This window comes from Eretmochelys imbricata, chromosome 9 (assembly GCF_965152235.1).
Source record: "Eretmochelys imbricata isolate rEreImb1 chromosome 9, rEreImb1.hap1, whole genome shotgun sequence".
Taxonomy (NCBI): Eukaryota; Metazoa; Chordata; order Testudines; family Cheloniidae; genus Eretmochelys; species Eretmochelys imbricata.
In genome coordinates, this window is record NC_135580.1 from 35,963,962 (window position 1) to 36,532,757 (window position 568,796).

At 41.3% G+C, this 568,796-nt stretch overlaps 4 protein-coding genes across 9 annotated transcripts; 3 read left to right on the forward strand and 1 right to left on the reverse strand.

The window, feature by feature from the left end:
- The first annotated feature begins 69,980 nt into the window (after positions 1 to 69,980).
- Positions 69,981 to 322,826, forward strand: DOCK10 (dedicator of cytokinesis 10). 6 transcript variants are annotated; one of them, XM_077827342.1, is made up of 56 exons: positions 69,981 to 70,141; positions 164,688 to 164,807; positions 173,458 to 173,547; positions 183,316 to 183,398; positions 192,460 to 192,532; positions 192,836 to 192,964; positions 193,257 to 193,391; positions 202,041 to 202,224; positions 204,737 to 204,822; positions 206,133 to 206,216; positions 207,722 to 207,877; positions 210,052 to 210,273; positions 213,205 to 213,327; positions 215,072 to 215,154; positions 222,438 to 222,560; positions 224,106 to 224,185; positions 231,420 to 231,607; positions 232,187 to 232,252; positions 233,887 to 233,979; positions 235,639 to 235,762; positions 235,944 to 236,065; positions 236,804 to 236,890; positions 237,510 to 237,602; positions 239,424 to 239,542; positions 241,979 to 242,048; positions 246,345 to 246,458; positions 247,932 to 248,003; positions 248,133 to 248,279; positions 253,816 to 253,899; positions 256,874 to 256,970; positions 258,865 to 258,909; positions 259,454 to 259,629; positions 259,746 to 259,862; positions 261,179 to 261,290; positions 262,120 to 262,241; positions 262,329 to 262,443; positions 263,155 to 263,221; positions 263,976 to 264,023; positions 264,900 to 265,001; positions 268,173 to 268,297; positions 270,127 to 270,239; positions 271,483 to 271,620; positions 273,392 to 273,574; positions 274,201 to 274,311; positions 275,790 to 276,005; positions 276,780 to 276,837; positions 277,190 to 277,288; positions 280,056 to 280,162; positions 281,373 to 281,495; positions 283,240 to 283,353; positions 296,076 to 296,222; positions 297,682 to 297,892; positions 300,935 to 301,125; positions 302,339 to 302,439; positions 302,757 to 302,895; positions 308,454 to 322,826. In XM_077827342.1, exons 1-56 carry the CDS (start codon positions 70,031 to 70,033, stop codon positions 308,547 to 308,549), a joined length of 6,534 nt encoding a protein of 2,177 aa, XP_077683468.1. In that variant the 5' UTR covers positions 69,981 to 70,030; the 3' UTR covers positions 308,550 to 322,826. The 6 variants fall into 6 exon arrangements, with proteins under 6 accessions (XP_077683468.1, XP_077683472.1, XP_077683470.1 ...); XM_077827346.1 differs by having other exon boundaries at positions 262,132 to 262,241; XM_077827344.1 differs by having other exon boundaries at positions 236,807 to 236,890.
- Positions 322,827 to 362,652: 39,826 nt separating this feature from the next.
- On the forward strand, positions 362,653 to 368,862 carry CCDC195 (coiled-coil domain containing 195). Its single transcript, XM_077826919.1, has 3 exons — positions 362,653 to 362,917; positions 364,405 to 364,660; positions 368,730 to 368,862. The coding sequence occupies exons 1-3, from the start codon at positions 362,653 to 362,655 to the stop codon at positions 368,860 to 368,862; spliced, it is 654 nt and encodes a 217-aa protein (XP_077683045.1).
- A 901-nt stretch (positions 368,863 to 369,763) lies between these two features.
- LOC144270510 (guanylate cyclase soluble subunit beta-2-like) lies at positions 369,764 to 400,940 on the reverse strand. Its single transcript, XM_077827008.1, has 17 exons — positions 400,891 to 400,940; positions 398,845 to 398,918; positions 397,746 to 397,840; positions 396,362 to 396,522; positions 395,870 to 395,969; positions 393,820 to 394,040; positions 392,838 to 392,949; positions 390,725 to 390,828; positions 387,968 to 388,184; positions 385,353 to 385,673; positions 384,425 to 384,573; positions 378,986 to 379,132; positions 378,560 to 378,714; positions 377,172 to 377,386; positions 376,964 to 377,086; positions 375,765 to 375,942; positions 369,764 to 372,732 (listed from the first exon to the last, which is right to left on the reverse strand). The coding sequence occupies exons 1-16, from the start codon at positions 400,891 to 400,893 to the stop codon at positions 375,791 to 375,793; spliced, it is 2,349 nt and encodes a 782-aa protein (XP_077683134.1). The 5' UTR covers positions 400,894 to 400,940; the 3' UTR covers positions 369,764 to 372,732; positions 375,765 to 375,790.
- A 37,965-nt stretch (positions 400,941 to 438,905) lies between these two features.
- On the forward strand, positions 438,906 to 541,831 carry CUL3 (cullin 3). Its single transcript, XM_077827286.1, has 16 exons — positions 438,906 to 439,263; positions 464,881 to 465,078; positions 478,377 to 478,490; positions 492,882 to 493,042; positions 494,387 to 494,501; positions 496,906 to 497,134; positions 499,978 to 500,123; positions 503,478 to 503,654; positions 505,409 to 505,579; positions 506,738 to 506,845; positions 514,073 to 514,197; positions 514,524 to 514,620; positions 521,768 to 521,902; positions 528,567 to 528,753; positions 539,522 to 539,667; positions 540,613 to 541,831. Exons 1-16 carry the CDS (start codon positions 439,198 to 439,200, stop codon positions 540,742 to 540,744), a joined length of 2,307 nt encoding a protein of 768 aa, XP_077683412.1. The 5' UTR covers positions 438,906 to 439,197; the 3' UTR covers positions 540,745 to 541,831.
- The last annotated feature ends 26,965 nt before the right edge of the window (positions 541,832 to 568,796 follow it).

Genomic DNA, 568,796 nt, shown 5'->3' on the forward strand with positions numbered 1-568,796 from the left:
TTCATTTTCCGGGTCTGACTGCAATGTCATGAGGGCCTTGGATAATAAACAGCAATGAAAAGTTCAAATATAATTGACATGTTTTTTTCTTTAAAGGTCTCATAGGGGCCTTCCAAGTTAGTGGAGGGGTGTCTGTCTATACAGGGGATATTTTTATATCATTCTGGGTACTAATACCTCTGTATGGAGAGGCCCTGAGATTGGTGGTATGTGTTCATTCATTCATTTATTTTGTAGTTACACACCTTGCTTTCTTTGAAAGCTTTTTTTTTCTAATGTTTGCTGATCACCACTTAGCCGATTCCTAAAATGCTTGAGATAGATTTTCCTGGATCAGTTCTGACAGTGTGTCCAAACAATCTCTTAAAGTAACAATACTAAATAAATAGCATGGTCTATGGTCATTCTTTCAGACTCAGCTCTATCCATATCTCCTCTCTAATCACATCAAAGGACTGTCTGGGAGACTTGTTTTATAATAATTCAAGCAGTAAGCTTCAGAAAGAAGAGGTGAATAGGAATCTTAAATGTGGGAGGCACATGCCATTACATTTGGTATAGTGGGTTGAATGTAATGCACAGTGATTCGTGAATAAAGCTGCCAGGTCATATTTGTTTTTTCGTGGGTATTCATGCAGGTCCCCGGTATTTGTGAAAATATTCACAAATCCCCCCAAACTCCATGAGCTGGATTACTTTCCTCCTGCAATTAAAAAAACAAACCCTCTGAGATTTCCTCACTTAGCTCTACCGTGGGTCGGGGTTTGCCCAGAACTCCCTATATTGTCAGCAAGAGGCCAGAGCTATCCAGGCAGAGACTCAGTGTTTCTGTAACAGCTCTGGTGCCTGGGCTCACTCCTGCCCAAGCATCAGTACTCCACTGGAGCTCTTTGTGACAAAGAACATTTATTTTGTTCTGCGTTTGTACAGTGCCTAGCACGGTGGGGTCCTGGTCCCTAACTGCAGCTTCTAGGTGATACCACTATATAAATGATAATTGGAACAGTGCTGCCAGGGAACCCCCAGGCACTGCTGCCCTGGGGAATTCTGTTAAGTGCCTCAGTTAATAAAGCTTCTTATTGAAGTACAACTCAATTTGTTCGAAGTTCAGCTGACTCAGCTCTTAGCTAACCTATTGCCTATTATCCTAGGTCCCCTTCCAGTGGGCACAACCCATTCCTGCAAGGGGGTTGGGGGAAGAGAAGCAGCCAGTGAACATGCCTTTAGACACTTCTGACTGGATTGGTAGGTTTTTTGGTTGCCACCTGTGCGCCCCCCGCACACAAACACGCACCAGAATGCTGTTTCTGTGGTGTGAGCAGGGTGAATGGAGGGCTCTTGGGGTTTGCTGAAGCAAGTGGATCTGGAGGATTTGGTTCAGGAAAATTTTAAAAGGGGGGGGGAACATGCAAATAACAAAATCTCTATTTCTGATATGTTAGAACATAAGAACGGCCATACTGGGTCAGACCAAAGACCCATCTAGCCCAGTTTCCTGTCTTCTGACAGTGGCCAGTGCTGTACTATATAGATGTGGGTTGACAATTGTTTGTCTGTTTATTTCTGATTAGACTGGAAGTTCTTTGGGATAGGGATTGTCTTTTACTCTGTGTTTGCACAGTGCTTATCCCAGTGTGGCCCCGATGTTGGCTGGAGTCTCTAGACACTGCTATAATGCAAATAATAACCTCACTCATTCAACTGCCAGACTTTCCCAAGCCTCATCCAAACACAAACCTAAATCGAAGGACCCATGTGCAATGTTTAATATGCAAATGCTGTGTGTGTTATAATCCTGACAGTGTATGTATCTAATTGCTGACCTTTGTGTGCATGTGTGAGTCCAAGGATTATTAATAAAATCATTTCCTTTTTAAGTATTTATTAAAATGACTTGTGAAGACTTAATGACATAATCTAGCACAGTTCCAGTTGTTGTTATCTCTTTGGAATTCACAAAGTGCCATTATTGCTTCTCTTTAACAATTTTCATCTATACTTTAGAAACCTGTATCATCTAAACACTGGTCTTTTTTTCCTTCTTTTTTTTTAAATAGTGCACACATTTACAATCTTCCAGACACTGTTAGGCTGGAAACAGATGTGAAATCTAAATCTATCATACTTTAATTTAGTGCAACTGTGTGCACATCTGCTGCACACACATCATTTTGTGTAATACTAACCTTAGCATATCTAAAATTATCAATACAAAAGTCAATGGACCCTACAGTTAGCCATAAACAATCAGCATGATGCCTAGGGAAATACTGTCAATCTAGAATGCCTTTTAATAGTATCTGGTGTTATCATGAATACCTTGTGTTACACAATTCAAAGAACTGACAAATCTGTCCAGGCCCAATAGAAATATGGTGATAATTTTTTGTAAATTTTCAAATCCCACAGAATTCTCGCCTTTTTTTTCACATCTGTATTTTACATAGGGACATAGGATTGGACATAATGCTTCCTCTGACAGCCTACACTGAGTTTTGCTGGACTCCATATACAGGAATGGTGTCTAGAACTAAAAGTTGTAGTACACAAGGGAAAAAAGTTATCACAGCTTCATTACTATGTAAGCGCTCCTTCCGCAAGGAATTATGGGTAAAATCCAAGCCTCACTGAAGTTAATGGGTGTTTTGTCATTGACTTCAGTGGGGTCAGGGCTTCACCCAATCTGCATTCTGTAAAATCTATGTCTTACACGTGATTTTTAAAAATATTACAATTTGTCACTTGAAGAGGATTTGGTAACAATTTATAACAAAGAGAGGGTGTTAAGGTGATGTAATGCATTAACAAATGCTGTTATTGGTATAGAATATTTACAATCACTCTATCCGGGAATTATCTGACCAGAAGAGAACATTTCACTTGAGGATAATGGTTCATTTTTAATATAAATGGTAACTGACATGTTACAACAACGTTAAATAAAGCCATAGAAAGGTGTCACAGACTGCAATTTTATGTTTATAAAAGGAAAATACAACTGACCTAAACAAACAAACCCCCAAAAAACACATCTTTAGTGTTCTAGTTCATAGTCTGTTTAAGACTAGCTATCTTCTGCAGAAAAATATAAATAAATTTAGTTGAGCAGAACAGCAGTACTGTATATTTACATAATGGTCATCAGATTTTGATTTAATTTCATTTGAAACAAGGTAATGTGATGCATCTACTACTTTTGTACAGGACTGAAATAAAATTTCTTCCTTTAAATACTGTTTATAAATTGCTTTGTAAATGAAAAGTTCAATATAATTGCTACTATATTAATTATTAATGGCTATACATTTATTTGCTTTAAAAAAAAATCATTCGTCCTTACACTTTCTAGGATTAAATATGCAGCCATATTTTTTAAGATGTGTGTTATATTTTCCGGGATATGGGTCAAATCAAATGTTAAACTGTATTAAATCAAAGAGGACACCGGTCGGTATAAAGAAGATTTTGCAGGCTCCAGTGACCTCACGTGTGGTGTAGAAATCAACAGAGCTCTGGTTGCCTGGTGCAGCTGTGGTTGCTATGGGGATGGAATCATAGGAGTATTCCATCTGCTGAAAAAGGGACAGCTTGGAAACCCCCTTGCAGGTTTGAAAAAGGAATGAAGTAAACAAATGACTCATCTGATTATGAAGGCAGATTTGAAGGAGCAGCTCTTTAGACAAATCCAGTTACGTTAATAATAAACCCCTTTGGTTTAAAAATTAAGATCCACTCATGTTTTTATCTTGAAAGAAGTTTTAAAAAAAAATCATTCACATTCCATTCAACAATCTGGACAAAAGCAGAAATGAAATGTGAATGTGCTCGTCTGGCCTCAACGGTATCCTCTGGTGTAGCTTACAGTATTTTACATTTTGTTTATCAAATTCCTGCGCATTTGAATTTGAGTCTAAAAGAATATTAAAACAGGAGTGATGCTGAAAACTAATAAATCCAAGGACAAAGGTCCCTAACCTAGGTCTCTTTGGTACAGAAACAAAATCCTTGTTTAAATTTGTATATCTTTGTACTGTACATTTTTTTCTGCCTCTCACCAAGATCAGCATATTTGTTTGTTATTATCAGTAACTGGTATTAAATAATTGTGCATCAAACCAGAAGCATTTGGAAGAACTCTAAACATGGACAGTATAAATAAGATATAGCACATACATAACAAAACTATAATGCTGTCACTGTAAAAGTCTGGGGGACTTGATAATCCTGCAAAAGTTATATAATCATCACAGGACAACTAAGTCCTTCTCACTTGTCATGCAGGTTGACATCATTGACTTCCTGCATGTAGGAAAAGGAAATTCTGGGAGAGACAGCAAATATCAGTGGTGTGTTCTGCATGGCTGTCACATTTTGCACTGCATGGCACTGTATTTATGAATATATTACATATTTCTGTTTGTAAATATTTTCTAGGATGGTCATCTATAATCACAAGCAAAATATAGCATTGTCCCAGTTATGACGGAATCTTAGGCCAATAGCAGCAGCAGCTCTGGTACCATGCTGATAAGCATTTTAGAAGTACCTGGAGAGACAGAGATCAATGAGCATGCCCTAACTTAGCTTCAGCTCAGAAAACAAAATGACAGACTAAACACACATCCTGCTCTGGGGAACTCAGTGATAAGGTTAACAATCTGTACTACCCAAATTTGTGTCCTGAAACACTAAGCAAAATCCTGCTGCACTTACAGGAGGAAGATGGAAAGCAGAGCCTCTTATTCCCATGCTATCAGAAGAGAAGGAGCTGTTCATAGCACCTGAAAGCCATTGGAGAAAGGATGAATACATTAGCCTGGGCCTCATGGGTTTCATCGCGCTTCTGCTGAAGTTAATGACATAACTCCATTGACTTGTATTGGTACAGGATTACACCAGATATCACCATGGGCGTGTAGTCAGCAGGTAAGGTGGTGTGATCTGGTCTCCAGCCAGCTAGTGTATATGTTGTGAGCAGAAGCAAGTGCTAGTAGGTTACAAACATTGTTCACTACCAGAGGACTAACACTGTGTGCCCTACCAGGCAATGCTCCTTTCCAGCTAAGGAACAACAGGACCCAATGGCCAGCCTTTTATTTTGCTTAAAGTGAATTTAGTGACGTATTACAACACCATGGGTTCAGCTCTGATTGCTACAGTTTCAAGCTCAGAGTGAAAATAACCTCTGGTACTGATCTTAGTTTGGAGACTATATGAACACATGAAGTCCAAGGATGGTGACCACAGACACAATCACAAGTACAAAGTCTTATCTGTACTACAAGTTTTATTAAAGCAATAAGTTACAATTACCCATGCATATAAAAATTCTACAAAAACCTATACAATAATTATAACTGTAGTCATACTGACATTCTCAAAGATATTCTAGGGTCTGATGGACCTCCCAATAGACAATCACTGCTGGAGGGATGGTTCCTGCTGCGGTTTCCCATGGGGTCATCCCTTGGGTCTTCCCACTTTTATCCAACCATGGAACCCACTTTTATATTGTAATTGTGACCACACCTAACACCTTATGCATATCTATACTTCCAAACCCCATTAATATTGGGGTACCCTATTTTTCATAGTTTGTTCTTAGTTCCTCTTAGTCTCACTAGCATCTACACACAACACTCGAAGATGCTACAATTGGGCATCTCGTGGTCTTGGATAATACATTGGTCTATTACAATCCATTTTTCTGTTATCTCACCTATTGGCAGACCAGATGAAGTGATCTTGATGGCATAGGGTTATTCCTAGTCACTCACTCATGTCAAGCATCCTTAATTCTATGGCCTAATATGGCTAAACAAACAGCCTTACGGTTCTCAGCCTGTATGCTTTGCATTCCAGACATGCTTTACTTTCTAGCAAACACACACTCCACTCCTAAATATGTATCAGTCCTATACTTCTATAATTCTACAACTTATATAATCAATGTATGCTAAATATATGTATGAAATAGCATATGAATTGATCAAAGCACCACATAATACAATGATACATGGATGATAAAATGAACTACTTGGCCATACAGAATTTGACACTAGAGCCAGTTAATATAAAATATAGATGCTTCCCAGGAAAAATATAAAAATGGAGACAAATTAGTCATCATGGGTGGTACTTCCAAAGAGGTCTACGGGAGTTAGGTGACCAATTTCAATGGGCTTTCAGCATCTGTTGTCCTTTGAAAATCCCAGCCTACTGAACTAAACAAACTGCTGTGCTGCATAAACTTCAGTGGGCTTTAGATTGGGTCCAGAATAGGGGGCCTATGAAATACCCAAGCCTAGAATTAATTACAATTCTACAGACTCCAGAAGCCTTTTCAACAATGCTAACCACTTTGTTTTTAAGTCTCTAATTCATACCTCCCGGGAGCATTGTGATACTTTGTGCATGAATCTTTGTAACATGTTCTAAGACCTCCTAGGGTTAACACTGATTTCCAGATGTCCTTTATTACACCTGACATAAATTTGACCCAATGACATGCATCTTTAAAATATGAAATGTAATTTCCATTGTATCTATGAAATCCACTGAGTAATGATTATAAATATTAATTGCTTTGATACATGACTACTGGCTCAGAAATTAATAGTTATTATGGAGGAAGCTTTCTTAACACGACTCTAGTAGCCAGAGCTTCCATTTTAAATTTCTATTTTCATAGATTTATCATTTTGTCCTAAAATATTCCAGACTGAAATCTTGCATGAGAACTCATCTTGGGTATCACATCTTCTTTAATGAATCTGCTTTTTGAGTTTCAAAACTGCCATTGATTTTTTCGTATTTTAAGAGAGTTTTTTGTCCCTAAAAGGAGTTAATGCTATTGGGTATTTAAAAATAAATGACTGATATGTTTTCTTTACTACTGGGTTTCCTGTACAGTGCCCAAGGGCCTCATTATGTTTTTTCAAACCATTTTAGATGTCTTGCTACCACACAGAGTCAGAGCAACATATGTTGGGCTTGATTCTCTCCAGTATAAGGGCAGCTTTGTGCCACACGGCCATGGGAGAATCATCCCAATGTAGTGAAGAGAAGATCTGTGGAAGGTGGAGAGCGGCCATTGCAGCTCCTATGCGGCTCCTGGCTTTTATCCAATGTGGCCAAGAAAAAAAGGCATGTCCATGACTGACGTTTGTCTTGCAGATCCCTGGCTGCTGTAGCAGCCCCATGTGGCCATTGGCCGTCAGTGCAGGTTGCTCTGCTTTGATGATCCAGTGAGGCACGATCCAAGAATTGGCTGAGGGAGTGGGGATTTAAAGCTATCTTTGCCCGCCCCCATCCCCGAAGTTTTGCCAAGCACTATTGAGCAGAAAGAGGATTGGGGATGATATCTGGGATGCAAAAATAAACTCTAAATATGGTCCATTAGATCAGAGCTGTGTGAAATGTGAGATGTTGCGAGTAGAATTTGAAAACCTCATTTTTGAGAGAACTTTTTATCTCAGCACCTGCTTTGACTTAAGCCCTTTTTTAATGCCTCCAGAGGACTTGATTAAATACATGATGTCATAAATATAAAGGGAAGGGTAAACCCCTTTGAAATCCCTCCTGGCCAGGGGAAAGCTCCTCTCACCTGTAAAGGGTTAAGAAGCTAAAGGTAACCTCGCTGGCACCTGACCAAAATGACCAATGAGGAGACAAGATACTTTCAAAAGCTGGGAGGAGGGAGAGAAACAAAGGGTCTGTGTCTGTCTGTATGCTGGTCTTGGCCAGGGATAGACCAGGAATGGAGTCTTAGAACTTTTAGTAAGTAATCTAGCTAGGTATGTGTTAGATTATGATTTCTTTAAATGGCTGAGAAAAGAATTGTGCTGAATAGAATAACTATTTCTGTCTGTGTATCTTTTTTGTAACTTAAGGTTTTGCCTAGAGGGGTTCTCTATGTTTTTTAATCTAATTACCCTGTAAGATATCTACCATCCTGATTTTACAGGGGGGATTTCTTTATTTCTATTTACTTCTATTTTCTATTAAAAGTTTTCTTGTAAAAAACTGAATGCTTTTTCATTGTTCTCAGATCCAAGGGTTTGGGTCTGTGGTCACCTATGCAAATTGGTGAGGCTTTTTATCCAACATTTCCCAGGAAAGGGGGGGTGCAAGTGTTGGGAGGATTGTTCATTGTTCTTAAGATCCAAGGGTCTGGGTCTGTAGTCACCTAGGCAAATTGGTGAGGCTTTTTACCAAACCTTGTCCAGGAAGTGGGGTGCAGGGTTTTGGGAAGTATTTTGGGGGGAAAGACGCGTCCAAACAGCTCTTCCCCAGTAACCAGTATTAGTTTGGTGGTGGTAGCGGCCATTCCAAGGACCACGGGTGGAATACTTTGTACCTTGGGGAAGTTTTGACCTAAGCTGGTAAAGATAAGCTTAGGAGGTTTTTCATGCAGGTCCCCACATCTGTACCCTAGAGTTCAGAGTGGGGGAGGAACCTTGACACATGATTACACCAGAGGAGACATTGTGTTCTATCTGTAGCTGTAGTAGTCATCTTAGCATATGCGCAACATGCCTCAGGTGGCATGTGACCAGAACATATCACTGAATTCGGTCCACTGTTTGGATCATTAGCTTCCCTGGCTTGAGCTGGGTACCAATGGGGAGTGCAACATGAACACTGATCCATGCCCCCCATAGCTGTAGTGATAGGTGAAAAATCTGTTTAAATCTATAATATTGAATATTACTGTTACACAGATTTTATTTTAGTAGCTCTTTCTAAATACATATTTTGACCCACTCAATGAATATTAATAATAATTTTACATTTTCATAGCAGCTTTCATCCAACTGGATCGCAAAGTGCTTTCAAACTTTAACCTAACAGATTGTACAAACTATATGTAGTGTCTAGAAATCACTTAGCCATTTCTGGGGAAAACATAAATTAACAGCTTAGTAGTTAATGATCTCAAGAATAGTAACATAGCCACTTGGAATTACAGAAGGAATTTATAGAGGAAGAACTGTCCAAATTAGAATTCAGACAGGACTCCTGGATTAACAGCCCTTTTCTTGCTAATAGTCTTATGGGATCTTTGATGGCACAAACATTCAAGGATGTTAGTTTTACATCTCATGCAAAAGTCAGCACTTCCCCCTAGAGTGATTCCCTACACAAAGCTGGGATACTGATTTAGCATTGCCATTGGGCCACTTGCTGCCCTCTTTACATACTATGTGATCTTATTTGGCCAAATTGTAGCCTCTTACAGCAGGGTTGAATTTCACCTGTTGAGTTCAATTGGGCTGCGAGGAGTGTGTATCAGAGCAGAATTTGTCCCTCTGAAAGTAGAGTGCCACCTACTGATTTACCAACATAACTTCTAGCCTCACTTGGGTTTCTTGTAGAGACCTGCCATTCAAATACAAATCCAGTTGCTCTTATGAATTTTGACAAGATCACAGTTTAAGATAGTATGGTTGCAGGGATTATACATTTTCATGTACTCGGAGTGCTGTTCAGGGATGAGGAAGAGATTAGCAGCGACACTGTGTTTTGTTGAACTGGGAAAATCAGGGAGTTACAGATTTTAAATTAGAAAATATAAAACAGTAACAAATAGATAAAAGGAAGAGAGGCTGTACAGGTGGTGCAATGATACAGTTCTGTACTCACATGCAAGAGGACCCACTTCTGGTCTCTCTCTTTCTTAAACCAAGCAGAAATTGTGTAAGTATTATGTATGCAGTGCACTCAGTTCATGGTAGTCAGAGTGCTTTGGGCATTCGTTAAGGAGAGGCCATGATGAACTGGGATGGGAGCCACAGCCATTCCTTCTCGGACAGAAGTCTGTACCATAACTTTGACAGTGGGCCTTAGCTGGGGAGCACATAATGGCTAAAAATGAAATTATTACTCTACCAGAAGCATAGAAAATACTTCACCCTGAGAATATAAGCATAATACAAATATATTTATTATAATGAAATTTTACATTTATCATTTGTGTGCTTTCAAAAGCAAACAGTGTTAAGTAAAATAATTGTACATCTATGAGAAACATACTACAATTCTATTTACTTTTGAAGAACTGCTTTCACTGAGAAATATCAAAAGCTTCTTCCCAGCTGACCGCAATCCATACACATAATTACAAGAATCATGTGTAGGTTAGAAGATACTGTATGTTTGTGTCATAACAATAACATAAGAAAAATACTTAGCCCTTATAGGTCAATTGCAGATAAGACGGATAGAAAGGCCAAGTTGAAGAGAAAGAGGCAAGCACAGGAATAATAATATAAGATGTGATTGTTTTGTTACAGATAATTTTAGGAGTCACGGGGCAGGGGAAAGATGGATCCTGAGTTGGAATTGGAAGAGTAGTTTAGTTAGGTGCAAGACAGCTTTTCTATGTAGGAAGGAAAATAGTTGGAGAAGGAACTGTGCTTGCTGTGGAGAAACAAGAATGCTATGAGAATGCTCTATGTTCGTATATATGTAAATAGATAAGGTGCCCGTAAGTGGTGTTTAAGAATATGTAGCATAGCTCCTGGGTTTTGATCAATAAAATTACTTGTTGTGGGCTGCAAATGGCTTCTTTTGGGTAGCTCTTTACATCAGCTCTTTACAAGGAAGGTGGGGCGCGGGGGGAGAGCAGCAGAAAGGTATAGCCTTCCAGTAGTACATGCAACGGGCAGAGAATAGAAGGACGTTTAGGGAAGTGGGGATTATAACCATGAAAGATTTTGAAGGTTAGGATGTATATTTAGTGCTTTATCCTACAATGAACAAGAAGCTAGTCAAGATTTCTCAGGACATAGCTGGTGCTTTCAGGTGCAGGTGGGAGACCTGGCCACTGCATGTTGGATAAACTGGAGTTGGTAGGGTTGGTGCTGAGAGTGTCTGAAAGAGGAAAATTAAAGTTTTGAGTGTGAGAGCAGATCCACTCATGAATAACAGGGGAGTGGCAGAGTTACACTAGTTAGAATTTACGACAATACAGAATTACTCTAATTGCATAATTGTTATTCCATTCCGTTAGTATCTAAGTGCCGTGTGTTAAATATAGACCATGTAAGAGTTGGGGGTATAATGGATCCAACAGATTCTGCTCAACACTGGGCTACCCATGAGCTGTGCTGCTACTGTGCTCTTCCTAGCTGGCCCTACTCTTACCATTTTCTTGTCACTTATTCCCTGTATTATTGGAAGAGGACAAGTGAGCAGCAGCAATAGAAAATCTTTTCTGCCTTTTCCAAGTCAACTCCCCACACTGAGTCCTCAGAGATTCTGTAACAGGGTGAGCTGAACCCTCCAAGGCCCAATTCCCAGCTTGGAACTTAACCTGGATCCCCATTCTCCCCACCCCCAGCCATATACACACATATGCACATCACATGACTGAGAGGCACGCTGGGAAATCCAAAAGGCAGTCTTTTGGTAAGAGAGAGACATGAATTGGGACAAGATCTAGTGTGGTGTTCACCCCAGTGGCCAAAGAGAGGCCTGGAGAGACTTGGGGAACAGCAGCAGTTTGGCAGAGGACTACAGGAAAGAGACTGGATAGATGGCCTAGAAAAAGACACTAAGAAGCTGCACTGGAAAGAGTAATGCTGGGTTTGGAGTTTGAGGGTTAGACCTTGGAGTAGATGGAGGCCCCAGGCTCCACTACAGTGCCACCAGGAAGTGATGTGGAAGCCCATGGCAACAAAGGAAGGACTAGGAGAGGAAACTGTAGTCCAGAAGTGTTGTTACAGGCCAGAGATGAGCGACGGCAGGTTAGGCCCTTGTCGGGGGGCTGTGACCCAGTGAAGAGACTGATGAGAAGACTGTGGGTTTTTCATTTTGTTTGGAATTTTAACTGGGCTTTGATCCTGGAAGGGGAGGACTCTTTTGCTTTGGCCTGAGGGTCAAGATGCTACAATCACTAATGTGCCTGAGCATCCAAATACCTGAGGAGGGGAAAACTGAGTCAACAAGATAAGGGGCAATGAAAGCATGTGTGACCTGATGTCTGATCACTATAGATAGCTAAGCCTCTGCCCCCAGACCCAGTTATTTCTTCATTTTAAGCCAGTGGGACTGTAGTGTCACCATAGTTTTGTTCTTAGAAATAAAGCAGTGGAATCTGCTGCTTTAGAGGTGGAAGCTAATTGTCCATTGACCATTCTGTCTAGGGCAATGGAAAGGCTAGAAGTTACCCTTTTGAGTAAATTGGATGCCTCGCAGGCTTCACTCAATAAAACTGAATCCAAGTAAAGACTGAAGAGGACACTGTTGAATCTTTCAGCAAGACAATTCAAATGCAACCCAAAGGTTTTGAGCACTCTACTTTTAGACTTATTGTCAAAGATGACAAATCAGTTGGATGTTGCAGGGTACCAATAGATAATAATTCAAACTGCCTGACATTTAACTTCAGGAAATGTAAAGACTTCAAAGCCCTGGTGTCACACAAACAATCATATAGCACTGAGAGCACTTTTGTGAAGTCTAGACAGAGAAGAAAAACTATGTATCATCATCATACTTTATTGGCACTGAGACCTTGGGCCTGAATGATACCACACAGTAAGAGCAGGAAAAGTAAAACAAAATGGGATTCAAGATAAATCCATGAGGATCACCAAAGCGTCCAAAAATGTTAGATATATGAAGACCAATGATGATTTATTGTGAGCTGTCAAAAGCTAACATTTCAACTGTACCAATCAGTGCCTGATAAGCAATCTAATGATGCTGGTGTTGCAACAAGAGTTAACGGTCAGAAATGTTGAAATTCTGCAAGTTAAATGGGAGGAACAAAGATTTGCTATTGTCACTGCAAATGTATGCAAGGTTTTCTTAGTGTTAAGAACTAGACAGGAAGCAGACTAGAATTAATAGTCTAAATCATGGACCAAATTCTCAACATCTGAGTCTCTTTTTCTGTATCAAATGCTGCCATCAAACTCATCTCCCCTTTCCCGTTGTTCCAGCCATCTTCCCACATACCATTACAGTCCTTTTTCAACTTTCCCTAGCTCCACATCTCCTTCTGTATCCATTTCAAACTCCTTATCCTCACATTCAATGCTCTGAGCAGTTCTTCCCCACCTACATCTTGCCACTCACCAGTCCACCCACTACTCTCCATTCAGATTCTGTTGTGCCAATTCAACCTTTCCTCCACCTCATGCCATTCTCTCCCCTATTACTAGAATACCCTCCCTGAACCTGTATTTCACCCAGCCTCTCCTTCCTCCTCCAAATCCCTCCTTAAAACTTACCTTTTTTCTCCAGTACATCAAACAATAATTGTCTGATAATACCCTATAAGCAATAATGAAAAAAGTAACACCCTTTCTGCTGGTCTTTGTTGTCTGCCAGCAATTTAGGGCAGGACTTGTATTTTTAATGCTCTTTGTGTAATTTAATGTCCTTTGTGTAATTCCAGTGACTCCAAGAGAGTTACAGGAGAGATTAACTTGGCCCAATGTGTTTAAATTGAATCAGAAGCTGAATGTTTTCAATCACTTCAATGTTTAGTTTTCAATAAATTTTATTAAAAACAGGAATTTAGAAACTGAAAATAGGAAGGTCAGGTTTCTTAGTGTTTGGGATTTAACTATTTTTAATTAACAAATAGTGCAGGGGGCAAAGATGATCCTAAGCAATAGCTGTTTGCAAAATATCTAATACACCAGAAGCCAACTTGGCAAGGAATCCAATATATAAGTAGTTGGATGTGATCCGAATCCTTTTCACACTCAGAAATTGGAAAAAGAAAAAGTCCTTGGACAGTAATATACAATAACTGCCTCTTCAGGCTGTGTGCTTTTGAAGTAGTATTTTACTTCAGCTTATGCAAAGCATGTTCTGAGGGTCACAGATGTAGTTTTGCCTCAGGTACGATAATGAGAATCCATCAGACAAGAGTCCCTCATTATCCAGGGTCTGGTGGGAGGGCAGGGGGAGATCTTATTTTTTTTATTTTCCATAGATTTAGGTTCTTGTTCTTTAATTTTATTTTTGTTTGTAAAAATGAATCACTTCCTCATGCAGCTATGTGTAGTGTCATGGGGCGCAGACTCACCAGCAGCACCTCCCGCTGGTCATCTCAGGGAATTAGCATTCCAGCCTCCAGAGCGCCCTCTTCAGGCTGGTATCTCACCTTTCTGCTGGCTCCTGTGTCTGTCCCAGGACCCCAGTGCCCCTTTCACTGGGCGCAGCCCCTGGCAGTACCCCACAGTTCTGGGTCTCCCCCTCCCAGGGGAACCCCCAACCCACTATCCCTACCTTGCCTCAGTCATAGGCTCCTGCCAGTCACCAGCTAGCCCCCCTCCACGCCCTGGGGCAGACTGCAGTATGAGCCACTCATCACAGGCAAGGTTCGGTTGGGACCTGCTGCCTCTGTCTAACCTTGGGCTGTCCCCTGCAACCCCAGTACCTGTTGGACCTAATGCTAGGCCCTAGCCTGGGGCTTTCCTGGATGGAGATCTCCAGCCCTGCTCCAATCTAGGTACTGTGCTTAGGTCCCTCCCTCTCAAAAGCAAGAGTGCTCTTCTGCTCTTGGCTTCCCTAGCTTTTATAAGGCCCACTGGGTCTGTTTGGGGCGCGGCTCTCAGCTGCGGCTGCTCTGCCAATCAGCCCAGCTCTTCCCCTGCCCCAGCCTTCTCCCAGGGCTATCTTAAACCCCTCTGGGCCTGATCGGGCGTTCACCCCGCTACAAGTAGGTAATGTACTTTCACATACAAGGCTGAATATAACAGGAAACTTTAAACAATGGTGACAGTTCCTCTTCTGGCTAGTCCCACTGATGCTCATAAGGGTGCCACAATTGGGCTCAGTGATTTGAGACACTTAAAGCAGTAGAATGGGGTTTCTGGGCCATCGGGGGTTCTCCTACCCATTCCCCTCCTCCACCTTTGAGTCAAGAGAGTGAAAATTAACAACCTGCTGGAAAAGGTGTGGGGTGGGTGGGGCAGGATGGGAATGTCCTCATCTTTCTGACCCAGTTGGACCAAGGAAATGGTATTTATCAAGTTGGGGGTTCTTCCTTGTTATACACCTTGGTGCAAGGAGTGCAGGATTGCAGATAAAGAGTGAGGTACTCCACTTTGTTTGCTCCCAGGGCCAAGCAGAAGGGATATACAGGATCTTGTATGTGCATTGTCTTCATCCATCTCTATCTGGGTCAAGGGACTATGCCATGCCTGACTGGAACCCTGTGCTTCTTTTCTCTCCATTTGAGCTAGGAGACAGGATCTTCTCTCCTCTTCCTAGAGTGGTATCATAGAATATTAGGGTTGGAAGGGACCTCAGGAGGTCGTCTAGTCCAACCCCCTGCTCAAAGCAGGACCAATCCCCAACTAAATCATCCCAGCCAGGGCTTTGTCAAGCCTGACCTTAAAAACTTCAAAGGAAGGAGATTCCACCACCTCCCTAGGTAACACATTCCAGTGCTTCACCACCCTCCTAGTGAAAAAGTTTTTCCTAATATCCAACCTAAACCTCTCCCACTGCAACTTGAGACCATTACTCCTCATTCTGTCATCTGCTACCACTGAGAACAGTCTAGATCCATCCTCTTTGGAACCTCCTTTCAGGTAGTTGAAAGCAGCTATCAAATCCCCCCTCATTCTTCTCTTCCGCAGACTAAACAATCCCAGTTCCCTCAACCTCTCCTCATAAGTCATGTGTTCCAATCCCCTAATCATTTTTGTTGCCCTCCGCTGGACGTTTTCCAATTTTTCCACATCCTTCTTGTAGTGTGGGGCCCAAAACTGGACACAGTACTCCAGATAAGGCCTCACCAATGTCGATTAGAGGGGAATGATTACACCCCTCAATCTGCTGGCAATGCCCCTACTTATACATCCCAAAATGCCATTGGCCTTGTTGGGAACAACGGCACGCTGTTGACTCATATCTAGCTTCTCTTCCACTGTAACCCCTAGGTCCTTTTCTGCAGAACTGCTGCCGAGCCATTCGGTCCCTAGTCTGTAGCGGTGCATGGGATTCTTCCGTCCTAAGTGCAGGACTCTGCACTTGTCCTTGTTGAACCTCATCAGATTTCTTTGGGCCCAATCCTCTAATTTGTAATCCTCTGTATCCTATCGCTACCCTCCAACATATCTACCTCTCCTCCCAGTTTAATGTCATCTGCAAACTTTCTGAGGGTCCAATCCACGCCATCCTCCAGATCATTAATGAAGATATTGAATAAAACCAGCCGCAGGACCGACCGTTGGGACACTCTGCTTGATACCGGCTGCCAACTAGACATGGGGCCATTGATCACTACCCATTGAGCCCAACAATCTAGCCTGCTTTCTATCCACCTTATAGTCCATTCATCCAGCCCATACTTCTTTAACTTGCTGGCAAGAATACTGTGGGAGACCGTGTCAAAAGCTTTGCTAAAGTCAAGGAATAAGATGTCTACTGCTCTCCCCTCATCCACAGAGCCAGTTACCTCGTCATAGAAGGCAATTAGATTAGTCAGGCATGACTTGCCCTTGGTAAATCCATGCTGACTATTCCTGATCACTTTCCTCTCCTCTAAGTGCTTCAGAATTGATTCCCTGAGGACCTGCTGCATGATTTTTCCAGGGACTGAGGTGAGGCTGACTAGCCTGTAGTTCCCCAGATCCTCCTCCTTCCCTTTTTTAAAGATGGGCACTACATTCATCTTTTTCTAGTCATCCGGGACCTCCCCCGATCGCCATGAGTTTTGAAAGATAATGGCCAATGGCTCACATCTGCCAACTCCTTTAGCACTCTCGGACTTATGCTCGTCCAGCTTTTCTAAATAGTCCCGAACCACTTCTTTCTCCACAGAAGGCTGGTCACCTCCTCCCCATGCTGTGCTGCCCAGTACAGTAGTCTGGGAGCTGACCTTGTTCGTGAAGACAGAGGCAAAAAAAGCATTGAATACATTAGCTTCTTCCACATCCTCTGTCACTAGGTTGCCTCCCTCATTCAGTAAGGGGCCCACGCTTTCCTTGACTTTCTTCTTGTTGCTAACATACCTGAAGAAACCCTTCTTGTTACTCTTAACATCTCTTGCTAGCTGCAACTCCAAGTGTGATTTGGCCTTCCTGATTTCACTCCTGCATGCCTGAACAATATTTTTCTACTCTTCCCTGGTCATTTGTCCAGTCTTCCACTTCTTGTAAGCTTCTTTTTTGTATTTAAGATCAGCAAGGATTTCACTGTTTAGCCAAGCTGGTCGCCTGGCAAAGAGATGACAGTATGATACTTCACATGGCTCTTGGTTTCTATGAAATTCCTCTCTCCCTGGACCCCTCCTTCAAGAAACTTTTTGTCCATGAGGCCTTTTAATGATCCATCAAATACTGAACATAAATTTATAAATTAATAATACTCCATCAAGAGTGAAAGTTTTACCCACAAGTCCACAGTGCTTTACTGTATGTATACAACTATATCTCGACTGTACTTTCTGGACCAAATTTTTCCGTCATATACTGATGTCAATCTGCAATAATTCCACCAAAGTGGAGTGACTATATTACAGGTGACAGCAGAATCTAATCCTCATTCTTTCTTGGGGCTTGTTTACATTCCATGTTGCATGGGTTTCACTGAAGATGTGATTTATAAATTGATTTAGTTAAATTGGATGTGTGGACACTTTTGGTTTAAACCAGCCTTATTTGGGTTTAGTTTAAGTTAATTAGGAACAGATTTAAACCACACTGCAATAAATCACTGTCAAACTGAAATAAGAATGTGCCCACAGATTTGCACCAATGTAACTACACCTCTTTCTTTCAACCAATGCAAGTTTGTATGTAGAGAAGGGATTGTACTCTTCTGCATCTCTGCAGCACTATGCATACTGCTGGCACTTACTATATATTAGTAGTAATATACACTATACTCAATTTAGACAAGAAGCTACTATCTTGCTTGATTGTATTGCATGTTTATCAAAGCAGGACTGAACAAACCGGGCCAATTTCTGCTCTTCTGTTCTGACTTGAGTGGGATTGCACAGGTGTAACTAAGAGCAGAATTTGGCTCAATTCCTTTATTTGCACTTATAAATGGTGAACAGAAAGGTGAATTTAAGACAAAAGAAGAGGATTCATCTGATCACATTCGAGGGCTTCACGTACTGCATACTGAACAACTGACTGGCAGATTGAGTATGGCAGAATGCCAAACTTATTCGGGAAAGCTATATTATTTTACACTATTAGATTACTTAAAGGCTTGCTGCCGACTACACAGCCAGAAGATCATTCAATTACCCTGATAAAGAAAATACCTTCAGATGTCAGTTAAAACATTGTGTACATAGTGCGTTTATTTTTTAATCAATTTGTGCACTTTGCTTTTTTTTTTCCCCTAGCACACAAATGCCTAGTTAGTTTTGAAATAAGGTAGATTGCAGGAATTATATAAAATAACTTTTTTTTTTTTACCATTCAGTAGAACACATAGTGCACCAGACAAGAAATATAGCAGAGAGTGTTTTATTTTAACAATAGAAGGCCGGATGGATAATCCCTCTCGCTCATGGGTGAGCAGTCCCCTGACAGCAGTTAGTCCCATTTCCAATGGGAGTAAAAGGTTCATAATCTAATGGTCTATGCAGTTTCCTTTTTAAAGAATAAAGACTTATGAAATCCTTCTTAACAGAATACTGCTGCAAAATTCCAGCAGGTTAGAAACAAACTACATTCTTCAGATTTTTATTTTTCAACAACATATACCTGCATGAAAGCACTATTAAAATGAAGATATAGGCCCTGATTCAGGAAAGTGCTTAACTGTGTGTTTTAAGTGATTTCCTGAATGGAGATTCTTCCCTGGATCAGGGTCATAGCAAACTGCATTCAAATATCCATCTCATTCTGGAGAAGGAGAAAGAGGAGAAGAAGAAGAAGAAGAAGAAAAAAAGGAACTTTTACACAAACCTAAAACTGGACCTGAGCCTATTATTTTCATTTTGATTTGCTTTAGGCAAACTTAGAGATGCCAGTGGTTCAGTCATTCATCTGCCCTTGCCACTTCCTGCTCTTACCACATTGTCAGGTCTCCTTGCGGGAAGGGTCTCAATGGTTGGTGACCATGTTCTGGATCTTTCAGGGGTGGCCATTCCTCCTTCTGCTTCATTTAAGAGACAAATTATTATTTCCCCTGTTGAGAGAGTTTTAAGCATGGTTTTGTAACTTAGTTTAAGCCACAATGTGGGCAAGGCTTTTACTAATCATAATCTAAGTTCTCATATATGCACAGGTACACCTTAATTATCCAGATGATTGGAGGCTTAGCCAAAACGTAGAATTTCAGAAACTGGGAATTCTAATTTCAGAATTCCACTTCTGAATGTAAGAAAATCAGGATTCCAACAATCAAGGTTTTTCCAGAATACCAATTCTTAACTTTGAAAGTTAAAATTTGAAAGCCTAAAATTAAGGACTAAATCTATAGTTATGCAACTTAATGGCTTTATCAGGAGCTGTGGATACTCCACACCTTTTAAAATTTGGCCATTTATTTAAGTGCCCAACCATAGGCACCAAAGTTTGACAATTTGGGCCATGCTATATAGATATAATTCACTATATTACTATTTCTCTATTTTAATACTTAGTTTTACTTGCAGGAGTTGCTAATTAAAGCATTAAGTCTAAAAAAAATCTTCAACATAAAGCCAAACAGAATCAACCCTGAGCTTCAGTACATCTTTCAAAATGTTAATTTAACCTCACAAATAAATTTGGTGAAAAGGGAAAAGAGCTTTAGAGTGACCCATTTAATTAAATGTCCCATTATAATCCTACCCAAAGCTGCAGTGATTCCTCTCTGACCTTTAATAGAGAATTTGCACTTTCCATAATTATAATGGCTTGTTAAACTAAGCTAATGGTGCAGCATCAGTACACAGAGAGCTAGTTAAACTCCAGAATCCAGTGCATGTTCCTAGTACCCAGCATCTCTTTGGTGAAAGCTGATTGAAATCACAGTGGATTATTCCACTGCCCACTGGAAGACAGCCTTAATATTAAACTCTGCTAAACAATGTCTGCAGCAACGTCTTTATCAAATCTGAAGGAAGATGTTGCTGCTTCTGTCTGGAAGTGTCTGTGATGTTATACCCCATATTCTTCATAATCTGTATGCATGTATTATTTCTGTATCTAAAGTTAGGAATATTGTCTATGTAACAGTTACAACTGTATGGGTATGTGCTTGGGAATCGCCCACGAGACGGTAAGCAATCAGCCTTAAGGCTCCATTAGCCAGGATGAAAGTAAAATGGAGTTCTTACCAGTACGGGTCCGCTCTCGCCCCCCCAGAAGGGGCAGGGCCTGGGACAGAAGGGTCAGCATTCCCCAGCCAGTCCATCTGAGCTCCCTGGCCTGCACCGCCTGCGGCTCCAGTGGCAATTTAAAAGGGCCCAGGGCTCCAGCTGGCACTGCCATGGTAGCAGCAGCAGCAGCAGCCAGAGCCCTGGGCCCTTTTAAATTGTGGCCCCGGGGCAGCTGCTACTTTTGTCCCCCCACACACCGTAGATTTAAAGTCATAGGTACAGGCTGGTACTGGCGGCTACCTTTTACCAGTACACCGTCCCAGCCTGTACCACCTTACTTTCACCCCTGGCCATTAGGAAAAGACAACGAGTCTTTCAAGATGTGGATCCCCTATCTTCCCAGGAGTTCCTTCCTGTTGATCTTGCAAATAAACCTTGTCTCATGGTTGCCCTCACACTGCAAGGTCATGTGATAATGTCACCTGGTACAAAATACCACCTTGGACATTGCTGGTACTTTTCCACTGGAACAAAGACTTCCCGCCTTATGTAAACTCTTTTTAAGCCAGGGAAGCAAGGCAATCTTGGCTCTCCATTGCCTCCCCACACAAGAAGGAAGACTGCTGAAAGCTTCTGAAGAAACTAAGGAACTAAGCTAGGGGAAGGCAAGGGCTGAATCCAGGCTGAGAACAGGAGCCTAGCCTGTAATGTGAAGAGACTTAACTGGAACTCTGAGCTGCAGAAACTCTACACCTGCCTAAAACAACATTTTGGCTAAGAAATTACTATGTGTAACCTGTTTCTTTAGTGTATTAAGCTTAGTTTGCGTGTTTGTTTTATTTGCTCAGTAATCTGCTTTGTTCTGTTTGCTATCCCTTATAATCACATACAATTTACCTTTTGTAGTTAATAAACTTATTTCTTGTTTATAATATAACCCAGTTTGTGCAATTCATATCTGGGGGATGGATGGGGATGTAGAAGCCCTCTACAACAACATTCCACACAAAGATGGACTACAAACGTCAGGAAAAGTATCCCCGATAATGTCACGGTAAACCCGGTGGCTGAACTTTGTGACTTTGTCCTCACCCAAACTATTTCACATTTGGGGACAATGCATACCTTCAAATCAGTGGCACAGCTATGGGTACGCGCATGGCCCCACGGTATGCCAACATTTTTATGGCTGACTTAGAACAACACTTCCTCAGCTCTCGTCCCCTAATGCCCCTACTCTACTTGCACTACACTGATGACATCTTCATAATCTGGACCCATGGAAAAGAAGCCCTTGAGGAATTCCACCATGATTTCAACAATTTCCATCCCACCATCAACCTCAGCCTGGACCAGTCCACACAAGAGATCCACTTCCTGGACATTACGGTGCTAATAAGCGATGGTCACATAAACACCACCCTATACAGGAAACCTACTGACCGCTATACTTACCTACATGCCTCCAGCTTTCATCCAGACCACACCACACGATCCATTGTCTACAGCCAAGCTCTACAATACAATCGCATTTGCTCCAACCCCTCAGACAGAGACAAACACCTACAAGATCTCTATCAAGCGTTCTTACAACTACAGTACTCACCTGCTGAAGTGAAGAAACAGATTGACAGAGCCAGAAGAGTACCCAGAAGTTACCTACTACAGGACAGGCCCAACAAAGAAAATAACAGAACGCCACTAGCCAACACCTTCAGCCCCCAACTAAAACCTCTCCAACGCATCATCAAGGATCTACAACCTATCCTGAAGGATGACCCATCATTCTTACAGATCTTGGGGGACAGGCCAGTCCTTGCTTACAGACAGCCCCCCAACCTGAAGCAAATACTCACCAGCAACCACACACCACACAACAAAACACTAACCCAGGAACCTATCCTTGCAACAAAGCCCATTGCCAACTGTGTCCACATATCTATTCAGGGGACACCATCATAGGGCCTAATCATATCAGCCACACTATCAGAGACTCGTTCACCTGCACATCTACCAATGTGATATATGCCATCATGTGCCAGCAGTGCCCCTTTGCCATGTACATTGGCCAAACTGGACAGTCTCTACGTAAAAGAATAAATGGACACAAATCAGACGTCAAGAATTATAACATTCAAAAACCAGTCGAGAACACTTCCATCTCTTTGGTCACTCAATTACAGACCTAAAAGTGGCAATTCTTCAACAAAAAAACTTCAAAAACAGCCTCCAACGGGAGACTGCTGAATTGGAATTAATTTGCAAACTGGATACAATTAACTTTAGGCTTGACTAGGGAGTGGATGGGTCATTACACAAAGTAAAACTATTTCCCCTTGTTTATTTCCCCTCCTACTGTTCTTGTAAAGTGCTGGAAATGGCCCACTTTGCTTATCACTACAAAAGGTTCTCCCCCCCTCCACCCCGCTGGTAATAGCTCACCTTTCCTGATCACTCTTGTTACAGTCTGTATTGTAACACCCATTGTTTCATGTTCTCTGTGTATATAAAATCTCCCCACTCTATTTTCCACTGTATGCATCCGATGAAGTGAGCTGTAGCTCACGAAAGCTTATGCTCTAATAAATTTGTTAGTCTCTAAGGTGACATAAAGGGAGAGGCTACAGCTATGTGACAAAATCAGAAAATTGCTTGAAAAAGCGATGGAATTTTTTATGGAATAAAAGTTATGCCCTTTTCTGTGAGAGTTGTTATTCACATTATGTTAAATTATTTGACTGTATAAATATGGAACCCCACACCTTCAAAGGAAATGTAATCAAGTTCTCAGGATGAAGTGAACAATTCAAAAACTGAAGTTTGAAATGGGCAAAATTAAGGAAAGAATAGAGCCAGGGCATATAATAGTTTTCATGTGAATCGCATTTTATTGTTAGAGCAATGTACTTTCCATTATTAATCAGTACCACTGCTCTGACTAAACAAGACAGCAAAATGAAGCACAGATACTTCTACCATTGGATTGCCCCAAAGCCTACAGTTTCTCTTGGACTGAACTGAGAGAGAACAGCAAGTTCCGGAAGGATTCCTTTGTTATTTTGCCAGAGAAGCTCAGAGTCTATGTGCTGTGTTAAATGATGGGTCAGTTCAGGCAAAGTTAGAACTCAATTAGAAGTTGTTCAACTATAAATCTTCTTTTACATGTTCGCGTGTGATCATCTCAGATGCCTGGAATGAGAAATCAGGGGAAGGTATAAACAAGAGAGAATGTATCCAAAATTTTGTGTCTGTGGAGTCAGGGGAGAATTAAGTGGAGGTTTCCTGTTTGAGTAGGCAGGGAAGGGAAGGAAAGGAGACCTAGGGATTTGCCATAGCTAGGACTAACATGCCAGCTGATTCCCCATGATGCTTAAGTTAATATCTTTCCTGGGCACTCAATCAGCAGGAAGCAGCTCATATGGCATGGCACCAGAACATCAGTAGTAACTATCATACTAGCATTTCAGCCTTTTCAGGGTGGAGTGCAGTGGGGTTATCAGGACTTGTGGGAGACAGAGGCTACAGTGTTAGATGTAAAAATAAAGTGCTTCTCTGATATCACTGATGCTTGATTTGCTTTACAAGATTTAGTGCTAAGACAGACCATGTTCCAAGGAAATTATGTCACTGACTCACTTTCAAGTCAGCCTGTGGGTTGTTTGTGGAAAAAGTTGTGACTAAAAAACTGTCAAGAGAGAAGTAAAGGCTAATGGGGAAAACAGCATAAGGTCACAGAAGTCTATAAATTCTCCTTTAATATACCCCAAGGGTAGTCCGAGACATATTCCTTAAACATAAGGAAACTTTATGCAGTAAGGGCGGTGCTGTCTGAACACTGAGAAACTTACTGCTTTACTGGCATTGGATTATTATACCAAGTTCACTGTTTGAATTCCTGACAGTCACCTTTCCTGACAGGGCTCACACAATTCCACAAATAAGATAATATGGCTGTATGGTGGTGACAACCGTAATGATCTCACAGACATTTTTTTCTAAGATATGATATTTGTCAGGTTCTTATATTGGGGCTAGAAGAACAGAACCATAAAATGGAGCCCCTTTCCAGGTCAACGGTAGCTTGTGTGAACAAGAAGAGTAGAAATATCTAGTGGTTATTGATTCTCTTTTTCCAGATATATCAGGGTAGCTTACCTGGGATAACCAGGAGCCAGGTTTTTGGAAAGCTCAAAAGTACATATGCTTGTGGTATATGCCAAAAGAATTAACAGTAGTCAGGGACCCAATTTATATCAGCAAAGGTTCAGAGCTACAGAAATAAGAGATCAGCCCACTGACCACAAGTCCTCATTACCATTACTTTTAGCTAATGGGGCTGCAGAAACGGCAGTGATAACTGCAGACAAATATTGCAGCAGAAAGACTTCATTGGTTTTTTAGTCTCAATGAGCTGCAGTGGAAGACAGTTTTGCACTGGCTAGGAAATTAAAACCAGAATCCCATTGTTGGAGTGAAATTTCAATTTGAATTGTTAAATGACAGTTTGGTACAGAAAGCTGATGAGAGAGGGAGAGACATATCAATACTTCTAAAAAGAAAAGGAGTACTTGTGGCACCTTAGAGACTAACCAATTTATTTGAGCATGAGCTTTCGTGAGCTACAGCTCACTTCATCCGATGAAGTGAGCTGTAGCTCACGAAAGCTCATGCTCAAATAAATTGGTTAGTCTCTAAGGTGCCACAAGTACTCCTTTTCTTTTTGCGAATACAGACTAACACGGCTGTTACTCTGAAACCTATCAATACTTCTATAACACCTCCTGCACTCTGGACCACTAATCCATAGAAAGAAACCTACCATTTGTTTCTCAGCTAATTTACATAGACATACCCACATTGGAGCTAATGTGCACCAGCTGAGATCTTGACTTCATAAGCTTGAAATTTCACATTTCCTTCACAGCTCATCAGAAAATCTTCATTCTAATAATCTACCAAAAAAAAAAAACCCATCAATTTCTATGTGAGGCAGTTCTGTTGGGTATTCTAGCAGGAAATAGGCTCAGCTGAGGTCACCAGCTACATTTAATGTTTTTTTAATAAAAGTTGAAGTTGAATGTAATGGTGGAAGCACCAATTCAGGTAGTCACTAAGAGGTGGGATATTGTCATGTGTTCATCAATAGCCTAAACCTATGGAGAATACTTGGTTTTGGCAGAATTTAAAACTTTCATTTCAAAAATAATTTTTAGCAATTGTGACTGCAAAGAAAACCTCCCAGACCTGAACCTGTAAATTGATACGTGTGTTGCAGAGAAGAAAATGAACTCAGTATTAAAGTTCAGGGACTGGGTGCTGTAAGCAATTGCATGAAAAGTTTGCTGTCTTCCCTCCTCATAGCTATTCCTGTTTCCTACTTACAGGCCCTATTTTACTATAGTTTTCTTGCAGGCAAGAGGCTCTGGAAGAGTCGAACTTCAACACTAACTTCAACAATACTGCTTGTCAGGGTTTAGTAGGGATCTCTTAAGCCTTCTCTTCCACCACTAGCTTCAGTGAGAAATAAAGGCACTGACAGAATCAGGCTCTTACTGCCCATGTACAGTCTGAGGTTTTCCAGTCACCTTAGCACACTGAGGCATGTCACTCCAGATTGAAAGCCCAGCATAGTGAAATAAGGTCATTTAGGTCAATGTGTCAAAGAAATTAATTGATTTCCAAGTGCATTTATTTCAATGGTTGGCCAACTAGCGATGAGAAAATATTCAAATTGTCACAATTCACTAGTTTGTTGATTTGAATCGGCAGTTGGACAGTTGCAGAAATAAACATTTTTTTTTCTTTTTACTTTATAAAAAAGCAAACAAAGACATCAATGCCAAACACTATTTTAATTCAGCCATTTGGTGGAGAATATAAACACAGCTGTTAGGAAATTCAAAGTGATTGTTCCCACAGCAACTGTAACTCCATCACAGAGCACATATACAATATGCATATGGTCTCTATTAAGACCTAAAAATTTAACATTGTCTGTAATAATCCAAAATATTACATGTGCGCAGAAAAAGATCTTTTTTCTGGGGAAACCATTACTGAGTTTCCAGACTCCTATATTTCGTTTCTCAGCTATAACTTTCCATTAACATAGTTTTTTGGAAATTAATTTATATAGGACATGAAAACAATTCCATTTACTGCCAGTTATGTGTGTAGTATCTCAAATGTGAAGATCAAAGTAATTAATATACTCCATTAAACAGCTGAAATACTAAAGAGTGTTTCTTTAGTGTAGGTTGTTTTGTAATCAGGTTTAATTAAAACAATTTTTGTGCATTTCATACAATGAGATTCAGATATTTATTTCATTGTAACTATAGTCATTTAACTAAGGCATTAGTGATCACAAAGATGACATTATTAGTTCTAGCCCACTTACCATGTATTTTAGCTTGAGGCAAAGCCATGGGATATTTACCAAGACAGGCATCTATTATTTTTTCTATTACAATTAAAATAAAATATTACTAACTGGGTGTATTATTATTTGAATTACAGTAACCCCTAAAGGCTTCGACTGAAGATCAGAGCCTCAGTATGCTAGGCACTGTACAAACACATGGTGAGAGACAAACAGCTTACAGTCTGAATACACAAGGCTGTGAAAGACCATGAGGGAAAACAGAGATAATCTTTCACACCACTTGCTGCTGACCATAATACAACTTCAAATGACAGTCGGGTACAATGCAATAAACAATGTGCAACAGTTCAGCTGTGAAGACATTGAGCAGTTAATTATTTCTCTGCATATACTGTATTTAAAGTTAGGGTCTGTCATTTGTAATGTGAATAGTTTTTGAGTGATATATCTGATATTGCCTTTGGTGTAAACCTGTCACTCTTATTACCATAATTTATTCTCAGACTTTACATTAATGAAATCTTTCCCTAATTACAATGGCATCTTTCCTCTTTGTTTTTTGGAGTATTAGTATATAAGATTACAGAGCTGAATTAAAAAATTAAGTGTTTTTAATAAGAGTAGATGAGCAAGAGCGAGAGCAAATCTGTGCCTAGCTAGAGATACGCTAGCGTTTTAGATCAACTGACAGAAAATCCACCCACCAAAACTCTGCAGCACAGTATCATATTAGAAGCATTATGTCATGGTTTTCCAACACAGAGGTCTCAACCCCAGGTTGGGTCATGAGTTGCTCTTGTGGGCTAGTAACCAAAAGTTCCCCATTAAAAAATCCTGATTGGGTGCAAGTGGCCAATAGGATTCAGGGTTATCTAGAAGGAAGGAGAAATTGTCTCTGTGATGCTTTGGCTTGTCCTGCCCCTGGTAAGAGTGCAAAATGTGCAGTCCTTAACTGAAGAGCAGTTTTTAGCTGCTGCCTGCAGGGAAATAGAGAAGATCTCTGATTGAGATGTCACAGCTCAGGCAGATTTGAGAACTTTGGGGACTCAGGTCAGCAACCAGAGCTAACTGAGAGGATAAGAGTCAACAGCCAAATTGCAAAGGATTGTGAATGAAAATATAAAGATATGAGATTCTCCTAGAGCCTGGAGGACCTAGAGGGGAAAGAGACAACTAGGAGAGAAAGGGATCCTTGGTGTTTGTGGAGATCGGATGCAAGAATATAAAACAGTGACAATTTATTCGTTTTCCCATTTGCACTTTATGAATAGATGAAAAGAGCAACTAAAAACAAAATAAAAATACAATTGCCTTTTCCAGTTCTCATTAGCATTCTCATCTTGAACAGATGGGAACTTCAGTGGATATTTGTGTGTTAGGATTTGATTTTTTTTAGACCATGTTATTTGTCATTATTTTAATTATTTAATATTCTTAATTTTTTTGGGCTGAGGAGCTGAGAATTTTAATAAACAAAAAGCAGCTTTTTTCTTCTCAGAGAGCTGTGTGCCTTTCACAGTGAAACTGAAAATCCAGATGAAACTTGCTTAATTTCAAATTCTCTTTATCATCCAGAAACTCTGGACAGGTTCAATAACATTCACAAAGGTTCACAAATCAGATGTGCCCCTAGAGCCTACCTTTGCTGAATGGTTTTCTTACCAACCTGAAATACAGCTTGGGTTTGCAATTATTTATTATTTGTATTACCATAGCTCCGAGGAGCATTAGCTATGGACCAAGACCCCTTTGGTAGGGTTGCTGGGATTTACAACTCTGGGCTGAAATTTTCAACCTTCAGGCAACTCCTTAACACATCCCTACAGGGGCATGGGCTTTCCATCCTTCATTTGTTGCTGTCCTATGGGATTGGGGGTCTTTGATGAACAGCCAGATTTATAAACTCTGGCCTCTCCTTTTTCCATTTGTTTGTGCTTGTAATTATTTGCATGCATATGGCACAATATGGCTGGGCTGAAATGTGGTCCATAATGTCACAAAAGGTTCTATGAGAGCTAATGCAATGTTGTAGGTTCACTTTCTGTGTAGGGGGAAGGGGAAAAGAGAGAAGGAGAGACTTGTCAGTTATTCTGATATATTTCTCCTCCTCTCCATTTCAGTTGGTCTTTTGAACTTTGATTGAATTCCATCTACCCCTTTTGCATATCTATCTCCATCTTCACCACACTTCTCTTGGTGGAGTGGCCACTCATCATCCAGAAGCTCTTCTCCATTAGTCACTCCAAACATCAACTTTCCTCACCTGAAAAACCTGGTGATGCAAAGGGCCTGGGCCTCTGTCCATAATTCATAGTTCATGAGAAAAGAAAAAATAAATAGTGCTTTAGGGAGTTTGCCAAGAAGCCTGACTGAAATTGGCTACAAGATGGTCTGTGTGATATTTCCAGAACCACAGGTTACTGTGTTACCCCTCTGCCTCTGGGACAGAGAGTCTTGCTGGTGCTAGACTGTGTGGTAATTCCCTGGCACTCTCAGTCAGTTAGCCACTCCAACAAGCTCCTCAGGACTATGCCAGCTCTTACTTTGCCTTTCAGGGTGATGCTTGGTGTACCCCAGTCCCCAAACTCTCCAGAAGCATCCCCTGCAGTGTCCAGCAGCCCCTGACGCCGGGCACTCTCAGTAACCAGGTAAGCTGCTCCCAAAAGGACATGTACACACAGCTCCCAAAAAGACATGTACACGCACCTTAGGATCAAGTTCTTTATAACACCAAGTATATGAAAACACATATGTTTATTAACAAAGAACAGAGATTCACAGATTGTGAGTATTGAGTAAGAATAATGGAAACATAAATGGTTACAAATGGAAGTCTAACATGCTTTCTAGCGACTGAAGTTTAACTAAGGCTACACCCCTCATCTACACCTCAGTTTCTCGCCCTCAAAGTCTTTGTGCAGAACGTGCTGGTTTTCAGTCAGTCCAGAATCCATTCCTTCACACATCACACAGGCCTCTCCTACAAGGGTGTTCCTCAGGGAAATGGATAACAAAGGGAGTTGTTTCCCTTCATATTTTAGTCTGTAAACCTTTTAAATGGGTCTTTTTGAAGAGCACCCCCAGACAAGACTCTTCTCCCCTGTAGCTTATTCTCCAGCATGCTGGCGCCATGTTGAGTTCACATCCCCATGTCAACTTGTTTATCCTGTTGACTGAATGCAAATGAGGCTTCCTTTGTGTCAGCTTTACCATACTTAATTTGCATTTGACATAGCGATAACTGCCTTCCCTCCTGTCTGGAAGAGACCTGTTTCTCCCTTTGTTTGGTAAAGTCTTTAAAGCATAATATCAGTAGGTATATATATTCCTCATGTAATGTTAATACATACATTTCACAATGATATTAATGGTCAGTATGTCACTGGCTTTCACTTCATACCTCAAACAACATGCTTTATAGATAAATATGACAGCGATGTATTAGGTATAGTGAGTATGTCAAGCCTGATAAGACTTGGTGACAGAACAGTGAACCCTTTGCCAGTTGGCAGTCAGGGGTTGTTAATGGTCACAGTCTGTTCAAAGCATTGTCTGTGCTAGGTCGTTAACCCATTAAAAAGCATTTATCACTGTTAAGGACTTTCTTTTTCTCAGTGGACCATCTCCTGGAAGGTGGGAATGATGATTCTATTTTTAGGTAAGGGTATGTCTACACTACAGAGACTACACGGGTATAGCTACATTTTTGTAGCTATGCCAGCATAACCCTGTAGTGTAGACCCAGCCTACACCAAAAGAGTGGGGATTTTCAGTTGGTGTGAGAACAATGGTAGATAGGTTGACAGAAGCATTCTTCTGTTGAAATAGCTATGTCAATTGTGGGGTGGTTTCTTTATATGCCTGACAAATATAGCTATGTGGATCTAACTTTTAAGCCAAAGTCATTGGGGAAAAAATGGTTTGGAAAGCAGGATTGGGATAACTATATTTGATGGGGGCAGATATGGAGATTGAGTTTGGGAGGCAGACCTGTCTCTTTCTGGGTGGCACTGTGACCTATGGTAAGTGTAATTTCAGTTTCTCTCTGTTTTTAACAAATGCTGTTTTTGTTAAGATTACTGTCATGGGTAATTTCAAGCAAGTGCCCTCAAAGAGCTGAGAATTCTGTGGGTATGTCTACATGGGAATAAAAGCCCCGTGGCATCGTCATGGCTGGCTCTGGTCAGCTGATTTAGGCTCATCGGGCTTGGGCTGCGGGGCTAAAAATTGCTATGTAGACATTCATGCTCAGGCTGGAATCTGAGCTCTGGGACCCTCCACCCCTCACAAGGTTCCAGAGCTCAGACTCCAGCCGGCTGACCAAGGCCAAACGTGGCTTTCCCTGTGTAGACATACCCTGTAATCTCTAAGGAGATCTGATGAAGGATAAAGAGTTTCTGGACTATTCACACACCTCTCAGTCTTAGTCTAGAGGCTTGGACAAAGGTGTCCACCCCCGATGAGCTGTACTTCTATCAGGCTGTGGCAGGCAAACACAAGAGAAGGCAGAAACACCAAGGGAGGGTAGGGAGGTTGGTGGGGATGTAAACCACAGCTGGCCAGGGAAAGGAAGCCACAAAGAGCACTACTATGTGTTAATTGGAGTGAGAGAGCAGAGTTGCCTATGAGTTCCAACTGATTACCGGAGTGAATGGGAGAGAGCTGCAGATGCTCTTCCTGCATTCTTATAGTGCAGCATTCTTACAACTGATGGCTGGCAAAAAACCCAGGACTCTGTGTCTGGTTTTTTCAGTTGAATACTTCCCCCATTTTACTGTAAGTCAATGCTTTACACATTACTATTCTTCGATTCTTCGTAGGTTCTTCCTCTTTCTATCCTTCCCCTTTCCATCTCAATTCTGTTCAGTCCTCCTTCCCACTTACTCTTTCCCTCTTTCTCCTTTTGCATTGTTTCCTCTTCCCTGTTTGCCCCTTCTCCTCCTTCCACTGTTCATTCTCCTGCAATTGACCCAGCACAGATCCCAGGTGCTGCTCTACATGACTTCACAGTGAAACTGACTGGTTTTGGTGAGTTTAACTTTCCTATTCACAGAAGAAGGTAAGTAACAACTGGTAGTAGGGGGTGAGCAACTGGCAGAAGGTAAAAGGATTGCAGGGAGAGTGAGAGAAAGATCCCTATTAATTCAGGTGGGAGACTTGTCAGGAATGGGATTAATGAATAAGATTCTATTTATTGAAAATGTATAGAATGGGAGATTTGGGCACTCCCCTCCCCCCAGCTCCTCTTCTCTCCGCCCATTCTGGTCTTCATCTCTGAGAAATTTAGGATCTTATTTCCAGACATGCAAAGCACCTTTGACTGGTTTTGTGGGGGCTCAGCACTTTTGAAATCAGGATCTTATTGCTTCCTGGAGGAATTTTCACATGGTGTTAATTGTTTCTCCATCATCGTTGTCTATTCTAGCATCTTTTTTAAAAAATGACCTCTTCAAAGGAAGTCTCTGAAATGTTTGGGAAGTCCAAGACCTTTTCTCTTTAAGTGAACCGAGACAAGAGATGTTCTTAATACTCATCATGCAGAAGATCATTGCATGATGGTGATTCTGACTCAGCAGAAACTGAACAGCAGGACTCAGCAAGAGCAAGAAATCAAAAGAAGTTACCATCAGCAAAACAAACATAACAAATGAGATTCCCGCAGCTGGGGAATCACTCAGAAGCTTGGTGTGGAAACCTGCCTTCCACTCGGCATTTTCTTCTTCCTGTCTCTGCTGCAGCTGCTCTAAGCTACAACTACTCACCTACACATGTGTGCAAGGGGAGCCGGAGAAAGTGAAGTTAGAGTGAACTCTTTGTGCACTGGAAAGCAGATAATGCCACCTGCACCCTGTCATAATTACCCTGTCAGGAAACAACTTGGATCAATTTGTTTTCTCCTGGGAGCACCTACAAAATGGAATAGCTCATAAATCTCCCCTAAGAAGTAGAAATCTCTGTTACCTCTCACCCCTGACATCCATACTTTTTTTTATTCTACACTTGCACTATTTTTTTCTTCTTTTCCTCCACTTAATTCTCACTTCTTCTGATATTTCTCCAACTTAACCTTCAGTATCAATAACCCACTGAATCACAGGAAGTGATCTTTGACAGTACAGTGCTAAGCACACTGTTAACGTTCAGTAAATTATAAAGCCCTAAACAACATGCAGAACGTGCATTTAATGGTTGATTCCTCCCAACCCCATACTGTCAACCAGTCTTTTTACATGCATTGATAATAATGCCTGAGACGGTATGCTATTATAGCACCCAAGAAGTACTGTAACTGATTTTAAACAATGTATTGCAATGGCACTATCCTGGGGTGAATTTGGTCTAGTATGTCTAAAATGTGATGTGATGCGATGCCTTGAGCTGTTAGAACACAGTCTATTGGTTTCTAGATTTATATCCTTGAAGCATGAATACTGCTGTATTTGGAACTTGCAAGAGTCAAAAAAGTTGGAGGAAATATGACAGACCCCAAATTACGCAATACCTAAGGGTCTAATAATTTTCTTGTAATGTAATTTTCTATATTTTTTTGAGAATTTTGTTACTGTTTGTGGAACCATGTATGACCTGATCAGTATGCTGTAATGTTTATTATTTTATTATGCTTCTACCCAGAGGCACTAATCAAAATTAGGGTCCCACTGTGCTGGGCACTGTACCAATGCATAGGGAGAAATAGTTCCGAACATCTTAGCATCTAATTTGTTTTTGTTCTGCTGGGTGTGAGGCTTTCATGAGTTATTTCTATATTCCTCAATCCAAAGTGTGCAATGAAATATTCAACTCCTGGGATGCCTTTTCTTCAACCTTGTTTTTGAATGGGAAATAGAAAATTATATGTGCTATAGGCTTGATCCTGAATTGCTTGCAAAATTCCCAGTAAAGCCAATGGCAGTATTGGGTGTGCAAGGAATGTAGTTTTGGGTCCTTAGATTGTCTCTTGGAGCAGAGACTACACAGATTCATAGCTTCTAAGGCCAGAAGGGACCACTATGATATTTTCTAGTCTGACTTTCTGCATAACACAGGCCTTAGAACTTCCTCAAATAAGGCCTGTTAACTAGATTTTAAAATGGCCAGTGATGGAGAATCCACCACAGTCTTGGTCAATCATTCCAGTTAATTACCCTCACTGTTAAAAGTGTACTTTTTAATTCCAATCTGAATTTGTCCATCTTAAACTTCTGGCCATTGGACTTCGTTATAGCTTTGTCTTTGTCTATTAGCCCACTATCAAATATTTGTTCCCCCACGTACTTACATATAAACTGTGATTAAGTCAGCCCTTAGCTTCTCCTTGTTAAGCTAAATAGATTGAGCTCCTTGAGTCTATCACTACCAGGCATGTTTCACAATACTATAATCATTCTTTGCTGAACCTTTCCAATTTGTCCTGAATTGCGGACACCAGAACTATTACAGTCAAGGTTGCACTAGTGCTACTTACACTTTTCACTCCTACTCAAGATTACTGTTTATGCATTTAAGGATTGCATTAGCCCTTTTGGCCGCAGCACTGCACTCAGAGCTCATCTTCATCTCCGCCATGATGCCCAAGTCTTTTTGAAAGTCACTGCTTCCCAGGATAAAGTCCCCCATCCTGCAAATACAGACTATGTTCTTTGTTCCTAGATGTATAAGTTTACATTTGGCTGCATTAAAATGTTTATTGATTGCTTGCGCCCAATTTGCTAAGCAATCCGGATTGCTCTATATCAATGACTTGTCCTCTTCATTATTTACCACTCCCCCAATCTTTGTGTCATCTGCAAACATAATCAGCAATGATTTTGTGTTTTTGTTCAGGTCATTGATAAAAATGATCAATAGAATAAGGCCAAGACCGATCCCTGAGGGACCTCACTAGAAATACACCTGCTCAATGATGATTCCCTGTGGACCATTATATTTTCAGACCTGTCAGTTAGCTGGTTTTTAATTAATTTAATGCATGCCTTGTTAATTTTATGTTTTTTCTAGTTTTTTTAATCAAAATATTTTGCGGTACCAAGTCAAGTGCCTTACAGAAGTCTAAGTATATTACATCAACAATATTACCTTTATCCACCAAACTTGTAATTGCTTTAAAAAATCAAATTAATTTGACAGGATCTATTTTCCATAAACCCATTTTAAATAGCAATTATGTTACCATCCTTTGACTCTTTATAAAGATATATATTCTAAGCACAATGCTTCATTATGTGTATTATACATAATGTGTATGTGTACAGGAAATAAAGCCTTCCTTTGGCCAAATTTTGCTCCATTACAGCAGGGTAAACCCAGAGTAACATCATGCACAGTAATGGACTCACTCCAAATTTACACCTTTGTAAGTGAGAGGAGAATGTGGTGTTTTGACTTTAACACTGATTCACTACTTTGACTGCTTTATTCCTATCTGGTATTCTAATAGCATTTGTTGGAAATTCTTTAAAGTTTCTTTCTGGAGGATATCTTCGAGTCTCCGCTTTCTTTTTATTTCCCAATTCTGAAAGTTGCACTGCTGTCTGTCGACCCTGAGCTTCATATCTCTCCAGAGTGGTAGGCTGCCAGGAAGAGGCCCTCCAATTTTTAGCAACAGTATCACTTGAACAGATCATCAACAAGCTCAGGTTTCTTAGGGGACTTTGTGGGTGCCAAAGAGCCTTTAAAATATAGCCATTACATTTTGAGCCCAAAACTGTATTCTCAATATAAAACCATGGGAGAGTTGTTTCAGTTCTGAATGGAGGGTCCTTTCTACTGGAAATCCAGTCCTGGATGCCAAAAAAATAGAAGGAAATTAGGAATTCCCAAACTGTCCCTCCCACATTACAAACCTCACCTCTTTAGTTATACTCTTGGCATTTTTCCTTAACAAAAAAAATAGTGTGAACATCTTTTCATATTCATTCAACCAGGACTTTGGGAAACCTACTGGAATATTCATGAAGAGAAAGCAAGTAACGTGACAATATGCACATCTTGAATAAATCATTTAATTTCTAGAGAGCCAGACTAAAGCTCTCCCATCTATTGGAATTTTTTTTATACATACTTTGTAATAAGTGGATTATAGTTAATGTAATTAGTTTCCCTGTGGATTGGAGATAATTTTATTCTTTTAAACATGGTTTTGGGATCATTTGAAATGAAGTTTTGTTAATAAGTTTTTAGTATAAATAAAGGTTAAGAGGAAGGATATCTGATGTTTTTTAATAGGGCCAGTTTCATAAAGCTGAAAACGATTGTGAGCCAAATCTGCTGGGAGGAAAAATCAGAAAAATGTAAATGATAATTGGGAATCATTTAAGGACACCTTATTAGATGCCCAAAAAGGCACAATCTCACAACTGAAGAAGAAGGCCTTGCTAGTTAAAAAACCAATCTGGCTTACAGGGGAAGTGAAGGCAACTGTAAAAAATACACAACAAATGGAAAAAGTGGACATTCATAATAATAAATATAAATATAAATATAAATAAATAATAATAAATATAAAGCACAAGTTAGGAATTATAGAAAATTGAAAAGGGAAGCCAAGGGACACAAGGAGAAACCAATGACCAGCAAAGTTAAGGACAATAAGGAGTTTTTTCAATGTATTAGGAATAAACAGAATCCTGAGAATGATATTGGTCCATTACTAGATAGAAATGGTAAAATCATCAATAATAATGCAGAAAAGGCAGAAGCGTTCACTAAATATTTCTGTTCTGTATCTGGGGAAAAAACAGATGATATAGTATCATATGGTTAGGATGATGCTCTTTCCATTCCACTAGCATCTCTGGAGGATGTTAAACACAAGCTACTAAAGTAAGACATTTTATATAAATCCCATCCAAGGGTTTTTAACTGGCTGGCTGATGAACTTGCTGGATCATTTTCCAACTAGCTCTATGTGCTGGGTCTAATAGAGTTCTTGAGTGAGGTTTTCGGTGGTTGGAAATTGCATTGCAAATGAGAATTTTGGGCCTCAGCAAGTCAGGTAATTAATAAGTAGGATTTGGGAGCTGGCCACATCCCTACATCACTGTTTGGATTTTGTCCATTTTATTATATGTAAATATGTGGTTATTGTGTTTTTCTCAAGTGCAACAACAAATGCCTTTTATGTTCCTAAGGTCTCCTGAGTGATTCCAAGTGGGCAGAAATGCTTGGTAAGGTAACTGGGGTGAGAGGTGTTAGATTTTTAGTTCTCTGAGTGGATAACATGTTAAATTACTGCTTGAGCCAAACATTTTATTTATTTTAAACAGACTCCCTAGACAGCATTGAACTGTTGGCCTTTTTACTTCTGTGATAATCAAAATGGGTCTATACTTTAGTTTCCTCTCTACTTCCCCAAACAGTAGGGACATTTTTTTTAAGTTATCCTTTCTCTCTCTAGCCTTCCTCTTCTGGCCATGATCTTTATTGCTGTGTTTGCTGTGACTGAAGGAAAGTTGAAGTGAGTTTTACATTTAGCTCTGCAGGGCCTAAGATTTGTGGCCATTCTGACAGTGAGTAGGAATCAGGGTGCGATGGGTGATGTGGGCTGCCATCCCTCCCACTGCCCCTGGAAACCCCACACAAGACCATATAGCTGCCTGGACTGAACCCCCTTCAGCCCTCTGTGTAGGACCTAGGGAATTAGTCTGAGAGTGGACAGCCCACCTCTCCCATCGACTCAAGGACCCCTCACCCTAACACATTGCTGCCTGAGTGGGTTATGAAACTTCCCAGCTCCAGGCAAAGTCACCTCCTGCCAGGAGCCAGAGTCCCACAGGTAAGTGAGGGCCTGCCCTAGCCCACTGCAGAATCTCCTGCCAGAGAGACTTCACAGTTACAACACACACTTTGCTCCTCTACAAAGGAAAAAGGACACTAAACTATCTAAACTACTACATGCCACAAGGGGCCACAACAGTGGTTCCCTTAACCCACCCAGCAATATGGTTAATCTATCCAGCTGTACTCTTAGCCCAACAGAAGAATCTGCCCTATCTTGGGGCCTCTCCTTCTGCCCCTCCATCCCCACGAACATGCTACAGTTCTGTGGTGACCTAGAATCCTATTTTTGATGTCTCTGACTCAAGGAATATTTCCAGCACACCTCTGAACAACATACTAACCCACAGAGACCTTCCTACCAAGACTACAAAAAAGAAGGATTCTGGGTGGACTCCTCCTGAAGGTCAAAACAACAGACTGGACTTCTACATAGAATGCTTCCGCCGACATGCACAGGCTGAAATTGTGGAAAAGCAGCACCACTTGCCCCATAACCTCAGATGTGCAGAACACAATGCCATCCACAGACTCAGAAACAACTCTGACATCATAATCAAAAAGGCTGACAAAGGAGGTGCTGTTGTCATCATGAATAGGTTGGAATATGAACGAGAGGCTGCTAGGCAGCTCTCCAACACCACTTTCTACAAGCCATTACCCTCTGATCCTACTGAGGGTTACCAAAAGAAACTACACCATCTGCTCAAGAAACTCCCTGAAAAAGCACAAGAACAAATCTGCACAGACACACCCCTAGAACCCCGACCAGGGGTATTCTATCTGCTACCCAAGATGCATAAACCTGGAAATCCTGGATGCCCCATCATCTCAGGCATTGGCACCCTGACAGCAGGATTGTCTGGCTTTGTAGTCTCCCTCCTCAGGCCCTACGCTACCCACCAGGGTTGCCATGACATTATCGGGGATACTGTTCCTGACAGCTTGTAGTCCATCTTTGTGGGGAATGTTGGTGTAGAGGACTTCTACATCCATAGTGGCCAGGATGGTGTTTTCTGGAAGATCACCAGTGGATTGCAGTTTCCTCAGGAAGTCAGTGGTGAGACTGAGGAAACTATAATCCACTGGTGATCTTCCAGAAAACACCATCCTGGCCACTATGGATGTAGAAGCCCTCTACACCAACATTCCACACAAAGATGGACTACAAGCTGTCAGGAACAGTATCCCCGATAATGTCATGGTAAACCTGGTGGCTGAACTTTGTGACTTTGTCCTCACCCAAACTATTTCACGTTTGGGGACAATGTATACCTTCAGATCAGCGGCACTGCTATGGGTACCCGCATGGCCCCACAGTATGCCAACATTTTTATGGCTGACTTAGAACAACGCTTCCTCAGCTCTCGTCCCCTAACGCCCCTACTCTATTTGCGCTACACTGATGACATCTTCATCAACTGGACCCATGGAAAAGAAGCCCTTGAGGAATTCCACCATGATTTCAACAATTTCCATCCCACCATCAACCTCAGCCTGGACCAGTCCACACAAGAGATCCATTTCCTGGACACCACAGTGCTAATAAGCGATGGTCACATAAACACCACCCTATACAGGAAACCTACTGACCACTGTTCCTACCTACATGCCTCCATCTTTCATCCAGACCACACCACACGATCCATTGTCTACAGCCAAGCTCTACGATACAACCGCATTTGCTCCAACCTCTCAGACAGAGACAAACACCTACAAGATCTCTATCAAGCGTTCTTACAACTACAATACCCACCTGCTGAAGTGAAGAAACAGATTGACAGAGCCAGAAGAGTACCCAGAAGTCACTTACTACAGGACAGGCCCAACAAGAAAGTAACAGAATGCCGCTAGCTGTCACTTTCAGCCCCCAACTAAAACCTCTCCAGCGCATCATCAAGGATCTACAATTTATCCTGAAGGACAATCCCTCACTCTCACAGATCTTGGGAGACAGGCCAGTCCTTGCTTACAAACAACCCCCCAACCTGAAGCAAATACTCACCAGCAACCACACACCACACAACAAAAACACTAACCCAGGAACCTATCCTTGCAACAAAGCCCGTTGCCACATATCTATTCAGGGGTACCATCATAGCACCTAATCACATCAGCCACACTATCAGAGGTCATTCACCTGCACATCTACCAATGTGATATGTGCCAGCAATGCCCCTCTGCCATGTACATTGGCCAAACCGGACAGTCTCTACGTAAAAGAATAAATGGACACAAATCAGACGTCAAGAATTATAACATTCAGAAACCAGTCGGAGAATACTTCAATCTCCCTGGTCACTCGATTACAGACCTAAAAGTTGCAATACTACAACAAAAAAACTTCAGAAACAGACTCCAATGAGAAACTGCTGAATTGGAATTAATTTGCAAACTGGACACCATTAAATTAGGCTTGAATAAAGACTGAGAGTGGATGGGTCATTACACAAAGTAAAACTATTTCCCCGTGTTTATTTTTCTCCCTACTGTTACTCACACCTTCTTGTCAACTGTTGGAAATGGGCCATCCTGATTATCAATACAAAAGGTTTTTTTTCTCCTGCTGACAATAGCTCACCTTAACTGATCACTCCCATTTTAGTGGGTATGGCAACACCCATTTTTTCATGTTCTCTGTGTATATATATATATATATATCTTCCTACTGTATTTTCCACTGCATGCATCCGATGAAGTGGGTTTTAGCCCATGAAAGCTTATGCTCAAATAAATTTGTTAGTCTCTAAGGAGCCACAAGTACTCCTCGTTCTTTTTGCTGATACAGACTAACACGGCTATCACTCTGAAACATGTGGAGGACATGGAATCTTTCCCCATACAGCACCTCCCATTGAAATACTCAACAATGCTATCAGCTTGAGATATGCTGATTATACTTCCTTACCAGCTTCTTTGTCTATTCCCAGTTCTTAGTCCTTTTCGTGTTGTAATGAACAGTGCACTGAGTTGATGCCTGCTGTTGAATACAAGACCAAATGGAAGCTTCTTCTGTGCTGGTATGCTCATTCCTAGGTAGAGTGAGAAAGAAAAAGCCAATGTGGAGGTCAACAAATTGTGGCTCACTGTGGCCCAGCCATTGTCGCACAAGACAAGGCATAGTCACCTCTCCAGGTGCAGATGGAAGAAGGCATTTTTAGCAGCCATGGCTATTGAAGTATCCAGGACTGAGGAGTTAAGGACCTCTCAGATGCTCACAGATCTGATGTTCTGTTTTTGCTCTTGCTAAATAAGATGGGAGAGAGAAAGAATTTTGACTCTGCTGACCATGGGTGTTGGTCCTTTTATCTTTAAAGGACTAACATAAAATGGAGGAGCCACATGGGCACAGCCGAGCCTAAATTAACTGTGTTTGTTGAATATACACAACATGCAATGCCTAGCAATATGCATGCGCATGCGTGCACACACACACACACACACAGAGCTGGGTTCTGCTGGCTTATAAAACATAGAACAGGGGTGGCCAACCTGAGCCTGAGAAGGAGCTAGAATTTACCAGTGTACATTGCCAAAGAGCCACAGTAACACGTCAGCAGCCCCCCATCAGCTCCTCCGCCCCCCACCCCCGCTCCCAGCGCCTCCCACCCACTGGCAGCCCCACCGATCAGCGCCTCCCCCTCCCTCCCTCCCTCCCGATCAGCTGTTTCATGGGGTGCAGGAGGCTCTGGGGGGGAAGGAGGGAGGAGCAAGGGCATGGCAGGCTCAGGGGAGGGGGTGGGATGGGGTGGAGTAGGGGGCAGGGCCTGTGGCAGAGCCAGGGGTTGAGCCGTGAGCACCCCCCGGCACACTGGAAAGTTGGTGCCTGTAGCTCCAGCCCCGGAGTCGGTGCCTAGACAAGGAGCCGCCTATTAACTTCTGAAGAGCCGGATGTGGCTCCGGAGCCACAGGTTGGCCACCCCGACATAGAACATGGTGAGCACCACTAGAGGGCTCACAGACTATTTAAAGGGATACTACCCTATTCTGATGCATGACAGTGAGATAGTTGTGTCCCATGTCAGACAACTAGCAGGAGCTAACACGTATGAAATGGATCCACTTTTAACATTCACATTACTCCAAAGAAGTAGTGATGGATGACAGTCATCTGCTATGTCTCTAAGATGGATAGCAGTATCCTATCTTCTGCACCGTCAGAATACCTGACCTCATGAGTATGGGTCATCCTCCCTTCAGTCTATGGGTGAAGAATTTATCCTTCAGCTCAGCCACAATCTTTTTATCATGTGCTGGCCCAGAAACTTAATTGGAGGGAGTTGATTTACCACTGTATTTAGCACTCTGTTGCCACCTACTGATGCATCAGGGAACTACAGATTTGACAGTAGATGGGTGTACAGATTTGACAGTAGGCAGGTGTAACTGGCCTGAAATGGCAAGGTAATTCTTATGTTTCTATATCCTTTTTAAAATCTGATTTTAAATTTGACTTCAGTGTTACAACACTGGTATATAAACTGTCTGACAAAATAGTATGCAACAACCAGAGAAGGAACTTCTTTTTTACTGCAGACAAGGAACAGCTTAGGCATAATATAAGAAGGTGCTGGCTAAGGGCTCCATGTCTAAGTGGATGGCAGAGTAGCATTTACCAAGAGGCTAGGCCTTAAGCTCTTTTCTTTGCCCTTGGAATTTGTGCCCACTTGGTTCAGCTTGTCATTCCACATAACAAAGCAGAAATGGAAAGACTGTAAGAGGAGGATGTGATGCATGTAGAGGATTGGGTGGTTGCTGATGTGGGTGGCTAGAAGAGATCAGGGAGTTATGGAGGAATGCATGAATACCATCATCACCTCTGACACCAGCACACCTGTAGTACTGGACAGGCTTAGGTAACCAGTTAAACCCTTACTTGGTTTAAACTAGAAAGACAATGAGTAAAAGTGAGTTCCATGTTTACCACATGAAGCTTTGCTGTTTTGGGGAGCAGTACCAGCTTTGAGATGAGATATATTGACTCATTGGATCATGTTTCTTATGGGGGCAAGGAACTGGTGCTGCCTGCTCATGTGATACCTTGAAAGAGTAACTTGATCTCTTTTGAAGAAGAGTAACTTTCTCCTCAACAGTGAGTATCCCGTTGTGGAATACAAATTCAGGTTTACAGCTGGTCACTCTGCATAGCCTATTAGAGTAAGCTTCATTAGCTCTTTTGTATAATTTTACTAAAGGCTAAGCAGCATTCTTTATATCTTTGTTAATTTTTGTGTGTGTTTGTATGCAATCTAAATATAGAGACCTATAGATATGCAATTGGTTTCACAAGACACAGCTGTGGAATTATTACTTACAACCAAATTAGAGAAAAAGAACAATTGACGGGAACAGAGATTCCACTAATAACTGCTGAGAGCTTTGATTGAAATAGTGTTTCTTTCTTCTGATATCCAAATGCATCATCAAGAGAGAAACAATTTCATATGGTGGCTTTATTATCAAAGATTAGGCTCTTTTCTGCCAAATTTCACTTTTTATCTGTGTCGTTCACCAGTTTGTACAGCCACATCTCTCAAATTAATCTAATTTCTCATAAACTGCTGGATTCCCATACAGCAATTTGGAAAAAAAAATCCACAATCCTTAATCAAGCAAACCCAAACTGCAGAATTTGGTCCTGTATTTGGACCTTGTAAATAGAAGAAAATGTCACATTTCAGAGTCAGTATTGCCCTTCCATAAGCCAGCAAAGAGGCTGTATGATTAATATTCACAACATTCAGTTCTTACTACAGTACGGAAAGGTGTATGTTTGTGTGTGTGTTATATTGAGCCAAGGTCTTGATATGCAAGTCCATTTAGCACAAAATCTTCCAGATAGCTAAGTGTTGCCATGCTGACTTCACACACATTTTGTCAGAGAATCCCCTGCCTTGAAGGTATCTTTTAGTGTTGATTTCAGACTGTATTCAGCACTCTGCTGCAACCTAGTGACGCATCAAGGAACTACAGATTTGGCAGCCCATTTATATTAGCAATATTTTTTTCAAGCATTAGAGTTTAAATAAATTTAAATGCTCTGTTTTCAGCTTTTTATATGTGTAATCACTATTTTGGTGATAAATGTTCTTTCGGTTTGATGTTGATAGTTTTGAATTTTTTTTTCCTAATGTAACCTGACAAATGAGTTACAGAATCTTGGAATGACTGTTGGATTTCATGTGTCCAGCAAAAATGAGCATCAAATTGCAAAGCTACTAACATGACCAATTGTTTCCTTCAGTGCAGTGTTACTTTCAGAGCTTCAGCAAACTTTTATCTGGCTTGGGCAAAATAATGAATAAAACTTGAAACTTGAAAACAGTTTGCAAGGTATCACTGTGTAGGCAGACTTATTCCTCATGCAGGCCCAATTTGTTTCTGTTGAGTTCCTGATGACAAAAAGTGCATGCATGGATGGATTAGCAAAAAGGAAAAATCAGGATACCAAGACACTAGGAATTTCAAACTTTTTCTAGAATGACAGGCAATATATGCTCCAGTTTTGCAAGGTGCTAAAAACCTCTTTTAAGATATTGTGCACCTTTCAAGACAGATTTTTAAAGGTATTTAAGCACCTACTGGTGCCAGTAGGTACATAGTGGGTTTTTCAAAAGCACTTAACTCCTATTGATCTCAATGGTAGTTAGGTGCAAGGTGCTTTTGAAAACTCTACTAGGTGCCTATTTGCATCTTTAGGTGCCTAAGTACCTTTAAAAATCATGCCCTTAATTGACATTGACATCAGTCTGACTTGAGAGCATCTAGCACCTACAAAAGATTGGCCTGCACTGCTAGAATACAAAATAATGTTAAGAACAAGATTATTTGCAGAGTGAAATCTTAAAACAAGGACTTTTGGAGGTTGGAAAGTGCATGGAAGTTGAGACCTGAGCTAGAGTGTTAATTAGGAGCCCAATCTTACATCCTGAGGGCATTTTGTCATTTCAGATAAAGGGGAGTAGTATCGGATGTCTGGTCAGAGACTAAGAAATCGAACGCATGAGTTATAGAACATGCAACTGCAAGTAACTTCAGTGGGAGTTGAGGGGACACAGCATCTCAGGACTAGCTCCTGGGAGAGGAGAGAAGAAAGGGATGAGCATTACTACCATGGCAATGACCTGACCCTTCCAGCCCTTGCTCCTGTGAGCCATTCCATTGCAGTTAATAGGATTACTGACCTAATCACTACTCACATGCACAAGGGTTTGTAGGATCAGACCTCAAGACAGAACTCTTAAGTACTATATTTGTTTGTTTATTAACGTCTTACTGCATTTAGGCTAACACCTGTGAACCAATTATTTCAATGAGAGTTATCGATCTACAGCATAAGTGACACATCTTAGTTACAACAGTTAAATGATCTATAAAGAAAGACACCTGAAACGAAAGGAGGGCAATAAACGGGCAACAAAGGGTAGGATAATGTACTTGGAGATGTGTTGAATTATAGTTAAAGATGGGCCTGAACTGCAATCCTAGACCTGAATTTCAAGAAAGTCAGATCCAAATCCTAATCTTGTGATCTAGACCCATGTCTAATTATTATGGGTCAGGTTCTAGCGCCCTTATTGCCAATGAATTGTGGGAGTAGTTGAGTTGCTTAACTCAATATGAGTCAGTATCTGAATATGGGTATACATAGACCTGTCTAATTAATATATAATCAGAGACCAGAAGAGAGAATGTGGAAAAGCTTTGCATGTACAGCACAGCTCTGTGAGAAGGAAGCCAAACGGAGCTTCTCGCATGGTTCTTTTCCCCGGCACTGGCTTTTCATGCATGACTGGAACCATTTCAATGTACTCAGTGCAGGCCTAGCTTGCAATATCGTGATCTGCCTTTCCCAGTGACGAGTGCTTTAGAAATGGTGATATCTTTGACTGAAGGGCTAAGTAGAAAAAGCCCAAGGAAAATATTGTCCAGAACCATGATTCTGTTTCTTATTCCTCAGCTCTGTCCATTTAGTTTCTGTACCAGTAATCAAATCATAGAATCATGGGGTACCATATCGGCTCTACCTGACGCCCATTATAAATGTCGCTGGGGATAGGTCAAGAAAAAGAAAAGCTTCTGAAGAGCAGCAAGTGATCAGTGACCTGATAGTAGAAATAAATAAAGAACTGGATAGCATGGCTAAGGACAGCTAAGAGAAAGCAATGTGGAATATTGCATTAGTTTGGTGGAGTTGGGAGCCTCTCAGTGTCATTCTCTGGGGGGCGGATGATGTCCATATTTAAAATAGGCAACGGAAGATGGATTAGGGTCTAATACTTAGAGGAAATTGTATCAGGAGATGGGTTAAGAGCTATTCATCAACAAGGGTTGTTAAATTAAAGGAAATACAATTCAGTGCACTTCACAGATGGTACTGGACACCCAAACACTTACACAAATTGGGATCACAAGAAAGTAATTTATGCTGGAGCATTTTCAGCTCAGGAGGAAATTATAAGCATGTGTTCTGGGACTACTCTAAGCCAGAGAATTCTGGAATAAGAGCCGTATTAATTAGTATCACAAAAGCAGGGGCCCAGACATCTCCTATAGTACCTTAAGTATATTAGCAAAAGCTCAGAATTGAAAGATTTCTCCTCTGAGAGCATCTGAGCCTAATGTTAGCAAATAAAATAATGTTTAGATGAGAGATGGAGAGCTCCTGATTTAACAAAATGGCTCCATAGGAATCGGGTAGACAGTATGTTGTATAGAGATGGAAAATATATCACAAGAATATAAAAACATTGGGTAGGCATTTTTGAGAATATATCAGGAAAATAAAACACAGGATCAAAGTCCCAGAATGTGAAGTAAGAAACTCACTCCATGGGGCATGGAAGTCCTGAATCTAAAATAGCTTAAAATCCACATTTTATTCATTAGTTTTCTGTTTCCCTTTTTAAACAATGTTCTGCATGCAGTAAATACTACCCTCTCCTCTGCTGCTGCTGAAGAAGGCTCTTGATGCAACAAGACCAATCTCATTTTGAAAAGGGACTTTGGAATCTAAATCCCATCTACTTCTAGACGCTGAGCACAGCAATGCCTAAAAACCTTTAAAAATCTCGGCTCTAACCCTTTTGACAATTTTTAAAACTCCACTAGGTGTCTGTATCTTTAGGTGTCTAAATACCTTTGAATATCTGGCCCCAGGTCACTTTTGAAAATGGGACTAAGGCACTTATGAAAATGTTACCCTATGCCCTTTTTTGTTTTGGGGGCAGATAGCGTGCTTTTGGGAGACCATTTATTGAACAAATACAAAATAAGGAGTAGTGTGAGGAATTTAAAGTAGCAATCAGAAACAGCTGAATCTGTATCCTTTCCAATAAGATGTTTGCTAAGCGTTCAGCATGATAGAAGAGGCACAGAATAAAAGAAAAACGAGAATCAGCAGAGGTGTCTAATCTGCTAGGTACCTAGCCAAAACAAATAAATAAGAAGATATAAAAATAGACTAAACAATTCCTGGAGTAAAAATTGTTTTAAAGAATAACATCAAATTATGAAGGAACAACCAATGCAAGTTTGTTATGTTGTTAAAAACAAGGCTCCTATTAAGGCCAAAGTTTGTCTCTTTTACAGTGAAAATTGAGCATTCTGTTTCCTGAGGAGTGTACTGCTAACTGCATCTTCTAACCTCAAAGTGGATCACAATGCATTTGCCTGAGAGCGGGAGCACCGTATAGAAATGATCTTGACAGAGACTAGCACAACAGAGATACCCAAAAGCCTAAGCATTGATTGTAACCAGTGTTGAAGTTTATAGGGCTTCAGGTTCTCACTGAAGTTATGTTTCTGAGTCTGGAAAAAAAGTGGGAACTTAACACAGTGGATGTGGGGTTCTCTAAGAAAGTAGCTGTATTGAGGTGAGGGCAGTAGGGTAACAAAAGATCTGGAGTGAGCCAACTCCTTCTTTTAAAGGGAGACTTTCCGAATGGAGAAAATGTTCAAGATTATCAAGCATAAATACAAAGGCCAAATTCTGCCTTGGATGCTCAGACACAGGAGGTGAGATTCTGTGCTGTACCTCTAAGAGAATTGGCATGGTCCTCCAGTACCTTGTGGGCTTGTGTAGTCATTTAATGCTGTGCAAAGGAAGTGTGAAATCCTACCAGGCTCCGAACTTAGATTGATTTCAATGACAATTAGGAGCAAAATACCTTTGAGAAGTTGGGCCTAAATCACTTCTGAAAATGGCATCTAGGCTCCTGAGTCACTTAGGCACATTTTAAAAAGTTACCTTTGGTCCCTGCAAGTAAGCATTTACAGTCTTAGGCTCCAGCCCTGCAAGTTGTAATGTGGCTTTGTGCAGGCCCAGAAGGTCATGCATGGAACAAGTTGGGGCGAGAAGGCCTGATCCAAAGCCTATTAAAGTCAATAGAAAGATTCCCATTGACTTCACTGCGCTTTGGGTCTATTAGTAACAAAAGATGAGTAATATAAACAATGAGCAGCACAGACAACCGCTTAGAAAGCCAAAGTTGGCAGCATTAAGAATCTGAAAGAGAAGCTTGCTATAAAATAAACCCTCCTGAACCTATCTTTATTGATTTTTATTGCCCAAGCTGAGAGAAATGCAAAAAATTAAACAGAGTATAAATAGTGACAAGTACATTGATTTTTAATATTCTTTTCCTTCTAATCATTTAAGATGCTATTAATAACTTAGTGTTACAGAGTGGAATGGTCCTTTAAGGGAGTTGGGTTTAAGCTGCCACCTGTGACTAATCAGCTGCTTCCCTCCTGGTGAGATTAAAAGGCCAACAAGCTACCCACTTCAGGGTAAAAGCTACAGGGAAGTGCTTGTAGTAGACCCTGGGGGTAAAAGAAAGGATCTGGAAGGGAACTTTCCATGCCAGGGTCAGGGAGGTAAAAGATCTGACTGGGGATACTCGCTGTGCAGGACTTAATAGACACCTTCTGAGGCAGAGGACTTAGAAGGAGCCATGCTACAGGACCTGGTTCACCTGTCTTGCTTGATGCTTCTTGCACAATAAATGTATCCCTCAGAAAAGGGAATGAAGTATTGATGCTTCTGGGAGCTTTGCTGATGCATTGGCCTGTCAGTTGGCCCATGATTTATATGACAGTGGGGAAAATGAGGCAGAAAGGCGGGGTGATCTAATGCTGGGCTTGGGGAGACTCTACTACATTTATATTGTAAACAAACAAATATATATGGGGCCTAATTTGTATGTGTTGTTCCAGTTTCATGCCCATGTAACACAGTGATGAATTGGGCCTATAGGTTTTAAATTGACCATATCCCTGAAAAATAACAGTCAAGGGTTCATTGAATGATAAACTGTAACTGCAGAGAGTTATAATAATTAATGTGGTGTTAATGATAAACACTCTTTCTAATAATTAGTCATCTTGAGGTTTGCCTGTCATGTCAGCTGTTGGTTTATCTCAAAAGAGCATATTTCACAAGAAATGTGTGGTGTCTTATTCCCAAATAAACAGAAAATATTTTGTATTCCAAAGAAAAGTAAAAGAAATGGCCTTTAGGAAGACAAAGCAGTTCAGAAAGCATAGCACTAGTCTAATCATGTGATAGACCTAGAAGCAAAGCCAATGCAACAAATCCAGCTACCTAGGAAATTTGCCAAGTAGACAGATGCTGATGCTACAGATCTCTTTTCACAGTTTGGCATTTAGCTACTGAGTCCAGAGGTCTAGGAGATGCATTCTGTGTGTGCGCATGTGTATATATATATGTGTGTGTATATATATATAGATATAGATATTCTTGTAGGGTATATTCTATATTGTATCATATATACTTGTAATATAGGTATATTTGCATTATTAAATCTCCAGAACTACACTAATACAACCTTAGCTTAAGTACTTGCATTTGCTTTTTTTTTTTTTTTGGTGTGTACATTGTCACTTAACTGTTACACTCATGCAATTTTTCAGTATTTAAAGTGCAGTTCCAATCTGAAAAGTGATGTATATAACAATGGCACCTTCCCACTCAATAGATCTGCCCTCTATTCATATTCAGAGTTACAGCTTCTGACTTTCGTGCCAAAATGTGTTGTCTGCTTTATACTCCTGTAAATCCTGCTTTGCAGGGGTAACAGAAAGGACATTGGCTCCCATTCCTTTAGGTCTATCGTCAACATAATTGTTTACTAATTTCCAGTTGGTTACAGCTGTGCAACTGGAGACAGTGGGGCTGCACTGGTCTGGCTGGGGACTCAATTTAGGCGCATATCCTGCAAACACTTGTACATGTGCTTAAGTGTACACCCTACAAGTATTCCTACTGAGAGTCTGTCACAAACACTGTCATTAGAATAGACAGGATTCTGAGACAACAGGAGGAAAATGATCACTAACTGCAAGAGATAGATATAGAGTACAAGAAAATACTTAACCTAGCAGAAAAAAAACCTATGTGAATAAGGAAATGACTCTGAGGGCCAGCTTTGGACTGACGCTTGCTTGGATGCCCTGGAGTCAGTCTCACTTACACCCCCATGGCCAGACAGCTGGTGATTGTGACTATGGCTTACTGTGCTCGTTTTATTGTTCCCTTATCCTTCCCTTTTTCTCTTCTGCCCTCTTATCCATTTGATGGGTCTTGTCATGAACCAAACTTGTAATTTCTTTGGGGCAAGGACTGGCTTTTTTATGTCATGCCTGTACACACAGTGGAGCCCTTAGCACTATTATAATAACAATCCCCTCCACTCTGTGGAGGTCTGTGCCCTATCGCTCTGGGAACTCTGGCAAATGTAGTGCTCTGAGCTAACCCCAGTGAGGGCATGTGCCCAATAAGCATGGCCCTAATGGTTGGTAAAAGACAGGAAATGTGTTCCCCAACTCTACTTCTCCTAGAGCAGCTCCCAGTGAAGTATGTTGTGTAAACACACAATCAGAGCGAGGCTCTGAACAATGTGAAACAGAACTTTAGAAGTGAGGCTGGGGAAATGAAAAAACTAATTACTAATGTAAAAGCTTCATATCTCCCTGATTAGATCCCACTGATAAAATATAAGGTGAAAACAAATCTCTCAATTTTCAGGAGCATGGGGGGAAAACATAAGAGCCATAGGTATCCTGCTTTTATAATTACACAAAACAAATTTTAAAACCAAAATTATTAGTAATTACCCTTTATTCTGTGTTCATTTTATACAATACAGACCAAATTCAGATGTGACAATATGCTGCAGCATACCATGTCCAATCGCCTCAATATATGAATTCCACCTTAGACTGTAGACTCCTCCAGGTGACACCTTCATCAACAACCTTTAACTTACGCCCTTTAATAAGACACAGTGAGCTAAATTCTGTGGTTACAGCTCCATGATGATTTTGAGAGCTGGTCTGTGTTGGTCCCAGTGAGAGTTAGATCCTCAGTGGACCCTATGTCAGTGGAGGATAGACATAATAGAACACAGTTCTGCCATGATCCTTCCTCCTCCTTTCCCGGCATATTCTTATGCAAGAGAGGTGGTGGGGCAAGAGCAGAAGCCATCTCTGCCAGCTTTATGCCAGGAGAAAGTGCTCCTGTGCCTTGGGAATTACCTGATGGCTATTTCGGAATAGAATATGGTCTCTTTGTTCCATCTAAGTGGGTTAAAGGGTCCAGATCTCAGTTGAGATCTGGTCTAATAAGTGTAAGAGAATCTAAACAGACATCAGACCTGCTAAGGTGCTGGAAGGGAGGGTTGTAAGAGGAACAGCAGCTAAAAGAAGAGTTTAAGCAGAGGCAAGTTAAGGTAGCATAGTATAGTCAGGCAGAGCATGTGATCATGTTTCCTTACAGTGACAGGTGCCTACTATGCCCTAGTGAAACAAGCTCTGATGCTGGCCACTAGAGGGAGAATATGTAATGAGATCTACATCAAGTCACAACCAAACCCAGGGAAATATATGAAGGAACAAATACGGAGAACATTGTAGAAAGGTTCTGGGGACAACTGACATTTTGGAAAAAGAAGGATGAAGATGGGTCATAGGATTCTCAGATCTGTCTGATAAGGGCCATCATGTTTAGTAGTTAACAGCTGCCTCTGATTTACTTATTGCAATTTAGGCACACACCTTGATGCACAAACATGTATTGTTTCCTCACCCTCCTTTCCCCAATCCCCTGCTAGTTAATTTCATTTACCTGTTGAATGCTGTCATCAAATAATATTATAAATTCTTTGAGGCAGGGCCTGTCTTTCACTAAATGTCTGTACAAATCCTTAGGATTGTCTAGTGTTCTCCCCTCTCTGCAGCTGGCTGATGTTGAGGAAAGATTGGGGCTGCAGGGAGCTGTAGAATGGAGAAGACACTGTACTTAGAGGGTTGAAGGCACAAGGAGAAGGATTTCTCCTTTCACTTCATCCTTCTAGTTACAAACCTGCACAAAGTTCAGCCACAGTCTGGTCATATGAGCATGACAAATTGGATGGTTTACATTTAAGTAGCCAACAAAGAATCCTTCAGTTTCCTGGAAAGACAGACCTGGCCATTAGGGTGGGAGTATGTTGAAGATCTGATACAAACAGCTGCATATGAAAAGAAAAGTTATTTATGGATTAGAAACAAATCAAAGATTTCAGAGGGATTTGGAAACCATTCTGGAATTGCATCATCAGTAGAAAATCTCTGGTTTAGGATCAAAGGTGATGAGGACAAAAGCTGAACAAGATATGTATTGCCTGGATGTTTTTGCTGGAGGATGTAACAAGAAAACATTTTTTCTTTTGTTTTCTGTTTTTGATTTGATTACTATGACAAGGTGCATGTGTGTGGGTGGTAGTGGTGAGTGCTTGAGATGAATCAAATGTAGATATATAAAAAAGGTCTGGTAGTTATTGGTAAAACTCTAAAACTATGTGGCCAAATTTATCCTCCATTTGCCTTCATGTGAATCCCATGGAACTCAATGGGAGCTGTGTGTGTGCGCGTGTGTGTGCATCTGAAGGCAGAATTTGGCCCTTAATATTAAAACTGTACAGTTATCATACATGCATGTTTATGTACATGGGCCAGATCCAAATCCATTGAAGTCAATGGAAAGGCTTCCATTGACATTTATCAGCTTTTGATCAGTCGCATAGTATATTAGAATCAACTAAGATCAATAGTTCACTAACATACAGAAATTTCATTCTACCTCTTAAGAGTCTTATTCTTGCTTCAGATATGCATATACAACCCCCACTGATTAGAATGGTAATTACACTTGTGTGTCTGACTGCAGAATCAGATATGGGTCTTAAGTGTTTTGGTAACTGTCTCTTTTCTCTAGTTACCTTTTTAGAGCTGTGTGTATACAAAGTGCCCTGAACAGAATATTTGTAATTCCATTTTCATGGATTTTTTTTCAGAATGCAGTACAACAGGAGATATGTTGGTATTTGTTAATGTCAGCACCATTAGGACAGAACTATTTAATGTCACCTGATGATATCATAAGTTGCACTCTTGTTAATGCTTTCTCTTTAAAAGTTACACAAATATCACTCCCAGCTGTCCTTTCATCTTATAACAAATTGCTTTCTAACATTATTAGAATTTTTGTACCATGACTCTATTAGTACTTCTATTAATAGATGTTATCATTCCTCCAAATGATTGAAGCAATCCATCAGAAAGAGACAATATCGGATGTCTGTACCATGTGTAATCTGCTCACACTGTCTGCCACTTTAATTTACATCATATGAGTTAACAATCTGAGCTTGACCTCCTGTTGACTCTGAGGCTTGATGGCTAAAAGACTGCATTTTTTTTTAATACAACTATTCTGTCAAGGAACAAATAGGGAAAAAACTGGCTTATTTATATATCCAGATCTGAGTTAAAATCAATGTACTGCCAATTTATGGCATACTTGCCTAGCCACATATTGCCCTTTGTAAACCACACGTGGTTACTTAAAGACATACAGATTTTAGTTATTATTTATAGGGTTTCATGGGCATTTTGCAAACAAATCGGGCATGGAGCCTGATTCTAATCTGATGCAGCAAAGCTATTCAAGGCTTTTTCTCACCAGTGTAAGTAAGGTCAGAATCTGGCCAGGGACCCTGTTACAAAGAGCTGACAATCTGGGCACTTACCCTGCAAATACTTATGCATTTGAGTTCATTGGGACTACTCACCTGTGTAAATGTTTGAGGGCTACAGGCCTACATTTACACCACTGATGTGCAGCCAATATTTTAACAAGGAGCTCCCACAACTTTTCCCCCTTTCTCTTGTGAATAAACCCTGAGAACCTGGGTGTGTGTGCTTGCTGACAGGGGAGTGGAGTGTGTGTATGTGTGTGTTACAATAGAGATTATATACATTTGTTTTCCCACTTAAAAACGCTTTCCCTTAGCAGAAGAATGAGAATGATGAAACACTACTTGGCAAACAAACGTCTATTAAGTGCACTTCACTAGGCGTGTTTATACCTTCTGTCTGAGAAATGTTTATATTGTAGCACATTGTTCAATTTGTGTAACTTGAAGGAGGATGAGAGAGGAGGGCCTGGAATTCTTCTACCATGGGAATATTTTAGTTAAAATTCAGGTTGTTTGATGCTTTGCAGTGTACCAGATTATATCAGTTCACTCTTCCAAAGTATTCTGAGCCCCAGCCAGGGATAAGTCATTGCTGGCAAGAGTGATTTTGTAGCTTCCAGGCTGTCAATTTCAGAGAGGGATTGAACTCCTCTGGAAGCAGAGAAACCATCTTAACTCTTTTTTCGTTTTGGTGGAAGAACTTTAGCAAGGAGCAGTTCCTCCAGAACATTAGTGCTTTACATGGTACAAGATAAATGATGATAACAAACCATGGATAAGAGGCAGAGGGAAAGGAGGACAAAGCTCACAATAGGATTGTGTGATGCTGTGGCTTATGTTCGAATCCTGGTGGTAGTGTTTTTATTTTTTTTAAGGAAAGTTTGTCTGTAAAGGAAGGATTAGATTTTATCTTAAAGGCATAGCTCTGTTCTGGGATGCAGCGTGGACTTACCAGTACACAGGGTGGCCGGGGTCCTGGGCAAGGTGGGGGGCACAACTCTGGGTCCCCAGAAGGGGCGGGGCTTCAGGTGGAAGGGGTGGGGCTGAGGCCAGACTCCCCCAGCCAGCTCTTCAGCGCTGCCTGGCCTGCACTGCCCAGGGCTCCGGCAGCGAATTTAAAGGGCCCAGGGCTCTGCCCCGGGGTACTGTAGTTGTCGTCCAGGTGCCCCAGGTCTCCGGCACAATTTAAAGGGCTGGGGCTCTGGCCACTGCCGGGAGCCCCAGGCCCTTTTAAATCACTGGGCATCGGGGCAGCTTCCCCTTTTGCCCCCACCCGCATCAGCAGCCCTGCCGTATACCAGTGACCACTTTGCTGTACCAGACTGGACCAGCTTACTTTCACCTCTGAAAACAGTTTAGAGCTATTTGAGAACTGCATTGACTCTGGAAAAATAAAAAAGACTTTTAAAATACTTTGTGTGTTTAAAAAAAAGTCTCCTGGAACGCAACTCTTTATGCCAAGTACTCTTTGTATAAAGTACCACAGAAAAACAGCAGCTAAAAATAGAAAGGCCAGAAGACCTTGACCCACTCTGCTTCCACAAATGGCAAAACTTGCTTACTATGGAAGAAGAATGTATGGCATGGAGCATAGAACTGAAACTTGCTGGTATCATGACAACTAGTCTTACATTTATTGTTATCTGTAACAAGTAGTGTGCGAAAGGCATAAGTGGATTTCAGGTTAGTTGAATTCTGATCATGGTGTTATTAATATTCCTAAATTAAATTTGTGACCTTATGGAATTATCTTTCATTTCTGTTATTCTTTATTAAACTTTGCCAGCACTTCTAATATTATCATGTTATCCAGGTGTTGTACATGATATGTGTAGTATGGCATAAAAAGCCTTTATCCAAATTTTACTCAACATTTTGAAAATAAAAGTATAGTAATTCGGTATAAATCTAAAATGGGTTAAGATCAATAAGAAGGCAAGTACATCATATTTGGTTTGGTTTTGTTGAAAGGACTGGAATTTGGAATTGGACTGTTATCAATGAACCAAATGCTTTAATCCTTACACTTTCAGAATTCTCATTAGAGACTGATTAAAAACTGAAATCCATATCACATCAATTGAAGTCCAATGGCAAAACTCCCATTGATGTCCATGGGTGCAAGACTGCACCCTAAGTAAATGCTTCATGAATTGTATCAATGTATTTTCTTGGAGCGATGCTGTGGACATTTATTGTCTAAGTATGGTATGCAGAACAAGGGGAATATGTTTTATTCTTTCTGTTTATTTAATTACTATCATGCTGTTTGCTAAATGGGTTCGTCTCAATGGTTTTGCACATCTGCAGGAAGACAGTCAATGGCTTTAGTTAATGCCTACTACTGGTCTTTAAGGGGACAGTACAGGTGTCAAACTCTTGTAGTATTGTCTGAGGTAGACTTCCCTTCCCCTACATTGAGACAGGAGGAAGTCTTCAGATAGAAACACTGGAACAAAAGATTTTGGAACTATAAAAATCTGAGCACCTGATGACAGGGGAGAGGCAGTGTCTGGAGGCAAGGAGACTGTGCTCCATTCCCAGATGTTGGAGTGTCTGGAATGTTAGGCCTACTTAAACTCTTAGGTAAGACGGATGTGTGTAGCCCTCTCGATGTTTTAAGCTGTATCTCTCTGATTTCTGTGCATAAATACATACTTGGTTTTGAAGAAGCTATCCTGTGTTACCACATTCACCTACTGGTCACAGCTCATGAAGACAAGTCTCCTTCAGGGGCCAAACTGGACCTGCTGAGGATGAATTGTGGGATTCCACTCTGAGAGAACTGCACTTGTAGGACTGTCACTTGAAAGATGTGCCTATGGAGAGACTGAGAGAGAAGTCAAAGATATAACTAATCTTGTAACCATGACAGATGGGATTTTCAAAAGTGACTAGTGCTGGCCTAATTCTGCTGCCAAGGGAGTTTTACTCTTGTCTTAAATGAAAGCAGTTAACCCAATGTTGAGTGTTTTTAAAAATCCCATACAGATGTTATATATTAATATAAATAAAAGGAATATTAATCTTATGGTTATATAATGGATATCCTGTTATGAAGGCATATCAGATGAATGGGCTATCTAGTCCAGTAGCATAACTCTGACAGTGGTCCTTACTAGATGCTTTACAGGAAGATGAAAAAAACCATAGTGACAATTGTGGAATAACTTGCCCACAGAGGAAGTTTATTCCTAACCTCATCAGTTAGTTGGTTGGTTTCTGCCCAGAGATACTAGAATTTATGTCCCTTATACATACAGGTTTTAAATTCCATCTAATATATGTATGGCTATTCCCAAAATCAATATGAATGCTAACCTTTTTTTTGACTCCTTCACTGAATATCCCCTTGTTCTTATATTTTTTAAAAGAGTTAATAGGATTACTCTAACTTCACCATACTATTCATTTTCTACGCCTCTCTCATGTCCCATCTTATTCATCTCATCCCTAAGCTAAACAGTCCTAGGCTTTCTACTTTTTCTTCATAGGAATGTTTTTCCATGATTCATTTTCATCGCCTACCTCTGAATTTCCAAGATGTATTCTGTAAAGGTTTTGGTCATATAAGACCTTACTAAAGTGTTTTGCTTCTAAGTCTGTGCTATGGGGAAAAAACAATGTATTTTGTGTGAATTATTGTTGAATTGGCAATGTACACATTAATAAGGTTCTATTGTGTGTGGAACTTGCAAACTGATAGACTCAAAAATCCAATATTTTTCTTTTATATAAATCTTTAAGGTGGTACCCATGTTGCTAAAGTCACATTAAAATGATCTAATCTATCTATCCAATCATTCTCATCTCCTCCAATCTCATCCCCTCCCATCTAGATTCTTATAGTTTTCCATCCATGTGGTAACTGAGAGTGTAGGATTTGTTGGGTTATTTTATACTATTGAAAGTTTGTAAAGGTGATAAGGAAAAAACCCTGATTCAGACAGGTTCTGTCTATATGTAATACAGTACTTCATTAACCAAATTTTATCCAACAATCATTCCAATTTTTCTTTCAGCAACACATCTTGGATGTGGGCAATAAAGAAAAAATGTTTTGAAACAACATACACCTCTAGTCGGTCATCCCGATGCACAAGGTAAGTTTAAGAACATTAAAAAATTATTAACTATGTTCCTTGCAGGTTCCATTTCAAACATTTTTGTAAGAATTTCTAAAAATTGCACAAGACCAACAAAGTAAAGTTTTTTTAAAAGAGAAATGACAGCAGATTGTAACAGGAGGACTCTGCCTTTTAAGGGAAGTAGGGACTAGGATCAGTCAACCACTGGTCCATGGCCATTCCTTTAAAGGTTCTGAGATTCTTAGAGCAGACAAATGTCTAGTGAAGGGTAGAGGTATGTTGATAGAGGGGAAGATGATTCAGGGAGAATAGTGCTTGGTGGTCGGGAAAACGCAGGATACTGTTTCTTTAAAGGCCTGGAACAAGGAACCTTGTAGTGCAGGGTGGGACAAAGTTCCCCTCTCGCCCTCCAAACTGCTGCCCTCCTTCCCCACCCTGGGAAGGAGAGCAGCATATATGTTGCCTCCTCTGTCATAAAAGAAAACGCCAGCAGTACAAAGCTGTCTTTGCTCTGCTTGCATGTGGCAGCCCCCCTGAATAAATGCTTTGAGTGAGTAAATGCTTTGTTCTGAAGAAGCTGTTTTTGAGTGAATTTAATCTGTTGCTCATCACAGCCCTCTGGAGGAAGAGGGCTCACAGGTGCCAAACATAGCTGGGCCTGGTGTATAAACACAGTTAGAGGTCTGCCAGTCTGAGATTGGTGGAGCTATGTGCTTCCACCCACAGAGAGGGACTGTTACAGGGTCCAAAATGCAGCTCATTCAGTAACGATGATATGTACACAGTTTTTGTGCTGGTACAACTATATTGATTTGAAACCAGTATAGTTAAAGCACTGCATCCCTAGTGTGGACACAGTTATACCAGTATAAAGGTATTTATCAGCAGAATTTTTTCCTGTATATTTACAGTAATAAGCTATGTTGCTAAAAGACATCTGAATACTAATATAACTATGTCCACACTAGAGGTTGCACTGATTTAAGTATATTTGTAAAAGTCACCCCCTAACAGAAATAAATGGGTACAAAAACACTGGGTAGGCTTGGCCTTCGTGAGGATAATTAAACACATTTTGAACCTTGTACTTCCTACACTACTGCATTTTTAAGTTTACAGAATGTTTCATAGACAGTTGTATGCAGTGTTGTAGCTCTCTTGTTCCCAGGATGTTAGAGAGACAAGGTAGGTGAGGTGATATCTTTTATTGGACCAACTTCTGTTGGAAGAGCTCTTCCTCAGCTCAAAAGCTTGTCTCTCTCACCAACAGAAGTTGGTCCAATACAACAGTGGTTCTCAACCAGGGGTCCGAAGACCACTGGGGGGCTGCAAGCAGGTTTCAGGGGGTCTGCCAAGCAGGGCCGGCATTAGACTTGCTGGGGCCCAGGGGAGAAAGTCGAAGCCCCACCACCTGGGCTGAAGCCCGGGGCTCCAAGCCCTGCCACCTGAAGCCGAAGCCTGAGTAACTTAGCTTCACAGGGCCCCCTGTGGCTTAGGGTCCTGGACAATTGCCCTGCTTGCTACCCCTTAATGCTGGCCCTGGCTTTTATATGCAGAAAAACAGTTGTTGTGGCACAGATGGGCCATGGAATTTTTAAAGCATGTTGGGGTGGGAGGGAGGGACCCCCAGAAAGAAAAAGATTGAGAACCCCTGCAATGCAAGATATTACTTCACCCATCTTGTCTCTCTGATGTCCAGGGACCTCTCTTTAGCCATCTGTCCATATTTCACTGTTATGTACAGATATAGTTATAATATGATGTACACAACCAAAAAAACCTCACCACTAAGTTCTGAGCTCAGTTAGACTGGACAAATGCCGGGCAACTGAACCCATGCTGTACGGTGATTGGAGGTGAGGGCTCTGTATGTCAGCGTCTCTGCGTTCTCATTGTTACATCTCGAAGTAGATTAACTGCAGTATTTTATATAACAAATTCCCACAGAGTTTTAAAGCTTTGTCTGAGTTTCCTATTATGAAAATGCGATAAATAAAATAATAAATAAAATCTACCATTACATCATTTCTCCCATGTACTGCCCCCTCCCCAGAAGATGTCTCATGTACCACAGTTTGGGAACCCCTGGTCTTAGGGAAACCAAGGCTTTGAAAGGAAACCCAAATGAATTGCAATTCTTCACTATAGAGAGAAAATCACAGTGAGCATGAGGATGCATTCTTCTGTAATAGCTCACTCCTATGTTCAAGAACAACCTAAATCTTCATGTAAAGAAAGAATGCCTACAGAATGGCAGAGTATAATGTACTGTAGGGAACATAACCTTTATGGACTGTGCAGTGGTACTATGTATAATAAAGCAGATGCAGAGGACAAGATGATGGTATCTAGCTAGGAAATGAATAATACGGTTTTGCAAGATCATGAAGTGATGAACCAGATTAAATGGAGACACTTGAGTTAAAAATCATGTCAGATTTATTTTCTAGTTCTATCAATAACATTTTTGATTATTCAAATCCAGATCCTGCAAACAGAGGCATATCAGCATGGAGTGCCAACTGGAAGTTCCATTGAACTCAGTGGGACTCCATGAGGCTATGGGTTGTTTAATTTGTGTGCAGGATTGTGTCCTAAAACTGGAAGAATATTAAACTTTACTGTAGTGGAGTTTATACACCCCACACTGGCAGCAAAAAGGTTAAAGGAAGTCTGAGGGCTCAGTTAGCCCACTTGGTGGTACCTGGACAATGTGTTAGGTATAACTCCCAACTGAGGAGAAGCTGGGTTGTCTTCATTTTAAAAAAGGCTCACAGAGCAGTAATAAAGAGCCCCAGGAGGGAGGAGGTCTACAGAGAGTAGATCTCAGGATCACCTGCCAATAAGAGCTCTGGCAAAGGGCTAGGGACAGGAGATAGAAATAAAAGCTACAGGACTGGACTGATCTTCTGTGGTGGCCTTGACAAAGGGGTCAGACCCTAGGAGACAACCCAGTGGGTTGGTGTTCTGGAAGGGGAGTACCCAGAACAAAAAAGCTGAACCCCGAGATGGGCAGAGGCTTGCATGGTATTTGGTTCTGTTTGGGGTCTTTTTTAGTTTTGCTGGAGGAGGCTGGGAAGAAGTACATGAACCACCCTACTCTAAAAGAAATAGGAATGAAGAGGAGCCCTTGAAGGTTGGAAAATGTTGTATGGATAGTTTGAGTTTTATGGGACATTTGGTATGGGATGCTGAAACCCTGGAAGGGGTGCATTATTGTGTGACCTGGCCAGATGGTCAAGTCACCAAACCAGACCAAAGGAGTCCTGAGAATGAGATGAGGCAGAAATGCCACAATGCTGAGGGGGCACTCTGGGACAGTGAGATGGCTGTACTTGTGTTTTATATTCTCTTGTTTACTTTTTGCAGTATTTTCAGCTCAGATGATGAAACCACACTAGTCACTTCCAATTTCCAGTTATTATGCACTCTCAGATAGCTACAAAGCTTGGGTTGCAAACACTACAGCAAAGTGTTTAATTCCCCTCAAAAGTCTGTTTGCATTGTGACGGGACCCCATGGGGTACAACATGGAACTGTGGGCCCACTGTGCTCCCTTAACTCTCCAGCCGGGACTCTCTCTCTCACAATGCTTTACCAGTGACAAACAGCAAACCTCTTTAGGCGCTGTTATCACTCAGCCACCAGCATGCAGAGACACACCCAGCTAAAATTGCATGAATGTCTCCAAGCCACTAATGAACTATACAGAGGGAGACACCAGCAAACTCCCGCAGCCTTGCACCCAGAAATGTACCATTTTACTCTGCTCAAGACCTTCTCTTGAACAATGCAAGCTCATTAATTAGTTCACCATTTCGTCAAAGGATAGTAGACATGCACCAGCTTTTGCAATCTGAGCAGATTCCCCAAGCACTTTAGACAAACTCACTGGTAAGGATAAAGTATTTAAATAAATGTATTAACTACAGATATAGATGTTAAGTGATCATAAGCGGCATATAGGACAAAGATGGTAACAAAAGAAATAAAAGTAAAATCACAGTCTAAATTCCAAACTTTATCAGACTGAGCAAGAATTAAATCAAACAGCTTTTCTGACCCCACTGGGTATTACAGGCAACTCACAGGCTAAATTTCCTTCTCAGCCTGGGATCAGTCTCCTCAGTTCAAAGTCTTTTGTCTTCCCAGCATTCTTGTTGCCTTCAGAGTAGGTGGGAGAGAAGAGAGGTGGTCTCATGATGCCACTATCCCTTATTTTATACTCTCAATTCATATCCCAGGGAATATACTGGCCCAGGCATGTCCTGGTGGGCCTTGCTGAGTCACAGAATTGAGCAATCTTTATTGTATGGTGCCTGTGCAACTGTCTCTTATAGAATTGTAAATCTCTTGTTTACAATTCCCCAGTTAGTCAATGGTTTTGATGGTTGCTTAACACCCGTTTGGGTGTGGGTCACCACCTTTGTTATCACTGGAGAACTAGCAATGGGCATCTCCCAAACTCACAACATATTTCAATAACAACCGTATAGAAAAATCTCATAACTTCATACACACTAATAATATACATATTTTGACAGAACAGTGGGTTTCAGCAGATCATGACCTTGCATATGGTACCTTACAATTCATGGTTTGTATGAAATATCACAACCATATACAGATGATGAACATAGGGGTTACAGGGTGGTATTTGAGGTACAATGCGTCATACATTGAAACTATTAAAATGTAATGGAAAAAAGCTAATGAATCTGGCTTTGGATAGTCTAAATTATGAGAGATTTCAGGAAAATATATTACTTTTAAACATTTTAATGCTAAGGCTATTAACATCCCTAAATCCCCACTGACTGAGGTCAGAGCCCTACAAGAGAAAAAAGCAGTGAACTGGGCATCTTTCAAGTAAAACTGGGAAAACCAGTAGTTTTGATAGGTTTGACAAGCTAAAATTTCAGAAGCAAAAATAAATTGACTTGATGTTTATCTTTCCCTCTTTACCTTTGGGGAATGAATGCTGGGGGAAGTCTTTGATTCAGTTCTGAGAGAGTGGAAGTATTACTGTATTTTATCTACCATATAGTGATGGAGGAAAGCTGACTTCATGCTAGGCTTGCTAATTTTGGTTGGAGGTTTCATCACATGGCATATTTTTTAATTAAAGATTAATCTTTGATTCCTGGAGACTCCAGAACAATCCTGGAGGGTTGGCAACCCTACTTCATGCTGTAGCAAAAATAAATTTACATGATTTTACTTTTTTAGGCATGTAACCATACAAAAATGCTAGCTGACACTTTCAGGGAGCATATTCTTGCCTGGGGGGAACTGTTTGGAAGAGACACCTCCTGGGGAACTGTCTGGGAAGCCATGAGGCTGAAGAAGCCATGTTATAAGCAGCCATAACAGAGCTGGAGTTTAATTAATTAACTCACTGTGTCAATGTGAGATCTTATAATGCAGAAGATCCAAACACAATGAAACATAAAACAATGTATTTGAACATTAAAGGTTTTGCTTCTAATTAGTGGTGAACTGAACCAAAACACTCCTTAGCATTGAGGAAAAAGGTTCAAAATCCAAATGTGGGTTCCAAATAGAAAATACAAACCAGATCTTTCAAACACTATTTATTGGGCAAAATACTACCAAGAATAATGTCAAATGGCACAATTTACAGCAGAAAGCACTACACACAGTAGTAAATGTTTTCAGAATTGGGCCCCTCAACCATTTTACAAATGGACTATATCCTTGTAACCCCAAATTTAACACCCCCCCAGCCCTGCTATCCAAATTTGAAGCCTGAACCTATCACTTCTACATAAACGAATATTAATCTTCATACTTACCTGAAGTACCTACTAAAGTAAGATACATTTTTTCAGCACGGGGAGTGAGTTAACATTAGCAAGAGCTAATGCATAGAACTTTCCCCCCCAAATTTCTGCTTTCAGAGGGAAGCTGCTTAGTTTAAATTCTGCCTGTGGTAGGGTCACCATTGTGGAGATGTTTCCTGACTTCTTTACAATGCACAGCTCCTTTCAGTAGGTAACTGGAATAATAGTCTATTCTTCCTCTGAAGTATGTTCATGCCTTCTGATTAAAATTACTGACAGAGGACATTAGGGTCTATGCATGAATTGATATTGAAAAGAGAATAAATCCCATAGTGTCCATGATGCATACTGTTGTGACTGGCCAAGTAAAGTTTTCACATAAATCACACACTAGCTCTGGCCTGATTCTTTGCCCAGTGAAGTCAATTGAAATATTCCCACTGACTTCAATGGGCTTTAAATCAGGCCCTAAATATCTAATTTGTGGGTTTTTTTTAAAAAAAAACTCTGTAAATTATATTACTATCCCAGAAACACAATGCCCAAGTTACAGAATATACCCTCAAATGTAGTCAAGGAGACAAACATAAAGGATATTTACATATCAAGCTGATTTTGTCATCTAATTCATTTACATTTATATAATGCAAAATAATCTCCACTTCACATAAAAAAACCTGAAGATATTCAACTTATTACATTGTATATGGTTTATTTAGGATCCCTGGGTAACCACAACAATATAAAACTGCTACTTTGGCAGTGCTTCTCAAACTGGGTTTTTCTGCTGCTACACATTAGCTAAACTGACGAATGTAAGCATCTTTTCAACCCCCATTGGCACTTGGGAGGGGAAGAGTGTCCCGACTCACGTCTTTAAGGAAGTCCATACAAAATTATAATTATGGTTGAAAACTTACTTTTTAATAAAAACAATGAGGAGTCCGGTGGCACCTTAAAGACTAACAGATTTATTTTGGCAAAGCTTTTGTGGGTAAAAAACACACTTCTTCAGATGCATGGAGTGAAAATTACAGATGCAGGTATAAATATTCTGACACATGAAGAGAAGGGAGTTACCTTACAAATGGAGAACCAGTGGTGGCCATAATCACCGAAATGAATGCACTGACATGGTCATAAAAACAACAGCTGTATAAGGAAGCTAGTCTATGTTCATACTTTTCAAATCTATTATACTTTTTCAGATACATGTAGTTTATCACACACTTTATATATTTTTAAAGTGTATATTGTTTCAATTTCAATTCAGATTTCCAAACAATCACTAAATTGGCAACACTGCATGTAACTAGTTCACAAACCTGTGTGTGTGTGTGTGGGGTGGGGGGAGTGTAGGGCAATCCCTGACATGAAGCAGGGACTGCCCCTGGATTTTATTTTGACAATGCCTATTACTTAGTGAACTTCAGTTTCCAGGATGCCTATATGCCTATCCAATGGCTGAATACTTGACTTTTCATGCTGATTCTTTTTGACAGAGGCAATGGGTATTTTCTTTGATGTCTGCATCCAACTGGAGTCAAATATAGTATAAATTATGGCACCATAGTAAAAACTGACCATTTGCTCTTTCCTGATTTTGGTAAGGTATTTATCATTGGCAATCCTTGAGCTTGCTACTTCATTCTCCCCACCCCCAGTGTTCCCCTGTAGCTCTGTTCAAGGGCAAGTGCATCCATCAACTGCAAGGAGAATAGGGTCTTTAACAGCTAGGACATCTTTTAGTGTCTTGACAATAATTTGATATGAAAATAGCAAAAAGAAAGACATCCCAACCAAAATGTAATGTGCTCTTGCTGACTAAGATTAAGAGACTCTGGGTCTCCAGGGTTGCAGAAATGCAGGGGCCCCTATATATCACAAGGCAAGGTCTGATGTATAATGAGAAACATCTAGATTGAAAAAATAATGAAAGGCCATTGCTTCCTACATTCTGGGGACACTAGACTCTGCTGCAAAGTCAGCCAGAGCTTCTTGAAATGTTAATGCTGCACTAATGACTCTATAGTTTTAAGCATCTGGAAACTGATTTATAACAACTTTAGCAATTGCTTACCCTCTTAGCTGAAATTTCTCCTACCTCTTCACAGCTCCAATGTGGTAAAACTGTTGAAAATCATATTTCAATCATTAAAGTATGTGTGGAGCAGGGAGAGAAATTCTGCTTTTTACATTTTTACACATGGGTAAGTAACTTACTTGTTTTCAAAATGTTAATTTTATCACATTGTTTCAGAAAAATGCCTTTGGTATATCAGAAAAAATTGGATTAGAAATACCAAAATTACAAATGTCAGAAAATCATGTTTTGGGCATGCCTGTGGATTATCCACAAAAATACATGTCCAGGTTCACAGCTGGTGTAGTTCTATTTACTTTAGTAGAACTACGCTGATGGACACCAGCTGAGGATCTGCCCCATGCTGCACAATGCTCAAGAAAGCCCAAGGCAAATAGGAAACTTTCCTTGATGATGTGAGGGTGTAGACCAGCAATTTCTGCAACATTAACATTTCCTTTAAAAAAAATCTAGTCCAATGCATGCTGAATGAAAAGTGACGGACTGTTGACGTCTTGAGTATTACTCCGGAAAGAATTCTTTGCCACTATGTGTGCGCAAAATTTATGTCCCCCACAGATTTCTTTGCTTCCCTGCAGAAAAATGACTTTCTGACAGGGAAGCAAAGGGAAGCCACAAGAGCAGTCATGCAACCCTACCCTGTGCCGGGCTCGGCTGCTAGTCCTGGCTGGGCTGGGGAGGACGAGACTTCTTCTTCCCCTGCACAGCATCTGGGGCCAGGTCAGACCCACTCCCAGATTTCTCCCCTGGCTGCAGGAAGCTCTGCAAACTCCCCCTCCCCACTTCCTGCACCCATCGCTCCTCAGCTGCAGGGGGAGGGATCCCTGTACAGGTTGCTGCTCCCCCATCTGCCCAACCTCTGTGCATCCAGACCCCCTCAGACCCAGACCCAGACCCTCCTGCTGAGCCTCACCTCCCCCCCCCCATGAACCCCACTTCCCCTGCACCTGGATCACTTCAACGAGCCACCCACACCTGGATCCCCACCCCAAGCCCCAACCAGCTGCACTTGGATCACCACCTCAGAGTCCCACTCCCTCAGCATCTGGACCCCCCACTGAGCCCCCACACCCAGGCCACCCTGCCAAGCTCTAGCCCCCCCACACCCAGACCCCCTTGCTGAGCCTCCAACCACCTTCACCTGGACCCCCCTTCAGAGTCCCATTACTATTGCATCCAGAACCCCCAACAAGCCCCTGTGCATCCAGAACTGCCCCCGACCTCCTGCATCTGGATCCCCCACAGAGCTGCCAACACCCAGATTGCCTCACACAGAACCCTCTCAATTCACACCTGGATCCCCCCACACTAAGTCCCTCCACACTTCTATCCTGCCTTGCTGAGCCTGCTTGCTCACATGGAGGGGCAGGGCCCTGGAGTGTTTCTGGGGCAGGTCCAGTCCTTGTGCTGCGTCAGGGTTGGGTGCAGCCTCTCTGCTGAATCTGTGTCCCGGGGGGTGGGGGGAAAACAGGTGGGGAGCTGTACAGTGATCTCCCACCTCTGTGCAGCCAGTGGCCTGTGCTCCCCTATGCCATAATGGAGCCTACACATTTATTTGACAAATAAAATGTGCAGAATTTTAAAATATTGTGTGCTGAATTTTTATTTTTTTGGCACAGAATGCCCTCATGAGTAGAGTATGCAGATAACTCCTGTACCTTTGAAGCTGTTCCTCAGACCAAATTATTCCCTCAATTCAACATGTGCAACACAACTGATGTAATTGGTGTTATATAGGTGTAAACTGGAGGGTCTTTTCACATTATTTCCATCTTGTGTTATACTGATGGTCAGTCATACTTGTATATGTGATAACTCCCGCTCTTTTTTTTCTTTTCCAGACAATCCAAAGATACCCAAATGCAACAAAACTATGATATAATATGAATGGGAACTTAAGTGCTCTTGTGATGAAATTCAAACATGCGGTCCCACAGAAAGTGCAACTTGGCCATATTGCACCTCTTTATTAAGGCATTAAATAACATTCCCACTAATACAAAATATAATAATTCTCCTTGATGTAAGAACTTATAATTCTGTATGTCTTAATTTTTGTCTGCTTAAATTCTTAACTGTAGCCTTGCATTAATACAGCTTTCCACAATGAATATATTGTAAAACAAAATCATTAACTGAGGGAAAGTATAACAAAATCCTCACTCAGCCAGCGTGAAATGAAACACACTGCAAGTTACTCTCCTTTGGTGGTTTTCAAAATCTTCCCATTAATTCAGAATTGAAAGATTAGTTGCCAAGCAAGTAAGTGTTAGGAAGTGTTGGCTAAATTATTTATTGTGGCTTTGCTGGTAGCTCTAGAGTCTCGGTGATCAGCTACCAAAAATACGAAGTTCAGAAGCTGTAGATCCTGGTGCCGTACAAGAGTGGGTAAGAAAAACTGACAAAGGTGCTTCAGAGCCAGATGATGGTATTGACTTAAAACAAGGTAGGCAAAACTTATTGTTTTCTTGGATCAGCTAGAAGTAATTAGATACTTCTCACATAGCACCTTGTTTCAGCACTAAGTTAGACCGCATCATTTTGTATGTATAGTTGGGATCATGTTTTCCAATGTGGATTACTTTTAATTTATCAATATTGAATTTCATCTGCCATTTTGTTGCCCAGTCACCCAGTTTTGTGAGATCCCTTTGTAATTCTTTGCATACTGCTTTGGGCTTAACTATCTTAACTATTTTAACTAGTGCCCATCCTCTCCTCCACTGACCAATCTGGTAGATGAGTGTGACAGCTAAGGCCTTGCACAAAGAATTACATCTCAGGAGTGACAGGTATATGTGCCACACTAAGACTCAGCACATGTGCAGTGCTATAAGTATTCATACCAGATCACAGACATTAACTAATTGATGAGATATTGGTCAATTTTTCCATAAACTGCAGCTCAATCCTGCTACTGAAAAAGCACAGGAAGCTGGGACTGAGGTCTTCATGTGTTGTTCCTGAAGGCAGACGTTGAAAGGAAAACAGCAAGGCAATGAAAACTTGCCACCTATGTTTCTACTATTCACACTATTTAAAATAAACAAACAGCTGGGAAATCAAATTTTTCATTTTACTGGAAAAACTGCATTCAGGCTGGGATTTTCAAAGGGGCTGAAGAAAGATAGTCTCCATAATCTAATTGAAATTCAGTAGAATTTGGGCACTTAAATCCCTTAATTGCTGTTGAAAAGTCCAGAGTATATGCTGTTGGCTGCCTTGTTAGAGTCTAAAAACTTTGGTCTAATGCAGAAGTGAGCAAACTACGGCCCGTGGGACCATCCTGCGTGGCCCTTTTGCTCCCATCCGGGTAGGCTAGCCCTTGTCCCCTCCCCCCCACAGCCTCAGCTTGCCATGCTGCCAGCATTCTGGGCGGCAGGGCTGAGAGCTCTTGCTGGATAGTGTGGCAGCATGGTGGCCAGGGCGCGTGGCTGCCAGGCCTGCTGCTCTGAGTGGCATGGTAAGGAGGTGGGGTGCGGGGGGGGAGGGGGGTTGGATAAGGGGCAGGAGGTCCCGAGGGGCAGTCAGGGTCAGATGTTCTGAGGGGGGCAGTCAGGGGGCAGGAAGTGGGAGGGGCCGGATAAGGGGTGGGATCCAGGCTGTTTGGGGTAGCACAGCCTTCCCTACCCGACCCTCCATACAATTTCAGAACCCTGATGTGGCCCTCAGCCCAAAAAGTTTGCCTACCCCAGTCTAATGGCTACCTCAGAAACTCTAGTGCAATGGTTTTCAACCTGTGGTCTCCAGACTTCTGAGGGGTCCACAGCCTATGTCTTAAGGGTCTGCAAAAAGTGACTATGGAAATAAAGATTCAGAACCCAGAAAAGGCATTCTGGTTTTCTGATCAAAAGTAAGTGACTACCCCCCACCTACAGGACAAAACCCAGAAGTGTTGGCATTACCACAACAGCCCACAGTTTAGTGTCCTGTCAAATACCATGCTGAGCTTGTGGCAACATGTACAGTTGAATTTGGTTCGATCAATTTTCAGTCTCAGACTTGGATGGTAGGGGTCTGCGGACCACAGGCTGAACTCCCAAAGGGGTGCACGCCTCTATTTGACATATGTTAGGGGTCCGCAAATGAAAAAAGGTTAAAAACCACTGCGCTAGTGCAATATATGAGACACTTCCAGTCCCATGTTGCTGGTTCACCCACAGGACTCTAGCAAAGCACCTGAGCTGGAACCCGATGCCTGGGCCTCCTGCAAAGCATCTGAGCTGGTCCCCAGACCTAGGGCCGGACACTCCCCAGCTCTGCTGCGCCCTCCCGCCCCGGCTGAGTGGGGGCGCAGGGGGGCACGTTTGTCACGCGCCTGCGAAGAGCTGAGCCCAACTTTTTCTGGCTCAGGCTCGCCGGCCGCAGGTGTCCGGGCAGCCGAGCCGAGCCCAGCCCCGGGCCGCACTTGGCGGCCGCCGCTGCTCCGCTAGCCCAGCAGGCGCGTGCGGGGGGGGAACACGCCTTCGAGGGAGGGAGGAAAAAAAAGCCCCGAGTTCCGCTTCCTGAAGGCGCCTTGGCCGGGGCTGCGCCCGACGGGCTGCAGGGGAGCCGGCTGCTGCGGGCACTCGGCGCGGGGCTCGCTGGGCACATGGCAGGGGAGCGGAGCCGCCGCTTCACCCGCAGCCGGCTGAGACCCGGCTTGGCGGCGGAGCTCCGCCAGAGCGTCGCCTCGGCAGCCGCCGCCCACCACCAGCCGCGCGTGAGTTGGAGCCTCTTCTCCGCGGGGTCGGGACCGCGCGGGCGGGCAGAGCGAGCTCCCCGGCGGCTCCCGGGCGGAGCTCCCCCGCCCCGGGGCACGGCGCGCAGAACGCCGCGGTGTGGAGCTGGGCGGGAGCGCTCCGCGCTGTGCGGAAGGGGCGAGAGCTCTGTGCCCTGGAGCCGTGGGGTTTCAAACTTTTTTTTCTGGCGACGCAGTTGAAGAAAATTGTTGATGCCTGGGGATGAGGGGTTTGGGCTGTGGAGAGGGGTCTGGGCTGGGGCAGAGGGTTGGGGTGTGGGAGGGGGCCAGGGCTCTGGGCTGGGGGTGCAGGCTCTGGAGTGGGGCCAGGGAGGAGGGGTTTGGGGAGCAGGAGGGGGCTCTGGGTTTGGGGGGGCTCCGGGCTTGGGCAGAGCATTGGGGTGGGGGAGGGGGTCAGGGCTCTGGGCTGGGGATACAGGCTCTGGGGTGGGGCCAGTGATGAGGGGTTTGGGGTGCAGTAAGGGGCTCTGGTATGGGGGGCTCAGGGCAGGGAATTGGGCCATGGGGTTACCTCGGGCAGCTCCAGGTCAGCGGCGTAGCGGGAGTGCTAAGGCAGGCTTCCTGCCTGTCCTGGCAATGCGGATTGTGCTACGCCCCAGAAGTGGCCAGCAGCAGGTCAGGCTCCTAGGTGGAGGTGCGCAAGCGGCTCTGTGTGGCTCTCGCCTGCAGGCACCGTCAGTCGTCCCATCCCCAGATCCAGTGCTCGGGGCGGGGGCAGCACGCGGAGCCCTATGGCTCTCCCCGCCTAGGAGCTGGACCTGCTGCTGGCTGCTTCCAAGGCACAGCACGGTGTCAGAACAGATAAGGACTAGCTTGTCTTAGCTGGGCAGCACCGCCGACGGGACTTTTAATGACCCGGTCAGTGGTGCTGACCAGAGACGCCGCGACCCAGTGCCTTACATTCCGTGACCCAGTACTGGGTCGCGACCCACAGTTTGAAAACCACTGCCCTAGAGCCCTCTGTAGTGTATGGTAGGGTATTGAGAGGTCTATAATGTATACAGAGTTCGAGTATATAGAGAGGTGTGCAGTAAGGTATGGAGGCTCTAGGGTAGTGAGCAGTCTATAGTGTACCTTTTAGTATGGAGATGTTTAAGGGTACAGAGAGATCTATAGTTTACAGTTCTCCATATGGAGAAGTTGGCATGTTACAGTGGGCAAGGAGGTCTCTAGAGTATAGAGTGCAATGTATCAGTTAGTATGTACTAGTATATATTGTATAGAAATACTCACTATATTGATCAATTTAGAGATCTCCATTGTATGGCTCCTTGTGCCAGCATATACTCCATAGTTACCTCTTCTATATGGAGATTTCATCCATCAATCTTTTATAATATGTGTACCATTATATGATATACAGATATTTTAATTGCATAGATCTGTGTCTCATCTAAAATGTGTGTGACTTATGTACTTGTATAAACTGTATATAGAACTCCAAGCAGTTCAGATGACTTTGTGGTAGGGTTTATGGCTGTCATAGATCTAGGACTGTTTTGGGAATGAGCAATTTTAATGAATGAGATTTTAACAGTTTTCAGTGCACATTACAAAATCACACTGCATATGCACCTTTTCACAAAAAATGAGATACTCTTAAAAGCTGCCGGGAGGGCTTCTCCTTCCAAATGAGTCACACGTGGCAAGTTTGTGGACAAGTAGTATCCATGATTTAGGTGGAGAAGAAAGTTTTTCAATCATTTTTATGTGTGTGTTTGGGGCCCGTGTTTTCTGTACTGTAAGATCAATCTTGTAAAGACTTAAGCACATGCTTAATTTAATTCACTGTGAGTAGTCCTATTCATGTGGGCTATTCAGAGTCTGTAAAATTAAACAAGTATGCCTAAGGCCTTGTTTACACTATGGGGAGAGATCGACAGCTGAAGTTGCGTAATTTAGATCTATGTGTATAATGTAGCTGAAGTCGATGTACTTTGATCTACTTGCCGTGGGGTCCACATTACACAATGTCGACTGGAGACGCTCTCCTATCGACTCCTCTTGCGCTTCTCGTTCAGATGGAGTACAGGAGTCGACAGAAGAGTGAAAAGGAGTACTTGTGGCACCTTAGAGACTAACAAATTTATTAGAGCATAAGCTTTCGTGAGCTACAGCTCACTTCATCGGATGCATACATACACAGAAGAGTGATCTGTGGTCAATTTAGTGGGTTTCCCATGCATTGAACCTCCGGTAAGTGTAGATGAGTCTTTGCGGGATCAGGGTAAAGGAATGGACAAATTGCAAGGTAAAAATGCCTTTTGGAGTGTATAAAACATCCACCTGTAACACGCTCCTTAGAGCATAAAGGTACTCTAATGAAGGCCACTTTAAAGATGTTAGCCTGCATGGTTTTTAGCACCAGTGTACAGTAAGTACAGCAGGAAGTTTTTAAGTTAAACTTTTAATTTGTCTTTTTGGGGGTCAAGCTGTATCTTGTACCTAGACTGATTTTCATTTGCTACACAAGGGCACAAAGGTTAAGTATGGAAATCTCTGAGTAAGCTGTTCTCATTCCCATGTGATTTTTAGGTACTTCACAGGATATTTTTAATATTTTCTTTGTGGTTATTTTTTTATTGAAATGCTTGTAAGTTCCTGGTTATTGCCGTAGAAAATCCCCTGGGTGAAAAGGCCAAAGACACGACACTTATACAGAGATTCTTGCCCTCATGTTAATACATTCCTGAAAATCATAATTATAAGGCCTGATTCGTCATTTCCCTGCATCTTACGTAGTTGTTATACTGGAGCAAAAGGGGTGTAAAATGCTTTTTAATGACCTGGTAGCATTTACATCCTTTTTGTACTGGTGTAAACTGCAGGACAATGGAGAATGAGGTCCATGCTGTATAAGCAGGAAAGAACATAATTAGAATTGCTGAAGTTCACAGAGAACTATCAATTTACCTTTTAGAATGAGACAAGATATGTTAGCAGCATTTTCAAAATTAAGAACCCTCTTTGATTTATTTATTCATTTATATATTTTTAAATAATCCATTAAAGGGAGGGGATAAATGGCTCCCTCTTGGATGAATAACCAGACGATAACTTATGTGATTGATCAAATTTATACAGGTAAATATTTCCCTTTCGATGTTCTAGGAGAAGATATCTGACTCAAGTAGGGGAAAGAGTTTGACAGACCAGGGAAAATCAACAGCAGTTGCCACTAAAAAGCTAGCATTTGTTATCGGTTACCACACACTGGTGCCTAAGTCACTGCAGTTTCCCCCTGTACTTAGAATAGGAAATAACTGAAGTAGCAATGTCCCCACAGGCTGATGGGCAGTTTGTTTGGTTTAATGGGCCCTGCACTCCATTCCTGATGGACAGCCCTGGAAATGGAGCTGTCTGCTAAGAGAATAGCCAGTTCAGTCTTCCTAGCTATCTAAAAGCCAAATACAATTCATCTTTTCCCCTACCCCATTGCTTTCTGAATTTGCAGTGCTTTCCCTAGTCATCCTCCAGGGTCTAGGGGAAATGATTCATAACCTCTGACACTGAGTCATGAGAGAGGTGGATTGCATAAGAGCTGTGCTGCCTTCCGAAGACAGTTCCACTCGTCAAACCATCCTTTCAAGAACTAAAGGAGTCTCCATAGCCTGGGCAAACTGTTTCACTGCAGCCAGCTCTGCACTGCTGAAAGCTGGGGACTAGAATTTGGACCATTTGGAAGTGCCAGATTCTATGCATGCAGTTTTCACATGTATTGAACCTGCAAACTTTTAGACCTGAAGAACTTTATAGGTAGCACAAAGCATGCGTACACACGCGCTAAAGAAATGTGGTCCCTTCTTCAAGGAGAACATTGCTCAACGCTATGGTCTTTGCTTTTTCATTTTTAGATATAATTTTAAAGGGGGTCAACTTAAAATCAGATACTGTAAGCAAACTAAGGCTATGTCTACACTACAACCTTAAGTCGACCTATGTTAGGTCAATTTACAGCCTCCACGTTAATTACTGTGGTGGTTGATGTCCACACTACCCTTCTTCTATTGGCAGTGCGCGTCTTCACCAGGAGCACTTCCATCAACTGAAGAGGGGCAGTGTGGGGGACTGAGAGCCTGGGCTCTCAGCTCCATGCAGCTCCCCACTGGGAACCGAGTTGTCCATCAGGGCTTCTCGCCTTCCCACTCCCAGTTAGGAGCAGGGGGGCAGCGGCCTGAGGCTTCTTGTCTCTAGCAGGAAGCTCTGCACCTGGAGCTGGGTCAGCTGCTGTGCTCCTGGCAGGGAGCCAGGACCCCAGACACCCGGGTGGGGGAGACAGCAGGATTCCCAGTGGGTACCCAGCTGGGGAGCCAGAGCTGGTTTTCTTGTCAATTGCACGGCTCCATTAGAGCCCTGAAAATTGACAAGAATGACAGCCAACAGCCAATGTAAGGAATGCAGTGTCTACACAGACACTGCATTGCCCTAACTACGCCAACATAAGCCCTATGGCTCTCACCAGGGTGGTTTTATTATGTAGGCATTACAGGAGAGTTACAAACTGTGTACTGTAAACAAGGCCTGATTTGTAACATTTTCTAGTTACAACTTAGATTATTAAAACTGACAGTATTTTAGAAATACTTTCTACCAAAGAAAACACTACTGAAGAAGAAGCAAAAATGAAACGGAGCAGTCTAGTTTAACTGAACAAAGTGAATAAAATGCAAAACAGTAAACCTGATGCATAAATGGTGGCAAGCAAATTTAGATTTAAAAAGTTCTTTCAGCTTTAGTAACATAAAGTGTATTACTGACCTAAGTAAGCAATAAAATACAAATCCTATATTAAAGTTAACAATATCCCTTTAAAATATCCCTTTATACTTGAACAGCAGTCAGGAATTTTTGTATGTAATTTCTGAGAGCCTTGTTCTGTTGGCTGGTGGAATATAACCTTGCTGGGATACGTCAGAATTTATAGTTTGGTTTCTAAAACAAAATACAAAGGGATCCTCCAAGATTTTTGTCTCTTACCAAACATGAACAGATGCCTATTCAAACTGAGTTTTCAGTTAGATGTGTTAGTGGAGGCTCTTAGGGACATTCAGTTTTTGAGCTCCATTCACCATCAGCAGGAATAATGGTTCTAAAGGTGTGTTGCGTGTTTTGAATGTATACCTATCTTTGGGAATATTAATGAAGTTACCATCTTTTTACAGTGGTTTTGTGGGGGATGAGGATAGGTGGATTGTACCTTTACTAACTTTGCCTGTGAAAGCCAAAGTACATATTTTTATTCTTTATGCTTAGAAACCCAGGCCAGGATTCAAAGCTATTCTCTTAAGGGTGAAATCCACTCTACTCATATAAAACCTGAGTACCTGGGCTCTGTATGGGTCCAGCATGGGAGTAGGGAGGGAGAATAGGTGTAATCCACCCTGATCACCTGAACTCAGGGCCAAGATGCATGGCTACAAAACTATTTGCTGGAATAGTTATCACAGCCTCTCTGCACCTGTTGGGCAGTGTTGGAAACCACTGGATCTGTACAGACACAGATTCCATGGAACCTTCTCTGGCCGGCTCCCACCATGGTCTTCTATGCAGGGCTGGAGATTCTTTCTACAGTGCTCAAGGTGTGTGTAGGCATTGCTGCATTTCCCCTTCAGCCACAATGCAGGGCCCAAGCATTGTGGAATACCTTCATTGGTCTTCTGCACTATGGGTGAATATTAGTCTAGAAAAGAAAAGGAAAACGTGACCTGTATTAGGCAAGAAATTATGGTAGCTATTTTGTTTCTTTTAGCTCAGCCTCTTCAGATGGAGTAAACATGCTTATTTGTCAACAAAGTTACCTTATTTTATTTAGAGTGCAGTGTGAATCCTGGCTTCTATTCTTGTTTACTGGAGTAATTTGCGCAGGCTATGCCCTTATTTATCCCATGATGATGAGGCTCCATTATTGTAAATCGTTCTTATTAGGAATTACCATGGGATATGTGCAGCTTGTTCACAGTATAGCAGCATCTTTAACTATTGCAGTCATGTTCCACGTGATCTTCCTTCCGTACTATGACTGCCTAAGATGTGACATTCTGGGACAAAATCCCCATGTGTTGTGATCCCTTTATGACACTCTGATAGTGACAAGGAGCTGTAAATCTGGGAGCCCTGGCTACTGTGGAATAACATGGCTTTCTGCCTTGGCATCAGAAGTGTGGCAGGAGAAAGAGGGCATGGCCAGAATCTACTGGCTCTTTTTGACTTGTGGGCTTCCCTGTGCAGGTTATGGTCAGCAGAGTGTAGTTAGAGCAGCTCTAAAGCTGCTGTAACTGATGTGAGGGATTAGGTAGGCCTTTGGCTGGCTGAACATATGTGGTAAATTAAAGGTGGGTTAAAGTATTATGTAGCCTTTCTTGCTTTTGCACTGGTTCCTGTCTTCCCACTCCCTATCGTGCTCTTGTAGCATGGCTTATGACATCGGGTGCGGAAGTGTTTTGCTGAAACTGGGCCTTATGAATAAGCTATGCACCATTGGAACAGATTCTCAGCTGATGTAGATTGTCATAGCTCCATTGAAGACAATGAAGTTGACGCCTGCTGAGGACCTTACCACTGTTCTCAATTCTTTACTCTCCTCACATTTATCACTTTCTTCCTAGGTGATCTGCTTTACCTTTACTCAGAGGATGCTGTTCCTCCAACCACTGTAAAAAAAAAAAAAAATTAAAAATGAAAATTAAAAAATGTCCATTTCCTTTTCATACACTCGCTTTTATCTGTCATTGAAAATAAAATGTCAAGGGCCATTTAAAACTTAGTACAGTATTCTGTTCATGTACTGGAGGCACAGGAAAGTGCCTCTGCATAATCTGGGAAGAAGTGTGAATTTGTATTTATTATTTGGAGTTATATCATGTAAATCAGAGACTTCCCCAGTGCCCAAAAATGGTGAATGAGGAAGCAGAGATTGAAGGACAAGTGTATGTGCAACACTTCTTGGCATGTTTTAGAGAACATAATATTTCAACATTAACGTATTCTGCATTAGTTGCACAAGCATTTTTTCCAGAAACCTACCATGCTGTCTGAAAGCTCTGTAATATTACTCATGCTGTTCCAATAATTGCAAAATGCTTAATTATTTCTTTTATTTTAATTCTTTATAATTAAAAAATGCAATTTACAAATCTGTTTAATGAAACAGTCAAGTATAAACAATTTGTTTAAACTATTCCACACATTTCTTCTTAAAACAAAGTTCCAAAAATGTTGCAAACTTTTTGTTACTTTGTCTTAAATATGTGGGCTTGTTTTGAAATTGCTAGGTACGAGTTAACTATAGTTGTCCATGCAAGTTGGGTAATTGTTTACACAAATAGCAAGTTAATTTGTTTGTCACTCAGTTTGTATGTGCAGTTGTAGTAATACTTAGGTGGGAGCTCCTGATATGTGAGCCAATATTAGTCATGACACACATCTGCAGGTGGTGTTTCTGGATCGCTAACCTATTGGCCAAATACCTTCGCGGTGCACCTCTATTTTCCGAACAAAATCAGTGGCTGACAGTTTATGCAGGCAGTGTGGAATGGTTGACATTTACCCTTCATTTTAATGAGCCTTAAGTGATTTCTCGTCTCATCTCTCTTACTAACTGGGTTAATAGCAGTGTGGAATCAGGATCTTGTTCCATGTGCCATTTGTACTGGCAGAAATTCCTTTCCATTGTACTGTGTGCAGCCCAGTGCAGATGGTTATGGTATTTAGTGACCTCTCTGGCCTTTTGGTTCTGTTTCTTATAACAAAATGTTAGTTATCTCTCTCACACTGTTTATCCTGTGCCTGTATTCCACTTTAATGACTCTTTGGAATACTCATGCTTCAAATGTATATTCTGAGTAGTGGGTTTGAAATGAGCAATACAAATTCCATTAATATGGCGAGTTCACAGGTTGCTGGGGATTTTTAGTTTCAGGTCTAACTTTTAATTCTGAAGATAGTTATCACTTCTAAATGTGGTGGTTTCCTCAATACACTCATGCTACATCCTTCTTTCTCCTTTCGTTCTCTTGCAGTGTGTGAAAACAAAGTTGTGCACATTCACTTTGTAGAAAAAGTGATCAGTTTTCAGATGACAGTGTCAACAAGAGCACATAACCCATTAGTATTCAAAATACTAATCAAGACATTGAGCTTGGGTAGTAGAAATACCCCTGGGCCAAATCCTGAGGTCCTTATTCAGTGTTTACTCAGTCCATACTCAGGTAAAGCCCATTGACTTCAGAATAATTACAAATACCATGCTTACATGAATGGAATTTATATTGTGAATTTTTGATATTTGGAAGGTACAGTGTTGACTTGAACACTTTTGGGTACATGGGTTATTCTGGAGATGAGCTGTGAATGGGCTCTTCACTTCTGAGAATGTTCTAATGTCCTCTTTATATCAATTATGTATTGAAATCAGTCGGACATCATTTGAGATAGTATTAGTGCCATGCTTCCAATATATAAAATGTGTGGTATATATTGCTCTATCTGTAGATAGAATGCACTCTGTAACTTAGAGCAGATACTACATGTTAGCCTGCAGACTGTTTTTAAAATGTAATGATTTATTTTAAAAACAATTCATATGCAAAGATGTTATGTTTGTGATACAAACTCAAAAACAAGCAAAGGTGAAAACTAAACACACATTGAGTAAAATATTGATGCTGTTGAAATCAATAGGCATTTTGTCACTAATTTCCGTGGGGGCAGGATTTCACCCATTGTTGTCTCTATTACTTAGGCAAAATAGAGCACTATCTGAAGCCTCAATCATGTGAAGCGATCTGCTATCTGATTCTTTATACATCTACTGCTGAGGTCAGTGGTGTTCTACTCATACAATGGCATCTCTCCTCAGCCTGCCCTGAGTAGCCCACAGAAGTCTGAACCACCAGGTCCTTTGGCTGCAAGATCAGGTTCCCCAAAGCCAGCTCTGCCACATCCGCTGCTGTCAGGTCCTGTTAAACGAAGTCTCCATTAGATCAGCTACTGCTGGGATCTGTTCCACAAAACAGCCTTGTTCCATTTGATATGTTGCTAGGTTCAGCGCCACAAAGGCTCCGAAATCTCTGAATAGAAAACCCAGAGCAAAGCAAGATCCCCAGAGTCCTTCTTTTCCCTAACAGTCTCTGGTTGACTTCGGGCTCACTACACAATCTGAGTCCCATTACCTGTCTGCTCAGTGTGACCCACCTTTCCCAGGCTGTACCTTTCAGAATCTTCCCACCTTTTATAAATTCACCTACATGAAACATTTAATATCACTTCCAAAACAGAACTCAAACTCCAATCAATGCCACGTACAACACTATACAGAAATGCACTGGGGCAAAATGATGATTCATATCAATGAAGCCTGCCAGAGCTAGCTTTCTCTTTTTCCTCTATAGGGGGAAAAGAGAATTTTCTTTCCCTTTAAACCTTCTAAGTCTAACATGTTCCATTAATTTTTTTTTCTCCTTGTGTTGTTGATACGTATTTACAAACTTAACAGTAGTCGAAATACTTTTTTGGGGGTCTGTTAATTGGTATCTTTGATATGTAATCTTTTCTAAGTGATAGATGCTTGAAAGGGCTTCATGCTGATTATTATTAAACATTTACATATTGTACATGGTGGTTTACAAGTATAGAGTAAGACCATTCCCTTGTAGTGCTGTAGGCAATGCTAAGTAGCCCCCCCTCCCCAGGACTTGTAAGGAGGAAAGGGGTTTCCATTGCTCCTTCGCATCTACACAACACCAGCCAAAATCTGGCCTTAACTGCTATGCCTGTTTTGGAACAAAATGCTGAAGACCTTAGATACTGTGATACGAGTTTGTTTTAAAAGCTTAAGCAAATACATAAAATTGGTAAACATATACTCATTTCACTCACACTAGACTTGTACTGGCAGCATTCCAGCATCTTTGCCAACTGGGATTTTCAGAGGAGGCTAATTCAATCGGAGTGGGGTGCCAAACTCCTTTAGGATTCTTTCAGTATCTCAAATGGCACTATTCATTCATGCAGGCTAATAACAAAGGGTAAAAATCTCATGTAAGGAAATGACTTACACTATTATTGTTTAAAACAACTAATTCATTATTACATTCTCTACATAATATTGCTGTTCTATCTCTACATTTTAGTGGGGTGTGTGTGTATATATATATAATATAAACAAACACCAAAATGTAGCAAGATATATCTGAATAGAATTATTTCTTTGCTCTATGTGTGGAATATGTGTAATTCCCTCCAAATTCTGAATTCCATATGATATATAAGAAGTAAAAGGCTTTTCTATCACAGAGTCTGAAATTGGCTTGTTTGCCTTTCTCATCTTTGAGGGTAATGTAGACTGACTTAAAGCAAACATGATTCTAGGTTGCTTTGACATGTTGACCTAAATTAAATGATGTAGATATAATGAAATTTAATGAATGCAACTGAGTTAGATATAATAGGGGGGAAAGCTTCCTTTCTAAATGTAATCATTTATCAACAAGAATAAAATAGAAATGTCTATTTCTGAAACAGGAATGACTAAATATGTTTAGCACAGAAACTTTTTTTCTTGCTCTATTGTACTTGGTTTCGGTTAATATAGTAGATGTTGATTCTTTGAATCTCTTATTGTTTGAACATGTCATTGCCCGCTATGTGGAAATTGTTTTCTGGTAGGGGCACCCGATCTTGTTCCCACTTACACTTGTTATAAACTGATGCATCTCCTCTGACTTTAATATATTAACTCCTAAGTTACAGTGAGATAAGTAAGAATACAGTTGGGCTCACCAGTGTTTTATAAAGCATGCGTATGCATTTCCTAAACATATGTGAAAATACAGTCAAAATGATGTGGTTAAGCCAGTGGATAGTCAGAGATAAGACTGTTGGTTTTATCTGAAAGCTAGCAGGAATATTTAAGGTTAACTGTATGTTAAATATATCTGTATTTAATGTAAGTTCACCAGTGATTTTTTTTTTTTTTTGGTCTGAACTTGAGTTTACTTTTACAGACTCAGGTAAAAACTGTCTAGAATTGGGGATCCCCTTTTGAGGTCTAGGTTTTATCAACCTTTGGAACAATTTTGAAGGTTCACAATACTAATTTGACTTAGCGCTTCCCTCCCCTCCTGTTATTTAAAATAAGGAATTACCCGCCCACCTTTTGGATGATTCAATTAAAAATCAAACAGATGTATTTTCTGGCTGAAGGAAAATCTGCGTTTTGTAATAGAGTTAGAAGAATTCCCCAAAGCTAGTGGATGGTACAAGCAGGTTTCCCAAATAGATTTCTATAGACTGTGCTGTATTTATCTTTTTCATTTTAATGGCTTTGTTTTTCTCTGCTCCATTTTTAACATGCCCTCCATGGGCAGAGGTACCATGTAGACGAGCCAGCACAAAGTCTTTGCATCACTCAAGTCCTCAAAGTGGAGCTTAAGGCAAATTTGAGTGGTCCACAGGCTGTGTTCTGGCTTTCTCCTTGGGGTGAATGTTATTGTGCTCACTCTCTGCTCCATTCCTCGCTCTTTTTTTCCATTGTTTTTTCTCTGTGCTCTGTTTTACATAGTCTCTCTCCTTAGTCAAATTGATTTCAAGTTTGAGTTCAGGACAAACCCACTGTGTTCAAGAGCATTTTATAATGGTCTAAACCAGTTTCTCACTTCTATTTTAACCCAGACATATTCCTTTTCAGCCCTGACTATGGGCCCTATGCTTAGCTGTTCCTGAGAGGTACTGAGTTGCTACTGACATCATTGGGAACTGAGGATGTTCAAATCCTCTGATGGTCAATGTCTGTGGTATTATCATTGGTTGCCAAGTATTTTGGGTGGGTTGTTATGCTGATGGTGCATTTAAATATGCTGTGAAATAAATTATATCAAAGTGCATGAACTCTTTACTATGATGAGTGAATGTGTCCTTTCATCTGACTAAAGTCATCTCCCATTTTTTCCATTTAGAGTTAGCAGAGAGCCATCCAACTAGAGTGGAGCATGTTATCTGTTTACTATCCTTGATTAATATTTTATTTCGCTTTTAGAGTAAATTGATGCATTTTACATTATTTTCATGTGCCTTGGTGTTTTGGAGCAACACATACATGGATGAATTGGTTTTTGATGCAAACTTTGTGAACAGCACTCTTCCCAAATATGAGAAGTTCATGCAAAATGCCCTTAGGATGCTAGATAAGAACATTTTAAATCTCTTATGTGTTCAGGTATGCTTTTTTCCTCTTGAGGAAATACCCTTGTGACTTTCTGTACCTTGGGGAAACACCCTGCGCCCCCATGTTCATCCTTATAATGTGATTGTGTGGTATCCAATGCAAAGTTTGTCATGTTGGATGTCTTCAGAAGGCTCGTGATGCACTGAACATTGTTGTTATAGTAATGTTATAGGTTGTAATTTCATGTATATAGTTATGAGGCTCAAAATGTGTCCTCATGGCTTAAAACAAGCCCAGGCAAAACTCTCCAGGAGCAGAGGGGCAGTTCACACCTCATCAGGGCATGTATGGGACAAACCCAGCCAGCCTCACAGGGAGAAAGGACACTGGCCTAGGCAGCAAGAAAGGATCTTTTGGACTCTCGAGTGAGTCACCCCCCTTTACTTGGTCAGTTTGGGACTACGATGAGATAATGCGCACCTGACTCTGAAGTGGGGGGGGGGAGGGGTGAAGCCAAGAGGGAAGAAAGAACATGGTAAAAGGGAGAGATGTTTGCCATGCTCTCTCTTTCTCTTTCTCTCTCTCTCCCTCCCACCTCCATCTACAGACACCACCACCAAGTGACTGAAGTGTTGATCAAAGGGGAGAGCCTTGCTGAGGGGCAACCAGCCAGCTTGTGGTGAGAAGCATCTAAGTTTGTAAGGGCACTGAAAGTGTTAAGATCAGCTTAGAATGCGTTTTGCTTTTATTTCATTTGACCAAATCTGACTTGTTGTGCTTTGACTTATAATCACTTAAAATCTATCTTTTGTAGTTAATAAGTTTGTTTATTCTACTTGAAGCAGTGTGTTTGGTTTGAAGTGTGTCAGAGACTCCCCTTGGGATAACAAGCCTGGTACATATCAATTTCTTTGTTAAATTGACAAACTCATATGGGCTTGCAATGTCCAGCGGGCATAACTGGACGCTGCAAGATGGAGATTCCTAGGGCTGTGGCTGGGACCGGAGGTATTGGCTAGTGTCATTCGGTTGCACAATCCAAGCAGCGGCTGGCCAAAAGCATGCACTCACGTAGCTGGGAGCAGCTTACGTGCTAGAGGCTGTGCGTGAACAGCCCGGGAGTGGGGGTTCTCACAGCAGAGCAGGGTAAGGCTGGCTCCCAGAGTCGAGAACTGGAGTCACCTAGCAGATCACCAGTCCAGATAACACTAGGGGAACATCACAGCCTTATTCCCTGTGTCATGTGCTGAATGCCCTCAACCTTGCAGTATCTAGGCCATAAGTTTCCATAGGAGTCTCTTTCACCAAAGAACTTTGTATTTCAGTTCTCCTACATCTGTTTTGCAATATCTTTATTTCTCTTTTGTCAGATTTTTGTAGGTTATAAAGTAACTGGTGGTGTTGGCACCAGTCATTCGCATCAGTCAGTCTCTCTTTTGAGGTTTGAAACGTCTATTTATTTTTGTGGGCCAAATCTTGGCTCCATTGAGGTCGATGAAAGTTTTCTCATTGGCTTCTTTGGGACCAGGATTTTTAGCTATTTCATTGGAAGATCCTTTGTGTATCCCTGACTCATCCTATGAGAGTACATAGGACCACCAACAATAGAGAACACAGAGGCAGGAACTTCTAGGGCAGCAAATTTTAGTAGCACCAGAAGCACTAGAATGAGCACTAGTGTAAGTGGTAGGTTATAACTTGAAGTCTTTAAATCATGATTTGAGGACTTCAGTAACTCAGCTAGAGGTTAGGGGTCGGTTACAGGAGTGGGTGGGTGGTTGAGGTTCTGTGGCCTGCAATGTGCAGCAGGTCAGACAAGATGATCATGATCAAGATGGTCTGACCTTAAAGTCTATGAACACACTATGCTAGAGCAGTTTTGCTACCTTATATTGGGAAATCAAAGAGTTTCTGGTTTGCATTTAGCAATATTTATTCAACATTTTCTACCTGCAGTGTTTGCATTCAGTTCTGAGCACCACCTTACTGACAAATTTCAGACAATTCAGAGGACAGCAACAAAAATGATCATCAAGAATTGGAAGGACTGACTCATGAAGGTGGTTTAAAAAGAGCTAATATGGATAGTATGGCTTGTATATATGGGATGGCTAAGATGAAAGGTAAAACTGCTCTTGCCTTACTCATGTGAGGAGTCCAATTAAAGTCAGTGGAAGTACTTGTGTGAGTAAGACAATCACAGTTTTGTCCTGTGAGACATAACCATATACAAATATTTGAAGGATGTGTAAACCCCCAAGAGGGAGAGGAAATACTGAGTATATTATGCAAGGAAAGGTACAACTAGCACTAGTGAGATGACCGTGGGAAAATTTAGGCAGAGTAGTAGAGGAATCTTCCTGACGGTGGATCCATTAGGTGGAGGAACTGTCTCACTTAAGGAAGCCTCGTGATTTGGGATTTTTATATGTAGACTGAACAAAATATGGCAAAATGTACTGCACAGTACCATTTTGCGTTGGCAGGGAGGTAACTTGGATGAGTAAATGATTTGTTTTCAATTCTGACTTTCATGATTCTGCATACAAGTTTATTCATCAATAAATATTTAGTATAATCATGAATAGACTTCAGTACTACTTTCAAAATAGCGCATGATCAGTATAAGTGTTTTCCTATTCTTATACATGCAAAGTGTACTAAAATATGTTCTGAGCTATCAGATGGCCCCATTCTCAGTACCTGAACATGTGTTTCCTTTTCTCCTGTTGATGAATCCCAGACAGACAATTCATCATCCCATTGGCACATGGAGAGCAAATGTAGAACAGAGAAAGTATGGAAGTAAAATATTGTTCTAAATTGAAATTCAGTCCGTAAGAAGCGTCTGTGTATTCCAAAGCTCACAACTCATTTTAAAGCATTGACTGGACTTTGCCCCAGATATGACTCTGGAAACTGTGTTATTGCATGGCATTTCTGCACTTACTGAAACCATTTAATCAAACAATTTAATCTGCAAACACTGGCTGAGGCCAAGTCATGGAACATGAGTTTGACTTGTGTATCCTATTTGGATAATACAAATCCCTATATATTTAAAGCAATGTTATCGGGATTTAGTCTCATAACTCCCACTGACCTTAATGAGAATCACACAGCTAAAACATAGCCTGTTTCCAGGGGTGAAAGTAAGTTAGAGGACTCATCGGTACGCCGGAGTCCTGAGCAGGGGGCATGGCCTCAACTGGAAGAAGCGTGGCCTTAACCGGAAGAGGCATGGCCTTAAATCCCTGGGCCCTTTAAATCTTGATTTAAAGGGCCAGGGCTCTAGCTGTGCTAGTGGCGGCTGGGAGCCCCGAGCCCTTTAAATCACCCCCCAGCTACCAGCTGCAGAGGCGGCTGGGAACCACGGGGCTCCGGGGTGATTTAAAGGGCCCAGGGCTCTAGCTGCCGCTACCACAGCGGAGCCCCAGGCCCTTTAAATCACTGAGGAGCCCTGGGGATTCCCGGCTGCCACCGCTACCCTGGGGCTTTGGGCTCTGGGCTCTGGCAGAGCTTTAAAGGGCCTGGGGCTCTGCTGTGGTAGCGGCTGCCTGAGCCCTTTAAATCCCTGCCTGAGCCCTGCTGCCCGAGCCCTGGGGTAGCGGTGGCTGGGCTCCGTCAGGGATTTAAAGGGCCCCAGGGCTCTAGCCGCCGCTTTTGCCCCGGCCCTTTAAATCCCCTCCGGAGCCCCACTGCCGCTACCCTAGGGCTTTGGCAGCAGGGCTCAGGTGGAGATTTAAAGGGCCTGTGCGGTAGCAGCGGCTGGAGCTCCGGGGCCCTTTAAATCCAAGCTGCAGATCTGCCGCCACTACCCCAGGGCTTTAAATTGCTGTCTGGGAAAGCCGGTCCTGGTACGGCGCACCGGCTCTTACCAGTACACCGTACCGGGGCGTACCAGCTTACTTTCACCTCTGCCTGTATCTGAGAATTTAGGAGGAACTGACCAAGCTGAAACTCAACAAATGCACGAGCAGAGATTTAGCTTATTCTTGTTCCTAATCAGCAGCTTCAGGAAGCCTTCACAAAGTAGCCACAGTATATTTAAGCCTGAAGGAGTATTGTAGTCTCTCTCTCAAAGGTTCCCTGCCACTTTCTTCTTGGAGTCAAATATGGTTCCAAAGATTCTGATTACTCCATAAAGTTTGTAAAGAGTTAGACCTCATATCATGTAGTAGATGCAGTGAGGTTCTGTGCTTATTCGGAGAATGGAAAACTATGGATGACCAAGCAGATGTAGCACTTAAAAGAACGATGTGGACATGAGAAAAACACCTTTTGCCTGGTTTATTTAAAAGTATGTCAGTAAGGATAAGTGTAGGACCACCAGTCCCTGATGGAATGTCTCCCTTCAGTCCCCATGTATCCCTCCAGTCACAACACATGACAACAGGCATTGTAATGGTGTGCTTTGTTGGAATGGAGCACAATGCAGTACTGAATGCCCCTTATTAAAAAGGAAATCTGCCATGTATTTTAGTTGCTCTTGCAATGACAACCCTCCATATTTGTCTTGCATTGCCTGTACGGTACACTTACATGATCCTCACACATGAACATCGAACACCCACTTACTGGCTCTCCTCTCCTTCTGTTCCCCAGACTGCTGCTCTTGCTCCTCCTGATCATCTCTCCTTTATCTCTTTCTCTGATTCTGCTCTGAGCCTTCATTCATGCTTTTCTGGACAAGCACCCTATCCCTTCCTGCCCAGGGCCGCACTGAAGGGCCCGCTGCTGAAGTGCTGCCGAAAAAACCCGGAGCACCGCTCTGTCAATAAAAGCGCCCCTGGGTGAGTGCCTTTTTTGTGGTTGCTCTCCCCGTTCACTCCACCTGGCTATGCCACTGGCCCTTCCATAAAAAAAAGTTGCAATACTATAGAATACTATATTCTCGTGGGGGCCCCTGCGGGGCCCAGGGCCTGGGGCAAATTGCCCCACGTTCCCCCCTTCTGGGCAGCCCTGTTCCTGCCTTTCTTCATAGCCCGTCTTAAAACCCACTTCTTCCAGGAATTCTTCCTTCCTTGTTTCCAAGCTACTAATCTCTCTATTCCCTCTTTTAACTGAACTTTAACTAAACCATTTTTCAGTGTCATATTGAGTATTGTATGTCTTTGTGTTGCCTAAATTAGATTGTAAACTCTTTGGGTCTGGGAATGTGTCCTTCTCTGAGTGTCAAGTGCCAAATGATGATATGGTTCTATATAAATAATTGCTAATATAATCATTATAATATATATTTATAAGATGTTGAAATGTAATTCAAATAATAGCTAGTGCATCTTTTTGAAAAGGGAAAAATATACTCATACATTTTTGATATTCATGCTTCTTTAGTGTTTCAAAAGCTTCATATTTATTACATAGTGGTGGAATGCCTTGATATACAAAGTTTTCTTGTTTTAATGAAAGCTTGGAGAAGTACATAAATATTAATGTAAAATAAATAGCTGCCCGGTCTCAATTTATATTCCTTGGAGTAATGTAATATAATATATATAAGGAGAACCTCTTTTGGAAAGACACACTTTGTTATTTAAACCTCATGCTGCAGGGTATTGGGATGTGCCTCCACTAAGACAAGTTCTTGAAGTTGTGTTCTTGCTGTTAAACCCTTGATGCTTGTGAGTATGTTTCTCTTCTCATTTGCTGATGCATTTTTGAGTAGCACTAACCAGAGGAAATCTCAAATCACAGTGCTAAGGGCTCAAACAGGAGATTCCTGTTTCTAAAGCTGAAATCTGGTTTTTGGTTTCTTTGCCAGTCTGTGGGTGAGTGCTGGAGCTTAGTGCAATGATTGTAGGTGGCAGAATTTTGTAAACTAAAGTTTGCTGGTATGGTTAAACCCTGCATAGTCCAGACATTATAGGGATGCTTTTCAAAGATGTTTAGCACCCAATGCTCTAACTGAAATCAACAGGCATCGTTAGCACTCAGCACTTCTGGAAATCTGGCCCTGTGTCCTCACTAGCATGTTTATCACAAGTGTTCAAATAACATTCACACTAAGAAACATGGGTTTAAACACAAGCAGTGTTACTTCTTCATAGGCCAATGGCACATATGCACCAGTGATTTTTCCAGCATTTGGTTTTAACATTTATATTTGTTAATACAATTTTTCCACCCCAACAGCCCATGTCCCCACCCCTCATTTCATGAAAAAATGTTCTGTTTAGTTTTAGGTTCTGGTAAAAACCCCTTTTATCCAAACTCTCACTGGAGTCTGTGGGAATTCTGTGCGAGGATTGTAGGATTGGTCTCTACATTGTTTGAAAAGTCCTACCTACCTTGTGCTCCCATTGAAGTCCATGGGAGTTTTAACAGACTTCAGTGAGACTAGGATTGGGACAGTCAGCTCTAATGCTATTGTGATGTGCATGTTGAAATATCTAAACTCATGTCCCTTACAACTGGAGCTGGTTGGAAAGTTTTGGTGAGGAAAACTTTCTCCACAAGACACAGTGAAATGTTTGCAGAAAAAAATTGTCTCCGTTTCTGATCTGCTAAACGTTTAGTCCCTGATTTTGCAAAGAGCTCTGAGTACAACTATAACTCTGTGCCTTGTGAAGAGCCCCATTGAAATCCTTCCCCTATGTGAGGCCCGTAGCTGTGACAGACTAGTAATTAGACCCCCTCCATTACACATCCCCTACAGTTTCTTTGGAGGCCTCTTCTTTTTAAAGAAGACATTCAGGAATGATCATCCATTCATACAATCCCATATGCTTATTTGCTAATAATAAGGCCAAATGATGTAGTCCTGACTCTTGCCCAGATAAGGACTGCAGGATTATCCCCACAGCTAGTAACACAAAATTAGTTCTGTTAGTGTTTGTTTACAAGGAAGTTTTAGAAATATTTTTTGTTTAAGGGGAAAAAAAAATCTCCAAGCCATGACCAAGCAGTGATGCTGCTGCTCTATTCAGCATAAATTTAACAGTTAATTTTGCTCTAAGATTGAGATAATGAAAATGTAGTGAGGCATAATTGCAGACTGTATAGTTGATTTTAGACAGCTTGGCAGGAAACAGGTTTACTGTTTCCTGTTCTGTTTGATGTGTTGTCAGCTTGCTCATAAATATGTTCATGTGACATTTCAACGTTTGCATCTGGTGTGACTTATCTGCTGGGCTGAATGGGCAATGCTAGTAACAGCTGAATGTAAATATTGTTCTAATTAAGGTGTCGGGCAGATTCTAGTCTGTTACACCAATATAATTCCCCAGTAACTCCACTGGCATCCGTGGAGTTATTCCAGATTCATACCCGTATAACTGCGATTAGAATACTGGGGATCAGATTTTGTCACTAAGGCCAGGCTCACACTGGCTTGTGGAGCTACTCTAACGCAGGTCAAAGTACCTGGAATCATTGTGACTTAAGGAGGCGCTATGCTTCCTGGAGCTTCTAAGATGGGTAACCACTGCACCACCTCTTGGGAGGGTCCACTGCGTCCTTCCCTTTATGACTTGCCAAAGCAACTGACTGGGTGTGCAGCAGATGAGGTGGGCATGTCTCCATCTTCTCCCGCCCCTTTGGTGATGGCTTATATCCTTCTTTCCCTTGAGCACTCAAGCAAGTGCCAGCCAGAGTCTGGCTTTAAGTGTAACCTAGCTGACTTTATAATGACTTTCCTGTTTCAGTTTTCTGGTTTCATTTTTGCACATCATAGAATGCCCCTAGCATTTGGCCAAAATTGTTATAATTGGCAGTTTCTGTGAATGACAAATCCTGGCATGGAATAGCAGCAGTATCAAGACTGAGCTGCAGTTGCTAAAGCTACCATGCCACAATACTTGAGTTTGCTATGCTTGGCTCATGCTAGTGGTAATAGCTCCACATTTCCATAATCACTAAGGGCCAGATTGTGTTACCCTTACTCATACTGAGAAATATTTTACACTATGAGCAGCCCTATTGATTTCAGTGTTACCACTTAAGGAGTAAGATAGTATTCAGGGAGAATAAAGGTATCCGTATATTCCCTGTGTGTGGGTGCATTCATTCACAGCTAAATTGCTGCTAAACTGCTCCTAATTTGCTATACAGCTTGACAAAAGATTAAATGTCAGTATAGTAAAGTAAGTGATTTGTATTGTTTAGCTGCATCTCTGAGATATTATGAAGTCAACTTAACATTCCATGTCAAGTGATAAATGATGGTTAACATGTAACACAGATTTCTTCTAATTTTATTAGAGCACTAAGACTGCTGTAGTGAATTACAGGGCACCCGACACCAGTCACTGTCCTGGCATTGTACAGTTTACCTGATGTTAACAAAGGTAGAAATTAAATATATTCCTGTCTCAGATTAAAAATAATAGGGTTGAAGAGAAAGTGTCAAAATGTCTGATGAAAACTTCCAAGAGCACAGATGAGAGTTTTTTGTTAGAAAACAAGCAATGGGCTGATGTGTCCAAGTTGAAGTAAGTGACAATCTGCAACAATTAAGCTAGTTAGTCATGCAATTGCACTTTTCTTTAGTGCCACCTGCTGAAAGTGGAACACAAGCCTACTGAAAGCCTAAATGACAGCAGAAAAACAACTGGGGTGGTCTAAGAGGGTTGGTCATCTATTTAAAAAATGTAATTGCATGTTCAGCACAAGTAGAGAACTAATTGCTTGCCTTAAATTAGTCAGTGCGTTCACATGTGTAAGTAATTAGGATTTCTTGACAAGAACTCTTTGATTGCTTTGTCCTCCATTTCCTACCCTTGTGGAAAGTCCTGCAGAACTAGAGGGAGATGAAATCAATATCTGGGTTTTACAAAAGTTTTCGAGTTTTATAAAATTTCCTCTGAAACCCTTCAGAATATAATAGAGAATGATATTTCTTTAATGTTTTGCATCAATTTGTAGGATTCTATGCAGAAGGACTATAATACTCTATTAAATCTTATAGGATTGGTCTAAAACTCTAAAGAAAGTTGGTAGCCTTTCCACTAAATTTTATAGAACTTTTCCATAACGCTATGATTTTTTTTTTTAAATTCAAATAAAAGAAAAAGAAAATAAATGATTAAAGGAGCTTAAAAGTTAAAAAGAAGTTTTGCCAACCAGACATTTTACTGAATGAAAATGAAAACTACTTGTATTTAATGTATTTAGCTCATGTAGTTACTACCCACATTTTAATCTCATTTAAGGTACAGTATTAATCTTTCAAGTAATAACACCCATGATTCTAATCAAACTATTATTTTTCTAAAGACTATAGCTTGAAATACCAATCAGAAGATGTGTTTTCAAACACACTGTTACAACTTGACAAATACAGACCAAACAATTTATACACAGTTTGGGTTGTTTTTTGCTAACTTTGCATTTAATTGAATAGAGAGCCTTGTGGATGTGAATATTATTTGCTATCAGCAAGGCAGGTTCATTAGTTTTGCTTTTTAGAAAGTTACCCTCCCCCCATTTGGAGACCAAGTAAAAGAAATGACGAGTGAAATCCAGAAGGGAGACATGTAAATTAAAAACACATGCTGAACGAAAAAGGGAAAAAGCTGTCCAGACTGCAGAACACCACAAGATGGCTCATTAGATTTTAACAGTCGATACTGCAAGAGCATTGCTGGGCTGCCAAAAAAGAAGAGCAAGATCACATGTAAAAAGTGCAAGATGTTTTCTTGGCATGATAACTGTCTTAGGGCAAAATTGTGGTTTTAAGGAACTTCTTTAGTTGGGCCGCAAGTCTTAGCAGAAGAGCTGAGCACCGGTAGCTGCTTCCAGATGCCTTGTTCCTAAAAGAGGCACAATATTGCATTGGGAAAGTGTAGGCCTTTTTTGGCATTCTCTTTTAGGGAGCAACCTGGACGTTCTTCTGTACAATCCACAGGCTAATGCAGAAGGCACAGGGCTGGCTTAGTCCTACCGTATTTGGCAACACTAGACCTGCTGCCCACTCTGGTCTGATCCAAAGTCCGTTGAAGTCAAAGGAAAGTCTTCTATCTTACAGGCAGGTCTTTCTACCGACTGGCAATAGATTCTCATGGGGCCCCATTCTGGAAAATGATCTGCCCTTGGGGAGTTCCATTTACTTCAGTGGGATTCCAGGTGGGTGCAACAGTCTGATTCCTTTGCAAGATTAGTGCCATAATCCTTGCGCACTAGACATGTCAGGTTTGGGATTGTGCCTGCTGCAAAGACAGGGGGAAGGCTTGTTTGTGCCCTCTCCCCCTGCGCGCTCCTACAGGGCTAGACACAATTTAGCCATGTTTTTTTCTTATGGGATTAATTTTTCAGTTTAATTCATTTTTAGGTAATTCATTAAAAAGTGAGGCTTTTAAGAATTCCAAGGGCCTGACCCTGATTCCCATTGGAGTCCTTGGGCATTGTCGTTGAGTAAGGGTTACACAGTCAGGCCAGTAGGTGTAAAAAGGTATGAAAAAAATGGAAATATATAATATTACATTGATGGCACAAGTAAACTGTAGCTGCTTGTTCCTATTATCTATTAGTAAAGATCCCACAGAGTCTCCCCCGCATCTGAACTCCACTCAACACAGGAGAGTGGGGTGGAGGAACATCAGAGTTTAGTATAACTTCCTGATTCTGTGGACCTGTTTGTGCCAGCCTATGTTTAAGTGAACTGCGTTAAGCCAAGGGATCATACGCCAGATGAGCATCAGCAGAGCAGAGAACTCCCCTGAGTGAAAGAGCCAGGTCACAGATGAAAACTGGTCTCATAATTTCAGCTCTGTTGGGGCATGCAAATGGTGCCATATGTGTCATGATAACAGTCCACTAACTCATGACTGAATAACTCATTTACCGCAAGTGATTTATTTTTCCTTTCTTTTTCCCTTTGCTTTGCTGTTCTGCCTTGATTTCATTACACATCCTTCCTTTTCTGTCACCTTTACTTTCCTTATCCCCACTTTTGGGCCTCTTTTTCCTGTCTCCAACTGTAAAAGCTTACAGTGAGCAATTGCCTGTGATTGTTCATTTTGCTTCTAGGCAAAGCTCTTCAGGTATGGAGCCTACTACAAAGTCAGAGTGAGTAAGAGGAGTCTGTTTCCCCTTTTTATCTGCTTCTGCGTAGAGATGAAATCAGCTAGTAACCTATTTCATTTCTCTTTCCATGTTATATAGAGAACCTACTGCAAAGGGAAAAAGAGGGTTAGTCAATTTCTCTCTTTTCATCTACTCATTAGTGCAGCCTCCACCAGCTTCTTCTCTCCCTGTAAATTTAAGACATTCAGGCTGAGATCTTAAACAGGTGATCACATGGGACAGGAAGGATTAAATGCATCAGATTAATAGATCTTTGACCTGTCTAGTTATCTCTTCTGAACCTTGAAGACTTTAACAGGTTAATCTGGTATTTAGTTCCTCGCATAATCTTGAATTTTAATAGGCACAATGATACTCACAGCAGGAAGAAAATGGAGCCAGCAGAGTGGATTCTGTTTAAAAAAAAAAAAATTGGCATTAAGCAGGGAATAGCCATAGATCAATGTAGTTATATAATTCATTTAGTAATCCATGTTTGATTACAGACAAGAATCACAACTCTGAGGTCCTAATGAGAAAGGCACAGGGCAGAACAAAACCCTCTATAGAGGAACTTAGACATTTCTCCTCTGCTCCTTCCTCTCCGCCCCCCCAGTGTTTGGGTGCTATTCTCCCATTCCTCTGGAATTTCTGCCATGTGTGCTCTTGTTTCATGTAGTCCCAACTGTTAAGTTTACTGGCTGCATAACAGAGTTTCTCCTTTGCAAATGGCTTTAGTTAAACAAACTTGGTTGTGAATGAAGCCTGCCTCAATGGTTTATTAGCTGCATGCTGTTCCCTTCTGTGCAGTGCAATCTAACAGTTTGTTACCCTCTGTTAGATTGTATGGAAAGGCATTAGACCATAAGAATTCCTTTAAATCCCCTAAAAGATTCCCAGGCACGTACATTTGTCCTGCTCAAATACATTGTTTTATGGATAAGGGAGGTGCACAGGAGAAGATGATTATGTGTCGATGGAAGGCATCTTCTGAGTTGTTTCTTTCCTAGGCAGAGTATGGAGAGGTGTAGCTACTCTGTTCACACATTTACAAAGCAATAACTCTCAAACTGTATTTCAGAAACCAAGTTGTGCATTTTTTCTAATATAACCATCTAAAGAAACCATCAGCCTGGAATGAAGGCAGATCGGAACAGAGGAAAGATATTTCACCTGCAAATTGTTTTGTGGGTCAAGGTGTCAGTACTTTAGAATTCTGAATTCCTCCTTGCTCCAAATTTCAGTTGCTTCTTTCAGAAACTACGTCTTGTCTCAATAAATGTTGGTCTGGTGAGAGAATCCCTCATTAGGGAGTGTAAGAGAGAGGCTGGCAGAAAATGCAAACTTGAATGGTACTGCTGAACAAGTGCATTAGGGTCCTAGGAACTCTGGGGTTTTGTTTTATATTTATCCTTCCTCACGCCCCTCCTGTTGTAATATGTGCATATCTTTTTGCTTATACCAGGTATGTATTTAATACAGTGGTTCCCAAACTTGTTCCGCCGCTTGTGCAGGGAAAGCCCCTGGCGGGGTGGCCGGGCCGGTTTGTTTACTTACCGCGTCCTCAGGTTTGGCCGATCGCGGCTCCCAGCGGCCACGCTTTGCTGCTTCAGGCCAATGGGAGCTGCTGGAAGCAGCGCGGGCCGAGGGACCTACTGGCTGCCGCTTCCAGCAGCTCCCATTAGCCTGGAGCAGCGAACCATGGCCACTGGGAGCCGCGATTGGCCAAACCTGCGGACGCAGCAGGTAAACAAACTGGCCCGGCCCGCCAGGGGCTTTCCCTGCACAAGTGGCGGAACAAGTTTGGGAACCATTGATTTGATATTTAATGCTCTGGCATGTTCTGTGCAGGAAGATAAAAAGATGCAGTGCACACAAAGTAGTCAATATAGAAATGCAAACCAGACAAATTCTTTGAGGCTGGTGCAGTCAGGTGTAGCTAGATGAATGCAGCAGATGTACGTGCAAGTAGCAATATATGGCCCTTTGTTCTCCATCACTGAGGCATCTGCATAACAGTATTGCTCCATGGATATTTTGGGTTCTGTATGACCCATGTGTTCTACACGCATTATCATGAAGCTGCTCATCACCCTCAGTAAATAAAGGTTGCCCAATCTTTTGTTAGATTTGTTTTGTGTTGGTCTTTGGTTGGCATATCCCTCAGGTGATTTCTGGCTTTAAAGGATATCCTGATATAATGATGGTGCCTCCTAATAGGTAGCCATAGTGCCACCCATCTTTGAATGTGTGCCTCCAGTCTCACCCTGTGTACAGCCTATGCTGGGTTTGCGCTACTCACTGCTGGACAGTGCTGCCTACTGGCTGTTCTGGGGATTAGCTCAGTCAGGCTGATGCTCCTTCCAGTGGTTACACCCCATCAGTTTCTCCTCTGCAGCCAATCTTGATATGCCCTTTCCCCACACCAAAAACAGGTCCTCCAACACAATCGCTTATTTGGTCGGCTCTCTGGTCCCTCACCTCAGTCCTTGCCCCCTAGTAAGGCTCTTTGCTTCCTTTCAAATAGAGGTATTCCCACTTCAGGTGCCCCCTGCTCCCACAGCTATAGCACCTTCAGGGTTGGGCTTTTGGCCTCCTAGCTCCGGAGCACCTTTCCCATTCCTGACCCTTACGATGACTCCTGCTTCTTCCCTGCAGGATTCTGTACAGCTGCTGCTGTTGCCTAGGTACCCACACCATGCGGTCTTGTAAATACAAATGGGCTTTCTACAGTATCTGCTGGTTCTCAAATATTGGTCCTCACATAGCATGGACCCACCCTTGTTGCTTCTCAGCTCCCCTCTGTGGGAGCGGCAACTCCAGCATCCACCCTAGTAAGGGACAACTTACTAAGGGACAGAGTCCGTACTGTGAGCATTTCCATTTTTGCCTTCTTTAGGGGTTCTCTCTCTGTTATGGCCCTTTGCAGCAGAGTTCAACTACCTTACAGCGTGTCTCTGCCACTCACTTCATGGTTCTTGTCAGACACAGTCCGTTATTGACCCCATGTATCAGAGGTAACCATCCTGCCTGCATTCTCCTCCAAATGTGCCAGGTTTGCTCCACTCATCCCTGGACAGTGTCACTTCCTGGCGGTTCTGGTGATTAGCTCGGTCAGGCCAATGTTCCTTCCAGCACTTATACCTCATCAGTAGAGCCCTGCGCAGTTACAAAGTTTATATCCAGGGATGAAGATATATAAATAAATACATAAATCTGTATCCACAGAGCTGCAGGGCTTTACCAGGAACCACAACAGTGAAAGCAGCAGTATGTCGGGCTGCCCCTTCCAGAAGCCAGCACCCAGCCTGGGCAGCTGCTCTGGTATGGCTGTACTGCCCCCAGCCCGACCCACTGGAGTGGGCACCAGGCTCACCAGGAGCTGTTCCTGGTTGCACTAGTGTGTGCAAGCAGCTTCCGTGTTGCTGGACAGAAGTCCCTTCCATGCAGCAGTCTGCATCTCCTGTCTGGGAGCATGCAAGCCACTTGTACACACTAGTTAGACCAGGGCCCGGTGCCTGCCCCAGTGGATGGGGCAGCTCAACATGCTGCTGCTTTCATTGGTGTGGTTCCCAGTAAAGCCCTGCAGCTCCGTGTGTACCAATTTATATCTGCAGATATAAATTTTTTATCCGTGCAGGGTTCTACCCATCAGTTTCTCCTCTGCAGCCCCTCTCTTGCTCCAGGAACCACAGCATCCTCTCTGTGACTTAACCCTGTGGCCAGGTCACTATTATGGTTTCCCCTTCCAGGGTGAGTATCAAGGTTCTTGCTCTCCAGCAGTCTCAGGCAGTCTTCTGTTTCACTGCCTCACAGTGCCACTCTGACAGTGGGTGGTAGGAGAACCTGGGCCTACCTTCTACTCCGGTTTCTGGTTCAGGGACCCTCTACACAGCAGCCAAGGTCTATTCTCTGCACCTTGCTGCTTTTCCCTGAGCTGCTTCCACATCTGACCTTCCCCTACTCCTCTGGGTTTGCTAGTCTCTTCACTCCCCCCTCCCAGGGAGTAATTTTAGCCTTCCAACACTTCTCCCTGCTGCCTCCCCTGCTTCCAATTTCCTGCCTCTTGTAGAAACCACACCTGTCCTTTGCAGGTGAGCTTCTCTCTAATTAGCTGCATCCAGCCTAAAATTCCCTTGTTTGCAGCCTAATCAGCTGATTGGGCCCACCTGCCCTAACTCAGCGCTTGCAGGGCCAGTGTGGGGAGCACACCCAAGTACATGGCCCTTTCCGCTTCTCATTCAAATATGCTGGACTTCAACTATTACTGTCCTGGATGTCAGAGGTTAGCTCTGTTTCTGTTCCTTTTTGTTTTTTTCCCTTAGCAAGGGTGTGCAGGCACTGAGCAAAATCTCCTCCATGTGGCTTTGCCAATACTTCTGAATTTTGATCAACAACATACATGCTTATATTCCTGGCCCTCACCTGAACAGGGACTGCTAACTATGAATCAAGGCAAGGCATGGTGATTTTACAAAATACACAAATAGGGACTAAGCTGAGATCATAACAGATCTTTTTCAGTTGTGACAAACCCAAAGTTCACTGAAGTCAATAAGAGCCTGTCCATTGACTGTCAGGTTTTCATTCAGACTCTAAAAAGGAACTAATAGTGCATGAACCTCCCATGGTATTGAATCCACATTCTGGCCATCTTCTATTCTGAACATCCTTGTGCTATGGACATTTGAGCCAAACCCTTATATTATATTCTAAATTTCATTACCCTTGGCTGGTTTATTTTAGAATAGTGAAATTTGCTGTTACAGCAATAAGCTGCCATACATTCCTGAGTTTTTGTTAAGCGCTTTTTATCTTCTCCCCACCCCCCACCCCCCCACGTGGTTCCATAAGGAGTAGGTTTAGTTCTAGGATGGTGAGTGAAGAATTCATTTGTTCATGTGGGAAGAGTGACTTTTAGTGTATCTATGACTTTTATTCTTAAACTTCATTTGTGAAATCACATATACAAGAATCTTTAAAGAATCTCAAACCATAACAAAGATAACAGCATAGTGTTCGTTGTTAAAATTGGTGAGCACTGTCACAAACATCAGTGTGTTTTATTGAGTGAAACCAGACTGACAAGTTTCAGAGTAGCAGCCATGTGTGTCTGTATTCGCAAAAAGAAAAGGAGTACTAGTGGCACCTTTTTCCTCCAAGCCAACTTTACGTTTCAGGACTTATCCTCTTGGTCTAGTAAAAAGAAAGCATCTTAGGAACAGGACCAGCTTTGTTAGACTACTTGAGGGGTTGTTTGTGAGTCCAGTGTGACAATTTAATGCTCTATTTTCCTCAAATCTTTTTGAATTCTCTACAATGACTTCATGGGGCAACTTAGGTCTTTTCTGGGAACCACTAGTACGTTGTCTGGTTTTGTAATATGGCTTATTTGTGCAGAATTCACTTCACTAATATTAGTCTGGCATTATTTTTAACTTCTGGTAAATGTTCTTCCCGTAGCTTATTTTAATGTGTGTTTTTATTTAGTGCTATGCAATGGTAAGGGTGGATTTAGGAGGATCTAAATAATACACTTTTATTGGATAATAAAGGATCTAAAAAAAGACATTTGTTTTTTAACTCCAGTGATGGATTTATGTTTTTCTGGTATATACTTAAGGAAAACTCAGTAAGAGCTATTATTTTCTTTGCATTAGAGTGCTCTAGCCATTCTGTTCTTTAGCCAGTACAGTTAAGGACTGATCGAAAGCCTCTTGAACTCCATGGAAGCCTTTCCATTAAGTTCACTGAGCTTTGGATCTGTTACTTTATGCATACTGAGAGAAGTACCTTGCTGGGCAAGTAGTCCCATTGATTTCAGTAGGTTTGCTCTTATAGCAAGCTACTTTTCAAAGTAAAGATTGGAGAATCAGCGTGTTCCTGCATGTTTCATATAGATTAAAAATCAGATTGCAACAACTACTTTTAAGGTGTGCATATGTGCATGTAGATTTACATCTCACTGTATGTATATATCACCTGTTATTTAAAATCATACAGTTTTATGGAAATTAATACTAAAGGAAATTTATCAAGTAGGGAGAAAAGGAAAAAAATATATTGGGAAGGAGAAGAGTTAAAAACCAGTGCACACCCTGCTTATATGACCCATATCAGCGCCTCTTTGCAACTGCCTAAGGACAGTGTTTTCTAGAACTCCCCATGCAGCAAAGTTGGCTCTGCACTGTCTCCAACACAGGCCAGTGGCGAAGTCTGAACCGGAGTGTTTCAAAAGAAGATACTAACTGACATTGTGAAGACTGTGTAGTAGCTCTGCACCACACTCAGCGATGAACTGCGTATGCAGCTTTCACATTGTCACTTCCTCATCTCTAGCTGTGCTTGCCACTGCATAGATTAGATTCAAACTGTTTCAGCCTACGTTCTTTTACTAGTTCAATACAGACTTTCTAGAACTACTCCTGTACTCCTTACTCAGTCTGTACTTCCATTAAATTCAACAGCAGTTTTATGGTCAAGAAAGGGCTGTCTCAGGATTTCATGTTTTGAGTCTTACACTCCTATTTTTATGTTAAAAAAACTCATAAACATTATGGATGGAATAAACCATGTTGCTATGATATCCCACAATGGCTAAGGGTTTGATGATATATCTGTCTTTCAACTACTACTCTCTAGAGGGTGCCATATATTAACTTTCTGCAGGCCCTCATTTAATGGTTTATCGAGTAGCTGGGTGATAAGTCATCCTAGGATATACAATGTCCTAAGTATATAGCATCCTAAATATTTCTTAGTAGTATAGAGTAAGTGTGCTAGAAATTAAATGACTGCATTTTGTTCAGCATCTTATTCACTGTCTACTGAATAAATTCTTAAGTGATTTAAATTTTATTTTGATTACAAGTTAATAAATATGAATTGAAAAAACCTTAATGTTATCCAAGGGTGAATGCAGCATAAACAAAATATAAATATAAATAAAACTAATTATATATTGCACAGAGACTATCTTGGCCAGTTAATGAAGTAACCAGTTATCTGGATTTACCAAGAATATCTAGTGAAGATCAGTTTATTTAGAGTGGATGGGGTGGGTTAACATAGAAGCTTGACTAGATGGGTGAAAAGACATCAAGGTTTTGCTTCTGGTTTTGCGACTGACTCATTGCATGACCTTTGGCAGAGCCCTTAGCCACTTTGTGTCTCAGTTTAGAACCCTGTACAATGCTTATAATAATACTTGCCTAGTGTGTAGTTGTGTTTTGAGAATTCATGAATTAATGCTTGTAAAATACTTGGAGATCCTCCGGTAAAAGGCATGATAGAAGCACAAAATATTAATATTATTTATCAGTAGCTCCTATTTATTGTGAATGTTTGAACTTTCTTCAGAATAAGCTTACACTCCACAAATGTGCTTTAAAATGCTATCCTGAATCATTGTAGTACAAGTTAAACCTTCAGTACAAGTTAAACCTGCAGTGATAGGCATACTTGGAAAAAACATTGTGCAAGATGTTGTGGCCCAAAACTTTGGCTATGGGAAGGAAGTGGACAGTGCAGCTCTGGAGGAGATTGCAAGGTGACATTTTTGCTCCCATGATCCTGAGCGAAGTACACCGGAATGCTGGCTCTGTGCTACTGTGGGATCCCCCAACAGTGTGGTATGACTCCCTTGTCTAGCTTAGTTGGCTTTTGATCCCTAATGCATAAAATGGGATATGCTATAGTGGGGGATTTGGCCTTATATCATTCGTTTAGTGACACTATCTTTGTGGTTGAGGAGATGCTTTAATTATAAGCCTCTGCTTCCAGGGGCTTACTGTGCTTTCCAGAAAGATTATCCTTTAGGCTATTTCCTACTTATGATCTCAGCCTCAAAGTTGATCAGTTTGGAAATTGGGTAAGATCCCACTATTCTTCGTTTGAAGTGTCTGAGCATGAAGAGAGATTTGCTCACTTTGAGAAATTTTCCTGGTGCTCTTTTTCTTGCAACTGTGTACCTCAAAACTTTTAAAATTCCGGATGTCCTGGAGACAAGGGCCTCTGGCGTGTCTGAGGAAATTTGCCTTTGCCAGGAAGAATAGACTTTCTCGGGACAATGGGTGAAGAGACCCTGTCCAGACTTGTGTTCACAGGGGTGCTGTGGATGGTGGTGAGATGTCTAGGATGCTGGGCAAGGAGCATTGTAATTCTTAATGCCTTACTGGAAGATGCTCAGATAGTACAGTGATAAGGGTGATATAAGAACCATATAGAATAGAAAGAACTAAAGATTTGTTATTATCTTCATGACAGAAGAATACATACTTTTTAATTATGAGTGCTCTGATAATATAATTCCAGATGCGTTGAACAAGACATGGTCAATTTACTGTGCGCACATCTGCATAGTAGCAAAAGAACTGAGATACCCCCATCTGCCATCTTTATTAAAGCTGTCTCAGACTACAGCTGTCCAAATTCTTTGCAGTGAATCATTTTTTTCTCTGTTTGAGAGTTCTGTGAACAGACTTTGATTTTTACAGATCTGCTCAATATTTGATGAACTGATTCTGTGAATAGGTTTCAGTCTTTGGATTGTCTGCAAACCATTCTCTGTGACTATGACTTTGAGTACATTATAATTTAAGACAGACTGTGTCATTTTTACTCACATGGAATAGTTCCTTTCTCCTCCACTAGGTCCATTGTAACCACACAGCAATAATATGGATGTTACCCTTTGAAATTTTACTTATTATTATTATTATTTTTATGACTATATCGCTTTGGGGCTCCGTGCCTACTTGGGCAAGACTTAATATGAACATGTAATAGCTGCAAGCCCCGCCCTGAAGAGTTTATAATCTTATTTGTGCTGTGTGGTTAGTCCCTTAAATCACGGGTTATTTCTGTTCTGACCAAATGACTGAAGATTTATTTTAGTGCAGACACTTCTAGTGTGAATCTTTATGCAAACACATATTGTCATGGGAATTTGAGGCATGTGTTTTCTACAAACAAATGAAAAATCACCCAAATATTCATAAAACAGGGATTGTGCATACAGTTCAAGTAAATTCAGAGATGTGTGCAATCAAATACAAATTGCAGCATTCCCTAGTTGTCCCAATCTGAGATATTAGAGATGAAAGGCCAGTGCTTCATTTACAAAGACATTTCCTTAATTAGATAATCTCCTTTTAAGGTGAATTCATTCCTCCTCCCCAAATAATGCCCTCAATCCAGGGTTTGGGGGTGCTGCAGGCAGGATGGTCCACTGGGGTTAGAGCATTAGTCTGAGACTTGGGTTCAATTCTCGTTCCGACCAGAGACTTGCTATCTGATCTTGGGCAAGTCACTTAGCCTCTCTGTGCCTTAGTTCCTCATTTGTACAGTGGTGATAATAGCACTGCCTTAACTCACAGGGGTGTAGTGACGATAAATGCATTAAGGATTGTAAGGTGCCCAAATACTTTGGCAATGGGATCATATCAGTACCTAGATAATGCCCTCTGGCTTCTATTGCAGCTAGATATGGAATAGCATTTGCAGCCCTTCCACACCAGATGCTTGGGGTGAAAGAGCCATTAGATTGTCATAAACCTGGAGGCACTGTTCTATCAAAAATATGTTAATAACTTTAAATAATTGTATTATTTGCTTGATGACTGATAATTATAGTCATCTAGCTGATATTTAGTTACCTAAGGTGTATTGTGGTGATTAATTAGTTAATGTTTGTGAAGTGCTTTAGAGATGAGATGTTCCATGTAAGTGGTGAATATTTTTTTTTAACCTCAGAAGTACTAGCGAGTATTATGGACAATAATCAGAACCAACATTATTATTCTCCTGTATCACTGTTTGAAAATTGCAGACAGTGCAAAAATAGGGTTTGTCTAAAGTATTTTTAACTTTTTTTTTCAGTCTTATCTCACTTTCCTGTCTGTCTTGAGGCATGAGTGACTGAATGCAACAAACATATGTAAAGTTCAAAACTTTTGTTTCTCTTCATTCTGCCCTTAGGTTTTGTGAAGTGTTTTGTAACTGTGCTTTCTGGGAAGGACCCATATTACAATACTTTCTAGTTTGTTTTCTCTTCTATGAGACTTTGTTGTGAACTTAAGAACTCAGACATGCTACTCATTGGCGTTCTGAAAACATCTTACAGATGGTCTCTCCTTATCCTCTGTTGAAGGAGATTAATGAGCTTCAATTCTAAGCAACCTGCACAAATGCTCCACCATCTAGTCTACACAGAACAGGTAGCTAAGTTTATAAATCCACATCCTGTGGATCTTAATTAGAAGCCACATGTACTCTTATCAACCATCTTTTGGTATTTGTTTACCACTTCATGCCTCACTCTGCTGTAAACCTAATTTCATTGTCATTTCCTTCCTGAATGTGCATGCTCTTTTTACTGTGAATTTATTGACTGAATTTAGGCATTGAATTTAGTTACTCTAGATGGGCCGAATACTGCAGTCTTTATTGGGACAAAACTCCTGCTGAAGTCCACAGGAGTTTGGTTAGAGCCTGTGCAACTGAATGGAAGGTGTGGTCTCTGAGAGGTACATCAGTGTGTGTAAATTTGCACAGTTGCCAAATTACTGAGAACCGGGTGTTAATGGATATATATTGTATCCACACGATGAATGAATGAAGGAGAAGATATATATGTCACTGAAGACTTAAGTTGATAGAACTGCATATTGTTGGATTCAATATAAGTGGGGGAAGACATAAATCTATATCTAGAGTGGGCAAATCGTTGTCAGTTACATTATATCCTGCTAGATGAGGGGACACAATATCCTGCTAGATGAGGGGACACAATCAGACAGATAATTAATAAAATTGAGAGATTGGTAAAATAATCATGATTGTTAACGAATAATACAATATTGATACAAAATATTAATTAAAAAAATTGTGGTAACATCTTAAAATTCTCATGGTTGGAGCCTGAAAAAATATACACCCAGAAATAAAGGATGGTCCAGAGGTTAGGGTCCTCACCTAGGGCTTGAAAGAATTTGAGAAGTGAACAATATTTCCACCAAGGCCAATGTGTGAGGAGTGTGCACACAGAGAGGAAATGGGGTGTTCCCATGTGAAACCTATTCCACAAGTGTGGTGCTTGGAAATGACAGTGTGAACAGTACGAAGATGGATGATAAAGACATTTTGAACAAGTTTTATAAACAGACCTAGTAGAGCGTCACAGTAAAGAGTATGAAGAATCTTGGTTTGGTCAGGGAAAGACAAGAGGTCACCCATTTATAGTAAAAAAACAAACAAACAAACAAAAAAAACCCAACCCCAAAGTCTAAAATTCCACAATCTGAATCCAAATAGTCTTTATCATATTAAAACAATGTAATAGACTATTTAATTAGTCATTTAGAACCACTTAAAGCCACTTTCCAGGAGCATGGTAGCATGAAGTACTGAGAGCCCTTCCCTCTGGCTGATTTTGGTGGCCTTATCCTGATGTCAGCAGGGTTTGAGAGTGCTGTTTTTCAGAATCAGGTCCTTGATACAGTGCAGGAAGGCAGATAGATGTCTCTCTTTCAGCTTTGCTTGCCTACCCCAAACTCTGCAGACACAGTAAGAGCAGCAATTCTGAACAAAATCCTCTTAAATGAGCTATGATACCCTCACACTGAGCATAAACTTAATCATCAAATGGCCCCATTGACTTCAGCTTAGTAGCAAGGTACTAAGAAAAGGAGTACTTGTGGCACCTTAGAGACTAACCAATTTATTTGAGCATAAGCTTTCGTGAGCTACAGCTCACTTCATCGGATGCATACTGCGGAAAGTGTAGAAGATCTTTTCATATACACACAAAGCATGAAAAAATACCTCCTCCCACCCCACTCTCCTGCTGCTAATAGCTTATCTAAAGTGATCACTCTCCTTACAATGTGTACGATAATCAAGTTGGGCCATTTCCAGCACAAATCCAGGGTTTAACAAGAACGTCTAAGGACATATATGGCATATATCACATTCACCTGCACATCCACCAATGTGATATGCCATCATGTGCCAGCAATGCCCCTCTGCCATGTACATTGGTCAAACTGGACAGTCTCTATGTAAAAGAATAAATGGACACAAATCAGATGTCAAGAATTATAACATTCATAAACCAGTCGGAGAACACTTCAATCTCTCCGGTCATCCGATTACAGACATGAAAGTTGCTATATTACAACAAAAAAACTTCCAATCCAGACTCCAGCGAGAAACTGTTGAATTGGAATTCATTTGCAAATTGGATACAGTTAACTTAGGTTACCTTGCATAATGACTTAGCCACTCCCAGTCTCTATTCAAGCCTATTTCCCCTTGTTTTTTCCTCCCCCCCCCAGACGTTCTTGTTAAACCCTGGATTTGTGCTGGAAATGGACCAACTTGATTATCATACACATTGTAAGGAGAGTGATCACTTTAGATAAGCTATTAGCAGCAGGAGAGGGAGGTGGGAGGAGGTATTTTTTCATGCTTTGTGTGTATATGAAAAGATCTTCTACACTTTCCACAGTATGCATCCGATGAAGTGAGCTGTAGCTCATGAAAGCTTATGCTCAAATAAATTGGTTAGTCTCTAAGGTGCCACAAGTACTCCTTTTCTTTTTGCGAATACAGACTAACACGGCTGTTACTCTGAAACCTAGCAAGGTACTAGTTATCATGGGATAGTGCCTGATGCTGCACCACTGAACGTGAGGGGAGTTTTGCCATTGGCTTCAACACTGTTAATAAGTAAAATATAGGTGTAATATAAATTTAAAAGATACCTAAGGGGCTGTCTTATTTTGATGGCTCTAATGCATCTGTGTGTACAGCCATTGTATTGCTGGATTTGAGGAGTCCTTCCCTTGGGCCTATTACGCTTTAACAAAATTTCTTTAAAACGAAGTCCTTTTACTTTGGCTTTGCTTTATTTTCCAGGATTTTGAATACACTTTGCAATCCAGTTTCAAGGAGGTTGGCTTACTGAATTCTGTGTTTTGGAACTACGTTTTTATTAATTATTTTCCCCTTAAGACTTTTTTCTTCATACTCTTAAGAGTGGAGGAGAAAAGGTCAATTTTCTACACTCATACTTTATATGGTATAATACCTTCCTTTACAAGAAATCCTACTGAAGTCACGGAACCACTTGCAGAGTATGGGCCTGTTTCAAAATTTGTTGAAATAAATGAAGGTCTTTGATTTCACTGGGCTCTGTATGAAGCTCTCAGATATTATTCAGCATGAGTATGGATGGCAGAATTGGACTCTGTGTTATATTGGAAACCAAACTTCATAAAAATCCCCTTCAGTCCTCACAACTGAATAGTGTATGAGCAAAAGAAATTACCATCCAGGAGCACAAGAGAGCCATTAGCAACTGTCAAGTTTCCTTCCCCACTCTGAACTCTAGGGTACAGATGTGGGGACCTGCATGAAAACCCCCTAAGCTTATTTTTACCAGCTTAGGTTAAAACTTCCCCAAGGCACAAACTATTTTATCTTTTTGCCCTTGGACTTTATTGCTGCCACCACCAAATATCTAACAAATATATAACAGGGAAAGAGCCCGCTTGGAAACGTCTTTCCCCCCAAAATCCTCCCCAAACCCCCCTTTCCTGGAGAAGGCTTGATAAAAATCCTCACCAATTTGCATAGGTGACCATAGACCCAAACCCTTGGATCTTAAGAACAATAAAAAAGCAATCAGGTTCTTAAAAGAATAATTTTAATTGAAGTAAAAGAATCACCTCTGTAAAATCAGGATGGTGAATACCTTACAGAGTAATCAGATTCAAAACATAGAGAATCCCTTTAGGCAAAACCTTAAGTTACAAAAAGACACAGAAACAGGAATATACATTCCATTCAGCACAGCTTATTTTATCAGCCATTTAAACAAAACAGAATCTAACACATATCTAGCTAGATTACTTACTAAGTTCTAAGATTCCATTCCTTTTCTGTTCCTGGCAAAAGCATCACACAGACAGAGAGAACCTTTGTTTCTCCCTCTCCAGCTTTGAAAGTATCTTGTCTCCTCATTGGTCATTTTGGTCAGGTGCCAGTGAGGTTATCCTAGCTTCTTAACCCTTTACAGGTGAAAGAGTTTTTCCTCTGGCCAGGAGGGATTTAAAGATGTTTACCCTGACCTTTGTATTTATGACACGCCCCCCAAATCACAGATAGGGTGAAACTCTGACTGTGATTTCTTCCTGGAGCTCTAGGGGAAAACAGAGTTAATAAGACACATGCACCTCTAAATATACTACCAAGTACATAAAGACTAACATTTTCCACATCTCAAGGACGATTTTAACCAGTTGATTCTGGGAAAATTTCACGGGAGAGTGCATCAGCCACTTTGTTAGAAGCTCCTGAGATGTGTTGGATGTCGAAATCAAAATCTTGGAGAGCTAAACTCCACCGAATAAGTTTTTTGTTATTTCCCGTGGCGGTATGAAGCCACTGCAGCGCAGCATGGTCTGTTTGCAGGTGGAAACGCCGTCCCCAAACATATGGGCGTAGCTTTTCCAGAGCTTAGACAATGGCATAACATTCTTTTTCACTGACTGACCAGTTGCTTTCCCTCTCAGACAGCTTTTTGCTGAGAAACAGGATGGAATTCTTGATCCGGTCCTTCCTGCATTAAAACTGCTCCTACACCACGCTTGGAGGCATCTGTGGTTACTAGGAACAGTTTGTCAAAGTCTGGGGCCCTTAGTACAGGGTCAGACATGAGTGTCGCTTTAAGCTGGTGAAAGGCCTTCTGACACTCTTTGGTCCACTGAATGGCATTTCACTGTTTCTTTTTGGTTAGGTCTGTCAGTGGGGCGGCGATTTGGCTATATTGCGGTACAAATCACCTGTAATATCCGGCCAAGCCTAAGAAGGATTGGACCAGTTTCTTTAACTTTGGGACAGGCCACTTCTGGATAGCATCCACTTTGGCCTGTAGGGGGTTGATAGTTCCTTGACCCACCTGGTGTCCAAGGTAAGTCACTCTGTTTAGGCCTATTTGACACTTCTTAGCCTTAACAGTTAGTCTTGCCTCCCTTATGTGCTCAAGGACTTTTTGTAGATGTTCCAGGTGGTCTGCCCAGGAATCCGAAAATATGGCCACATCGTCAAGGTAGGTGACTACATATTCTCCTAATCCCACTAGGAGACCATCTACAAGTCTTCGGAAGGTGGTGGGTGCATTCCGCAGCCCGAAAGGGAGTACATTAAATTCATACAACCCGAGATGTGTGGTGAAGGCTGACCTTTCCTTGGTGGATTCATCTAGTGGTACCTGCCAGTATCCCTTGGTTAAGTCCAAGGTAGAGATGAACTGGGCCCATCCCAGTTTCTCTAATAGTTCATCTGTGCGTGGCATTGGATGGTTGTCTGGGCGAGTTACGTTTTTGCGTGGACTACCGTAAGCTAAATGCTGTATCTCCCCATCTGGTTTGGGAATTAGAACCACTGGAAATGCCCATGCACTTTCAGAGGGGCAGATTACACCCATCTGTAACATATCCTGGATCTCCCATTCTATAGCAGTTTTAGCTTGAGGAGACACCCGGTAAGGTTGGACTTTAATTGGGTGAGCATTACCTGTGTCAATGGAGTGGTATTCCCGTTCAGTCAGTCCTGGGGTGGCTGAGAACGTCGGCGCGTAGCTGGTGCATAGCTCCTTGATCTGCTGTCGCTGCATACGCCCAAGGGTCATGGAGAGGTTCACCTCTTCCACACCACCAGCACTTTTCCCTTCAGAGTGGACACCTTCAGGCCACTCAGCATCATCTCCTCCCTGAGCTGTAAACAGACAAACCTTTAATTCTCTTGAATAAAAGGGCTTTAGAGAATTAATATGGTACACCTTCGGCTTTCGGTTGGAGGTGGTGAATGCTATGAGATAATTAACAGCTCCCAGGTACTCCTGGACCATGAATGGCCCTTCTCACGACACTTCCATTTTATGGGCCTGGAGCACCTTTAAGACCATGACCTGATCCCCTACTTTGAAGGAACGCTCTCTGGCGTGTTTATCATACCAGGCTTTTTGCTCTTTTTGAGCATCCTGTAGGTTTTCTTTAGCAAGGGCTAAAGAGGTTTGGAGGGTGTTTTTGTAGGTTGGTTACAAAGTCCGGAATGTTAGTTCCTGGAGAAGGTGTAAACCCCTCCCATTGCTGTTTCACCAACTGTAATGGCCCCTTAACATCACGGCCATATACAGGTTCAAATGGTGAAAACCCTAACCTGGGATGTGGTACAGCTCTGTAGGCAAAGAGCAACTGCTGTAACACTAGGTCCCAATCATTGGAGTGCTCATTTACGAATTTACGTATCATGGCCCCCAAAGTTCCATTAACCTTCTCCACCATGCCATTTGTTTGATAATGGTAAGGAGTGGCAACCAAGTGATTTACCCCATGAGCTTCCCAAAGGCTTTCCATAGTTCCTGCCAGGAAATTAGTTCCTGCATCTGTGAGGATGTCAGAGTGCCAACCTAACCTGGCAAAAATGTCTGCTAGTGCCTGGCACACACTTTTAGCCCTGGTATTGCTTAGAGCTACTGCTTCCGGCCATCGGGTGGCAAAATCCATGAAAGTCAGTATGTACTGCTTTCCTCTGGGTGTCTTTTTCAGAAAAGGACCCAGAATATCCACAGCTACTCACTGAAATGGAACCTCAATGATGGGGAGTGGCTGGAGAGGGGCTTTGATCTGGTCTTGGGGTTTTCCCACTCTTTGGCATACCTCACAAGACTGGACATAGGTAGAGACATCCTTGCCCATTCCCTCCCAGTGGAATGACGTCCCCAAATGGTCTTTGGTCCTGTTCACCCCAGCATAGCCACTAGGATGATCGTGGGCTAAGCTCAAGAGCTTTACCCGGTACTTAGTTGGAACTACCAACTGTCTCTGAGGATGCCAGTCTTCCTGATGTCCACCAGAAAGAAAGAAAGAGTTTCCTTGTATAAAAGTCCTCTTTCTACAACAAATCTGGGTCGATTAGAAGAGCTGAGAGGCCGTGGGTTGCTCCGGGCTGCCGTCCAAGCTCTCTGGAGGCTTTCATCTGCTTCCTGTTTGGTCTGGAACTGTTCCTTTGATGCTGGAGACATCAGTTCCTCATTGGACTGTGGACCTAGGCTTGGTCCCTCTGGAAGCGATGTAGGGGATGGGGCTGTTTCCGTTGACTGTGAACCTCTCTCCGCTGGTGCACTATGTTGGGGTTCAGGCTCCGGCTGAGCCTCTGGTGTAGGGTTATTGGCCGCTGCTTGTTCAGGTTTGCTCGGGCCCTCAGGTGTTGGGGTTGCAAGTAGTGGATTCAGCGCTGGCAATGGGTTTGGTGCTGGTTGTTCCGCTGGTTCCGGTTCTGGGACTGGCTCTGTCTGGGTTTCTGGGACAGGATCCACTATTGCTGTTGCAGACATTGGCCTGGTGTCCGGGTCCATCACCTCTGACCGGGACCTGGTAGAAGTTTCCGGAACAGAGCTAGGCGTGACGGCTTGTTTAGCCTGGCTGCGGGTGACCACTCCCACCCTCTTGGCTAGCTTCACATGTTTGGCTAAGTCTTCCCCCAACAGCATGGGAATGGGATAATCATTGTAGACTTCAAAAGTCCACGTTCCTGACCAGCCCTTGAACTAGACAGGCAACTTGGCTGTAGGCAAATTGAAAGAGTTGGACTTGAAGGGTTGAATTGTCACTTGGATCTCTGGTTTGCTTAAATTGGGGTCCACTAAGGAAGCATGGATAGCTGACACTTGTGCTCCGGTGTCCCTCCACGCGGTGACCTTCTTCCCACCCACACTCCCAGATACCCTCGGAGCAGAGGGAAACTGAGATATCTGGGCCTGAGGGACCTCTGGTGTGATTCCGGTGCAATGAACTGTAATCTGTTGGGGTTCTTGGGGCAGTTGGCCTTTACATGCCCCGGCTCGTTACATTTAAAACATTGTCCAACTGACGGGTCACTGGGGCGAGGTGGGTTGCTGGAGAATGGTGTGGCGGGACAATAAGGTGGCTGGAGGGTTCCTTTGGGGGTAGTTGAGGCCTTGGGCTGCCCCCGGTAGTAGGGTGTGGTCTGAGGTTGTCCCTTCTGGTATACACTCCAATTGTGACCAGTTTTTTTCTTTTCTGCCACCTCCACCCATTTGGCTCCAATCTCCCCTGCCTCGATTACAGTTTTGGGCTTCCCATCTAGGATGAATCTTTCTATTTCCTCAGGAACACCCTCTAAGAACTGCTCCATTTGCATTAGGAAGGGAAAATTTACTGGAGATTTAACACTTGCTCCTGATATCCAGGCATCCCAATGTTTCACAATGTGGTAGGCATGTCGGGTAAATGACACGTCTGGTTTCCACCGTAGGGCTCTGAATCGCCGACGGGAACGCTTGGGTGTTAGCCCCATTCTGACTCTTGACTGGTTTTAAACAGTTCATACTGGTTCATATGTTCCTTAGGCATTTCAGCCACCACCTCAGCTAAGGATCCAGTGAGCTGCGGCCTCAGCTCTACCATGTACTGGCCTGTAGAGATGCTGTACCCAAGGCAGGCCCTTTCGAAGTTTTCTAAGAAGGCCTCAGTATCCTCGCCTGCCTTGTAGGTGGGGAACTTTCTGGGATGGGAAGTGGTACCTGGAGAAGGATTGCTAGGGTTTGTTGGTATATTCTGCTGAACCTTTTTCCTTCTCCATCTCTAGTGCATGCTTCCTCTCTTTTTCCTTCTCCTCCAGTTCTTTGTCCCTTGCCTCCATAGCTCTCCTATGGGCAGCTTCTTGGTTCTTTTCTGTCTCTCTCGCTGCCTCCAGTTCTCTCCTATGGGCAGCCTCTTTGGCTGTTTCTGCCTTGGGTTCTGTCATGTTTGCCTCTCTGTTTTTAACTAACTTTATACCCGAGAGTTAGAAATAAAACAAACAGCTTGTCTTGTAAAATTTTGCTGTGCTGTAATATGATACCTATATTCTCTGATAGTGATTATCAGCCTACAGAAAAATCCTTAACAAACAAACAAACAAACCTAACACCTTTGTCTCCAGTCAAATAGACAGAAAACCCCTCTAGTTGCTCTTAGGTAAAAAAAAAAAAAACTTCTTCAGGTCTGTGAAGACTTGTGAATTTCCCTGCAGAAGTAACTACCCTGCCTTTAGGTAGAGAAAACTCCAGCTCACAAAAGACAATTCCCTTTTGTCTCTGCTCTGGTCCCCAAGCAGAGACAAAAAAAAAAAAAAAAACCCTCTAACTGCTTTCAGCTTAAAATCTGCTTTCCAGCAGCCCAAAGGAGAAAAAAAAATATTTCCTTTTTAAAATCTGTGCTTCTGGTTCAAAAAATCTCAAATTGATCTCAAAATGATTTCAAGTTAATCCACTGCTCTGCCACCATGTCGAGGTTCCTTCCCCACTCTGAACTCTAGGGTACAGATGTGGGGACCTGCATGAAAACCCCCTAAGCTTATTTTACCAGCTTAGGTTAAAACTTCCCCAAGGTACAAACTATTTTACTTTTTGTCCTTGGACTTTATTGCTGCCACCATCAAGCATCTAACAAATATATAACAGGGAAAGAGTGCACCTGGAAATGTCTTTCCCCCCAAAATCCTCCCCAAACCTTACACCCCCTTTCCTGGGGAAGGCTTGATAAAAATCCTCACCAATTTCAATAGGTGAACACAGACCCAAATCCTTGGATCTTAAGACCAATGAAAAAGCAATCAGGTTCTTAAAAGAGAATTTTAATGAAAGAAAAAAGAAAAACCTGTGTAAAATCAGGATTGTAAATACCTTACAAGGTAGTCAGATTCAAAACATAAAGAATCCCTCTAGGCAAAACCTTAAGTTACAAAAAGACACAGAAACAGGAATATACATTCCATTCAGCACAGCTTATTTTATCAGCCATTTAAACAAAACAGAATCTAATGCATATCTGGCTAGATTACTTACTAAGTTCTAAGACTCCATTCCTTTTCTGTTCCCGGCAATGGCATCCCACAGACAGAGAGAACCTTTGTTTCTCCCCCTCCAGCTTTGAAAGTATCTTGTCTCCTCATTGGTCATTTTGGTCAGGTGCCAGTGAGGTTATCCTAGCTTCTTAACCCTTTCCAGGTGAAAGGGCTTTTCCTCTGGCCAGGAGGGATTTAAAGGTGTTTACCCTTCCCTTTATATTTATGACAGCAACCCACAAGGCAGTACAGCAGTCACCATAACAGCCAGCTACAAAAGCTGTGCAGGAAATAAACCAGACTCAGATTGATGCTCCTGGAATTAGTTAGGAATTTGTGTCCCACAGGCTTCCAAGTGTATTTTGTGCTTGGCCAAGGTGTCAACTCCAGTACTGGAGCAGATTGGGTATTGATGAAAATATAAACAATGCCCCCAAAACAGGTGAGATTACTGATTTGGTATGGAAATTACACAGCTGTGCCACTGGGCTGCTGTGATCCCATTAGAAAAGTTAGACTTATAAGTGTATTCATGACATGGGGCCTCCTCTTTAGTGTGAACATTTATGTATGATGGTTTTGTCTATATGAGAGTGAACGTCTGTGCCCAGTGAGAGAGCTGGAGGTAGAAGAGCCAGGATTGTTTTATGTTAGGACTGAGGTGCATTGACAAAGCTGTGAGTGAGTTTGTGCAGTGCCTGCCCGTGCTAATAGCTTTTTTTCTATAAGTACTGAAAAGAGATAGAGACAAGAAATACTGGCAGCAAGTGCAATGCTTTTAAAGAACACATTTCACTTCTCTGGCAAATGCTTTAATTAAAATGATGTTGTCTTTTGACAGATTACTGGGCAATTAAAGCCTAATCAAATCCAGCATACAATGGTCCTATGGAACAGTGTGGGTCCTATTCCCATTTTATGCTTAAAGGAACAGTATTTCCAAACATCATAGTAACAGAAAATTACTGGCCTGCTCATGCCCCCATGCAAATCACTGGCCAAACTCTCATTGCCTTCAATATGAACAGCCCCTTTATGTAATATAATTGTATTTTTGGATGCATATTTGTTTAAGGGAAAGCTGCTGCATTGGAAACCCTATTTGGAAATTCTTAGTTCACATTTTAAGAGAAATCCATTTTCTGCGAGATATTTTTAGTGCTAACTTCCTCTGAAGCACTATTACCTTACACTATATATCATTAGACATTGATATGTTTCCAAGCTGATCATATGATTTCTAAGCACAGCTTTTACTGCTTTCTGAATGACTTGTCTGGCAGGAGTCAGAAGGCTAAGTTGTTAACTGCTAACAGCTTCTTTTCTTTGCCTGAATTCTTACTGATAAAACATTAGAACAGCTTACAATTACCTTTCTTAGAAGGTCAGCTGTGCTTTATTCAGCTTAAGACCTCATTAGCAAAGATCCTTCTTCACACAAGCTGCCTATGTAAATGTAAAAATGTATTAGTCTGCAGAACAACTGCATGTGTGGGAACACACAACAACTATATTACTGAGAGGCATTTCAGAGCTGAACACTGGCATTTCTCATTGAGACACTGATATTTCAACATGAACGGGGAGAAACAGTCCATATTTTTGCATTTATTATTGCTCATTACATTTTCCAACTCAAGTAAGTTCACTGTATTTCAGAAAACGACAAGATGTAAAAATTGCAGCTCAGATCCTTCAGTGAGCCATAGCCAGTTTCTTTTCTCAGGAAAAACACCCTAAATGGAGAATTTTATAAATCTGTCTGTCTGTCAGTGCTAAGTTTACTGATTTGATACCATTAATTATTTTCCTGCACGTGATTATTACCAGTAATTTAAACTGCTCCTGTCAATTTTTAACAAACAGCTGGTTTATTTGAACTGGGAATTTTAATGCTTTCAGTTCCATTAAACTGGAATCAGAGAAGGATTATTATAAAAGACAGGAAGCAAATGTTCTGACATGAATTCGGAAGCACACAGAGAGAAAAATATCTTAATACTACATGCGTGTGTTTAGTTTCAGTGGATCAGATCAAATCTTTCCTATATCTGCATCCAAGCTATTTGGTTGTGATCAGATGATCAGAATTCAAGGAGGCGATTGGAGAGCTAACTGGCTGCAGCTGCATTGTAGGCTGTTTTCAGGGACAAGGAGCCACTGTTGTTCAAACATAGCATAAACATAGAAGTTATTTTGTAGGCTTCAGGATGCAGATATGGGTTGTGCTGCCAGCATTGTTCTGCTTCAAGCCTTTCGTTCTGTGGTACAGAGGAACTGTCCACATATTTGTAGACGACGACAACAGGAATTGTCACATGAAATTCTGCCACTGGATAGTGATGATGAAATGAACAGACCTAGAATCCTCACCATAATGGTACAGTATACTTTTAGCAAACAGACATAGCTGACAGGATTATTATTACAGATGTTATATGATTTATTGACTTTAACTATGTAGATGGAGGAAAAGAGCATTAGATAGACTGTTTGCAAGTGTGTACTAGCTTTCTGGTAGATTTGCTGTCTTTGTTATTAGAGCTGAAATTTTACTTTCATCTATAGCCAGAACTGTGAACTGCACATATGCTGCCTAAAAAGCAACACTGTTATTTAACTTTCCTTTGTGTTTTGTGTTATAAGATATATTGCAAGCATTAGAACCATAATATTGTTTAAAGTATCTTATTTCACACTCTGAATTCCAAAGAGCCAGCTCAGAAATTGTGCACTAAGTCTGTTCATCATAGGAAACTTTGCCTCAACCAGGATGCAGACAGAATGTATAGCAAGGTGTATGCAAATTACTTTCCATAGGTCCTGCAACAGGCTGTTTGTATGATAAAAATCCTTTGCTGATTTTTTTAGTTCCAAACTCTGAGCTACCCTTAAATGAAAAAATAAAATTTGTTAGCTAGCTAGTGAGTTTCTTGGTTCTGTATCTCCTTGTTTTGAACGATTATCAGCCTTTAAATGAGTGTTGTTTGCTTTCTAAATTAGACATTTATTTTTAACTTAAGCTGTGATTGAAATAAAACAAGCACTGCAGGTCATTTATTAGGATTCTGTTTGATCAATCAATGTGTGACAGAGCATTTCCTTATTTAAAGCATTGTTTGAGATGAAGAATATATGAACTACTTCGTTACTGCAGTTCCTCTCTGGATATAGACGCTGTTATAATTTTCAGAATTTTGAAAGGTTTGGATCTAAGTGCTGAGTTATAACCACTTTTCGTCTCTTATATAACAATTTGATACTGTATTACCATTATGTAGTAATCATATTAGAAAACCACTGCAGTCATTATTATAGACAGTACATCAGAGCCATCATGTACATCATTTGAATGATACAAAGAGACTCCTCACTAAAGCACATTATAAAGAAGTCCAGAATGTGTTCACTGATCCCTTACCTTATCATTATGCACGTTGATTTGTATATAAGTGGGCACTGGGAACAATAGGTAATTTATACCTATTGTGAGATGAACAGAGCGTTAGAAATACTGTGTTGCAGTCATGGTAACTATGGTAAGACACATTGGGTCAGATCCTAGTAATGCCAGCTTACAGCGGCTGAAGATCTGGCCCAGTATTCATGGTGTTGATAACTTGTCATGGCAACAAAAGGGACTCTTTTCATCACTGTAGCTCTGATATCTTAAATCTGTTGTTTTAAACTCTGGTTCCCATATAATGCACAGTGTATTCCTTCAGTTAAAAGTTAAATAACTTCCCAAAGAGAAATTTAAAAATAATTGTGTCTCTGACACTAGTAGTTACTAGGATTGCATAGAATATGCTGTGACAAGGGACCTAAACAAAGTGCAGTGTGAGAAAGTACTGACCACCCCATTTAGTCTGTTATAATGCTTAGAGTAAAAGCATAGAGTCTTGTTTCAGTTCAGATTGGAGCTGATGTGCAATGCATTTTGGTAGCCCTGTCACAGTCCCAAATTACATATAATCTGGGCTGCATCACCCCCGCACCCCCCCGGGAGAGGGGGCTAAGAAAGAGGATCTCCCTGCAAAGATCCCCTTGCAGTGTTCCTCCCAGATCATATTGTCGGGGGGTGGGATTTACCCCCACATGGAATGAAATGTGGGGTCTACCCACAAACCTGAGGGATTCTTAGGAATCCATAGGAGGTCAGTGCCAACCAGAGGGCCCTCCGCCAGCAGCCCATGTCCATTCCCCACGGAGCTGTGCTTCCAGGGATTCCTTCTGATCTCAAACGGATTTCCGTATTACAAAAGTGGCCCTGCAAAACAGGTACTTGAGACATAACTTCTCATGGGCCAGATCAGTTAGTGTGTGTTACTTGGGCCCCACCTTCACCCAACGTGAGGCCACTCACTTTTATCAACAGCCCACTCAGTGTCCCCCCCCACCCCCCGTGCAGATCTGTGTCCCACAGAAATCCCCCATAAGGCATCTTAGTAAATTGAGGGGAGGACATTGTTGATCCCCACCTCCTTGTGGGAGAGGGGAGATTTGGGTGCAAAGTCTAGCTCTCCATTTGGGCTGGTTTAGGTTTAGACTAGATTGAGAGTGTTGCCCACCAAAAAAGCTACGGAGCAGTAACAGGCTAAAATAAATGGTCTTTCCCTTGTGCATGTTTTTTCTGTTTCCCCAGATCTGAGGGATTATTTCATTCTACCACTAAAAGCAGTTAGTTACCATTTAAGTTAAATAGGATTGCACCTGAAATAAATTGCTATCAAGCTTTGCAGTTAGACTCTGTAATGATATGGAGCATGAGTAACTTCAAAAGAAAGAGCTGCTTTAGAATTCTTAGACATGGCAATAATATACAGTACTGTTTTTAGTAGATTTCATATGTTCGTTGAAAGGGCAGCATGAGAAAGAAGAATGATTGAAGGCTGCTTAATCCTAGTAAAATGTATGTATGAGCCTAACAGAATCTTGCTTGGTCTGTGACAGATCAGTGAAGTTTATGTATGGATAATGTGCTAGAGACTGTTACACGGACATGCAATAGAGCATTTGCATCCAACTAACGTTGGTCACGTTACAATGATTTCAGGAGCTAAAGTGATTGTACCTGGTTTATTATGACGTTTTCATATTTGAAGGTACTAAGGGATTTGGATGCCCAAAGAATGCAGGATCAGGTCCTAAAAATATGACATACACCAAAAATAATTACATTTTGTGGCCGGATCCTCAGCTGTTGTAATCCAGTATTTCAGTGGAGCTGTCAGCTGAAGATCTGGTCCTGTGTCTCCAGGCACTTAGTCCATCTTTCACGGGAGAGTGAGTCCCATTTAACCTTTGTGCTTGTTGCACTGGAAATAGACGATAGGATAAGAATTTATTTCAGTATTAAGGTATTCAGAGAAGATTGTATTTTTTAAAGTATCTTCTATATGGAATAACTGCTCCAAGCATCCCTCTTGCTTCATACCTTGTGGAATTGTTTTCTCAAGCCTATTTATTACATGGACCAGAAGTGAAATTTGTAAGTCACATGATCTAGATTAGAGAGCACTCTCTGAAGCACTGAATACAGCAATTTACCCCCAAAGTACTTCTAACAACTGGGCACCTGTACTTTGTTCTACAGTTTTATAAATTAGCTCACACTTGCATCCCTCTCCATTCATCAACACAAACATTCTAATGTGGTTGTGGTTATCTCAGGAATTGTGCTTTACCACATCACATTCAGTAGGGTCAAGGATTCAGGGAGATGCAGGAGGATTTGGTTCCCCATTTTAATATGATTTCAGCCATTTGGCAAATGTAGGTGAAAGGAAAAAAGAGAGAGGAAGAGAAAAAGAAGGCAGAAAAATGAAAGAGAACCTCTCTTTATGAAGTTCATTTATTGCCCATCAACTGACAAGGTCCTCTCGGTTCCTCAGCTCATGATGACTTTCACTTGAACATTTGATTCTTATTTATTATTTGTATTATGGTAACACCTAGAGCCTAGCTCCAACAGTGCTAGGCACTGCACCCACATAAAAACATGGTCTGTGCCTCAAAGGGCATACATTTTCAGTATAAGATGAGAGACAGCAGGATACAACAAGCAGACAAGGGAAACACAAGGTAACAGTGAGATAATTGTAAGTGTAATGGTCTGTGACCACTGTTTACCAACTGCCTAGTCATTGACATGAGCTTTATCACATTCACAGCAGAGGATTCTAGCATTCTAGTCATTACAGAAGACCAGTCTGATGTCTTTGTTGACTGATTTTTTCAATTTATATTAGTCTGAAATCCTGATTAGATGGATTATTAATCATTGTCTTAGATGTATCCCTAAAGGTACTTATATCTGGGAAATGGTATAAATGAGACAAGAAAAACAGAAAGAACTGCCTGATGGCTGAGGATATAACCTTGTCTCTGAACCTGAACAGAATCCTGGAGCCACAGGAAATGAGCATCCAGTGACCACTCAGGAGTTGTATGAATTGATTCAGTGTGATCAGTGGCTCAGCACTTAGAAGTCTATCACATTAATTCATACATCTTAGGAGTATATCCCATTGATGACCTCACTGCAATTCACTATGAAATCAACAATGTGCTTGTGTGGGTGTGAGCTTAAAAAAATCAGCACAGAATATAAACAATCATAAACAGTATGTGTGTAAGGGGAAAAACAAAAAAAGAAGAGACTCAAGCAAAGGAAAAAGTACTAAAAAGGAATGAATACCTCTCTGTATGTAGATTTTATTTAGAACTATGCAAATCAGTTGGTAGGTAAAGTGTTTAGAAAGGGAGGGGTAACATTTGGGGAGAAATTTTGCTTCGAAAGCACATGACTGAAAAGACCTTGAATTTTGCCTCCTGGATTGCTCTTTGTCTTTTCTGATGATACATGCTGTTGTATTTGTGACAGCTGATGGAATAAGAACAAAGGTTGATATTTGTTGAGGATACAATGGTTTTTCTCAATGTCCAGTTATACCCAAGCCAATAAGTTTTGTACTTTTATCAACATACTATGACTTGAACTCAGCAATAGCAAAATAATCATACTTAACTCCTGTATAGCATTTTTCATCCCTTGATCTCAATGCACTTTGAAAAGCAAGGGAAGTATCATTATTCCCCTTTGTATACATGGACAAACAGAGAGGTTTGAAGTGACTTTCCCAAGTATGCAGTATGGGTCAGTGGCAGATACAGGTCAGATTCGGCTCTCTGTTACACAGGTGACAATCTGGAGAAAGTCTGTTGGGACAGATTCTCATCTCACTTGCATTGATATAAATCGGTAGTAACTCCATGGATGTCAGTGGAACTGTATATCTATAAAACCAGTGAGAGTGAGATGAGAGTCAGGCCCAGTATGTTTTCACAGGGTCTGGAGACAGAGCCTTGTTGTGTGTCTGAAATGTAACTCGACAAAAGTGTTCTTCAGGTTCTGTTGCATAATACTTATTAATTTACATGTAAATTTTAATCTGTTGTGCACTTATCATTGCATCATATGTAGGCATTTACTTAATTAAAACCAATATAGTATCTGTACACCCTATAATAATTACCATCAATAGGTGCCCATCCCTACACATAATTTCAAGATTCCCAACCATAATTCAGTATTAAGCAAACCCTTGGCCAAATAGAGGAGACTAGCACATTGTTCTGAAGGTCAGTAATCTAGGTTCTACTGGATGCCAACTCCGTGTGACAGAAAAGCTGTCTTTTAATTAGCCAAATTCTCTAGGGCTTGAGAGATCAAAATCAACAGTGCAAATAAAATATATATTATTTTTCCTTTTAGGGGTAAACTTTCATGTTTATCTTGATTTGTGAACACATTTGACATTTTCCTTTATGCTTTAGGTATAGGCAGGGCTTAAATTCAGCTGGAGTCCTCCAGAGTAGAGCTTCAGTAAATATTTTCAAACCCATGAGAGCCCCAGCAAGCCTCATGGGGAAGAAGCCCCAAGCCTTAGGGCTCTAGAAAATATTCTGTGAGAATTTAATCCATGGATATAGGGCCTTATCATACTCCAATTGCATACAATGGGAATTTTGCCATGGACTTGAGGAGGAAGCAGGCCTTTACTTTATATAAATTGTTGGCAAAAGAGTTTGGGAGTAGGGGAAGTAATGTAAATGATACATACAATGCATTTGTCCCATGAAAAGTTACTCTCCAACAGTACTATTGTCGGATTCCTTGATTATTGCTTTTCAGAGACTTTTTTCATGTAACAAATGATCTACACGCTCAGTGATGATTTCTCAACCTACTGAGTTCAGTAGGCTTGCACAGTTGTAATTGGTTGGAACTTAACAAACAATTCTGTTGATGGTGGATGAGAAGGTATAGAATCCATCTCACTCAGTCTGAGCTGGGTTGGGTATGCTGTGTTAAAAGAAGTAAACTTCTTTTGCCAGTGTAGTCAGTAAGAATTGTTGAACAAGTGCAGGGAGTAGTAAGAAGTAAGTAAGTAAGTAACTCAGTAAGAAGTAGCCATTTTTACATAGTCACTTTTCAAAGTAAGGTGCATTTTCATTCTCCACAGCACTGTAATTCTGCTTAAAGGGTGCATATTGTCTGAAAAGTGACTGTTCACTCAGTTCTGAGCAGATCTTCTACTTTGGATATCACTAATTATACCTCTGATAACTTCAGTGACACATTTATTATTTATTTATTTATTTATTTTCTCCTTCTGTTAGACCTGCACAGACAGTTCTAATACAACAGAATGAACTGGATTTTATTCTGGCTTGCACACTTATGGAATTGTTAACTGAATTTTGGTGGTGGAATATTAAATGTGTGTGTTCAGAAAGCTAGAGTTGAATAAGCAAAGCATCCTCCCACAGGGCAAAGAAGAGCCTGTCTCTTGTTTGTGAGAGGTAACTTATCTATTATTAAGCAATATGCAGTTGTACAATGGAGGCAGAAATTAAGGGAACAGAGAAAAGTCTGTGGCAGTATCAGCCTGCAAAAGCAACAATGTTTAACTAAGGGTGCTGTGCTTAAGCAATTTGTAATAGTATAATATGTTGCATACATATGGTAATTCACAGGTCTGAAATGCTCTTCAATAAATAATTTTAAATAATTTGTTCTCCATAATGTCCCTGTAAGATAAGATTGTTTGTTCTATTACCCCAATTTTACAAATGGGGAAATTGAGACAAAGTAAAGTGACTTGTGCAAGGCTACGCAGCAAGAAGGTTGTAGAGATGGGAACAAAATTCAGGATTTCCTGACTTTGATCATTTGTAGCCACATATTTCTCTGTTCTTCCCAGAGCCTCACATTGTGAACACATTTATACACAAATATGTTCACATGCGTGTTTGAGCTACTTATCTGGACCACCGTCTCTGATTCCTTGTCAACAATTCTGTCTGACTCTAGTTCCAATAAGCTATAAAAGAGATTGAATTCTCTAGTTGCTCTTCAGATTCATCTCTTGATTTGCCAGTCCATGAGTTCATGTCTTCTGAGGCTGCAAAGCTACACAAGTGCATGTAGAGAGAATGGATGCAAGGAAGGAGATTCCCATGGAGGATGTCCTGGACCCTTGGACTTGGGGGAATGAGTACTCTTTTGACCCTGACATGTTACTTCACATAGGACCCACCCAAACGAAACTACCCAAGAAGGCAATTCCTGCATTGATGTTTGTTCTCTCTCTTGTTCGTATAACAATTTCATGTAAACCAGTGGGCCGATATTCCCTGAGGACCAACTATGGGTAGAATTTCTTTTCTCGCAGTAAAGAGGTAGATATAGATGTAAATGTTAAGACAGAGACACACTAGTCAGAAATAATCACAAATATTTTTCCTGCAGTCTCTAATATTCCCAAATCTCCATAATAATAAATTAAAGAATCCATCTTTTCTTGGTGCAAAGAGGCAGAATCATTGGCTTCAGCAGATGGACCCAGATTTACACTTCAGTAGATAAAGCAGTGACCCTAAGATCAATAGATAGAATCTGAACTCAGGAGTTCTACAATGTGAAATTGACTATGTTGTATATCTTCCTAGATTCAAAAGTCTGTGCTAGTGCATTATTTTACCCTATTGTACCATGGAGATTCTGTTGTTTCCTATTAAATATATACCATTACCATTGTTAATACATCGTTAGCAGTATGGCTTAAAGATTTTAACTGAAGCAATGTTTTGCTGGTAGTCTATTTTTTGGCAAAACAAAGCCATTTCACCCTTCTCCTATTAGACCAAAACCAAACCAAAATCTGAGTTTCAACTTATCGCTTGATGGCTTTTATTTTGTGGCTAATGTACTCCCTTGCCTCCTCAATCTCTTTTCCGAGAAATCTATTGGCAAATTTTACTTCCAGGGGTAAGTACTAAGAGTAAAACTCAGCCTAACAGCAGCCTGCAGTAAACAAGTCCAGCTTTTAGAAAAGTCTCTGGGCCAAAGTGACAAACTAGTATAACTTAATTTGAACTGATTTGACACTCTATGCAAAATGAGTGTAACTGGATGGCATTCAGGTACCAAACTGATGGGTGTGTTCTACAAACCTAGGCAAGTGAATATTTTACAAGACAAGAGGGTGCAGCAGGAAAAGCAACTGACAAAGAGGATGTAAAGTAGAGAAGCACTTCCCCCACCATCGCCTCTGCCCAGATTTAATTTACTCCCTGTACCATCAGAGCTCCCAGTCTCCATTTCTATTCACTAAAAAAGCCTGAAGTTGATTCAAATAGAATGCAAAGTAAATGTATGTTGTTCTGCACACCCTCAGAATGCCATAGCAATGCCAGTTTGACTACTTTGCCATATCCATTCACATCCATTTCCTGACCAATGTACTGTATGCCCAATACATATGTCACACCAGCGTTTATACCACTGCTTGACTTTGGCTCAATTTTTTATCTTGTTTCTACCAATGTAAATGCAGACTAGCTTGAGTAGAGTTCTGCTGGATTTAAATGTATATAAATGACTCTGTCCCAAAGTCTCTGGTTGCACACATGGGTGTGTTGACTTAACTTGGAAACAAGTAAGCACTGTAAGAGATCTAATGCACGAGCACTGTAAAGAGAAATGAACTATCTGAAAAAGCCAGCCATTGGCAGGGAAGGGGTGGGGAAAAGAGAGAGAGACAGAAAGAGATCAAGAGGCAAAGGAGAGCTGATTGAGGAGAAAGAGGGAAGTCAAGTGTAAAATACTTTTTTCTTCTCATCTCAAATAAAACTGGTATGTTGCTGTTAAAATATATATTTGTAAAATTTACTTTTTAATCACTGGCTCTCATTACTTTGTCTTGATGCAGCAAGATGTTCCAATCAATGACATGGCTTTTTTTCTTCTTTTTCTACCTGGAAGATGCTTGGGGCTTTTTTTTTTTTTTTTTTAAAAGGCCTATTCTTCCCTTCTTCCCCCCCCTCGCCCTCCCCCCCCCCCCCAGAAAAAAGCCTTGATTGCTGGATAAATATTTATCCAGCTCACTCTTGGTTAGGTTAGAAAACTGAAGGAAGGGAGTGTGCCAAAGCTCTTCCTGCTGTTCCAGGTTCAGATACAGTTTTTCTTCATCATCAAGCAATCGCAACTCACAGGGCTTGATTCTGGTCTCTGCTATACCCATGTAAATCCATAATAGCTCCATCAAAGTCACCAGTGTGGCTTATTTCAGAATCTGGCCCCATGCAAATGGCCACTGCTCTTGGAAGACTGGTAGATTAATCAACAAACAATTACTCTCCCAATTTTCTAGCTGACCCCCATCAAATGAATGGCTTCTAATGCCTGTAGAAGTTGCACCTTATTAAGTACCCTTCCTAGCAGCCATAATTTTGACCAGAGGAGTAGGGGAAAATGACAATGTCTCCTGCAGGAACCTTCCTCCCTGTCTTTGCACAACAACATCCTCTAAACAGTTCCAGGGTTCATTCTTATAAGAACGGAAAAAGGGTGGTTGGTGTGTGTGGGGGGTGGAGGGAATGGAAGAGGAGGTAGAGGGGTCAGATTTTGCTGTTGATCAAGTTTAGGTACTGAATGGCTGAGGGATAAAGTGGTGATTGGATATAGAGATTTTCACCTGTAGATCATTGGTTCAGATCTGACCTAGGCTGGGATACTCACTGAAAGGCATTAACTCTTGATGGCCACTGGTGTGTTATAGTAATGATAAGGTACATTTTGGGCCTGTTAACCTTGACTGTGTCCCTAATATGTGCTCCTAAAAACTGATTTGAAATCTTTTCTAACATTTTACGATTGTGATCTATTATTTAATCCAAAGCACATATTGACAATGATTAATTTGATTGTTTGTTTACTGTATATAGTGTTATACTAATTTAATATCCAATGAAAAATAACCATATTACAGCGTTTTCAGACTTGCTGATGTCTCCAGGATCACTCTGAAACAGTATAAAACATCTTTATAAAACATCTATTTTCTGTTTCCTCTTCCTTCTCTCTGTCTGCCATCTATCACACCCTATTTTTTTCCCATTACTTTTGGTATTTTCTTGAAAGTACAGAGCCAAATTCTGTTCTCAACTACACTGGTATAAATGCAGCCAAATTTACCCTGGGGCTAGGCTTTTGTAATACAGCAGTGGTCTGGTCATAGGATTCTTATACATTTCTCTCAAGAATGGAACAATTAAAGGAGGTAGAATGGAAAATAGATGTGTTCCTACCTCAGACCAAAACACAGGGCCGCTATCATACAGAACGGTGCATATAATAATTTGAATAGTCTGCTTGACTGTATCAGGGGACTGTTTTGTACAGCACCTAGCACAATGGGATATTGATTCATGACTAGGACTCCTAGGCACTATGATAATACAAATAATAAGTAATAACCTCAGAGGTCAGCTATAAAACTAGCCTATTAGGAGTTGAAGATCATGCCGCTCACCGTTTTCCTTGGCTTTTCTGTAAGGTCTTGGGTTTGATCTATGACCTTGATGTCATCAGGATTTTTGTTTGGTCTAAAGGTAATGTACAGGGGAACACTTTTTTGGTACATATGAAGGAATTATTTCATTTACAAGGATAAACTCAGTTAGTAGAAATAATTTTTAAAAAGTAACTTGCTTGCTCAGGATATCCCCTTTGAGATGTTCCCCCTTAGTATATAATATCTGCAAACATGTTTCAGCAGTGTGTATAGCAGAACTTGGGCCACATCTGCCCTTTGGTACACCCCATTGCAATCGGTTGTGTAGGAGTGACTAAGGGTGGAAATGAGCCCAGTAGCTCTAATCTTTTGAAACTTAATGTAAGGGGACTGTTGTCCCCTTACTAACATTCAGTGGGAGTGTTTTAGTTTCTAGCTCCCAGTACTAAAGGGGGAAGGGTCAATGGGGAATCAGGACCCTGAGACTGACAGCCCCAGAAACAATGGGGAGAGGCCAATCCTCCAGGTCAGCGTGAATGGCAGGGCGGGCAGGCTAATCAGGAGGCCAGGGAGGTCCTGTCCTCTGTGTGAGCTGGAATCGCCTGGGTCAGACAGAGTGGGGCCGAGCTAAGGAGAAAGTAGGGGCCCAAGCTAAGCTGTGGAGCAGAGCTGTGCCAGATACAGAGTGAGCAGACCCTGTCCTGGGAGCAGAGCTGCAGCCCCAAAGCCAGAGGCACAGCCCAGAGAGAGCAGACTTGCCCTGGGAGGAGAGCTGCAGCAACCAGAGCCAGAGGGGCCAGAAAGCAGGTCAGTGCTGGGAGCAGAGTCACAGAAGCAGCCTGCAGAGCAGACCTGTCCTGGGAGAAGAGCTGTAGCAACCAGAGCCAGAGGGGCCAAAGCAGCAGCCCAGGGAGCTGGAGGCAGAGCAGCAGCAGCGCTGAGACAGAGTGGTGGAGCCTGAGCAGTCCAGAGCTGGATGCAGTGAGCAGCTGCGGAGAGCAAGGGGGGCCCTGGGCAGCGGGCCCAGCACAGGGAGACACCTCAGCCAAGAGGCTCTGCAGGCCAGGCTTGGATCGTAACCCCGACAGGGCGGGCACAACGCTGGGAAGAAGGGTCTTACCACTTAGAGCCTGAGAGCGTGTGGCCACCACCAAAGCAAGTGTCCAACCCACAGCATCCCTGCAGCACAGTCAGGGCCTGAGAAGAAGGCCTGGGACTTACAAGGAGCAGACTGTGATGTGCCCTGACATTCCAGAGACACTGTTTGTGATGTTCCCTGCCACAGAGCGGGGTGATGTGTTTCCTTTAACCATTCCCATTTTCCTTATTTTTTTTAAAATTAATTGTTGATTAAATAACTTGCATTTGCTTCAAATTGTATGTAACAATCACTGGGTCAGAGAAGTGCCCAGTGCAGAGAGAGTACCCCGGAGTGGGGACACCCTAGCCCCTGTCCTAGGTGACCACAGCAAGGTTGGGGATCGAGCCCCCCAGGAATCCTGGGCCCAGCCTTGTTGGGGTTACGAGGACCCTGCCAGACAGGAGAGTGGAAGGGGAGCCCTCAAGGGCAGGGAGGCCTCTGGGTAAAGGAGGTGGGACCGAGGACTCAGATCCTTTTGCTAGCCCACTTCACCGGGGTAGTGCAGAAGCCATAAAAGTTCCCCACAAGAGCGGGACTATTCCCCCACTTACATTAAGGACAGGTTCCTAAGTGAGGGATAACAACTAAGCTAACTCATCTCTCCTCCTCCTTTATTTCCAGTGCTGCAATGACCCCAGTTCTTTCCCTGGCTTTCACTCCACCCTTCAACATGCTTAAGGAGCTTTTGTTCATCCCCCTTGGGCACCCACAGCTCCCTAGAAACACCAGGCACCAACATAGAGCATCCAGTCCCCTGTTCTCCATTCATCTGCCAAGTGGCCTCTAAGCATGCATTTGCTCTGTAACCCTGCTACACTAGGGTTGTTGAAGCTACTCTCAGCCACCTACCACCAGCAGGTTCTCAGCATTAAGCCGGAGAGTAAAACAGGGTCCCCGAGGAAGTAAGGTGGACAAAGCATGAGCCTGGAGACAGGTTCTGCCAGGAGTGGTACTGCCTACCCTGACCTCAGAACCCTCACCTCTTCTCAGCACAACGTCTGCTATGGGCTTCCTCTCGTCTTTTGGAACTGGCCAGGTAAAAAGAGTAAAGTTCCTTGTAACTGGGCAATCCCTAAGAGTTAAAGACATAGAATACTACAGGAAATGTTCATTAAACACAGTTTATTTCAGCAAGCACTTTTTAAACTGAACATGAGCAGACAATAGGAAAGAATATTTCCTAGCAGAGCCAGTTCTGATATTCGCAAAAAGAAAAGGAGTACTTGTGGCACCTTAGAGACTAACAAATTTGTTAGTCTCTAAGGTGCCACAAGTACTCCCCATTTCTTTTTGTGAACACAGACTAACACGGCTGCTACTCTGAAACCTCAGTTCTGATATTGGCTTTGTTTGTGAAGTCTCTGCAGACTTTACAATATTTACAATATTTACAAATGTATTTGCTACTCACAATTGTTTGGCAGAACATATTTCAGCCTGTGGCTTGCAGGGTGGATTGATTTAAATCATGGCTATTTAAATCAGGAATTTAAATCATGATTTAAGTCACCACGTGGAAAGCCTTGATTTAAATCATCAATTTTAATTAACTTTTCCATTTGTACTTCAGTTATTTTCTAAAGAATGGTGCATTCTCATTGGTTGGCTATAACCATCACCATATGTAGATTTAAAACTAAATAGAACCTTTACACTAGATTTGGTACATCTTTTTGCCACCAGTTTGGATACACTATAACTACATACATTTATTTAAGCAATTAAATGGCTTATTATTTTCAGATTCTTATTACTTGTACATTTTTAGTATGTCAGAAAATGGTGAATGATATATTGCTTATTATTAGATAATTTGTATCAAGCTGCATTGGGATGATAACTGCATTAGAATGGCTAATTAAACACACAAAACAGCATATAAATTTTATTTTTTGTAAACAGAACAATCCTAAAATACAGTATATGACATATTGTGCCATATTTGTAAAGTTTGACCTCAAAAGTTAGATGTTTTTTTCTCTGATTCCTTCTTTATAGAGATAAACGGCCTTTAACTAAGAGTTTTTGATAAAGGCTCATGGATTCAGCGTACTTATTTTTAATTTAAATGCTTTAAGAGATTATAATAAGGTTAGGCCTTAACATATTTTGTATTGAATTCAGATTTCATTTTGAACAGGTTTATTTTTAAATTTAAATAGCAAAATAATAAAATCTGAGTTAAATAAAAAATCTGAGATTTTAAATTTTTTTAAAATAAAATAATTGATTTTTGTCCAGCCTGATGGATTGTTGATGAACTGTTTGCTTTGCGTATGTCTTCAGCTCTTTATTGTTAACTCCTTGTATTGTGTGATTGTGTATTGTGTGCACCTAAGTTGCATGGCTTTGTTTCCACTGATTGCATGACAGAACCTTTATTAATAAGGGCAAGGACCTGCGGTGTGACTAATGAATATAGCCATAACTGTGTGTAAACAGCCTTGAACATGGGTTTTCACATGTAGAACACTTATTCATCGAACACTGATACAAACAGAAAACAATCTGCAGGAATATTTGTGAGCAAGTGAACAAAAAATGGTGCACACAGTAAAACTGAAGAGTTATTTGTAAATAGTACAAATGGTTTGAGAAAGTGCTCAGTTCTAATCTTTATGCAGTAGATCATTATTCATATTAGAAACACTGTAGGACACACCAATTCATAGTATAAAGCTGATGTCTGAGCCATGTGTTAACATCCTTGCTTTTGTCAGTGTGAGTGATACTGTTCACATTTAGTGCAGTTTATTTTTAAATTTATGTATATTTTAAATGTTTGTTCATTAAACAAAAAAGACATGTTTTGACAAACAAACAAAAATTTCCCCCAAAATGTCTGAGAGGTGAGTTGAATTTGTACCAACTCCCAAGGAGAATTTTTACACAGTATTTTTAAACTGCCAAAAACTATTGCATGCTTCAGTCATTTATGGATTCATAGATATTAAGGTCAGAAGGGACCATTATGATCATCTAGTTCGACCTCCTGCACAACGCAGCCCACAGAATCTCACCCACCCACTCCTGCCTGTCAGTTTTCCTTTTAAAAACAAAATTGAAAGCAGTTTAGAGTTATACAAATATGGTAAAGCATTCCAGCCTGGTGATCTTGTACATTATCTGATACATATTTAAGAGACAAGGAGATTTCTTGGGAAGGATTTGTTCCTAGGCTGAGACTATATTTGCTTAGTTTAGCACACAAAAGGGAACAGACTGGGAAAGAACTGCAAGCAGGCTCTGCTTTAGTAACTATCCACATCCCTTGCTAATGTAAGGGGACTGTTGCCCCCTTACTAACATTCAGTGGGGGTGTTTTAGTTGCTAGCTCCCAGTACTTAAAGGGGGAAGGAGTCAATGGGGAATCAGGGCCCTGAGACTGACAGTCCCTAAGAGCAATGGGGAAAGGCCAATCCTCCAGGTCAGCGTGAATGACAGGGCGGGCAGGCTAATCAGGGAGTCAGGAGGCCAGGGAGGTCCTGTCCTCCATGTGAGAGACAGAGTGGGGCCGAGCTAAGGAGAAAGCAGGGGCTCAAGCTGAGCTGGGAGCAGAGCTGCAGCCCCAAAGCCAGAGGCACAGCCCAGAGAGAGCAGACTTGCCCTGGGAGCAGAGGTGGAGCAACCAGAGCTAGAGGGGCCAGAAGAGCAGCCCACGAAGCAGGTCAATGCTGGGAGCAGAGTCACAGAAGCAGCCTGTAGAGCAGACCTGTCCTGGGAGCAGAGCTGTAGCAACCAGAGGCAGAGGGGCCAAAGAAGCAGCCCAGGGAGCTGGAGGCAGAGCAGCAGCAGTGCTGAGGCAGACTGGAGCTGGGGCTGGAGCAGTCCGGAGTCGGGTGTCATGAGCAGCTGAGGAGAGCGAGGGGAACTCTGGGCAGTGGGCCCAGCACAGGGAGACACCTCAGCCAGGAGGCTCTGCAGGCCAGACTCGTGCGTGCAGATTGCTAACCATGACAGGGCGGGGGCAATGCTGGGAAGAAGGGCCCTGCCACCTAGAGCCTGAGAGCGTGTGGCCGCCACCAGAGCGAGTGTCCAACCCACAGCATCCCTGCAGCACAGCCAGAGCCTGAGAAGAAGGCCTGGGACTTACAAGGAGCAGATTGTGAAGTGCCCTGACATTCCAGAGACACTGTTTGTGATGTTCCCTACCACAGAGCAGGGTGATGTGTTTCCTTTAACCTTTCCCATTTTCCCTTTTTCTTTTTAAAATTAATTGTTGATTAAATAACTTTTAACTTGTATGTAATGGTCAGTGGGTCAGAGAAGTGCCCAGTGCAGAGAGAGTACCCCGGAGTGGGGACACCCTAGCCCCTGTCCTAAGTGACCACAGCAGGGTTGGGGATCGAGCCCCTCAGGAATCCTGGGCCCAACCTTGTTTGGGTTACGAGGACTCTGCCAGACAGGAGAGTGGAAGGGGAGCCCTCAAGGGCAGGGAGGCAACTGGGTAAAGGAAGTGGGAGTGAGAATTCAGATCCTTTCGCTAGCCCAGTTCACTGGGGTAGTGCAGAAGCCAGGAAAGTTCCCCACAATAGCGGGACTGTTCCCCTGCTTACACTGGCACTTGTTTCTGGTAGATGCAGGATGTATTTGTAGAGAATCAGAAGTTAACCGCTTAGCTTCTGAGCTCCTGACGCTCCCTCCTTTGTTGTGTTTAAATGCTGTTTCATTGAAATCATCAACAGTATGTTCCATGTTGCAGTACTGGTTGAATGGATTAATTGGACTGACATGGTACATAACCCAGCTAGCTGGGTAGAGCCAGATTGTCCCTGTCCCCAGTGTAGGTGTGTGGGGGTATGTCAAGGTTCCTTCCCCACTCTGAACTCTAGGGTACAGATGTGGGGACCTGCATGAAAGACTCCCTAAGCTTATTCTTACCAGTTTAGGTTAAAAACTTCCTCAAGGTACAAACTTTGCCTTGTCCTTGAACCCTATGCTGTCACCACCAAGCATGTTAAACAAAGAACCAGGAAAGAGCCCACTTGGAGATGTCTTCCCCCTAAAATATACCCCCAAGTCCTACACCCCCTTTCCTGGGGAAGGCTTGATAAAAATCTTCACCAATTTGTACAGGTGAACACAGACCCAAACCTTTGGATCATAAGAACAATGAAAAAACAATCAGGTTCTTAAAAGAAGAATTTTAATTAAAGAAAAGGTAAAAGAATCACCTCTGTAAAATCAGGATGGTAAATACCTTACAGGGTAATCAGATTCAAAACATAGAGAATCCCTTTAGGCAAAACCTTAAGTTACAAAAAGACACAAAAACAGGAATATACATTCCATTCAGCACAGCTATTTACCAGCCATTAAACAAAAGAAATCTAACGCATTTCTAGCTAGATTACTTACTAACTTTTTACAGGAGTTCTGAGCTGCATTCCTGATCTGTTCCCAGCAAAAGCGTCACACAGACAGACCCTTTGCCGCACCGCCCCCCCCCCCCACTTTGAAAGTATCTTGTCTCCTCATTGGTCATTTTGGTCAGGTGCCAGCGAGGTTATCCTAGTTTCTTAACCCTTTACAGGTGAAAGGGGTTTTTTCTCTGGCCAGGAGGGATTTTATAGCACTGGGGACAGAAAGGTGGTTACCCTTCCCTTTATATTTATGACAGGGTAGGATGATTAAGGCTCAAGAGGAAAGGATCATCTTTGTGCACGCCACACAACGGGAAGATTCCCTTTGGAGAAAATCATCCCCAGGAAGGTGGGGAGGAAACACGGCTGTGGTTCTACCCTCTGTCAGCCCCCAGCAGGCTTGGGCTGGAGCACCTAGAGGAGCAGGTTTGCCTCTTGAGTTGTCCTTGGGGCTGCAGGGATCTGTGGAGGCCTTTAGTAAGGGTAAATTCCACAATCTAGCCCTTAATGCTCAGTGTAACATTCATTCTTTTCCTTTCCTAGCTTTTGAAATATTATTGCACTTTGTTGTATCCTCTTGCCTGTTTTCACCTGTACTTCATTGGCTCTACTCACATAATGCTTTCAGGATCAGGCTAATAGTTTGCAAAGTATGTTTATGAAGAGCTAATAAAGGTGTCAGTTGTAAAGCAAAACAAAACTGTATAGCACGTTCGCTGTGAATGCCATGATAGAAGAGCTCTTTGGAATGATACTAGGAAGTTACCTTCCTATAAGAAATAAAACCACATGATATTAACATTACCAGCACTGGACAATATATCTCTTACCTCTTGGAGCTGAAGTGAAATGTTGGCTGAGATTCACATGCGTAGTTCTATGTGCAAACTGGTGGGAATGTGTAGCAAAAATCCCAGAAAACCCATAGCTGATAAAAGTACCCTCGCCTGCATTGTAACTGAAAACAGATCTACCTAATACAAAGAAAAGGAACAAGGAAATGGATGTTCTGCTAGTTTCGCTTCCCAGGTCTAGGCATCTCAGGTTGAGTAACTAGGTCCACCGTAAATTCTTGCTGGGGTGTCGCTCGGTTTGGGGGGTGATGGGAGGGAGTATTCAGAGCCTAATGGTAGGAGATCAGGAGAAACCTAATAGGCAGAGCTGGGTTCAGCCCTACATGTTACTTCGCACAAGGCCCCACAAAACTAGGGCCAGTTCTGGGGTACAGGATTTCCTCTGTTCCTGTCTGTCTCTTCCAGCCTTTCTTCATGTTCATAAATAAATAACTAACTACTTCATCAGTGATTTGAAAAAAAAACACCACCCATTTATCACAAATATCTATTAGGGTTCCCAGTTATCAGCTTCTAATCCCAGCTAAGCCATAAAATGACCCCCCATCCAGAGCTGATGAGCCATTAATAAATCCAGGTGACTGAAACTTTAGTTGTAGTATTACAGTAATGCCGACAGGCCACCGTGGCAGCTGGGGGCATGTTGGGCTAGGCACTGTTACAAGCACATAGCAAGAGAGTCCTTGCCTTTAAGAGCTTATGGTTTAAGCACCCAAAGGATGGGACAGGAAACGGAAGTGAAGTGACGTGTCGTAGGTTGTACAGTGGCAGCGCCAAGAATAGAACACTGGTCTTTTGACTCCCAGTCCAGCGCTGTGTACACTGGCCCAAACTGGTTCTGCCTCCAGACCCGTGCAGACCATCTAGAAGAGGAGAGGGCTAAGAGAGCATTTTGTTTTGAATTCCTTTCCCCTTGCTGCGCACTAAACTAAATTAATGCAAATCTTACTAGCAGGACTTCACATTCATTCCTTATGTAGTAAAAGAAAAAGGGAGTCCATCACAGCCGCTTTTGAAATTCCTAATCTTTTTATATGTCTGCCAAAATCACATTATGAGCTGGGTATTTCAGAGTATCCAAAGGATAGATTATCACGTGTGGTCTATTTCCACTGAGCTGCTCAGAATAGACCCAGGAGCTGTGAGGATATGCACATATGTGTCTGGGGCCACAAGAATGCAATATTTAACAGAGTAGCTGTCAGGCACAGCAACACAGACTTGTGCACATAGTACAGTATAAGGAGAGAGACCAGTTTAGTGGTTAAGAACAAAGCAGTCAAGGGGATCCCATGGTCTAATCCTGACAGAGCTACTGATAGACTGTATATGACCTTGGCCAAGTTGCTTGACCTCCTCCTGCTTCAATCATGCCAGCTGGGAAATTGAGTAAAAATGTGGAATTTCTCTGTAAACCAGATGTTGTGTTTGAGCTGAGCTTTTCTGGGCAAATAAACAAAGAAAAACAATTCTTTTTGTAACTGACAATAGACATCAATGGCACACATTAGAACCACCGCGTGCAGTGGAAGCCAGAAACTGCAAACAGCATCATGTCTGGAAATAGTAAACAAAGATGATTAAATTATTTAATGGCCTCTTATGGCCCTTCATCATTATTTGTGTTTTGTTATCAAGACATGACTCCAGCCCTACTCTATGAAAACAAGAGTAATTTTTTTTAAGATTTCCCAATGGAGTAAACTAAAGAAGAAATTAAAGTAATTGCTTATTTTGTTTTTATCTGAATCAGCAGGATTAAATGGCTAATGGAAGGTTTATGTTCACTGCCCCGATTCCTGATGTATGAAAGCTGGGAAAGAATTCTGTTTGTTTAGGGGGAATAATACAGCCCAGTTTTGATGCAACGTACTTAGGGGCACTAGGGGCCAAAGCCGATGAAATAGTGTATTTTGTCTGTGCTGCTGGACAGCATAGCAGAGAACCCACATATAGAGACTCCACACCCCCAACTTGGAACCAAGGGCTGCTGTACAATGTCACCTCCCTTCCCCCCACCCCCATTGCTACTACTCCTGAGAGATGTGGGAAGGAGTGCTGGTGGTGAAAAAAGAGAGTTGGGGCCAGATTCTCTTCTCTCCTCTCACTAGTTTTATGGACATATAAATCCATTGACTTCATTGGAGCTACTCTTTGTTGGCACCAGTGCAAATGAAAGGAGAATCAGGGGCGAGGAGTAGCAGATGAACATATCATGCACCCCTTGGGTGCAGGTGGATTTCCAACATGGAAATCTGCCCAGAAGTTGCAGCTGATCAGACCAACAGTATCTTCCATTGCAACCTCACTCCAAGATGCATCTGATAGCGAGTTGCAGCGTAACAGCAAGGTTGCTATGAATGACATGCTGAAAAGGGGAAATAGGAGCAGCAGATAGCTGTGCATCCGTTACTAGCCTCCCAAGATCCGCATGGATGTAGGGACTGCTCCTTCCACACACAGCTGACCATGCTTCCCAAATGGGAGAACTGGGAGGAATTTTTATGAGTAGAAACTTGGAAAACCAATGAAGGGGTAGCAGGTGGCTCAGGATGTACTAACAGCAAGCGCCCATGAATGCTGTTCAGGCGGTTTGAGGTTGTGTGTGTGTGTGTACTGTAAGACCCATTAAGCACTCTATGTGAAATCAAACACATGACTGACAAAATATCCTCACCAAGACCTCCCTCTTCCTCTCCCCTCAGAAGGAAGTTTCAACCAGGAAGGAGTCCCATGGACTCTGACTGTGAACAAAGAAGCTGGCAAGTGCAACCCATTGAAAGCTCATGACGCCACTACTTCCACGAGAGGGTGTGTCTTCACCTTTCATGCAGTGGACAGAAATAGAGGAACCTTTCACATATTTGTTCTGCATGAGATACACTAATACCTGTGGCATGAAGCGAAGATAAAAGCACAGTGAAAAGAACAGTTGGAATCAGTGCACTGTCAGCCTCAGAAGAAAAGAGATGGATTGACATAGCTGGAGCTGGTGACCTCAGGAGCCAATGTCTGGAAAGGCACATTAGCAGAGCCCTGGCAGATATTATAAAAGAGACTTGTGTTTTCCTTTCATGGCTGTTTGTTGCAGAGATCACACTGCCTTGGAGAGCTTACCTTGTGTGCTAATGTCACAGTTATCATGATGAATTCTCAGCCCTCCATGTGGTCAGAGCTAGTTTTACAGATTTGTAGAGCAAGTGAAAGAATGAGCTTGTTTAACTCTTCAGCTGGACTGATCACATGCTTAAAGTTAAGCAAATGCTTAAGTGCTTGGTTAGATCAGAGCCTGGGTGCTCAACAGGAACACGTCCTATTTGCCTGGCAAATGTCAGCTTTGTGCACCATGCTGATTCGGTGCTAGAGCAGTTCTGAAAAAAGTTGTTTGTTTTAATAATGAGGTAGGGTTTTTTCACTCTTCCTGTTCTCGAAAATGGTAGAACTGTTTTTTCCTCAGTAAAAACATGCTTTCGGACAAACACTAACTTGGAACATTTCAGCCCCAAAGGTGACACTTTTGTAAAGTTTTGAGCACCTGAAGACAAATGGTTAGAATAGAAAGAACTATGCAACTTAAATTGCAATAGCTGCTTCTTCTCCTGCTGTAATGTTTGGTTTACCTGTTTAAGGAGGAGATCTTGACAAGCATGGTGTTCCCATTGGTGCATTCACAAACCACTAATGAGCTGTTAACATGTTCAACATCATGAAGAGACAGATAATAGTGGTCTTTGGCAAAGAAAGATTAATGTCTGACTTCTGATACGATATCTTTCTCTCTGGATTTTTGGCATTTAGACCATGGAATCTGTGTGAGGTGTATGACATCGATCATAATTAATTTCTTAGTAGTGCTCTGACAAATCTCTGAAGGGATGACAAATTTATATCTGATATGATTCTGTCAGTCCAATTGCATGACCTACTTTTAGCAATGTTGCATTGTTGGAGCACGCAGGATCAGATGAACAATAATTATGTGCTTCTGAATTGAAAATGAAAGCAAAGATGATGAATGTAAACAGCAATAGCAGTGTATATTTATGTAGTTTATCGGCTAATGCAACCTATACACTATTATCCAGATTATCATTCTCAGTTTCTGAAATATACTAGCACAGCCTTCAGCTCTTGTGACTCCCATGCGGCATCCAATTGTTGGCCAGAAAAGATGGGGGAGCCCAATAGAGTATGTAACACTGAACATCTTGCAGAAGATTGCCAGAGGAATGATCACAATAGCATTAAGTGTCAGACTCTCAAGTCTCCCCACAGGGCTCCATCTTTTGTATTTTTTTAACTTCTTATTGGTTCCTGAGTTCACGTCCACGTGCTGTGAGTGATGGGAAGTGAATTTGCAGCTACTTCTGTTTCCTCTGCAGAAGTCAGAAATTTGGCATGATCTTTGCTATTTAGCTCTTTATTTTTTGTGGCTCATGCAGGAACTGCAACAGATTAGGAAATGCTGCATGCCATTCAAAAGAGACAGAGAATGATTGTGTACTTCTTTTGGTGGAGGAAATAACGGAAGATTTCTGTACAATTAATATAGTTTCAGTGTTGGCCTGATTTTACAGAGGCTATAGTCTATATTCCTTCAGCCAGGCTTCTACATCTCAAGAATTTAAGTAATGTGCTGTTTTGTTTTGTTTTTACCCTGCCGCTTGGCAGCAATTAACATCAGGAAATATAATACTCTGAGTGGATAGATGACTTGGCTTTGGCAAAATAAGCAGTATAAGAGTGAGCAGAAAAGATTCTCCTTTTGATTTAGTCACTGATTTTAAGAGTTAAGTGTTATTCTTATTAGTTATTTTTAGTGGTAGTTATTTTTAAGTAAGCCAATTTAGGTTGATATGGAAGAGAATGAACTCCTCCTCTGTCCACACAACACTGCAACACATGTGGTGGCAGTGCAGCCTTTCACATATCACCTCACGCAGGTTCCTCACCTCTGATGTATGCATGAGAAGGCCTAGAAATGAGAATGGTGTTTAGTCTCCATGTCACTCGGTCATCACCTCTTTGCCAGTTAACGCATTCCCTTCCAATATTTATCACCTTCCCTTACAATTCTTTTCTTTCCTTTATTTACTTTTCTTTTTAAATAGTCCTTCCTTGTTTCTTTCTCTGGGGGAGCATTTTAGAAGTGTGATGTTTTATTATGGTTTTGTATATTGTATTTGGTTTTATTGTGTTGTGAAGAATGTGTGGGGAAAAAAAAGTCCGCATTTTCCAAAGTCCATATCCAATGCATGCATGTGCAAGTTCTTCCTATGGGTGCACAAATCAGGGACACATTTTTAACCTGCTCTATGTTTTATGTGTCAGTATCCTTCTGGGACAAAAGTACTGAGCAGACTGCAATGCTTTCATTCTCCTGACACTTGCTGTGAGTTCTTATCATTGCATGTGAGTTCCAATGAGTCTAAAGAAATTGAGGACTCAGTTTGTTGAAAGTGCCAGCATTGTTACTTGGAGCTAAGGTTACATTATGATTCATTTTTGTAGAATATAGACAGATTATATAGTTTTGGGAGGACAGTATGATTTCAAGTTCAGTACATCAACTATAAGTTTAAATATTTGGCCTAATATCCTTAGAAAGTGTCTTTATATTTGAGATTGTTAACTGAAGATGTGGATCTTTGACACTTAATATTCATATTTCTATAGGGCCACCATCAAAACACTAATGAAACAAAGGACAGCAAAGCACATTGATGGTTCATTTCTGTGTACAGCTACACATGCGCGCATCAGTGCATATCATGAATCCAAACTGAAGTTAATGACAACATGAAATAATTCATAGATGTAGGGGGAAAACAAATTACATCAGATGAAGATTTGAACAGAAACAAAGAAAGAAAGAGAGTTGTTATTTTTTAATTGGAGTTTCATTGAAGATAAAGCAGATCAGATACCAACTGGCCACAAAGCTAAAGAATATATAGCCATTTCCAGAAAAGAAAGAAAGAAAGAAAGAAAGAAAGAAAGAATCACATTGATATCCAGATACTTCATATTGTTAGGTTCATTCTAAACACTGAAAACTTTGAAAATGGTCAGCTAAGACATTGGAGCAGATGCTAGTCAAACACTGAAGTAACTAACTGACATTTCATCATTTCGCTGAATACTTCAACATTCTCTGGAACCCAAATGTCTCAGCCAGATGCAACAGCTCCCAGTTACCAGGCAAGGATCCTGGAAGAGGGAGAACCGCTTGTGGTGATCCAGCCTGTTTAAAAAAAATAGTTGGGGCAACACTGAGGCTTAGTAACATCACTTTGTTACCTGGGGATGCTCATAATACAAATAATAATGTTTACATTGCACTTTATGGTTGTGACTTTTAAAGCAGTTCAGGGGATTTAGCCATATTAATGTATCCAATTTAATAGACATTTAAGCTGATAATTATTTCAAGATCAGTCATTCAGACCTGCACCAGCAGAAATTGGGAAGGTTTCAGAGGCAGAAATGCTCAGTGCAGGAGGAAAGGAACACCTTACAGTGCTGTCTGGTAGCTACTGTCTCTGCCATTTAAGGGCCTGACCTAAAGTCAATAGGAGTCTTCCCTTGGCTCCAGTGGGCTTTGGATGAAGACCTAAAAGAGTGGTGTTGATAGGAGAACCTCTGTAACAATAAGTTCCTTTAGACAAAGGTGAGAGAAGAAGAGGAAATAATAAGGATATCCTTGAGCCCCATGAAGAGTTGCATGGAGCAAACTGCTCTCACCAGCTCTCACCCATCATGGTCCTACTCAGCTACTGGTATATATAAAACAGCTTCCAAAAGTATAAAAACAAGAGAGACTTGTGTAACCCACACCCCTCCTGGGTGTGATGTTCTGTCCCAGCTAGTGGCACTGAGACCACATAAAGAGGGAGAGTTAAATGAGTCTGCTGTACAGCCTTAGCTAACAGCCAGTTGGCTTTTAGCTCATGCGATAGAGGCTCATGCACTAAGCTCCAGAGGTCCCCTGCCTGCTGATGACTGGGATCCGTCAGCCTTACACTTGCACTCTCCAACATCTGCTTGACAGGATCCTACAGAGTGAATCTGTTCCAGAGGGCTGAGAGAAGTCTATTATCATTCTTTCAATAAAAAAAAAAGTTTAACAACTGAATGCTTGCAACAATTATACGGAAACATCAGTTTACTGTTCTATTCGCAACATTAATGTGTGTGGTAATCTAAATGATGTAGTGGTCAAGATCTGTAAAAGTCCAAAGATCTCTAAAGATCCGTAATTTCCTTGATGGTTGTAAGGAACTTGCTGGCTGCCACTGTCAAGATTGAGGAGTAATTAGGATATAATTTACAGTAGATGCCAGGAAAGTTTTATTTTACACTTTTACTAGGAGATAAGATATTACTGGTCCCAATGATATTCCCTATTATAGGTACAGAGAATACCTGCTCAAAACAGCAATGTCTTACCCACCAGAAAAAAGGTAAAAGAAAGATTTTTTTTATTACACCCACCAGCGTACCAGTCCTACTTATATATATTTGTTGTTCCGCCACCTCTTACATGTTTTCTGTTGATTTCTCAGTATTCAGACTGTGGGCTTCTCAGCACAGAGACGGTGCCTTCAGCTATGCATGTAACACTCAAAGCCTGCTGCGGGTGCTACCAGAAATTATAATAAATAATACTGGGAGTCACATAATTGAAGAAAGACAGGAAGATTCTCAATGGGGATAGAAAAATGGGTGTAAGTAGAATAACAAGCAACTTGAACCTAAAATCACCTTTTATTTATGTTGAGGTTCATAGAAGTTCAGTTAACTTCAGGAAGCAGAAGTGACAATATCCCCTGCTGCCCTTGCAGGATCTCCAGCCTGACCAGAATCCGGAAGGATAGGAGAGAGCCTCCAGTTTCTTGTCAGGTCTCCAGTTTCAGTATAGAGACTTTAGAGATTGGATAAAGTTCAAATCTGCATCTTGATTTTGGAATGTTTTTCTGAGCCAAACTAAGGACCAGACTCTGACAGGCCTTTAAATATGTGTGCTGCAGGGGGCGGGAAGTTTGTGACAGATATTGTATCTTTCGGGCCATTAAATATATAAATGATTTATGTATGATTGTGTTCTACTTCTTGGGGTGGGGGTTCCACAGCTCTTTTGGGAATTTAAACAGTGGGAGGTGTCAAAGGCAAGTCACTGCAACTAAACAGCTCTATAGTGGTATCAGCCCCTGGAGGGGTTTATGTGTACTGGTTCAAGCTGGGTTATCCAGAGACTAGAAGACAAAGAAATGGCTTTTGATATAAAAGGATGAGCTTGAAGTGACACAAGGCTTTCTTTCTGATCCAGCAAATGGACAGGACCTTCTGTCCAAGAGGGCCCCAACCATTGTGGCAGGATTGAAAAGACAGCAGCCAGCGAGGCCCAATAAGGCTGAGGGGTAACTTCTGGTAAGCTTTTAGCATGTGTATAGGGACTTTTATTGTTTTTTTTTGTAAATATGTTTTGTCTGTAATGCTTTTACCTTAAGAATAAATGTACTTGCTTAGAAGGAGGTGTGTGGTAACTTGTAACTGCTGGCAATACACTGTTCATAGTCCTCAGAGAAAAAACAATTCAGAGACATTGGTCATCACTCACTTTTCAGGGTGGCGGGCAACAATACTATGCTCATTCCAACCTGGGGCAGTGACTAGAAGTCACATTTTGGCCCAACACTTCTGTCCCTTCTCAGTTTCACTCATCAGTAATGTTCAGCCTATTTTCCTGCAATCAAGCAATAGTGAAAGAGGTCTGAGGAAAGGAAACCTTATGGCCCTTTGGCATGATAAAGTGTTAGAGAAAGTGGTCGATATTCTAAAGAGACTCTGAGAGGAATCTATACCTGAATTAAGTTAATTCAACAGAGCTGAAGTTTCCAGCATTAAATTTAATGTCTGGCAAGGATGTTTTGTCTTGGCAGTTCCATCCACTGTGTCATGTGAGAGGCTGTTAGGAATCAACTAGAGTAAAGTGGTTTGAGAGAAAATAAGGAAGAATTCCAGCTTTGTTAATGTTGTGGTTCTGTATTGTTAGCCACTGGCAATGTCTGCATGTCTTGGCAAAGGACTTCTCTTTTCCATCTCTTACTGCCAGACAGTGAAGACTTTCACTGCTTTGCTTAATGTGTGTACAGTGAAACCTATCTTAAGCGATCATTGGAGAGATCAGCAAAATTCATTTGTTTAATAGAGATGGTCTTCTAATAAAGAAAAAAAAGCAGAATTTTGCTCAGTAGGGGGGAGGGGTGGTCTCTGAAGGCAGGAAGTGGCCTATTAAGAGTGGTCTGTTGTTCAGGTTTCACTGTATTCTAAGTTGTGAAATGTCATAGACAAAAACAAGCAGGCTGATCCAGCTGACATACTGTTTCATAAGGATGTGCTGTAGCAGTTCATCCTTCCAAACGGCCATCAGAAGACAAGAACTCTCACATTTAGCATGGGAATACTGCACATGGGTTACTACTAGAAATATGGAATACTGCAGAGGTTTTGAAAGATGCCTAAAGACATTCAGGAGTTGAAAAGGGTTTGCTGGAAATTGGAAGGAAAACATGGCACTCAGGACAAAGTCACAGGCCTCAGACTATGTGCTGCATGATGACTGTAAAAAATTATAGGAATGTTATTTTTACTGCAGTTTGAAGCTTTTTGAAAAAGGAATGCATAGCTAGCTTTTGCACCCACAACTCAGGAAGAGAGAATAACAGACAGACGTAGCTCAGCCATAGTGAGAATTAAGGAAAACTGCCAATTGTCTTGGATCAAACACATCATTTAAAAAAAAAAAAAAGAGTGACCCATAAAGAGAAACTGTGATGGGAAAATATAGCATGACACATATCCTTAGCTATGGCCAAGCAGTGGTGGTGGAAAAGTGTCCTTTGTGCTCTTCCAGTCCTGGGATATCTATATACTTGTCTAATCCCCTATCTTAGTTTAGAGTAGCTTGACAGCTGCCCTAAATTATATTGCTGCCATTGTCTTCAAGAAGCTGTAGCCTTGGCTTGCTAGAATGTAAGAAGCTCCAAGATCTGGTCCCACCTCCAGTATATCCCCTACCCTGGCAGCAGGGACAGAGATGTTTAGGAGCTGCTATAATGGCTCTATATCACCAGAGGAACCCTGTACTCTGTGATTGATCCTCCTGTGGTTAGCTCTGTGGGCTCTAAACCTGTTTTGTACCAGTAATGCCTATGAAGGGGACTGCAAGTTAATGGACTGAGATAGCTTTTGCGGAAATGGCTATACAGTATATCAGGTAGATCTAATGTGACCTGAGGAGATCATGGGACTGTATGCATCGGTGATACTTCCTATATGGTTACCAAAGCCTTAGATTAATAATGCTTCTATAGAAATGCAGCCTGGATGTTACAGAAAGGTAATCTTTTAGCCTTCCTGTATGTGACCCTGTAGAATTAGAGCTAGATGACCAAATTCTGTTCAGTTAGAATGTTATAAATGCAGAGTAATTCAGATGACACCAAATGGACAGATTCCTTTTTGAAGCCAGCAGAATTACCCTGGATTCAAACTGTTGTTAAAGGGAGAATACGCTTAAAAATCCCAACACAAAAAGGAGGATGTAGAAAGTGTTCTGAGAAGTGTTGTAAATAGGAAAGAGAGAGGGATTTTTTTTTAAATTGAGAGTATTTTCAGAAGATATTTTCTCTTCAATAGTTTTTTTAGACTACATTCTCTGGTAATAAATATTCTTTTATTCAGATATTTTATACATCAGTGGGGAGGAAAAATTAAAGCAGAGATTTCTTGTATTATATCTTACAAGTCAAAAACATAATTTGAACAATCATATATCAAAAATGTCTATAGCTGTCTATTGTCTATAGATGTAACATTTTACAGAGCTTTTCTTCCTCTTATTGGTACCTCATACCGTTGAAAAAGAGGAACTGTTATTCAGATACAAAAAGCGGAGTTTATTTAACCTCAGATGTCTGAAAATGATGACCTAAGTAACTGTTCTCAAAAATGGGAGTTATGGTGGATAGCAAAGAAGATTCTTGTCTTGAGAATAAACTTTTTCGGTTTATTCAGATTGCAAATGCATATGTAACAGCAGCTGCGTCCATACAAGCAGAACTCAGTCAGAGGCAATGCGTAGTGTGTGTGGGGGGGGGTGGGGGGCGTATGGTTATGCAGGGTCACGTGCCCCCTCCCTTGATTTCTGCCAGGGTTTATATGCCCTGCCCTGAACCCTGCTGAAGACCGTCAAAACCTTAAAATTGTGCCCCTGCCCCACTATCGTCTCTGAACTCAGTCATTTTGGCTTTTGACCAATGAAGAGTTTGGCGGGGAGGGGGCTGGGTAAAGGACATAAATGTTTTTTTGGAGGCAAAGATAGACGTTAAGCTGTAATAATTTCTCTACAGCTTCCTATTTCAATCTGCTATAAAGACAAGGTGCTAAGCTTTTATTTATGGCTTAATGAGATACTGTCTTTCCAATAGCAGAATATTACTCACAGGAAGCAATGAGTTATTGCTGGTTTTCTTTTCCTTTCTGTTCAGTTACTGTGGATACAGCATGTGTTAAGTTTTAGACACACTTCCCTCTTGAACAGTCTTCATTCGGGTTGCTGAAGCTGCTGAAGCAAAAAGGTTAAAGGAACACAGTTTTTAAAGAGCGATTTGTTTGCTGCTTGAGTTCCCATTGATACAATGAGCTTTCGAGGGAAAGTTTTCAAAAGGGAGCCCAGTGAACTATGGAGGAAGAGAAGGACTGTTAGGCGAGTAAATCAAGGGGAAATTCACAGATTAAGTTGCGTATGTATATTTATTTATTTTTCTTTTGTCTACTGCTTTTCAAGCCTCGTTAAAAATCACAGGGCATATCCTCGTCAGCAGCCTACTCATGGGTAGTAAGGGGCATGGGATTTGGTCCTTGGTGTCTCCATATGAAAAAAATCAAGGAATGATTGAATGAAATGAAAGCATTGACACCTCAGTGTGTATGACGGAACCTATGATATAGCACAACGTGTATAAAGCAAGTGCTGATACTCTTACTCATGCAGAATTATACTTTGTAACACACTGAAGCCAATGGTGCTACTTGTAAAGTGCTGCTCTTTGTGAATAAGGGTATCACAATCTGACTCTATACAGATTGTGTTTGTATTGTATTTCTGAGAGGGGAAAAAAAAAGAAAACCAATATTCTTTTACAGTGGTGTGGACAAGTGGAGAGGGCCTGGACAAAAAGACCTGGGTAGAAATCCTGTCCCATTGAAGTCAATGGGAGTTTTGCCATGTACTGCAATCGGGCAAGGATTTCATCTCTGAGATTTACTACTGGCCCTGCCATTAATTCACTGTGGGACATTCGGCAAGTCACTTTACCACTCTACATGTAAGTTTCCCTTGGTGTCAAAGCTTACCGGCCTTTGTAAAGTGCTTTGAGATGACAGCATTACTTTTAGAGATAATAGGTCCTTTTCCTCACATAGGTATTATGAAAATTTGTGGAAGACCTGGGTTTATATGTTATATCATGTATTTTTTTCTTATATTAGTGGAGACCCCTTTTTCTGGTTATTGTAAGAAAATTAATTAAAAGTTAATACGCTTGAAGTGAATTTATTTTAACTAGCGCTTCCTCAAGAGGAAAAAATCCCAAACCTTTGATACATTAAAAATTGGTCAGCCAGGTTGACTTGAGACTTAGGTTCACAGTTCCCCGAGATAAGTGTTTTGTTTCTGCTTGCTGAGATATCTCTCAGCCTGCCATGTAGCAGATATTTATGACATGGAAATGAATCAGCTGTTAGGATAAAAGCAAAAATAACATTAAAATGTAGTTCTTGTTGGGCTAGCTCATTGTCAGGCAATTGAAGACACCGTGTGCCAGCCTTCCAAGTGAACTCAAAAATGCTTCTGCAGTTTCCACAGTATGCATCCGATGAAGTGAGCTGTAGCTCATGAAAGCTTATGCTCAAATAAATTGGTTAGTCTCTAAGGTGCCACAAGTACTCCTTTTCTTTTTGCGAATACAGACTAACACGGCTGTTACTCTGAAACCTGTAAAAAATGCAGGCAAATTTTCAGAAGATCTCGGCTCCCATTTGGGTACTGAAATAAATGGCCAGGTTTTCAAAGTATCACAGGGGCTATTGAGTGCTGCTGAGCACTTCTTTAGGCTGAAGTCCTTCGAAATTCTAGCCCTATGAGTCTACTCCTGTTAGTGGCAAAACTCAGTGGTACAGGATCAGGTTGTATGTGCCTGAAAACAAAAACATCTTAAGAGCCTTAAAATTGGCAGCACATGAAATAAACACATGTCTTTTGCAAAGCAGCACAGTCTTTGTGGCACATGAAATAAACTTGTGTTTTTTGGAAATTTTTGTAAACTGAAGCGTTTAGAACATACTATTCCTTTTAGCCTTTGCTAATGATAATTATTCTCTCTCTCTTGTTTTGTTCTGACAGCATATAAAGGGAAATCTAAAACTTCATACCTTTTGTCAGCCTTTTATAGTCAATCTGCATTTCTCATAGCTTATAGATCTCAACATTTAAGCTTCATAGTACCTTGTTGCTTTATAATAAGGGCTTAATCTTGGTCCCATTGAAATCAATAAGACTTTGATGGGTTCGGGACACTGTTGCATGATTTATCACGTAAAATCCTATGCTAAGAGGACTTTTGGCCTCATCCTGCAAATCCTAATGTATGTGAATAATGATCACTAGTGCAGCATCAGGCCTAAAGGAAAATAGGATCGCAAGCTTGCTAGTGATAAACTATAATAGAAGAAGTGAAAGTAAACACATTGTTTTTAAATGGATGTAAGTACATTTGCTAATACTTGTTCGCATTTGTGGCCAGATCCTCAGCTAGTGTAAACTGGCCTAATTCTTTTGATTTTTAATGGTGCCACACTGATGTACAGCAACTGAAGTTCTGGCCCCCAAAAGTATAAATAGTGATTTATAGAAGATGATAAAAACAGTATCCTTTGAATTATGCATCTAGCCATTCTGAAGGAAAAGGGACTTAGGACACTAAAAGGTTATCCAGAAGCAGTACATAGCATCAGTTTCAATCAGACATCCAGACATTCTTATTACATTTTCCTTTAGCTGACTGGCTGTTGTAATTTCTGTGTTCATTTAAGCGGGATTTTCTTTTTTTCTCTTTTAACAAAGCCTGGCATTTGCTCTGAACTGTGTTCTTTTTAAGTTCAGGTTACAATAAGATGGAACCACTGTCACATATTATTCTGCCAGTGTATTTCTCCATAGTTTGTTTAGTCCCTAGGCGAGTAGCAAAACATGGGTTCCCTCAGATTTACTTCTGCTGTTTGCAGCCTGTCTTTCAACCCAATATTTCATAACTGGAGTGCACAAATTCTTTTGCCAAGGGCGTTTTTGCTGTCAATCAGTAGTTGTTCTTTCCAGAGTGGCTGCAGATATCGTCAGTGTGTCAGGATGCTATGGATCCAAGTTGTGGAGTACCCTTTGCCCAGCCTGAAGGCAGTGAGCTCAGCACCTCCCAGGAAGCAATTAGCGATATACAGGATCAGGCTCTGTGTTTGCTGTAACGGGTTGTCTAATATCTGCCAGAAACTATTTTATAAATACTTAATTACCTCGGAATGATTTAGAATGTCTGTAGATTTTGGATGAGTTCACTATAGTTGGCCTGGTTCTGTTCCTGTTTACAATGGTGTAACTATTAATTTCACTAAAGGTGTTCCTGATAAACATCAGTGTGAGGGCGGAAACAAGCCCTGTATATCTGTCTGGGCTGTTAAGACATTTGTATAGCCAGTGATCACTTTTACAAATGAATCCTTGATAGAATGTAGAAAAACATAGTAAAATATAATTATTTATTGAGATACACTGCATGAAAAGTAGATATAATTGACTATATTGTAACTGACTGCAGAATAGATAGAAGAAATAAGAGAGATCTCCATTGTATGACAATGACATATTATTAAATACTGCATAGAACAATCTCTAAAGAATATTTGCTAAATATTTAGAGTGAATATAAGAGTTTGTGCTATGTGTATTTTTGCTTTTGATTACAGAGATTTATAAGATGGTACAGCATTTTAAAGGACTATTTAACAGTAGTTTTATAATGTCCCAGATCAAAACTAAAGGAAAATTTAAAACCTACCCCTGCCAAAACATATTCTTTGGCCACTTATTGTGATTTTATCATGAAACTCATGATATTTGGTGTTTTGATTAAAGCTCCAACTTATGGATTCATTTGATGTTGAAAACCTCTCAGTTTTCATGTAAGAAAAGAAAAATATAAAAAAAGAAGTTTCTAGCCCTCCTTTTTTCCAGACAAACACTGGAAAACATAATCCAACTGTACCCTAAGGCTCAAAAATAAAAAGAATCCATTTTAAAAAATCTCATGATTTTAGAGGCCTCATTCTTGATGTTTAAATATTTCCGATTGGCAGTGTTGCACACATTCACAGACATGCCATCTCTTAATCCAAATGCTACGTATTACTATTTGTAGTGCACATGCCACTTCCTGTCTTAGTGGAGGAGGTGTGCCAGATTGGACTGGCAGAGGAATGACCACTCCTGGGGTCCTGTTTGGAGTGAGTTATGTTCTCCTGCAATAGAGCCCTCACTCTTTTTCTCCATGCCCAGAACACAGGTGGAAAATATCCATGGATGGAGCTGGGGAGAGATAGATTGGTTTGGGGCAGACTCCACTGCTCTAAAACACCCACTGGCCAATTCCAGGGGAGGTAGGGAGCCATTTGTTATTTGTGGGCCCATAGCCATTCTTGCTGGTGCAAGTTGCCCTTCCTGCTTTGCTCTACAGGGCTTAGTTGTCAGAGCTTGGTAAAATAACAAAATAAGAAGGGATGATATATATTAGTAAATATTTTAGCAACTTGTGGCTGGTGTCCAGTGCAGATCAAAAGGCCAGCTTCTGGGGTGATCCTGATCACAGTCCCAAGAGGGACGGATGGACCCTGTTAGCCTGTGGGGTGAGAGGAGGTCTTGAATCTTCAAACATTGAGGTCTTCCTCTTCTGTACCCGCATTCTCCCATGCAGTGGGAGGGTGGCAGGGTGAAGCTGAATCAGAAGTTGGGATTTGGGTAGGGGAGCTAACTCCCATTCCTTTGTTGTATGACATCAGACTATTCAACCCATGCTGGACCCAATTAATGCCTGGTGGCCAACCTGTGTCCTTAATATTAAAAATAAACTAAAGTTGTGGCCTGCTGCTTTCAATCCATTTAGGTGTGTATGTCATACTTCTCTTGTGTGTCCTGACTGAATGCAAATAACAGAAATGTGCTCTATTTAGCCATAACCCAGATTTAAAATGCAGTTGTATTAGTTGGCCATGCCAATTCATAATTCAGCAAAGTTGTTGTTCCAAGACAGCCTTTCTTAAGCTTTTGCAGACATCATTAATGTAAATTCTCCAAGTATTATATGGGTGAAATTTACACTACCTCCAAAATCCCTGTTTAAATGAGCTTTGTGCTAAAACCGCTGATAGAATTCTCCACCCCAACCTGCCAGCAGGCCCAGTGGACCACTGCCACTTTAATTCCTATGTGAGACAGTGGATCCATATAATTGTGAATCTCTTGAGCATGTTGTCAAACAACCCTGACACAATAGCTTAATCAGGGCTAGTGCAGAGTCCCCCACTATGATCCATAGGGAAGGCAGAGATACACCTCCCTCCACAGCGTGAAGTAGCTGCTATGGGGCAGCTCTGCTGCAGCCAAATTTTCTGGCCCAGGGTTTGATATCCTCCTCCCAAACCTGCCACCTGTCCCCTATATACAACCCAAGTATTCAGACTCTATGAAGGTGAAGTGAAAAATCATCATGGGATTCTGTCACCTCTGCATAATGGCTTTGAGGTTGAAATTAACGTGATGGCTTTAAAAGAAAACATTTTGCCAGTGTTGTTATATTCCGTTCTGATTAGTGTCATATAAAGGGAGAACAAATGGAGCAGCTGTTTGGAGCCAAGGGATGTTTTATGTTAATAAAACTATAAACCCTAGGACATTGACAAGACATTTTTCACCCTAAGTTACCTACGAACAAGTATTTAGTCAACACCTGTGAAATATTTATAATTTAGAAACCTGCTAGCAGCATTTTAAATTGAAGAATAAAAAAAGTCTACATTTTTAATGAATTAAATTAAAAATTTCACCAATATGTTTAGGGATCATAATGCCACCTGTATAGTAATGGTAAATCCAGCAATTGGTTTATTGTATGAGATTTATTTATCCTTTTCCCCAAAATGTTTAGAGCTAAACTTCCACCTACTGTGTAAAGTGGGCCAAACAATTAATTTTCTTGTTCTTTTGAATATTATTCCAAACCTTATCTGTAATTCTACTTAATTGTAGACATTAGGTAGAATTACAGATAGTATTTGGACATTGTAGATATGTCAAGTCCTAGCCATATGGGATATACATACAAATATATAGCCCTGATGCAGGAAAGCACTTAGGCATGCATGTAATTTTAAGTACCAAAACAAGATTTCACTATATGCTTAAAGTTAAGCACAGGCTGAAGCATCTTTCATGATCCCTGGAAAAGATCTGTGGCTTTATGTGTCACTAAAATCCCTGAAAGCTATGGGAGACCACACCTTTCAATGCCAGCAATGCCCCTCTGCCATGTACATTGGCCAAACCAGACAGTCTCTACGTAAAAGAATAAATGGACGCAAATCAGACGTCAAGAATTATAACATTCAAAAACCAGTCAGAGAGCACTTCAATCTCCCTGGTCACTCGATTACACACTTAAAAGTCGCAATATTACAACAAAAAACATCAAAAACAGACTCCAATGAAAGACTGTTGAATTGGAATTAATTTGCAAACTGGACACCATTAAATTAGGCTTGAATAAAGACTGGGAGTGGATGGGTCATTACACAAAGTAAAACTATTTCCCCTTGCTTATTCCCCCCCACACACTGTTACTCACACCTTCTTGTCAACTGTTGGAAATGGGCCATCCTGATCATCGCTACAAAAGGTTTTTTTCGCCTGCTGATAGTAGCTCACCTTAACTGATCACTCTCGTTATAGTGCTTATGGCAACACACATTTTTTTCATGTTCTCTTTGTGTATATGTATATCTTCCTACTATATTTTCCACTGTATGCATCCAATGAAGTGGGTTTTAGCCCACGAAAGCTTATCCTTCATGGAAACTGGCTCTCTCTCTCACTGCTTGCTGTAGCCAGGGCCGGATTTCCAATTAGGCACAGCAGGCATGTGCCTAGGGGCCTGGCATTCTAGGGGCACCTAAAAGTTAAAAGTAGGTTAAAAGTTTAAAAGTTAATACAGTAGAACCTCAGAGTTGCGAACATCTTGGAAATGGAGGTTGTCCATAACTCTGAAATATTCCGTAACTCTGAAGAAGAGCTCAGCCACATGGGGGGGTTCGTGCTGCAGCTGCTGGGTGTGGGGCGCCAGGCTGTGGGTGGGGGGGAAGTTGGGGCTTCTGATTCTCAGGGTGCCAAAGCTTTGGGCTGGGGGCTTGGGGCTCCTGCCCCATGGGAGCACCAGGGCTCAGCACTTTAAACCTGGGAGAGTGCCGCTGGGGTTCCCCACAGCTCTGCTCCCTGCTTCAGTGGGGAGGGGGACCCAAGGGCTCGAGGTTTTAGCTACGGGGGGAGCGCTGGGGCTGAAACTGGCTCTCCCCCTGTAGCTAAAGCCCCAAGCCCCGGCGCACGCGCACACACACACCCCCCCCTCCTGGGGCTGAAGGTGGGAACAGAGCTGCAGGGCTGAAACCCCAAGCCCCAGAGCTCCCTTGTGGGCTGAAGTTGGGAGCGGATCCACAGCTGAAGCCCAGAGCCCCAGTGCTCCCCCTGTCTAAAGACCTGAGCCCTGAAGCCCGAAGCTGCAGTCTCAACCCCCCGTGGCTGAAGCTTTAGCCCCAAGGTAGTACAGTATTTGCTTTGCATGTGTGTGTATGCACGTGCTGCTGTCTGATTGAGGACTTACGGGTCCACAGGGTGTCCGGTAGACGTGTAAGTCTGTAACGCTGGTGTTCATATCTTTGAGGTTCTACTGTATTTAAATTATTGTTTATATATATTTTCGTTTAATTTTTTATGGAAAACACGAAGGTCATTTGTAGACATGGGGGGTGGCACACTGAAGATGCTGTGCTTAGATGTGTGTAAGGTATAAATCCAGCCCTGACTGTAGACCCATGGCTTCTTCAGTGGTAGCCACAACAAGATGGGGATGTGTGGGAGGGAAGAGAAGGATGTCAACTGCCTGGTGTGAGAGAGGGTTTGAATATTGCTGGGGGGCTCTCTGATACTTCTAGCTCAAACACTATTAGGTGGAGTGTTGGGGAAACCTTAATCTCCATTTGGTAGCACTGTCTCCACTTCCTGGATGGAAATTCCATTTCGAGGTTGTCAGCCATAAGTGGTGCTGGGCCATCCTGCCCATTCAGTCCCACTGTCACTGACTGTCTCTCAAGTTGGGATGAACCAGCACAAGCATGCACACACACTCTTGCCTCCTAACCTTGTATATGGTAGCACATCACCTTCCAGGACCAAATTGTTATACTGTATTTGATAGCTAGGTTATGCAGTCACATTACTCTGCCCTTGTAGAAGGCAAGGTGGGTTGGGTGACCACGTAGATATTATGTGGCCACCTCAGATACTACATAGCCTCACTGTCATCCATTTGGATATGCCCCAGCGTCCATGACTGTCAAGTCTGGTGGTGCCATGTAGTTGTTGTGGAATACTTACAGTGAACGGTGCTAACGCCAGGATTAAAATTCAGTCCTATCCCAAATTTACAAAATGCATGATGTTAAAAATATGTAGTAGCTTCAACTGTGGCAAGGTTGGTAAAGAGATATTTAATATAAATAGGCCCACCTTGGTGACATAATATTAACTATGTATGTATCCAGGTAGACAATGTCAAAAATGTGAAACTGTATAATATGCTAGATACACTACTTGATTACCAAAAAAAATCTAGTGCTCAAGTTACAGTGCAAGAATCGTTGAAGCATTCTGCAGCCATGTCACCTGGGGCTCTTAGAAGTTGAGCAGGATTGGTCCTGGTCAGTATTTGGGTGGGAGACCAAAAAAAGCACAGTGCCTGAGGGAGTGATATTTCTGTAAATGTCCCTTTTCCTTGCAAGTCAGTTTTGTTTCAGTGTTTCAGCATGGTGTTAGGGTGAACTGTTTTTTAGACACCACATTTTGAATGAGATATAAAATTAAGGTCCTGTCTCTGTTGGTCATCCAAAAATCTCATGGCACTTTTCATGAGCAGACAGGGTCTACCCTGGAGTCCTGAGTATATTCCAGTTTGGGTAATGATGTTCCATCTACTTAAATTCTTTCTCTCCTGCATCTATGTCACTTAAACTTCAGGTGATTTTCTGCCTTTCTTGCATGAAGCCTCTAAAAGAGAATACAGGCCTATAGCTTTTGGATAATTTAAATAGTATCTATGAAAAATAATAATATAACAGTTAAAATGATAGATAGTAATAGAATTGTATTATATTATATTTTGTTTAGTACCAGAAGTTGGGATTCAGTTTGGTTTTTAGGATTAGAACATTGCCTGGAAGGACTCTTGAGAGACTAGCAGTCTCATTGACATCATTTCTCTAGCACTCAAAGAGAAGCTTCTTCAAGAAGATGGTTTACAAATCATTTTGTCCCACAATTATGAAGAAGAAATTGGTACCAGAATTAACACACAATGTTCCTGTAGCCTTTGGCAAGCCATACTCAGCCATGTACCGTATCTGTTTCTGTAAAATCAATTATGTGGATATTTTGGGTCATTATTGCTGAGAAAGTAACATCATTCCATCTGGAAGAGAAGATTATGGGTTTAGATCTCATTGTAGGAGGTGGGATTTTGCTCAATGCTGATGAAGCAATACATCACTGGTGGAAAAGTTATGGGCTGGTTTACATACGTGAAATTAAATGGAGATTATCTATTGCTGGTATTGGCCCAGGTGTGTATTATAGATCTCTCAACACTATTCAAAAAGGCTATGGAAGAGTCCATTGTCCTCAACAACACACTTTCTCTGGATAGTAAAAGGTGCTGTCATAAGTAGTTATTATAGTAGGTAGGGTGATGGTGAGTGCCTCTTTTATATTCACATAATCATTCTAGCACAGCTACTATAATTCATTTCTCATTTGAGATAGATAATATAGAAAGCACTATAAAAATCTAATTCCAAGTAATACAATCTTGGCTGCAAGATTGTCTAATTGGTCCATTTCCAAAAGAAACAGACAAGTTAAATTCAGGACAGACCATCTTTTGGTGGTTAAAGCTGTAAATCAGCCCTACTCCATTACAGATCTCTCTGCCAAAAGTGGTGGGGAGAAACACACTAATCCTAACATTCTAAGATTCTGTCTGCCCATGACAAGAAAATTTGAGCAGTCAGTCCCCTTCATCTAAAGATATACTACTAACTAAAGCAGCCAGGATTTCCCATCAGAAATGCAAAATACATCAGTGCTAAGCTTTGCCAAATCTTAACAATTGACTATATAGAGCAGTGGCTCTCAACCTCTCCAAACTATTGTACCCCTTTCCGGAGTCTGATTTGTTTTGTGTACCCCCAAGTTACACCTCCCTTGAAATACAAAAATACAAAAGTATCATGGCACGCTATTACTGAAAATTTTTTTACTTTCTCATTTTTACCATGTAATGATAAAATAAATCAATTAGAATATAAATACTGTACTTACATTTCAGAGTATAGTATACAGAACAGTATAAACAAGTTGTATGAAATTTTAGTGTGTACTGACTTTGCTAGGCCTTTTTATGAAGCTTGTTGTAAAACTAAGTAAATATCTAGAGCCATGTCTACACTACGAAAGTACTCCGATTTTACAGAAGTCAATTTTTGGGAACAGATTGTATAAAGTTGAGTGCATGTGTCCACACTAAGCACATTAATTCGGTGGTGTGCGTCCACAGTACCGTGGCAAGCATTGATATTCCAAGTGATGCACTGTGGGTAGCTATCCCACAGTTCCCGCAGTCCCCGCTGCCCATTGGAATTCTGGGCTGAGCTCCCAATGCCTAATGGGGCCAAAAATTTGTCACGGGTGGTTATGGGTAAATGTCATCAGTCAACCCTCCCTCCTTCCATGAAAGCAACAGCAGACAATCATTTCGCGCCCTTTTCCCTGGATTGCCTGAGCAGATGCCATAGCATGGCAAGCATGGAGCCCGTTCAGCTCACCGCAGCAGTTATGACCATTTTAAACACCTCACGCATTATCATGCAGTTTATGCAGAACCAGCACCTGAAAACCAGGCGAGGAGGCGACGGCAGCGCGGTGATGAGGACGTGAACACAGATTTCTCTAAAACCACGGTCCCCAGCAATTTGGAGATCATGGTGTTACTGGGGCAGGCTCATGCCGTGGAACACCGATTCTGGGCCCGGGAAACAAGCACAAAGTGATGGGACCGCATAATGTTGCAGGTTTGGGATGATTCCCAGTGGCTCTAAAACTTTTGCATGCATAAGGGCACTTTCCTGGAACTTTGTGACTTGCTTTCCCCTGCCCTGAAGCGCAAGAATGCCAAGATGAGAGCAGCCCTCACAGTTCATGAATGATAGCAATAGCCCTGTGGAAGCTTGCAATGCCTGACTGCTACCGGTCAGTCGGAAATCAATTTGGAGGGGGCTGCTGTGATCCAAGTAGCCAATGCAATCACTGACCTTCTGCTAACAAGGGTAGTGACTCCGGGAAATGTGCAGGTCATAGTGGATGGCTTTGCTGCAATGGGGTTCCCTAAGTGTGGTGGGGCGATAGATGGAACGCATATCCCTGTTTTGGCACCGGACCACCTTGCCAACCAGTAAGTAAACCTCAAGGGGTACTTCTCAATGGTGCTGCAAGCACTGGTGGATCACAAGGGACGTTTCACCAACGTCAACTTGGGATGGCTGGGAAAGGTTCATGACGCTCGCATCTTCAGGAGCTCTGGTCTGTTTAAATGGCTGCAGGAAGGGATTTACTTCCCAGACCAGGAAATAACTATTGGGGATGTTGAAATGCCTATAGTTATCCTTGGGGACCCAGCCTACCCCTTAATGCCCTGGCTCATGAAGCCATACACAGGCAGCCTGGACAGTAGTAAGGAGCAGTTCAACTGTAGGCTGAGCAAGTGCAGAATGGTGGTAGAGTGTGCATTTGGATGTTTAAAGGGTCACTGGCGCAGTTTACTGACTCGGTTAGACCTCAGCGAATATATCCAATATTCCCACTGTTATTACTGCTTGCTGTGCTCTCCACAATCTCTGTGAGAGTAAGGGGGAGACGTTTATGGCTGAGTGGGAGGTTGAGGCAAATCACCTGGCCGCTTAATACGTGCAGCCAGACACCAGGTCAGTTAGAATAGCACAGCAGGAAGCGGTGCGCATCAGAGAAGCTTTGAAAACCAGTTTCATGACTGGCCATCGTACTGTGTGACACTTCTGTTTGTTTCTCCTTGATGAAAACCCACCCCCTTGGTTGCCTCTAAATTCCCTGTAAGCCACCCGCCCTTCTCCCTTCGATCACAGCTTGCTTGCAAAGGAAATAAAGTCACTATCGTTTTAAAAACATGTATTCTTTATTAATTGATTATAAAAATAGGGAAATAACTCACAAGGTAGCCTGGGTGGGGTGTGGGAGGAGGGTAGGAGGAAAGGAAAAGGCCACTTTAAAACTTGTTGAATGACAGCCTTCTGTTGCTTGGGCTGTCCACTGGGGTGGAGTGGTTGGGTGCCCGGAGCCTTCCCCCCCGCCGTTTTTGGGCGTCTGGGTGAGGAGACTAGGGAACTTGGGGAGGAGGGAGGGTGGTTAAACAGGGGCTGGAGCGGCAGTCTGTGATCCTGCTGCCGTTCATGAACTTCCACCAGACGCCGGAGCATGTCCGTTTGATCCCTCAGTAGCCCCAGCGTTGCCTCATGCCTCCTCTGATCTTCCTGCCGCCACCTCTCCTCACATTCATCTGCCATTTTCCTGTACTCTGCTGTTGTGTCCCTCCACGCATTCTGCTGAGCTCTGTCAGTGCCGGACGACTGCATGAGCTCAGAGAACATTTCATCGCGCGTGTGTTTTTTCTCGCCGCCTTATCTGAGATAGCCTTTGGGAAGGAGAAGGGAGGCTTGAAACATTTGCAGCTGCTGGAGGAAAAAAAGGTAGTGAAGTATGTAAAAAGATACATTTTATAGAACAATGGCTATACTCTTTCACGGTGAACAACACTATTCACATTACATAGCACATGTGATTTTGGTACAAGGTCTCATTTTGCACCTTATATTGAGAGCCTGCGGCTTTGGTGTTAGAGATCACACACGCATTGCCAGGCAACAGAATTCGGCTTGCAGGCGGCCATGGTAAGCCATAGTCTTTCGGCTTCTGCAACTTTCATAACAGCAGCGCCCTCCTCTCCCATACCAAGCAAAGCATGTTGTGTTGGCCATTTAGTGCTGCGGTTTTCCTGTAAACGGGCAGCAACAGAAACCAAACTAACCCCTCCCATCCAATTCTCTGGGATGATCACTTTACCCCTCACCCCACCGCATGGCTGGTATCAGGGAAGATCCCTGCTAGCCAAACGTGAACAGCTCAGTGCCAATGCCCCCCCCACCCCATGGCTAACTGCGGGGAGGATTTCTTTTCAGCCACAGGCAAACAGCCCAGTAGGAACAGTCACCTCTGAATGTCCTCTTAATTAAATTCCCCTATTTCAACCAGGTTACCATGAACGATATCACTCTCCTGAGGATAACACAGAGAGATAAAGAACGGATGTTGCTTGAGTGCCAGCAAACACCTGGACCATACGCTGCCAGGCTTTGTCATGGAATGATACCAGATTACTTGCTACTAGCATGGCGTGGTAGTGTCCTACAATGGAGGACAGAATAAGGCTGCTCTCCCCAGAAACGTTCTGCAAAGGTTTTTAGAGTACCTCCAGGAGAGCTTCATGGAGATGTCCCTGGAGGATTTCTGCTCCATCCCCAGACACGTTAACAGACTTTTCCAGTAGCTGTACTGGCCATAAATGCATCCCAAGTCCTCAGGGCTTCTTAATCATTAAAATACGCTTGCTTTTATAACAGGTATTATATTTTAAAAAGGTACACTCACCAGAAGTCCCTTCTCCGGCTTCGTTGGGTTGGGAGGGTGTTTCAGTCAGGGTGATAAAAAGATCCTGGCTGTTGGGGAGAATGGTGTGCTGTGTGCTCTCCTCAAGCTCGTCTTTCTCCTCCTCATCTTCCCCATCCGCAAAATCCTCAGGCATGGCGGAGAGTACCCCATCATCGGAGTCCACGGACAGGGGTAGGGTAGTGGTGGTGGCCCCCCCCTAGAATTGCATGCAGCTCAGCGTAGAAGCGGCATGTCTGGGGCTCTGTCCCGGAGCGTCCATTTGATTCTTTGGTTTTCTGGTGTGCTTGTCTGAGCTCCTTAAGTTTCACGTGGCACTGTGTTGCGTCCCTGCTGTAGCCTCTGTCCCTCATGGCCTCGGAGATTTTTTGAAATGTTTTGGCATTTCGTCTTTTGGAACGTAGTTCTGATAGCACAGATTCCTCTCCCCATACAGCGACCAGATCCAGTACCTCCCGTTCGGTCCATGCCGGATCTCTTTTTCAATTCTGGGACTGCTTGGTCACCTGTGCTGATGAGCTCGCCTGGCCAAACAGGAAATGAGATTCAAATGTCCCGGGGCTTTTCCTGTACACCTGGCCAGTACATCCGAGTTCAGAATGCTGTCCAGAGCGGTCACAATGGTGCACTGTGGGATAGCTCTCGGATGCCAATACCTTCGAATTGCATCAGACTAACCCTAATTCAAAACGGTGATGTTGATTTCAGCGCTAATCCCCTCATTGGGGAGGAGTACAGAAATCGGTTTTAAGAGCCCTTTATGTTGAAAAAAATGGCTTCGTTGTGTGGACGGGTGCAGGGTTAATTTGATTTAACACTGCTAAATCTGACATAAACTCTTAGTGTAGACCAGACCTAGATGAGTTGATGTGCCCCCTGGAAGACCTCTGTGTATCTCCGGGGGTACACGTACCCCTAGTTGAAAACCACTGATATAGAGAGTAGAGTTGGTATTTACATTGCACAGTCTTAACATTAATGAGAATATAGAGATCTTAATATTTCAAGGTGCAGGGATCTGTACAGAAGGAGCTCATGAGCTTATTACACACTGATGCTTTGACATCAGGAATTTCAGATAGACATAATTCTCTCTAAAGCAGGTAGAGTTAAAGAGGACTAAACCAGTGTGTTGAAGAGAATGGATTATTTTACATCATCAGAAATGCTAACAGGGTTTCTTTGCAATTATAATTATATATAGCATATGCTGTCCATGATCCTCAAAATACAGTGATGCATCTTTTATACATTCTTGTTTTAATTTCATGGTAGCAAAAAAAAGATAACATTTGTCCCTGCTTATTGCCGTGTATACTGGTGGGAAAACATCAACATAAATATTTAAGTGCTGCACTGAATGGTCTGCTAGCAATTATTGAAAACAGCAGTTGACATTGTTGAGTCTAACTGCATTCGTCAGAGAGCTTTGGCTTAAAGCCTGGAAATCAAAGAATAATTAATGTAATCTTTTGTTTTTCACCCCTTCCTGTTAACGTCATTGTGCATTCAAAAAATTGTAGAAAAGAAAGTCATCATGAAAATTAAAAAAACAAATCAAGGGGAAATATAAATTACTATTTAACATCCAATTCTCTGTCACCAAAGTCTGAACCAATTAGACACCAAGAATCAATATTTTATAAAAGTTGAATGAAGGACAACTGTATTTTCATTTTCTCTCTTATGCTAGGCTACAGTGCTATGATGGGATGTCATGACATAGTGTGTAGACAACATGGCATGATGCTTTGTGGGAGTTTATCATGCTGTTGCGTAGTGACTCTACATCACGACAGTGTGGTGCATTTATACTTCATATTGGTATTTTGCAATATCATGTTGCTGCACTGATATCAAAGTATGTGTATGAATTAGATTTTGATCCCTAAAAGTTCATCTGAAGATCTCTGCTGACTTCAGTTAAAGATCCTCTGCCAAATAATACTCCCTGTTGAAGAAGATCTGTTGAAATCTCTCTCCCTTTCTTTATGCTTTAGGGTTTTCTACAACACCCATCTTCGTAGCATCTAAATGCCCTAAAATCTGTCAGAGCAAAAAGAAAGCAAGTTGGAATGTTGAGTGTGATGGTGCTCCAGGATCCTAACGTTAGAGGATCTTCTAGTCTGAGCACTTTTCAGTTTCTGAGGAGGAAGGAGGGGCCAATATGGCATCTACATTCCTCTCCTTGAGCTGCAGAGTGGCCCCAGTGTGTGATCTCTGTGAGTTTGAAGCTCCACTTTTAAGGGTCAGGAGTAGATCTAATAATCCATTTCCAACCTCACAGGAATTTTCAGATGTTCTATAGCTCCCCAAGAGACAGGGTGTTCTTTAGTTGAATAGAGAACTGGGGAATATCACAAAGCACGCTGAGTTTTGTGAGAATGGCCTGACATCTGTGGAATTCCCCTGCTCATCTCAGTGCATTGGTAGCTTAGGAAAGCCCTTTGACTATTCATTTCGTGATTTAGGCTCTACTCACTCTCAGTTTGATTTATAAGACGTTCTGTGAGTTGATATCCAAATAGTGCCTTGGTCATTCTTCAGATTATTGGCACAGAGGGTATGATTTGGCACATATTTACCTGATCTGTACAGTCATATTGCCTGACACGTCCACACACAGGGAGACTGGAATGCAACATCCCATAATATTAATGTGTGGCAAACCTAAGGGAGCTAGAAGTTGTCATATAGCCCTAATGCAAAAAATTCTCTATAATTTCAATAGATTGGGGGGCATCAATATCTTGAGACAGTGTAGGGTTGGGGAGAGAGGTGATGCCTATCACACTAGTATAAATGTTCTGGAGAAAAGTCAGTCTGCATGTTTGCAGAACCACCAAACAGGAGAAAAATAATACATGTCTGAGACATTTCTCCATCACGATTCAGATAGCACTTTTAGTTTAACTCTCCTTTTTTAGTCATCGCTGTTGGTTATACCTTATTACTTCTTTATATCTCAGATGCCTTATGTCAATTTTAAAAAAGGGGGGAGGGGATTGTATGACAAGAATTGAAAACTTTGTACCAAAAATCTCCAACCCAGCACTTACATGTAATCCTCTTCCAGATTCATATTGGCTCTTCCCCAGTGATTTGAATACTAGAAAATTTGTCTTTACAGTCTCATGAGCTGTAATTTGTAAGATAACTCTACACACTAGACTTGTGGTGAAGAGCCATTGTTGCCAACTCTCATGATATTATCATGAGTGTCATAATAGTTAATGTTTTCTTAAAGCTCCAGCTCCTGGTGTCATGTGTTTATGTGAGAATCCTTAAAAAGTTTCTAGTCCCGGTAATTGCAGAGAAAAGTGAACCCTAAAGGCTCAAAATCAAAGCAAACAAAAAGGACAGATTTATTTATTTATTTTTAAAAATCATGATTTTTAAGTCCATCTTAATTTTGGAGAGGCCGACTTGTGATTGTTGAACACTTGGGGTTGGCAATACTGATGTCCAAATGAGCTACCATAACTAGAAAGGAACTCTCAGACTGCTCTCAGTGGTGAGATGGCAATGGGAGCCAGTTGTGCTGCTGTGGCTGATGACATGAGGTGATCAGCACACCACCTATCAACATGATCTTTTCAAATTAAGTGTTGATGTTTGGATGCAAGAAGCTATGGCATCAGAGAGATTTAGGGCCTGATATACTGTATCACTCACTAAAGTCACTAGGTTGATCAGAACCTTACAGAACAGGAACATCTAAGAAAAGTTAAGTGTTTTACTTTGCCAGGAGAGAAGACATAAAAGAAGAAAATAAGCAAAGGTGGAGGAGAAGGTATGAAGCAAAAAGCCATTTGGGGGATTGGTGTGACAGAGAGAGGAAGAGAGAATGCAGACTGAGAGCCAGCCCACCATATAGGGATGCATTAGAAAGTCAGTAGTTACCAGCGACCACCCCAATACAATTTTGTCCCCAGCTCATTTAACATCTGGACCAATGGGGTTCCTCTTGCAGTTTGAACTTGCTCGGCAGATCAATCATCTGCTTTCATGACTTTTTCTCCCTGTGCAGCTGTACTACATCCGCCAGGTGACTATCTGTCCAATCACTTCCAAAGCCTATAATACTATGTGGGTGACTGATCTGTTCCGTCAGAAACATTGCACCAAGACAGCTAAAAATCACTTGGATCTTAGAGTTCTTTTAGCAGAGGTGGGTTTTGTGTTGTCAGGTAGTACTCTCCAGGAACAAAATTCTGCCTTTGAGACGGTCCAAAGAAAAATGAATGGGTTGATACTGAAGTCCCATCCCCTTGTCAAATATCTTATCTAAAATTAACATTTGATTCCCTAGTCCTGCCATGGAGTCTAAATTTAGTTATAAAGCTTTTTCCCTACATTTTGAGTCTATAACCAATTTTCACCTAGACTCCCTCTCTTTAAAAAAAGGACTTTGGCCAAGGGAATTGGAAATAGTTTCCCTCTCTTCTGAAGAAGTTCTCAGAACAGTATGAGGATTTATTTGCCCATCAGTCTTCCGGTCATCTCACTCAGGAAAGGTCTTTCCCTCCCAAGTCAGTGGGCACTACATAGACAACTACTTGAGCAGGAACAAAAAGTGAGAATTTCCCTACCTATAAATTGGGTTTCCACTATCAACCATTCAACTTTGATTCTCTGCTAGGGTGGATCCCAGTGTTATAGTCTCTTTTGTACAGTGTATTATTGTTATTTAGTTGAGTTTTCCAGGGGTATTTCTGAAAGCTAGAGAAGAATCCAATTTAACAGATGGGGCTGGGGAGAGGTGCAGCTAGGTGCTGAGGAGGAATTTCTGGGATAACTGTGACTTGTATATCTATGAAGCAGGTTCAAAGAACAGAGGGAGACCTATAGATCCAAAGTGATAAATCCTGTGTTGGAGAAACCTGTTTGATGGGTCCCTTTATGAAACTCCATGGTTACATGCTGGTCTGAAGTACCTTGGATAGCATAGTGTGATAACTGTGGGTAAATGGTGACTTTTCAATGACAACCACTATGTTGCTAGAACTATCTCTGCGCAAACTACATGCATCTGTGGGGCTGTCTCCTTCTCTCTCATGCCTCCCTACTTTCTCTTCCTCTCTGTCATTTTCTTTTCTCCTCCCCATCTTAGTCTCTTTGATACTTACAAAAAGACTCTTAGAATGAGAAGATGGTTTCTCACACTCTGTCTGACCCTTGAGGTTTTTATTTTTGAAAGTGTGCTTGCACGGTATGTGGGCTCTTCCATCTCTATTTTTGTACTGTATATTGAGGCACTGTGAATTCACCTCTTCTTGGCTGTTTCCACTGAGAATTTTTCTATACTAACTCCACACTTGGGCAATAATAGCACTATTATGATGGTTTACGAGGGAATAATCCAGTTCCTGACTGGAGAAACTATGGGGCTGACTGCCAAATAGTTTATCCTGACAGAGGAACTAGATCATTGCCAAGTAAAATAGTGCAGTGGTACTTTTATTGCTAGCAAGCGACCAGCATTTAAGAAGTGGCAAAAAACAAGAGAGCAAGGGTGTGAATCAGTACTCAGCTAATGGAAACAATTGAAATTAAAGTAGGTCATTCATTCTGCAGCTGATTCACTCAAAATAATATTGTCCATATGCAGTTCAAATGGTTTGTATTAAAATAAAGAAAATTTCGGAGAGTAATGAGTAGATTATCATGATGCCGTGGGGTGCAGTGATGATGTCTGCACAGCACTGTTAATTCCAGGGCATATTGGTTATCAGGAAATAATCAGGATGAAAATGAACATTCTGAGTGGCCTGCCTGGCTCGCTTATACTGTATTGACATGGGTATTCTCAGTTCAATAGCAACGTGCTGTTTCTGAGCATAACAAAACTCATTAATACTTTAATGTCCAAAGAGTATTGGAAAATGAGACCCAGTTCAGTTTGTGAATTCAGGGAGAGTATGAGAGTCAAGACATAATATTGTGCTTTCTTATTCCACAGCAGGAGAAACCCAAACTTTTGGAGCCCTTGGATTATGAAACTGTCATCACAGAGATTGAAAGAAATACTGAGGACAACCCTCTTAAAGATCTCATATTGTTCCCCAATGATGACTTTTCAGTAAGTTTAATGAAATGTGTTTTATTTACAGTTTTTAATCTCTAGACATGGCGGGAAGGTCAAATGTCACAGAAGAGGCTCCTAACTGGTCCATATATCTTTTGTTTTGGGGCCACTTTTTACTCCTTTCTCTCTCCCTGCTGCACACCTCGCACTCTCCAAGAGTAGACACAGTGCATATCTTCAGTGATTGCCATATATATCTCAAGAGCTCAGGAAATCTACCGTGTCTTAGACAGTGTCCAGCATGATGGGCCAGGGTAGGCCATTTTCAGCTTGGCTCTGCCAGGCAGCAGGAACTACTTGTATGCAGAGATACCCAATTCTGGCTCACGTAGAGTATTCCTTAACCAGTCTGGTTCTGAATGATATTCAGTCTGATAGTACCCCAGGAAGCTATGGACCTTATTATTAAAATATGATGATTAGAGGTACTTCAGTCCCTGTGGCCCCAAGGCCTCAGACATCCTCAGCCCAGCCCTGATTTGTGCTTAGTTTGTAGTCACCTAATGTGGACTAGGGTGTTTGGGTATTTTCAAAATAAAGCAAAACCAAAATAATTAACTGAGCTGTTAAGGTATTAAAATAATATTTATGGATCCATAATAAGTAAATTCATTGCATGCTTCAAAACAGTACAGCCAGATCCTCACCTGTATAAATCAGCAGAGCTCCCTGAGGATCTGGCCCTTCGTTTCAACTTAGGACAGGGGTTCTCAACCTTTCTCTTTCTGAGCTCCCCTCCTCCTCCCACCGCTATAAAAGCTTCATGGCCCACCTGTGTCACAATAACTGATTTTCTGCATATAAAATCCATGGCCCGTGTTAGGGGGTAACAAGTAGGGCAGTTGCCTGGGACCTCATGTCACAGGGGCTCCCGCAAAGCTACATTGCTCAGGCTTTGGCTTCAGCCCTGGATGGCAGGGCCCGCAGCACTTCCCGCAGCTCCTATTGGCTGGGAATGGCGAACCGCGGCCACTGGGAGGTGCGGGCAGCCGTGCCTGTGGACGGTCAATGTAAACAAACAATTTCGCGGCCCACCAGCGGATTACCCTGACAGGCTGCAGGTTGCCTACCACCATCTCCAAAATGGTCCGTCCTGCTCCATTCCCCTAGTAAAAGTCTTCTTCAGGCCCTGGTCATCTTCTTCCTCGACTGCTGTAACCCCCCAGCTTCTCATCTTCCTCTCTCTGATTTGTCCACAGTGCTGCTGTTCAAATTATCTCATGGGCATGCTGCTTTGACTATATAACTCTCTCATCAGATCCCTCCCTCTCACCACCTTCTGCATCACATCCAAGCACCTTGTCTTCATCTCAAAGGCCCTGCACACCTTAGGTCTTGCTTACCTCTCTGCTCTGATTTATTTTCACTCCTCCACCTTGACCACTTTCACTTTATCCAACCTTCATATCTTGTCGCCCCTTTCTTCTCCAGCCACTTCCCTGCATTTCTTTCCGTATGGTCCTTTGTGGCTGGACACCTCCAGCACTACCCCTCTTGATGCTGATCCACCATACCCTCAGTCCTCTCCTTTCAAGTCTTTCCTGAGCTCTCACTTCTTCCATGAAGCAGATAAACCTGGCCCCTTCCCCTAATGGAGCAACAAGCTTGATTCCTCACTGTCTGCACCTTTGCTTCTATGAAAGCAAAATTTGGCCCTGCGTGAATGTGTATTAATAATCATAAAAGGTGTTTGGCTAGATTTAATGGGTACATTGATATCATAAAGAGTGTAAAACGCATTGGACTCAACAGGATGTGAAAATTTATGTTCTTCTTTTTTTCAAATTCTTTTTGTTAACTCTGTCATTCAAATTCTAAATTAAATCTCCCCCAAATGAACTATAAATATTATCATGTATCTAGTTGGAACCTTGAAATTGAAGGAATTCATAGGGCTGGTCTAATCTTTTTAGTAGAGAGCATCAGTGGGAGGTGAATTCTAATGTGCACAAACGTCACACATTAGCTGGCCCAAATGGACCCAGCTGGCATGCACTAAAAGTTCCTTAGTTCACATTAACGGATCCCATTTCAAACTGAGTGATGCAAGTCTAACATTATTGTTATTGTTTATTGTTGCATGAATGCTTTGGAGCCCTGGTCACAAACTGGGACTGTGTTAGCTGCTGTATGAACCCAGACCAAAAAAGACAGTCCCTTCCTCAAAAACCTTGTAATCGAAGGATAAAACAAGAAACAACAGATGGCTACACACAGACAGATGGGGGAGTGCAAGAAAAGAAATGAGACAGTATTGGGCAGCATGATAGGCAATGGAATCAGCACATCAGCAGCTTAACTGTTCTCAAGCTTTTGGAAAGCATCATGGGAAAGGAGAATTTTAAGGAGCGTTTTGAAGGAGGATAATGTGATAGCTTTGCAGATGTTTATAAAATATACAATAACCTTAGACTATATGTATAGAGCCATTCATGTTCAGTGTAGCAATGTGCACTCATACAGAAATTATATTTAGTGTTTAGTTAGGGTTAGCTTGTTCTTTGTTTTAAAATGAAATTAGTGATTTTTTGCGTGGAGGGAAAAGAAGGGCGAAGGAAGGTAATGTACTGGAATTAGTATCAGAGCTCCTCCTTACGGAATGTCTATGAACAAAATTCTCTGCTGGAGTAACTCCATTGAATTCAATAGAATTACACCAGCAGAGAATTTCACCCTATAAATTAGATTGGTACGGGAAGCACTATGTAAACACATATTGAAGATTCCCCTTAAAATGTTCAAGATTGCATCTCTCATTCTTTCCCTTCAGTATGTACTCTCAGTTCCTATTGATTCCAATGGAAACATATCCGAGACCAGAATTTGGTCCGCATAAAAGTCCTGTTTATACCACAGATCATGTGCTGCAATCTGTGGGATCATTGAGGTTCCATCTTCTCCTGTCTTTTTAATTTCATGGGCTCGTTCTATCTTACTTTCCTTAAAATTTATGGTAAATCTGTTTATTTAAATGAGAACAGGATTGAGCTGCTTTTCTTTAGTGGGTTTGAGTCTGAGCCCTAATATACCCCAACATGTTTTGTGTGGTTAGCAGTTTGAAAGGTCTTTGTTTTCTAACCAATTAAAATCAATTCTGACCGTCTGTGGTGCATCAGCCTGAAAGCTATATTTTTAGTTGCTTTCACTCAGAGTTTTTTAAAAAATGAGACAGATGTAGAGTAAAAGCACCTAAGTCATCTTTGAAAATGGGACTTAGAAACCTAAATTTAATCAAAAGCTAATGGGATTTAGGCCCCTAATTCAGTTCCCCCTTGTCTATTATTAATGAGCAGCAATATTTTCATTTGGCTTTTTCTGCTGAAATACAGTCCCACCTGAATCTAGAAAGAGAGATGATCACAAATCTTAATTTAATTGTTCTTTTTTACTAACCAAACACCTGAGGCTGACAGCCATGTATATGAATGTTTCACAAAATCATCATTAGAAGCAGGGGCATTATATTTGCATGCATATTCTGAGGATAATTTAAAAATGATTATGTGTGCTTTTGACTCTATGGTTAGGCCAGAATTTCAGAACTCTGCATGCAATTGCCTATTAAAAAAAAATGAACATGCAGTAGAGTAGCAGGGAGCTGACCCTGGAGCTTTGTCCTTTGGAGTCAACAGGAAGATTCTCATTGACTTGAATGGGCATTAGATTAGGCTCCTAATGTGAACATCTAAAAACCATAATTGTATGCACAGTCACTGTATTTGGCACACATTTACAAATGCAGAATTCTGTAAATCTGGGCCTTCATTCAGAACGTAAGAATGGCCATACTGTGTCAGACCAAAGGTCCATCTAGCCTAGTATCCTGTCTTCTGGTAGAGGTCAGTGCCAGGTGCTTCAAAGTGAATGATCAGAATAGGGCAATCATCAAGTGGTCCAGTCCCAGCATCTGACAATCACGAGTATGAGTGTCTATTCTTCACACTCAGGTGTTGTTATAAATAAAGGGTCTCTGCTGTGATCAAATGCAGTAACAGATCAGGCTTAAAACCATTGAACTATAGCAACAGTCAACAAAAGAGTTTAAGCTCTGAACAGGAAGTGCTCTTGTGGCAAGGCAGTTTGTAGCTAGTGGTCTAAACACAGCTAATTCTCAGAAGGGAAGTTCTGTGCAGCTTTTAAAAACAGAGTTAACTATAATATTGTACAAGATCTTCATGTCCCGGTTCTGTGTAAATTTAGCTGTTGTATTCCTTTACTTTAGAGAATTTTTAACAGGAGATTTGGCCAAGTCCACTTAGATGAATAATTGGCAACACAGATCCACTTGTATATGAAGGCATGCAGTTTTTTATTTGCTTTATTCCAGTCCTTTATGTACAGTCCAAGCTTCTTGAGAGGCAGTGTTGTACGTGCAGTGGATAGAGCACCGGTATGGGAGTCAGCTGACTTGCATTCAGTTGCTTGCTTTGCCATTGTATTGCTGTGTGTGACCTTTGCAAATTATGGGGCATCTCTGAGCCTCTGTTTCCCTACCTGTAAAATGGGGAAAAATAAAGATTTACCACTTTTTGCTCAGCACCTTGACCTCAGTTGATGAGAAGCAATGTAAATCCTAAGCTTTATTAAGGAACAGTCTTGGTAAAACAATTAAAAATTCTGCATTCCCTATAGTAGCTATTGTGAGTGGATTCAACCTGAGGTCTTCTTCATTCCTGTCAAGCAAAAGAGCTTTCGTTTGGGTCTGTAGCTCAGCCACCATCATGACAATGATAAGATTCTTAGTTGTAGAATATACCATTAGGCTTTCCATTACACCCACCAGCCCCACTCAATCTGCAAAATTTATAGCCATGGATAGCATATGGTCCTTAGTAATGATGGACTTCAGTTTACAAGCTATGTTGCTGATGGGTCTTAGATCCTTGATCCTGCAAAGAGCTCTGTATGAGTGGACCCCCAGTGAAGGCAGTGGGCCTCCATAGGAGCACAGGGATTCATTTAGATTTTCAGGTGCATTTTGACAAAAGCAAAGGAAAGGAGTGGCAATTCAAAGTCATTCATGAAGACAAGAAATAGTCGTTGGACCAGCAAAAGAGAGTGAAGTGAGCTGTAGCTCACAAAAGTTTATGCTCAAATAAATTGGTTAGCCTCTAAGGTGCCACTAGTACTCCTTTTCTTTTTGTCTTTACAGTGTGGTAGTTATGGCACTCATCTAGAATATGGGAAGCCCCAGTTCAAATCCATACTCAAGTGACTACTTAATTATTGGTGCAAAATGCACCAGCTTCAAGAGGAGGCACTGAGAAAGCCCCATACCTGAAGATCCCATGGCCTTGTGGTTAGGAGACTCTCTTGCAATGTGAAAGACCCAAGTTCAAATCCCTTTTCCACATCAGGCAGAGGGGGAATTGAACCTGGGTCTCCCATGTGCACTGGGCTAAAGCTCAAAAGGAGGTGGCACCACCACCACATCCTCCTTTGGTCATTTTGTGAATCCTTTCCTTCGCTTATGTCCAAAATTCCTGAAAATCTAAACAGTGGGTTTTGGGTACAAACAAAATGTTTTGTTTTGACATTATCAAAATGTTACAGTTCATTTTGACTGGCACTATTTTTTTTCAAATTTTCTAAATTTTCATTGAATAGTTTTGAAAAAAATGTCATTTTCAGTTTGACCCGAAACAAATTTGAAATTGCCAGGGAACCGAAAAATCCATTATTCAGCCAGCTCCATTACTGAGTTCTCCATAGTTGCCCTGTTGTGAAGCCATAAACCACTGAGGGGACCTTCACTATCATAAAATTGGACCCTAAAATTGTAACATCCTGAGCACTGCCATCTGTCCCCACTTCATTTCTTTAACACTCATGAAAGCTTATGCAAGTCTCCACTGTACATAGACCTAGAATAATAAGACAGTGTTCTTTGGTAATAATGGCGAAGCACTCCTAAGAGATACTTAGTTGGGAAATCGGAAGATTCATTTGTAAGAAGCACAACTGGACACAATAGAATAAAACAATAGAATAAAAACAATGGACAAATACATCCTCACAGCTGTTCACAGGGAGCTAAATAGCTAACTATGGATACTGATGGGATTGGAAATGGAAAGAAATTGTTTTGCTCCGTCCCATCCTGAATCATTCAAATGAAACTGAGAAAAAGTTTGGGGAATCCCATCATGATTGCACCTGCCATACAATGCATACAACTGTTTCAGAATTGCTCATGTGGAAAGCAGCGAAGGGGAAGCTGCGTACTGCAAGTTAGATGCAAGTAAGAAATTCTTCTTTTTAGATTATGCACAGAGGGCTTTGTTCTGAGCCAAATTGTCATGTAAAGTCTGGTAAATGGACTTTCCTCAGAGGTTGCGGGGAGGAATTCTCACCTTTAACTTGGAATCAGGCCATGAAACAAATGCTCCAAAATTTGAAGTAGCAGAGGCTGCAAGCCACTTAAGAGTATACTGAGCAATGATTCTGCATAATCCACTGCTCACAGTCTCCTCTTTTGCTCCCAAACTTCCTGTGCTGCCCTGTAACTGAGGGTAGAATTTGAGCGACTGAGTCAGATTTTGTTCTCTGTTATATTGCTGTACATATGGAGAACATAAGAAAGGCCATACTGGGTCAGACCAATGGTCCATCTAGCCTAGTATCCTGTCTTCTGATAGTGGCCAATGCCAGGTGCTTCAGAGGGAATTAACAGAACAGATAATCATCAAGTGATTCACCCCTGTCGCTCATTCCCAGCTTCTGGCAAACAGAGGCTAGGGATACTTCAGAGCATGGTTTTGCATCCCAGTCCATCTTGGCTAATAACCATTGATGGACCTATCCTCCGTGAACTTTTGAACCCTGCTTTTTTGAACTCTGTTATAGTTTTGACCTTCACAACATCCTCTGCGAAAAAGTTCCACAGGTTGACTGTGCGTTGGGTGAAGAAACACTTCATTTGGTTTGTTTTAAACCTGCTGGCTATTAGTTTCATTTGGTGACCTGTAGTTCTTATGTTATGAGACGGAGTAAAAAACACGCCCTTATTTATTTTCTCCATATCAGTCATGATTTTATGGACCTTCATTGTATCCCGCCTAAGTCGTCTCTTTTCCAAGCTGAGTAGCTCCATTGGCTTCACTGGAATCACTCCAGATTCACTCCAGTGTAATAGAGAGCAGAATCTGGTCTACCATGCCAGTTACAGAAAACCAATGGGACAGATCTGTGGATTAATTTGAAGATGTGAAAAAAGTACCCCAGGGTCTTGCAAGTGTGAATTTACAGTTGTTGCCTCACCCTTCCCTCAGTGAAGCGGGATTCCCAGTCATGCAGAGGGACAGTGTGAGCATTTGCAACTAGGTAGAACCTAATAATTAACACAAGGAAATCTAGCCCATCCCTGCAGATCTCATGGTACTGTCTGGAGAGCTGCTTCTTCACTCTGCTCCCCACATTGGTCCTGACAGCCCAGCTCACTCCGGGTCCCTACCACAGCTCTGCAATGCCCATTTTCCCTGAAAATGGTAAAAGCTGTGAAAAGGAAGTTAAATAGTATTAATAAACCCCATGGGCAGCAGGTGAACGATCCACTGGGAGAGCCTAGCCCTCGGCCCCGCCCCCTCTGCCTGACGCCCCGCCCCTCCCCTTTGGCCCCACTCCATCGCTGGAGCACAGAGCACCCACCCCTGCAGCCACCAGCCCCCCCACGTGCTCCGTGCCCTGGAGCGCCAGGCAGGCAGCACAGCCGGAGCACCCCCACCCCCTGGTGCACCAGGCGGGTGGTGTGACCGGAGCTCCCCCAACCCCAGCACTGGGTGGCGTGGTCCCAGTGCCCGCATCTCCAGCCCCAGAGCGCTGCACAATGTGCAGCACAACGTGCCCCAGCTCCTGCAGCCCCAGTCTTGCAAGCAACAGCCCCGGCCTGCCTATCCCACTGTCTCCACCATGGAAGAGCAGGAAGGGAACTGGCAGCAGGCAGGAGGGGGGAGTGGGGCAGAGCATGGGTGGGGCCACGCCAGGCTGTTTGGGGAGGCACAGCCTCCCCCGGCCTATGGTACCCGCCGCCCACGATAAGTCCATGAAGATTCTCACGGGGCTGCTAATGGGGATGCTACATAAAACAGCTACTTCCTGGATCCATCCCTCTCTGACCCAACACCCCTTTCTCTTGCCAATCTTTCTCTTGCCAATGTCATGTGGAGGTTTTTTTGTGGCTTGTTGGGACTCTTTTTCTGAAAGCCCCTCCTGCTCCATTCCAAGAATTTCAAACCCTTTATGTCCGTTTCCCTACTTCTTTGCCTCCTTCCATGCCCTGGAGCGGAGAGGGGCATGTAGCACAGCTGGGATTGTAGTGTACTTTTTGTGGAGAAAAGGTTAAAAAATTCCAAAACACGTTTTTCCTTTTAAAGTCACTGATGAACAAGGATTTAAAAGATTGAAGCAGGCCCACCTAGAGCAAACCCTGTATTCCCCAGAAACCTACTCCAATGCCCTTCGTTTCAATGACTGCCTCAGCTGATAGACAGTATTGCAAATAGCGTGTGTGTGTGGAAGCCAACAGAAAGTAGGCATCAGCAAAAATGCTGGCTCTTACCCCTTTTATGGACATGCCTTTGATTCTTTATATGTATTTTAATTGTTTGTTGATCTGACTAAATCTTTTGTTCTTATTTCTTGTCAGACAGACATAATTCCATGGGAAATAAGAACTCTGTATCCATCTGTACCTGAAGATGCAGAACAAAATGTAGAAAATTTATTTGTTAAAGAGGTAAATATCCAGCATTTGTACTCCTTGATTTTAAATAAGTCCAGTCACCTTTTTTGTTATGTTTAATTATATGAGTCTAATGGTGATTTCTCTTTTGTTTTAGTCGCATTTTTAACCAGTATAATATTTTTGGGTGGCCTGGTTTGCATCTAGAAAACTTGCAATTGTATTGCACTTGCCTCTCGGATGTCATTGTTTTAGTCCTGCACAGCTGATCCTTTTGTATTAGGCACGTTTCTTAATATGAGCACTGAACTCTGGAGCTAGCAAAACCTGGGGAGTTTTGTACTTCAAAAATAATTATATCTTTTCAAAAAACATTAGATGTTTTGCAGAACATTTTGGAACTCTTAGCACTAGTGAGATCTTGTCTCATCTTTATTTTATTTTGAGACCTATATTGTGGCCTTATCAGCTGGTCACATTAGGGATGAGGAGGAGGGATTCTGCAGTATTGGCAGTGTCTGGAGGCATTTCACCTGTATGGTACACATGCAAGCAGAATGCTTCCCAGGTACTTGAGGAATGCAAGCAGGAGCACGGTTGGTCCCAGGGAAAGCAGGAGAGATGCATGGTTTCAAACACTGCTTGTGATTTTATGACTCCCCTGCAGCTTGTCTTAGAGAGATTCTGGCTGCCTCTTGCACAGGAGCTCAAGAGGTAGATAGCTCCCTGCACCTTTTCCACTGTGTGCTAAAGAAGGCAGAATGTGGCCTGACATTTGTATTAGAAACACAGATATATGAGACCAAATTTCAGGCAGCTTCCAAATTACATGCAATGGTTTTACTTGCATGCACAAATAACCATAGCCCTTAAAATGTGTGTGCGCCCTGTTTTTTGTACCCAGAGGAGGGAGTTACACATCCAGCTTCCTAATTTGTATGGGCATTGACTGTTTTTGTATGCACCATGGCTGCATATATATTTCTGCAGGAAAACTCATTTGTACACAGAAAAGTAGGTAAATAAACTCAAAGGCCAGCCTGAAAATTTGGCTGACAGATTCCCATGCAGCATAACACTTTACAAGCTGGCCCTAGTTCTCTCTCCATCTGTGTGACTGGAAACTCACTGCCAGCTCAAACTCCTTCTCTCCCTGCCACCTTTCCAATTCTGACAATAGGGTTGGAGGAGGAGGCAAGTCATTATTTCCCTTCTTTTCCTTTCACCAGGGTGGGGTCTGTCTGTTCTAAAGTTTGAGGCTCCACAAATTGTAAAGCCAACACTATCCCCATTGCTGTGCTCAGAAAATGGAGTCTAAAAATGGAATGTAGCGCACAGTATCTGGGAATTATTACTGCTGAATACTCCAAGGAGGTGCTAATGACAAACTGGCACAATCCTAAGCCTTTTCTGCAACACTAGAGAGCCAAGAATAAGAGAGAGCGGTAGAATAACGGGGGGGGAAACAGCACTAGAGACTTAGCACTGTAGTGGGAGTGCTGTGCATGGAACAATAGTAGGTTGAAGCCCTTAAACTAAATTTTAAAATAGAAATACATGTGTTCCACTTCATGTTTCAAAAAATATATAAAGTCAATTAAGTTCCAAGCAGGAAATAGTTACCAATATCCAATCGTCTCCTTACTCTGCCAAGAGCGTAACGCCAAGTTCCTCTGGAGCCGGGGTATTCTCCTTCTTGTAAATGAAGATAAAAGGTGTAGATATTCCCTTTCCATTCTGCACATAATTTCACCAGATACGGTATTACAAATGAAGGTCCACAGGACAAATTTATGGGTGAGCCCTCTTCTCTCCCAAGCTGGATATAGTCTTAATGGTAATGAGTATCAGAGGGGTAGCTGTGTTAGTCTGTATCCACAAAGACAACGAGGAGGCAAGCTGGAGGCATGTAGGTAAGTATAGTGGTCAGTAGGTTTCCAGTATAGGGTGGTGTTTATGTGACCATCACTTATTTGCACTGTAGTGTCCAGGAAGCGGATCTCTTGTGTGGACTGGTCCAGGCTGAGGTTGATGGTGGGGTGGAAATTGTTGAAATCCAGGTGGAATTCTTAAAAGGCTCCTTCCTGTGGGTCCATATGATGAAGATGTCATCAATGTAGCGCAAGTAGAGGAGGGGCGCTAGGGGATGAGAGCTGTGGAGCCATTGTTCTAAGTCATGTGGGTACCCATAGCAGAACACAAATCAGACTTCAGTAATGGTAACATACAAAAGCCAGTAGGAGAACACTTCAATCTCCCTGGACATTCAATAACAGATTTAAAAGTAGCCATCCTAGAACAAAAAAACTTCAAAAACAGACTTCAAAGAGAAATTGCAGAGCTACAATTCATTTGCAAATTTAACACCATTAATTTGGGCTTAAATAGAGACTGGAAGTGGCTGGCTCACTACAAAAGCAATTTTCCCTCTCTTGGTATTGACACCTCCTCCTCAATTATTAGGAGTGGACCACATCCACCCTGACTGAATTGGCCTTGTTAATACTGGTTCTCCACTTGTAAGGTACCTCCCTTCTCTTCATGTGTCAGTATATTTATGCCTGCATCTGTAATTTTCAGTCCATGCATCTGAAGAAGTGGGGATTTTTACCCACGAAAGCTTATGCCCAAATAAATCTGTTAGTCTTTAAGGTGCCACCGGACTCCTCATTGTTTTAATGGTAATGGAATGCCTTGTGAGCCAACAGTTCTCATCTTCTTGTCGCTCTTAGTAGATTTTTTTTCCGGTGCCAAAGGGCTATCACAACAATGGCTTGTTCTTTGAAGGCTGACAGGGGTCTGAAAAACTAAACTGGATTCCCAGATAATTGAAGATCCCAGAAACTTCGTAAGCCAAAGTAAAATAAGGTCTTCAGGTTCCATTTTTCTAAATCACCCCTAAAGGCCTTGAATTGTGGACCCCAGCTTTGTTGTTTAAGTTCTCTCTCATATTCTGCAGTACTCTGTTATCCTTCCTCACCGCCTCAGCCACTGCTTCATGGCCAGAGGCTAAAATATCCAAATAAACCACTGTCATTTCTTCTTCCTTTATCGTACTACTAGTCACCTCCATTTTCTTTTCAGTGCTGGTAGGGATCAGGCTGATCCAGGCACACATATATAAATCGGTCCCATCAATTTGTTAAATGAAAGTATCCATTTTAAAAATGGATATTTCAACCCCTCTTGGTGTTAAAGGAAGGATTCTCAATGTAACCTTGTACAGTCCTGTCTTCTGGAATATGCAGATAGCTTAGTGGTCCTCAACATTTTTCCACTGCCATTGTAAAGGATTATGGGATTGGGTGTGTTACAGTTAGTGTTACAATTCTGGGCCTCAGAACTTCCTGTGGTGTCTAACTGTAATATACTCTTCCCCAGTTGCAAACTGGTGTGCATAGCTAAAAGGGAAAGGGAAAAATCGGAGCTGAAGTCACTATTAATTTCTGTCTTTCAGCTTCTTTTACAAACAAACGTGAGACCAATGTTCTCTTTAAAAATGATGTCTATCACCTTGTTATATTTTGGGAGGAGTGTCTGTGCTGGAGCTGACCACCTGTCTGAGAAGGGAGAGATTGTGGCTGATTCTGAATCATGTGCAAGGGAGGAAGGAAGATGGTGCAAGTTGGTGAGGAAGTGGGTTGAGCTTCTCCAGCTTATGAGACTTTGCAATGGGTAGCAGCATGCCCAGTCCTTGTGCACCTTGGGTCTGATCCTTTGCCCATAGAAACCAGTGGAAAGGCTCCCAGGTACTTCAAGGGACATTGGATCAGGACCCAGAGCCCAAGGAGATATTTTGCCAGTCACACTGAACTCCCCAAAGACTGGAGCCGGGCTCTCGCCCCATCCAGGTCTTATCAAAGTGGATGGAGCACATGCTGCACCTTTTAAATGCCTATAGCAGTAGCTGCTCTACTCTGCGCTTCCCCAACATTCCCAGAAGCATGCTGCCTTCTTCAGCACTAAGGGCCTGATCCAGAGCGTGTTAAAGTCAATGGAAAGACTTCTTCAATGGGCTTTGGTTCAGCCAGAATATCTCAGGCAGCCAGAATACCTCCAGCTCCTGCCAGCTCTTCACCCCAGCACAGCTGTAACATTAAAAGCTATCCTTAGTTTCTTCCAAATGCAGTTTTTTGTCCAGTTATTCCTTTATAACTCTGTGACAAATGAAATTCATAAGAGAACTGGAAACTAAGTATTAACAGGACACAGCCGCTGATAACACCTTGCATGTGACATCTGAAAAATCTAACCAGCATATTTGAATAAAGGAATTTTAGGTAAATAAACCACAGAGTATAAAAATACCACTGGATTACAAGTGCTTTTTCTCCTAAAACAAACCTAATGGGCTCAATTCTCCTTTGTCTTGCACCTTGTGGAGTCATTTACACCTGTCCAGTGAATGTGCAGAGCGCTGCCATGTCAGAATGGCAACATTTTACACTCCGCACAGATGTCCCTATTTCTGAAGGGCAACAGAAAATCAAGCTTGTTTTGTAGAGTTGTTGGGTCAGAATAGCTTTCTTCTTCCACCTCAGAAGTGGTTGCATTTTAACTCTGGCTTTAAATTATCTTTACAATCCATAAAAATCCTCTTTTAAAGTGCTTTGAGATCCATTCAGATGAAAGGCAGTATATCAAAGTGAAGTAATAATAACTATTATATCCTTAATATTGAAATTTCATGTAGTAGATTTATGTGGTTTATTTCAACATACCTACTGTAGTAAGAATATTATGCATGTTCCTTTTAGTCTGTCAAGTCAGGCTTCCTAACTGCAAAAATGGGGTAATACTCAGTTTTCCTTTAGTACCCAAGTCATTCACCATGGAGGATTTCTGCATTCACGACATTGTACCATATCTCCATAGGACTTGTAAATGTTATTGGTTATTAAACCAAGATCTTTATTAATCTTAATGCTAAAGAAGTAACCGCTTTACTACTAATCTCTCTATAATTATTGGAAGGGGTTCAATACCAGTGCAGTCAATTACTCAGGCCTTTTTGTCCACTATACATACTGGACACTCATTTTGTTCTTTTAAATTTCAAAGTCAAATTAAAACAGAAACTTAAGTTGGTAAGTGTCACCATCTAAAATAAATCAAAGGCTTTATTATCCATCATAATGAAGATTTTTTTTCAGGTTCAAAAGCTAAGTGTTTTCAATGTTTTAAAGAAGTAGTGTATCAGTACGCTGCCAACAATGTACTGAGGCTCTCTTACAGCGTACATTTACATTACTTGGAGAAGTAAACAGTTTATTAAAATGTTGTGATTTAATTGCATATTTTAATCTTTAGGCTTGGTAAAATCTAGGATTCTCAATCACTAATTTTTATTTTATATCTGAGCAGTATGACATTGGAGAGTTGTAAAAATGAGGTCCTGATGGCTTTTGGCCAATAGAGATGGCATCATGCTTTTCATATGAGTAGCGGGATTAACCTTAGAGTGCTGGCTAAATTCCAAACTAGATAATTCTAGTAAATTCTGCCAAAATCCCTTTGTAGTTTCCCTCGAGTATGATTCTTTACTTCCTGTTTTACAACTCTTTCTTAGTGTTGCCCTTCTCTGTTTAATAGCTGCTGCTTTCCACCTCAGAGATGGCAGAATTTAAGTGGTGAATGAAGAGACATAATGCTTTATGAATCTAATGTGTGTGTAAGGTGCTTTAGGATTCAAACACTGCATCCATCATTCCATGTTGTTGCTGTTATTATTATTATTAATTATTATTAAATGAATGATTAATTGAGTACCTTCCCCAAGCTTGCAGAGATCTTAAAGAGAATGTAAACTGTGAAAGAAAGGGGAACTCTGGCCATTTTCAAGGGGTTTCTAGGTACTCTCTTCAGTTCTGCTTCTCTTATTTCGTTTTCTTTTTTTCAAAATGTTAATTTGCATTTCAGGGCAAACCTGTAACATGGCTTCCCTATGAAGTGCCCCTTTCACTGTGGCAGCCATTACACTGTCACCAGCAACACAAACACTGGAAAGCTGCAGGTGCTGAGTTTTTGCTGGATGATCTCTCTAGGGGAAAGTCTGGCCAGTGGGGAAAGGAGAGAAGGGGAAAAAAAAAAGGCTTCAAAGCTGACAGCAGGTGGATGGAATAAGAGAGCTGATACAAATGAGTGCCAAGCCTTCCCCATCCCATAACTAATCTCCTCACCCTACTAGGACTAAACATCCTTTTGGAATGACTCTCCATTAAGGTTAGGAGGCAGTTGTATCTGGCCCAAGGGCCTCAGCTGTTCCTGTGGAAGGGTTCCCTCCTTCTGATCAACAGGATCTTGTGTGTTTTCCTCCATAATTCAATACTTTCCCATCAAAGATGTTGATGAAATCAATACAAATATTTCCATATTTTCTGGTGGAAAAATGTTCGGCTGGAAAATGTTCAGCCCACTCTGGTTTATAACAGACTACAATTCCTAACCACAACAGGCTGGCTAGAGATAAGGAGTAGCCATTGCTCTAAATTTACTTGCCTCTGTGATTTCTCTGAATGTTACTTGAATGTGGTTTTTGTTCCTTTATATTTTAATTTTGATTAGTCTCTTCTTGAAGAAGCACAAGAAACCTTTATATTTAATAAGTTAAAACATTGTGGCCTGCTCTATATATAGTTCATGGCTTTTTTAAAACACATCAGTAAAGAGCCTATAATGTTAACAGAAAAAGTCCTGTGTTGAGTCCCTTTTACATGAATTGATTGCATCTTTTAAGTATTCTAATCAGTAATGAAAGTAGGACAGGAAAAATTAGTCCTTTCTTTAAAGGACTCAGTTTCTTTTTGTGTCTCAAATAGACAGTGTATGAAGTATGAATTAGTGGGTCTGCACTCATTCTGATCCAATTCACTGTATGATCTTTTTCACTGGCTCATGTAATACAGTATATATATTGCTCCTATGCAAATATTTACTTACTATGTCCCAGATGGTCACCAGACTGACTTAACTAAAGCTTAAACCACAGAAATACAATGGTGAGATTGTTTCTGTCCACCTGTGAGTCTGCAGAAAGGGCTCAGTTTTGCTGTCATTGGAGTCCATAGTAAAATTCCCACTGATATCAGTGTGCCATATTCAGGTTTGGGCTGTGATCCTGCAAGGTGCTGAGTGTCCTCCATTATCATTTAAAGTCAATGATTGCATTAGTCTGTCTGTTTATCATTTAAGCCATAATATATGATTCTATGTGCCTGTATGATCTGGTCACGTTTTCTCCCACTTTTTGTGCAGCACCATTGAATTCAGTGAGGGTGTAAATCAGTACTGAATTTCGCCCTGTGCATTCAGAATGAATCTATTACTATAGCGATTTGGATGTCATATATGTTAATATATTTCATTCAGCATTTATGTGGGAGGGGACAGCTTATGAATTTGCAGCTGTTTCCTTGTAATTTTGTTTCATATACCGTAAAATCAAAAAGAGATTTGAAAAAAAAAGTAATTTAAAATGATCCTGTGCCTGGCTTGTGGGTGGTTTTTTGTTTATATATATATATGTGGTCACATCTACTAAGAAGTTTTATCATTGACTTTAATGGGAGTAGTTTAGGCCAATGCTGAGCCCTTTTGAAAATACCCCCCACAATTTAGAAGATCATCAGACCTCACTCCAGAAGGCTGATAGTATTTTCCATATTAACGGCCAAAGCCTGACTGCTCCCCTCCCTGTCTGTGAATACAGAAGGCTGTACACTTAGTGACACCATGGTAAAGCGAGGACAGGCTGTGGAGAGGTCATGGTCGGAACGTTCCTTGGAGTGGGGTTTAGTCTCACTGACCTATTCCATCCTTCTGTCTCTTTATTGTCCATGTTCTCCTAACTTCATTCTGTCAAGCCTTTACTCCCTGCATTCTCAGTTCTCTGTTTCCCCGCCCCTTTGAGCTCTCTCTCAATCCGTTCTCTCTCTCATCTCCATCCCTCTGTTTTCCATGAGACCCTCTCCCTCTCCGCACTCTGAAATGTCCCTCCACCTCATACTGTCTCCTTCCTGTGGTTCCCTTTCGTCACCCCCCAACCCCCACCATCACTGATATATCTCCCTCCCCCCCCTTCCCCCTATGTTTTCTCTTGTCCCACCTAAGGGGGCCTCTGCTGCTGTTGAAGGGGTGTGCTCAGAGGGCAAGGTCTAAGTCCCATTATGTCAACTGCTTGTATCAAGTGATCTCCACTGTGCCACCACTCCTGCAGTCACAGAGTCTCGTGATGCAGATGGCAGCCCTGTTTTTCCTCAGAGGGCACTCCGATACTATAATGATGGGAGTCATACCTATCAGTATCTGGCTAGCCTGGGTATCCCCACTATAAATAGTTCCAGTTCTTCTTTCCCCCAAACAAGAGGACTGTTGGTGCTGGGCTTTCTGGGCCCCAAAGGCCAACTCTAGGTGGCTGATCCTGCAAACACTTCTGCTTAACTTTTTGCATGTGAGTAGTCCCGTTGAGCTTGACAGATAGATCGAATAAGGAGAGCAGGACGATAACCAGATAAAGGGCATAATTAGAAAGTTCAATGGGTAAGTTAAATGCATGCAGAAGTGCTTTGCAGGATCAGTCTGTTAGTTATTAGTACAGCCAAAATCTTTTTTCTATGATTAAAAACCATAAATGCCATAACTATTTTATCTGCAGATGCTAGTAACTGCAGAAGAGGAAGAATGGTCTTGTGGTCAAGGAGCCAGTAGCATGGGTCCATTAATATACCATTTAACTCTAATAAATTGACTAAGGGACCAAGCTTGCTTATGATGACAGAATAGTGGGGTAATTTTTTTAACATACTATACAATTATTAATCCCTACAGTGTGCTTTATAACCACAATTTCCAGAAGTTTATGATATAATCTGCTCCATTCTCCTTGTTGCAACTTTATAGGCTACCAATAAACATACACATTTCTTGTTCCTCTCCACCAATATTTTCCTGCCTTGGCAATTTGAATCTTTGTTAAAATGAGTAACATGATAGTAGGTCGTAAATTAAACATGACTCAACAATGTTGTATTGTTGCAGCTAAGGACATCATGCCATACTTACCACATTAATAATTTTCTATAAAAATGAGCGGTACAGTAATTCTGTTCTACTTGACACAGCATAGACTTCAAATACAACTTGCATTCAGCTTTGGGCACCACATTTCAAAAGAGACATGAACATATTAAAGAGAGTTCAGAAGAGAGCCACAAAACCGACAAAAGGCTTAAAAGTAAGAACTATGAGGGGAAGTTAAGAGAACTGGAGAAATTCGGTATGAAAAAAATAGGACTCAGGTGAGACATAACATTCCAGAAATACATTATGGGTTGTTATAAAGAGGATAAGGATCAGTCCTTGAGGACAGAACAAGAAGTAATGGGCATAAGCTGTAGCAGGGAGAAATTTAAGTTAGGTAGTACGTTAAGTCTAGTTACTGTGGAAGTTAGGTAATGAAGCAAGGTGCAAAGGGAAGACATAATTTATGTCAGTGGAGATATTCAGGGACACAAAGGTATCAATCTATCAAGGTGATATAGTAATAATTTAATAAATCCTTCCATGATGCAGGAGGATAAAGTCAGTAATCTACTTTAGGTTGCTTCCGCGCACATGAGTCAATTAAAAAACATCACCTTTGATTTAAATGGGAAATAGTGCTTTAAAACTCTAAGAAATATGAAATTGATTTTCCTTTAAGAATAGCACTACCAAGCTATGAAATAAGAGAATATGTGCTTCTGCTGGGGTTGTTTCTTTGTTCTGTAGCCTTTCCTGAGTGTGAATAAGTTGAAATAATCTATTTCTTTCCTTTCTTTTTAGGCTTGTAAATATTACAATTCTCAGTGGCACGTTGTGAACTACAAATATGAAAAGTATTCAGGAGATTTTCGACATTTACCACAGTAAGAACTTCACTAGTTTTCCATTTTCTTCTCCCAGTTTGGTACTGTTTCACTGAGTCATGTCAATCTTTCCACTTTCCCCGATCCCGTATGTGCTCCCTATTTGTTTTACCATAAACATACTGGGCCACATTTAAAAAAAAAAAAAAAAGGCAGAGACAAAGATCCATGAGCAAAATGTTCAAGACTCTGCAAACACCTTCACTTATACCTACTGAACACTTTTAATGTACATTCAAATCAAATTACTACTCTTGTATTATTAATATTTGTATGTGCAAAATACTGATTAGTTCAGACAAGTCTGGCTTTTTACTGTTACTAAAAAAACATAAATGTCAAAACTATTTTACTTGGGCCTAATTCTCCTGTCAGTTACAGTGGTGTAAACCTGGAATTACTCCATTAATTATTTAGTTACTCTGGATTTACACCACAGTAAATGAGGTCAAAATCTGCCCAATGCGTATAATGCAAGAGTGTATGTGCACACATAAACACTTTCGATGCTTCCAGTGGTCTTCTACTTTTTCAGTATTTGGTCATTGTGTGAATAATGAACTTTTCCATGACACATAGGGTACAAAATAAATTCATGGTTTCATTATAATCATTCGCATAAAACAAACTGACGTTCTGCAGCCATTGGGCATGATTCTTTTCTCATTTACACTGATGGAAATCAGGAGTATTTCTGTTGAGGTCAGTGGAGTAAGAGCAGTGTAAAAGTGGTATAAAAGTACAGGACAATTGTGTTGCTTGACTTCAGGAATAAGAAATGTAAGTCTTTGGGCCAAATTCTTTATCTTTAAGGTATAATACATGTGCAGTTGTTCCCAATACCACGTTTTCCTGACAAGCGGCTTATGCTTTAAACTAGGGATAATTATAGTGAGCAGCTAATTAAATTACAGAACACTGAAATGAACAACATTAACTCCATCTTTCTCAGAATTTGAGGCATAAAATTGTGATACTGTATTCTTGTAGAAAAGAGTGTAAAAAGAGCAATAAATAGCAAACAACAGGAATCGATTCTCTGGACACTGATTGGATTAAGGATGAGAGGTGGTACAAACTGAATCCATTCTTGTAGCAGTCTTAAGATTGTCTCTTACAGTCTTCTTCAGATGCTAGGCACACAAAGTCGTGTACTATAAGCCTTCCTTTGTATCCACAATTCCCCTCTTGTTTATGAAACTTACTATGAACAGAGAGTGTGTTAATCCTAGAGGCAAAGGAGAAGAGTGACACTAATTAGAGTTCTTAGATGCAGTTTTGTTTAGGTAACTTTTTACTCAGTGGGACAGCTTGTATTTTCTAATGGTCTGTCTGCTCAGGAGAGGAAATTGAAAATGCAACATTTTTCAGTCCAAGTTTGCAAGTACTGTCCCTCTTATGAAATATGCAACAAGCTGAACTGTTTCTCAAATGGAGTTTGCATTATTCTGCATGAAAGTAATTTGTAGTCAGTATGTACATTGTCTTCCATGGAGTTATGTTAGTCTATTGACACTGCTTTCAGCGTTCTCTATTTTTCACATCCACCTGGGATATTATGAGGTCTTCTAATCTTGTTTCCATATAATGGGTTATTGTCAAAACCAGAATAGTTTGCTTATATCACAGAGTGTAATGACTGAGAGAGCTTTTAGTGTACAGTCTCTTGAATCTCTAAAGAAAATTTACAGCAGGTCTGTCCAAACATTGCCCAACTGATAGCTCCACTGGCATTTGGACAAGAGAATTAACCTAATTTGCACCGAATGAGGCCAATTGCAGACAACCTCTTTTTTTTTTTAGTGCATAGGTACAACCCGCAAAACATCCTGCCAAACATTGCTCCAACTTGATCTAAACAGCATCTGCGTATATCATGATAGAGCATCACATACTGTGACCCTTGTAGGCTGCACCTCTATGTTAAAAATAAGGGTGGCCTCAAGTCATGCTAAGTGTCTCACATTTAGCCATCAGCCATAGTTTTGAGCATTTTTCACAGAGCTCCCTTCACACTGCACTGAGCATTTACCCTAAGCATTAACACCCAGACCCCAAACCAGCTGCGCCCACCCCACTAAAGCCCACTCCCCCAGCACCTGGACCCCCCTTGAGCCCCACACACCCAGACCCTCTCTGCCGAGCCCCAACCACCTTCACCTGGACCCCCCTGCAAAGTCCCATTTCCTCTGCATCTGGAACCTCCCAGTGAGCCCCTGTACATCCAAATCCCCGCACACCCAGACCCCCCAACAAGCTACCTGCAGTGAGATAGCGCCACACAGAACCAGCTCACCCCCACACTTGGATCCCACACACACTAAGCCCCTCCACACTTGGATTCTGCCAAGCTAAGCCTGCGTGCCCACACCTAGTGCACCTGGCAAGGAAGGGCAGGACCCCAGGGTGTTTCTGGGGCAAGCCCAGCCCGTGCACTGTATAAGGGTTGGGTGCAGCCTCACTGCTGAGTCTGTGTTTTGGGGGCGGGGCTGCAGGGTGATCTCCTACCTCAGTGCAACTAGTGACCTGTGTTCCCCACTGCCATGCTGGAGCTTTATTTATTGACAAAATTTGCAGAATTGTGCAGAATTTTAAAATATTGTGTGCAGAATTTTAAATTTTTTTGGCACAGAATTCCCTCAGGAGTGTATAATGGTACTAACACTTCCCTGATGCATCTGAAGATTGCATTAGCCTTTTTTATGGCCACATCACATTGGTGCCTCATAGTCATCCTGTGATCAACCAGTACACCCAGGTCTTTCTCCTGCTCTGTCACTTCCAATTGTCCCTAGCTTATACCAGAAATTCTTGTTATTAGTCCCTTAGTGCATGACTTTGCACTATTAAATTTCATCCTATTTCTATTACTCCTATTTTAAAGCTCATCCAGATCTTCTTGTATGGTATTTTGGTAATCCTCCTTATTGGCAATACCTCACAACATTGTGCCATGTGCAAATTTTATTAGCACACTCCCACGTTTTGTGCCAAAGTGATTAATTAATATGATAAATAAGACTGATCCCAAAACCAATCCCTGAGGAACTCCACTAGTAACTTCCTTACAGCCTGACACTTTCTCCTCCTTACACCACTTTCTTAAAAATAGGAAGTATATTAACAATTCTCGAGTCATAAGTTATGGCCCCAAGTTTACAGATAAATTAAAATTCTTGCTATTGGGTTTGCAATTTCGTGTGCCAGTTCCTTTAATATATTTGGATAGAGATTATCCAGGCCCTCCATGTTTGAGTTTGGCTTCCACCTTGGATGTGGCAATTTCTACTTCCTCATTTCCATTAGCTACCCTGTCACTATCTCTTAGCCCCTCATTACCCTTATTAAAAATTGAGGCAAAGTATTTGTTTAGGTGTTGTATCATGCTTAGATGATCTTTAATGTCCACCCCGTCCTCAGAGTTTAGTGATCCCTCTTTTTCCCTTGTTTTCTTGTTGTTTACAGAACCTTTTACTATTGGTTTTAATTTCCTTTGCAAGGTCCAACTCTGCTTGGTTTTTCCCCTACGCTTTCTGAGCTCCAAGAGGTAGTTTTCCTTGCTGATTCATCCCATATTCCATTCCTTGTAGGCTTTCTGCTTTCTCTTAATCACCTGTTTGAGATACTTGTTCATCCAGGTTGGTCTGCAACTCTTCCCGACAATTTTTTTCCCCTTGCTTGGGACGCAGGCTTCAGATAGTTTCTTCAACTTTGACTTTAGTAATTCCAAGCCTTCTCTACATTCAGATCCTTTAGTTCTTCAGTCCAGTCCACTTTCCTAACTAATTCCCTTCAGTTTTCTAAGTTTGCCCTTTTGAAATCTAGGACCCTACTTGTAAACCTATTTTTGTTTATCCTTCCATTTAGTTTAAACTGAATTAGCTTATGATCACTCAGATCAAAGTTGTCCCCTACAACCAGTTCTTCTCTGAGGTCCTCACTTCCATCAGGGCAGTTTGTCATTTCACACACTTATGCATGATGTAGATTGATAGCTGCATAGGGAAGCACTTTTCAACAGGCTGAAAACTTCCCTGTTCTGAAAATAGCACTTTCTACTGGGAAGTGGTTGCAATTTGATGATAAATACCTAGAGTAGAAACTTGGGGCCAAATTCATCCCTGGCGAAGTTCCACTGAATTCAATATGTTACGTGGGTGATTAATTCAGCCCTCTGAGTATGAAGTGACATTATGTAAAACGCTAATTTTCCTCTAGATATGTTCCTTCTTTGAGGCTTTTTGCAGACCTTTCCACCAGCTAAATTGTATGGTGCTTTGATGTCTGTTCCCTCACTGCTTCTTTTTGCATGACTGTGCATATTGTGCTGTATTATGCTTTTTTTCTTAGTGAGCATGGAGGAAACATATTACTGACTTTGAGCCTGAGTTGTGGCATTGCTTTCAGTAGGAGCAGGCTTTGATCCATTAGTAGGGTCTCTTTTTCATTTGCTAAGTAAAAAACCAAAATTCCTAATTGAGTAATTCAGGCTAAACTACTCGAGGTTCTGCATCTTTGTATAGCTATTTAGGTGGAGTATATGGAGTGTGTGCAGAATAGAAGAGACATGGTCAACTCTCTGACACAATATGTTCTCTCTACTGGTCCTGAAGAGTTAACAGCATGGCTAAAGGGGTTATACATCAAGATAGGACAAATGACTTCTTCTGTGGAGTGTGATACAGACAGCATTGATTGGATGGGCATTCAGGAGGGGCCATTGACGGTCCACCTGGAGAACTTCTGGTTATCTCAGCAGGAATTAATCTACGGCTGCTAAGGCAGTGCACCATGGATCAGCAGGTCCTTTAAAAATGTTCAGCACATGCTGAGCTTTGCTGGCTGGTGCAGAGGGGAGCAGGGCCCCACCTTCTTTGGGTTAGAAGGTATAGCCCTTGCATCCACTCAGGGCTGGCCTGCGTTGGCAGGAGCATTCATAATACTTCCCAAAGAGCTGGGGGAAGCTCACTCACAGCAGCAGTTACTACAGCTGTACACACACCCTGTTCCACAATAACAAGCAGGGCCAGAGCAAATGGCACACCCCTTGTCTCACTCCGCTGTCGACTGTAGCAGTTGGGTAGAAGCTTAAGAATTTTATCTAAAGATGTAACACTACAGGAATCCTTTTGGTCTCTCGGTTCTTTCTCAAAAGAAAAAAAATCAAATAATTGTTACTTAGTTCAATAAGTAAATAACCTGTCCTGTTAGTACATCAGATTCTAAAGTGAATATGTATTAGCTAGAACCAGTGCATCTAAATCTTGCTAGCCATTTGCATTTGAGAAAGCTCTTTAGTCAATTTGGTACCCAAATTTCTCGAAGAACATTTAATGGTAAATTTTCAGGACTTAACAGCAGATTACACTCAGAACTCCTGTGAGTAAGAGTGGGAGTTGTTTAATAAGGTGCTGAGACTATTTCTTAAAAGAGACCTGCAAAGCATTTGAAAACAATTAGGGTTCTGCTTTCCCCCACCCCTCACCCAGCTTTATAATTTACAAAAGCTTGAAACCATTGTTTATTTTGGTTTTAAAGCATGATTGTTCCTTTAGGAAGGTTGAAACTGGTCTTCCCAGCTTATAATGGATAACCTCCAGGAGGGTTTATTCAGAATACTAACACCTTATTTGACAGGTGTTGAATCTTTATTCAAAGTGTTAATTAGTCAATGAAGTCACGTAGGTGTGAAAAAAAAAACCCAAAACAAACTTAAGCCAAAGAGTTTTAAACAGTCTGATTAAAGAACTCTTTTATTGTCTCTGTTGCTCCACTTCCACTCTCTTGGCTTTTGTGACATTGCCACTTCATTTATAATAGGCCATTCCAACCTCGACAGGAACTGGTTTGCTAATGTTAAAAACAAGCAGCAAATTGTTTTGTTTTTTTTCTAAACCCTTTCAGACTTACTTCATATAAAATAAAGAAGCAAAAAAGGACATAAGCCCTTTTATTTTATTTTCCTTCACAGACCATGCTTAAAAATTGCACTACAGTTATTGCAAAAAGTCTCTGAAGTTATGTGAGGCAGGGATATGAGATATATGTTTGGGGTAAAGTTAGCCAAGGGTGAGGACCTTAGGAAGGAAATAACTAATGGATATGTTATTCATGAACTTTTACTTGAGTTTGGGTCTTTTAATATTTTGATTATTGTTGGCTTGTTTGTTTGTTTGAAGTCTGTTTGACATTCCATGTTTAACATTTTGTGTAGGGTTTTAAATGGCTCGGTAATAGTGTGGATTCTATAAATACATTTTTCTTTATACAGTACTAAGAATGGGGCTTGATGTGACCATCTTAATAGCTTGCCTCTTAATAGTCAAAGAGGTTTCTAAGGTGATGACCTTTAACCTTGACAAGTTTAAAACAATTTAAATTTGTCCATTTGCTGGCAGCAAACATTTAAATTAATTTGTCTGTGAATAAAAAACATCCATCAAGATGTGTTGTGTAGCTGGCTGACTGTTATTTAGGTCTTGATCCTGCAAGGTTTTGAGCGAACTGGCTCTCAGTGGGACTACTCGTGTGTAGAGTTAAGTGCATGTGTAAGTGATTAGCCTGATCAGGGCCAGAGTGCGAGGACACCATCCAGGAGATCTTGCAGGATGCTGCCAAGATCGACGCCTCCATGCTAGCACCGTGGCAGAAGATAAACGCCCTGAACACCTTCCTGATCCCCTGCATCTCGTTCGTCCTAAGAGGATCCGCCGTGGCCAAGGTAGCCTCAACAAGGCAGACAAGATTGTCCGGCAGCTGGTGAAGAAGTGGCTGTTCCTTCCTCAGAGAACCAGCAACGAGCTGGTCTACATCGCCCACAGGCATGGTGGTGCCAATGTCCCCCGCATAGGCGACCTGTGTGACATCACGGTGATCACCCACGCCTTCCGCCTGCTGATGTGTCCTGACTCCATGGTAAGTAACATCGCAGCAAACGCCCTCCATGACGCAACAAAGAAGCGGATCGGCAGAGCCCCCTCCAACCAAGACACCACCACCTTCCTGAGCAGTTCCCTGGAGGGTGAATTCGGAAGGGACGGGCGCGACAGCGCTTCACTGTGGTCCCGTGCTCGCAATGCCATGCGTCGCCTGGGGAAGCGCATCGGCTGCCTCTGGGAGTGGTGCGAGGAGCACCAGGAGCTGGGAGTCCTGGTGCCGCAGATCAATGCCCCAAGCGCCAGGGGAATGCTGGCGAGGACCCTGAAGGCAGTCATCCACTCTCTCTACATGGAAACCCTGAAGCATAAACCGGACCAGGGTAAAGCCTTCGAACTGACCAGCAAGTGGGACGCCAGCAACCACTTCCTTGCTGGGGGCGGCTTCACCCGTTTCGCTGACTGGCAGTTCATCCACCATGCCCGGCTCAACTGCGTCCCACTCAACGGAGCCGTCCGGCACGGGAACTGAGACAAGAGTTGCAGGAAGTGTGGCTACTCCAACGAGACCCTGCCCCACGTCCTGTGCAGCTGCAAGCCCCACTCCACAGCCTGGCAGCTGCGGCACAACGCCATCCAGAACCACCTGGTGAAAGCCATCGCACCGCGCCTGGGGGAGGTCGCCATGAATGGCGCCATCCCCGGTACTGACAGCCACTTGCGACCTGACGTGGTAGTCACCGACAAGGCCCAGAAAAAGATCATCCTTGTTGATGTCACAGTCTCCTTTGAGAACAGGATCCCGGCCTTCCGCAAAGCCCGAGCTCGTGAGCTGGAAAAATACCCCTCCCCCGGCCGACACCCTGAGAGCGAAGGGCTACGAGGTGCAGATGGATGCCCTGATCGTTGGAGCCCTGGCGCTTGGGACCCCTGCAAGGAGTGTGTGCTGCAGACCTGTGGGACCGGTCAACGCTACGCACAGCTCATGTGACGCCTCATGGTCTTGGACACCATCCGATGGTCCAGGGACATCTACATCCAACACATCACATCCAACACACATGGCTGTGATGATTTAATTGGAGATTGGTCCTGCTTTGAGCAGGGGGTTGGACTAGATGACCTCCTGAGGTCCCTTCCAACCCTGATATTCTATGATTCTATGATTCTATGATCACCGGTCACCAACAGGAGGCGTGAGCCAGTATGACATCGTGCATCAACTATGGGAAAGGGACTGAGAGACTTTTTCCATTGGACATATGAACTGGAACCATAAACTCACTGAACATTAAATCCCACCAAATGAGGGTAAATCCATCCTCATCATCATATCCACTCATTATACTCCACATCTAAACATAGCCATTATATGAACAACATACCTCCATATCTCAATGTCTGTACTTTGACCCGTTAAACTTTTACCCCCAATCGGGGAGATTGCAGATTATGTATTCCTTAGGCCACCCGTTCCTAAACCGAATTTCGCACCCCTTGATAATCTGTACCTTATTCCCTGATAACCAGAAACTTCTATGCCTAAACTCTGTACCATTTTCTTTTTACTTCAACATCACCTTAATAAACTTATTAAGTGCATGTGTAAGTGATTAGCCTGATCAGGGCCAGAGTGCTTAGCCACTTAGAGGACTGAATTGTTTTATGGCACTCATTAATAAGATGCCTGAGCACCTTCCACATTCTGAAGGCAAATACATGAAGCATCATTGCAACTTTGAGTGTTGAGTCATCCTAATATTTGGTGGGAAATGTATTGAGATTGAATATGGTGGAAAAAATCAAATATTGAAATTGTCAGATGAAAGAAGAATAATTGTTTTCACAAAAATGGTAGTGAAACAGTTGATCCACTCTTTCTACCAGCTCTAGCTGGGATGCTTCTTTTTGGGAGGGAGTGATCCAAAATCCTTAATATTTTGGGGTTTCTCACTGTTCTTACCGGTTATAAAGCAAAGACCAGAAGGATTTCAACTAAAGATAAAATTGGCTACACTTTCAAAAGATGTTTTTTACAGAAGCTCAGATATATTTACACTTACAGCATTAGATATATTTGAAGGTGTCCTGGGAGGTTTGCATCCTCAAAAGAGCAGTCACATAAAAAAGAATACTCTCTTCCAGTTATGAAGCTCAACATTAATAAGCTTTTTTTCCTGCCCTAGAAATGAATATAGACCAGAGAAATTGCCTTCACATTCCTTTGAAATTGATCATGAAGATGTTGATAAAGATGAAGTAAGCATATTGATTTTTTTCCCCACTGCTGAGTTATTTATTCGTTTAACATCAAATAAGTAATGATAACAGAGTCTCGTTATCTTCTGTGGAATGTTTCATATATTAGCTAACTCTGGATTTAATGAAACAGCTTTGTCTCTTATGTCATCATGTGCCCAGCAGGAGAATTAATAAAGTGTTTTTGAAAGGAATGTGAAGATTGTATTGTTAAGAGAAAGCAGATATTCAAATGCATCGTTCCCTTTGGTCTTAAACTCACAAAAGCATGTCAATGCAACAATAATGATGTCTTTTATATAGGATACCACATCCCACTCGTCTTCAAAAGGTGGCGGTGGTGGTGGAGGATTTGGAACAGGAATTTTCAAGTCTGGCTGGCTTTATAAAGGGAATTTTAACAGTACTGTAAACAATAGCATTACTGTTCGGGTAAGGGGACATCGTTATTCTTTCTTTGTTCTGTTTGGCTTTAATCCTCTACACGCTCCTCCCCACCCACCCGCAGCGGGGGAGCTGATGTTTTCAATTCTCATTTAGCTGTTTTCATCTCAAATTAGTTTGTTTAAATTGCATTTAATGATAGTAAAGTGGATGTTACTAATGTCTGCAGAGTAGCACAGTTGAAATGCAGTTAGCAATGGCATATTGTTTAAACCCTTTGAATAAAATATCCATGAAAACAATTTGCAGTACAGCAATTGTGTTTTTGTTTTCACTGTAGTCATTCAAAAAGCGCTACTTCCAGCTGACACAGTTGTCAGATAACTCATACATTATGAATTTTTACAAAGATGAGAAAATATCAAAGGAACCAAAGGGATGTATATTTTTGGATTCCTGTACGGGGGTTGTACAGGTAAGTCACATTTATTTTCATTCTATTATTTTGGAATGACATGGTGGGCCCAATCCTTAGCTTATGTAAATGGTTGTAAACTCTGTTATCTTTAGTGGAACACTCTTACAGATCTGGCTTTATATCATTAACTACAAATTTTATTGGAGGGTTTTTAATGTAAAAAAAAAGAGAGAGAGAGAATGATGCAGGTCAATGATGAGAACATACGTATAAGTCTGATACTGGCCTCATTTTCATTTGTAACTCCACTGATTCCAGAGAGTTACTCTTGATTTACACCAGTATAAGAAGGACAAAAGTAAAACCATGATGTTTTGTATAGAAATAGGAGTATTACAAGCAAACATTGATACACATACATATAAACTAACTAAATGGCTCTGGTCCTGCAGTAGGATCTGTGTGGGAAGATATTTACATCCATGCAGAATCCCACTGACTGCAGTGAACTCCACACTAGCATGAGGCTTAGCCGGTGTGGATGACATTGAAGGATCTGGGACTAACATTCTGATAAGTACTGAGATAATGGAGGATCTTAAAGAGGAAAGGCATGCTAAAGCCTGCCTTAGTCCTAAACTGATATCTTGGTAAGACATTTGCACTGAAAATCTGTGGTTGTATTTCTGAGGAGGGAGGCTTTAAAATCTGCATTGTCATCGACTACTTTTTCTTGTGTTTCAATCTGATTTCTTTTTCTTGACAAGAAGTAGTTTCTACATGCTGCCATGTAGAGGGATTTGAGTTTGGCACATATCTCTGGTCCATTGCTCCTGAATCAGGAAAGGCTGGGAATGTTTCAAAGGCAGCTCAGCTTCTGGAGTAGAGTGTAGTATAGCTTCAGTTTGGGGTTGCTGTGAAACAAACCTTTCCGGCTGACTCACTGAGGTCCTTGACCACCTGTAGCTCTTCGTGGTTGGAAGGATAGGGTGTTTTGACACAGGGCCTTTGAAGTGGGGAAGAATGGCAGAAAGTGGATGGAATTTACCCTGATGACAAATGACAGCTCAAAGTTCCACACACTACTTCAGCCCACATTGTTGCACTACCTGAGCAGATGGCTATCCGTTTTCCATGTGCAGTGCAGACTGATTCTCTGTACCAGCCTGGCATATGGCAGTATAGGGACAGGCATGCAGTTGGATCTAACACAACGGTCCCTGATTGGGAATATGGGAATCCCTGTACATTTTATCTGTGTAAAGGCATGGGCAGAAGGTCTGGAAGTGGATTTCAGTCCGAATAAGGGAATCCTGACAGACCCACCCCAGAAAAAAAATATAAAACATCTATAGTTATAAATAAAACAAAATAAAACATGACCCCTTAAATGTATTGCAGCCTCTACATGGGCCTGCAAGCCCTTGCAACAGCTGCACCTACATGTTGAGCAAGAAGAGAGAGAGAACAGTGCCCCTCATGAGAGCCTTCAGGGCAGATACGTAATGATTCAAACTACCTTTACGTTCCCTCCAGAGTGAAAAATAAAAATGTTGCTACTCAAGAGCAAGTTAGTCCATCCCTGCTGTGGCCACACGTATCAAATATATAATACAGAATTGCTAAATTTACCAGGGCCCATACCAAGTAAGTGTGCAGTAGTGCATATACAAAGCACATATCTCCACAGTTACTGCATTCTTTAGCAATTCGTGCAGTCATGTAAAGCTTGCTTTTATTACACTCTGTGTGTGGGCAAAATGATTTGGCTATGTGTCTTTGAAGATTGAGCCATTGAATACATCTGTGGAAAAGAATGGAACTTTCCTTGGGGGACAGCATAATTGCTGAAAGGTTACAAAAGAATACTGATATTTTGACATACCAAAGGCCCAAACCAGTCACTTTCATATAGCTTACTGTAGTAATGTGAAGCCTTTCACCTGTTGTTATTTCTGAAAGGATTAAAATAGAAGCTTTTTAAAATAAGTAAATGGGGCCCAATATGGGTCTACAGCATGGATTTTTATCTCAGAGATCAAGATATATCAGAAATCTAACTGATGTTTTATTTTGAAAATGTGTGGTGGGAGAGTGCATTCAGGGCTGTTTAGTTACTGTCAATTACCGACTTTCTGTTGTTAGGTGATATTTTATGTTCTTCATCTGTGCTTGTGAATTGGTGCTGCCCCATTGGTGGCATGAGTTTGCCAAGTCCCTCAGTGTTCAGAAGCCTTGAGAAGGAATGCTTTGTTCCAGATTGCTGTGACTGTGTGCTCTTCTTAGAGACAAGCCTCAATCAGAAATTCAGAGTTAGCCCCCAGTACCTATACCACCAAAATGGTTTTGGACTTGGGCCACCTCCAAAACCAGAATGTGTCTCTTTTCCAGGTCCATTTCAGAGGCAGCCCACGATAGCAGAAATTACAAGAACAGTGGATTTTAAGAGATTTCTAGCATTCTGGTCTAAATCTTAAAAGAACAGGTCAGGAGACTGACACCTTTGAATTAGACCTGCTTAATCTCCAGCTTCTGGCCACAGGCTCTGAGTTTCTGACTCTTGCCTACCCCCTCAATCACCAGCTTTTCTGCCAGCTGTCCAGAGCTTTTGGTTATATCCCTAGATTGTTTTTTTCATATCTTGTCCATCATTGGAAGCCAGTCTCTCTAGGTGCTGGGCAGGTGGGAGGCAGGCAGATGGGAGGTAGCCAGCTGAGACATTGCCTCTCCCATTGCATGACTAAGACACTTAGCATGGAGTGAATGTGCTCATGAGCTATCCACACTGCAGAAAGGCAGAAGTCTTAGGCTGGCAGCAGTGCAACAGCACCAGAAAAATCATCAATCTTTGTTCCCCACCACCACTCACAGAGTGTGATGAATGGAGGCGAGGGGAATGGATGAAGAGGACAAAACCTGGTGTAAAGCTGCAGTAAGTGAGAAGGAGTGGGTCCAATGAGTGTAAGTAATTATGCATTTCCAAGTTTGAGGAAGACTCAGGTCCTCCCGCCTACATTAGTTTCACACCATTGTAACCTCAGTGACTGCTGTTAAGTAACTCCCGAGTAACTGAGGAGTTACTCTGAGTAACTGAGAGGAGAATGAGGTTTTGAGCTGGTGTAGCATACATGTTGAAAAGGCCAGAAGTCAGTGGAAATAATACCATCTTTAAACTAAATTAAATTCACCTCTGTAACAACCCTGTGATTTTAGGGGAATGATCCTGTAGGCATTGGGCTAAGCCTTCTATTTCGCTGCTATCTCATCTTTTGGTTTCTTATTTCTGAATCTGAGATTTCTTCCAGAAGGAAATATTACTGAACTTCAGGTGTTGAAGATATCAACGTTTTAAGTCACAGGCCAAATTTCCATAGTGTAGGGGCAATAAAGAAGCAAATGGAAAAAGGAGGCATTTCTTTCTATTAGTGGCTACACAAGAAAATATTTAGATATAGACTTGAATCAAAGACTTGCACTGGATTTCATCTGCCTGCCAGGACTTTGAAGTGCATATGGAAAACTGGATATTAATGTTTTCCTTCCAAATGTCTTTAAGATTCAGCATGTGAGTTCTATTGCTCTTTTAGATAAAGTCTGATAGCATTATATTATCTCATTTAAACATCTTAGCACAGGCTGTAGAGGAAAGTGGATAATACAGACAACAGATGCGTTCATTTTAATAATCTTTGTTCTCTTTTTCACATGAGAAAATTGGAAGGTGATTTCTTCTTTATAGATCCCACATAACCCACTTACATGGATATTTAGTGTACCAGGACTGCAGCCTCTCCTGGATGGAGACCAACATCCCCCTCCCTTCTGCCAGTATATTTCCAGGCAGCATAGTTCCCTAGATGTGCTGGGTTATCCGATAGAGGCAAGCTGCCCAAGCACACCTGCTTGCTTTCTCTTACAGATGGTTAACAGGTGTAATTTCTAAAATTATAAGTTACCACATAGCTCTTCCGAGGCAAACCTATTTTATTCTTAAAGTAAAAAACATTACAGAGAATACATATTAAAAACAATAAAAGAACCTACACACATGCTAATCAGCTTACCAGGGTTCAGCCCAGCTCTAAGATGGGTTCCGGCAGGAGCAGTCCTTCAAATCCCCACCCAAGGAGATTCCTTGTGGTTACAAGTTCAGCTTCTCCTCAGAACAGGCACACAGTCTTATGGAGCCTCAGTAGGCCCAGTCCTTGCAACCGTTTTCAGCAGTCTAGGGCCTGTCCATTTGCTGGCTCAGGAGGAAGGCCCGGAGGCAGTGTAAAACCAGACTATTTCTCCAAAAATCCTTTCTGGGCCTGTTGGTGCCTGGAGAATCCAGTTTGAACTAGTGTAGGCACACGTCTCCTGGGGGTGGCTTCAAAGGCTGGTAATAGAAGAAGTACATTAGCATCCCCTTCTCTGCTAGAGGAGGAACATAAAATGCCACAATAACGCATACACAACTGCATTTTTAATGCAATTAAAAGGGCTGGAGCACCCCCGGAAAAAAAAATAGCAATTAGCTGATCAGGGCCCGCAAACAGCTGATTGGAGGTGCCACCAAACAGCTGGGAGAGGGACTTGGGGGAGGGTGGAGAGCAGTGAGCAGGCGGGGACCTCAGGGAGTGGATGGAGCGGGAGGGTGGGAAGAGTCAGAGTGGGGGCGAGGCCTCGGGGCAGAGCACCCCTGGGGAAAAGAAAAACTCAGCACCTATGAATCCTACATCAATAAAGCTCAACTGAATTCAGTAAAGTTTATCTTAATTCCGTAAGGTTTGTTCAAGGCATGACCGGATATTGTCAGTCTGTCAAATCAAGCAGCCATGAATGAGTTGTTACAAAATGCACATTCTGAAACCCTTTTCTTATTTTTTATAGCCTCTATCAATAGTGTTTAGCAAAAAAAAAGTGTCTACACCTCTGTTCTAGGATGAGGATTATTTCTATTACAGATAGAGCTGGGTAGAAAATGTTTTTTCTCCCCTGTGAGAATTTTTAGAGTTTGGACATTTTTCTTGTGACAAATCAACAACAGAAAAAAAATCTAGAAAATTTTCACAATCAGTAAACCTGGAAAAAAATCAGTTTGGGAATGATCAGAACTTTCTTTTTTGATTTTAGCCTTTTTTTATTTATATGTTGTAATTAAATTTAAATTAAAAAAAATCCCAAAATGGGAAGTTTCAGTTTTGACTAATCAGAATTTTCTGGTGAAAAAAAATTTTCATCAAAAAATTCCTGACCAGTTCTAATTACAAAGCTATTCCTCAAAGAGGAAACCCATACCATCAGACAGATTCTCCAATTCAATTACATGACATCTATTTATGCCAGCTAAGGCTCTGACCTCATTTTCCTAACTCTAGCTCTCTTACTTAGAAGAACATTGTGCTATAACTTCACAAGCTGGTTGACTTGAGAGCTACACTTAGAAAACAATCTAGAGGTCTTATTCTTTGCATTGGGAAATAATAATGATGTATGGAGCTATAAAACTAGCATGGCACAATCATCAGATTTAATTAAGGCTATTAACTGAAAAAAGATTGAAACCTCAGACTTAAAAAAGGCCAGGTAGCTCTACTGCCTGGATGAAATCTTCAGGGTTCTTCGATATCTTTACGGTCATGGCTTAATTTTTGTTAATGACATCTTTCTGAAATACTGAAAACAAATGAGTGAGCTTTGACAGCTATAGTAAATGGTTACTAATGCTTTATTATAAAGAAGGGCCATCCTGGTATGAGATCTCTTTGAAGTTTAAAAGAGTGTGATAAACGAGGCTTATAACTGGTGTTATAAGAGTATCCCATAAAATTTTGTAAATTTGGTAAATGTGAAGAGAGAAATGTACTGTATTAGCATTAGAGAATCTTGTAATTTAATTCAATTTCACCAAGCTATTTCATTAACTAAAGAGCTCATAACTGGGCCTGATGCATTAAACATTTACTGCAAGTACATCATGATGATATAGACCAGTTTTAAGTCTGATTGCCATTACATTGGGAATTGATTTTTTTTAACCTTCATTTAAGAAATATATAGCTACAATCATATACACATTATCTCACATTTTGTTTAAATTACCATTCAGTTTTCTCTCCTTAGAATGACTCTAACATGCTCACCAACAGCATCTTGCACTTTTCCAAAAAGCCATTTCAAAATGTGGTGACTGGTAATATCTCATCAGAATTTCCCACTGTCTTCTTTCCATGAAGGGGAAAATGTATTGTTCGCAATGGTCAGTCCTTCCAGTCTTCTGGAGAGATTTGTTGGTTGATTTCTTAACCTCATATTAACAAAATTGTCCTGGAGTTGTGTAGAAAAACGGGCAGACAATATACCTAAGTTTTTTCCATGGAATCTTTGAATTTCCTTAAATAGTCCTCTGTTGGGGGAACAATCTAATTTAAAGGCTATCTAATGCCTATGGTTCTGTACATAATATTTAACTGTAAGAAGAAAGAATGAAGAGGAATGGTACAATTTACAGTCTGTATTAGATTAACAACTGGCCTCAATTATGTAATTGTCACAAAGCCATTTATAGAGGGAGCAAACTGTTCTGGAAGAAGGAAGGAAGAGATGGTGCTTCGAGAGGCACAGTCTCTTTTATGGCTGTTGGATGTACGCAGGGGGACTTCAAATGGGACTATTTGTGTAAGATAATTTTCACCAACATGAATAAGGGTTCTGTATTCAGGTCCTATTAGTGAAACCCACTCAGACATTTTAATCTTTCAAACTGGAATTTTCCTTGCACTTTAAAAGTGGATGGAGAAGAGGAGAAATGTTATTTGAGCAGAGATTAAAGTAAAGTGCTTTCTCCCTGAAAGCCTGTTCTGAAGACAAAGTCTTTGGATGTTATGTACTGCCAGAAAAAAACAGTTTATAAGGAATACAATGGAGTTGGCAGGCAGTTCAGAAGCCTTGTAGAGATTAATCATTCATATTTTGTTTAATACATTTTTTCACAATAATGTTGGTTGGATTAAATTAAGTCAGTGTTCTAGATTCTTCCTCTGGTTCTTTTCTGTTCTAAGCATTGTGTTATATATTCACAAGGCGTAACTGCTTCAGTACTTCTTTGAATATCACTAGAGCCCTGCAAATCTGTGGATATCCGCTCTATAGCCACAGATATCCACAGACCTTGTTTGCTGATCGTGGATGGACATGGATCAAAATTTTATATCTAGAGCCTTGCAAATCTGCAGATATCTGCTTTATATCCACAGATGCGGATATCCGCAGACCAATTTTACAGATCGTGGATCGGATGCGGGTACAAATTTTGTATCCATACAGGGCTCTAAATATAACTTTACCTCTCTGTAAAGGTTAAAAAACAATGAATATAAACATTGGGGTGAAGAATGGATAATGCACATGGCATACACACAGGACAGTTATATTTATTAGATGCATCCTGGCCATGCCAAGCACTTCAGGCCTTTAGGACTGGTTGAGAGTACTGTACAGACAGTGTCCTACATAATAAAGGGATGGTTGTTAGTCTCCATTGTCTTAGAGACATCTTAAAACTATATTGTGATGACTCAACAATATTCGTGTGCGAGACAAACTGAAAAGCATAGGGAAAATAATGACTCAATGAAAAGAGCAGAAGTGGGAAGGCTCAACAACCTTGTTCCCAATGCTCTGACCCTCAGCCTTGGAGAGGTGAGTGATGTGTTCAGGGATCATGTTTTCCCCTAAAAAGTGAAAAAAGGTTATTTTAACTTGAATTTTCCATTTCTGGTGGGGTTTGGGATGTAGGAGGAGCACTAGTAAAAGCTGTTCGGTGTCAGCGAGAGGAACTGACTCAAGTCTCTAGTGATTTTACAGGAGTGTCCATGGAATGCAGCAGTACAGCAGTTGTGTTGGGGGAAAAAGAACAAAGGGGCTCATCACTTTTCTAACTTCGTTAGTTGCTCTGGAACTAGTCAGCAGCTTCACATAGTTGGTAGTATTTGTAAATGTCTTGAAATGGGAGACTGCATGAAACAGAGGATTCATCATAAGCAGCAGAACCTTTGACCTCAGGGTCACTAGTTCAATTCCAGCCCAAGTTGGTGGTGACTGAATACTCTTACCAGTTTACTGATTTACTGGTTTACTGATTACTCTTACCAGTAGTTGTTTGATGGAATGAGTTTGGTGGAGCTAGTCCAGTTCCTAGTGGGCAAATATCCACATCACAGAAACTACATTTAATACTAATTGGTATCCTTCTGGCGTTCTCAACAAAATGTTGTATGACTGAATGGGTATGGCATAGTTCAGCTGTAGAGGTGGTCTCTCCAGACAGCACTGAAACACATAACAATGCTTAGCACTTGTATAGTGCTTTCGTCTTCAGAGAGCTTTAATTATTTATCACATAAGTTACAACCCACATGTGAGATACTGTAGGAAAGTACTGCCAGAAGTTATGTAGGAAAGCTATATTGCCCATGGTATAGCAGTTTTATAGCTAAAAGAGGACTTCAGTCTCCTGGTGAGCATAGACAATGTTTCATGAACATTAATATCACAAAATTTGTCATTTATGTTTTGTTTTTTAATGCCACTAAATTTCCTTGAGTGTTAGTCCGACGGTGGTTTGCCATATAAAAGCCCCACCACTCCATGTGACTTTTTTCAATAACTTTTGAAAATAATTCCTGTCTTCATTTTAATATTTTTTTCTTTTTGATACAACAGAATAACAGGCTTAGGAAGCATGCCTTTGAGCTGAAAATGAATGACCTGACATACTTTGTGCTGGCAGCTGAAAATGAGCAGGATATGGATGACTGGATTTTCACTCTCAACAAAATCCTGCAAATAAATCCGGAGGGGACCATTCAGGAGAGGAAAAGCGCAGATCTCACCGATATGAAACTTGGTAAGAATGAATGTATTTGCATTGCTTTTTGTGCTGAATACAAAAAATGCATCTTCAGATTTTGGTATCAGATTGTTTTAACTGCCAGCATCTTTGATGGATTCTGCACCCACAGCAGTATCGATTTTTGACAGAATGGCTCCAAAGCTTTTACATTCACTGAAAGTATCAGTTAACTCTTGGGGGTAGTTTTCAAAGGGCTATGTGGAGTTTAAGCATCACAGCTCCCAGTAAAGAAGTGTGAGTCATGTGACAGCCTTGCACAGGTAGTTCTATATAAATTGAGTCTTGCCTATCGGTCTTCCATTTAATGTGTTTGTATGTATACTTTGTGACTTGCTGTCCTGATATTGTCTGAAAGTTTTAAAGAATTTTAGTTTGGAGAGGTCGGTCAGTGTTTTTTTGTTTGTTTGTTTAGTTTTCGATTTTACCATTTTTTTTCCTCTTTTATTTATTTATTTTACCTCTGGAAGAAATGCAAAATCCCAGCTGTTATAAGTTTCCATTTTGATGGAGGCTTAATGCATTAATGTGCTAGCATTTATTTCTGGCAATTGTGAATGAATTTGTGTATTAATGCCCTTTCACTATGTGACAAGACTCTCTTGGCCAACACACCAGGGATTGAACCAGGGACTTTCAGACTTAAAAGCATAAGCTAAAGCTCTAGAGCTGGGAGTGGGTAACAACTAATATCCCCTGTATATTGGGCATGAAGGGAGAGGCATAACACACTCACCAGTAGGTTACATTCTTTTTCAGCTCAAAGAAACCTTGTCCCAAGTGTCAAAGGCCACGGGTTCAAATTTCATTGAAGTCCCCACTTACGTGATGACCACCCTCTTCACTTCTCATACCAGAGACTGAACCAGGAACCTAAAAGCATGAGCTGCTACAGCTTGAGCTAAAAAGCCACAGATCAGTAGCTGGAGGCTGTAACAAATAGCACTGGGAGTCAAAATCAAAATGTTCCCTGGGAGTGAGTTGATTGTGATGTATCTTCCAACAGAGGAAAGGCAGGTTTTCTGTTGGAAACCTGCCAGCTGACTGTCCCACTATTTGGCAGCCTACCTGGTTGACTGCCAGTCAGAGTTGTGAACCTAGGACTTCCATGGTCCATGGCTCTGGGGCAGCACACCATGCAGACTGCTTTGGAGCCATGGACTCTAGGACTTCCAAGCTCCCTGCAGTGGAGCCAGGACCTGTAAGCTATGGGAGACCTGGCTAGAGCACTACAGTAGGGGACCTCTGTAAGCCCTGGAAACTTTCAGGGCTTCCCAGTTTCCTGCAGTGGAGCTGGGAGCCACGGCTGAGCTGAGAGCCTTGGTGCTTGGGCTCCCAGATAGCATTTCATTTTACATTTTTATTTTATATATTTATACTTTTCAAAAGTAATAAACATGACATTTTTATTATGCTGTGCTGGTATAAAGTACTGTGTGGGTCACATGTACCAAACAATTTGAAAGATGATTACTAACACAAAGAGAGGTTTAAAAACCCAGCACATGTCATTTTGTGTTTTAAGGCCATGACAAAGCAAAAGTGGTTCTGTTATTTTCTATTAGAGCTCTTGGAAGCTTTATCTGAAACAGAATTGCATTCAACCATAAGTAACGCTAAGAGTTTTCAGGCCATATTCTCCCCTAAAGTAATTCAGCGTAGCTCCTTTGAAGTCAAAATGAAATGTTTTGATTATTTCAAAACATTTTTTCTCAGAATTTCTCTTTTGTGGGAAATTTTGGAAATTCTACTTTTCATTCCTAAAGAGAACAAATTTATTTTTGAAGGTTTTTGGAATTTCTCACCGAACGGAAATTCCAACTTTTAGTAAGTTCTAGTAGTAACTCATATCATGTGCACCACAATTGGCTAAACTACCAAGGGGAAATAAAAATAAAAAAAGGATTTTCTACAATTGGAGAATTGCAGAGTTACATAGAATGATTCTCTACAGCTCCCCATTCTGGATTTATTTGTCCACAGCAGACAAGCCCTTGGAGTTTTTGGAGCCTTAGGACTTGGTCCCTAGCTGGTGTAAATCCATCACTGGAGTTACACCAGTTTATAATAACTGAGGATCTGGCCCATAAGATTATAGTAAGTCCCCTGTGCTACCTCAAGAGGGATGGAGAAAGGTGAAAAGGCCCCTTCAGTAGGGGCATTATTATTTATTGTGTATGCAGTGCTCATAAATGTGCTAGATGCTTCAGAAAACAAATACAGACATGACCTTTGCCCTGTAAAGAATAACATCCAATTTTAGTTATGGCAAAATAAGAGGCAGTAACAAACAATAGTGGGAGATAGGGTTGGGAAGGACAAGGGTCACAGTGATAAAACCACTCTGTTAAACAGTTACAGAATATGTATATCTTGATAATTTGCTGTGCTAAAAGTGACAAAATATGGAATAGATAAATAGGATGTGAACTGGATTTTAAACCTGGAGGTTAATTGCAGGTGTAATACAAATCTTATAGTCATTCTCAATAATGGTTTTCTTTTTAAGATTCTGAAGAAGTTTCGGAGAATTATGATTGCCCACAAGAGGAGACTGATTCTTCAGAGAACACCTTGCACCCAGACTTTGCAAAAGTAATAAACATGACATTTTACTATGCTGTGCTGTTATAAATTACTGCATGGGTCACATGTACCAAACAATTGGTAAGATGATTACTAACATAAGGAGAGGTTTTAAACCCCAGCACATGTCATTTTGTATTTTAAGGCCATGACAAAGCAAAAGAGGAAGTGGTTCTGTTATTTTCTATTAGAGCTCTTGGGAGCTTTATCTGAAACAGAATAGCTTTCAACCATAAGTAATGCTAAGAGTTTTCGGGCCATATTGTCCCCTGAAGTAATTCAGCATAGCTCCTTTGAAGTCAATTTATTCAAGAATGATTCATTCTCTTCTCTATTCAGCATCACTGCATTTTGGGAAACTTTGCCCTCAAGGAGGCAAGATTTCCAGTATTGCCTGCAGAGTTCCAAGGAAATTGGCTGTGTACTGGTGGTTGTCTTATCTAATTTCACTGAAAGTTGTCGGTAGTGCTGGGGAGAAAGGAGTATGGTTTTTTTTTCTTCTTTCTCTGAAACTCTGGCATAGACTTCTCCATCAAGATGAGCTAATTTAAAAACAAACAAACGAACACACACACACACACACACAAAAAGTGAATGGCGGCTACTTTTTGGTTATGTACGGTAACAAATGGCTAAAAAGCTATGATAAAAATATTATGTCGAGCTATTTTAAATGAATGCAGCTGGGTTATGATTATCTATCTGATCTACTTTCTAATGTACATCACCATGACAAATTTGTCTAAAGTAGATGATAATATGATACATATAAAGGACCAAATTCTGCCCAGATATGTGGGTGTCTCACTCCCCAGTTACTTCAGTTATGAGTGGCACATGAATCTGAGGGTAAAATTTGATCCCGGTCGTACTGTGTAATGTGCTTATGAAACAGATTGACCTGAAATTTCCAAAATAATATTAAAGTATCACTGAATTCACGTGTTTGAAAAAATGGAATCCAAATGTCTGTTTTGTTTTTAGATAAATTATTCAGCCTTTATTGGCACAGAAGACTGATGGTTAGAAGTTTGGGTTCTATTCCTGTCCCTTCACTGTGATTCTTGGGCCAGCTGCTTAACCTCTCCATACCTTAGTTTACCTATCTGTAAAACTGAGATAAAATGCATCTACCTTACAGGGATGTTGTGAGGTTTAATTAAAGTTTGACACTTTGGGCTCCTCAGATGATAGCTACTGATAAAAATAAAAAGTATTATTTTTATAAATGAAGCATCAATAATTTTTCTAAGTGTTACCAACTGTATCTGGAAAAAATGTCTGTATACAGAAGACTAATTTATTAACTATTGCCACAGTACATCGCGGAAACAGAAGAAACCGTGAAAGCTTCTCGAAATACGGAACGACTAAATCTGTTCTCCTTAGATCCTGATATAACTGTAAGTGAGAATCCTGTTTTAGTTTCTAACGGTATTGAAGATAAAGAGGCCCAAACTGACTTGGTTACCAAAAAAACACAAGGGTTGTTTAGAGGTCAGCAGGCAGGTTGGGTACTTACCTATGCAACAGAATTCCACATCTGTGTTGAACACTATTTGGAATGTTGCATCTTCTCCTCACAAACAGTGTTTGAGCTACCCATCTTGGCAATGGCTGCTGCTGATTTGTTGATTATGTAGCATTATTTATAGCTGATCTGCTTTTTAGATGAGTGGCATTAAAACCTAGCAGTGGGTGATTCTCAAAAAGGTTTCAATTTTGCTTTCACTTGAAGTCAGTGGCAAAATATTATTGACTTCAAGAAGAAACTGCACTGGGACCAAAGCTTGGTTCAGCCGGAATAAGAATACCAAAGTTTAGTTCCTTCTCTGAACTATGTCTCAACCTCCTGAATCTCCCAAACTGGACTGGAAATCTCACAAGAACAGGCTATCTCAAGATTCCTGGTACTTCCTCATGGTCTGGAAATACTACAAGAATAGCATTTTTCATGGTTATTCCCTACTTTGGCTTTTACTGCAAAGATGCATACGGAAAAGATAAGCAATGGGAAGAAAAGTTCACCAAAGCTACTTAAGTAGCTTAGCTGGGGATTTGGAAGGTTCAGGTTGGTTTTAATTTATTTGAACATCTTTAGTAGCTTAATAGACATTAAACTTCAGGATTCAGGGCTTGTTACTTCTCTCATTGAATGGATGTTTTGCCAGTGGTTAATGGGGAACAAGACTGGAAAAACAATCATCTTTATGACAGGTTTCAGAGTAGCAGCCGTGTTAGTCTGTATCTGCAAAAAGAAAAGGAGTACTTGTGGCACCTTAGAGACTAACAAATTTATTTGAGCATAAGCTTTCGTGAGCTACAGCTCACTTCATGCATGCATGCATCTGATGAAGTGAGCTGTAGCTCACGAAAGCTTATGCTCAAATAAATTTTTTAGTCTCTAAGTCATCTTTATGTTGTTGAGAAATAAAAACCTTGCCTAAAGCTGTAGTCAGGACACCCCTCATTCAAGTCAACTGAAATATAGGGTGATAGAAGTCTGAAATCTACTACACAGATGTCTTTGGAGTTACATTCTGTAGTGTTTTGTCTACATTCATCTAAACAGGGAAATAATTCAAATTGGTCTCTGTTTTTCAAATTACAAGAAGTTGACACCAAGGTGCTGGACTGGAATTCAGGGGATGTAAATTCAATTCTCAGCTCTGCCACAGACACCCTATGTGACCGTAGGCAACCTCTTTCCCTCAGCTCTTAATCTGTAAATTGGGAGTAATAATACTCTCCTTCCTTATAGGGGTTATATGGGGATAGATTATTCATGTTTGTGAGGTGTTCAGATACTGCAGTAGTCAATAGTGCAGATAGAAATCTTATTTATAATGTTGGATTTTTTTTTTGTGTATACTACACATAAATAATCAGCCCAAATTGTTTATTCTAGGCCTCAAATCTTCAGAAAAAGGAGTTTCCAGGAACAGATTCAGTGATCAAACCATTTGAGGAAAAGGATGCAAAGAGGATCATGATAACTTGTAAATCCCTCAGTTTGAATCTTCAGGCTTGTGTGACTGAGAACGAAAATGATCCTATAACCAATGTAAGCTATGTATATTTCTCTGCATATGCATGTCTCTTTTCCTCAAGGATGGGACTGCTTAAATCTGCATTACTGCTGCAATTAGGAGGTGCAATGAAAGCTCCTTCTTCCATATTCCAAGCTTGCTCTTCCCTCTCCCTGTGTGTATGCATTAGGCTTTAATCATGTACTCAGGGAGTTCTTAGACCAATGTTCTGCGGTTAATAATTGTATTGAATGTAGCAATAGAATATTTTGGAGGTATTGATTCTTTGTGGATCTAAGTGCAATAGAAAACAATCTGTGAAGATCCCGGTCAGCCTTTTCTTCACTCTGCATTATGGCCCTGATCTAAAGCCCATTGGCATCAAGACTCCCATTGACTTCCATGGGCCTTGGATCAGGTCCTATAAGCACACAACAAATTGGTAGCAATGTAGAGCGGGCAACACTCTATCTGATAAAGCACAGTGTTTTGTAATGCTAATGTGCTCCCTCCATTGTACAAAGTGGGACCATAACCCAGTAGTTCACTCTGACTTTAGGAGATGTGTATATCTGTTGTGATGATGGAAGATTATTATTGCATTAGGATAGAAAATAGCACTGGGCCTGTATACAAGCTAAATGAAAGTAGACAAACTTTCATTTTATTGATTAAAGTGCTTACAGACTTTATAAATCCATGAAAGCACAATAAATATTGAGGCACAAAACTTAATCTGTAATATCCTCCTCCCACTCTTATTCTTGTAAAAAAAAAAAAAAAAAGAAAGAGGGAAAACCTAAACCATCAATGCACAATCCCTGGATCTTGTTAACTTCTGCTTTAAGTGGGAGAATTTCAAATATTTCATCAAATCCCATGTTCTGGCAATTCAGCTTCCATCCATTACATATGAGACATTGATTTTTCATTTGCAGATCACCACTAGACTGGGTGCATAATCAGCATATGGTGGTCAGTACTTTTACAGCAGAATGAAGGAGCTGGGGAAGTAAAGTAATGATGATTGTAGCAAGGAAATGCAATAGTCCAGAACTACGAAAGCATAGAATGGATTATCTGCTAATGCACCCTGCATCCATAATTTCATTAAGGGTCCTGTTCCACAGAGCAATGCAAAGCAGCTGTAAACTGTAATGACTGCAGCCAAGCCTTTTGTGTCAGGACATTTGTGAAATGTGTTTCTCAAGGGATCCGTTTGGTAACCTTAACCCTTATCTGTGAACTAGCTGGTCTGCATATTTCTCATTCACATTTCCGATTTAGCTGCCAACTGTACTGTCAAACCCAAGTTTTCAGAAATCATGAGTCAGGCCCCCCAGACTCATGAAACTGGTTTAAAAATCCAATGAGATAAATGTTTGGTCTGTTTTTTGAACCACAGGGTTCATGTTTTCATGCTTTTCTCTGCAACCATGAAGCTAAACACTTTTTAAAAAAATGAAAGCTGAGATTTTGACCTAATCACTGAATTCTAGGAGCAGGTGCTTTAAAAAAAACACCAAATATTGCAGGACTGGTGAGAAAATGGCAACGTTGTGTCAGCAAAGTTCTTTATTGTTGTTACTGCATGCACAATTGCAAAGGGATGCTATAAAGCAGGGGTTCTCAAACTGGGGGTCGGGACTCCTCAGGGGGTTGTGAGCTGTCAGCCGCCACCCCAAACTCTGCTTTGCCTCCGACATTTATAATGGTGTTAAATATATAAAGAAGTGTTTTTTTAATTTATAAGCGGCGGGGGGGGGGTCGCACTTAGAGGCTTGCTATGTGAAAGTGGTCACCAGTACAAAAGTTTGAGAAACACTGCTATAAAGAGCAAAATCAAGGAGAGCATGAGTGCTGCAACGTCCTCCCAGAACAGTGCTGTGTTTGTTTTGCCCTTTGTGATTCTAGCTCTGCTAGCTAACATGAAGTGCAGGCAGAGCTATCACTATGCCTGACCTCTCCCAGTCCTTTCTGGGTAGTCTAACCCTGCAGGCAGAGCTAGAGTTGCAGCCCTGGAGTTCAAGGACTAAAAACATGTACTGCACCTGCACAGTGGTGCAAAGGTGGGAGAAATTTCTTGCACCCTACATCCTCTGGTGGCTGCACAGTCTGGCACATTGGACATAGAACTGATAGGTTTTAAACCTCTTGTGTTCTGATAGTATTATATTTTAATCAAGCTGTTTCTGATTTTTGTCTCTAGATTGAGCCTTTTTTTGTGAGCGTGGCTCTGTTTGATATCAGGGACAACAGGAAAATCTCTGCTGATTTTCATGTGGATCTGAACCACACACTTGTTACACAGATGGTTTTAGGTTCCTTGTCTTCACTGGAAAATGGCAATATTGAAACAATGGACACAAGTGAAGCAAAAGAACCACTGGTCAAGGGATTTCCAGAGACTTGGTTGAAGTATCCAAAACAGGTACTTGATGCATGATGTGTCTCACTGATGTTTAAATGGGACTGTTCACACCACTAATGATACTTGTGTTCCATATGCACTGTGCACATCCTAAACTGGGCTCTAATGGCTCCTTTGAAACTATCAGTATCTGTCATCTAGAGAAACCCATGAAGTGTGCAGCCATTTTTATGCTAACTCTTTGGGCTCAATCATTGACCTCTCCCAAACCAGCCAAACAAAATCACAATTTAAAATCTCATCTAGATGTCTGCATTACTCTCTAAGTTATGACACAGTCTTGTTATTGTCACTCTTGTCCTCCATTTACTCTCCATACCAGTTTTCTTTTCCATATTATTAATTTATGTTACATCTGTTTTTAGGCTTTGATTCAGGAAATCACTTAAGCATGTGCTTGGGGGATTTCCTGAATAGGGATGTTTTCCTGAACTGGGTCCTAAGATTGTATGGTAATGGGACCATCTCTTCAGTAAGTTCTGTAATTCATCTTTTTGCAAAAGGATGTTTGGCTTTATCGTCGGGCCAAATTCTAACATGATGTATCACATTTTGACTCCAGAATTTCCTTATAATTTCAGTTGAAGATACGATTACACTCAGGTATTAAACTGCATACTAATGAGTCCGTTGTATGGCTGTGACCAAATTTCTTAAAAAAATAGGCATCTATGCTATCTCATTAGAGGCAATTTTTAATGGAAAGAAAGCTCCCTGGTTACCTGAGATATCATAGGGCTGCCCCAGTAGAGATGGTCAGAAACTCAATTTTTTGCCAGAGAAAATTCTGTAAGAAAAATCTCCTTTCAAAAATTTTCAACCAAAAAGTGGTGGGTTTTCTAAAGGAATTTTCAAAATGACGTGAAAGAAGAATGTTAATTTTACTTCGTATCAAAACGACATTTCAAAATGAAAACTTTCATTTAGTTTTCAAATGTCAGAGTGATACAACATTTTTCATTTTGTTTCAACTTAAAATATCATTTCATTAAGTTTTTATTTCTAGAAACTGAAAAATTTCAGCTTTCATTTTTTGTTTTTTAAATTAATTTATTTTTATCCTTTCTCTCGCTTTTGTACTTTTCCCTCCTTTGTCCAATGGGATACAGGGGAGAAGGTAAAGAAGTGTGTAAAAGTGGGGAAAGCACCGATTTTCAAGCTTTTTTACTGTTTTCCAAAAACTGAAAATAGATTTTTTTTTATTTCCCAAACTGAAACAAAACAATATTTTAAATTAAAATGAAACAAAACATGTCATTTTATTTTAATGGTGATTTGAAACAACATTTTTATTTCAAATTTTCTAATCGGAGAATCAAACATAATCCTCAAAATTGATATTTTCCAGTGAATAGTTTTAATTTTAGTTACATTTTTGTTTGAAATCAGCTCTGCTATTTTAACATCCAGAAATACAGATTCCTCTGTATGTAAAGCAAAAGGAGAATCATGATGAAAAATACAAATGATCTGATTTCTTGTATTGAAAATATATCACTCTGGTATCATATTCAATATTCTCATCTTACATATGTGTACATATCACAAAACAGATAACCAGTCAATATGAGCCCTTTCTGGGATTCCAAAGAAATTTAAAAGTGAGGCATTAATTCGACTTCCCTTTAAGTTCAGTTAGACTTCCTTAGTGCTGTTTACGTACACTCAGTGACTTGAGGATAAGTCTCAGATGAGCCTGCATGCTATAACCGACCCTCTTCAATGATTGTCTAGAAGAAATTTTGAGAGCCACTGATGGAAACCTACAAGATGGTGTACCCATTGATGGATGAAAAATTAGTCATCTGTGGTTTGCTGGTGATGTTGAGCAGATTGGATCATCGGAATAAGAGGTGCAAATATTGCTCGAAAGAGTAGAGATGGAAGCCGAGACTGTTAGGTCTAAAGATATCACATGGAAAGACAAAGACGGTTGAAAAGTTGAAGATATTTCTACCCAAATTTGAAGAGACATTGGAGTGTGTTGAGCACTTCAAATACCTGGGTAGCTTGACCACAAAGGATGCTAAACATCACTTAGAGGTCTGACATAAAATTGGAGTCACTCCTGCTGCCCTAGTGACATGCAGCCACATTTGGAGAAGCAAAGGTATTACCATGAAGTGCAAAATGAAATTGCTATAGTCTCTTGTCTTCAGCATCTCGCTGTATGTATGTGACACATTGACGCTAAGGAGCCAGGACATTAAGAAGCTTTCCGCCTTGTAATTGGAAAACTACAGGTGATTGCTGAGCATTAGCTATACCTCATACGCGACTAATGAGGAGGTGATCCCTCAAATTTACAGCATAACTGGAGTGATACCGTCAAGGATACTATCAAGATGACCAGACAAAGAAAACTTGAGCTGTGAGACATATGGGCCAGATAAGTTTTGCAGGGATTGGTGCCAGGTGCAAGGGGCAGAGGGCACCCACAGCAAGTTGGTTCGACAAGGTGGTTGACTGGATGAGATGCAGTATGGCACACTTCTGTGTGAAGACTGAAAAATGAGGAGGAAGATTGCTGGCCAGTGACTCCTGTGTGTTGTGTTTACTGTTCGTTGTGATGTGACTCTGTGGTTGCTTTGAACTATGAGAGAACATATGTATGTGAGTAACTCTAAGAGAGACTAATGAACCATAAAGGGCTTCAGTTTGTGTAAATGATCTAACATTTACACATCACCTCTGTATTTGGCCCTGTGAGTCCAAACAAATAAACCTAAGTTGGCCTAAGGAAGTGAAGTCCCGGTGACATCCCCATTAAGGGGACTAGGAGAAAGTGCAAGATCCACCAACACAGAAGCCCTCTAGGTTCACTTAGGCTCAAACAGGAACTTCCTTTCCACCAACTGGGGGCATTGACAATGTCTCCACTTGTTACAGAATTGTTATATGCTTATTAACTATACTCTTTTTTATTCATAGGCTCTTTTCTCCATAAGTAACCCCCATTCTGAGATTGTTTTGGTGGCAAGAATAGAAAAGGTGCTCATGGGAAATATTGCCAGCAGTGCTGAACCTTACATTAAGAATCCAGACTCTAATAAGGTAATGCAGTATAAACATAAATTGCCTCTTTGATTGTTCGTGTAAATGTTGTGGGTGGAAAACACTGCACACTATATTTGCAAGGCTTATGAGTTTATGGATGCTTAATTGTACAGGCTCACTTAGGATCCTCTCCTATTGAAGTCAGTAGCAATATTCCTCTTGACTTCAGTGGAAGTAAGATGAAGCCCTTAAACATGTAATGCAAGAATAAACTTAATATAGTAGATGTAGTTTGCATCAGGACATCTGGCAATAGAACTGAGTTGGTAAATATGCATTCTAGATGAAATACTGTGTGATTATAATCTATTTGTTGTCTACTACTTGTGCTGGTATTATTCTAGCTGAGTGAATTTCAATGCCCCCAGCCCCATACAAAGCATAAGTAACTGCCCTTTGAGAGGGGACTTAGGTGGGTGTTTGGTTCCAGCCGTCCACATGCTGCAATCTAAAGGCAGGCAGCATGACTACATTACCAATGCTGCAATGGGCTAAAAGGATGACTGCTTCCATTATAAAGTGATTTTGGAACATCGTATCCTAGCTAGTCTCCCGCTACAGTCCCAAGCAGGCAGGTGTACAGCCTACTTCCATGGTGCACATGGGGTGCAGAGGCTTCTTTGTGGGTACGTGTACACTGCATCTGAGAGGTGTGATGCCCAGCAGGGGTAGACAGATTCAAGCTAGCTCAGCTGGCACCAAGTGTCTAAGAATAGCAGTGTGGATATTATGGCACTGGCATACCTCCCTGCTGCAATGTAGACATACGCTGTGTGGCCAGTTCACACTTGCCCTTCCTTCACATAAGGGTTTAAGAAGGGCTCTGTATGCTAAGGAGATATTTACCACTCTGATATCTTGACTCTACATAATGATTAGGACTTGAGTGTGTTGCACAGAGTGCCGCAGCAGATTTGAGGTCCCCACTTTAGAGGTTTCAGAAAATTTAATTTCAATGAACTGGGAGAGAGAGATTGAAATTGTAAACGCGTAAAGGTACCTGCCATGGTACACATTTTCCTGACATGTATTTTTTTAACTATTTCAACAAAAAATATTTCCTCTGTTGGTGTGCCTGAACAATTTTAAACTCCAGGGTTGATCTGCTACTTGGATTTATATGCACTCAAAATGCTTTGCAGACACTACACTGAAAGGCCGAATTCTGTCTTGACTTAGGCCGCATGAAACCCCATTGATTTTAACGGGGTTGCGGAAATTGTAAGGCAAGACAGAATCGAGGTTGACATCTGCTGGCTGCACTATGATATCCCAGCTCTGAGACCAGAATATCAATCTTACCATTCAGTTAATTTAAACAAGAGAGCCGTGGTACCATGGAAGGGATTAATTTGCAGGAAGAACATGTAGTATTTCCACTGCTTCCCTTTCCCAGTGGCTTCCACCAAAGGGAAGGGAAGACTAAATTTCTTCAGGGGCTCCATAAAAGACCCCCCAGCAGAGGTTGCTCAGAGGATGTACTTAAACAGTGCATCCCTGTTACCCTGTTCTCACCTCCTCCCAGGGCCAGCGCCACCCCCTGTGGACCTCCAGCAGAGTGCAACTTTTCCCTAGTAAACTTTTCCCATGATGACGCTCCACCACTCTGGTCTGATTTTGTTAACCCTTCAGATAAACACCACCTAAATTGCATTTCCGGTACGCATAGGTACACACCTTGTTTCAAAAACTGTGATGATGACATTGATGATACCAATGGTATTTATTTTTCTTTACCTAGTGTGCACAAAAAGTGTTAAAATCCAACAAACAGTTCTGCGGCAAGCTGGGGAAATACCGTATGCCATTTGCTTGGTCAGTGAGGTATGTATATTGATTATTTTTATATAACATTTCTAACAACATCTTACAGCTCACCCTGCTTTTGGATTCGTGTACTTTTATTATGAGCCACATTTTCAGTTTCAAACTAATACTTTCTACTTCATCCATGCCCCTGGCTGATCCTGGTGGCTTTAATCAATTCTGTTTTGTCCTATTTCCCTTTATTTATGGAAATGAATTAAAGTCATGTTCCCATTAAATACTCGTGTGGTAGCATCTATCACTCACACACCTGCTGAAGTTGCTAGAAAGCATCAAGAACAATGTCAGTTTATGACAATAATGCAGGAGCAGACCCACTCTGAGCAATTTTGTGCTAAATATTCTAAGAGAGGTTTGAAAGTTAAAATTCTTTCAGGAGACTTTTAAAAAGCTAATTCTTCTCTGAAATGGGAATTGAATACGTACTATAGGAGCCTAAATACAGATTTAAGACCCTACATGTAGGTATCCAAGACTGGAACTCTGTCCCTGTGATTACACCTGTCGAGTTTTGAGAAACATTGGCCAAAGATCTGGGAGTTGCACAAGCTCCTAGTAGCCCCAGTGCCTATGTCTTGGTGGTGGTGGAGGGGGAGAATGCCTTGGAAGCACTTGCATTGTTAGCATTCTCAGCAGGCATTAGAAAGCTGGAGGTTTTATTTATTTTGTCTTTTCAGTAATAATTAATGACAATAATGTGTTTATTGTTGGATCCCCTCTCTTGTAACGCTTAGCCTCATGACCTCTACCTCTTCTCCTGGTTGCTTCCTGTCCATTTTCTTTCCATAGTACATCTGCACGTTCTACTCTCTCTCACTTCCTCATCTCTCCTTTGGGACTATTCCCTGCTTTCTTTGTTGCCTTCTCCTCTTCCCAGGTGTCATGGGGATGTGCCAGTCCTGGAGTACCCCCCTGCTGGCCAAGTGTGGCACTGCAGATGTTCCCTGCCTGTTTCCTTCTCAAATGTGCATCTCATCCACTTTCTACAGGCCTGTACTGGAGATGTCGCTTAGTCCTCCAGCCAAGTCACAAACAAAACTTAACCCTTTCTAGGGTAATAAAAATCCAGTTGAAAGATCCCAACAAACAAAAAAGTTCCTTTGCCCTTCAGCGGCTTCTCTTCAGCCCATCCTCTGGGCCCTGTTCTTAGCCCCTTTCTGGGCTTTGAGAGTCTTTCTGTCCCTGGGTTAGAGCACTCAGCGCCCAGGCTGACTCCCTGACAGTACCAGTCCCTTTCTAGGATCTGCTCTCAGAGGTAGGGCTGGCCACGTCTCCCCTTAAAGGGGCCAGTCACCCTGTGATACCTGACACCTAGATTCCTGCCTTCTGCCTTGGTTTTCTCCCTTCCTGTATTGTTCTCCCTCCCCTCTGTCTCTATTTTTCTTTGATTCCTTTCTTCCTCCTTTTCTGTTTTGGTCTCTGCTCCTTTGTCCTACTTCTCAATTTATTGCTGTCCAGAGAGCACTGCTCAGTGGGGTCCAGTAGCACCTCAGGCACTGCTCCCCATTGTGTTCGTAGTATATGCACCAAGTGGGGAATGGAACCTTGCTCAAAGGAGTAAGGTCTGCTAGAGGTAGAAGCACTTTTCTTCTATAGCTTCTGTCCTGCCATTTTGTTTCAGGAATGGTAGAGCACTAAATGGAGGCCCTACAGAAGCAATTGGGGAGCAGCAGCTTCCCCCTCGCCCCACTTGACAGCTTTCTAGTTGAGGGGCTGTCCAGGACAATCAGGGGTAGTTGTAATGCACATGGAATGGGTTTGGAATGGGTATACTCCTACCTGACTTGGAGCTGTGGAGCCCCAAGGGGGAACTGTCGCCATCCCCAGGGCAGATGGAGGTGGTGATTCTATAATTATAGAGGTTCGGAGATGAAGAAGTGGGGAGGGAGGCAAAAGAACAACGAAGCTGAGCTATTAGAAGCACTCATTTATATTTTATTGGCAGACAGTTTGGTTGCTCTCCAGTAAAGTAAGGAGAGGGGTTTACTTGTTCAAGGAAAAGGAAGATAATTTGTTCTGCTGTACTGTACCCAGTTCAAGGATGCACATCAATATTTAACAAATTTATATGGCCACAGGACCATTCATCAAAATTACATGAATAGTTGTCTGTTGGTTTGGCAGAACAGTTTCAGCATATAAGGGAAGGTACAATGGAGGTATATGCAGGCTAGGAGCCAAACCTAAGCTATTTCTTTCTTAACTCTCTCCTTCCTAGCTCATTCCCACTGCTGTACCACTAGTGTGGCAGGAGAAGAAACTGAGACTCCTTTGCACAGGGACTACTCCCTGCAGGCATGGGGCGGGGGTGGCAGAGGCAGAGCTGGCTGGTCACCGGGGGGGGGACGGGGACGACGACATGTGCAGGGGCTGCATTGTTCCAGTGCATTGGTTAGCTTGAGAAGCATGGTGACTCAGTCAAGAACTCCCACCAGCACAGCACTACTCTGCAATAACCCCACTGTGAGCCGAGTCTAGTGATCGAGCCCTTCATCAGCATCCCTAAACCCTCACACCCATCGAGCTAAGTGGGATGTGAAATCTCTTGGCACCTTTCTGGATCAGGTCGTTAGTAAGCAAACTCAGCTCCAGTCTGGGTGACAGGCTCCCCAGGTAGAGCGTGTGAAGTGTTACCTGCCTTGAGAAGCGATTTTATGAAGCCAATCAGCTGAAAGGGGAGCTTCCTAAGCTCGCAAGGAGAGAAATGCCAAGGAGAGGGGCTTAAGTGCCTCAGGATCCTCAGCCACAAATCCTCTCCTGGAATTAGGCATCTAAGCCAGGTCAGCCACTTAAGTAGTCCATGTCCTAGTAACCAAAAACATCCCTCCCTGCTGCTGATGCTTGATATCTCTCTTGTGCTCGCTCCCTGTGCCCCCCAGTGTCTTTTGATCACTAAGGCAGTCTGCTGCCCCTCCACCTATTGGTTGCCTGCCTCTGGCCCTCCTGATGGTGGGGCGGGGGGGGGGGCCTGGCAGCTCACAGGTGTTAGGCATGGTCTGAGCACACCCACCGGAACAGGACCCACAGGTGAGATTGGTGCTCCCCTGCTTAATTTGAGAATCCTACTTTGGGGCCTCAAACTACAGACTTCTTTTCCACTCTGAAATATGTTGTGGTCTAATTATTGGCTCTTCTTAAACTTCTCCATCGTTAATGAGAACATGGCAGATGACACGGTGTAGCAGAAACACATTAGTCCAAATTCACTACATTCATAAACACATTGACAGCACTGGTGTTATGCCAGGGTTGAATTTGGTTCAGTAGGTCACGTTCTGCTCGCATTTATGCCAGTGTAAATCCAGAGTAAATCTATTGCCATACTCCCAGTGGCATAAGAACAATGAAGTATAACAAACACTGATATAACAAAGAATTTGATCCAACAAAATCTATTTCTAATTTTGTAGCTTGAAAATAGATATTTCCACAAGACACACATCACACCACACAAAAAATGTTTTGACTAGGATAAATTGCAAAAATCTTGGGTTGAAAATGTATTTTCCACTTATTTATTTTCTTGCATTAACTGTGTTCACATTTTATTGTGGAAATTTTCCCTTTTGAATTATTATAATTTAAAGCAGTTACAGATGGCCACAGTGTGATTTTTACATATTCATTCACTCAACCAAAATATGACAATTGCATATGTGTCATGTTGTCATTTGTGCAATTGAAACTCTGATTACTTTATTTAATAACAGAATTGTATGCACTCTTCAGGTTGCTGACTCAGGTTTGTGCCAGGATTTCTCTCTGGCATTGGTCTCATTTGGTGCACTATAGATATTTGCAAGTGACTGTAATTACACTATACATTAGAATGACAGTGTGATACATCAGCCTTCCATTCTCATATTCCTACCAAACCTGCCAAGATTTGTAGATGTATGTCTGGTCTCCATTTAATAGATGTGGGGAAACTTTACTCACTCGGATTAATTTTTACATCTACCTACACAGATCCCATAGTATGACTCTCTTAACACTTTGCAAGGTTTGGGGCCAGATTCTCAGCTGGCGTAAACTGGCATAGCTGCTCTGAAGCTAATGAAACTATGCTGACTTATACCAGCTGAGGAGCTGGCCCTGTATCTCTGACCAAACAGGTGAGCCATCCCTCCACAGTATCTTAGCCAACCTTTAAGAAATGTCATACCAAGTTTAATATTAAATTGTGACCTTTCTACAGATATTTTAACCTACAGAACCAGTATAATTACAATGTAATAGCTAATGAAATACATACTAAAAAATAATATAGAAATGTTTAAAAGGTTAACAAAGGATCTCATTATTTATTAAATTCTGTTGGTTTTCAGAGTATTTTTATAGAACAATATTAAAGTTTAATTCCTTTTTAGTTATCTAGGACTTTTCCAAAAAGGAGGCTTGTAGTACACAAGGAACGATCAGTAGAGAGTTAATAAATTATTATTCAAATGCTAAATTCCTGGATTTTATGAGCATTTTATGATCCATCCCTTTCTTTGAATTAACTCAAGTTTTGTTCAATGTCAGCTGTCATTATCAAATAACTGTAGATTACTTTCTATGGTCAGGGACTCTCACTTGCAAGTGTGACTCATAATATAAATCTATCTAGCAAAGTTTAAGGCTGAAGTTAGTTAACTAGAGCTGTAATACACATAATGCTTGCTGCAAAAGCAATTCTTCAGCTTTTATTAAGCCCTAATAACTGAGGTACCAGTATGATCTGGCAAGCAAAAAGCCACGTAATTCTCTTCTCAGTGTATATACATAAGCCCCATTATAACATGTGCCTAAAGGAGACCAAATTTTCTAACTGCATACACAAAATATGAATAGTAGCAAAATAGACTGTAAAGATGGTTTATTGCAAGTGGGTGATTGCTAATGTAAGAATCTATTTGCATACACGGTTGCCTATTTCGTTCATTCACGTGCATAGTTTTCATGCAGTTTTGGTGTTCAGTGATCACACAAGGCTTGCAAGGAATCTGCTTTGTTCCATGTTTGGTTACAACTGGCTGTGCATAACAACAAGAGCTTCTCAGTGCCCTGAAACTCTGTGTAGGAAGCTCAACCCTTAAAGGTGCAGCACCTAATTCCACAGCAGTTACCTGTTTGTATTAATATATTTATATTTTGTGTGCACTACTTACATACCTTTTCTTTTTAATCTGCAGTGAAAGTCCATCAGTATTTTTGGACTGACATCTCCCCACCTTACTCTTCTAGCCTGGATGCTGTGTTTTAAGGCCTCAGTTGCTAGAGCAGTAGCTCTCAACATTTTCAGACAACTGCACCCCTTTCAGGAGTCTGATGTGTCTTATGTACCCCCAGGTTTCACCTCACTTAAACTACTTGCTTACAAAATCAGACCTAAAAATACAAAGGTGTCACAGCACACTATTACTGAAAAAATGCTGACTTTCTCATTTTTACCATATAATTATAAAATAAATCAACTGGAACATAAATATTGTACTTACATTTCAGTGTATAGCATATAGAGCAGTATAAACAAGTCATTGTCTTTTAGTTTGTACTGACTTCTCTCGTGCTTTTTATGTAGTCTGTTATAAAACTAGGCAAATAGCTAGATGAGTTGATGAACCCCCTGGAAGACTTCTTTGTGCCCCCAGGGGTACGTGTACCCCTGGTTGAGAACCACTGTGCTAGAGTAACTGAATGCATGGGGAACAGAGAGAAAGAAATCTTCCCCATCCCACAGTGACTCTGCAGTCACTTGACAAATTCTAGTGGCACAACGGAGGCTACTTATTGGTTATTTCATACATCTCTCCTGATAATCTGGAGACCTAAGGCTTTGGAGAATAGAAACAATGCTAAAAGCATTTGATAAAACAGAGTTAGGTTACTTCCCTGTAGTTATGGAGAAATTTAATGTTGGTCACTCCACCTCAGCTAACTGAGTTAAGACATTGTACATTTATCCTTATCAGTAGAATCTTCTTCTCGGGGTTTACTCGGTTATTTAGTATCTGGCAATATTTCCTGCTGACATCAATTATTTTTTCACTGGCAGTATAACAGAGAGGTAAATTAGGGAAGAAAGCCTGGCTACTTGCTTTGTGGAGTAGCCCTTTGTGTCAAAAGCATTTTACTTTTCTTAAGCAATCTTTTTTCGTGATGCAGTTGAATCCAATGTTGTTTGATTGCACAGCTGTTATAGTATCCAATCCAGCCAGAGTGTTTGAACCCTTGGGCAATTCAAAGGGCACTGGAATGTCTTAATTAAATCCTGAAACTGGCAGTGAGCAGAAGTGCAAATATCTGAGAATGATTTCCTGTGCAATCAAAAGCTGATATGTATTTTTCTTAATTATAATATGATATTTCTTTTTTCTACAATTAGTTGTTTATATTATCAAAAGTGTAGTTAGAACTCTTCAAACATGTATTGAGACAAGTTACACCAGTGTAAATCTACCCTTGTGATTCTGGAGAGGTGCAAAGCAGATTTAATGGGCTGGAAAATCTGGCTCAAGGTCCCTGCCCCGAAGAAGTTACATTCTAAGTCCCCACACATTCTAAGTCCCCACTCCGGCAAAGACTTACAGATGTGCTTATTTTATCATAAGCAAAGCCAATGGCTGAGAGCTGAAGCTTTAAAAATTCAGAGGGGAAATAAGGTGCAGTGTGTCTTTGGGGTTTGGGTTGTTTGTTTGCTTGTTTGTTTGTTTTTACAGTCAAGGCAATTAACCATTGGAACTGTTTACCTCAGGGTGTGATTAATTTTCCATCACTTAAAGTCTTTAAAATCAAGATTGGATGTCTTTCTAAAAGATATGCACTAGCTCAGCCAGAAGTTATCAGCTTGATGTATGAATAACTTGGTGAAATTTTGTGGTCTATCTTATGCATGTGGTCAAACCAAATGATCAGAATGGTCCCTGTGAATCTATGAACTTTGTGCACTGTGAGTAATCTTATGTAAGTCAGTAGAACGATTCACATTGCATAAAATTAAATGTATATCTAAATCTTTGCAGGACTGGCGCCTACATACACACATAAATTGTGTCCCTTTGGAACACCCAAGTATGATTCAGCTACATCCCCTAACAGGAACTAAGAATAGCATGTTTGCTTTAAAGTATATGTCATGGAGAGCAATTTTAACTATCTGTTCCCTTTGACTTTTGCACAGGAGTTCATACTGTGTCATCAGTGATGAACAATTATGTGTGAATTGAAAATTCTCTAGTAATATGACTAAGCATGCCTGGCTGTCATCAAATATATGTTGTTTTCTCTCTTTGTAGACCAGTGTTTAAGGATAATCAGGGAAATGTTGACAGAGACTCCCGATTTTCACCTTTGTTCAGGCAAGAAAGTAGCAAGATTTCAACTGAAGATTTGATTAAATTAATAGCAGAATACAGAAGGTAAGGAATGGGTTTTAGGTCAGCTTTGGAGAGGCCTAAGGTTATAATGCTATTTTCATTAGTGTCCTTGTTCGCGTTGGCAAGTGTGTCAAAATAGCCATATTAAATGCATGTTTTTCACGTTAGTCCATTATCTGCCAAAGAGTGTTTTTTGACTGAGCTTTCCAGGATAATTGGAAAGGCATTTGACATTAATACACATTATTATAATTAAAAGATAGTGATTCATGGAATTAGTGTCAATTAGGGAAGGTGCAGGTGGAAGAACAAGCAAGAACACACTGTGAGAAAAAGAGAAATATACATGAAAGTGAAAAGAATCCTTTAATGGCTCTCCCATCCCTCCCTATTTTTTATAATTGGGAACTCCACGGCAACCTGTATAGTGGACATTGGAATCATCTACTTTTCTCAAATGTTTGCCATTACGTGAATTCTGAAATTCTGATTTGGCTGGTTCTCCTCTCACAGAAGTGTAAATCAGGAGTAATTCCACTGAAGTCGATATATTTGCACCAGTGTGACAAGAGAATCAGGCCCAGAATATCTTCCTGTCTCCTCATATCCCAAAAACAACCCTCAAAAAACACATTAATTTGACAAAACATCACAATTCCATTTGTAGGAAATTCTTTGTGATTTGATTTGATTCCAATGCTGAAGTCAATGGAAGGACTCACATGGGCTTTGGATCAGGCCCTTAATCCTCATAGTTACAAGTATACGGCAATACGTTCACTGACATCCCCAGTAAGCTAAGGGGTTGGCCATAGATGCATTAGTCAGCTTGTCTGAAGCATCTCCTTTTTTAGAGAAGAACAAGATCACTTTGGCATCCTCAGGGCATCCATGCAGGCACAATGCCTGTGCCTTTGTCCCCCTCAATATAGCTGCTGCAGGAGCCATGATGCCCTAAGCTCCCCACAAGTGAGTGTTCTCAGAATTCCCATTAAAGGGGGGCATGTTTCAAATTGTAGAGCAGTAAGCAAATTGAAAAGCAGTAAGTTAATGCTGATGAGGTCTTCACTAATTCACATGCAAAAGTCCATGGGTCCTTCATGACTCTCTTCCATATGACTCCTTCCTTTCCCATGAATCCCTCTCCCCACAAAATCCCCAAGGAAGTACTTCCACAGAGAAGGCAGGAATGAAGCAACACTTCTCACTTCTGCACCCCTGGGTTTGGATCTGCTGGAGTCCAGTCACCCTTTGCTGAGGAGACGGTAGGGAGAATATGGGCCAAGGGTTTTGTGGGAGCATATGAAACTATTTTGCGAGTAGAAATAGTTGGAAGTAAGATTTTTCTATTAATCAAAGTGTCATTTTGATTTCATATCTATTAACCCATTTTAATTTTATTAGGAAAGTAATGCACTTGTTTTTCTTACGCAGTTTGGTAGCTCTGTTAAATACGGTTTACCTTTCACTATTTCATGATTTAAATAACTGGTGATATTTCATTTTGCTCTCTTAAGTCAGAAATTACATCCCCTCTTGCATTCTCTACACCAACTTCCTAAAATGTTTTCATTTCTGTCATTCCAGAGCAGAGAAGATTAGCAAAATACAGACCATACCTGGCAACCTAGACATTGCAGTAAATTGTTTCCCTTTGGAACACCCAAGTATGAATCCATTTTATAATTATTCTGGGTTTATAAAATTTAATGTGAGCCTTTAAAATTAATTATTGCTTTGATACAGTTCTGGAAGTCGGGAAAGAAGGAACTGTAATTTGGGGGTTTGTTTTGATTTTTTTTTAACCAGTGCATATTCAACTGTTTTTTATCTTTTTCTGTGCCTTGAAGTAACCTATTTTGTATTGTAGGAAGAGCATGTCCTGTGTTCATTTGATGAGTCACAGTCTGTGCATGTAAAGGGGCCTGATTCAAAGTGCACTGAAATCAGTTGAAAGACTAATTGACTTTCGTGGATTTTGGATCAGCTCCTGTAGGAAGTGTTGTTATTGTAGCTATGCCAAGTCTCCGAACCCAAATTTATTTCATTTGTTCTCTTTCTACTTCAAGGGCCACTCCTCTCTGTGGCCCAGTCTTGCAAAAAGCTCAGTACATACCAACTCCCCTCGCCATTAGGAGTTGAGTGCCCTCAGCGTCTCACAAAACTGACCCCCTGTAAATATACAGGAAAATGTCAGTGAATCAATAAGTTAACACTGAGTCTTATAAAGGAGTTGAAGTCTTAGCTGTAGTGGCAACATTTCTACAAAAGTGAGGAATACAGCTGAGGAAATAATATTTTTTCCATTTTGGAGGGCTGAACCAAAAAATCTGGAAAAATAATCCCACTTGATTGGAACCAAAAATTTTTTTTTGTCAAATCAAAATTAAAAAAATCATAAAACTGAATAAATCCAAACACTGTAAGTTGACCCAAAACAATTTTTAATTTTTTTTTATTAGTTTCAAAATGATTTGGCTGACTTGATTTACTTTTTCTGAGTTTTTTGTTTCAGTTGGGGCATTTTGGATGCTTTTTACCTTTTTTCCTTGCTTTTTAAGGCCAAATTAAAAATCAAAACACTATTTTGAATAAAAAGTTGAAAAAAAAGGTTCAACTCTTTTGATTTTGTTTTCCCAACCAAAACTATTAATCAAATTCAACATGAATTTAGCTAATAATTTCAGACCCTGAAAAATGCAATTAATTGAAAAAACAATTTGTTAAAAATATCTGCCGAGTTTTAGTGAGGAATGAAATTAACAGCCTCTCATTCTCTTATGATACAATCACTAGAACACCAGACTGAGGCATAATCAGGGCAACCAAGTAGGGAGGTAAGATTCTTAAAGGATATAAAACACTTCTCTCCAATGATATATGTTTTATTTATACTTAGCATTTAAATTTGCATCAATTTTGAGAAATTTTCACTTAAATTTTAACTACAAAATAACTTCACAAAAATGTCAAAGGTATTTTTTTAATATAAAATTAAGGGAAAGTTCCCCATTTTGTTGCAAATATCACTGTAGGCAAAACGCCCTTTTTCACACAGATTTTTGTGCTATGTTGTTGCCTAACTCAATATTCACTTTTGATATAGGGCTTTTCAAAGAGCATGTGGAAGTTATTATTTCCCCAGGGGTGCTGTACCCCTGCTCTGCCCCAAGGCCCTGCCCCAACTCCGCCCCTTCCCTCGAGGCCCCGCCCTGACTCTGGCTCTTCCTGCCCACCACTCCAACTCCTCCCCTGAGGTTCCCGCTCACTGCTCTCAGCCCTCCCCTGAGCTCCTCCCCCAGCTACCAAACAATTGATCATTGTTTAACAGCTGTGACTGCTGGATGCTGAGCATCCCCTATTTTTTTTCCGTGGCTTGCTTCAGCTCCAGAACACGACCAGGGTCAGTGCCTATGAAAGTTATCAAAGTCAGTGGGATCTAGCCTCCCAGATGCCATTGTCTCCATTGAAAATCCCACCGTGAACTATTAATAATAGTTTGAAAAGTCCTTTGGCATCAGAAAATTTGCCTTCCTCTAAGGGCCTGATCAAAAGCTCATTGCAGTGAATTTAAAGACACCTCTTTAGTGGACTTTGGACGAGGCCCTAGAGCAGCAGTCTGTGTTTAACACCTCCTTTTCCATGAAAATTTTAATTATTCTTAGCCAATGCTAAGGAAAGTTAATGAAAAGAGAGTTGGCCAGCAATCCTAGCAAGACTGTCTTTCTAAGAACTGACATTACACTGCTGAGGATTAGCATCAATTTGCATTAGACATCAGAAGGAGAATCTCTATTTTAATAATGTTTGATTTACAATATGTCCAGCAAGTGCCTGAAGTACTGAAAATTAGGAGAAGTTGTCAGTGTTTAACCTGATATAAAACCCCTGGCCCCTCTGCTGACTGATGAAAGGGAGCCAAACATATATACGTCCTGCAAGGGGAGTGTTGGCAGCTACGTGAGATGTTCCTCCTATGCTATATAACCAAAAGTCTCCCTTCTGCAAAATATCCATGCATCTACCAGACAATTCACAGGAAGGGAGCAGGGCTAGAGGGTAGGGTAGGAAGGTAAGCAATAAGTGCTATAGTTGGGGTGTTCCCCGTTTATCTCAGACTAAATCCACATTTGAAAAAACAGGGGTCTGAGGCTCCACTCAGTGGAGTCACAGAGAATAGCTAGTGGCCTGGTAGTCAATAGCAACATGACCAGATGTGTGTGTTTGCACTGAAAATGACTTCATACACTGCCTGGGATCCACAGTTCCTGGATGGTGATGGTGTGGTACAATTTTCCTGTCATGGACTCACAGGTCGTGCCCCCTCTTGGCCGTGCGGTCCCTGGGGGGAACCCCCTTCAGTGTGACAGCCCTGCCCCGGGGGTCCACTCTCTCTCAGGGGCTAAGCCCCTCTGCCTCCTGGAACCGTACCTCTCTGAGCCTTAACATGCCTGTCTCTCGTCATGGGCTCCCACTGGACCCCCGGGGCCTCCACTCCCAGAGTGAATAATGCAACCCTGTTCTCTAGAACAGAGTGACTCTCAGCCGGTGTAAAACAGGAGGGTTTATTTGAGTGTCTGAACACAGCATAGGAAACTCTCAGGGCTTTCAGGCCTGGCCTCCCTCAGCATAGCACATCTAAGTCTCTCCTGCATCCAGGTGGGCCCTGCCTGCTCTCTCTTTCCAGTCCCAAGCCCCCATGCTTTCTAGCTGGGTGTCTGATATCATCTCCCCCAAACCCCGCCTCTGTCCATTGTCTTACAATCATAGAATCATAGAATATCAGGGTTGGAAGGGACCTCAGGAGGTCATCTAGTCCAACCCCCTGCTCAAAGCAGGACCAATCCCCAATTAAATCATCCCAGCCAGGGCTTTGTCAAGCCTGACCTTAAAAACTTCTAAGGAAGGAGATTCTACTACCTCCCTAGGTAACGCATTCCAGTGTTTCACAACCCTCCTAGTGAAAAAGTTTTTCCTAATATCCAACCTAAACCTCCCCCACTGCAACTTGAGACCATTACTCCTTGTCCTGTCCTCTTCTACCACTGAGAATAGTCTAGAACCATCCTCTCTGGAACCACCTCTCAGGTAGTTGAAAGCAGCTATCAAATCCCCCCTCATTCTTCTCTTCTACAGACTAAACAATCCCAGTTCCCTCAGCCTCTCCTCATAAGTCATGTGTTCCAGACCCCTAATCATTTTTGTTGCCCTTCGCTGGACTCTCTCCAATTTATCCACATCCTTCTTGTAGTGTGGGGCCCAAAACTGGACACAGTACTCCAGCTGAGGCCTCGCCAATGTCGAATAGAGGGGGACGATCACGTCCCTCGATCTGCTCCCTATGCCCCTACTTATACATCCCAAAATGCCATTGGCCTTCTTGGCAACAAGGGCACACTGCTGACTCATATCCAGCTTCTCGTCCACTGTCACCCCTAGGTCCTTTTCCGCAGAACTGCTGCCTAGCCATTCGGTCCCTAGTCTGTAGCTGTGCATTGGGTTCTTCCGTCCTAAGTGTAGGACCCTGCACTTATCCTTATTGAACCTCATCAGATTTCTTTTGGCCCAATCCTCCAATTTGTCTAGGTCCCTCTGTATCCTATCCCTGCCCTCCAGCGTATCTACCACTCCTCCCAGTTTAGTATCATCCGCAAATTTGCTGAGAGTGCAATCCACACCATCCTCCAGATCATTTATGAAGATATTGAACAAAACCGGCCCCAGGACCGACCTCTGGGGCACTCCACTTGACACCGGCTGCCAACTAGACATGGAGCCATTGATCACTACCCATTGAGCCCGACAATCTAGCCAACTTTCTACCCACCTTATAGTGCATTCATCCAGCCCATACTTCTTTAACTTGCTGACAAGAATACTATGGGAGACCGTGTCAAAAGCTTTGCTAAAGTCAAGAAACAATACATCCACTGCTTTCCCTTCATCCACAGAACCAGTAATCTCATCATAGAAGGCGATTAGATTAGTCAGGTAGTCTTCTATCCAGGTAAACCCTCCTCTCCTCTCAGCTGTCCTTTGCACCCTTCTGGCTGGAACCAGCTGGTCAGGTCACCAGGGTCCTCTCTTTGCAGCCCATTGTCCTCCCACTGGCCAGAACAGGCTGTGACTCCCAAGCTGGGCCTCCCGGTCACCAGTTGCTGGGGTATCCATTCTCCAGGCCATTGGCTGGGGTCCCAAGTTCCCTCATTGGTCCTCTGTAACAACAAACTCCCTCTCCCATCACCTTGTTAGATCAGTAACACCCAGGGAAACTGAGTCCCACCCCCTCCGCATGAAAACCATTGAAAAAAACCAAGAGAACCCCCCACTTTGTCACAGTTCCTGTGCCATTGCTCTTTAAAAGCTGTAGTGTTTTTGCATTATTTTCTCCCCTTTACGGTTAATTTGACAAAGTAGGGAAATATATGGGTCTATATCACTATATTCTGTGAGCTGCTAGAAATGCAATACATTTCAGGGAAGGGGCTGGAATAAAGAGTCCTCAGGATTCTGTGTTAGGTAATACTGGGTACCAACAAAATAGAAACTGTCTCTTTCTGAGAACCTAACAGAGACCATTGCTGGTACAACAGTGGTGCAGATATTCAAACGTGGAGATGGTCTCATTCCAGAGATGGCAGAAAAAAATTGCCTTTTTTTTTTCTGAAAACTTTTACAAAACTTTTCCTTAGTTTTTGTGGAAAATTTTAATTTTTTCAGCAGAGCTCTTCCTAGGTCATTTAAAATAAAAGAAATAGGTTGAAGGCAATATCCCATTATCCTCTTAAGGCCTTTCATTCCTATCTTATATATCGGTTGTTTCAATCAGAAATATATCTATCACTGCTGCTAGCCCAGTGGGGCTAATCATTTGGAGGCAGTAGAGCAATAATGTATCCCCTTCCCCAGAGCAGAGTGCTAGGACTCTGTCCAGCCAAGTGCTCATGGAAAAATTACTGGACTGTACTATGCAGGCCAAGACATCCTAACCTGGGATCAGAATCTTCCAGGATGATGGAATGTTAGTAATTTGGGAAAGAACTCTCAAAAGCCTAAGTGTGACCATTGAATTTTTCATTGGCTGATGGATGGATTTTTGAGGTCACCTAAAGTGATCAACTTCATGGAGCTAATGGGAATAAATCAGATAAAGAACCACTTACGGTAGCCATTGGCCCATATTGGCTGATCAGTACTAAGGGAATGTAATTCAGCTACTAGTATTCATTGGGAGGTAAAGGACAAAGGCTTCCATGAATGCCACTTTCTAGCTTATTTCAGGAATACACCCGACAGCTAGGGATGAAAATGACTGAGAGCAAGCATGAGAAATTGGCTGGAAGGAAGGCTGAACCCTTTAAGTTTGTTAAAAAGAAAACTTAGTAATTGAAGAGAAACAGCCTCTACATCGGGGCAGGCAAACTTTTTGGCCTGAGGGCCACATCGGGTTTCCAAAATTGTATGGAGAGTCAGTTAGGGGAGGCTGTGTCTCCCCAAACAGCCAGGCGTGGCCCAGCCCCTGCCCGCTACCGACCCCCCTGCTTCTTACACCCTGATGGCTCCCCTGGGACTCCTGCCCCATCCAATCTCCCCTGTACCCTGTATCCTGACAGCCCCCTCGGGACTCCTGCCCCATCCACCACACCCTGCTCCCTGTCCCCTGACTGCCCCCTGCCACCCCATCCAACCCCCCTGTCATTCCTGACCGCCCCCCCAGGACCCCTGCCCCATCCAATCCCCCTGTTCCCGCCCTCTGACCACCCCAACCCCTATCTACACCCCTGCCCTCTGACCATCCCCCCCAACTCCCCTGCCCCCTGTCCAACCCCCCCTGCTCCCTGCCCCCTTATCTCCCTGCCTGGAGCACAGGTGGCTGGTAGCCAGGTCAGGCCGCAGCTCTGCAACTGCACTGCCCAGCCGCCCAGAGCATTGCGCCAGCGGCACAACACACTGAGGCTGTGGGGGAGGGGCCAGGGACTAGCCTCCTGGGCCAGGAGCTCAGGGGCCGGGCAGGAGGGTCCCACAGGCCGTAGTTTGTTCACCTTTGCTCTACATCTTGCTGTTACTCTGTAGTCCCATAGAAGATTTATTCCAGCCTGATAGTGGCATGACTTCTTATTGTGGAGGTTCTGAAGGGAGCAAGGGGGAAAGTTAGGATATAAAAGAGGCAGGGAGAGCTTGTTTGCATGATCTGACTACCTCTTGGTTGGCTCTAGAGTTTGCAGGGTTGAGCCTCAGGTTGCTTTTCATTTGAATAGGAATCAGTGTCTCTGTCCTCCTCAGACTAGTGTAGTGCAGACAGCCATGGATATTTTCCTACTGAGACCAAGCTTGTTGCTGATTTAGTAGCATACATTGGAATACCAATCTGTGCTTTTGTGACATCTGTGCTGAGTTACTCTGCTGTCTGGATGACAGGAGACTTCTGTTCATCAGCTATCTCTTGAACTTAATTCAGATACTCTGATTCTCTAATGTATTAAATCTAGTTCTAAGTAACGTATCTCTTGATTTCATTGGCTGCCGGTTAGATAGCAGATGAACTTTAAAAAGTAAATGAAAAAATGGGCTAAATAGAGATGTTAACTCCAGTAGAAACAATCTATCTTTTAATGACACTTCAGTTGTATTTAGAGCTATAACTTTGCTGAAATTATAAGAGTTGGAATGATACTACTGTGCTTTGTCTTGGATACTGCATATTCAAAGGTTATTTGGTGCTATATTTAACTTAAATGTAGATCAGTGCAATTACTATAGATTTACACTGCTGTAAAAGGGGATAGAATTTGGCCCTTTGTGTCTTGATATTGGATATTACATCCTACATACTTATTATTAGTGTGTTTATAAAATGACAACTTCATTTTCTGATTGTTTTTTTATTTTATTTTTTTGAAGATTGTGTAACATCATCTTTTATCCCAGTCAAGCCATTTTATAATATAGAGGAGCATCAACCTACGGTGGAAGTGGAAGAATTTGTACAAGAATCAACAAAATATTCCCGGCCTTATAGAGTGTATAAGAACCAAGTATACATCTATCCAAAACATCTCAAGTACGATAGCCAAAAAAGCTTCAGCAAGGTACAGTAGAACTACTCATCATAGCTAAAGGTGGCAGAATAGGATCCTGAATTACTGAACTAACTTGCAGTCTATTTAATTCTTTATGGAACCTTTAAGCACAGTAAGAATTTCCTGGAAGTGATTTTACAGATTAAAGGAACCTTTTATGCTATGAAGGCATTTCAAAGAAGATGTAGTTCAGTAATTGCTTTTTGGGCAATATTCTAGGGAAATATATTTTAATATAAATGTGTGTACAGATGATCCTCTCTTAAATGAACCTTGAGAGCTTATATGCATATTCATACTGATTGAATATGAATTAAACTCAAGACAGGTCTAAATACTGGTCCCTTTACGCTCTGCCTTTGCACAATGCATTTGAAGCCTAGTTTGGTGCCTGCAGGTCCTTCTCCTTTTTACACATTTATTTCCAGTGATTTTTGCGGGGAGCTGCAAGTATTTAGGATATGGCTCATCATTCATAGTGTTCTCCAGCTTTTAAGTAGAACCTGTTCTATTTCACACATCTTAGTTTGTATGTATTTTTATGGGCTAATGATTTCTAATTACACTTTTAACACATCACTATTGCAGGCGCGGAACATAACAGTATGTATTGAATTTAAAAGTTCAGATGAAGAAGGAGCCAAGCCAATGAAGGTGAGCAAAGACAAAGTACATTCACAGAATAATGTGTTGAAAGCAGTTTCATATGAAACCCTGCAATTGAGAGTATTCTAATCAGCAACATTTAAAGTGTGAATATTGTAATATATTCTTTTAAGTTTCCATAACAATCCTGTTTAATACCAGTTATTAACTATATCAGCTGGAAATGTCAACCCTGCAGTGCTAGTTCAATGATTAGGCAAAAAAACTTGCAAAAGATGACTATTTTCCATGTCTTCCCATTCATTTTAATGGAACACCTGTCTAAATCCCTAGATTGTCTTGGAAATCTCAGTACCTGCATCCTTATTTAACACTTAGACATTTAAGTGCCTAAACTAATATTCAGGGTCCAAATTTTAAAGCAAGTGCATGCTTGACTTTGGCATACAAATCTCCACACAGTAAGACTATGTGCGTGCACTTAGGTATAGCCGCATATAGTTCCACCTCACACAAGCACACTGAGGGAATTTGCATACCAAAGTTAGGCATGCATACTTTTGCCTATGCCCGTTTGAAAATTAGGGCATAGACACTTAAATGTGCATTCAGGTGCCTAGATCTAAATCTGAAAATCCAGGCCTTACTTATCATTATGATGAGCTACTTAAAATTAAAGGGTGGGATTTTCAAAAGCGCCTAAGTGACGAAGGAGCATAACTGCCACTGGAAATCCTCCCCTAGACATAGTAGATTAGATACAATAGAACTAGGGTGACCAGACAGTAACTGTGAAAAATCGGGATGGGGGTGGGGTAATAGGAGCCTCTATAAGACATAGCCCCAAATATCGGGACTGTCTCTTAAAATCGGGACATCTGGTCATCCTAAATAGAACAGCCCAATTTGTTGTTTTACATATTTTTCACATGCTCTTCCTTTCATTTTAAGCAAAGTACTGGTAGATATGGTCTATTGAGCCTGAACCTGCAGTCCTGATGCAAGCAGAACTTCTGACTTATATGGTGGTTTTGCCTCTGTGAGGGCTGCAGGGCTAGTCCTACTATCCTTACATTTGTGTGTAACCCACTGGTAGGTGTGTGTTACAGGTCTCCATCTGTGATGTAAATGAGTTGGTTCAGCCCCCAGCTACAAAGCCTTGACTTTTTAGTTCAAGCTGTAGCAGCTCTGGCTTTTCACTCTGGAGGTCCCCCGTTCAGTCTTCAGCATATCAGCCAAGCTGGTGGTCGTCACATCTGCATGGCTCACTTAGTGAACAGCAAAATGTATAGCTTGTGCATGTTGAGGTATGATGCATTAAAATGGCATTAGGGAACTAAGATTATCTGTGTTAGATTTCCAAACTAATTTTGTGGTATATGGAGTTGTTCAATGAGTATGGCACAAAAGTGGGAGAACCTGCACCTGAGTTTTCCCATACATAAAATAAACTAATCAAGAATCATAGAAGCTAGAAATAGAAAGGGCCTATTAAATACCCTGGTCCTGCCAATGCAGGGAGGAGTTGTTGTGCCTAGAACCCCAGTAAAGCATTGGAGTTGAATTGTGTAGGATGAGTCCATATAAAGGAAAGACACTTTTGTAAACCCCCTTTGAGCTATGCCTATATTAGTACTATCAGCATGCCTTGACAACTGAACTGAAGTATAATATTTTAACAGTGTATTTATGGGAAGCCTGGCGGACCATTATTTACAACAGCAGCCTACACAGCAGTGCTACATCATTCACAGAATCCTGATTTCTATGATGAGGTCAGTTCATTCTTCACTGATTAAACAATATGACAATATGCATTGAATTAAAGGCATAGAAATGGAAAAAAAAATATTACCTGCCTGCTATAAGTGTTCATGTATCCAGGTGAGTGTGAATTTCATTAGATAGAGAGATTTTTACTTACTGAAATAAACATACAGTATGAAATAAAATTTCACCATTTCTCTGAACACATCATAATGGTCAGTCTTTCTACTTCACCAACATAAAGCCCGATTCCTCAGGCTTTATGCAGGTGAATTGAGTTTCACCCTAACGAATCCAGAGTGCTCCATAGCCTTGAGTTGTTAGTGCTTTTGACAGCACACTCACAAAGGATTGGAGTACTTGTGGCACCTTAGAGACTAACAAATTTATTAGAGCATAAGCTTTCGTGGGCTACAGCTCACTTCATCGGATGCATAGAATGGAACATATAGTAAGATAGGTAGATAGATATAGATATATACACATACAGATAAGTTAGAAGTTACCATACAAACTGTGAGAGGCTAATTAGTTAAGATGAGCTATTATCAGCAGGAGAAAAAAAAAATCTTGTGTAGTGATAATCAAGATGGCCCATTTAGACAGTTGACAAGAAGGTGTGAGGATACTTAACTTAAGGAAATAGATTCAATATGTGTACTGACCCAGCCACTCCCAGTCTCTATTCAAACCCAAGTTAATGGTATTTAGTTTGCATATTAATTCAAGCTCAGCAGTTTCTCTTTGGAGTCTGTTTTTGAAGCTTTTCTGTTGCAAAATTGCCACCCTTAAATCTTTTACTGAGTGGCCAGAGAGGTTGAAGTGTTCTCCTACCGGTTTTTGAATGTTATGATTCCTGATGTCAGATTTGTGTCCATTTATTCTTTTGCATAGAGACTGTCCGGTTTGGCCAATGTACATGGCAGAGGGGCATTGCTGGCACATGATGGCATATATCACATTGGAAGATGTGCAGGTGAACGAGCCCCTGATAGCATGGCTAATGTGATTAGGTCCTATGATGGTGTCACTTGAGTAAATATATGGACAGAGTTGGAACCTATCCTTGCAACAAAGCCCGATGCCCATTCTGTCCACATATTTATTCAATTAACAACCTATGGGACGTATGACTCATCTGAGATCATAAATAAAAGTTTTTTATTTTCACGTCAATCCTTGTTCACCTTCAGTCTTTATAATAAAATCAGTTATGATGACATATCATTAGTGTTTTTAAGGTAAAGGGTATCCAGGCTGACTCTCTCTTATGCTAAAGGAGAAGAGAAAGAAAGAATGGCGACTCTTGGGTAGGGTCAGTGTTGAGTCTGATTGTATGGAGATGATTGGTTCTAAGCAGCCTGTTTGAACAGGGTTCTTCAGTTTTCAATTCTGTGCTGTTTCATTAGAAACACAAATATTCACTCAAAGGAAAGAGAAGAAAAAACAGTTTAAGTGAGAGTAATAAATGGTGCCTCTCAATGATTTCTTTAAAAGAACAGTTGTCACATCATTAAAAAGAGCAACACACAAAGAAGCAATTACCAGTCAAAAGGCCAGCTTTAATTAGAGATATATAGAAAGAGAGATTTCTCCTTTAGAGCCCATCTCTTACTCCTGGTTGATTCCCTTTAAACTAAAGAGAGGTGTAACCTTTTACATTTCAGGTGAAAATTGAGCTTCCCACTCAACTCCATCAGAAACACCACATTCTGTTTTCATTTTATCATGTCACCTGTGACATACATGCAAAAGCTAATGCCAAAAAGAAAGAGGCTCTGGAAACACCAGGTACCTGCAGTAGAATTACTTTCAAATAATTCCTTGCTAATGTTTGTCTGCATTATATTTATAGTGATATATGTTCATCTGAGGATTTCAGAATTTCTGTTTGTGGCTATAATTTACTATGATCCTATGATCCAAAGATCTTATACTCAAAAATGTCATATTGATTTGCCCTTGTGTGCAGTTGGATATGCTTGGCTTCCTTTATTGAAAGATGCCCAGTTAGCTTCTCAAGAACATAACATTCCAGTGACAACCAGTTTGCCGCCCAGTTACTTAAGCCTTCAAGATCCTGCAAGTGGAAAGGTATTAAGTAATATTTATATATTATTCAAAAGGAATAGAGAGATTGAAGTATGTGGATTAAAATGATAGGGCCAGCTTCTCATTTACGCCTTGCTGGCAATGTAAAGGAGTCATTGTATGAATGATAAACTGGACCATACTGCTTAGTGTGTTCATATGTATAGCATTCAATTTTTAAGTTAATATGTGTACCAACAGATCGGGGGAAACTATGCCTCTTCCAGTGGTGTGCTGGAGATACCACACCTGACTGGCGGTGCATGGATAAACCATACATTCTTCCTAGCTGGTGGGAGCATGGTGAAAAGTGGTTTTTCATACAGTTTTAGCTGGTGTCCCTGAAAAAGTCTGACTAGCACAAGTCCCATGATCCTTGCCATAGTGCCCAGGATTGCCCACTGTTCCCTCAGCTGTGCCTGGTTAAGAATCCTCAGCAGGAAAGTTATGGGCAGTTTCCTCTCCCTTTGTACTAACTGAGCAATGGAGAGAGAGCTGAGTAGGCCTGTGGATCTAGTCTATTGCTTTGTGGCATTGACAGGGTAGTGGGGGAACTCCCATTGTGACTGCTTCTACAGTAACTGAGAGCTGAATATTTAAAATAGTGCAATATCCAGGCCCCAGTGAACTTGCACAATCACAGAGCTGTGCAGCAAAAAGTGATGCAGAACTGAACAGTGTTGACATGTTTACACTTTTATGGTGTTTGCAAGTGTGGAAATAAGAAAATATTTTTTACAGCAGAGTGGAAGTGACATTAAGTGGGTAGACAATGGGAAGCTGCTTTTCAAGGTGTCTTCATTTGTTGTATCAACTGTAAATACTCAGGTGAGTTTGCATTTTCTCTCAGATATCCTTACCTGATAATCAGAAATGCGTGCTAGAAAAAGCCTGACAAATGATCATAGAATCATAGAATATCTGGGTTGGAAGGGACCTCAGGAGGTCATCTAGTCCAACCCCCTCCTCATGATCTTAATATATCTTAAATCTTGTATGAATCTGTTCGTCTAACATTAAAGATAATCTGAATGTAGGAGTGCTAACGAGAGAGGAGTGATAAACTAAGGGAGTAAATACCCCTTTTAAGGAAAAAGGAGGCGTTATTTTGGATGATACAGGAGGTTGTAACTAGACATTTTAAAACATCCTGATGTTGAGATCTGTTAGATCGTGGGAAAACCCCATTGCTCAGGACACTTAAAACAAGACTGGACAAAGCACTAGGAAATGCACTCTCTGATGGTAAGCCGATGGACTACATGGTCTAATCCTTGTTGGGCTTTTCAATACCTATTATTCTGTGATCCTTTGTGCTGTATGGTGTAAAGTGTAAAGTTCCTGGGTTCGACCCACCATGACCAATTCATCGAGATGGTTAGCAAATATTTGAATTGCAGTCCATGATAAAATAGGCATTAATTTTAGCATATGTTTACCATTTTAGGATCCATATCTGAATACCTTTTTCCAGCACTGCCAAAAAGGAGAAATGGATCTCTCCCACTCTTTTACCTCAAGCTTTGTCATGTCCTGTAAGGTAAAATAATTTAGAAGTGTTACAAGTTGATGTAGGTAAATAAATGTAAAGGGCCAAATTCTAGTTCTCTTTGAATTTGCCTCCCAAGCAAGCCCATGGCCTGCTTATGGTTCTAAATTGCCATGGGCTGGATTGTGTCCCAAGGACACAGATCATCATAAGGGAGGGCACGTTGCTGTGCTGCTCCAGGAGCATTGCAGAGAAGGAATTGGGGTTTGGGAGGCCACCGTTATCTTGCTGCTCCCCTCTTGCTCCAGAAAGTAATAATTTTTTCCATGCCCACTTCTTCCCCTTCCCTTCCTGCATGAGAGATGCAGTAAAAAATGGGGGTAAGAAATTGGCATGTAGTGCTACATACCCCTACATGCCTGGACCAAAGATACAGGTAACCCTGATTTGCATTCTTGTATGGATGCTCAGTCCTACAATGGATTCTTAATCCATTTGGCAGTGAGCAAATCACATGGGCTCACCCTAAAATATGTAGTTTGGAGCGGAGCAGGAAGGAGCTAGAATACTGAAGGGCAAGTTACGAAACATATTAACTTCTTTGGTGATCATCTGAATCTAATAGCAGTTTCTAGGTTTAGAGATTAAAGTGAAGGATATTTTTCCCCCATTGCTCCATTTTCCCAATTAAGCTGATTTTATTAAGCTGCTTAGTAAAAGATAATTTTGCTGTAACTTTCCAATAGTCGTAACATTTCTCTGGGCAACTATTTAAAGATGTCTTTTTTTTTCTTTTTTTTTTTAATATGTGTGGATGTACCTGAAATCAGGTACATCCATACATATTAAAAAGTGAGATTTTTGTTGTTGTTGTTTTTTATATGTAGTAGCAATTAGTCCTGGTTGAATTTAAAAATTGTGACTATTTTCATAAATAAAAGCATTAGGTTAAGTTTTCTCTATTATATAAATTATTTGTGTGTATTCAGATAGTTACTAGGTATTGGAGAAAAAGTTTGTGAATACCCAAAAGGTGCACAAATTTTAGCATGAGTGATTACACATCCAGAAAAGCATGCTAGAAGTGCACTGTTCATTGTTTGCTGCTTTTTGTCTGCCTCTGTATTATATTTCAATCATCCAATCAGGAAACAGAAATAAAATCACCATTCGCACAACATAAATAGATAACAAATATTCAAAGTGAACAGTTCATGAACAAACAATAGGCAGAAAATATTTGCCCAAACTTTCGGCTTTTATTTACAAATCACAAATGCATTTGCAGAAAATCAGAGAGCTAAATCCATAATTTTAATGAATAACTATATTATATTAGTTATTTTAATGAATAACCCAATTAGCTCTATCAGTTAAGGTAATGGAGCATCATTGTCCAGTCAGTTTAGAGTGTAACGCTGTTTTTAATAAGTGTGATTTTGACTTGGTCATAAATATTTTATCCAAAATGAAACACAGCATATGAGGTCTCAGCCCAGGTAAAAAATTTTCTCAAAATTTTAGGAGAAAAAATCTTTAAAAGTAAGAACTTCAGTCCTTCACAACTGGTACATATTTTCTGCTTTTTCACTGAAAAAAAAAAAAAGGGCAGGTAATAGTTTCTGCTTTATAATCACAAAATAAACAGAAACTATAAAATCGCAGGAATAAAAATTCTGGGTACAAAGTCATACTTTAAAAAATATCTTGACATGGAGCATGATTCTCCACTGTCTTACACTGGTTTAATTCCACTTACTTCTCTGCAATTACCAGATGGTGAAACCAGTGTAAAGGAGTGGAAATTCAGGCCCTGGTGGATTGTGGTTTATGTCTGTAATCTATCGTTATTCTGCCTTGTATCTGATACAGAATTTACTGAAAATTGAGAAGATCCATGTAATTATGAATTTTCTTCCTGTGATCCTGAATCAACTCTTTTGGGTTCTGGTACAAAACGACGTGGATGAGGTTACCACTGCTGTGACAAGGTATCCAAAAATTTGTTATATATAATAGAATTAGGGCCAAATTCAATCCAGTGTGTGACTGTTGACAAGAGTCTACTTATGAACCAGGACTGAACTTGGTGTTTAGATTTTAATAGAAGATGAGCTCATTATCCTAAAATGTCTGACTCCTAGATCTAACACAGAGCTTGGCAAGTAAGTCAGGTAACTAAGTATAGGATATGACATCACATAATTGACTTCATCCACAAAATTATTGTTCCTATGCAGACATTGCTTTCGCTACTGTTTCAAATCAGTTGGCACCAACAGGTAAAGAGGAGGGTTTGCTTTAAAATGTATAATTCTCTGAGGTGCTGAGCACTTCCTGAATGGTGCTTAGTGTCCTCAATTCCCTCTGACTTCCTTGTGGGTTGCGGCTGCTGAGCACCTCAAAGAAAGAGATCAGTGTCTTCTATGATTAAATTTATAACTAGGTGAGTCAGGTCACCCCCTTTTGGACAGTTTGCAATGAAGTGTTTAAGCCGTAATAATGAATAACAGGGAAGGCATCATCCAAGTAATTAACAGTCAGCTGGAGAGACGCACCAAGGGTCTGTGACCTCCAGGAATGTCCAACTAAAATATTTGTTTAAAATAAAATATTTATTGCTATTATTAGCCATGAAATCAGAAAATAAAATAAAAAGAATAAAGTAATTTCCAATGGATGGGCTGAAAAAGAAAAGTTGTACTGCATAGAGATTTCTTTGTTGGCTTTTCCCCAGCCATTAAAGGCCTGGGTAGTAACCAGAAGACAAACACAACTTAATCCTCAGCAGTCCCGTTGGGGTTACAAGTGTTGTTAATGTATTTTATATGTTTACTGAAGCTGGTTTGCAGTATTTAACTGTTGAAGGGAGATTCATTGTAAGACTTCAGACTCCTGATGCTTGATTCCTCAAGTTGACTTTAATGGCAGCTTAGGGGGCTCAACACTTCAAAGGTTTTCAGGCCGAGTACTTTCATGAATAGGAAATTATGTCTGGAATGAATTCAGCAGTGTCATTCCCTTGGCTGGCAGAGACTGAGCTCATCCCAGTGGTGATGTACTCAGTCTCCAAGAGAAGGATGTCAAACCTTTTCCTATGACCCCTAACTGCCCAATTAATTAACACTAATGCCAATTGGGGAATAAATGGTTTTGTCCCAAGCCAGAGTTAGTGTTAGTTGGGGTGGCTGGAAAACACAATAGTGAAACAGTTGGGTTAGAAACTGGAAGGGCAGCCTTTTTTTATGCTCAAATACTTGGCTATCCACCCACCTGGTAGAAAATGGCTTCTCAGTGTTTACCTTCTCTGTGTACAGGCTTTGTGACAACATTGCTGATGTCAACAGCAACATGCACAGCTGTGCACTGACAAAACGCTGTGCATGCCTTTCATTGTTTTGCCACTATACATGTATGCACTTTGTATTTTGTTTTGAATAGCTTGAAGTAGTTGGCGTTAAACAAGTTAAAAGCTACAGAACAAGAACTCAAAATTGTTCATGGTTGTGAAAAAACACTTTCTTTATGCTTTGTCTTGATTACTGACTTGCCTTGGGCCACAGTCATGCAGTCATGACTCTGTCTTTACTCTGCCAAAATTCCTACTGATATCTGAATAGTAGAGGAGTAAGGACAGAATGACTGGAACCTTGGTGAATAATTTCGGTTATTTATTTATTTTTCAAAGGCCCTAATCACATTAATAATAATAAATGAGAAATGGTTTGCAAAACAAATTTAATAAAATAGAAGCTTTTTTGGATTATATATCAGGAGTGCACAGAAAGCATCTTAAAAAAACTAACTCGGCAGTTATTAAACTGTGGTACATGGGTTGGTTTATCAGAATAAGAATCCATTATTGTGATATTGATTAACAGATATACCAAGAACTTTTGAGTTTGGAATGTGGTCCACTAGGTCTTTGCTAGAGTTCTAACCCCTGAAAGGTTAGAATAGAAATTCTGACACAACAGCCTTACATAGACTTTGATTCTCAACTTCATTAACACTCTCTCTAATTGTCTTCATTGTAACTTCTTCATAATATTCCCAGATCCATATAAGTGTTGAAATGTTCTCCAGTAACGTGTAGTTTCATCTCCCAATAATGTAATAAGATCAACATCACAACTGTTAAAATTGTTATAACTGGGTGTATTTCGTTGAATAATAGTAACTTTTTAGAGTAAGGCCCTGATCCACCATTGTGACTTATACAAGCAGGCTGCTGTGCCCACATGTCGTGCTCATGAAGTCAATGAGTTCCACATGGGCACAGCAGATTGTCCACATGGATTTTGCCTGGATCAGACACATAACGGGTAATTTTGAATCTGATGTATAACAGTGTGATACAATGTAATGCATATAAGGATATTTTTCTGCCTCATGTTGCAAGATAGCTCAATATCTTTCTTTTCTAGGGTTCTTACTGACATTGTTGCTAAGTGCCATGAAGAGCAACTAGAATACTGTGTCCATTCTTATGTAAAGGTATGAAATATCCAATTGACCTTTGATCATCTCCTGTGTGTTGCACATTATTTCTGTTTTCTCTTTGTGATACTTTCTTGTAGTTTTTCCAGCATTTGGATAGTTGCCTTCTGACCTTTTAGATGGTGCAGTGATTAGGTTGCTAGCCTAGGCCTTGGGAGACTCAGATTTCATTCTCTGCTTTGCCACAGACTGTGTATTTAACCTTGGGCAAATCACTTAGCTTGTCTGAGCCTCAGTTTCCCATCTGCAAAAAATGGGGTTAATAGCACTGCCCTTCCTCACAGTGTTGTTTGGAGGATGGATACATTAAAGACTGTGAGGTGCTCAGATACTATGATAGGGGGCCATATAAGTACCTAAGTTTGATAGATTTATGTACAGTTCAAGGAAGTATTTTGCAGCATTCACGTTAAGTGGTTTTATTGCTTCATATTGACCTGCCATGTGTACTGTATGTGTAGAAGGTGTTTCTCCAATAGCATTCAACACATTACAAATGGTCAAGTGAAGCTTAGTGATAATTTTTACTAAGGAGGTGTTCTTGAAAGCTTTTCTTTGTGCTTGTAGATTGCTGTATGTTTCTTCTATTATATATTCTTAGCCTTCTATTGTTTTCTCAGGATATCTTTTGTTCCTCCAAGTAACTGTATATTTGTACCTGGTTCTGGGATGTGAAATACTTTATTTTCTGGCATGGTTCCTTGCACATTTTTTGTAACTGGGGACTGCTTGTTCAGTTTCTTCCACCCAATTCTCATTTGGGGGAAGGTGGCATATGTCTATACTCAGTTACACTAGTATTTTGATCTCAGTGAACTTGTGATGACATTGAGAAAGTCAAAACCCCAATGTCTTTAAAAATGATATCTTTGTTCCCAATATCCATCGAATACCCCTTGAGTTAGCACAAATAATGCTACAGACCAACAAACACCTAAGCAATAAATAGTTTATCTGAAGTAACAATCTAAGATGACAGGTTTCATCCATGTTAGTCTGTATTCGCAAAAAGAAAAGGAGGACTTGTGGCACCTCAGAGACTAACAAATTTATTTGAGTGTAAGCTTTTGTGAGCTACAGCTCACTTCATCGGATGAGGAGCTTAGTACAGAAATGTATGTTGTAAGTAGAAAGCTAGGGGAACCATTCATATTGTTATTGACTAAGGAACAAGGAAAAGGCAAATGCTCTTCCTTGGATTTTGGAAAATTTGTACCCAGACATTACTAGATTAATCAAGGACTTGGCAGTGTAGTTGAATCGCCTGCAGAGATATCAATCACTCTGTAATGATTTAATACACCTTATTTTTGTAGCTACTTCATTTAGTCATTCATCTCAGAATGAACAAAGGAGAATCTATAGTATTTAAACCCTGTCAGGAGAGAAAAATAAAAGTTATTGTTGCTTTGCCTCTACTCCTCTATGCATAGAGGGTTTTCTTCTTGTCTACTCATGTTCAGTGGTGGTCGAACAGATAAAGGAAATGTCAGATATAAAATAAGAGAAAGGCACACCATTCCAGTAGTTATGGAAATAAGCTTGAATGACATATATAGCGACTTATAAATTAGTGAATGACATTCTTATTTATCCTGAAACAAGGGAGGCTTTCACAAAGTCTAATAATAACTATAATCTACCGAATGGAATGTATGCAACATAGAAGATAAAAAACTGCCCTTCAGGGCCAGTGAAACCAAAATAAAACACACACTATTAACTGAAACTCTCAGATCTTCATGATCAGAATAATGAAAATATGAGACAAGTTCTACTAGGAAAGAAACCAAAGACTCTTTCAAGTCCAGTGAAACTAAATGCTACTGAACTAACTTCGACAACATGCAAAATGCCTTCATACTTTGTCTTTATATACTTTATGTCCTTACAAGGGATATTTTTCAACATTCCTTGACCCACATTCTGATCTCAGTTACACTGGTATAAATCCAGTTTTTCTGAGTCTAATGGAAATATTTGGACTTGCAGTGGGATAAATGAGAGCAGAATATGGTCCTATGTAACTTTCAGTTTAGTGCATTTTAATTGTCTAAAAACACAGTGGACTGAAATATTGTATTGATCACGGTTCTGACCATGTGCTAGTGAAAAGCCAAAGAAGGGTGCGTCCGGTTTATATTTCAGCAGTGCTTAAAATGAGCTTGTGAGCCAGTGCAAATGTCTGCTGCTGTATTGCACACTGCCGTGAGCACAGCTGCAGTATGTAAATGATAACTCTTCACTTTTCATTGCATGCTTCAGCTCAGTGACTGAGTCATAAATATGTTGTGGTTCCTCATTATTCTAACCTTGGGAGAGAGGGTTCAAGTCCCTGCTCTGCCACAACCTTCCTGTATGACCCTGGGCAAGTCACATAGGGCCAAGTTTTCAAAGGTATTTAGGAGCCTAAAGCTGCAGATCCCAGTGGGATTTTCAAAAGCATGTAATCATTGATTTCAACGGGTTTCAGGCATGTAATGTGCTTAGGCACTTTTGAAAATTCCATTAGGCACCTATATGCAACTTTAGGCACCTAAATATCTTTGAAAATCTGACCCTTAGCCCTTTCTTGCCTCAGTTTTGCATCTGTTTAAAAAATAAAGAAGGGGGGAATAGTACTTCCCTACATCACAGAAGTGTTGTGAGGATAAATGCATTAAAGATTCTGAGGTGTTCTAATACCAGTTTCTAGATTGATCATTATGTAAGTAAACCAGGATGCATCAAGACCCATTGGGAACATTCATGCCACTTAAGTAGAGCAGGTCAGGAAATTTTCACCGAAATGGTTTTATGTTGAAACTGAAACTTTTTCTGGGAACATACCAGCTTCAATGACAGCTTCAGCAAGAAAGATTTCTCGGGTCCAGGATGGAATTTCTAGTCAGAGAGAGCCAAAATAGCCAATAGCCTGGTGGTTAGGGCACTCACCTAGGATGTGGAAGATGTAGGAACTTGAATCAGGGTCTATGGGGATGTCTTCACTAGCAAAGTTAAAGCACTGCCATGGCAGCTCTTTAATGTGGCTGTCTACTTGCGGCACCAGCACTGGGAGAGAGCTCTCCCAGCGCTGTAAAAAAACCACCCCCATGAGGGGAGTAGCTCTCAGCACTGGTGTACTGTCTACGCTGGCGCTTTCCAGGTAAAACTTGCAGCGCTCAGGAGGGTGATTTTTCACATCCCTGAGCGAGAAAGTTGCCGTGCTGTAAAGTGGCAGTGTAGACAAGGCTCACACATGTTGGATGCGTGCCTTAACACTAGGCTATTGGCTGTTTTAGGGCAGAGTGTGCTCACTCTCTTTCTCACAGAAAAAGTTCAAAATGTCTCAGTTTTATCCCGGTGTAGAACAGGAAATTTTTTTGAAATCTCAAAAATTTTGCAGGATGGGAAAACCACTTCTCACCCAGCTCTATAATTAGGGGTTGAGCTGTCAGTTGTGGCAAGAAGACTTAATATTTAATAGCAGGGTGACCAGATAGCAGCTGTGAAAAAATGGGACGGGGGGTAATAGGCGCCTATATAAGAAAAAATCCCCCAAAACAGGACTGTCCCTTTAAAAACAGGACATCTGGTCACCCTATTTAATAGGAATGCTACTTAAAAGTATCATTTGTTTTAAGCTGCTGTTATTTCTGAGACTCCAGTGGATTCTTTCACTAAAGAAATAGTTAAAAAAATAGGTGAGGGAAACTAATTAGTAGCAAATATATGATTTATGTCAATGAGCAATCTAGTGGCAGAGGAATTCTTGGACTACAGCCTGGAAGGGGATGCTATTCCCCTTCTGACCATTCTAGTGGGCGCTCTACCCCTTTCATGATGAAGAATTGCTACCAAGTAAGCTGTTGCCATTGGAAGATAGGAACAAGGAAAATGTGATCCTGATCGGGTGGGTGAAAACCCTCCTTTCTTCCCTTACAGGTTTATTGTTCTTCCTTTTCTGGTGAACTGGCTTGGAAAGGAGTTCAAAACAATCAGATTCTGATGCCCTAATGAAAAAAATAATCTCTATCACGCCAGTGATTTTTAAGCAGAAATTCCCTTTGATTCATATCAAGTTGAAAGTAATGGGGAGTACTGCTTAAAAGTCAGATTCAAGAGGAGGAGTTTTTGTACCATTGTTGTTCAGTGAATTAGGCTTTATGTCAATTAATTTTTTTCAGTCAAGCTACTTTGGTAGGCAAAGATCAGCACTACAGCTATTCTTAGAAGATGTGTTCCTTATGCACCACTAACTGTTGCTGGGATTTATAGCAGTTTGTTACAGTACTATTATTGATCTCTCTTCAGTATGTGTTCAAGACCAAGTCATCCGAAGAAAGGACTGTTCATGAGGAGCTTGCCAAGAATGTGACTGGTCTTTTGAAATCAAATGATCAAGTAACAGTGAAACACGTTTTAAAGGTGAATGATACAGTTTTAAAAATTAGTATGTTTTCAATATTACCACAATTTCTGCTTCATCTTCCTCCTCTCTTTCACATTCCTCTGTGTGCTTTGCACATATCAAAGCCCATAATAATCCAACAGCTTTATGAGGCTTTCTTGCTGTAATTTTGTGAATTCTCAACATAAGTCATTGCATGGTACATGGTGATTTTACATTGTATAATTCCTCCTGCTGGATTTCCTTTCTGTTATTGCTCAACCACTGTGAGAAATATAATTCTTACACAATACAGTGAGTCAGAACATTAAGGATGATTTTTTTTAACTTCACAAATGGTTCCAGGAATCACAGTTCAGATACATATTTATAAATAGGATATATATTCAAATAACATGATTTTAATACAGTTACTATTGATTTGTAATTAGCAAAATGTAAAAGATAATTATTCTGATAAGCATGAAGAGCTGCCAATGTTTTTGGGTTTTTTTTTAAATAACCAATAAGAGGGATAGCACCCTGGCCACATACATCTGGCATATCCTCCGTACCAAGGCTGGCAGGGAACTCATGTAAGAGCTAGCTATGCCTGCTTTACCCCAGCTGAGGACGTCCCCACACCAAGGGGATTCTCTGTTGTCCTGATCCAGACAGTTCCTAGCTCTTGTATACCACCATACTGGCAGAAATGAACTGGAGAAGGGGGAGACAATCTGGCCCATAGTGTACTGTACATGCAAGAAATTAAATGGCTGTTATATAACATCAAAGTCATTATAGTTATACGTGTACACTCTACTGTACATGTTTTAATAGGTCAATTTATTTTTACTAAAAGGTAATAGAGATTGAAGTCCTCTGTTCATTTGTAGTACCATCATATCATGAGATAAGCTTCCCATCACTCGCCCACCAGCCTGTGCAAACGACTGCTAGGACATATTCTCTGTGCCCTTTCAGTCGTTGACCTCTCTACTGAGACTGCTATGAAGGGTTCCAGTTATCCTACTGTAATTATTATGTGTCATGTATTTCTGCCATATCTACTTGCAAACAAAGCACAAATTAAGACAGAGGTGTAAATATGAATGGAAATGATCATTTGTTCACTCCTTACTTCTTAATAAAGGCACAATCACAATTGCCAAATGCCAGACCCAGCAAGGTGCTGTGTGGCTTCAACTCAAGTGACTTAAATATTGTCATAGTGAAATGTAAAGCTTTCTAATTTTTCTGTGGTGTAGATTCTATCAATATACACTGCTGAGAACTCCAGACCATTCCTCTAAAAAGGAATTCTTAGATGTAAAAAATATCACAAAATAATCTATGCAGTGTCATCATAGCTATGTTGGCCCCAGGATATTAGAGAAACAAGGCCTCTATTGGTCTAATAAGAGTTATTACCTCACCCATCTTGTCTGACAAAATAATCTGTTTTTCAACACTAATATTATCAGGTGACTTTCTCCATAATATTTTTACAGCATTCCTGGTTTTTCTTTGCAATTATCTTAAAATCAGTGGCACAGCACTTGGTTGATTCAAACAGAACACAGGTAAGAATATACATTATTATGTAATAAACTAAATTTTAAGATTAATTTCTACCCAAATACATTTAACCATGTAAAGTAAACGTATTCTAACTCTGTTTACTCTGAAGTAATAATCTGAGTTTTTCTTAGATTCCTCGAACTCAGAGACTTCCAGAATCATTCCAGACTGAACTAGACACACTGATAATGATCTTGTCCGACCATGTTGTTTGGAAACACAAAGATGCTCCTGAAGAAACAAAAAATGCAAACCACAGCATTGCCAAATTTCTTAAGGTGAGAGGTTCAGTCATTACAGCGCATGCAGTTATTCAGTCATAGTTAATGCAGAGTAAAGGATATTAAACCTCCAGTCTGAGGGAGAAAGAGCAATCCAAGCAAATCATGGCTGAAGATGGAGAATCAGCACTGATTTATAGTACGATTGTTTCTGTGCTCTTAGGTGTGCCACTGCGTCTGTGGAAGTCCAATGGCTGCATATAAATCTACTAGAAAAGCCTCACTTGTACATATTTGTCCTGATAAAAGATGTGGCAAGGCTCCTCTTTCATCATGTCAGCCTCCACGTTTCTCCCCAGGAGTAAATAAATCCTACTCTGGAGGTTTTTAATTCTTAAGTGTGGTTTATTTACAGTATTTACAAAGTGGGCTTCAGGGTAGGCCCAAGTCATTCTCTTAAGCAACTCCCCCCCGCCCCCCCGGAACACATACATTTCTTTTCCCCCATCAGAGCACTGACTTGTTACACTGGCTTCTGCTCACCAGCCCTTCCCCAGACAGAAGAAAACTTAATAATTCCCCTACAGGAGGATATAGCTCTCTACCTAGGAGAATCCTTTTCTCCCTGTTGCCCCTAACCCTGCTTCAGCTTATTTGTTTTCCCTCCTCCCACTATTTTAGCAAAAGAGGGTTTTTTAAAGATCCCTGGCAGCTCTTAATTGGACTCAGGTGTCCCTAATTAACCTGAGGTAACCTCTTTTCATTTCATAGAGAAAGGGCCTTGACCATTCTAGGATTGATATACCCACCTTCCACCACTCCCTTACTGAGGAGCAGTCAGGTGTTCTCTGCTCGGTGTCCCTTTCAGGTTCCCTAGTTTTGATCCTTTGACCTTCACATCTGTCCCTGTTTTTTTCTTTGTTGTCCCCCATATTTATTTGCGTCCTGGGCTCAGTGGCTCCTCCGCAGTGGCTCTTCCTCAGTGGTACTTCCCCCGGAACCAAATAGGATCACTCTCTTATAGCTATCTGGTCTCTCTTCATCACAAAGGGTCCACACTGGCAAATAGTACAGCTCATGGATGTAACATTTAAGTACAGGAGAAGTGTATAGACGAATGGAACAATTGTTACAAAATCAAGCTATTATAATTTCTTGATCAACTACAGGACTGAAGTAGTGGACTAATATGTGACCATCATAACAGCATAGGTAGCCAGCTTCTACACACCTTTTTAAATATTGCAAGTATTCTGTAAACTGCTGAAGCATGTAATTATATGTACATTGTATCTCCGGAAAAGTTGCATGTGTTCCAGTCATGAATGATAATTTTTTCACAATTCAACAATGACTTTTGCCATCACAATCACTCATCAGTTTTGTCTGTTGAACCTAAATAGTAGCTGTTGTGAGCACAGTATAAAATTGTCAGCAGTGCCTATGTCCCATTTTCAGAAGTGATTTAGGCACTCACATCTCATTGAAAGTCAGTCACTGAATTCAGTGGGAGTTCTGTGCCTAGTTGCTTTTGAAAATCCTACTTGACACCTGTCTGCATCTTTAGGCACGTAAATACCTTTAAAAATCTGTCCCCCTCATGAGATTAACAAAAGTGCCTAGGTAAGTTAGGTGCCCAGTTCCCATTGACTTTCAGTGGGAGTTAGATGCCTAACTCATTTAAGCACTTTTGAAAACTACTCTAATGTGTGTGTTGGATAAGTAAAGCAATCTGAAGTAGTTTATCTGCCTTTGTGCTAGTTTTTCTCTGATTGCCCAAGGATGGGTTTTGCAGCATTCTTTCATTCACTTGATAGACCCAATTCATGCCTACTTTTTTTTCCTCTTGTTGCTCCCATATGGGATGAGAGTAGCAATAAGATTCCTTTTTTTCCTGTATCCCTCAATCATTTGGACGTTCTCCAATATCTGCTGTGATCTCATGATTAACTATGTGGTGAGGAAAAATTAACATTTAGGACACAGTGTGGTCAATTACATAACTGGACAGCTGGGGACAGGAACAAAAAAAACCTTGTGACATATAGAGTGTCCTGTACAACATAGACTGAGACTAACGGGTGAATCTCTCTGAGGCAGATTGAAACACAGCTCTTGGGAAAAAATGACAGGAAATAAATTGTTCCTGTGAAGTTTATCAAGAAAAGCAGCAATACAAAGGATATAGTCTCTCTCGGCACACTTTAATTAATAAATAATAGATCTGCAGTCCTCTGAAATGGTCTCCATTTCAGGTGCTGTGTGGAAACCTTATCTGGTGTTATCCTAGCTGGCATGAGTTTTATTTACCCAATGCATTACATCACTGAGAGGGTGACATTGCTTGCCAGTGTATCATGTCAGTATTACACTTGTGTTACTATTGCAGTTCTGTCTGTTACTTTTACATGTTCTATATTTGAACAAGCGATTAAGCAGTGTTATGCTACAATTGGAATCATCTGGTCTTTGCTTTTTTCTGGTCTGCCATAACAAATTATGTAGACTAAAGAGATGGCTTGACATCTCCAGACCAGATTTTGTAGCAGCCAGATTTGAATGCCATGTACTGTACGCTCTGGGGGTTTTTATTCTTGTACAGTTCAAGAGCAACTGTGATCTGGGTGATGGACCTGGTCCCCAGGATTACAGTCCTTGCTGACCCTGCAAGACTGTCCCACTCTGGGGAAGAATATCAGTAACTGTTTGTTGGCTTGAGCATTATAATAAACTTTACGGCTCCCAACCATTTGGCCTCATCAAGCTGCTGTTCTCATCATAACGTAGAGTAATAACATGAGTATTTGCTCCCAGAGAGACAACCTAGTTCCAGAGGTGAAAGTACCGGTAAGAGCCTGTGTGCCTTACCGGGATCGACTTTCACAGACGGCAATTTAAAGCCCTGGGGTAGCAGTGGTGGGGCTGCAGTGGGGATTTAAAGGGCCCCGGAGCTCCAGCCACTGCTACCGTCCCGGGCCTTTAAATCCCCGCCTGAGCCCTGCTGCCCGAGCCCTGGGGTAGCAGCAGTGGGGCCCTGGCAGGGATTTAAAGGGCCCCGGAGCGCCAGCTGCCCCTACTGCCCTGGAGCCTTTTAAATCGCCGCCTGAGCCCTCTGCCAAAGCCCTGGGGTAGGGGCGGCAGGGCTTCGGAGTGGATTTAAAGGGCCGGGGCGGTAGCAGCGGCTGGAGCCCCAGGGCCCTTTAAATCCCCGCCAGAGGCCCCCCCCCAACCCCAGGGCTCGGGCAGCAGGGCTCAGGTGGGGATTTAAAGGGCGCTGGGGCTCCGGCAGCCGCTACCACAGCAGAGCCCAGAGCCCCGGGGTAGCAGTGGCAGCCGGGAGCCCCCAGGGCTCCTCGGTGATTTAAAGGGCCCGGGGCTCCGCTGCGGTAGCGGCAGCTGGAGCCCTGGGACCTTTAAATCGCCCCTGAGCCCCGTGGTTCCCAGCCGCCTCTGCAGCTGGTAGCTCGGGGGTGATTTAAAGGGCCCTGGGCTCCCAGCTGCCACTACCGCAGCTGAAGCCCTGGCCCTTTAAATCAAGATTTAAAGGGCCTGGGTATTTAAGGCCCTGCCTCTTCTGGTTAAGGCCACACCTCTTCCGGTTGAGGCCATACTCCCTGCTCAGGACTCTGGCGTAGCGGTAAGCCCTCTAACTTAACTTTCACCCCTGCCTAGTTCATAGTCAGTGAGTTGTTTGGCTGGATTCAAGAATCATTGCTTTGAAGCAAATATTTAGGTCAGCTTAAAGAAAAGGAGTACTTGTCGCACCTTAGAGACTAACAAATTTATTTGCACATAAGCTTTCGTGAGCTACAGCTCACTTTATCAGATGCATACAGTGGAAAATGCAGTGGGGAGATTTTATATACACAGAGAACATGAAACAATGGGTGTTACCATACAGACTGTAACAAGAGTGATCAGGAAAGGTGAGCTATTACCAGCAGGAAAGCCGGGGGCTAAGGGGGGGAGGGGACCTTTTGTAGTGATAATCAAGGTGGGCCATTTCCAGCAGTTGACAAGAACAGTGGGGGCAGGGGGGAATAAACAAGGGAAAATAGTTTTACTTTGTGTAATGATACATCCACTCCCAGTCTTTATTCAAGCCTAAGTTAATTGTATCCAGTTTGCAAATTAATTCCAATTCAGTAGTTTCTCATTGGAGTCTGTTTTTGAAGTTTTTTTGTTGAAGAATAGCCATTTTTAGGTCTGTAATTGAGTGACCAAAGAGATTGAAGTGTTCTCCGACTGGTTTTTGAATGTTATAATTCCTGACGTCTGATTTGTGTCCATTTATTCTTTTACGTAGAGACTGTTCGGTTTGGCCAATGTACATAGCAGAGGGGCATTGCTGGCACATGATGGCATATATCACATTGGTAGATGCTCAGGTGAATGAGCCTCTGATAGTGTGGCTGATGTGATTAGGCCCTATGATGGTGTCCCCTGAATAGATATGTGGACAGAGTTGGCAACGGGCTTTGTTGCAAGGATAGGTTCCTGGGTTAGTGTTTTTGGTGTGTGGTGTGTGGTTGCTGGTGAGTACTTGTTTCAGGTTGGGGGGCTGTCTGTAAGCAAGAACTGGCCTGTCTCCCAAGATCTGTGAGAGTGATGGGTCGTCCTTCAGGATAGGTTGTAGATCCTTGATGATGCGCTGGAGAGGTTTTAGTTGGGGGCTGAAGGTGATGGCTAGTGGCGTTCTGTTATTTTCTTTGTTGGGCCTGTCCTGTAGTAGGTAACTTTTGGATACTCTTCAGCAGGTGGGTATTGTAGTTGTAAGAACGCTTGATAGAAATAAAAGAATAGATAGAATAAAGACAGGGAGTGGATGTGTCATTACACAAAGTAAAACTATTTCCCCTTGTTTATTTCCCCCCCACCCCCGCACTGTTCTTGTCAACTGCTGGAAATGGCCCACCTTGATTATCACTACAAAAGGTTCCCCCTCCTCAGCCCCCACCTCTCCTGCTGGTAATAGCTCACCTTTCCTGATCACTCTTGTTACAGTCTGTATGGTAACACCCATTGTTTCATATTCTCTGTGTATATAAAATCTCCCCACTGTATTTTCCACTGTATGCATCCGATGAAGTGAGCTGTAGCTCACGAAAGCTAATGCTCAAATAAATTTGTTAGTCTCTAAGGTGCCACAAGTACTTCTTTTCTTTTTGCGGATACAGACTAACTCGGCTGCTACTCTGAAAGTAGGTCAACTTGCATCACATGCTACCTCCCCTTATTGAGTGCTACAGTATTTGAAGTGCCATTTCCTCAGATAAACTCACTCCTAATTATGTGTACACTATGGTAGTAATTTCAGCCTGTAGTCCCATTAAAAATGAAATATTTAACTTATTTATCACTACTATTTTCTTAAACAGTCCGACAAGCCTGATTCACTCTATGCTCTGGATGCTTTGCACTACTTTGGTGACACAAGGCAACTATAAAGCAGGCGTCACTGGTCATTTAACCCAGACTTATAGATGCCACACATCATTGGAGAGGCACAACGCGGGCAGATTGTGCTGGTAAATCTAGCCCTGTGTTATTGGTAGTAGATATACAAATATAAACATTCTATTTGTTTCCTTAGCGCTGTTTTACATTTATGGATCGTGGATTTGTATTTAAGATGGTCAACAACTATGTAAGCATGTTCGGCCCAGGAGACCACAAGGTATGAGTTATATTTTCTTAAAGTGGACTTGATAGCAGAGTATTTTCAGGATGAAACAATTTAGGATCCATTCTGTAGTTACTCCATGCTCAGAAGTAGAGTTGATCAAATTATTTACTATAAAGATTGTGTTACAAATTTAGGTCCTGATCCTGCAAGGAGCTTCACATAGCTGGACTCCTATGTCTGTGCAGAACTCAATTGAACTTCAGTGCGGATATGTAGATGCACAGAGGTCAACCCATGTGTAGCTCCTTCCAAGATCAGGACACTAGCCCTATTTTAGGTTAATGAATCATTTGTGAACTTCATGCTCATTTTCCTCTAATGTATTTGTAAACACTCACTGAAATAGCTTTACCAATAATTTTCAAAATATGGGTGATTCGATCACAAACTGGTCTGGTCAACTCTTCACTATTTATGTGGTATGAGTAGAAGCATAAGTGAGATGGTTTTGTTTCTGCTCCATGTTTGGATCAGAGAAACATATGCAGGATAGTAGGAAATAATAAACAGAGCACTCTTGGTATCTAGCAAAAGTTTGTGAAATTTTTATGATTCATGAATTTTTTCACAAATATTCAGTAGTGATCTAAATGAATAAGATGACCCTATGAATTATAAAGAACCAAACTTGTGCCTTTGATTGTGAAATTATTCACAATTTTTTTAACTGTACATCAAGCTGTACTCAGGTCTCTCACATAATCAGAGGAACAGCTGCAGAATCAGGCCCTTAGTTATTGTGTTATACATGAAGATCATAAATCTGCAAAGAATTCTATAAAAGCTGCAAATTGTTTCCACATTTTTCAGTCCTAACTGCCTTCAGCAACAAAAACAGATGTTCAATTAAAACCTCCAGTTAATGGCTAACTGAGCAGTTCATTATCGGAGATTGGTCAGTCTGTATAGCAGAAATTAGCACATCCTCAAAGATAAATGTATGTGTGATATCTACAGCATAGCATCCTTTCCAAATAGTCTGCCAGTAGAAAGTAGAGTCAATGAGGAGCCAAGACAGATGTGCCAATGTAACAGACTTGACGCCGATGAAAAAGAATATACATAAAATGAGTTATAAAGATTCTTATGACTTTGAGGAAATACCAAAATATCCTCAGTGTCTTGGCTTGTCTTGCTTTGTAACTAAAGAGCAAAACAAGAGCCAGTCATTCAGTTTTGAAGCAATGTTAAGCTTTCATTGGCTTGCGTACTTTGGTTTTTAACTGCTTGTTTACTTACAGAAAAATTTGCTGATCCCAATCTTCTAGAAAGTTGAACTGTACATGTAGCCATTTGAAGAAATAATACATGTGGTTGTGTCAGTACATAACATTGTACCAAGTAAATTTGTTCTAGGTTTAGATGAAACTCAACGGTTTCATCTAAACAGTTCCCTTTGAACTGATCCATTGAAAATTTCAATATTTTGACCTTTGTTTTATCCTGAATAGGGGCCAAAATATTAAAAAAATTGGATTCAGAAATATTGTAATGTTGCATTTTAACGTTTATTTGTGTTCCTCTGAGCTGCCGTGGTGCATCACTGGAGTTTTAGTTCAGGTGCCTCATGCCCCCATTCTCTTTTATCAGCCCAGTTCTGTGGCTGATTGACCATGACCATGGTGCATCATGGAGATACGATCATTCCAATGGAAGGTTCCTTACCAGCTCGACTCAACAGGTCCTGAAAAGTTCAGATAAGCCACAAAAGGTTTCCAGGTTTTTTGGTCTAGACCCTTTTCTGTGCTTGTGGCATCCTAGCTCTACTGCCCAGCAGAAATTAAAAGACTGCACTTGTGACATGGATCCTTTCCACCCTTTAAAAAGGGGCAAGATTTGGGCCTTTACAGATACATGCAGATACTGGGACGTTTGATGTGGTATCCGCTTATTGTTGCTCTGATGAATTGGTCCTACTGCATCCTGGGAAGCAGTTTCTTATGAGTTAGAACACTGTTCTGGGAAGAGGAAATGAATCTAAATACTCCTTGTAGGACCTCAGGCAAGACAATTTCCCATCTGTAAAATGGGAATAGTTATTTCACATGGGAGTTGCAAAGCTTAATTCTTTAACAGTTGCAAAGCAATTGGAGCTTTTGGATAGGAAAGTGCTATAGAAAGGCAAAATATTGTTGCTAAACAGTATTCATTCTTATTAAAATGCTCTGATACACGCACACACACAGCAACATGGGAATTAGTTTTTCTCTTTGTTATAGTTTGTATAGTTCCCTTTGTATAAACTTTGTTATACTTTCAATGCTCATTAAAACACTTTAATGAGCAGCCCTCCCATTACCAACTGGAAGTAATGACTGGAGTTGATGATGTGTATTATCAAAAGCAGTATGGGCCAGATCCAAAGCCCAATGAAATCAATGAAAAGACTTACCACTGACTTCAGCTGACCTTTGGGTCAGGCCTGATACTACCGAAGCATGGTACTCAGTTCATAAAAAGAGTGAGGAGGAAAGGAAACACACAAAATCATTGTAATGTTGTTGTTTTTTAGTGAGCCCAGGGTGCTGGGCCAGTGAATGATACAGACTATTGAAATGATTGCTACAGCCCTGAATTATGTGAAATGGAGGTGATACATCATACCTACTAAGAGTTTAAGTAACAGCATATGCCATCCAAGGGAGCCAGTGTGGGGTCTTAAAGTGACAGCTGCTTTAAATGTGTCATTTAGTTAAAGTCATACAGAATCTGTGTGAAATTAAATTTCAGGAATCCATAAAAATAAAGCAAGCATGGTTCTGACAAATGCCTTTAATAACATTTGGGGGAGGGGGAACCAAGTTTTTTATCTTATTCTGTACTATAGCGTTACATAACAGACCATTAGTTTTCAGTGGCTGATGTGAATGATTTTGAGGTAGAGAGAAATATTAATGTAATTTTTAACCTTGTTTCCTGTTGTCATTAAAGTCCATACCAATTATTTAATATTGTGGTGTTTCAGATTTTACATCAGTACAAATTTGACTTTCTTCAAGAAGTTTGTCACCATGAACACTTTATTCCTCTGTGCCTGCCCATACGATCTGCAAACATTCCAGGTAATAACTCACCTTACATATTGGCTTGTGAAGTGTATTAATTGTCATATATTTTTCAGGCCAATTAGTATGGGTAGTACTATAGACTCTCCAAGAATAACATCTAGACATTAGATATGAAAGTAGAGAATAGGATATAGTTGTGATGTTAACAAGGGGTAATATAGATCTCCCAGTGTGAACGTCTGTTTATTTCTGAGACAAGGTGGGTGAGGTGATATCTTTTATAGGACCACCTGCTGTTGGTGAGAGAGACAAGCTTTCGGGCTACACAGAGCTCTTCTCCAGGTCTTTCTTTGTTTCTGTTCATCCCAAATATGCATGCAAATCCAGTTATAAAGTGGGTCATTTAATGGAAATTTTGGTTTAGTGACCTAGGGTGCTTGCAGAGAGAGAAGTACTAAAACTGAAAATCTGTTGAGAGATGGGAACCGCAAGACAAGACATCTGAAACTGGGAGGAGGTTTGAGAGCAGGTGCAACGGAAAAGAAGGAAGTTAAAGCTGTGAAGGAGGATGGAAGCTTTATCCTCTTCAGCTGGGGGTTAATGAGGTTCCATAAGCAGTAACTCGGGGAGATGGGAGGCTCTTCTGCTCCTGTTCATCTGGTGAATGTACATTCAAGCCATTGTGTCCCTAATATTATGAGCTGATTATCCTTGGGGAGGAGTAGATCCCCAACAACCTGTAGTTCTGAAATGTAGGTTTCACTGCCAGTAGGCTGAGGATACTTGCTCTCCAAAGCTAAACTCTGTGTATGGTGTTCCAAGTGTGGCCTCCTAGTTGTGGCCAGTACTACTCCTTCCCTCCCCCCCCTTACTGAACTCTCTTATAGACATGTATACTGACAACTGTGAGTCACCTTCAGGCCACAAATAAAGTGCCTTTTAAGGCAGAAGAGGCCTTATGATGCACTGTCTAATCTCCATGTCTTTTATGCATCCTTAACCATTTCTGCAAAACAGAGTAAGAGAGGAGCATCTTCCCACCCCCCTTTACATCTGGAACAAATTCTTTAGTCTTGGTTTTGTGGTTAAAGGGCATGATTGAGCAGTTTTGCTGTTGACTTTAGTGAAACCTGGATTTCACCCGAGGCTCTATTCCCAGTCATCCTGTTTGACCTGGGGCAAGTCACTTAGGGTTTGATCCTGCAGGGTGCTGAGCATGAGTGTAACTCCCACGGAAGGCAGGAGCTACTTGGTACCTCCATGAGTATTTTCCTGTCTCTGTGTTAATTTCTTCATCAGCAAAAGGATAATGTAGTACTTCCCTCACAGAGCTGTGGTGAAGCTAAATGCATTTCTGTTGGTAAACTGTTGGGAGACTTTAACATAGCAGGCTTTACAGGAGGGTAAAGTATTAATTATTCATTATTACTGCATTAATATTTTACTAGGAGAGGAGTGATATTTCAGTCACATTTTGTTGAATTGCCCCCAGCCAAAGTCACTTTTGCCAATGTATATCTTGTGGATCAAACACCATGATTTCTGGTTTCTACATTATTCTGCAAGAATTTGCTATCCAAAGCTGTTGGCTGCGGTAACTTGGCAAATGTGAAGTGTGAAAATCTCGCCTGCGTATAGAGAGGACTCTGTTAAAAAAAAAACTGAAATGTATCTCATAGTTACCTATTCTACTATGCCAAACTGAATTTAAAAAAACCCTATGTTTATCATGCATCCATTATAAACGAAATAGACAATTATCCAAGATCTTACTCTAAAGCACAATAGTAACCTTTCTGTTGAATCTGATGGGCTTTGGATTAAGCATCAAAAGAGAGAAAGAAAATCAAATATATTTTTCACACATCATCATAATGTCATAAATTTGATTTAGTAAAAATGCATAATTCCTGCTTTTTCTTTTCTTTTTTATTCATGATAAATCAAGACTCTGTGACATCTTCAGAATCAACACAGGAATATCACGCATCAGGTAAGAGCCTAATTTCTTACAGTGCTACACGTGGAGTGTTAGCAGTGAATAGATAAAATTAGGCATGAGGAGTTTTATTTCCAGCTCTATCACTGAACTGTGGTGTTACCTTGGGAGAGTCATTTAAATAATCTCACAATAGGATGTTTCCATCTCTGTGTTTCAGTTTCTTCAGCTATAAAATGGGGATAATACTTGATGCTATGTGTTTGAAGGCTTATTCCATGTTTGATTGAACCTCAGATGGGAAGAACAATATGTGTAAATCATCATTCATTTATAAATTATACAAACTTGCATGATCTTAAGAAATATTTGTTATTGATGTTTGTTAATTTGTTTTGAAACTCACACATGAGCTAAACTGGATTTGGCCTTCTATGAAATCCTGTATATCGCAGGTGTGTGGTTAGATGGGTCACTCCGATGTGAAACAATTTAATAAGCCTGCCTGGAGAATTTTTGTCGGAATCTTTATTTCTGGAATGTATGTTAACATAGTTCATTTAAAAATAAAATGAGATCCTTGTCTGTTCTGATCCAGATATTCCAGAATACACCCTGACCAATGAATTTTGCCATAAACATTTCTTAATTGGGTTGCTGCTTCGGGAGGTTGGCTATGCACTGCAAGAGGACCAGGATATTAGGCACTTAGCCTTGGCTGTGCTTAAAAACCTAATGGCAAAACATTCATTTGATGATCGATATGCAGATAAGGTAAGTGTGGTATTTATTCTTTCCACTGATATTTTCATGCAGTGAAATACATTTGAAGACTACTCGCTCCCCAGTTTACAATGATTTGTTTCTTTGTATTTTTTTCTCTTTCTTAGGATAAACAGGCACAAATAGCAAATCTGTACATGCCTCTCTATGGCATGCTTTTGGACAATCTCCCAAGGATTTACATGAAGGATATTTTTCTTTTCAATATAAATACATCCAATCAGGTAACTTAATGCAATTTTTCAGAACTTTAATATGAATCATTGTAGTTGTTGATATCCCTTACTTCCTCTAGCATTAACAAAAGGAGAGGCCACCCACAGTTATCAATGGGACTGAAGATTTTCAGACTAGAGTTCCAGAAACACAATCAAGAAGGGAGCGGATACATCTCGAGAACTATGGGAATGAAGAGTGAGATGAGGGTGGGGAAGGGAGAGAGATTTGCAGGGTGTTTCATGCTGAGTTGGCCTTAGTGGCAGCTTTCCAAACAACACCCATGAGTTCAGGTTCATAAAAAGCAGTGTTGGTTTTGCATGCCTCTAGTGGTGATGCTGCTCTGGCTCCTGAGAAGCAGAAGACCTGGCAGGAAGTCTGTACCACTTCAGTACAGCCATGAGTCCTGAGCCTACAAACACCTGTGCATGTGCTAAACATTATGCAGAGGAGTATTCCTTTGATGCCAGTGGGAACACTGACATGCATAAGTTTAAACACATGCATGAATGTGAGCAGGATCAGGGTCTTGGCTGTCCATTAGCAGTTCAAGATCTGTTCTGTGGGAAACATACTAAAAAGATGTGATATGAAGCACTGAGAGAGAAGTCTGAGAGCTGCTTTTTTTAATCTTGGTTGATCTCTATTCAGCATTCACTGACCAAATATCAGTGGCTGAGAAATGGGGTTGCCTCATCTCAGGTTAATCACAATGGACCAGATACTGATCTCAGTTGCTCAGGTAGAAATCTGGAGTTACTTTCTTGGAATTTACACCTGATCTGTAGCACAGATCAGAATCTAGCTTAGCACTACTCTATAAATCACCTGGTAGGAGTATTGTTTAGAAGAATGCACTTGTGGTCTGCCTCTGCCTGTAAGGAGATTAGATGTGTCCTTTATATGGCCATATTCAATCTCCAAAAAATAGAAGCAAGTATCTGCAGAAGCTATGGCCCTCCTCAGCTTCCAGCAAACGAACCTGTTTCACTTGATAATTGCTAGTAGTATTAAAATGCCCCTTTTTCTGACACTTAGGCAAGTGGTTTAAGAAGCAAACACACTCTTAGACTTGATCTGTCATATGCAACTCTGCTTATGAGCAGGTTTCATATTGCACATCATTACTCAATGTATTATGGTAAGCCTTGATCTCTTCTGACTGCCTTGTCTAATCAGCTGAAAGTAGGTTTTTAAGCTCAGTGTCTAAGCGATCTGATCAGATGTACTGTAATTATAAAATTAATGAACAGTCTGAGTTTGAGTTTGTAAAAAGTGATATTATATAGCTGAGTTCTTGTTTCTGCCCACTTTTGAAATGCAGGGATCTAGGGATGACTTGAGTACTGCGGGAGGATTTCAGAGTCAAACAGCAATGAAACATGCAAACTCTGTGGATACATCTTTTTCCAAAGATGTCCTGAACTCTATAGCAGGTACTAAAGAAGTGCCGATACACAGAAATCTCTGTGCGTGTTATTTCACCCCATTGTGCTTTCTGCTGAAAAGTATCTTGCATCGAGAATATCATCATTAGCCCGTTTATGTGATATACAGTGAAACAAGCGATCCTGTGTTTCTCCTCCTTTCCCATATTTTTGGATCCATTTTATTTTTCTTCTGAAGCTACCCTACTTTTCTTGGTTTTCTTATTGTAGTGCCTCTTGTGATGATGCCAACCTTGCATTTAGTGTTTTATTAATCCCTAATGTATTCTTGGAATTGCCTCATGCTTTAAAAATATTTACAGAGATTCTCCTGTAATTCTAAAACCTCATGGAATGGGGAGTTGCCACTTTCTTCACAATGTATGCTAGGTACATCAAAAAGTCATGCTCTGAAGAAGTCATTACATGCTGTACTGCAGGTGTGAATTTTTAATAAGGCAAGCATTTTTATATTTTCAAAATATAGTGGAGGGGAAGAAACACAACTTACTTTGTTTACTTCATCTAAGGCCCCTTTCTAAGCCCACTGAAGTCAGTGAGAGTCTTTCTACTGACTTCAGTGAGCTTTGGATCAGGCCTTCATAAAAAGTAATAGTTTTTTTTTAATTCCATGAATAACAGCAAAAGTGTATCATTTTAGTTCAACTTGTTGCATGTTTTCAATACCAAATGTAGTCACCAGTAACTTCATGACAGAGGTAGACAGTTCAAAGCTGTCCATCCTATATACAACATATTTTTAGTTTTCCATTATTACTGTTAGTTTTTGTACCCATACACATTATTTTAGCATGTTTGCCGTGACTTTTGATTACAGCCTTTTCATCAGTAGCTATCTCTGCAGCAAACCATGCTGACTCCAGAGCTTCCTTAGCAAGTCTTGAGTCTAACCCAAGTACCAGTGAAAAAAACAGTGAGAGAACTGACACCTGTGAAAAGGTACATGCATAAACACTTGAAAACAATTCTTAGAATTAAAAAGTCTGTCTTGATACTCAGTAAGCCAGTGTGTTTCCAATTCTGCAGATTGTGAGACCTTTGTCTTTGATTGGATCAACTCTTCGCTTCGACAAGTTAGATCAGGCTGAAACTAGAAGCCTTCTTATGTGTTTCCTTCACATTATGAAAACAATTTCAGAAGGTAAAAAAAAATCCCCAGAATGCACTTTTTTACTTGTAATATTATAAAATCCTTAGGGCCTCACTAACGTTATGTCTATGCTACACACTGCTTTCAGTGGCATGTGGGATACGCTGCAGCGACAAGCCAGCTGTGTCCACACTGTGGTGCACAGCTATGTGTATCAGTGAAAGGCTCTGGCAGGAGGGAGTCAACAGGGAAGGGCTCACAGCCTGCTACCTCCCTGCTGCCAGAGCCTTTTGCCATTGCTGGAGTCTTCCCTTGCAGCGGGGAAAGGCTTCAGCAGCAGGGAGCTGCCATAGTTCTTCCCTGTGGCAGGAGCCTTTCCCCGCTTCCTCGCCTCTGCCAGAGCCTTTCCTTGCTGCTGGAGTCTTTTCCTGCGTAGTGGGACACTACAAGATTAAAAATTGCAGTGTAGAGGGAAGGCACAGTTTGGATGAGTAGACAGCCATGTAGGGTATGTACTCGGGTACAGATCCACACCTGCAGGTGTATTCTACTCGCCTAAGCTGTGCCTCACTGTCTACATTGCTATTAAACCTGTGCTGGGGGGCTTCTCGAGCCCATGCTCTACATGCAGCCAAAAGAAGCATGCAGTGTTAACTTAGTGTAAAGTCAAGGGAAAACTTATTACAGTCTTCAGTGGGCTATGGATCTGGCCCTCAATTTCCAATAATTGCTAAATTCCTGCATTTTGATGTCTGGTTCCAGATACATTGATTTCCTATTGGCAGAGAGCTCCATTCACAGAGATAGCGGACTTTTTCAGCATTTTAGAGTAAGTTTGCTCTCTGGTTTGTTTGCTGGTTTGTTAAATAATAATGTTCTCTAGCAGCTGCTGTAGTAATAGTATGTTTTACTCTCTGGGGTAAAATTCAGGCATGCTAATGCTTAAAGACCATATCCTTATGTTGGCTATTTCCAGGGAAAGGATAGGAAACTCTTTGAGGTTTTTCTCACAGAACTTTGTATGAATTATTCTGTTTGGGGTTGAGATTCTCTGCCCCTTCTCTTCCTCGTGGGAAAAGGAAGGTCTTTGCCTCCCCAAACCAGTGGATCTTGTGAAAAATCTATGGATTCCAGAGGTATTCACATTCCATGGGCCCTTGTCCTGACCCAATTTCCTCTGGCTCCTTCTGAGCACAACTCCTGTCGGCTCCCTGCTTAGAACAGAACCCCTTAACCAGCTCAGCTGTGAAAGATGAGTAAGATGGAACTGACTGGGTCACCATTTACTTAGCCACACAAGTTCCATAAGGTTGGTGGAGAAACTGTCGTCCTGCAGACGTCCCCACAGGGTTTTCCCCCGACCACGCAGGAATCCCAAACCCAGGGAGAAGAGATGGGCAATAATAGAGTGGAAGTGATAGTCTCCCCTTCGGTTTCCTGAATTCCGGGAGTTCTTGGATCATTTGCTAACAAAGTGGTGCATTTATCGGGGGGTTCTTAAAAAGATCGAGACTCAGAATTTTTGAAAAATAGTATGGTGTCACTAAACAGAATCATTACAAAATGTACTTCATGCTTTTCAGGGTTTGCCTGCAAAATTTCAGATATCTAGGAAAACGAAATATAATAAGGTAATTTATTTTTTACTTATACAATGTAGAATGCATTGTTATTTTAAGTACTACAGTGGGGATTAACACGTAGATAAAAGTCATCAATGTACATCAATTTCATTCTGAAGGCATCATTCTTAAATATGGTAGCTGACCTACAGCTACGGTAGCTGATGTACACTTTTTTTTTTAATCCCATGAATGCTTGAAGCTCAACTAATATAGCCATTTTCCTAGGCAACCAGGTGGATTACTTGTGATAGTGCATTAAGCTGTAGTAAAAAGAAAAGGAGTACTTGTGGCACCTTAGAGACTAACATCCGATGAAGTGAGCTGTAGCTCACAAAAGCTTATGCTCAAATAAATTTGTTAGTCTCTAAGGTGCCACAAGTCCTCCTTTTCTTTTTGCGGATACAGACTAACACAGCTGCTACTCTGTAAGCTGTAGTAGTTACACTACTTGAACCAATCTTGTTTTTGAGTGCAAATGCCGGAGAAGGACAAGCAGATCCTTCTGTTTGTCACCATAGAACTGTGAGGGAATGGCGCTATCGTGAATCGCTGAATGCTTCAAAAGCATTAGAAACTGAGATTCCCCTGCCCCCAGTATTTTTCTCTGCCCATTATGCTGAAGAGCATGAGATCATTTTTCCAGGTATCAAGCATGAAACATGCACTTCTGTTTCACCATGTTACGATGCTTCATTTTTCATTTCATGCAATAACAATGAACTTTGCTGTCTATCATAAGTTCAGTAGCAAAATGAAGAGTTGCTGTATTAACCAATTCATGTTTTGTGTTATGTTTTGCTAGGCACATATGTGTTTTTCTCTGACATGACCTAATCAGGGGCACGTACCATAACAGAGTTAACGTTTATTTTCTCTTAACAGGAAAATAGCTGCTGCCTTTAAGTTTGCTCAGGCCACCCAGAATAATGGAACACTTAAAGGATCTAACTCATCTTGTCAGACATCTGGTATACTGTCGCAATGGTAATTATTAAGCTTTTAACATCTTAAACCAAATCCAGATCAAAATAGGTCTAAACACATGGTCTAAATCTCATTTACATCCACCAAAAGACCCCTTTCCAGTGCCACGTATTGGGTGGGTATGTTTGGCCCCCATCTGGTTACTTCCACATTTACATGTAGTATAGTCATTTATTATTGTGTCCATTTTGTAAGCTAGGTGTATGTTTCTTTTTCCTGGTCTTTTTTTCTCCAAATAATCAATAAATTGTACATTTTAAGCAGAATTTAATGGTTCTATCCTATGTCATCTGAATAAACTGCAGAAGTAAAATGTAGTAAAATGTGCATTGTAGTAATAGCCGTAATGCTCTCTTGAGGGGAAAATCAGTGTGTGTGTTTATAACACATACTCCCATAAAGAAAAGGAGTACTTGTGGCACCTTAGAGACTGCAGTGAATGCATCCGATGAAGTGAGCTGTAGCTCACGAAAGCTTATGCTCAGATAAATTGGTTAGTCTCTAAGGTGTGACAAGTACTCCTTTTCTTTTTGCGAATACAGACTAACATGGCTGCTACTCTGAAACCTGACATACTCCCATGTTACCAGGTGTTGATCCTGTTGGGGAAAGGTTAAGTAGTTTTTGTTGACTCTTCAAGACAGGTGACTTATTGCCTCATCTGAACATCAAGGAAGTGGGAGTGGCTTTCTAGATAAAGAAGATCAAGGGTATGGGCTGCATGGCCTGAGGTAGCAACCCTAAGAGCAGCCGAGCCAGGAGAGAAGGACTGAAGGGAGTGAATTTCTGATTCTATGTGGTTTGTAGGCTTTGTCTAAGAGCAGGCTGAAAAAGGCTCTATTCACACCGCTCTGTGCTTTTCAGATAAAATTGTTTATCTATGCACATCTGATTCAAACCCAATAATGCCCAACATCATAAGCCTGTATCGTGGCATATGGCTGGAACAAATGAAACATGAGGAAAAGGAAACATTCCTTTTTCCCTCCTCTAGAATAAGCACTGATCTCATTTCACAGCTGGAACTGGCAAGGTGCCTTTGAATTAAAGCATGAAGAGACCATTGTTTTGCTGCACGTTTACAGGAGAACCAGCATGGTGGAACAAAATTTTAAAACTACCACAAATGAGGCATGCTGCAGCTGTTTCAAGCGACTGCTACAGTCTGCATCCTCCCAAAGCAGCATTTAGCCCTTTTGGCTATAAAAAATATTTGTAAGGAATGGCAAAGACATATGTTAAGAGATAAATAAAATATTGTTACTTTTCAATGGCCCTTCTAACTTGCACTCTGCTTTTGAAGGTGTATGTTTATTTATTTACATTTGGTGACCAACAATGTATTTTCATGTGCATGTGGAGCCAGATTTTCAAAGTAATCCAAGGTAAGATTTTCAAGTGCTCAACAGTTGGGGTCAGATTTTCACCCAGGAGTTCCCATTGCAGCACTTAGAAGCAGTTTTGCACCATGTTGGGTAGCAAAAATTTGGCCACTGAAAGGGAGCTGAGCTCTTTTGAAAGTCTAAAAATATTTGTAATATAATCAAATAATTACCAACAGATCAGAGACATTTTTAGTTGAGTGGAAAGTACACATAAATGCTCAATTTATTGCTGAAACTGTTAGTGCCTTGGGTCCTGATTTTCTACCTTACATGTCCACAAGTAGAAGGGCCTCTTCTTGGGCATGTTACTCTTGGTGGGAAAAGGTAAGGGCAAAGCCCACCCTTTGCCTGTATGTATTTGGAGGAGATGGGACTCCACTCTTTGGGAGAGCAGGACAGAAGGTGATGGAGTGGAGTGGAGCCACCATCTGTGGCATCCTGCTCCCTTGCCCACAATTCTGATGACCCCATCATACACCATGCAGCCAACCCTCCCCTCCCCTGCGAAAAGAGGGTTAGGGTATCAGAGCGGTCTGGGTAGCACAGCTAAAAGGCCAATATTTTTCACAGTCAGGGTAATTTACCATTGGAACTACTTGGATGTGGTAGATTCTCGATCAGCTGAAGTCCTTAAAGATTGCACAAGACAAGATTGGTTGTCTTTCTAAACGACACACTCTAGCTCAGCCAGTAGTTATGGGGCTGATACAGGTAAATCTTCCTGGCCTGTGGTATGTAGGAAACTAGATTGTCATACTGGTACCTTCTGGCCTTAAAGTCTACTAAAGAAAGATCTCCTTCAGGGTCATGTGGAAATGGAAGCTGTGGGGAGTCAGGGTAGGAGTGCTGAGGCACAAGCTCTCCACTTGGATGGCTTTTGGCAGCTCTCCTGAGTGTTGTGGCTTTCAGGAAACTTGTGATTTTCAGGAAACAAACCTCCTTCTCGTTCTGTGGTAGGGCATGGGGTTGGAAACCATGGAGGAAGGTTGCGGGTAACCCTCCCTCCTCTCCTTCTGAAGGACTGATCATGCGCTAACTGTGCAAGTCAAAACTCATACAGATTCTAGGCCTGTATGCAGAAAATAAATTGTGCAGAGGACAAAATTTTCAAAACTGTGTACTTAAAGTTAGGCATCCATATTTAGGCACCTAAATAAAAGGGACCTGATTTTCAGACATGCTGTCAGTTCTCACTGAATTCACCAGTGGAAGCAGGTTCCCCGTACTTTTGAAAATAAGGCCATTTTTATTTTGGAACCTATGTATGAATGGATGTGCCTGTATTTGGTGCCCTTAGTTTGAAATGTCTTCTATTTAGCAAAATAGTCTATTGTATTCATTAGCAGAATACAAAAAAAAAATTTTTCTTTTTTGTGATCAATGTCCATTCTAAAATCATCAGTCCCCCATTATTTATTAATTGTGTTTAATACTTTGTGGTGTAAATAGTTTTTTCTGTATTCTAAACCAACAGAACTCAGCTCAGTTCCTCTTCCCCTAAGGGCCGTTGTGTAAACATTAGTCAGCTGTTTAAACCAATGCTTCTCCTAGTAATAAGTGAATGTTGTTATGTCTCCTGTGATCTCAAGAAATCACAGAACATCTACTTGTGTTATATATGCCTTGCTGACTTTGTTCTTCCGCTATATTAACCTGAAATATTTTGCATCAGTTGGTCTCCCTTTGGGTCATTGAGAAATACTGCAGATAATTCTGAGAGACATGGAAAAACTATAGGGATATGATAACAACATTTAAACAAAAAACGGTGCTCTCTCAATTTCAGGATGCATTCTACTTCAAGTCATGATGGCCACAAACATCACAGATCTCAAACGTTACCAATAATCCGTGGCAAAAATGCATTTTCCAACCCCAAACTCTTGCAAATGATAGACAGCAGCATGGCAAGTAAGTATGAAGGAAATTAATCTACTTATTTGTCTGTTTCTCTATCTTAGCTTTCTCTATAGAGCCCAGCACCATGATGTATAAGAGACTGATTCAAAGCCCATTGAAGTCAATGAGAGTCTTTACATTGTTTTCAGTGGGCTTTGCTGGGCTGAAATGGAACTTCTATGAATATTAATAGTTGAACCATAGACCTGTAAAGAAAAAAAAAGCCAACACTTTCAAACATCAGAACCTGAAAATAGGTACTTAAACACATAGTTTGAAAATGAAATTAGCAGCTTGCTTTTCAGAGGTGCTGACTTCCCACAGACTTCAGTGGATTCATACCACCCACTTTTTTGCCAGCTCATTAAGTTCCATGGTAATTTGCACCATCTGAGAACCTGCCCCTGGGAGTGTTGTACAGTCAGGTGTGCAACAGCTGAAATAGGATAAGCGCTAGAGCTGATAAAAAATGGGGACTCTGTTTGCAAATATTGTCAAGAAAACATTGTCCTGTTTTCCATCAAAAAATTTCAAAATTCTGAATGTTTCAACCGTCTTTAATCATGACAAATAAAGCTCTTCAAAATAGAGTGTGGCTGTAACTGCTGCAAATTGTCATCTCCTTGTCATTTTCATATCCCAGTGCTTTAATCTGTAGGAAGCAGATTTTATGAAAATGGATGCCTCAGTATTTTTCACAGCAATTTTCCTTTTAATCCCAAAATCAAGAGGTAATATTTTATGTGCTCATTAAGATGTAGTGTGTATTGGACATTTAAAAAATAACAGGTATCCTTAAAGCATACCTACACATGTCTCTGTTTAACCATAAGAATGGCATTCTGTGTCAGTGAGCAAATACAGTAATGTGACTTCTGAGAGTAGAGGCTTTAAAATATAAATATCCATTTTTTCCTCATCAGCATTGTAACTCACTGAAGTGAATTGTAGCATTAGAATATCATTCTAGAATTATAGCATTTACAGACAAGTCAAGCATTTGCTAATTCACCTATGGAACAAACATTGCCAGATTTTAGCAGTCATTGTATGCCTGTGTGAGGGGAGAAGGCTTAGGGATTCTTTCTTCTCCAATTGCCACCCCCACTGTGTTTTTGTGCTGTGGACAGCCAGAATTCTAGTGCTTGTACTCCCTGACTGGAAGGTGAGGCGGAGTTTTGATTCCAGCAGTGTTAAGATACCCTAAACAGGGAGGACAGTGTACCATTCCCATTTTGCACAGCTAACATCTAAAGGGGATGCTAAAATGAATGCACACTGCTCACTTATTTGTACTAATTATTATGTAAGAGTTCACTTTTCCCTTGTCCTCTGAAGGCAACCTGCATGCCCTTGTCCTTTACAGGTAGAGTGCATCCATCAGCTGCTAGTGGTTTCATGCCCTCTGCACACACAGCCTGATGTACCCTACAGTTAGCCCTTAACAGACCTAACGGTTACAGATAGGCAGACCTGAAAAAGATATGTAACTAGTGGCAGACGGTGTGACAGAAAATGTCAAGTATACATTTGTTTATTGCACATAAATTTTTTTCTGAAGGAGATGTGATGATAGGATATAATTCATGGTTCAAATCTCTTGTCAGGCTGAATGTAATCTGTGATGAAAAAAAGCAAACAAAGAAACAATATTCTGCAAAGTTGAAAAGTTGTTACAAAATTAACAAAATTAAAGCAAAGAACCCTCTTCCCCCCTTTAGCTAACATGCACGCTCAGGAATGAATGTTTGTACTGACTTTGAAAGCAGTTCTTGATCTGATTGGAGGGTTATTTATCTTGATACTCACTTGTTGTTCTCTTCCCACTTCTTTTGCTGCAGGCAGCTCCAATGAAACAGACATTGTACACTACGCAGACACAGAGGCAAATATTGCCACAGAGGTTTGCCTCACAATTCTTGACCTACTGTGTCTTTTCACTCAGAACCACCAGGTATGTTCTATTGTTGCAAATTCTGCTTGAAATGGTGTCATAGGTTTGAGCAAAAAGAGAATTTTTAAAAAGTTTCAAAATGCCTGTGAGTACATTACAAAGAAACAAATACAATGCCAAATCATTCTATTATTGAGGGGTTTTGGTGGAGTGAAGGAAAGGGAGTAGTAAGCCCTCATGTAGGTACTGGCCTAAAGTGTCCTGGCTGAGCAGAAGAGCTAGGAAAAGGGATGACCCATGGAAACAGCATCACTTGCTACAGTGTGATGATAGTAATGGTTTGACCTCATATAAACCTGTCATTAAAAAATCTCAATACGTTTACAAAGGTGGGTAAGTATTACCACATTTTAAAAATGGAGACACTGAGGCACAGAGAAGTTAATGCCAAACTTTTCAAACTTGGGTGCATAAAGCTTAGGCTGCTAACTTCTTACTGAGGCACCTGAATAAAAGGGCTGGTCTACACTACTGCAGCAAGTTGACCCAAACGTGAATAACATACGTGAATAACATAACTGAAGTCGATGTAGCTTAGGTCGACTTACTGCAGTGTCTACACCAAGCTGTCTCAATGGGAGACACTCTCCCACCGACTTCCCTTACCCTTCTCAGAGAGGTGGAGTACACAAATCGATGGGAGAGCACTCTGCCATTGATTTAGCGTGTCTTCACCAGACCTGCAAATCAACACCTGCTGTATCGATTGCAGCAGTGCTAAGTGTAGACATGGCCAAAGTCATCTGAATTTCAGAGATGCTGAAATAGCTTCTTCTGAAGTCAGCGGGAGTTGTGGATGCTCAGCACCTCTTAAAGTCAGGCCACTGATCAAGCCATTCATGTATTGGATTGAGAAGTCTAACTGTAGGCATTTAAGTTAGAAAATGTTGACCTAAGTGACTCGCTCTAGGTCACACAGATAGAAAGTGGCAGCCATCAACAGAACCTAGTTCTCATGAGTCCCACTTCCCTGTCCTAAGTGCTATGTGTGGTAGTTTGTGGGAAAGAGAAGGGAGAACAAACAGTGGAAAACAATGGCCCCATATTACTGTAGGTATGAAGAGCCCACAGCCCATGGGGAATGCCTCATGTTGCAGGTAACTTCTAAGCACTTGTAGGGCTGACATTAAAGATACCATCACATTTGGACACATTAGGACTTGGTGCAAAAAAAACAAAGGAGCCATTTTCTGTTCCATTATTTTAAAAATATTACAATCCTGTTTGCGTGCTAACTTTTCAGAGACAACTCCAGCAATCTGATTGCCAGAATGCACTGATGAAAAAGGTCTTTGATACCTACCTGCTCTTTTTGCAAGTCAACCAGTCAGCAGTAGCCCTCAAGCATGTCTTTGCTGCCTTGCGGCTGTTTGTGAGCAAGGTAACTGTACTTTTATTCCATTTGAAAGCTGTTGCATAAGGTTGACAGGGCAGTGCAATAAATCCAACCTGGTGGAGGATTTCACGCTTTAAGGTGCTTTCTGTCTCTTCGTTTCATTGGTATTTAGGGATCGGTGTTGAAAAACACTCTCTGATTTACTATCTGCAGTTTTGTAGGTACAAATAATTATGGGAGCATTTTCTAACCTCTAGACACTGAACTACCTCGCTGTGTCTGGGAACCAGATCTAAAAGCTACAAAATCGGAGCTGGAGTTGAGGACCTTTCAAAAAAATAATCAGGGATTTGGCAGATGGATTATAGTGGTGGCTGAGGAGAAATGCTACTGTAATTTAGTAACATTAAACAAAATAGATCTGATTGTCCAGTCCCTTGCATGGAACACAGTAGTGGAGAAAAGTTTAAGCTACATGCCATTCTTCCAGAATGGTTGTAAATTGCAAAAAAAAGAAATATGGTCATGCCTCTCCCAGCCACATAGCTCAAAGGCCAAAGGAATATAAGATAAACCAGCCACAGCCTGCTTTAAATTACACACCAGACTGCCAGGAGCCAGAGGAACATGTGCAGCGGCAGGAGAGTAAATATCTAACATCATCGCATCCATCCATCCCATTGCGTGCAGGGGTTGTGTTCTTTCTCCAAATGGCTGTAGGCATATTGATCTCAGTAGTGGCTCCTTTGGGGATAATAATCTCTATAGCAATCTAGATCTGCGCCAAACGTGCTTATCTTCTCCCTCCTCTCATTCCTTCTGTTTTCTACTGTCTCCATCCTGTGATTAATAGCTCTCAGCAAACAGAGTCACTTGGACCTTTACATCCTATACTCTCTGCCTTCTAATGCTGTTCAGACTTGGCCACAAGAGGAACACTAGCTTAATGTGGCATAAAGCTATGGTAATCAATAGAGAGGAACGAAATTTTTCAGCAAAATGTTTTCTGGCAAAAATATCAGATTTGGCAACACTGAGACGTTTTATGAATTCATGCCAATTTCACCAATTGTTTTGAAAATAACCTAGCCCTCTCTCCTTACCTCCTCCTCCCCTTACACCCCCTCCCCCGGCATGTTTCCAATTTTTGGTTTGAAATAACTTTTTGTTTTGAAATTTATTTTAAATGTCTTTATATAAATTCAAAAACGTTTTAAAAATGCTCAAATTGAAATGTTGTATTTCAGGTCAACTGAAACATTTAATTCAATCCAAAACGTTTTTTTTTTTAACTTTTGGATTCACCAATATTTTGGAATTTTTGTTTTCAGTCCAACTGAAATGAATTTTTTCAACCTTTCCATACTTCCACAAAACATCCATTATTTCCTCAGCTGTAGTGCTATTCCAAACTTTTTTCTCCTCACTGGTCAGCTTTTATAATGGTGTCTGAACTCTCCCCACTTCCCTTGACTATGCTATTTTCATTGCCACTGCTGCCCCTCACTATGCTTTCAGTGCACATGATGATATTTGTGCATCAAATACAAATTTGGAAGGTCAATTTGACTGATGCTTTGTACACAACAGGTTTTGGGTAATGCTTTGTGCATAACTTGCACACACCATTTTCACTTACTTTCATTTTTACACAGAAGAGAATGCTTAGCTAGTGGCAGATGTTTTTGCTAGACACTGGAGTGTCTGAGAGAGAGGCTTGTTTTTAATGAAAGTTTGAAACAAAATATGTTGATTCAAAATGAATGTAGCAGGGAGTGGGAGAAGTGCTAAACATTTTGACATTTTTTCCCTGTAGTTTCCTCCAGCATTTTTTCAAGGGCAAGCAGACATGTGTGGATCATTCTGCTATGAAATCCTGAAATGCTGTAACCATAGGTCACGGTCAACTCAAACAGAGGCATCTGCTCTTCTTTATTTTTTCATGAGAAAGAACTTTGAATTTAACAAGCAGAAGTCAATAGTCAGGTCCCATCTACAGGTGAGTGAAGTGTAAGATGCACTTTAAACAATATATACGGGCTATATAAAAAAGAGTCCACTGAAATGACTCTTTGAATTCTGCAAATCACAGTTTCTCTGTGTCATTCTAATTTTTCTGGCATGTCTGAAAACATTGGGCCATATTCACCAGTTCTTTCCAGCTGTTTCGCTTTGTGCTGGTGATGCAAAACAGCTGCAAACTTAGCTAACTGGCCAGTTAAATCAGGTTTATGGCTTCGTTGCATCAGAGGCACAGCACATAGCTGATGGAGCAAATCTGACCCAGTGTGTCAATAGTGTGGGCTTAATTTTCCTCTCTAATTTTACAGCAGTGTGATTCAATCAGTACAGATACATGAACATAAAACTGGAGTAATACAGTGATGAGACGGGATCTCACATTTTAAAATGTAAACAATTATAAACATATAGAAGATGATTTGTTATTTTTATTTATATATTTGCTTATATTTTGTCTTGTTAAAATATTTGTGGAAAGCCCTTTCCTCTCACCCTATCAGTTCCACCTCTTGCTGGTTTTTTAAAGCAGAGAATTAAAATTATGTCCAAACTTTGCTTTTCGTTAATAACCATACACTGTTCTTTGTTCCTCTTCACCCATAGCTCATCAAAGCTGTAAGCCAATTGATCGCAGATGCAGGGATTGGTGGATCTCGGTTTCAGCATTCACTTGCAATTATAAATAATTTTGCTAATGGAGACAAGCAGATGAAAGTAAGAAAGGTTTTGTGTTATCACTACCTGTTATAGATGACTGAATGATAGGAAGATCTGATTCACAAATACCTTCATGAATAAAAGGACTGACTTAGTTTTTCATGGTTCATGTTATTATTTTCTCAAGTAGTCAGGCAACTACCAGGAACTTAGGTAAATGTTTGTGAATCCCAAAATCTTAATAAATATAGCATGAAAGTTTATAAATCTGAACTTATTATTTGTTATTCACTATTTGTCATTCTCCTTTTGAAAATGTTTCACTCATCCAATCATGGAGCAGAAATTATGCCGTACGACCAGTGAAACACCATGAATAGCATGTAGTTGAAGTTAACAGTTCCCAAATGATATTTAGGCTAGAAATTATTCTTCCAACTATTCATAAACAAATACTTATGAATAATAAATATGTTAATAGAAAATCCAGATTGGTTTGTGAACAATTTGCTAACCCAAAATAAGGGCATTTAAAATATTAACTCCTAATAAGTATTATTTTAAAAACTGTTTAGACCCCACTCTGCTAAATATATTAGAATACAGTTTTCAATCACAACTTGGGTATTTTTATAAGCTCTTGTCAAATGCTTTTCAAGAAACATTTTCAACTTTATATTTATGGGGCTTACTCTCCTTTCACTAACAGTGGTGTAAATCAGGAATAAGTCCATTGAAGTCAATAGTTACACTGATGTAACATTAGTGTAAGTAACATGGGAGTCTCGCCTGTATTTGTTAAAGGGCAGCTTTGATATTCTTTGATCTGCTAACCTTGTATCTGTGTGTTCTGCTTTTGTAGCATTCTCCGCCCTGCCAATCAAAAGAAAGGCACAATTTTATTTTTCTCTGTCGTTATGCTCTCTACATGTATGCAAAAAAACAAACACAAACAAAACCCTGAATATCAGAATTTATTATTGTCCATCTCAAAAAGAAAAATAGCAGAACTGACATAAATATTTTGAGGAATAATCTATGATCTGGCTGATAGGAAGACCAAATTTTTATCTTGTGTGGTTTGAAATGGCTGAGATACCATTTTTCACACTGAATAATACAACCTTCTGCCATTGACGTTAGTGAGGCTACCTGTGGAGTTAAGGTATTACTTGCATCAGTAAGTGTATCCAAATCTGGAAATAAATTTAACAGCCCTTTACAAACATATGATCATATTTTTGCTTATTACCCCAGCCTCAGTCTGTTGACTTGAGTGGAATTACTCCATATAGACAGTGATGTAACTGAAATCAGAATATAGACTAGGGTTTCTAATGGATGCTGTGACACATCAGTAAATAAATGGCAGAGAACTGTGTAAAATATGTAAATATAATGGGGCTATGAGCATGATCTAAATAGGAGTCTATCCATTGACTTCAGGCCCAGTCACCAGTGATACTATAGTTTAACATGATAAAAGTATGGCTTTGTAGGCCTTTTCAATGATTCGTTGCTTATCTTTTCCAAAGAACAGTCACTTTCCAGCAGAGGTGAAAGACCTGACCAAACGCATCAGGACAGTTTTAATGGCCACAGCGCAGATGAAGGAACATGAGAAAGACCCAGAGATGCTTGTAGACCTGCAGTACAGCCTAGCAAACTCATATGCCAGTACACCTGAATTACGAAGGACTTGGCTTGAAAATATGGCCAAGATTCATGCTAGAAATGGAGATTTATCAGAGGTAATTTACGTAAGACAAAGAAATCAGTCTGTATTTAGATTGAGATCTACAGATGAAAAGAACTCTATAAAAACTCGGTATAATTAATTATGATTATTATCATCTAAGCTAAACGTGCAGTTTCCCTCAAGATGACTAAAATAAGATGTGGACTGGGTTGAAGAATGCCTGAATATGCTGTATATTACAGGCTATATAACAGGAATTAACCATGACTAGCTGACACATTGCTAAGCATGATTTGTTCTTGTCTACAGTGACCACAAGGTCATTGCCAGCTTCATGTTAGCTAATTCAACTGTTAAAATTGTGTTTAAACCATGTAATTTCCTAATGAAGACAAAACTATGTAGTTTCCATTCCCTTTTGGGTTGTTTGTTTTTCAGCACAGGAGATGATCTGGGCCAAAGCAAAAAAATTTCTTTTTGGCAAAAATGTTATTTGTATTAAATTGATTAATTGAACCCCAAGATCTTAGCCCAATATATCTTGTTTCCAAAGTAACCATGTATTTTCTATGGGTCAAATCCTGATGCTCTTGTTTAACCCTTGCTCTATACGTACATAGGCGAAACTCCTATTAAAATCAATGATAGTTTTGCCTGAGTAAGGACTTCGATATTTGACCTGTGATTTCTTCAAATTGTCAAACTAAGTTTGTTTCCCCTTTTCCAAAACATATTCCAAAAATGAAGAGGGTTTCTGACCCTCAGCAAACTAATAATGTAAGATCTGGGGTGTACTTTAATGTATTTATATGGTCTCTGGTTTCAGGCTGCTATGTGCTATATCCATATAGCTGCCCTCATTGCAGAATACCTGAAAAGAAAGGGTAAGTTCAATGTATTCAAATGCAATAATTAATGTAGAGAATTATACAACTGTTCTACATTATACAACTGTTATACATTTTGCAACTGTTTTATTTCATTCAGATCACATTTGTGTTCTTTTCAAGATATCCTGCTGCTTGTACCCTTCACACATGTTTAAGATATGAGGCTAGTAAATTCTTATTGTAACAGCATAATAAAATATGTATTTTATACATAAGAGGTTAATTGAATGTTTAGCTTTTTAGTGCTAAAAGAGAATGCTTAATTTGTTAGTGCGTCATTATTAAATATGCATGTTATTAACACATACCAGTAGCACTATACTAATAACATCTTACACTACCATAGGTTACTGGAAAATGGAAAAGATTTGTACCTCACGTATGCTCCTGGAAGATGTTCAAGTCTCTGATAGTAATCTGTTACTAACTACTCACAATGGAGGAAGTGAGTGTTCTAACCATGCCTGTTTATGGGTCAAATAACATCATTTAGGAAATGGAATTACTGCTCTTAAACTGATCTAGTGAAAGAAGATGTTCTCAAAAGGGAAAAGAATTATGTTGCATGATTATGTTTTTAATAGAAAGCAATTAATACTAGGAAATATGTGTGATACTTTTCTGATGCTCATTTTGGTTGGACTATTTAATTATCTTGATGAATTGTACGGTATGTCACTAGTTACAGTGTTTACCAACAATAAGCCATTCTGCTACTGATCCATGCAGGGAACTCCTACTTTAGTCAGTCGGAGCTTTGCACAAAAATAGATCATAAAAGGATCCTGTAATTTTCATTTCAAAAAGAGATAAACTGCTTAAAAAGGACAATTATACATCATCAATGTCCAATAACAGAAGTAGAAATAAGACCTTGATTGTACAGTCAGAAAAAATTAACATCCAGACAATGATATTATATGTAGTACATGATGGACAGCTTTTTAACTGGAGTTCATTTTCTTCCTTATAATATGATAAAACATTAAAGGCCCAATTCTGCAAGGTGCAGGAGTATCTCTTGCAAGATAGTACATGCCTGTATCTACCACATCAAGTCAAATGGAGCTAAGTCTTGCAGGAGAGACACTGCAGTTTGTATGATTGGGTCTTAGTCACCCTGCCCCTCCCCACCCTCCCCCCTTTTTTTTTGACAGTTTATGATAAATCAAGTTTTGTGGTTCAACCATTTATTTGGTGTAATAGTGAAATGCCCATGCAGAAAAAAATATGTGATTACATTTTGGATTAAATTCCCTAACTTTGTTAGGACTTTTGGACCCTCATCCCCAACTGGGTGACTTTTTCCGGCCACAAGAGTTTTATGGCTACATAAAATCACCTGATTTCAGGGGGAAAAATAAAGGAAAAAAAAGAAATGTTGTTGCGGTTACTGTAATGCTGCTCCTCTCAGAATTGATGTTCAAATTAATATATTCAACTTCCCAATCATTTGCAAAACCATTTTCAGGGTCAACAATAATATATTTCTTTTTCACATTAACAGAGAAAATCCATTAAATGCATCGATTAGGGCTAGAATCTATTAAAAGGAGGAAGCGTTAAATTTTTTTTTAATGTAAAGTCTTCATTTGTACCAAGTCTGAGATGAGTGGAGCCATGTAAAACTCCTACAGAATGTCATTTTTCTGAGGCTTATATGAACATCAATTGTGTGACTGGGGAGTCAACCTGGCAATGAGACTAATCCTGCTCTTACTGAGGTCTGTGACAAAACTCTCAGTTGACCGCAGTGCAAGGAAGATCAGGCCCCATACCTGATTGTCTACACATAATTGCCAGTCTAGATTATTTTACTTAGAGCATAGCAGAGAAATAAAAAATAAGATTTTTTGTCTTTAATTATCTTGTTCCTCTGTCAATCTCTGTTAGTTTATTAAACTTACATTTCAGGGTTGTTCTCAGCATGAGCTAGCTCTATAGGCACAGCTTCCATAAAGAATTGCTTCTGTGGAAAAGAGAATAAATATTTTGGGTGTGGGGGAGAATAAGATGTGTGTTTTAGAAAGGAGAGAGTAGTCTGATAGCTCATAAATGGTGAAGTCACATCATCTGCAGGAGTGAGACAAATGTATTAAGGGAAGTACGCTTTTCGTCAAGCGGGGGAGTGTGATAGGAAGTCATGCGTGTAAAGAATGAACAGCTTAAGGGTAACGTCAAAACTCAGAGGCAGTAAAACGTCAAATAAGTCAAAACAAATAGTAATAGCAACCCCTTTGTGGTGTGTGCCTCTGTGTTTCCATGCACAGTGGTACAGTATATTTCACTCTAAATTTAATAGATTACCGTCCTTCAAATTTTTCTGCTGTTAAACTAAACATAATGTAAAGAGAACAGGAGTACTTGTGGCACTTTAGAGACTAACAAATTTATTTGAGCATAAGCTTTCGTGGGCTACAGCTCACTTCATTGTTAGTCTCTAAGGTGCCACAAGTACTCCTGTTCTTTTTGCGTATACAGACTAACACGGCTGCTACTCTGAAACCTAAACATCGTGTGTTTCTGAAGTTTGTCTTAACATCACCTTCTCTGGCAGATTTTCCTTTTAAAAAGCACTAAGGTATTAGTGGCCTAAATCACTATGGGCCAGATTCTGCCAATCTTACCCTTAGTGAGTAATACTGTATTTTGTACATAATCTAGCTGAAAACCACTGAACTACTCACATGCTTAATTTTATGCACTATGAGTGCTCTCATTGACTTCAGAAGGACTACACATAGTGTGTCAAGTTAAATATGTATGTAAGTCTTTGCAGGGATAAGGGCCGATTGTACTAGTCAACATGAGTAAGGGTGAGAGACTCTAGCCCTGTAGTAATGCTATTGTACCATTACTGTAGAATACTATCTTCTATGTGTAGTTTTATATGGGTTGGCAGAGTGATAGAACACAAGTAGAGTAATGACACGCAGAGGAAAGGAGAAGATTTCTCTGAGATCATTGCCGTATGAATACATATTAGTGTATCTGCCTAGACAAGCGGATTTATGCCACAGAGGGAACTTAGAAGAATGTGTCATAAATTCAATCAGTTCTATTTGTGGCACTCATCACTTAGATTGTAAAAAAATAAAAAAGTAATAATCCTAGCTAAATAAAATTGGTTGTCATTTTACAACATCCTATAGCCTTTTAAAATCCATGGTTATACAAGTATTAATTAGTATTGTTATGGCTTGTATGTCAAGGCTTATTTTCCATGGGATGGCCAGCTTTTCTAAATATTACCCCAAACATTAAAGAAGAAGGAGCTATGAAAGAAGATTCTGGAATGCAAGATACTCCATATAACGAGGTTAGCAATGGTAGCATTTAAATAATAGTGTTCTGTATTCTTTTAACTTTATTACTTTAAGGGGTTTTTTTTAACTATTTATTTACTTATGAAGTGTTAACCGGTTTATAAATCCTTGTCATGTAAATTTCTTTCCTAATTCACCTGATGCCGTTACGTCTGTTAAAATTAGCTTTCTGTATAAAACAGTTTTTCTAGAAAGTTGAGAACTATAATGCCTAACTTGAAAACACTGGTACCACCGGAGAGTGGGACAGTCAAAGATAGTTTTGATTACTAAATAAGTTAGAAACGTTTCTTTACTGAATAGTTGGCCAACTGTATGTATTCCATGGCTCTCCCAGTCTTTAAAAGTCTCTGGTTTGTGATATGGGTTAAGATCTGAATTATTTGCAATGGCTGTTATTGGTGAGGGAAAAAGAACTTTTCTTTAGTTCTATCCCAAACCTGTAGTGTAGCCTTTGCTAAAAGATACGCATATGTTTCTGGAGGGCAATAACATTTTTATATGATACCTGCGCACAATATAAATGTGATAAACTATATTAAGGGATCACTTTACCCAATGCAGACTCTTTTCACCTTAAATATGACAACTGTTTAACAATGCACAATAAAGCCACAAAAACATCCAATTTAAATAACTGGGGTGGAATTTTAGCTTGATGGATTGTAAAATACCAGAATTGGAATATGGGGAACCGTGACTAAAACATCCCTCTGCTTCTCCAAAAAAGTGCCAGGGGGTCTTTTTCTGTCTATGAATGTTTTATATCTCATCCATTAACTTGCTAATGGCTCTGATGGAAGAGTGCTAGTGATCCAGTAGGTAGCACCACTTTCTGTATCACCTGTGGGTTCTTCAAATGCCCAAGCACTTACTGAACCAGCCTGGCATTACTTCTCTTGTGGTAGCTTGCAGAAGCATGGCTGCAGATATATGATGGCTGGTGGTTTCTGAAGCTTTAGGAATTTCTTATTTGGGGCATTCTGAATCTTTAAAGTGGTACATAGTCCTACATGAGACTGTAGCAGGTTGCCAAATGATTTTCACCAATTTCTTACTAAACTTCTTATGACTATATTAACCTACTGTATAGAAGAAATCATATTGAAATAAAACAATATATATGTACTGTTGATGTCATCATAATTACCAAATGCTATCAACAAGCAAGTCACCATAGAATTTTTATTTGTGGGATTACAGAATATCCTTGTGAAGCAGCTGGAGTTATGTGTTGAATACCTGTGGAAGTCTGAAAGATATGAACTGATTGCTGGAGTTAACAAGCCTATCATTGCTGTATTTGAGAAACAAAGAGATTTTAAAGTAAGCTGGGTTTCCAATTAAAATGTCTGTCTTGAAAAAACAAAGAGTAGTAGGAAAACACAGACTAGTGTTGTTCTTTAAGTTGGCATATTTCAATTTTATTTTAATATTGCTGGAGGGTTTTCTTTCGTCTTTTGATGACTGAGTTAAAAATATCTTGTCTGAAGCCTGTGCAAGGTTATGGAAACCCTGTGAAAATACATTTTCTATGGTTTCTGTAGCTCTGAGATCCCATAGATATAGTTTTCATTATTCAGACCTACGTTAGTAAAATTACCATATACTGTCACCTATGAAGGTAGTGACCAAACATTGTTCCATCTTCATGGCTATTCCATAGCCTACATGAAATGAGTATATTGGCCTTTAGCTCAGTTCCAAGAGAATTGGGGTCCACATCACTATAATGACCGTTGCCCTGACATGCAATGAGCTCAAAAAGTGAGCAGGCTCCTGTGCCTATTTGAAGTTCATTGCAGGATTGCGGTCTAAACAATCCCCTTTTAGGCAGTCAAAGAAGAAGACTAACTGGATGGGGGAGGGGGGAAGTATCTACTCTCTAACCCACAAAGCTGATCCCACCAGCTCAGGGTTTGGGTACACTGGTGGGACAGAGGATGGAAACTCACATTGCTATCACCTATGCTTTACCTGTGCCATGAATGGATAAAGGGCTTTGCTTTCAAATCCTGTTCCTTTCATAGGCATTAAAATCACACTTGCAAATTTCTTCGGACAAATGAACCTGTAAAGCTCATTAAAACCATAATATTGTTGCCTGGTGAAATTATATCAAAATTCTAGCTATTTTTTATTTAGATATTTTAGTCTATACTAGCATTATATGACCCTTCTAGAGGTCTATTCTTATTTTTACAACCCCTTCGACCAACTGAATAGGAATTACTATATGCATTTATCAGAGAGTTGATTTGTAGCAGTGAAAATGTTTAGATATACCTAAGCATCAAAATAACCAAAATTACAGGATAAAGGATTTAATTTTGAAATTATTCCATGTTTGCTTTTCTTTTTCTTTAATTTCAAGTAGAAAAGCAATTACTTAATAATAATCCAAGTCATTGATTTCCTTGTTTAAACTGGAAAAAAGTAACAGCATGGGATGTCATTTAGGAAGCATGGCCCCAGTGCAATGGCTTTTACCAGAAGTTCACACTATGATGATAAAGTTATAGAATAACTGAAACTGAGAAGGAGTAAGGACTGTATCCAGCCAAAATACCCTGGAGCTGATTCTGGCTTGCGATGGCGTATAAGGGCAGTAGTGCTCTATCTGATGGTGGGGGTGGTTTGGTGCAAAAGTGGTATAAAGAGACTCCTGATGCCCGCCCCGAGGCTGCCCCTTCTGTGCTGTGTCTCTCAGGATGTGCTCTTAATTCCATTCCATGTCCACTGAATCGCAGTTCAGTAATCAGGATGAGTAGCCTCATCACTGGCCATCCAGATGTGGGGGGACCATCCCATTTCTTTTTCTACACGTTGGGACAGATTTATACTGTAACTCTTTCCTTATGGAGCTATGCAAGAAGGCTACTACCACCCTAAAACTGTGTGGCCAGGAGAAGGCAGGAGTCTTGAAATTGACCTCTTGCAGCTGCTACTGAGAATAAAGAAGGTAGCCACCTCCAAATGATTGGAAATCCTATGGAGGCAAATTTAGCCTGAATAAAGCCTTTAAAAATATAATTTTACATTGCACTTCTTCTGTTTCCTTTTACCTTAGAGACTGTCAGATCTGTACTATGACATCCATCGATCATATCTGAAGGTTGCAGAAGTAGTGAATTCTGAGAAACGTTTGTTCGGGCGATACTATCGTGTTGCTTTTTATGGACAGGTACGTTAGCCTCAGATTTCGTGTGTAAGTCCTTGTATCTATAGATATAAAAGTGCACATTTTGGGAAAATCATTCTGGACACACTTTTCTTAAGGAAATTAAACTAGGCAAACACGGTCAACAATGAAACTATGTTGTAATAGTTCATTAAAAAGCCTGGGCTGAGCCCAGAAATCTTTACTTTATGTCAGTGTAAATTGTTAGAATGGATTTACACTGGTGCGATTGAGAGCAGAATTTGCACCTCAATTTCTAGTCATTCCTTACTCAGGCTAAGCTGATTCTGAAGACAAGGTCAGTGATGTTTTGTGTGATAAGAATTTAATAAATCCTAGTAATGACCTCAGTATTCAGTCCCATCTTTCTAAGCACCATAAACTAGAGCTGTGAACAGTAGCTAATTTGTTGCGTTTCTTCCTGACTTTCTGACCTTTGCTTTTCAGCCCCTTTTGATTCTATGCAATATGCTATACAGTAGTTTTATGCAATCTACTGTGCTTTAGCCTGTTCAGAGCAATCCCTGTGGCATGAATTTACGCTTTTTCCCACTGGAAACCATTGTGGGAGGCCAGCATGTTCCTTTAAGACATGTTTGGCAACCTTGCAATTTCCATTCCTCTGTAATAATAAGGTGTAAACAACAGATTGATATGAATCATTCTGTTTGCTAATTAGTTTTTAATGCTCTTTTCTTCTTTTGGTCTTATTCAAGGCTGTGGTAAGTTCTCTGTTCTCTTGCATGCTTTCTTTAATTCTTCTCACTCATCCTCCCCTGCCCCAGGTACTGTTTACTTAACCTTAACTGTTTGTGCTTTTCACTATTCAATGTGGCAGATTAAATAACATTGCTTCATTCATTGTCACATCTTGCAATCTAATTTTTGTTTGTTTGGTTTCCCTGAATTACAAAAATGTATCCATCACCATGCTGAATCCATTGGCCCTACTGCCAGTGACCTCAGCGAGAGCGTTGCTATTGACTTCATTGGGAGCAGAACTGCACCCCGTGTTTCTTCTGGTGAAATATTTATTGTAGCTCTAATTTTAAGTGCAAAATTGTGCACTAGGTTTAAGCAGCTACTCAATGGAGTAAAAAGAAAAGGAGTACTTGTGGCACCTTAGAGACTAACCAATTTATTTGAGCATAAGCTTTCGTGAGCTACAGCTCACTTCATCGGATGCATAAAGTGGAAAATGCAGTGAGGATGTTTTATACACACAGACCATGAAAAACTGGGTGTTTATCACTTCAAAAGGTTTTCTCTCCCCTCACCCCACTCTCCTGCTGGTAATAGCTTATCTAAAGTGATCTTATCTATCTATCTTAGATAAGCTATTACCAGCAGGAGAGTGGGGTGGGGGGAGAGAAAACCTTTTGAAGTGATAAACACCCAGTTTTTCATGGTCTGTGTGTATAAAACATCCTCACTGCATTTTCCACTTTATGCATCCGATGAAGTGAGCTGTAGCTCACAAAAGCTTATGCTCAAATAAATTGGCTAGTCTCTAAGGTGCCACAAGTACTCCTTTTCTTTTTGCGAATACAAACTAACACGGCTGCTACTCTGAAACCTACTCAATGGAGTATGACTCCTAACTCTCTGCTCAGCTACACAGGACCTACTCCAATTATAGCTGGAACAGTGGCGCTGTACACCTAGCGGGGAGAGTCGGGGAGAGGAAGGAGTAGAAGGAAGGGACCAAGAATTGGTCCCTGTTTGCTGGTCAGCGGAACTGGACTCTTCAGGTGCAAGGGGGAAAAGCAAAGTGCAGCCTATAAAGGACTGCCGTGACTTACTTTCCCCCACCTTTCTAAGAAAGAGGGAAGCAGGGGAGCCATTGTGACTCTGAAGTCACAGTTCCTTCCCAAGGCAATTCCTGGGGCAGTGCAACTACATGCCAGTCTTCAGTAAAGGATGAGCCTTAAGTTTAAAACTAGTCCTGCATGAGTAGCTGAGCTGCGCTCAAACAAACAGGATTAAAATCTCCATTACAATGCAAAGGCTTTTCTGCAGCCAGTGAAACAGGGGCAACTTCATTTAAACAGCCTTAGTGATATAAAGAATATGATTGTTTTGCAAACAAATGCCGCTTGGTTTATACGCTGGAGCATGCTTAATTTAAGCTGTGAACAAACACATGGCTTTAAAATACATTCATGGAATTTTTAGTTTCACTAAGAAGTAAAGAGCTTTCATGTTGTGGGAGGCGAAGTTGGCCTCGATTGTTCCTAACAAAGCCCCAGTGACAAAAGATAGGAGAGTAATGTGAAATTAAAGGTAAGTGCTTTAAAAGAACAATGATGGGTAATAGCATTTACCAGCGGAAATCTGAAGTGCACTTAGTCGGTCAAAGAACATCCCTTGGTTGCAAACGGTTTACAAATATTCTTAGCACCATATTACCAACCGTACATGACAACCTTAGAAATAAGGCCTGATCTGAAAGGGAAAAAATCAATCCATTTCCATTTGTGGCTTTTGCCTGCATACTTTTCCCTCCGAAAAGTATCATTTTTGTAATTCTCTAAACTCCTTTGCCCCACATGCCAATAACGTCCATTTTCATTATACACCTTAGACTTTTTCATCCATTCATTGCCAAGAGTATTTGAAAACCTCAATAATGAAAGGTTATTTTGACCTTGCATAAATTAATTTAAAACTGTATAGACACATTCTTTTTCCTACTTTAGGCCGGCAGGCAGACTAAGTACCCTTTACATCTAAGTGATACCAAGTCCAAACTTTACAAAATTAGACACCCAAATCCTTATTTAGGCATCTGTTATTTTTCAGAAGTGCTGAGCATCGGCAGCTACTATTGACTTCACTGTTGTATTCACGGTGGAAGTTGTGGCATGTTCAGCATTTCTGAAAATCAAGGACTTTTATTTAAGCACCTCCATATGGATTTGGGTGCCTAGCCTGAGGTTTTAAAATGCTGGACGACAATATCATAGGTATTTAGCCATATAAGCAAAAAGTTCTAACAAAAATATAGTGAAAAAGTAACTTTTCAATAAAACTACAGACGTTTAAACTGATGTAAATTTATGAAAATTGCTCTATTCAGTATAATATAACTGCGATACGATAGAGTGAAAATCAGCATTTAAAAATTAAATACCTATTCAAAAGTGGCAGAAACATCATAATGCAAAATACTTACTTATCCTCTGAGTAGCAGGAGCATGACGTGCCACATTTGTATTCCTCCCCTGCAACAAAAACTACCCATAGAGGGCAGATTGGATAAAATACTCTTAGAACAGTAAAAAGAAAAGGAGTACTTGTGGCACCTTAGAGACTAACCAATTTATTTGAGCATGAGCTTTCGTGAGCTACAGCTCACTTCATCAGATGCATACCGTGGAAACTGCAGCAGACTTTATATATACACAGAGAATATGAAACAATACCTCCTCCCACCCCACTGTCCTGCTGGTAATAGCTTATCTAAAGTAATCATCAGGTTAGGCCATTTCTAGCACAAATCCAGGTTTTCTCACCCTCCACTCCCCCACACAAATTCACTCTCCTGCTGGTGATAGCGCATCCAAAGTGACAACTCTTTACACAATGTGCATGATAATCAAGTTAGGCCATTTCTAGCACAAATCCAGGTTTTCTCACCCTCCACTCCCCCACACAAATTCACTCTCCTGCTGGTGATAGCCCATCCAAAGTGACAACTCTTTACACAATGTGCATGATAATCAAGTTAGGCCATTTCCTGCACAAATCCAGGTTCTCTCACTCCCTCACCCCCCTCCAAAAACCCACCCCCATACACACACAAACTCACTCTCCTGCTGGTAATAGCTCATCCAAACTGACCACTCTCCAAGTTTAAATCCAAGTTAAACCAGAACATCTGGGTGGGGGGGTAGGAAAAAACAAGAGGAAATAGGCTACCTTGCATAATGACTTAGCCACTCCCAGTCTCTATTTAAGCCTAAATTAATAGTATCCAATTTGCAAATGAATTCCAATTCAGCAGTTTCTCGCTGGAGTCTGGATTTGAAGTTTTTTTGTTTTAAGATAGCGACCTTCATGTCTGTGATTGCGTGACCAGAGAGATTGAAGTGTTCTCCGACTGGTTTATGAATGTTATAATTCTTGACATCTGATTTGTGTCCATTTATTCTTTTACGTAGAGACTGTCCAGTTTGACCAATGTACATGGCAGAGGGGCATTGCTGGCACATGATGGCATAAATCACATTGGTGGATGTGCAGGTGAACGAGCCTCTGATAGTGTGGCTGATGTTATTAGGCCCTGTGATGGGTCTAATAACATCAGCCACACTATCAGAGGCTCGTTCACCTGCACATCCACCAATGTGATTTATGCCATCATGTGCCAGCAATGCCCCTCTGCCATGTACATTGGTCAAACTGGACAGTCTCTACGTAAAAGAATAAATGGACACAAATCAGATGTCAAGAATTATAACATTCATAAACCAGTCGGAGAACACTTCAATCTCTCTGGTCACGCAATCACAGACATGAAGGTCGCTATCTTAAAACAAAAAAACTTCAAATCCAGACTCCAGCGAGAAACTGCTGAATTGGAATTCATTTGCAAATTGGATACTATTAATTTAGGCTTAAATAGAGACTGGGAGTGGCTAAGTCATTATGCAAGGTAGCCTATTTCCTCTTGTTTTTTCCTACCCCCCCACCCAGATGTTCTGGTTTAACTTGGATTTAAACTTGGAGAGTGGTCAGTTTGGATGAGCTATTACCAGCAGGAGAGTGAGTTTGTGTGTGTATGGGGGTGGGTTTTTGGAGGGGGGTGAGGGAGTGAGAGAACCTGGATTTGTGCAGGAAATGGCCTAACTTGATTATCATGCACATTGTGTAAAGAGTTGTCACTTTGGATGCGCTATCACCAGCAGGAGAGTGAATTTGTGTGGGGGAGTGGAGGGTGAGAAAACCTGGATTTGTGCTGGAAATGGCCTAACCTGATGATTACTTTAGATAAGCTATTACCAGCAGGACAGTGGGGTGGGAGGAGGTATTGTTTCATATTCTCTGTGTATATATAAAGTCTGCTGCAGTTTCCACGGTATGCATCTGATGAAGTGAGCTGTAGCTCACGAAAGCTCATGCTCAAATAAATTGGTTAGTCTCTAAGGTGCCACAAGTACTCCTTTTTGCGAATACAGACTAACACGGCTGTTACTCTGAAACCTGTCTTAGAACAGTGCAGCTCCTTGGTGTGTGCATTCTATCTTGACCCCAAGTGAGGATTTCAGAGGTTCACAGTGAAATTTTAAAATTGCACTATTTTAACCCTGTCTGAACAATGGACAAAAATCACTTTATAGTATTTTCCAGTGTATCTGACAGATTCGCCAGCCATAAAAAATGGGCACAATTCTGATTGCCTCTGGGTGTCAAGATTATAATCAAATCTACAATAACTTTACATGGGAGCTCTGGCTTCTCCATGGTGCAGACCTCTTAAATGCGCCCCCCGAGTTCTCAAGCGCAGCCATTCTATAGGAGAAAAATCTGCACTGGCATCTGAAAATCCACAGTTCCACCTGCAAGGACCAAGATTCTACCAGGTGTGTTGGAGGTCTCTGCAGATGGATTCCATTGCTGCTAGAGCCCTCAGGAGAAATTGTAGTGCACATGTGAACCAACAGCTCTGCCAGTCCTTAGAAGGGGTGAAGCTCTGCAGCCCAGTTGGCGGGGGTGGTGATCATGATCAGTGCTCCCTTTTAGACAGCTAACACCCACAGGAGCTCCACAATGGGATCTCACCAGCCCCTTGGAAGTTCTTGTAGGCCCCATACTTTTTGTGCACCTGTGCAAGGGCCAGCTAAAATTTGCGCCCAATACCTGTACCTGCATGTGCAAATCAGCATTGGAAAGGTTAGGTCCCTACTTGCCTTGGAATAATGCAGGTTTTAACAATGCAGAACTGCACATTCTGATTTAGCTGATACAGTTAAGGAAGCCCACTCAATGACCCTTTAAGTCTTTTCATTTAGTCACAGCTGCATAGTACTTGCTACTACTTCAGCACAGCACAACTGTGACTGAGCAATGAGATACCCCAAGATTTGTGCCTATTTATTAAAACCTGAGATTTCTGATAAAGCCAATAAAAACTTGGCTTCCCTTCTGCATTTCAGTGACCTATGTTATCTTCACTGAACTGGTAGTTAGATTACAAAATGAATTCAGATTAATTCGTCTTTCCCAATGCAGCTAGGAATTTCTCTACTTTCAACAATGCACACTGCAAGACGCATTTACACATTATCAGGCTTCTGCATCGACTAGAGCATAGAAGCAGTTTATTCCAAGAGGGGCTGTTGGCTCTCCAGTAAGATATAGGACTGGTGAGCAAAGTTTCATTAAGCTGGTTCAGCTTGACTTTGGTTGAATAGATTCCAACGGGTCACAAATGGGGGCTGCTCTTTCTTCCCAAAAGCACTATGAGTTCTGCCAACGGCATTCAGAACTGGGGAGGTGGTGAGACACTATGGCCTTCTGCACCAGCAATGTGCTAATGAGACCCAGCTCAATGTCTCATTTCCAGACAGTTCCATGATTCAGATATCTGAGCACCTGTGCAAGATAAGTGCCTGGATGAATTGTAGCTAGCTCAGACTCAGTATGGACAGATCTGATGTGTTGCTGGTAGGAGAAAAAAAGAAATTCAAGACCGTAAGAACAGCTCTGAACTCTTACCAATTGTCAAAGTCATATTGATCAACTGTCAAGGTCAAGGCCTCAGTGTCCTGTTGTATTTGTTGCTAGTTCTTCACACCCAAAAAAGCCGTGAATGCCTGAAATATTGTCTCCATCTTTGGTTGGTTAGGATACTGTGCCCTTTTCTATCTGATCTGAACCCAGCAATGACAAACCCATGCCTTCATCACCTTCAGGCTATATTACTGCGGTGCATTCTGCCTGGAACTGACCATAAAGGCCACACAGAAGGTCATGCCATTCCAGCAAGCAGCAGCCAACCTGCTCTACAGACATCATTCTGTTGCTTCATGTCCTTAACTGACTTCCCAGCCAGAATAAAAACTTCAGGGTCTTGGTGCTACTCTTCGAAGCCTCACTGGACTGGGGTTTACTCTTCCCTGAGACTCACTTTCAGAGACTAATCAGTTTGGAAACTAAATTTGATGGTGTTCAAGGTATAACTGTTGGGAGCTGAATGCCAAGATTCACAGTGCCAGGGCAACTGTTGAACCCCTTATGTATGAAGATCAGGATGAGCTTGGGCCCTGCCACTTTAGGGGTGTAATCCAAACTATCTTACAATAAAAATGACCCACAATATGCAAGGCACTGTCAGGATCTTCCCTAGGAAACAGGTGAGACCAGCAACCTCATGTACCACAGAAAGTGGTGATGTCAAAAGGGGGAGGGAAAATGTGACTCTTTCAAAAGCTTTTTAAGTTGCATATGTGTGTGGCATCTAGGTAACATGGTGATGGGCTCATTACAAACACATCAGATAGATGCTTTACCCATACAGCTGGCTCAATAAGTCATTACGCTTTCCAGAATTATTTACCAGCAACCTCTCCATAAACATTTGCCCGTGGGCTGTTGCAGTTCAGCAATTCATTTCACACAGCCATCCCAAACTTGCTGTGTGTCCCTTTGTTGTACACTAACTCCATCTTAAACTACAGTATGTCCATTCCATTTCATTCCTTTAAATAGGGGCAGAATTATGGTGTTTAGATCTCAGAATGTAATAAAAAATATATGCCACTTAAAGAAGGTGAGGCCCAGATTGTCTCTGGCCCTAACGTGTGTGAACAGGATGGGAGGGTGTGAAGAACTTTATGGGGTCCGTGAAAGGGCCAGGAAAAATCAGGAAGCCACAGGCAGTGCTCCCCCCATGCACCCATAGAAGCGATGGGCCCATGCTCCTGCACTAGAATGCATTGTTAAGTGGTCTGGGAGTAGTGAGTGGAACAGCCTTTATCATCCCAAAGGCACAGCCTCACTCAGAATCTCAGAAGGTAAAAATTACAGGCTGGTATTTTGTGCTAAAATACTGGATTTGTCCAGCACTTCAGTATTTAATGCTGACTATTATGACTGTTTATTTGTACTGCAGTAGTGCCTATAGCAGAGGTGGGCAAACTATGGCCTGCAGGCCACATCTGGCCTGTGGGACCGTCCTGCCCAACCCCTGAGCTCCTGGCCCCTCCCCTGCAGCCTCCCCTCCCCCGCAGCTACGCCGCCACGTGGGCAGCAGGGCTGTGAGCTCCTGCCGCTCTGAGTGGCATGGTAAGGAGGTGGCGGTGCGCGTGTGCTGCGGTGAGGGGGTTGGGTAGGGGGTGCCGGGGGGCAGGCAGGGGACAGGGAGCAGGGGCGGTTAGGAGCAGGGGGTCCCGGGGGGGCAGACAGGGGACAAGGAGCAGGGGGTGGTTGGATGGGGTGGAGGTTCTGGGGCAGTCAGGGCGTGGAAGTCCCGGGAGGTCTGTCAGGGGGCGGGGGTGTAGATAGGGGTTGGGGGGGCAGTCAGGGAGCAGGGGGGTTGGATAGGGGGTGGGATCCCGGGGAGGGCGGTCTGGGGCAGGGGGTCCCAGGAGGGAGCAGTCAGGGGACAAGGAGCAGGGGGGGTTGGATGGGTCAGGGGTTCTGAGGGGGTAGTCAGGAGGTGGGAAGTGGGATGGGGCGAATAGTGGGCAGGGCCCAGACTGTTTGGGGGCACAGCCTTCCCTACCTGGCCCTCCATATAGTTTCGCACCATGATGTGGCCCTTGGGCCAAAAAGTTTGCCCACTCCTGGCCTATAGGCACCAACCAGATTGGGAGCCCCATTGTGCTAGGCTCTGTACAAATACATAGTGAATCCCTGCCCCAAAGAGCTTATAATCTAAATAGACAAGACAGACGAAGAGTAGGAGGAGAAACAGAGGCAGAGCAGTCTTGCCCAAGGTCACAAACAAATCTGTGGCAGAGCAGGAAGTATTTGAATGGGAAATGTACCCTTCTCCTTTGAAGCTTTGAAGGCTTTGTGTCTTAAAGATGTTCTTAGACCAGTTTAGCAAGGTGCTCAGCATCCTTGAGGTCTGTGGGAGTTGAGACCTTGTAGGAGATACTCAGCATCTGGTAGGATCAGACATTTCCCTTGGCCAAGTTAATGGTCATATTGGGGTAAAGGGACCTGGCCAGAGTGCCCTGTGCTCCATCAATCCTGCCTGGTGCAATGGCCCATGGGGGCCATTTCAGGCAACATAAATTAGAGATGCAGCCTGCTCCCTCAGGTACACCTGACCTGCCCCACAAGCCAGTGCAGAAAGGAGGTAACATAGGGCCATGCTTCACCATAGCCCAACTCCTTTGAGGTGATATGCTGCACCAGGAATGCACAAAAGGGGAGGTCCTTTTACTTCCTTGAGCTTAGGAGCTATGACAGAGACTCTTCTTTGCATGAGGAAAGAGAAGCTCCTTCAGTTGTCCCCACACTGGATAGCCGTTCAACGTCAGTCACAGCCTGGGCCTAAATGAATGAAAGTTTACTGGAAACCAATAACCAGTGTTTGAGAGTTCATTTCCACCATTACATGCAGTTGATCACACTGTCCTTATAAATCAATAGCAGGCAATATGAAAACAAGATGTTGCTATACATTAATAATGTGACCTCAGCTACTTAATATTTTAAAATCCCTAAACTGGAGGATATTTGATTCCTATACATTTTTTTAATCTGACTCTTAATGGTCTTTGCCAGATTTGTGGCATATGGCAGACAGGATTATTATATGGCTTCCAGAGAACTCCTGCTTCTCATTTGAAGTTTTGTTAGAGACCACGCTTTTAAATAATATCTCTCGCATTAAAGAGTAGAAGAAATCTGTCAGTTATCTTTTTTTACTGAAATGATTAGCACAAGTATCATCTCAAAGTGCTGTATTGCATCAGCATGGCAATCTGACGCTTACATGTAAACGCTGTGCTTTAGCTAGCAAAAATCTATAAAAAGTGCCAGTGACTAAGAGGATATGCTACCCCAGCTCAGAGCAGGATTAATTTCAAAAATATCTTTTTTTAATTCAGTGGTTACATAAAGCAGATGATTTTCAGTCAGAACAATCTAGATTAGCTTTTTATTGGGGTTGGATAGAATTAATGGAGTTTTCATCTATTTTCACCCAAAGTAATTTTCCATTGACTTCAGTGGGGGTGAGATCAGAAAGCAACTTGTGTCCCATCAAAATCAATCACCTGAGTAAGAGTTTACAGGATGTAAGCTCCTCAGGCATGGTTTTGTCCTTCATTTGTCTGGAAACTGCCTTGCATGCCTATGATGTGATTTCAATGATAATAATAATAATAGGTTAATAATAAGGTTAAATAGGTTACTATTACAATTCTCCTTCTTCATTTGTTTTCAGCAATACCCACAATGTGCTGGGCACTTTCTAATCTTAAAAAAAAATAAAATTAAAAATCACTCCTCTGGAACATTTTACAGTGAAAAGGAGACAAAATAGGCAAAGAATGTGAGAAAGTGTTGGGTTAATTTTTACTAAATGATGTGAAAGAAGAGGGAAATTTCTTTCTGTGTTTTCTGTGTAGAAGAGGGTGATTAAAATTATCATGAATCTAGTTGCTGTCTGTGCCCTTAAGAAATGTGCATGGTATAAGTCAGCTTTTGTAAGCCATAGTGGCAGGTACCATATTTTGTTTTAACAACAAAGTTTTATTTCCTATTCCCAGATTCATAGATTTTAAGGCTGGTAGGTACCATTAGGATCATCTTAGTCTGACTTCCTGTATAGCACACAACTACCTGATGCATCAGAACTAGTTTCCATAAGGGTATCACAAAATTTTCTTTTTATTCTATCTCAGAGGCATTCTATAATTAATGATGCTGCACAGCGATATCTACGTTATAGTGTAGCATACGGAAATAGTGCCTCCCTTCATTAGAGGTACTGCGGGCCCACTTTGCTGGAGAAATTGGGAAGATGAGTTATGGCCAGATCCTTCTTTCTCTTCAGCTCTGCTGAAATAAAGATCATTTCCTTTTTCTCTTTCACATGTTCTAAAAGAACATTAACATTTTTAGTTAATTTATTTTTACAAAGCTGTAACTGTCTTATGTCATTTTGTAATGATAGGCCCTGCAGATAATTAACAATTAATCTTTTTTTCTCTTTTTTTTTCTCCTGGCGCCAAGGTTGAAATGCGATCAGGTGTAAAAATACTACTTTTTCGCTGGGGCTTTCCAAGGTTCCACCCATAGGAATTAGACCCCCCCAACTCCCAATAACTTTCAGTGGGAGTTCAGTGCCTTACTCCCATAGGCGTCTTTGAAAGTCCCAGACTGTATTTGCGCTCCTCTGCCTTCCAGTAGGTCTTACAGATGGGACTTTTCCTCGGATGCTTACTAAGGAATATTACAACTTCAGGCATCTTTCCCACAATACGTTAGGGCTAAAGGGTTTTATTTGTATGTCTTTTGCTGTCCTTTTTACCCTTATCATTCTGACTTGCTGCCTGTATTGTAGCTGCTGACCTTTACTGACGATCTCCTCTGACATCCAAGCTAAATGAGTTATTTTCCATTGACAAGCAAGGGGGCATTGTTTGGGTATATGCTGCAATATTTGCATTGCCGAAAGTCCAGCAACAGAGTATGCAACCCATCCAGCTTATGCCCCCGGCTCCCTTGCAAGGGTGAGCACCACAGGTCAGGATTTAGCCCTATTTGTATTTTACATTGTACACTCGGATACTAAATAAAAAGCTGGTTTTCCCACTGAAGTATAAGATCATTGTCAGTGGTAAAGTCCAATTATTGTTAATGGGTGTGGTACATGTGACCTGTTTCATTCAGCCAGGAAAGATTTTATCCTAAACTGTCAGTATACGCCAGTTATGTATGTTTTATTTGCATATGGTGTATTTTATATATTAATTTTCTGAGGTCAACATTTCTTACGGAAACTGGCAGGTTCTTGTTTTGTTCTTCAACAGACCTTTTATTAATACACTGCCAGCTACGTCCAATGTTGTAAGTACATGTGCAGCAATCTTTTTGTAAAAGTCAACAGTCTGTGCAATTTTATCTTTTCCAGTGTAAATAAGATGTTACATTGTCTTCGAAGATATCACAATGTATTATTGGTTTTTTCAAGATTACAGCAGAATACTCTATTTAAATGAACTAAGATACAGATCAGTTCATTTGTTGTTCCCACACAGTTGTTGTGCATGGCATCCTAACAAGATAGTTTTACACCCAATGAATTTTATGCTCTTATTGCTTGAAAGATTTGTTGTGTGAAGAGAGAACAGTATTTCATGTAAATCCATGAGCCATTACTAATTTGGTCATCTGTAATTTATAACTAGAATGTACCACTAGATGGCAGTCTCTCCACATAGGCAAATAAAAGCATGCATTACACACAAATCCTCTGATATCCAATGTTGTTTACATTGTATTTCACAATAGTTGTCTTGTCCAGCTGATTAAAATTTAGACGTATGTTCTGTCTAATGTCGAAATTTGTGTAATGTGTTAGGTTCCTTCATCAACCACATGCTGTAGCACTCAGAAAAAACAATCAATGACTCCAATATCTAAACAATTGGATACATTAAACCTTATGTCACAGTAAACATGTATGTGTTATTTTCTGTTTACACTTAGTTTGCCAGATCTGTTACACTGAGTGATCTTTTCTGTTTGTTTTTGAACAGGGGTTTTTTGAAGAAGAGGAAGGTAAAGAATATATCTATAAAGAACCCAAGTTAACAGGGCTGTCTGAGATCTCGCAGAGACTGCTAAAACTTTATGCAGATAAGTTTGGAGCAGACAATGTGAAGATGATACAAGATTCCAACAAGGTATGGGAGAAATGCTGCCCTTAGATGAATGTTCTTTCAAAAACACATGCTGCACTTCTGTGAATTGGTTTGGTAATTGGTGAAAAACCTGTTCCTTTCATTCAAAATATTATGGGCTGGATTGTGGAGTTACCACAAGCCCTGAGTAAGAGGCAGCACTTAGTGGCAGTGATGCAGGAGCAGAGTTACAGTCTGGTCCTGGTTCCCTCTTAATCCAGAGGTATATTAAGCAGTGCAAGCCTTTTACCTGGCACTGCTTAGTCTACCTTCTGCAATGGTTCCACTGTACTTGCTGGTACGTTAGGGGGATAGTAAGAGCTCCACCCCCTTCCCATCCCATCCTTCTCAGATCTGGGGGTGGGGGGCAAAGGTAGGAATAAAACCCCATGTGGGTGGCTCTCCTACTCTAAGACTATACTTACACTGTGAGCTGGGGTGTGACTTGTCCCCCGTCCCTCCTTGGGTACACATACTCATTCTAGCTCTCATCAAGCTAGCAGGAGTACAAATAGCAGTGTAGCTGCAGTAGCATGGCTGGCAGCAGCTGAGTACAATCCCACCTGAAACTGGTGGCTTCAAAGCCTGAGCTCCAGCCCAAACCACCACATCCACACTGCTATTTTTAGCGCTGCAGCTCAAGCCCCACTAACATGGGTTTGTCTACCGGGTCTGGATGGCTTGCTCCCAGCTGCAATGTAGACATATCCCAACTATGACTCATGATGTAGGCAGTCCATTGAGGGGAGTAATGAGTCACATGCCCCCTTCTTCCCTGCATGGGTGAGTGCCATGGGTCAGTATTTAGCCCTATTATTTTATATTCAACACCCATATACTAAATAAAAAGCTAGTTTTCCCACTGAAGTATAAGATCACATAACCACACTTCACTCTACACCACACTGGCATTCTCTCTGTAAGGCTGTTCTGGGAGCCAAAGATTTAACACTGTTGTGATACCATAAATGTTTCCAAGAAGGTGTTTCTAATGGATATGAGCAAAGTACGGAACTAGTATGCACGAGTTTTATAACAAAAATGAGCCATGCCTTCTAGTAGGGCCTAGGGCTGCACTGGCCTGGTGATGTGGCCGAAGGACAACATTGTAATCACAAATGTGATCACAATGTACATCACAAATATGTATTACCATTGCAAGGCAGAAATTGGCTATTTTCTTTCTAATTCATTCAACCCAGATCCAATGTTGCCATTGAACTGTACTCAAAACTCCCATTGACTTCAACTGAAAAACATGCCCCACAGTCAGTGATCTAAATGTTAATGTATGTGTCCAACATTACCTTTAAAAATCATGAACTGTGTTTACACAAATATCAATAAAACCACAGTGGGTAAAAACAGCAAGCCTGTAAACAACACTCAGAGATTGTATTAATAGTAATACTAAGTCAGTATCAGATACATTGTTTCATCATGTGTAACAATGTTAACACAGGTCAACCCCAAAGAGTTGGATCCAAAATACGCCTATATCCAGGTCACATATGTCACGCCTTTCTTTGACGAGAAGGAGGCTGACGACAGGAAGACCGACTTTGAAATGCATCACAACATCAACCATTTTGTATTTGAAACGCCTTTCACGCTGTCAGGAAAAAAACACGGAGGGGTAGAAGAGCAATGCAAGAGACGCACAATCCTGACAAGTATGTTGCTGCCTTTTTTCTGTTAAGAGTTCTGACTATAAGAAAAAAATTGCATATGATTTCAAAGGGCAATGCTGCTCAAAAATCAGTGAGCATAATATGGTCCACAATCTGTTGTTTGCCGACAGTTTTGTGTTAAGTGAGCAATAATCATTTGACTGTGTCTGTATTTCTGTGCATAGTCTTTAATATGCCCAAATTGCACACATTATACGATTTTGCAGACAATTAAATAACAGAAGAAAAATGATCTGTTTGTAGAATAATCAGCTGACATTATTCTTCCTTGTTACTCTCCTCTCACTCACCCCACTTTCTCAGTAAAGTTACTCCTGATTTATACCAGTTTAGTGAAATCAGAATCCTCATTCTTTATTCTTCTTAGCTTGCATAGACTAAAGATAAACCAGAGTGGACCTTGCAAGATTTACCTGGTTGGAAAAATAAACCACTTCAGATATGAGTATTTGTTAAAAATTAAAACATGATACCAGGTTTACAGAAGGCTACTATATAATATATAATAACTATATAAAAACATAACCCCATATATCTTATGTCTTGTCAGTGATCCCTGTGTTCTAAGACAGGAAGGTACCCTTTTGCAAGAAGTATTGCAGGCACCAGTTTCCATTGAATCAGATTAAACTGTGGTGCTGAACAGAAAATGTTCAGCTTTTTGTCATGATTGAAATCTCATCTTAGAGAAAAGTGATAAACATCCACGAAATTACTGCTAAAACTTGACATATCTGAAATTTTGGATGAGTGTACAAGAAACTGTCTGAAATGCACTTGATGAGCTTTGTTCTCACAAGTAGAAATTAATACAGAGGCTGACGTTCACGGAAAGACTTCAAAATGACAGAAAATTTAGAGCCCATCTGACTTCAGGATATATAATCTCCCCAAAGGGCCAAATGGGAAAAGCTGCCTGCAGCACAGACTTAGTCACCTAAATGTTTTGTGGAGTCAAGGTTGAAAAATACCTGGTATCTGGAGGCATCTCTTTTATGATACAGCTACAAGGGCGAGGGGATGAAGCACAGAGAACAATGGCTGTTGTTTAGTATCTGAGCAGTACTAAGTTCTTTGATGTTGACTTTGGGGTGGAGAGGGAATAGTACCGTTGAACTGAAAGTGCGTGTATTACGGTGTTAGGGTATTAGCCTACTGGTGTGTAAACTTTTAATCAGTAGATAGGGTTGTTTCATCAGCTCCCCAATTTCCTTAGCCCTGCTGCCTGGCCAGATCTGCTCCAAAGCATGCACTCAGCCTCCATCCTTTGCTTTATGTACTGGGCTGGAACCTTATGTCTCTCTCCAGCTTCACTACCACTTGTCCATTGCTCGCCCCACATCCACCCTCCCATCCACTGTCTCATCCCACTGCCTCAATACATTAGATTTTACATGGATAAAATGGATACATTTTAGAAGTTTTTACATTTATAGAAATTATACATATAAAAATGAAGCATTTATTGTTTACAAGAGAACTGGATGTAACACTGGAAAGAGGAGCAGCTGTGGGAGTTGAGGCAGCAACTGATGTGCATTGGGGAAAGAACACTGGACACTCAGGGCAAGTGTAACCCACTGGTCAGGTTATACCTGCCTCTGGAAATTCCCACTGCGTGCATCTGATGAAGCGGGTATTCACCCACAAAAGCTCATGCTCCAATACCTCTGTTAGTCTATAAGGTGCCACAGGACTCTTTGCCACTGGTCAGTGTGTATTACAGGTGCCCAGTCTACAAAGGATATGAGTCTTTTGCAGCCCCACCTACAGAGCCGTGGCTCTTTAGCTCCAGCGGTAGCAGCTCATGCTTTTAGCTCTGGAGGTCCATCGTTCAACCTCCAGTGTGTGGGCCAAGATGGCAGCCATCACATACATTGGGGCTTGTCCAGGGTTCCAACTGATCGGTAACTGATGCTCACCATTGGGTTACATGGGGCTGAGGAGGCTTCCTAACGTATGCAGAAGAACCAGAAAGGAGCCTTAGGACAGGCAATTTTTTCTGCCAAACTTCCCAAGGTCCAGGAGACAAACTCGCTGAGTCACTTTGCTGGCTGAGCTGTAAGGAAGTACGTTGGATAGAGCTGGTTAGAAATTATCTAAACTGTTCCTGGAAAGGGGCTGGTTTTCAAGAATTTCCCATTTTGGAAAAGGTTTTGGGAAAAAAAAAAGTTTTGAAATTGTCAAATTATCCTGTTATGATATTTTCAAAATGAAAAAGTTCTCTTTTTCATGTTGAATTTTTTTGTTTCAAAATGTAAGTTAACGTATAGTTTATAAAAAAGATTTAAAACGGTCAAAATCCAAAGAAAACATTTTGAAATTTATCTTTTTTTAATTTTCAATTAACCAAATATTTTTTTCAGATTTTCGATTCATGAAAATGTTTGAGATTTTGACTTTTCATCCGAATTTGGGACAGGAAAAAAATTTGAAATTCAAAAATTCTCACAGGATGATTTCCTTCCCAGCTCTTGCTTTTGATGAGGCATGTCCTCTCTGTCTGCTTCTCTTTGTGAATCTGTCAACAGTCATGTCGGATAATTACTGTTTCATGATTGATTTGTTACAATTAGCGAATTTAGGAGATCTAAGCCTCAGCTAAGCAAAGGGTTTAAGTTCATGCCTGTCTTTCATTATGTGAGTAGTCTTTTTGATTTTAGGGAACTGCTGAAGTGCCTAAAGTTAAACACAGGCTTATGAATCAGGGCCCTAACACAGAATAAGAAAGATGTGAATTTTAAAATCTGTGAGTTTTGAGAGTCATGTGCTGTCAGGGTCTGACAAATATACGAGACAAATAGTGCTAGATCAAAATGGAACCGGAAGTGACTGCATCAAAATGTCTGTTTAGACCTGCTGAGCCAATCCTGTACATGTATTAATTTTCCTGGACCACAAAGGTGTTTATAAAATGGAAAAAATGAGTGCAGTCTAAACTGTGAACCCACTAGCATTGCTTCCAAAATTACCAGCTTGTGGGAGTGGAATCTCTTTGACTGTTTTACATTTGTTTTTGAGCAGCCAGTCATTTCTTTCCATACGTGAAGAAGCGTATTCAAGTCATAAGCCAAACAAGTACAGAACTGAACCCCATTGAAGTAGCTATTGATGAGATGTCCAGAAAGGTTTCAGAACTTAAACAGCTTTGCACAATGGAAGAAGTGGACATGATTAGACTGCAACTCAAACTTCAAGGAAGTGTCAGCGTCAAGGTAACAATGGCTCAGTTTTATGTTTACGTACCAACCACCGTTTTTATTTGGGTCTTTGCAACTTGTGTAGCATATTTAATCTGTTTTACTCCAGGGTATTCGAGTCTTGTTCCAGTGCCCATTGAAATCAGTGGAAAGACTCCTATCGACTTTAATAGGTGTTGGATTGATGCCTGGCAGTGTTGCTATAATTAAGTCTGTTAGGGTATATTGACATTGCAATAAAAGAGTCCTGGCTGCAGCTGACCCGGGTCAGCTGGCTCAGGCTTGCAGGGATCAGGCTGCAGCGTGAAAAATTGCAGTGTAGATGTTCAGGCTCAGGCTGGAGCCCGGGCTCTGAAACCCTGAGAGAGTGGAGGGTTTTTTTAGCCTGGCAGCCAGAGCCCCACAAGCCCAAGTCAATTAACCTGGGCTCTGACACTTGGTGCCATGGTATTTTTTTTGCCGTGTAGACATACCCTTAGTGTTCCTCTAATAAATGTTAAACTCTTTCTAACCTGAACAGCCTGACCATATTAAACTAAAGCCTGGTACTCAAATGAGCATTCAGATACTTTTTTAATGAGAACCTTGTACAGGTCAGTTTAATGATTTCTTATGTAGAAAAACTGGGATTAGAGAGAAGAACATATTTGGCCCTTGTGATTCAGTGTGATTTGTTTTTCGACTACATTAGCTAATGTCCAGTGCACCGTTTGCATATGAAACTTTCTAAGATATTCATCTATCTGGCTCATGGGCCCAGATCCTCAGTTGGTGTAAATCAGCACAGCTCCTTTCCTTTCAGTAGACCTATTCCAGTTTACACCTGCTAGGGATCTGACGTACAGTCTAATTTTGGTATTTTTGTTAAATTGAAATACCTACCATATTTGTATTTGGAAAATGGCACCTCGGAAGATTAACAGTTTCTCTTAAGTCATTGATTCAGAACAAATGTGTAGAAGATAAATACCGATGTGTTTAGCTTCAGTTGGGAAATGCTTTTGGCACTTTCCTGAATGCAGCTTTATGCTAGGCAGAATGTCTTCAAGATGCAGAATACGGAACAAAATCTCTATTCATATTCACCCTGTACTATCTATTTGAAGTCAGTGTCATTTCACGCACTGTAAGCACAGAAATTGACCCTGAGCCTTAAACAATGAGAATTATAAATTACAGTCAAAGTGTACTGTTCTGCTCCCTAATCCAGGTGCTTTTCCCCCAACAGGTAAATGCAGGACCAATGGCATACGCCCGAGCTTTTCTTGAAGAAACAAATGCTAAGAAATATCCTGATAACCAAGTCAAACTTCTGAAGGAAATCTTCAGGTAAACATACTGGTTTTAAAGTAAACATTAGACTTTGTTTGGCCAGTACAAACAGATGAGAAACATTCAGTGATATGACATGAAATTAGACAGAATGTTTTATGTAGGACTAGATAAAGCCACGTCTTGCAATTCGTTCTTGCGTAAAATTTCTCTTGACATCTTGTGTAAATCACATTGGCCTGAGTACTCCTAGGGATTTATAACTGAGTGCCATAATTTGCCCCAACTACTATATAACTTTAAGTTGGGGGCATAATATTTTTTCATTGGAGTTTTTTGTACAGATGTTCTTTGGTGTATGTTTGTGCTTGTAGGCAGTTTGCAGAAGCATGCGGGCATGCTCTTGAAGTTAACAAACGCCTTATTAAAGAGGACCAGTTAGAATATCAAGAAGAAATGAAGTCTCATTATAAGGATATGCTCAGCGAGCTCTCTGAAGTCATGAATGAACAGGTCAGATGTTCTATTTTAACTTTTGCTGGTGGGGATGGAGGTGGCTATTTGTTTCCTCTGATGAATGAATACAATTAACTTCAGGGTTAGTACAATTAACCACAAGTAAAATACTAATAATGCAGACTTCAACCAAGAACAATGCAACAATTATTGTGCAAACTTATTTGTGCAGTTTGACCAATGCCACTCAATCCTGACCTGTATAATTCCTGCTATATTATGTGTAAAGCTCACTAACATCCACCAAAATAACTAAACTGCCTTTTATTCACACCTTTTGTTATTTTGGTGCAGTGACTGGGTGTGGACTCTTTTACTTTAAATTAAGAGTGTCTTGTTTTGATTTAGGTCAAGTAATAATTTATCTACAATAAGAGATTCCACACAGAAACTGAAACCAAAATAACAAAAAGAGTGAATTAAAACCAATTTAGTTACTTTGGTGCATGTTAGTATGTAAACAGCTCTAAATTGCACCTGGAATGTTTTCACACATGAACAGGTAATTGTACGTGAAAAGTGGCTAACTGCACATATAAGTACCATTTGTATGCAGAGTTGCCCAGTGTACATAATTATCAGTGTCATAATTACTGGTATCTAACAAGGATATTTAATGAACACTCCTAGACCCCATGGCAGCTAATTTATATTATATATCTTCACGGGTAAGGTGAATGATAACTACAGCTTGTTGAATAATATAAGAAGTGACTCATAAATGTATTTGCAAATAAACATGGCAAGTTTGCTTCACTATCATTGCACCACATTCTCATGTGGTGCAAATCGATGTAGCTCTGTTAAATGGAAATATGCTTATTTCCACCAGCTGGGAATCTGTTCCATTATTTGCTATGATTTGTTATCTCAGGATTCTGATTACCACTAGTTTATTTGTGAAAATGTTTGTTGAACTCCAAACATTTCATACATTTTATCATATTCTTCAAGAAAGTCATCCAAAAGTTTTGTGTTAAATTTAGAAGTGTTGAATGTGTCATTTTTTGCTCATGGGTCTCCTGTTTAAATAGTTTTAATCGTCCAATCACTCATCAGAAACAATTAACATGTGACTTAGGTGAACAAATTAGGCACCACAAATAATGAAAAATGAATAGGCAAAATGAACAAGTTACTAGTAGTCCACAAACTGAAATTTGCATAAGATATTCAGTGAATACTTTTCAAATACAAATATGAACCTGAATATCATTTAGCTGTACGTTTTTTCAGTGCAGGAAAATATTGATAGATTAGTACATAATTACTTGTACATAACAAGGCTTTTATTTTTCCAAGGGGTTTAGTAACACCAAAGCCTGTGAGAGCAAAAGCCCAGATAGTTGGTTATTTCCTCAATACCAAGGTGTTTTGAAAATCTCTGTTAAAAAACTAACTAAAAAATATGTGTCTTCCTACCGCCATCTTGTTCCAGCTTCCTTTCCTGCCAGGCAGCTTTCAAAAAGAAAGGCCTTTTGCAGCTTTCAATATTTTTCTCCCTGCCAGTTGACCAGTGTCTTTGGAAACCATTGTATCATATTCTCACCAGTGTGAAAAGAATATTTATGGGCACAAAACACCAATTCTCTGGAAAGTTCTTCATACTCTAGTTGCTGTGTTCCGTTAATAGATCTCTGAGAAATTTTTTTTTTGCTGTAACAGCCGTGTTAGTCTGTATTCGCAAAAAGAAAAGGAGTCCTTGTGGCACCTTAGAGACTAACCAATTTATTTGAGCATGAGCTTTCGTGAGCTACAGCTCACTTCATCAGATGCATACCGTGGAAACTGCAGCAGACTTTATATATACACAGAGAATATGAAACAATACCTCCTCCCACCCCACCGTCCTGCTGGTAATAGCTTATCTAAAGTGAGCATCAGGTTAGGCCATGCTCACTTTAGATAAGCTATTACCAGCAGGACAGTGGGGTGGGAGGAGGTATTGTTTCATATTCTCTGTGTATATATAAAGTCTGCTGCAGTTTCCACGGTATGCATCTGATGAAGTGAGCTGTAGCTCACGAAAGCTCATGCTCAAATAAATTGGTTAGTCTCTAAGGTGCCACAAGGACTCCTTTTTTTTTTTGCTGTTGCAGAAATATAATTAAGGGCTAAAGAACACCAAATATTTTGCTTTCTGAAAATCTAGCAATAAAACAGGATTTTTTTTCCAGCTTTCCAAGCAATATGAATTTTTTGCACAGCTCGAGCCCTCTTGCTTCCCTACTTCTGAGCAGAGAGCACCATCACCATACATTTCACACACTCTAAATTGCAGCTGAAATATTTATTTCACAGTGGGAAACATCGAGGCACTATCATAATGGTACCATGTTCTCTACAATGACATTATGGTCTGGTGTGTTGCTCATTGTTATATTTGAGGCTGTTTTGATAGCACACCCACTGACAGTGACTCTCTCATTACATAGTCTCTTCTCTCTCTTTTTTTTTTTTCTGGCAGCTCTGTCATGGTCCATGCTTATACAGCTTCTCTTCTTCCCTGTCTAACATTTCCCTCAATACTGTAGACAAAAGTGGTATGTTTATTTTTCTTATGTCTATACTTTCCTTTGATGTCACGTGCTTTCACTTGCTGATTTTCTGTTTTACCTACATTTTACGTCCATTTAAGTGTCATGTCTAACTCGTGTTGAACCCAGTGAGGGGTTGGGATGGGAGACATGATACATGTGCAGTCTGAGTTCATAAACAACCTTGGCACTAATGATTCCTGCACTGTTAGGATCATGGAGCTTAGCAGAAGGTGATATCCTCAGTCTTTGGTGGGGAAGTGCATTGTCCATGATACGGCATGGTAACCTGCTAATACCAAATGGTTGGAGAAGGATCACTTTCTGCCATCGTTGCCATAAGGCAAGTTCTGCAATGATGGCAGTGATGGCTGGAGGAGGGGATCAGGAACACACATCTTAGGAACTGCCCAGAAAAAAAAAAAAACAGGTGTAAGAGCAGCATTGTTTCGTCTGTGGCACAGGCTGTGGGAGCTCATGCACAGACAGTAAGTGTGAGTCCTGGGGAAAAGGATGGCAGCTGTCTCACCACAACCCCGGACAGAAGAGTAAGCACTGTGTTTGTGTATGAAGGTGATTTGGAATTCCAGGGTGGGGAGGGGTATTGGTGAAAAGGGATCTCAGAATCCTTCTGTACTTACTTTCTCTAGAAGCCAGGAGTAATGAGGAATAATGTTTGCCAAATGCCTGAGAAGTACCTTTGCAAAAGGAAAGGGGAAGGAGAAAACTTTTGAGTTGCCAAGGGGACAAAATATTGCAATAAACACCTCTTTTTGCCCTCTGTGTACTTGTTCTGCCTGTGTTGTTTAATCTTTACATAAATGTTTATTTTATTTCTAACAGTTAAAGATAATAGCCCAGTTCTACCTTGAGACATAAGTTCACAGCTCTTATTGGCTCCAGGGAGTATGTGAGGTAGAATTGGGACCAATGATTATACAGACATGTATGCAGAGGTACTGTTAACTGGTGTTAGGCAAAACATTCAGATTTAAGAAACCTATTCTGTTTAAATACTCCATTGCATTCTTGTGACGCCAAACACAACATCTTTGTGCTACTTCATGAGAACCAGGAATGTAAGCTAAAACTGACCTATTTTCATTATTGATGCTGAGTAAAATAGAAAAAGTAAACACAATCAACATAAATGATAAATAGCAAAATAGGCTTCTAGGGCCACATTTTCAGGTGCAATAGGAAAGTCATGCAAAATGCACAATCACTAGTATGTACAAAATCTTTCTTTGCATTTATGAATTGTGTGTGCTGAAGTCTGGGTTTGGATGCATAGTAACCCACGTTGCAGACCCAAACACCCATTTGCATGCATAGATGTAGGATTTCATTTGTGTAATGAGTGCAAACTCAGGGCCAGATTCTGCCACCCTTATTCCCATTAAGTAGTATCTTACTCCCTGAATAACTGAGGTCCATGGGTCTACTTGAAGAAGAAAGTACTAGTCAGTGTAAGAGTTTCAGAATCTGGCCCCCTTTTTGCAGTGCTTTCCTATTGTACGTACGGATTTGTCCCTTACAATCCTTTCAGATGTAATAATCTTCAGTATAACAGAGGTAAGGGTTTGTCTTTTTTTTGTCTTTTTTTTTTTTTTTTTGTAAATGTGACTGTTATGTCCAGATTGTCTCTTTAAATTTTTCTAAGCCTAAGTAATCACTATATGCTGGAGAATGCATATTTCATGAGCTCCAGGACAAGAGAAAATTCTTTTCAGTCACTCTTGTCCCCAAGATCAGTATTCATCAGGAACTCTGATGGTAGCTAATTCCCAAGTAACAAATAAAGTCACAAGAAGGAGTTTAGGAGAAATTCTAACTTCTTTAGCACAATTACTGCCAATATCTTTGTTTTAAATTCAGACTTGCTAAAGAAGTGTTGGCAAAGACAAGAAACACTGGTGATTCCTAGTGGCTTGAGCACTGGCCTGGGACTCAGACCTGGGTCCTATTCTCAGCTTTGCCACCAAGTGACCTTGGGCAGGTCACTAAAATGGGGTTAATGATATTGACTTCCTTTGTAAAGCACTTCAATATCTATGAATGAAAAGCAGCACATAAGAACTAGGTGGTGTTGTTATCCTCAAAGAGCATCATTAAAGCATTGTTATATTCTATTATCCACTATTGCCAACTGCAACATGTTGTGAGACAATGATAATGATGTTATTTCTGGAAATGTTTCACTTCTTCATGTAGTCTTCCTTGAGAGAAGAAAAGCTCTCAATCTATTATTATTATAAATGGCAAAAGTAAATGTTACTGGGACTAAAGGAAACTTTTTCTAGCAGTTGTATATATCTTTATCACAGCTGACAGTGACATGTGGCAGGGGGAAGCATTTTTTGCTGTTGAGTTTCTCTCTGACGCATCTAGGTCTAATTGTCTATGTGCCTTACCCTATATACCCTTCCTAATGCAAGGGAGGCTTGCCGAGGGGAGTAAAATTGTGCAGGCTCTATTACTGGCCTTGATCCTGCTATCAGGCAGATCCTTGCAACTGCCTGCATCCCCATGCAAATCAGTGGGGTTCTGTATGGGCACAGTGGTCCTACAAGGTTCTGATCACAGGATTGGGGTGTGCATATGCAACATTACAAGTGGTCAAATAGAGGTAAGTCTAATGAGTTTATAAAGTGTAGGTGACTACTCAATTTGGGATTACTTGACGGTATTGTTGAAAAAACATTGTTTAGGGAAGTGTGCAGTACGTTGATTGACAGAATGTTGAGGATTCCAACCAGGGGCCCAATTCTGCTGCCTTAATTCCGGAAACCCTCTTAATGAGAGAGTGGCCTGAGTAATAACTGCAGGATTGGGTCTCCAAATGAAGTTAATTTTTTGAACTACAAGTTTCCTTTATCAAGCATCTAAAATAAATAATGCATTATTTAATAAACCAAAAATATAAGATAATTGAAAACAGTAAAAATTGTTGAAATAAATACTCAATGGGTTCATTTTGTTTTCATCTGTTTCTTTAAAAAAAATTTTAATAAAAAGATTATGCACAAGGAGGATCCAGCAAAGCCACAAGGAATGGAACGAACCTATTCACGAACCTTCAGTAGAACAAACACAGCCCTGCAAGAGCAGTGAAACCAAATCCTGACATTTGACTGAAACATCTGTGACTTTTTGCATACCTCTGGAGGACATTTTTTTTTAATGTAAAGTGATCATGAACAATACCATGAAAATGGATTGTGCGGTATGGTTTTAATTTATTGGGAGTCTTCACAGTGATAATATTTTTTAAAACTGCTAGCTTGATTTTTTTTGTCCAACCTTGTATTTGTACATTTCCTATCTTTTTTTGTTTGTTTGTTTGTTTGTTTGTTATTGAGAAGTCTTTATTAAGTGAGGCTGAATATGAAATTTCCATTGAACGTTTAGCTCCACAGCAAGCCCTAAGTTTGCTGTAAATGATAATATATCTAATACTGAGTCCTAGTATACATATATTTTAAAGGTCAAAAGTGGGTGTTTTATAACATTTAAGTATGTCACAATTGTAAATAGAGGATGTGTAAAATATGTCATTTTTACAAAATTTAAAAGACTATCTTTTTAGTTAATAATAAGTGTACTAAAATATGAATAACTTTTCAGATACAAGTATATTAAAATATTTGTGTATGTGTACAAAAAATGGCTATAAAGATTTCTCTTTGAAGACAGTTCATTGGTTTATAGAATTAGAGAATCATAGAAATGTAGGAGGGAAAGTCTCCTGGACTAAGTATCTACAGCATCTCTGACAGGTGTTTGTCCAACCTGGTCTCAAAAACCTCGAATGATGGAGATTCTAAAACCTACCTTGGTAATTTGCTCCAGTGCTTAATCACCTTACAGTTAGGAAGTTTTTCCTAATGTCTAACCTAAATCTCCATTGCTTCAATTTAAGCCCATTACTACTTGTCCTATCCTCAGCGGATAAGAAGAACAATGTATCACCCTCCTCTTTATAGCAACCTTTACATACTTGAAGAGTATTGTCATGTCCTCTCTCATCCTTCTCTTCTCCAGACTAAACAAACCCAATTTTTTTCAATCTTTCCTCAAAGGTTTTCTAGACCTGTAATAATTTTTGTTGATCTCTTTTGGACTTTCTCCAGTTTGTCCATGTCTTTCCTGGAATGTGGTGAATTGGACATGGTACTCCAGTTGAGGCCTTATCAGTGCTGAATAGAGTGGAAGAAATACTTCTCGTGTCTTGCTTACAACACTCCTGCTAATACATCTGAGAATGATGGTTGCTTTTTTTGCAACAGTATTACATTTTTGACTCATATTTAGTTTGTGATCCACTATAACCCCCCAGGCTCTTTTCTGCAGTACTCCTTCCCGGGAAGCCATTTCCCATTTTGTATGTGTGCAATTGATTATTTCTTCCTAATTGTACTTCGCAATTGTCCTTATTAAATTTCATCCTATTTAATTCAGACCATTTCTCCAGTTTGTCAAGGTCATTTTGAATTCTAATTCTTTCCGCAACAGCACTTGCAACCCTTCCCAGCTTGGTATTATCTGCAAACTTTGTTAGTGTACTCTCTGTGCCATTATCCAAATCATTTATGAAGATATTGAATAGAAGGGGATCCAGGACAAATCCCTGTGGGACCCCACCAAAGATACCCTTCTAGCTTGACAGTGAACTACAGAAAACTGCTCTCTGAGTACGGTTTTCCAACCAGATGTGCACCCATCTTATAATAGGTTCATCTATAGGCTATATTTCCCTAGTTTGCTTATGAGCAGGTCATGTGAAACAGTATCAAAAGCCTTACTGAAGTCAAGATATATCACATCTACTGCTTCCCCCACATCCACAAGCCTTCTTACTTTGTCGGAGAAGGAAATTAGGTTGGTTTGATATTATTTGTTCTTGACCAATCCATGTTGACTGTTACTTATCACCTGATTACCATATAGGTGCTTACAAATTGATTGTTTGACTATTTGTGCCATTATCTTTCCAGGTACTTAGGTTAAGCTGAGTGGTCTATAATTCTCTGGGTTATCCTTGTTCCCCTTTTTTTGAAGATATGTATAGTGTTTGCCCTTTTCCAGTCCTCTGGGATCTCTCCCATCCTCCATGGGAGAATGGCTAATGCTAATGGCTCAGAGATGTCTTCAGCCAATTCCTTAAGTATTCTAGGATGTATTTCATCAGATCTTGCCAACTTGAAGACATCTAACTTGTCTAAGTCATTCTTAACATGTTCAGATCCTACCCCATTCACATTGGTGTTCACTATGTTAGTTACCAGACCACTGCAAACCTTTTTGGTGAAAACTGAAACAAAAAAGGCATTTAACACTTTGGCCATTGCTAAATTTTCTGTTGTTGTCTTTCCTTCCTCATTGAATAATGAACTTACCCTGTCCTTGGTCTTCCTCTTGCTTCTAATGTATTTGTAAAATGTTTTCTTGTTACCCTTTTATGTCCCTAGCTAGTTTAATCTTGTTTTGTGCCTCGACCTTTCTATTTTTGTCTGCATGTGCTTGTGTTGGTTTTTTTTATATTCATCCTTTGTAATTTGACTTAGTTTCCACTTTGTTGTATGACTCTTTTCTGAGTTTCATGTCCTTGAAGATCTTCTGATTAAGCCAGTGTGGTGTCGTCTTATACTTCCTTTCGTTCCAAAGCATTGGGATAGTTTGTTCTTATGCCCTTAATAATATTTCTTTTAAAAGGTGCCAACTCTCCTGAATTCTTTTATTCCCTTAGACTTGCTGCCCACAGGATCCTACCAATTCTCTGAGTTTGCTAAAGTCTACCTTCTTGAAGCACATTGTCTTTTATTCTGCTGTTTTCCCTCCTACCATTCCATAGAATCATGAACTCATGATCACTTTCGCCCAAGCTGCCTTCCACCTTCAAATTCTCAACTAGTTTCTCCCTATTTGTCTTGTCAAATCTAGAACAGCCTCTCCCCTACTCACTTTCTCTATCTTCTGTAATAAAAAATTGTCTCCAAATGTATTCCAAGAACTTTTTGGATAATCTGTGTCCTGCTATATTATTTTCCCAATAGATGTCTGGGTAGTTGAAGTCTCCCATCACCACCAAGTCCTGTGCTTTGGATGATTATTTTAGTTGTTTAAAAAAAGTCTCATCCACCTCTTCTTCCTGGTTACGTGGACTATAGTGAACCCCTACTTTGACATCACCTTTGTTTTTTATCCCTTTTATCCTTACCCAGAGACTTTCAACACATCTGTCTCCCTCTTCTGTCTCTACCTCAGTGCAAGTATATACATCTTTGATATACAAGGCAACAGCTCCTCCCTTTTTTCCCTGCCTGTCCTTCCTGAACAAGGATATAACAATATACCAATATTCCAGTCATGTGAATTATCCCACCAAGTCTCTGTGATGCCAGTTATGTCATAATTGTGATTATTCACTAGTATTTCTAGTTCTTCCTGTTTATTCTTTATACTTTTTGCATTAGCATACAGATATCTGGAATTTTCATTATGTTTTCCCTCTATATTCCTTCCTATTTATCTTTTGTCCCTGCTATCGTTGCCCACTTGCCCCCAGATTCCAACCTTTCACCCAGGACTCTCTATTCTGGACTTACCTGTGGACTTTTGTCTCCTACTCCCATTGAACCTAGTTTACTGCAATTTCTGTGCTCTCCAAAACAATGGAAATGAAAATGTCATATACGTTCATGATATATTCCATACAGATTATCAAAATAGACATTTGCCACAGGTAATTGGACATTTCAAGAGATCTCCAGTTTCCCCCCTCAGATTCCAAATTTGGAGCTGGACTGTGGTCTTTAGCTACTGGTCTGTATTGGGAACAGTGTGGAATTGGACTATATCATTTTTTAAATTCCCTATTGAATAACTCCTATGCTCTCATAACGTTCATCCCTTTGCTCATAGATGCTGGGCTGGCGGCCTTTTATTTTTGTATTCTTTTATAAATTAATTTGGCTGTTTTCTCCCTTCTATATAGACTATCTCCCTGATTCTCTCAAATGATGAGAGAGAATGCCTCTACCTCTAGAGAATGCCCTCTCCCTTGCATGGGTACCTGAGGCCCCCAGGGAATAGAGTGCAAGAGGTTTGAAATTGATCAGTTATGCTGTGCACATGATGTTTCTAAAGATGTCATTGGGATCTTCCTCTCCCCCTCCAACAGTTCTTCTTCTTCTTCTTCTAGAAATGTCTCTGTGGGAGCTCCACTCCAGGTATGCTTGCGCCCCCTGTACCGTTGATCTAAGGTTTCTCATAGCAGTGTCCGTTTGGCCCATGCACATATGTTACTCAGCCTCATGCCCCATGCTATTGTTATGTAGCACTGCACGGGCTAACCATCCTTTTCAACCAGCCCAGCTTGAGATCCTTAGCTAGTTGCCCAAGTGGAGTTTTGCCTCAACTGTGTTCTCTTAGATTTTGTAGTTAGTGTATTATAGTAGTTAGTATTTAGTAATAGTTGTATTCGTTTTTAAAATAAAACAAAAAAGTGTTATGTATAGCTTTTAGATAGTTCCCCCCAATCCCTGGGGAGGTTTTGCCCTTTCCAAGGGTATGCCCAGTTCTCCTGGGTTCAAGCATTGCTTATTGTGTTGGGAGGCAATCCTGATGAGCCACAGACACTCCCACTGCATCCATTGCCTTGGGGAATCTCATATTTCCAAAAAGTGAAACTTATGTCTGGAGTTCAAATATAGCACCAGAAAGAATAGGGAGATAAAACTTTGACTCCTTTTGATGGAGAGCTTGCTGTGTCCAGCTTCTGACCCAAGCCAGGAGCTCCCACCATACATCGGTCTCCGAGTAAGTCAGCTGCCTCCTCTATCTCTGATCTGCACTCCTCAAGGGTATCTAAGAGGAAGACCCAAGCTTCCTTTCATAAGTCTTCCAAAGACCATGCCCTGAATTCTCCTGGTAGGGTATCTACCTCAAAGAAGTCAAAGTTTTCAGCTCACCTAGATCCCATCGGTCTCTGACATGGTACCCACAAGGCAGCTGGTTCCTTGCATACCGAGAGCTCCACTAAGCATAGAAACTCTGAAATATCAGGCCCAGAGAAAACATTGGTATCAACAGTAGACCACAGCAGCAAGAAGAGCTCTACTATCTTACCAAAAAAACCCATTTGGGCTCTGTCCAGAATACCCCAGAGCATTCAAAACTCACAGTACCATTGCATCCTTCAGCTATCATTACTTGAGCTCAAGACCTGGACACAGTACCAAAAACATTTTCAGTAACACAAAAATTACTTTTCCCAAGACCTCGCAGCGTCTGAGACTCCTGATTCACCATTTCTCAGCTTGGATCACTTCTCAGTACTGAGAACTGCCAGATATCCGGACACCCGTCCAGTACCAATGATGGTACATCAAGCTGCTTCTACTGCCCCACCATTACCAAGTGACTTATAGGAGGAGGATTCTGATGAAGATTTTGCCTCAGCCTCACAAATATCTGTACAAGGCTCTCCACTCTGCCCCATGAAAGTTCTTTTCCTGAAGTCCCTGAGGAACCTGAGCTCACTCCTGACAGATGTCCACAACTACCATCCCACTGGGGCAAGCACCTGTGGATTCCACCGCCCATGCTATATGAACCACCTTCTTGGCCCTACTGGGACCCCTTCGTGGCTTATCGCCATCAATTCTCTAGGGCAGGGGTGGTGAACCTCCAGCCCACGGGTCAGATCTGGCCCACTGCTTAATTTAATCTGGCCCATGGCAAGTCTCCACACCGTGGGCCGGAAGCCCCAAGCCTCGGTGGCCCTCCCTGGCAGAGGGGCAATCAGGGAAGCTCTGCATGCTGCTCCCGCTCCCAGTGCCAGCTCTGCAGCTCCCATTGGCCAGGAACCGTAGCCAATGGAAGCTGAGGGGGCAGCACCTACAGGCTCGGGCAGCACGCACTGCACAGAGCCCCCTGGCTGCCCCTCCGCCTAGGGGCCAGACATTCTGGCCACTTCTGGGAGCCATGCAGAGCCAGGGCAGGCAGGGAGCCTGCCTTAGCCCCGCTGAGCTGCCAACCAGGAGCCACCTCAGGTAAGCGCCACTTGGCTGGAGTCAAAACCCCCAGCCCCAGGTCGGAACTTTCTGCTGCACCCTAACTCTCTCCAAGACCTCACACCCATATCTGCACCCCAACCCCCAGCCCTGAGGTCCCTCCTGCACCCAAACCCCCTCCCAGATCCTGCACCCCTACTCATACCCCAACCCCTTGCCCAGTTCGAAACCCCCACACACTCTAAGTCCCACCCAGAGCCCACACCCCCACCTGCACACCAACCCTCTGCCCCAGGTCGGAACCCCCTCCAACACCCAAACTCCCTCCCAGACCCTGCACCCTTGCCCCAGCCCTGAGCCCCATCCCGCACTCCAAACCCATTGGCCCCAGCCTGGAGCCCCCTCCTGCACCCCAAAGTCCTCTTTCCCCGCCCGACCCAGAGCCTACACCCCCAGCCAGAATCCTCACCCCCTCAAAAACCCCAACCCTCTGCTCTAGCCCGGAGCCCACTCCCACACCCTGAATCCCTCGTTTCTGGCCCCACCTTGGAGCCTAGGGGAAGCCCCAAGCCTCCGTGCCCCACCCCCGGGGGACTGTGTGTGGTCCTCAACTGATTTTTTCTGTGAGTGAGTGGCTCCTGTTAGAAAAAAAGATTCTCCACCCCTACTTTAGAGCCTTGAGCTCTGCCCTGCATAGAGATAGACAACCCTCCGCACCCTCCCCGTCCAGGAGGCCAGAGCTGAGGAGGTCTCTAGATTTGCACACTTGTGTGATCTCAAACACATTGCACCAACAACCTCATCATTACAAGGTGTACTGGACTACATTCTAGAACTAAAGAGTTTAGGATTATTGCAGAGCTCCATTAGAGTTCATCTGGCAGCCATCATGGCCTTCCGTTCTCCAACAGATGGTTACCCTGTATTTGCCCACTAAGCGAGGTTCCTCAAAGGCCTCAGCAACCTTTTTCCACCAGTTAAACACCCTACTCCAGTTTGGGTCCTCAATTTGGTCCTTAAATGCCTTACAAGACCACCATTTAGACCTATGGCTGCCTGCTCACTCTTCCATTTATTGGTTGCTATCATGTCAGCTTGATGAATGGGGAAAATAGAGGCTCTTATGGCATACCCTTTATTCACGATATTTTTCAGAAACAAGGTCACATGACCACACCCAAAGTTTTTGCCAAAAGTGTATTTTCATTTCCATATTAATCAACCCATTCTGCTCTCCATCTTCCACCCTAAACCTCACCGGGCTAAGGGGGAGATGTTGTTCTACACACTTGATGTCAGGAGAGTCCTGGCTTTCTACCTTGATAGGACTAAACCTTTCAAGAAGACTCCCAGATTGTGTGTCAGTCGCAGACAGAACAAAAGGAGCGTCAGTCTCTAAGCAAAGGCTCTCTAGGTGGATAACTGGCTGCATTAGTAGCTGCTACCAATCTCATAATCTCAAAGCATCCACTGACATACAAGATCACTCCATGAGATCTATCCCCACCTCCACAGCCTTTCTTAAGAATGTTCTTATAACTGAAATATGTAAAGACACAACGTGGGCTTATATGCACACATTTGCTAAACACTATGCAATAATTCACAACTCTGCTTCTGATACTGTGTTTGGCTCAGCTGTACTTTCTTCCATTCTGGACTAAACTCCGAAGCTCCCTCCTCTTTAAAGGGGAACTGCTTGGTAATCAGGTACAGTGGACCACCCATAGGGACACTAATAGAAGAAGAAATGATTACTCACACTGTGCAGTAATTGTGGTTCTTTTAAATGTGTGTCCCTATCTGTGCACCACTGCCTGCCCTCCTTTTCTGCTTCGGAGTTCTCTGTCATGGGGCTTCATGGTAGAGAAGGAACAGTATTATATAGCAATAGCATATAGCACAAGGCTGAGAGACATCCATGCGTGGGCTTACTGGACATTGCTATGAGAAATCTCCTATTGAAATCGCAGGGAGCGCAAGCGCACCTAGAGTGGAGCACCCATGAGGGACACATCTTGAAGAACCACAGTTACAGCATAGGGTGTGTAACCATTTCATCCTTCTGCCCCACAAACATGTCTGAGTCCAGAACTGCTTCATTGGGGTTACTGAGATTATAAAGGACTGCAACTTAGTGCTGCTGGGAGGAATGGGGTGGTTTCTATGCTCCTGTAGACACAAAGTCCTAGATCCCTGGGGATGGGGTGAAAGAGGTCCTCAGCTAGTCTACTCCTTCTGCCTTCTGGTACTGCTGGCACTGGTGGCTACTGCTGCAGACTCTTTCCTTCCTGGGAAATTCGACAAAGAGACCCGCCCCATATGGTACTCCTGAGTGGGGTGAGGGAAGGAGCACCTGGGACTACATGCCCTAATAAGCCCTGATTCTGCTATGACCTCCATGCAGATGGGCCGCTGCACCTATACAAATCTTCTGTGAAGTCAGTGAAACTCTGGCAGGGGGAGGTGAGGGGTGCAGGAAACTTCTCTGCGCAGGTTTGCTGAGGATTAGGTCCTAAGTCTTTCACTGTGGGTGAGGTCAATTTACATTCCACATAGGGGAAAAAATAATTTGCTCTGATTCAGACCCCACTGCATTTGTTTTGTTTTTAATTCAGAACTTCTGAAAATAATAACAGAAGACAATGTCATGCCCAATATTTGAATAAGTGTTTCCAAATTAAATACTACTTCAGTTCTTACCCTGGTTTTCATCTCTATTATTACAAGGGCATTTCCATTCATAGGATTTTTGTTTTAACTAGATATAGCAACTTTGGCAAATTGAAGGCTGACTGATGTGGAATTGTGCAGCTGCACCATGCACAGAGCTAATTTCTTCTCCATTTGTGTGATGACAGCGTTAGCTCATGACTGTAATTATAGATAATTGCTCAACTTTCCACCTCTATAATACACTGCACTGAGTGACGTGCTTCTCTGTGATGAAAATCAGGGTGTATCTTCTTATCAGCTTCAGCCACATCATCCAATGAACAGACATTTGTGTTTCTAGTTTGCTCAGCTCTGCCCTTCAGTTTCTACACTGTTGGAATTCAATAGGTTTACTGAAAAGAATAAATCCTAGCTCAAATGTTCATCTTTTTACACAGTTTATGTTATACGTAATAATACAATATTATTAAATTGCACAGTGATCTGGTCTAATGGAATTAGTGATTAGTCCATAAGAATTGGCATAAACAGTGCCTATAGAATGAGTCCTTGACCATTGATCAGATAACAGAATCAGCTACCCTTGTTGTAACTTCAGTATAAGAGGTCAAATAAATTTGTCATCCAGCTCCATTTGCCTCACTGATTTTACACCAGCCATTAATTTGGTCCTTTGTGTTTAGCAAGATTCATGTTTTATGGGCGAGGTTTTCAAAGCCACCAAGGTGATTTGGACAAACCCAATTCCTATTCATATGAATGGGAAATGAATGTCTAAACCCCCTTTGCATCTTTGAAAATCCCATTCTATATTTTCGGTAGTGTGGTGTTCACCCAGGGAATGCTGTAAATTGTTGACTGCCTTATCTCAAAATAAAGGTGTTTTCTGAAAAATGTACAGATTGTCATGAGGTCTTTTATTGTCTCTCAATAACTCCCACATCAAACTCATTGAGTTCACATAAGAACGGCCATATTGCGTCAGACCAAAGGTTCATCTAGCCCTTCTGACAGTGGCCAATGGCAAGTGCCCCAGAAGGAATGAACAGAACAGGTAATCAAGTGATCCTTTTCCTGTCACTCATTCCCAGCTTCCAGCAAGAAGAGGCTACAGACACCATCCCTGCCCATTCTGGCTAATAGCCATTGTTGGACCTATCCTCCATGAATTTATCTAGTTCTTTTTTTAACCCTGATATTGTCTTGGCCTTCACAACATCCTCTGGCAAAGAGTTCTACAGGTTGACTGTATGTTGTGTGAAGAAATACTTCCTTTTGTTTGTTTTAAACCTATTGCCTATTAATTTCATTTGGTGACCCCTAGTTCTCGTGTTATGAGAAGGATTAAATAACACTTCCTTATTTACTTTCTCCACACTGATCATGATTTTATAGACCTCAATCATATCCCTCCTTAGTTGTCTCTTTTCCAAGCTGAAAAGTCCCAGTCTTATTAATCTCTCGTCATACAGAAGCCATTCCATACCCCTAATCATTTTTGTTGCCCTTTTCTGAATCTTTTCCAGTTCCAGTATATCTTTTTTGAGATGGGACGACCACATCTGCACACAGTATTCAAGATGTGGGTGTACCATGGATTTATATAAAGGCAATATGATGTTTTTCTGTCCTAATAGCTATCCCTTTCTTAATGATTCGCAACATTCTGTTCGGTTTTTTGACTGCTGCTGCACATTGAGTGGATGTTTTCAGAGAACTATCCACAATGACTTCAAGGTCTCTTTCTTGAGTGGTAACAGCTAATTTAGACCCCATCATTTTATATGTATAATTGGGATTATATTTTCCAATATGCATCACTTTGAATTTATCAACACTGACACATGTCAAAGGGCTGGCTTTCTGACTGCCAGCCTCGTCCACTCATCTGGGGATCTCAGAATCCCGCTCTGTTTCTGGCTCTTACCTGATCACTTGTATTAAGAGATCTCTAGATTTGAATTTAGCAGACAGCTATCCCAGAGGGCATCTTCTTACCTGCCATGCTTGGACATTTGCAACATGGATATGAGAGAGCAGTTAGAAAATGTTATTTTTGGTCCTGGTCATTGACATCAAGGGACGAGATAATCATGTTGTGGGCTGACTGCTCCTATGACAGATAGCCTTTGCCAAATTTGGGATGGATAGTAATAGATATGGATGTGGCTCCTTCCTTCCCAGCTGGGACATGGAGTTGCAGAGTTTTCATCACTGAGGACACCACTTGGCCCTGTAATTATAACTTAATTAACAATTCTGTTGAGGATGCAGGAGCCAGAGTTGAATCCAGCTCCCTGGCCCACAGAGGTGTTGGCTGTGCAGTGCGAAGAGGACTAAAAGGTACTAAACACTAACATTTGACATTAAACTAGTCCAATTGGACAGGATCCACACAATGAGCAGAACTCTTGACTAAGAAGATGCCATTTTCTTATAGTCACTGCTCTTTAATCTTGTGGAGTTTCCTAGTATCTGCACTTCTTCCTGTTGCATAAGGAGTTCCAGTACTGGAGCTTCTATTCTTGGTAGTCTAGCTACTAGACGGCAACATGATCATATATATCTTGTCAATATTACATGTTTTTACACATGGATGATTTATTTTGTATCTGGTGTAAAGTTTACAAAAGCACCTAAGTCTTATTGAAAATCAATGGGTCTTAGGCTCCTAAGTCACCTAGGTGCTTTTGAACATGTTAACCTTGTCAGAAAATTTAGCCAAAAACAAACTTTTGAGAAAATATGGAAACAAACATGTTTGTGATTTATTTTTTCATTTTCTGACAAGCTGTAGTATGATGTATGAATAATGCAGATCTGGGAGACTAAACTACAGAGAACACGAGTATATTTTTAGAGAAGTATGATTGACGTGAAGTGACATTGTATAACAAAGCACACACTCGAAAATTTCTGCAGTTGGAAAGGTTCTGTTGTTTCTGGTGATGTGTCCTATCAGTGGGTAATGCTGGAAACTGTAGAATCTTTGTAAATGGTATCATTTTTTAAAGATGGCCACCATAAACATATTGGCCCAAATTTAAAAAAATGAGATTTTGGCCTCTAAAATGCTGCAAACTCTTAGATATGTACTTAAGTCTATGGGTGAAATCCTGGCTCGGTTGAACTCTATAGGAGTTTTGCCATTCACTTAACTGGGCCAGGATTTCATTTTATGCAAAAGAATAGTCCCATTGATGTCAGTGAGATTATTCGTGATTTAAAAGCTACACACACATGTTAGCAGGACTGGGCCCCATATCGGAGATCTGCTGAGCGCTTGGCACTTTTATGATCAGATCACTGATTTAGGTGCATAAGTAAGGATCTAGAAGTTAAAATTTACGCTCCCATCTTGGCCTTCATATGCAAACAATACTGCACCATCGGTCCTCTAGATTGTTACTGAGAAGATAATAAACAGCAGAACCATAATTAGGTGAGCTGTATATTAAGTTTTCTTACATCTGCTAAGAAGTTTATCAGAACTGAATCTGATCATTTGAATCTCATAGTAATGTTTTAGAAATGAGCTGGCTAGCTAGCAAGTGGTTTCCTTGAGGAATTGAGCCAGTCCAGCAGGCAGATTGTGTAAGACAGTTTATGTGACACCTTCGGTCATGCTGGAAAGTGATACATGGTTTAATTTAGGAAATCAAGTACAAATAAATGTTATAAATAATGTTTTCAATATACACTGTGCTTGTTTGCAGCAAATTTGGGAGCGGATGAAAATCTAGTGCTAAGCAGTCAAGCCACGAGCCAATCAATCCATAAGTTAATTACAGCTAGATACTTCTTTCATTACATTCTCATTCCTTTTCTTCATGGCAGTATATAATGCTAATATTCTCAAGGTAATGAAATATTCTACTGCTCTGCTGCCTGATTTACATCAACATTTTTCAAATGAAATGTAAATAAGAAATCAATATCTCCACATATTTGTATTTATAACAATATGATACACTTGATATCCTACTGTGTTTACATTTTCCAGGATGGGATGTGAGAAGTATATTTCCCAAAAACTATATATGCAGTAGGGAATTGTCTCCCCTCTGCCAAACAGTAGCAGATGTCGGGGCCTTTGAGGTCAGCTTCCCTATGGAAGAGAAATCAGTGATGCAGAAGCTGGGTATATTCTTAAAGCAGCTTTTTATTTTACTTTATGTACATCAGTCATGCAACACAGGTTGTCACAAACAGCATGCAGGCAGTCCCCTCTTTCAGGAATTTCAGCCAATGCCTGATTCTCAGGGAGCAATTCTGCTTCAAGAATTGCCTCTAGCCAGAGAGAATAAGGCAGAGAGCAAACTCCTTTGCTGCTTGTCACAGATGCCCCCAAAAAAACTACAACACAAAACTAACAACTGTACGGTATTGCTTCAAAGACTGAACAACAGTTGCAGGCTAAGAAAACAACTTGTAATACTAAATGTAACAGCACCATCCGCTGGGTCCTGCCATAGCCGGGTAAACAGTTTATTTTGCTGGGTCCTGGACCAATATTTTCATAAGAGTGTAATAACTTTGGGGCAGTGTTGGTTTTGGATGTCCAGTTTGAGATGTCTCTCTGATTTTCAGAAAGTGCTCAACATCTGGCCTTTGAAAATCAAACCCAAGTCAGGTGTCTCAAATTAGGCACCCAAAATCCCAAGTCACTTTTGAAAATACTGGCCTTGAACTCTATTTTGCTGCTGTTGGTACAGTTAATAATTACTAGAACTGTCAATTAATCACCGTTAAATCACACGATTAACTCAAAAAAATTAACTGATTAAAAAAATTAATCACAGTTAATCGCAGTTTTCATGCTTTGGCCACTATTCCAGAGGACATGCTTCCATGCTGATAATGCTTGTTAAAAAAATAATGCGTTAATTAAATTTGTGACTGAACTCCTTGGTGGAGAATTGTATGTCTCCTGCTCTGTTTTACCCGCATTCTGCCATATATTTCATGTTATAGCCGTCTCGGATGATGACCCAGCATGTTGTTCATTTTAAGAACACTGTCACTGCAGACTTGACAAAACACAAAGAAGATACCAATGTGAGATTTCTAAAGATAGCTACAGCACTCGACCCAAGGTTTAAGAATCTGACGTGCCTTCCAAAATCTGAGAGGGAGGAGGTGTGGAGCATGCTTTCATAAGTCTTAAAAGAGCAATACTGATGCAGAAATTACAGAACCCAAACCACTAAAAAAGAAAATCAACCTTGTGCTGGTGGCATCTGACTCAGATGATGAAAATAAACATGTGTCAGTCTGCACTGCTTTGGATCGTTATCGAGCAGAACCCATCATCACCATAGACGCATGTCCCCTGGAATGGTGGTTGAAGCATGAAGGGACATATGAATCTTTAGCACATCTGGCATGTAAATATCTTGCAACGCCGGCTACAATGCCGGTCATGCAAACGTCTGTTCTTTCAGGTGGCATTGTAAACAAGAAGTGGTCAGCATTATCTCCTGCACACATAAACAAACTTGTTTGTCTGAGCGCTTGGCTGAACAAGAAGTAGGACTGAATGGATTTGTAGGCTCTAAAGTTTGACATTGTTTTATTTTTGAATGCAGTTATTTTTTGTACATAATTATACATTTGTAACTTCAACTTTCATGATAAAGAGATTGCACTACAGTACTTGTATTAAGTGAATTGAAAAATACTATTTCTTTTATTTTTACAGTGCCGATATTTATAATAAAAAATAAATATAAAGTGAGCACTGTGCACTTTGTATTCTGTGTTGAAATTGAAATCAATATATTTGAAAATATGGAAAACATCCAAAATATTTAAATAAATGGTATTCTATTATTAACAGTGCCATTAATCACGATTAATTTTTTTAATCGCTTGACAGCCCTAATAATTACCCTCTTTAATAAGGTTTCGTTAATAAAGAGTTTATAAGGAGTTAATAAATGATTGGTAGATGTTTAAATAAATAGTTACTAACTTGTTATAGAGCCCAGCAAGTCAATAGGTTCCATTATAACCATGAAGCCTTTGAATGAGGTGCTTGTTTTTACCATCTACAACTCATACTACTCATGTGTAACTTGCTTATTACCTCTATGAGTCATTCAGGGCTATATTTCTTCAGGTATTTAGGTGCCTAACTCCCATTGATTTGAATGGTATTTAGGCACCTAAATACCTTGAAAAATCTGTCCCTTAGTAATCTTTTATAAACTATTTCTAAATGGCAACTTAATGTAAAGTGTGACCCACTTAATGTTGTGAGATGCTTCCTATTAAATTTAGTTGGACAAATGTCTTGACCTGCATTCTCTTCCCATCTTCCAAAACTGTATTAAAGAAACAATTGAGTCAAGCTGCAGCTTTCTTTTTTTGTTAAATGATTTTCTGTTTACTGCACTTGAACGGCATATTAACATGAGTATAGCAGGAAACTTTGTAGTTTTCTGCTGACTTCGAAGTAGAAATGTGAGGAAATACTGTCTGGATGTTCGGCTCCTTTCTCAGAGCAATGACATGAAAAGGAGCCAAGCAGAGCTTGCAAGCAGACAGTAAAAAGATATACTCGGAGAAAAGATGCTTGGCGTTCTGAGTCTTGCTAGGCTCATGCTCTAGATATGTTTTGTCTCAAGAAACATAAGTCAAATCTCTTGCAGAGAATTAAAAGTTTAGAGGAGCTTTCTCTGTCTTTTGCCTGTGATGTGTGGAGCTCCCTCAATTCCCATTACATCCAATGGGCATGTAAGGAGCAGACTCTTATGTTGCTTCTCACACAGGTCCTGATCCAAAGCCCAGTGAAGTTAGTTACTGAGTCTTTCCATTGTTTCAAACAGGCTTTGTATCAGTCCCTCGGAAGCTAATGGGAGCTCTCAAGAGATGCTCTTATCCCAAAGGCAATGAGATAAAATAATTCTCCCCAGTCCTGCAGACAGATCACTCTCTGTGTGTTAAAAGTCAAGTTAAGCAAGATAAATGCAGAGTTTTCTAACTCTTTCATTCTCTAAGATAGTCCCACGCTGTCTTACGAAGGCATCCCTCTGATTTAATTCAAGTTTTGTGAGAGTGTAGGAGTCTGCCTGTGCCCATCTCATTGCAGGCTCATGGCCTTAGGCAGGATGTGAGGGGAGAGGAGAGATTTTCCCCCTTAAGTCAACCTTTGTTCCATATTCTGAAACTGTTGTGTTTAGCTTTGCCTTGGTAAGACTGCGTGGCACTATTTTAGAGAATGAAAGAGCTAGACAACTCTGCATTTATCTTGTTCAACTTGACTTTTAACACACAGACAGCACAAATTCTCAACACAGGTCTGATCTGGAGGCCACTGAAATCAATATGATTCTTTCCTTTGACTTCATTTAGTTGTGGATCAGGCCCCATAAGAGCTCTCAATGCAACCTTGGCTCTCCCACGAAAACGTCATTTCACTCAAAGTGCTATACATACCATCATGAGACTGCATTCAACTTGAAATAAGTAAGCGCTTGTTTCTCAGCAATGATAAAAACTAAAATTACCAATAAAATAAATGGACCAAAGATACATTAATATCTACCCTCCAGCTTTTTCATTGAAGGGGCAGCAGGTAGTCAAAGAGGTCACACATGAGCCCATTGTTGTTAGATCTGATCTTTGGGTCCCCTAAAGAAGAATTCCAGCTCTCTGAGACAGGGTCTGTTTCTTATGCCATGTCTTCTCTATGCTGCACCTAGCAAGCGTGGATGTGAGGCAGGCTGGGGGGCCAGCAGTGCAAACAGATTGTTGTGATTAAAATAGATACATAGTTGGATTCTACTTCTGCAGCAAGAGGCTGAGTGGGGCCCCAAGATTCCCTACACAACACATCCCGGCATCTTCAGACTCTGACCCTGCTTGTTAAAATCTTCGGTCCTCTCTGTGCATGTCCCACTAGTGTTCCTGCTGTGGCAACAGCTGCCAGGGGAACTCTCTTTTTTGCACACACCCCCATCTGTGCCAGCAGGTGCGGGTGGGCAGATGGATCATTAGTGCACGAGGAGGAGGAAAGGACACAGTGCAAAGCTGCTGCTATGCACTGAGTGGGAATTCTACAGCTACTGTAGCAAGCCTCTCTTCTTCTAGTCTCTGCTTGCCTAGCCCCAGCCCTGTGTCTGAAGAGCTGGCACTGGGTGAGAGCCTTAAGAGACTCACTCCCCTGACCCTCATCAGTCTAGAGAGAGAGAGATACACATACACAAACAAGGGGAGAGAGACCGCTCCAGCCAACATGGGAAACCTGTCCAGCTCAAACACCAAAGAGGACCCCTTCCTCATACTACCACCTGAACGGAGCCACTCCCCTTCATACAATCACTGCGCCGCCAGAGACTGCAGGATGACTTGCATGTCACCATGAACGTCAACAGACCAGGACAACCCGCACACCACCATTGCTGATGTGTGGAAGAGCCATCAGGAAGGAATCTACCCAGAGGGGTCTTGCTGAGGTACTGAGGGATGGGAGCATGGTGGATGGACAGGTGTTGGCTCTGTGGGATGGACTGGAAGGATTTGTGGGGAGGAGGAGTGATTGATTTTTGGGGAGGGAATGTGTAAAATTGATGGATTTCTATGGGAGGAATGAGGAACTATATTTAACCCAGGGCATGGCACATGCTTTGCATATTGATGTGGGCAGCTTTTGAAGCAGCTTCTTGTTAACCTACTTTGGCCTGGACCCCTGGCTTTTTCAACATCCAGCACCACAAAACTATAGCAAACCTATCCCCCACTTTTTAGATGCAGGTGGGTGAGGGAGTGGGTGGAGCTTGGCTCTGCTTCCCTGGCACAAGGGAAATGTTTGGTGCAGTTTAATTCCCCTGCAGAGCAAGGGAGAAGCAGGAACTTTGAGATTCAAAATTCAGCCCTTGTTCTCCACCTGGGGCAGTGCAACTATCTGCCCAATTGCTTGGGATGGATTGCAATAAAGGGATCGGAATCTGGCTCACTGTAAGTAGGATTGCATATCAGGTCATCATTAAGGCTCACACTTCATTTCACCAACACAGACTTCTTGCACAGTGTCTTTTTCAAAATGCCCTTCTCACGCTATCAGGAGCACAAGCACTGGACGAGAAGGAAATCCATATCAGCCTTCTTGATTTTCCAGTAACTTCCCACAAGAATAATGATTCAGTGACAAAGAAATCTTATGCATTGCCTTCCGGTACAATAGTTAAAGTTTGGGTAATTAATTACTGTAGGATTATAAAGGAATTCCTATAGGCAGTACAGAGGTTCACTCCAGATATATTGGTAGCATGTGAAGCTCAGTGTGTTCCAAGATTACATATGGATAAAGCCTGCAAAATCTGGCAGCTCACCAGCCCTATTGAGATTACACTTTGCTTTGCCCCCTCACTCTTTTTCCTTGTCTCATTCTCACAGTCTAACCAGATTCCCAACTACATCCTTGGTTTTTTTTTCTCACCTAACACCCCTCCCTGCCCCCGACTCTGCTCACCTGCCAAATTCTGGCCCCTTGACAACCATTTTGTTATAGTTTTGAACTGCTGGATGCTGAAAAAGCCTGACTTTTCCCAAGGGCTAGCAAAACAATGGAGTCAAATACCATCCAGATTTATATCCAGAGGAACCCCTAGCAATCTATCTTAGGTAGTTTTACGGTCCTCAACACCATAGTATCTGAGCGCCTCACAGTCTGTGATTAACATATGCTCAGAACATTCCCTTGAGATGGAAAGCATGGCCAGCCTCATTTGACAGCTGAGGAAGCGAGGCACAGAAAGACTTGAGGATCTGTCCAGTGCCATACAGGCTGTCAGTGGCCAGAACACCCTGCTCTCCGGCGAGCATCCTAACCATTCTTCCTCTAGAGGGAGGTTCCTGAGGTGGCTCATGTTGCGATTCAGGGCCATGTCTGGCTTGCTGTAAGGCAGCAGCTGCAGGCCTGGCTGGCTCTCAAGTTCTCAGAATACTATGGGGCCTCTCCGTCTGTTGCACACTCGTGCCCTAGGGAATGCCCAGGAATGCACATTTGAAAGAAAGCAGCAAGCCCCACACAACTGCACAGGAGCGGAAACCCCATCATGAACTTAGCCAGATTTTAGGAGAGGTGAGACAGAGGCTGTTTAGAATTCAGGAAAAAATAGGATTTGATCATGTAATTAAAGACTATATCAAAAGGCATCTGCATAAGGGGGCTGAATTAAGGTTGCACAGGCAAGCTTAATCCTGGCATTTCCTAACTTTTGAGTACTTGACTTTGCAATCTTCACATTCTTTTAACATATTTTTATATAATTAGTTATATCATGGCAGTGATATGCTAATTGCTTTTCAGATAGATAAGACAAGGGCCTTGCCTCAAAAACCTTTATGTTCTAGATAGATTGCAAACAAACAAGGGGAGAAACAATAAAAACAAAAACAATAGCATAGGAACATAAGACACAGGAATTTCCATAGTGGATCAAACCAAGAGCCTAGCTAGTCCTCTAACTTGCCTCTGATACTGGCATATACTGGCAACTTCCAAGGAAGGTGCAAGAAACCCGGCTGTATACAGTTGTGGGATAACCCTTCCCCCGAAGGAAAAGTTTCTCCTTAACCCTCAATTAGTTAGAAGTTGGCTCATGGCCTTACAAAACCATTGTTAATTGTTTTAATTTTCACTGTGATAACTCGATATTCTTGTTATCTGTATAAATGCCCGGTCCTTTTTGGAATCTCACTAAACTCTCAATCCTGTAGCAGTGAGTTCCACACAGTAACTGGAGAATGGAGAAGATAAGCATGTTTCGTATTAATAGCTGGATTTTGAGGTGGAAGAGAGGACGATTGTAATGTTTAGAAGAACTAGCTAGGGACAGAAACAAATCAGGTTGGATTAGAAGGTGAAGCTCTTTGGGGCACGGACTGTCTTTTTGTTCTGTGTTTGTACAGCACCTAGCAAAATGCAGTCCAAGTCCATGGCTTGAGCTTCTGGGCACTATAACCATACAACTAATAAATAGTAATAATGATCTAGTTTTGATTTTTCCTTCGGAACTGCCTTGCCCACACTTGTTGTGTATCCCTTTCTTTCAGATGGATTAATGAATGATTGTAAGAGCACGTCATGCAGTTTGTTATCGCTGCCTTGTAATAATTACTTACTAGTTCTCTATACAATTCCTGTTTTTAATCTATATTTCCTATGTTAAAATAATTTGACTCCTATCAGTTGTTTTCACTACCTCCACCAATGCACTGACATCATTAATATCTATACCATATTCTTTATTCACTTGGACTTTACTCAAGCAAAAATCCCACTGAAATTGTCCCTGGCATCGTTAGTTTGAAAACCAAAGCCTTCATCCTGCTCAACTGAATTTGATGAGAGTAGGATCAGGCCCAACTTCTGCTACAAAGTCTTGTTTTCTTTTATCTTGGTTCCTCCACTGGAGACGTCTTCTTCGAAGTTGCCTTATTCCCTTGAAAGTTGTAATAAAAATGTCAATAAAGGAACAGTAAGAAAAAAATACAGCCTTCCCTCCTGACATATAGTTCCCTCCAGCTAACAACTGAAGCACATCTGAGAGGAGTGCGTTAGGGGCCCTGCTTCCACTGTCTTGGGGCTTTGGGTAAAGAGAGGGCTTCAGGCTGCAGAGCAGTCAGGCCAGCACCTTTCACAAGCACCAAAGTCAGACCAAAGAAAAGAATCAAAGAGTCCTTTGCTGTATGGTCAAATGGCCATTTGAGTTTCCACTCATCCAGGTGACTGTGGAATCTCAAAAGATCTGGCTTCCATGAAGAAGACAGGAGAGGGAAAGCAGAAGCATACGATATACAAGAGGAAGCCTCAGACAACAAAACTAACCTAAACTGGTCTGACTGCAACATAGTATGATTGCTTCTAATCCTTCCTAGGCCAACTGTCAGCACCTAAGATGTAAAATGAGCATGCAGGAAGGCGGGTGTCGTAAAGCATTGAGGCTGGAGCATACTGTTACATTCTGCATTCTCCGTGGGCTGCTTTCCATCCTTTCTATCTGTCACAGGGGATGCAAGATAATAAGGATATTCTATGTATTTTATCTTTCTAAATGAGTTCTGAGCCAGAGCTGATAGGGCTTTAAGACTCTAATGTTATTAATGATCTGGCTTGACGTACCCGTCTCAAAGGGCTGAATAGGAAGCAGATGCTTTTCTCCGTTACTCACTGTTGAGAGGCTGCCATTGAACATTCATGGATTAAATATTTTAACCCCTTTCTTATTTACCTGCCAATGCACTTGCTGTGCTGCCAAAATTAATTGACATTCCATTGGCATCAGTGGAAAGTTAGCTCCATTAAAGGCATTGTAATAACAATACAGGAAATGTTGTCAAGTGGCTACAGCATGGGACTGTAGTCCAGATTTCAGTGGCCACCTTCTCCCCTTTCTGACATCGCTTTTAAACCAGTGTGACCCCATTGACTTGAACAGAGTTATTCTGATGTACTCCAGTGTGAGAGGAGTATCACACCCTTGGGTTCTATTCCCAGTTCTGCCAATGATTCCGTGGGGGACTGTCTAGATCAGGGGTGGGCAAACTTTTTGGCCCGAGGGCCACATTGGGGTTGCGAAACGGTATGGAGGACTGGGTAGGGAAGGCTGTGCCTCCCCAAACAGCCTGGCCCCTGCCCCCATCCACCCTTTCCCACTTCCCGCTCCCTGACTACCCCCCTCAGAACCCCTGACCCATTCAACCCCCCCCACTCCTTGTCCCCTGACCGCTCCCCCCAGGACCTCCATCGCTAACTGCCCCCCCAGGACCCCACCCCCATCCACACACTCCCACTCCCTGTCCCCCCATCCCAGGACCGCACCCCTATCCAACCCCCCCGCTCCCTGTCTCCTGACCGCCCCCAAACCTCCGCCCCATCCAACTGCCCCTGTCCCCTGACTGCCTCCTGGGACCTCCTGCCCCTTATCCACCCCTCCACCCCCTTACCATGCCTCTCAGAGCAGCAGGACAGGCTTATTGGAAAGCCTGGGAGGTAGACTGGTGCAATCCGCACAGGGGAACAGCAGGGGAGGGGACAGGGGCTAGCCTCCCCAGCCGGGAGCTCAGGGGCTGGGCAGGACGGTCCCGCAGGCCGGATGTGGCCTGCGGGCTGTAGTTTGCTCACCTCTGGTCTAGATGGTGCATTAGCCTGCTCCAGGGAGGTGTAAATTCTTGTGCACTCTAGCGTGTTATGCACTAACTGGCCTGTGTAGGTCCTTCTGGCGCACATTAAAAGGTCCCTAGTGCATAATAGTGTAGTCCTGTTTCAAACAGGCTACATTAATGTACTCTAGGGAACTTTTAGTGCACCAGCTGAGTTCCCACAGGCCAGTTAGTGTGCACTAGAATTTGTACCACTCTAGTGCAGGCTAATGCATCTTTGTGCATCTTTGACAAGCCCTTTGTGTCCTTGTGCAGGGAGATTAAATGGCACCTCAGTTTATCAATCTGTGTACTGGATATAATAATAATTCTTCTATCCCACAAGAGGGTTGTAAGGTGAAATGAATGAGTCCTGATCCTGATCTCATTCCATAGAAGATTAGGATTGGAAGAGACCTCAGGAGGTCATCTAGTCCAACCCCCTGATCAAAGCAGGACCAACACCAACTAAATCATCCCACCCAGGGCTTTGTCAAGCTGGGCCTTAAAAACCTCAAAGAAAGGAGATTCCACCACCGCCCTAGGTAACCCATTCCAGTGCTTCACCACCCTCCTAGTGAAATAGTGTTTCCTAATATCCAACCTAGACCGCCCCACAGCAAATTGAGACCACTGTTCATTGTTCTGCCATCTGCCACCACTGAGAACAGCCGAGCTCCATCCCCTTCGGAACCCCCCTTCAGGTAGTTGAAAGCAGCTATCAAATCCCCCTTCACTCTTCTCTTCTGCAGACTAAACAAACCCAGTTCCCTCAGCCTCTCCTCATAAGTCATGTGCCCCAGCCATTTTTGTTACCCTCTGCTGGACTCTCTCCAATTTGTCCACATCATTTCTGTAGTGGGGGGCCCAAAACTGGACGCAATATTCCAGATGTGGCCTCACCAGTACTGAATAGAGAGGAATAAACACTTCCCTCGATCTGCTGGCAATGCTCCTACTAGTGCAGGCCAATATGCCCTTAGCCTTCTTGGTGTAAGGGGACTCTTGCCCCCTTACTAACTTTCAGTGGGGGTGTTTTAGTTGCTAGCTCCCAGTACTAAAAAGGGGGAAGGGTCGATGGGGAATCAGGACCCTGAGACTGACAGCCCCCAGGAACAATGGGGAGAGGTCAACACTCCAGGTCAGCCTGAATGACAGGGCGGGCAGGCTAATCAGGGAGTCAGGAGGCCAGGGAGGTCCTGTCCTCCGTGTGAGCTGGAGTTGCCTGGGTCAGACAGAGTGGGGCCAAGCTAAGGAGAAAGCAGGGGACTGAGGTGAGCTGGGGAGCAGAGCTGGGCCAGATCCAGAGGGACCAGAAAAGCAGCCCAGAGAGAGCAGACCCTGTCCTGGGAGCCGAGCTGCAGCCCCAAAGCCAGAGGGGCCAGAAAAGCAGCCCAGGAAGCAGGTCAGTGCTGGAAGCAGAGTCACAGAAGCAGCCTGCAGAGCAGACCTGTTCTGGGAGCAGAGCTGTAGCAACCAGAGGCAGAGGGGCCAGAAAAGCAGCCCAGGGTGCTGGAGGCAGAGCAGCAGCAGTGCAGAGACTGGAGCTGGGTGCAGTGAGCAGCTGGGGAGAGCGAGGGGGACCCTAGGCAGTGGGCCTAGCACAGGGAGACGCCTCAGCCAAGAGGCTCTGCAGGCCAGGCTTGGATCGTAACCCCGACAGGGCAGGGGCGATGCTGGGAAGAAGGGTCCTACCACTTAGAGCCTGAGAGCGTGTGGCCACCACCAGAGCAAGTGTCCAACCCACAGCATCCCTGCAGCACAGTCAGGGCCTGAGAAGAAGGCCTGGGACCTACAAGGAACAGACTGTGAAGTGCCCTGATATTCCAGAGACACTGTTTGTGATGTTCCCTGCCACAGAGCAGGTTGATGTGTTTCCTTTAACCTTTCCCATTTCCCCTTATTCTTTTTAAAATTAATTGTTGATGAAATAACTTGCATTTGCTTTAACTTGTATGTAATGGGCAGTGGGTCAGAGAAGTGCCCAGTGCAGAGAGAGTACCCCGGAGTGGGGACACCCTAGCCCCTGTCCTAGGTGACCACAGCAGGGTTGGGGATTGAGCCCCCCAGGAATCCTGGGCCCAGCCTTGTTGGGGTTACGAGGACTCTGCCAGACAGGAGAGTGGAAGGAATCCTCAAGGGCAGGGAGGCCACTGGGTAAAGGAAGTGGGAGTGAGGACTCAGATCCTTTCGCTAGCCCACTTCACCGGGGTAGTGCAGAAGCCAGGAAAGTTCCCCACAAGAGCAGGACTGTTCCCCCGGTTACATTGGCAACAAGGGCACTGCTGACTCATATCAGATTTCTCATCCACTGTAATCCCCAGGTCCTTTTCTGCAGAACTGCTGCTTAGCCAGTTGGTCTCCAGCCTGTAGCAGCAGGGCTGTCCCTGGCTATTTTGGTGCCCAGCGCAGCCCCCCAGGCCTCCACAGGGAGGAGTTGGGGGGGTGGCCCCAGGCCTCCATCAGTGGGAGCAGGGGGTGCTGTGTGGGGCCCCGCCCCAGGCCTCCGTGGGGGACAGGGGCTGGCCACTTCCTCTGGGAAGTGGAGTGACCCGGCCCCAGTCTGCTCCGCTCCCCTAGCTCCCAGCTGTGCCGCCGGCGAGTGCTGGGAGGCGGTTCTCCCCTCCCCACAAGCCTGGGAGGCAGGGGAATGGAGCAGGTTGGGGCCAGGTCACTCCACTTCCCACAGGAAGTGGCCAGCCCCCGTCCCCTAAGGCAGCCTGGGGCCATCCCCCCCGCACCATCCCTCAGAGACCTGGGGCCCCACATAGCCCCCTCTCCCGCCCGTGGACACCTGGGGCCCCAGGCTGCTCTGCTCCCCTAGCTCCCAGGCTTGGGGGGAGGGAGGAGCCGCCCCCCAGCACTCACCAGCAGCAGGGCTGGGAGTCAGGGGAGCGGAACAGGCTGGGGCCAGGTTGCTCCACTTACCATACGGTGAGTGCAGGGTCCAGCCTGGCTGCAGTCCTATGGGGAGTGGGGGTGGGGTTGGGGCAGAGCAGGGGCGGGAAGAGGTGGGGCTGGGGCGAGCAATGGGTGGGGCAAAGCTGGGGCAGGGGCCATGGGGAAGAGCCGGAGCAGGGGCTGGAGCAGTACGCAGCTGTGCAGGGCACCAGGAAACTTGCCTGTTGCCCTACGCAGCTGCGTGCTTTGCGTGTGAGTAAGGACAGCCCTGTGTTGCAGTGCATGGGATTTTTCCATCCTAAGTGCAGGACTCTGCATTTGTCCTTGTTGACCCTCATCAGTTTTCTTTTGGCCCAATCCTCCAATTTGTCTAGGTCACTCTGGATCCTATTCCTACCCTCCAGTGTATCTGCCACTCCCCCCAGCTTAGTGTCATCTGCAGACTTGCTGAGGGTGCAATCCATCCCATCATCCAGATCATTAATAAAGATGTTGAACAAAACCAAGCCCAGGACCGACCCCTGGAGCACTCCCCTTGATACTGGCTGCCAACTAAACATTGAGCTATTGATCACTACCCGTTGAGACCGACAATCTAGCCAGCTTTCTATCCACCTTATAGTCCATTCATCCAATTCATACTTTTTTAACTTGCTGGCAAGAATACTGTGGAAGACTGTATCAAAAGCTTTGCTAAAGTCCAGTTATAGCACATCTACTGCTTTCCCCATATCCTCAGAGCCAGTTATCTCATCATAGAAGGCAATCAGGTTGGTCAGGCATGATTTGACCTTGGTGAATCCATGTTGACTGTTCCTGATCACCTTCCTCTCTTCCAAGTGCTTCAAAATGGTTTCCTTGAGGACCTGCTCCATTATTTTTCCGGGGACTGAGGTGAGGCTGTAGTTCCCTGGGTTCTCCTTCTTACCTTTTTTAAAGATGGGCACTATATTTGCTTTTTTCCAATTGTCTGGGACCTCCCCCAATCGCCATGAGTTTTCAAAGATAACGGCCAATGGCTCATCAATTCCCTCAGCACCCTCGGATGCATTACATCTGGACCCATGGACTTGTGCATGTCTAGCTTTTCTAAATAGTCCTTAACCTGTTCTTTCATTTAAACCAATGTAGCTCAGGACCGATTCCACTGAAGTCCAAAGGATCATTTAACCCCACACAAGCGAGATCAGAATCAGGTCCAACATGTGTAAAAAGCCTTGAGAGCCTGAGATACAAAGTGCTACAGAACCACAAAGGAATTTTTAATATGAAAACTTTCATCTGAATTTTCCCAGAGAAGCCTGTCTTGTTATAAATGAGAATGTTGGGCCATGAATATGGAAATCCACAATCACTGGTAAAAGGTTCTCTCAGAGAGTGAGTCAGATGCATTGCGTGATGATTGAAATTCAGCCTGCCCAAGCGTTACAGCCAGTCTCCCCCCTGTGAGCTGTGTTTATCCATTTCCCAAAGTGAATGCATTACAAATTATTCTTACTCCGAAATGAAGAATAAAAGACTTGGGAACAGATTAAGGAGGTGCAGATCAATGCAACCCCCTGCATAAATTAAAGTAGTGCTTAGAGCAGTGGTGGGCAACCCGTCAGGGCTGTGAGACCGTTTGTTTACACTGACTGTCTACAGGGTCGTGCTGGCAACGGCGAACCGTGGCCACTGGGAGCTGCAGGTGGCCATGCCTATGGACGGTCAATGTAAACAAACAGCCTCGTGGCCCGCCAGCGAATTACCCTGATGGGGCCATAGGTTGCCCACCACTGGCTTACAGTATGGTCTAATTTACAGAAGTCTTCATCAGACTGCCTCGGGACTGTTCTACAGCCCAGAATCTCTGTAGCACTACGGAGACTTTCCCTTCCATTCGTAGCCCTACACCACAACCTGCCAGTGGAGCAGAGCAGGGCTACGTATGGTGGCCCCACACAGCTACTGTGCCAGGGGAATTCTCCACCAGACAGTTGTGGCCCCTTTATGGCGCTTGTATACCACTGAAGCAATGTATAGAGTCTGAGGGGCCAGAATCAGACCCTGGGAGTTTATTTTGTCCCCTGAAGGCACTTTAAATAACAATTACAAAATAGGGCTGAGTTACAGAATTGAATTCAGCTTCATGTCAGGAAGTGTGGACCAAGCCCAGAGTGAATATTGTAGCTCAGGGCTCTTTTCCAGAGAGTCCAAAACAAAACACCACATCTATATCCCCCTAACTTTGACAAAGATCAAATTCAGCTCCATTTGTAAATATAACCTCTTGCTTGATGCTTAACTGATTTTTATTAGCTCTACATTATAGGATGTTTAGTGAGAAGAGCCAGTACAGTACTATGCGTCCAAACACAGACAAATGATTCAGTAAAAAGCACCAGTAATAAGCTAATATAGCAGTAATATACCAGACACAACCCCCTTCCCTTGAAAGTCTTTCCTTTATAACTGCCTGTTCCCTGTTGCCTCTCTTGTCTGTCACATTTACCTATGTTTATAGAAGCTTTCTCTCAATGTGCATTTCTGCAGCTTGCCATTTATACTTGGCAAAGGCAAGCAGCTGCAGCCCTAACGTAGCCATTTTGTAAGTGTCTGCTGCTTCTCTCTTCCAGCGGGTGAGTATTCATTTTATATTTCCCTTTTATTCTTCAGAGGCTAGTATGTGCTTTCTAACCCCAGCTGAAGTCAGTGAAAAGCTTGGCTTCTATAAAAGTTGGATTGGGCATCAATCTTTTTTAACTCTCATTAACTGAAGATATATACCATAAAGAATGAGATTTTCTTCTGAGCTGAGATCTGTCCAGGGCAGGAGAGAGCTATCAGGACACAACTCTAGTTCTCTGATGTTGAAGCCTCAGTTCTACAGTCCTGCATCCAGCAAAGGTTATTTTTCTTGTCTTGAAGCCCCCATAAGTTATTTTTGCTGACTCATTCTGAAGTCAAATCTGGCGGATCTTATTAGCTACTGTCCAGAATTGGGAGACCCTAGTAACAGCTAATCTTGAGAGAAAGTTTGAGTTGCAGATTGTTTTGTTGTTCTATTAATGAAGGCAAACCCCGGGAAGGGAGTAAGCTTGGACTCTAGCCAGTGCATGTGTTTTATTCAGAATAGGTGAGAATGCTACCTGTTTCCAGTAGTCTAAGCATCTGGGGTCACGTTGTTGGGGACTTTCCCTGAAAAGGAATCCTCCCATGCAGGGTAGGGAAGAGGAATGACAGGGCTTATTCCCACAGAACTGCCAGAGGCTTCGGCCCTTAAAACCTCCATGGATCATGGGCCTATCCAGGGTCCTTGCACTGTTCCCTGCAATCCCTCCTTTATGGCACTAATGCTGGATGCTGTGTGAAAGGAACATTCCCCCAGCCAAAAACCCACACTGCCTCGCATTTACACTTTGGTGCACACTGTTATTCATACCCACATAGTCCAAACTGCAGTGCAGTGTAGACAACCTCTACATTTAAACAAGTCTGTTGGTTTTGGGTAGAGTTGGTCGGGAATTCTTCTGTGAAATATTTTGGGTCGGAAAATAGCAATTTGCTGAAAGTGAAACTTTCATGGAACTGTGTCAGTTTCAATGGTCTGAGGATGAGGAGGGTTGGGGGAATAAAGAGAAAGCAATTGACTCTTTACCCAATAGCTCAGTGATTAGGGCATTCACCTGGGGTGTGGGAAGCCTAGGTTCAAGTCCTGGCTTTGAGTCAGCCTCTCTCTCTCCTATTGGAGCTGTTCTATTGGGCCCCAGAGAGAGACTGACTAGGATGTGGGTTTTCTATATCCCACAGGAGTGCCCTAACCACGGGGTTATTAGCTATTCTGGAGCGGGTGTCTCTCTCTCTCTCTCTCCTGTTTTTGACAACATAGTTCTGAAAGGTGTTGGTTTTGTTCTGCTGAAGAACAAATACACATTTCAAAAACTCACATTTTTTGTAATGAAACATAACTTTTATCTTGTAGCCAGCCCTAATTTTGGGTGCCCAATTTGATGCACCTTAAAGGGGCCAGATTTTCAGAAAATGCAGAGCACCCTCCCTGTAAAAATCAGACCTTTTAAAAGTTTGCCCTATTGGTCACCTAAATATCAAGGTGCTCAAAATCACTAGTCGCTCTGAAAAATTTAGGTTCATGGCCCCAGACTATTGAGAGCTTTAAAAGTAATCACCAACACCTGCAATTGTTGCCAGAGGTGAAAAGGGAGTCAGGGCACCAGAGATTGAGCACAAATAGTGAGATCCCATTAGTCTGCACTGTGAAGGAAGCAAGCAGCTGTGTTCAGACAATGATAATCTCTGTGCCTTCCTCCTTCTTCCCCCATACACCCTGCCCCCACCATGGTATAAGAATTTAAAGAATCTTTTGAAAACAGTTACACTCTGTCAAGGAGCCATTCTCTGCCTTGTAGCCCTCTACTTCTAGCAGGTCCCAAGTGTGAACCATCAAAACTAGCCCCCTCCGTGGGCAAGACAGGTGTGTCCCAGCAGGCCAGCCTCAAATCACAGGAGGCAACAATCAGTGTGTGACGTGAATAAAATATCAAACTGTTCAACCTCCAATTACATCTCAAATGCTGATATAAGACATGTTACATCTCTGCATCCCTCAGTAGTTTCCTTAGTTAATATGTCTATATTAATTTGCTTTGGGTTTTTCGGGGGGCACTTTTTAACTAAGTAAGTCTTTGTAGGTCACATATAGAAATAGACTGGGTACAATTTAGCCCATTCAATTAAAGTCATTCTGGTTTCGAATCTTTAATCAGTCATCTGTGAAAAGGCAGCAGTTATTCCATGTGGATGGTGATAGTGTTCCAGATCACCCTTTCATGCATTATATATGGTAACAATTTTATAAGAGGGAAAATGAGAATGTGTGACCATGTATTTCATCTCATTTTAGATTCCATTAGTGCTTTCATTTCTCCTCACTCCCTGAATGCGTTTGATCAATGCCAAAAAACAGAAACATCTGTTTTAAAGCCTAGATCTATAATCACTGCCCGGCAGAGCTTATTAAAGCCTCTGCCTTCCTTTTTTCTGATACCATCTGTCCCATCAAGGTCCTATCCAGATGAAAATATCTACGGCCTTCTAAGCCACGCAGGCTTCGTGTCATGCTGAGAAGCCGGCCAATTTATAAGAGACAGGATGGCTGTTACTGAATGCCAGTGAAAACGTCTTCTACAAGCTCTTTGCAGCAGGTCATTGCACAGCTGCTCAAGGAAGCAAGGCATTCTTTTCTCCCACATCAACGCTCACTACCTTGCACCTATGTCTCTACTCACACCCCTGCTGGTGCTATCCAGACTTCAGTAGTTACTACATCCCCATCAGTGGAGTAACCTGAAGTTAGGGAGGTGGAATTGGTCTGTCTGGCCTAAGAAACAGGACATTAAAAACAAATAATTTATCTATTGGGTGGGGTACGTCTCTGATTCCAATGAAGAAACAGAAACTCCTGCCTCTGTTAATCGGGAGAGGCACTTTAAGCCAGAAAGTGAAGAATGCTGCATATTGGCAGTCTTTGGGGAGTGTCACATCTTTGAAGAAGGCAATATACAAGTCTCTAACCCAGGAAGAACAAGATCAAGGGTGAGTAAAGGATTCTAGTTTCCTGTTTTTTTCATAGCTTTGTAAATGTAGTCAGTGCAGGAGAAACCCTTGATCAGAAGAAGAATATCATCTGCATCAGAACAAAACAAACTGATAACCCTGAAAGAAGCTTTATGGAGCTAGAGAGAAATTATTTATGCTTGTTCCTGAGTTGGTGCTATCTCAACACCCCTAAAGGAGTTAAGAGTTATACATATTTTATATTTAATCACATCTTCAGTGACACCCAACCACAACCAAAAGGCTTTAATTTCAATTAGAGGAAAATACATTTAATGTTTAATAGGAATCGTTCCTTACAAGGTAATTATGTCTTAATGTTCACTAGAGAGATGTTACTTTGGCAACACAAGGTTGATGTGAATAGGGATTGTTCTGGATAATTTCCAAATGGAGGAATGTGATGACAAACTGCATCAGCAGTGACTGGTGTATGTGTGTGCTTGTGGCATTGATTTTCATTGAATTTGTACATATCTTCATGGGCCAAATGTTCAAAATTTGAATCCACAACAACTGCACTCGCACATGTACCTGTGTGCAAAAACTGCAAAATACCAGAAACACCAGATATTTACATGCACAAATTCCCGACTGCAAATGTGTGTAAATTCAGCCACATATATTTTCTGTGACCATATATTTTTAGGATCTTAGGTTTGAAAAATTAGGCCATATATGTACTGAAAATATCAAGTTTCATATAAGTTTTTACTTCATTCTTTGGGTTTTTTTTTTTTAAATTAATATCTCCAGCCAGTTCAAAGGAACACTTCTACTGAACCTAACATATAAGGCTGAAACTTTAAGATGGATGGTCTGTCACAAATATTCAAAAAATAAACAAAAAATTGGCATGGATTTGATTTGTATCTGTCAGTTCTCTAGAAGCTCAATACACATACAAAGGATTTTTTGCAGTGGTGTACTAACCATCATATAAACAGTCACATCTGTCAGCCCTCAATGGACTAATCACAGTGAAAAAATGAACTCTGAACCAAGAGAGTTAAAAATGCAACATGTCACAGGTTGAGGGAGAACAGAGTTTCTAGAGGGGTTAACTTTGTTTAAAAAGTAAAAATTAGCATGACTAAAATAAGAGCCAGTTCTGATGGACAGTGAGCAACTCGATCTGTTCTCAAGACACTTACTTATCTGCCCCAATTAGGAGCAGCCATGATTATAAAAGAATTGGCTTCACTTCAAAGAAGCCAAATTCATCCCTGATGTAACTGCACTGAAGTTGATAGTTACATCAGGGAGAGTCCCTCATATGGCTCTACAGCTCTTCATCTCATGGTATCCTATGGAGAACTCCAATGATCTTCCCCTGGAGGCATCCCATGTCTTGTTATAGGAGTCCTCCTCTATATGGTAGTGCCCTTTTTAGGAGTCAACTATAGAAGATTCCCCGTTAAAACTGTGGTTAAAATGGGAAGGTAAAGGTGGAAAGACTTATTCAGCAGAAGTCTGAGTAAGATTTTGGGCAGGAGCATATGAAAGCACCAAAGAACAATAAACAAAATTTATAATTCAGATAACTTTAGTGTGATTCCTGTCTATGGGCTAATAACCGTACCTTGGGATCAATAAAATCCAGTGCAAAGGATGAAGAATTTGCCACCCCAGGATACACTTATTATAACAGCTAATTTAACAGGAAACACTTTCAGAGTATTATCATTTAATAATCAGTCATTTGGAAATGTGCTCTCCTCCTTCTTTCCTGTGTTCTGATGAGTTACTTCCCCATCTGTTTGACTGTAAGCAACAAGTAAATGCCTCAGTTTTTGACCATCTCATCACCCGTTCACCACACCTAACCTAGTCTTCCCAATTTGTCTTTGCCCGTTGAGGAAGCATTGGACACAAGCTGAAGAGACTCTATCACTAACAGAAGCATGCTGTTTTGAGGGTGGTATAAATTGCTCACAGGGGAAAAAGAAATGATGGTTATTCCAAGTTTCTCAACTCCTTCTGAATCTCAGCTGTTACCTTTCTTGGCTGGCAGTGGTAAGAAAGGTGGATATGGCAAATACTCTAGCCACTCCTCCCAATTCAAGCACTCGGAAATAACACCTATTGGACATCCAACAGAAGAGATTTCCTAAGAAAATTTAATGTAGATACAGCCAGAGAGCAATAGAAGGAAGATCAAGTGTTTCTTCTACTTAGATAGACTTCATGTTAATCTCTGTCTAATCGAGTCTAGTTTGAGTCTTAAGGCTCGGTATGCAGAACAGTAATGTATGAACATTTATATACATGTTCAGTAATCACTAAGCATTGTACCATTTTTCTATTAGACATCAATAACAAAGCAGGTCTGCTGTAAATGTTCTGAAGCTATTAAGGGGTTATAAGTTCAACTGTTTATTTTATGGTTTCTATATTTTAGACATTATTTTCTCAATGCTGTTCTGACCCATTAGCAGACAACAGAAACAATAGAAGCTAAAAATGCTGGAGACAATAAGAACTTCACAAAATGTTTCTTTCATAATTGCAGCAGAGACTAGTGAACAAAAGGATGGCACTGAAGCACCAAGAACTATTGAAACTGCTGGCTCTTGGGCTGATAAGATACACAGAGCTGAACGGCAATAATTTCTCCAGTAATTCAAAGTACATTCCTGTAGGTAAACATATCTGTGAAATAATGTAGCTTTTGCCAGTGAAGAATGTTCCCCTTGGGATGAGGAGAAATTAGATTTGTGCTAATAGTAAATATGTTGCATTGGCAGCTGCGAGAGCTAATAAAACCCAGAGTGTAAGTGGAAATCTAATCTTGTTTAGCATTTTTCTTTATATATTGTTTTTGGTTTTGCAATAGCACGCGATATGTGCCTGGTGATTTCCAAATACAGAGGAAGGCACAATCCTTGCCCCAAAGAGCATGTAATCTAAAATCAGTGCCAAAAATATTTCATGCCCATTGACAGCAGAAATTACATTGGGTCATCTATGCTATAGAAATGACAGAGCTCAATCTCAGTGTTTGGATCCAAATCTAACTGTTCCCAGGGTATGCAGATGTAGGGATTAACACATTGTAAAGGTAGGAACTTGTGGGAAGGTTCAGATCTGGAATCAAACTTGCCCAGTGTGTAGGGCATGCCGACTGAGGGAAGCAAAAGGGTTGGTTCAGGCTCATCACTAATTCACAGCCATTTTAGGACACATTTTCTGTAATACAGTCTCCATGTTTAGCACCATAACAGACAGTGTTTTGAGCATTAGTGAAACACATCTTGAAAGTAATAGTAGCTGAATCCTCACTCAGACAGTAAATCTGGGGATCAGCATAAGAATAATGGGCCAGACTCCCTGCTGCATCCAATTTAGCCTGGGTGCAGCAGAGGGAGAATTATCTCTGAGCCAGTTATGATGGACTCATTCTCTGCCTTGCCTCCAGCCCCAGCTCTGAAGCATTTTAGGGCAGCCTAAGGGATGTTCTAAACTGCACCAGGTGGCTATAGAACTCTAGGGCCCATCTGCCAGCTGGAAGTGGCTGAAGCATTTTGTGCTCTGGCCGTTCTCCCAGCCTGCCCTGCTTTGCCTTAACATTAGCCCTGAAATGGGGTGGGGAGGGAGGCCAAGAAGCCAGCTCTACTCACTCTACATCTCAGGTCATATCCCCAGAGACTATGGGGAAGCTTCTGATCTCTGTGCATCACCTCAGTGGCAAAAGGGAGTGAGGCAGGCTGGAAAGTTTGGCCCACTGGTTTCAAGGATAAAACTCAAATCAGTGTCAGAAGAGAAGAGGAAAAAAGAGCATTCCTTCACTGAGTCACTCCACCAAAAATGCAAATGAAATAATTGACGAATTCAGGTTTACCAACAATGGAGCTTAATTCTCCCAATGCCACTCTTATCCAACAGTATCTTGGTCCACAAATGGTTCCTCTGAAATCAATAAAACTATTTTATGTCATGATGTGTGAATAAGTGTGGGAGAACTGCAACAATGTGTAGGCAGCATTCTTAAATCTGCTCAGTCTGAGCAGTGCAGTGCTCTATTTTAACAAAACCAACTGAACAGAGGTGTGTGGAGGATGGAAATTCTGTTGCATGAAGGATTTCAAGATTTTGAAATTTGGCTTCAGTCCGGATTGGAACAAAGGCAGGAAATTTTGAAATTCTCTGTGAAGGAAAATGCCACCAAAAACCAAATCATTTTGGATGGATTGAAACATTTTGTTTCAATTTCAGCTTTTTAATGTGTAATGCAAAATTGTAAAAAATTCAAAATAAGCCATTTTAAAAATTGCACCATTACTTTGTAATTTTCCCCATGGTTTTTGAAAATGAAATTTTGGTGGAATCTACCCTATTTTGTAAAGTAATTAGATTTTGATGGAAGTGCATATTTCAGTGGACTATATTCCATCCGAATGTCTTCAACCAGCGCTACAAAAGAAAGCAGAATCAGAACACATTCAAGACTCTTCGTAATGTTTCATAATTAGGATTCCAACATACACAAGATGTAAATTATTCATTTGATGAAAATGTTGCTAAATGACTAAGCTGCCTCCACTGATTTCTACAGCTTTTGGTGAGAGGAGATTTACAAATAGGTTACTAACTTTCCAAGTGCAATAGACTCCTGGGCAGTTTAATTAATCGAGGAATGACAACAGCTGGCTTGAGAGCTAGTGGCACATGCCCTGCATTTACTGAATTATTTACTGTGTGAACAGAGTGTTGCACTAATATCATTAACAAATGATATGCTTGAAGGATATCATGACACATCTGAATATGTATATGAGCTGGATTCTAATGACATCTAGAAGTACAGTCACAACAGTTCTCGCTTTGAGTCTTAGCAATGAATGTTTACTATTCTATGGCTTGGATCCACCAGCACAGTCTGTGGTCTCTATTGTCAGTTAGGTGGTGAGTGACAGACAATCAATATTCAGGGTTTTTGGCTTCCTCCTTGCAATTTTCAGAGTAACAGCCGTGTTAGTCTGTATTCGCAAAAAGAAAAGGAGTACTTGTGGCACCTTAGAGACTAACCAATTTATTTGAGCATGAGCTTTCGTGAGCTACAGCATTTTACTAAAACTAGACAAGCCATTTACAATGCACACTTTGCTTCTCTACAAAAGAAAAAGGACACTAAACTTTCTAAACTACTACATGCTACAGGGGGCCACAGCAATGGTTCCCTCAACCCACCTAGCAATATTGTTAACCTATCCAACTATACTCTCAGCCCAGCAGAAGCAGCTGTTCTATCTCGGGGCCTCTCCTTCTGCCCCTCCACCCCCATGAACATGATACAGTTCTGTGGTGACCTAGAATCCTATTTTCGACGTCTCCGACTCAAGGAATATTTCCAAAATACCTCTGAACAACATACTAATCCACAGAGGTCTCCCTACCAACACTACAGAAAGAAGGATTCTAGGTGGACTCCTCCTGAAGGTCGAAACAGCAGACTGGACTTCTACATAGAGTGCTTCCGCCGACGTGCACGGGCTGAAATTGTGGAAAAGCAGCATCACTTGCCCCATAACCTCAGCCATGCGGAACGCAATGCCATCCACAGCCTCAGAAACAACTCTGACATCATAATCAAAAAGGCTGACAAAGGAGGTGCTGTTGTCATCATGAATAGGTCGGAATATGAACAAGAGGCTGCTCGGCAGCTCTCCAACACCACTTTCTACAAGCCATTACCCTATGATCCCACTGAGAGTTACCAAAAGCAACTACAGCATATGCTCAAGAAACTTCCTGAAAAAGCACAAGATCAAATCCACACAGACACACCCCTGGAACCCCGACCTGGGATATTCTATCTACTACCCAAGATCCATAAACCTGGAACTCCTGGGCGCCCCATCATTTCATGCATTGGCACCCTGACAGCAGGATTGTCTGGCTATGTAGACTCCCTCCTCAGGCCCTACGCTACCAGCACTCCCAGCTACCTTCGAGACACCACTGACTTCCTGAGGAAACTTCAAACCATCGGTGATCTTCCTGATAACACCATCCTGGCCACTATGGATGTAGAAGCCCTCTACACCAACATTCCACACAAAGATGGACTACAGGCCATCAGGAACACTATCCCCGATAATGTCACGGCTAACCTGGTGGCTGAACTTTGTGACTTTGTCCTTACCCATAACTATTTCACATTTGGGGACAATGTATACCTTCAGATCAGCGGCACTGCTATGGGTACCCGCATGGCCCCACAGTATGCCAACATTTTTATGGCTGATTTAGAACAACGCTTCCTCAGCTCTCGTCCCCTAAAGCCCCTACTCTACTTGCGCTATATTGATGACATCTTCATCATCTGGACCCATGGAAAAGAAGCCCTTGAGGAATTCCACCATGATTTCAACAATTTCCATCCCACCATCAACCTCAGCCTGGTCCAGTCCACACAAGAGATCCACTTCCTGGACACTACAGTGCTAATAAACAATGGTCACATAAACACCACCCTATACCGGAAACCTACTGACCGCTATTCCTACCTGCATGCCTCCAGCTTTCACCCTGACCACACCACACGATCCATCGTCTACAACCAAGCTCTGCGATACAACCGCATTTGCTCCAACCCCTCAGACAGAGACAAACACCTACAAGATCTCTGTCAAGCTTTCTTACAACTACAATACCCACCTGCGGAAGTAAAGAAACAGATTGATAGAGCCAGAAGAGTTCCCAGAAGTTACCTACTACAGGACAGGCCTAACAAAGAAAATAACAGAACGCCACTAGCCGTCACCTTCAGCCCCCAACTAAAACCCCTCCAACGCATTATTAAGGATCTACAACCTATCCTAAAGGATGACCCAACACTCTCACAAATCTTGGGAGACAGGCCAGTCCTTGCCTACAGACAACCCCGCAACCTGAAGCAAATACTCACCAACAACCACATACCACACAACAGAACCACTAACCCAGGAACTTATCCTTGCAACAAAGCCCGTTGCCAATTGTGCCCACATATCTATTCAGGGGCACCATCACAGGGCCTAATAACATCAGCCACACTATCAGAGGCTCGTTCACCTGCACATCCACCAATGTGATTTATGCCATCATGTGCCAGCAATGCCCCTCTGCCATGTACATTGGTCAAACTGGACAGTCTCTACGTAAAAGAATAAATGGACACAAATCAGATGTCAAGAATTATAACATTCATAAACCAGTCGGAGAACACTTCAATCTCTCTGGTCACGCAATCACAGACATGAAGGTCGCTATCTTAAAACAAAAAAACTTCAAATCCAGACTCCAGCGAGAAACTGCTGAATTGGAATTCATTTGCAAATTGGATACTATTAATTTAGGCTTAAATAGAGACTGGGAGTGGCTAAGTCATTATGCAAGGTAGCCTATTTCCTCTTGTTTCCCCCCCCCCCCCCAGATGCTCTGGTTTAACTTGGATTTAAACTTGGAGAGTGGTCAGTTTGGACGAGCTATTACCAGCAGGAGAGTGAGTCTGTGTGTGTATGGGGGTGGGTTTTTGGAGGGGGGTGAGAGAGTGAGAGAACCTGGATTTGTGCAGGAAATGGCCTAACTTCATTATCATACACATTGTGTAAAGAGTTGTCACTTTGGATGGGCTATCACCAGCAGGAGAGTGAATTTGTGTGGGGGGGTGGAGGGTGAGAAAACCTGGATTTGTGCTGGAAATGGCCTAACCTGACGATTACTTTAGATAAGCTATTACCAGCAGGACAGTGGGGTGGGAGGAGGTATTGTTTCATATTCTCTGTGTATATATAAAGTCTGCTGCAGTTTCCACGGTATGCATCTGATGAAGTGAGCTGTAGCTCACGAAAGCTCATGCTCAAATAAATTGGTTAGTCTCTAAGGTGCCACAAGTACTCCTTTTCTCCTTGCAATTTGTTTCTTGCAGACTTCCGGGCTGATTCCTCCCATAGCTCAAAGAACAGGTTAGTCTTGTCTGACTTCCCTAACAAGAGATTTGCATATGCTCTTTGGAGAGTATCATATTGGTGGAACCAATTCACAGGACACAGTAAGTAAGAATTTATTGCCATGTAAGTTGGTTGCCACTTTTATAGACTGAGGGATTCTGAATATCAGTGCCCTAAAATGCTAGGTGAGAAGAAGACAGCAACAGAAGGCAGTTATAAGGGACATTGCAGGTGAGATGATGACATTTGGCCTGCAATGACTGTAAAACGTAAGGAGAATGAAGCGGGAGGGACAGCTTTATATACAGAAGCTCTTCAATATACCTTTCTCTCCAGATTGTCTTACAAATCAGGCATCACCTTTGTGGAGTGGGTTCTCATCTTCTTCACATAAAGGAGGTTAGCCAGCTCAGAGACTTCTTGCACATAGGATCTGCTCTGGCTAATGGGCACAAATGTAGATGACTTCCAACTTTCTTTGGGAGTCATGGCAGTGAGCTAAGTGACACATTTTTAGGCCAAATGGTTTGGATCTGCTCACAATTATTCCTTCTCAGCCTTTAGGTGAGAGGAGAAATGAAGGGGAGAATACAGAACGTTGACATTACTATAGGGAAAAAGCTTAGGGCAATTTGGAAGGATGACCTTATTTTGGCAGAATACTAGGTAAGGAGAATCTCCCTCCAAGCATATGTTATAGGTATTAGAAAAATTACTTTCGCAGATGACAAAGTTCCAGGGAGTCAAATGAATTTTGAAGGGAAAGTGTCACAGGGCCTAGCTCACCATATAGTCTCCAAGAAGGTATTAGAGACTTAAGCTGAGGTTAGAAATGCAGTGCTGATCTTTGGAACCTAATGTAGATACTAACAGGTTGTATGTTGCATTTTCCAACATTGCTTAGAGAATCTCAAGAGTGGAAAGGTAGTGTTATTCTTAACTGTACAACCTTTGCTGCTGCACTAATTTGATACAGTGCTCAAATACCAGGGAGATATAAATACCCAGTAAGAAAAAAAGCCCAAACTCTGTAAAATATTGAAGTGCATGTCTTTTTCCTGGAAGATGGGATCTGCTATGACAGTGTTTCCCAAACATGGGACTCCGCTTGTTCAGGGAAAGGCCCTGGTGGGCCGGGCCGGTTTGTTTACCTGCCGCGTCCGCAAGTTTGGCCCATCGTGGCTCCCACTGGCCGCAGTTCACTGTGCCCAGCCAATGGGGGCTGCGGGAAGCGGCGGCCAGTATGTCCCTCGGCCCGCGCCACTACCATTCTCTGAATAGCAACCATAGCAACCCATAACCAAATCTCCCATGGCCATATTCAGTTCTCAGCATAACAAAAATTTACCATAGAAAATAGCCCAGCGATGAACTGAAATAATTGGAGTCAAATACTGCTCTCTGTGACCGTGGTGCTAGGCGAGAATAACTCCCTTGATCAGTTGTGGATTAGGCCCCAGTTAAGCACAGCACTTAAGTGCTTGCTTACCTTTAAGCACCTGAGTAATCCCATTGACTTCAGCGGGACTATTTACAACCTTAAAATTAAACATGTGTAGGGCTGGATAGAGAGCACCTTCCCCTTCCTTTCTCCCTTCTTCCCTCCCTCCTTTTTCCCCATACAAACCTGATTGGCTGGGGCAGGGGAGTGCCACTCAAAAACAAGGACCCAGAATTAACTCTGACTCCTGGGAGACTTTGAGTCAATGAGCCAAGGGGGTCCAGACCAGAAAACCCTTTCTAATGGCTAAGACTTAATACAACAAGCTACAGCCTTTGTTCAAGGTAGTTTCCTTACCAATCTACCTTCCAGCAAGATGGCTGCCCACCTATCTGGTCAGGATCTCCCACAAAGTCCAAAGTGCTCCATTCCTTTGTCTTCTCAGGTGAAAGATAGCATGGGTTTCTTCACCCCTCCATTTTATAGTCCAGTGAATCTTTGAAATAGATTCTTCTGAAAGTTACCCCCAAAGTATGTCATTCAAGCTACAAGGAAGGAGACATGGAGTCTGGTGGTGAAGAAAGTTCCATGCTGGTTTCTTCCCTTGCTGGTGTTTTGTAAAATGGAAGTGAATTGATCTGTTCCTACAATCTCCTCCCCCTGTTGCTGAGTGGTTATCCCCTCCCCTTGTTAGCTTGATTGTTTTTATGTAAAGGCATTGCCATAATCTCTTAATGCATCTCGAATGTACCATCAAGGTGGCAGAACCCACTTTCCTTTGTCTAGGGTGGGGTAACTCCAGCCCCACCTGGGAGATGCTCTTTCAGAACATAATTCCCAAAATGTTTGTAATTTTGAATTTGTCCTCCACACATACTACAGCCAATAATATTAATGATCACTATGTTATTAGCTTTCTATTGGTATCTTACATGACACCCTTTAGATGCAGGTTATGACATTAGTGAGATAGGGTACACCGAACTGATCAGATCAGGTGAAACTCACTACCAGATACCAGTCAGCCCCTTGTCCTCTTTCATTGGGATGCTGTTACGGCACAGGCTCCCCCCGGAGTTAAGAGGCTAGGTCATTGTTCATACTGCACTAAAAATGGAGCTCCCCTATCACCGGACTTGATGGATGATTTGTACATATATGGAAGTTAACTACGCATAAAAGAAAATCAATAAAAATCTAGTTTAGTCAATTTTTTTTTTATAAAAAGCATTGTTAAATAGACTCTGTCAGGCTAAATAGCACCCATTTAAAAACAAAACAGCCTTCTCTCTGCTACTCTTAAAGCTGACAACACTAAAAATATAATTTACTTTTTGCATTTCACTCACCCTGGAAAATGAAAATATGTTAGTCAGTTTCATTTTCTACCTCTATATACTAACACAGAATTGTAATATTTAGGTAGCAAAGGTGTTCAGATGCCATGAGAGGTATCAGATAGATGGATTCAGAAAAATAGGAAAAAGAGTTGAAATCCCAACAAAAATGTTCTAATAATAACCACTTTATTATTATAAACAGTTCTATTGATCTTAGTGAACGTAAATTTTGGGAGCAAGCTCACCTGCCATTGTACATTTTAAGATATGTAATAACATTTAAATTAGTCTTATTCAAATACAAATTAATCCTGGTAGATCTTTTGACCCTAGAAACGTCATTTCTACAGCTGCCCTTTTAGGTGAACAGCACTAAAGATAAACAAAAATCATGAAACGCTTCCCACAGTTGGGTAATTTCATTAATGACTGCTTTTACACAAGCTTTCTTTCAAGCATAAAAAAGCAGCCAGCCTTATATTCTCTCATGCTGGTTATACAAAAGGCAGCTTAATTTTTACACATGGTCTGTCCCTGCAATTCCTTCAGATTCCACTCCAATTGCTGCTTATCGTGTCAGTATCCCATTGACGCCTGCTGTCAATGTCCTCTCTCCTGTCCATTTTGCTGTCATGTTGCTGTTCCATACTGAAATGTCAATGATACAGTGCCAACATAGGGCTTTCAATTACATTCTTAGATTGATTTTACTGATGCACTAGGTGATCTAATTCAGCTGGGAAATCACGGTCCAAGAGCTCTGGCAATCAGAAAACATCTTTAAGAATGTGACAACATTCAATTTCTATTCACAGTATAAACAATTTACAGTGAGATTTTTACTTATTGGGAGACTGACTCTTTTGTATTATATTTAGCAAGACCTTGCATAAAACATCCAACTGCAGGCATTTTACACACACCAGCACTGGTGGGCTAAGACAACAGAGGACTTGGAGTAGGGCCCTTCGTTCTACATAAGGGTCACTGTTTGGCCTTCTGTCTCAATTTACCCTCACATGAAATGCATATAAAGCGTGTCTCCCTCGCGGGCATATTGTAGGACTTAATCAAAGTGTGTAAAGTGCTTTGCAAAATGTTGTTACTCCTGCCAGGGTAAATTACAATCTGATTACCCCAGGCATATCACATTGAGAGGGAAATAGATTACTCTATAGTCAAATTAAATAAAATAGCAACTTAAATATCCTCCATGAGTGCCCCAATTATATGGTAGTTCACTGGAGGTGTTAAGTCAATATATAGAAATTCTCCATTAGATACAGCACCTTACGAGAACAATGCAGAAACTGGCCAGTAAGGCACCTACTCCCACTGAAGTCAATGGCAAAATTCTCATTGATTTCAATGGGTGCAGAATGAGACTCTCCCAGGCCCTGATACAGTGTAGTGTGATGAAGGGAAGGTACAAATGGCCTTCTCCCCAACCTTGAGCAGCCAATGTAAGGAACAGGCAGAGCTGTCCTCCCTGCATCCCATAAAGAAGTGTAGTAGTTGGCAGATTCCAACATGCCAAGGAGTTTATACAGGTGTTCTCTGTCCCTGTCCCAGGCAGAGTATCTCTGATTGCTGCCCATGGGGCAGTGTGACCGCACACCAACCCTTTACATGGGCTTGGCCTAACAGGCCCTAGAAAGTTCATCACTCTTTTTATGTAGAGCAGGAATTTTCTCAGAACTGTCCCTTATTGATGTGGAAGAACTTGAGTGAGGGAGATCTGTCTGGTGCATAGCTGAAGTTGCTCTATATATGCTTTTAGCCACATTTCTGCCTGACTGTTTATAGAAGAAATCCTAAATCAACACATCATCTCAGATGAAGAATGTAAAGTTCTAGACAGCTGGGTAGAGCTACTATTGCATAAATCTGTACGGCAGCATATCCAGAGGGAGTTTATACATCATTTCAGTGGTACTCTTGGCCTGCAAAAAAGAACATCTACAAACACTTCAGTAATCATTTAGGAAGTTTGTTTTTGTTTTATATACAAATTGTAGATGGATTCAGATGGGTCTGCACCAACAGAACAATTTATAAATACAATGCATTAAGTAACATATACTTCACATCAATGCTCAAAACTCTTCACAAAACACATAATAGGCCACATTCTTCTCTGTTACATTTTTCTACTTGTATGGCGTTATTACTATAGCATCCAAGGGCCTCCAAAATCATTACCAATAGAAAAATCGGTACCCTCTGAGGGAAGAAAAATTCATCCCCATTTAACAGATGGGGAGCTGAGCAACAGGGTGGATTAAGTGATTTGCCCAAGGTCACAGAGGGAATCTGTGGCTGAGCTAAGAGTTGAACGCAGGTCTTTTGAGTACCAGCCTAGTGCCCCATTCACGAGCCCATCCTTCCCACAGACATGATGTGATGTCATTGGGGTTGCACCCAGGTAACTCAGAGCAGAATTTGGCCCAACTCCTTTAGCTGTTTTTTCTTATACACAAAACCTACACTGAACAGCATGTGTACTTGACTAATTTGAAACGTCTACTCTGCTTTTTTCCGGTTAACATGGGTTACAGTTGGACCCTACTCCAAAAGCAATATATCTGTTTAATTAATAATATGGCACTTAAAGCTATTTATTTATTTATTCTTGAATTTTCATAACTTTTCATCTGCATTTTAATATTTTAAGTGAGACTGTCAATGCCTACTTCTAGTTTCCTTCAAACACCTGGTATGAAGCCTTTGCTCAGAAATCCATCTATTAAAACTGCAAGTCTCACCATCTTTTAGTCTTCCTTTTAGGGAAAGGGCCCTATTGCAGCTGACCAAAAAGTTTCTAGTGAAAAGGAGGGTCTAGTGAAAGGAGGGTCTAGTGAATGGGGCACAAGTCTGGTATTCAAAAGAGGTGGATTCAACTGAAACGCTTTCAGTTTTCAACAAATAAAAATCATTTTTTTCTTCTGACTACCAAAATCCAAAATAATTTCAATGTTTGGCTTTACAGTTTTTTGACAACCCACTGCCAAAATATCCCATGAAAAATCAACTGAATTTTTCAGCTAGCTCTGGTTATTATGAACATTGCAGCAGCAGAGAACTCTTGTCAATGATCTTCTTATGGTGATGGACAAGGGTTAAGTGTCTGGGAGATCTATCAGTAGTCCTTGATTCACTTGGCCATAAAGTTCTGTTGACATGTCTGCAGATGGATGGAGTTGAGGTTTTCAGTGGCTATCAGGGTTCTCATAGAATACTGTTAAGCAGTTACTCATCTGCTCCAAAGGCCCACCTGTGGTGAAGTTAAACAAAGATGTATTCTATCTTCCTCCTGTTACACATGTGGGGACAGTAAGGGCCCAGTCCTGATCCTATTGAATGGGAATTTTGCCACTGACCTCAGTGTGAGCAGTAGCAAGCCATAAAGGAGGTCTGGTTTGTGTTACAGCTTTACCTGTTTAAGGAGGATGATTAGCAATGTGGACCAAATTCTTGACCATGATACAGCTGGTGGTACAAACCATCTGTAAAGTTGGTGGTTCTGGCCCTTGATGGTGTCCAGTGCTTGGGTGCCATAGCAGCTGTGTGCCATCCAGTCTCAGCCCTTCACCTACTCAGTGTAGAGGACACTCCCAGAGCAAAGGGGGTGTTAGCTGGGCATTCTTGTGCCCTAGCAGAATAAATTAGAGCTGATTTATGTCAAGTAGCACTGACTTTTGTGAGTAGATGCTGCTTGATAAAAAGGTGGCAGAACTGGGCCCCATATGTACTCCTGGTCATCTCCTCTCAGTTAATAAAAATAGAAAACTATTAAGTGTTGACAACTTAATTCTCATAATTTAATGCAAATAGAAAAATGTTGTTACTGGATTGACAGCAATAGAGTGGGTTTCTGCACCTTGCAGATCCTGCTACCTAAATGTGAGATTTTGCTATTCTGTTTTTTTATTCTGCCATTTATAACCCCTCAATTCATCTATAAATAATTTATACTCCAGAATCATTTTATATTAAACCAGGAAACTTTCTTGTTAGAAGGGCTTAAATATTCACTCAGTTGAAGGTATTTTCAATGTATTATTTAAATTTTTGCTACTGTCATAAGACTAGAGGTTATGAACTTGAACCTTATATTAAAAAGCAATAATTATCATCAAATATTGTGTGAATTTTCTTTAACTACTTAAGCTATTCAGCAACCTTGTGATTTCTGAGTGAGGGAAACAACATACCAAAGAATCAGACAATGTAGGTTTTATGAGTGGCGAATTCAAAATGCTATAGAAGAGACATTTCCCTTCACATCAGAGAGAGGCTCAGAAGAAAATAATAACTTTCCTAACTAAGCAGTAGGATTCTAAACTAGTTCCGCTAATGGCAAGAAAAGGAATTTAATTTAATTCAGTCCATTTGGCTGTATTGAATCCCTTTAGCATGAATGATCCTTATTTAGGGACTGATGTTTTTCTCTTCTTTCACATGCATTGGTATTACTCCACTGACTGAGTGGAGTTACCCCTGATTTGCACTGGGGTAAAGGAGACCAGAGTCAGGCACCCAGGAAGAATCATGGCCTTGTGAAAGGGGCAAGTCTCCCCACCGTATTTTCTGCATGGAAGATAAAAATTATGCCTTATCTTTTCTGTAGAGCTATAAGAGTAGACCTGGATCAGCTGGACAGAGGTTGTCTTCTCAGAGCCATTCTGCCTGTTCAATGCAGAATGTCTTTGTAGGAGTTCACTGAAACATCAGAAAGGAGACATATGCACTTTGCCCAGTGCCTGTGGATGCCATCGCGTGACAGGATTGGGTACCCTGACCACAAACCCAGGCCAGCTGTCCAGACTCCCTGGGGGCACTGCTAGGCTTATTAGCTGGTCACATTGGACCTGGTCCAAAGTCCATAGAAGTCAATAGCTTAGGTGAGCTTTGGATCAGGCCCGTTAGCGCCTCAAGCCAATGTTGAGTCAAGATGTTTCCTGGCTTTTACTGATGCACTGCAGGGAAAGAGAAAGAGGTTTTTGCATCTTTCCCTCCTGCCAGTGCAGATGCTTAGGCAAGGCAGAATTTGCCATTTGTCACATCCAAAGTAGTTTCAGTGTTCTGTGTAAGCAGCAAGGGAAGCCTATAGTTAGCCTTAATGAGAGTTTCTCTGAGTGGATATAATATGAGTGCAGGGGACTGAACTAGATCTCTCGAGGTCCCTTCCAGTCCTACGATTCTATGATGTGTGTCTCAGAAACACATACACATGCACATAGAACTGAAAATCTATTTCAAACAATTTCTACAGAGTGATTGGCAAAGCACTGTGCTGTTGGCATATAGCACCCTTGGCCTTTAGCTGCATTACTTCTGATGCTTTTGCTTACAGGTGCTTTAAGCCCTCAGAGAAGACACAACACTCAGTCTCTTAGGTCTCATTGCAAGACCGTAAAAAAGAGACGTTTCCCAGCGGTTCAGTTAAAGGCTTGAATTAAATGAGCTCAAGGCTTACAAGCTAACATTACAAAGAAGGGGGGGGTCTCTTGCTTTTTGGGTTGAAAGGGTGGGGGACGGGACAGCTTAGGGGAGGGACACTAGCGTTTGTCAGGTTCAACTGTTTGATAAACTTTCACCAAAGTACACAAACTCTTCAAGAACACGTGTCGAAGTTCATGATCATTTTGAGGCTCGAATCAATGTTGAAATGAGTGTCAGTATTTCTGAAAGCTCAGTTCAGCTGTAGGATAATGCCACCTGGCAAGTAGGGGAGAATGTAACTTACAATGCCTAAAATGTGTGGAAACTTTATAAAAGAGAAACCAATGCAAACAGGCGTGATGGGTTCTTGGAAATGGCAAAAGTGAAGATTCTGAGGGAAAAAGCCCTTTTCAGAAACAAAATTACTTCTGGTTTCAGATGGAATCATGGGTAAAATTGCATCCACATCCCAGATTTGCAGCATATCTCCCTCCCCATATCTCCCTTCTCACAAGAGACTCTAAACACTTCACTGCCTGTGCCTGCAGCTCTCCTTTCATCTACTGTCAGAATGGCCATCTGGCCCTTTTGTAAGATCTTCAGGAGGCATCTGAATGGCCTACTTTCCGAGGTGTAGTCTTCAAAGGGTCTAGCAAAAGTGCCCATGCTCTTCCATAAAATGTTCTGGGGAACAGCTTTCAGGGGAGCAGGTGTTCTACCCATCTCTCCCATTTAACAATGGGGATCTGGAAAAAAGCAAATGCCGCCACTGCACAATGCAATATTTTAAGTACCCCTAAAATAATAATTTGCCAGAGGTTGCAACTCAAGAAGTGGCCTTAGCCTTGCTGACAATAGAGCTTTGAGAATGTAGTGAGCCTTGCAGAGTTAATTGCAGAATAAATCTTCAATAAGCTCGTTTGTGGATACTAAAACCCTTGAATCTGTCTACCATACACAGAAGTTTTCTGCTTTCCTATACACCCACTCTTGACAATATCCTACCTTCCATAAACATGCAGAAATCAGGATTAGCATTGGTACTTCTGGTCATACACTACTGTCTAAGTCTTCTTCATCTCTAACTCATGTGACATTCATCCACACTGAGTATGCTTATTAGTTGTATCTTTATGCCAAGTAATCAGCACTAAATAGTTAAGACGGTTGACATAGAAATTGTCGATATTAGCTTCAGAGTTAACAACTCACTGGGCTGAATGAGTGAAAGTCATATCACACTACTTCAGGCTCTGAAAAACAACAAGGCATTGGGTTGACATTCCTAAATTTTTCTTTACACTCATGAAGAATTACATATATTTTAATTAAATTGTTGCACTGAAAAACTAGACAATTAGCAGGCTACAAGAAACACCGGAGAGTGCAGATTGTATATCACAGGTGAGTGTATCACTGTGTATCACTATGTAAATGTATTATGTGCTTCTGGAGGATACAGATATGCTAAAGAGAAGGTTTGAATACATACAAATCCTATGGATATGTCATGAGAAAATGCTGATCTCTGCAAAGTTAGACCTCTTGTTTGTCCTATAGATGTTAGCTGGCAATTAACTCCGCTGATCATTTTGATGCAGGTCAAGGCCCGGTTATTGAAGTTGCATTTGATCTTGTGCATGCATTTCAAATGAAACTTCAGTTCTGGGAGGAAAGGCTTGCTAGGGGCAGTTTGTATTATGCTGAACAACACAAGTTGTGAAAAGAAAAACACCTAGATATGGATGGGCATGTCCCTCTCACATATGAAAAAAAAATTCACTTTCAAGTTTCTGAAAAGGTGCGGTGAATTTCATTCCTTCAGGAAAATGCTTACACCATCAGCAGTCTGCTTCCTTCAGCTTTGGAGAGAACACAGCTAGTAAAAGCTATTAGGAACTGCAGTGAAAGACAAAATGTAGTGGACTGGATATTGTTTCCTTCCATCAATAGCCATTAAAACACTCTCAGCCTTGCTGAAAAGTCTTGCCTGTCAAATCCTTGCATTATAGAAATGATGCACTTATTTATGTGAGAAAGCATTCTCACAGATGAACATTGTTCAAAGCCAGATGCAATCTTGTATGACAGATAAGCATCTGTCATGATGAGCAGTGTCATGTGTCATTCCCAGTTCAAGTTACAATGATTGGGAGGATGGACTCTAGTTTTAAAGGTGTGTATTACACTAGAATCTCACTATTCTTTCTAAATGTATAGTCTGTTGTACTAAAATAATTATAATTGTACATGCAAGTTGACAGCTATAACCACTGTCTGAAATACTACCACGTTCTGGAGCACTGCCTTCAAATCTCATTAACTTTTATATTGGTTCTCCAGTCTGAAACATTTGGTATTCTTCAAATTCAGCCCTTTTAAATAACAATTTCTGTCCAGAGAATTCCTGCAAAGAGTTGTAAATTCAGTCTCCCAACATAATAGCCTTCCTTATGCAACAACTCTAAAACATTTCCCTGTATTAAAGACACTGTCTGAGGCAATGTCTGCAATATTACATATACTACCCACTTACATTAAAAGAACATTATTGAAGTTGCAAAGTCAAGCACTCAAAAATTAGGAAGCACCAGAATTAAGGTTGCCTGTACAGATGAACATTCCCTCCCACCCTCTGTTACTGTACACGTTATGATAGTCTTTTATCACATAATCACATACTGTCCTCTCATTCCAGACTCCTTGTCTAGCTCCTGACACTGCATCCAGACTCAGTCTAACCCCACTTTGGCTCCCCATCCCAGCTCCTTCCCTCTCCCCAGCTCCCAATCACCATCTTCCCTCACCTCCAGGCTCCTTGTCCCAATCAACTCCCCTTACCTCCAGTCCAACACTCCCTTCAACTCAGGCTGAATCCTTCTCCTTCACATTAGTTGGGCACCTGCAAGAAGAGCAATGAGAACACAGGAGAGGCAGTCTCCCTGCTTTCAGTTTTGGTCCTTGCTGTAACAGCGGTCCCAAGATGCATCATCATAATCATGTTCCTATTACGCCTCTGGCATTTAGGGCAGTGACAAAGCTTCTCCACTCCTGTCTATTTCTGGCAAGTCTTTCAAAGGATTTTTCAGCTCGGATTCCACAGCGCTTTGCCATGTTGTTTTCGGGCAGCCTCGTTTTCGCTTGCCTTCAGGTGTCCATCTTATTGCTGCTCTGTCAATGGCATCAGTTTCCATCCAAAGTACATGACTGATCCATCTCCAATGCCTCCCGGCAATGATGGTACTCAGATCCTCTTGGCTGCACTGTGTCAATAGATCTCGTTTTGAGATTGTTCTGGGCCAAAAGATATGGAGAATTTTCTGAGGCAGGTTGTATGGAATTAAGATAGTTTGGACATGTCATACTCTTCTATTCCCCAGCATTCTGCACTATAAAGTACTGTTGAAAGTAAACAGTTCTGATAAATCTTGAGTTTGGTTTTAGTGTTATATTTTGATGATTTGCAGACTGTATTTAAGCTCCTGAAGGTGTTCCTGGCTTTCTTGATTTTGTTCCAGATGTCCTGGCTTGTTCCACGGTGCTGGCTGATGGTGCTGCCCAAGTATGTGAATGTTTCTACATTGGTGAGAACATAATCCTCTATCCTTACTGGTGATAGTGTGGCGACATTAAAGGTCATGATATCTGTCTTATTGTGGTTGATTTTCAGTCCAATTTGCTGGCTGAATGCGTTGAGTCGAGTTGTTTTTTCTTGTCTATGGTGTTGGGTATGTGAAAGGAGAGCGAGATCATCTGCGAAGTCCAGGTATTCAAGGGATGAGAAGAGTGTCCATTTAATGCCTCTTGGCATGTCTTCTGTTGTACACAGCATTACCCAGTTGATGGCAATGTTGAAGAGGATTGCAGACATGACACACCCCTGATGTATTCCTGTTTTGACTTCAAAACTGAGCTCACTGTGATCAACACTGTATGTAAAGTTGCAATAGAAGCTTTCAATGACGTTGATTATACGGAAAGGAATTATATATGCCTGCAGAATGTGCCATAGGCTGGTCCTGTGAATGCTATCAAAAGCCTTCTCAAAGTCTATGAAATTTATGTAGAGTTGCCATTGCCATTCTAAGCACTGTTCTATTATGTTTTGTAGAGTAAAGATCTGGTCTGTGCATCCACGCCTTTTCCAAAAATCAGCTTGCTCTTTTCTGAGAATGCTATCAACTGCCTCTGATATATGCTGGACTATGATCTTACACAATACTTTGCTTGGCACAGACAAAAGTGTGATACCACGCCAGTTATTACAATCACTGAGAGTTCCTTTCTTTGGTATCTTCACTATAACCCCAGTGGTCCACTCATCTGGCATTTTTCCCCTTTCCCAGACTGATGTAAATAGGGGGGCCAGGACAGATGCTGCTAATTTAGGATTAACCTTGAACAATTCTGCATTCAAGGTCCCAAGATGCCTAGAGCAGAAATGGCAGGGAAAGTCCTGCTCAGCCACTTGAGCATGCTCAGTGAAGACAGAATCTTCAGAGAATTTAGCTGCCAAATTCTAACAAGTCTTTACTGAGCATGTGCGAACTAAGATTTTTCAAAGGCTCATAACTTGGATAATTTTGTTTTTTCACAGGAACAGAAGATGCATGATACCAATGGGAGTATTCACATCAGTGGCTGGTTCAGGCTAACCGTGCTGGATGTTGTTGGGGATTGAGCACATCCATTTTCACAGTAATCCGAAGCTTGAAGGGTGGTCTACAGAGAAAAAAGCTAAATCTAGTTATCAAACCAAGGTCCTTCTGGTAAGTGCAACGCTGCTGCTATTCTGTTAGACGCTGGGCACACAGACAATGCTCCCATCTAATAGTTTTCTAAAAGGGCTTTTTAAAATTATTTGTATGTAGTAACACCTAGAGGCCCCATTCATGGATCAGAACCCCACTGCACAAGCACATAACAAAAAGACAACTCCTGCCCCAAAGAATGTAGAGTCTGAGAATAAGACAGATGCAGCAGTTGCAATAAACAGATGGGAGGAGCACAAGGTCACAATGAAACTACTTTGATGTCAATTAGCTTTAGAATTTTGAGGACTCCCAGTGAAGTTTGTCTTCGGATCTCATTGACTGTAGGCAATGCTACCGCTTTGTCTATAATCATACAAACTATGTAAATGTTGTATACTGGCTTTTTTTTGCATTTGATCATGTTTCCTTCAAGTGGCTGGGCCCAGTTAAGGATAAAACCTGCTGCTTGCTCATCTCTAATGAAGTTGCTCCTTTAGTTCAAGTGATATCAAGCCTTTTCCTTTTTGTTCTGAAGCTTCTGGGTTTCGTCCTTACTGATGGTCATGGTGCCTGCATCTTTGTGGCTGCGGTTTGTCATATAAAACACTCAAGTTCATTCAAGGAAAAGACTGATTTACAGCACAATTTGGTTTTATTGGAACAGCAAAGTGCCCATGTGGCCTGTCTAATCCTTAGAAAAGCAAGAGAACGAAGTTGGCAAGCCAGACAGCTATAAAAGCTGTTTCATTATTCCAGTAGCAGTGTGGATGTCATTTTCTAATATTGTCCAACTTTTATAATGTACACTCTATATCTACAAAACCGCTTCCTTTACTTGTGTGCCACAGCGGCTACCAGCAACAGTTACACATGCATGGGCGCACACACACAGACACACATGCTCTCTCATCTATAGCTATAAGCATGCAGGGATATTATGTACTTTCAAGTCATCTCTGTGCCATTCAGAATAAAAATTTAGTTTATCCTGGATTTTTAATGACGTTCTAGTGTAAGATTTGTACATTTTCCTCACGTCCTTTCTTTTACAAATCTACTTTGTAAGAAATTCATACACTTCGCTAACCCATACAGAACACACCAAAGACCTTCCTATTGGTTAAATGGAGTGAGTTTTTTGTGAAGATATTAAATTTCATCCAGATGCCAAGACTTCGCAATCTGTGTTATTTAGCTATTCACTTCTAGAAGAGCGAGCTGTGACTTTGATTGAAAGTGGGTAAAATTTTGTGCAGTTCAGTGTTCTTGGAATCTCTGGAACTGTTTTGGGCAGCTTTGAAAACTAGTTCAAGTTTGAACATCTCTATCCTTTGAGTTCAATGGCTTTTAGCTGTTCAATGGTGATTCAGTGAAAAACACACAGCTATGTTTTTCTAGCTGGAACAAGGGGGGTGCATTATATACAACAGGGTCAGATTCTGTGGTCTGTTAAGGCTGTTTTTCACTGAAAGTCAGCTTGGCTGGCCAGAGCTGGATTCCCTGAGCATAGAGGATGTGGTTGCCCTAACAAATTTACAATCTGAGAGTTGATTGGCATCTTCTTAGCCCAGCTGGTAAGGGCTTGTTCTCTTACTGCTGAACATTATGGGTCCAGCCTCACTGAGGAATATGGTTCCTGTATTCATGAAGCCTGGTTTGTTACAGGAGCAAATGTTGCCTTTACAAGCAGTTGGAGCTTTGCCAGCTCTGTGCAAGGTAGAAAATTCTAGAACAAATAAACTCTTGGAGAAAACTTGTCAAAACCATCATGTATGTGGTTCCAGATCCTGGAAAAATTCAGCATGCTTGGTAGACTTCAGGAACAACACAACACTTATACCCATTACTCGGCCTAGTTCCAGCACATTGATTAGTCAACTTAAGCAGTAGGTTGCCTCTGGCCCAAATATCTTATTTTCCTTCAAACGTTCCTTAGTTATAAAAATTAGAGGAGATGCAGAATTATCTCAGAGCAGAAGGATTTTTAAATGTTTTCATGCAGGTTTGGCAGTTCTCTAATGTTTAAATATTAATGTAAATGTAGGGAAGGAAAATGGATGTTTCACAGTGTGCTTTATGAGATTCTTTCTTTTTATTTCCAGCAGAGAAACATCTTTCAGGATCAGGTAATGAAAGCAGCTCAAAGGATTGTGTTTCTTTTCTACTGCAAGATTCATGTTTGCTCTGTCTCTCCTTACATTTCCCATGCTTTGTTCAGGCAAACTTCCCAAAGCAAACAATAAGGAGTAGTGAGGGGGTAATGAAATACAGACTATTCTCTCAGGAATAACTTTAGTTTGCCTGCTGTTTTATCACAGCTCTTGGTACTTTGAGTTGGGAACATTTTGTTTGTTTTATTGTTTTAATTCCAAGTGGTAACCTCTGAGAAATGAGAGATTGCCAAATGCTGAAAGCAGAAATAAATAATTCACCACGTGGCATTGAAGAGATTAATTGTTTTGATGCACAGACAAACCCCTCCTGTGTGTATCTGAAGCATTCAGTGGCCCTTAGGAACCAGATGAGGAAACAGAGCTCCAGGGTACCTGCTTGAGAAACACCCCCTCTTGGCGGAAAACCTAAAATGATGGCTTGAGGTAAGTAGAAGGGAAAGGAATGATTGTTTGGATCTTACCCCTAAGTTTTTCTAATAATGCTGCAATATGGAAATGTAATTGACTTGTGTAAAAGTAAATGCCGAAATGAAAAGCTCAGTCCTGAAAAATGAAACCCTGAATGAATAAATCATTTGGGCTCTCTGAAGAGTTTGACAGCTTAATCCAAGCTCTCCTGGTGGTGAAAGATGGCAAAGAGGGATCCTGTTGTTCACATGTATTTAAGTGCAGGATGAGCCCGCCACACTGGATTAATGGTTTCTCCTCTGCACAAGCAGCACTTGCCTTAGCTGCCTGGGGAGGAGCTGGGGACCTGCCACAGGGAGAAGGTCATGGAGGGAAACACGCAGCTCATTCAGGTCATCCAGGAAATGCACTCAGAGATCAACAAGCTGGAGAGAGAAAATAGGGCCCTTCGGGTGGAGCTGAAATTCAGCGGACAGAGGGCAACTAACCGGGAGGAAGGAGCAAGAGGACAAGGTGGAAATGGGGAAGCCAGAAGCCTCACTGATTCAGGGGAAGAGAGGGTCACTTCTCCAGTGGCCCTGCGTAGGAATGTCTCAGCCAGCTCAGCTCTGGCACTGCAGGAACAGAAAGGTACTGAAGAGTCACGATTACTATTGATAGTATTACTTTGCACTTAGTTTTCATTCAGGGATCACAAAGTGCTGCACTGTTGTTATATACCGACAGAGAATGGCAAACTGCCCTTGTTATGTACTTCGCCAACATGGGTGAAGCCCTCTGGCCTTCATCAAGGACCCAATCTAGTAAAGCACTTAAACATGGACTTAACTTTGAGCCCTTCAGTGGCTGCCCAAGTACTCACCTGTGTGAGTTAACTGAGCAGGATTTAATGCAAAAGACAGTACATTTGTTGACATACAAATGTGGAGAACTGGATACTGTACACATTTATGCTTGGGTTTGCAGGACCTTGTACAAAAATGTCCAATTAAGGCCTATCGTCTTTTTATTATATGTTTGCACTGTACTTAGTCCAATGGGATCCTAATCCATGACTGGGTATAAATAAATAATACAAATAATTAATCATAATTGTGTCACCACATTTTCCACGTTTTTGACCCCTTTCAGAGGTTGCCGTCCAGTAGGGTTTGTTGACAACCTGATGGAGGCTAAGATCCATGCCCATGATGAAGTGCCTCTTGAGAGCATAGGTTTAAGTTAGGAAGAACATACATAAAAAGACTATAAGGAGATAAATTGATGGAAAGGTGTGATGTAGGTGGTGGGGTCAAAGGGTATTAATGTATTTAAGTACAGTTGGTGACTGAATGGAATTGAATAACATACAGTCTGATCCAAGCCCATTGAACTCAATGGAAAGTCTCCTATGTATTTCAAAAGGCTTTGGATCAGGCCCTTAAATGAGTACAAATTTGGGAAATAGCTTAGGAATAGTTAGCGACTCTTTCAGGTGGGTGAACTGGTGAGCAAGAAGTTTTCCAGCTATCTTGCTTTCCCATATCTATATTTCTTGGAGGTGAGGGGTGTTTTCAAGGAAGAGTGTGTTTAACCCCTTTGGTCCCCATCCCCCCACAAATATTGTTAATGTTGAAAATAAATCTTAAACTTTGTTCATAAAATTTACACACAATCAGATGGCATCGTTGTTCCAAGCATAAGGGCTCATGGCCTGCTCTTGTGCTTAAACAGCTGTGTGTCTCTAGGCCAGATTCTGAACCCCTTACTCCTGCTGATGACCAGTTACTCATATCAGTGGTCCTACTGACTCCAGTAGTCCCAGTGACCCAGCATTATGAGTAAGGATTCACATTCAGGCCATATGTAAATATCTTTTAGGCTTTTATTGGTCATTGACTTTACACTCAAAATACAGGAAGGGATCTTTCGAAAGCAAAATAGCAAATAACTCTCCATGGCCAAGTGCCCCTAACTGCCACTTCTGCTTAGGAAAATCTTCCTCAAATATATTTTCTTATCATGTAGGACTTAATAATTTTGCTATTGCTTTTTAGTTTCCACATAATAAAAGTCTATGAAGCAGATGTGTCTATTTAATTTGGTTTTACCTCTATGATTTTGTGTCTGCTACACAGGTAATAGTATGATTGTTAGGCGTTATTCCATCTCTTCCTCTGTGCAATCTTTTTCTGGCCACAAACACCACAAAGCTGAGAAAAGACATCCAAGTAACAGAATCCTGGAGGTGCAGGGAATTGTCAAACCACCAGCGGGCTCCTCGGTGATAACCAACGAAGAAGAAAAAGGATCTGCAAAAATTCCAGCGGATTGCTTCTCCAGCAATAATTCTAGCAAAAAGAGATCTTTTCAAGAGCATGTTTATAAGTGCAGGTAGGTAATATTTACCTTTAAAGTGTAGGTTGCTTAGCAGTGTTACTTCCGCTTGATTTGATAATAAATGTGGGTACTTTGAATTCAAAGCTCTTTATTATGAGGATAACTTGTGAAATGTATGTGAGGCACAGGGGAAAATTCTGTCTCAGATAAGGGGCCTAAGCCTGTTCTCAGTGCAGTCAATGGCAAAACTCATATTGGTTTCAACGCAGGACTGACGCCTAACTAACAATTACAAAAAAAAAAAAAAAAAATGAAATTCTGGCCCCATTGGGAGAAATCAACGGGAGTTTTATAGATTGGTGTGTTGTTCTGGCAAGCTAAGCTACATTTTTCTATTTGAATGAAAAGCATAAGGACATTAAGGAGATCCGGATTAACTTGTTGGAAGTTTGATTAATACATTTCACAGTTGATTTAGGTTTTTTATTGTAATTTGATTCTTTCCTGTCACTCGAAGCATTATAGGTTGACTTTGCACCTTGGGAAGACTACTTGTACACAGTGCTAGGTACTAAATGAACTATGATTGCTCAGAAACAAGTCTTGGGTGTCACTGTCCACTGCTCAGTGAAAACCTCTCCAATATAAGGCAGCAATCAAAAATGTACACAAAAGTAGTTAGGATATCTAAAGTGTACAATAGAAAATAATACTGGAAATATTATAATGTCATTATATAAACTGGTGATTTGCATTCAGCTAGAATAGGATGTTCAGTTTTGGTCATCCTATGCTAAAAAAAATTAATAGTAGAACTAGAAGGAGTCCGGAGGTGAGTAACAAAAATGCCTACAAGCACAGAAAGTCTTGTGTATGAAAGGCTGAAAAAGACTGGGGGTAAAATATACAAAAGTGCATAAGTCCCATTTTAAAATCTCACTTAGGGCTAAATTTTTAAAGGTATTTACACACCTAAAGATGCACCTAGCACCCAGTGGGATTTTCAAAAGTGCCTAGGCATCTACCTGCTATTGATTTCAACCTAAGTCTCACTGAAAGTCAGTTGGGTCTTAGGCTCTTTTCAACAGGACTTTTAAGTGCTTTTGAACTGTTCACCATGGGGCTATTTAGTTTACAGAGGATATGAATAAGTGGGTACATGAAAGAGGTGCACAAAACAATGAATGGCATAGAGAAGATATTTACCTTTTCTCATAATCCAAGAAAAAAGGAACATTTGATGAAAGTGAAAAGGTAACAGATCAAAAATATATATTTCCTAACAAATGCTTTGGGATCCATGGTTGAAAATTGCTATATAACTACCTGTTAGTCAAAGTAGTAGTAATGACTATTTTATTACTGCTTTTGAGAACACAGGAACTTCCATACCAGCTCAGAGCAATGGTCCATCTAACATAGTATCCTATCTCTGATCAGTAGCCTGTGCTAGCTGCTTCAGAAGAAGGCGCAGGAAACAATTGTAAAATGGGAAACTGAGGCATGAGTCCACCCAATTTAGGCTTAATCAATTTTTAGCCTTTATTTATAAATGTTCTGACAAAGTCAGTGTCACTTATTGTTTCTGATCATATACCTATGACAGACAATAAGATAAGACGGAACAGGTAGGGGCCCAAGTTACTGAGTTCCAGGGGACAGTGAGGATCTCTACTTCATGATGGTCAATTCTATCTCTGGGCCGGTGTTCTCCAGTTTGGGCCCTTGTCCATTTGGTTTGTATATATTAATTTATCCCATTCTGTCATCTATCATTCCACATACCCACTTACACATTTACCCAAACTTTCATAATTTGTTTTTCATTCTCCATTCTATGTTATTACAAATCATCAGCACAACTCAATTATCCTTTTACCATGTAACATACATTGTCATGAACTAGTAACTAAACTAACAAAATGTAGCCTTCATTTTTACCATTCAGCAATTGTCCATCGTTTAGTATCATTGTTCAGTACCCATGTAGCATCCTGAAGTATTTTTTTATTTGAATAGGAAATTTATGGGGAACAGTCAGCATATTATTATTTTTTTCAAACATACGTTTTTAGGGACTTTTGCTCAAAGTTAGCACTTATGTTTGTAAATTATTAGAAAGCCTTGTCAGCAATTTTGCCTGTTGCATTTTGAGGGGCTTATTCAGCTAGGCCTAAGTCTTTAACTGTACCCCAACACAATTATGGATTATCTTAATTTATGAGGAAGTTTCTTCACAACCCCCATTAGTATGGTGATTGGCTTATGCCCTGAATCACAAAGCTTTGTCACTTATTTTTTTAAATGTTTTTGCCATGACTGGATGTTCCCATTACCCATGTAAATGTCTAATACTTTCTGTATTCCTAGTACACTCTTAGTATCAATGATATTTTGTGGCAATGAGTTCCACAGGCTAATTATACATCATTTTTACAAGCAATTGCATTCGTTGTTCACTATGGGGGTTTCTTGCACCTTCCTCTGAAAGTATGGTCAGAGACAAGATGCTGGACTGGGGAGGACTAGACTTTGTTTTATCTGGTGTGGCAATTTCTTAAAGTAGTTGTAGAAATTAATAATACTATGACTAAACATTAATAGTTTGCAGGTATATAGAGCTTTTGATCCACAGATCTCAAAACACTTTACGCTCAGTACTGGAAAATAAACATTTTGCAAAGCAAATATGAGAGGTTACTGTAAGAAAGCAAAAGACTCATTAGAAGATGTTTTATTGATTCTCCTGGCTCTTGGATTTATAGCAAAACTATAAAGTATACAAAAGCCTGTTTAGAATCATTCACAGGCGCCACTCTGCATGCACGCCATGGGCAGAATTTCCACTGACTTGCAGCAAAGTGCCACACATCGGGCAGGTTATAAACATGGTTCCTTTTATTAAACTGCAGAAGCAAACCTTGACTTGAGGTCCAATCCTATGTGTACACTGCTCCAAAGCGGGTGGGGAAGGGCAGAGCAGGAAGAGAAAGCTTATGCTAAAGGACAGCGTGGTCTGCATACTGCCGTGCACTCCGGAGGTTGGGAGAGTGATTGTACATCCTGTGGTACAAACTGTGATCAAGCAGCATCTACACAGCATTCCATATACAGCGAAGTGCCTAAATGGTACAGTCCCTAGCCCTTAGCATTCATCTTGCCATGATATGTATTCTCCATCTGTGTATAAGTTACAGGAAGGTGGTTAATACACAAGTTGAAAGATCACTCTAGCTTACAAATAATAGCCATGTGCTTTATACACACGGAAATGGAATGTAGCTTGTATGATCAAAATTACTCTTTAACTCATAAAATTGACCTGAGTGCAGAAGGTCCACATGAGACCTTTTGCACCACTTAAAGGGTTACCCATTAGGGTAACATTCAGGTCTATGCATAGGGTCCACACAATGACCATACACCACTTAAGTCCTGTGTTGAAGACATAAGTAGGACTTAAGCAGTGCATAGGCCTGGATGGTTAATCTCCATAGAGATTAATTTAACCCATAATGCAAGGCTTTGGTTGAATTTAAGTAGAGCAAAGAGAATTGTTAAGGTCGTCTGCTCTGGGGCATATTTTATCCTACAATAACTATTGGAGAAAAAATATTTCACCGTTTTCATGATTTTCTTTTCTCCTGTTGGCTTGAAGGACAGAGGAAAAGTGGCATTTACAGCAAAGGACTGGGGGGCAGGGAGAGAGATAATTTGATCATTTATTCTCCAGATTTCTGATTTCTGAACATTTGAAGGGATATGTTTTAATTTTTACCAGGTATTCACTTGTGTGAGCAAAATTGAGGATGCACATACATAGTTGGAAGATGCAACTGTCTGTGTACCTTAAAACATTTTATAGCTGCTTGCACACTTTCAATAGTTGGACCTTTCTGTGCACAAGTATAAGACCACTGAAAGAGTATGCAGGTATATGAGTACACACAGGCATGGGGAGCACACACCTGACAGATGATGCAATCATTTGTTCACTAAGTCTGTATGCGTTTTGTAGACAGACAAGTGGTATGTAGTCTTGGGGAATTTTCCCTTTTCTCACTGTTTTCTGCACACCCTGTACATTCATAGCAACTCATAATTCTTTCTCATTTTCTTCTAGGGGTAAAGTAAAGGCGGTTAGGTTCCTGTTACCAATGGACATGTCATCTTATTCCGAAAATCAAGGTTCTTTCAAATGCCCACAAAATCAGGACACAAAACAGTTAAGCACCATTATTGAAAAGGATATGTGAGCTGGTGAATTTTTAAAGGCCCATTGATTCTTGAGATAAACTAGCCTTAATGATAGCTGTGTGTCAGGTTATGTTTCTGCAAAGTGCTTTGGCAGGATGCCTTCAGAGAATCACTAAGACTGTGTTCCAGGTCACTGGCCTGTTGTTTAGCAAGAAAATGGAAGCCATGACAAAACCTGTCAGAAGCCTATATACTATGTTGAAATCCCTTGGTAACAATATACCACCACCAAGTATATTTTTGCAAGATCCACATACCTCAAGAACTACTTTTAAATAGCATATGTTGCAGTGTTACTGTTACCACGCAACACAATTTCTTATGTTTTGTTGTTGTTCCCATTGCTAGAAAAATATATATTTGAAATCACAAAATAGAAACAATTAAAGGACCTGTGAATTTTTCTGTGTTTTCTGTAAAACCTTATAATAGAAATATAGCTGGGCTTCTGTGTTGAGAATAATATGTTAACAGTCATTTGAATATTTATAGGCATTCTCCTTGACCGTCAATATCCCTTTTCTACTCATTTTCTGTGAATATTCTAGCGCATGAGGTACTGGCAGGAATATTCACCTAAAATTGCATGAAGGGACTATTGAGAGAATAGAAACCATGACAGATCTTACTATGAAAATGCCATCAAGAGCCTGATTCTAAGTTATGCTCATCTGATCAGCCACCAGAAACATACCATGTGTTCAGCTGTTTTGATTGGAATTCTGAATATCAAATGCTTGTAGTGAATTACTTGTGAACAAGCTCCAGATCAAGAATTATTTGCTGAAAATATTTAGCAAATAACTTCAAATACAAAGAAAATGTGAGGAAAAGGAAAAGTGGGGACAATTCATGACAAGGAAAAGAGGAAAAACTCATCAAGTAAATTATTTATTGTGAACTATTTACCCGCTCCAGTTATTTAAAGAAACAGACATTGCCAAAACATTGTTTAATTTGGCTGCAAATATTTACAGACTGGAATATTGCACATACAATCCTATTTCTCTATACACTGTCCATGTGTATGCATATCACTAACCATAAGCACAAAGAGGAGGTGTTTATACACATGATTAATATAGTATGTGGCTACAGAAGGGATTTATTCCAATTGACTGCACTTAAACAACATATTTATCTGAATATTTTTAGAGCAATGACTGAGAGTTTACTCCATCAATTTACATTCAGCTAAATGTGTTCTTGTAAAAAAGTTTCTCACCATGTCTCATTTCTGAAATTTTAAAGTTTAGTTTGTTGTTTTTAGAAAAAAATCTTTATATTCTCACTGAGATGAGAATGTGTGAGCTCACTGCTCATGTTGTTTTTCATGTTCAATCTGGATCCAGTAATGCTTTGTAATGTTGCCAGTAGAACTGGGTGAACAGCTCAAAAACTGTTTCCATAGATAGTCACTCTAATAAAAAACTGATTTCCTTTTGGCTCCATTTGTTCATGATTTGTGAACATGCCTGCAAATAAGTTTATTGGCAGGACAGCCCAATGAACAGCTAATTTTAGAAAATATTTGCCGAAAGTGACTTTTTATATTTGCAAACATAAGCTTTCTCTCACCAGAAACTAGATTCTAAGTGTACATCCAGTCAGGCTTGGATTGCGGAAAACATCCCTAATCAGTGAGACTTTAGGACATGCTTAAGTGCTTTCCTGAATCAGAGCCACAGAACACTAGCAATGCCTCATGACCAATGGGCTCAACCAAAGCTAACCAACACAGCTTGAATTTTAAATGTCAGATCTTGCATGTAGACAGTGATTTCCATGTGGATGAGCTAAAAACTAAGAATTAGTTGTATAAATTATTTGGCAAATGATTTTGAATAATGAATATATCTGCAAGAACTATGCTATGGGCTACTCATCAAATATAAATGGAAAAAGTCTAAATTCATCAAACAAACTATACACTGTGAATTATTTACTAAGCTTTAGTCATCAGCCCTTTGAAAGGGGCTGTATTTCTGGCAAGAGTTTCACATAACTATTGCAAATCTTTTGCCTAATTATTTTGAGCAGTTCAACTTTGACTTCTTTAGATCAATATCGGTTTCTGCTTCTAGAATTTTTTTTATTATTATTTATTTGAGTGTTCCCTTCTCCTGCATATTTAAATATAAGTTACTTGAAAATGTAGGGTGAGGCTTTTAAAAGAACTCAGTTAGGCTGGTTGAAAATAGGAACTATTTTGCACAAATAAATTAAAAACAAAATAAAATGTTTGTTTCAGTTGAAATGTTTCACTGGTTTTCTGATTTTTTTTCCCCTGAATCTATTAGAAATATTTTTTTCTTTTAATGTGGAATCTAAATTAAAATGTTCGTTTATGAAAGTCACTGTCTGTGTTGCTTTTGAAACTGGGATTTAGACTCCTATGTCACTTAGATATTTTTGAAAATTGTATTCTTGTGATCTAAAATCCTTAGACTCCTTTGAATATCCCAGGTTTAATGAGAATTGTGCGTCCAAATCCCTTACACAATTTGAAAATCTCTCTGTGCCTTGGTTTCCTATCCATAAAGTGGCAATCAGATTTCTTTTCTCTCACCCCTTTTCTGACATGTCTATTTAGATTGTAAGGTCGCTGGAGCCGAGACTGTCTCCTGCTAGGTGTGTGTTCATTCCCTAGCACAATGGGGCTCTGATCACAGTAGAAGTAATAAATAATATGGCTGCAACCTAAAAATTAAATTTCCTTGTATATTTTTGCAAGTAACATTTTATTGCTTCAATGTTCATAAGAAGTGGGGTGGGGGGAACAGAACCAATGAAAAAGTTACTGAAAAATGGGAAGGTTTTGAGAGTTTGGGACTGTTTTCCCCAGTTCTACTTGAAATTACATTGTTAATTATGGGTAAAAAATGTCTAAGGTGCCTAACTCCTCTAGGTGCTTTTGAAAATTTTAGCCCAGGTTCTTTTTTAGCAACAAGTTTTGATTCTTTTGTAAGACACTATGGGTGGGATTTTCAAAAGCACTTAGTTGATTTAGGAGCGCAAACCTGCACTAACTTCCCATAGTGTTTGTAAAAAGTCATGAATAGTGAAGTGAAACCCAAACTATTTATGTTGTGTGTCTAGTCCCTTTTATTTCAACATCTTTAGTGGTATTTGTTGCTTTAAGAACAACTGATGATGTGCAGCCATAATTTATTTTTAAAAACCGGGTGCCCATAGGATATCTTGGATGGATCTCCATATGGGAGACATTAGAAGGACTTTGTATAAGAGAGTACATACTGAAGACATTGCCCATGTAGATTTAAAATACACACACACACACACACATAGAGCATGAAATAAAACTTAACAGAATAAATCAGCGGTTCTCAAACTCCATTGCATCGTGACGCCCTTCCGACAACAAAAATTACTACATGACCCCAAAAAGGGGGACCGAAGCCTGAGTCCAGCCCCACTGCTGGGGGAGCAAAGCTGAAGCCCAAGGCCCCAGCAAGTCTAACACCAGCCCTGGGGATCCCATTAAAACAGGGTTGCAACCCACTTTGGGGTCCCAACCCACAGTTTGAGAACCCCTGGAATAAATTATTCAATAGCGCTTAGAATTGGACTAGTTACTAGCATTTAAAATATTTCACATGTTAAACATTCACAGTGTTTTCAGTGGAAAATGACCTAGTATAAATCAAATTTGCCTTACTGACTGCTGGTCCAGAGAGGTCTTCATGGGTGATGCAGTTGTGTGAGCTTCCAAACTGGAGAAGGGGCAAATGACATTATTCAGCCATTCAAGTGCTAATTCCCTTCCAGAGTGGAGCCCCATACTCTGCCCAGCGCTGAGCCTTGCATCCTCACACGTCCTAGCAAGGAGATGATTGATAGCTGGTTACCTGGAAAAAAGATTTTTAAAGGGCTACACAGCATGAAGGCATCTTTTCGGTGGAGATCCGCCAGGGAGAGCAAGGTAGCCTGCTCCCCTAACTCTCATCTCTTTTGGGATATCTCTTCCTCCACCCCCTTTCTTTCTTCTCTCTCTTTCTCGGGCACCTGTGATGTCTTCCCACTTCCTTCTCTGCCAGCTGTGCTGGGTTCTCTTTCTCTCTCCCCTGCCAACCCGCTCTCTCTTGCTCTTCCTGTTAAGCTGCCCTCCCTTCTTTCCACTCCCTACTGGAGGATCTGCCCCTTCTCCTTCTGGGATAGCTGCCTGTGGGATCTCTCATTCCTCTTCTGTCCCTCTATGGCCTCCTTTCCTATGCCAGGGGGCCTGACATTGTTCCAGCTGTCAAGGCCCTGATGTTACTGGGATTGGGGAGAGTGCATCCTCTTCTTTCTCCAGTGAGGCACTCGGAGCAAGGGGAGCTGTCAGGACAGCTGAGGAACAACAAGAGAGGCAGCTGCTGACTGCAGCAGCCTTAGGATCCCTTGTTTCTAGTGGCCAGAGTGGAACACTGCCAGCAAAAGGAGTTTCACTCCCAATTGCCCAGGACCACTGGGAACCCAGAAAGGTTAGTAAATCTTACAGCTGTCCGATCCAAATTGGGAAAATTGGCAAGAACACAGAATACTGTTCCACCATATGTGACTCTTTGAGAAAGGCTAATTAATTGTCTAGTAGGGCAGATAAATGCTTTCAGGACAGGTTGTCCTCTTACACTGACAAGACACCACTGATTTCACTGCCAGTCCCTCAGATTAAGTGTCAGTGAGAGTCAGTGTGAATGAGGAAAGAGTCAGGCCCTATGTCTCTTGAGAGATTTGTATATAAATACACGAGCACAATTTGTCCATACTCATAGTGGAAAGTAAAGGGCTCCAGGGTATCCAGAGTGAGAAGGGGTTTAGTAAGATGTAGCCTGGAATGCAGATGTCACAGATCTAAGGAACAACCCACCACCAAAGATTGCCCAGTTTTACAATAACAAAACTTAGGTCTCAGAGTAGCAGCCGTGTTAGTCTGTATTCGCAAAAAGAAAAGGAGTACTTGTAGCACCTTAGAGACTAACCAATTTATTTGAGCATAAGCTTTCGTGAGCTACAGCTCACTTCATCAGATGCATAAAGTGGAAAATACAGTGAGGAGATTTATATACATGATAAACATGATAAACACCCATTTTTTCATGGTCTGTGTGTATATAAATCTCCTCACTGTATTTTCCAGTTTATGCATCTGATGAAGTGAGCTGTAGCTCACGAAAGCTTATGCTCAAATAAATTGGTTAGTCTCTAAGGTGCCACAAGTACTCCTTTTCTTTTTGCAAAACTTGGGTCTGTAACCTATAGCAGGTGTGGCCATCACCAAAACAATACACAGTTCTCAGAGAGCAGGGGGGCCATGCTTAAAAACATACCAGTAATAAAACAGAGTTCAATTCTGACTGTCCCACAGTGCTCAGGTGTAGTATCTAAAATGTTAATGTTCTAGGGCACCTGGCCAGACAAGTCATATTACTTTATTACATATTAACAGAAACATTTAACTTGATGAAATAACATTACTTCCCTTTGGGTCTTCTTCAGAGGAAAGATTCCTTACAGAAGTCTCACATTCTTCTTTGGTATTTAAAAGAGATCTGAACATTTGCCTCTGATGCACCTATATACAGAGATGGAACTTTGATGCCCCGGAGCATGTCAGCACAGCAGCCACATTATCCACCCTGGTGACTACTTGCTCAAAGTGCATCAACATGTATTCATGTTCACACACTTATGTAGTTAAGGAATCCACAGTTGCAGACCTTAAATCAATTTGGGGGTGGAGTCTAAAGCCAACCCCCTGACTGGGGGCTGATGTGTTACATCCACACTAGGATGGCTGCAGTGCAATAAGAGGAAAATTTTTGCCATGCACTATCTTGTTCACAGTCAGTATGTCCATCATGGTTCCTTTCTATGTCATAGGTCACAAATCCTTTTTTGGCAACTGTGCCTGTCGTTTCCGCCTGCTATTGTTGATCAAATGTATTCTGAGGGTACATTACAGTGGAGGTAAATCATCTAGCGAGCCTGAATCTCATTTTCTGCATTAGGTACGTGAAATTAAACAACTGCTTGTCTGGAGCAAAGTCATGCCCCATTGCTGGGCTCCAGATCTTTATTTATCTTGTTTAGGTGGGGAGGGATGCTCAGAAATAAATTGAAATCCACTTATATCCCACTTAAACCCGACTTAGAGGACTCAAGTGGTGCATAGACCTTGTACCGGCCCTCTGCACGGGGTGAACTGGGACCAAAATGCTTTTATATTCAGCAGTGTGTTTCCTTTTAAGGTCTTCTAAGTGCAGCACAAATGTATGTATAAAAACTATAAACTGATGTGTGGCCCATAAATACTAAAAAGCAAAAACCATCTTTATTTTGAAATGGAAATACTGATTTTATTAAATCCAAGTCCATCTCTGCTATCAGGACATGATATATTCCCCTGCAGAGAACATGTCAGTTATTAAACTGGAATCAAAGTTAGGATGTGGGCCAAATTCTGCTCACCTTGCTCAGGCGAGTGGTCAGTTCTATTGGAGTCAAGGCAGTTGTCACTTCAGGGCATTTTTCTTTTATTATGAATGCTCATTAGAGCAGGGATGTCACTAGTCACATGAGTCCATCCTTTCCTGTCTCAATGTACTTTGACCACTGGATGGGAACCCAAGAACGTGAACACAATTGGTACAAGGGGAAGGAGAGTAGGAGAAATATGTCGCTTGCTGAGGAGCACCTCCAAGGCATCTTGCGTCATCTCATGTTTATATACTACAATTAAATTATGTAAATACCATAATAAAAAAAACTGTGAGATCCTCCATAGTTTTGTATTTTTTGCAAGTACTGAAAAAATGTCATTTTTGCAAAACCCCTGTACTAATTTCTATACAAAATCAGTACCCAGATAGCAAAATGAAGTAGATTGTAATGTACTTACCCTGTTTAACTTTAAAAGTCAGCAGCTTAAACTAAATTGCAAAAATTGGATCTGACATTTCTGTTCTGTGGTTCTTCAGGTGCTGATTTGATTCTTTCCTGGTTGGGTAGATAAGGATCACCGCTGGGCTGCTGGTCACCATGGAGACATCCATAGCTTTCAAAGTCACGTGTTTTGCCTGTAAAGAAATGTTCCTTCTGCATGAGCTCTTAATGACCATAGATGGACCGGTAGGTGTGTGAGGCCTATCCAAGGGGTGTGAATGTTATATTACTGGTTACACATGAGCGGAGCAGAGGTAAAGGGAGATGTACTTTTTTTAAGTCTGTTTAAGAGCCATAAAATATTTTTGTTCTGTACATAGGATTGCAGGATTCATCAAATCTGATATTCTGCTTCCAGCATTGGCCAGTACCTGCAACTTCTCAGGAAGCACCTGATAAACTGTGTAACACTGTACATGAGGGAATAAATCCTTCCTAACCACAGGTGATTGGCTTGTTCCTTAAGGCATAATATTTGACCTTACCACTCATTAATTAACCTTACCCCTCATAACCAGGAAAAACACAAACAAGCCAGTTTCCAGTGCTTACGGAATGCACAATTAATGGGGGCACCTGATTTGAGGAAGACCCCCATGTTTGAGGAATTAATCCTGAGTGTACTTGGGTCAAAAGAGACTGAGGAGATGGGACCAACGGATAAAGTTACAGAAGGTTGGGGTGGGAATCAGAGCTCCCCATCCTATCTCTGGCAAAGGTGACTCATGCACCCCCACAGAGCCCTTTCCTCTATATGGTCTGCGTTAGCTGCTCCCCCTCCTCCTTGGCTGGTGCAGTGAGAATACCCTTTCCCACTTCACTCGGCTTTGACCACTGCACAGGATCCCAGAAACAACTTCATTGGGGCCTTCAAAATCGTAAAGATAATGGTAGTCAGAATAGTCTCATTGTGACCTTCTTTCTCCCTAGCCCATCCCTGAAGCCTGGGATTACTGTGAAGATGGCTATGGTCAGCCCCAAACAATGTGCAGGATTGTTAGCCTTAAGCAGCCACTGATGTGAGGAGTCCCATTGATATAATGCATCTGTATGTAAGCAATGACTGTTCACATGAGTAATATAGTCAGTTTGCAGGCTCAAGTCTCAAATGCTTTCTAATTCCACTATTTGAATATTCAGTAACAAAGAAAATACCTGTTAAATCCATAATTCTTTCTTGACTTCTTCCTTTGTAACTGGCTTTTGTTTCTGTAAGACCATCAATGTACTTCATTGCTATGGTTGGAGGCTGATACTGGTCTGAATTGAGCTGCATAGCTGAGGAAAGATGGGAACAAATATTTACTTTAATTGGAATTAAAAGACTGTGGAAAGAATTGGTTTTCTTTTATGCCAACTCTACCTTGCTGACATGAACTTTGTATCATTTTGATCCTGGACTCCTGAAAGGACTGAACAGATTCATGGTCAGAATCTGATTCCTTTATTGGGTTTCCCATGATCTCATTCTCAGTTGCAGTCCTGTTTCTAATCAGGAAATACGTATACATTTTCCCTTTGCCCTTCACTTCGATCTCTCCTCTTTCGGTCATCTCAAAACTTTTGTCCTTTAGGCAGCTAGAACAACAATAACAATTACATTAAAAGGGGCTTATACAGATCAAAAATTATCAGCTTCTGAGCCTTCTCCTCTCAGAATAACATGGTGTATACCAGCAATTAAACTAAAACAGGTAGAGAGACCAGGACAGTCCAGTTGCGATTCCCTACAAATAACTGAGAGAAGGATTTTGCTCTGAAGCTGGTTTTTGTATTCAGAGCAAGGCTTCATTTGCCTATGTATTTATACACAAAGTGTCTGATCCAAAGCCCACTGAAGTCAATGAATTTAATTGACTTTGTCTCAGATTCTAATAAGGTTTAACAAAATCAAATTCTCACTTGATATGTAAGGTTCTTACTGTCCATGAAGCCAGAGTAAAATATACGAGTGATTGAGGCGTGATTTACCTGCCAATTAGAGCTTTATATAGAGCGGGTATAGGGTGATATGAAATTGTCCATATCACGAGTTGGACTAATTCTTCTTCCCTAATGTCGTTTAACTAAGTATTTCTGATGGCAAACTTCATCTATTACATACCAGAAATTATCATTATGCTTCAGACTTGGATGAACAGAGTTCAGTCCTTTATTTTTAGAAAATAGAGAGCAAAAACTAGGGAAAGGGGTCAAATAAGTGATTCTTTAGGTGAACAAAAGCTCTGATTTTATAAACAACATGGAGGTGTAGTGTAAAGGTTTTATTGGCATTGAGAAAGCTGTACTCCTCATGGGTGGAAAAAATACAGTGGTTTATGTAGCTCATGCTAAATAAATCCCAATAAAACCGTTATATCACAAGTTATCAGGCCCAGTACAGGGATAAATGGATGAAATTCTATGGCTTATTTTATGCAGGTCAGCCTAGATGATCTAATGAGTCTTTACATCACACCATTATGTAGTATGTATTCACATGAGATATGGAAAATATTTTTGAAATATTTTACTCTAAAATGTAGAATCAGAGTAATCTGTTTTTGTGCAGGGACCGTAAATTTCACCCTCATGTAATTGCCTCAAAATAATTTGGACAAATAAAACTGTTTTACAAGAACTGATTATTGTAATGAAATATTTGTTAAAACTGAGTAAGTTATGGAAGACAATGGGATTTACATCTAAAACCCAATGCAAAATTTTCCAGCAAAGCTGTAAAGAAGAAGGAGCATTACTGTAGCTACTCACTAATAGGTAGTGGGGCTAAGGTGAATTTTACTTGGAATCCCATGACTCTCCATCCGGGAAGCTATATTCACGGTGTCTCCAAACAAGCAATAACGAGGCATCTTTTCTCCAACTACTCCAGCCAGGACAGGACCTGTGTGGATCCCAACTCTAATCTTTACAAAGACACAAAGAAACCCAGAATATCACCTATTTAATGTACATTTAAAATGTTAAACAGCCATCTATCCATTAATCCTAATATAGTGGGGCGCACCTCTGAAAAATCAGGCAACTTATTAAAATGTGGCTCTAGGGGACTTGCCCAAGGTCACAAAGGAACAGAACACGGCTCTGTTGAGTCCCAGACCAGTGCATTTACCACACAACAACTCTTTCACCCAAATAGCACTTGGAAATATGTACATCTCTGTGGTACTGACTCACTTGGATAGGATTTCCAGAAACCGGATTCTTCACTTCTTTGGCTGCTATGATTATTCCCAGGGCAAAGTTGGCAACTCGCTCAGCATGAGTAGATACAGGCACAGGGACACCTCCTACCACCATGTAGGCATCGCCTATTGTCTCCACCTTTAATATTTAGGGAAATACAGATGAGTCTTCTAAATACTTCTAATTCAGCGTAGGATTTCTTGTGCATAAAGATATCAAGAATTCACTATTAGGCTGCTGCCCAATGTCCAGCAAGCTTATTTCCATCCATCTAAATGCAGTACCGTTTAATATCACAGTGGTAGAAGTATATGCCCCTACAACAGACTATAACGATGAGCAAATTGAAGATTTTTACAATCAGCTGCATGACATCATCGATAAGGTACACAAGAAAGATATCCTGATTGTACAGGGAGATTGAAATGCTAAAGTGGGTACTGATACACAGGTAGATTGGCGAGATTATTGTGGCCCTTTCTGTAATGTGGTAACCAATAGGAGAGGATTGACACTTTTGGAGTTTGCCAGCTATAACAATCTGGTTCTTGCAAAAACATTAGGAGCACATAAAGCATCCAGATGATCAACATCGCATGCACCTAATGGTCTATATCACAGCCAGATCGACTACATCATGGTGCAAAACTGATTTTGTTCTGGGATTAACAGAGCTAAAACAAGGAGCTTCCCCGGAGCTGATATTGGAAGTGATCACAACCTTGTGATGCTAAATTTTTGGCTGCCTCTAAGGAAAATCGTCATGCCACAGTTCACCAGAACCAACTTTGACTTAGAAAGACTCAGAGACTGAAACATTGCAGAGTCATTCCAAGCAATGATTGGCAGAAAATTTGCCCCGCTGCTTGCTCTAGAGGAAGATGTAGAAACAATGACCAACAATTTCAACACTGTAATGAATGAGGCAGCAATGAACATCCTTGGGAAACACCATAAGAAGACAAAACCATGGGTCACAAATGAAATACTACAGATGTGTGACATTACAAGAGAACTTAAGAGAGACAAGAACAGCACTGAGGGAGCTAATAAGTACAGAGCGATTGGCAGAAAGATCAAGAAAGGAATGAAGGTGGCCAAGGAGATATGGATTGAAAAACAATGCTCTAAAATTGAAGAGTGTATCAATAATGAAAGTAGCAAACGAGCCTTCCAGATTCTAAAAGATCTGATGAAGGAAAGATGGACCAAAGCTAATGCAATTCAAGACAAAGAAGGGAACAGTCTTCCAGAAGAAAGGGACATCATCAACAGGTGGACAAACTCCTGCTCTGATCTATACAACCACCAGACAAATGGAGATCCTAGTGTCTTAGACAGCCCAGATTCAACAGAAGAGGATGATTTTCCAATACTGCATGAAGAAGTGGAGACAGCAGTGAAATCACTCAAGAACAGAAAGGCAACAGGTATTGACAACATCCCAGCCGAACTGATGAAATTCAGAGGAGAAATAGTAATAGATGTACTCACCAAGATCTGCTATAAGATCTGGCAGACCGGTGAGAGGTCTTCCACATGGACACAGTCACTAATCATCACTCTGCCAAAGAAAGGCAACCTGCAATTGTGTCAAAATTACCAGACCATAAGCTTAATTAGCCATCCCAGCAAAGTGTTGTTGAAAGTCATATTGAACAGATTGAAGCCACAAGTGGAGAATATCATCGCTGAAGAACAGGCTGGCTTTCATGCTGGAAGAAGTATCACAGAACAGATTTTCAATCTTCGTGTTCTATGTGAGAAGTACTTACGACACCAGCAGGACATCTACCACGTCTTTGTTGACTTCAAGAAGGCATTTGACAGAGTAGGTCACAAAGCTCTCTGGGCAACCATGAAGAAGTACAATGGTGGTCGTAAGCTTATTCTTATCATTAAACAACTGTATGCCAAGGCCAGCAGTGCAGTTCTCGTCAATGGCACAATAGGACAGTGGTTTCGCACCACTGTTGGACTCTGGTAAGGCTGCCTTCTTTTGCCCACGCTGTTGAACATCTACTTGGAGCGCATAATGACTGATCTCCTAGAATGTCACATATGCACAGTCAGCATTGGGGGGCGAACAATCGCAAATCTTCAGTATGCTGATGACATTGATGGCCTGGCAGGCAGTGAAGATGAACTTGCCAACCTTGTGAAACAATTGGATGAAACCTCTGCAAAATACGGCATGGAAATCAGTACAGAGAAAACAAGCTGATGACAAACAAATGTGATGGGATCAGCTCACCTATCATTGTCAGTGGACAAGAGCTGGAGACAGTGAAACAGTTCAAGTATTTGGGGGCAATTATCACTGATGAAGGATCCAAAGCAGAAATTCTGGCAAGAACTGTGCAAACAACAGCAGAAGTGGCAAAGCTAAAGCCAATTTGGAGGAATAAGAACATCCCCCTAGAATCCAAACTGAAACTGCTGCATGCATTGGTCATCTCCATTTTTCTGTATGCATGCGAGACATGGACCCTTACGGCAGAACTTGAATTGAAAATAGAGGTAGTAGAGGTGAGATACTTCCGTAAAATCCTGGGCATCTCCTACTTCGACCACGTCACTAATGAAGAGGTCCGCAACATCATCACCCAATGCTCGGGGTCACATGAAGATCTCTTGATGACCAGGAAGAAGCGCAAGCTGAAGTGGTACAGCCATGTAACAAGATCATCTGGCCTATCCAAGATCATCCTCCAAAGGACAGTACAGGGGAAGAGAAGAAGAGGTAGATAGAAGAAATGGATTGACAACATAAAAGAGTGGACAGGAATGGACTTTGCGGAGACTCAAGCACTGACACAATCATCGGGGTGGAGACAATTGGTTGATTGCTCATCAATGATGGTGCCCCAATGACCAATGTGGTTATTGGAGCAATGACGATTCATAGATGGCTGGCTAATTCACAAATTGAATTTTAAAAGGATATTTTAGGGGGAAATGTAAATGAGGGGCTATTCTTCAGTGACACTTACTATTAAACTAGTCAAATGATAGTTTAGAAAAAGAATCCAAATGTTAGGAATACATTAAATTGCAGTGTGAAGCAGGCTGTGTGGTGCTGGTCTGTCATAACCTTCTTTACAAAAGGACCAGGTTGTCTTTCTGCAACCTATGGATTTCCCATAGTCTCTATTATGGACAAAGTCTGTAGTCCTTACTCAGGCATAGATCCCATTGTAGTGAGTGGAAGTTGTGCTTAAGAAAGTACTTCGGGATTTGGCCCTGGAAACAGATTATGGAGAGCCCATGCCAGGAATATAAGAAGGTTGTTTGAACCACAGAAATCCCAAAAGTATTAAATTCATTGTACAAAGCCGTTATGCTGTGAAGAAATTCTCTAAACAACTCTTAGGACGTTTCAGTGTTTCATTCATTATCATCACATGAATGATTAGCTTAAATTGGATTTACTGGTGTTTTTTTCCTGAACGCCAGTAACATAGCAAGCACCAAATTCCTAATGAGCTGTCCATTAACATAACCACTTAAAACAATATAGTGTGCTAGGCATGAAAACTGTGTAGCTATAGATAGCTCCCATCAAGGTAGTCCACTTAATGATAATGCCAGTTATTATTTACTATAGTAAATTTAAAAAAAAAACAGCCAAAGTCACTAATGCAAATAGATATTCTAATTATATTTATGCTGTGCCAAGAGATTTTCTTTAATTTGATTTTTTCATAACTTCTGACATTTATTAGTTCGGGCTAGGTAAGTGCCTTTGATCAGTTTCAAGAATTCATTCCCTCCTGGGAATCTTGAAACTGTAACCTACTCTTCCCTCAAGCTCCCATGGGTTTAACTGGGAGTTTTGCCTGAGTAAGGAATGAGTAAGGACTTTAAGATTTGGCTCTACTTGCATAAATATTTGCAATTGTAGGGGGAGGGATATAAATTTCAGGCTGGATGTTCAGACTTCAGAAGTCCATGGAGCCAAGCCGATTATGCCAGCCACGATCTGGCCCTTAAAAGCAGACTAGAGAGAAAATACCCACGTTCCATTTTGATGAAAGTTTCATCTCTAAGTTGTTAATTGGATTTAGCTGATAATGTTACTGCCAGAAAAAGAGGATACTTAAAAAGACACTGCAGCCCCCAGCCACAGGGATGGCTTTGTCTGGACTGGTAGTGGCTCCTGGTGGGCAGGCCAGTGGAGCTCAGCTAAGTCATTGGCCCCGTGTACCTGAGGAAGGGTATATAAACTCTGCCCTTGAGCCTGAGCCCAGTCAGCAGCCTCCACTGGGATTAGTGTACAACTGAGTTCTTTGGGCTATTGTGAGCATTGCATCAGTTGCCTTTTTTGGGACTGGGTGGGAATTTTTCCCTCACCATCAGGCTGGCCAGGGTGGGGTAAGATTTTTTGCCTTCCCCAGAGCAGCTCAGGGACCCAGTGGGGTAAGGTTCAAGTGGTCACAACTCAACAGGTGGCAGGTATCCAATGCAGGTATTCATTCCATAGAGGACTGGTTCCCTGAGAAAGAAGAGTTGGAAGTAGACTTAGGGGAAGACATTCCCTAAAGAAGCTGCAAAACAGGCGTGAGGGTCCTAACACCTGATACAGCAAAGAGATGACCCCCTTTTCCCAGCCCCTGTACTCTCATTAGAGGGGAGTGCAGTGGAGTCCCAGCAACAGGCTAGGACCAGCTGGGTGAGGGGAAGCGGATGGCAGCCCTACACCAGGTAGAACCAATTAAGGACGTAATCATGACTTGCACTGTATGAGTTACAGCCAGTTACCAGATGAGTTAAGTATAAAGTTGTGGCCTAATTAAGCCACATCCCTTGCATTTTGTCTTTCTTTCTGCATGTCCAGGACAATGATCTAAGCCAGGTTGGGCATAAGGTGAATGATCCAAGCTATCCAAAACAGGCAATCCAACTAGTTTTACCACTTTGGACTGGTATCAGAAGGTGATATAGTAAGTGTCCTATCACCTTGGGTTTATAGGTAGGCTTTTCTGAGGTAAAAAGAGATCAACTGTCCTTACCCCAGTGATGGCAAAATAAGGAGTCAATGACTGCTGGAGTACCAGGTGAAGAACAAAAGAGATTAAAATCTGCCACTCTGAATAGCTCCAAAAGGGGAATGGTGGGTTCAGAATGAGCTAAATGAAGTCAAGGAAACTAGGAAGGCCTGGTTCCATTCATGTTTGAATCTTTTTAGCACATTTAATTACAGTCTCTGCATGTTTCATTACACAACGGTGGAAAAAATATAATTGTTTTAATTAACTATAGCAACACTGAAATAGCAGCAACAGTTATTAACAACTTAAATTCCTTTAGTTTCCTGACCCCTTCAAGGCCACTATAAACTCCAGTATTGCATGCTTTATTGAAATCCTCTGCAATTCCCAAAAATCAGTTTCATGAAAATAGCTGCAGCCTTTTAAAATAAGTAATTACCTTGTAGACATCATGCACTGTGGTTAGTCTGTCAAATCGTAGATACATTGAATTTAACATGAGGACTATCTGAATAGGCTCACACTGGGCACAAATGTTGGTAAAGGTCACAACATCGCTGAACAATATGGTGCATTCTTTAAACTCTCCTGTGAACAGAAAGGTCTGTGTTAGCACTCCTTCCATTTATAAATAATTCTGATGAGCTGGACCAATCAGTAGCTGTGGCTGCTATGCACATGCAAGGCTTGTTTGCTGAGATTGCTTTTCTAACCAAATTTTTAGCAAATAAGATGATTCATTTAAGATCCATATTGGTAAGGGAGGATCTGATTTAATAAAGTATCAAATGTAAGAACTTCAGCACATCCTAGACAATCCAGGAAGCTGTCTACAGATGTTTAAGCACCTAGGCCTGATTAAGCAAAGCACTTACGCACATTTTTAGTCTATCCCTACTCAAGGCAGCACTTAAGCAAATGCTTAACTTTAAGCCTGTGCTTAAGGCCCATTTACTTCAATGGAATTTAAGCATATGCTTAAATGCTGTCCTAAATAAGAATAAAAATGCTTTCCTAAATCCGGCCAGTGCTGGGCTTACACATTTTTTTAGAGGAACGACAGCATTGTAGAAGTACAGTCAATTTGTTCAATCGCCTCCTCCCTTCCACTCTGTCTTTTTCCTAAAGCTCTCCAGCTATACTCAACCCCCCATCTTCTGCCTAGGTCAAAACAAAGCCTGTTTTCTTGGTGCCACTCAGAGCACTGGCATTGTGCTTGCTGAATGGGCAGCCACCAGAAAGGGGGGTATCATTGAGGCTACATAGTTTGCACATCCCTGGAGCCAGCTCTGGATAACAGCACAGTTCCCAAACCTAATATTAAGGACAGGGCTGCTTTTTTAAATACACATATCATATTCATTCACCTGCCTCAACTCGTTTCCCCTCTTTTAGCTGGTTGGCCACGTGCTTTGGAAGCATGGCATAGAGCAGAGCTTCGGTCTTTTTCTTCTCTTCCTCCAGGTGCTTTGAGAGTATCCGCAGTTCTTCTTTCTTCCTCTCCAGCTGGTTGGAGAGCTCCATCTCAGCCAGCCTTTGCTGGTTGAGAAGAATCAAATCCCTGGTAACGTCATGAGGTGCTATGTCTGCAATGTGCATCTGTCTCTCTTCCAACTCATGCAAAGTGCGCAGTAAAGGTGAGCAGAGATAGAGCATGCACTGCAGAGACTCCATCCAGATCATCTGGCCTGTTTAGAATAGGAATTGGAAAAGAAAGTGAGGACTTTCAACAGCCTAGTTTTAATAGTATGGGATTCTTAGCCCTTAGGACAATGGCTTATCTTTAGGTGTATATCACCTTGGGGACTGTCAGGGTTTGTCTGCACTGCAATTAAAAACCTTTGACTGGCCCGTGCCAGCTGACTTGGGCTCTCACTGTGGGGCTGTTTAATTGCAGTGTAGATGTTTGGGCTTGGGCTGGACTCTGGGCTCTAGGATCCTGCAAGGTGGGAGGGTCCCAGAGCTCAGGCTGCAGCCTGAGCTGGAATATCCGCACTGCACTTCAACAGCCCCACAGCCCGAGCCCCGCAAACCAGAGTCAGCTGGCATGGGCCAGCCGCCGGTGTCTAATTGCAGTGCAGACATACCCTCAGGTCCTAGAGTTTCTGTCAGACTATGACGGACGCTGTGCTGTGCTGTGTAGGAAACAGTGGCTTTTTGCAACCGAAGGTGGCTAATCCTGACCCATGCTATCTTCTCTATACTAGAAACCACTCTCCTCCCTTAGTCATTGCTTACAACATGCCTGTCAAAACTCCCATTGACTTCAGCGGAGCCTGGATTTTCACCCAGAAGGTCTATGGTAGAGTCAGGCATTGAACCCAGATTTTCTGAAACCCAGTCTAACGGCATATGACCACCTTTCCTATGAGAGTTTCTTTCCTTTTGACAGTATGCTTGATATACTATATGTTTTTACTTCGTCTGTAGGCACAGGAGAGAATTATTGAGTTTTAATGGTGACTTGCAAGGGGGAAAATTGAGCTTGTGCTCTTTTTTGCTTCTTTATGATACATAAAGAATGCCTGAAGGATAGGTAGATTTTTCTTTCTTTCTTTCTTTCTTTCTTTCTTTCTTTCTTTCTTTCTTTCTTTCTTTCTTTCTTTCTTTCTTCTTATTCTCTTATTCTGCTTGCTTTCTGTGTTAGAAATTCAAGTCTTATCTATTGTGTTTTTCTTGAAAAATTGTATGGACAACTGGAGAACTAACAGGCTTATGACATAACAGATACCATAGAAATTCAATGTAAATAACTGGGAGGAAATGTAATTTTCACTCTGACTGTTTAGAACTCCTTGTTTTCTTAACATCTTTTTTACTCAAACTCCCAATACACTTCTGATACCTTCCAAAAGATCTCCAGCAAAACAAGGTAAGACCAGATTTAACATGCATGATACTTCTAAGACAAAACATGAGCAAATATATTTTTCAGGCCTTCTTGTTTATATCTTAAAGAAGCAAAGTGAGGGCAAAAACACATTTTTTCCTTTCCTTTTAAATATACACTTTGTTGCAACTAAATGGACCAATCAAAGCACCACTCAATACCATTTTCTTTGAAGGAAAACCAATCAAATAAAGTGATTTCTTTGTCACAATAATTTAAACTGTTCTGTATTTTTAAGTAAAGGAGGAAGATAGAAATGAGAATCAGAAAGTATAAATGACTATAAACAAAAGCGAAACTGACTATTCTTTGATTGCAGTGGGCAGGAGGCAGTGGGAGGGAGAGGGAGGAATGGCTCAGTGGGGCTGCCAGTGGGCAGGAGGCGCTGGAGGGGGGGAAGCTGGCTGCCAGTGTAATTTTTTTCCATGGGTCCTCCAGGGCTGGAGCACCCACGGAGTCGGTGCCTATACCCTCACTACACAAATTGTTCCAGCTCCCTTGCAGGTGGTACTGAGAGCAGAACTTAGCTCGCTGGGCCTGGCCTTGCACACCCCAAGCTACCAATGAAGGGGATGGTCTTGGCTGTGTGCTGGGGATATCCACTGGGACAAGTGGGAGGGGCCATGGAGTGGCAGCAGAACTACTCAGCAGAGATTGCCTTAACTTAATGGCTAAAATAGCTTCTATTTTATCATCCTACCACATACACAACAAAGGAGAAGGACCAGAGGGTTTGTGTAGGGAGCTACCTTCTCATTCTGCCCCTGCACACTATCTACCTTGCCCCAAGAACTCAGGAAGCCCCTAAAAAGATGGGTTCCATGCTTTGGGGTGAGCACTTCTATGTATCCCCAATACCCCAGCCTTCCACAAATGGAATCTCATTCGTTCTGTTGACAGAAAACCCACAATACCTGCAGAGGGAGGGGCAGGCATGAGTGTATTAAAGTATCACTCATCTTTCCTATACTATACAAACAACTGGCCATTTATTTTTCTAATGCAGGGAGGGAGGAGAAATCAGCTAATTCAACTCTACAGTTATTCTTGATTTAGCAAAAGTCATTTATGTTCATTGAAAAAATTATGTACCTCTCAGCTCTAGCATTGGACGTTGTTTCCATGACTCTGGCATCATCTCTCTCCTAGTCCGGAAAACAAATTGACTGTTGATAAACTTCTGAACACTAGAGATGGTGAATGTCACTTCTGGGTGCACGATACTGAAGTAATGATCCAGGCGAATGCCCATGGTCTGAAGGCCAGGGACAATCTTTTGAATGCTCACCCCAGATTGCTTTACTCTGAGCTTGAAAACAACATGGGCCACAGATTACATTTCATGTCCTCTTTGGGATCAGCTACCAGTCATCTGAACCACCACTTGCAATATATGATCACTGTTTTCAAATGGACTTAGCTTCACACAGAGCCAAACAGTCAACCATCTCATGGCTCAAGTACATGGCTCATTCCTCCGCATTGCTTCTGTCTTATAGAATAACATAACATAGAACTAGGAAAAAGTGTTATAATCATACACGTGTATATGTTTTGCTAAGATTCCAAACTTTAATCTTCAGCGAAATATCAATTATATTCAAGTAATGAGTCTGATCTTTGTCTTGCTTACACCAATGTAAATCCTGTGCAACTCAATCAATCCCAGTGCAGCTAAAAACCAGTGCAAGTGAGAAGAGAATCAAGTCAATTTTCCCTCAATGCTATGCAGTAGAACATCAATGATTAGTAATGAGAAAGCACTGAGTGATCAGTTCAGTTCAGCTCCAGTCTGTTATATGAATCATTTTTTTCTAAGACTCATTAAGCTCCTTCCTTGTCTCCCCACAATTCCTGGCTCCCTAGGGTGTATAGCAATGTCATGGTGACTTTGGAGAAAAACGAATTCTAACATTAAAGAGGATTATATTATGTTTGTTTCTATAATCTGCCATGCTGTGATCTCTTTTCTGTTCCTCATATGGCCATGGTTTCACATTGTGGTGGCTATGGTAGTGGCAGCAGATTTAAGCTGTTTTCTGTGATTTTCAAAATGATTGTTATAATCTTAAGTTTTGTAAGGGACATTCAGCATTTGGGATGGGTGTTTCTAGAACCTTTTTAAAAGATATACCACTCATTATAGTTAAATACTATAATTACAAAAACAAATTAACCTGTCAGCCTTTGCCAGCAGCTACCACAAAGGGAGATCTGAGAGATATCACAGTATTGACCTACACTCAGAATAGAAAATAACTGTGGTGGCAAATGTGTTGGCAAATACTAACTTTGTAATGGGCACCATTGACCTATGGTTACTTTCTTTGGCCATATCTTTTATCAGTTTTTAAGGGTTTAAGAGCTGTCTTTGAAACTGATAATAATATGACCCTAATTTCAGCAGGGCCTGGGACTTTCTCCTCAACAAGCAATTCACTTTCCATGACTATGTTAAGTGCACCCCAGCTGAGGACCTGCCCCAATTGATGGGAGCAAGATCTTATTCTGCACAAAGAATCTGGTTGCAGTGGTGTTGATAAGATGCTTTAAAAGGTTTAAAACCCCTGATTTTCATTCACCATTTACTACATTATGAAGTGGGTCCCATCAACATTTTGAAACCTCTGTGTCTAGCCCAGTTGCAGGAACACATCCCATAAGTGGCTAAGTTATTTGCTTTGCTTACCCTACCCACCCACATGCTCTCTTTCTCTCTCTCTGTCATCCATCCATCTCCTATGTGAAGCCAACATTCTCTGCAGAGCATGAGAGTAGAAAATTGAAGAGCTTGCCAGGGACCAAGATAAGGGAAATTAGCAAATCTGGGAGAGTTCCCCAGCACATAATCGCTGCAGTCAGTGGGAACGGAGAAGCTGCTCATACCAGTCCCCTTGTGGCAATACGTTTGTGAAAGAGAAATGGCTCAGAGTCCTGCCATTAGGAGTGAAAAGAAGCTGGGTTCCTCTTCCCAGAGGATGGGGTGGTGTGCCAGTCATGTGGCTGTGTGTCTGGGTTTTCCTAGAAGAGGAGCCCTTTGCTGCATGCAGAGTCTCTCTGATCAGCCAGGCTCCACTGAAGTCATTGGGTGAACAGGAGATTGTGAGTGGGGGATGTAAAAGGGAAGTCAGATGCTAGTGCTGGACTGTCAGGGGAGAGGTCACTTTGCTAGGGAGTCCAGGAGATAGGGAAAGATGTTGGAGAATCCAGGAAACTAATGGGTGTTTGATGATTGAGTGACTGAGAATGATGCACCATGTGCATGTGTGCAGCCACTTCACACTCAGAAATCTCAGTGAATCCCCTTGCAATGCAGGAGACCCCACTTCAAGTCCCCCCTCCAATTGATGAGAAGAAGGGATTTGATCAGGTATCTGCCACCTTTCAGCACTAACCACAGGGCTATGTGATAATCTGATGTAGGGCTCCCTCAATCTCTCCTACTGAAGTTGTTGCACTTTAGTTAAATAATTAACTATTAACTGGGTCAGAGAGAGAGTGAGAATCACTCCATAGCCTAGTGGTTAGTGCACCGGGTGAGCCCTTGGCTTACAGTTATAAGGAGGTTCTCCTCTCACACACACACACTCCCTGGCCATTTTGTGTGGCGCTAGATGGCCTCTGAGCACATCTACTGGATCAGGCCACACACAGGAGTGACATAGAGGAAAACCTGTCTTAACACAGTTCATGGATTGCTGGCAGAGATGGGCACCTATCTCTATGAGTGGGATGGGGTGTAGGACGCAACCCTGTCATTGCTCAGCATTTCAATGCCTAAATCCCTTTGTGAATCTGGGCCTATATGGCTTGTGTGTGTAAAACTTACTTACCAGGTACTTGCCTTACCTCTTCATCAAAAACAATATGGAAAGGAAGTCCATTGCAAAATGTTTTTGTATCTATCCAGAGGGTTGTAGGATAAGCAGGATCAAATCCTCTCAGAAGTTTACCTGCAGTAAGATAAATCTGAAGCTTTTGATCATATTGTAGCTCAGAAAAATAATTAACAGGATGATGTGAAACAATAAGGTAAATCAATATAAATAATGTGTGAGTATAGATATGTGCAAATTCTAGGTGTCGTATGCCGTAGATAAATATAAAGCGGCTCATCCATTTCAATTTTATCTGGATGAAAAAGTTTAGGTTTTTAAACCCAGAAAAATATGAAGTTTTATGTGTGTGAAATTATGCAGAAAATAGATGGGTACCAGTACGGCTCTGTTAATATTTCAGATACTATAGCAATTGCCACTGCGATATTCACACCAAAGGGTATATAACAAAGGTGTTCAATATAGTCTGCCAGCTGCTTATGGACACTCACAGTGGAAAGGTTTAGGGACACAGTTTGCTGTCCCTTATGTGCAGAAATCTGGTCCAAGTAATGGAGAACAAAGGGAGTGTGTGTGAAACATTCCTTGAGCTTTTCCTGAAAGCAGTTGCTTTGTTTGAGGGAAGGTAGCAGCTTGCAACCAGAAAGGTGATGTTTTCATATTACATGCTGAGCACAAAGCATGTAGATTAAAATGTCAAAAGTGCCTACATAAAACACATGCCCAAGTCTTGTTGATTTTCAACAGGTCTTAGGCACCTCAGTCACTTAGGGTATGTCTACACTGTGATTAAACACCTGCAGCTGGCCCTTGTCAGCTGACTCAGGCTTGTCGGGCTCGGGCTGAGGGGCCGTTTAATTGTGGTGTAGATGTTCAGGATCGGGCTGGAGCGACCCATCTATTTTCTACATAAAGGTACATCTCCAATTCAATTAAACAGCCCCCCAGCTGTGGGTGTTTAATTGCAGTGTAGGTGTACCTTTAAGCAGTTTTGACTATTTTACCCATATAACAATAAACAATCTCTGAGAATGAGGAAATGCATGATTATTACTGCATGGTTTATAGCTAAGCATTCTTCAGTAACCCATAACTATCAGACTGCTGATTATTTCAAGTGATCTATTTTCAAATGTCTGTCATTAGGAGCAGAGGAACAAAGGTAGCAAGTTCTCAGGTGACTATGGAGAGAAGGGGGCTAGATTAAGAATGTGAGGCCTAATTTTCAGAAGAGTTGAGGTTCTGCAGCTCTAGCTGAAGTCAGTGGGAGCTCAGCATCTTTGAAAATCAGACCCTTGGAAACTCCAACAATTGACGAGCTGTTACAAGTTAACACAAGGAATCAATTTCTTTGATTTTTAAAATGCAGATCTACTTCAAAAAGTGATAAATGGCAATTTTGTACTCGGCAGATCTGCTCGTTCTGTATATTTAGAGTCATATAGGTTGATGCTAGATTCAGACATCAGTTTTCACTCCTATTAGCCCTGTTGAACCAAAACAGCTATGGGAAAGTGAACTGGATTCTAATCTTTGTGGATCACCAACAGAATTCAATCAGCTACCCTTGAGAGAACCTACTGATACCTATTGATACACAGGTGTCACCTAGGGCATTAATCAGACAGCATTATACTTGCATAGCTGTAGCAGAGGGTATAATTTGACCCACAGAACCAATACAGTTGCTGATGTTTGAAAAGGAAATAACCCAGTTTGAATCAGATCTCAGGTTGAGCTCACAAGGCTGGCAGCTAGAAAACCTTTTATTTTATTTTATTATTTATAAACTGAGACTACTTGATCTGGAAATCATTGTAATGAAACATGGAACTCCATGATGCTGTTTTTACAGAAGCACTTTTCATGTATAAACACACTCTAAAGATGAGACACTTTAAAGTCTGAGAGACACATAACCTGCTGCACTTGAGAATGTGCTGTCAGTAAGCATGCTTCTTTGTCCACAACTTTGATGGAATACGATATTCTACTGAAAGGATACAGGGAAAATATGATTGGTGAGTAGCTAATGGAAGTGAAGTTATGTATGGCTTATAGAATACTAAATTAACAGTATTAATAGATGATGTCAGATTCCCTTTGAATGATCTCCCTCTTACCTCTTCCTAGTGTAACGATTCCTCTGATTGTTTCCCAGTGATTTTTCTTGGCAGGACAAATAGAAACAAGGCTTGTTCTGTCTCTAATCTTATTCAGGTTTTTTTCAATATCCTGTGGAATAAACCCAATCTGAACATTCAACTCCTTTTTCAGTTCTTAAAACTCTAGCTCTGAGGGCCAAATCCTCATCAGGTGTAAATCAGTATAGGCCCACTAACTTCAAAGAAGCTATGCTAATTTACACTAGCTGAGGATCTGACCCAAAGAAAAATACTTTAATGGAGATAAAAAATATAAAGGGCCAAATTTTCAAAATTCCTTGACCCCAGCCTTTGAACTTAAACTGAGACATGCAAATTTGGTAGTTCAACATACAGTTGTCTGTGGTGTACAAGATCTTGCACACCCAGACAGTCACAGATTTGTACAAATGTCCAAATCAGATACTTAGCATCTACCTGATCTCCATGTGCAAATTCCATTTGTGCAATCCAAATTTAGGAACTCAGAAATACATGCCCAAAAATGTGGGTATGCACATGAGGGTACGCACACTGCAAGCTTAGAGGCAGCTTTTGAAAACTTGGTACCTACATTTATATTTTTATACCAGACTAAACAAATAACTGCAAATAAATCATGTCAAACTTCTTAAGTTAGTTCCCAGAGGCTCAGGGCCTGAAACAGTGCAGTGATTAGCCATCCTTACTTCTTATTGAAATATTTGATTTCCTACAGATTTTAATGGGAGCTGAAGGCATTCAATAAATTGGAGATTGGATCTGCAGGACCCAGTCCTGCATATTATTCTGTGGTGTCAGTGGGATCTGTCCACATGAAGTAACTTGCAGGATGGGAGCCTTAAATGGTAACAGCAGATTCATCTAACATATTTTGGGTAAAAAAATCCCAGGTACAATATATATTAATGAAAGATATTTATTTCCCTGACATTTATTTATAGGAGGAACATCAAAATACCTCTTTATTCAGTTGTTTCTCAATTTGCCTTCCAGAGTCAGCAATGTATTGTGGTGAGGAAGAGAATTTATTTCTCTTTTTGTATGAAAATACAGGTTTTTGAGTGACAAGGAAAACTATATGTTCTTTTTTCCCAGTTCTTTCTTCCTCCTCTGTTTGATTGACTATTTCCATTGAAATTTCAGTGTTGAAAAAATCCAGGGCTGCTGCACCAATGATTCCTGAAAGGGAATAAAAGACAAATTTCTGTAGCGAACTAAAACCTTCCATTGTAACAAATATCTGTGCAATGCTGTGTACTAATTCTAGCATTTATACCTAACTTATGCAGTTTTGAGTGTTTATATATAAAAAATCAGAAGCGCAAGATGAGATGATGAATCAATAAGACTAGGTACACCAATGTGTACATTTTGGGCTAAATCCTCAGCTGGTGTAAATCAGCCTACCCCCAGTAATTTTATATAGCACAAGGGCAGTTTACACTAGCTTTGATGCGACGTACACCTTGGGATGTTATGAGACATATTTAACTATCAACATAGCAAACAAAGTTAGTTCAGAAGATCTGTAGAATCTGAAAAATTCTCTGAGGACTTAATTGAGCCTTTAGACGGAGCCATAAGCAAAAAGGGGTTTGTAGCTGCACTACCCTGAGCAGAGCGCTGAGGAGGAATTGTGACTCAGAGACACCTCTCTGATTCCGAATCCCTGCAGAGCTCCCATTTGATGTGGGGAGTGGAGGGGGAAGAGTGGTAGTTTGCATCATTTTCTGCTTTGGCTCTTCTTCAGACACTGCACTCTTCTGGCTGGGCCATGGAGGTAGCCTCCCCATCACCTCGCCTCAATCAGCCTGCCTCATCCTCACCCATATGGGCCTAGGAGAGCATTATTGGGCTAGAAGGCCCTGGTCTCCCACCCCCCTTTCACTCCATGCCTAGATTCAAGATCCAAACACGTCCTGTATTGCTGGGTTGAGGGGTGCTTTGAGGCTTTACTCCTCTTACCCTCCTGTGCGGATTAGTCTCAATCTTGCTGATTGTCACGCATGTACAAAATGTTTTCCTTTGTAAAACACACTGCAGCTATTTTCTAATATGTATATTTAGACAGATTATAGAGTTTTGCTATGATTCTTCCTTTTTATTTTGAATAACATTTTACACAGTCTGACCTTGATTATGTAGTTAAGGGGAATTTTCTCTCTTGAAATAAGACATTGCATCAACATGCATTATTACTGCTTTCATTTGTACTTAGTAATATGTGGTAGCTGCGTGCAGTATTATACAGTGACAATGATCTGAAAAATTATTCTGAATTTCTAGAGACTGGTGAAGTCTCAAATCACTATACATTCTGAAATATCAAAAGGCAATGGGTATTCATAAAGGGAGAAGCTTTGATTCCCATTTTAGATTACAAGTTCCTTTAAAGGGGCTCCACTTAATCATCTAGAGGTTACGAGTAGGGATCTATTTAATCATAGCACAAATTGTGAAATATAGTGATTCTCTCAATGTTCACATGGATCAGTTTCTGAGTGAAGATATAGATTCTTGCAAATGATAATGGAGAACCTAGTGCTGAATTGAGTCCAATGGCAGTTTTGCCCGGATATTCATTGCAGGATGTCTCCATGATCTATTTTTAACATCTCTCCTCAGATTAACTGTCCTTTATACTCCATTTTAATGATTTTAGGGATATGAGATATTGAGAACTAGCACATAGGTGGACTCCATAATGCATATCAGCAGTTTCAACTTCTTCCATCATAAAAATCTGTATGTTTTAGAACTGCTATGACAGGACAGACATTAATGGACTGCTTTTGCAGAATTGCTGAGCACCCCAAATCCCACTGAAGTCAATGAAAGCTGCAGATGCTCAGCATCTCTGCAAATTAAACCTAACAGTAAAATATTTAAAAGTCAATCAAGATACTGTCAGGCTGTCAATTCTCATCCTTGGGAAAACTAAGCAAAGAATAGCTGCAAATGTATGAGTTTATAGATGTAATGCATTACTAGCTCAACTGCATTATTACCTGGAACAATATGGCAGAGACCTCTTCTGTCTGAGTAGTAATGCAAATGCATTGACCCATCTTCATTCTTTTCTACCCTAAAAGAAGGTGCATTCATCTCCTGAAAATAATAATAATAGTTAAATAGTTAAATATCCTCTATCATAAGGAACTAGTGCAATAGCAAGCTCTATAAAAGCACCTTGTATCTTATCAAAATAAATAGTTATACTTTATAATGCTGATCTCATTTCATTTGCATTTATCAGAAATGAAAGATCTTTATGTTAGAAGGAAACTATACCTTTTATTTGATTCAAAGTATTGAATAACTTTACATCTAGTATTAAGGATAACTTAGAATAGCTGACTTCTTTCCCCACTAGTGCATCAGAATAATTAATTTCAGTGCACAAGAGGGATGGTTGTAGCACAGTATTTTGATGACACGTTGGTGTGTAAACCCTGGCAGGGTACATCCATATCTGCTCAGTAGTTCTTACTTAAACTTGCCTGATAAGAAAGAGACAGGTAGCTATGTAATGCATCCAAGTTCTCGATGAACTCATAGAGATTTCCACCCAAAGTTCTCAGCATATGGTCATAGCCTGACCGTTTGCAAAATTCAAAGAAAAACTCTCCAAACTGCTTCAGAACCATATCAGGGGGGACATCTGGCAAAATAAAGGTACCTTAATTAATTAACATGACAGATGTGAGAGTTCGAACAGTGCTGAGAAATGGACTAACAATAAATGCAAAATGTTTGTAAAAATGGTAGGGAATGTTAAGAAACGTGTGTGTAACACACAACAGAGATCAGGGAGGGTGAAAGTACAAAGCTCTCCTTTGTACTCTCCCTACCCTGGGGTCTTGTGTGCATTCCTGGGCTTAACTGGGAGCATCCTGAGAGCAGCTCTAGCTCACTAGCTGTTAGCCCCAAGAAGCTGAAACCACAGATGGGGGATCAGGGTAGTGTAGGGGCATCCCATCTTGCCCCCTTTCCTTCAGCCATGACCCCATATGTAACAGGAAAGGGACGTAGGAGCTCCTATGCCACCAGAATATCCTCCTTTCACTGAATTGTTCTTCCATCCATTGCTTACTAGGTTGGCTTGATGGCAACACAGTGCAAAGCAACCATGCTACACCCAAATATCCCAACCCACAAGTCTAATTTGGTCAGTCTTTTGAAATGTGTTGATCTCCAACTAGCAGCAAAAGCCATGGCTATGTATTACGCATCTTTATTGTATATTATTTTTAAAGAAAAGTTGCAAAAAAAAGTTATATGACTGTTACAAATGGAAAAACATGTATTTTCTCTAGCTGTCCCATTGTCTAAAATAGAAAACAAAAAAGCCACCTCCAGTACATGTCTGAAATTCTAATGTTTTCAATATTAATTCTTAATACTGTTCTCTGACTCTGTTCTCCTCATTGGTGCCTGGAGATGAAAACTGCACCTCCCTGATCCCTGGGGCTGCAGCCATCTTCCTGGGAGAAGGGCAGGCAATGTTTTCACTATTGCCTTCCCCCAAAAGGGTAGATGGGGAGGATGGTCTTAAACAGAGTTCAGGGCCCTGTAGGACCCCACACTAGTGGAGGGTGTCTGGTCAATTAATCCTAACTAACATTACCCATTTTGGGAGCTCCAAACAGTGGCCTGCTCCAAGCACTTTTTATCATGAGGTTGGTGCAACTGCCTTCTGGATGGACTTCCCAACTCCGACCCTGCTCCAGTACAAGCAGGTATAACCCAAGATCAGCTTAGTCCCTGGTTTATAGAAAGCCCAGTTACACTTTCCACTCATTTGGAAAACTCCCATTGACTTATATGGGGCACAAGACCTCAGAGGCTTGGGCCCAGGTATTGTTTTGTATTGCATTGACATACCTAATATTTTGCAGGCTTTATCAATTAGCTGCATTGTGATCTCATCTTTGTAAACTTCAAAAGTCAGAAATGTGTCCTGAACTCCTGCCTGGATTCTGAAACAAAAATGAGATTCATGTTGCAATATCATTCTAAACAGAATACGTTTAAGACCCAGCTGGCATCCCTTAATCACAGTTCTGCTATTTGCACCCCTCACTGTGGTACCTGAGAATGACCCTTCCCTTCATTAATGTTAACTGGATAGATGAGTACCTGTTGAGGACAGAATCTAAACTTAGGGCTCAAACCTACAACCTTTGCTCATGTGAGAGGTCACATTGACATTGGTGAGACCTAAGTACGTGCCTAAGTGATTGGCTGAATCAGGATGTATGCTGTACAAGGCTGATCATATTATTTATTATGGTAGTTCCTATGAACCCCAACCTAGTATTAGTGCCCCATTGTGTTAGGCACTGTACAGATGACAGTATTGCTTTTGCTTTTGTTTCACTGGTTTACTGTACATTGTGGCACATTCTGATACATTCTTGGTTCTCTGTGGGCCTGAACCAAAACCTATTTGAGTCAATGGGAATCTTTCCATTGGTTCCAATGGACTTTGGATCAGGCCCTGTGCCTCTTGGTATCTACATTTGTTTTATTTTTATTTCTTTATATTAAGTAAAATTTCATAAAGCTTTTCAAGTTAAAAAGAGAGAGAGAGAGCGAGAGCAAAATCAATGTTTTCTATTACATTTAATTACTTTCCCCTGAGGCTCCTAGATTAAATTGATTTCAAAATAAGGGTGGCTTCTATTCAGCATAATTACTTTTCAATAATGATACAATGAGCCAGTGTGTCTATTGCACATATGTCCCTCAGACAAAACGTCATCCTTCATTATTTGGTCTAATACATGAAGTAATTAATATCCTAGGATAAAATGTTGCAGTGTAAAAGCCTTGAGTTTGACTTAATAGGTATTTTTAATGATTGCTTACTGAATAATGAATACTTCAGCATTCATTCAACAGTGAGAGATTGGTATTCTGTGGTACTATATTCCTTTTTATACTTTCTCTTAATTTATTAAATTCCATAGGAATGAGTTACCTTAATTTTTCCCATGTTTCTTCACCATATTTTTCAGCCACCAAAAACTTCAGGCATGTGTTTATAAATCCATACTGCAAAAATAAATATAGGAATATGGAAAAATTATTTACAAAAGTGCCCTTGAATCATGCAAGCCCATAATATTTTAAATTCCACTGTTATAATATAATACAAAATAGAGATATAACACTTTGCGCTCATTTAGTTCCTTTCAACCAAGTCCTTTACAAAGTTGAGTATTATTTATCCGTACATTTAAAAAAAAAATTAGGGTAAAAAAAATTCTTAGTCCTGTTTTATAGATTAGGAAACAGGCAAAAGCAAGCTAAAATCTGTTCTGATACACTGATGTCAATCCAGATTCACTCCCATGGAGTGAAAGGAGTTAGTGCAGATTTACATCAGTGTAACAGAAAGCAAGATTAGCCCCACTGTTGTCTCAATTATTGTGTATGTGTTTATCTAGGTACCTATAATATGGAGGTGACAGTGGATTAAAAAGGTGAGCAAACATTAAGTTATACGGATAAATAGTATCATTACAGCAATGATTACCTGAAGTTAGGGGCAGCTTTTGCAAATTGGAGACTTACCCAAATTCACATGGGCATGATCCAAAGCCCACTGATGTTAATGTTAAACCCACCTGTGAGAGGAATGGGGTTTGGTGTATGCCCATGGTGAGTTGGTGTGAGAATGGGGACTGCAGGGCCCAGTTGGCCCTCCAACCCCACTGCTTAAAATGATTAAAATCACTATTTTAATATCAGAATTTACTTAGAAGAAAAGGAAAGTCCTCAGTAAGCATTTCTGCCACATTTTTAAATTTTCACAATGAAGGCCTGATCCTGCATTTCTTCAGTATTATCATTATACAGCAGGCAAAACCTGCAGGGAAGTCAATGGGAATTTTACTTGCTGCAGGTACTTGACAGAGCAGTGGGATACTGCATTGCTGCTGTGCAGGTCAATGGAAAGAAGCATCATTTCTGGGATTTGATAAAATGCACGATATTCACCAGAATGATCAGAATAGGGCTTGTCATGGAAACACATGTTTAAAGAATATATATATATATAATAGGTTAACCTGTCAAAGTTAGTCACATAAATTCAGCCCAAGAAAACTTGTAAATCCACAGAAGCTATTCTGTTTGATTGACACTATTCCCCATAAGAGTTATGTCACCTATCAGTGGTTAATGTGCAGTCCATGCCACATCCAGGCAGACATTTGCATCTTGGCCAATGAATAACTTTCTAACCTTAATAAAGTGCCCGTTACTCTTTTCGAGGGACCTGGTCTAAATGTCTGTCTGTGACACCATCTCTCTATTCATAGCTCAGTGGTTTGAGCATTGGCCTGCTAAACCCAGGGTTATGAGTTCAATCCTTGAGGGGGCCATTTGGGATCTGGGGCAAAAATTGGGGATCCCTCTGGCTTTAAGCAGGGGGTTGGACTAGATGACCTCCTGAGGTCCCTTCCAACTCTGATATTCTATGATTCTGTGTCCAAAGCTGCATTTCTGTCATCTTCAAATTCCTATCAGAAATTGCCTTCTCCCCCACCCACGAGCTCTTGTGCGCCAAGTTTAAGCCCCCACCGCGCTCTGAAAGTGCGGGGTAGTGATGGGATTATTACAGGGCAGGGTTTGTCTAGAACAGTGGTTGACCCTTCAATTAGCTCTAGCTCCAGGTCCCTTCGGGCACTGCAGTGAGGAGGAGCCTTTCTTTTGATTTCGGTTAAATCTGGCCTGTAGGTGGGATGGGGGATCTTTAGCCACTTCCAGAGCTGTTCCTGCGCTCCGGGCTGTACAGCGCAGCAACCCTGGCTGGGGGGAACCGATTGGCGGGGAACCAGCCTCAGACCCATCAGTGGCGGGCTCTTAGGCCAGGGCCGATGAAGGGCGAGAGGCGAAATGCCAGATCTGCCCTTCCACAGACACCCCCTAAGCTTCCCCGCCACGCACAGGGCAGGCTGGCTGCTGGCGGGGAATCCCCCAGTGGGGCCGGGGCTTGGAAAGGGACCCAAGCGCCACTCACCATCCTGGCACCGAAGGCGCAGCGCTGGATCCCGCTGACCTCACCAGAGCCGGGCCCCTCGTTTAAAGAGGCGAAATCCCCCAGGACAGGGAGGGCTGCCCCGTCTCCATGGTACCTCGGGGTCCTCAGCGGTTCCCCTGCTCCCCACAAGCAGAGAGAAAGGCTTTAAGTCGTGGCCCATTGGCGGGCAGCCGTCTCCTAGCAAAGCCTCAGCAACCCCGTTCCCGGTGAGTCAGGCACCGCGACGGGTCTGGAGTCTCCATCCTCCCTACGGGCAATCAGGAGCCGCCGGCCATCCGCAGCCGGGCAGCGATCATCTCCCCCCAGCGGTCCGGGCCGGAGGAGCCGGCTCATGCTGGAGCTGCAGCGCCTGTCTCCCTCCCCCGCAAACGCCCATCCGCAGCTTTTCGGGCTTGCTGCCCCCCGCGGCCGGGGCTGGGTGGGTGCCGATCGCTTGGCGCCGCGCTGGGCGGCGCTGGGGAGCCCAGGTCGCTGTCCAAGGGGCGCGGGTGCTGAACTCCTCGCTGCTCCGGAGCGAGCCCCGGTCATTCAGCCCTGCCGCCAAGGGCTTGGTGCCCATTCCGCCGTGCCCAGCGAAGCCTGGGGAGGGGGATCCCCGAATCTGCCAGCCCTGACTGCGGCTGCCGGAGAACAGAGCCGAGCTCACAGGGGCGCGACTCCCTCTGCCCCTGTCCCGAGCTAATTCGTTTCACATGCGGCATGTGTACGAGGCTTCCGCAAGTGGAGTGGGCACTGCCGGGGCGCCAAGCCGACCCCATAGAAAACCCACACTTCTGCTTCAAAGCAAACACGGAAGCGTGGAAGACAGTAGGCTTCGGCAGGGTTCTTCACTGCGCCTTGCTCTCTAAAAAGGGCTTTGTTTTTCCAGGCCTTCCGAGCCGCTTGTACAGCAATTAATTAGGCAGAAAAGGAAATTTACCAGCCCTTGCAGGAATGACAAGTAAGCCAGTAAAATGCAAACGAAGGCCCCATTACGATGGAGTTTTTCCAGTGATGTTTTTGTTTTCCTGATCAAGGTATCTGATCGCAAATTCTGGCAAACACCCTTACTGAAATCCTAAATTACAAGCTAAAATCCACATGGTTTGATTAACATAGCTAAGAAGATCACCGGGCTTGCAATGCTTTTTTAATGACTCGTAGGTAATTGTCATTAATAAGTCAAGTATTGTATCAAAAACATTCACAGTGTGTTTTCATTCAAAGGATACTCAGATTTAGTTAGGAAAAAATATATAATTTAAAGCTTCTGCATTGGACTTATTGCTGCAGTTACATGGGGGTGTGAGGGATAGCTCAGTGGTTTGAGCATTGGCCTGCTAAACCCAGGGTTGTGATTGTGAGCTCAATCCTTGAGGGGGCCATTTAGGGATCTGGGGCAAAAATTGGGGATTGGTCCTGCTTTGAGTAGGGGGTTGGACTAGATGACCTCCTGAGGTCCCTTCCAACTCTGCTATTCTATGATTCTAAGGGTTCCTGTAGCATTTATACACACATGCCACATTTCCTGGTGCACCATCAAATATTTATTTAAACATGGACCTGTAATAGAAGGCTGTTAATCAGTGTAAGAGCTAGAACCAATGCATCCGATGAAGTGAGCTGTAGCTCAGGAAAGCTTATGCTCAAATAAATTTGTTAGTCTCTAAGGTGCCTCAAGTCCTCCTGTTCTTTTTGAGAACATCTATACTGAGCTCCACTGTGAGCGGTACAGAGGCGATCGGAGTTTTGTGCGCTCAAGCAATTTTTCAGTCAATTTCATGCCTTGCCTTTCACCCTTTTACTTCACAGGGTAGCTGCCTTGCCTCTTGTTCGCTGAGCCATAGATCCCTAGTCTGTAGATGTCGGTACTACTAGCTGAGAGCCAGCTACCTTCCATAAAGGCCCCAGGACGGAGCACCATGTAACTGATTCATTTCAGTTGTTTAAGGTTATAAAAAGGGGTTGCTAGTTTGCTGCTAAGCATCTGGGAATGATCACGCTCAGGTAAGTGTGACACGACGTTCCAGTGTCGTGACACAACAGATCTAGCGGATACTCCCGTTATTCTTTTAATCACAAACATTACTATCAAGGCAAACATCGCATCTCTGTCCTGAGTCCTTAAAAATGTCCACTGTGTTGTAATTGAGTTGTGAAACAAAACCTTGGCAGGTAGAGCACACCATGAAATTGCTGTAAAACGGAAATCAATAACATTTTAATGTAAATACAAAAACCAAAGTGAGAGCATTATACATAGCTGGTCTCTGAGGTTACATTGGTCATACGTTCGATTTAGGTGTTATGTATAACAAATAAAAAACAGGTTAGAATTATGAAGAAGTTAAATTCAACCAGCTGGGCCAAATTCAGCTCTGGTGAAGCTCCAGTGAAATTAAATTTGGCCATTATATTTTGTTGTACATGAACGCTGAGGGTTCCTGCGTTCAAAGTAAATAGCCAGCAAAAGGAGAAGAGATTTTTCTAACAGTAATTTCAACCTATTGAAGGGGGTTTATAAAGCTGCATTCAGCTATGAAGAATACAAGCATATCAGTGAGGCAGAACTGTAGAGCAGCAGCATATCTGGCAGTGAACTTGAGCATTTCCCTTTTGTAACTTGTCTTTTAAAATCATAGGAGTTACTTTTTGCTGATGTTATGTATTCAGTTCAGTGGTTGCTCGTTTCCTGTTTCGCAAAGTAATTCAAATGAAGTAAAACTCCTCCTACCTGATGTTTTAAAACATCAGTCTTACTACACTATTCCAGCCAAGAGAGTCAGTTTCTATTATTCGCAAAAAGAAAAGGAGTACTTCTGGCACCTTAGAGACTAACCAATTTATTTGAGCATAAGCTTTCCTGAGCTGCAGCTCACTTCATCAACTTCTTTGTAATTTGACCTCTAGAGGGCGTCCCTTCCCAATTTTAAATTTAGAAGCACACTGCAGGGGAGCAACACAACGTGTATTGCTCTAGGATTATTAGCAGATTCTTGACTACTCAGAGGAATGAATATATTCGAGGTAAATAAAGAACAAAAATATATTAAGAATGTTTACGGTTAAAATGCATCCCTTTATATGCCTTAGGTCCTGTTATGCTCAGAGGAACATAACTATAATGTTGAGATCTGGCATCTGGGTGCCTAAAATCATGCTCTTAAATCCATTCTGAGCCTCTACTTAAAAGTAATCTGATTTTCAGAACCACTGAGCACCCTCAAATCCCATTAAAATCAACAGGACAGCAGCTGGTCAATACTTTGTGAAAATCAGACCACTTCTAGTCAGCTGCTCAAATATGAATTTGAGCCTAGATTCTCACAGAAACTCCAATTAATTTTAATGAGAGTTAAGCACCTAAATGCCTTTCAGGAGCTGGGCCTTCATAACTTTCAGTGTAAAAAAAATCAGTCTAGTTTTAAAACAACAAGATGAATGAATACATTACCACCAACCAAATGGATGAATATGTGTGTATTATGCAATGACTATGTCACCATCACTAAAACCTTTCAGTAAAGAGAATAGTGTCATAGTGCAAAATTCTGAAAAATCCAGTTCTGCTAATACAAGCACAAACCCAGTAGTACATTATTCCCATAAAACACTGTAACCAACCCTTATATCTTATATTAGAATGAGTGGTTAAAGTCTAGGTGGGACACTCTGCCAGAACAATTAATGTAGGCTCTTGTGATTTGGGTCAAATACTCAACTTCTGACTCCATTTTTAATTAGTCCTTCCTGACAACAATTCACCCTCCTGTAGAGCTGGCTGGAGGACAACGATTCATTACAACCTCTGAGGTTCCAGAATTTGTTTTCATTCTGCGCTGGAACAAAACCAACACCTTTTAAATGTTTTCAGAAAATGAAATTGTGTCTAAACATCTATTTTTAATCAGGTTTTCGATTTGGGTTTCTCTTTCTCCAGCTTTCTCTGTTTCTCTGGAAGTGACTGGGGAGTCCACCCTGCACTGCAGAAACCTTCCCAGTGAAAAGTTCATCAAAATCAATACATGTCCAAAAAAAAAAATGTTTTGGCTTTGATGAAACAACATGATATTTCAATGTGGGGGGGGGGAGGAGGGTGTTGGTTGAAAATGTTCCAACCAGCTCTACCTTCCTTGCCAACCATTCCAACCATACCACTCCCTCCTCTCACACATCTGGTCCACACACACACATGCTCTGTTTCACGTATCAAGTTTCTTGTCAATGTCTTTAAAATCCTGCATAATTGTGCCCTTCCCTTGTCCTTTCTCAACCCCGGTAATGATGCTAGCCTTAACTACCCATTTGTCAGTTTATAACATACACATCTCCATGCCTTCTTCCACACCACCTCTAAGCATGAAATGCCTTTCTTGAGTTCATCCACAAGGCCTCTATCATCTCTGCACTCAAGTCCCTCACGAAGATCCACTATCACTTGGACACCCTACAGGGAAACTAGCTGACTTACATTGACCAGTTTGAGGAATAATTGAGCCTTATTTATTCATTGTTTGGAGAAGTGGATGCAAGAACTATGACAAATAGAACGATACATGAACAAGATGTGGCTAAGCACCATCTTGAACACTCTCCTAATAAGTTCTGCCCCTTTCACCTGCTCTTCTTTTTCTGTTTTTAGGTTGCAAGCTCCTTGGGGCACAGACCATGTTTTCTTTTCATTTTGAAATATGTCTAGTACATTGTGACACTTTCGGAAAATTATGTCTATTGCTGTTAAGTCTGCAACTTCGCTGAACAGATCAATGGCAGAAAAGTGGAAGGATGCCAACATCCCAAAGAAACACCTCATCAAGGAACCATCTGAAAAATCCAGTGGCTTTTCACTCCGATAGAAAATATCGTTCACTTTGAATAGCATCCACATATCACATGGCAGATGCACCTACTTTGTCCATTAAGGGAACTGAGACACAATCATATTTGTGACTGAAGAAATGGACCTCAAACTACAGAATATCTCATCAGTCAATGTCCCAAATGAACATATTCCAGTAGTATATCTGCGATCCACTCTGTGTTATCTGAAGCTATTAATTGGATTGCCAACCTAGACTTGGATATCTAACACTGCTGGTTTTTTTAAACCGTACAAAGAAGAAGACTATTAGAAAATAAGAATGAATATTAATTAATTACTAAAATTTGGAATGAACCACATTTAGGATGCCTGATCTGTGGATTCCAGAGTTTTGTATATTTAGACAAGAATGCCTCAGAATCTAAAATTCTTCCCCTGCAGAAAAAGATTTGTTTGACTTATGTCTAATATTAACCATAGTCCCAAGGCAAGAAATCTTGGACTCTTCTTTGATATCAAATTTACAATTCTTCTTCTTTGCCCATAAGCAGAACACTGCCTGAATCCCATTTTTAATGAGTCAGACCGTACCTAAATTACGGCCTTCCTAATTTCCAGCTCCCAACTTCTAGGGAATCCACAATCAGCCACACTCAAATAATTCTGTTATTCCAAGGAATGAGACCACATTAGTCCTCCTCTGTCCTCTCCACTTTCAAGTCCACTACATTTCTATTACCTAGATTTCTGCAAAATTGTTTTATGTGTATTTTATGTGTACTTGTACACCTAAATCATGGCTTCAGTCATCTATTTACCATTTTGCATGCTCAAATACAATTATTTTGCACATGAGAAATCTAGCAATGTACATTTTTGTGTAAACAATTCTGGCCAAAATTGTGCTCACTCTTTTAAAGACTGTATTGAGGCCCAAATGGGATCCATTTTGTTGCTATTGCTTCTATTACACTTTGCAGCTGTAAATTGCCTTTCTTTTAAAAAGAACTTTCACCTGGAAAAGCTGATTTGAGTTTCCCTCCATTTTAAATATTTCTTTAAAAAAATCCCCTCTATATTTTTCAGTGTTTTTGTTTTATTTCTACATTATACATTTTTCTTAAATAGCAACCCAGCAAAGGACTGTTAGCATCTAGAAACCAATTTATCCCACCATTACAATTATTTATAGCATGAGCAGCATTTGTTTTGACAGAATTTACATGTTGTAGCATTTGTTCTTATTTGAAATATTTGTTTTTGTATAGAAATTCCAATCTGCCTTAAAATGGGCAAGGTTGGATATTATAATTGTTAGTTACCTTATGGGATGGGCATACAATTTGCATACCAGATTTGCTTGCTTAATCACTCCTACAAAACAACTAAAAATAATTTCGTTCTGAGTTCATGAGCGACATGATTCCAGTATGAGGTTTCCACCCATCCATGTATTTCTCAACTGTAACTCATTATGAGCTATGTCCCTGATTTCAGTTCCAATTTTACCCACATAATCCTGCTGTTTATTATGCTGTATATAAATGTAAATAATTGACTTTAGAAGTGATGAATCATGAAACCAAGGTTACAAAATACACATGTAAGAAATTAACCCCACATCATTTAAAGATTCACATGCTGCTAATTTTAAATTGTAAACTTGATTTTTAATCTTCATCACATATTCAAAATTTCAGTGTCAGATTCCTGGGTCACGGGACATTGAGAAGAAAGATCATAAGGATTTGGAAAAGAAAGTACTTTCCTTAGTTTCTTTTGTAGGTTATCTACAAGAAATTAAAGAAATAGTAAAGTGACTTTCAAAGACTTAATCAGTATGCTAGATAAACCTTGGAAAAGTTTGGAGGTTCAATTCAGGTGAGCTACTGAAAATTCAAATACTTATCTGAGCATAACTCATTTCACAAACACACTCATGTGAGAGCTGAATTTTTCACTAATTATGAACTAAGCCCTTCTTGGGTTAGTGAATGGTTTGTGAATTTATTCAAATTTTCTTCAGATGTATTTGTTAGTCACATGTATAGTTTAGATGAACAATTTTCAGATCATGGTTTGTTTGCAAATGGGTCATTTGACTATTTACTAGTGTCCATTGTTCGTGATTACCTAGATTGATCACATGGTATTGTTTCTGTTCCCTAAATGGATGATTGAAACTTTTTAAAGAGGAGAATGAAAAGTCATGAATAGCAAATACAGAACAGTGACTAATCAATCCACTTCGAGTGTAATTTTTCAGACATGGGATCATTAGTGACAAAATTTATACAAGTTTGGAGATATGCAAATATTTTCACACATACATGTCAGTTGATCAAATATTTAATTTGTCTGTGCCTTTGCGCCTCACCTATACTATTCAGCTAAAAATAGCCCCTTTCTCTCACACTTTGTCTGTCTGGTCTATGTAGATTGTACAGGCATTAAGATTGCCTGTTTGGGACAGGCACTGTTTCTCCCTCTGTGTACATACAGTACCTAGCACAATGGGATCCTGATTCTGACAGGGGCCTCTAGATGCTACATTAAATAATTATAATAACCTCATGAATCTTTACAAAGTAAATGCAGCATTTTTATTAGCAAATATCTTCACAAGTCTGTTTATTTACTATTCATGCAGCTCTAATCCAGGAGCAGCCTCCCTTCCCCCAATCCCTTTTCCTGAGTCCCTAACATCCTCCCCAGCCCTTCAACAAACTTCTCAGCATGTGCCCCTGTTCAGTTCTACCCCAACCCCTCTTTCTTTGAATATTCATGAGGCCCAACAGGTCTTGCTCAATTTTGTACCCTCTTTGGCTTCAAAGGATCACTATGCATCCTGGAGAACAACAAACAGGTAAGAACCCAGAGTGCCAGAAAGTTTGCTGTGAGTGAAAGCTCAGGGCCAAGCAGGGAGGCTGTTAAACCTGCTAGTCCCCATTAATCTTCAAAGGCACACAAGAGGAAACATCAGTGGTAGGAAGTGGTTTGGGGATTGTGTCAGGAATAAGGGGAGTGGCCAGCAAGTGTATTGGGGATCAGATAGAAGTAACAGAAGCAGAGAAAGGCATTGAGATAGGTTGAAGGGATATTTGCTGTATCTGAACCAATCTGAATCTAAATAAAGGTCTGGATTCAACAAGGGATGTTCAGGATTCTAGGTTTGGTTCCTATTCTATTTGAACCATTTTGCTCATCTTTATTAATTAAGCATCACTTAAGCCCGTGAAAATATTTAATTTAGTTTATGTAATTCAAAAAGCTGTTGTGGCAAATGTAAAATTAGTTACAGTTTGAGTATGCAAAAATGCATTTGTCTAATATTTTACCTTTACGTTTTCAGTTTTCTACCCTTGCAGGCCCCTGTAGTTAGTGTGTCAGCATTAAAGGGCAATTCCAACCTCCGTGCAGCCAGTGGAACTGGTGTAGTTCTGCAGCAGAAGGGAGAGGCTGGATCCAGGAGATCTGCACAGGAGGGATGTACCTCCTCCGTTTCATTAAGCCTAGCTTTAGAGGACTTCTGATGTGGCAGCACAAGTGGGGGAGGTGGGCTGGGGCACGGGTGGTAGCTGTGCAGATTTACTGCTCTTGTCCCATGAGGGCTGGGTTATGTTGGGAGAGCCCAGGGACACTTTGATTGATGCAGGCTCTGCAGTCCCTTAGCAGGGGACTTTGAGTAAGAATGGCTTCCCCTTGTCCCTGAGGCCAGCCCAGCTACTTGTACTAAGCACTGGGATGAGGATTTGGCCTTAAGAAACCTATTCTTTCTAAGACCCATCTACATCTCTCCCCTAGGAATTACAATGATTGATATTTGGAAGGGATAACAGCAGCCCCAGCTATACTTTTACTCCTCTGGGATTCTGCCACCCTCCAAAAACTCTGTGAGGCAGATATATAGTTCTTTTGCCTGGTGATATAAAATCCATTATATGCGGGCATTATATGGCTGAAAAGTGGGAAGTTGTAGCCCAAAGTTGTTTATATGCTCCCAGCCAAAGGAGTTGTATCAAGAGCCAATTTCTCAAGGCACTTTATGTTATACTGCTACTCTTCTGGAAATGAACAACACCCTGGAGACTGTCTACACTACAAAATTAGGTCGAATTTATAGCAGTCGGTTTTGTAGAAAGCGGTTTTATACAGTTGCTTGTGTGTGTCCCCACACAAGTGCTCTAAGTACAAGTAGTCGGCGGAGTGTGTCCACAGTACTGAGGCAACCGTCGACTTCCGGAGTGTTGCACTGTGGGTGGCTATCCCACAGTTCCCGCAGTCTCCGCCGCCCATTTGAATTCTGGGTAGAAATCCCAGAAACCATTTAGTGCCCAATGATGGGGCTAAAACATTGTCGCAAGTGGTTCTGGGTACACATTGCATGCGTAAGGGACCTCTGGTGAGTATACCTTTTGCAGCCACTCCACCCCAGAGGATTGCCCAAGCAACAGAAGGCTGGCATTCAATAAATTTTAAACTTTTAAACTTTTGAAGTGCTGTGTGGTCTTGTCCTTCCCTCCTCCACCACCCCTCCTGGTGCTTCTCTCCTCCACCATGCCTCCTGGGCTACCTTGGTAGTTATCCCCCTATTTGTGTGATGAATGAGTAAAGAATGCATGAATGTGAAGCAACAATGACTTTATTGCCTCTGCAAGCGGAGAGCAAAGGGAGGAGGGGAGGGTGGTTAGCTTACAGGGAAGTAGAGTGAACCAAGGGGCGGTGGGTTTCATCAAGGAGAAGCAAACAGAACTTTCACACCGTAGCCTGTCCAGTCATGAAGCTGGTTTTCAAAGCTTCTCTGATGCGCACCGCGCCCTCCTGTGCTCTTCTAACCGCCCTGGTGACTGGCTGTGCGTAACCAGTGGCCAGGCGATTTGCCTCAACCTCCCACCACTCCATAAACGTCTCCCCCTTATTCTCACAGATATTGTGGAGCACACAGCAAGCAGTAATAACAGTGGGAATATTGGTTTCGCTGAGGTCTAACCGAGTCAGTAAACTGCGCCAGCGCGCTTTTACACGTCCAAATGTACATTCTACCACCATTCTGCACTTGCCCACCCTGTAGTTGAACAGCTCCAGACTACTGTCCAGGCTGCCTGTGTATGGCTTCATGAGCCATGGCATTAAGGGGTAGGCTGGGTCCCCAAGGATACATATAGGCATTTCAACATCCCCAATGGTTATTTTCTGGTCTGGGAATAAAGTCCCTTCCTGCAGCTTTTGAAACAGACCAGAGTTCCTGAAGATGCGAGTGTCATGTACCTTTCCCGGCCATCCCATGTTGATGTTGGTGAAACGTCCCTTGTGATCCACCAGTGCTTGCAGCACTATTGAAAAGTACTCCTTGCGGTTTATGTACTCGCCGGCTTGGTGCTCCGGTGCCAAGATAGGGATATGGGTTCCGTCTATGGCCCCACCACAGTTAGGGAATCCCATTGCAGCAAAGCCATCCACTATGACCTGCACATTTCCCAGGGTCATTACCCTTGATATCAGCAGATCTTTGATTGCGTTGGCTACTTGCATCACAGCAGCCCCCACAGTAGATTTGCCCACTCCAAATTGATTCTTGACTGACCGGTAGCTGTCTTGCGTTGCAAGCTTCCACGGGGCTATTGCCACTCGCTTCTCAACTGTGAGGGCTGCTCTCATCTTGGTATTCTTGCGCCTCAGGGCAGGGGAAAGCAAGTCACAAAGTTCCATGAAAGTGCCCTTACGCATGCAAAAGTTTCGCAACCCCTGGGAATCGTCCCAGACCTGCAACACTATGTCCCACCAGTCTGTGCTTGTTTCCCGAGCCCAGAATCGGCGTTCCACCACATGAACCTGCCCCATTAGCACCACATTGCCAGTGCCCGTGCTCTGAGAGAAGTCTGTGTCCATGTCCTCATCACTCTCATCACCGCGCTGACGTCGCTATTCGCCCGGTTTTGCTTTGCCAGGTTCTGGTGCTGCATACACTGCTGGATAATGCGCGTGGTGTTTAATCAGCTTTTAATTGCCAAAGTGATCTGATCGGGCTCCATGCTTGCCGTGGTATGGCATCTGCACAGAAAAAAGGCGTGGAACGATTGTCTGCCATTGCTCTGACAGAGGAGGGGCGACTGACGACATGGCTTACAGGGTTGGCTTACAGGGAATTAAAATCAACAAAGGGGGTGGCTTTGCGAGAAACTGAATGGCCCCCTCAAGGATAGAACTCAAAACCTCAGGGATAAAACTCAAAACTGGTTTTAGCAGGCCATTGATTTCATGGAGGGAGGGAGGAGAAAATGAATACAAAACACATCTGGTCTATTTCTTGTTTTGAGCCACTTCATCTATCTTTATACAACTTGCTGGCAGCAGACTGTGCAGTATGACCGCTAGCCATCGTCATCCCCTGGGTGTTCGGCAGAAGACGGTGCAGTATGACTGCTGGCCATCGTCTTCTGCTGGCTGCAGATTAAAAGCCAGTGCACTGCCGGTAGGAGTGAATCGCCATGAAAAGAAACTTAAAAGGGAAATGATTTGGCTGAATCACTCCCTTGTTTGCCCAGGCGCCCGTGACCTCATCGAGGTCAGTTAAAAGAACACCCTGGACTATGTCAACGACGGCTACCAGTCATACTGCACTGTCTGCTGCCAAGAGGCAATAAACTGTTGCTGTGTAGCAATGCAGTACCACGTCTGCCAGTACCCAGAAGACATACAGTGACGGTTAGCTGAGCAGGCTCCATGCTTGCCGTGGTATGGCGTCTGCACAGGTAACTCAAGAAAAAAGGCGCAAAACAATTGTATTTCCTTGTTTTCACAGAGGGAGGGTGGGAAGGGGGGCCTGACAATGTGTACCCAGAACCACTTGCGACAATGTTTTAGCCCCATCATTGGGCACTAAATGGTTTCTGGGATTTCTACCCAGAATTCAAATGGGCGGCGGAGACTGCGGGAACTGTGGGATAGCCACCACAGTGCAATGCTCCGGAAGTCGACGGTTGCCTCAGTACTGTGGACACACTCCTCCGACTACATGCACTTAGAGCACTTGTGTGGGGACACACACAAGCAACTGTATAAAACCGCTTTCTACAAAACCGACTTCTATAAATTTGACCTAATTTCGTAGTGTAGACATACCCTAAGTCGAAAAAAGGGCTTCGTCGTGTGGACGGGTGCAGGGTTAAATCGATTTAATGCTGCTAAATTCGACCTCAACTCCTTGTGTAGACCAAGGCTTAGATGGCTAGGCAAAAGAAATTATCTGTCTGCAGGAGTTTATATGCATTTGCCATTTAAATGAAAGATACAAATACAACATATAGCCATGTAGGACTTAATGTTACATGGTGGGAGATATATGCATGGAACTAGTGGATATGTTTGTCTGTCAGCCTGCCTGCCTGCCTGCCTGTGGATATGTCTGTCTGTCTGTATATGCATATATTTTTCTTTTTTCACATCCTCTTTTCTTTCTCTTGTGTAATAATGCAGCAGCAATGAAAAACTATATGTTAGTTGCCATGGTGTAGGGCCACTTCCCAAAACACTCAACTGTCTGAACAGTTCACATTCTAAACATTTCAGTCTGGAGCCCAAAATATCATAGCAGTAACAGAATACTTTCTCCAAATGATTTCCAGCCATTGCTCCAGTCAAAGACCCATAGCATGCTGTCCTTTTTCTACCACATTCTGTTCCCAGCACAATACAATGCCAGCACTTCAGACACCACACATTCACATTTCTCCTGAATCTAAATTCACTGTAATGTTTAAGGCTACTTGAAAAGAAAAATAATTCCTCTCTACCAAAGGCAGAGAAATCAAGGAGTAATGTAGAGATGTATGTTGGTAGTTTTCTGGTCTGATCAGACCATCAAGACACTTTATATAGCTTAGATCATTAGTAAAATAAAAATACTGAAGATGTGTTGTTCTGCACAGTTTAAATAGCTACATTTTTTTATATGCATTTTCAAAAACCCAGCACCTTGACTCCTGAACTTTGTAACCATCCTTCACTAAAGATACTGGGGAAAATTTAGCCATTATGTAAGTAGACTAACTCCATTGTCTTCAATGGAGTGGCACCAGCTTACACCAGGATAGAATGTGGACCAGTGCAAGCTTTAAAAAACCAAAGCCCTTTGCTTAACTGTTAATTTAAGTGGGATTTGGAGGAGCGTGTTAACAGTATTAACTCAGACTTGCAACACTGTCATAACAATTTACCATCACAGACACAAAATCCACTCATAAATGCCCTTTACCATAATGAATGATGATAGAATACAAAACCTAATGATTTGCTCATCCAGCTTGATGCTTTCTGTTATCACTCCCTTCCTTTTTTCTTTCCCCAGGCCTCCATGCACAGTGCCTATGTATTTAATCTCCTCGTGCAAGATTCCTTCTGCACTTCCTGGCCCTGATTCTTCTATGTGGCAGGAAAGTCAATAGAGCTACCCTGATGTAAAGCAGGTATAGCCAAGTGGAGAATCAGACCCTCTGTGTACATTCTCTGTGCAAGATCCCTGTGTAATAAACCCTGGGGAATATTTCTATGGGCATTTCCTCTATGGTTTCTGACTCTTGTTGCTTCACTTACGGAATACATGCTACAGCTGTTCATCCAAAATCCACAATTATTTTAGGTAGAAAAATTAATAATTATTGTATTTTGACCTCTGATTGTCCACTAAATTAAATGTCTCAGTTCTGTCTACAAAAATAATTTTAATAGGCTATGAAAAATCATAAATACATTTTGACTCCATGGGTCAAATTCATTTCTGCTGCAACTCACAGACAGACTTCAATGGAGTAAGAGTTGGGATAAATGTCATCATTAGCACAATGCGGTACAGAGACATATATAAAAAAATCAACTACAAATCCCTGATCTTGTTCTTATATTTTTATTGATCTCAAAACAGCAAAGTTTGACAATTTCAAGATAATGTTTCTTAATTCCTCATTTTTTATTGCTACTTTCAAAAGGCAACCACGACTTCTAGACCTATTTTATTCATGTCAGATGATAAAATAATTTATTATTAGTCCATGCATGCTGTGCTGATAAACAGGATTAGATTTTATGGGCATTTAGCATATTTCTCTTCTCCCCAGCTAATCTTTTCTTAATTTAAGAAAGAGGTACATTTTCAAATCGCTGCTGATGGCTCTTCTAGTATCTATTGATGCTATACATAATATGCTATGTAATTCAAAGAGCTCTCTTGAAATTCCCAAGCATGCTCACAGTTCAAGTACTCAGAGCAATGTACAGCATGTCACTAATAATGCAAAATTAATAGTAGTCTCAGCATTTGTGGGTTACCATAATTTAGCCTGAATAACATTAGAAAATGCTGTTTCACTTGTTAAAATGATAATCCAGTTACCCTATACTGCAGAGTGTTACGTATCAGTCGTCCTTGTACTTATGACATGGAAACAAATCTCATATTTTGCATCTTAATTACTTGTGTGACCATTAAGTTGTAAATCTTTAATGAATGCATTTATTTCTTGCTCCTTGACTGCAGTTCAGCCAGTGACACTGCAGTGTCTTTAGTTCCCTCTTGTCATTGTTCTACTCCTGCTTCTTTTGTGCACTCAACCTTGCCATTTCAGAATCCAGCGCATGCCCCTCTCTTCAGTCTTGCACCACTGGTGGCATGAGAGCCTTCTCTTTGGCAGCCCCTGCCTTCTGAAACAGCCTTCCTGTTCATCTACAACTCACTGGCTCTCACTTGATTTTCTAAATTTAATTTTCATTTTTCTTTTCTCCCTCATTTGTACTTCTTAATTTCCCTGTCCCAGTACTACTTTGAAATTTTCTTATGGAATATACTTAATGTTCTCAAATAATTATGTAACTATATTATTTGAGCCAGACACCCTGGCTCATATTGAGCAGTGCCTTTCTCGCCAAGGGGTCCCACTGATTTTGATGGGACAATTTGTGAAATAAAGGTAAAAGAATCTTACCCTATATGTTTTTTATTTGATTCTGTTACTATAGCATTAAACCTGTAGCGCATGTTGTGATACATCTGTAAGATAGTTGCTATGACATAACAACAGTCTTTCTCATTGCTACTGCAGTATCTATACAATTAATATTACAGCTTGCTGGACGTTAATAAAATATTGAGATTTTAATAGGACACAGTGTCTTAGAGCAACAAATTTTAGGATATATTTTCTAATGGGCTGAGGTCTGATTTCTCTTTCTGAAGGCTGTATCAGTGTATATTTTCCCTCTAAGGGGGGTTATAGACCCAGCACAGCCTATTCCCAATTTTAGTCCTGATCAAGAGAACTACACCTCTCAGAATCCCCAGGAAAGACTGGAAGGAATTGAAGGCTTGGCAGCAATGCATACTGGGAGAGGGCAGCTGTACATATCTCCCTTTTCTCCAGTAAATGAGAGACCAGGGAAGAGGTATAACCTGCTGAACAGTCCTAGGTGGAAGCCTGTGAAGGTGATACAAGGGAGGTATAAAAGCAGATGGACTGAAGATAAGGAACCTCAAGGAGAAAGGGATTTGCTGTGGACATTGTCACAAAGCCTTCAAGTGGATAGAACTAGGTGGGCTAATAAAGGATTTTGTAATACTAAGGAAGAGTGGCTAATGAACCAGAAGTAGCCAAACTTGAGGAGGGAAGTTCAGAGACTAGCAGAGTGGAGGAAGAGGCAGTTGACAACATGAGTCAAGAGAGCTTTGAATGTGAACTGAGCACTTTCTATTTGGGGATCCACAGCTGGGACTTCAGAGACAGGAGAGCCCCTTTCCGCCCACTGCAACAAAAGAGGGAATTGTTTACACTTGTGAAGAAGGGCTGTGGCCCAGAGAGGGAAACAAACAGGGTGCTGAATCGCTGGTAGGAGAGATTGTTTTTCTGGATTTTAATTTGCTCTGTAAGGGGTGTGGTTTTCCTAATTTAGCTTAAGGGATAAATTAAACTGCCCCATGAGTGAGAGGGAGATTACTGATAAGCAGGGAGACTAAGGCATCTGACAGCCCTGACAATAAAAGATTCTGTGACTCAGAGAAAGTTGCTTGCATCTGCAGCACCTTTAAGAACAATATTTGCTCAATTCTAGGGAAGTTTTCCTTTTGAAAATGTGGGTCTTAGTTGTGAACTAATTTAGAGCCTGATTCCACATGTCTTTCCTCATATGAGTAGTTTTTGCTCACCTGAGTACTTGTGCAAGTAGGGATTTGTAGAACTGGATCTTTAGCTGAGATTGATGGTATAGTCCAGGGGTGGCCAAACTTACTGACCAGCTAAAAACCTGTCTGGATCATGTGGAAACAACAAAAGATTTAAAATATGGATATGGGATATTAGGTATAAATATTATTGTAGGCATCACTTCCAGTGTTGCCAACATAAAAGGTTGCCCAATACTTCCCTTATAAATACCCTATTTTCAGTTGTTGATAGTTTTGCCAAACTTTAAAAAATGTAGACTGATATTTTCCATTCCAGGTGTTAGTCTAAGGCTGAACTTCCCTTGGAAAGTTCCAGCAAAAATGGCTCTGCTGTTTGAGAATGAGATTGGGGAAATTGTGACTTGTCCATGTTTTTTTAAAAAAACCCAACAACCTTTAAACTGTTTAGTTGAGTAGCTCTAGTCCCCCCATTTTGTAGCAGGGACTCTAAATTTGGCAGAGGGGGTCACTCTGCAGTTGGGGATGTGCCTTTTGTTGTTCCCGTGTTCATCCACCCAAATTTTGCCAAGTTATCAACCTTTGAAAAATTTTAGTTTGCACATGCTCAAAATATGGCAGTTAAATTTTCTGAAGATTCCATCCCCACTGGGCATGCTCCAGCCCATTGTTGCAAGGCTGAGTAGGACTTGCTCTACAATTGGTGATCCCAGCTGCTGCTGCAGGTCACTGTGGTGCTGTGTACCGGAACTGAAAAAAGGGAGATTTGTTTCTTCTGCGCACGCAGCGGTTTCTGTCAAATGGAGAGAGGATAGGAAACAGACCTGAGGGGGGTGATGGATGGCAATGGTGGAGGGAGTAGAGTGGAACGAGGGGATGGGGATTAGAAGCTGAGGAAAAAGGAGGCTGGAAGACTGTACCCTAACGAATATGAACAAAGAAGCTGAACTAAGGTTGCACAGGCAACCTTAATTCCGGCATTTCTTGACTTTTGAGTGCTTGACTTTGCAACTTCAGTATCTTCTTAATATAGGTTTTTGTGTGTAATCCTGTATAGAATGTAATGGAACTACTATCATGCCTGAAGGATCACTACAGGTATTTGCTCTTTTACTAACCTTTCGTCTTCTGCTTCAGATTTCTGGCATCCAGGAGAGTCTTCTTTGGCCTTATTGTTTTTACATATTTTTGTACGTGTCCTTAACATTGGCCATTTGACATTGAGTTAGTTAACATGTTCTAACATGGTGCAACTTCATGGTGTTGACAAAACTTAAAGTATTTAGGATGTCTGACCTCTTACCAATGACATTAAATAGCAGTAATTGTGGAAAAACGGATGACTGATTTGTTTAAAAATTAGCACTTTTTATGAGACATTGTATAAAGTACAAACTAGTTCTTGGCTATTCTGTACAGAATATCTTTGAAGCATTGTACAAATATTAAATAGTGCACAAAACACCCCTGTGAGCCTGGTAAATGGTGGTATTTCTATTTTCAGGAGGGGGAAAATGAGATGTAGTGTCTCCTGCTGAAGGGAGTATAGGATGATGGAGGCAGGTCAAGAGTGTAAATCAGGAGTTCCTGGGCACCAGACCTGTACTCTGGCTTCAGGACAACCTACTTTATTAAAACAGCTGCATACAAGCATAAAGATTATGGTGGGACTTTAGAATTGAGCAACAGAGCCATTAAACAGAGTTAAGAGACAGGAGGCTTGCCCCAACCTGTCCATCAGCTGCTTTGCTGTTTTGTCCAACTGCTTGCTGGATGGTGTAAGATGACTCAGTGGAAACTCTGCTGTCCTATGACATGTATAGGCTAGCTGGTGTGCTTCTAACTTTGCTACTTGCTGAAAGCAAGTGTGCAATTACTGAAAAAAGTTTGATAAGGCTAATCCCAAATCTATAGTACCAACACCTTTAATCTGTCCATTACAGTGACAGACCCTAAATTATGTCTTTTACTAGTAACTCTCTGAAAGCTTCAGTAACTGAATTGCAGTCACTACTCTTGCAGGTACACATACGTTAAGCTAGTAGTATCCAGCCCTGACCTGCAGCAGCATCCATATAATAAAGAGAAAAACACCAGTTCTTTATACATCAATGCACAGGCAGTCAAGGCCAGACTCTATAACTTCTCTAGCCCCTTACAAGTATAGATTAAAGTGCACTCATGACCAGCTTCCAAAACATATGTACAAAATATAAAACTAAATGACCAAATGGCATCTACTAAAGACTCTGTCTGAACCTCCCAGGCCCTCTTCAGGCCAAAAAAGTGAAAAAACACCCTTTTCTGAAATGGACAAACTTGGGCTTGTAATCCACATAGGACCCAATTATCTGTTACTTTGTGTTCCTATGCTTGATGCAAGGGAAACAGGGAACCCAAGGTGGCTGTAAGTCACCTTTCTGCCCCCTGTGTACTTGGGCTGTCTGGGGGAGCCTGTGGAGAGGAAGCCACTTGCAGAGCACATGTTTTATTGAGCAAGCAAAACTCAGAAGTTGTGTTTCATGTTCTTAAGGAGTATCTTCTGGCAATTATCTATTAATATAGACCTGCAGAAACAGAGCACTCACTTAAGGAACATGTCAGGGGTAGGGAGAAGGAGGTGCATGGCTGGGGCATCATACATACACTCTTGCTACGATAGGCCAGTGGATGGCCTATAGGGCACTTTTTTCAGCCAGAAAATAAATTAGAACAGCCAGGCAGGCCTCCCAGATAGGCAAAAACATAGGGAGCAGAAAGGTGACTTGTAGACCATGCATATAGTATATTACAACTGATTTTCAAAACTCTGTGCACGGTGATGAAGCTGAAACCTAGATCTTGTAGGTGTAAACATCTGTTCTGGCTTTATCCATATGTGTGGGTGTTGCCCTTAACACTCCTCACGCTAAGGTTTATAAAGAAGAGCCTATAACTTTTATAAGATCTATTGTCTAAACCAGTCTATGAATGACTGCAATATGCAGGAACCAACATTAACCGCTTCCAGTTTAAACTGATACATTTATTGTTCTTTAGATTTTAATTCTTATCCTGGATTTACCAACTGGCCTCAATGTATTTTCTTTTAAATTAGTACAATGTTGATAAGCTCCATCATAATTTTTTCCCCCCTCTAACAGGACTTTTAGCCATGGTTTGCTTTAGCTGGAAACTTCCATTTCTGATTTATTCCATTAATACTTCTGTATTGTTAAAGCATTGTGCAAAGTTTTAGGAGCATGACCTCAAAATCACTCAGAGTAGTCTGGTCAAAGCCGAGCAAAACTCTGCAAGTGTGCTTTATTTTTTTTCTTTTTCTTTTTATTACTTGCTGGAAGCTGCCTCTAGCTGATTGTTTTTTGTAGTCCCCATCCTCAGACTGGGCTCATTAAGATAATTATATTGGACTTTCTTCAAGATGCTTGTTTAATTTAAGGCAAAAAAGGAGTTGGTGAGGTTAGGGGGAGAGGTGTGGTGGTGTTTGTTTGGTTTGTTTGTTTATTTATTTATTTATTTATTTTTATTAGAAAGCCAGAGTATTAGAGTTACAGTAGTAAAACTGTCCAATAGGTGATAATGAATGCAATACCAGATGTCACTGGAAATGTTGAAAAGGCTACTAATTAATAAGAGATTCAGACAGAAGCTCCTTATATAAAGAGCAAATGGAATAAAAAAAAAAAAAAAAAAGGCTGCTAAAGTCAATACCAGGACTGCAAAATAGTGCAGAAAGGAGCTGGAGATGTTTTTGGAATATGATTGGATACAGTGCTGCATGTCTGAGTTTGAAAACTGGCCTCTCAGTACTTTGTTACCTGCTGCTTACCCATTGAGTTTGCCATGATAAGAGCTGTACTTAACTTGTTCAGTCCTGACAGTACCATGTTTCTTGGACACAACGGCAAAGATTATTTTTTAAATGGAGGCGTAAAGTCAGGTTTACGAATAACTTAGGTCTGACTTTTCAAAAGGGCCAAGCACACAGTCTGGGAATGGAGGCTGCACAAAATCAGATTGATTCCAGTGGTGACTGGTGGTCAGTGCTTCTGAAAATCAGACCAAACTGATCTCAGAGCCTAATTATGACTTTGGGAGCTTAACTTTAAGGTTGTTTATTTTTAAGTATTGGCCCACATATTTGCATAATCCAGTGCCACGAATATTTACTTCATGGCACAGAAATATTCCTACAAGTACTACCTCCTAGTTTCACTGCAAAAGTTAAAAGGAGGACTGTCTTATTTTCCACAGATATTCTTTGATGGAAATGTGGACTTCTGGCTATCACATGTCCCTATATTTACTTCCGGGACCATATTAAGGCTTAGGTACTAGTGTTTCAGTTTCTGGAGGCACGTGACTAGATCAGAATCTAAGCTTTATTTAAAAAAAAAAATTGGTTTCTAGCACTCATAGTTGGGGTTCAGCTTGAAAACATGACTTGATCATAGCTGTTCTAGCCATGTCTGCCTGAGTCTGCAAACAGCCTGAAACTATAGGTCTGAGAGGTGTAAATTGCCTCATTCATCTTAATGGGGTGCTAACTCCAAGACTTACTGGCATAGAGGACTCTGTGTGTGACAGAAGGGGAAGAATGTCGTAGGCTCATACCCAAGCAGATACTCCCTGGCTGCTGTGGAATAGACTAAGGTTTTCTGTTGCTATTCCTGCCTTTTCAGTAGAAAGGTGAGACCCTTGCTGGTGGTTGTGGGGAGCAAGAGGGATCCATGCCACTCCATGTGCCTCTCTGGGAGGTGAAGAAAGGCCCCCCTGCCACTGCCATTTCAAGTGCAGGACCACAGGCAGCCCTGTGTCATGGTGTACCTAGAGCCCTAGATTGCTTTAATCCAGATCATCTGATTTCATGGTCCACAGAAGCTCATCTGATTTCATGGTCCACAGATGTGATTCATGGTTTTTTTCTGCACAGATTGAAACCAGTGGGAATGTCTGCTCAGTGACATCAGTAGATGCAGGTTTGAGCCCTAAGCCACTCTTTACCTAGGCAAATTAAAGATGACCTATTTGTAATATGTAGACATAATATATCTGCTACTCTGTATATCAGAGCCATAAGAAATGTTATAGCTCCTCGTTTAGAGGAACCAGAAACAGGGAAATGATAGATGTATATAATTTGGGGGTTTGCAGGCATTTCCACACCAATTGGCTATAGTTCAGTTAGAATGAACTGAAAAGGAGTAATCGTATGCAAAAAGATTAATTAAAATCTTTTTGCACATCTTGAATTAACATAATTAATTCCCATCCTGACTAGAATATGACCTTTTTTTGCATATTCATGCTACCCTTATTTTGATGTCAGAAGTTACATTGACCCAAATTAATGAATAGCATGGATGAGTTTTAATCAATGGAAATAAAAGTTTACAGTGTGCCAAGTGAAATGCAGCTCATCTGAGGAATTGTTCAAAATTGCATATAAACTGTATTAATAAAATCCTTAGGGTTTCTAACAGTATTCCAAATCAAAGTAGTGACCGAAGAGTCAACTGATTCATGTGAATAAAGCAAAACTAAGGGCATCAAAACAAAATTCACTAGCCAGATAAGTGAATTGTTACTTCAGAATAAAATACAAGAGCCAAATTAGCCCTGAGATGTGCCTCTGACTAATTTCAAAACATGGGCAGAATATGGTGATGAACTGTAATCAGTACTTAAAGGCTAAGAAACAGGAAAGACTAGTGATCTGAAAAGAAATGTCAACCAAGCAACAGTAGTTTTTACTGTCTATTAAAGAGTAATTATTTAGAGGCACATAGAGGAAACAATCAAAACTGACCATTACTAAAGAATAAGAGGGGCAAATACCATTAAAAACAGGATATTAGCTACAGGGAAAACCAGAAAACTACAAGACGTATTTGTATTATTTCACATTTGGGGACAATGTATACCTTCAAATCAGCGGCACTGCTATGAGTACCCGCATGGCCCCACAGTATGCCAACATTTTTATGGCTGACTTAGAACAACGCTTCCTCAGCTCTCGTCCCCTAATGCCCGTACTCTACTTGCGCTACATTGATGACATCTTCATCATCTGGACCCATGAAAAAGAAGCCCTTGAGGAATTCCACCATGATTTCAACAATTTCTATCCTACCATCAACCTCAGCCTGGACCAGTCCACACAAGAGATCCACTTCCTGGACACTACGGTGCTAATAAGCAATGGTCACATAAACACCACCCTATCCTGGAAACCTACTGACCGCTATTCCTACCTACATGCCTCCAGCTTTCATCCAGACCACACCACACGATCCATTGTCTACAGCCAAACTCTACGATACAACCACATTTGCTCCAACCCCTCAGACAGACAAACACCTACAAGATCTCTATCAAGCGTTCTTACAACTACAGAGTGAAGTACCCATCTGCTGAAGTGAAGAAACAGATTGACAGAGCCAGAAGAGTACCCAGAAGTCACCTACTACAGGACAGGCCTAACAAAGAAAATAACAGAACACCACTAGCCATCACCTTCAGCCCCCAACTAAAACCTCTCCAATGCATCATCAAGGATCTACAACCTATCCTGAAGGACGACCCATCACGCTCACAGATCTTGGGAGACAGGCCAGTCCTTGCTTACAGACAACCTCCCAACCTGAAACAAATACTCACCAGCAACCACAGACCACACAACAGAACCACTAACCCAGGAACCAATCCTTACAACAAAGCCCGTTGCCAACTGTGTCCACATATCTATTCAGGAGACACCATCACAGGGCCTAATCACATCAGCCACACTATCAGAGGCTCGTTCACCTGCGCATCTACCAATGTGATATGTGCCAGCAATGCCCCTCTGCCACGTACATTGGTCAAACTGGACAGTCTCTATGTAAAAGAATAAATGGACACAAATCAGACGTCAAGAATTATAACATTCAAAAACCAGTTGGAGAACACTTCAATCTCTCTGGTCACTTGATTACAGACCTAAAAGTGGCAACTCTTCAACAAAAAAACTTCAAAAACAGACTCCAACGAGAGACTGCTGAATTGGAATTAATTTGCAAACTGGATACAATTAACTTAGGCTTGAATAGAGACTGGGAGTGGATGGGTCATTACACAAAGTAAAACTATTTCCCCATGTTTATTTCCCCCCCCCCTCCACCTCCCACTGTTCCTCAGACGTTCTTGTCAACTGCTGGAAGTGGCCCACCTTGATTATCACTACAAAAGGTTCCCCCCTCCCCGCTCTCCTGCTGGTAATAGCTCACCTTAAGTGATCACTCTCGTTACAGTGTGTATGGTAACACCCATTGTTTCATGATCTCTATGTATATAAATCTCCCCACTGTATTTTCCACTGAATGCATCCGATGAAGTGAGCTGTAGCTCACAAAAGCTTATGCTCAAATAAATTTGTTAGTCTCTAAGGTGCAACAAGTACTCTTTTTCTTTTTGCGAATACAGACTAACACGGCTTCTACTCTGAAACGTACAAGATGAATGTTATTCTAATATATAGAGCTGTGTAACTGTTACGAGTTTGTCTTCTGTATACTGCATCTTTACATTTCTAAAAGCATGCTGTCTCAAGAAACAATAAGCATTTTGTGGGAGAGACAAAGTATTTTACAGAGGACTAACATGCTGTGCCATCTCTGAGGACATTACTTCTGTGCTTTCTTGTTTTATTGTTTCCTTGAGTGTAAAATAAGTCAGTCACACTGAAAGTATATGATTTATTCTTTGTGTAGGGTAAAATATAAGGCTTATATTTCCTGGAAGCACTGGAAAAGGGAAAAAATGAAAAATCTGAAAGAGCTTCTTTCTCCCCCTTCACTGTTCCCCAAGAAAAATGTATCTGGAATTTTAATGCAGGCTTTTTTTGAATTACACATAATTTCTGACTCAAAATTACAAGGAATCTGGCTTCTGGTCTATTGATGTATTGAAATTCCAAAGTTATATGAAGACTCACACAATTGATTCCTTTGAGACTTGTTGGTTTCCTATATCCCTGATCAATTACTGAACTTAGCTAAATCTGAAAACCTTCAAGGTGCTGATTTTAATATTTGGTATATAGCACCTTGCAAAACATACTCTTCATCTTTAGAATTCACTGCCAATTCAGTGTCCTTATTAATAAGCTCACAAAAAATGTACACACACACTATACACGCATAATTACATGGGCAACGGTAGTAATTTTGCATGAAAGTACCAGTTAGATGTCCATCTGGTAACTGGAATGTACAATCAGTACAACTGCATCTGCAAATTATGCTCACGTAATTCTAAAAATTTGGGACTTAGATATATAGAGTCTTTGGCTAATTTTACAACCAAAGGCTTATCTATTTGTCTGTGCTTTCGTGTATAGTTGGTTTATTGAACAATGCTTGTATAGCACAAAGAAAAGTAATCAGAAATACCTATTGCCAAGTGAATGTGAAAAACAGCTCTGATGCACTATAAGGTATAAAAATGGATAATTTATGGTGTGAGCTATGAAGCACATATTTCGTCATTTTAGGTCTCCCTACTTAATGTTCTTAGTGAGCACACTTTTTGTACTTTTGCCCCTTTTCAGTAATTGATATCATCAGGAAAACTGAGGGGAGATTGACTATCACACGTTCTGTAAAAATCTTGGTTTGTTTGTTTCTTTCTTTTTTTAATCAATTAGGCTTCAGTGAGGTACATGGACCTGTAGGTCAATGACTTGGTCATTGTGACCTAGTATTACACAGTGAACTAGTTGCTTGGCTGGGATTTTACCCATATCACCCTGGCTGCTGGCCGTTTCCAAAAAACACTCCATCACCCATCGTCATCAAATATGCATAGTCTACTGAGGGCCATTGCAGCAGCCAGAGTGACCACAGTTGATGGCATTGTAGATTGAAGTTCCCTGATCTGGCTTAATCCTGAAAATCCACATATCTTTGGGACAGCCCCCACAGGTGACACCACATAGGGTAAAGATGTGCACCCCTTCATATATCAATGGAGTTTGAGAGCAGAGTATGCTAGGGTGTTTTTGTCCATCCTGGACACGTGGCCAAAGATCATGCAATGCTACTTTGGAATATAGTGAGCAATTGGAGGAAGGCCACAGGTCTGCGAGGTCCAGCACCCCCATGGATTAATGTGATATTCATAGTTGCTCTACAACATTAAATTGTAATTTAAGGTATATTTTTGAAGTAAAGTTTATTCCTGAGAAGTAGCAACTGCTTCTGAAATAAATATGATGCATATTGAAATCTGTTTTGACTGTATTATTTAATACTATTCATAGAATCATAGAGGTTTAGGGTAGGAAGAGACCTCAGGAGATCATCTAGTTCAACCCTCTGCTCAAAGCAGGACCAACCCCAACTAAATCAACTATTCCTATTTTACACACTGGAATTTTCTGGCATATTGTCCCAATAGTTAATTACTGTCACTGTTAAAAATGTACACCTTATTTCCAGTCTGAATTTGTCTACCTTCAACTTTCAACCATTGGAACATGTTATACCTTTCTTCAGTCTAGCAGAGAGCCCATTATCAAATATTTGTTCCCCATGAAGGTACTTATAAATTGTGACCAAGTCACCCCTTACCCTTCTCTTTGTTAAACTAAATAGATTAAGCTCCTTGAGTCTATCACTATCAGGCATGTTTGCTAAGTCTCTAATCTTTCTTATGGTTCTTCTCTGAATGCTCTCCAATTTATCAATGTAATTTTCAATGGTGGGCCCCAGAACCAGACACAGTTTTCCAGAAGTGGTCCCACCACTGCCAAACACAGAGGTAAAACAATCTCTCCACTTCCACTCGCAATTCCCCTGTTTATGCATCCCAGAACTGCATTAGCTGTTTTTGGCCATAGCATTATGCTGAGAGCTCATTTTCAACTGATTATTCACAACGACGCCCAAATCTTTTTCAGAGGACATGTCTTCACCAGCAACGTTAAAGTGCTGCCGTGGCAGTGCTTTAACATGGCTGTGTAGTTGTGGCATTCCCAGCGCTATAAAAAAAACCACCTCCATGAGGGGAGTAGCTGCCACTGCTGGGAGCACGGCTCCCAGCGCTAGTGCACTGTCTACACTGCCACTTTACAGCACTGAAACTTGCAGCACTCAGAGGGATGTTTTTTCACAACCCTGAGCGAGGAAGTTGCAGCGCTGTAAAGTGTCAGGGTAGACAAGGCCAGAGTCACTGCTTCCAGGATAGAGTCCCTCATCCTGTACGTATGGCTACACTCTTTGTTCCTGGATATTTACATTTACATTTAGCTGTATTAAAACACACTTTGCTTGCTCACATCCTGCTTATAGGTATCAAGTGATCTGTCCTCTTTATTATTTACCACTCTTCTAAATTCTGTGTTCTCTGAAAACTTTATCAGTAATTTTATGTTTTCTTCCAGGTTGTTGATAAAAATGTTAATTACACTAGGGCCAAGAACCAGTCCCCACTGGAAACACATCAACTCAATGATAATTCCCCATTTAGAATTACCTTTTGAGAGCTATCTATTAGTAAGCTTTTAATCCATTTAAAGAATGCCAGGTTAATTTTATATATATATTTTTTTAATCAAAATGTCATGTGGTACCAAGTCAAACGTCTTATAGATGTCTAAGTATATTACATCAGCACTATTGCCTTTATCAACCAAACTTGCAATCTCATCAAAGAAAGATATCAAGTTAGTTTGATAGGATCTATTTTCCATAAACCCATGGCATTAATTATAGTACCATCCTTTTAATTCTTTATTGAGTCAAATAAAGAGGTAAAAATGCCAAAGCCCCCTCTATATTAGCACTTATACCATTGCTACCATCAGTGCACCTTACAGTGTTGGTGGTAGCAATTGCTGTAACATGGGCATTAATTTTTCTGCTATGGTCTTAGCATAGAAGACTTGCTCTGACCAAATCTTCATGACACAATGGTGAAAGTGGGTAAGATTTCTCTATACTAGCACTTGTGCAAAAGTACCATTGCTGGAAAACAGGGCCAAAATATGCTAGTCTATCAACAGTTGGAAATTGAGGATCTGTCATTCATCAGCACAGCAGTTCCATCTCTGGTGGAGACAGTAATGCAGTGAGGACTCAGACATTTATACTGTGTTCTGTTAAAAACAACAAACAGCTGAATCCTATCTACACAACAGCTTCCACCACTGTTACCACCAGTGGAACGGCAATGGTAGTGAATTATAGGTTCTCCATTTGCTAGTGCATTTGCAGCCATATTTGTACCAGGTGACTGCAAATCCCATCTTGGATCTTGGAATGAGAAGTGGTTCCAGGAGCTAGAGTAGACCTAGTCCATTAAGGGCTATTTATTTATATTACTTTTTCAAGTGAGTCTAGAACTGAAAGGGAAGGTAGTGTAGGTTGTACAGCCTTAGCATTTATTATTAATATGCTTTGCCTGGTTAAACCTGTTCAGAGCCACTTATGTGATGTCCTAATTACAGCATCCTCATGATCTTTGCCTTTCACCCCATGAACGCTGACTGGCAACAGTCCACCTGGAATTGATCAGAACATGGTGCAGATCTCGTTCTGCAAGACTGACGTTTGTGTTGGGTTGACTTGTACAGCACAAAATGATGCATAATGTTTTAAGGGAGTAACTGGAATAAACTGCACCAGTAGAGATCATGCTGCACTGATGGAAACCCTGTCTACACTAGTGGTTTACACCAGTGAAGTTAGGTCATTGATAGATAACTTGACAAAGTAGGGGTGAGACTGCATCTTAGTCACACTCCTTTTTCTTACCTGAAAGCTTTTCTGCATTTTGTTTATTTATTATTTTGAAACTGATGGTTTGATACATGGATTTAAATTATGTCATGTGTTTTACCATCACTTCTGTTTTGTAGCATATTTAAATATAGACCAGTAAAATTTTATGAAGCAAGCAAATATCTTTACTCTTTTTTTTTTCTCCAGGTGCTCACCATCAGAAATCAGATTTGGTTCCCATGTTCGTATGTTGTTATTGGCTAGCTATTTTAATAGTCTTTTGTTGATGCTGCTGGAGAGCAATTTATTTGTGCTGCTCTTAACATGGATGTATCTCTGTAGTTGATAGTCTGACAGATCTCCATTTTTATATTGCAGGAACTGATCCCTTTGAGCACATCTCAAAGTCCAAAAAATTAGGATAAACCATTTCTATAGTGCACAGTCATGAGCAGTCCAATGTTTCAGGATACAATTTGTAATATTATCTGGTTTACAGGATTTGTTATATTTAAAGGGACACTATTCACTTGAAATCTAATCACAATTAAACAAATAAATCAGAATAAATTTTAGACACACCCACTCTTTAATCCCCCAACAAATTGTTGGGGTTTTACAGTTACAGTTCTTTCTTTTTGTAAATGCTTTTCTTCCCTGTTACTACATTTAAACAAACAGGAAAATAAGACCCCCCCCCAAATCCTGAAAAAGCTTAGGTACGCATCAAACTTTAAACACTTGAATACTTCCATCGAAGTCAATAGGAATACTTACATTAAGTTATGCATGTGTATAAATGTTTACCAGATTGATAGCTCTGGCCCAGATTCAAAGAAGTATTTAGGATCCTAACTTCCATTGAAATCAAATTCTAAAAAAAAGAGAAATATTTTCACTAATCTTATTCATTTACAGTAATCCTAGGAGTTGCGTATAACAATAGCAAATAAATATAATTTCAAAATGAGTGTGGTCTTTTTTTTTTTAAAGTCAATAATGTCCCTTTAAATACTTGTATGTTTGCTTTGAATTTGAATTTCTACATTGCCCCAGATACTTCTGTAACAATGTTGGTAACTTCTAGCACGGGGTGGGCAAACTTTTTGGCCCAAGGGCCACATCTGGGTGGGAAAATTGAATGCAGGACCATGAATGTGGGGCTCGGGTGGGGGTTGGGGTGCAGTGTGCAGGATGGGGCTCAGGGTAGGGGTGTGGGGTGTGGCAGGGGTGCAGGGAGGGGTGCAGGAGGGGGCTCAGGGCAGGGGGTAGGGGTGCGGGAGGGAATGCGGGGTGGGAGGGGTGCAGTGTGCAGGAAGGGGCTCAGGGCAGGAGGTTGGGGTGCAGGAGCAGTGCAGAGTGTGGGAGGGGGCTGGGGTGCAGGAGGGGTGTGGGGTGTGGCAGAGGGCTCCACATGCTGCCCTCGCCTATGGGTACCTCCCTATTCCCGGCCAATGGGAGCTGCGGGGGGCAGTGCCTGCAGGCGAGGGCACTGCACGGAGCCTTCTGCCTCCCATCCCCAGAGGCCGCAGGGACGTGGTGCCGACCGCTTCTGGGAGTGGTGAGGGGCTGGCAATCCCACAGGCCAGATCCAAAGCCCTGACGGGCCGCGTAGTTTGCCCACCCCTATTCTAGCAAGTTAAATTTGTAGGGATACTGTTCTGAATTAATTTTTTCCTTGTTTGGATTAAATTCTCTCTGCCTCATTAATCTGTGATAATTTTGCTTCCACTTGGATTTAAATCTTCTTCTTCTTCTTCTTTATGGAGAAACAGACACAGCTTCTGAGTCTATAACTGCCACTTACTATATTCCTCATATGTGCATTCCAATACACATTTTTATCCTGCTCTGGGCCCATAAAATATGTAGCAGAGCTTTTTTAATGTTACTCAGTTTCCTGATATGCTCACTAAACTCTGCATAGTATGTTTTGTCACCTTCAAGCTTCTAAATTTTTCAGAAAGAGCCTTTCTTTCCTGGGAACACTGCCAACATTTCAAAATCAGGTGATCGACTTTTTTCTTTAACCTTGCGTGTGTTACATAACCCATCTTAGTGTCTCTTCAATAGATACAAATTATTATTCAAACCGCAGTAACCAGTTAACAGTCTAAATATGAGTACTTCACTGATCTGCTCAGAACTTTGGAATAGTGCATTATCCTCTATTTTGGGGCATACATCATAGAATCAATCTTCTTCCTCTTTATCCGTGGTCCACAATTTTTACCATTCCTCTTTAAATCCTTTTTTAATTAACCTTTTAAATTCCTGAATACTGAGAGGAATCTCTATATCATTTTCTCCATGTTTAAAAGCATTTTTTGCTTCTTTATCTACTATTTCATTGCCAGGTATCCTTGCATGCACTAGAATCTACGTTAGTACTGTGTTCATGCCCAAGCATACAAACGCTGTTGTCAAAAACAATATTTCATTATTACATCACCCCTGCTTTATGGATTGACATCTTCTGTTAGGATGTTTTCTGTTAGGATGCTGTTAGGAGCTAGGCCATGTCTACACTCACAAGCTGACAATGGCACAGCTGTACCAATGCAGCTGTGCCGCTGTAAGGCCCTGTCTACACTGGAAGATTTCTGCACAGTAAAGCAGCTTTCTCTGCTGTAACTCCCGAGGTGTAAACACTGCCAAGTCACTTAGCAGCACCCCAACGAGACGCATACAGCTTTTTGTGCCAGGGCTACAGTGCTGCGGTGCAAGCGTAGACACCATGGCGATTACAGGACTGTGATTGGCTTCTGGGAGGTGTCCCACGATGCCTGTTCTCGCCTCTCTGGTCATCGGTTTGAACTCTACTGCCCTGCGCTCAGGTGACCAACCGTCATCCCTACCCCGTAAATTCCTTTGGAAATTTGAAAGTCCCCTTCCTGTTTGCTCAGTGATGCATGCAGTGGTCTCAGCTCATCTTTTCAGGTGGCCATGCCTGCTCCATGCACCAGGCGATTCCCAGCTTGAGCAATGCCAAGCTGCTGGACCTTATCAGCATTTGGGGAGAGGAGACTGGACTGTGCTCCAGTCGTAGGAATTATGATACCTATGGACAGATTTCACGATGCATGACAGAAAGGGGCCATGACCCAGACACATTGCAGTGCAGGGTCAAAGTGAAGGAGCTGTGGAACACCCACCCACAAGCTTCCGGTTCTACAAAGAGCTGGATGCAATACTTGGCAGCGACCCCACCTCCACTGCGAAGGCCACTGTGGATACTTCAGTAGCTCATGTGCCAGTCAAGAGTGGACCAAGCCAGGAGAAGGAAATCTTGGACGAGGATGTGGAGCGGGAGGAGGACCCAGAGGCAGAGGAAGACTCGGAGGCCAGAGATGCATGCAGCCAGGAGCTCTTTTCTACCCTGGAGGAAGGTAGCCAGTCACAGCTGTCAGAGAGTGGCGAAGTGCAAACAGGAGAAGAGGCCCCTGGTAAGTGGATCTGATTTTGGGAATTGCTGAAGCGAGTTGTTGGGGGCAGGAGGGTTGCAGACAGCAGGCTTGTCTCCCACCACATGCCGAGTCTGAGCGGCAGAACAGGCTGTTGACTGACTCCTTCACTTCATGGGAATCTCCCTCAGAGATCTCCAGGAAACTCTCGTGGAGATACTGGGCAATCTGCTGCCACCCATTCTTCAGCAGAACTGCTTTTTTTCTTGCCCCATTAATGGTAACTTTCCTGCACCACTGTGCTGTCATGGGGGAAAGGGAGAGGGAGGACCATTGCTGCACACAGGCGAGCTGCATAGGGGCCAGGGTGGAAGCCGCAGGATGGAAGCCGCCCCCCTTGATTCCCTGCTCACCCTCAGCAGCGAAATATCTGCCATAATGATCACATCCTGTGGAAAGTGTGGGGACAGGAATGATTATCAGCCCCCGACTACAGTGCTGGCTCTCCCCAAGAGCCATGTGCCCAGTGTACAGCAGGGTCTGGGAAGAGTGATTTACCCTGACCCTGCGGCTACTCACCATTTTGTGGGTCTTGTGGCTCATGTGTGCTTGCCTGGGGTCAGCCAGTTAGTGGCAGGTGCGTGAGTACTGGCTGTGCTTTAAATCACTGAATCAGTGTTCTCTGTGTTGCAAACAATACTGCTTCTGTAAAATGTTGCGTTTAAACTTCACAGAGATGACATTGGGAGCCCAGCCTCGTTCTTTGTTATCGGCAGCTGAATGTGCAGAATAAGAAAGCGGCCAAGAAGAATGAAGGAGGACTTTCTGTGTGGTGCACTCCGCCGCCGAGAAACAGGAATTGAAGGAGTGGCAGGACAGTGAGAAGAGGGACCAAAAGGAGAATGCAGCACACCAGAATGAAGCAGCGGAGCAGCTCTTAAAGGTTATGGAGTGCTTATCAACCTCCTGGCTCCAGTCTATACCCGCGGCATTCCACTCCTCTCCCCTCACAGTCCAGCACTGTGGACTTCCACTGTACTCAACACCCATCCCTCTGCAATTTGGCCCTGCTGAAGTACGGTACCCACTGCACAGTACTCCAAAGGAGAAGGTTGAATATGATCCCTGGACATACACAAATCTTTAGCTGTCCTGGGACCCCTCTCCCTCCTGGGACCTTTCCTTCCCCCATGCCCCTCACTGCTGATGTTTTTTTTTTCTTTTGGTCTCTCCTCCGGTTGTTGTCTTTTAATAAAAGAATTGTGTTGGTTTGAAAGCAATCTTTATTCTATTAATGAAAGCAAAAACAGCACTGCAAAGCAACATACAATTATGTTAAACCCCCTTATTGCATCATGTGCACCAATCACCTCCTAGCATTACAAGCAGTGCAATCCCGAGCATAGCAACAAATATTAGTGGCTTTCAGCTTCAAATTGCTGCCTCAAGGCATCCCTGATCCTTATGGACCCACGCTGTGCCCCTCTAATAGCCCTGGTCTCTGGCTGTTCAAACTCAACCTCCAGGCACTGAGCCTCTGCAGTTCAGCCCTGAGTGACGCTTTCACCCTTCCCTTCCCAAATATTATGGAGCGTATAGCATGTGGCTATAAGCATAGGAATATTGTCATCGGCTAGGTCCAGCTTTCCATAGAGGCAGCACCAGCGGGCTTTTAAACAGCCAAAAGCACACTCAACAGTCATTCTGCACTTGCTTAGCCTGTTTTGTTGAACAGCTCCTTGCTGCTGTCAAGTTGCCCCGCGTATGGCTTCATAAGCCATGGCATTAAGGGGTAGGTGGGGCCTCCCAAGATCACAGTGGGCATTTCGACTTTCCCTACGGTGATCTTCTGGTCCAGGAAGAAAGTCCCTGCTTGCAGCTTCCTGAACAGACCAGTGTTCTGAAAGATGCATGAGTTATGCATCTTTCCAGACCAGCCTGTGTTAATTTCTGTGAAACACCCACAGTGATCCACAAGCACCTGGAGAACCATTGAGAAATAGCCCTGGCGATTAATGTACTTGGTGGCTAGGTGGTCTGGTGCCAGAATTGGAATATGTGTGCCATCTATCGCCCCTCTGCAGTTAAGGAAGCCCATTTGTGCAAAGCCATCCACAATGTCATGCACATTGTCCAGAGTCACGGTCTTTCAGAGCAGGATGCGATTAATAGCCCTGCAGACTTCTGTCAACACAAGTGCAATGGTTCACTTTCCCACTCCGTACTGATTAGCGACTGATTGGTAGCAGTCTGGAGCAGCCAGCTTCCACAGTGCAATTGCTACGCGCTTCTCCATTAGTGTGACCTGAGGTTGGAAGGAAATTCACACAGCTCTTCAGGGAATGGAAATAGTAGAAGGTTTTGAAGGTTGGTTTCCTATGGCAGTGTGTATAGAAAGTGTGCATTGTATCACTGTTCTTAAATAAATTTGTCTTATTTCAGCCCCCTTACAGTCTCGGTTATTTTGTTTTTTATATTGTGACTGTAATGCAGAGGATTATTGCTTCAGTGAGGTGGTCTGAAAGTAGTTACTGAAGGTGTGAAGCTAAACAAGGGGCTAATTGGGTGGCACATACATTTCAATTTGAATTGAAATTCTCCACACTAACTGCTCAACCACTCCCGCTTTGATCCCTGTTGGCACTATGTGTATGTGAAGACAACTTTTCCAAAGTCTCCTGTTTGGTTTGAGGGTAAAGTACTGCAGATGTACTACTATTAAGAGGTTTCAATTGAGTGGCAGATAGGTATTGTCAATTAGATGGCAGGAGGGATGCGGGGAGGAGCACGGTGGGGAGGGCCATACAAAGAGGTCCCTTCCAACCTGAGATTCTATGATCATGTCACTTGAAAAAATACTAGTAAAAGCAGCATGCCTGTCATACTGAACGGAAAGTATTCTGTGTAGGTCCTTATACTGTGCTCATCACTGTAGTACTGGAGCACCTTCCAATGGTGCATTTAGCCATGTGACCTTCAAATGCATACTATTTCCCCATGTTTATTCCCCCCCTCCCCCATTCCTCACACCTTCTTGTCAACTGCTGGAAATGGCCCACCTTGATTATCACTACAAAAGGTTCCCCCCCACCCACGCTCTCCTGCTGTTAATAGCTCACCTTACCTGATCACTCTTGTTACAGTGTGTATGGTAACACCCATTGTTTCATAGACTCATAGAATATCAGGGTTGGAAGGGACCTCAGGAGGTCATCTAGTCCAACCCCCTGCTCAAAGCAGGACCAATCCCCAATTAAATCACCCCAGCCAGGGCTTTGTCAAGCCTGACCTTAAAAACTTCTAAGGAAGGAGATTCTACCACCTCCCTAGGTAACGCATTCCAGTGCTTCACCACCCGCCTAGTGAAAAAGTTTTTCCTAATATCCAACCTAAACCTCCCCCACTGCAACTTGAGACCATTACTCCTTGTCCTGTCCTCTTCTACCACTGAGAATAGTCTAGAACCATCCTCTCTGGAACCACCTCTCAGGTAGTTGAAAGCAGCTATCAAATCCCCCCTCATTCTTCTCTTCTGCAGACTAAACAATCCCAGTTCCCTCAGCCTCTCCTCATAAGTCATGTGTTCCAGACCCCTAATCATTTTTGTTGCCCTTCGCTGGACTCTCTCCAATTTATCCACATCCTTCTTGTAGTGTGGGGCCCAAAACTGGACACAGTACTCCAGATGAGGCCTCACCAATGTCAAATAGAGGGGGACGATCACGTCCCTCGATCTGCTCGCTATGCCCCTACTTATACATCCCAAAATGCCATCAGCCTTCTTGGCAACAAGGGCACACTGCTGACTCATATCCAGCTTCTCGTCCACTGTCACCCCTAGGTCCTTTTCTGCAGAACTGCTGCCTAGCCATTCGGTCCCTAGTCTGTAGCGGTGCATTGGGTTCTTCCGTCCTAAGTGCAGGACCCTGCACTTATCCTTATTGAACCTCATCAGATTTCTTTTGGCCCAATCCTCCAATTTGTCTAGGTCCTTCTGTATCCTATGCCCTCCAGCATATCTACCACTCCCCCTAGTTTAGTATCATCCGCAAATTTGCTGAGAGTGCAATCCACACCATCCTCCAGATCATTTATGAAGATATTGAACAAAACCGACCCCAGGACCGACCCCTGGGGCACTCCACCTGACACCGGCTGCCAACTAGACATGGAGCCATTGATCACTACCCGTTGAGCCCGACAATCTAGCCAACTTTCTACCCACCTTATAGTGCATTCATCCAGCCCATACTTCTTTAACTTGCTGACAAGAATACTGTGGGAGACCGTGTCAAAAGCTTTGCTAAAGTCAAGAAACAATACATCCACTGCTTTCCCTTCATTCACAGAACCAGTAATCTCATCATAGAAAGCGATTAGATTAGTCAGGCATGACCTTCCCTTGGTGAATCCATGCTGACTGTTCCTGATCACTTTCCTCTCATGTAAGTGCTTCAGGATTGATTCTTTGAGGACCTGCTCCATGATTTTTCCGGGGACTGAGGTGAGGCTGACTGGCCTGTAGTTCCCAGGATCCTCCTTCTTCCCTTTTTTAAAGATTGGCACTACATTAGCCTTTTTCCAGTCATCCGGGACTTCCCCCGTTCGCCACGAGTTTTCAAAGATAATGGCCAATGGCTCTGCAATCACAGCCGCCAATTCCTTTAGCACTCTCGGATGCAACTGGTCCGGCCCCATGGACTTGTGCATGTACAGCTTTTCTAAATAGTCCCTAACCACCTCTTTCTCCCCAGAGGGCTGGCCATCTACTCCCCATGCTGTGATGCCCAGCGCAGCAGTCTGGGAGCTGACCTTGTTAGTGAAGACAGAGGCAAAAAAGCATTGAGTACATTAGTTTTTTCCACATCCTCTGTCACTAGGTTGCCTCCCTCATTCATTAAGGGGCCCACACTTTCCTTGGCTTTCTTCTTGTTGCCAACATACCTGAAGAAACCCTTCTTGTTACTCTTGACATCTCTTACTAGCTGCAGCTCCAGGTGCGATTTGGCCCTCCTGATTTCATTCCTACATGCCCAAGCAATATTTTTATACTCTTCCCTGGTCATATGTCCAACCTTCCACTTCTTGTAAGCTTCTTTTTTATGTTTAAGATCCACCGTTAAGCCAAGCTGGTTGCCTGCCATATTTACTATTCTTTCGATACATCGGGATGGTTTGTCCCTGTAACCTCAACAGGGATTCCTTGAAATACAGCCAGCTCTCCTGGACTCCTTTCCCCTTCATGTTAGTCCCCCAGGGGATCCTACCTATCCGTTCCCTGAGGGAGTCGAAGTCTGCTTTCTTGAAGTCCAGGGTCTGTATCCTGCTGCTTACCTTTCTTCCCTGTGTCAGGATCCTGAACTCAACCAACTCATGGTCACTGCCTCCCAAATTCCCACCCACTTTTGCTTACCCCACTAATTTTTCCCGGTTTGTGAGCAGCAGGTCAAGAAAAGCTCCCCCTCTAGTTGGCTCCTCTAGCACTTGCACCAGGAAATTGTCCCCTACGTTTTCCAAAAACTTCCTGGATTGTCTATGCACCGCTGTATTGCTCTCCCAGCAGATATCAGGAAAATTAAAGTCACCCATGAGAACCAGGGCGTCCGATCTAGTAGCTTCGCGAGTTGCCGGAAGAAAGCCTCATCCACCTCATCCCGCTGGTCCGGTGGTCTATAGCAGACTCCCACCACTACATCACTCTTGTTGCTCACACTTCTAAACTTAATCCAGAGACACTCAGGTTTTTCTGCAGTTTCGTACCGGAGCTCTGAGCAGTCATACTGCTCCCTTACATACAGTGCTACTCCCCCACCTTTCATGTTCACCTTTCATGTTCTCTGTGTATATAAATCTCCCCACTGCATTTTCCACTGCATGCATCCGATGAAGTGAGCTGTAGCTCACGAAAGCTTATGCTCAAATAAATTTGTTAGTCTCTAAGGTGCCACAAGTTCTCCTTTTCTTTTTGCGGATACAGACTAACACGGCTTCTACTCTGATAAACGCATACTAGTCAGTCCCCATGCAGAGCTGTTCTCTACCTACTAGAGCAGGCATTCCTGGCCCTTATACTACAAGCTTGCATACTAGCATGAAGGAGGCTGTGGGTGGATAGAGGGTAGAAGTAGTCATGGCACATGAACCTGAACCCCTATTACTGAAGGTTATTTCCCAAAAACTAGTTACTACTTTCTTTATTGTAGGAATATTTGAAGATGTATACATAACATAGCTGGCATTGACCAAGATGGGCATTAGGGCTACTAGCAGTTCATAGGTCAATCTTGCTATTCTTCACCCACCCCATCTACCCTCTGATTGACACCACTGGTACTTAAGAGCAATTCCAATGGTCTCTTGTGTGAGCACAAGACCTTACATTTAGCAAAGCTGCTTTATTTCTGCTATAGATGGGAGCAGAAATTAGAAGAGTTGCACAGGGGGATTCTGCACACCTGTTTGTCGCAGAGAGGGATGAGCAGTGAGTTTCATCGAAGACCCTCTGCGCCGCAAACCTGCAGGTGGAGAACCTCAGTCTGTGGTGTCTACGGGCCCGGAGAGACTCCTGACAGGCTCTTTACAGCAGCTGGGGTTGCTAAGGAACCCCTTCCCCCGAATCCCACCACTGCTCCCCCCTCTTCCAGGCCAGCCACGGGACCCTCTCTGCATTTGCCCCTCCCCCCGCCGCGCCTCACTCAGCCAATCAGCGGCCACCTTTGCCCCAGCGCGCTTTCTCTTCCTGCCTTTCCCTCTCCCACCCGCCCCTTTGCAGCCAGTGACAGCTCGGAGCGAAGTCTCGCGAGATCTAGACATCAGAGCCCCCACCCCGTCGCCCGCCCTGCTCCTCCCCGCGCCCCTCCTGCCGCCGCGGCCGGATCTGTCTCAGGGGTGGGGGGGCGCTTGGCCCTGCGCACTGAGCGATGTTTGTCCGCCATCGCGGCGGACGAGGGTGAAGGAAACGCCGCCGCCGCCTCTGAAGACAGGGGCCTGCGCCGCCGCCGCCCAGAACCCCCCGTAGCCGCCTCCCTCCTCCCCGCCCCGCAGCCCCCGGGGGCCGCCGCCCGGAGTGAAGGTCGCCAGGGGCTCCTGCCCGGGGTCTCCCCGCAGCCCCCCCTCACCCCGCAGGAGGCTCCGCTCGAGCCGGGTCCGAAGATGTCGAACCTGAGCAAGGGGACGGGCAGCCGGAAGGACACCAAGATGCGGATCCGAGCTTTCCCCGTGAGTACCCGGCTACCGGTTCCGCGCCAGGCCCCGGCCTCCGCCCGGCCGCAGGCCCCGCAGCCGCCCGGTGTGTCACCCTGCTCCCCGCGGGGGGCGGGCTGGGGGCGAGGGGGAGAAACTCCGGGGACCGCGGGGAGGGCAGGGGAAAGGAGTTGGGGGGCTGGGGAGCCGGGGGGAGGAGGAGGATGACACGCTCTGTGCCCCCATCTGTTATCAGCACAATGAAACCTGTCACCGCGGCCAGGCGGGGGAGGAAGGACCGGGACTGGGGGGGCGGCGGCCCTGGCACTTACTCGGGTCCGGGTCCGGGACCGGCACTGGGGGGGCGGGGGGCAGTGGCGGCATTGGTACTGCGCCCGGCACTGGTGGGTGGCTCAGTCCCGCTCACTGAGGACTGGGACCGGGACTGAGGGGTGAGGTGGCAGCATGGGCATTTACTGGGGGGGAAAGGGGAGGCGGCATGAGCACTTACTGAGGGGTGTGGAGGGCCAGCACAGGCACTGGGGGCTGGGACTTGGACTGGTGGAAGGAGGGTGGTATGGGCACTTACTGGGGACGGCACCAGGACAGGGGTGGCTGCATGGGCATTGACTGGAGTTGTGGCTGGTGGTACTGGGGCTCAGTGGGCTGGCGGTGGCACAGGCACTCACTGGAGCTTGGGGGGGGACGCACTTTACAGAAACTGGGGATTGGGAATTGGGGGAGAGCAGCACAGGCATTTACAGGGAATTGGGATTGGAAGAGTGGGTATTACAGACAGTTGGGGGGGGACCCCTCCCGGGGGGGACCCCTCCCATCCCATCCCAGCAAGAAGCATGCAGAGGAACCGGCACCTGTGGCGGTTCTTCCCTTTTCATAACCTATGCAAATATGTTATGAAAATATATTTAATGCAGTTTCCAATGAAAGACTCTCAGACAAGGAATCAGAAGTTATAGATGCACATTAAAAAAAAATAAGGAGTCTTATAAATCCATCTTTGAGCTAGTTTTCCTGCAACTTCATGTTGCAGGGATTTTAGGTCAGATGGTAAAATGTCAGGTGACATGAAGAGTTGGTAGCAACATAGCCTCTGTGTAACTTTCATAGGATTGTTTCATATATCCAGCTGTGAGATTGCCAGGCACATTAGCTACTCAGTGAATGGGCCTAGTTATTACCTTGTACTGCCATAAATGTGTGCTGGTGCTTAAACAGTTTTTTCAGTTGAAGGTTAGAGCAAATGAATGCAAAGACTGCTGTTAATGGTTTCTAGCATTACAAGAAATATGAAAACTTCAGTCGTCCTTCGTGATTTCCTGCAAGTGTGTGTGTGTATGTGTGCACACACACACACACACACACGTTAAAAAGGAGACGCTCTGTTGAGTCACTGGCTTTTAGTGTTTATCGTAACTTTTTGATGTTACACCTGATGCAGGTAGCCAGTGGCAAACAATTTAAATGTGTTGCCTTCACATATAAACTGGACATACCTGTTCACATCAGTTTACCAGTATGTAATATGGCAGAGGATTTGCTAAGCCAAAATTCTTGCCAATGAAGTTGAGGATTTTAGGACTTCTTTAAATTGCTAGAAGTTATCTTTAGGACTCTGATTCAACTGGACAGCTTCCCCCTTAAACTCTACTTCTAATCAGCAATAATTCTTTATGTTGAACAGTGAATGTCAAAGAAAGCAGCACTGTGTATTAAAAGACTAGAATGTTTTAAGTGATCTATGGCTAGTGATCTCCAAAGAAATTATTTATTTTTAATACACTCTTATTCAACGCATAAACCTCATATTATTAGAACTTTTGGAGTAATAGAAAAATAATAGATTGCCTGAAACAGCCTTAGACAACTTGTATATCATAGAGGGATGATCATAAAAATTAAGAATGACAAAAATTCTTAATGACAAAAATTGTGCATCTATTTTACAGCAAACTACTCTTGTACAATAAAAGTTTTAAATTTGGCTAATAGGATCCATGCATAGAATCTCTTTATGTATGTAGATGAGGGTATACTAACTAGGGCAAATTCAATGATTAGAATAAACATTATTTTGCACTTTATTTTTTGACAGTTCTTATAACCGAGCACATGAAATGCTGTTCGTGGGTGAAAAATGTTCAACCGGAGCCCTGCTCTCATAAATGCTGAGAATGCTTGATATTTTTTTACCCATCAAACTGCTTCTTGTTAGCGTTGTTTTAATTTTTCCTTTTGAGTTGTTTAAAGAACAGATTACAGTTATTTCACAAAAGTTACCTAATTATCTTCCTTAAAAATTAACACGTTTAAGTATATATTGACATCAAGGCCTCCAAACTCCAAAGTAGAAGCTGATATCTGTGGGTAGTATTTTTCAAGTTTTGCTATTTAAAATACATTTCCTTTTTTGCAACCAAACCCAGTCAAAAGTTCACAAAGGATTTCTAACTGAAAAAAGAACATGGAAGTGAATGACAGCTTTTAAGAATTTACTATCATGTGAGTAATTATAAGAGAGAAAAGTTATCTCACTCTCCAAAAACTATAACCCCAGTTCTGTAAAGATGTAGGCACGTGTGTAATTTGCTCAGTTGACTTCAGGGGACTCATCATGTAAATGAAGTTACATGTGTTTGCAAGACTGGGACCTGTGTTTAATATTTACATTCATATCTGGTTACTGTTCTTTCTTTTCACCTCCAATTCCGATGCATCGTTTTTAGTTTTGAATTGTTAATGTTGCCAGTGTTAGGCCATTTCTCTGCTCTCTGGTAGTTTGTCGTATATCTTCAGCAGTCTTACATCTCCATTTCCTTTATTTTGTTTCAGTTTTTCATTTGGGAATAAATATTTACTATTTCACTATCTGGAAAAGGTAACCTTGTTGGACAAGTAAGGTTCCTGAAATCTAGCAACGTCATGGTTACTCCCTAATGATGGCCATGGCCCTTCATATTCTGTACTTACCTATAACATTTTAAGCATTTCTTTCCTATAATAAACATGGGTGAATAATAATGTAAAGGTGTACAATAATTTTCTTTTCAAATTTTTATGCTTTTGCTGTTTCTTCATGTATGAATTAAAAATAGCATAAGTGTAAACTCAGTGTTAAAAACTGTTGCTCAGTCACAAATGCTCTATCTAAGAATCGTTATTTTATTGCAAAATTATTTTCTTCCCAGTTTTTTTAGTTTTCTGGTAATTAAGGAGTGTAAATTAAGGTGGCAAATGTTCCTCCATAGAAATGTCATTCAGTATTAACCTGCTGCTGGTATACAGAATCTCACTGACTCTGCTCTTCCTTCCCTCAAGGGCAGTGGCAGAGGGCATGTTTTTGCAATTAAAAACTTGCAACCAGCCTATGCCAGCTCACTAGTGCTCATGGGACTTGGGCTAAGGGGCTGTTTAATTGTGGTGTAGACTTTTGGGCTTGGCCGGAGCCTGGGCTTTAGGACCCTGTGAAGCAGGAGGGTCCCAGAGCCCAGGCTGCAACCTGAACGTTACACCACAGTTAAACAGTCCCTATGTTTGCACTGCAGTTAGACACTCATGACTGACCTGTGCCAGCTGACAGCTCCCAAGGCTTGGCTAAAGGGCTGTTTAATTGTGGTGTAGATAGGCTCAGGCTGCAGTCTGAGCTCTGGGACCCTTCCACCTCACAGGATCCTAGCTCTCCAGCCCAAGACCAAATTTCTACACCCCAGTTAAAAAGCCCCTAAACCCCGAGATCCTGAGTCAGCTGGCACAGGCCAGCCGGGGGTGTCTAATTGCAGGATAGACAGAGGCTTAGAGTACTTAGGAATCTAGAGACTGAAGTGGGCTGTTCAGTAGTCAGAAGCAGTCAATGACTAGAATTCCCTGAGCAGTAAACCGCCCTTCCTATTCGCAGTAGAAACAAATAAATTTGTGTGACCAGTTTAACTCTAACATATTAAAACAGGTGTTTATGCAACATTGTCTTATTAAATGCACATTAAAGCATATGGGTATTTTGAGTGTGGCTAGATTGTGGGATTAGGCCATAAAACAAACACAAAAAACAGATGGTATAGGGTTTTTTTTTAATTTTACCTTTTGAAATTAAATCTAGAAAGAGTAATGGAAATAACTTTTTATTATCTTGTTACTAAAGTTCTGTGTGTTTGCATTAAGCATACAATGGTTACTTTAAGGCTGTGCAATAAAATAATCTTGTGTATGAACTTTCAGGAGTTCAGAGCCTGTACAATAATGCAATTTTCAAAAATATAACAGGATAGTCTTAACACTTAAAATATATACTCATACACACACCTCTGTCAGCATCAATAATTCAGCTATAAAAATTTGGAGATGAAACTTGGCATAGGGTTGAAACTCTGCAAGTTTTTTCAACAAATCTCTCTTTAATTGGTTGGCTATCTGTTACACAGAAGCCAGAAAAACTTAGTGTGCAATGGATGCTCAAGTCAATTTGATTTGACATGTTAAATGTGGCAAGTGATTAATTCATATTATGTTGTATATTGATAATAAAGAATGTCTGTACATTAGCTATATTTTGTAAACATTGTTCACATTTGAGGGGCTAAAACAGTGCCTTGCAGAGTACTAAGTCTGCTGCACAAAACACACATTGAAGTTCTAGTCATGTTCCCAAAATGTGGGGAAGGAGTTATATTTTTTGCTCTCTTTTATCCTCTTGTTAAAGTACTCTAGCATTCTTATGTTGCTTTTCTCTACACAAGTCACAATGGGCCTGTTGTTGCTGGTTAAAGGACTACTTAAAAAGCTCTCAAACAACATTATAACAAATATAATTTTTAACATGATTTAGTTGACCTGTGTGGATGGAGCAAAAGCATGCTAGTTCTGTCTTTAAAACTTTGTTAGAGGTGAGTCAGTGCAGGCCTGACTTTACTGCAGCTGCATTTGAACTGTTTTGTTATGACTTTTGACCAGTGAACATAAAGGCCATGAGTGCATACTGAAGTGTCAGAGTATAGTGAAAAGACAAAATAGCCTTAATATATCCAATTCTACACGTTTCTTGTGAAAATACATACTACGTGAGAATTGGGCTAACAGGAAGTGTTTTATAAAATTACACAAATAACATTACTTTAAGAGCTATTAGATGGACTCTCACCAAGGATTCTTATTACTTTTATCACAAGAAATTAACTGTTGTCTACAAGAAATTGGTTGGTTAGATCAGTCTGACTTGAAGTGAGTTATTGATTTGTTTATGCATCATACTTTGTTAATGCTTTTGACCATCTTAATTTCCTGTAGAGCTCTCTTTTGTATTTTTGGATAATCCTACAAAATATTTTTCTGCCAGCCCCTGGAACATAACCAACTGTTCCTGTCCACTGTTGTTGCAACAATAGATACAGGGCTACTTAAAGAGTTTTAGAGAGCGTTAGAGAGATCCCATACATGTGTGTTATGTAAAATGAGAGTCTGTTTAAATATACCCCAAACCGTAAACTGTTGCATTTAATATGGAATGGATAGGATAGTTATGCTCCACTTTGCCCAGCCTTCTTTTGCATAAGTGTCGCTTGGATGCTTGTTCTTTTCAACCCCAGTGATCAGCTTACATTAGTTTTAAGTTTTCCAAACTATTGATTCAGAGCAAAGAGATAGTGGCTTAGTTTTCATATTTAAAAAATAAAGAAGGCTGAGAGTCTCATTGACACTCCTACATTCTCCAAATCAGAGTGGCTGGTACCTGTGGCTTTTGCATGGCGGAAAGAAAACTCTGCTTCTGGGAACATTAGCTTCTTTTATGGCTTGTTTTGACCTGGGGGGGGAGGAGGAGGGACGGGATGGGGGGACATGCTGTACCTTGAAGTGAAATTAAAATTTACATTAGATATCCATAATGCATGGATCCGTCCAAGCATTAAAGAAGTTGCTTTAACATCTGTAGATTCACATGAATGAGTCTGAGCTGAGATTTCAGAAAGAACCTGGATAATTTGTTGATGTAGACTAAAACTGTGAGTATTCAGGTGGCAGAAGCTGTTACATTTAGGGCATTCTACACATGTACCGCTGCAGCTCATCTCCCATCGGCATAATAAAACCACCCCCACGAGCAGCAGTAGCTATATTAGCGGGAGAGGCTCTCCCGCTGCCATAGTGCTGTCCACGCTCGCACTTATGTTGGTGTAATTTACGTAGCTCAGAGGGGTGGTTTATTCATATCCCAGAGCGACATAAATTATGTTGACATAAGCTGTAGCTTGGGGAGGGGAGGGGGAGATCGATCTAAGATACGCAACTTCAGCTATGAGTATAGCATAGCTGAAGTTGACGTGTCTTGGATCGACTTAGAATCACTTACTTGGCGTCCTCGCGGCGCGGGATCAATGGCCACTGCTCCCCCGTCGACTCTGCCTCTCGCCGTGGTGGAGTTCCAGAGTCGACGGCAGAGCGATCGGGGATCGATTTATCGTGTCTGCAGTAGATGCGATAAATTGATCCCCAATAGATCGATCGCTATCCGGCGGGTAGTGTAGTCATGGCCTTAGACTCATAGTACGTGTTCTCTGTGGTGTGCGTTTTGGGATGGCGTGTGGGGCGAAAGGGAAAATGGTTTGTCACACATTTGTTCAGCTCCAAATAAATGAATTAATATAAACATAATGACTGATACTATTCACTTCAGACCATATAGTTAAATAAACATATCACATCCATCTGTTTGTGAGTGTATGCTGTATTTCACATGCACAAGCCATATTTTTATAAAAGCAAATGACCTTTTGGCCCGTAATAAAATATGTAGTAATAAGTTGGATATTCATCAGTTAAGTTTCACTGTAACACATTTAGGGCTTTGAAATAAAAAAGACAAAGCTGCAACATTATTTACCTTGTTGAAAGGAAATGGGCATTGTTTTGGAAAATTCCCATTTAACAGTGGTATGCATTCTTTAATGTGAAAATGCTCTTAAATTTTACCTAATCATGAACATTGAAAGAGCATCACTGGATTTAATTAATATTTCAGATTAAATGGTGGCATGAGTTGAAGAGGTTGGACTCTGAAAACTAGCCATCTGTTCATTTTCACCATGTTTTAGGTGTTTGAGTTGATAAAGGTGTGCTAATACTAATTTTAGGAGAAGTTTTACAAGAAATTTGTATGTTTTTTTGTGTGTGTTTTTTTCCTAATTCTATGACCATACTATGTCTAGCTGTCGTGTCATCAGATCTTTCAAGATAGGCAGGGACAAGTCTATTCAGCCCTTATATGGAAGAGTTTCAAGGCGATTCCCAAGTCTTCTTGGTGTTAGTTATTTAGCAGCACTTCTCTCTGCAAGCCTGGTCTTGATAGGTATTGGGTACCCCTGATTCCAGCTAAGTTGGTACTGAATTAAATATCTCAGCATGGTGTTGGTAAGCACCTTGCTGCTGGAGGTTACTACCGTCCTTTAAATGAGATGGAAAAACAAAAGATCTTGGCCATTTGTGATTGATAAAAATTCTTTGGCAGTCTTTGCAAGAGAAGGAGACAACAGTAGTAGTCAGGCCAAATTCTAATTTAGGTGATTAAATTTTTCCTGCTTTTTTCAGTGGATTTGGTGGTATTTGTTTTCTGCTAAACTGTTGTGTAGTTTAACTGCTGTTAAGCATTGACCCCCTTTTGTCCTATGTGTATCTGCATCAATGGTGGGTGAATGAGTTAAATAAGAATTGCTTTACAACTTACGCAGGATGGAAGATGCTTTTTATTGTAAGACCTTTTAGATGAAGGTTGCATAAATTATTGGCGTCTCTGAAAAAATACTATTTCACTTTTGTGTTGTGTTTCATTTGTTAATTGCTTCCTTCATATGATGCAGCCTGGAACATTTGTAATAATATTCTATAGGAGTGTGAGTGCAGGTTCCTGATTTAAATGTAAAATAAAATTTTTGCAGTTTTCTAATTAGTGGACTTCTCCATCTATGCTCCCTCAAAAGAAAGCAGGTGGTTTTTAGTAGTTTAAAGTTCTATTTTGATTGTGAGACATACATTTTTAAATTAAGCTACAGGTAGTAGTGTTAGGACTACCTTTACTTTTTTGAGTTTTCAGGATACAAAAAATAAAGAGCTCCTTAAAACTGTTGTTTGGGCCTCACTTCCATGTGTTAGCAGATTGTTAGTGACAGTCTTGTCTTCCTGATCTCTGTTTTTGGAAAAACGTGAAAAGGATCTACAAATAGATGTCATTTTTGCAGCAATTTGAAAATGTCCGGAGGAGGACCAAAACCTAAGCTCTATATATAACTATTAAGGACAACTATTGCAAAACTATATCAATAGTACCTCACTATATTTAAGTTTAAAAAGGAGTCATAAATGCTGAAGAGAATTTGGAGAAATAGAGACCTTCTGTACATGTGGCAGGGATGCTCTAAGATAATAGATTTTTGGAGGAAAATAACCAATAGAATTTTCAAAATAACTGAAGTTAGCCAATCCACCTAACCCATAATGGTTCTGTTTTAGGTTACAGACCAAAGAAGAAAAGGAGTACTTGTGGCACCTTAGAGACTAACCAATTTATTTGAGCATGAGCTTTCGTGAGCTACAGCTCACTTCATCAGATGCATACCAAAGAAGGTTATTGATTTGGGGATTACTCTCATGGTTATGGGATATTGACTCAATGACTGCTGTAAGTGAAGTGTGTTAGCTTCTTTTTGGAAAAGGACTGATCCTCCCAGAATTAGTGGAATGTGGAGAAACAAGGTATGGGAAAGCTGTCATTTTTTTCTATTGCAATGCTTTATGTGAGGATGAAGTAGATTTTATAATTTATAATTACTCTTTTTGGAGTTCAATCAAAATAAATATTCAGGTAATGATATGAAGATGACAGGTTTCAGAGTAACAGCCGTGTTAGTCTGTATTCGCAAAAAGAAAAGGAGTACTTGTGGCACCTTAGAGACTAACCAATTTATTTGAGCATGAGCTTTCGTGAGCTACAGCTCACTTCATCGGATGCATACCGTGGAAACTGCAGAAGACATTATATACACACAGAGACCATGAAACAATACCTCCTCCCACCCCACTGTCCTGCTGGTAATAGCTTATCTAAAGTGATCATCAAGTTTGGCCATTTCCAGCACAAATCCAGGTTTTCTCACCCCCTCCTCCCCCCCCCCCGCCCACACACACAAACTCACTCTCCTGCTGGTAATAGCCCATCCAAAGTGACCACTCTCTTCACAATGTGTATGATAATCAAGGTGGGCCATTTCCTGCACAAATCCAGGTTCCCTCACCCCCCTCCAAAAACCACACACACAAACTCAATCTCCTGCTGGTAATAGCTTATCCAAAGTGACCACTCTCCCTACAATGTGCATGATAATCAAGGTGGGCCATTTCCAGCACAAATCCAGGTTTTCTCACCCTCCCACCCCCATACACACACAACTCACTCTCCTGCTGGTAATAGCTCATCCAAAGTGACCACTCTCCTTACAATGTGCATGGTAATCAAGGTGGGCCATTTCCAGCACAAATCCAGGCTTTCTCACCCCCCCCCCCACCTTTCCCGGGGGAACACACACACACACACACACACACAAACTCACTCTCCTGCTGGCAATAGCTCATCCAAACTGACCACTCTCCAAGTTTAAATCCAAGTTTAACCAGAACGTCTGGGGGAGGGGGGGTAGAAAAAACAAGGGGAAATAGGCTACCTTGCATAATGACTTAGCCACTCCCAGTCTCTATTTAAGCCTAAATTAAAAGTCTCCAATTTGCAAATGAATTCCAGTTCAGCAGTTTCTCGCTGGAGTCTGGATTTGAAGTTTTTTTTTGTAAGATAGCGACCTTCATGTCTGTGATTGCGTGACCAGAGAGATTGAAGTGTTCTCCGACTGGAATATGAATCTTATAATTCTTGACATCTGATTTGTGTCCATTTATTCTTTTACGTAGAGACTGTCCAGTTTGACCAATGTAAATGGCAGAGGGGCATTGCTGGCACATGATGGCATATATCACATTGGTGGATGTGCAGGTGAACGAGCCTCTGATAGTGTGGCTGATGTTATTAGGCCCTGTGATGGTGTCCCCTGAATAGATATGTGGGCACAGTTGACAACGGGCTTTGTTGCAAGGATAGGTTCCTGGGTTAGTGGTTCTGTTGTGTGGTATGTGGTTGTTGGTGAGTATTTGCTTCAGGTTGCGGGGCTGTCTGTAGGCAAGGACTGGCCTGTCTCCCAAGATTTGTGAGAGTGTTGGGTCATCCTTCAGGTTAGGTTGTAGATCCTTAATAATGCGTTGGAGGGGTTTTAGTTGGGGGCTGAAGGTGACGGCTAGTGGCGTTCTGTTATTTTCTTTGTTAGGCCTGTCCTGTAGCAGGTGACTTCTGGGAACTCTTCTGGCTCTATCAATCTGTTTCTTCACTTCCGCAGGTGAGTATTGTAGTTGTAAGAAAGCTTGATGGAGATCTTGTAGGTGTTTGTCTCTGTCTGAGGGGTTGGAGCAAATGTGGTTGTATCACAGAGCTTGGCTGTAGACGATGGATCGTGTGGTGTGATCAGGGTGAAAGCTGGAAGCATGTAGATAGGAATAGCGGTCAGTAGGTTTCCGGTATAGGGTGGTGTTTATGTGACCATTGTTTATTAGCACTGTAGTGTCCAGGAAGTGGATCTCTTGTGTGAACTGGACCAGGCTGAGGTTGATGGTGGGATGGAAATTGTTGAAATCATGGTGGAATTCCTCAAGGGCTTCTTTTCTATGGGTCCAGATGATGAAGATGTCATCAATATAACGCAAGTAGAGTAGGGGCTTTAGGGGACGAGAGCTGAGAAAGCGTTGTTCTAAATCAGCCATAAAAATGTTGGCATACTGTGGGGCCATGCGGGTACCCATAGCAGTGCCGCTGATCTGAAGGTATACATTGTCCCCAAAAGTAAAATAGTTATGGGTAAGGACAAAGTCACAAAGTTCAGCCACCAGGTTAGCCGTGACATTATCGGGTATAGTGTTCTTGACGGCTTGTAGTCCATCTTTGTGTGGAGTGTTGGTGTAGAGGGCTTCTACATCCATAGTGGCCAGGATTGTGTTATCAGGAAGATCACCGATGGATTGAAGTTTCCTCAGGAAGTCAGTGGTGTCTCGAAGGTAGCTGGGAGTGCTGTTAGCGTAGGGCCTGAGGAGGGAGTCTACATAGCCAGACAATCCTGCTGTCAGGGTGCCAATGCCTGAGATGATGGGGCGCCCAGGATTTCCAGGTTTATGGATCTTGGGTAGTAGATAGAATATCCCAGGTCGGGGTTCCAGGGGTGTGTCTGTGCGGATTTGTTCTTCTACTTTTTCAGGAAGTTTCTTGAGCAAATTCTGTAGTTGCTTTTGGTAACTCTCAGTGGAATCATAGGGTAATGGCTTGTAGAAAGTGGTGTTGGAGAGCTGCCGAGCAGCCTCTTGTTCATATTCCGACCTATTCATGATGACAACAGCACCTCCTTTGTCAGCCTTTTTGATTATGATGTCAGAGTTGTTTCTGAGGCTGTGGATGGCATTGTGTTCTGCACGGCTGAGGTTATGGGGCAAGTGATGCTGCTTTTCCACAATTTCAGCCCGTGCACGTCGGCGGAAGCACTCTATGTAGAAGTCCAGTCTGCTGTTTCGACCTTCAGGAGGAGTCCACCTAGAATCCTTCTTTTTGTAGTGTTGGTAGGGAGGCCTCTGTGGATTAGTATGTTGTTCAGAGGTATATTGGAAATATTCCTTGAGTTGGAGACATCGAAAATAGGATTCTAGGACACCACAGAACTGTATCATGTTCGTGGGGGTGGAGGGGCAGAAGGAGAGGCCCCGAGATAGGACAGCTGCTTCTGCTGGGCTGAGAGTATAGTTGGATAGGTTAACAATATTGCTGGGTGGGTTGAGGGAACCATTGCTGTGGCCCCTTGTAGCATGTAGTAGTTTAGAAAGTTTAGTGTCCTTTTTCTTTTGTAGAGAAGCAAAGCGTGCGTTGTAAATGGCTTGTCTAGTTTTAGTAAAATCCAGCCACGAGGAAGTTTGTGTGAAGATGTACATTCAGGAGAATAAGCGGAAGTGGATCAGGGCAGATTTTTGTATATGGTAGTTAGTTATGACTTATAAGATTTATGAGTTGAGGAGAAATAAAGAAGGAAAAAAATTCCAGGGGACTGTGTGATACCATAAGATGGAATCACTTTTTTTATTAGGACAATGTGTGCTGCGAAATTGATTAGACTCTTTAAATTGGTATTCATGTTGTTGCTGATTACAGGCCTGAAGCCTTTTTGATACTTCTAGGGTAAAATAAGGTGGAATTAGGAGAGGTGAGAGATGTAAATTGTTATGGCTAAGATTTATTCTACTTGTGTGTAAATATGGATTTATTAGGTTAATATTAATAACAATAAACATCTGCATAATTTAAATATATTATCAATTCATGTGTTTGTTTATATACTTTAATTACGTGAGCTTCAGCTCTCTCTAAAAAAGACCCCCAACAACTATGGAATGGAGGGCGAATCTTTACTATTTGTAGTCTTAGTTTAAGATATGTGCAATACAAAACTGACAGCTTGCCTTATGTTTCACATTAGTTTGAACCTAAAAGGGGTTTTGTTTAAGTAGTCCATTGCAGCTCTTCACATTCACTCTTCCAATCTAGAGTACTGAAGTGCTAGTTTTCTTCCCTCCACCCCCACCCCTTCTTTTTGGCTGATTTTTTTTTTTTTTTACTTGTGGTGGGGAGGGATGGGAGACACTTCGATGCTTATGAATTTGGGAGAAAATTGGAACTAAGATTAGTGAGGCCAGACGCCCTTTAAACTTTCTCTTACAACTCTTAATTCGTTGCTTTCTTCCTGTGTTGTTCCAGTGCTAGGGTTTTCCAGGCAATGCTTTCTTGTGTGCCAAAAATTATGGTAAATATGTTAAATATATGAGAGAAAAAAGAAAAAATGTTACCATAGTGCACCAATATAGATTACCCACGAAATTCTAAATGTATTACAACTTCAAACAAAGTGGAAAAGTAGGCCTTTTTTGTCCCTTTTAGGCCTCTCTCTCTTGCAGTGTTGTGGGGTTATCACGAGAAAAAAATAGTTGTGTTCAAGCCCAGAAGGAGTCTAAAGCATTTCTTTTCCCTTATGTTTCTTCTTTTGGAATGCATTCTGGAAATGGTGTTATAATCTTTGTAAGTTTCCTGTATATATTGTTGTGTGCTTGGAACACTTCCTTTTGATCTTGATATGTTCTGTTTAACATCTATATAACAATTTCAAAATATTAAACTTTTAACCTATTTGTAGATTCACTTTTTTTTTAAAATCATATGGGTATGTTTCTAGTGGGGTTTAGATCGAAATTAGTATTGTGGCTCAAGGAAACTTTGAATGAGAGCTGAAAGGCTAATGAACTAACAAATTGTTAAGTTGGGAAGATGGTACCTATGAGTAGACTTGGTGCCTTCCCATGCCCCAATTTCTCTGGAAGTAATATTTTTCCCTTCTCCTACTAGTTCCCAACTAAGACCTGACAATATAGTATCTGCATCATGCTCTGAAGTGAGTATCTTTTTTTAATGTCTGAGTTTTTGTAGTAATCAATAGACATGAGCTGGCAAAAAGGAGAAATTAATTATCTCTGCCTACTGTGTGTAAAATCATTTAAATCTCTTTTTTTCTTAGTGGGTATTACCTTAAAAACATCTATTTAAAGAAAATTTGTCAGAACAGATCTTGAAATATACATAATCATTTTATTCTAAGTCAGGATTCTTTGGATAGATTTGGGAAGCCCTACACCAGTGGCTCTCAACCTTTCCAGACTACTGTACCCCTTTCAGGACTCAGATTTATCTTCCATACCCCCTTAAAAACTACTTGCTTACAAAATTGGACATAAAAATACAAAAGTGTCACAGCACACTATTACTGAAAAATTGCTTACTTTTTCATTTTTACCATATAATTGTAAAATAAATCAATTGGAATGTAAATATAATATATAGAACAGTATAAACAAGTTGTCTGTATGAAATTTTAGTTTGTACTGACTTAGCTAGTGCTGTTGCAAAACTAGGCAAATATCTAGATGAGTTGCTGTAGCCCCTGGAAGATCTCTGTGTGCCCCCAGGGGTATGTGTACCCCTGGTTGAGAACCACTGCCCTGCACAACCCTTTTGTGTCAGGTAATCTCCCATTATTTCATTAGAAATATTTATTACAAACATTGGTTCTAGAGCAGTTCTCCAGCAGTGGCTCTCAGACTGACTTAGTAAACCATATCTACAACTCAGAAGTACTTTGGGTACCACCGTCATAACTTTAATCAGTGTAATTATAAGAGATTCCTATTCTAATATTATACTCAAGCTGTGATATGTGAGGACAGAGAGAACTGCTGCTCTATATATTTCGCATTAAATGGTACTAGAAATATTTATCAAAGCTAAGATGGGGAGACACAAGTTCAGGTCCCTGCCCTGCCTGATTCAGAGCATTCTCCCCCTCGCTTCCCTCCCCCACCTCCCATTGATCTGAAGGCTGAAATATAGTGCCACTTATTTGAACAGGCACACTTTATCTGTTATAGTAATTACAGGGCAAACTGTTGTATGGAATGTCATCTGAAACACTTTGAATCCTACACAAGGATTTTCAGAGGAGCCTAGGGAAGTTAGGTACTCAGATCCCATTAAGATTGATGGATAAGTAGTTATTTTAGGTAAATGATTCTTTATGGTTAGATTCTGATACTCATACAGTACTGTACTCCATGAGTAGTTCCAGTGACTTCAGCACTGCATAAGGTGCTATTGATTGTGAATAAGGGTATCAGAATCTGATACTTACTATATATAATGAGTAAAAGGAATTAATAAATATAAGTAGGAAAAGGAATCTTCAAAGCACCTGATAAAATACTGCACCTGTCATTGTTTCATAATCTCTTTAGTGCATGTGGTTGATGCTGTTATAATAGTGGGGCTGACATAATAACTGCACAATAAAGTTTGTTAATTTGGAGTTAGGGTTGCTGAAGTGACGTTTCCATCAACCCGAAGCCTCAATCCGATTAAAAAACAGTGAAGCACATACAAACCATATTGCAAGGACATACTCTTATGTGCTTAACTAATCCTGTTCCTGTTGACTTCAGTGGTGCAGGATCATGCCCAAACTCAGAGATCTATCCACCACCTCTGCCAGAATGACCAGTAAACTGTGCCCACACATCATGCATGTAAACGTATTTCAACATGTAGATGAACATATACAGGAAGCCCAATTTGTGATTGCAAATAAGATTAAATTAATCCTCTTTCCTATTAGAACATATTGGAGATGAGTTTCAACATTGTAAGGTGTATATATTAAAAACATTTAATGGTTGTTTAGAAATTTAAGATCAATGTTAATAGATTTTTAAATTTAAACAACTTAAGTTCCGGCAACTTTGAAATTCACATTTCTTATGCTTTCTAGTAGGAGAATTTTTTTTTCCAAGTTCTTGGTATCTCTGAATGATCAAGGTGGTGATTTCCTAATTGAGTGTTTTATTACATTTAAGACAGTATTTTAATGACTTACCTTTCTTTATAATTAGAAACAATGATTATCTTCTAGTTCTCTTTTAAAGAAACTGTTTTTGGAACTGTTGATGTTTGTGGCATGTGTGACAAAAGGACTTCCTTGCCTGCTTTGTGGCAAGTCTGAACTAGATTCCTCTTTCATAGATCAGTATACTGCAGTTTTTATTGTTTCATGATACCATTTTGTTCTATTTTGGGTGGAGGATGAGTAAGAGGAGTTAGATATCACAGTTTGCATTTGTTCTCCCAGTTCATTCAGGATGTATTAATTTTTCTTTTACTGTGTAATTCTGAGCTCCTGGTAAACTATTTCCTGTAATTTTTAACGGATCACAAGCAAGGCAATTTACTTGAATTGAAGAAACCAAGACAGTGAGATGTGGCCTCCTATGTTAGCTATATCACATTTGTATTGGAGATTGTGAGTTGGACCAGACAAAACACACAGTGCGCCTTCCCAGATACAAAACACTTAATTCATCTCCTACAACTCTTGCTAAGTAAGAATCCAAGGATAGTTTCTAATTGTTCACTCTTCCCAAACCAAATTGCCATGCATACTGATGCACCAGGCTGACTGGATCTGTCAGCATTGGAGAAGTTTTCTAACCTGTTTTCAAACCAGTTTTATAAAATTGCTCAGGCTATTTTAAACCCCTGAATCTAGGTCTCTGCTTTGGCTCTAACCAAGTTTTAGAATTAGGTTAGGTTGAGCTAGCCTTAAAATCAATTAGAAAAATTCCACAGTATAGCCAGCTCTCTCTCTCCCCCAAACTGTTAGGTTCAGATATTTTTGAAAATGAGTACTTTCATTATGGCCATTCTATAATACATGCTAAACTTTTTCTGACTTGAGACACTATGGAAATGACCACCATGGAAATGTCTCTAAATATTTGCTGTAATCCTTGGTTAATATTATAGGCAATGTCTGTATTTTAGGTTGTATAAGCATTTCCATTTCAAAGGGCCATTTGCGGTTTGATATAACTTTCTTCAATTTATGACTTTTGAGCTGAAACCTTCCCTATTTGATTTCTGATCGAGATTCACTTAATTTGAAAGCTTGAGCAAATCAGCTAAGCCATTAAAAACAAGTTACCAAAATACTGTAACTCTTTTGAACAGCTCTAGCACCTCAGTGTGAGATGATAGGAGCTTGAAACTTAGCAGGGAGATGGTGCCTAGTTTACAGAGATATCTTTTGGTGGTCTGTTGAGGAACCATTTATATTTGGCAGAGTTATGACTTTGTGCAGCACATGCACTGACTTTGTGCAGAAACGAGAGATCAGTTGAAAAACATTTCTATTGGGATTGCAGAAAGGGAAGATAAGTGTAATTTCTCATTTTAATTAATATGATACTTCAGGATTTGTGTGGAATGAAGCAGGGCTCATTTGGAACCCAGGCCCCTGAGGAGCACCTCCTCATTCAATGCAATATGTAAAAGTGGAAACAAAACAGGACTGCGTCATTCACAGTCCACTGTCCAACTTCAGCAGTTTGAGGATGGTGTCCTTCAGAAAGTTGCCTAATTCACCAACTGACCTGTACGTGTTCTGGGGAAAATAAATAGTAAGATCCAGATTAGAACAAAGCCTACACACAAGGGGGAAGAATTAAGGTTGTCGTAAAGAAACTACGATATTCACTTACTTCAAGTGCTTCATGTTGCAACCTTGTGTGGTGGGTTTTTTTAGAATCGTAGTTCATAGGCATGAATATTAGAACTGAAATTGGTGACTTGGTTTTGATTTATGCATTGAATTTCTAATTGGTGGTAGGCAGCATTTTATGTTTTTTATCTGTAACAAAAGGAGTAAATTGTCTACAATAGATTTTGTAACTTTGCACCACAAATAATTTCATAGCAAAATTATGTGTTGTTACATTATCACAACAGAAGTAAGTATTAGTGATGTACATACCTTTTAAAATTAACCGTTTAAATGATTAAAGGGCCAGCCTGCCAGAGCAGCTGGCGCTGATCCGGCTGGCATGGCTGGGGCTGAGGCCGCTCTGGCCGGGCTGGGCGACCAGCTCGGGGTTAACAGTTAAGGCGGGTTAACCGGTAAGACTAATGCTTACCAGTTAACCTTTTACATCCCTAATAAGTATACAAGGCAACAGAATTCTGATTCCAAATAGGAATAATACAGTAACTCCCCACTTAACATCCTCTCGCTTAATGTTGTTTCGATCTTGCGTCCCTGCTCCACTACAGAACATGGTCGTTTAAAGTTGTGGAATGCTCCGCTATAACGTCGTTTGGCTGCCTGCTTTGTCCACGGCTGACAGCCCCCCCCCCATTCCCCTCCCTCCCGCCAGCACCTTCCTGCCTGCTGGCGGACCCCGCGAATCAGCACCTTCTCCCTGCTTCCCCACCAGTCAGCTGGTTTGCGGCGTTCAGGAGGGAGGGGGGGAGAGGAGCAAGGACACAGCGCATAGGCCTCCTGAATGCCGCAAACCAGCTGACTGCCACGGGCAGGAGGCAGGGGAGGGAGCGGTGAGGAGTGAGGACTCGGCGTGCAGAGTAAAGGGGAAGGAGGTGGGGAGGGAAGAGGCGGGTTAAGGGTGGAGGTTTGGGGGAAGGGGTGGAGTGGCCGGGCCAACGGTTGAGCCCCCGGCAAAGTCGGTGCCTGTGCTTGCACAGTGGGGAAGCTGCCGCTTCTCCTAGTCTATGGCACCTTCAGCCTCCTTGCTGCCTCATTGTCTGCAGTGCCAGTGGGCTGTACCTGTGTGGGGTAAGGCGGGGGCGCCTCCCAACTATAGTACTGTACTGTATGTAAAACTGTTTAAAACTTATACCTGTATTAAATTGCTTGTTTAAAATGTATATAATGCCTTTTGTCTGGAAAAAAAAAATTTCTCTGGAACCTAACCCCACCTATTTATATGAATTCTTATGTGGAAATTGGATTCACTTAACATCGTTTTGCTTAAAGTCACATTTTTCAGAAACATAACTACAACGTTAAGTGAGGAGTTACTGTACTGTTATACATAACCCTTAAATGATTTAATTTCTGACCCTGTGATGTGTGTAATCCACCACATTTTAGAGACATAGAAAAACTTATCCTTTCACAGTTGTGATATCCTGTGAAATGCGATCTTTGTTTTTAAAGCGTGCTGGTCTCAGTCTTTCTGTACTTGGCTAGAGATTTTTCAGCTTATGGTGGTATTTCTGGTGGTCACAAATATTTTATTTTAAATGTAAATTTAGTGGTGGAAAAAGGTGCTAGATTAACAGATGTGGAAGGAAGTCTTCTTTATTCACAGAATCAGGACAGCATGGACAATAGCATTCCATGACTAGCTATTATTTATCAGTGCCTAAGGGCCAGCCAAGCATGGGATCCCACTATGCTACAGTATAGAGTAGAAGACAGTCCCTGCCCTGAAGACTTTACAATTTAAATAGACAAGACAGGTGCAGGGTGGGGGGAAGGGATAGAACACACAAGCAGTGAACAATGTGATGGCAGCAATGACTATATTTGGACTGACATCCAGAATTCCTAAAGTTGTAAATTTTCTAGAATAAGCTTTCAACTATAAAGAGCTTTTGAGTATATTAATTCTGTTTCTCTGATTGCTTCAGAACTGGTGGCTGCTCTAATTTACAGTCGGAATTCAAACAAACCTATAAAAACAATTACTTTCCTAGGAATTTACAAGATATTACAATTGAAAAAATACAGAATGTCATAAAAATAGAACCTGAAATCCAGATTCATTAGTCAAGCAATGAAGGAAATTAATGTGTGTCAATCTTATTCTGTTGGGGCCATTTCTAGGAGAGGAAGGATAGTTAAATTTCTGTTCATTAGTTTAAATTCTCAGTCTTCTAAATTTGTCAAAAACGCTGCCAGATCCGGATAAGGATATGGTTTAAAGTCTATTTTATATGGGGCACTGAATACTGTTAGATGATGAAACGCCAACCAGGTCTGCATGTTAGAAAATTTCTTTCTGACTCTGTCTATATCTTGTTGCTGTTGCCCTTAATTTAATCTTTTAAATTGGAAAGAACTGTCCCCTCTCCATTAAGTCTTTGGAAAATGCTGTTGCAACTCACCCTACTGTTTAATTTAAAAGAACCCTTTCTCTCTTCCATCCTCAAATTGTCTGAGAAATGGGCTTTGAAAAGCCCTCACAAGCAGCAGTGATTTAATTTTTAGTTTTCATTTGAAAACTAATATAGTGCATGAATTGAACTCTACAACTGAACAGCAATTCATTATTTTAAAACGTTTACGTCAACAGTTCCAGTAAATCTATCGATGCGAGGCAGGGAATGAGCAAGGAAGAACATTAGGGGACTGGTTCTTCACTCAGAATTGCTAGTGTGGATCTGTGAGCACCCTTTTGTTGTGAGGGGTCTGCTCTAGTGGATCAAATTGCGGAATCAGGGCTTTAATTTTCTAATAATACATATATGCCTGTTCTTATCCAAGGATCTCAATCTAGATCTCAGAAGTACATAAATGTTCTTATGACATCACAAACTAATTTTATGTCTCTTAACTACCATATTGGAACTTTCAGTATGTTTGTTTTTATGGAGACAGTTTTTGTTACAGCTGTCTTTAGAAAAATATTTTCATTTTATTTAAAAATTTTCATTTGTGACAGCCTCACAAGCTAAACAACCCAGAGGTAACGGTTCATTGACATTCTTATTTAGTTTTGAGGAAGCAAATATTGGCCAGTGTAAGGTCCTATGTATTTTGTGCAAAAGTTTTAAACAGAGCTTTTTAACAGAGGGGAAAACTGTAAGACTCTTCTTACTAAAACTTACATATGTAACTTATTCACTGCTGCAATACATAGTAATTTAAGTTCTTAGAAAGCTTTCATTTGCCAGAAAACCATCATTGCAAAGCAAGTCAACTATTTTTGATGTCGAAGTAGGGGATAATATTCTCTTAATTTGTCATGATAAAACTTCAGCAAACCCATTTCCTAAAATTTATTCAAGTGCTGCTGCTACTTGAAAGAGAGAGATGATTAATTGAAGGAGAATATGAAGCTACACCAAAAGATGGAATATTTAATATCAAATATTAAAAGGTAATATATTTCAAATATTCTTTGTGATAACTTTGTAAAGTTGTCTTCTATAGCTTGAAATTTCCTGGAATTTTCCTTCTGCAGTTCTCTGAAGTGGCCCCAGTGTGTGAGTTATGATTAGAGCAGCAGGTTGTTTACCTTTATATTTGGGGCAGATAAGGATAAAATAGCAAATTCAACTTTAATCCCAGTCCCACCAAAGAACAGAAAATTAAAGTTGACAGAATTTATTATTCCTATTACAGGGAAGGGCTTTTACTCAAGGTAATGCCTCAGTCCCAAAAAGAATGGAAAGGGGGTGAAGACCTGTTCAAGACCTCAGATACTGAACATCTTTATACAGCATTGAAAGTTCAGAATGAGCACCTTGGCCCCTATATACCCTCCTCAGCTCAGGTGACCAGTTTACAGGCTTCAGTTTCAAGGATGCTTCTTTTCATTTGGATATTCATCCTGCTCACAAGAGGTTCCTGCAGGTCACAGTGGGCCAGAAGCACTTTGAATACAGAATGCTCCCTTTCAGCCTCTCCATGGCCTCAGGTTATTTATGAAAGGTGTTGTGGTGATGGCTGCATACCTCTGTAGACAGGGGAGACAGATATAGCCTTACCTGGACAATTGGCTGCTTACTGGTTGGTCATACCAGGAGGTACAAGCAACAGTCACTACCACAATTCAACTCTTTGATTCCCTAAGACTTCAGACATTTTGGACAAGTCCATATTAACTTGCACAAAATATTACCTGCACAAACCATACAATTAATCGGGTGGACCTGAACTTAGACACAGCAGGGCTCTGCTTATCTCTGGACCAATTCCTTGCCATGAGGAATCTCCTCAGCCAGCTTTATCTCAGCCCTCAGACTACAGTCCAGTCCTGCCTGGTTCTGTAGGGGCATGCACTTATGTCACCCCGTTGACATGATTGCATCTACAATGTCTCCAAATCTGCATGTTCCAGGGCCTACTGTCCCAAAATGAGGACAGTGTAAAGCACCCCAGTCCAGCATCCCTACATCTGGCAGCATAGCTTTAGGACTGACAATGAGCGTAGAACAAACCTGCTTTCAAGACATTTGAGCCGTCCTCCAGAACAGCAGGAGACGCCCTATGGGAAAATGCTACTGCTCTCTCTTCCGTGCCAGCAGCATCACTTTCTATTGATGGTATGCCTTTCCTACTGGAGTATCTTCTTTTGCTAAAGACACCTGGCTTGTCATCAGCTCCCTGTGAGTACATTTGGCAGCTGTTAGCTCTTTCCAGTCCCTGGTGGAGGCCGCCCTGTTTTTACTCATCCCTCTATCAAAAAGTTCCTGAATGGCATCATAAGGACATTTTCTCTAGCTTTGCAACCAGTTCCTGCCTGGGATCTGAACTTCATTCTTTCTGCTGTACTTTTGAACCTTTAGCCCCTTTTTCCCTCCGGCACCTTTCTTTGAAGATCACCTTCTGATAGCTGTTATCTCTGCTAGAAGGTAGGGAAAATTGGAGCTCTTATGGTAGACCCACCTTATACAGTTTTTCACAAGGGCAAGGTTTCTTTAGGTCTATGTGCTAAGTTCATACCTAAGGTGCCTTTGAGTTTCATCTTAATCAGGCTATACACCTACCAGTGTTTTATGCTAAACCTCCCTGAAACATGGAGAAGGCAAGTCTCCATTCCCTAGACATACAGGGCTCTTGCCTTCTCTCTGCAAAGAACAATTCCTTTTCAGAAATCTCCAGGGTTGTTCATTGCTGTCGCCGTGAAAATGGAAAGGAAAGCTGTCTTGGATCATCCATTCATTCTTGTACATTCTTCCCAAAGACTAAGTGGATAGCCTCTTGCATTTCTCTCTGCTATGATGTTATGAAGGCCCCTCCTCCTCAAACTGTCAGGGCCCATTCTGTGATTGCTCAAGTGGTACCAGTAGCTTCTTTACAGAGAATTCCCCTCTCTGAGATTTGCAGAGCAGCCACCTGGGGCTCCTTACACACTTTCACCAGGTATTCCAAGCTTTGACTACAGATACCTCCTTTGGCTCAGCAATCCCCCACTCTGCTATTGTTACAGCAATACTTCCTCACACCCTCCTCTTCAGTGACCACTGCTTGGGAGTCACAGTAAATACTCCTAGGGAGCAGCACTCTTAAGAAAAAAGGAATGTTACTTACCTTATGGTAACTGGAGTTCTTGAAGATGTGTGGTCCCTATGGGTATTCCATGACCTCTCTCCTTACCTTCTGTTTGAGTCAACCTGATTCACAGTAGAGTCCAAACTGGGGGCTGGTCGATTTGCTCCATCCTTTATGCCCCTGGATGGAAGCATGAGGTGGCACAGTTATGAACTAATGGACCCTGCTGCCGAAGAATTTTTGGTTCAAAGCATATGCGCACCACAGTGAATCCCCATAGGGACCACATATCTCTACTCCTTTACCTAGTGTGTGTTAACATAGTACTGTTTGAAACGGGACTACGTTAGTATACATTTGGTAATTTTTAGTGCACATCAGCAGGGTCTGCACAGGCCTGTTAGTGCGCAGCACACAAGTGTGCACTAGATTTACACCCCTCTGGTGCAGACTAATGTGCTGTGTATACAAGCCTTTAGTTCCAAACTAAGTGCATGCCTACACTGACCTGCAGTTTGTACTAAGAGCGTGTGAATTACAGCATGCACCAAAGTGCTGTACTGTAATTCCGTGTGTGGACACTGTGGGCACACACTTAAAAGTCCTTAGTTTGCACTAATGAAGTCCTCTAAAACAGGACTTCATTAGCGCCAACTAAGCTTCAGAAGAGAGACAGTATCAGGCATGTAAATTTTAAAGATAAACAAGACAATATTAAAAATAGGTTTACTTAGTAATATATATTAACATTTTGAAGATGGGAGGGGAAATTCTTTGCAATTAATCTTTTAAGAGGCCAGAGTCCACATAAATTGTGTACTATTTAAAAGCCTTGGGAACCCAATTTTGAGATTCTTGCCATTTGTTCTCATGCATTTTGTACTGGATATGTGAAACCCCAATTTTGGCCATAGTTAAGAGGACAAGGTATATATTTACGCAGAAATTAGTCTGACTGCTCTAGAGTATTCATATTTCAGGACTTGTCTATGCAGGCCACTTTACTTCCGAATGAGAACTCCACATAGGTGAGGCTTATACCATGGCCTAAAATTTGTCAGGTTGTATGTTAGTGTGGGTGAAAACTGGAGATTGGTTTCAGAGTAACAGCCGTGTTAGTCTGTATTCGCAAAAAGAAAAGGAGTACTTGTGACACCTTAGAGACTAACCAATTTATTTGAGCATAAGCTTTCGTGAGCTTCAGCTCACTTCATCGGATGCATACTGTGGAAAGTGCAGAAGATCGTTTTATACACACAAAGCATGAAAAAATACCTCCCCCCACCCCACTCTCCTTCTGGTAATAGCTTATCTAAAGTGATCACTCTCCTTACAATGTGTATGATAATCAAGTTGGGCTATTTCCAGCACAAATCCTGGACTTTAGATAAGCTATTACCAGCAGGAGAGTGGGGGGGAGGTATTTTTTCATGCTTTGTGTGTATGAAAAGATCTTCTGCAGTTTCCACAGTATGCATCCGATGAAGTGAGCTGTAGCTCACGAAAGCTTATGCTCAAATAAATTGGTTAGTCTCCAAGGTGCCACAAGTACTCCTTTTCTTTTTGGAGATTGGTTGTTATATTTTGGGGGAAAACAAGAATTTTTTCCCTGTGGAATCAGGGTTGAATCCTATGAAAACTGTATTTTTGAAGGAAAAAATGTCATTTAAAAAAAAAAAGATGCTCTTGATGGTGTACAGTAACTCCTCATTTAACATTGTAGTTATGTTCCTGAAAAATGCAACTTTAAGTGAAATGATGTTAAGCGAATCCAATTTCCCCATAAGAATTAATATAAATAGTGGGGGTTAGGTTCCAGGGAAAAAATTTTATGATTGTGAAGTTTGGTTGAGGTGGTAAAGTCAGAGGGTGGGATATTTCCCAGGGAATGCCTTACTGCTAAATGATGAACTAGCAGTGCGCTGAGCCCTCCAGGGTTAACTCGTTGTTAATGTAGCCTGATACTCTACAAGGCAGCATGAATGGAGGGAGGGGAGACAGCATGGCAGACAGAGACACAAACTCTGTGTGTGAGTGTGAGAGAGAGAGAGATGCGCATTTCCCCTTTAAGTAGGCTGACCCCACTTTTAAGTACACTGGCTTGTTAAGTTAATCAGCAAGCTGAGACCACAGCTTCTGCCAGGAAGCTCCCTCCGTGGTAAGCCCTGTGGTGTGTGTCCCCTACTCTATGGAAGATGGGGTAAGTGGGGTGCAGGAGCAGGGGAGGGGGACATCCTGACATTAGCCTCCCTCTGGCCCCCACCCCTGCACAGCAAGCGGGATGGTTGGGGAGCAACTTCAAGGCAGAGGACAGGAGCAGCACATGGCAGTGGGGGAAAGGACAGCTGAACTGCCCAATAGATAGCCTGCTGGGTGGCTGCTACACAGGGAACCTAGGGGAGCGGGGAGCTGATAGGGGGGCTGCCGGTCCACCCTGGTTCCAAACTCCTACCAGCTAGCTGCAACGGGCTCTTCCTGCAAGCAGTGGACAAAGCAGGCGGCTGCCAAACGACTTATAAGGGAGCATTGCACAACTTTAAACGAGCATGTTCCTTAATTGATCAGTAATGTAACAACAAAACAATGTTAACCGGGACGACTTTAAGTGAGGAGTTACTGTACTTGGAAAAATCATAGCAAAGGCTATCTTTGACTCAGTGGAGTTAATCCCTACCAATCTTGTCAACTCTCGTTGATCTAAGGTTCTGATAAATGTCATAAATTTTGAATCGGAGAAATTTGACAGAAGTCATTACTGCTGCTTTCAAATTACAGTGGTTTCCAGCTAATTTTCTGGTAGCCACAGTTCTTAATTCTGGAAAATACTAATTTCTTTTCTTCAATATTGCAGATGACCATGGATGAGAAATATGTAAACAGCATTTGGGATCTCCTGAAAAATGCGATCCAAGAAATCCAGCGTAAGAACAACAGTGGTCTCAGCTTTGAGGAACTGTATAGGAATGCATATACTATGGTGTTACATAAACATGGAGAAAAATTGTACACTGGACTACGAGAAGTCGTCACTGAGCATCTCATAAACAAGGTATCTAACTAAACTAAATTTTAAATCAGTGGTTTTCTTGCTGATATGTAAGATGAGCACTATATAATTGTGGTTTGTGACAAAAATCCAAATTTTGGTACTTTAGTTTTAAAACAATGTTTTTACTCATATATAATACCAGTTTAGGACTAATGTCAAGCATAAGATGATCTCATGTTAGAGGTACCATTTATGTTTAAACTACTAATGAATAATGAAATGTGCAAATTTAAATGTTTATGAATATGTGAATGAAGAAATCACTTTTAGTTGAATCATTATTGCATGATTGCATAGGTAGGTCTGCTAACCTGTTTATTTATTTATTTATTTTTTAAGTTGTGGCTTTTTGATAGAATTGAGTGGCCTTCTTGGGTGGGGTCGGTTTCACTTACTAGTAATAATAACCCCATTTTTCAGTCTGGGAGCTAACTACATCCCGGAATAAGAACTTGCTTGTAATGGGCTTTGTTCATGATCTAATGCAATAGTTGTGCTGGGATTACATTATATAGAGAGTAGAGAGGCATCGTTCAATGCATAAAATCAACTTGACAAAAAACATCCTGAACAGTCTGAGTCCTTAAATTTCAGTCTTTTCAAAACATACATTTAATTTAGCCTAAAATTTTAAATAAACAATCATTTTGATTCTGAATATATAAGATATAAAGACCTTCCATCTCGCCTCAGTCTACAGATTGGACCTCTGTGGCTTTGTGTTGGTGAAGAAAAGCAGTCCTGTTTAGATCTGGCGTAGCTAGCTCACGTTAGCTAAACCCAGCCTTGACTTGACCTTTTTCTGAGTTGAAACAAGGCTGAAAACTTATTGCTCTAAAGAGGTCCAGCACTTGTGGCAGAATCAAAGATGCAGCCTGGAGAACAGCTGCTTTTCCACTGTGCCCATTGTATGTACTGACCAAAGCATTCGAGTAGCATCATAGCCTATCATGCCCTTACTGCACAGTTTAGTGAGTTGAAGTAATCAGTGGACTGCTTCCCATTTTTGGTGGTTCTTTCAGGTGAAGACGTTTTAAAGACTTCGCTCCAGACCACTTCAGTCTAAAATATGCTTTAAATATATATATTTTTTACATTGTGTGAATGCAAGGACAGGTTGAGTATAAAGTGACTATAGGATTTTGCACGTATATGTCCTTTTATTGTAATATATTAATGCCTCAGAGATATTACTGAATTTGTCAAGACTGGTCATGTAACATGGTAAATGTCTGAGACTTTTAGAAATCTATGCCTGTAAACATCTCTACATTATCATGGACTTAGTGGTGTTTAGGAGCATATACACAGGTGGTAGAAGTTGGTTCGGTTCTGAAATTAGACATCTCTTCAGTTTTCTTGTAGTACTTGTTGCAAGGCAGATGAAACAACTAATTACAGTTCAATCTATTTAACTGAGCATTTTACTTAACTGAAAGTTTAGTGGAAAAATCGTTACATCTTTGATAGCTCTTTCCAACACTACTACTTATGTCAGTATTTGAAACATTAAGTATCTAATTAAATCACTGGAATGCATTCTAGTCACAGGTGTTCACTTATCTATACCTTCAAAGAACAAATGGTGGATACTAGGGCTGGTTAGGAAAATTCTGACAAAACATTTTTTGCTAATTTGTCAAAACAAAACATTTAGTGGGGACAGCTTGATTTGATGAAGTTCCAATAGAATACAGGCATGTTTAGAAAACTGCCTGGTTTCCTGTCAGTTCGCCTGGCAGACTGCATTGGACAGGGGGACTGCAGGGTCTGTGGTTCCAAGGCAGCTCACTGGGTAGACAGCACTGGAGCTGGGGCTTCATTCTTTGTGGATACCCTTGTGAGAACAGGTTACGTTCTCATAATTAAGTATACCAGGTATGGTGCTTGTGCTGTGCATGTAATACAGAGGTTTATCTGTGGTTAATAGACACCAGAGATTAGCGAGCTGCTACTCATCTATTTGAAAGCATTTTTCATGGTTAGTGCTGTTCAGGTTTGGAACACAAATGTATATTTTTCTTGTGTAGGTGGGAACTCTTGCTCTGCTATCTTTAATTGCTTGTTGAAAGTTGTGTTCAGCCAGACTTTACTTAGGAAGAGACCAGACCAGGGGTAGGCAAACTTTTTAGCTTGAGGGTCACATCTGGGTATAGAAATTGTATGGTGGGCCATGAATGCTCACAAAATTGGGGGTTGGAGTGCTGGAGGGGGTGACGACTCCAGCTGGGGGTGCGGGCTCTGGGATGGGGTCAGAAATGAGGAGTTCAGGGTGTGGGAGAGGCCTCAGGACTGGGGCAGGGGATTAGGGTGCTGAGAGGGTGAGGGCTCCAGCTGGGGGTGCAGGCTCTGAGGTGGGGCTGGAGTGCAGGACGGTGCTCCGTACTGGGACCAAGGGGTTCGGAGAGTGGGAGGAGTATCAAGGCTGGGGCAGATGGTTGGGGTGCGGGAGGGTTGGGGGTGCAGGTTCTGGGGTGGGGCTGGGGATGAGGGGGTTGGGGTGCAGCCAGGTGCTCTGGGCTGGGCCTGAGGGGTTGGAGGGCAGGAGGGGGATCAGGGCTGGGACGTGGGGGGGCTCAGGGGTGCAGGTGCCAGGCGGTGCTTACTGGAAGCAGTGGCATGTCCCCCCTCCAGCTCCTAAGCAGAGGTGTGGCCCCGGGGGTAGGGTGGGCGGAAGTCTTTAAAACATCTTCAGCTGAAAGTTCCCTGCCAAAGGGAGCTGCCGGGGGCGGTGCTTGGGGTGGGGGCAACGTGCAGAGCCCCCTGGCTGCCACCATGCATAGTTGCTGGAGGGGGGACATGCTGCTACTTCCAGGAGCCGCACAGAAAGCTCCCCACCCCGCTCCCCGGCTGGAGCGCAAAGCGGGGCAAGCCCCTGACCCCGCTCCCTGGCAGGAATTTGAGGGCCAGATTAAAAGGTCCAACAGGTTGGACATGGCCTGTGGGCTGTAGTTTGCTCACCCCTGGACCAGACCTTTTGAGGAAAAAAGTTATGTAACTTTAAAAAACAAACAAAAAGCCACTAGCTGATACGTTTTTTGCAATATATTTAGTTGTAATTAAAATCATTAATGTTTTCCCCTGCCAAGTCCCAGCCCCACTTGTGAGCACTGGCACTAAAATTAAAATGTAACAAGTATAAAATCTAAGAAAGATAAAATTAAAAAAAACCCGTTATATTAACTTTAGCTAGATAAAAGTATTAAACCACCCTCACAGTGGTTCAAGTATGAAATGGTCTGAATTGTTGTAGGTAGTGGGACACCTAACTTTTACATTTGCAGTTTCTTCTGTGTATTGTGTAGTTAATGAGCTTAAAAATAGCTTTTTATAGTTACTTGAATTATAGTTACACCTTCAGGTGCTAACCAAGATTGAGGCTTCTTTGAGCTAGGTTTTGCATAAACACAAAGCAAGAAATCATTTTTGCCCCCTACAGTTTACATTCTAAATAGATAAGACAGGTAAAGAATGGGAAGGGAAATGGAACAAGTGACGTTCTGTGTCCAAGATGACATGGCAGTTCAGTTGTAGAGATCAGAATAGAAACCAGGTGTCCTAACACCTAGTCCAGTGCCATATCTACTGAACCATGGTGCATTTAAGTAGTGGGAGATCATACTGTCTATCAAATCTAAATAGATTGATAGGTAACTTTGTTCAAGTGATGGCACATGTGTATTTGCTCCACGTACAGTTGCTGGAATTTTTTCCTCAGTGGTAACTATCTGGGTGGCTTGAGCGCCCTCTCCTGCTGCATGCCACTGTATCTAGTAGTATAAATGGCCAGCTGACCATGAGCTCACTCAATTCCTTCTTATTGCCCATGATGGTTGCTGTTCTTCTTGCTCTTCATAGACCTCGAGAGGTCATCTAGTCCAGTCCCCTGCACTCACGGCAGGACTAAGTATATTATCTAGACAATGTACTCTCAGTGGACTCTGTTCTCTTGCATTTTATTGTAAATAGTTTAGTGTTTGCTTTGTTAGGTTTTTACCCCATCTGATGATTTTGGTTGATTCCTGGTTCTGAGGGACATCTCAGTCACCAGGCTTCAAGGCCTGCATTTCTTGCCATAGGCCTATGCCCTTGAGCGTCCCACACTCAAATTGTTTGAAGTCCCTTGGGGAAGATCACGTTGGGGAGCATTACCAAATTTGCAGGGACTTTAAGCCTTGCATGAAGAAAGATCATGAAGTCAGCCTAAACTTTTTACTCATGGAGACCTCCATCTGAGTCAGGTTGGTAAAACTTGGCACCGAGTGCCCCAACGTTGGTAAGGAGTGCGCCTTTTACTGTGCCTGAGTCCCAACAACCACTTTGCCATCCCCAGTGCCTAGGAGGTATTAGAAGCAGACTGCTGAAAGGGGGAGATCCCCAGCACTGAAGTCTGCTTGGCATGGGGATAAGTGGAGTGCAGTCTGAGTATAAGCACTCCTCTGCTTCAGAACCACAGATTGTTGTTGATTACACTGCTTAGGTAGGCTGTGTTAAGCCCAGAGCTAGAGGAAGCACCTTCCACACCTGTGGCACTGCATTGTATAAAGTTTATCGTGGAATCGATCATACTAGAGGCATTTGCAGCTGCCAGAGACCTCCTGACTCCGTCAGTGCCAGTATTGCTGGCAGTACAAGAGTCGATGCTATCAGTTCTGGCGAACACAGGAGAACCAGCAGGACTGCTACAGCAGTCGGTATCATGCCAGCCTCATGTACCCCTGATGGCTTGTCCTTCTGTACCATCAAAGGGAAAACCCACAGTGTTTGCTTTACTGCAGACCTCTCAATGTTGGCACCGATCGCCAACACCGATTGTCTGGAATGGCGCCTCCATGGTCAGTGGAAGGAGAGTTGTCGTCTTCTGAATTGGAGGTCAGGTGCAGCGTTTCCCAGTCTCGGAGCCACACTCTCTACCCCTCCTCCAGATATTTCCATCCTATCATGTATCCTGTCACTGGATCACCATAGAGTGGGTGGCCAGGAGATCACTGGGGGCCCTATACCTGTCCAGTGTCTTTTTTTTGGAGTCTGTGGGTCTTTCCCCGTTTCCAGATCGAATTCCGGGCACTTCTATTCGGTGGCATTGGAAAGGCCTGCGGCACCTCCTCACTGGGAAGCACCCATTCTTGACTCTGGTACAGAGTCCAGTGCCAGACAGCAAGAACCAGCTCCAGGGCAGATTGGCAGAGGCCCTGGGGGTTTTCGCCTTCCTCTGCAGCGTGGGACACAGGTCACTTGCTGGAGGATTCTCTGAACCTTGAAGTCTTTAAACCATGATTTGAGGACTTCAGTAGCTCACACAGACATAGGTTAGGGGTTTATTACAGGAGTGGGTGGGTGAGATTCTGTGGCCTGCATTGTGCAGGAGGTCAGACTAGACTATCATAATGGTCCCTTCTGACCTTAAAGTCTATGAGTCTATGAGCTCAACAGGACCCTGCAGATCAGGAAATGGAGGAGCATCTGCAGCCAGTGCTCGGCTTCTCTTCCTCTTCCCCTCATGAGGGAGTCTCAGGAGGGGTCATGTCATCTTCCCAGATGACACTAAGGCACACCAAGAATTGTTAGAGGGTTGCTTTAAATCTGGGCATACAGGTGGAGGAAGTAAAAGAATCCTCACACTGCCTAGTCAGTATTTTAGCCACTGCAGATCCTTCCAGAATGGCTCTTCCTCTCAGTGAGACAGTTAAGGGTCTGTGGCAGACCTCTGCATTCTTCACCCCACTTCAAAACGGGCTGAGAACAAGCATGTGCCTGCCCAAGGTTATGACTTCCTGGTCCTCTCAGTGGCAACTCCAGTCTCACTTCAGTTGCACCCGGATTTGATCTCTCAGGACCACAATCAGCTGCTCCACCTGAACTGGCAGTCCCTTAATTTAATGGCCTGGACGCTCCAGGGTTAAATCCCAAAGAGGAAGCTGGCTTGGAACAAGTTTGCCGGGTCTTACTAAGTAGCAGAAAGCTCTCCGCCAAGGCAACCGACCTGTCAAAATGGAAGCAGTTCTCTATCTGGGATTGTCAAACCGGAGTCTCACCAATGCAGATGTCCATCCAACATATGCTCAACTTTTTGCTGTACCTGAAACAGCAAGGTTTAGCAATTTTCTCTATCAAGGTTCACCTGGCAGCAGTATCAGCTTTCCACTCTTGCATGGATAACTTATGTTTTTTCTAATGACATGACAATTTGATTCCTTAAAAGCCTGGAAAGCTTGTGCCCTCAATTAAGGGAGCCTGTTCCTTTCTTAGGACTTGAACTTGGTTTTGTCTAAACTTATGAGACCACCATTTGAGCCTTTGGCAAAATGCTGTTTACTATACCTTTCGTGGAAAATGGTTTTCCTAATTCCTATCAGTTCTGCCAGAAGAGCCTCTGAACTGTGTGCCCTTGCATCCGATCCACTGTACAGCCTTCTTTAAAGATAAGGTGCACTTATGTCCTCATCTGAGTTTTCTCTCTAAGGTAGTTGCAGATTTTCACATCAGTCCATGTAATTACCTGTATTTTACCCCAAACCACATGCAAATAGGGATGAGCAACGGTTTACACATTGGATGTTAGATGAGCACTGGCATTCTACATAGACAGGACCAAACCATTTTGTGGCTATAGGGACAGAAGGAAAAATCTTTCAGGGTCCTAACAGAGAATTTCATCTTGTATCTGTGCTTGTTATGATCTAGTAAGCATTTGACCACCATGCAAGCTGGTTGCTCACTCTGCAAGATCGCAAGGATTCCTCAGTGGCATTCCTAGCACAGATTCCCTATCCTGGACATGTGTAAAGCAGCAACTTGGTCACCAGTGCATACTTCCCATTATGCCATCATCTAGTACTCTAGAGACAATACCAAATTTGGTCGAGCTACAGTCTGTGTATATGTGAACTCCGATCCCTGTGCTTGGGAGTCACCAAGAGTCAAATGCTCATGTGCAATCATTTGAAGAATTAAAAACAGTTACTAAACTCTTGTAACTGTTTTTCTTTGAGATGTGTTGCATGTGTCCATTCCATGACCCACTCTCCTACCTCTCTACATTGGAGTTTCCAGAAAGAAGGACCTGAGGGGGCTCAGGATCGACTGGGCCATTTAACCTTATGCCAGTGGTGTGCAGCGGCAGAGTGTGCTCAAGCTGCCCTAAGAGGTCCTGCTGAGGGAAAAATTTCCAGCATCTGTGTGGGGTGCACACACACCAAGAGTGGAATGGACATGTGCAACATATGTCAAGGAACAACAGTTACGAAAGGCAAGTAACCATTTTTTGGTGACATCACTGCTGGTCCTATGCCATCTGTATCTGGCACCTTGCACTTCATTTGTATCTGTTTTCTTGCCCTGGGCTTAGCTCCTAGCTTCACCTCAGGGCTTTACCCTTCCATGGCTTGGTCCCACACATTCCAGATAGTGTTGTCCCTTTGCTCCAATTGTGACACAGCTATGCCGGGACAAAAATCTCACCCTAAATATAACAAAAGCCAGCAGGCCTAGAGCCCCAGAACCTTTTGCTGATAAGCAATACCATGGCTAGAAAAAAGGAAAAACTACAGCTAAAAATAATAAAAAGTTAAAATGTTAGAGGAGAGAGTTGTGTGGTGGTTTTTTGTTTTTGTTTTTAAAAAACCTGGTAAATAATCCAAACTGACACTAAAATACCATACAACAGAGTATTTTCCTTCATGGGTAATTGGCATATTGTGTGTGTGTGTTTAAGGTATTTACATTTTACAGTAATCTGTTGTGTATATTTAAAAAAATGTAAAAATCCTTTACTAGAAAGCAAATGTGATTCAGTATTATGTTTTTTATTCTTTCCTCTAGAAAAGGGGCAAAGGGTGCGGAACAAATATTCCTCATGGAAAATACAAAATTACACCTTAATACGTTATTTTAAAGCTACATGTGAATACAGAGTATCTAATGTCACAAATGTAGAAACTCTTTTACTTTAATAATACCATATTATAATGAATGGAAAACTTCTGCAATAAAAGCTTTTAACTCGAATTTTAGCTAAAAAGCAGATTTAGGCCCCAGTTCAGGAGGTACTTAAACATACTTAAGTTCCTTCATGAAATGGGAGTCATATATTTTATAATTTTTTTTCCTCCCTACAGAAGATGGATATGGCTAGCTGGGCCAAGTGGTGTAGTTTAGGGAATTACATGGCTGAACTGTTTGTACTGTACCAGATCTCAAAATTGCAAAAGGAAAAACGTTATACCATAAATCTACTGCACAGGCTATTTAACACTAAGTTAGTTAAAAGTAAAGCTATGCAAGGAGAAAATTTAAAAAGAAAAACAGTTTTAAAAAAAAAAAAGCTAAATTTCTTTAAAAGCCAAGATCTCTCTAAATTAGGGCTGTCAAGCGATTAAAAAAATTAATCGTGATTAATCGAGCTGTTAATAATAGAATACCATTTATTTAAATATTTTGATGTATTCTGCATTTTCAAATATATTTATTTCACTTACAACAGAATACAAAGTATACAGTGCTCACTTGATATTTATTTTTATTACAAATATTTGCACTGTGAAAAACAAAAGAAATAGTATTTTTCAATTCACCTAATATAAGTACTGTAGTGCAATCTCTTTATCATGAAAGTTGAACATACAAATGTAGAATTATGTACAAAAAAATAACTGCACTCAAAAACAAAACAGTGTAAAACTTTAGAGCCTACAAGTCCACTCAGTCCTACTTCTTGTTCAGCCAGTCGCTCAGACAAACAAGTTAGGTTACAATTTGCAGGAAATAATGCTTTCTGCTTCTTGTTTACAATGTCACCTGAAAGTGAGAACAGGCATTTGCATGACACTGTTGTAGCCATCATTGTAAGATATGTACATGCCAGATGCACTAAAGATTCATATGTCCTTTCGTGCTTCAACCAACATTCCAGAGGACATACATCCATGCTGATGACGGGTTCTGCTCGATAACGATCCGAAGCAGAGTGGACTGATGTATGTTCATTTTCATCATCTGAGTCAGATGCTACCAGTAGAAGGTTGATTTTTGTTTTTGGTGGTTCGGGTTTTGTAGTTTCCGCATCTGAGGGTGGCTCTTTTGAGACTTCTGAAAGCATGCTCCATATCTTGTCCTTCTCAGATTTTGGCCAGCACTTCAGATTCTTATAGCTTGAATTGAGTGCTGTAGCTGTTTTTAGAAATCTGATTGATTCCTTCTTTGCATTTTGTCAAATCTGTGAAAGTGTTCTTAAAATGAACATGTGCTGGGTCATCATCCGAAACTGCTATAACATGAAATAGATGGCAGAATGTGGGTAAAACACAGAGCAGGAGACATACAATTCTCCCCCAAGGAGTTCAGTCACAAATTTAATTAATGCATTATTTTTTAACGAGCATCATCAGCATGAAATCATGTCCTCTGGAATGGTGGTACCAAAGCATATCTGGCACGTAAATACCTTGCAGTGCTGCTACAAAAGTGCCATATGAACGCCTGTTTTTGCTTTCAGGTGACATTGTAAATAAGAAGCAGGCAGCAGTATCTCCCATTAATGTAACAAACTTGTTTGTCTTAGCGATTGGCTGAAAAAGAAGTAGGACTGAGTGGACTTGTATGCTTTAAAGTTTTACATAGTTTTGTTTTTGAGTGCAGTTATGTAACCAAAAAAATCTACATTTGAAAGTTACACTTTCACGATAAAGAGATTGGACTATAGTACTTGTATGAGGTGAATAGAAAAATACTATTTATTTTGTTTCATTTTTACAGTGCAAATATTTGTAATCAAAAATAATAATATAAAGTGAGCACTGTACACTTTGTATTCTGTGTTGTAATAGAAATCAATATATTTGAAAATGTAGAAAAACATCCAAAATATTTAATAAATTTCAGTTGGTATTCTATTGTTTAACAGTGCGATAAATCGCAATTAATTTTTTTTGAGTTAATCATGTGAGTTAACTGCGATTAATCAACAGTCCTAGTCTAAATGAAAGTCTAAAACAAATCTTGTGCAAGCTTTCTTTCACCTTTGTGAATATAGGAGGCTATCTAACTTATTCTTAAATACATACACTGAAGCAATTAAACACGTGTGTGTCTTCTGTATAGTTCTATAGATAACTCACACAGCAAACCTTCAGATAGGTCTTTGCTAGTTTGTTCAGTTTGTCTCAAAGTCTGAAGACAAGTTCAGTGACAGAGCTGTGTCACTGATTGCAAGGCTTCAGCTACCCTTTAACACAGTTACTTTTGTATTTTATGCAGATTAGTTTATAACTCCAAAGCGTTAATTGTGTTGTGACATGTGAGCAAGGCTAGGTAGGGTTTGTCGTATTATCAGAGTTAGCCCAGGCTAGTCTTGCATGAGCCATCCACACTGCAAGCCTTAACCAAGTCAGAGCTATGTGGCAGTGTGTACAATGGTACTGTACTAGCCCCTGTGCTGGGCTGGATTTCTAGCAAGACATCCCTGGTTCTTAATGATGCATTAAAGTGGGCCACTCTCTCTGAATTCATCCTGATGTCACACCACATTTTTACCGAAAGGCTGGTGTCAGATTCTGGCCAACTAGCAGCCTGTGAGGAGGATTTCTTGAGCAGTATCTCTGTTCAGATACTGTGGAATGCAGCTCAAGTGGAGTTGGGGAATGTGGGGGTTAAACACTGAGCCAGTGGTTTCCAGTGCAGAAGAATGGAGGAATTAAGTCGACAAAGTAGAGCCTAGGTGGAATTGTGGGATATGTTTTTGAAGGGCTAACAGCACCCAAGCTTGATTAGCTGGCATTCTCACCACAAAGTAGATGCTGCTAACCTGGGCTGAAGCAAAACCCAAGTAAAAAAACTGATTTTGAGCCTGTACTCAGCTGTGCCTGCAAGCTTAGGCTTGAAACACCCTCATAGCTCTGGTTAGAGGTTTTTCTTGGAAGATGGAATGGGGTTAGGGGCAATGTCTGGACTGTAGCCCTCAGTAACTGCAGTGAAGACACCCATAGTGACCACAGATCCTTCTTTTTATGCAAACTGTGGTAGACTTAATATGTGTCTTAGATGAGGAAACGGCAGAGAAATATTTGTGGGAAAGTGAGTGCAAAGAAGCAGTATCCTAAGTGCTTCTATGTGTTTTAAAAACACTCAGCATAACATTCCAAATACAGCTTAAAGTAAATTCTGGTATCTGAGAAATATAGAGGGCTGCACATGTGTATATTTCTTATATCTGCTAACTTACTGTCACCTGCAAACAGCTAACTTTTGGGTGATACTGGTTAATTACAATTTATTCTGTAAGAAACAACGTGTAGTGTTTAACTGTTCCATATTGTTATGGTGCCACGTGCGAATGGTTTGCATGTTGAGGGTCATTGATGTATATGCATCCAAGATGAAACTCAGCTTAGCCACGTAGTAACTTCTGTCTCAGCTGTAAAAGGTATTGTATGGATTAATGCACTCTACTTTGTCTAGCCATCCAGACGAGGAGCTGACAGGCACCCTGGGGCTTCTAGATGACAGAGAATGTTAAGTTTCAGAGTAACAGCCGTGTTAGTCTGTATTCGCAAAAAGAAAAGGAGTACTTGTGGCACCTTAGAGACTAACCAATTTATTTGAGCATGAGCTTTCGTGAGCTACAAACAGTCCCATGTGGAGATAAATGTTATGGGACTGTAAAATTGAGAAAAAACAAAGCCATCTAATGCTGTTTTTGTTCCAGTAACTTCACTTACAGGGTAAGGGATGATAAATTCAAGGGAAATCCTGCTGTACAGTGACTGGCAGCACATTCTGTGTCTATCTAATGACTGCTAAAAGCAAGAGATTGATAATTTGGAAAAAGCTTTAAATGAGACTATGCCAAAACTAAAGTACCAGAGCCTTCAAACTGTCCCTTTAATAAGGTACCAAGCTCAAAATAACCTCAGTTAGACACTATATGAAATTTTCAGCAATTGAATCATTCACACTGCCCTTGCGAATATAGAGACCTGAAACCAAACAGAATTCATCCCCCTAGATGGTGGGGGGAGAATTCTGACTGACCACAGGCAAGAGGTAAAGGGCAAAAAGTATATGGCAAGACCTGGAAGAGGAGAAAGGAGGGTTATGGCACAACATACTGTCCCCCCAACCCCCAAAATGTTTTACAAAATTTTATAAATAAACTCAGTCATTAGAACATTCCAATAATTAATTATGATTTAAACACCCAAACATTGCAACACGGTGGTAGCTTATGAAAACTGGAACTAGTTTGGTTTCACTGGGTAAACTGAGTGCAACAGTAGACAAACAGCATTAATGGTTAAAAATAAATGAATATCATAGATTGGGAATTTGTTCATAAAATGTCATTTTTAGCCTCCTTACTATCAATTACTGCTTGCTAGCTCCCTAGTCCTTTCTCTCTCCTGGAGTTCTGTTGTTAGTGACTGCACTGGTACACTCTGGAGGAATCTCTTACTAGATGAATGCTCCTTTTAAAAACTCTTCTTTGCTGCCAATTCTTCATACCATCCCTTTTTAAACTTTGCCATGTCCAATGGCCCACCTAAACTCACTTCTGATTGTAACACTTTACAGTGATATTCATTGTTTTGAGTTGCTGTGCAGTGGGAGTCATAATATTCATTTCTGTCATAGAAATCTTGTTTTTATTTCGATTTGCCCCTTACTTACAAAGGGACTGTACCAGCTATATGCAGCTAATACTCTTGGAGAACAAATATAGAATGTTGTATACTAGCTAGTAACAGTCCTTGCCTTTGTATTTGTGGTAAGTAAACCTTCCTTTTCCTAGCTGTTTGTTTAATATTTGTATGACTGGTCCAAAATGTAAGTAAGTGTATGCTTTTTGTTTGTCTTAAAGATGAATCTTTTTCATTAAAGTTAAACTATGGTTTCATTTAAGTACATGCAGTGGATGTCATCAGGACAAAATGACTTCAAATGTCTAAGAATATTCACTTAGTTTTGACACTGCATATTAGGCAAGCTAAATAGCAATACTAGTATGTGTAAAGGTTATGTGCGTTATTCATATTTTGATAATTCAGGCATCACTTTCAAAGCGGATAATGGTAAGTAAGCTTTGGCCTTTTCTCCCCCACCCCCGAGATGTTGAGCACCTGCAATTTCCATTGAATTTGAATAGGAGCTGTTGGTGGACAGCACTTAGGACAATACCCTAGTAGCTGACATTCTTGAGATAGTAGCACAGCAAATATGGAGTAGCGGTCTGCAGATTTGAAGAAGAACTTTCTAGCGTCAAAACTAATTTGTTAATGTGTCATTATCTTCCTGTTTCATTACAGGTGCGAGAAGATGTGTTAAATTCATTGAATAACAACTTTCTTCAAACACTAAACCAAGCGTGGAATGATCATCAGACAGCAATGGTGATGATTAGAGACATTCTCATGTACATGGTGGGTAATAGTGGTATTCCACTTTTCATCATTTACAGCCTGGTCCTCAGAAATGTAAGCTGCTTTCCTTTTAGACCACCGTGGCAGGAGGAGGAGCAGTAAGGTATGCACAGTAATCTGCTTTCCTAGAGAAGTAATTTATCTCAAAGATAAACTACTAAAAAACCTACATGAACAAGAAAATGGTAAACTGATCTTTTTATTTCATCATCATGTTGTTTGGTAGACAGAGCAGAGCTTATTGAAAGTGTTGTTCAATTCTTTGTTTCTTGCTGTCACTCGTGCTTCAGGGATGGAAAAGGCTTTCAAAAGCCAAGCAAAAAGGTAAGGGTAATTGATTCAGAATACATGGTTTACTTTGTTTTTATTTGGGCAGTTGGTTCTGAATGGTTCCTCTCTTTCAATTAAAGGAGCTTTCACTTTTCTCAGACTTGTGCCAGTCTAATATAGTAGTCTTAAACTGCCTCATGATATTTACGTTTACACGTTCAGCGTAGTCTGCTATTTATCCATTGATGAGTGAGAACCCAATTTACAGATTGCCAGGTTTCTGAGAGGTGTAAAATTGCAATGAGGTTCCACTCTAAAGTCCTAGATTAGGACACCTCTGTTATCACCTCTAAATTCGGCTTGGAGACTTCCAAACATATTCACTATAAATGCTCAGCAAAATCTTGAAGATAATATTATCAGGATGCTGTAGAATTACAGGAAGACAAAATTACCCTGATTTGAATTTCTCTTTTGTCTAATGTTTTTGTTATCCTGAAACTGAAAACCAGATGGTGACTCTTCCATCAAACTTACAGCATAGTGGAATCTCCTTGAAACTTTGTGCTAGCTGTATTTGAGGAAAATAGACAGTAAGCAAAATTATTTACGAGTTTTGTTCTGGATTTACATGGCTCCAAATTATTATTTTTGCTATTGACTTAGTGGGAGCAGAATCATTCATGGTGCATGTGTGAACATGTTGCCTTCAATTGGATGGTTATAATTCAAAAATAACATAAAGATCCTTCAGTGCCTGATAGCTAATAGAGGTCTTCTTTCAACTTGGATGATGGTGTCCTTAGTTTTTGGGTCTGTAGCACTAGGGTTTTAGTGTGGTTTAAGTTAGCCACTATGGAGTTTGAGCTCTCAGAAGGGAATTTAGTCTCTGGTGAGGAGGTGGTAGAATGGACTCCTATATGCTCTCAAACCACAATTCATATTCCAGAACCAAAAAACTTGTTTGCAAAAACCAGTTAGGGTTGTAAAATGACAGTATTGTACCTAACTACCACATTACTTAGGAAAATAAAAGGATGTGGTGTTGGTCACTGTCAGGAGACAGTATTGGACTAGATGGACCTCTGATTGGTATGGCAATTACTATGTTCCTTAGTAGGTACTACTTTTTAATTTAGACGACTAAAAATAGGACTTAGGTTAAAGGAGGGGAACAATCAAGTTTAAAATAAATCTTTTATTGAATTCTCTCACTTCACCTTCTTCCCCTGTAGGTAGTTTTTTATTAATCTTTAAGCTTGTCAGTGCAGGAAATCTGACCTTCTATAAGTCTCAAGTGCCAACATTAATATTTCCTTTCTAAATACCTGTTTTCAGCCAATTACAGCTTCTGAATAAAATTATCTATGCAAAAGCTTGGTGCACACAAGATTTTTTTTTTTTTGAGGTATTTTTGAACTTGAATTGAGAAAAATATACAGGTTATGGCTATGGGTACTTCCTGTGGACCACATCTTGCAGTCTTTATAATTAATTCATTAAGTTCTATGTGTGTTTAATGGGCATTTTCCTTGAGGAAGATCTTTTATTCTAAGAGTTTCTAATTAATACTCATATAATTTGGTGATCTTCTGGCAACGAAGTCTATGTAACAATGCATACATCCAAAATGGCAGAAAGGCTTGCATTTTGTGTTACCTACGTTCAGATATTTCAAGGCAACACAGGAAACGTAGTTAAGAATAGTATTTTTCTGAAGTTTGCTTTTACACATTTTAACATGCTTTTTACAACAAACAGAACCGCTAAAGGATAATTAGGAAAAAAGTTATCTTTTTTTAAAATTTGTGGTAACACTCTGCATTAATGTTTCAGTGGAGAGTGCCAGCAGGCTGGATCAAGATCTGGTATCTAGAATTAGTGAGTGATACTGAGGGTGATTACAGATACTTCTGCAAGTGAACACAAGTTGTTAGTAGGTGTGTACACCAATCAGTCGCTGAAAGTCAGATCATATACAACATATGAAGCCTTAGGCCTTGCCTGTATTACAAAGGGCTTGCTGGCGTAGCTATACTGGCAAACGCTCCTGGTGTAGACACTGTTTATAGCAGCAAGAGTTCTTTTGCTGACAAAGCTTATACCTGTTCCCCCAAATGAAATAAGGTCTACAACAAAATTACTTTTTTGCTGGTGTAACGGCATCTGCAGTAAAGCTTTTGCTGGCATAGCTATGTTAGTTATGGGTGTGATTTTTTCACACTACTAACTGAGATAGCTGTGCCGACAAAACTTTTAAGTGTAGACCAGGCCTTTTAATTCTATAGTTAAAACTTCAGTCTATGGGTGAAAAACACAAGCATTAAAAGACCAAGTCAACCCCTTGTTTCTCCAGAGAATGTAATTTAAAAACTTAGCACTTTGGAAATAAAGTACTATATAAACATTAACTGATCCCCAAGACATCTTCAAATTAGTTAAGATGGAATGATACTTGTTTTACAGACTAGGCAGTGAGACAGAAGTTGTGATTTACGGACTCTGGAGTTCGAGGCTCAGATCCAGCACACTCTGCTAGACCATACTGTTATCTAACAGGGAAAGAACCACAGTACTACATCCTCTAAGCCAGAGCCCAAGTATGCAGATAAAAGAAGGAAATAAACATTTCATTTTAACTATAAAGTAACACGAATTTTAGACATATTTATTAATGTAAATCTATGGGTCTAAATACAATAAGTAGATGGATATACAGATAAATTGGAACAGAAGTGACCAAAAGGATTCTGTTTTGAGATAAACTCTGAGATAAATTCGGCAAGGCTAGTAACTAGACAGGAAAGCAAAAAGGATTAGTCTACATCTATTAAGTGTAACTCAAAATAAACAATAAGACCAATATCTTGAGAAAATATAGAGATGTATTGAGTTGTGTGCCATCTGTATATAAGAACCAGTTAATGCAGCTTTTGATATAAAGGAATGTAGAACTTAAATAAATCCTGTGAAACACTTAGTAGTAAGGCATAAGAAGTTGGATTAATACCCCAGTTTACCAAAAGTCAGGTGCTCAGAAAGGTGGTTAAGCAAGAAAGTGTTCTGCGCCTTGGTTACCAAATTTAGACTGAGATGATTGCTTGTGCTGCAGCATGTCAAGAGTGCCAGTGGATCCAATAAAATAAAGATGGAGGATCATAGTTTGTTGGAATTAGCTAGAACAAAGTCTTAATTGGTCAATACACTACTAAAAGGTAAACAACTTTGTGCTGTGGGACTCTGTTCGGAAGTGCTACACTCCACGAGTCTCCAAGTTATGGTGAGCTGAAATATTAAGACTGTATAGAAACCCTGCTCCCTTATTGGTTTTATATTATAAAATTTGAGTGAAATTTAGTGTTTGTAAAGGTGCAGTACTAACAGTCCTGGAGACTGAAGTCCTTTACCTACAGAACTTGTGTAGTCCCAGGAAGATCCAGTTTCCTGATACAGACTTGTCAGTATACCTTAATTGCGGTGTGAAGGAACCACCAGGGAAAAATATAAATGGTTCAGTCTTCATGCAGAGTAAGTATTCCTCTGTGTGCGCCAATCAGGATACCAGTGAGTGCCATTTATGATTGAGTTTGAGTGTGCACTTATCCTCTAACCCAGTGGTTCTCCCAACTTTCAAATTGTATGATGTTTCTTAAAGTAGGGATTCCCTTGTAGGATCTTTTTGTGGCAACTAGAGTATTTGGTTACGTGAAAAGCAATAGATAAGAGGCAAGATGAATGAGGCTGGTTTAATATGATGGATGTGGCTTTATTTCCTCCTAACACCTCATATGTATATATACTTCCCCCCCCTCTTCCTAGTTGTAGTATTTTAAGTTTAATATGGACACTTTCTGGTTGAGCCCATTATGTCAAACCTTCAAGGTCACGTGTGTGTGTGTGTGTGCGCGCACGCCTCTTATTTTGGTGTTATCAACAGAGTGTGGTATTGGTTTAATTTGCATGTGACAGTCATGAATTACTCTGCAGTTACAAGTCCTAGCTATGCAGGGATCTCTGCCTTAAGATTGATGAATACACTATTGAAACTTTCCAGGTTGTTGGGAGGCAGTCTTTTGTTATCAATGTCACATGTTTTACTGTTGTGCTGGAAGCCATTGTGTGGATCATGTTGTATTAATCCATAATATTTGGTTGTAATCACTAACATAAATTTGGACATAATCACCTCCATTTAAAAATTGCTCCTATATGTTCCTACTCTCAGGATTAACACACCTCATGCATGAACTTGTAGTCTTCTCTAGTGTATGTCTACACAGCAGTCGGGAGGTACAATTACAACTTGTGCAGGCATACCCATGCTAGCTTTGATTTATGTATCTGGGGTCCCAGGCGGGATTGTATCTGGATGGCTAGCTGAGCCTGTGCTGCTGCAGCTACAGTTATTTTTAGCAAGCTAGCTCAATCAAAGCTAGTGCAGGTATGCCCATACGCACTGTCTCAATAACAGTGTAGCTATATCCCGAGGGGGAAAAAAAGCAGTGTCTGCTGGGGCCATTCACTCCTCTTCCTTCTCCCAGGGCTTGATGGATAAAAATGGTAGTGGGCCCACCAGCCTTTCAGTGTTTTGACTTTTGAAAGTACAGTGAAGGGAGAGGCTAGGGGTCAGCCAGGGTCTGCATAGGGGAGGCTCTCCAGCTCCCTAACTATTCTTCCCCCCGTCCTTCCAAAAACCCCAGTTCCATGCTGCTTCTGTCCACACTCAACAAACCTCCAGGTTCATTCCCAGGCTCCTTCCCTTTTCCTTAGCTCCTCCATTACCCCTGACTCCCCGAAACCTTTGCACTGCTTCAAAGGGGTCATGAAATACATTTCTTTATTGTAGTTTAAATGAATTACTCAATATTCTATATTAATATGCCTACTAAAGAAGCTGTCAACAACAAAAAAATTCTTGAATCTTTTGTTTTTGTCTGGTTTTCTTACAGACACACTTGCTGACGAGTATTTTGAAATAAATCGCCAAAGTAATTCAAACTGGTGTGATTATACTGTGTTATTTTGACAAATAAAATATGCAGAATTTTGCAGAATTAAAAAATATTGTGAGCAGAATTTATTTTTTTATTATAATTTTTTTTGGGGGGAGTACAGAATTCCTCCAGGAATAAATACAAATGATAACTAGGTACATGTTCAGTCGTCTTTTTCTTCTCCATCTGAACTTGGTAGGGCTGCCTCAGATTCCTATATATGAGTGAGGCTGGGCTTGGGCTGGGCTGGGCTATTTATTTAGTGTATATATATTATTATTACTGGGGGCATTCTGCACTAAAAAATGTGCACCAAAAATTAAAAATTCTGTGCACAATATTTTTAAATTCTGCAAATTTTATTTGTCAATATAACACTGCATAATTATGCCAGTTTCAATTATTTTGGTCATTTATTTCAAAATACCTGCCCGTAACAGTTCAAACCTGCACAAAAATTCCCCCAGGAATAGAGAGTTAAAGAAACCCCTATGACAACACAGTTCCTGTTTCTCTGCCTCCTTTAGCCCTCCCTCCCCCAAGACCAGCCAGGGTGCCAGACACCTCAGCCCCTCCCCCCAGAGCCCAGCCGCAGGGCCCCCCTCAGCCAGTACACCCAAATCTCCCCCTGTCCCCCAGAGCCCAGCTGTGGGGCCTCCTAGCCAAGATACTTTCACCCCCAGAGCCCAGCCATGCCCCGCCCCCCAACCCAGACATCCATCTCCCTCCCCCTCCAGAGCCCAGGGATCCAGAGGGAGAAACAGTCTGATGCTCAGTCCCAGGTTTGCAAGGATTGTCCTGTGTGCGGCTCTCTCCTTCCTTCAGGGCATTCTGGGAACTGAAGCTGCCAGGAACCCTTTTGCTGCTTCCTCCCCCCAGCAGTGTCTTCTGTGTGCGAGCTGGGCTCTGCTGGTTCCAGTAGCCCCTAGTGGTGGCTAGCAGCACTGCAGCCCATTTCTGTCGGGGAAAGGAAATTCTGCCTGCACAACATTAAGTTCTGCAAAATTCTGTATTGCGCAGTGGTACAGAATTCCCCCAGAAGTAATATATGAGACATTGTGTAGTGCCAAAGAAGTAAAGTTGACCATCTGTGTTTAAATCCACTTACTAACCTTGGTTAGAAGTAACCAATACTAGGTTACTTTGTGGAAACCTTCAGTGCAGTATTTGGCAGCTCTCAATACTCCAGAATAGTCAACTGTTCTCTTGAGGCTTCCATTTGATTAATTAGCTGCCTCTTTCAGCAGGCTTTTTTTCCCTTACACCAAAGTGAGAACCTAATAGAGAAAAATGAATTACATAAAAAGAAATGTTATCAGAAGAAAATAGCTTTGCCTACAGCAGCAGAAATACTGAAACTTGAACTACATATTTGTCATTTTATTTCACTGAATTATAAACTTTTACAATGATAGACTTTAAGAAACTATTGAACAAAAACAATACATGTTTCTTATCTATTAACATGTTGTGTAAAGAATTGGTCTAATAAAACTTTCAAAAGTCATAGAGCTTTATTTAAAGCCTGTTTCTAAGTAGACTTACCATTCAGATAGTCTTCTGTTATTAAAAGGCCAGTCTATACCTTTCATTTTAAAATTTCATTTTACCTCCTCTATCGTTTTTTTCCAGATAGCCCTATCTGATAGGAAACCAGCATGTTGGGCAGGGTGCTTTCTTTCCTATGGATTTGGAAGGCTTGCTATAGATTGAAGGGCTCTGCCATGGGAAATGAGTCTTATGATCCAACAGAAGGCTTAAGTGTTGGCTTAAAAATTTAGCACTCCCGTATCTTTGCAGTTTTACACTTCTTCTGTTTGTTTCATTTGAATGGACCCTTGATACAACGTATGCTATTGGTTTAAAATAGGACGGGGAGGAAGGTATGTCTGAGTTTTAATCACAGTTGTACGACTTGATCAAGTAACCAGTAGCATCTCCCAGTGATGTTGAGACTTAATTGCTTAGCTCTTTAAAGATACGTAAAGTACTGCTTAATGCTAGGTATTATTATTTGCTCTTATTTTATCCTCTAAAATGAGTCGGAACCAAAAGTAGTAAATATGACTGGCATCTATCATTACACTGTGATGCTCATTATGTCGAAACTACTTATACGCGTCCCCACATATAAGCACAGGTAAAGTCATAAACAATATCTAAATGTAGCCAAATTTTTGTACCTTGTTTATCTGCAGATACTGTCAGCAGAGATGCTTTTGTTTAGTAAAGAAAAGGAGAATGTTTTGTACATTCTAAATGAGGGACATCCCCTAGACCATGTCCTCAGGCTCAATCTACTTATTTACCCACTTGTTGGATAATTAGTAAACATTTCAAGATAGCCAAAGTACCCATTGTTGCATTCTTATTGCTGATGCTTCAGTGAATGCATTGCACTTATTAATATCCATTTTATGTGTGTTAGTTTTCATCCATCACACATGTATAGTTCACCAGTACCTAACAATGTGGGTCCCAAGTTCAGCTGTTTCCACTTGGCGTTTCTGATGTTTATGAACTCTTGGTTTTGAAGTGTAGGTTCATTACTTGCAGAATTCAGATTCCCATGGTTTATCAGCAGAAATGCGTTTGAACTGCTAGTGAATTAATATCAAGGCATAAACTTAACATATGATAAATTCCTTTGGTTTAAAATGTCCCTTTGAATGGTCAGATGGACAGGGCTACAAACTGAGAATCCTTACTATCTGACAAAACCAGGTATGCACAATACCATGCCACCAGTCTGCTTTCAAGCCTCAGGTCTACCCACATTTTTCAAACCATATTAGCACCTTAAAAATATATATATGTTTTTTAAAAAGTGCGTTTTTATTCGAGTGTGTGTTGGTGTGGATCCCATTGTAGGTGCTCTTGGGCTCCATGAGTGCAAGATCAGTGCCAGGTGTTTGCCCTGTGCCTCAAAGAGCATAACAGCTGTGATTCTCCCTCATTTTCCCACTTAGTGCCCACAGCAGTGAAATGGAACCTGGTAAGCGTCCAACTTGTTAATTAATAGCTATTAAAATTAATGGAGAGCTAAATCTCTGAAAACTCTTCAAAAATCTTCAAAACTCCTCTAATCTACAGATATGCACCTAATATACATGCAACCTGGCTGAACTGAATGCCAATAAACAGTCCTTCTTTTATAGCCTCCTCCCCAGTACAGGACTCCTCAGCATGGTGGATTTACCCACAAAGAACAGTTCATTCTTGCTTAGATGGTGCTAAAAACATTTGAAAACCATACATACATAGCTTTGTTACAGAATGACTTACAAAAAGTCTACCTAGTTTACTGCACTGTTTAATTGTTTTGTAATGGGTTGAATCTATTAGAATCTTTCTACCAAGTAATGACAGGTTTCAGAGTAACAGCCGTGTTAGTCTGTATTCGCAAAAAGAAAAGGAGTACTTGTGGCACCTTAGAGACTAACCAATTTATTTGAGCATGAGCTTTCGTGAGCTACAGCTCAAATAAATTGGTTAGTCTCTAAGGTGCCACAAGTACTCCTTTTCTTTCTACCAAGTAAGTTTAACACCTTCCTAGAGTTGTTTTAATGTGAGCTGAAAGCTAAATACATAGGGCCAAAAGTAGCTGGGTCCATCAGTCTCTTATATGTTAATCACCTAAGTGAAGAAAATAAACAAAGATGCCAACTATATGGTGATGGTTTTTATCAAGTGTACACAGTTCCACTAAAAACTGGAGCGAAGATACCAATTTATTTCATAAAAGCCATTAAAATAGCACTGGCTGTTGGTAATTGTTTTACTACAAATTTGTTTCTTAAATGTGCCTATGGAGATTATAGATCATTTATTATATTGTAGATATTGTATATCATATTATTATATTGTAACTACTTGAGCTGCCCTTGGAGGATGGCTTTGTTTATAAATACTTAACTGCATAGGTCACATCTTTCTGAAACACTGTATCCAAAGCAATGATGATCAGGAAAAGGTGGAATTAACTAATGTGCAGGTTTGTTTTTTGCAAACTGCAGAAATAATTTGTAATACAAAAACCTAAAATAAAATATGAAAGTTTCAAACTTACACACAAGTTGAAAAAAGGAAGTTATATGTGGGTAATGTTGATAAGCTAATATTGCACCTTTCTTTCCTCTTTTTTGTTTAATTTTACTTCTTTAATGTTAAAGTACCATTTTCAGTTAGGTTAATAATGTGTATATACATATAGTTTTATGCATTTTTATACTAATAATCATACCTGGGCCAAGATGTTTGTTGTAGTGAGTCACATTTATGGTTTCAGTTGCCTGATATTGTTGTTCTGATATTGAAAACCTTCTGTAAATTATAGGACTTTGCTAGTTTTGAGTTACAGCTTCTTTAAAGCAGAAGTGCATTATGTTATTGTTTTTTCTTTAGTTTTGTCTTCCTTGAATGTTTCCTGGCATCAATCTGAGTTTCATGTAGGTCCATTACATAATAGTGCATGGTTCTGTGACCTGTAATTGTGTTTTAAAGGCAGTATTAGCTCACTTGACATATTTCAGTTTCATAATTGAATTTGAGTTGTTTAGCTATACCATATGTTGTTACATATGTAAACAAGCTCTACTTCTTTTGATTTACACATAGTCTACGACAGCCAGTGTCAAATTGCATATAACCAAAGATTTTCTGTAAACCTGAATGGACAGGCAGATTTAAACAATTAAGGATAGCTTGTGACATGAAGCTACAACCGAGCCCTAGATTGGGTGGTGTGGAATGTACTGCCTTAGTGGAGCTCTAGCAAGTAGAGCATAATGCTATCCAGGACTTTCTAGGAATGCATATTCTGTGCTACCTTTAAAGAACGTTCTGTGTGTATTACTTCCATGCTGACTGGGGCACAGAACAAGAGCCCATGGCCCTCCACATTTCCTTGGCTTAGGTCCGCACTGATGGATAGGCCTGTGAGTTCTGCCCTCTGAATACAGGGGACTCCCATTGCGCATGGCTCATATGTGTGGGGGCAGGGAGAAGAGGCTCGTTTATTTTTTATCATGGTAGCATGGAGGAAGCTTGGTCCAGGATGGGTGCGTGCCTACACTGCATTTAAAAACCCCTTGGCAGCAAGTCTCAAGGGCTTGTCTTCACTACAGACTAAATCAGTGCTGCTGCGATCAATGCAGCAGACATCGATTTTAGTGGGTCCGTGGATGCGATAAGTTGATGGGAGAGTGTCTCCTGTCGACTGAGCACAAAGTAGATGCCGCTGTATGTTACGTCCATTTAAATTAACTTAAATCGACTTGCATGGTTAGTATGGACATGGCCTCAGAGCCACGGTCTACAGACACAAGCTTGCATGGCTCATGCTACAGCACAAAAAAAGCTATGTAGATGTTCGGGCTCAGGCTGGAGCTTGGGACCTGAAACCTGGTGAGGGAGGTGGGTTTTTGAGCCCATTTTGCAGCCCAACCCCAAACATTTTTACAACTGTTTCTAGTGTCATAGCAGAGTCCGAGTCTGTAGAGCCAGGCTCTGATACTGGCTGCCTTGGGTTTTAAAATGCAGTGTAGACGTGCTCATTGTGCTAGGCACGATACAAAAAAGGTGACTGAAGACAGTTCCTGCCCCAGAGAACTCATCTTTACTTTCTTCCTTTGTATACCCATGGAGAGACTGGGAAAGTAGTTGATTTTAGAATAGGTAACTTGTTTTAGGTTGCGTCCATAATCACTTCAGCAACGTTCTAGCTTGTGAATCATTGCCAACCCCTGGCTCCTGGGAGTTTCTGTTATCCTTTCAAGCACTTGCTGCTGCTGCTGCTTTTCCTGGGAAGTAAATGCTGCTCCCTGGTCTACAACTTTTGTGTACTAAACCTAGGCCACATGGGCTTTAGTCCCACAGTTGTTTCTAGTTTTTGAAAGCATCAAATAAAAAAAATAAAAGTAACTTGTCCCCAGTGGAAAGCATATCTGCAGCTTCAGGAGCAACAGTAGTGCTGTTCTAACTCTGTAGCATCACAGATTCACTGGAGTGTGAGGTGCTACTGTTGTAATAGCATCATTAATACTGATACCATGGATACTATACAGATCAGTCACTTTCCTGGTTTTAATCTCGTCAATTGATACCCTAGTATTTAAACTCTGTTCATAAATTTTCTTTGGAGCTAGTATGCCCTTTTTTTCCTCAAAGTTGCCTAGAATATTAAGTTATTTTTAATTGCCTCAACTTTGTTGATTTTTTTTTACAAAAGTACACTTTTTGTCTTGGTTTTATTCAAGAATCACAAGACAAGGACTATAATGTTCTTGCGTGCAAGCCTATAAACAAGGCAGTGAAATAAATAACAATGTCTCAAGGTATCAGGAAAGTCTGGTTAATGGTGATATCCTCTAGCGACCATCTTCATTATGTGACATGAGGAGTTTGAATTTGTTAGGCCAGTTAGTAACAGTCATTGCTTTGAGGCCAAATTGTTAAATGATTCATATAAGTGCCACAGAGTGTATGTTTCTCACCTGTTCACGTTTTACTGTTTCATTTCTCTTTGTATAGTATCTGTTAGAGCAGTGGTTCCCAAACTTGTTCCGCCGCTAGTGCAGGGAAGGCCCATGGCGGGCCATGCCGGTTTGTTTACCTGCCGCATCTGCAGGTTTGGCTGATCGAGGCTCCCAGGGGCTGCAGTTTGCTGCTCCAGGCCATTGGGAGCCGCTGGAAATAGTGGCCAGTATGTCCCTTGGCCCGCACTGCTTCCAGCAGCTCCCATTGGCCTGGAGCCGCGAACTGCGGCCACTGGGAGCCGCAATCAGCCGAACCTTCGGACACGGCAGGTAAACAAACCGGTGAGGCTTAACGGAATATCAATTAAGTGTTTATATCTCCAATTCAAATACTGACCTTTTTCCTACAGTGAATTTGTATGCACTCTGACATGCATAGCTATAAAAATCTCCATAATTTTTTATATTGTACAATCTGGTAGGAATGAACTAGCACATTTTGAAACTAATGTGTATTAAAATTAATGAATATCCTGAGACCTTAAAAATGTTGGTGTAGGAATGTTTTCAGTAAGTAGCGGATTTGCTATTGGAGTTATGGAGCATGCTCTTAAAAATAAGGGCAAACATTTTATCATCTCACAACAGTACTAGTACAAACCACAAGAACTTCCTCCTCTTGATGGTGTCTTAGTAATGTCACATGCATGGTTTCATTCAGCACTATACTATCAAATGCCAGTTAACAATTGTAGCCCCTACCTGATTTATTCACCTCATCCTGTTTACTTTTGGAGAGATGAATAGAGATAAGAGAGACATACAAATGAATGGGGAAGGAAAGTTTATCAGGCACTCTCTTATTTACCATTTCTCCTAATACAAATGTTAGAACACTCAACAAAAAGTGGGATCGCTGATTTTCTTTTGGTCTGTGTGTATGAGAGTAGGAGCCACTATCCAGTAATGGGCAGGTGGGCTCTAGAGGAATGGTCTTTAGGCCATATGTAATAGGTGGAATACTGTTTTATGAGGATTTGTGGCCCATATTTGAAATGTATATTAAATAGTGTTGGATATATGAGTTTCTTGGCCAATGCTTCAGGTTGAGGCTAAGCAGAGAGATGGAGGTGGAATAAGTTTGTTTGTGATGATCTTAAAGAAAAATGTCGGTCTTTTAACAATTGTGTGCAGTGTTGTTGTAGCCATGTTGGGCTCAGGATATGAGAGAAACAAGGTAGGGGATGTGATATCTTTTATTAGACCATCTTCTGTTGGTGGAAGGGACAAGCTTTTGAGCTTCCAGGGCTCTTTTGTAGGTCGCTCACTAGCAGCCCTTGTCCTCAAAGGAAATCTTCACAGCATCTTCAAAAGTTGATTTATTCGTGGGCATGCAACAGAGGACTTCTGAGAACTCAGCCAGAGTGAGAGACAGCTCTAGCTGGTCCCGGTTGCCCACGCTGACCGTCAGGAGTCCATCCCAGAGCACTCTGCAAGCGTTGGGATCGGTCGGATCCGGGAAGAAAAGTCTCGTGTAGAAGGCCCTGGCCCTCCCACACATCTCCTCTGGATCTCTGAGGGAGGGTGCCGTCCTCTTCCAGAAGGCAGGTGATGTGCTTCTTAGCCCCCTTCTTTTTCTCCAGGGCATAGAAGAAGTGGGAGCCACGGTCCATCTCCCGAAGGAAGTGGATGTGGAATCGAGCAAAGGCACTCCGGGCACGATGGGAACTTAAATGCATAATTCTGTTGGGACACTAAAAATTGTGGTCTCAACAGAGACGCTGGTTTTATGACTCATTACAGCAATTTGTAACTACCAACCTTCCGTTGTCCTCTGCCTGTAGAGGTGTTAATTGCCCACTTCATCTTACCTGGTTTGTTGCAACATGTGTTAAGTTAACTCCTCATGCTTAACAAACTGTCTGACCTTATATTTAGATGTGACGCTCTGGTTATGTTTTCCAGATCTGAAGATGAACTCTGTGAAGCTCCAAAGCTTGTCTCTTCCACCAGCAGCAGTTGGTCCAATAAAAGATGTTACCTCACCCACCTTGTCTCTTCCTTAAAAAGCAATTTGAAAATTTCATTTCCAGCAGTGTCGTGAATCAATAGATATTTGTTATAGAATTAAAGTTTAAAATAAGGGTATTTTTGATTGGGAACTAAGGTTCAGATTTGGAATGTGCGAATTTTTGCAGTACTAAGCTTTTTTTCACTTAGGGGAAACATAATTAAATTGGCTTGTTCCCTTTAAAAATAAAAAAGGTGGTGGGGGGAGCTACTTCAGATTATACATGGGCATTTCCACATAGTATGGCGATTTTCTCCTATGAACAGCTGAACAGCATAAAGGATACAGATTTGTCTTTGACATGTTTTTCTTCATATAATGTCGCCACTAACAATGTCAGCATTGTGTTGATTAGTCTAGCCTTTTTTTAATCTGTGTAAATAAAGACTTGGAAAGCTAAATACTGAGTTTATAAAGGGTAGCAGTCTGGGTGTGGGAGCGTGAGGGGGGGGAATGTAATTCAATTATTCCGCTGTTTCCATGCAGTTTAAACCATGAACAATCTCTTGAACACATTTTGAATTATACAGGTGTGTGGGATATAAACTTGTATTTACATTTATGTATTTTTTCCTTATAGGACCGTGTATATGTACAACAAAATAATGTGGAGAATGTCTACAATTTGGGATTAATAATTTTTCGAGATCAAGTTGTACGTTATGGCTGTATAAGAGATCACCTACGACAGACTCTGTTGGATATGATCGCAAGAGAGCGGAAAGGAGAAGTTGTAGATAGGTATGATGGCTCTGACTGATTACTGTTCTATTTAATCTTTAATCATAGAGTGGTAAGTAGTATTTACAAGATAAAATATGTATAGCTTGCTTGCTTCCTTTGCAAACCACCAGTTAGTCTGTAATTCTGATCACAGGTATGTTGGAGAGTTGTTCTTTAAAAGACAAAAAAAAAAAATTTTGAGCACTTGTCTCCTGTAAATGTTGAATGCATATGTCTGGATAACTTAAAGTGTACTGCTAAGAAAACTGTTAAATAAATATTTAGTTTATCTACAAAGGTTTCATATTTACTCCCTGCTTTTATTTTTTGTTTTTGTTTCAAGTATTTCCCATTACTTTGCTTTCCAGGTTGCTCTAAAGTTTGCGGTTAAGGCAATTCCTTGTGCATTCCTTCTCCTTGTTTCCTCTTTTGCTTGGACACTCCTTGTTTGACCTTTTTGGGGTGGGGGAAGGTTTATTTTTTCTCTCCATTTTACTTTTCTAGAGTTTTAACGTGCCTTTCTCTGTTAATTTGTTCCTTTCTAAATACATTTCTTATTCTGTTTTACAATTTCATCAGATGCTGATTGCCATGCCTCATGCTACATCTGAAGTAACTTGCAATTTGCAAGTTTTTTGTGCCTCTCCAATTTCACAGCAGCTGTTGGGTGTGGAGGCATGTAAACTGCATGCTGCTTTAGTTGCAGTAGTGTCATTGGGATTGCCCAACAGGCATTTTATGAAGAGAATAATATTGTCTGTCAGCAGCTGTATATTGTCCCCTAGTGCCACACACTGGGATTTTTCCCAGCCTGACTAATCCTTTGCACTCTTACATTATCTTTATTGACATGTACTTAACCATGTTTCGACTTGCTGACTATCTCTTTTGTCAGTAATAAAAAATACTGTATACTTTCACTGGACTAGACCAGTGCTACAACTTTAATTGTGGGATTGTTCTGGGTGAAATAAATTGCTCAGTTCACTCCACGTTGGTAGCTTTCAACTTAGCTTCATTTAAAGCAAAAATCCTGTTGGTTGTCCATTGTACTGTGGAATTTACTGTCAATATAAACTGAAATGGATTTCAAAACTGTTTACTGCTCTTGTCAGACTAGTTCCTTTGAAAGATGGGTTTTTTTTTATAATTTAATTAAATAGAAAATGTAAGACAGTTATATTTTAAAATTGCTTATAGTGGATTTGATTCCCCCCCTCTCCCACCAAATTAGCGGTTTGGGACATTAATGAGAGAAACCATCTTAGCAGCGTTCTGTGCCATTTTATTAACTTTTATTCTTCTTTTTGCTCTATCTTCAAAGCATGTCTGAATTTCTAAATTGTTAACATCTTTTGGCAGAGGCGCAATAAGAAATGCTTGCCAGATGTTAATGATTCTAGGTCTTGAAGGAAGATCAGTCTATGAAGAAGACTTTGAGGCTCCATTTTTGGAGATGTCTGCAGAATTCTTTCAGGTACGGCAATGTTGCCACTTAAATTTGTATTTTAATTATATATGGAATAGAGCTAGTACATTTATAATTATGGATATGATTTTATCATGGTAAAGTTAAACAAAATTCACGCAACAGTTATGGGGGAAAATGTATAAAAATCAAGATATGGTCACGGCGAGGCCGAAGCCAGAACCCCGCCACCTGGGGCTGACAGCTGGAGCCCCACTGCCCGGTACTGAAGCTGAAGCCGAAGAATTCACGGAGATCTGCTAAAGTTATGGCATCCGTGACCAAATCATATCTTTATTTATAATTTCCTGAATAGTGTGACAATTGATAAGAATCAAAGCACAGCATTCAATAATTGTAACTTGATAAATAGGGAGGGTGTTTGTGTTTTTGTGTGTGACTATATAACAAAAATTTCCAATTAACCTTAAATTAGGGTCCTTTATAATGTCAGTAGAAAAGGGAAATTATTTGGGAAACTGCCTTATGAGAGTGATTAAGCGTATTGCAGAATTTTTAATTTCACAGGCTCTAATTGCATAAAATAAAGGAAGAATAATGAAATCTTCGTAAATAGCCTTTTGAGGGTGGACCTGAATAATGGATTAAGAAAGTTTAACAAATTTCATAGCTAAAAATTGAGTTGGGGGAAAAATGCCAGTTGTTAAAAATGGTTGCGATTCAGTCCTGCCCTCATTCATGGGGATGAGTTCCTGTATCCTGCAAAATTACTTGAAATCAGCAAGCATGTGCAGCATGATTTTTAAAAAATTACACAGCAGTATGTACCTGTGTGTGATTAGTATTTAGGTGTCCAAAATAATCCAGAAAAATTCCCATACCTGAATTTCCCTAATCTGAGGGAACTAAAATGAGTTGCTAACAAATGTCAGAATCAAAAATGTTACTTCATTTGTAAACTGCAGCATGGTGTACATGTGCTGACTTTTTAAAAAGTCAGATTACCAAAAATAATTCTGGAAAGGAGACTGGAGAGCCTTAGTTCAATATTAGGTAATTTCTTAAAGAAAAATTATCAATGCAGGATTTATGATTTATCTATCTTAACTTTTTATTGAAAAAAAAAAGAGAGGAGGGAAGAAAGTTAGAGATGGACAGTTTTCAAAGGAGAGAAACTGTCCATCTCTAACTTGTAAGAATTATTTATTTGAAAGATTTGACAAACAATAGATTTAAAAAGTGAAGAATTTTCTTCCAAAAGGGTTTGGGTAAAATTTCTTACTCGAGGCTATTAAAGAAATTTCTCAAATGTGAAAGAGAAAGTTATGTCTTAATTTTAAAATCTTGTTGATACAGAAAGTGGGGGAGGAATAAATAGCTAATTCTCAGTGTGTCTGAGTTGAATAAGGCGTGCTTAAGTCAGTGGTTCTCAACCTATTTACTATTGTGATAAATATGCAGCTCTCTGTGTGTTATGTGGGCTGCATCCACATGATATATATACTACCTATATGGCCCTGAGGATGTCGTCATGGGCCACAGCTGTGCGCTGATTGGGCCGTGGGTTAAGAACCAGTGGCTAGGGCTAGTGTTGTTCACTGTATTAACTATCTGGGAGTGAGAAAATCAGATAGCAAAATTTGCTGACAGCAATTTAGGTTAGTCAATTCCAAATAATTGAACTCCGAAAAAGACCTATATTAATAAAACTAAGCAATTTCAGCATCATAATGGCAGACAAAATTTACCATAGGTTCACATTGGAAGACTAAATTGAAATAATCCAGTGAAACAATTTGATTTCAATTCTTGTTTTCCGTATGAGTTCTAAATACCTCAGAGTAACTGTGAACACTGATTGAAGATGTTTGTTTTATGTGCATTTGTGGTTATAGTGAATTAAAGATGTTGGGAGGTATAATAAGAGAAATAAAAGTATAATATTGACCAATAGGGATTAAAAACAATTTGATATGAAATTAGCTGGAATAATAAAGGCTGTGAATCCTCACATCTCAATTTATCACCAGCGGGCGTTAAAGAGAAATTTCTATCTTTCCTTTCTTTCCTCTTTTCCCCCATAGTATAGTACTATACAGCTCGGTACACTGTATTGGGGGTTTTATGCCTTTCTCTGGATCGTATGACCATGGCTACTATTGGAAATTTGGCATGGCAAATCCCGTGCCCAGAGAAACTGATGTTCTTATTGTGCTCACAGAGGCGTGAGCTTAACCCTGGGTATATGAGTAGGCCCTTTGAGCTCACATACTTCGAGTTAAGTACATTCATAAATCTTTGTAGGATCATGGGTATGGTGATTTCACATTTTTGTCATTTTTTTGTTTGGTATGGGCCTATTTATAAATGATGTGATTAATACAGAATAAATTTCATAGTACTTTCCCACTTTAAAAGTATCTCAGGTATTAATTTGTTTTTTTAATCACAGATGGAAAGTCAGAAATTTTTAGCTGAAAATAGTGCTTCAGTATATATAAAGAAAGTAGAAGCTAGAATTAATGAAGAAATAGAACGGGTGATGCACTGCCTTGATAAATCAACAGAAGAGCCAATTGTGAAAGTTGTTGAAAGGGAACTTATATCCAAACACATGAAGACTATAGTGGAAATGGAGAACTCTGGGCTTGTTCATATGCTGAAAAATGGAAAGACAGAAGGTAAGACTAGATCACACTGGAAGCAAAAATGCCTGGAATGCTGCTGTGATTCTTGTGAAACTTGTAACCTTGCTTTTAAGTCTCAGTATGGGTTCTCTTTACACCTTAATATTGATGTTCCTATGGAAGCTTAAAACCCCCACTAGTTCTATGTTAAATATATCTGGGAAAGTTGCTACAACTTTAAATGCATCTTAAGTAAATTAGGTCACAGTCACCTCAGGGCAGGGACTGTACCATCCATGTCATATATTTCTGCTTAATGCCAAACGTTCTGCTTCTCAGTGAAATATAAAAGAGTCATTGGCAAAAGAATGAATCGTATTATCCTGTCATATGTCTCCTACCTTCTGTGAACCACTGTAATGCCAACCTGCCACTCTTCCAATGCATTGTTCTCAAAATGCATCTTTCTGTGGAGTGTCAGAAAGGTTCCATGGATTAATTTTGGCCAACAGGCCATAGTTTGAGAACTGCTAGAGTAAGCCATTCACTTAACAGTAGATTTGCATGATGAATGCATTGACGGAAGAGACTAAAAACTGCATTGCAGAGAATTGTCTCAGTTCTGTTTAATAATAATAATAAAAAAAGCACACAATTATTCTTCTCCTCAAGATAGCAATTTAAGAGGTGAACATGAGACATGGAGTGATTGGTTATAATTTCCTGCAGCAAGAGAGGCCTTGAGCCTTCAGGACAGGAAAGAGGTGAGTGTAATGTGAGTGGCTCTAGTAGTATTCAGTACATATTCACTCATCCTCAATCTTCAAAGTAGTAGTACATCCAGGAATTGATAGATTTCAAAAGGGTGTGAGGTAACTAAAACTCTTATGACTTCAGAATTGTAACTTAAAAGGAGAGACCGTAAAAGAAACATACAATGGAAACAGAACTTCAGTCATGTGGCTAAAGCACCATTTTAAGGTAGAAAAACTTGTAAGAATAAGGGGAGTGAAGAAAAAATGAGAAAAGGAGGAAATCAACAAAGTCAGTCAAATGCAGAGGCTCATATTAAGGAAGAATATTAGTCACACAAGCTCTGTATCGATTTCCTCATCTGTTTAAAAATATCTCCTTTTATCACTCAAAGGGGTTTTGAGTTTACATTACTGTAGGGCTTTTCAGAGGAGAAATGGCACAGAAGTGCTAAGTAATGTATCAGTATTTCTGTGCAATAAATTGTACAACAGTGTTCATATCAGAACAGGAAGGTAACTGAGCTGTCTCTTATGCAAATAGTTCCTTGTTCCCAAAGCAACTTTAGAAACACGAGGAAGTCAGATAGAAGGTAACACTAGTCAGTGACAGAGAACCAAGGTGTGAGTGGACAAAGGTATTAGCTGTGTGGAAAGAGAAAATGTTCATCTTCTTTAAAGAGGAGATGACAGGACTATATTTAACTGGATATTGGTGTATAAAGTGACTCTGAGGTTTCCAGCTGGTGAGACGAGTGGTTGAATGGTCAATGAAGGATTATATGGAAAGTTATCTTCAGCTTTGGAAGTATATCTAATCCGAGTTAACTAGGGATTCAAAACTGTATGAGAGAGAGCTCAAAGTAAGACTGGATAGAAGGGAAATATTTGTGGATGAAGTATTATGTTAGAAAATCATCTGCATAACAATAGTGACTGAACTTAGAGGACTATGATGTCAAGAGTGTGTGGAGGGAGGAATCGGATACCAGATACCAAAAACATGACACCAACAGAGAGGAGGAGAAAGGAAGGTAAGGAGATATTGAAGGAGCAGTTGGTTGGTAAGGGGAGAGCCAACAGAAAGCTAAAGATGGAAGATTAATCAGCAGCATCAAAGGCAGCAGGCAAAGAAGAAAGGGATAGAGAATCCCCATTAATTTAATAGGAGGAGTTCCAGGGCTAGAGAATAGGAAGTCAAAGAAGTGCAAGTAGATGGCAGATACTAAGATTTTTTGAGGCTAAGATGAGGAGGAAAAGGAGATGGTAGTGAGTGTAGTAGGAAGAGAGTGAGCAAGGCAAGTGGAATAAGCCAAGATTTTTTTCAAGATAAGAGCATGCTTGAATGCAGAAGATGCTAATAGTGGGAGAGCCTTTAAAGGTAAGTGGGATGGATAGGAACAAAATAGGGAGCTGGTGATGGCAGAACAGGCACAAATTCAATGGGGTAGGCATGGGTTAGAGGCAAGTAGTAGAAAAGACCTCCGACACAGTTACAAAGAATGATGATGGTTCTAGAGGAAAGTGTGTGTGTGTGTGGGGGGGGGGTGTTGAAGTATTATATAACTTAACCCCCCTCTCCCCTCCCCCTAATCCTCTGGACCAAAGAAGGGCAGGGATAAAGGGGCTCAACACAGGAATGGAGGCAAGAGCTGAAAATTGTTACTGCGAATAAGATTAAGTTTTTTACGTTATTGACAAACAGATATAAAATGATGAATTTGGGTCTCTTTTCGCTTAAAAACTCATTTTTGCTTTGGGAATTTAACATTTTAGCAGTTTTAAGTGAAAACTAGAAACTGTCATTTAACTAGCCCCTTTCTATTTTAATTTTTTAAGTATTCTCTCATCCTTAAATAAGGTGTTTGATCTTTGGGATGGTGAATTTGAAGAGTACATTGCTGAACAAGATTTACAGCACATCCCCACTAATAAATGTCTCATTATCTAGAGAATTGTGATGCTGTATTTTTTGTTCTGTTAGCAGATGTTGGCTTTTTTTTATTGGAGAGGCTGTTCTATGTGAATCTTCTGAGACAGAACTTGTCCTATTCATACCTATTTTGCATGTCTAATGAATGAGATGCATGCAGATATGGTACATGTTGGCTGTAGTGCACAATATTTCACTGTTTCTGTTTTCAGACCTTGCTTGCATGTACAAGTTATTTAGCCGTGTGCCAAATGGCCTGAAGACAATGTGTGAATGTATGAGTTCGTACCTGAGGGAGCAAGGTAAAGCTCTAGTATCTGAAGAGGGAGAAGGAAAGAACCCAGTTGACTATATTCAGGTAGATAAAAGTTCTCATTGTTGTCTTTTCAATGTTTTTATTTGTCTCACAGGGTAGCAAAGATTTTTGAGCAATGCTTTGTTTGGGAGTTAAACCTCCAAACTGATGCACAAATGGTTAGTAATAAAACTATACCTTACAGTTTTAGGTTGTTACAAACCTGTCTGTGGTGAACTTTGGGAAATATTTTCAATTATTTTCATACGCATGGTGCTTGGAGAATAATACTTTGTATATTTGTTTTTATTTGCTTATTTTATTAAATGAAATATATTCAGGCTAATTAAAGAAATTCCTAGGAAATCTCTGCTTTTCTCCCAATAAGTGACAAGCACTAAAAGTTTCTAGGAGAATACTTCCTCTTGACCAGAAATCTGTACTTAGCAACTCCAGGTGTAATGATTAGGAGTTGTAGGCAAATGAACAACACACCACATGGATGGATGTACACTTTTTTAGGCCACAACTTTATTAATTTTAACACTGAGGAGAGGGAGAGTATGCACCCATGCCCTGCTCCCACATACTAGGAGTGTAGAGTTAAAGTTCCCACCATAAAACAGTACCTGGGGGTAGACCCCTTGTAGGCCTACTCCGAGGACTTGTGCCTGAATCCTCTTTGCCTTCCCCCACATGAATAGGGAAGAGATGGCCAACGGGTGACCTTAGTACACAGACTTCAGATCTCCTTTTCTTGTATAGATGCAGAGTCCATCAGCTCAGGTCTCCTTTATCTCAGGAGCTAGCAGGCTTCCCCTTATCCTTGCTGGACACCGGCCATAAATTGCAACAACCTAAACAGTCTTACCTTTCCTAATATTAAACATTCATGTTCTATTTCGTACAACTCAACTGTGTCACTGTTGGTATGACTATATTGCAGTTGGGAAGTGTGATTGCAGCATGTGTAAGCTTATCTAAACTAAATGAAAGCTAGCTTGAGTAACAATAGCAGTGAAACTACGGCAGCAGAGGCAACTGCACAGGCTGGCCCCACCTATATGCTAGGGCAGCAGCTGCGTGAGTATTAAACCTCAGAATTATGAACACCTCAGGAATAGAAGTTGTCCATAACTCTGAAATGTTCATAACTCTGAACAAAACATTATGGTTATGTTCTTTCAAAAAGTTTACAACTGAACATTGACTTAATACAGCTTTGAAACTTTACTGTGCAGAAGAAAAATGCTGCTTTTAACCATCTTAATTTAAATAAAACAAGCAGCTTCCTTATCTTGTCAAGTCTTTTTTTAAACTTTCCCTTTATTTTTTTTAGTAGTTTACATTGAACACAATACTGTAATTGCCTTTTTTTTTTGGGGGGGGGTGGGGGGGGGGGGTTGGTCTCTGCGACTGTCCGGTTGTGTAATTCTGGTTCCAAATGAGGTGTGTGGTTGACCTGTCAGTTCATAATGCTGCCATGGCTTAATTGCTATTGTTACTCCACTTAGTTTTGATCTAGTTAGATGGAAGCTAGCTCAACTATGTCTATACGTGTTGCACTCACACCTCCCGATTGCAGCATAGACATGCCCTATGAAGATGTGAGGAAGGTGGAAAAACCCACCAGACCTCTGCCAGTTTGGTCCTGTGGGAAAAGTTCCTTCCTGGTCTCAAAACACGTGATTGGTCTGACTGAGCATCCTAAAAACACAACTCCTAAAGGAACATCCTAAAAATTCAGCTGAGACTAGGGGAAAGGTGGGAGGATAGACAGGTGGGAAGAAGAGGTTTTGGGAAGTAATTATAAATATCTCCTAGCCAATGGGAAGGTGGCAGATCTGAATGGGGATGTGGACAGCCCCTCACTCTTGCCATGCATGCTCTCTCACTTCCACCCAAAATACCTCTTCCAGGCAGTGTTGCATGCCCTGTTGAGTTTGGGGGCAGAGGGAGGCAAGTAGAGGCTCTGAAATGTAGCTTTGTAACTTCTGTTTTACTTTAATACTCTACAGTTGTATGGGATGTTTGAAAGAGGGACCTGAATATTAGTAATAGTAATTTTTATCTTGTTTAGAGTTTTTGGTGGTAGTTTTTAATTGTGTATTATGAGTGAAGCTACTGTTGAATGCAACAACCTGCCGATGGGTGTCTTCTCAAAAAGCAGGACGTATCCTCTTTGTTAAGGAATGAGATACTCTCCCCCGCCAGGTTCTAGAGGAAAGTGATGTGTAGCACCTGGTTTATCAAGGTCACACAAGCTGAGCCAGGAGCCTATTGTCATCCTTTCCACTCTGTCCTCTCTCTTCGTAGAGAAAAAAACCTTAGCTTTAAACCCATGCAAAGAAGTCTGGAAATGTTCTTATTAAAATTGATTTCTTTTCTAAGCACTCATTTTATCTTTTTAAGGAAAACCTGTAGTTGCGGCATTATTGATTTACTTCTTACCCCATGCTTTCTCTTAAGGTGAAAACTGTTGTTTCTTCCTTAAACTCTTAAATTTGTGGGTGTATGGGGGAGGATGGTCATTTGCAAATGTCTTGTACTGTATCTAAATGCAAACATTTAGTGTAATTTCCTAATTATCATCGCTATATTAAGAGTATGGTGTTTTATCTATCAACATGGAATCAAATGACCTTATTACTGATTACTAGTAAAAGAAGCCATTTGAGTATAAAAATATTGATATTAATTGTGGAATTAATTAGTTATGTGGCAGTGCTTAAGCAGCTTCTTTACCAGACTCAAAGACAAGAACCACTTCTCAAAGAATTAAGAAGAAAATGCCTTTGATGATGAGATGAGTTTTAAAACTCTAAGAATAATTTTAAGTTAAAAAGCATAACAAAACATCTATTTTAAAAAGCTGAAAGACTTTAATATAGAAAATAGGAGTTTTCAGACTACTTTGAAACAGAATTTCAAGTGTTAAAACCTGATGGAACTCTAAAGGGATATCTCAGAAAATGAACTGAATAAAGAGAGTTAAGACTGATTTTAATGATATGCTGAGAATTTCTTGCTAGAAAAACAAAAGCAATATGACCATAAAGTTGAAGATTTGCAACCCAGTTACGTATGCATTAGCAGATAGCATCTTCAGCTCATGAACATGCAACCAAAACCATCCCACAAAGGTGTTGAGCCAATAAGTGTTACAACAGTTCATATTTGTATTCTGCCATGCCCCTGAAAGTGGTGCTGACCATAAATTTGAATTACAGCAACTAGAAACATAATTTTAAATCGAAGTAAAGATTCTGAATAATACTGCAAAATATGTAGGTAAATGCTAAATTAGCAGAATCTCTGTTTAACTATGGTCTTCTGAAATGCAATATTGCAGTGTAATTTTCTTACTAGCCATATTATATCTGTAAAAATAAAATGTTATGCTCTGTTTTTCTTAAGGGTTTACTGGATTTGAAGAGTAGGTTTGATCGGTTTCTTCAAGAATCTTTCAATAATGACCGGCTCTTCAAACAAACTATTGCGGGTGACTTTGAGTATTTCCTCAACCTCAACTCTAGGTCTCCAGAGTACCTCTCATTATTTATTGATGATAAGCTGAAAAAAGGAGTCAAGGGAGTAAGTACAAGTTCAATTACGAGACTATACGGAATCTATGGAAAACAGTAGCAGGTTAAACTAAGCTAGTTGTCTTTTTATACTTTTATAAAGTATTATGTGACTGTGTGTAAAACTTCTTAAAAATGCACTGTTATATAGTGTGTTCGTGTGTGTAATGCTTTAGGTATGTAAAAAAAAGTTGCCTGTCACAAAAGCCTTATAAGCTAAACAGTTAACATACAGACAAAGGATGAGGGGGAAGAAATTAGACTCAAGCATGGTAAACAGTTGCTCAGTTTTTATTTATTTTTTTATGTCTTAAATTGCAGTTTGGCATGCAAGTTACAGTTACACTTAGGCATGAAAGTGGGGGGCCAGAGATGGTTAGTGGAGGAAGTCTAGTCAAAAGAATTAACTTTTAAGAGTAAGTTTTTTATTTCTGCTGGACTGTGATCAGTATTACTTGAATATAAAATATTACACAATAAAAATGTATACTAAGCCAAGAGATTTTCCTTTAGAAAAGATGTTACAGCTTACTCAAAAAGACACTGGCCAGTTTTTCTGTTTTATTGGCTCTTTCTAATTTGAAAGAAAACAAAGCAGGATAGTTTGAAAGATCAATCAAAATGGAAAGAAGCACAGACCATTTTTAATTAGAGGTGCATATGCTGAGTGTTGCTGACAGTCTTGGTCAGAATTGCTTGCTTTTTATTTTGTAATTGTTTCCTTTAACATGTTCATATTGCAAGAAAATCTCTGAGATCCTTATAGTTTATATTTGTTCTTGTACTTCAGAAATTAAATTATAAATTCTATTTATAAATTATTTTATACTATGAAATCTGAAAATTCAGGTTGCAGTCTGAAACTGTCTTTTAACCACTTTCTGTGTAACCACTTTCTGTGTAACAGTCAAACTCAATAAAATGAGTTACGAACTGGCTTTCAGTCTTAATTTAAAATGACATGTCATTTCAGCAGCACTTCTGTTCACTTTGTTTGCAGCTTTCGAATAAAATGCTGTTTTTTCCTATTGTATATCACAGCTTTTCCCCTCCTCATTGTCTTTTCTCCATTTTCATACTGGTGGGTTTTCTTCTTTGCATGATATGACTGCCCTGCCCTTTGGCCATTTTGCTACCACAGTGGTTCCACTTCTGCCAATCTGCAATCATACTTCCCACAGGCAGAATGGGATTCTAATTAAGGGAAGCAAATTGCGTTGATGGTATGAATCATAAAAAGAGAGTCTTTAATTTGCCATAGTGGTGGTGAGGAAATGCTTAAGGATGCAGGAGTTAAATCCAATTAAATCAGACATTTTAGCATTAGAACTTCCATGCTTTGTCATGGGTGCAAACTGATCTAAGGGCTTGTCTATACTTAAAACCTTAGTGTGGACACTGCATGCGTCAGTGGGTGGGGTTGTCCCTTTGGTATAGGTAATCCACCTCCCCTGAGAGGTGGAATAATTCTTCCGTCAATCTAGCTCTGTCTACAAAGGGTCTTAGGTCGGCTTGATTACACCACTCGGGTGTGCGTTTTTTTATATCACTGACTGATGTAGTTAAACTGACCTCATTTGCTAGTGTAGAGCAGGCCTAACTTTGTCCTGGGTATGTAACTGGATTGTTTCACAGTGAAATGTACTCTAGTATTGATTGGTTGTGTGTGCTGGCTGTAGATTACTTTTCCATTACTTTTTGTTGTATAAGAAATTTGTACTCTGAGAGTAAAAATAGCAAATTAATTTTTTCTTTATTTTATAGCTAACGGAGCAAGAAGTAGAGACTATATTGGATAAGGCAATGGTTCTATTTAGGTTTATGCAAGAGAAAGATGTTTTTGAACGTTACTATAAACAGCACTTGGCAAGAAGGCTTCTTACAAACAAGAGTGTTTCAGATGACTCTGAGAAAAATATGATATCTAAATTAAAGGTAAGATGGCTACCTACACGCAGCTTATTTCCGTCAAACTGTTCTTAAATTGAGTTTTATTCCTTTATTTCTTTTCTTTTTAATAAATGTTTAGTTGGCATAAAACTGATTACAATATACTCATTAAAATCAAATTAAAGTTTTTAATAAACAGAGAAAACACTAATCAGCTTTATTTCCATATATTAAAGGTTATCTGTCAGAAAAAAGAAATACTACTACAAAATTAGGGTTCAATGTCCCACATTGGGTAGGAGGGCATTTTAGAATATTGAACTTTTTGGGGGAGGAGGGTGGCTCTAAGAACAATTTTTCAGCAAGAAAGTGACTCCAGTGAGGCAGTGTGATCTAGTGGTTTGAGACCAGGAGTTTCATCTTGATCTTATTCCTAACTTTTCCACTGACATACTATGTAACTTTTCAAAAGATGCTTACCATTTCTGTATCAAAATGTCCTCATCTTTTAAATGCTAATAATACATAACCATCTAAAGCACTTTGAGGTCCTTTGGTGAAAGGTTCTCTGATAAGCAGCAAGTATTATTTCTTCTGTATGAATCCTCCTTTCACCCATATGCATTCTAATAGTGATACCATACTAATCTCTGAAAACAAACTTACCTTATAGTTTCCTTCACTTCCCTCATACTCAATACCATGCGGTTTCTAAAATTTTCAGTAATCTCACTTCATAACCTATAGCATCCTTAAAATAATTCTACTTGTCTAGAGCAAATGAACTTTTTGGATGGATGGATGAATAAACTATTATGACTTTGTTTATCAGTGTCATGGTAAATGATAGGTAAATGTTTATGCCTGTCCTGGTGAATTTTCATGACAGTTTTGCATAATTGTCCTGTATGATAAGAGATAAGGATGTTTAAAAGAAGTATTTAGAAAAAATGCAGTAGTGTAAGGAGAGATGAGAGAAAACAAATTTTACCATATTTATGTGGGTAGGCTTTAGTCCTCACATGCAAAAGAGCTTCCAAGACCTGAAAATGGGCTAGGGGTAGAACTAAGCTAAAGAAAAGTATAGAGAATGTCCTCTCCATGTTTGTCGGAGTTAGTCACTGAATGTCTCAAACATTTCAGGATTTAAGTGTTTGCAGATCCATTTTATAATTACAATACAGCAAATAATCTTTTTTGTAGACTGAATGTGGATGTCAATTCACATCTAAACTGGAAGGAATGTTCAGGGATATGAGCATCTCAAACACAACAATGGATGAATTCAGGCAACATCTACAGGCTACAGGGGTAAGAATCATTCAGATCTTTTCTTGTGCTTCTATTTTTACATATAAACACAAACCTGCACTGGAGAGATTCTGCATTACTCTTCATTTGCTCACTTCTCTCAACAAAATAAGAACTTTTTAACTTAACTTTTTAACCTTGCAACCTTTTTCTTACTCACTCTGAAAATATTTGGATCTTGAGATTTGTTTGAAGCCTGACTTATTACTTTGAGTGACACTAGTATTCTTTAAGTCCTGTTGAGTCTTTTACTGTGTCAGTGTTCTTCTAAATCAGTGGTGGGCAACCTGTGGCCCGCGGGCCGCACACGACCTGTTAGGTTAATCCACTGGTGAGCCGTGAGACATTTTGTTTACACTGACTGTCTGTCTGTAGGCACAGACGCTCGCAGCTCCCAGTGGCCGCAGTTTGCTGTTCCCGGCCACTGGGAGCTGCAGGAAATGGCACACTCTCAGGGACATGCTGCCCGCCGCTTCCTGCAGCTCCTGTTGGCCGGGAACAGCGAACCGCGGCCACTGGGAGCTGCGGGCAGACGTGCCTGTGGATGGTCAATGTAAACAAACTGTCTCTCAGCACGCCAGCGGATTACCCTGACAGGCCGCAGTTTGCCCACTGCTGTTCTAAATAGTTGTATGGACTGTCTTCTATAAATGAGTCACACAATTGCAAAACTCTAATTTATGCCAAAACATAATGTAATAATTTAAATAAAAGTTAATTCATGAAGTAAAAGTTATACAGTATATTTGCATAGACTTAGTGCTCAGTAAAAGTAGGAATAATTACAGTGGACATACAGTCTTGTCAATACACCAGTACATGACAAGATTTGAAAAGCTTCGTAGCTAAACTTGTGAACTGTTAAACTGCTTTACCAGCAGGTGGCATACACTTACTTGTTGTTGAAGCAAATAGATGATAAATGTTTAATCATCAGTTAGTATTTGAACTCATGAGCTCCACTTTAAAGTCGCATTTTTGTATGTCCCTTTTTAAAGAAATGTTTGTGCAACTCTTTGTTATTGTCTGTCAGTTCTGTTTTAATTTTTTATCAAGGATTTTTTCCCCATGTTTTTTTATCAAAGGGGCCTTTCTTTTTATCTCATTTTGGTCACGTTTCTTTTTAGACATTTAGTTTTTCTTTGTGTTTGGATCTTAATTGGTATGAAATACCTTGAAGTATTTAAAGGCTACAGAATTGAGTTTCTGCCCTTTTGGGAGTCAAAGTTTTGTATGAGATCCATCTACTTTGGTGCACATCCAACAGAATTAGTTTTATGGCAGCACTTTGACAAACATGCTTCTAATTTTTATGGGGAGATTTTGATAGTACTAACTCTGTTGGGAGTCACAGATAGCACTATTACAGGTGGTCTTGCTAGTTCTGTTGTTCTGAATGTATATGAGTTAGATCTTAGATAGTTATTGTCACCTATGATGCACTTTTTAGATATTGACCATACAACCAACAAAATTTGTTTCCTTCCTGATTCTTTAAAAATAATTAGAGGTGCAGTTTCTGCCTGTATGTTACATCAATGCAAGTAAACAAAGCATTTTATGGTGTTTGAAACATTAGAACAGTGCATCAGTTTATGTCCGTGTTCTCTGTGACAGCAGTGACTTGAAGGTTAGTTTAATCCTTCCACAAAACACACAGCAAGACTTTACTACTTCATTCACTTTTGCTCATTATTAGTACATGGGTCAGTTTCTGGAGACTGTTATTCCTGATACTGGGAAGAACGAGGATGTGCCTTGTGGTGTACTACCTATAGAATGTGCTCATTTTGTTTTGTAGGTGGTTTGGCATTACAAGCTCCATGTTTTTATTTCTGTTTATAGCAGTCCAAAGTGCTTTGTGCTCAACATTTTTAAAAAAAAAAACTTAAAATTCACAGTAATTGAAATACAGTAGACAATAATGCTAACAGGCTTCCAAATACTACCAGCTCACAAATACGCAAAGACTCCTGTTCACCAAGCAAACCTGGATATTCTCTGTGCCAAGCATTTTAGAAATCTGAATACTGTGAATGAATTTTTTGCCTCATGGGAGCACCTCAGTTGAGCAATGCACTCTGAAATTTTCACCACCTTGAAGCAGGCAACTTAAAATCCTTATGCTGATTACTGGGAGGTGAGACTGTCCCACAAGTGATTTGAAAATGGATTACACAGACATGTTTTATTTAGAGAAATCAAAGAAGTCCACCTAGATCTTTTACAGTTTCTCAGGTATCAAAGAGAACCACAACAGAAAACTCCTCCCAGAGACTGAGCTATGTTGATTTCATGAGTAGGATTGCTACAACCTTCCCATTTTCTATAAGCAGCACTTGAAACTCTGGGCAGACATGGGATTCTTTGAGCTTAAAGGCTCTTGTTTATTGTGTAAGTATGTATGCACAAGGTTTTGTGCTGTGTGAGTTAATGCCATATGGCTGTATACTCATTTCTGTATTACTGTAGCTGAACAGGTGAACTTAAATATCTTGTGCCAAAGAATGACAACAGCAGTTAATTTGAACTTTCACTTTCCCCAAGCAGCATAAATTTCCCATGGCTACTACACAAGATGTTGGTGTAGTGTGAGATAAGTTTACTGTATCTTGCCTCAATAGGTCTTGGGGGCCCTTGCATTCCAAATAGCCTTTACTTATCTCAAGCACATGTGTCATACACAGCCCTTGTAGAGCTCCCCCTGACTGAACACTCACCAGACTGCTGTGTTGAGTCCCAGCACATGGGACCTAAGCTTCTTGGGTCCAAGTAGACTGGACCCTCTTTTCTCTTGACCCTTCTCGCATGTTTCCCAGGAACAGACTTTGTCTGTTATCCCTTCTTGGAAATGGGGCCCTGCAGCCCGACTTCCCTAGACCCCCAGGATCAATGCTGACTCCTCAGATTCCCAAGTAGCCTAAGCACATCCTTTCTCAGAGTTCCATCTTATGGATACTCTGGGTTTATAGTTCACCTCTTCAGGGATACGAAGAGTGAAAAGCAAACAGACACAAAGCTTTGTAAGGATTTCTTAAATACTCTTCACTTAGGCCATGTCTACCCTAGCATGTACGTTGGCAAACTTTTATCACTCAGGGTGTGAAAAAAACAGACCCCTGAGCAACGTAAGTTTTGCCAGCATAAGCGCTCATGTTCACACAGTGCTATGTCAGGGAGAGACTCTCTCCTGCTGACATAGCTACTGCCGTTTGTTGAACTGGTTTTATTATGTTGACAGAAGAGCTCTCTCCTGTCAGCATAACGCAAGCATTCTTATAGCAGCACAACTGTACTGATACAGCTCTGTCGCTGTAAGCTTTTGAGTGTAGACATGGCCTTAGATAGCACAGAAATATACAGACCCAGACAAAACAATAAAACCTCTGTGCACCATTCCCCTCATTCTAGCTCATCCTTCCTTTGGGAGTGTGTCTTTGTTCAGCAATTCCTTCCTCTCTTTCCCCTCCCCGCCGCCTCATGCTCCTGTACAGGCTTGCACTGTGCTTCAAATCATGGAGTATCTCTTTCCTGTCACTTTGTGTCCTCCTTTCTTGGCTGGTCCCACAGTTAAACAGGACCCTCTGCTATGGGAGCAGGCTCCTCTCTTCCTCTAGATCTGAGAGTCCCTTAAGTTTATAAGTCCTATCAACTCTCGGTTCACTTGCTGCAGTGTCTAGGATTTTTCCGTTTTCTTAACCCAAGTCCCCTGCAGAGAAGCTGGGGAAAACTGGTGTTACCCTAGAATGCTCTCTTGTTCTCTTCAGGAGATCTGTTCAGGTGCTGACAGTCTTTAATGATTGGGTTATTCAGAGAGAGAGATGGTGGTGCCAACCCCTGTCTCCTTATCACAAGGAGCCCAAGGCAGTAAAAAGTAAGACAATCATAAGACAAGGGATCAGAGAGTTGAAAAAATCAAATTGGAATTCATAAGTTTATATATAGACAGGTTCCTCAAATTGTCACATCATGGTTTATAAGTTTCAGGGCAATGAAAATACAGTAACTTAAATTCTTTACATGGTGTCAAGTATCGGGGGTAGCCGTGTTAGTCTTATCCACAAAAACAACAAAGAGTCCAGTGGCACCTTAAAGACTTACAGATTTATTTGAGCATAAGCTTTCGTAAGTGAAAACCTCACTTCTTCAGAAGCATGGAGTGAAAGTTACAGATGCAGACACAAATATACTGACACATGAAGAGAAGGGAAGTGGCGCGGGCCGAGAGATGTGCTTGCCGCCCTTCCTGCAGCCCCCATTGGCCTGGAGTGGCAAACCATGGCCAGTGGAAGCTGCGATTGGCCGAACCTGCGGACACAGCAGGTAAACAAACCAGCCTGGCCCGCCAGGGGCTTTCCCTGAACAAGCGGCGGCCCTAGTTTGAGAACCACTGGCTTAGAGTACATACAGAGAATGGGAATGCATGTGTTTTTCTAGCACAGTGGTTCTTGGCCTGCGGGCCGCATGCCACCCAATTAGCACAAAGCTGGGCTGTGCGGCGAGGGTCCGGGGATGCCAGCTGGCCGGCCCTGCAAGGTTAGCAGGGGGGCTGCATCCCTGCCCTATGCAGCCAGGTCCAGGGTCGAGGTTGCCACCTGGCCCCACACAGCGGGGTCCGGGGGTCCCTGCCACTCAGCCCCCCACCCAGGGTTCTGCTCCTGGCCCCACTCCGTGGAGGGGTCTCTGGGCAGGAGGCATTGGGCATAAGGGTCTGTAGGGGAGATCCAGGCGGGGCGCGCTGTGGTTCTCAATCTGCGGCCCAGGTAACACATTGTGGGTCGCATATGCAGCCCACAATGATAAATAGGTTGAGAACCACTGCTCTAGCAGAACAATTCTGTAATAAAAGATGGCGCTGGGAAAGGAATCACAAGTCTTTCTTCATATTACCATTGTGGTGCAAGAGGTTCTAGAGTTTCTATTAAACAAATCGCCCCAGCGTGTTCTTTTTTTGAAACAACTGTGGTGCAATGCATGCATATGATCCTTCCTAGATAAGAGTCACAAGCCAGCTCTTCCTCATTCAGAAGCCAAAAGCCTCATAGATATAAAACTGAGTTAGTAGGTATTGGGAAGGACGATGCAGCTGATGATCGACTTTGTACATGCAGCAGTACTTTCTTTCCCTGAGAAGCTGAAGTAGGAGAAGTCAAAAGATTATAGGACTTTAGACATTTTCCAGATTGATGAACCTGAAACCTTGGGTTTTGGAGGTCATGCAGCACAATTCTCGACTTGAAAGACACTGTCCCTCTATTAGTCCATGCTACACACATGCTGGTGATAAGAGGAGTCATATGCGACTTGGCATTCCTAAAACTTATTCCAAATCAAATATCTGACCCATTATGTTTAGTACTGCATCTGTGAGAATCTGAACGAGCTCAGGCTCTTGTCTATGACTAAGATGTTTCAAAGATTCAGTGGGTAAGAAAGCATACTCTTCTTTCCAGATACGATGTTGCGGTTCCACTATATTCAGTAAACATATTTTCCATACCCTCATGCCCATGCTGATACCACAGTTCACAAGCAAGGTATTATCTGGAACAAACAAAAATACTTTAATTCAGTGCACCTTTTTGTTGATTGTGTACATTGGCTTAATGTTCAAGGGTATGTCTGCACTGTGATAATAGACCTCTGGCACAGCGGTGGCTGGCCCAGGTCAATTGACTTGCGCTCATGAGGCGCAAGCTATGAGGATATAAAATTGCAGTGTAGACATTTGGGCTCCAGCCCGAACCTGAACATCCATGCTGTGATTTCAGAGCCCCTCAAGTCTGTCAGCTGACCTGGCTCTGAGATTTGGTGCTGTGGTTTTTTTAATCTCAGTGTAGACATACCCCATCTCTAGATGGATGATTGACTGCATTTCTCTGAACATCAGTGTCATGTTAAGGCTCATGAAATCAGAAGCATGTCAATAACATTGGATGGCCTTTGGTTCACTCTGGAGAAAGCTCAGTACAGTTCTTTATGTATATTTGTAAAATATTGTTTTAGACTGTTCTCTTGAGTCTAGTCTCTGTTAAACCCTGTTTCTGGATTGTGTGGCCCAGCTGACTTTTATTTTTTCCCCGAAGAGGTCTTTTGATGTTAGTTCTAATGTATTTATTAGGTGCATTTTATTCTTCTAATATAAAAATAGCATTCTTAATACTTCTCAGGGATGCTATGTCGCTATTTAACGTGGGAGGCCTTTACTTTTTTTCCCAATGATATTTGTGACTTTTTTGTCTTTAATCTGATCCACTGTATTGCTGTATATTAGTTTTTGTAGTCTGTAAGAACCTGGATCTGTTTATAATTATACTTTTTCTTTTTAAGATAAGAAAAGTACTTACCTATAAGCATGTTCCTTGGAGGTATTAATCGTAAGCCGTCATTAACCCAACTCATTTCCCTGTGGAAGCTGGAGATACACTCAGTTATAAGTTTGGCACTATGGAATTTAGTTGAGACACTTTTTGACAATTGTACTTTGATTTCAGATAGATGTGTGCCACCTGCTGATGAGACCCATTTAGACCATTTAGAACATCAGCTGTAGAGTGTTCCAAGCTTGTGTGAATACCTATGTTAATAACAACTTTCAGAGAACAAGTGTTAAAGCCACATAATTTTTTCAGGCTGAGCAAGAAACCAGACCTTTACATAAAACAATGGGAAAATATATATGTAGAGGATTTCTGCTTTAAAACTCCAAAGAGGGAATGGCAGGAAAAACTCCCTATTGCTTAGTGTTGAATGTCAAACTGTTGCTTGTACTTTTCTGCCAGAGGGCAAGTACAAAAACTGTTACTTTGCCATTTGTATTGTTAGCAACGCAGCATATACTTTTTTCTATCCAGTCAGTTGTATTGGAAACAGAATAAAAGCAGAAGGCAAAATATGACACATATTACCTGTAATGCATCTGGCCATGTAAAGCTCTGAATTTCAGAATTACTGTTTATTATCATGAATACTGAACAGTTGCATAGTATTTTTTACATTGTCATATTCTGTATAGTCTTAAATTGCCATATGGGAACAATGTGAGCTTTTTGGCTCCTGCTCCAGCAAGGATGAATTTTAATTTGTGCAGCTCAGAAAGAATGGCAACTACAATTTCTCCTTAGCCTGTGGAAAGTAAAAAAATGAAAGTCTAATTATAACGTAGGGGAAGTGGCGAATACTGTCCTGTTTTAAAACGGTGGATGTCTTCTTCCAATGTTGCTGTAGGTCTCATTAGGTGGTGTTGATCTCACGGTGCGGGTTCTCACAACAGGCTACTGGCCTACTCAGTCAGCCACACCAAAGTGCAACATTCCTCCAGCCCCCAGACATGCTTTTGAAGTATTTAGAAGGTATGTATTAAATCAGGCTTCGTATTTTTAAAACAATGGGTACAGTAAATATACTTTTGTGAGTATTAAAGGCATGTTAGAGAGCTGCTTTGTTCTTTTTTGGGAAAACTAGAAAACCAACTACTCACTACTTGGTTTTTTGTTTCAGATGAGACCTTAACCTCAATTTAATTTTTTTTTTTTTTTAAGAGTAATAGTTATATGTTACACTTAGTACATTCCATCCTGAAGAATTCAAAATTATCTACGTATGTAAAGTGATTTTGGATCATCTGCATAAAATGTGCCTTATAAATATGTAAATTTTCATTTTAATTGTCTCATAGATTTTATTTAGCCAAACACAGTGGTCGACAGCTGACACTCCAGCATCACATGGGTTCGGCAGATCTCAATGCCACTTTTTATGGACCTGTTAAAAAGGTAAATGTCTATTTGAAAGTGTTATGATTTAATCTCAAAAACTTTGTAAATGTAAAGATAAATTTCTATCAGTTTTGGATTTTTTTAGCTATAAATTAAACTGCCAGTATAGGACATAAATACAAGTTTAAAAAAAGTGCATCTTTTTTTTAATTCAACTCTTACCTTGGCAGCAGTTTGGAATATACTTACAAGCATACATTTTGTAAGCCTGAATCAAATTTGAAACTCTCCAACCTGTTGGTTTAATTAAATCATAGGATGATAATGGACTTTAAGGTCAGAAGGGATCATCATGATAATCTAGTCTGACCTCCTGCACATTGCAGGGCACAGAACTTCACCCACCAACTCCTGTAATAGATCCGTAACCTCTGGCTGAGGTAATGAAGTCCTCAAATTATGAATTAAAGAGTTCAAGTTACAGAAAATCCACCATTTATACTAGTTTAAACCTGCAAACGACCCATGCCCTGTAGTGCAGGGGAAGGCGAACCCCCCCTCCATCTCTGCCAACCTGATCTATTTTAAAATTCCTTCCTGACCCCAAGTATGGCCATCAATTAGACCCTGAGCATGTGGGCAAGACCCATGAGCCAGACACCTGGGAAAGAATTTGCTGTAGTAACTTAGAGCCCTCCCCATCTAATGTCCCATTACCAGCCATTGGAGATATTTGCTGCTAGCAGTCGCAGATCAGCTGCATGCTGTTGTGGGCAGTTTCATCATACCATCCTCTCCATAAACTTATCAAGCTCAGTCTTTAAGTCAGTTAGGTTTTTTGCTCCCACTACTCCCCTTGGAAGACAGTTCCAGAACTTTACTCCTCTGGTGGTTAGAAACCTTCGTCTAATTTCAAGCCTAAACTTGTTGATGGACAGTTTATATCCATTTTATTCTTGTGTCCACATTGTTGCTTAACATAAATAACTTCTCACCCTCCTTGGTATTTATCCCTCTGATGTATTTATAGAGAGCAATCATATCTCCCCCAAGCCTTTGTTTGGTTAGGCTAAATAAGTCGAGCTCTTTGAGTCTCCTCTCATAAGGTATGTTTTCCATTCCTCAAATCATCTTATTAGCCCTTCTCTGCCCCTGTTCCTGTTTGAATTCATCTTTCCTAAACATGGGATACCAAAATTACACACACTATTCCAGATGAGTCTCACCAGTGCCTTGTATAATGGTACTAACAGTTCCCTGTCTCTACTGGAAATACCTAGCCTAATGCACCCTAGGACTTCATTAGCCTTTTTCACAATTGCATCACATTGGCGGCTCATAGTCATCCTGTGATCAACCAATATATGCTCTGGTCTTTGTCCTCCTCTATCACTTCCAACTGATACACCCCCATCTTATAGCAGAAATTCTTGTTAGTCCCTAAATGCATGACATTTCAATTTGTGCTATTAAATTTCATCCCATTTCTATTACTCCAGTTTACAAGGTCATCCAGATCATCTTGTGTGATAGTTCGGTCCTCCTCTGTATTGGAAATACCTCCCAACTTTGTTTCATCTGCAATTTTATTAGCACGCATGCACTTTTTCTGCCAAGGTCAGTAATAAGAATGTTAAATAAGATAGGTCCCAAGACTGATCCCTGAGGAATTCCTTTGTAACCTCCCTCCAGCCTGGCAGTTCACTTTCAGTATGACCTGTTGTAGTCTCTCCTTTAACCAGTTCCTTATGCACCTTTTAATTCTCATATTAATCCCCATCCTCTCCAATTTAATTATTTCCCATTTGGAACCGTATCAAATGCCTTACTGAAATCCAGGTAGATTAAATCTACTGCATTTCCTTTGTCTAAAAAATCAGTTATCTTCTCAAAGGAGGAGATCAGGTTGGTCTGACATGATCTACCTTTTGTAAAATCATGTTGTATTGTATCCCAATTACCGTTCACCTCTGTCCTTAACCACTTTCTCTTTCAAAATTTGTTCCAAGACCTTGCATACAATTGAGATCAAACAAAGAGGCCTGTCATGTCCTGGATCACCTTTTTCCCATTCTTAAAAATAGGAACTGTATTAGCAATTCTCCAGTCATAGGGTATGACCCCTGAATTTAAAGATTCATTTAAAATCCTTGCTACTGTACTTGCAATTTCATATGCTGGTTCCTTTAATATTCTTAGATGGAGATTATCTGGGCCCCCCAAATTAGTCCTATTAAGCTGTTTGAGTGGGACTTGTACCTCAGATGTGGTAATTTCTACCTCCATATTCTCGTTCCCATTCGCCACTCTGCCATTATTTCTAAGCTTTTCATAATCCTTATAAAAACTGAGCAAATATTTGTTTAGGTGTTGGGCTATGCCTAGATTATCTTTAATCTCCATCCCATCGTCAGTGCTTAGCAGTCCCACTTCTTTCCTTGTTTTCTTTTTTATTTATATGGCTATAGACCCTTTTCCTATTGTTTTTAATTCCCCTTGCAAGGTCCAACTCTGCTTGGCTTTTGGCAGTTCTCACTTTATCCGTACACTTTCTGACCTCCAAGAGGTAGCTTTCCTTACTAATCCATCCCATCTTCATTACTTGTTGGCTTTCTGCTTTCTCTTAATCACTGGTTTGAGATTCTTGGTCTGTGGCCCTTCCCTATGAATTCCCTCCTCCCCCCTTTCTTGGGATGCAGGCTTCAGATAAATTTGCAGAAACTGACTTAAAGTAAATCCAAGCGTTCTCCACATTCAGATCCTTGAGTTCTTCAGTCCAGTTCACTTCCCTAATTAATCCCCCCACCCCTTTTTTTTAAAGTTAGTTCTTTTGAAATAAAGGACCCTAGCTGCAGATCTATTTTTGTTTATCCTTCCATTTAGTTTCAACTGAATTAGCTCATGATTAAGTAAGGTTTTCCCCCACAACCAGTTCTTCTATGAAGTCCTCACTTCTCACCAGTACCAAACCTAAAATGGCATCACCACTTGTTGGTTCAGCATCTGTTTGGCGAAGAAATCTGTCCTCTATCACATCCAGGAAAATCTGGGCCCTACTGTTATTGGTAGCACTTGTCCTCCAATCTATATCTGGGAAGTTAGTCTCGCATAATCACACAATTCCCTGTAGTATTTATTTCCTTAAAAACATTAGAGAGGTCTCTATCCATATCCATATTGGATCTTGGGGGTCTGTAGCATACCCCAAGCACTAGCCCAGCGTTTCTCAGTCTGGGGGTCCTGACCCAAAAGTGGATTGCAAGCCTATTGTAGGAGGGCTCGTGGTATAGCTGCCCTTACTTCTGTGCTGCCTTCAGAGCTGATATTGCCAGCCACCCAGCTCTGAAGGCAACGCTGCTGCCAGCAGCGGCACAGAAGTAAGGGTGGCATGGTAGTATGGTATTGCCACCCTTACTTCTGTGCTTGTGTCATCAGCACTGTCTTCAGAGCTGGGCGCCCAGCCAGAAGATACTGCTTTCCAACTGCCCAGCTCTGAAAGCAGAGCAGAGAGTGGTGGCTGCTGGACGTGTCCCCACATCTGAAGGCAGCACTTCTGACAGCAGCAGTGCAGAAGTAAGTATGGTATGGGAGGGGTGTCGTCATTTTTTTGGGGGGCGGGGGGGTGTATCACAACCTGAAATATTTTCAGAGGGGGTCCCAGTTTAAAAAAAAAAAAAAAAATTGAGAACCCCTGCACTAGCCCAAGGGAACCTCTAGTAGTTTCTTCCCCAAAGTGATTTTGGCTCAGACAGATTGTCTTATCCATTTCATCATTTCTAATTTCTTTACAGTATATTTCATCATTAATATACAGTGCTACTCCACCATCTTTGCCTTTATTTCTGTCTTTTCTGAACAGCACATAGCCTTCAATACCTGTACTCCAGTCATGACTGCTATTCCACCAGATTTCTGTTATCTCTATAATATCTGATTTCACTTTCTGTACCAGTAGTTCTAGTTCCTCCATTATGTTGCCCAAGCTCCTTGCACTGGTGTACAAACATCCTAATTGTTGCTGCTTGGCTTCACCCACATTTCTCGCCCAATTAGATGCAGTCATTCTACTCCCAGTATCACCTACCTGACTGTTAGCTTTATTGGTATCGGCACTATATTTCCTCTTAATGTCCATTCTTCTACCCACTGCTTTCCTTTCTCCATTGCTGTATCCTTTCTTACTTGATTTTCCTCCCTCTCAATAGTATTCAGGTGTGGAGATTACATAAGTATCACCCAGCCGTCTCTCCCAAGTCACTCAGTTGTGCCAGCTTCTATCCCAGAAGTCTACTTCTCTCCCTATTCAGGTGGAGTCCATCCCTTGCTAACAGTACTCTGTCCCTGAATGCCTCCCAGTGGTCAAACATAGAATCATAGGACTGGAAGGGATCTCGAATGGCAATCTAGTCCATTCCCCTGCGCTCATGGCAGGACTCACGTTCAGCCGATCACGGCTCCAGGCCAATGGGTGCCGCAGAAAGCGGCGTGGGCCAAGAGATGTGCTGGCCGCCCTTCGTGCAGCCCCCATTGGCCTGGAGTGGCGAACCACAGCCAGTGGGAGCCGCGATCAGCTGAACCTGCGGACGCGGCAGGTAAACAAACCGGCCCACCAGGAGCTTTCCCTGAACAAGCGGTGGCCCTAGTTTGAGAACCACTGATCTAGACCATTCCTGACGGGTGTTTGTCTAACATCTCTTAAAAATCACCAATGATGGAGATTCCACAACCTCCCTCGGCAATTTATTTCAGCGCTTAACCACCTTGGCAGTTAAGAAGTTTTTCTTAATGTCCAACCTAAACCTCCGTTGCTGCAATTTAAGCCTATTGCTTCTTGTCCTATATTCAGAGGTTAAGAAGAACAGTTTTGGTCCCTCCTCCTTGTAACAACCTTTTTTATGTACTTGAAAGCTGTTATCATGTCCCCTCTCAGTTTTCTCTTCTCCAGACCAAACAACCCAATTGTTTTCAATCTTCCCTTTATAGGTCATGTTTTCTAGACCTTTAATTATTTTTGTTGTTGTTCTCTGGACTTTCTCCAATTTGTCGACATCTTTCCTGAAACGTGGTGCCCAGAACTGGTCTAATCAGCGTGGAGTAGAGCGGAAGAATTACTTCTCATGTCTTGCTTACAACACTGCTGCTAATATGTCCCAGAATGATGTTTTCTTTTTTTGCAACAGTGTTACACTGTTGACTCATATTTAGCTTATGGTCCACTATGACCCCCACATCCCTTTCCGCAGTACTCCTTCCTAGGCAGTCATTTCCCATTTTGTGTGTGTGCTACTAATTGATCCTTCCTAAATGGCGTACTTTGCATTTGTCCGTATTGAATTTCATCCTGTTTACTTCAGATCATTTCTCCAGTTTGTCCAGATCATTTTGAATTTTAATCCTATGCTCTAAAGCCTTTGCACCCCTCACAGCTTGCTATCATCTGCAAACTTTATAAGTGTACTCTCTTATACCCTTATCTAAATCATTGATGAAGGTATTGAACAGAACCAGACCCAGAACTGATCCCTGCGGGACCCCACTCGTTATGCCCTTCCAGCATGACTGTGAACCACTGATAACTACTCTCTGGGAATGGTTTTCCAACCAGCTTTGCACCCACCTTGTAGTAGCTTCATCTAGGTTGCATTTCCATAGTTTGTTTATGAGACGGTCATGTGAAACAGTATCAAAAGTTTTACTAAAGTCTAGATATACCATGTCTACTGCTTTCCCCCTATCCAGAAGGCTTGTTACCCTGTCAAAGAAAGCTATCAGGTTGGTTTGATAGGATTTGTTGTTGACAAATCCATGCTGACTGTTATTTATCATCTTATTATCTTCTAGATGTTTGCAAATTGACTGCTTAATTATTTGCTCCATTATCTTTCATGCCATTATCTTCCATTATCTAACATGCCGAAGCTCACCCTATAGCACTACTTCCTTAAGCCATCTGTTGATAGTCATAATCTTATCTCGCCTTCATTCTCCTCCTCTAGGGACAGGTAGAATCCCTGAGCCTCCATTTCCTTAAGCATCTTCCCCAGCCTGCCATAGTCTCCTTTGATATATTCCAGCGAGAATCTAGCTGTATCATTTGTTCCCACATGAAAAACAGTCACTCAATTCTTTCCTGCTCCCATTAGGATCCATTTCAGCCTCAGATCCATATTCTGTATCTTAGCTCCTGGCAGGCAGCACACCCTTCTATTCTCTGGATCAGCTCTGGTGACATGCCTGTTTGTTCTTCTCAGTAGGGAGTCCTCAATCAGATAGATCTGCCTTTTTCTGGGGATGGTGTGATTCTCCGGCCTTTCTCCTGTTCTTTCTGGCTGCAAGTCCTCTTGTCTTTTATTCTCCCTTACAATCTTCTCTGAGTCAGCCAGTATCCTCCTGCAGCTCTGAACTCTGGGTATCTCCATCGATTCTTCCCCTCTTCTTATAGGACTAGCTGTTCTTCCTTGCCCTCCCACCTTATTTTAGGCTGTGACTCAGACCAAAGTGAAATTTCTCCACCGTTGTTACATTGAAATTATGCTCAAATAAATTGGTTAGTCTCTAAGGTGCCACAAGTACTCCTTTTCTTTTTGCAGACTAACACGGCTGTTACTCTGAAACCTGACATTGGAATTAAGGTTTAAAAAAAAATTTCAAGGCAAACCTAATGTAGTTTCATAATGCCACTATTGTCGATTATACTTTTAAAGTTATAGAAAGCTTAAAGTTTAAATTATACAAACAAAACAAGTAAATTTCATTTGTGAGAAATGGGGAGTAGTAAGCGCTGGAGAGATCAGCACTGGAAAGCTAAGCAAAGGTTAGAAGGAAGGAAGAGATTGTATGGTGCATGAGGACAGAGAAGGTAATCGAAGCGTAACTGCAACATAAACATAAAAGTAAGATTAGGACACACCCATAATATGGATTACTAAAAGAAGTTTTGGAACTGGTCTGGTTGGAGCAAAGGGACAAAGATTTTTGCTGCAGCTATTTTGATAAATTGGGGAGCAGGAAGACCTGAAGAGTATATTACAGTAGTTAGGCAAAATTGGAACCAAGCATATATTACTCTGGAACTTGTGGATTTAAAATCTCAAACTTAATATTGCTTAAGCATAGTTCTCCATTGGCTACATAAAAAGTTTAATCAGGAGATGGAAAAAATGTTTCTAAAAATGATTTCATGACTTCTTTTAAATTCAAACAGGAAGATGGCTCAGAGGTTGGTGTAGGAGGTGCCCAAGTAACTGGCTCAAATACAAGGAAGCACATATTGCAAGTCTCCACTTTCCAGATGACAATACTAATGCTCTTTAACAACAGAGAAAAATACACGTTTGAGGTATGATTTGTGGCTTTCTAAGCTGACTTTAAAAAACTGTTAAAATGTATTCTGCAGATAGATGCAGAGCATATGTAGATCTATGGTATTATATATCCGCCTGTACTCTTTCAGAAGTTGTGTAGGAAATCTTGACCTATGTACTCAGACCTTTTTGATGCCAAGGGAATATACCTCATTCGTCCTTAACCACCACCACCTCCCCCCCTTTTTTTTTTACTTGATAGTGAGAGTTCAGAGTCCATAATAATTTACTTTTATGGTTAGAGAGATTGTTTTTAGCTCCATAATCTTGTCTGACGTATTGTTAATCCCTTAACATACGGAATGTGCATTTTTTAGAGAAGTTTCCATTGGGATTGTATGCTGTGAAACCCATATTAAAGGTACGGGCTGTGTGTAGCCGCAAGCCCCTCTTCCTTGGAACACTTATACAAAGGGGCCAGGGCCCTTAACCGTTTGTTTCCTTTAAAGGTGTTGAAAATTGGCTGATAGCCTTAGTCATTCTCTGTTCCAGAAACTCAGGATTTAGAAGTATATACCTTTAGACCCCAGCTGCGTTTAGGGAAATGATATTCTTCACAGCAGTATAAAATACTATTTTAAGACTGCTTCAAGTTAAAAGGTTTTAATTCAGTATAGCCAGCTAGTAAAGATGGGGCCCAGATTGTTTTTGGTCCTTTTATTTAAGTATTCTTTCATGAATATGAGGATCCACTTGTACCTAAAGCATTAAAAAGACTGATTTCGTTTTGTTTGGTCTTCTTTTTCTTGAAGAAATCTTTATTCTTGATACATGTTTCATATTCTGAGTTATCAAACCTTGCAATAGGAATAATCTGCCTTTATTTGATTGCTGAATAGTAGTTAATATATTCAGTACCAGTAAAATAGTGATGCTTTGCTCTGTTGACCTCATGATGTCCTATGATAGCATGACTTTGCAGATAGTGCATGCATTCACAAAAGCATAAGATTGCCAGAACATAGAAGCATCACTGATGTGTAAGTGCTTGTGCAAAACATAGAGGTTGATAGACTGAGTTTATTTTTCAGTTGCCTTTGAAACTGCACTTTGCTGTTCTTTTTCTGTTTCACACAAGTATACTCCTGAGGGCATTCCGTGCCAAAAAATTAGAAATTCTGCAAGTTTTATTTGTCAATAAATAAATGCAGAGACTCCAGCATTGCAGTGGGGAGCACAAGCCACTGACTGCATAAAGGTGGGAGATCACTCTGCAGCCCTCCAGTTTCTACCCCTGGGATATGGGCACTCCGTGGTGAGGCTGCACCTGACCTAGACACAGCACAAGGCCTGGGGCCTTGTCCCTCTGTGCCAGGTGCACCAGGTGTGGGGCAGGCAGGCTCAACCAGGAAGGATCCAAGTGTGGAGGGGCTCAGTGTGGGGTGAGAGGATTCTGTATGGGACAATCTGGGTGCAAGCAACTCAGTGGGGGGCATCTGGATGCACAGAGGCTTATTGGTCCTGTTTTGAGCACGGGGTTGGACAAATGACCTCCTGAGGTCCCTTCCAAACCTGATATTCTATGATTCCTGCTGGGTGGGGGTTCCAGGTGCAGGGGCAATGGGACTCTCCAGGGGCTTCCAGATGAAAGTGGTTGGGGCTCAGCAATGGGGTCTGGCTGTGGGGGGTCTCAGCAGCAGATCTGGGTGCTGGGGGAGTGAGGCTTGGTGGGGTGGGGGTCTGGGTGCAGCTAGTGGGGGGTCAGTGGCATGGGGGTCTGGATGTGGGGGGTCGGCCATCGGTGGGGGTTTGAGTGCATGGAGCTCTGGGGGGTAGTCTAGGTACAGGGGTGGGAGTCCAGAGGCAGGGGGTCTGGGTGCAGGGGGACTCCAGATGCAGGGGTTGAGGTTCAGTGGGGTGGGGTTTGGGTATGGAGGGCTCGGGGAGTTCTGGATGTACCGCGTGGGGCTTGGCACAGGTGTCTGGGTATGGGAGGTCCAGATGAACAGGGATTGGGTGGATGGGGGAGCAACTCCCCGTACAGTGACCCTTCCCCCCCTCCCCACAGCTGAGGTGCGATGGAGGCAGAAAGCAGGGGAGAATACTGGGCTTGCCGCATCTGCGGGAGGTTACTGGGGGTGGGTCTGACACAGCCCCAGCAACTCCTCTCCTGCCTGGAGCTCAGCCTGGACTAGCAGCTGATTCCAGCTCATGGTAGGAGCCACTTGCTGGGGTGTCCCCAGCCCAGCAGTGATTTACCTTTCTGCCAGCTGCTCCGGGTACCTGAAACGATGTACCTGCACTGCTAGGAAGTGGTGCATGACAGCTCTTGAAGCTTCCCTGTCAGAAAGTGATTTTTCTGCAGGGGACACAAATTCTGCGCACATGCAGTGGCACAGAATTCCCTCAGGAGTAACAAGTACTGATGGGGGTTGGACAGGTAGAGATCACCACAGCAGCCAAAATGGACAGTGAGTTCTAGTTTTTAGATTGTCTTCTATAGACCTATTGACTTAACAGTGCTGTCCCCACAAACAGTGGGAACCTATTGAGGCACTGGGGTGGGTGGGCTTGGCCCTGCCCATTGCTAAAGGCTATGAGCATGAGGGGAGGAGCCACCAAACCCAGGCATCAACTAAATCCAGGGGATAACAAATTAAAAAATAGGACTAGGAGTGCAGGTCACAGGGATCCAGGGGGAGACACCGAGCAGAGAATCCCAGACAGCGCCCCTTGCCCCTCAAGGCATCCAGGGAGGCAGTAGACATCACCCAGAGGAACTCTGCCCAGAGACAAGACTTAAAGAGCGATCAGAAGTAGGCCCCACAGTCACAGAGCACCCTGCCTTCCAGCTTCCTTTTCTGATGTGATGGATGGCCATTTTGGCCAGTGTCAGGAAAAGGTGGACGAGGAAGTCTCGTCATTTTGTGGGGTCACGGTCTATTGCTAGCCAGAGCCTAAGAGGGATAGAGGCCACTGAAGTCTCCCACTTAGATTGACTTGAAGTGATTTCTTCTATCCTTTGATGGGTGTCAGGAGACTTTTGCCCCATTCCAAAATAGCCATGACATTGCTTGGTATGTGTGAAAATCTCATTGTGGTAGGCCAGGGCTTCTCCCCAGCTTCCAATCATACGCTGCCACACTGTCTCCTTTAAGAAGGCTTATTGTCCAAACATAAGTGAATAAAGGAAACAGAAATAGTCCCTTAGGTCACCCTTGTCCTAGGGTTTCATGGTCTCCCCTCCTACAGTCTCTGGTGATCCTGCTTCTTGCAACTTCCCAGTTCCAGACAGCTCTGTTCCCTTTCTGGAACACCAGCACCAGGAATAATTTCCTGGGTACCTGGTCCTTTGCTCCAGGGACTCTCCATGGGAATTAGCTCCACTTCTCTGTGGCTTCACTTCTCAGACCCAGCCTGTCCCAGTAACTTATCCCTTTCCTGCCCTCTGATAAGTCTGTATAGACCCAGGCGTAATCCTGGTTCCTTTAATTGGCTCATTTGGGCCCACCTGCTCTGATATATGCAAGCTGGTTCTGGTCTACTCACAGGGACCAGCTACCCTGTGACACTCTATAGACTTTTGAGTGACCCAGCTCCCATTTCCAGCATTCTGCTTTCAGCACTCTGTAAAGGACACGATAGTACAGCATAACGCCGAAGAAGTTCAAGTACCCTCTGTGCTGACGATAAGCAGAAGCACCAATAAAAAATTATGCCTTAGCAAAAGAGGAAGGAGTTTTGTCTAATCAGGCTTCTGTTCCCAGCTCTGCCACTGATGCACCAACTTTTAAATTTCCCTAAGCTCTTAGCCCCCATTTTGGATAAGTGGTAACTAAGGCAAATACTTTCTCTTTTGGAGCAGTGCTGACACTTAATACTTGATGAGGTACTATAGAAGCACAGAGTAGTACTAAGACTTTGAGGAAAGAGTTTTGCTTTTTAATTGTTGGAGGTTCATATGTTAGGGCTTTATGTAACTAGTTGGATATTTTTGTGGAGAAAAAATGGGCTTGTTTTAACAGTGCTTCCACATGAGAGGGAGGTTTTTCTGAATAGCTTAAGCTTTTGCATTCTCTTAATAACTTATCCCATTCTTTCCAAGTGGGCTACTCCTTATATTCAAAACTTATGTTGTTGCTCATTTCAGTGTCTGGTGAAGAATACTTAAATATTTTGAAGTATATAGCATCAAAAGCTTGATTTGTTCACAAATTGAATATAAACTGAAGATTTGTCCCATCCCTAACCATGTCAATGTGAAATTCAAAATTTGATGTGTGAAATTGTTACATCATTCAGCAAAACTAGTTCATTAAAAGTTTAGACTGACTTCTTAATTCATGCTGTTCCTTTTTTCCCCTTTTTCCATGTTGGGAGAGCGTTTAAGGTTGGTGAAGCCTAAGAATTTAAAATTCTTTGGCTCTGTTGATTTTTCAACCATGTTAATGTTGAAACAATTATTTAATTCCTTGCTCTAAGAAAAAACCTTAAGATGTCTGGAATTTAACACTTTGTTTGTTAGTTATTGCAGCCTATTGTGTAGTTTTCCAGACATAGCTCCTTTAGATCTGTTTTAGATATGTTCAGCTGCATAATAGGTTGTAATTATAGCTTTCCTCCCCAAAATGAAATCTGTAACATACCAGATAACTGAAAGTAGGGGGAAAAACACTTTTAAATATCTATTTTTAATCTTAAAAAGATATTAAGTGTCTTTAAAAAAGATGTGCATTTCTAAAAATAACATGCTGATGACTTAAACTTTGTTAGGATGCAGTAACTCCTGTTGTTCATGTTAATAGAAAAATTTTAATTCTTCTACCCTTCTTCTAGAAACCTTTCTGTGCTACAAATTGCTTAGTATTCTTCACCCCCACCGAAGTCAACTAGTGGATGGTGCTCGTCGTATCACAGCATCAAACCGTTTCTGTGATGCTTATTTAAAGCCAATTTGTGCATTTCTGAAGGACCAGATTTAGTGCAAGTGTCAGTTTAAGGATGAACTGTAATGTTGAGAATTAAAATACGCACAGGGTGTAGTGAATGCCCCACATTGCCTGGTTAATAAGGGTGTACAGCATAAAAACTGGTTCTTAATTTTTATTTTAGTTCTGTATTTCACTTTCAATGGCAGTAGTCAGAATACTTTATTAAGATGAAAAGTACAGCAATGATTATTGATGGATTGATTTTAATCCTTTGGCATTCGAAATCAGGGTGTTGGACTGAAATCTCATTGGCAGCGGTAGGTTGTGCTGGAACTGCTGGCCTTGAGGCATTAAATTTAAATAAATAATTAAAAAGCTTACTTACTCATCATTGTAAGCAGTTAATTTATATGGTCAAGATCCACTTCCTTCTGGTTTACTGAAGTGATCCTGATTATGCCATTGCAATAAGGTTCATTTTTCAAGACAAAAATGACTGTAATTTAGTCTTTAAAAATGCACTTTAGCTGAAACTTGATAAACAAATATAGGATAGAACCAAATTGGTGGTTTTATTTAAATGAAACTGGAAATGAGCAAATATCAGCTCTTCATGTCACCCTAGAGGTGGGCTTTTTGGGTATTGGCAGGTGTAATGTGAAGGTGTTCTGCTAACACAGTCTGAAAGCACATTGCAGTAGTTCAAAACTTCAGCATCCATGAGAAAGTGGAAAATGAGGATTGATGCCTCAGCTTCTAAATGGCTCTCAGTAGACCTCTCAGAAACACTGACTTTCTAACATTTTTATGAGGAAGACAGCAAAACATGCCATAGTTTATATTTCTCCCAACAAAAAGTGACTCTGAGAGGCACTAAAACTACAGAAGCACTTGGTGGAAGTTTCAGAGGGACTTGACAGATAAGCTGATAACTCTGCTTTAGAAGACTGTGTGCAAAGCACTGCTGGGGTATATTTCTCTAGGAATTTTGTGCTTTGTATGGTTCTAACAGTAGACATCTTCCAAATGTCATCTCTTGTACTTTGAGCTGAGGTGAACCAGACACTCAGTTTTGTTCTCTGCTGAGTGTAAGGTGGAAACAAAACTAATCTTAAACAGCTCTATGCTTTATTAGGAGTGTACTCTGCAGAAGGGGGAGAAAACACGTTTTTGTGAAAAGGCTGGTGCCAGGATGAGAGTCCTATTTGATATTTCTTGTAAGGCTGTCGCCTTTTCATGTTAACAAACTGCCTTACCTGGCTTGATAAGGTACTTTTGATAGCTTTCTGTCAGAAATGTCCTTGATCGCAATGTATATTTTTTTCATTGAACTGATGATGAAAGTAACATTGGAACTCAGGTTTCATTCCATAAAGCAACATTGGAGAGAATGGAAATAAACCCTTTTGGCTTTTTCAGGAGATAAATTGATTGATAACAGTTAATTATTTATTTTGTTCCTTTCATCACACTGGCAGCTGTTCATTTTAAATTATAATAGAAGAAATCCACTTTCTCTAAATCAACCAATGTTCATCATAAGCCTTTTTGCATAGTGCTTATTAGACTATCACTAAATGAATTCTAACTTTTCAAGCATCTAAAGGATCTAAATTTCAGAAATTAGTTTTGAGAGACCAGGATTATCTTTTTGAGCAGTCGTGGTCCCCCCCTCCCCCCAATAAATAAATAAATTAAATAAATAAAGCTACCTAACATGTTCTGACATTATTTATAAGCTATTGATGATGTCGTGATTTTCCTTCAGGAAATTCAGCAAGAAACTGATATCCCTGAAAGAGAGCTTGTTAGAGCCCTACAGTCCCTTGCATGTGGCAAACCAACACAACGAGTTCTCACAAAAGAGCCTAAATCAAAAGAAATAGAAAATGGTCATATATTTACAGTGAATGACCAGTTCACGTCCAAATTGCACAGAGTCAAGATTCAAACAGGTAAGTCTGTTTTTATATTCAGTTCTTGTACTCCAAAAATAACTTAAGTTGTAAAATGTTGGCACCTGCCTTGAAGGTAAATGCATCACACTAGCAAAAGGAAAATATTAATCTGTAAAACTTGTTGTCATTGACTAGTAGCCTGAAAGCGAAAATTTAAATGCTGAGGAAATCCAAAGCACTTACAGAAAGTAATAGTTGAGTTAAGTGGGGATGTTTTTTTTAAAAAAGTATGTAGTCCTCTCCAACTAGGAGAAGAAGGTAGAAGGACTGTAGCTTTTAAATTAAATTACTATGTTTTAAAACTTACTAGGATGTGTTCTGATTTACTTGGCGAGAGAGACATCTATAAGCGGTTCTCAGACTGTGGGTTGGGACCCCAAAGTGGATCACGACCCTGTTTTAATGGGGTTGCCAGGGTTGGCTTTAGACTTGCTGGGGGCTGGGGCCAAAGATGAAGCCCAAGCCCCATTGCCTGGGGCCAAAGCCGAAGCCCAAGGGCTTCAGCTCTGGGCAGTGGGGCTCAAGTTACAGGCTCCCTGCTTGGGACTGAAACCCTTGGGTTTTGGCTCTCCCCCCCCCCCCCACTTGGGGCAGTAGGGCTCAGGCGAGCTCAGGTTTCTATTCCCCCCTCCTGGAGTCGTGTAGTAATTTTTGTTGTCAGAAGGGGTCGTGGTGCAATGAAGTTTGAGAACCGCTGGTCTATCTCATAGATGTATAATTTGCTCTACTGCTATGAAATTACTGATTTGATGTTTTCTTCAGTGAACACTGGGTGCTGTTCCTGGCTGTGCTAGATGTTCATTGTGTCCTTGTTCAGTCATTATTATTTAATCCGAGATTCGTTTTCCTCACTTGTGGAGTCAGGATGATACTGCTACTAGTTGGAGTGGCTGCAAACATGTATTCCACTCAGGTGTGCACATGCCCAGCACACTGAAGCCAGTTTTATGCAGCAGTGCCCATCGGGTTGATGCATGCACCCTGCACATCCTTGTGGCCCCTCCTGAGGCTACAAAAGGGCACTGACACCTCTACCCCATCAGTTCTTTCCCATGGATTGAGTTGGAGCTTGCTGTGCAGTTTTCCTCACATTTTTTTCTTATGCATAGATGGCTAGTTTAGTTTTCTGATCTCTAAGTAGTTAGTTAGCAGTTAATATTTGTTAATTTATTTTTATTTTAAAGTTTCCTTTTAAGCGATTGTTAGTTTCAGTGCTAGACACTATTGACATGCAGGGTTTGTTGGGCTTTATGCACTGCCTGTCATGTGGGTATATATCCTGAATAGTTACCCCCCTTAAGTGCTGCCTTTTCTTCTCTGCAAGAGGCACATTAAAGAGAGATGCAATATTTGTTGCTCTTTCAAGAAAAGAATGCAGATTTTGAGAGACCATAACCTCATGGAGAGTTTTCAGGCTTGTCTTGACGCCCTGTTTCCTGCACTCAGACAGATCCCTGGACTTGGACTCTTCTCCACAGTGAAAGAGTGGGCAGTCGTCTTTTCCAGTGCCTCCCCATGAAAGGACACATAAAACAGACTGAAGTCACTCGAAGTCTAAGAACTTTGTCTTCTCTGAAAAAGGATTCAGAGCATCCTTGGGGCTCATCAGGTATCCAGGATAGAGCTGAGCCATTTACCTATTACTTCCCCAGTATTGCATGGGAGGAACTTGGTACTGTGCCATCAACTCCATAACTGACTGCAGGACAGCTGTTGAGTCCGATACCAATGGGACCTGCAAGCTTACAAGGCAGCAAAGTATTTGTATTTCTTCTCTGTTCCAGGCTCTCTTGTAGTTTAGGAGTCCATTGCTTTGAGGGCAACTCTTGGGGTACGGGGTCCTTCTCCTCAGTTCTGGTACAGAGACTGTAGCAGTACCAACATGAATACCAGTTAAGGAGCGTGGCCAGGGTTCAGCTTCTTCTCTGGTACCATCTTTGGCGCGCGGTGCACATTATGTCAGCATCAGTACGGTCTCCATCCTCTCTTTTTGTCTGTCTCTGTCCTGGCACAGTCAGCCTTGGTACTAGAGTGAGAATTAGCTTGGCTACTTACTACGGTTTGTACCACAGCACCAACTATGAGATATTTCCTGGCACCCTCTTGTGATGCTGTACCATTGATGTCTCATGATGCCTTTAGGGTACAGACCGCCATATCTACTTCATTATGGCCAATATTGTCGTCTTTGTGATGCACTGGAGATCAACCAAGTCACCTCCTGGCCCCATCTGATTTTGCACCCCAAATGCCTTATGACTATTCAGATGATTCCCTGCAGTGTGGTTTGGAGTCCTTCAGTAGTTTGCTGTTCCATCCTCGGTGCAAAAGGTCTAGCAAATCTTCCAGACTGCCTCCAGAAGGAAAGCATTGGTCCCAGGACAGGGCATCAGCAGGGGACAGTTGACTGGCCTAGTTCTTACTGGTCTCCCCTGCCTTATACTTTACTTCAGTGGCCATTTTGGATTCCCTGGGGTGTTTCCCATTCCCCTAGGTCTCCAACATCTGTGCAGTTTAGGAGAAAGTCACCAGAGCGTACAATGACAGAGTTTCCAGAGCTGCCTTGCAAGTATGATCAGGCACTGTTACCCCAGACCAGCCAGTGCTGCAGGGGAAATCCATTGCACAAGGAACTGATTTTTATCACAGGAGGATCCATTCGCTCCTGTTAACCTTTTTTCCTCCTCACATGTTGACTCCATGATTCTGGATACTTCTTCTCCAATTCCAGATTATTTGAAGTTTCATCAGAAGCTTCTGAGAAGAATGGCTGTGGCTTTGGGCATACAAGTTCAGTTTGAACAAGAAGACACAACCTTTTTGACATTCTCCAGGCTTGTGCTCCAGGGAAGGTAGCCCTCCCTATTAATGAGGCTGTTCTAGGGCCGTCAAAAAACTTAAGGCATTCACCAGCCTCTTTAGCTCTAACAGCCAACTGCATGGACAAACACTATCATGTCCCTTTGCAAACTGGGATGCAGTGTGTAAATTTACTGAGAAACTGGTTACCAGAGGAGACAAAGGAAGAATTTAAGGTTTTCCTCGCAGAAGGTTGTACGGTAGCCAAGACATCAGTCCAGTCTATGCTTGATGCAGCTGCTCGGGTGATGGCCTGGGCAATAACAATGAGGAGAGCTTCCTGGTTATGGAACTAAGGAATAGCTACAGACATGCAAAAATTGGTATGCAGGGCTTGTTGGGCTTTCATTTTATGGTCGGTAGTGCTTTTTGGATAAAACCGATGAGACCTTACATTCTTTTGACTCAAGCTACGCTTCGCTCATTAGAGATCTGTTCCAGTCCCTAACAGGTGACAATACAGACCTCAACAACCCCAATACCAGCAGCAATATTACAGGCAGTCTTTCAACACATCAGGGCAACCAAATTCTTCAAAAAGAAACACAAATCACTGACTCCAGCACCACACAAGCAGCTCATGCTCAATCAGTTGTAGGGAAAAGCCCGAAGTCTGGGCAGCTACTGGTGGGCCGCGGTGCAGCCACCGGTCTCCTTATGGGCAGCACTCAGGCTCCCAGTGGGGAGCTGGTAGCTTTGTGGGCGCAGCCCGGCTTGGAGCGGGGAGCCCAGGGGATTGCTGGCTCAATACAGTCATTTGCATGCATTCTTCCTTTTTTCTCAGTGCTTGGGAATTTGTAATGACAAACACGAAAGTTTATGCCCAGATAAATTTGTTAGTCTCTAAGTTGCCACAAGGACTCCTCGTTGTTTTTGCTGATACAAACTAACACAGCTATCACTCAGTAATCAGTTCTAAGCACTGTAAGAACGAATATCCTTTTCAGTTTCTGCCCATCCCTTTTCAGGGCCCCATCTCACAAATCAATACTCCTTACGAAGTTCAGATTCTGCTTACACTAGGGGCCACAGAATAAGTTCCCCTTCAACCTCAGGGAAAGGGATTTTATACACAATTCTTTCTGATTTCCAAGTCCAAGAGGGTTTGAGACTCATTCTAGATCTTTGAAATCTCAGCAAGTATGTGAGATTTTTGCAAGATCTCCCTAGCATCAGTTATTCCTTCCCTAGATTGCAATGACTGGTTTGCTTTACTCAATCTGCAGGATGCTTACTTCCATGTGGTGGTCATGCCAAATCACAGGAAGTTTCTAAGACTTGTGATAGTGGGACAGCGTTATCGGTACACAGTACTTCCCTTCAGCCTATCATTAGCCCTGCCACTATTCCCAAGTGCCTGGTCATTTTGGCAGCCTGTCTGGAGGAAAGGAATTCATGTTTTCCCTTATCTGGACAAATGGTTCATTCAGGGCAGATCTGAACATCAGGTTCTCCACCACATCAGGTTTATCCTTTTGTCTTTTCAACTGTCTAGAAATGTACATTTTTCCCAACACACAATCAAGTTCTTTAGAAGTCCTATGATTCTGACTGCTTTTCTCCCTCAGAAGAGATAGATTTCAGACAATTCACTAGTTGTGCATGTCTCTCAAGTCACACTCTACTACCGCAGTCTGAGCCTGACTGAGGTTACTAGGCCACATGGCCTCACGTACTTATGTGACCCAACTTGTCAGGCTGTGCATGCACATCTTCCACAGATGACTAAAGTCAGTCTACTGAAAGACATCCCTTAGACAAGTTGGTACATGTACTTCCTTCTGTCCTAGTGTCTTCAGAATGGTGGATGGATTAAAAAAAAGTATGCGGGAGGGGAGGTATTATTTTCTTGTCGTCTTCCATCCAAGACTCTCATTATCAGTATGTCTGATAGGATGGGATGCTTACGTAGGTTTGTTAGCCAAGCATTATGGACAGAAGACAAATCGACCCCTCATATCTAATATCCTCAAATTTTGGCCAGTTCTCAAGGCTTGCTGTGCTGTTCTCCCTCATGTCAAGATATTGTAGGTCCAGATTATGACGGGTTGCCCCCCTTTGGATGCCACCTGATGTGCTGAGATACCACTGAGCCTGCCTGTTATGCCAACCTGGGCACCCTTTTTACCTGTCTTGCCGAGCCAAGCTATTAAGCTTCCTCCAGCACACACACAGGCAAGGCCACACCAAACTGTAGAACAAAGCAGACACTGAGATTAGTTCTGGGAAGGTTCATTTTAAGGGATTTGCCCCAGCACTCAGGTGTCCACCTCCCTTGGAGTGCAGACCCAAAGATATATTTTGAAATCCACCTCCTCCCTCAATGTGGGGGAAGGTATGCACAATTATGAATTGTACACACGGGGTTTATGTTATAAACAAGCAATAAGTTTATTAACTACAAAAGTGAACTTTAAGTGAACATAAGAGATAACAAATCAGAAAAAAGCAGATTACCGAGCAAATAATCCTAGGTATGTAGGCTAAGATCGGTATACTTAAGAAACAGGTTACAAAATGTAATTTCTTACCCTAAATGGTGTTTTAGGCAGGTTGAAAAGTTTCTGTGGTTCAGCATTCCAGTTATATTTCTTTTCAGACTGGACCCCTGTTTCAGTCTGGAGGCCCCCCTCCCCCCCCCCGGCCTTCCCTTCAGGTAGCTTTAACAGTCTTTCTTCTTGGGCAGACAGGCCATGGAGAGGAGGAGTCCCATTCGCCTTCCTCCCCACTCTTAAAGAGGATTTACATAAGGCAGGAATCCTTTGTTTCCCAAACTTGATCCCCCTTCCTTTACCTGGGATGTCTTGTAACTTTCCACTGTAATGTTTAGTATCAGGTGACAAGACTACCTGACCTAATAGTGTCACAGTTACATCCCCAGACACCTCCAAGAAGGGAAAGAGATTAGTATCTTCATGGTTTTGTTGTTCCTTCCTGATGGCTCTTCAAATCTGATGGCCTGTCTGGTGGGTGTGTTCTCAATACACACCCAGTAATAATGGTTACATAGTCCATATTCCTAACTTTAGATACAGAAATAATAAATGCATACAATTTGGATAATCATTTTCAGTAAATTATAACCTTTCCAATGATACTTTACAAGATCCATCTTGCATAAAATACATCTCAAATGTTCTATCCATATCATAAGCATATTTCCATAAGGAATATGGAGTGCAAGTCCCACAGATACTGATTGATAATACAACCATTATGTACTACCCAAACAGATGAGGAGGTGCATGGTCCAATAAATTTGGTCAAGAAGTAATGAAACTCTGGGAACTTGTATCAAGAAGGGCATTACTACTTTTAATTTCAGTTTACTGCTAAGCTCCCAATACCTTTTGGCCAGTCATCTCAGGATTTTCTCAAAATCTCAACTGGTCTCTGAAGAACCATCTTTTTCAAGTTTGGAGTATTCCATCAGTCAGCCAATTTCAACAAAAGAAATGCCATCAATTCTGTTCTTCATGGGGGCAGAGTCTCATGTATGCATTTCTCTCCTTTCATCACATATGTGAGGCTCAAATTGCAGCAAGACCATGCCAAGATAATTCTTCTAGCTCCAGCATGGTCGAGACAGTGTTAATTCTTGGATCTTCAAGCCAGGGCTCTCAACTCCATACGCAGCTCCCTGCTGAGAGCCCAGCTCCCCCCACCCAGCTAGGCTCCACGCCCAAAGTCCGGGCAGCTCCTGGTGGGACTGCGGTGCAGCTGCTGGGCTCCCTGTGGGCAGTACCCAGGCTCCCAGTGCGGAACTGGTAGCTAGATGGGCGCAGCCCGGCTCAGAGTGGAGAGCCCAGGGGTAGCGGGGCTCTAGCTGGAGCCGCCCATCCTCCCCAGGGTGACAGCTCAGCTTTTTTCTCAATATCACGGCTCCATGCTGGAGCCATGAAATTGACAAGAATGACAGCCAACAACCGATATAAGTAATGCACAGACACTGCATCGCCCTAACTAAACCGACATAAGCTCTACACCCGTCATGGAGATGAAGTTATTATGTCTGTTTAGTAGGGCACTCACATCGGCGGGAACAAGGCTGTAGTGTGTACACTGACCTAATTAGGTTGACATACACTGCTATATGTCAACCTAACTCTGTAGTGTAGACCACGCCTAACTAATACTTAACTAGTTCTTTCCCTATTTTAGCCTCAGATTTTCCCCATTTACATTGGTGGTCACTGCAAGAGTTGTCCAATCACTGCTAACCTATTCTGGTGAAAACTGAAACAAAAAGGCATGTAACACTTTGGTCTTCGCTGCATTTTCTGTTACTCTGTCCCTCCTCATTGAGCAATGGGCCTACCCTGTCATTGGTCTTGATCTTCTTGTTTCTGATGTATTTTTAAAATGTTGTCTTGTTAGCCTGTATATTGCTAGCTAGTTTAATCTTTTTTTGTGCTTTGACCTTTCTAAGTTTGTCCCTACATGCTTGTGTTTTTTATATATATATATTCATTGTTCATAATTTGACCTAGTTTTCACTTTTTGTATGACTTGATTTTGAGTTTCAGGTCATTGAAGATCTCCAGAGTAAGCCAGGGTGGTCTCTTATCATGCTTCCTGTCTCTCCTATTTACTGGGATAGTTTGCTCTGGTGCCCTTAGTCATGTCTCTTTAATAAAATTGCCAACTCTCCTGAACTCTTTTTTTTTTTTTGCCTTAGACTTGCTTCTCACAGCATCTTACCTACCAATTCTCTGAGTTTGCTGAAGTCTGTCTGCTTGAAGTCCATTGTCTTTATTGTGCTGTTTTCCCTTCTGCCATTCCTTAGAATCATGAGCTCATCATTTCATAACTTAGACCCAAGCTGCCTCCCACCATCAAATTCTCAACCACTTCCTCCCTATTTGTCCGAATCACTCTAGAACAGCCTCTCCCATAGTTGCTTTGTTCACCTTCTGAAATAAAAAGTTGTTTCCAGTGGATTCCAAGAACATGTTCAGTTTGCATTCCAGTTCGGGGAAGATCTGTTTTGGGGTGGGGGTTTCTTTCTCTCTCTCTCTTTCTCGCTAGCTGATGGTTTCTAGACTTTTAAAAGAGATTGTGTAATTCTTTCCCTGGTTAAAGGATGCATTGCCACCTTGGAATCTTAATATTGTATAGGCCGCTTTAATGGGCCTTCCATTTGAACCTGTAGGCCACCTGTTCTTTGAGTCGGCTATGTCAGAAGACATCTTTTCTCATAGTCATTACGTTAGCCAGAAGAGTGGGTGAGCTTCAGGCTGTCATGGCAGGACTCCCATATATACTATGTTTTCAAAGATAATGTAGCTTTGTGGCCACAGCCGAAGTTCCTGACTGAACTGGTATCTGCCTTTCATCTGAGCCAGACAATATACTGACTGGTTTTCTTCCTTCAAAACCACACTTACACAAAGATGACGAATATATACGTACTTTGGAAGTAACGTGAGCATTAATCTTTTAACTGGACAGGACTAAATCTTTCAGGTTGACTCCTTGACTGTGTATTTCTTATGTTGATAGAATGAAAGGTCACATCACAGACAATTTCTAGATGGAATATTTCCTGTATTATGGTAGTTTATGGATAGCGAACACACCACTTCCACAGAGACCGTCTGCTCATTCAATCAAAACAAACTACTTCAGTGGCTTTTCTGAAGGACACATCCATGTTGGATGTTTGTAGAGCTGCCAGTTGGCCCTCAGTGCATACCTTCAGTCATCATTACACCATCGTGACTGCTCTGAGATCTCATGCAAATTTTGGGAAGGCTGTGTTGTGGTCACTATTAAAGTCACTCTGAGCCCTACCTTCTAACAGTACTGCTTTTTGAGTTACATCTGTGTAATACACATGTGCAGCCACTTGAAGAAACAAAAACCATTACTTACCTGTTTTGTCACTGTTTTTCAAGATGTTGCATGTGTGTATTCCACTAAACCCTTCCTTCCCTGTGCATTGGAGTCCTGTTTCATATTTCTGGCATGAAGGAACTAAGGGGGATGGGGGAAGCGCTACCCTTTTACAGACTCAGGAGAAGCCATGAGTATGTGCAGGGTGCATGCAATGCCCTGATGGGTACTTCTGCAAAATACTCTTTGGCTCCAGCATGCTGGGTGTGCTGGGAGTGCAATACCTGTGTGCAACAACATCTTGAAGAATAACAGTACAGGTAAGTAACCATTTTTGCCTAGCTCACTAAAGTTTTGAAGTTAAATTGTTTGTGAAATATGTTGAGACGCTTGTATATGTGTATGCATATGTGAGTGCAGTGTGTTAGTACTTATTATTTATACACTTCATGTATGAACTAAGATCTATCTAACCCCTATCCCACAATACACAGTGGTAGCATTTAAAAAGCATCTTAAAATATTCTGTAATTTTGAGAGAGCGTAATAGAACATATCACTGGGACTGGTAGTCTCTCAGGTACGTTTTAACTGCAATCACTGTACTTCTCTCATGCCAGACATTGCAAATATTACAGACATTCTAACCCTTTCCTAACAGTGGATGTGGACAAGGCTGCAAACGTCTTAAACACAGCAGTATGCTCTTATGATTACACTACATATATGTTGTTGCATACACTACAGTGGACTTGGGTGTCTGCAGATGCAAGCAAAATGCCAAGGTATCCATGATTTAACATGTCTACCTTGGATGGAGTATTCTTAAGGTGGCAGAGGCACAATAGCAGGTTACAGGTGTTTTAGAGCACCTTAACTAGGGCCTCACATACTCCGTGGCACAAGGGGACCAAGTTCTGTGGCAACACCTAAATTCCAATGGGATACTAAATTATTCTCTTACTGTGCGGTCCTCTTATTCCCATCACCCTTTGCACTACATAAATAAGTACAATATGGCTCTTAATTGAAAATACTCATTGATGCAAAGTTCATACAGTTATTTTCATCAGAGATTATATTTGAGTTTTGGCCTCTTGTTTTCTCTGCTAGCAGCACAGCAGAACCAATTCTTGACTCCATGAGAGGATGTATCTTGCAGCATTCTCTAGTGAACAACTGAAAAAGAAGGTTCTTTCTATCCTTAGCCAGAGGGAAGGCTGCCATGATGTTCAGGGTTTTTGAGTGGAGAGAGTAAAATGAGAAAAAGAGGATATTAGAAGCTAGAAGAATCCTATTCGAAAGCAGGAAATATTGAATTTGTGTATGGGAGAAGAGGTGCCCAGAAATAATATCTGTAGGCGGAGAGAGACTGGAAGCAAGCAAGGACAGAAATAAGAAATTGGTAGAAAATGCACAAAATCCAAAAGGGGCAGAGAACAAAGTGAACAGGTTGATTAATATTTTTCTTTTGGCTAATTATCTTCAGCAGTTTAACTGGTTTGGAAAGTAAACTTGTAAATAAAATTCTGTCCCTTTCCTTACTATGTTGCAATTCCCACTGTAATTGAAACATTGCCTTAATTGAAACAGTCTCCTGACAAGCAAAGGAAATAAAAACCAACTACGCTGTCAGAATTTTTTTCTTTGACACAAACTCTAAATTATGTGCAATTTAATAAGAAAACACCATATATAACCCATAGCTCCAAAGTTAATTTGGCAAAATCGGAGTAATTTTAAATAAAAGAATCTTCAATCTGACAGTAGCCAAAAAAAGTTTTGCAAAGTTCAGTACTGTTTGAAAAGCAGAGAAGTTTACTACATTAAATTTTAAACAGTAAATAGCAATTGACAACACAGTAACACATACATAGCAATCCATACATGTGTAAGTACTTTCTTACATGTCTGTCTTCTTGAGGCCACGTTTCATTAAAAACCACACTTGAAAATGTTACAAACCAAGAAACTTAATTCCACTGTGGGTGAAATTAAATTTTGTGCATGTTAATGTTATTGAAATTAATAATTTTGACTTTTGCTTAAGGTATTTCATCTTCTCTTTTAGTTGCTGCCAAACAAGGGGAATCAGACCCAGAAAGAAAAGAAACAAGGCAGAAAGTAGATGACGACAGAAAACATGAGATAGAAGCTGCTATAGTGCGGATAATGAAATCTAGAAAGAAGATGCAGCACAATGTGCTAGTAGCAGAGGTAACATCACATGCAGTATTGAGATGGTTAAGAGGTTAGGAAGAGGGCACATCTTAGATTTCTCTGTCAATTGTTACTCTTCTATTAATGTAGCAAAGTTACAAGGCCTTGTCAGCTGTTAGATTTTTAAACTGATTCTAGAGAGACTTTCTATTTTTATCTCATACCTCTGGAAGCATAGATGTATTTAATTCCTTTAGTTCGTATTATGTCAACCAGTTGCTTATAGTACAGTGGTTTATAACAAAAAACAGTAAGTTGACTGCAAAAGATTGATATCCTGTATTGAACTTGTAAATTGCTAAACACGGGGTCTTATGAGCTGCCAAGGGGAGTGAGTTTCAAAGAGTGAACCTTTTGTAGGGAGAGTCCTGACACTCATAGTTACTAAATTTGAAGGCTGTACAGAAAACAAATGTCTTCCAGCCAGTTCTAACTGCCATGATGGGTGTAGGTTGAGAGGCTTCATGATGAACACTCAGTTGCACCAAGAAGTGAGAGAGCTGACGATGAGGAAACTTCAGCACAGAGTTCATGCCAACCATTCTTCTTGACATAAATTGACTGGCTGCTGGTGTGAGGAAGGATGTTTTTCCCCATATGTATAACTGCTTAATGGCCTTCCCTGGTGCATTATTAGGTTTTTGTCTTTCTCTGAAATATCAGCTATTGACAAGAAAGGAGGTCCAATATTGAATGTGATGGACCACTGGTACAGAAATAAAAAACAAATTAATTTTTATATGGATTAATCTAATTTCTATTACAAACTCAAAATTTTTCACTTGATTAGTACCTGAAGTGTGGAGCTGGCCATGTAAACTTTAAAGGTTACACACAACCTGTTTTAACATGTTTATGATTATTTTTAGTGTGCATTTGTGTTGTGCAGCCTAACGCATTATCTGCAATATAGCATTAATTGTTCTTGTTTTTATGTCCTAGGTAACTCAGCAGCTGAAAGCCCGATTCTTACCAAGTCCAGTTGTTATTAAAAAACGTATTGAAGGACTTATTGAGAGAGAATATTTGGCACGAACACCTGAGGATCGCAAAGTATACACTTACGTAGCATAAAATGCATTCAGCAAATTTGATTTATTCTTGGACTATACTCTTCGCATGAACTGGGAAGTTCTTTTAAATCATTAATATTAAAGACGACCATCTCTTCTATTAAATTACAATACATGTTCTAGACCATGCAGATCAAGCCTTTACTCATTTTGAGAGTTTTCAACATCAATTGATTGAGCTTCAGGCTTTTCAACGTTATCCCTGTAGAGATCATTCTTATAATTCCTCGGGAAAATGTGAACGTGCTGCGTTTGTTTTCAAAACTGTATGAAAACAGAAAAAATAAAAACAAATTTAGAAAATACAGCTCATTAAAAATAAAATTGTTGGAATTTCATTTCCCCAAATCTTCAGTGTTGATGTAAATGTGTTTCTGTAGTGTTGCTTAGCACTTTGCGCATTGTATAAGTTGGGTTTAAAAACAACACAACTGGTAAGACAGAATTCCCGGTTATATTGCTCTGCTTCAGACATTTCTTTAACTAGCCATGTTTAATTTAAATATTTGGTAAATTTATAAAGACCCAAGAATACAATTTTAGCATGCTTCACTCTTCCAGCTGCACTCATTATTGTTCTGGCAATATGATCAGGAACCTTTTTGGGCTCAGTAAAGACCGTAATAATTTTGGCTTTCCCTTCTGTAATTTGAGTTCTTCCAAATTAAATTCTATATTGATTAGGTTTGTTCTGGTTTCTTTATAGGAAAAAGGAAAAGGTTTTAGTGTGTATAAAATGTATAATAATTTTTGCTGTTGTACTCACTGCTGATAGTGGATTGTACAGGGCGATGTTTTTATTTCACTTAATGTAGACACAATAAATTTAAAATAAATGGATTTAGTGTACACAAACCACTAATTCAGTTGTTTTAGAGCACAGGGAGTACAATTTGTTGAACTAAATACTGCCCCTTGAAGAAACACACCAAGACTACACCTTGTTTATTAATGTCATGACCGACCAGAAGGTTTTCCACCTTAAGTACGTATTTCAGGAGATTAAAGTGAAGCCATTGTGCACTATTAATTGTTTTAAAATGCAATCTGAAAATGCAATAAATATTCTTACTTTAATCTTAATGAAATCTTCAGTTCTTACAGTAAAACTTCTTTCAAATATTGTCAATGTGGTTCAAACCGTGGATTTCAAAATTGTGATTCATAGGCATTGTTTTTCTTTGATAAGTCCGTTTCACTGCCTGCGGATGTGTATTGTACTAAAGATTCTTCTGATTAAGATATAGTTTATGTACAATGTACTCTATTCAGCTTCTCTTCCATAACTATGGTTTTCTCCATTTTTCATCAAACTACTGTACTTTTATTCTCGGTTCTCCTAAATTGTGCTTTTTCACCTGAGATTTAAAAAGATAATTGGGAAAGGCTGCTTATAATATAGACACCAATTTGGAGTAAAAAAAACCTAGTTGATGATCATGAAGCATTAAGGTACTGCTGGTGCATTTGTTAACTGTATCTGACAAAGGTTTCTGTTCAAATATATGGTAAAGTATATCATCGTAATTTCAGTATGGATAAAGATGCCACATAGCTGTTTCCATAGCATTTTAGGCAGTGTTTTTACTCTGGTCTGCATATGTGTAGATTGATTTTACTTTTGTTTCACTGTCTGCATTTGACAGCTAAGAAAATATATTTCTATCTCAAACATTTTATCTTGAATATTTTGTAATTTATGCAACATGCTTCAAAGTCCAAATAAAAGAGTCTTTCATTTTATCCCCAAAAGTTCCAAAAATTTTGACTAGACCAGTTCTGAGTGATCAGAGGGAAAGAAAACTCCCAGGCTTCAACATTTGCTTTGTATTTCACTAACTTCTGTTTCAACATTGATATTTGGCAAGCAGCCAGGCTGGAAGGTGTCTGTGGTGTCAGTTATTAAATACCTGTGTGTATATGAATAATATATTTTAAGTGACAAAGGTATTTATTTTCAATAATGCTATGGATAGGTAGCACCCTTCCATGATTGGTTTCCAAGTACAGTACACCTACTAAATGAGATAACAGAATTATTTCAGAGTACCTCTATGGACTGTTGTGTCCTAAGACATTTAAAATTTTCCCCAAATATGTGCTTTGTCTCATGTTTTCTGATGCGTACCTTTTACAAATTTTCCATAAAGGGGTTTCTTTTCAGATACAGGAAAAAATTGTTTGTTTTGTTAAAAGGCGTTGATGTGGTAAAGTATCAAAAACCTAGACATCCAAATTTAACACTATATAATCTGTGTTTTTGAAAAGAAGGGGGGATGGAAAAGTGAAATTCTAATTCCATTGAAGTCAATGGAAGTTTTAGGATTTATTTCAATGGGGATAGATGTTAATGTTGCATGTGTTCTAGCTCTTGGCTGTCTCACATTTAATGTTATGTGTAAATAATTGTGTGTAGTTGTGTAGCTAATGTTTTTTAACCTACATAAGCATAGTATGTGAAAGGATAGCAGGGTAATTTAAACCTCCTTAAGTAACAAGGAATGGAATTTTTTACAATTTAAAATGACTAGAATTTTAAAGAGACAAGATGGGTGGGATAATACTTTTTATTGGACCAACCTGTGTTGGTGACAGAGACAAGACTTCAAGCTACACGGAACTCTTCAGATCTGGGCAGCTCTGTGTAGCTCGAAAGCTTCTCTCCGCCAGCAACACAAGTTGGTTCAATAAAAGACATCACCCATCTTGTCTTTCTAATACCCTGGGACCAACATGTCTACAACAATACTGCAAACAACAGAATTTTAAAGACATTAATGATTTTAAAATTTGCTTGTGTGATCCTTCGAAAAATCTTACCCATAAACATTAAATGTGAGGTAATGAAGCAGAAGATATCTTTATGTATCTAGATGAGGATATTCAAACTGAAGTCAGACTTAGAGAACAGCAGAAAATTGCTACAGCTCCTTTTAAGGTGAGTTTAGTACTGTGTTTTTAGAATGTATACATGTGAATTTAAAATGTCTTGTGCAAACTGTGGAAATGTCCTGCTGTTCCTTATCTGATTTCACTTCTGATCTTCTTTTCTTAATGAGTTAGGCTCTTCCTACTAATCAGATGTCAAGAATTATAACATTCATAAACCAGTCGGAGAACACTTCAATCTCTCTGGTCACGCAATCACAGACATGAAGGTTGCTATCTTAAAACAAAAAAACTTCAAATCCAGACTCCAGCGAGAAACTGCTGAATTGGAATTCATTTGCAAATTGGATACTATTAATTTAGGCTTAAATAGAGACTGGGAGTGCCTAAGTCATTATGCAAGGTAGCCTATTTCCCCTTGTTTTTTCCTACCCCCCCCCCCCCGACGTTCTGGTTAAACTTGGATTTAAACTTGGAGAGTGGTCAGTTTGGATGAGCTATTGCCAGCAGGAGAGTGAGTTTGTGTGTGGGGGGGTGGAGGGTGAGAAAACCTGGATTTGTGCTGGAAATGGCCCAACTTGATGATCACTTTAGATAAGCTATTACCAGCAGGACAGTGGGGTGGGAGGAGGTATTGTTTCATGATCTCTGTGTGTATATAAAGTCTGCTGCAGTATCCACGGTATGCATCCGATGAAGTGAGCTGTAGCTCACGAAAGCTCATGCTCAAATAAATTGGTTAGTCTCTAAGGTGCCACAAGTACTCCTTTTCTTTTTGCTTTTCCTACTGAAATTTATTAAAATGGCATATATAGAGTTTACACAGCTGTTTGTATTGATGGAGAATATGAACATTATCAAGCATTTTTAAATACTGCTATGTGTAATTCCTTTATTAAATTTATTTTTTTATATTCATCTAAGACAGTGAAGTGAAAAATTAAAAAAAAAAAAAAATACCCTGCCGTTTTTCTTGTAAGATCTCAGGGCAGAATTTCAAACCATTGGTGCCTAAAATTACTCCTAAATCCATATTTGCCAATGGTGCCTAAAATTAGACTTCTAAATCCATTTTTAGGTCTCTAAACACACATGGCCAGACTTCAAGATGTGCTGAGCGTTCCTACGCAAATTGTAAAGTAATAGTTAAGGCTGCATGACTGCAACTTCAACAACATATGATAAAAAGTCATTGCATCAATAACCACCCCATCTACACTTATCGGTTTCACTTCTCAACTTCAACTACCCCCTTCCCCATCCACATCGCCACTCTGAGTTTTCTTTTATGAGCTTCCTTGTAAATTCAAAATTTATACCATAGTGTTAGCAGCAGCATGGTTTAGTGCAGTGGTCCCCAAACTTTTTATTGCATGCCCCCCTTTATTTCTATCTGTTCCTTCCCCCTGGGCTGGAAGCGGGGCTGCGCCTCCAGGGAGGGGCACGGAGTAAGGGGGCCACAGCTGGGGCTGGGAGCAGAACCAAGGCCAGGAGCGGAGCTGGGTGGTGCTCCCTCCTCATCCCATGTGGACTGGCCCGGGCCCCAGCCACCCCCCCCAATGTTCCTTTGCACCTCTTAGGGGAGGCATGCCCTACACTTGTAGACATCTGGCTCAGTGGTTACAGTACAGGATTGGGAGTTAGGAGGCTTTGGTTTATGAGCAGCTATGATTCCCATTTGCTGTGTGCCTCAGATAATCCAATCTAAAAAATTCCCCCATGCCTACAAAAGTATGTGAGGAGGTTAAGCTTAATATTTATAAAGCAGATTCAGAGTCTTGGATGGGTAAGTGCGTAAGTTAAATGGTGATAGTTATTTATTTTTTTTCCCTAGACTTTTTGCAGTCACACAAGTCATTACAGGAATCTTGAACTTTCCTTTTCCTTTGTAAAAGTGAATTCAGTGCTGGGGAAAACCTGCTCGGACAGCCCCGAAGCCTTTCACATAAATCCCTCTCCCACTCAGTTTTAGTGTATACTGGGATGTTATAATATTATTAGGAAATCAGCAACTGCAAGATACCAGTGTTGTGGACCTGCAGAACAAAAGGGATAATAAGCTAAGTGCACCCATTGACTGAAATGCCCTTTATCCATGGATTGAATCAGCTATTACTGTAGTTTTCTGATGCCCTATATAAAATATCATTTTTTTTTTTTTTTTTTTTTACTATTGCATTGTTCATGTTGTCTCCTTAAGTGGAGAGTTCCTTAATTCTTCAGGAGAAACTTGAGTCGTTCTGCAGCCTTTATTGAGGAAGGCTTGCACAAAGAGAGGAATCCTTTCTTGTGGTCCAAAGTAGCCACAACTTGGACTTTTCTTTGATCTCCAGTTGTAGTGCATGGCACACATGAGAACCTGCCCCCATAAGTGACTGGTTCCTGATAAATTCATCCTGGGCTCCAGCAACTGCAATGTTCCTGATAAATCAGGTTACAGGAGAGGTTGCCTGTATTTTGGAAGTTACTGGAGTAAGAATTCAGACTAGTGTTGATCCCTTGAAGCTAGTAACATTTAATGCCACTAGTGAGATAAAAGTTTGCAGGTCCATTTCTGGTAACAAAGTAGTACCGTATACCTGAACTTGCTGCAGTGGTATTTTTATTGTTGATGCTTTATTACATATTGGATAACTTACATTCATCACGACCATCCACCATGTAAAAAAGCTCTTTTTATTACAAGCACAGCAAATGTTGAGACACTCTCCAATCACATTACCTTTCCATTCAAAGCATAGCCCCAAACAATTAATTACCTGGTTTAATTCACCTACGCATTAATTTACACTTTAGCTTGAAGAGTCCTTAAAAGAAGGTGGCAAAGGGCACTTCCAAAGTTGAAAAAATGAAATTAAAACAACCAATAAACTTTGGTCCAGCTAGCTGTCTTTCAGTAAGCTGTACACACTCATATTAGATTGTAGGTATGTGGCATTTAAGTGGTATTTACAAGTGACACCATTTTTGCAATGGAGTAATAGAATAATCATTGTATCGACTGCCCATGGAGAATCCTACAGCAGGGGTCAGTAGAAAATTGCATTTTGGGATACCAAGTAAAACAACCAGTACACAACTCTGTGGTTTAACACAGCATCGATTATCCTCTTTGCTTGGTATTGCTGTACCATCATGTGCAAATGGTTTTATTTAGGGCTCTCTTCCCTTGACAAGTTGATTTACCACTTTGATAGAAAATTTGGAAATGCCCATGTTAGCATCAAGAGGTTTTGACTCTGCTCCAGAACTGAGTTACCAAAAAGTTCATATCCAGTAATCCTTAGGCAGATGGTCTCATTATCTACCCTGCTCTCTGCTTTTTCCTGCTGCTCCCTATCCCCTTCCTATTTTGTTACTTCTGAACTTCGCACTTTTCCAAGGGCTACTACATTAAAGCCCATTAAGGACTTCATAGTGGTGCACTCTCCATTTCTCAACCCCAGTTCACCACTTGCCACATTGGTCACTTCCCCCTTCTTTCACCTGTTCCCCACTTCTTTTGACTTTCGTCTCCTCAGCTACATGCGCAGAAGGGGAATGCAGCAGTAGAAGGGACACAGCTCTGTACACTCCCAGTCCAATATGGATATAGTATCTGGAGTGATGTAGATTAGACATAGATTCTCTCTCGTATTTTTGAAATGAAGAGGTATACTTAATCCACTGGCTTTTAGCTTGAGTCCTGATTTCCTGTCCTTACAGTTTCTACTCTTGTCTAATTTACTCTGCTGACTTCCAGTTTGTTTAGTCAATATTTGGGGTGCCACTCTTTCCGCAGTCCTTCTTTGTGTCACAACGTGGATTAGTTCGTAGTCAATAGCTCCTCCCTTTCCCCTATCTTTTATTTCTATTACTGGTTCTTCTTGCTTTAAGATAAGGCACATGATTGTATCAAATCTTCTTCTTAGTTTTTGGAAGCAGAAACAGAACAAGGTGAGGGATGTGATACCTGTACCATGCTCCTTCAGGAGTACTAGTGCTCCTACATTCCCCCCGGGGTCCCCTGCACTCACTGGCCACCCCTTTCTTTCCCACTCCTGCTCCTCCTGTCCCAATACCATCAAGCACCTGTCCTAGCTAGAGCTGCCAAGTTTTGTGCAGCTCCTTGCCCTACCCTTGCCATTGCTTGCGGCAGCGTGTGTTACATATAGATGCATATACGTAAACATTTGTAGCCCTCCCCAGAACCGTGGCTCAAGCCTCCACCCTGGTGCTTGCTAATCTGAGGGCTTTCTTCCCCCCTCCTTGCTTGGGTTGGCTCCTGGGTTCTTTGTTGCGACCTCTGGTGCCTCCAGGCAGGGTGATGCCTCTCTGTGCCTGGAACACAAGGAGTGCTGTCCCTTGTAAAAATGACTGGTACTGCTACTCTTAGCCCAGTACACCAGAAACAAAATACACACCTCAACAAATGAAGTGCCACACCCAAAAACCCCAATGTAACAAAGGGACACTTTACTGGGGACAGAAAATAGAGGGTCTAGGGAAGGAAACAGTCACTGTTAACTAATAATTGATAAAACATTAATAGTAGAACATATTCCCCACCTCCTAACACTTCACAACTGTACCACCAGCCCCAGGACCCTCCTGGCTCCTTCTCAGGCAGAGGGAACACGTAGGGCCAGGCCTGAGATGGGTGTAGCAGTGCTGCAAATGTTGGCAAGCTTAAGGAAAACAAAAAGGGTTTCAGTTACTTTGTTTTCGCCTACAAGTGGGTCCCCTCCTGGCTGCCTGGGTTGGAGTCCTGTGAAGGTCTCAGCTGGCTCAATTCTCTGCCTCGGTTGATGCTGCTCTCTGCTGGGCTGGAACTGTCTGACCACACACTGGATCCTGCAGCAATTCAAAGTCTCCCTTCGTGGGGACTGGGAGCTAAGCAGAAACTTTTGCTTCTCTCTCAGCTCCAAACTCAAAAGCTCCAAGAGTGAAACTAAAACTAATTTGTCTTTGAGTCAGGCTCTTTCACCACTCCCACCGCCTCCAGTAGCCCTGGTTCACCACTGATCCAGCAAACTGCTTGTCCATATCTCCGCAGGCAGAAGCCATCCAGTCTAGTCTGTCCCTGCCCCAGACACTTTTCAGGCTGTGAAATGGTGTCAGGAGGCCCTGGAGCCATTGTTCGTTGTTGTCTATAGGTTAAGTCCCTACTCATATGTCTACACAGCAATTAAACACCTGCAGCTGGCCTGGATCAGCTGACTTGGGCTCACTGGGCTTGGGCTGCAGGGCTGTAAAATTGCAGTGTAGACATTCAGGCTCAGGTTGGAGCTGAGGCTCTGGGATCCTGTGAAGTGGGAGAGTCCCAGAGGCAGAACTTCTACACAGCAATTTTTAGATCTGCAGCTCAAGCCATAGTCACTGACCTAGGCCAGCCATGGCTGTGCCGTGGGTCTTTTGTTCCAGTGCAAATGTACCCTTAGACTAAGCTCAGGCCAGAGTTCCAGGAGGTGACAAACTCCAAAGGGGGTTACATATGCAGATTAGTACACTAAATAATCGGCATAAAATGTCGCACAAGTAGCAGAACAAGATTTGGCAGCTGGGCTACAAAATTCCTTACCACCCTCCTTCCTGGCGTCAGGCTACAACATTAAAGACACAATACACACCATCTTAGGATGTAGCCATCTTCAATGAGGGCAACCTGCCTTCATACCCTTTGGAAACAATAGCCACTTTTAGAGAGAGCAAGACGTCGCATGATGCCTGAAACTGCTCCTGTGATCCTGTCAAGATTAAATAACCCAGAGGCACAAACTGCAGGGGTCGTGATAGAATTGTGAGGGTCAAACAGGAGCAACAATAGGTCAGGGCTTGGAGGGAGTCATAGGATGAGAAATTTACAAACTAAGGCCCAGATCTTCAATGGCATTAAAGGCCTACCTCAGGTTGATTTCAATGGGAGGCAGATGTCTAAATACCTTTGAGGATCTCACCCTTCGTGACACATTTCAGATGCCCAGTGTCCCTACAGCTCCAGGTGAAGTGAATGGGAGGTATGGGGGCTGAGCTACTCTGAAAATCAGGCCCTATATATGCATTGTTTTGCAGACTGCCCAGTTGAGGTGCTGAATCAACACTTGTGGGCTGATCCTGCCATTTCTGTGGCTGTGCCAGGTGATCCCTGACGGAGAGGGAGTTACAAACAGACTTAGGACAGAGTGGGGCCCACAACCTGGATCACTAATCAGTTGAGTATGTTAATTCTCCCCCTTTACTAGCATGGTGTATAATACATACCCGTGAGCGGTGAAGAAGTGGAAGGATCAGAGAAGGTCCTGATCCATCCTTGAAGTAGGAATTAAAAGATGGAGAGTTAGTTTTAATTCTGAGAAAGCTGAGAGAGTAAGCACAGGGATTTCAAGCAATGGAGTAATGTGACTACAAACGAAGTGGCTATGCCAGAACTGAAACTTTTTTTAGATGGTCTCCCTGGATTTCTTTCATAGTTTAGCGCTATTTTGCATTCATCCTTTCATACCCATTTCTCTGTCGGACATTTATTTTTCTTAAAGCTTGCTCTTTAAAGCTCTGCACAATAAATTAATACTCAGCTGTGCTGTTCGATACATAAGTGCTTCTTGCTTCACTTGCTGTGAGTTTCAACTCATTTTCACCTCTCAATATAATTTGAAAGAGGTGTTTGTTTCAGTGACCACTGAATTGTTGAACAGGGTTCCCCAACCTGGCCAATACTGAGGTAAATGGAATGCACTGTATGAGTGGGAAAGAGCAGAGTCACTTCAGAAGTGCAAAAATGCTTAGCGCATAGAATCATCAGACATGACTTACCTTGTGTAGTAATAAAACTAAATTTGCTCCTCCTGCTATCTTTGCTGAATTATTTCACACTTCATATGTTTTACATCTTCCAAGCACTGTACTAATGCTCATCTTCCCAACTCCCTTGTGTGGTGGGGACAGGCAATGTGGTCTGTTGCAAACTGTGTTGAAATTATAAGTGCTCACTTTAAGTTGTAAGGGGTTAACCTTGCCTGCAAGTTGGACCAGAGGCTCTGTAGGGAAGCTTGTGGGCTGGGTCTTCAGCAGTCAGTCTGCAAGAGCCAGTCTGGAGCAAGGTGGGTAGAGTTGTGCTTCTCGGCCTTAGACAGTAGTCTGTTCTCTCTCTCTCTCTCTGTGTAATTGGTTGTGTTTTAGATTTCTGGGTTCTAAGGAATAAAGTAGTCGTGTGCTGCACCCTTTCAGGAAGAGTGTACACTTTCCTTTTTTTCTGACTTTCCGTGTACGCCATGAATAGAACAGGTACATGGTATTACTTTCATTTTTCAAATGAAAAAACAGAGGCATACCTTAAGCCCCATCCTCAGCACAGCACACTAAGCTAGTGACAGAGGCAGAATTAGAATTAATCAGTCCATAGCTGCTGGTCCTGTGTTCAGTCCACATTTGTTTCTTTGTCAGTGAAGTGCCCACTTTGGATAATCAGGAATAGATTAAAGGAGAATCCTTGGATCAAGGACTTGTGCTCAGATGGGATCGGAATGCAGCAGTGAGTTGGAGGGAGAGTGGCAGGTGCAAATGCCTATTACTTCTAGTTCACTGTCAGCTGGGCTGGGCTCCGTTGCCTTGACTGGATAGGGAACAAGGATTCAAGTGGAAGGAATACAACTATCTCCCCAAGGAAGTGCTGGGAGGAAGAGTCTACAGGAGGGACAGGCTGGGCTGGGAGGAAATGTTTTGTGTGTTCTGGAGATGTGGGTTAACTTCGAAAGTGGTGGGTTCTCTTTAGCCTTAATCCTCCCTAAATCTGTGTGAATTTCTAAAGATCAGAAATGTCTCTTGGGCAATGATCATGGGCGAGTTGTAATATTGGTGGTAGTTAGCTGAGTGGCATTCAGTGCTTTGCATAACAGCACAGGACCAGATTCTGATCTGCTGTAAATCCAGAATAAAGCCAACAGCTTTACTGAAGTTACCCTGGTGTAACTCTGCTCCGAATCTGGCACTTCAGTCATGGCCAAGAAGAATTTACAACAGAAGTCAAATTATCAAAATTCCAGGTGTAAATGTTGCTGACCTTGCATGGTACTGTGGCTAGGATTTTTACTTTGGGGCAGGGGGTCTCAAACGTTTTCATAGTGTGGGCCCCCTCTTAAGGTAGTATAACCTAGTAGATAGGGCTCTGATCTGGGACTCAGGAGATGTGGGTCCAATTTCTGGTTCAGCCGCTGGCCTGCTGGGTGATCTTGGGCAAATGATTACACTGCTGTGCCTCAGTTTCCCCATCAATTTAAAAAAGGGGATAATGATATTGATCTCCTTGGAAAAGGACTTTGAGATCTAAAGATAAAAATGCTAAATTAGCAGTGTGTGTGTATTTATTTATTTATTTATTTATTTATTTATTATTAATGGAGTGTCCCATAAACCAACTTCCCTTCTCACATACTGTTGGATAACAGCCCCGTAGCAACCACAGCAATTGCATTAGTATTAGAGCTGATCAAAAACCCAAAAGTTTTCCCATGAGAAATTACAGGTGAAAAATCTACATGTTTGAAATTTTTCAGTTGCAAAATTTGGGTTTCCTGTGGGAAGCTTTGAACTGATTTGAAACCATCAGTTGTTTAATTTGGCTTTGTCATAAATATAAAGGGAAGGGTAAACTGGCCAGGGGAAAGCTCCTCTCACCTGTAAAGGGTTAAGAAGCTAAAGGTAACCTCGCTGGCACCTGACCAAAATGACCAATGAGGAGACAAGATACTTTCAAAAGCTGGGAGGAGGGAGAGAAACAAAGGGTCTGGGTCTGTCTGTATGCTGGTCTTGGCCAGGGATAGACCAGGAATGGAGTCTTAGAACTTTTAGTAAGTAATCTAGCTACGTATGTGTTAGATTATGATTTCTTTAAATGGCTGAGAAAAGAATTGTGCTGAATAGAATAACTATTTCTGTCTGTGTATCTTTTTTGTAACTTAAGGTTTTGCCTAGAGGGGTTCTCTATGTTTTTTAATCTAATTACCCTGTAAGATATCTACCATCCTGATTTTACAGGGGGGATTTCTTTATTTCTATTTACTTCTATTTTTTATTAAAAGTCTTCTTGTAAAAAACTGAATGCTTTTTCATTGTTCTCAGATCCAAGGGTTTGGGTCTGTGGTCACCTATGCAAATTGGTGAGGCTTTTTATCCAACATTTCCCAGGAAAGGGGGGGTGCAAGTGTTGGGAGGATTATTCATTGTTCTTAAGATCCAAGGGTCTGGGTCTGTAGTCACCTAGGCAAATTGGTGAGGCTGTTTACCAAACCTTGTCCAGGAAGTGGGGTGCAAGGTTTTGGGAAGTATTTTGGGGGGAAGGACGCATCCAAACAGCTCTTCCCCAGTAACCAGTATTAGTTTGGTGGTGGTAGCGGCCAGTCCAAGGACAACGGGTGGAATATTTTGTACCTTGGGGAAGTTTTGACCTAAGCTGGTAAAGATAAGCTTAGGAGGTTTTTCATGCAGGTCCCCACATCTGTACCCTAGAGTTCAGAGTGGGGGAGGAACCTTGACAGGCTTAAAATATCCTTTTGTTTGGTTCTTCAGTTAATCCTTCCCCCCCCACCACCTCACCCTATCCCACCCCACTCTACCCCAGATTTTTGTTTTAAACCAACATTTTGACTTAAAATTTTTCAATTTTATTTTATTTTTAAACCAAAACATCCAAACCACACGACATTTTAAGTGTAAAGGAAATAACATTTTGGTTTGGAAATTTCCTGTGAGAGAACCAGTGTCTTTGTCTGAATTAATACTGTCCAGGAGAAAACTTTGGTTTCCACACAATTGTTTTTTGCAGTGGGAAAACTTTCCACATGAAATACTAGAGACATAAGGTGGGTGAGGTAATGTGTTTTATATCAGACCAGCTTCTGTTAGTGAGAGAGACAACTGTCGAGCTTACACAGAGACCTAAGGAAGAGCTGTGTGTGGATTGAAAGTTGGTCTCTCTCACCAACAGAAGTTGGTCCTATAAAAGATATGACATCACCCACCTCGTCTCTCTAGTATCCTGGGATTGACACGGCTGCATCAGGACGAAGAACGTCAACTGGTTTTATTTAATATTAGGAAAGATTAAGTGTGTGGGTAGCTGTCTTTAATACAGTGTGACAGCTGGAAAGGAAGAGAAGCTAGCACCGCTCGGCCAGGCAGCTCTGCAGGCGCTTTGCGGCTCACTGGTGGTCCATAGGCCACAGTTAGAGAGTCTCTGGTTTGGAGCCAGGGACAAGATAGTTTAAGGGGCGAGTGCTGGCCTGGTGGATTTCCCTGGCTGCCTCTCTTCCTCCCCCTTCTTTCCCCCAAACCTCCCCTTCCTACAGCTTATAAATTGACTAAAAAATGTCCTTGATTTGATTGCAATATTTTATTTCCCAAGTAGCTCCCCTGCCTCTTCCCCATGGGTAAGTCATACAAACACCCTCCCGCCTTTCCTGTTCTCTCCCTGCAGGTATCTGCAGCTGCTGTCCCAGACTCCGATTTATACTTCTCTGGGATGATCTCTGGACCAGGCTTCTAGCTAGCAGCTGCTGGCTAGGGCAGGGGAGGAGCAAGTGGAAAGGAGGTAGGCGTGTGGTGCAGCAGGCTGAAGTGTGACTGGCAAGTCCAGGCGGGGATAGTGAGGTTCTTGCTGGCTCAGAGCACTGCACCGAGAGCTGCTCTCTAGAGGTCATGCTGCTGTGAAAGAACATCCTCCTGCTGCAGCATGAGTGCCCGGGCTCCAGGGCAGATACTGCAGGGTAGGTGGGGGCTGCTGCTCTTGTGTCTTGGGAGGCTGTGGGGTGTAAGCTGGTTACTAATGGGTTTGTTGTTTGGTATCTAGGTGGCAGAGATCAGACAGTCCTTTCTCTTGGACACTCACTCCTGCTGCTGGCGCAGCTTTACATAACATAAGAATGGCCATCTAGCCCAGTATTCTGCCTTCTGACAGTGGCTGGTGCCAAGTACTTCAGAGGGACTGTACAGAACAGGGCAATTATCTAGTGATCCGTCCCCTGTGGTCCAGTCCCAGCTTCTGGCAGGCAGAGGTTTGGAAGTGGGCAGAGATGAGTGTTGCGTACACAGTATTGTAGAACAAGGATTTCATGCCAGTGTGAGTTTAACTCTCTCTGTACTTAAATTTCTTTCTTTGCAGAGGGGTGGGTCTAGTGGGTGCTCAGTAGAACTAGGGAAGGGGGAATGGATGCAGGACTGGCTGTGGAGTGGAGTCCCTGAGTAGTGGAGCTGTCTTCCTAAAGCTTCCCCAGCCTCTTTTATCTCTTTGCTACTAGACTGACAGACCTGGGAGCGGGTGTGGGGAATGGAGGCTCTGAGTCAGACAGTAAATTCTTCAGGACCGGACTCTTGCCTTGTCCTGTAAAGTGCCACGTTCATGTCTGGTGCTCTGTAAACAATGGTTATCAGAGGTTGGATCACTAAAACAGTTCTATTACTAAAACTGACGAGTATCTGGTGACTGAAGCTGGCTCTGAACTGGTCACAAAATATTCACAGACCATGTCCTAGCCCAGCCCATGAATCTTGTGCGGTGGGGACTTGGAAAGCAAAGAATTTAAAATGTCAGACCCAATGCAGCAGGCATGCTATTGTATTCCTCCCAGGAAGGGAGCATTCAAATGGCTAGGTAGATTTGCTATGGGGATCGTGTTTCCTCTTCGCCACTCAGGAAGTTTATTTTAGTGTGTGTCTGTCTGTCTCCCACCCCAACCCCATTGGAATTACCTGGATGTGATCCCACTGTTGAGAGCCATCTGAGCACACATAGGATCTTTCCCAGCTTCTTCAGGTTTTACTTTTTAATCAGTGAGAAATAATTGTCTTTATTTAAAAACACCTATTGTATCTGTTTCACCCCCTTCTCTAATACTTCACAAAAATGTCCTTGCATTTTGTTGGGGAAAACTTTGTTCATGTGGGATCAACTAACTGGCTAAGAACATAAGAAGTTACCACGGTAACAAGCTTATTCATTTCCTTTCTGGGGTATTTGAGAAATGTGCCCTTTTGACTTGCGTTTAACTTCCCCTACTCTAGTGCTTCTCTTCTCTCAGCCCTGCCCTGCAATCTGAGGGTAAATGTAAAAACAAGTGATAGGGCTCTTCACTGATTGTTTTGGCATTGCTCTTGATTGTGAGAATGAGATACATGTTGGAAGCCAGTGAAACCAATTAGTTCACCCGTTGCTGCTCTTGTTGATGTCAAACACTTAGTGTGGTTTTGATGAATCCAACAGAAAAACGGTCTATGCTGCTTGAAAGAGAATTGAGCTTTATGGTTAAACAACAAAACCAGCATGTGGGGAGAGGACTTTATTAACCATGTGTTAAATTAACAAATTATAAAGCACAGTTTGCAACGTAAGCATGTAGCTGATGCTGGATGTACAAAATATCATTGCAAAACTAGTGTGATACTTAATTGCATGCAGTTGTAGAATGGGCTATTTATGGGGCTAAACCCTGTCATGATCTATAGAATCACAGACCTTCTTATACAGGAGGCATTTATTAAAGAAATCAGCTAAAACTAAAGACCCAAACAGGCTTCCACAAAGCTTGAGTTCCCACTTTGTTGACCAACTACCACACTTTGGAACTCTGTCCAGCACACAGAGACATCTAGTGGCTGAATAATATACTGCAAATAGACATTGCATTTCAAGCCCTCTCCTCCATAAGTACAGGAAGCCCTGTCTGCAGTAGAATCCCTGTTGAGGAAGAGGGAGAGGAAGGATTTCAGGAGCTTGTGCAGGGACTGCAGAACCCTGCTCCCAAGGGGCTACCACCGAGGCTGACCATAGCTCCTCACGGACGAGGCCAGTGTATCCAGTCCTCAGGCTGGAGTAGTGGCTACAGAGACGTTCCCATTCTGTTCGTGCTCTGAGGACTGTTGAGAAGATCTCTAGGCCAGGTGTTTGGGCTGGTGTCTGGAAACAAGATTTGCCCCTAAAATTAATTAACTAAAAAAAAAAAAAAGAATGCCATCCCCCACTCCTACACCTACCTGTGCACATGGACTTAGTGTTGCTCAGAGCAATATGGACTCAATTGTGAGTCTCAGCTGCTTACAGAGTAGGACCCTAACCGTCCTAAGGGTGGTGCCCAGAATATGTGCTGAGGGAGCCAAGGACACATTTGTTTAACTGATTCCAGAGGAAGCAAGTAATTACTTCAGAGCTACATGTTAACTCTGCAATAAAGGGCTCTTCCTCTGAGGAAGGCATTTGCCTATGAAGGATGTATACTTTTGTGGGGTTATTTCTCAGTGACGGGAAATGTTTCCCAATGGGCTTTTATTAAAATGCTCGTATTTCAGCTCATTTCCCCCTCACATAGACCCTGTGCCCTAAGACAAGGATGTCAAGACAAGGTGAACAGGATGATCACACGGGCGGCTCTCTTCAGTGGGAAAATGTTGCTAGAGCTGGGGACCTTGTCTATGTTATGCTGGCTTGTTTCTGTCCCTTAAAGAAAAGGTATATCTTCCTGTTGGGAGCAGATGATCAGCCTTTGTTTCCTCCTATCCGTGCAAGTTTAACATGTTTTTCTTCTTGCTAAAACCCATTGTAATGTCCTGTCGTATCCACTGTGAATACCTCGGACACCTTTTGAGGGGGCTCAACGTACTTCAGCTAAGTTATGATGACGATGACAACTTTTCATTATTTGTATTACAGTGCCTAAAGGGCCCAATCGGGAACCAAGGCCCCATTGTGCTAGGCATAGTCCGCAGATGTAATAACAAGAGGATCCTGGCCCCATAACGCTTATAATCTTAGCATATGATAAGACACAGAGAGGCTACAACTAAATGGGGGTAAGGACAAACTAACAGTGAAATGTTCATGCTTAATATAACTAGCAGCACTTGGAGCACACCACCAGCAGGCTCAGATTCCCCTGCTCTGATTTACAGGACAAGCGTGCTGGCCTCCGAGCTACTCTACATGTGCTTACCGACAGCATTCAAGAGTGAAACTGAGTTGTTCACATGAATCCGTTGTTTTTTCATTAGTTCATGTTATTTTTTCTTGAGCCTGTCAATCAGGACAGTGAGTAATCAGACACGTGCTCTTCAGTAATAATTATTTTAACAGAATCGGCAAGCCGCCAAGCTGCATTCTCTCTGTGTTTATATCAGGCTTATTAATCACATCAGCTGAAGCATTTGGTTCCTGCCTACTGACGTTCCATGACTTTTCGCAATGCTTCCAGAGTTTCTGTGCTGTCCTGTAATTTGTTGCGAGGCGCCGAGGCCAGTTCTGCCTTCAGATACATGAGCACATCTCTCATTAACGCCAGCGGAAGCAGTGCCCAGGTAGCTTAAGTATGTGAGTCTGAGATGTTAGAATTGGCTTCTCCAAAGAAATTGCCCGCCCGCCTGCCTGAAAATTCTCTTGTGTGAAGAGAAACATGTTTCAGAGGATCAGTCTGATGACTAGATTAGGGCTAGGCCTCCCCGTAATGTGTTAGAACTTGTAAGAAGGTAGAAAAGGTACAGAAGGGGTTTCTTTGTTGGGGGACTGGGCATGTGCCAAGCTCTGCAAATACATCCCTATCCCTCAGTTCAAAGGAGGCCACCACAATCACATCTGAGCATTGTTCTTCCCTGCCAACTGTGGGGTCACTGCTGTCTACAGTGCCCTGGCAACATGACTCCAATGGAGTCGTGCTTTCAGGGTTTCTTTCGTTTACAGCAGCCTGTGGTCCCATCCATTTGGGGACATTCCAATGGGAGGGGACGGTGGTTGCTGAAAGTTAACACAGCTTGCGGATGGAGGATGGTCTGGTGTTTAAGGCATTCAACTGAGTCTGGGAATCCATTCCCGTCTCTGCCACAGATTTCCTATGTGACCCTATGCAAGTCACTTAATTTATTTCAGCTTGCTATCTGTAAACAGGGTTAGTTGTACTTCCATAGGTCCCAGGGGTGTTGGGAGATTAATGTTTGTGAGGTGCTCAGCTCACTGTGGGGGCAGTATAAGTACTTTGATGGAATATTTTGCAGTGGAGTTCCTCCTGGGTGCCATGCTTTGGTCAAGGGAGGGAGGTGCCACTGAGATATCTGTCTGCCTCTCTCCTTATTCTTAAATCCATACGTGGAGGAATGGTTCTAGGAGAATGATCTCCCAGTAACAGTTCTCTGGAAGTGCTTTGGGTTAACTGCCAGTCTAAGGTAGTGTCCTTTCTCTGCTTTCAATCATAAGTTGTGTGTGTGTGTGTGTGTGTGTGTGTGTGTGAGAGAGAGAGAGAGAGAGAGCCTCATGAATGTTGGTGAGGAGAAATGTAGGTGGATATTTTGTATATCACCACAAAAACTGTAAAATGTGCACTCCCAAATGCCATCCCCTGGGAATCTGTTTTACTGATCCCACTTGTTTAATATTAAAGATTTTAATATTGGGAAATGAGTACTATGAAGGGTCAAGTTACTTAAACTTAAAATGTCAGAGCAAGTTGGTGGTAGATTGGAAATAGAACCTAGGAGTCCTAAAACTCAGTCCCTTGCTCTCACTACAGGACATGTTACCCTGATTAATTATTATGATATTGTATTCATTCACTGACCTTATTTCTTACCCTTCCATAGCTAGTAATGGGTGAGAAATTTTGAAACTGCATTAAAAGTGTTCACATTAATTGATTTAATTGGTAAAGATTTTTTTGCACCTGCTGTGACCTTCTTCCCTTGATGAAATTGCAGGGGCTTGGTAACCTTTCTGAGACAAAGTACATAGCTGTATTGGCAGAAAATGCTATTTCCAAGGTGCATAATGAACTTGGACCAGGATTAGGGAATTGAAAGCAAGAGGTGAGAACAGACATTGAAAATGGAGTCAGACCAAAAACAAAGTGTTTCGAGCTCAGTGCATTCCAACAGTTCATCTGCAGCTGTGTGACGTGACTGCAGTTGGGAAGCTTCCCACTGTAGAAGGCTTCAGAAGGGAGCATTTGACACTGAGGGCAGATTTTACTTTCCAAAACTGCATGAAAAATTGAAAGCAAGCAAAAACAGTGGTATCTCAAGAGTGTATAATGTAAGTGATCAATTTTAATAGTGAAGATAGCTATTGACTCATGCAGCTATAATTCATAGTTTGTAGAAGCTTTTAATTTCAAACACAGTTTTGGTCAAAATAGCATTGACCTTGAATTTTGTTTTCACAGATCTCACTGCAGTGGAGTGTGATCAACCAGCAGTAAGTAACTTTCCCCCTCTAGATAATGCACTTGTTTATTACATAAATTTAAAAACAGTGGGGGGCAGGCAAGGAGGATAGTGCTAATTCAATTCTTCCAGCATGAACTTTCTAAGAACCTTGCTGTACTTACTTGGGCTTTTTCCCTGCTCAGGACTGCACCTTACCAAAAGTAATACCATTAAAGTCTTCTGATGTGCTTCAATTTATGGTCCAATCCTCAACTGCGTGAAACGCCTATTGGAAACAATGGGAATTCAGCACAAGTCAGAACTGCAGGATTCAGCTGTGGATTCTTTGCAGAGAGATGCGTGTTAATAATTCCTAAGCTGGAATGTGTTATGAGGGGCACTGGTAATTACAGTAGTCAGAAAACTGGCAAAACTTTACTAAAAAGTGAATAGAAAAAACACCCCTAAACCGAGGCCATCTTGATCCAAGTTAGGGCATGTCTACACCGGCAGAGTTACAGCCCCACTCAGAGAGCGTTGAAGGGAAACTGCTGTTGTGTGTTCACACTGTCAGCTGCCCGCTCAATAGCATGTTCACAGTTGTGGCGCTTGCAGCAGTATTTGGAGCGGTGCACTCTGGGCAGTTATCCCACAGAGCACCTCTTTCTCTTCTGCCGCTAAGAGTTGTGGGAAGGTGGAGAGGGTCGCGGGGCACACTGGCTCCTGTCCCAATGCCCCATGATGCATTGCTTCACCTCCCCGCAATCCCTGTGCTTCTGTCTGCATTTGGAGCCCTCTTTCAAGGGTTTGTGTACTGCGCGGTCTGCCTCTTTGGGCTGCAGGAATGGATCCCGAATTGTTGACTAATATGGTGCTCGCTCTGACCAACACGTCACGAGTGGCAGTGTAGTTATTCCTTTAACTACAAAGGCAAGAGGAGTGCGACATTGATCTCGCCACACGTACTAGCTAAGACACGAGATGGCTTGTGGCATTCACGGAGGTGCTGACCACAGTGGAACGCCGCTTTTGCACTTGGGAAACAAGCACTGAGTGGTGGGATCACATCGTGATGCACATCTGGGATGACGAGCAGTGGCTGCAGAACTTTTGGATGAGGAAAGCAACATTTATGGGACTGTGTGATGAGCTCACCCCAGCCCTGCGGCACAAGGACATGAGAATGAGAGGTGCCCTGCTGTTGGAGAAGCATGTGACAATTGCACTGTGGAAGCTGGCTACTCCAGACTGCTACCAATCAGTCGCTAATCAGTTTGTAGTGGGAAAGTCGACCGTTGGAGTTGTGTCAACGGAAGTCTGTAGGGCCATTAATCGCATCCTGCTCCGAAAGACAGTGACTCTGGGACATTGTGGATGGTTTTTCACAAATAGGCTTTCCTAACTGCGTAGGGGTGATAGCACGCATATTCCAATTCTGGCACCAGACCACCTAGCCACCAAGTACATTAATCGCCAGAGGTATTTCTCAATGGTTCTCCAGGCTCTTATGGATCACCATGGGCATTTCACAGAAATTAACACAGGCTGGTCCGGAAAGATGCATGACGCATGCATCTTTCAGAACACTGGCCTGCTCTGGAAGCTGCAAGCAGGGACTTTCGTCCCAGACCAGAAGATCACTGTAGGGGAAGTCAAAATGCCTGTTGTGATCCTGGGAGACCCCGCATACCCCTTAATGCCATGGCTTATGAAGCCATACATGGGGCAACTTGACAGCTGCAAGGAGCTATTCAACAACAGGCTGAGCAAGTGCAGAATTACTGTTGAGTGTGCTTTTTGCTGTTTAAAAGTCTGCTGGCGCTGCCTCAATGGGAAGCTGGACTTGGCTGATTACAATATTCCTATGCTTATAGTCGCGTGCTCTACGCTCCATAATATTTGTGAAGGGAAGGGTGAAAGCTTCACTCAGGGCTGGACCACAGAGGCTCAGCCCCTGGAGGCTGAGTTTGAACAGCCAGAGACCAGGGCTATTAGAGGGGTGCAGCACGGGGCCATAAGGATCAGGGATGCCTTGAGGCAGCAATTTGAAGCTGAAAGCCACTAATATTCTTTATGATGTTTGGGAGTGCAGTGGCTTGTAATGCTAGGAAGTGATTGGTGCAGACGATGCAATATGTGGATTTAAAATAATTGCATGTTGCTCTGCAGGGCTCTTTTTGCTTTCAATTAATAGAAAAAAGATTGCTTTTAAACCAACACAATTCTTTCATTAAAAGGCAACAACCAGAGGAGAGAGTCAAACCAAAAAAAACATTTGCACTCAGGGGGAAGGGAAGGTCCCAGGAGGAGGAGGGGTCCTGGGATGGCTAAAGATTTGTGTATGTCCAGGGATCATATCCAACCTCCTTTAGAGTACCGTGCAGCAGGTACTGTACTTCAGCTGGGCCAAACTGTACAGCGATGGGTGTTGAGTGCAGTGGGTACTGGGAGTCCGCAGTGCTGGACTGTGAGGGGGGAGGAGTGGAATGCCATGGGTATAGACTGGAACCAGGAGGTTGATAAGAGTGTGTTGGCAGTCTCTGCGGGGCACATGGGAAAGTGTTTTGCGACAGCGGCTGCAGGGGAAGGCGGGTGCAGAGCTGCTTGGTTTGAAGAGCTAGTATTGCCTGGAGCATGTCTGCTTGGTGCTCCATAACCTTTAAGAGCCGCTCCGTGGCTTCGTTCTGGAGTGCCGTGTGCTCCTTTTGATCCCTCTTCACACTGTCCCACCACTCCTTCAATTCCTGTTTCTGCATCATAACATCACACAGAAAGTCCTCCTTAGTTCTTCTTGGCTGTTTTCTAATTCTGCGCAGCCGTTCACTCACCAATAACAAAGAATGAGCTTGGGCTCCCAGTGTCATCTCTGTGAAGTTTAAATGCAACATTTTACAGAAGCAGTATTGTTTGCAACACAGAGAACACTGATTCAGTGATTTAAATCAGAGCCAGTACTCTCACACCTCTCACTAACTGGCTGACCCCAGGCAAGCATGCATGAGCCACAAGACCCGCAAAATGGTGAGTAGCCGCAGGGTCAGGGTAAATCACTCTTCCTGGGCTCTGCTGTACACTGGGAACATGGCTCTTGGGGAGAGCCAGCACTGTAGTCAGGGGCTGATAATCATTCCTGTCCCCACACTTTCCACAGGATGTGATCATTATGGAAGATATCTTGCTGCTGAGGGTGAGCAGGGGATCAAGGGAGGATCTTCTCCCAGCCTGCAGCTTCCACCCCGGCCCCTATGCAGCTCGCCTGTGTGCAGCAATGGTTCCCCCGCCCCCCGTGATATCACAGTGGCATGGGAAAGTTACTGTTAATGGGGCAAGAAACAAAGCAGCTCTGCCAAAGAACCTGCAACAGTGGATTGCCCAGTGTCTCCAGGAGAGTTTCCTGGAGATCTGAGGGAGATTCCAGTGAAGTGAGAGAGTCAGTCAACAGCCTGTTTTGCTGCTGAGACTAGGCATACGGTGGGAGACAAGCCTGCTTTCTGCAACCCTCCTGCCCCCAACAACTCACTTCAGCGATTCCCAAAATCAGATCCACTTACCAGGGGCCTCCTCTCCTGTTTGCACTTCACCACTCTGCGACAGCTGTGACTGGCTACCCTCCTCTGGGGTAGAAAAGAGCTCCTGGCTGCATGCATCTCTGGCCTCCGAGTCATCCTCTGTCTCTGGGTCCCCCTCCCGCTCCACAGTCTCATCCAAGATTTCCTCCTCCTGGCTCAGTCCACTTCCGACTGGCACTTGAGCCACCGTGGAGGTGGGGTCACCACCGAGTATCGCGTCCAACTCTTTGTAGAACTGGCAGCTCGTGGGTGCAGCACCAGAGTGGCGGTTTGCCTTCTCCACCTTGTGGTAGGCGTTCCGCAGCGCCTTCACTTTGACCCTGAACTGCAATGTGTCCCAGTCCTGGCCCCTTTCTGTCACGCATCGTGAAATCTGTCTGTAGGTATCACAATTCCTAGAGCTGGAGCGCAGCTGGGGCTGCACAGCTTCCTCTCCCCAAATGCTGATGAGGTCCAGCAGCTCAGCATTGCTCCGGGTGCGTGGAGCAGGCATTGCCACCTGGCAAGATGCACTGAGACCACTGCACGCAGCACCAAGCAAACAGGAAGGGGATTTTCAAAATGCCCAAGGAATTTATGGCGTGGGGATGACGGTTGGTCACCTGAGGGCAGGGCAGTAGAATTCAAACCGATGAGCAGAGAGGTGAGAACAGGCATTGTGGGACCTCCTGGAGTCTAATCGCAGCGCTGTAATCCACCAGGGTGTCTACACCGGCACCGCAGTGCTGTAGCCTTGGTGCAGAAAGCTCGACGCCTCTCATTGGGGTGGGGTTTTTTTACAGCGCTGCAACTGCGGAGTTTCTGTGCACTAAGTGACTTGGCAGTGTGTACACCTCAGGAGTTACAGCTCAGAAAAACGTAGACTGGACCTTAGAGTGCTGCTGTGCTTTGAGCATTCAGCTCATGATCTGTAACAGGAATTGTGCAGAACTCAGCCTATACCCCAGGAATGGTAATGTCTTCTCTTTGCCATTATCTTCACTATAGTAGTTTCTTCCTCTTTTTAATCATAATAATATATTCACATTACAGTAGCAGCCAAAGGCCCCCTCCATGACCCCATGGTGTTAGGTGCTGTATGAAGAGAGAGGTGTAGCCATGATTCCTGCTCGGAGCAGTTTTCTGCCTGCTATTGTGCTGGCCATACAATGTGAATTTCTTTGTTTTATGGCATTTGACATTAGGCCAACTCTTAAAGGGTCAGCAAACTACTAAAGCATCAGGAAATAGAGAGACAGAGGGAATAACACAGTGCCAGCTGTGTTGTAAATTATCTATTGGACAGGCTGCCAGACCCTCCTTTCCACTTGGACAAAAAGTGGATTTAGTTATGCACAGTCACAAGTACAGCATAAAGAAAGATCTGGGTGCTTTTTGCATATGTTTTCTAATGCGTGGAGTGCCTAAAGCTTGCACAGGGCTGCCAGGATTAGGCCAATCATCCTGTGTCATGAGCCCAATTGTTAAAAATGGCTATTTCTCACATGGTCTGTTGGCAGAGGTGGTGAACTACAGGCTTCTGAGTTTGGAACTTCTACCTAGTGTGGAACAAGTCACCCCAAACATTCTACACTGTAGTATAATATATTGTACCAGTTCCACCATCTAAAGCTGGAAGATCCCTGTCCCTGTTTTTATGTAATTCTGTCCTCTGCCCAAACCTTTCTGTAATGTCATACACTAAAGAATCCCAGGGGGTTTGCTGTGTCTGCTGCAGAAGCCATTGTAGGACCCTGCAAGTCACTCCCCCAGATGCTAATTTTCAGTGTTTTTCTTCTGTTTTCTGGTTAGAAGCTGCCCCTTCTAAAATTCCCCTCGAAGGGGTTAATAATCTCTACAGCTTCTCTATCATGATGTAGGCTTCAAGTTAATCAGTGACAAGATCTTAAACTTCCACATAATGTAGGATCCATGCCTGTTTTTTTAAATTAGAATTATAGGTGTATTATTCCCTATCTGGAGGAGTTGCCCTGAGGAAGGGAAGTAATCTGGAGTCTCACATAGCATGGATCTCAATTGTTTCTTAAAGTGAAGGCTAGATTGACTGGCGAGCATGCTGTCTCCTGGTGACTTGTTCTTATTAACACTTTTTAGGGTGCTGCAAATTTCAGCATCAGTTTATTGGCCTCTTCCAGACCTGAGGGAAAACTCTGTGTGGCTCGAAAGCTGGTCCCTTCCACCCACAGAAGTTGGGCCAATAAAAGATATTACCTCATCCACCTTTTCTCTCTCGCTGGCTTTTTAAGCATTTCTCTGTAAATCGCCTTCAATGTAATTAAATTTAGAGTTTGTTTTTTCCCCTCCTGATTCTGATTTACTTTGTTTACATTTAGCTATTGAATATAAGAGAATTTTCACTTTAGTTTGGAGTCTTTTCTCCCTGCCAGGTCCCTGTGGATTAGCCAAGTCTGCAGATACCTCAAAGGAACATTGATTTGTTTGTAAAAAAAAAAAAAAGAAAAACCCACTGTTTCCACTAGAATTTGGAGAAGTTCCTGGAGCTGTTTCTGTTGGCCTCAGGGTCTGGAGTAGCTCGTTTTAGGGTAGACCTGGCCTTTTATATTTGTCTTCTAGGTGGCCATTCATTCAATGCTGCTTGTCAGTACTCTCCTAACATCCCCCACTGTCCAGCCCCTCCTGCTTTCATAAAATCCCAAATGGCAGGCCAGAGCATGGCCTGCCCCTGCATGGGTGCTCCGGGGAACAGGGCACAGGAAGTACGTGCCATGGTGTCAGCTGCTGTCACACTCCTGGCAAGTTCTTGCCCCCATCTCTGCACCAGCCAGCAAAGTTAGCAAACCCTGGTGCATTCCTGTTAGGGTATAGCAGCAGCTGCACTGTCCCTGCACATCAGGAAGATACAGGGATATTTTCAATTTTTTCCTTCTACCCTGACATCTTAGTTTTTCACTGATGTAAAGATATTTTTCTAATGGTACCATTTTATTTTTTTAAATTTATTTTTCTTTTCTTAGGAACAAAAATCTTTAGTACCCAAGTCAACGAGCAGGAGCTGGACACAAAGTCCTACTTCATCCTATTACCCCCCGCAATAGTAGATCTGGAACTGATATGGTAGTTCCCTTACAGATGTCCTCCATTTGTACTAAAGATACATTATAATTATAATGTATAATACCCAGCTATGACGTAGCACTTTTCATGTGTAGATCTCAAAGCACATTACAAAGAAGGTTACTACCATTTTACAGATGGGAAATTGAGGCATAGAGAATGGACACGATAGGCCCACGGTCACTCAGCAGGTCAGTGGCAGAACTGGAAATAGAAATCCTGGTTTCTCAAATCACCATCAGTTGGTCTATTTGCTACCCCACTTTGCCTCTTATATTATTTCACTAGTAGAAGTAGAAATGGTTGAAATTTTTTGAACAAGAATTTTCACTGAAGAATGTGGGGTCTTATTTAAACAACATGTTGTGGAAAACTGTTGACTTTTTGGAGGTGTTTCTTTTTTGTGATTTTAGTGAAAAATATTGATTAAAAGTTGTGAATATTTTAATAAAAAGGAAAAAAAGACCTCGTTGGAACCTTGTAAAATAAGAAAAATCTGAAATTTCAAATTTTTGGGAGATTTATTTTTTTTAAATTCAACCAGCTCTAAATAGGTGTTTTTCCCCCAGAGTTTTACTGAGCCTCCACGAGGCTGATTTGTACATTATAGGTTTTAGGTACTTAACCTTTCATAAAAAACAGTTAAGAAGAAATCTTGGAGCTGGTTTAAGACTATCTTTTGGAAATGCCACCCATCTTGCTGAGGTAATATAAACCAGAATTCTTTGGAGTTGATATGTGAAAAGGGAGGGAAAACTGCCTTGATCAGTCTTCTAACCATTTGCCTATTTTCAGCTATAATCAGGTTAGCACGTACTATAGTTACCCCTGTTTTATGTTACTCATCAGAGGTTAAAATGGGCAAGCTATATTTCACAGCTTTAAAAAGGCATAGAGTGTGACTAGTCAGAGCTGAGAGTTGGGATTTTGAGCTGCCGGAAGCTGGGGCACACAACCATTAGCATTTAGTCAGGAAATCCTAACTTGCTGGGGCTTGAGAGTGCAGGATTTTCTGCAGAGTGCTCTGTGCATCTTTGGTTACAGCAGTTCCCTTGATGGCTTTCCACCATTCTTGTCTCTGGATTGTTTGGAAAGCGCACATCAGGAAAGTAGTTCATTTGAAGGACTGCAGAGATTTCCTTCTTCACTTGATCCTTTCATGAAATTTTCACTAGGATATAGTTGTGGTTGACTTCCTCTGTGTAATCGAGAGGGGCAAGTTTATGGCTGTGGCATCTGTAAAACCACACACCATGTCCCTGCCAAGGCTGTCTGAAAATGTCTAATAGTGGGGAGACTGATTTATTCACTGAGTTCTTTGTTCCTTTACACCTCTTCGATCTAGCTACTGCGTCTCATGCATTTAATAATAATAGGAGCTGGCAGGGGTGGGAGAGCATAGCAGCCTGGTTTATCAAAGTTGCGGAAGCTCACAAATCCAGTCCTCCAGAGTGTAGGTTTGAGGCCAACATCTTTCATGTCTCTCTTCAATGACCCACTCCTTTATTTATATAGAATTAGGGTTTGTTCTTGATGGGCCTGATACAATGATGTCAACAGAAAGACTCCCACTGACTAGAGTGGGCTTTGGCTCAGGCCCCAAAAGATCATTGTGAAATCTGAACCTACCAAGCCCTCAGTCTGGAAAGTGTGTTCTTCTTTTCTTGTATTGATCACCCATGCAGAACCCATCTATCCAGGCCATACAGGTGGAAATATTGGTCCCCCTGAGGTCAATGGAAATTTTGTTTATAGAGTTTTTATGTCAATGCATAGTCTCATTCCATTCTCTTTTCTGCCTTTTCAGTTCCCTTTGCTGCTGGTGGTCTTTGTCCATTTTGGTGTTATACAGTGTGATTGGATGGGAGAGGAAATACTCTGACTATTCTGCAGGTTTTATAGTCTGAGAGACCAGAATCTGTATGTGCAGCTCCCATTGACTTCCAGGGATATGCCCTCACTTTGTGGAGAACTGGGAAACTCTTTTATGACTCAATTTCTCCTCTCCTTGCATGGTTACCTGCCAGGTGTGAAGGTTTTTTTTTCTTGAAATAAGACAGGGCATGCAGTCTCTGAGGGGGAAATCACTATCTGTAAATGAACTATCAAGAATTAAAATCACTGGGTGATGGTAATTAATGCAAATCCTTACATGTGTCCCCAGAAGTACCACCCCCGGGGGAAATTCCATATCTTGGGTTTGCCCAAGTTCAAGAGGCCCAGCAAACAAAGAACTGGGAATTGTATAAAGTGATAAACCCAGCAAGGGGTCATTCACTTGATGAAAGAACTGAAATGACAGCGTGGCCAAGGGGTTTGAGATCCTGTCGAAGGGGTTTGAAGGACTTTGAAACTCACCAGGAACTCCATG

Excerpts from the sequence above, each read along its gene's own strand:
- DOCK10 (XM_077827342.1), top strand. The coding sequence starts at position 70,031 with ATGGCAGGGGAGCGGAGCCGCCGCTTCACCCGCAGCCGGCTGAGACCC. Across the intron at positions 206,217-207,721 it reads CCTTAGATCCTGATATAACT|GCCTCAAATCTTCAGAAAAA; the intron begins GTAAGTGAGAAT and ends TGTTTATTCTAG. Across the intron at positions 301,126-302,338 it reads AAGGAAGTGTCAGCGTCAAG|GTAAATGCAGGACCAATGGC; the intron begins GTAACAATGGCT and ends TTCCCCCAACAG.
- CCDC195 (XM_077826919.1), top strand. The coding sequence starts at position 362,653 with ATGGAGGGAAACACGCAGCTCATTCAGGTCATCCAGGAAATGCACTCA. Across the intron at positions 362,918-364,404 it reads GGCACTGCAGGAACAGAAAG|GTAATAGTATGATTGTTAGG; the intron begins GTACTGAAGAGT and ends TCTGCTACACAG. Across the intron at positions 364,661-368,729 it reads GAGCATGTTTATAAGTGCAG|GGGTAAAGTAAAGGCGGTTA; the intron begins GTAGGTAATATT and ends ATTTTCTTCTAG.
- LOC144270510 (XM_077827008.1), bottom strand. Across the intron at positions 392,950-393,819 it reads AGAAACAACTGAATAAAGAG|GATATTGAAAAAAACCTGAA; the intron begins GTATTTTGATGT and ends TTTATTCCACAG. Across the intron at positions 384,574-385,352 it reads GGGGAAACGAGTTGAGGCAG|GAGAGTTTAAAGAATGCACC; the intron begins GTGAATGAATAT and ends TTCTGTTCACAG.
- CUL3 (XM_077827286.1), top strand. The coding sequence starts at position 439,198 with ATGTCGAACCTGAGCAAGGGGACGGGCAGCCGGAAGGACACCAAGATG. Across the intron at positions 500,124-503,477 it reads ACCCAGTTGACTATATTCAG|GGTTTACTGGATTTGAAGAG; the intron begins GTAGATAAAAGT and ends GTTTTTCTTAAG. Across the intron at positions 521,903-528,566 it reads GAGAAAAATACACGTTTGAG|GAAATTCAGCAAGAAACTGA; the intron begins GTATGATTTGTG and ends ATTTTCCTTCAG.